Genomic DNA, 518,259 nt, shown 5'->3' with positions numbered 1-518,259 from the left:
ACTGCTTAAGATACTGTAGCATAGCATTTTTGGCTGAATGGCAAGAGAGGGGGGGAAGTTTGCTAAGGCAATTTGTACTGCACTTAACTAATCTGATCATAAGATAGCACATAGCTTTGTCTGGAAGATAATGAAAGCAGGTGTAAGAAGTAGAGAAGTTCTTATTCTACTTATTTCTAGAGAGGAAATAACAGGTTACTGGAAATGGGGGGGGGGGGAGAGAGAAGTACAGAAGTTCTTGTTCTACTCTTATTTCCAGAGAGGAAATAACAGGTTACTGGAAGAGGTGGGGCAGAGAATTGAGACGTCCTTAGCCAATATGCATTTTGGTTGGAACTATGAATGCTGAGATTCTGCTTAAACATAAGAGTTTAAATTTGTAGTATGCAATTGAAATTTTATTTTCAGAGAGAGTCCAGCAACATTGTCTTTCATATGCCCTTCTACCATTTTTTCCATTTCTTTCCTTTCCACAGAAAATTCACAAGGAGGGGAAGAAAAATTAGAGGTATTTACAGCATACAATAAATATGAGATACCAATCTGATATTGACATTTGTTGCACCTTCTCTACAGAGCCTATCTTAGACTCTTTTCCAATTTTACCCCTTTTCTAAGTCCTTATGATCAGTATTCCAGGCACCCAAATGTGTCATTAATATTGATTTACAACAAGAGACTTGGTAAAAAGTAAAAGTCATTGCATCTCTACAACATGTTAGGTTAAGATGATCCTTTTCCTCAATGACTTTAATGTTGGCAGATGGATATCAATCCATCTGAAAATAAACCCTGATGATTTGGCTTTTCTTCCTTCCATCTCTTTCCCTTTAATTACAAGCATTTAATGGATTCACAGCATCAAGGTGACCTAGTCAAGGCTTTACATGCCCCACCACTGAAAATTCCCTATAATCAAAAGAGCAGATTTTATATTTGTAATTAGGCGGGCAACAGAGTTAGAATGGGACATTTAGTCTATTGAGTCATCCCTCTTGCCACACTACTTAGTATACATAACTGCATTATAGTTGTAACAAAATCCAAATCTTTTAAACCTCTTTTTCAAAAGTTTAGCGTGTCCTTGCAAAATCCCTTAAAAAGCAGTCTGAACATTTTGAACTTATGCTCTTCTGCTGTATTATTATATCCGCAATTCTAAGATTCTGTTTTGTTTTGTTCCTTAACCAAATTGCTAGTTGCAAAAATTCTCCATCCCAATTTAAATAATTATCCAAATAATGAATGATTCAAGCTAGCATGTAGTTACATCCACAGATGACTCATCATTTATGATGAACTTCAATGTTATATTTGAACTAGAAAATATACACCAACCAAACCCAGTTTTGAAATCACAATTCTGGCTTGGCATTCAAATTGGATAATTTATACAAATCACATAAGCTGAATTGCAAAATATACTCACAGTAGATCAGTAGATTTATGGCCAAAGGAAGAGACAGAAAAGGGATCAATTCAACTCATATTTCTTTTTTTGTATCTCTTGACAGTGAGATTGACGACATATAAAATGAATAAATAAATATGCACCCAACAATTATTCAGAGAATTGTCAAACTACAGTCAGTGCAGGTAGTCCTCGACTTACAACAGTTCATTTAGTGACTTATAAAGTAACTTATGATGGTTTTTCACGCTTACAACTATTTCAGCATCCCCTTGGTCACATAATCAAAATTAAAATGCTTGGCAACTGACCTGTATTTATGATGAGTGCAGTGTCCTGGTGTCATGTGATCCTTTTTTGTGACTTTCTGACAAGGAAAATCCATGGTGAAAATAGATTCACTTAACAAACATGTTACTAACTTAGCAACTGTAGTGATTCACTTAACTGTGGAAATAAAGGTTGCAAAATGGGGCAAAACTCAATTAAATATCTTGCTCAGCAATATACATTTTGGGCTCAGTTGTGGCTGTAAGCCGAGTATTACCTATAATCACTGTTCTGTTTCACAAAATGGATTCGAGATCCAGAATTCAGAGTATCCTTTCTACATGCAATATTCATACACTCTGCTAAATAAAATAAAAAACTTGAATCGAAGTACATTTTGTTGAGACATGCCTTGCTCCTTGTTAGGCAAATTATGTACAATAAGGAAAACCTGGTATAGGGTGTGATTAGTCAGAGATAGCTGGCTTTGTATACATAAATCAGAAGGCAAGCTTACATGTCTGGCATCTCTTTGAAGTGTATAAAAATAACACGATGTTTAGTTCTTTTTTTTCCTTTTGAAAGGACTCAGGGCATAATTCTACTGAAATTTACATTCCTATGAATAATCATGAAATGAAATGAAATTATTTCATTAAGTCTACTTGCATGGTTTAACATTAAGATCCTGTGAAGTATACATGCCTAAAACACCGTGGACCAGGTGAGTACAAATGTTTGGAGAGCCAACAGGGCATTTGATAACATTTCTTGACATCACAACTGTGTTGTGTTCTGTGATCTATTTTAATCAAAACACACCCTGAGCTTTGGAAATATGCAATATTAAATCCCTTACTGCAATTTAAATTTCTGCTATAAGTTTATTTACATTACCTCAATCTTTAGAAAGATCCATGTTTGGTTGTAAGTTACTTTGCTGACAGTTTTTCCATGATCAGAGTGAGCAAACCTCTGGTGATTGGCAGCAAAGACTACATACCGAGGGAGGCCAAGGTTTTATGATGCCTCCTGGGTTAAGCAAAATATGTTTGGGCAGTGGGGGGGGGGGGGTATTTCTTTACAACATTTATATAGTTGCCTGCCTTATACCAAACTGTGGGCAGCTCCCAATCAAAAATTAAAACAATATCAGTAATAAAACAATAAAACAATATGAAAACTGTGGAAACCATAAACATTAAAAAAAAAGCCTGGCACCAAGTTAAACTTATGCTTATCCCAACACTTGGGGAAAAGCCAAATCTTCAGGGTTTTTTTGGAGGGCTACTGCATTTCAAGGGGCGAGGTGTGCCATAGGGTGAGCCTCCCAAGGAAAAGGCACATTTACTAGCTCCTAGGTGAAAAGGGACAGGACTAAGAGCATGCCCATAATCTGGCAGAATGGATAGAAGTTCTTCTAAAAAGTCTGTTCCCCAAATAACTATATGGTTCTGTGCCATATAGGACTTTAAAGGTAATAATAAGCACTTTGAATTGTATATAAAAGGAAACTGGAAGCCAGTGCAGCTCATCAGTGGTGGATTTCAATTTTGTTTACTACTGGTTCGCTTGTGCACATGTGCATGCTTTCCCAGAAATGTCTGGATAGGTAGGCGGAGCCTCTCACTGTCAACACTACCGGTTCACCCAACCCAGGCCAAACGGGAAGCAACCCACTACTGCAGCTTATGCAACAGAAGTTTCAGATAGGTAAATCTAGGGACATCTATAAAGGTGCATGCCACTGCATTCTGGACCAGTTGTAGCTTCCAAGAGGTCTTCAAGGGCAGCTCCATCTACAGCATATTGCACTAATCCATATGGGAGGTGACGAAGGCATGAGTGACTGTGAGCAAGACTTCTCAGTCCAAGAAATGCACAAGTAGCACACTAGATGAATCTGTGCAAAGGCCCTCCTAGCCACAGTTGCCAGATACTCCCTGGGCAGGAACCATGACTGTGATGGTGAACCTATGGTCACATGAGCCATCACCCCAGTTCAGCTCTGCTGCACGTGTGCACGCACCTTCTGCCTACCCACTGATCATCGGGTCTCTGCAACGCATGCGGGGGGGCACGCACATACATAGACACGCCAATATTGCATGGCTTTTCCCTCCCAACCTTGAAGCCAGTCCAGAAGAATATAATTATCGATGCTATTAAAATCTGGAAGGTCCAGAATTTTTTAATTTATTAAATTTACATGCCATTCATCTCACTGTCAAGCAACTCTGAGCAGCTTACAACATCATAAAAGCAAAAGTACAAAACATTAAAACATTAAATACTAAAATTAAGAGAGAGATGTTGGAAAGCAGAATAAAAAAGAGTGAGGGCGGGATCTTCTTCCTAGTCAACTAACCACCTCCAGCATGGAATTCCTCTATCAGGGACCCAGGCCAATCAGAAGAGACAGGTTTTGAGGCTGTTTTGAAAGATCACGAGGGTGAGGGTGGATCTCAACCCAAGGGGCATGAAGTTTCAGAGGGGGTGGAGCCACAGAAGAAAACGCCCTTCTCCTGGACCCCAATTACTGGAATTCCTTGACTAAAAGGGGTCCTCAGCATGGATCCATACTATAAAGCAGGGATCCCCAACCCACAGTCCATGGACCAGCAACTGGGCTGCACAAACAAGCAAAGCCCCATCCGTGGGATGCAGGCAGCACATGAAACCAACATCTCCCCTGGTCTGCGGAAAAACCTTTCTCCACAGAACTGTTCTCTGGTGCCCAAAAGGTTGGGGGTGATTGCCCTAAAGGGCTTTAAAGGTGATAACCAATACTTGAATTGGACCTGGAAACAAAACAGCAACATCCCCCCCCCCCCAAAAAAAATAGGGTAGTTTTCTTTTTCCTTATAAGATGGAAATCCTTGTTTCAGGTATTGTTCTGAGTAGTTGTCATCCCTGAAGTATTGACATCCGTTGAATAAAGCACAGGGAAACACAAGTTTCCTTAGATTTTCTACTATACCAAAGGCCACACAACAGTATACGAATCTTTATCAAACATAATCATAAGCATCAGGGGCTTTACAACTTTAAAACCAAAGATTACTCTGGAAGTTTTACTGATGCAGAGTTCCTCTGAAGAGGCTTTTTGAAAACAATGTAACTTGTTACTTAGGAGACAGTAGTGCCTCTCAGGACAGGATGATCCAAGGTTTTTAAATATTTAAATTTTGGATGCTTTTTATAAAAGGGTTTTTCACTTTGATACCCAACCTTACTACCTTCATCAAGCTTAAGTACTGGTATGTTAAGTGTCTTCAGTCAATTCTTTTTAAACAGTTTATACTGAGATGGTTCAATTATATATTTAATATTTTAGGACTACAGGAGAGCATCACCTTCTATGCTTCTGAGGGCAACTAGGAAAGAGGAAGAAATGTTCATAGGAGATGGGTGAAAATGGAATAGAATAACAGAGTTGGAAGAGACCTTGGAGGTCTTCTAGTACAACCCCCTGCTTAGGCAGGAAATTCTACACCACCCCAGATAAATGGTTAACCAATCTCTTCTTTAAAACTTCCAGTGTTGGATCATTTGCAACTTCTGGAGGCAAGTTATTCCACTGATTAATTGTTCTAAATGTCAGGAAATTTTTCCTTAGTTCTAGGTTGCTTCTCTCCTTGATTAGTTTCTATCAATTGCTTCTTGTCCTACCCTCAGGTGCTTTGGAGAATAGTTTGACTCCCTCTTCTTTGTCGCAACCCCTGAGATATTGGAACACTGCTATCATGTCACCCCTAGTCCTTCTTTTCATAAGTAGTAGAATAAGACTAAAAGAATAAGACCATTATGAATTATTCTTTAAGAGTACACACCCCAAACAATCATCACCACCCCATTTTAAGGCCCTGCAGGTGGATTCAGACTTTAAAAGAATCCAACCCATTATCTGCCAAACCCATCAACACTCTACAACATCGATTGTATAATAATGTTATACACCTTTGCCTCTGGGAAAATATAGCTTCTACATGTTGAGTTTTTCTAACTTCATTGACACACACAATGCATTAAATTGTTATGATTTTGAACAGCCAAATTAATTATTTTAACCAGTTTAACATTAACCAGTTATCATTTGCTTAAGGGAATCACTCTACCTGTATTTAATGCTAATTAGATGACCAAGGTCTCATGTGTGCCACTACATCTGGCACAAAGGTCTGCATTAGGAAGATGTATGGGTTAATTGCCATGTAAAAAATGAATCAGTCTTCTCCAACCTGGACTGTCCTTGAGGTTAGTCCCAGAATATGAAACTGGTTAGCAACAAATTCTGGAGACTGTCAACCAATGTACTGGAGTAAACCAGACCAGAATAAGAAGTATCAGCTGAACATTTTGTTCCTTAATGTTAAAATATAAACCCAATGGAAATGGAATTTAGTCTCAATGCATTATTAAATATTTGAGACTAAATTCCAATATGTATTAACTGGAAATTGAAGCTGATCCATGTTGGATAGGTTTGCTTTTTAAAAAGACCATAAAAAGGCATATAGGGTGGAAGGGAAATAAATGGAAATTCCTCTTAATAACTGCAGATAATTTAGTGTGTCATGCAGATCACCTTCTATTAAGCTATGTTTTGCTTCATAGTTTACCAAATAAGGCACAGCTTTTGATTCACAAGCCATAAACTATGAATAACAAGGCACACCATTTAATTCATCAACATGCTAAGTTGATCCAAATAACCAAATCATGCTAAGTTTAGCAAAAGGTATAAGCATAACAATATCTTTTATCAGGGCAATCTAGAAGAGAGTTTATGTAAACAATAAAGGAACACTAGTGAATCAAACTATTTTCAAACTTATCACTGTGTATTCTTACAAATAGCAAATTTATGAACAAGGAAGTACAGTAGTTAGACAGTCGGTAGTCCAGCACCTTGTTATTCTTAGCTGATCTCAAAAAATTAAGCAAGACATACATTGATGGGGGATCACCAGAAAAATCTCAGAACTGTATGCCAGACTGCGAAGTTAAAAAAATAAATCCTGGCAGAATGAACAGAACAGAATAGAATAACAAAATTGGAAAGAAACTTGGAGGTCTTCTAGTCCAGACCCTTGCACAAGCAGAAGACCCTACACCATTTCAGACAAATGGTTGTCAAATCTCTTCTTAAAAGTCTCCAGTGAGAGATTTCCCATAAAGTATGAAAGCAAACCTTTCCATTGGTTAATTGTTCTTGTTATCAGAAAATTTCCCTTTATTTCTAGGTTGCTTCTCTCCTTGATTAGTTTCCATCCATTGCTTTCTGTTTTGACTTGCTCAATAGATTGATTCTTCTTTATGGTAGCCCCTCAAATATTGGAACACTGTTATCATGTGGCCCCCTAGTCCTTCATTTCACTAGACTACACATACCTAATTCCTGCATCTGTTCTTCATATGTTTTAGCCTCCAGCTGCCTAATCATTTTTGTTGCTCTTCTCTACACTTTTTCCAGAGTCTTTTTTATATTGTGGTAACCAAAATCGGATGCCATATTCCAAGTGTCATCTAATCAAGGCATTATAAAGCAGCAATTAACATTTCACATGATCTTGATTCTATCTTAGAATTTTATTGGCTCTTTTGATAGGTGCAACATACTGCTGGCTCATATTAAAGTGATTGTCCACTAGGACTCCAAGATCCCTCTCATAGTTACTGCTATTGAGTCAGGTTCCACCTATTCTATACCTATACATTTGATTTGTCTTATCTAAGCGTAAAACCTTACTTTTCCCACCATTAATTTCATTTTGTTAGATAGGGCCCAGTTTTCAAGTCTGTTGAGAGCCGTCTGGAAGTTGAGCCTACCTTCTGGGGTGTGGGCTATTCCTGCCAACTTAGTGTCATCTGCAAATTTGCTGAGTTCCCATTCTTTTTCTTCTAAATCATTTATGAAGATATTGAAGAATACTGTGCCAAAGACAGAACCTTGGGTGTTTCCCCCTGCTTACTTCCCTCCATGTAGATGTAGTTCCATTAAGGACTACACATTGAGTGTGATTTGTCAGACAGTTACAAATCCATCTGTTGGTGATGTTGTCATCCCACATTTTTCTAACTTGCCAAGAAGTAGGCTGTGGTCTACTTTGTCAAATGCCTCACTAAAATCCAAACATATGTCCGCAGAATTTTGCTGGCCCATTAATTTAGTCACTTTGTCAAATGGTAAGCTGCTACCATAGTATTGCCATAAAATTCTACATAGGTACGTGCACAAAGTTGCCAGGAGTGGAACACAACTATAGAAATACATTACCTAGTAAACAGATATGTATAATTCCTCCATAATTCTATGTAATTAACAATTCACCTCCCCCACTTGCCCCCTTATTGCTATAGTACAATTTTTATCTACGGCAGCATCTTTAAATTGCACAGAAAAACTGCTTTGGGTAACATCCAGAACAAAGGACAGGCTAGGTCTGAAATAGGGATAGCCACTGCTTTGTTTTTCTCTTGGGATCCATCTTGCTTTTATGAACTAAACCAAGTAAGTAGGCATAGTTTTCTAAGTTGTTTCCAAAAGCATTTAATTGGGCATTAAAGGATGAATTAATATGCATCAACACTTGATTTTTTTCCCAAATGTCAACTGAATTAGTTTATTTCTAAACAATGGATAATGACCAAATTGGAAGCTTATAGGTAGTAATAAATCGTATAAGCAGAGTGTGTTAGAAAAATAATATTGCCCAGGAGATTAAAGAAAATTTATTTTCAGATTGTAGAAGATGGAACCTCAACACCAAAACCTCTGTTAAGTCTTCAATGGCAGAAAATCTCAAAACAATACATTTTCCAAAGCATCTTAGCTCCTCTCTCCCCACCTCTCTCTCCCTCTCCTTCTCTCCCTGTGTGTGTTTTTGTGTGTGTGTGTATGTGTGTTGTTGCATTCATTTTCAGATGAGGCTTTGGCTCCAGAGATGTCAGTTCCAAATTCCTCATACAATTTATTCTGCAGAAACTCCAATGCAAACAATTCATCAGGTTTTATTTGAGAACTGCAGCTTAACTGAATGACCAAGTTCACATATAAAGTATGGGAAAGCATAACTCAAGAATATGACTGGGCTATGTCTTTAACTTTAGTCTGACTTTCTTATTTTCCATATTTGTGAATGTCCAAACTAGTCCACATTCAGAGCAGTTTCTTTGTATGAAAACATAGTGTCCTGGCAGTTTACCACTTTGTTAGCATCTCCTGTTGAGTATTTATGAAAACCAGATTTCATATGGATTTGTATTATTATGTCTGCCACATCCCTAAGGCCAAATCCTTCATTTTCTTCCTGCTTTCTCTTGAAACAGGCCAGGTGGATGAATCTGTTGCTGCCTTACAGATTAAGCTTCCAATGCATAAATAATGGAAGTATGAATGAGAAGCAGTTTTATGTAGTGGTTAAAGCAACAGGCTAGAAATCGGGTGATCTAGTCCTGCCTTAGGCACAAAGCCAACTGGTAACCAGTCACTTTTTTTCTACCCTAAGAAACAGTCAATGGCAAACCACTTCTGAAAAACCTTGCCAAGAAAACTGCAGGCAGTCTCTGAGAATCTGGCATGATTGAAAAGAAGGGAGGGGAAGTATGAATAGGAGCAAAGAGTAGTTTAATAATCTAAGTAGAAAACCACATAAATGCAGGTAACATTTATTAAGGCTCAAAACATCAATAATAATGATTTTAGTTCTGATGCTATTGGATGACAGACTGGGCAATTGTTGCAATTTAAATGCATAATCACTCAGTAATATTCCTGTAAAACAAATATGAAAATAGGATATAAACAATTTCTCTATCACAATCCTTTAAATTAGACAAAATGGTTGTACACATTGCTCCTCCTGTAAAGTTGCTCTGGTTCTGAATAGGCATCATGAAAAATAAGTGCAAAATCAGATTTGGCCCCACAGTTTTCAGCTGCTGATCCTTAAACATTGCATACAGTAGATGTAGTTGAAAAATACCAAGCCTGCTGTTATAAGGTAGCATCAATGATACCTGCTCACTCTTCAAAAAAACAAGACTCATTGTAGTTATCTAGACCAAGTAGAAAGCTACATTTTTATTTATTACCATTTTCATATTCTACTACTTATTTGTTAGATCTCCTGTAACAAGCATGGGTTTACAAAAAGATTTTGTTGAAATGGAAGAACAGAATACAGCAAAAAGAAGGGAACACCTCAGTATCAGATGGATTTCAGCTTTACATATATAGCTGCTGCTCAGAAGCACCACTCAGATTATTGGAACATATGTATGAAAGGCTGGAATTTTGGGGGATGTCATAACACATGTTTTATTATCATGATTTATTAATTAGTCAGTATATAGGCTTTTTTGAATAACTTATTGCTGCCTTGGCAAATTTGGGAAAGGATTTCCCCCCCTGCACTTGTTAAAAGATTCTTGGTTAGTATTCTGCAACTTATTTTGCATGGATGCAGACTATCAAATCCTTACATAACCAGTCTTTCTCTACTTCTCAAAATTATAGAGCCATTTGGACATGCTTGCTGTAACTAAGGAAATGTGGTCCCAACATTTATGGAGAATACCAGAAGCATATAGTAAGGAAAAATTGTAATTTCAAATGGTAGAATACCCCTATTCTAGTTATAGCTTTTAAACATCTATTCCACTGTTTCTTAGAAGACCTTGGTTATTCAGATAATGATAGAGGCGAGATTTTAAATATGCATTTTACTTTTTTTATTCATCAATGTATATTTCAAGATTAATCCTGTTTGTCAAACTTACAAGATGTCAGGATAATTTGCTCACTCTTTACATGACATCCATCACCACCTAGGAAATGAGGACTTAAGTTTAAACTTTTTGATTTTCAACTATCACCATCTTCAGTCTCCCCATCATTGTCCCAAACTTCCTCCCCAAAAGGTTAATATGATCACTATTCTAAATAATATTAATTTGCATGTACTGTATGATAAATGACTGTTCCAAGCATAATGAACTGGAATAAACAGTAGGAAGTATTTTTCATTAAAAGAGACTGTTGGGAATGTTTTTAAAATGAGAGTGAAGTATTTAAAAAAAATCAGTGTTCCAGCTAAAATGGATCTGCAAAATTTCACAGTAATGTCATTCTTGCCCTCTACTGAAAACTGATATAACAAAGAAGATGTTTTTACCTGCAAGACTGTTGCCCAAATGCACCCCAAGTTCCTTCCCCTCTCCCAAAGGTATCCATCAAGTTTCTACAGGATGGAATTTTGCATGCTGTTTTTACATAAATCTGGCCACAGCTTTAATGGAATTTGAAACCAAAGAGCTTTAATAAATAAATATTATGATAAGAATATGAAAGCAATGTACACACTGAAGCTAATTGGAATCAAAATCTAAGCATTTCTTTCTAAACTAAAATCATAAAACTTTACAAGAAGCTAGGTCCTTTTTAGTGGGCTTGCAAAGAAAAAGAAATAAAACCAAAACACCCTTTGCACATTTCTATTGTAAAAAAAAGATTCTAAAGTGTTTAAAAGGCTACTGCTAAAGAAGTAGCAAATAATCTTAAAACTCTCACCACTTTATAAAAAAACAGTACAAACTATAAAGCTAAAAGATTTTCCTTTAACACATTTTGTATCCTACACTGTCCACTTTGTATCATTAAGATATGACATGTTACTGTTTTAGGAAGTGTAAGTATCTAAACAAATTGTTTGGATTTGCATGTCTGATTTTAAATAAAAACCAGCCATGCTGTTTCAAGATAAATTAAGTTAAAATACATACTTTTGCCAAGAATCTTTGCCTCTAACATCTGAAGTTGCATTACATGTGAACTCTTACCTCACAAAAACATTCCCTCAAGTTTTATGCCCCATCTTAATCTTAAAAGTAATTGTTTCTAAAAGTACTATCAACTTTGTAAAAAAAGTAGGGATCCGAGCAGAGATTGCAAATAACAATACTCTGATTTCTAGCTGGGAAGGAAAACATACACATACACACACACACACACACACACACACACAAAATAACTATTCATTTTCCCTCTTTATGTTTAAAAGCAATTCGAAGAATAGATTTCTTTAAAAACAACAAGTCTTTGAAAGATGAAACCGAAAGGTTTGCATTCAACAGTTAAAAGATACATATTTTTTGCCGGGCACCAGGTTTACTAATCTCAGGGACAAAATCCAACATTTAAAAAGTAGAGGAATAGTTCCGCGCCTATGTGCGCTCTCGCTGGCGCATACATAAGAGAAATACGAGTGTCCGTCTCCAGATAGGAAGGGGGTCGGGCGCAGGGTTGAGATTCGCCTTACCTTGACTAGCTTTAGCCACTGTGTTGCCAAAGGAGAGAATCAGGCACAATCCAAGGATCTCCAGGGCCCCCATTCCAGCCGATACGTTTGGGCAGAAGGTTGGTGCCAAGAACCGGGAAGTTTTCTCTGATGCTTTGAAGGCGCAACACAGATTTCAACAGACAAAAAAAAAATCCCACAAAACAAAGGAAACGGGTTTTTCCCCGTTGGTGTATGAAAGCGGCTACTGGAGAAAGGATGGCCAAATTGCTCGAGGTTTCGTCCCGTTTCCTCTGATGCTACTAGCACAGGAAGGGAGGGAGGAAAACCCGCGGGATCTTTTGAGCGGACCTGATCGCCTTCCTTTCAGCTGCCTCTTTTATTCAAAGTTGTAGTTTTTGTTTAGAGCGGCAGATTTTCTCTCTCTCCTTTTTTAAGGGCCGTGGTCCAATGCTGAAGACCTGTGAAGGTCCATCCAAGCAACGCCCTTTTTTTTCTTCTCTCTCTTTCTTTTCTATTTGCCTTTGCTTCGCCTGCTCCCTTCTTCACTCCCTCCCACCCGTCCGGGCTCTGTTCAGCTCTGCCTGCAGGAATTTACAGTCTGCCACTGGGGGAGTAGGGCCAGTAGCCATGGAGACCGCTTCCCTGGGAGCAAGGAGGTCAGGCAAGAGACCATGTGCAATCAATGGATCAATGCAAAACTCCGAGCGAGTTCCAGACCCAACAGCCCCTTTGCCGGGCGAGGAGGAAAGGGGAGGGGCATGAGAAAGGGGATTGTGTTCGGAAAGAGTATTAAGAAGGAAGGGGGGAGAAAGAGAGGGGGGAGAGAGAGAGAGAGAAGCGAGAGAAAGCAGCTTGCAGATACCGTGACCTGTAGCACTTTAAAAAAAAAACTTTTCGGTGCTTGGTCTGAAGGCAAAGAGACGCACTCGCAGGAGCAAAGCAACTGCAGATCAAAGGGCTTTCTCTCTCCCACTGTTGGCGGAGGGGGATGGGGGAAAGAAAGAAACGAGGTGGGGAAGGGAAACCCCTCTCTAAATCACCGAGGGTTTTTACAGCGTTGTACCAACCTCGTCTCGAATGAGCCACTGAGGATTTTTTCCTATCATTCCCCCGGATTTCTATTCCCTGGCTGTCTGGTGAAGAGCAGGTCTCCGTTGTCAAAATAAATCATAAATCAAACGCGCTCTGGGGAAGTTTAAATAGGAAGTAAAATTCTCGGGTCTTTTCACGCGCTGGGCTTAGTGAAGGCTTGAGAGGGTCTCTGAAGCATGAGCAGAATGCCCAAGACGCCCCTCGCCTAGCATAGCTCGGACTGGGCTGCTAAGAGGAGCGTTAAGAAAATGCGGAAATGTCAGAAAAATCCGGCGAAATTACATTTCAGCAGATATCACAGCCTACATCTTTTGGTATTCATTCTGTTACTCTTCTTTCAGTCGACAGGCTGCTGCTCCTGCCTTCCTGTTATTGGCAAGCAGAAATGGCAAACAGATAGGTTTCCCTCCTCTCCCCTATTTTTTGCTTCTTGTGTTCTTAGTTTTAGGGGTGATGACTTACACTGTTTTGATTTAGTTTTTCTACCTGGTAATTGCTCACTTGAGGCAAGGTTACAATTTTGTCCCCAGGTTGCGGATAAAATTTTTGAAGGGAACTTTTCGACTCTAAGGTGGTGGTGGGGGAGTATATTTATACAGTTTGTTTAGAGACAGTTCAAAGTTACGCCACTGAAAAAAAGTGACATGATCATTTTTCACACTTAAGACCATGGCAGCAACTCCATAATCATCTCATCAAAATTTAGACACTTGGCAAGTTGGCCACTGACTCGTATTTATGATAATTGCATAGTGTCCTATGGTCATGTGATCACCTTTTGAAACTTTCTGGCAAGCAAAGTCAATGGGAAAGCCAGATTCACTTGTTACTAATTTAATTGCAATGATTCACTTAACAATTGTGGTAAGAAAGGTCATAAAATAGGGACAATTTGCTTAACAACCATCTTGCTTAGCAACAAATTTTGGGCTCAGTTGTGTTCTTACGTTGAGAACTCTGTAGAATCTCCCTTTGTTTGAATGGGACAGGGCAGAATCTGGCGAAATAATTAGAAATACACAAACATAGGTTTTGAGTATAGACAATGCCCTGATTGTGTATCATATAACATCTATAACAAGCAATAAAGTATGATTTACCATGCTTTTAAAAATCCAGTTGTGTCTTTGTGCTGTGTAATATACACACACATGCATTATAGCTTGCTAACCATGATTTCAGATGTTAAAGTAGGACTACTAAATTTAGACTACAACACTTTTAGAGGAACAGAGTTTTCTGTGCCTCTTTGCTGCCATCTACTGGTCCTCTGGATTGTTACACTCCAGTTCTGGTGGCAATGATAATGATCTGACATGAAATTGGTGTCAACTGCATAAATAGATTTTCTCCAGGAGGATTTGTCCTCAAACTGGTCCTTTGGGTCTTCCAATGGTTCATCCATCATCACTATAATTGTGTCTGTCCACCTTGCTGCTGATTGTACAGGTAATCCTTAACTTACAATCACCATTGGGTTAGAAAATTTGTTGTGAATAGGCATAGTTCTTAACTGAGATGTCACATGATCTCAATTTGCAACTTTCCCTGCTCACTTCCTGATTGTCTTTGTTTGTCCCCCCAGCTTGGAAGGCTACAATTTTAACCACATGACTGCAGGACTCTGCAAGGATTATGAACATGAGCCAATTCCTGAGTGCCTGAATTGTCAATCACATGACTGATGGTATCACAGTCATAACTTTGAGTATAGGTTGTAAGTTTTTTTCAGTACTACTGCAACTTCAAACCAACATTAAACAAATAGTCTTAACTCAAGAGTACTTTCTCTTTTTTTCTCAGCCTCAAAAGAATTAAGTCTTCACATAATGTGTACAAAATATAATTACTTTGAATCTGGTAATGTGTTGACTCAAGTGGAAACTCTGAATTTACTTTGTCTTATGACCAATTTTTAAAATCTGACTTCAAATCAGATCTATCAAATATGCTAGCTCTTATTAAATGTGGAAAGTGCAAATTAGAGTTTCTAGAGGTACCATTTAGATATGGAAATAGTTTTATCTATGATTACCCAGGGTATAAGAAAGGCAGTATATATTTTCTCCATAAGACTTGTACTGTATTAAAACATCTAATTTTGATGTTGAAGTTTGAGGTTTATTGGATTTATATGTCGTCCTTCTCCCAAGGGCTCAGGGCGGCGTACAACATAAAAGAAAACACATATTACAAAAATTAAAAGGGACATTAAATAAATTATCCAAAAAAACCCCAATTGATATTTACAATAAAAATTTAAAAATTAAATTAAAATTAACAACCAAATTAATCCTATATTTTATTCTATTCAGGCCAGGCCAGTTTGCTGGAAAAGCCCACTTTTTAGGGTACGTCAGAAGGACCAGAGGTTGGGGATTATGCGAAGCTCCGGGGGCAACTCATTCCAGAGGGAAGGCGCTCCCACAGAGATGGCTCTCCCCCTGGGGGTCGCTAGCCGACACGGGCTGACAGCATCCTGAGGAGGCCAACTCTGTGAGATCGCACTGGACGGTGGGAGGCTACTGGTGGCAGTAGGTGGTCTCGCAGATACCCTGGGCCTAAGCCATTTAAAGGTCATAATTAGTACCTTGAATCGCACCCGGAAGACAATCAGCAACCAGTACAGGCCGCCTAAAAGGGGTGTAACATGGGAGCACCTAGGTACCCCATGATAACCCACATGACCACATTCTGGACCAGCTGAAGCCTCCGGGTGCTCTTCAAGGGCAGCCCCAAGTAGAGAGTGTTTCAGTAGTCCAGGCGAGAAAGGACGAGGGCATGAGTGACTGTGCACACAGCATCCCGATCCAGAAAGGGATGTGACTGACCATATCAGGCGAACCTGGTAAAAGGCCCCCCTGGTCACAGCCGTCAGGTGTTCTTCTAAACTAAGCCGCGTATTCAGGAGGACTCCCAGATTGCAGGCCCTCTTTGAGGGGGGTAAAGTTTCTCCCCCTATCATCAAAGATGGAACAAGATGCACAAATCAGGATGACGGAAACTACAGCCACTCAGTCTTGGAAGGATTGAGCTTGAGCCTGTTCCTCCCCATCCAGATCTGCACAGCCTCCAGGCATCAGGACATCACGTCGAGGGCATCATTTGAGTGGTTTGGGGTAGAGATGAAAAGTTGGGTATCATCAGCATATTGATGATACCATACCCCAAAACCATGGATGATCTCGCCCAGTGGTTTCATATATATGTTGAATAGGAGGGGTAAGAGAACCGAGCCCTGGGGCACCCCACAAGTGACACGCCTTGGGGTCGATCCCTGTCCTCCAGTCAACATGAACTGCGACCGATCCAACAGGTAGGAGAACCACTGCAAAACGGTGCCCCCCACTCCCAACCCCCCGAGTCATCGCAGTAGGATACCATGGTCGATGGTATGGAAAGCTGCCGAGAGATCTAATAGGACCAGGACAGAGGAGCAACCCCTGTCCCGGGCCAGCCAAAGATCATCAACCAACACAACCAATGCCGTCTCCATGCTGTACTCAGGCCAGAATCCTGACTGAAACGGATCCAGGTAGGCAGCTTCATCCAGGTTCTGGGGAAGCTGACATGCTACCACACCCTCGACAACCTTTGGAGGTTGGAGACCGGGCGATAGTTGGCTAAAGAAACTGGGTCCAGGGAAGGCTTCTTAAGGAGGGGCCTCACCACCGCCTCCTTCAAGGCGGTGGGAAAGAACCCCTCTCTCAATGAAGCATTGGTAATCGCCTGGAGCCAGCCTTGTGTCACCTCCCGGGAAGCCGAAACTAACCAAGAGAGACACGGGTCCAGCACACAAGTGGCAGCACTGAGTCTCCCCATAATCCTGTCCATGCCCTTGGGGGTCACAGGGTCAAACTCATCCCAGATAGTCTCCACAAGATTCATCCCCGTCAACTTGCCTGAATCTACCCAGTCAGAGGCTAAGCCTGTCCGAATCTGAGCGATTTTCATTTTAATATTTAATAAATTAATATTTTATTGAATAAGGTAGAAATGGTTATTGTAGAATCAGCTGGAATTTGCATTTGATGCTGTAATAAATCTGATACATTTGGCTTAATTGCTATAACTACCACTATATGATAGCATCTATGTTTTTTAAAAAAAGGATAATTAGAAGTGAAGTTAGCCATGTATCATGTACAATCATATGACTGAATCACCAGATGTCTTGAGATTCCAATTTCCTATTTATTCATTTCTGGAGGATATCAGGCTGGGACAGATTGATATAGAAAGGTAATCCAATCAAAGTGCTATACTAGGTATAGTATGAAGGAGATAAATGGCAGAATAAACCTCCTTTTTAATTATTGTTGGGTTCTATGATACTTTTATTCCTAAGAAAAAGTTTATGTAATTCTCTTTCCTGCATACAAAAACAACATAATTGACTACATTTCTTGGGTGAAAGGAAATTATCATTTACTGTTTCAGGTAGTGAAATATTGTGGGCTGATCCTGTCCATGTCTTGCTTTTTAGACTGCAAAGTTTAGTGGGGAGATTACATTGTTTTCTCCTAGTATTATTTCATAGTTTAATATTGCTTTTTATTGCACAAAGAATTCTGAAAATAACTTAAGGATAGATAAACTTGTGCAATATGTAAGTAGACCTAAATGTGTAAACCCTAATGATATAAAAGAGAACAAATATATGATGTCTCCATAACTCTTCAACAGGCTGCAAGCTATAATTTTCATTCAGGTGGTAAATCCAAAATATATGATGTCAGATAATAGACTCCTGTGTCAGAATGGTCCACAAAGCAATACGTCTCTGCAAAAAGCTAATACATAGTCTTACACAGCATAGTCTTATACATATAAGTATGTTATGGTGTTACTTTCTTACCTATTAATATCATTATAGATTTACCAGTATATACCAATTTCCATATAAGTCTCCGTTGATCTGTAGTGGTTCATCAATACAGTGATACACTATTAAATTGTGAGATATACTGAATGATGACATCAGATCCAATTCCATTTTTCTCAAGCGCCCTTACCTTGTTGAAGGATTAGTACTCAATTTCTAATTTCTTTATAAAAAACAAATTTCCTATTTAACTCTCCCAGCTGTATTAAAAAAAAATGCCAGCACTTACCAGCAATCTGATACAACATGCGCAGTTCACCTGTGATGATCTGTTACACTGAAAAAAAATCTAAAATGTTTCTTCAGACTTGCGCACATACTACATTTGATAGGGAAAGTTTTATTCTAAGATGTGTTCTTCCCCAAATGTTGGCTTTTTGCAAAATAGTGAAAGCCTTCCTCTTTCCATCCTGTCTGATTTATGATGTAGTCATTCTTCTGCCTTTTTCAATAGCCTATTTTATATTTATAAATTATATTTATATTTATTATAGCCTAATTGTTTAATAGCCTATTTTATCTTACTGTTTTCCTCTTCATTTTGCTATTTAAACTAAGCTTTTTAAAATTATATTGTATTTTTCAAGATGGAAGATTGGGGTACATAGTTTTAGTAGAAACTGCAAACAAATCAACACACAGCATGGTATATAAAATTGAGACAAGGAATTCTACAAAGCCATACTTCTGGGAAAATACAGTATTTAAAAGTGACATGTTCCTTATTCAGCACAATATAACAAAGAGGCTTATCAATAGCTTTGAGGGGTTGTGTTTCACAGTTATCAGAACTGATGTCCTGCTGCTGAGTTAAATAGGACCAGCTGTTTAATCAGATAGCATAAGGATGTGCTGCAGGAACCTATAAGACAAACCAGACTACAGATCGATTATATAGATTTTCTTGCCACTATAATCCACATGAAATTAGAATCTTGACCTCAGCAAGTTGAAAATCATGTGCTGATTAACTCAAGATGCAGCTTTAAACTCCCAGCTCACTTTAGTTCTTTAGAATCAGTAGTAAGGCAGGAAGAATCAATAGCAGGAAGAATCAATAGCAGGAAGAATGGGTGTTGTAAGATCCGAGAGATGTGGAAAAACAAAGTAGGATGGAGACAGAAATAGCAGCAGAAAAACAAAAGTTTTTAGAAACAGAATAAGAATATCCCTAGAAGAGTGGGAGAGATTATTTATATAATGTAAACTTATACAAATCAATTGCCTTCAACTTTACTGGATCATCTCAATTGCAAATTGTTTTAATACTAACATTAATATATGCAGAGACTTGTATTTGAATCCTGCCACTGGTTAGAATATCCTCTTATTCACTACTTGATAGTTTACCTTGTAGAAAAAAGAAAGAAAGGGTGATCCTACCTCAGATATGGAACTTTCACATTTATGTTTGGGGCTAAATTAGTGGTGGGTTTCAAAAATTTTTAGAACCTCTTCTGTAGGTGTGGCCTGCTTTGTGGGAGTGGCTTACCAGCCATGTGACTGAGTGGGAATGGCTTGGCAGTCATGTGACTGGGTGGCCATGGCTAACTTGTAAAATGTGGTGAAACTCACTTAACAATGCTTTTGCTTAGCAACCAAAATGTTGGCTCAGAAACTCTGGCATTTGAAGCACTCAAGTCTTAAAGCTGTCAAATTACAATACCCTTGCACCCCTAACCTTTTAGAAAAAAAACCCCAGGGGTGTTCAAACTTGGCAGCTTTAAGACTTGTGGACTTCAACTCCCAGAATTCCACCTCTCGCTCTTCATCTTGATGATGTGCGGACGGGCGGGGGGAAGGAGCTGGAACCGGTTCTAAATGGCACTGTAGATTTGTGGAACCTCTTCTATAGAAGAGGTTAGAACTGGCAGGAACCTACCCCTGACTGGAGGCCAATATATAAATGTTTGAGAATCAAAGTCAAATAAACCTAAGGATTAGACATATTTTATAGTTTAGTTTAGTTTAGTTTAGTTTAGTTTAGTTTAGCTTAGTTTAGTTTAGTTTAGTTTAGTTTAGTTTAGTTTAGTTTAGTTTATTGGTCTTGTATGCCACCCACTCCCGAAGGACTCCGGGCGGCTAACAATAAACAGGGGAAGGGGATAAATAGACAAAACAACAATTTAAAATACACAACATTCATAGTTACCGTGGGGCTGGATACTTCGACAGCCCCCCGGCCTGCCGGAGCAGCCAAGACTTAGTGGCTTTGCGGAAGGCCGGGAGAGTAGTAAGGGTCCGGATCTCCACGGGGAGCTCGTTCCAGAGGGCTGGAGCTGCAACAGAGAAGGCTCTCCCCCGGGGGGTCGCCAGTCGACATTGGCTGGCAGATGGAATCCGGAGAAGGCCTAGTCTGTGCGATCTGATCGGTCTATGGGAGGTAATTGGCAGGAGGCAGTCTCTCAGGTACCCAGGTCAAATGCCTTGTAGGGCTTTATAAGTAACGACTAGCACCTTGAAGCGAGTCCGGAGACCAATAGGTAGCCAGTGCAGCTCGCGGAGGATAGGTGTAACGTGGGTGTACCTGGGTGCACCCACAATCGCTCGCGCACCTGCGTTCTGGACTAACTGGAGTCTTTGGACACTCTTCAAGGGCAGCCCCATGTAGAGCGTGTTACAGTAATCCAGTCTTGAGGTCACGAGGGCGTGAGTGACTATCTGAAGGGCCTCCCGATCCAGGTAGAGTCACAATTGGTGCACCAGGCGAACCTGGGAAAAGATCCCCCTGGTCACAGCCGACAAATGGTGTTCTAAAGTCAGCTGCGGATCCAGGAGGACTCCCAAATTGTGAACCCTCTCTGAGGGGAGTATAATTTCACCCCCCCCAGCCTGAGAGATGGAGTACTTGGCCAATCTTTGGGAGGGAACATCAATAGCCACTCGGTCTTGTCAGGATTGAGTGCAAGCTTGTTCATACCCATCCAGACCCTGACAGCCTCCAGGCACTGGCACATCACTTCTACCGCTTCACTGAGTTGGCACAGGGTGGACAGATACAACTGCATAACGTCCGCATACTGATGGTATTTAATCCCATGCCGGCGTATGATCTCACCCAGCGGCTTCATGTAGATGTTAAATAGGAGGGGGGACAGGACCGAACCCTGCGGCACCCCATAATTGAGGGGCCTTGGGGTCGACCTCTGCCCTCCGACCAACACTGACTGCGACCTGTCCAAGAGGTAGGTGGAGAACCACCGAAGGATGGTGCCTCCCACTCCCACCTCCCGCAACCGTCGCAGAAGGATACCATGGTCGATGGTATCGAAGGCCACTGAGAGGTCAAGGAGCACAAGGATAGAGGGGTGGCCCCTATCCCTGGCTTGCCAGAGATCATCAATCAGCGTGACCAAAGCAGTTTCCATGCTGTAACCAGGCCTGAAATCCGACTGAAAGGAATCCAGATAATCGGTTTCATCCAAGGACCGTCGGAATTAAGAGGCCACCACTTTCTCAACAACCTTCCCTACAAAGGGGAGGTTGGAGACTGGACGATAGTTGCTCAAAATGGCTGGGTCCAGAGAAGGTTTCTTCAGGAGGGGTCTCACCACCGCATCCTTTAGGAGGAGCGGGAAAATTCCCTCCCGAAGAGAGGTGTTAACTATCATCTGGATCCAGCCGCGTGTCACCTCCCTGCTGGTCGAGACCAGCCAGGAGGGGCACGGGTCCAGTATACAAGTGGAGGCACTCACCGCTCCCATGGCCTTGTCCACTTCCTCAGGAGAGACAAGTTGAAACTCGATCCATGAAATACGCTCAAGACCTTCCCCCGGTACCTAGGCTGGTACCGTGCAATTGGAATCCAGCTCTGTCCGAATCCAAGCGACTTTATCCGTTAAATATTGAACAGCTCTACCTCAGCTCTACCTTGTAAAGGGTCATCCGCATCCCTCCCTTTCAAGAGGGAGCGGGTTATTCTAAACAAGGCGGCTGGGCGCGATTCAGCGGATGCAATAAGGGCGGCAAAATGTGCACATTTCGCCGCCCGTATTGCCACGAGATAGGCTCTGATAAAGAGTCTCATCAGTGCTCGGTCTGACTCAGATTTACTGGCCCTCCAGTGGTGCTCTAGGCGTCTCTTTTGGTGCTTCATCTCCCGGAGTTCCTCGGTGAACCAAGGGGCCCTCCTGGATCCGCTGCCTCGGAGAGGTCGCAAAGGCGCAATCCGGTTTAGAGCCCCCGCCGCCGCTGTATTCCAGGCAGCGACTAAGGACTCCACCGGATTATGGACGAGAGTGTCAGGTATTTCTCCAAGCGCCGTCTGAAATCCCATAGGGTCCATCAGGCACCTGGGGCGGAACCACCTAATTGGTTCCACCTCTCTACAGTGGGGGATTGGTTTCCGAAAGTCAAGCCTCAGTAGGAAGTGATCAGACCATGACAAGGGCAAGGTCTTAATGCCCTTCAACTCTAGATCACATCTCCACTGCTCCGAGAGGAATACGAGGTCAAGTGTGTGACCCGCTGAATGAGTCGAACCCCGAATTACTTGGGTCAAGTCCATGGCTGTCATGGAAACCATGAACTCCTGTGCCCCGTCAGAGCGTTCACCGAGTGTAGGCAGGTTGAAATCCCCCAGCACCATAAGCCTGGGGAACTCTACCGCCAACTTGGCTACTGACTCGAGGAGCGAGGGGAAGGCTGTTGCAATGCTGTTGGGAGGTAGGTACGTTAGCAACAAACCCACTTGACCTCCAAGATCCAACTTCATCAACAGGGACTCACACCCGACAAGCTCTGGAGCAGGGATCCTACGAGGAACTAAAGACCTTCGGACGATGACAGCCACTCCCCCACCCCTTCCCTGGGGTCACAGCTGATGAAGCACCTGAAAACCTTCTGGGCACATTTCAGTGAGGGGGACTCCTCCCTCCGGGCCCAGCCAGGTATCAATAATACATGCCAGGTCTGCCCCCTCGTCTAAATTAAGTCCCGGACGAGGGGAGCTTTGTGAACCACAGACCTGGCATTTAGCAACAGCAGCCTGAGACCAGGGCCCTGACAGTTCTCGCCATCTGGCCCTGGAGTGGAACTAGCAGGGCCGGAAGGAGGGATCTCTGTGACGTAGCGAACCCTCCTTCCCCGGTAATGGCTAGCCCTGAAGTTCCCGTTGTACCTGCCTCTCCCCATAGTGACCGGGCTGCACTGCAAAGAGACCCTGATCGAGTAGAGCCAGGGGGGTTGGGGGGATGGTCGCAAAAGACGCCAAGTAAAATCCGCCGCCCCCTTCTGTCCAAAGCCACCATCCAGCGTCGCGTGAATCGGCCACCCCACTCCCCAATGCTGATAATAAACTGGTGCAAATCCACAGGCTCCTTCCAGTCTTGTAAAAATAGGAAGCCGGAATAAGACCGGCAGGGTCGCCGCAAACCGTTGAGGTGATGCTGGGGAGGCACCTGGGGGGGCCGTAACAGCGACAACGAAGCCTGCCGATCGATCCCCTTTGGAGCCATCTGGGCCAGATGCCCCCTCCCTGGCACGATAGTCTCCTGTTCAGTCCAGTCCAGAGTGGCTCTGTTGGGTCTCCTGACCAGGAAATAGAGTTGCAAGGCGCCGGCATCATTAACACTGCCGGGAGTGGCATCGCCAGCATGAAGCTGCCATCTTCGCTGCTCGGTCGAAGAAACCAGCGAAGCAACCGCATAGGCTGGGAGCCAGCCGAGAATGGCGACTCCCCAGCTGATCCCCTGCCCGAGTCCCCTGGGTCATACTCTACCATTAGGGCCCCTTTCTGGAAGACTCGCAGCTGAAACCGGTGGTGTTTTTCAGCATTCCTTCTGCCTGTCTCATCGGAGCAAGAAGCGACCGACCATTCCGCAGCTCGCACATGCGCACTGTGCGATGTAGAAGCATAGACCAGAACCTTTCTCTGGGTATTTTGTAACAATATGGAACCTTTCCAAATGCAATTCTAATAATATTCCTATCTAGCATTCTAAAATTAGTTGTCTGTAACTTGTCCTAACTCAGTTGATTATTTAACTGTGCTGCAGGGGATAGAACAGAGGCGGCATGCAACATAACTATGTTAGGGATCCTTGCTTAAGGCCTTTTGGCTTTGGTGCCTTAGCTGAGAAATCCCATTCCTAATCAAAGCTTGCTTTATTATATTATATGCACCAGGTTTTATTTCCTCTGGGTTCTTTTACTTATCATGTAATAGCATCTTTTTAGCTTCACATTTAACAATGCACTGGAATTTTACTAAAGGATTGGGAATCATCCTGTTACCCTTGAGTTACCTTTAATAAAGAATGGCACATCAATAAATAAAATGTTCTATTTATTCCTCTAGCAGCAACATTTTGGGATTTGAGATGTCTAGGTATAAACTCTGAACAGATTAACAGTGTCTGACACTAGAATAAATAGGGAGGCCCTCAGCTATGGTAGGATTATGTTTTACATTTTGAGGTATATAAAACAGTAAATGTGGCAAATTTAGAATGGGAATAGAAAGAGGAAATCCTGTGTGTCCATTAAATCCAGAATTATTCAAATACAACATGTTTACCTAAAAGAGCACTTTCTCCTGTATTTTACTATCCAGACCTTAAGATCTTCAAATGAGGCCTCCTCCAGGTGCCCCTTCCAAAGGGGGTTAGATGGCTCTCTATAGCCTTTTCTGTGGAGACACCACATTTATTGAAGGCCCTCTCCAGAGAGGTTCAATTGGCACTCACATTAGCATCGTTTTTGTACCAGGAGAAGTTAATTGAAGTTTAATTTTGTATTTAGTTTGATTTTATTGGACATGTTTTAACTCAAATTGTTTTTATCCTTTTTGTGTATTATAAACTATTGAGACTTTCAGCTGTTAGAAAGTTTATATTTATTAGATAAGTATTGATTTGAGTTGAGTGGGCTGAACATTTTAATGCAACATTTTAATGCAAGAATATGCATCTATTCTATAATTTGACAAATTCTAGTAAGTCTAGCTCATTTCCTGTCATGGTTTCCTGCCACTGTAAGGAGAAGATACTACACTATTTTATTAGAGAGGTATTTGTCTGAATTGCTCTATCAAAAATGTTTTCTTACTATTTAGAAAGATATTTTAATCGATACATTTACTTAATTTTGGTTCAGGAGCTATTATGCATACCCTGATATTGTAAGCTAAGAAATAATTCATGACAGAGGGGTGGATCTCTGTAGTCTGACTTCCTCAATGTGCATTATCTTAAAATAGTTCCCCCTCCTTCTCCTGGAAAACTTTTCTGTATTTGCAGATACTACTTTGACCACCCAATTCTTCCAGGAAAACTTTCCCAGAAACATCATAGTGTGGTTTAAATGCTGGGGAAAATTAAGTGACATTTCTCACAACAGATGGGCTGCTGCAAAAAAGATGTTTGGATCCCAGCAACAATTGAGCAACTATTCCCTGCAGTTTCAGCACAGCCATACTCCATAACTTGAGTGTCTCTCCAAGATTCACAAGATGATATACTGTAATCTTCCTATTTCACAGGAGCTTCTACCAATAGGCAATCATCTCAGTAGACTTTATCAAAATGCTTTTGAGGTTAGAGTTGTTGATGGACAACAAGTATATGAACATACCAGAATATCTATAAAGGAAACAGTTTTGATTTTTCTACATTGCCGTTTGTTCTATAAATATACTGCAAAAAAAATGCATGACTGTCAGGATATTTTTTATTATATAGCATTACCCCTTCTTGTTCATCACACAGGGCAATATCAATATTAAGCACTAATCTAGCATTACCACTGCATCATCTGAAATGAATATGTAGTCTAGATGTCATCATCATATTGATGAGATCCAACTCCAAAAGTCCTAATCCCTAAATTCAGCAACTTCACATAGACATTGCATTTTGTTTTAATGAACAGTCATTTACTTACATTGTAAGTAAGTCAAAACAGTAAGAGGTATAAAAAAATAGTCAGAGGTAGTTTTATGTATGTATGTATGTATGTACGTATGTATGTATGTATGCGTGCCTCAACTTTGATTATACTTTTTTTTAAAACATGGCAATAAATTTACCAACCATCTCTTTCATGGGTTTTGTCATCTATTCTATAAAATGGAAGCAGATAAAACAATGAGAGTCAGAATATGTGTTTATGACTAAACATTTATCCAATACCAGTTTTCAACAATGTGAAGAATCTTGTGGGATTTCCTCATTCGACCTTCAGTTAAAAACCTCAATTATAACACTCTCTTACAGCAACTTTCTCCATATGGATTTTTTCTCTTAGGATACATGGTCCATTTCTAATCTGTAGTCTGGTTTCCTTTAGAGATATTATGTTGTAGCCACCAGAATGCCTGTTGGTATTTTCTATTAAAAAAAACATATTGGCAATGCACATTTGTTTGTGTTCTGAGAATAGTTGCTGTTCTTATTCTTAATCCTCTTTCCTATGTGTCACCAAGAACACAAGAAGTTGGTGCCTTAAAATAGTGGCAACTCATGCTACAGACCAGCCAAAACTCTTGAGTAGTGGATGGCAATGATAGTTATTTCTTCCTGTGCAATCAGCACCTTTCAGGAAAGGAGAGGGCCAGTGAGATAGGGTAGACCTACATAAACACTCCAGCTTCTCAGAAAGCAGAACATTTTCTCAGAAACCATTGCCTTACACTTTTGGATCAAAATAAGCATGCTTCTTTGCTATAAACATGACTTTGTGTAGCTGATGTTGACTAGCTGCTGTTGCTGCTGTAACTTAAGGAAGCATAAAATTCTGTCCATCTTTTGCAAACTGAAGAAAGTTAAACAGCCATTTTTTGTAATATTTTAAATCTGGAAACCTATTTTAAGGGAAAAGATCTTTAACTATGTTATTGATCTGTGTGTCAAAAATATAAATTGCACAATGTTATGAATGTGCTCTCCTTGACAATCCATAGTCTCAGACTATGTGTCATATGCCCAAATGTCTCAATGCATTTCCAAAGGAGAGATGTCCTTTATGACAGATACAAAAGCAGATATCCACCATTTCTTCCTCTGTATGACAATATGAAAAAAAAGATGTTGGAAAGCTTTAAATCTTGCATCAGTTTGTTTGGGTTTCTTTTTGCTTTAAAGAAAAAATAGCTATTTCTCTATTTTTATAGATGATCTAGCCAGGATTTGAATTAAATTGTTAAATTTAAGTTCATATTTTATTCTGTGCGGTGCTGAATCAAGTGTATTTGGTTGTTATTTTTCCATTCATGCTAACAAACTCTGTAATTTCAGCCTTCAACTATTTTTCAATTTGAGCATGAGATTATTATTAGTATTTATACATTATATGTTATAAGCTCTAATCAGTTGAACTACAGCATTATTTTATTATTCTCCTATTCTGATCTCTTTTGAAATTCTGTCTAATAAATTGTTATTTGTTTGAGACAAGTGCCATCTTGTGATCTGTCTGGAGCATTTCTTTGGCAATTTTCTTGTGGATATTCAGTTAACTTGCTGATCCTGATCAAAAGAACTTTGTAATTCCTTTTCTATAGCTCTGAATGAATGCATTTTAAAATTTAAAATTTAGAAGATGTTAATTTAATATCTTCTGTTTTGTAATGACACATGATTTTGTTTATTTCTTGTGAGATTGATCTGATTCCAAAGGAATGGCTAAAATCCTTTAACCACAAACCTCTAAAACATGTGGCCAGAAGATTGGGTCATTTTTGTTCTCACTTATTATTTTTTTAATCATCAGAATGGAAGGACAATATATGAGAAACTTAACTCCAATGCATATTGACGGCAGGAAGAAGACTTTAGGTGACTGCCTATGGAAAGGTAATGGTGGCAGTAGCACTCCTAGTTGCTAGTCCAAAGAAGGAAATGAGGCCAGGATGTGATGATACAATGGGCTGACACAAAAGGCTTTCAGAGGCAAAAGTCTGAGATCACAACACTATTGCTCAGGTATTCTACAACATAAATAACAAGTGTAAAATACATTTACTAAGTATATATCCAGAATTTCAAACAAAAAATGCCCCAGTGCTAATTAGATTTCATACAGTATATTAGAATCTATTCCCAAACTCAGAATACCTGGTTGCATAATGAGGAGTCCTTGGTATTTTCTGAGTTTGTTTTCTTGTAGACCTTTCATTACCCAAGCTAAATAATATAATCCCTGCTAGTAAATCCATAAGTATAAATAAATTGCCTTCCCCATTCCATGCGATTCAAGCAATACTGATTCTGAAAAGGATGGATATTCTGAGTCCACCCTTATCTGAAGTTAATGCTCTTAAGCTGAATAGAAATCAGGAGAATCTTGATAAATGATTATAGCTCCTGATTTTAGTTCTCTGGAGCAGTTTTCTTATAAGAAATAGTGATGTGCAAAGGTTACACATTTATATGCATCTTGTACTATTTCAAGAAATTAAGTGTATGTATAAAGTATATGTAAGTTTTTAGTATTTATAGCAATCCTCTCCATTGTTCCACAACTATATTACTAATAGAAAGTATCCAGAATATTTTGCAGATGGCAAGTTAGTAAAAGCTAATTGAAAGATGCAAGTCTTGAATTAGTGATCAAACTTCTTGCAAGCAGTAAGTGTAGTATCAAAAGCAAGAGATATGCTTCATAGACAACTTTCTTAACCTTAAAATGTTTTCAGTACTAAATAATAGATCTAGTGGAACAGCCTCAAGCGCCAACCTAGTTCTCAGTAAATCTAAGAAGGCTTAGTGACACAGATTGTGCCTGTTTAAAAATAATTTATAACATTTTGAAAAACAATATTATATGAAAACTACAGTTTCTTAAAAATGGTATGAAATAATCAGAGCTATACCAATAGATATAGGCCATTTTCCTGATACTGGGGAAAAAGGAGTGGCATTCAGTCCTCCTTTTATTGGGCAAAAATGTCATTCACTCATTTGAGTGTCTGAAATTATCTTCGTTTCTATAAAATTGCTATTGTTGATTCACTGCTGGCTCTGTTTCAGCTTAATGCTGAATTGTATTACCCACATTAGCAGGTATGCCAATATACCCCCCACTTTCCACGTTGACCTTTTTTTAAAAAGCAGACCCTAACACATATAACTTTGGCGACACTGTAGTCCTTGCTAGTGGAAAAGGTGCAGAAATCAAAGCTCTTTCATGTACCCTGACCTCAATTCTTCTTTTCCACATTTCAGCTTGACCTCTGCATAATTCTAGCTCCACATAAATCTGCCCTCTGTTACCTTTCCCTCTTCATCTGTTATTTTTAGGGGCTTGAGGGGGGCTATATGTGGGGCCAAAAGACCCTGGGAAAGTGAAAGTCATTACTTTGCTATAAGAACAGCTGCTATATTTAACAAATCCTTATGCATTTGACATTTCCCTTTCCCTGAGGTATGTTGCTGTGAGACACTATGCGTGGCTGGTGGGTAAATGAGTGGTGGTGGGGACTGAAGAAAAATAGGAGTCGGCTGGGAGGGGTGATTGGTAGGAAAACCATATTTGGACTTCATAAAACCAACAACCACACGGCAGAAGCAAAATTAAGCATGTTGTACCATCTGTTGCTTGCCTGGATTTTTGCAGCTCAGATACTGATGCCCTCCTGATAAGTTTTATCAAGCTATATACAAGTAATCCTCAAACTTACAACCATTCATTTAATGACTGTTCAAAGATAAAAACATCACTGAAAGTGACTTGCGAGCATTTTTCATACTTACAATCATTGTACACATGATCAAAATTTGGATGCTTAGCAATTGGTATGTATTTATGGTGGTTGCAATGTCCGGGGGTCCAGGGATCACCTTTTGCAATTTTCTGACAAGCAAAGTTAATGGAGAAGCCAAATTTACATAACAACCATGTTACTAACAACGGGAGTGATTCAGTTAACAACTGTGGAAGGAAGGTCATAAAATGGGGGCAGGGAAACTCACTTAAAAACTGTCCTGCTTAGCAACAGAAATGGTGGGCTTAATTGTGGTCATAGGTCAAGGACTATCTGTAATCTAACCACTAATACAGGGCTTAGCTAACAAATGTAACATGAAGATAAAATTGTATCAGATATTCATCACATTGTGCTCAAGTATGGTTGTAAAAATGGGAATCTGGAGGAAGCAGGAAGAAGGGAAGAGATCTGGCAAGTCCACGACATAAATGACAGCGATAAATGCCAGGCAGTAATGGAGGAACGAGGCATGACCACACCTCTAGACACAAACATATCTATCATAACATCCAGGGCAAATCCGGATCAGGTGTCTGAAAAAGGAGAGTTAGATTTTGTTCCCCTAATTCAGTGGGGCTCAACCTTCCTAATGCCGCAACCCTTTAATACAATTCCTCATGTTGTGGTGACCCCCAACCATAAAATTATTTTATGTTTTCCATATTTTTTAAAAAAATATGGGTTTTCCGATGGTCTTAGGTGACCTCTGTGAAAGGGTTGTTCGACCCCCAAAGGGGTCCTGACCCACAAGTTGAGAACCGCTGCCCTAGTTGTTATGAAGACCGCTGTTATTTTAAAGAGGAAAAACTACTTTTAACAGGAAGTTAATAAGATGTTAAATTCTACACCACAAACTAAAAAACAGGATCACCTGTTTGCGAATCTCACCCTCTAAGGCTCATGGTGTAGAAATAATAGTGAGCAGAATGAGCCATGCATTAGCAAAGAATTGTAGTGCAGATCACCTCCCCAACTATTTCTGCCTTTATCTCAAAGGACAGTCAGAGAAAAAGAAAGATGGTACTCGTGGACCAACTAGAATATATTGGTTCTGTGAAATTTTATTTTCTGTGGGTTTCCCTCCTATGTATCCTGGATTTTATGGTTTGATAAATATTGAACATCCACTTATGCACAACCCACAATCCCCAATTGTAGTAGCTGTAGTTATCAAAGGAAAATTAATAAATTGATCAAAATCTTCCAAGTGTAATATTTACAAGGTAAATGCTTCATGAGCAGTGAACTGCGATCCATAATTATGTGGCTACAGGGGTGTAGTCTTTGACCAAAATGGGAAGGTAAACATTCCAAAAGGCAAAATTAGGAGTAACACAAACATACCATTAGACAAACAGATAGTACATCTACAAATCAAAAGAGTTGCTTCCTTCTTGTCCTGATTTTAAAGTTTCCTGCATACAGTAATACATTTCAAGTGCATAAATTATAAATAAGTATGCTTGAAGAATGTGCAAGTGATAACTTCTCTAGTATCATACATATTATTAATCCAGTCAGAACAGCAAGAGACAGTCACTCAGGATTTTCTTCTGCAATATCATGTTAACTCTATTTATATACAATTTATTTAAATCAAACTTAGCTTTTTTCTTTTAGCCCTTCCTATTTTAGTGAATGCAGCTCACTATTTAATGGATTGCTTATGTTCTTAACATGGAAATTAGATTACAACTAGTGTCAGAAATAAACTGGACCATCAAATAAACAACATTTCTGTTGAATCGATGAATTTGTCTTATATGGAATCAGACCATTGATCTTGAATTGGGAACAACTGCATAAATTTTTAAGTGCAAAATTTCTTTGATCCTGCTATGTGTGACTTTTTAAACTGGAGCATGTTCATCAAACAGCTCCTTCATCATAAGTCTGCCTCTTCCTTAAGTTTAAAAGACTGTGGCTGTTTCTCTCTCTTACAGAATTAATGTAAACCATTATATTAGCCAATAAATGAGTAGATTAGGTTGTTGCATCACAGTTGCTGCTAAATTATTTCATAGTTTGGCCATAAAAAAAGATAAGATCACACCCTTTGTTTTTATAATTTTGCACTGAACATGGTTTTGGCATGCCAATTTCAACCCAGAGTTGCTGCTACTTGGATGGCTAATAATTTAATGTAACTGTCAGAGTGCTAAAGAAAAACATGTGTTTAAGCAATGCTTAGTGCAAGGGTGAGTAAGTATGTGCTTGATCTCTGCTTTTCATCAAGTAAAATGGAAAACTGACTGTCCCAAAAAAAAATTTTGGGGGGGGGGGGGTCTGTTTGTCTAGAGCAGTGATGGCAACCTTTTTGGAACCAAGTGCTGAAAAGGGAGCGCACGCACCGAGTGCCAAAAAGGGAGTACTTTGGGCATCCGTGCCATAGGTTCACCATCACGGGTCTAGAGGATAATATTTTTCAAAAATAGTTAATACAAATTTGAATAATTTATCAGAAATTATAAATAGTAATTGAAAATAGCCAACAAGATTAGTTAAGAATATAAGCTTGTTTGCTTATATAGAATTCTTATTAGTATTGAGTGTAGGATTGCTGACTTCAAGTGTCCAAGAAAAAACAAGTAGCACCACCCTCCCCCCTCCCAGCACGGACTGGTTTATCAACATATTTGTTACTATTAATTATAGATATTTGCTTTATAGCTGCTGAGACTTAAGAGGTTCTCTCTAGTTGTAACTGAAGATTGGAAAATGTGGGTTCATAAACATCATGAGATTTACTCAAGGGTGTATTTAAGGTTGGGGCCATTTTTAAAGGAAAGCTGAAATCTTATGAGACTGTCTCCAGGAAACAACCAAAATCTTTAAAATAAAATCATAGGACTTTTTGTAACCCTGTAATTTCACTACCCAAAAATTATATTTAATCAACTATAAAAGCAGCAAATGCCATGGTAAGGTTACCTCTATTTTGCAATTTTCAATGTTTGTTTTAATAGTATATGCATTTTAATCATTCTCCCTATGTTTTTTTAATCCACTTCTGGCCAAAATATGACCTGAGAAAGTTTGAGACTTGACTATATAGTAGATTTGAATGTAGCAGTAGTGTTAGGTCACTCTGAACAATTTTAATCAGCATTTTCCCCAATATTTGAAATATACAGGATAAATACCAAATTGCTAAGAGATGGATACAGTTATCTAGGCTTTCGTTTGCAGGAGATTAACTTGAGCATGTCTCACTTGTGCAGCTATCTTACTATATACTTTAACATGCTAGAGAAGAGCTTCTGATCAGTCTCTAAATAGTAGTCTTTTTATTAGTTAATTGGAATAATCCTCATTAGAAGTCGGACAAAACATGAAGAGGACCATTATCATTGGTATTTTTGCCAATTTTTTTGGTCAAAATTAGTCTTCGTTTAGACCAAGAATGAATTTCCAAACACAAATTTTATAGTGCTATGGCACTATATAAAAACAGCTCATAGAATCTGACATAGCTTAGTATATTGTCTATGAACACAGTTATTTTACCAATAGAAGAGAATATTTGTATCTCAGGGTTGAACTGTGTGGGTCTTATACTTTCTGAGCTTGGTTGTTTTCTCACACACATTACCAAGCTACATAGCATAATTGTTGCTAGAAAGGAGTGGGATTTGCTCTATCTATCTATCTATCTATCTATCTATCTATCTATCTATCTATCTATCTAATCTATCTATCATCTTTGGAAGATGTTGTGTAGATGATCTATTTCCTGTTTTTGATGTGTCAGCGTTATTGCAATATGTTTGTGCTGGTCTAAATCGTGTTCTTACATGATTTATTTTGTGAGAGATTGGGTTGTTACTTTGGTAATGGAGTATTTGGTTAGTGTGAGTGGTTTTATGATACACTTGTGTTTCTAATGGGCCATCATTGCCTCTGCTGCTGAGGATATCCAGGAAATGTGTTGTTTTCTTCTTGCTTTCTGAATTTTATTTGTTAGAAGATGTTGCTGAAAGTTTTGTGTCTTCTCCAGTTATTCCTTTCTTATCATGGCAAAAGTGTCATCTACATACTAGTTCCATACTTTGGATGGGGTCTTTGCATGGGAGTGCTATACATTCAGACATTGCATTGTGGTTTTTGTTATGAATCCTAAGAGTGGTGATCCCATGGGTATTCTTCTGATTTGTTGGTATATTTATCCACCAAACTGAAAAGTGATGGGCAAAGTTTGAGGTCCATGATCCTGAGTATTTCAATATTTAGTTGTCATGGATTCTTTCACTAATTCTGGGTCCATAAAAGTAAAGAGTTCTGTGTCATCAAAACCATGATCTCACCTTCATCTATGCTTTCATCTTTGATTTTTGGGGGGGAGGCACTGTAGTGGAGAGTTGATATAATATTTCCAGGTTTTTTGGATCACTTGTAAATGATACAATAGGAGAGAAAAGTATGTCTGGCGTCTGTATTTTGTGATGTCCATAGAAATGTGTGGTGACAGGTCCACTGTTTTTCATCCACCACTTTTCTTCTTTTGTGATTTGTCCTTTCTTGATAAGATCACTAAGGGTTGTCTTGATCTGGTTGTTTAGTTCGTGTATTGGACTGTTGGTAATTGGAATATAAATTTCTTTGTCTTCCAGTAATTCTTTTGCTTTTTGTGTATATTATGGTCTGTCCATGATAACCATGGTTTGGTATTTGCCTGCACAATACCACCTTCAAAAGAAATACAACACTTCCAAATAAGCTTATATTTTAGGGAGCTAAACTTGTTAAATGTCTGTAGCCTAAATAGCAAACCTTATTATTGGATATCTTTTATTTAATTTCACTAAATTTAACATTGGCTAGATCCTTGCTGAGTTCATGACTTTGTTGCAACATTCCTGCTGTTCACACAATTCCCACCAGTAGTTGAAAAATAATTATTTTCAAACAATCCTAGGCTGGGTTTAATGTCAAAACAGTGAAGACTTGGGATCTTGAAAAGGCTGTCAAGCATATGCTTCATATGCTTCAGAGCTATGAAATAACACTGGAAAACTTAAATTACCTTCTCCTTAGATTGGACATCACTTCATGGAACCAAAAACCAAGCAAACAAAAACAGAATTAAAAATAAATCAAGAGCTTATTCCCAGACAATTGCTTGCATGCAGTAATGGAACTGGGGGTATTTTGATGATTGTTGTATGATATGAGTGCTTTTTCTTTTTAATTTTGTAGCCAAGGGACCCTAGAAGGAGTTAAAGGAATGGAATACCTCATATTTCAGCAATATATATTTCCATGATCTAAACTAGAACTAAAAATGGCTCATGACTCTTGCAGAAGAAAATATGAATTTCCATGTTTCTACAGTTAAGGAATATTGCTCAAAGTGATTATTTACTAAAGTTATGTCAATATTGTAAATGAAATACATCACTATACATGTTAATATTTTCCCATTTTTACTTTGAGCCTAAGACTGAAAGAGAATTACTAAAAATAGAAATAATCTCATATTTGAGATTTTTGTCCCAAATGCCTAGTGAAATTTTAACTTTGATTTAGTATATTATTTGTTACTTTTGGTTGATGACTGCCACAAGACACTGAGTATTTTTGCAGTATAATTTTTACCACCATTGTGAGCTCTATTGCTAAAACACTAACTCAATCTATGGTATATGTGGGCTTAAATTTAGTTGATTAAACTAATACAACCTGAAATACACATGTTTAATATCAGTTATTAGTCATGTAAAGATTTTTAAAGTAATTTATGACAAATATTAAACATCTTTCAATATTTGTATGTCAGGGACAGTAATATATTTCCAAACAAATATTCCTAGAATATTTGCTGCATACCAGTGAAAGCTTAGAAAAGGATTTACTAGATACGAGACAGAACTTTTCTGTACAATACATTCCTTTTGCTTTGCGTATTATGTACTGTCATGGATGGGAGTCAGATCTGCAGGGCTGGGGGAAAAATCAGTTCAGGTTTCTGATGAAAATTATATTTCTAAAGTTACTATTTGCTCCATGACCAAAACATACAATTTCTCTAATCCAAACTCAACTTATTATGGCACCATATTGGCTGCTCCAGTAATTATAGTAGCATACGATGATTGGTACAACTACAACAATGTTTTAAATACAAAGAGAAAATCTCTTTGTGCTGTTTTACTGCAACCCTATTTTAGAAATATATCACTGAATTTGGTTCTTGAGTGGGAGACTACCAGAAAACTCCTGGATGTATTAGAAGACAGAAAAACATCATGAAAAAAGCATTTCCTTATTTTTGCCAAGACAACTATTTGGTTGTGTCCAGCAGTCTTCACCTTTCCCATTATACTTAACTTTCATCCAGTAAAAATGGCTACAGATGAAATGTCTTTAGAAATCTGATTAAGCTACTTATCCCAATTTTAGCATTTGTCACACATCTTCCACAGTTAGCTCTACTTAGTTTGACTCAAACAGGCTGCTAGAAGAATCCACAAGGGCTGCTACAATCTATCAGGATCCATAAAACACCTCGTGCAGATCATCTTAATTGATCCAAAGCTGTGGATCCCAATTGATTCGATCATAGCAAAGGATTCATAATTACATCTTCCACCTTTGGATCATACATCAACTGTTCTAAGGCAAAAATAAGACCTAGTATGTGTCTATCTGTGTACATTGGTCTGAAGATTACTTTGGATACATCTAAGGTTGCTTTGAAGGCAATTAATTCAAAATCTGGATGTTAAAATCTCATGATGTTAGTAGTTAGATAAAGTCTGATACTGATTCAGTAGCAAAATTAAGTACCTTAGGAAAGGCAGCAAGGCAGGCAGTACATGACCAAGTTGTCTCTACCTCTTGTCATAGGCACAGCTAAGCTGCCACTCCAGATTTATACCAACCTGTGACCTTTATTTACCTCATAATTGCCTGCAGGAGCAAAGTCTGTGTGTGCTTGTAAGCCAGGACCCTGTATCATCTCAGTTGGTAGATGCTCACATGATGAATGCTATAATCACAAGATTTATTGACATACTGTGTAAATAAAGATTTTCCTTCCCTCCAACTCAGGCAACAAATCTTCTGAAGATTAGAAAAGAACAACAAACAATTAAATTATATAGATTCTTAGCATTCAATTCATATAGTTTTCAGAATGTCACTTTATCTAGCCTTCTCTAACTTGGCACTTGCTACATGTACTGGCTTGCAACTCCTAGCATTCCAATTAGAGAAAGCTAGTTTAGATTGATAAGAAATGAAAACAGTGTCCAAAACTAGCATTTGAAAGAGGAGAAATACAAAATTCTTAAGGCTACAGGTTTTATTTTGATTTTTAACTCCATTTCTTCCTGTCTTTCCCCCTAATTTTCTTAAAACAGCTATATAGCATCAAGGCAATAATTTATGTGCTATATAGGATACTTCTACTGCTACATAGAAGTAGCCACGATAAAATTGCAATATTGCAGAATAAATAATCTCAAAAATGTTCATTTTACCTGGCAATGTCTATTTCTCTCCAAAGGAAAAGCAATGTCTCATTGTACAGAATATTATGACCTATAGAAAATAAACTCTCCATTAAGAATGTATCAATTCTCTCCTAACCTAACTGCTGGATTCTACCACATAAGACAGAACACTGGGCCATATTGAGAATAGGTAGATTGAAGTCCATGCTTACTGAAAACCTTATTGATTACACCTAAGGTTCTTTCTATTTCTTCACCCATCTCTCAGGCTTTTTGTAAGAGTAGAAGGAAAAAGAAACTACTTCATGGGAGACTTAAAATATAAAAATAGAATAAATAAGCAGTATACAGGCTCCTTTTTTATTCAGTGCACAAGGAGAGAACTTTGTTCTTCTAATGCCATGTTATTTAATACTTTGTCAAATGGAAAAACAAAGAAGTATAGAAAGCTTGTTTAGTATAATGGTTAAGACACCAGGCTAGAAACTGGGAGACCGTCAATCTTAGGCACTAAGACAGCTTGGTGATATTGAGCGGGCATCGTCTCTTAGGTTTAAGAAAGAGGAAAGGAGAAACCACTTCCCAAAAAACGATCTCAGACAGTTGCCAGAATTCAAAAACTGCCTCAAAGGCACAAAATAACCCAAACAGAGAGTTAGAGGCTTAGGAGAGAAACCTGGATATAAACAATAAACAAAGCATCTAATGTATATTATAGTCCCATACTTGAAAACTGAAGATGAAATATTTGCAAACAAGATTAGTAGAGGGAGAATTAAATTAATTTCATTAATAAGGTTAAATGAGTGTATCAAAACCAATATCTAAACTTTTCTACTCACAGTTCTTCCAGGTTGTCTTTCTTTATTGCATCTTCAAGCTCTACAGAGGAATTACATTTCCTTTTGAGCAACCTGCAGGAAATACATTACACCAAATTCAGACAGGAACATACATTTAGCCAGTTGTAACTCTTGCTGTTGCTATTCTGCTAGTAGGAGAGAACAGCTATGGTAAGTCCAGATATGTTTATATGTGCAATGGAGGTCTTTTGGGTTGAGAGCCTAAAGATTTATAGACTGAGAGGTTTGAGTTTTGGAAGGGGACATAAAAGGGAAGCTGTCACAGCAAAGCTCTTCAAAGCTGAAGCCAGATTTTAACAAGACTCTTGCTGTCCACTTAAGCTAACCCTGCTCCTCAATGGTTTAATGCCACATAGTAGAATGAGTTCTGGGACTGACAAATATATTGTTCAGACAATTCTTACAGGCATGGCCAAATTAATTCAGAAAGTGGCTTATCTTACTGAGGTTTCCTTCATTACAACTGCATTGCTTTTGAAGGAATGTATCTATAATGTTTTCACACTATAGAGAATAGTCTTGTGTCTCTTGTATCCTTATCAACTATAAAGTATGACTTTCCTAACTGAGGAATTTTACTAATGTATACATGTACTCAAACTATGTTTGATCAATATTCTATGTAAGACTGATTTAACACTAGAGCTACTGCTCTTGGGCTTTCTGGATCCTTGGGTCGTCTGGATCTTACAGGTTGCTGATTTTAAGATACATTTTCCATCACAGTATATTTTTAAAAAATTACTTCATGTATTTTTGTAATTATATCATTCCACAGACCTAAAAGAAAATGTTTTATTTTTATATTTACTTTAAAAGCCTTCGGTATCAAAATTTGAATCTTATTTCAGTATTTCTTTGCTTTGTCACAGATCCACCTGTGAACCTGTGAAGAAATATAGTAGTTCTCAGGCTTTTATTACAAATCAAGAGAAATTACCTTTTCACGTGTACCTAGTATGACCTTCCATTCAGAACAATACAGATAGTCCCCAACTTACAAGTCATTTAGTGACCGTTCAAAGTTACAATGGCACTGAAAAAAGTGACTTATGACCATTTTTCACACTTATGACCTTTATAGCATCCCCGTGGTCATGTTATCAACATTCAGACACTTGACAACTGGTTCATATTTATGACAGTTGCAGTGTCCTGGTATCACGTGATCACCTTTTGCAACCTTCTGACAAGCCAAGTCAATGGGGAAGCCAGTCACTTAACAACTATCTTACTAACTTAACAATTGCAGTGATTCACTTAACAACTGTGGCAAAAAAGGTGGTAAAATGGGGTGAAATTCACTTAACAAATGTTTTACTTAGCAATAGAAAATTTGGGCTCAATTGTGGTCATAAGTCAAGAACTATCTGTATCAACTGAGTTTTCCTTAAATGACTCAACATATTAAATCTGCTAAAAGTTAAAGAAAGAAAAAGAGCTGACTTCTTGAAATTTTATTATAACTATTTACAGAATTATTAAAGTCTACCAAGTTATTTGCAAACAGAAATTACAAGATTGGATTTTTGGGTTGTCATGGATCAAAATATTATACAGATAGACATTTTTAAGTGGACATGTCCATTCCTTTACATCTGTACAAACAGAAATTATGGAGAAGGAAACAGAAAATAACATACTTGGAAAATAAATGATACGATATCTAGGTCTGGTGTATTAATCAGCAGACCAGCTCAAGAAATAAATAATCAAGATGGTATATTAAATGGAAGCAGAGAGACCCTCAAGGACCTATCAGCCCTACTGAGGGAATAAGATTAATGCTCAGTTTCAATTCACTTCAAAGGAAGATTGTTTGTAAAATAAAAGGTAGGACCATTGCTCCCTCCATGGGCTGCCTAGCATTCAAGATTTCCATTCACTCTGAGAGATCTAGGGTTAATACCCCTGTAATTTGACAGGCATTAAGCTGGGGCCTTGCACAGTCTTTAGATGTGAAAACAATCAGCCATGCACTGAGGGCATTACTCCCCCAGCCTATAGAGTATGGAGAAATTCCTACCATTCCTCGGAGGGTGAGGGGATTCAGACAGGATGACCTCTTTTTGTTCAGTTCCAGCTCTGCTCAACCAAGGAATAACTTCCAGACTATTTCTGAGTTCCCTCTATGAAATGCATTGTAGTGTTCTGAAAAAGAGATTCTGGATATCAGCAGAGCACTGAATTATGTCTTTTTTTCCCCCAAAAGAAAACTGTATAGCACAGAAAAGATGAAAAAAACCCCACAAATGAAAGAAGTGAAACCAGACATTCAATTATCCACTTAGCATTTATTTTGATGCTATTATGCTTCTGTGCAGTTACAATTAAAAGCTAATTATTCAGTAAGAATACTTTGTTGCGTATACATCTTCAAATTTTTGTTTTTGACATGATGATATCTAAAATCAAATTTCTTTTTTACAAAATTAAAAAAATCTGGACACTGATAATAGCTTTTAAGGAACACCATGAACCAGCCTCCTCAGATGTATTAGATTACTGATCAACCTAACTAAAGATGATGAAAACTGTAGTGCAGAATTATATCAGGTCAGGGAAAGCTGCTTTAGGCTACTCCCACCCAAGGAAGCCAGGTTATGTCCTACTCTCAGCATTCTTGGCAGATTAGCCACATTAAAAAAAAAACCTGAAATTTATAGTCAAGACAAATTATACCATGTTATGTCATAAGCATATGAGAGGAATATACTTTTTTAAAGTACAGAATATAGGATTACTAAAACAAGCAATCTTGACCTTGTGGCTTTTGCAAATCCCTTAAAACAGTTCTTTCAATAGACCTGGGGATCCCCTGGAAAGAGGGATCTTGTGCCTTGGTTGCATCATGTGTAACATCTTGAAATAGTCCTCTCATTTCTGTAAGATGGCTGGTCACAAAAATTGGATACATACATACATACTACTATATATACAGACATACATACACTCTAATAAGCTATGAGTTGTTAGAAGAATGGAGTGCAGATGGATTTTTCTGTGGACAAACTTTATTACATTTTATAGACAGAGTTTTCATGTTACAGGAAACTACAGAAAAAATGTTGCCATCTACTGGCATTAAACAAACAAACAAGCATCCTAAAGTTTATTCTAACATCTGAAGCATGTTACATTAATCAGAATATAAATGGCCCTAAAACTGGACTTCTAATTCATACGTTATTTTTTCTGGATCCAATACAGCTCACTACCATATACATACTATGATTTCAAAACATATATTTTCATCGATCATAAAAGCTACTATAACCTTTCTAAGACACCTGGCTAAAAAACCAGGAGCCTGTGAGTTCCTGTCCTGCCTTACTCATGGGAGCCTGCTGAGTGACTTTGGGCTAGTCATCCTCTCAGTCCAACCCACATCAAGAGTAGAAAATGGGGAGGATGGACTTTTAGATAAGTTCACTGTCTTGAGTTGTTTATAAAAATAATAAAGATGGGATATAAATAAATAAATAAAACATTGCTTTATGCTAATATTTAGCACAACAGCCAGCTTACAAAAATAATATGGTCAGCAAGGTCTTGAGAGGACAATGTGCTGTGGAAATACTACACCACAGTGGAATCAATTGACCCATTAGGCAACATCTGCTCACATTTGCATGCTTTTGAACTGCTAGGTTGACAGAAGCTGGGGCAAGTAATGGGAATTCACCCCATTATACAGCACTCGCATCTCGAACCTATAATCTCAGCGTCTTTAACCACTAAGACGTTGCGCCCCGAGATACCTAGATAGTAGCAAAGAACAATCATTTTCTGGCTTTACTGTCATCTAGTAGTTAGTTGGAGTATTGCAGCTCTAATATAGAATCCTGTACAGTACACTAACTGGAATTCAGGCAATTGTGAAAACAGACTTAGTTTGCACAGATAGATGTATGTTTTGGTTAAAAGCAAAAGAATTTATGTAGGTGCAAATATACTTAGAGAAATTCACTTGAAAGTGTTATTTTTCTATCTTTTTCATTACAAACTGAAAAATCTCCCAAAGTCAATTTCTTTACAAGCTCACATTCCATTGACAACATAGCTGACTTAATTATTTTTGGCCTAATGTAGAGTAGAGGTAGTCCTTGACTTGCAACCATAATGGAGCTCAAAATTTATGTGGCCAAGCAAGACAGTTTTTAAGTGAGTTGTGCCTCATTTTATGACCTTTTTCCATAATTGTTAAGTAAATCACTGCAGTTGTTAAGTGAATGTGGTTTCTCCAATTGACTCTGTCAGAATCCAGCTGGGAAGGTTACAAATGGTGATCACAGAACCTGAGGACAGAGTAACTATAATAACTATGTGCCAGTTGTTAAGCACCCAAATTTTGATCATTTTATTATGGGGAGGATACAATGTTGTAAGTATGAAAACTAGTCATGTAACCTTTTTTTAGTGGCATTGTGACTTTAAAGGGTCACTAAATGAATGGTTCTAAATCAATGCCCCCCCATTCTAATTATATGTAGCTGTGACAATATGGTTCCATCTGTTCTGTTTCTGTGAAATATACATTTCAGAGCAGCAAATCTTAGAAGCACTGTTTTCTATAGCTAAGAGATGTACTGTATGTCCATGATTATCATCTACTGATCTCATCAGTCATTATAGATATACACTTTTCTGGCTTTGTACAAGAATTCAGCATTCTTGAGAAAGCATGTCATATAGAAAAACAAAAATGAAAGGCCATATTTGAACCATCTGAGAGCTTGGCTGACAGTTGTGAGAAGGAACTGTAACATCTTTTAGATTGGTACTGATAAGGGGATTCCAAAGGATCTGTGTTATTACTCCTTTGTGCATGTGCTCTTCAAATATACACAAGAACGCAGCTTGTTTAATCTTTAGATAAAGATTGGATAAATGATTCTGTTTAGCTTTGTGAGAGAAAAGAATTGTGGACTGTTTCTCTAATGGGAACACTTCTACTTAGGGAGATTACCATATTATAAATTAGCATTTTTCATTTGCAGATGAAACTAAGCTGGCAGGAATAGCCAAAACCCTAGATGACAGGCTCAAGATCCAAATTGATCTTGACAAACTTGAACACTGGGCCCTATCTCACAAAATGAAATTCAATGTAAAGAAAAGTATATTGTTACAAGTCTTACACTTAGGCAAGAAAAACCAAAAGTACACATATAGATTGGATGAAACCAGGCTTAATAGCAGTAACCGTGAGAGGAATCTTGCAGTCTTAGTGGAATCAATTAAATATGAGCCAGCAGTGTGAGACAGCAGCTAGAAAAGCCAATGCAAACCTAAATTGCATTAACAGAGGGATTGAATCAAGATCATGTGAGGTACTAATACCACTCTATAAAGCCTAAGTAAGATCACACCTAGAATACTTTACCCAGTTTTGGTCACCACACTATAAAAAAAGAAAGAGTGCAGAGAAGAGCAACAAAGATGATTAGGGAACTGGAGACTAAAACATATGAAGATAGGTTGCAGAAACTGGGCATGGCTAGTCTAGTGAAGAAATAAATCAGGGATGACATGATAGCAGTTCCAATATTTGAGAGGCTGTTACAGAGAGGAGGGGGTCAACCTATCTTCCAAATCACCTTAAGGGCTGACGAGGATTAATGGATGGAAACTGGTCTAGGTGAGATTCAACCTAGAAATAAGAAGAAATTTTCTGACAATGAGAACAGTCCACCAATTAACAGCTTGTCTTCAGAAGTTGTGGTTGCTTCATCACTGGAAACGTTCAAGAAGATACTGGACAATGTTTGTTAGAAATGGTATAGGGTATAGGGTCTCCTGCTTGAGTAGGGGGTTGGACTAGATGACCTACAAGATCCCTTCCAACTCGGTTATTCTATTCCATTCCATTCCAAAAATCTAACAGACAAATTGAGGAAAGGGTATATCTGTTACAGTAAAACGTATGTGAAACCCAAACAGGATTTCTTTTTACACCTGTGTATGTTACATAGGAATGAGATTTTATGGAAACATTATATAAAGGTTTATTTTACAGAAAAAATTAACAGTGCAGTGTCACTTAGATGAGATGGGCAGCATAAAAAAAATATTTTTTTCCATCCAAAATCCACCAAGCTGAGGTTTATTAATTTAAGAAAATGCAGATAGCCCATTTTTTCAATAGCGACAGATAAAAGGAAGTTTGGTGCTAGAGGCAGATTACCCAGTTATGAGATGCAGATAAAATACCTGCTAAATACAGCTAAATAATGACCCCTTCCTTAAAGAAAGTAGCATTCTTGCATGTCATTTCCTACCATAGGCTGTTTGTGTCATCTCTCTAAACTAGTACTCATGAGAATGGAAATCTATCACAAAATACTCATATGGATTACAGGCAATTTAGCACAAGACAGTATGCAAGTTAAGTACATAGAAGAACACATTAAAAATTATTAACCTGAATGTATAATACGGATGTTCAACCTTGGCAACTTTAAGACTTGTGGACTTCAGCTCCCAGAATTCCCCAGGCAGCATGGGATGAAGAACAAGAGCCAAAGAAGTGATTCTCTAGCAAAGAATGGATTTACAAAATACACAGGAGAATGTTTACTCAGCCTAAATGCATTCCTTTAATTTTCTTGGTCTTGCAGTGATTAATTAATGATTAAGTGGAATGTAAAAAATTTAACCCATTTGGGAAGTATTTCTCATGGGTTGTAGTGCCTACTCCTATTGATATCTAATCTAACATCTCCCTGCTAATTTGTTGACTCATTATGTATTAATTGTTAAAATCTAAAGGCATTAATTGTATTAATTCTGAAAATCTAATTTAGCTCCTAGTGACCATACTAAAAGATGGTTTTCTTGGCTACTAGATGGAAACTGTTTGCTACTATCTTTTTGTGAGATTTTTTTCCAGCTTCCCAATTTAACCCTCAGCAGCCCCAATGAGAAAATGTCGGGCTATTGTCCTGCAACTATTGGCAATACACCTGCAAAATTATTAATATTTACAACATTTGGCAAGCTCCCTTGGAATAGCCATTTTCCTTCCAGATGAGGTTTCTACTGCATGGAAATATCCAGACTTGTTTAAGGCATCTGTGGAATATTATGGGGTATCAGTGTTTTCCGTTAGTCTCCGAGTTTTTAAAGTCACTATTTAAAGCCAGATCTTGGCATTAGATGGCGCCACTGCCTTCCCCATGGATATTCCCATTGAGATTCCCAGGCCATTCTTGGAGCATCTCACTGAGGGATGAAAGGGGGGGGAGAAGCTCCGATTACGCTATAATAAAACACTGCTTTCTTACAAAATGTATGTTTGTGTGGAGTAACAATTAGAGTAGCTATGACACCGTGATAACGTCCGATAAGTATTTCATCTCACTGAAATTCTCTTCAGGTTCTCTGGAATTATGAGCTTTTTCCCATTACTGTGACGTTTGGTTCGGTCCTCCGCGTTGTTCACGAGACATGAATGACCTTTCTTCTAAAAAAAAAAAAAGGAGCAGCGGGAGGGTGGGGAGAAATTCAAACGTGGGAGAAGAAAGTTTATGGACCTCGCCTTCCACCTGAATATGGAAAAGAAACGCTACTGTTATAATCTTATTGTCGCGAAAAGACCGTTAGCGCGTACCACTTACACTTGATTCTTTCTCAAACAGACGCATCCCCCCCCCCCTTCTTAGCGGGCAGGTGGTTGGTTCTATTCCGTTGAAATCGCATCGGCCCAACGGGCGCCCTGAAAACTCTTGGCTGTTTAGGGTCGGCCGAGAAAATCCGGCCGCGCTGCCCCCTCTCCTCTGGTCACCGCCGCCCGTCCCTGCCTCGTCTCTCCCTGCTTTCCCCGGGGAAGGTGAGGGAGGGCGGTGGGGCACAGTTCTGCCTGTTCGGTTTCTCCTCTTACGGGCTCTTCTCCTGGCTTGCCCGGTCCCTTCCCGAGACTCCCTCCCTCTTCGTCGCCTCAGGGGGTCAGGCGTTGTCAGAGAGGTGGCCAGGAAAGGGGTCGGGAAATACTGGGTCAGAAAACGTTTGAAGGGACAACTCAAATTGCCTTCCCATCCAGAGGTTTTCTTCAAAAATGGAGTGATCTTGGAGGCTGTGCTTTGCACAATGGTGTATGCCTCTCTCGCCTTGTTTTTAAAAAGAAAAAGGTTGAGCAGCGATCCTGTTTGGTGGCAAGCAAAGCTCCACGAGGGACACCATCCCAGGTTTCACACTGATAATTCAGTATTTGGCGTAGTAAGTGTCATTTTTCTGAGAAAAGAATACAGGTAGTCCTCGAGTTATCAACCACACTTGAGGACAAAATTTATGTCGCTCAGCGAGACAGTTGTTAAGTGAATTTTATCCCCCTTTACTGCCACAATTGTTAAGTGAATCTGGCTTCCCCATTGACGGCTTGTCAGAAGTTTGCAAAAAATGATCACATAACTCTGGGATATGGCAACTGTCAAATATGAGTCAGTTGCCAAGTGGCTGAATTTTGATCACATGACCGTGCAGATCCTGCACTGGTCATAAATTTGAAAAATAGTCAAGTCATTTTTTTCAATGCTATTCTAACTTTGAACTGTCACTAAATGAACTGTTGTAAATTGAAGACTGTATGATGGATTTGTTTTCTAAAAGAATATATTTTTCCTCTAATTTCTGTAATCTGGCTAAAGTACACAAAAACAATTTATTCATATGCTTTAGAAAGTGATGTGATAGTCCATGTCATTTTAAAATCTATGTCTTCCATTAGAAACAAGATGCCTAACCCTAAAGAGACTACTTCAAGTGACTGCAATGACTCTCAAACCACAGATTGTAGTTCCAGAAAACCGAGGGAGCATGAAGAAACCCAGGGTGGAGACATTCCCAAACTCTGTCCACCTAACATCCCATCTTGTATGTGTAATTTATACTGAATGCTAGAAAAATCAAATATTAATATTTACAGAAAAATAGCATGTTACCCCCAAAATTGTTTCAAATTTATAATTAGTGGTAAAAATTGTGTTTAATAAACGTAGACTAGACTGCACAGAGACATTTCCAAGATAATAACTGGTACAGCAAAATTCAGGCAATTTAATAATTTAGTGAAGTAAAAGATCTTGAGAGAGTTAATATTTGTGCAATTTTTCAGAAAAGTGGAATGTGTGCAAATTATTCAACTTTCAAACTCCAAACACATAGCAAAATGATTATTACTTTTTTGATATTTTCATTAGGTGAAAAGTTGAAGTAAAAAGTAAAACTAGGTTAGAGTACAGATTCTGTATTGAAATAATTTCATTTGAAGAAATTTCTTTATTTTAAATTTATCTGCCCTGATTCTGGCAATTCTCAAAGTTTGCAGAAAAGATTGTCCCATCCCTACTATCTGTATATTGGGTTTTGTCCGGTTTGGGGGTTTGAAACAATATTTTTGTTATATCCTTGGTTCCCAGATCTTTGGTTCTAGACAAGTACTATCAATTCTGAGGGGTAGTAACATTCATATATAATTTGCTGTTCTTTAGAGAATTTTGTAATATTTTTCTGTGAGGTTTATGATTGTGATATTAGAAATACTTGGAAATTACTAATAACATCCTATATTTTTTAAACTGGAATATTTTAATCATGCTTATATAATTATAATTCCTCAGAATCTACCACAGACAAAAAAAACACTTTTGTTTGCTTGTTTAGAAGTGTAAAGGATCAGCAGAGTTTGCATCAAAAAAGATACTTTGTTTAATTATAAATAGTACATGTCTTTAAAAACATCCCTAATTGGTGGCCCAAGTAAGCACCATTCTATTTTATTTTTATATAGCAAATTCTCCCCAAATTCATTCTATCTCAGAGCTCATGGAAACAGCCAATGAAGTCTCAAAAATGACAATAGCCCATGAAATTATTGTCAACCATGACTTCAAACTGCAAGAAGTGAATTTATCACCAAACAGGTAGGTTTTATTTTCTCAATGCTCTCAAAAATTTTCAGTTAACTTCGAATAAAGCTATATTTTTAATTCATTATGTGCTATTCATTATTGTCAACTCTTAACAGCCATACAGATAGATTTTCTCCATGATGATCTTTCTCTAACTTGTTTTTTCAGGTTTTCTAATGGTGCATTGATCACCACTGTAACTGAGTCCTATAGGTCGTTGTACTCTTTCTTTCTACCTTTTACAGCATTAGAATCTAGAGCTAGGTCTTTACATGATAGTTGGGAAAAATCTGCTGTTTGTCTTCTTAGCTAATATGGTTGAATATGATTTTCATTTAACCTCTCATTAGTGTCTAGATTATTTTATTGCCAAATAAGCAATTGTTTTTGTTAATGGAATGTTGTTAAGCTGAGTTTGGCTACTTGAGTTGCATAAACCCAAGACATAGCCAGAACACTTGGTGACTTAAAAATTACATATAGATTTCATAAATAATTTTAATAAAAGATGTAAGGCTATGATTAAGAGGCAGAAGGTTGACATTTACTATAAAGACTCAAAGTGGGAAAGTTGAAACTGATGATTAAACATTCATGTTGTAGATTATTTTTGTATTGTTCCAATTATGTGTCAATACATTTCTGTTTTTACTTGCATGATTCAGAGAATTGATTTTTAATAAAACTCTAATCTAGATGAACTTTATGGGCCACTCTCAGTTAAGATGTGTAGCATATTGTTAGCTCTGACCCTAACTTCTCAAGATATAATAACAAACCATTGTGCAAACTCTACCATTTTGGACAACTCCCCCATTTGTTTTTCAATCCATACCAATCTGGAATGGTGGTTTGGCATTCCCCTAGGACAGAGAATTTTCTTTTTTTAAAAAAATCTTTTAGGACTGATAGTTCTTTGAAAGAGCCAGACAGTAGTCCCTGTTACATTTCCCAGAATATATTTTATGTGCACCTACTCTTTAAATTTCATAGGATCATCTATTTAGTATTTCCTTACAAGATTGATTAGACTGAAAAATAATGTTTATCAATGAGTGAAAAAGTATATGAAACTAGGCCTCCAGACAATATTGTAGGTAGAAAAAATATTAACAGCAGCTAATTTTATCTCACTACAGTTTAGAAAGCAGAGTGAAAGAAACAGTGCACAAAGCTTTTTGGGATAATCTGAAAGAACAACTCTTCAAAGTACCACCAGACTATTCTCATGCTATCAAGCTACTTCAAGAAATCAAAGAAGTAAATTATAAAGGGGAGTGGGAATGTCTTTATTCATATCTAACAAATTGATTTTTGTGATAAAAACCTATTACAGGTACAAGTAGTTCTCGACTTAGAACCACTCATTTAGTGATTATATAGACTGAAAAAAGTGACTTATTACTACTTTTCGAACTTATGATCATTGCTGCATCTCCATAGTCAAGTGATCCAAATCCAGGTGCTTGGCAACTGGCATGTATTTATGACAGTTGCAGTGTTCTTGGGTCATGCAGTCACCATTTCTAACCTTCCCAGCCAACTTCTAACAAGCAAAATCAATGGGGAAAGCCAAATTCATTTAATGACCACATGATTCGCTTAACAACTGTGGTCATAAGTTCTTTAGCAACTGTCTCGGAAAGCAATTGTTCATAAATACAATGGTAGTAATGGTAAAAAAATATTTTATTGATGTACCCTCCCTCCCACAAATTTCTGTACTTGATAACAATGCACTCTCGAGTCAGAGTAATACTGGCATTGCCTCATGTGAGCTTTTATCTGAATGAGATGGCAGCATCCAGCAATCTTTCCAGCATCTCTCTCAAGCATATGGTTTGTTTAGTGATGATGTACCTTAGCAACCATTTCACTGGAACCATTTGCGATAGTTAAACAACGACTACCTGTAACTTAGCACTTGTACCATCTCCCCTAAAAGGCTTGAAGTTAGTGCTGTCACTTCATCAAAGGCAGCAGCAGAATTATAGGACTTTTGAAAAAGAGTTAACCATTTGAATGTTTTTTTTAAAAAAATGATTTCTTTTTAAACTAGAACATTTTTATGACTCATTTGCCTAAAATAACAGTGGAAGTTAGTATCAGTCTCTTTGCAGCTGCAAACCTTTTGAGGATATCTTTGTTCTACATGTATTTCGCACTTTATTGAAACCTGCATGGAGAGTAAAATTAACCTGAAAAGAAATTACCGTATTTTTCAGAGTATAAGATGCACCAAGACTTAGAAGCAGCAAATAAAAAAAAGTTTTTGCGCTCTGCAGACCTCCCCAAAATGGCCCATTTTTTGCAAAAACGGGCCTGGTTTTTGTCCAAAAAAGAGCATGGATTGCCATTAGGAGGATTGTAGAGTGCTCCTGGGGGTGGGGGTGCAAAAACGGCTTGTTTTTCGCTCATTTTTGCCCTCCCCAACGCCCAGGATCACTCTGGAAGCCTCCTAAAGGCTATGCACGGCCATTTTGGTGAAGGGAGCAGGGTTTCGGGAGGCAAAAAAATGCTGTACTCAGTGTATAAGACACACCCAGATTTTCACCCTCTTTTTTGAGAGAAAAAGGTATATACTCCAAAAAATACGGTAATTAAAATAGATTTTTTAAATTTAAGATGTTGCTGTATCTAAAACTATTATATGAAAAGTAATGTCTTCAATTCCATAACTTTCACTAATTAAAATATCCCCATTAAAATTAAACAGGAAAATAATACTTGAAATAAAACAATATTTTGTTATAGATTGTTATTCTCGAAATAATCACTATCATTCACTTCCTTCTTCTGCCAATGACTGACAAGCTTCTTAAAGTTGTCACAAAATAACTTCGTACTTTGTCTTTTCAACCAGGCCATGACAATCCTTTCTGCCTCTTCTTTTGAGTTAAAGAGATGCTCACAAAGTTAGTTTTTAGATTTTGAGAAAAGATGGAAATCACATGGTATCCTCGCTCAGCTTCGTTCCCAGTTAGATGCTGGGATAGTTGGGATAGGTCCACTGGAAGCACCTGGGGCAAGTCCTTGTTATCTGGGAACAATTTGATCCTGCTATTCCTGAAGATGTAAACAGGATCCTAGGGATTATGAGAGCAAGCAACTGTGTTTTAGATCCATGCCCTTCTTGGCTTGTGAAAGCTTCCTGGGAGATGACATACAGGTGTATTTTGGCAGTGATTAATTATTCCTTGCAGCAGAGGGTAGTGCTCCAACATTTTAAGGACCCTATGGTCTGCCCTCTTCTTAAGAAGTTATTGCTGGATTCCACACTCTTAGATAATTTTTTATCTGTCTCCAATCTTCCTTTTGGGGAAGGTTGTTGGGAAGATGGTTGTGTGGCAGCACCAGAGGTTTCTGGATAAAATGGATTATCTAGATCCTTACCAGTCATGATTCAGGCCTGGATATGGAAAAGAAATGACACTGATCATCCTTTTTTATGATCTCTAGTGGAAGCGGGGTAGTGTATTCATCCTTGTTCTACTTGACTTCTTGGCAGTCTTCAATACCATCAACCATGGTATCCTTCTGGTGCAGCTTTAGGGATTGGGAGGGGTGTTGTCTATTGTCCTGGTTCACTTTCTTCCTCTGTTGCCACTGTCAGTGTTGATAGGAAGCGATAAGTCCAAGCCTTGTTCACTACTTTGTAGGGTCCTGCAAGGCTTGATATTCTTTCCACTTCTGTTTAACATCTACATGAAGCCACTAGTGAGATCATTCGTCACCATGGATTGAGATAGCATCAATATGCCGATGACATTTAGCTGTATGTCTCAGCCCATGGTAAGTTAAGCAGTACCGTGACCTCCCTCTCACAGTGCTTTGAGATTATTAAGGGCTGGATGGAAAGCAACGGGCTACTACCTTTGGTCTTGGATGGGTGGCACACTGCCCCAAATAGATTCGGTGCATAATCTGGGCTTTTTCCTGAATTCACAACTCCTGCCGTGAGGAGCAGGTGGCAATTGTGGCCAGGAGGACCTTTGTATAACTACAGGTAGTGTGCCAGTTACATCCTTTCCAGCAGTCACTACTCATGGTCACTCACAGCCTAGTTACCGCCTGACTTGACTATTGCAATGCCTCTACATGGGTCTGCGCTTGAAAAGCATCTGGATTGATTCAAAATGGATTCGTCTGCACGGTTTTGTACAGCTCCAAGTGTGCATATGTTTCACTATTTCTGCAGGAGCTGCATTAGCTGACAATTTCTTCTGGATGCAATTCAAGGTGCTGATTGTCACCTTTAAAGCTCTTCATGGCTTGTGACTGGGTTATCTTAGGGACCGTCTCTTGCCAGTTTCATCCATCTGATCCACTAGAGCAGGGAAACAAGGAATGCTGTAGTGGTGAAATTCAATTTTTTTTACTACCTGTTCTGTGAGTGTGACTTGGTGGGCGTGGCAGGGGAAGGATACTGCAAAATCTCCATTCCCACCCCACTCCAGGGGAAGGATACTGCAAAAATCTCCATTCCCACCACACACTGGGGCTAGAGAGAGGTGGCATTCTCCAAACTACTCAAAATCAGTTCTCCAGAACCTGCTGGATTTCACCCCTGAAATGGTGCGTATCTGGCGTAACCCAGAAGAAAGGCCTTGTCTGTGGTAACTCCCTCCCTATGGGATATCATCCCTGCAGAAATTACACTGGTCCTCACTTTGACACTCTTTTGTAAGGCTCTGAAGACTTGGTTTTGCCAATTAGGCTGGAAAACACAGAATGGGATGGAGCCCATCAAGTGTTCATTTGACTGTGTTGTTGCTAGGCGGGGTGTGTGGTTATTGTTTCTTATTTTCTTTACTGGGTTTTTACTGTTTCTAAGCTGCCCAGAGTTACTGTGAGGGGGCGGCCATATATGGACTGTATGATGGATGGGGGCACAATGAGAGTCAGCTTGTCGATTAGAAAGGTCGGCAGTTCAAAGATTCGAATCCCTAGTGCTGCATAATGGAGTGAGCTCCCGTTACTTGCCCCAGCTTCTGCCAACCTAGCAATTCCAAAGCATGTAAAAATGCAAGTAGAAAAATAGGAACCACCTTTGGTGGGAAGGTAACAGCATTCCGTGCGTCTTCGGCATTTAGTCATACCGGCCACATGACCACAGAGACTTCTTTGGACAGCGCTAGCTCCTTGGCTTTGAAATGGAGATGAGCACCGCCCCCTAGAGTTGGGAACAACTAGCACATATGTGCGAGGGGAACCGTCACCTTAATTTCAAAGCGTTTTAGATGGCTTGTGAGGTATGAGGCCTACCATTATCATGTTGCAGCAAAAATTCTTCCTTGTAGTTTTGAATCCTGCTAAATTGTTTCAAAATTTTGAGTGTTGCAGTAGAGAATTCTGAGCTGGTAGCTCAAAGAAATAGATAGGAGTTTTCCTAAAAAAAAGAAATCCCCCACGTAGGCATAAAATTTACGGCTGAAACCTACATTTTAATTCTTTTTCTTTAGCTGAATTTTTGTAATGATATTCCATGGGCTGATAGTTTGTCTCTTGGTGAGCTCATGTTTCATCAGCTGAACAATGCTGTGAAATTCTCCACCTTCATTCTCATAGTGTGACAATCTTTGCTGGCAAATTTCAACTCTTGAAGCTTTTATCTTCGGAATCAGCATTTTGAAATAAGGAGGAACATCAACATTTGACCCTTTTCTTAATAGGAAATATCAAGCTTGATAGAGGTTTCTCTTTCAATGATCTGCTGACTGTCCTTAGTTAGGTCATCAACCTTTCTTATGTGAAAATTGTTGCTGTCATAGGTTGTCCACTTCATTCTTGATCACATATTCACATCTTTACAGTTTTTGGCCCTGTACTCAACTACACATACCAATAAACAACCTGCATTTGGTGATGAATTTCAATTGGAAACACTCCCCCAGCTGTCTAAAATTCATTCTGATCAGTATTCACTGTGGAGTCCCATTTCACAAAAATAGCAACAATCTTTTCTCATAGCAATTTTCTGCCAAATAAAATGGCTAAAGAACATATCAATACTGCCATCTGTTGGTGATTTACAATATTAGAAGCACCATGCCATTCATCCAACCATATTTTTATTACAATAATGTATGTTATTGAGCTTGAATAGTTAAAATCAATTTGAATATTTGCTTTTACAAATGTTCCATTCCTCCTCCATTCTGTTTTATAGACTCTGCTGTCTTTGCTTCTGCCACGGCAAACACGTTTAAAGAGTCAGATTGAAGAATCACTAGACATCGAATTGATAAAGCAGGAAGCTGAGCATGGAGCTTTGGATATCCCCAAGCTCACTACATATATCTTAGGCACCATGGCAATGCTCTGTGCACCTATCAGAGATGAAGAAATACAAAGTCTGCGAATCATGGCAGACCCAGTTCATTTGCTCAGGTGGGTTTGAGTTTTGAGAAAATACAATCCTGTACAAGTCATTATCTTATTTATGAAAATTATACTGATATAGAATGCATAACCTTGTAGGGCAACAATTTCCTATTTTAATTTTATAAAAAAACCTTGCAGTTCACCATTTTTCATCTCTAGGAGTAATAAAATATGCACAGAAAAATACCTGTTTGTTCAATTTAGACTTTTTGCAAAGTCTAAAAGTAAAACAAACATTGAGCTTCAGTCTGTTACTGTTATTCTTAAAGCAAGGCATCGATATGGATTAGGAATTAAATGATAATACTATATGCAACAATAGCTGTGGACCTGGGCTCCTGAATTTTCTATTTCCTATGTTGGCACAGCTCTGAAAAAAGAAACAATCTGCTTCCAAGTTTAGTTACTGAAACGAATATACCTATGTTGGATATAGGATTTACATCAGCTGTTTTAAATTTATCTTTATTTATTTAAATTTATTGGCTGTTCAACTCCAATCAAAGGTATGGAATTTGGTTCTAGTCAAGGGGCTAAATTTGGAGCCAGATTCACGTTTACATTTCACCAGGAAGATTAGGCGATATGCAGTAAGGCTTAACAGGGTAATTTAAGGCTTATTCCCAACATTATCAATGCAATAGACAAAAGAATATTTGCTTCTCTGATAAAAGGGAAATAGTCACCATGAACCAGCAGGTTGGGACAGCATTTTCTTTTCTAGCCCAATGACAGAAGAAAAGCATTTTAGCCAGCCCTTGGAAAAGAAACAGAGGTTAGTCTTTGGATATGAATGCCAGATGAGTTGGCTTCATTACAGAGGATCTCCATCTGTGATATAAACCTATACAATTTAGGATACAATTTATAATCTAATAATCTATAATTTAGAGTCTGATTCCTTAAGGCTAGAAATGGTGATTTAATTACAATGCAAAATGATTTTGTTCTTGTTACCTATGACAGAGAGATCTTCCGAGTTCTGAACCTAATGAAAATGGATATGGTCAACTTTACCATACAAAGCCTTAGACCCCATCTCTTGGAGCACTCTGTGCAATATGAAAGGAAAAAATTTCAGGAACTCCTGAACAAACTACCAGGCAGGTATCAAAGAGTGAGCAATGGACATTTGCTAGATCGTTTTGTAAACTAATAACTTACAGAGTCAAAACCATTAGGCCCTTGTCAACATTTACTCACAAATAAATGCAATAAGGATTTTAACATTTTAAGAAATACATAAGAGAATATTTAGAGTCCTATCTTCTATTACATTCCCTTGTCTAGTTACATTTGACTACTGTGAGTTTGTATGTTTCTTGCTCCTGTCAGTTGGGTAAACTCCAGTAGTTCTGAAGATAATTTCATAATTTCAAGGAATACCAGAAAAAGTTTTTCTGAAATCAGAAAAAAAATGGATAAATTGAATTGTTAAACTTGATTAATTAAAAATACAGGCAAGATATAATGCTAAGAATATTACTTCACAAATTGAAATGAAAATTACTAATATGTGAGAATTCATGGAGTACACTTGATATATAAAAAAATCAGCATCTATCCAAAAAATAAGGAAAGAGAAATTACCGAAAAAAACAGCCCTGTTTCTTTTCCAAATTTTTCATCACTGCAGACAGTCTAGCTTATACAACTGACTGGCTACACAAGGCCGTAACCAAAGTATCAAATTCTGATTTGCTTCCTTCTTCATCCACCTCTGGAACCAATGGACCATCTGTTCCCACTTCTCCTATATCTGCTGGAAAAGTCTCATTTATTCATAGTCCCACTGCTGTGTTAAATCAAGCGTATATGGATTTGCTGGACTGGGAGCTTGGAAGAGAACACTATCCTGAGGTAAGAGGTTCCTTTTAAAAGAATTGTTTCTCAATACCAGGAAAGATTTAAAAAATAGTCAGGGAAGCATAAGCTTAATTCAGCAAAGTACAACTCTAATCTAGAAATGTCCACACAGCAGCTAAATGGTTATGAGGAAAGTTCACACATGCACTGGTATTCAGGAATTTCATCACACTGGACCAATGAAGAGGAATGGATAAGAATATATAGGAAGAGAAAAAACAAACAGCTATGGTGGAAATATGCTACAGATTATCAACCCTGACAGAAGATCTAAATATTGTCTTCTGGACCAGATTATAGAACTTTCAGGAGAGATGCAATCATAACAGACACAATCATAATGGAAGACTATAACTATGGATATCTATTGGGAAAAACTTAGCCAATGTCCAAATTTTCAAAACTCTTCAGTTGTCTTTCATTTTCAATAGGGTTAGGGTTAGGGTTAGGCTCTCCTAGATTTGATCATAACCAATAGGGAAGAATTAACTTTAAAAACTTTTAATTATTCGGGGGGAAAAAAATTTAAAGAGCAAAAACAATCCCAGGCTGCATAAACAGAAATATAGTGTCAACATTAGAAAACAAAATTGTCCCCTATAAATTCTGAATTGGTTAAACCAAACATAGCTAGAATACTACATCCACTTGTGGGCCCTGCATTTTTTGGAAGGCTTAAAGCACAGCAACCAATATGAATTATTTGCTGAAAAGTGTTTAAACATGCCAGAGGTTCATCTGTCAGGGATGTTGAAAATTGGATTCCTGCATTGGACAGGGGTTTGGATTCAATGATCTCCAAGATTTCTTCCAGCCCCTACTTTTTTGTGATCTCATGAATATTCTCTCTTTGTAGACTATGTTGATGGACAAAGCGCGTTTGCATGCTCTACAAGTAGAAGTGAATCAGCTAGTCATTATTGCTTCAGTCTTATTAGTGAGCAGCAATATATGTGGAAATGAGTTATTCAGTTCACCAGGATGTGGCAATAGGCTGAAAAGAGTAATAAAAGCTCTTCTGGAAGGTCTCCCTGATATAAGGCAAGCTATTTTAATATTTTCTGAAGACAGGAATGATATTTCCTAGCTCAGTCTTTTGCAGGTTATACTGAGCTAAAATCTTGTGATACTATATGGAGAAGGGTAGGCAAGGCTGGTTAACAAGGCAATCAATATACAAGACTAGAATTGATCTAACTAACAACACCCACTCCACATTATTTATGAACTCAATAATATGGTACTAAACCAAAGCTTGCTGAACAAACCATAATGGCCTGGTTTGTATACAATGCAAAGCTCAAAAGACTAGCTTACAATAGGGGAACAATTATCTACTGTTTTCTTTCTTGCCTAGCTAAATCTTGTCCACTAACCTATGTTAACAGGAAAGTGTATAATTTTAAGATTGTATTTGGCAATTATTTAAGAACCATAGATATCCTAGAGTTTTTTGAATTGGGGTAAATCCTCATTTATTCCCCTAATAAATCACCTTTATAAAGATTGCTGCATTCTTGGTGCTAAAAGTGATTTCTCCCCACTATTGGGTTGATAGAAAAGGCTACAAGCAAGCACACAAATTAAACCCAAACTCACTATGTAACTAAAAAAAAGTTAAGTGTTACTCCCGACCAATTATGTTATGCTCTGTGCTTTATTGTAACTTTCTCTCTGATTTACCACCACTGTAATTGAAGTTTACTCTACAATGTTCATCAATTCAAAATAATAAAATGAAGAAATGAAATTTAATATACACAGTATGGTAATGTATAATGCCATTGTATAAAAGACTTTCTGTAAAAATATGTTAATAATATATGTAAAGGTAACAAGTATAGAACAGACCAAATTCTGGAAGGGAAGCCTATACTAAAGTGCAGACACTCCTGTTAAAAAGCAGAAACATTTTCAAGACTCTGTCCCTCCTCACTTGCAAAAGGTGGAACTCTAGCAGGTTCTTTGGGAGGAATTCATCAGATGGTCAAATGTGGTAGACAGCAGAAATCCCACAAGTACTTTGGTACATTGTATCAGTCTTTATGGAACAATAAAGATATATCTTAAAGGGCATTCACTGGACGAGCAACAATTTGAATTTTGGAACCAAGCATTAAGCAAATTATATAAATACAGTATCTCCCTCAAGAGAACTGGAATAAAAACATTAATTCTAATTAATTAATTGTTGCCCAATCTTGTTCCATTTTTTGTCAGAAACTTAGTTTTGAGAAAGTATATTAAACTGATTTCATTGTCATACGTTAAAAATCTTTCTCTTCATTGAAATTTTCAATTGACAGAGTTAACATGCTTGTTATTATACGATTAGATCAGAAAATGCCTTAATGGATATCAGCAATCAAATACACATGGAAGTAAATGCCATACTTAATCAGATGGGTCACCCTGCTCTCAGTACTGATAAGGCTGCTTCACTCAAAGGCCAGCTTAGGAACCTTGAAGATAAAAACAATGCTGTGCGGGTTCTAATTGGTAAGTTATTGAAGTTTGGTTTGATGCAAATCTATTTGGACACAAAAAGTGATGAATTTCAGCTCCAAACTCTGAATCACAAATACCATTCACAAAATATGTGTTCAGTATGTAGAATGATTAGTATAAAAGTAAGTTTCTAGAATACTAAAAATACTTCGAAAACATTTTTGCATTTATTTCTCTTAAGAAGCAGTTTGAGTGCTATTTGTAATACAAATTGCCAGTATTTAATATTGTCAATTAGGAATTATACCCCTGCTTGAATGGGTTAACTAAAGTACCTTTAACTCTGATTTAAATATTTTTAAATTGAAGCAAAGTTTTAATGAAAATTAGTGAAAATCTCAGTAAGATAGCAGAATATGTGTCCAATATACAGCGCCTGGCATTTATAACAAGATAAATTTACTTTTTATTTCCAATGGAGTCTTTACATTAGAGTTATGATTGCTGTTAATCAAATGTACTACTTGGGATGTAGAATATGTCTTGAAAATCTTAATAATTTACCAAATGCACAAGCTGTCAGCAGATGAATTTAAATACTTTTTGAGTTTTAAAATATAATTTAAAAACAAATTTTAATTATTTTGCCACCAGTGTACTGTACAAGCTTGGCTCTTTAAAAAGTTGACACTATCCTGAATTTTTCTTTATAACTTTGCAGTTAACAATCAGTGAGAGCCCCAAATGGTACAGCCATAATTATAGCACTCTAATCTATTTCCAAATCTCTCTTAATTTCCACAGAGCAACGGATCCAGACTTTTCTTAGACACTGTTTGTATCCTGGTGGCCAAAACGCTAAAAATCTACTGCAAGGCCTTACTCCTATTCAGGAAGAACTATTGGAAATTGGTCAGAGGTTTGGTAGTTTGATTCATCACAATAGACAGGTATTTGGTCCATACTACTCAGAAATACTGAAGAAATTGCTGCTTCCAGGGGCAAAGTCTGAAACAGGGAAAGTTTCTTCTTAACAACCTAACGAGGCAGATCATGTGACGGCAAGGAGAGGGGAGATTCAAACTGGCAATTGTTCAGACAGTACTTTGATGTAAAATTCAATGTGATCAACAGAGCAGCTGTCTTGCTCTTTGCTGCTGTATTCCAAACTGGGTCACTGAAGTTGCAAGGTACAGCTAATAATACCAAACTGACAATGCCAAGTTTGCTGCAGTAAACCTTTAAACAGCTCAAAATGTTGTCCTGTGATTTTAAACTAGCTAGTACATGTTATTTCAATTGGGAAAAGTAACTTTAATATCCCATTCCTATGATTAGAATGTGTTTTAATATTTTCAACAAAACATCAGTTAATATAGAACTGTAGTTTTAAAATACTCGGTACAGACTAATATACCACAACAACCCATACAGAGATATCTAATTTTATTAATTTACTCAGTTCTAACTCATACAGTTATGAAAAACAAACAACAAAACGACTGCTGGAAGCTCAGAAATATTTACAGTCTCGCCTTGTTGTAGTGAGGTCAGTCTATGTTGTTGCACAGATTGGTTATGTTTGGTACCACAAAAAAAAGAGACAGAATAATTTTTATATACAGAAAATAAAAAGGAAATAGTTCAAGTATCAAAATACAAAGACAGATTAAATAACATTTTATTACAAATCAGTCCCACTGCCATACATCACAATTAGCATAAAAGTGTTGATATTCAAACTGCCTATTACGAAGAATCTGCCTGCCTTCTTCAGAAGCAAGCATAGCAGAAAATCCTGCTGATAGACATTCATACTGATCATGCAAACAGAGGCAGTGAAGGAGTGAAATATCACCCAGCATTTTTATTTTCACAGGCAAAGAAGGTATTGAAAAAAAGAGGTATCATTAGATACCTGTCTGCAAGAACCGCACAGCTCACCACTTGAAGCTGCTTTAGAATTCTTTCCCAAAGAAGGCTGGGCAGATTGTCATGTACCTCAAATTCAGGATTTCTCTCACAAGCTAAGAAAGTCTAAAGGCCAGTGTGAGCTGATACTAGTGTGTAAATATATAAAACAAAAAACAAAAAATCCTACAGGAGTTTTGATTTTCATAAACGGATTTTCCATTCAAAAGATAAGCAGTAGCTCATCCATCAGAGCAGTTATAAAGTGTTCTCATCTTGGACTCAAATGAAGTAAAAATAAGCCTATAATTTTAGATTATCCTTTTTGAAAAGGCGTTCTAGCAAAAGCAGCACAGGGAGATGTTATTTCAGCACAAATGACTGCTTACAATAAGTGTCGTATTTTAAAAGTCCAATAAACAGATTAAGTGCTAACTATAGATGGTATTCTCCTCTGTGTGCTGCAAAACATCACAGAGAGGCAAAAGTCTCAAATACTTTGGAGTCTAGACACAGCTAAAATCATAGGAAAACTCAAGTCCAAAATGGCTTGAATTGCCTTCTTAAAAGGAATGCTTAATCAGGAGATGCACCCATGGATATTGCTATGTCCATGTAAACTCAGAAGGGAAGCACCAAATTACTGGAAGAAGCAAGTTGGAAACTTTCATCATTTTTGTCAATATGTTCTAAGGCTAACTATCCTATCCTCCTTAGCAAAAATGCAATTTGCATTCTTTAAGAACAGACTTACTGGTACAGTAATATTTATACCAATGCCAGCATATCATTTACATATGCATATAAAGGAATGTTGTGTTTCAAGAAATTCATCTGTGAATTATTCCCAAATCCAACTATTTGGGATAAGGATACCTTTTTCTCCTATTTTTTAACCAAATAGAGTAAGACTAAATTACATCTTAATGATACAGCAGTAACAAAAATTGAAGAAAATCATTGACACAATGACAGGGTATAGCAAACTATCATATCCACCAAAGCATTATTTGCACTTCCTCATCTTTTTCTTGGATAGGATAGAGATACTTATTTATCACAGTCAGAACTGAAGCCAGCGTTCAAGATTGTGAATATTTAAAATAACTCATTTTCTAGTTCAGCTTCTACCTGAAGCAGTAATTGTTGAATTAAGTGGAATTAAGTAAATAAATTGTTTTAGCATAATGCCCAAGATCTCCACTTTTTTATACTCTGTAATCATTATATAAGATACTTAAATTATGAACTTAAATGAGCATTTTTAAATTATCAACTAGTATAAAAGTGCTAATCAGTGAATAATCATCTAAAAAATCTCAAACCACAGAGTACAATCCAACCACATTTAAAAAAATAGATAACTTGATTGAGATGCAAGAAATCACAGTCCAGTTATTATAAATTGTGTGGAGGGAAAAATACTTTCACAAAACAGCTGTATTGCAGTGATACAGTTAAGTAGGCTTACTTATACCTGGCTTCTAGTTAGTTCAAGAACTGTCAAGAATTTAAATTTCTCTGATTTTTTAAAGTTAGATACTCTTTTAAATTATTACTGTAAATATTAAGAATGAACAATTTTCAGCCCTGGTGCTAGTACCTCAAAATAAATTTAATATTGCATCAAGTTGGGAATTTGCCTATTGCTATTCCAAGCCAAGTATGAATATATGATTTAATATTCATATATTGTAAAGCTATATTATAAGACAGGCATATTCATGTTTTGTTTTAGCAGTTATTGTTGTTCAATTCCATCAATGCTATGCTGAAATTGAGGATTTCACAATATAAAGGAAACAAAAACATTTCAAACTAAAATTCATGGCATCAGTCTTTTAACTGCAGAAGTTTCAGTTCTTTGCTAAAAATGCATATTGCTTTTATCAGCTTGTGGCTTGGGACACTTTTCACTCAACTCTGGAAGTCCTTAATGAGCAGCCAAGGACACAACCCAGAGCCGGGTGTTGATCTTCGTACCTCCAGGATTTCACTGCTTCTTAGAGCTCTGCTCATTTACTACATTTCCATGGAGAAACGTGGATGTCTGTAGTTCAGCTTGGCAAAAGGCAAACAAAATGGGGACAATATTAATGAAAAGAAAGCTAGGGATTGAATGATTTTATACATTAAAAAATGCAACCAAGGGAAGTTTATACTGTTGTCAATGACTAAATCCCAGATGTGAGAAATGTATGGTAATTTACATAAGGTCATTTAGTCGCAGTAACTCTACAGTCTCTGAATAATGTGAAGTGTCTGGATTATCACTGGAAAACTTGTGTTTAGTGAAAACAAATTATTTGAAGGACAGTAGGCAAATGTCAGACATCATCTGAACTCATCAGTTTCCTTCAGTTTATTTTGAGAGATGGAATCTAAGATCATCTCTGTTCAGCTGACAAGCATTCAGTGAAAAGCCAGTAATTTAAAATTCAATCTACCTTTGCATTCTTTTGCTTAAAAAACTAAATGAAATTTGTATTGAAAAGTCATAAGAAGTCAGATACTATTTACTGGCCTGCCTGGAGAAAGATGAATTACAAATATTTTGAAAACTCCGGTGTCTGGAATGCTGCCCATTTAGAAATATTCTGTATAAAATCTTGATATCTTTTCTTCTAATTGTTAACTGTATTTAATTCAACATAAGTATGGCATCCATTTTTCCTACCATTTGCCTTGATCTTTATTAGCCTCTTATCCTTATTTATAGCAATTAGTGTGTATCATTGTAAGATGCACTCTAATTAAAGTTCAGGAAATGTGATTAATAAGTTATTTGTAAGTGGATTGCTTAACATGAACAGAAAGCTCTAACAGTAAATCCTACACAGACTGATCAGAAATACTTGGAGAGCTGAAACATTCCTGTTTAAATATTATTTATATCAAGTCTGACTCCTAGAAAAAAGAAAGTGCTTAATAGAGGGAATCATGGAGCCTAGTTGCATTTTTCATTATACCATTCATTCCAGTATCCAGAAACAGTAAAGAGTGTGAACAAGATTCATGCTAGAAATCAGGTGAGCAAGAGGTTTGCAAACAATATCACAGTAATTAGTGTATTTTGAGATGACAGGTAAAAGAATGCTACATGGAACAGTTGTGGCCATGTTTTAGTATGGAGATATACATCCAGATTACAACAGTATGTACACAAGAGAACAAAGTTGTAGAACCATCCAGTAACAAGAATGCTAAACAATAAAGCCCTATGGAGTCTTAATCCACTCCATATTCACAGTGTCAACATGAAGAGAAAATAAAAAACACGAGTTGATTTTCCCAAATCCATATACTGAACTCCCACAGGCTTCATTTCTCCCATCTCTCAAGACATCTAAAAACAGCTGACTCTCTCAGTGTGTTAACCTTGTTTTCTTTAGGAGAATTCACAGTGTTCAGTAGAAAGCAGATAAAAAAGCTGCTTAGTCTATGATAATCTTATCCTGCTGCCTCTGATGGCACTATGCCTAGCGCCAGCAATGGGGGCAAAGGAAGGTTTAGAACAGCAGGCAGATCAGACTGCAAAGGCACAGTTAGACTGGTTGGATGTAGATTTGTTTTCAGAAGATAATAGTCTCATACTTAGTGCTGAGGGTCCTCTTGGAATCCTGCTTGGGCTCAACTACCCAGGATACACCAGCATGGGTCTGGGAGTCTTGGTCCTCTTCAGATTGCTCCAGCTAGAGAACATTAAAGAAGAAAGAACATTTCAGGCAAACTGTTTTCTTTGAAAGTATGAAATTAGGTGCATTTTAAAACCATTGGACAGAGACACACAGATTTGAAATGAAGATCACTACTCTAGCATTTAAGCATAATATGTGTACATGCATATGGGATATATGTAATCATCAGAAAATTTGTATCATATTTCCATAAAACAAAAATAGAATCAGCTCATTTCAGATTATGAACAAGTTAAGAATATGAACAAGTTAAATTTTGTTCAAACGTAATTATGATCTAGTTGAGTTTCAGTAAAAAATAATATTAAACTGATTTTCAAGCAAAACATTCTTATGATCTACTGTACTCATATTTTTTTTATAATTTATTCTCTATCAACTCAACTTTTTTCCCTGCCAAACTTAATCTGATCAGTCCAAATGTTGTTTACGGCACACTTCTCAAAATCTGCCTTACATAATGTAAAGTGGAATTGTAATCCAGAATGGAATAAAGAGCATCAAAGCTAAATAACGGAAGAATCTGAAGGAGATCTGGTGCACTTAAAGAAACAGGTTGACAACTAGAAACTTGACTGCAAGAAGGGTAAAGACCTTAGTTCCTGGACTAACAGACTGCAGCGGTAGATAGGAAGGACGGTGTGTAGTACAGGTATGACAGTAACAACAGCGACTATCAGAAGGGAGCGGCACCTGAGAAGTGGGAGTAAGCAAAACACAGACAGAAGGTAAAAAAGAAGGACAGCAACCAAGAAAGAAATCTTATGGGTTAGAATTCCAGAAGATTTATTTTCTTGTTAGATTAACAAAGACTATTAATGGGATAATCTTGGAATTAAAGAAAAGAAACTGAGTAGGATTTGTGTGTCATTAGTTGTGTGTTCGTGTTCCTATTGGATAAAGGGAAGCTTAAGAACAATAATGCTTATATACATATAAAAGCAGAGATATTGCTGACATGCAATGAACATAGATTCATGTTAAAGGAAAGTGTAGAGATGTCTGAGCAACAGCAATTATGAAGAAAAATATAACTTTACAGCACAGATATAAAGGCAACATTTTACTTAATATTTGCTATTTTTGTAACTTCCCATGTTACTGCAAATTAGCAATTTCATGTATAGTTCTTAGAAAATGTGAGAAATTAAATTAAGACTGGATTAATAAATCCACTTTGTCAGGTCACAAGATTAGAAAATATGCTAATGATCAAATAGGTCACTCTGATCCTATTTCTGCTCTCAAATTATATTTATCAAGTAGCAATATAAAAAGGGAAAAACATAATTTGCATGGAGATATTTTTTTTACTATGTTTACTTTTAAAACATACTTTTTTCACTTACCTGGATCTACTGGAGGGTAGGCAAAGTTTTTAGAAGTGGCTAAATGTTTCAAATTTAAAATGTTTCCAATTTGAATCTGAAGTTGAAGTTGAATGCCCCAAATAGTCTGGACCTGATTTCGAACTTGAAATAGGCTTTCAAATTCAAAATTCTCAGAATGGCTGAAACAATCTGCCTTGAGCTAAAAATTGTTTCAGCAGATAAATCCCATAAAGCTTTGAGTGGTCAAGGGATGGACAAGATATTTTAGAAGTTGAAAAGCTGCAAAACATAGGGATTGGATACCAATTCTAATATTACATTTTCTTAGAAAATCCTCTCTCAAGAACAATGCATTGTGGGTTTTCAAACATGTTCAGTTGTGATAGTATTAAAAGAGCTTGAGTACCACAGAGGGTCCACCCTTGCTCTAGACCAGAGGGCCCCAACACCACCCAGGCCACAAAGCGGCACTAGGCCGTAGCACACCAGGAATTGGGCAGCGCAAGTGTGTGAAGCCCCATTAGCACATGTGCAAAATCCACACCATACATGAAACCATGTGCCTCTGGTCCACAGAAAAATTGCCCTCATGGAATGGTCCCTGGCACAGAAAATCTTAGGGGTTGCTGCTCTAGAGCATTTGCTGAAATAGAAGATTGAAAAAATAATAATTTTGAACAGAAAGTAGATAGGGAAAGTAGTAGATAAGTTCAGATATCACTTAGGTTCTTGCATAGTTCTATAGCAAAGGATGAAAACATGTAAGATACATACTGCTGACTTTCTCATGCTGACTCGAGGTTTAGGCACTGGTTTTGAAGATTTTGTTTCTATCATTTCTGCGGTCAAAACAGCTGGAGATTTTGATTTTTGAGCTTGAAGGGCCAACTGGTAGGCTACTTCAAATGCTTGCCCCAATGTCAGAATGATTTCATATGTTAGGTTCTTGGAAAAAAGAAACAAAATATGCACAATATTTAAAATACAAAAACATCTGTTGTATTTTACTAAGGAATTTTTATTATATTCATTCAACCAAAAAATTAGAGCTCCTAAGACACATTAGAAACATACATAGTATATGGATCCTTCATATTAGAAGCCAATAATAAATACCTAAAATAATTTCTTAATCCTGAACATCCTCTACACTGTATGTCTTAAACCTGAAGCTTTGCAGTGAAGCTTCTGTTATTAAAAGACTTAGGATACACTTCCAAGAAACTGACTAAATGTTCTCTTATGGAATTAGCCACCCTATAACATTTGATTCCTTTAATATCAGATTTAAGCTAACTTGGTATTTAATAGTAAGTTCCTCTTTTCAGTAAATATTAAGTGCATGTAAAATCATCCTCAAAGAATGAGTTATTGAAAGTATGGCAATATTATTTCAATATAGGAATACAATATGTTTATTATATGTTACTATATGTAACAATGTTCTGGGCACCATCGGCATTTAGTCATGCTGGCCACATGGCCACATAGATGTCTTCGGACAGTGCTGGCTCTTCGGCTTTGAAACGGAGATGAGCACCACCCCGTAGATTTGAGAATGACTAGCACATATGTGTGAGGGGACGTTTACTGTTATATGTTTTACCTAAAGTAGAAGGGCATCTGAGAGAATTAGCAAGTATTTCAACTACAGTGTAATAAATATGAATACTGTGTCTGTTCATATATATCTGTTTTGGGATTTCCTAAAAACTGAATTTTTTGTGTGGATAGAATCTTTCACAATATGGTATTATACAATTCTATATGAGGAAAAATAAATATCAGTCTAGGTTCTTAAACAGCATATCTCCTGGTATCAATCTGAAATACATATATATGGTGTGTTAGGTTTGGCAGACACCCTACTGTCAGCTGTTTAGTTCTGTTGAACCAACATTTCAGCTTACAATTTGCTGAATATGGTGATATTTTTATAGAATATGTAGATATCCAAATATGGGAGGAGCTGTACATGGCAAGCAAGTTAAACTGTTGTAACCCCTCCCCCCCCAAATGAATCATGTGCGTGCATCAGAAATCAAGAAACAAATATGGAAGGGTGGAGCTTATATTGTGCTACTGCACACATTAATTTTGTACTGTGGCTTGGAATGGATAGCTATGGATAGAAATCATACCTCTCTACTCTGAGCACTTTGGATTTGAATTTTTTTATCAATGTGAATGAACAGCACCATCAAAATTGATTTTCAACAGCAAATCAATTCCAATAGGACTCAATTAAAAGGGTTGGATAAAATATTATTAGATATTATTTCTGAGGGTGTTTTTATAGGCCATATTGAAATTCAATCTCCTGTTCCAAAAAGAGCTACTGCTGAGCACCCTGATCATCCCTACCTTGTGAGCAGGATAGGAAGGAAGAATTAATGTTGCATGAAGAAGTAGAGTCCCTCTGTGAGGGACATGGGTGGTTCTTAAAAATGGTAAATAAATATAATATGATATAATACAATATATGAGATAGTATAATGTAATATAGTATATTATAATATATATTAATATAATATATAATATTGATATATATTAATATAATAATATACAAGCTTTAGAAATCTTCAGTTTTATTTGTTCCTTCTCTATCCTATTTCCTTGAGCTCCCCCGAAAATACACAAAGCAATCGGTCTCTGGGGGTTTATTGGAGTCCAGGGAAAAAAGTAATCCTACCCCCAATATACATTTACTGCTTTTATTGCCGAAAGATTGATACTATAGTAGAATAGAACCTAGGGGCACTGTGAGGGTTTTTCATCATTTGTGAAGCATCCAGTGTTCCACTTAATGCATGGGGAGAGCAGAGGTAGGGGTTATTTAGCCAGATGATTATGTGTGTGCCTCATTTAACAACAGTCACTACTTGCAAACATTATTTTTAAGTATTATGTTTGAAAGTAGTGACAAAATATATTGTTCTCACAACGTGTATTTGATCCTTTCATATCCAGAGAAAATTTCAAGAGAAGGGCCATAAAGCACTGTAAAGCGGTATATAAGTGTAAGTACTATTGCTATATATATTGCTTGTATTCTTGCATTCTATCACTTGGCATTTACTTCCAGTTCACAGGGGATTTCATTCCAGCCCAGTAACTTAACAGATGAACATCATTAAGCAGAATCCAAAGCCTCCATAAACAAAGAACGGATTGTTATATTACTTACTACATCAACGGTACTGAAGACATGACAGTAGTGATGGCTAGTCTGCAAGTCCTTAGTGATATAGGCAAATGTACAGAGATCTTCAGGGTCTTGGGCAGCACAAGAAATGTTCCGAATTTCATGTTCAGCAATTACATTCTGCCATACATAAACAGTTGTTTTGCTCAATATGTATAGTGAAATTAACATAAGGAAATATTAACAAAACAAAGTTTCATTGGGTTATTTTGTACTTACATAAAAATCACACACTGCTCACACTGAAATTTGCCTTCTCCTTCTACAAACCATTTATCCATATAACTCAATACTGTCTACATTGCAAAACTACACTTGTAAATGTTATAGGTGTTTCAGATGAGGCTGGGTTGCCAATTTCATTGTGTAGTGGCCAGGGATTGCACTTGGGATGTCAGCATGACATTATATTGAGGCCAATTACTGCAGTCCTGCAAGCTTTTATTAAGGTAACTTAGATATGCAGTTGAGGCCTCCTTTTTGTGACACAATATGTATAGGTGGAGGTTGCATATGATTGGCCAAGCTTCATGATAGAAGCAGGATACTTTAGCTTGAGTTGTCTAAGAGCAAGTGTAACAGACAAGTTACAGCTGTGCAACTCCATCAGAAGTGATAGCACTTGATAAAGAAAAATCAGTCTGACAATCTTTACAATTAATTAATTAATTACTGCCCATCTCAGCACTGAGCTAGAATTTGTCAAAATATTTTGCCTTTCTGCTGATTAGGCCTGAGGATTTGCAAAATAGATTAATATTATGTTCATGCTACTATAGCACTATCATGTGTCACTTAAGGCTGGAATATTAATCACGAACACAAGGATTTTCTTACCTTGTTAGCAGCATCTATGAACTTCACTCCTTTATAAGTAATAGATAATATTATTGTTGGGGTCTTCTTCATATGCTCAGTTGATTTCTTTATAAAAGAGAGAGAAAATAACAATAGACATAGATTAAATAATTTCTCAAGAATGGAGGTCATGTGTACAAAAGATTTCAAATTCTCTCACTTCAGTTTAATTTTCAGTTTCATAAATTAGATATTATGCAATAATGCTGTTTTATAGAGCTGCATTTCTGAAATCTGGAATGCAGTGAAATATTACATAATAAAAGAAAACAAAATCTAAATTATTGAGTTAAAAATGCTGAAAATTAAATTACATTTATAGTCAAAGAACACTAATACACACAAAGAAGCTATATCATGAGAGACAACAATGTCAATTTAACAATATTACTATTTATCATTAAAACACTCTCAAACCTTTGCACAAGTCAAATAAAAGAAACTGCATAAAGTACTGATTCAAAGTACTGATTCAACTTTCCCCATCAGGGCATTTGCAAGAAGATGCTGTTAAATCTCCCAGCAGAGATGAAGAAAAAATATCAACAATGGCTAAACTGTCTCTTATGAGACAGAAATAAAATATTAGCAAAGTGGCAGTTGAAAAATATTTTCCATACAAGCTTACCATTATTTAGATGAAACTAGAATTTAAATCATTTTGAAAATCTATTTCAAATGTTTGCTATTTCAACTCAAACCAAAGAGAGCGGTCAGAAATACTGCAAATTTTTCAGTTGAAATCATTCTCTACCAACCCTTTTGTTGAAAAATCAACTTGTACAATTAAGGGGGCTAGGAATCTTCCAAAGAATATTTAAGCCAACATTTTAAGTGGCAGCACTTCATGCACACTTCTATAGAAATTAAAACAGATTCTAGTCTTAATGGAGTTGCAATATGCCAGGAACTTAAGGTTTAAAGTTTATTGCATTTATATGCCGCCCTATTCCCTGAGGGACTCAGGGCGGCTAACAAACCCAAAGGGGAGGGGGGGGGGTAAAACAAGAAGGTAATACAACAAACGAAATACAAAGAGAATTTAAAAAGACAACAGTCACACAATTCGAGGGGGGGAAGGGAACTCCTGCCAATCACCTCCCATAGACCGATTAGATCTCACAGGTTAGGTCTTCTCCGGATTCCATCTGCCAGCCAATGTTGGCTGGCGACTCCCCGGGGGAGAGTCTTCTCTGTCGCAGCTCCAGCCCTTTGGAACGACCTCCCCGTGGAGATCCGGACCCTTACTACCCTCCCGGCCTTCCGCAAAGCTGTTAAGTCCTGGCTGCTCCAGCAGGCCGGGGGGCTCTCGAAATATCCAGCCCCACGGAAACTGTGACTGTTGTGTATTTTAAAGTGTTGTTTTGTGTATTTATCCCCTTCCCTTGTTTATTGTAAGACGCCCGGAGTCCTTCGGGAGTGGGCGGCATACAAGACCAATAAACAACAACAACAAACAACAACTCGTCAACCCCAGGCCTGCCGGCACAGCCAGGTTTTAAATAAAGCCCTTAAAATGTAATCTGGATAATCTTGAGAGGAGTCAAGTTTAGAATTATAGATCTGAGGATCAGCGCCAAATGATCTGTGCTTGAAGATCTTTATTGCTGCTGGAACACAATTGTTACAATTTGGGTTTTTAAAACAATGTCACAAGTGACCAGGGCTTGAAGAGAGACTTTAAAATATCCAGATTTATCCTTAATCTGTTAAAACAATATGGCCAAATGGTAGTTCAGGATAATGAAGCTAAAGTATTTGGATTTAATAAGTTTAGTGTATATCCTGAGCAGAATCTTCAATTATGGAGTTCACACATTACATACTTGGTATCAAAAGAATTTTTATAAATTGCACACCTACCCTCATTTTTGCACAGGCATCCTGTGTAGATTCTGTTCCTCGAAGATCTTTGATTAACATGGACCCCAGATACTGTTTAAAGCAGGAAAATAGTAAGTACTTGATAGTATAATTAAGGTCAGCACAAAGAAACAGAACAACTCCATGAGTAGGCCATAGTATTTTATTGTTATTCCTCTGTTTAGAAAAATCTTGCCAGACTAACTGCATTCTTTTGGGAATAGGCAGATAAGGGTTTCAAGAGCTGGCCTCTGTCACTTCCTCTCATGTAGGCTTCTTGCTAGACTGCTTCTTCATTTCCCCCTCTACTCTAGCTGGAGATGCTGCCACATCAGCTGATATTAACTTTGTACGGTTAGTAAACCTTGACTAAACTAAGTAGCAATCGGTAAACATTTATGAGGTCCTCAAAACGATGCAACATGGTACAAAAATCAAGAATATACTTACATTGGCTTCATACTCACAGGACTCAAATATAAGTTTCTCTGGCTGATGTTGCCAGTGCTGGACGGGAGCATATGGAGTTGCCAGACTAGGAGGTCTGAGTGTAAGCTTTGATTCACGATGTTCCTCCTACAACACAAATAACTGTTCAAATCAAAACTGTTCAAATCAGAATTTTTCACTAGGAACTAATTAATAAAGAAACTAACTACATAGATTATATGGCTGGAGGCAATAACGGGTTAAAATAGAATGGAAACCTGAAGTTTTTTTATTAGCAATAATGCCTGCGAAATACAAAAAAGAAACCCAGTATTTAATACTACATATAATTATGGCGGCAAGGATTGCCTTTGCCCAGAAATGGAAAAACGAATTAATTCCAAGCGAAGATGAAATAATAAGAAAGGTTATGGATTGTGCTGAAATGGACAAACTAACTAAATAAATCCAGGGAAAAGAAGAATCAGAATTCTACCAGATATGGGATAAATGGTATAGGTGGATGGAGGAAAGAAACAAGAATCAATGAAGGAATATAACAAAACTCAAAAAATAATAATATAGCAATAGCAATAGCAATAGTAAAATAAGAGTGTTAAGAATGGTGAAATCCAAATGAAATACAATAGAAAGAGAAATAATATAAGGTGAGTTGTATCGATTGATAATTGCTATTAGAAAGAACAGGAAGCTCCTGTTTGTATTGTATTGTGTAAATGTGGTGTACGTCTAGGTTTTGTGTGTGTGTATTTTACATGTTTGTTAATAAAAAATAAAAAATTATTTTTTAAAAAACTAACCACAGATTACAAATAGATTATATCTATTTCAAGTTATGTATATCTAAATATAACATTAAATATATTTAATTTCATTGTACCATGCACAATGACAATAAGGTAAACTAAAATAAACTACACACATCTGTTTATGCATACAAATATCTACAGTTATGCAAAAGGTATATAAAATAATCACACTAAAATGTTTAAATAAAAATAATTACCATATTTTATTGGACTACAAGATGCACCGGAGTATAAGACGCACCACGATTTTGAAGAGGTAATTTATTTAAAGAAGTATTTGCACTCTGCAGGCCTCCCAAACCCTCTGCATGCCTCATTTTTTGTGACAAGCAGGGCTTTGGGAGGCTTGTAGAGTGCTCCTGGGGACTTGGGGGGGGGGGACGACAAAAACAAGGAAAAAAGTCCCATCTTTTGCTCATTTTTGCCCTCCCCAGCCCCCAGGAGCACTTTGCAAGCCTCCCAAACCCTCTGCACGTCCATTTTTGCAAGGTGGTGAGGTTTCGGTAGGCCAAAAATGCTGTATTGAGTATATAAGACGCACCCAGATTTTCAACCTTTTTTGGGGGGGGGGAAGATGCGTCTTATACTCTGAAAAATATGGTACTTAAAGGCTTAGTGAAAATCAGGATTTCAAAGATTTCAGCAAAGGTAAGTATGATGTTACTTTCTGAAATTCTTAACATTTTCAAAGTTTTAGGCTATTGATGAAAATTCCAACCAGAGTTACCTTGTGGTAAATTGAAGGGCCAATTAAATTTATAAACAAAATAAATAAAACGTGTAATTACTGACTTATCTGGTGCTGTATATGTCCTATGGTAGGGATTGTTAAAAGTCCTATTCTGAGCCCGATTGCTTTACAGAATGGATTGAGATAGGCTAATTGGATAAACTGTGGTCACAGTTTACTTTAACAACTTTTTAACAACTGCTACTTTAACAACTGTTGCCTAACTAAAACATACATTCATCTGTATAATTATCAACTCTGTGATCACATAATACCTGGTCCCTTTGATGAACTATGCCTCTAGGCACAGTGCCAGTGCCAAACAATACCAAGATACGGAGACAGAAACTGGCTTGAGTTAATTGGCTACTCCACTGGAGGAGGAGAGAATCAATCATTCCCATCCCCATCCCCAGTGTCAAGAAAATATTCAGTCATTCCCCTTTCCAAACATCCTTTTTGGAAATACACACAGATTACTGCTGTTGTTTTTACAGTGAATATCTTGATGTTATAGCCACATTTTGCAGCCAGAGAAACTGATACAGATACTGCAAGACTGGGCACCTTTTTCTATGAAGGTTGTTGACCTGTAGTACAACAGTTTTTGGTTTTCTGTTACTTCTTAAAGTATACAATAATCTCCAAAGATAAATTATCAACATGATGTAAAGGGCTCAGATTCTTCTGACCTGTGTCCTAAACTTCTCTGCTCTTGGATAAGATGCAATATCATGGATGTTCTCATGTCTCTTCCTCCCAGCATCTTCCAAAGGAAGCAGGAGGTCTGCAGACCTCCCTGTGCAGGAGTCACTCTGGCTCAGAGGTGAAGATGTCTGGGATATCAAATCTTGGCACTGAAATTCAAGATATTGACATTTTTTAAAAAAAACTTGTTTTGTTGATTATTTTCAAAGTCTTTTGTATGCATACCGAGTGGTTGGCAAAGTTTTATATTATTATGACCATTATTAAAACACATATGCAACCAAGCTACCTAGGCTCTCAGTGGCTTGTAGCAATATAAATTATATTAAAACATCCATAGTTAAGAGGGGGGAGAACACCCACCAATAATATCATAAAACAGTAAAATACTATTGAAATAAATCAAAATGGTCAAGAATCAATAAATACAAATAAAATATTGATGGTTAACAATAATTCCTTGAAGACGTTCAGAAAAATTTGATCTTTTTGCTAACTTCTGCAAGGCCAGAAGCTTTCTGGTCTCACCTTTTGCACTTCTCAGAACTAGAATGCCAGTAGGAGGTGCATTTGATTAAGCCTGTGGTCCCCAAATGGAGCACAAGCACCCTCCACTCAAGCACCCTCAATTCGTACGAGTGGAGCTTTCCACATAACACAAGCGTCCTCCACTCAAGCGACTGGAGCTTCGCACATGCACGTGCACGCTTGCCCAAAAATTTCAAATAAGGCGTGGCCCGATAGTGGGCCATAACCCTGAGATTGGGGACCCCTGAAGTGAGCAATCCTGGAATTATCCTGGTGCCAAACCACATAAAGTTTCAAATATCAAATTTAGCACTTTGAATTCCACTTTTTAGTGAGATGTTTTTAAGGAAAATCTATTTATTTTGTAGACCTTCCTTAGTTTTAAAAAAAATCTGAATGAGTAACAAAACCCATAAATACAACCACGGTACTATTCTTCACAGTTCTCTAAACTATTACTGAGCAGACATTGAAACATGAAAACTCACTCTCAATTGAGAGAACCTTGGTGGCTTCTGTGGGGGTTCCTCATATGGTCTGTCTGCCAGAGAGGCTATAATACGTTTACGGTGGCCAAGAAGATTCACCTTGAGTACCTGCGGAGATGGACAAAGTTAGCATATACTGTTACAAAAGGTTATCATGCTATGGTTCTCCCTCCTTTCCCTCAAACAGTTACAATGCTAAAGTTTATCCTAACAGTGGATGTCCAAGTTTTGATCTGAACTGGAATTCAATGAAATATCAACTTACATTTACTAATTCTAGCTCCCAGAGATTTTTCACTGAGTCTATAGAACTATAGCCACTCGACAGAAATGACTGAATATAATCTTGAAGCCCCAAGGAATCAAGCCACGCAGGAACTGAAGGTTGAGTTCCATCATAGCCTAGAGATTTCACCTGTGAAGAGCACAAAGAGTAGAGCATTATAACTGAACAGCCTTTAAAAACATTTTAGATATTTCAATGTGATTGTTAGGTTGCACTCAACGATGCAAAGCTTTTTGAACAAAAGATATAAATAATTTGTACTGTGGAAATAAATCATTGGGCAAATGATTTAATTTAATTGGATATCAGTGGCTCTTCCTCTTTTACATAAAGTATTGATAGAGTATCAATTATGGAAGGCAAAATTGGTGGGAAGAGGTTTAATATTTTGCTAGTATGTTAATTTTCAGTTCCAAGATGCTACCCAAATAAATAGCTTTTGCATCAGACAACACATACACATATTTTTCTGTTCCATCCCCCCTCCTTTTATTTACTACACCTTCTGGAATTTAAGAAAAACAAGCAGATTTGTACAATAATATAGTATATTACATAGATACATACATACATACATACATACATACATACATACATACATACATACATACATACATACATACACACACTTTATTTACGGTCACAGACAAAAACACAAGTACTACAAAAGAGACATAAGAGAATTGATCATAGCATCATAGCAATCAGTCACCAAAGGCTTAAGTACTGCCTAAAGATCAGGAAGTTGTCTAAAATTGTTGAAAGAAGCAGCAATTTTTTTAGGCTCTAAAGGAAAATCTGGATCATAAATTCTTCACAAGAATTGCTATTTTCCTAAATCTGATACCATCATATGTTGCTTTGAAACTTGAATCTAAATATTGGAGAAAAGGATAACTGCAAAACATGAGAAATTTTAAGTGTGTGTGTCTGTGTGAGGGGGAATTACTTCTTCTACTATTTTCTGCCAGTCTTCTGGGCAAACTATGTTTGAAGATACCCTGTTTTCCAGCTCACTTAATGCCAGCTGCTGCAGCCATTCAGGAAATATTACACATAGAGATACGGTTTAAGCTTCTGGCAGTTTTCCTTTTCATGTGAATGTCTATGGCCATGCATTCCTGTTCTAGTTATGTTATGAACAAAATCCCTACAATAGAAAACTAATGTTAGAGGGTATAATATGATTTGTTTCTATCTCTTATTTATGCATTATTTTCAAAATATAACTTCTAAGCAGCAACAACTTTTTATTTTATCCATTAATTCCATCTGTTAATGGATTAATCAGCTGTATGCAGAGTTGTGTAAGAACCTATTTGAATCTCCAGTTTACTCCAGGTTACTATCTCAAAAAGGTCTTGATTTAAGAAGGAAGGTACATGACAAATTCTATGATTTTACACTGAATAGATGGCTTTTGTTTTCTCCCAAATCCTGCCTTACGGAAACCAATGTATATACAGCACAAGTGGTAAAAATCAGATCGTGCCTTTAAACTTCCCTATGTTTTCTTGGAAAGGTGATTTAGCTATTATACTGTACTAATTTGCTAGCTACTCCCAGACTATTATAGATAGAGCACTGTCTTTAATTCTACAATTAAAGGTCCGCAACTTGGGAGTCCTCCTGGACCCACAGCTGAGTTTTGACCACCATTTGTCAGCTGTGACCAGGGGGGCATTTGCCCAGGTTCGCCTGGTGCACCAGTTGCGGCCCTACCTGAACCGGGAGGCCCTCACAACAGTCACTCGAGCCCTTGTGATCTCTAGGCTGGAATACTGCAATGTGCTCTACATGGGGCTGCCCTTGAAGAGCATCCGGCGTCTGCAGCTAGTCCAGAACGCGGCCGCGCGAGTGATCATGGGCGCACCACGGTTCGCCCACATCACACCGATCCTCCGTGAGCTGCGCTGGCTACCTGTTGATCGTCGGGTGCACTTCAAGGTCCTACTTACCACCTATAAAGAGCTCCATGGTAGTGGATCTGGCTATCTGAGAGACCGCCTTCTGCCAATTACCTCCCTGCGTCCCATTAGATCGCACAGGGAAGGCCTCCTCCGAATTCCATCCGCCAGTCACTGCCGACTGGCGACTACGCGGAGGAGAGCCTTCTCAGTTGCAGCTCCGACGCTATGGAACAACCTCCCCGTGGAGATCCGTACCCTCACCACAGTCCAGGCCTTCCGCACAGCCCTCAAGATCTGGCTATCCCGTCAGGCCTGGGGATAGGATTTACTCTCACCCCGCCCGAATGTTGAGTGAATGTTGTGTTTTATAGTTAATTTTTTTTATTCACGTTTTTCTTTTATGTCTTGTTTTGCACTCCCTTCCCCCATTGTTGTAAGCCGCCCTGAGTCCCCTCAGGGAAAAGGGCGGCCTATAAATGTTCAATAAATCTAAATCTAAATCTAAATCTACAAACTGCTGACCTGTCCCCTTTTACTATTTTTCCATAACCTAACTATATAAGTCTGACTTCATGCCAGGATACAAAAACCACTCCTGCTATTTAGGGAGAAATAATTTAGGGAGGAATTCAAAAATCAAGAAAAAAATCTCATTTATAACTGGTAAAACTTGCCAGCACTTATCTCTTGGAAACATGTTATTTCAATCTATTCCATATAGGAAAAAACATTTCCAATGACCCTTAATGAATAGATATAACTTGGCAATTCACAACAATTCAACTAGAGAAATATTCAGCATGGCCATTTGATGCTTTGATACAAGGGTTAACATGCTGTCGATAAAAAGTTGGCAGTTCAAGACCCAAGCATTGGGTGATGGGGTGAGTTCCCATTATTGCCCCAAATCTTGCCAACCTACCAGTTCAAAAACAGCAAATCTGAATAAATAGTAACACTTTGACGAGAGAGTAATTGAACCTCAATATGTAGTCATACCAGCCACATGACCATGGAAGCATCTTCAGACAACTCCCTTAGCTAGGAAATGCAGATAGACACCATCCCCTAGAGTTGGACATGACTGAACAGAGAAAACATTTATCTTCCCAATACTGTACAATTTGACCTCCTACATGAATGTTCTTTTATGCTTTTTCAAAAAGTGACAATATTAAATAAACAGGTTACCATAGTGTTATAGTGACATTGGAGAAAAACAGTTCAAAGTCCTCATCTATGCATGAAACACAGAATGATCCCAGGTAGCAACAGACAGCTGTAGTTGTTTTTAGGCTGAAGCCTATGTGAAAGCTGCCTGAAGTCTGCAGGTTGCCCTGCACCTTCATAATCTCAAATTTACTTAAAAGTTTAAGTAATGCTAAATATTTAACATTAATTAAACTTTTTCTGTTAGGGAGTTTTGCTCTTTTTTTAATGTGTTTTATTTTCAAATCTAGTCTATGACCAAAATAAACTGTATTTTAATATTTTAAGAAATTCCTTGTGGTTTTCTATCCATCATTACACTGGGATTAAAACACACTTTTTCTGCATATAAACATAGATTATTATTTTAACCTTAGGAAGGGAACGTGCTGCTTGGAGAAGTTTTCTGCGGTGTTGTGGATCATTAATACCAATTTCCCGAAGATCCTGATCTTCCATAACATTACATCCCTACAGAGAATAAGAAAAAGACATAGTTAGAAATACAATTCTGCTTAAGACCAATAAATGCAGGACTTACTATGAAACATAAAATTCAACTTCGTGAAAACCTTAAAAGTACAGCCATAACAATGAATGTTCTTAATATTCTATTGCAGATGATACCAGTGAAATTTGAAAATAAAGTATTAAATGACAGAGACATACAACCAATCTTACATAGTCTAATAAAAGAACAGAGGGTTAAATTTTACCCTCTTCTCAACCTTAGCTACTTTAAGATATGAAGTCACATGTTCTAAGTTGTCAAGTTTAAGAAACACTGTAGTACTCCAGCAGTATCAAATTTGAAACTGCATTATCAACCAGTTGCCTATCCTGAATTATAGGGTTTATTATTTGGTTTCCTCTATTATAGGAGTATATCCCTAGGGATCTGCACAAATACCTTTGGAGTGACACAAAGCGAAAAAGCTTATAAGAGATTATGTAATAAAAATATATTAAAACTGGGATAAACACGGGAAAAGAATCAGTCCAGACTTATCATTTCCTGGCTCACTATTAAATATTTATTTTGACAAATAGGAAACTGTAAAGAAATTATAGAGTCAGTATGGTTAAGTGATTAAGATTAGAAACCAGGAGACACTGAATTCTAGTCCTGCCTTAGGCATGAAAGCTAGCTGGGTGACCTTGGGCCAGATTCTCTCATCCTACCCATCTCATCGGTTGTTGCGGGGAAAGGAGGAGAGAAGAGTATTATGTAATGAATAAATAAAATAACATGATTTGTTTAAATAATGTGCAAAGAACCTGGGAAACCAATAGGAAAACTTTTAATCGTATGTCCAAAATAGACATTAATGTTTCTCCATTCTCTCCATTTCTACATATAGGAGTTGCGAGCATGATTAGGATGGATGAGGCTTTCCCAATGTTTGTCCCAATTCAAATTTCCCCAGTTGCTAATTGTGCCTTTAAAAAAATAAATATGCATATTTAATTTTCCTAAGAGAAAAAATCCAGTATTATACTTTATGTGATTTTAATTAGAGAAAATGTCATGAAATGGATAGCTTTAATTTGACTCTCATTGTGGATGCAAAAAGAAGTGGCATGTTTCCATGGCCTGGCATGGGATCAAATAATTTTGCTGAGCTTCCTACATCAAATAAGAGAAGACACAGCATGTGAGCTGGATGGAATCTGTCCTTGTAGTATATATGTTAAGAGAAAAAGGAAAGTTCAACGCTGTAAGGTTACTAGCACAGTTGTTCTCAACCTTTTATTCACCACAGACCTTCTTTAAATACCTTTTATGGCCACAGATCCCCAAGATTTAACACAATATTTAAATCATAACATTTCTTCAAGCCTTTGCTGACCCCTTGTGATGACATTGCGGGGGCCCCAGGGATCTGTGGACCACAGGTTGAGAACCACTGTACTAATATATGGAATGTCAGAGCTGTGAACCAAAAGAAAGTAGATTTTGATGGAGTAGAAATGTTAGGATTTAACACTGACATTATGGCAAACTGTAAAAAGAAATCTCTTGGAATGGATCATTTCACATCAGAGAAGCATCAGACCTTTTATTGTTAGATGCAAGAATCATTACATGTAGTCCTCAAGATACAACCATAATGGAGCCTGTCCATCATGGTTGCATGTTGTGACAGCTGTTAAGTGAGACAGCATTGCTTAATAACCAGCACTCTGCTCTCCCTGCTGTGACCATTAAAAGAATGTGCTAGTCATTAAGCAAAGAATAGGAATTTTCAGGGGTACAGGAGAACCTGGGAACCCAAGCACAGGCCAAGGACCAAAATATAACTTTGTTTTGAAAATAAGCATTTGCTTTTGAAACAACATGAAAAGAAAGTACTGTATTTTTTGGAGTATAAAACGCACTTTTTCCCTCAAAAAAAGGTGAAAATCTGTGTGCGTCTTATACACTGAATATAGCATTTTTGGCCTCCTGAAAACCCACCCCTTTGCAAAAATGGCCGTGCATAGCCTTTAGGAGGCTTCCAGAATGCTCCTAGGGGCTGGGGAGGACAAAAATGAGCAAAAAATGGGCCGTTTTTGGGAGGTCTGCAGAGTGCAAAAACTTTTTTTTTAATTTGCCTCTTCAAAATCTTGGTGCGTCTTATACTCTGAAAAATACGGTAATCGTAATAGTGATTAATTGTAACTTTTAATTGAACTACATTATTACTACTTTTTATTGTGTATTGTTGTAATAGGTTCACCGACAAATGCGCGCCAACAAAACCACTGCGACAAAACAGTGATGTTGAAAGCGCGCCCACTAAAGCTCATCGACAAATGCGCGCCGACAAAAGTGTGTCATCGAAAACAACGCGAAAACAATGGTAACAACGTTAACAACCCTAACCCTAGGTATAGGGTTACGGTAAGGGTTAGGGTTGTTACCATTGTTTTCACGTTGTTTTTGATGGCGCGCTTTTGTTGGCACGCATTTGTCAACACGCTTTAGTGGGCGTGCTTTCAACGTCGCCGTTTTGTTGTGGCGGTTTTGTCAGCACGCATTTGTCAGGCGCGCATTTGTCGGGTCACGGCTGTAATGTATGTATGTATGTATGTGTGTGTGTATGTATGTATGTATGTATGTTGTACCCATTTGGCTATTGGTGATGGCTGTTACTTCCACATAGTGCTTAGAATTGGTACACTGAAGCCAGCCTCCCATACATTCACAGTCAGTCAGAAAGCACTTATGAATCTACTTTCTTAAAAATATGTTTCCCAAACTGGATTTTTCAGAGAAGTCTCTGGGGCTAAATCTTGATTATTTGTCATCTACTGGAAGACACAGGAAGTACTCAATGTCTTCCTGTGAACATTTCCTAGAGCAGGAAAGGACATCTTTCACCAAACTTCTAAATACTTTCCACTTTGATTTCTGCTTGGAATAAAGCTTTGAATGTAGTGTTTGTTTATGTCTGGGCAGCTTTTTTGCTCCAAACACTGCCTAGAAAAAGTGAGGAATAAAGGCTGGATCTGTCCCAAAACCCTGTTTATTATTCAGCTAGCTAGATCATTGACACAGCATTCATTTCCTGTATTTTTGCAAACAGCGAAGCCAGCATACTTTTCTACTATAATTATTTTTAAGAAGAAGCTTCAACAAGATATTTTGCTAAACAGTTTATAAAAAATACAGTTCCCTCCATTAATCAACATCTCTATGGCTTCAACTAAAGCTGATATAAAATATTGTGAAAATGTTCTCTTTACAAAAAATCTGTACTAATTTTTCTTTACAATAGCTCTCCAGTTTCTCTATTTTTTTCTGGGCATGTTCAGTAGGCAATAGAGAAGAACAGAGTGATGACTTTTAAAATTATAATTATTGCTTGTTGGTATAATAGGGATATAGTCCGGATTCTAGTGATGTACATGCTTTGGAAATGACTCAAAGAAGTGCTTCAGGTTCATCTGAGCATTTCCTTTATGTTCATTAAAGCAGCCTTTTTTCAGGCTTCCATATAAGTCTGGAAACAGAGCAACTGCTTTAAGTATTTAATTCATTAAAATGAAATGTTCTTTAAAAAGCTATCTCTTTTTTTCAGGATCTCATAGAAGCCTGGAAAAAGAAGAGGCTAATTTAATGAATAGCAGAGAGGAGCTGTACTCACATAATACCAAAGGCAGTTTGTATTACAAATTGCTTAGGAATGATAAAAAGTTTGCTGCATCTATTTGGCCTAAGACAGTAATGCATGCTATAGATATTCACTGGTTTGTGAGTGGTGGAAGTCCTCACACTTTGAAATATAATTCACTTTGAAAGGTAAAATGGCAAGCCCGTTTAGCATTTTACACACCACTGGCCAGTCATCTGTCAGAACAGCAGGAGGGAAAAACATTCCTTTAGCTGTACACCTAGGAAGACTTCTGTTAAAATTAGTATTGGTGCATCTTCAGTGAAGACAAGCTGAAGTATTACCTAAAGTGTTTTGTTTCCTATCCAACCTTCTTAGAAACAATTTATCAAATTAAACAAACCCAGGACTAAACTTTTCAAGACAGTTGTAACAGTGGATTTAAGGGAACACTATAATGAACACAGAGAAAAAGTTATTGATTTTTCCTAATAGTTGAATCATGCAGATAGTGAATATAAAAATATAAAATTCATTATTAACGCAATAACTGATGGTACTCGACTTTGCATATCCAAACTTTGATTGTCTTGGCCCATACTGAAACCTGAAAAGAAACTCACACATTAGGCCATCTTATATCTTTCATGCCCTCTCCTTTGTCCTTCGTTTGATGAACATCAACAACTTAGATATTAATGGGTATATTAGGTCTTAGCGTATTCACAGAAAATATGGCAACCATATTTTTAAGAAATAAAAAGATTTATTCTAGCTATCCAATATCAAAATATATATAGCTTATTTTTTTAACATTATATTCTAAATATATTTCACATAAGCTTTAGAATAGATGTTACATTAATCGGTTCTTCCATTTTTATAATTTTGATTGTTTTGAACATTTATATTATTATTTTATAAGCATATTGTTATGTTTAATCAACAAAAGAAAAGATATATTTATAAAAGGTAACGGTAAAGGTTCCCTCGCACATATGTGCTAGTCAGTCCCAACTATAGGGGGTGATGTTCATCTCCATTACAAAGCCGAAGAGCCAGCGCTGTCCGAGGACGTTTATGAGGTCATGTGGCCGGCATGACTAAACACCGAAGACATGGCGGCTTACTGCTCATTGGGGCAGTAAGACATCCAAGACCCATTAACACTGACAAGGCAAACCACTAGAATATAAATTGAGAGAAAATCCCACTCCTTACTAATATTGTTGATGTTATCTAGTTTGGGTAATGAAATGTCTGCATAAAATCTATGAAGCTCAGAGAGCACCTAGGATCCATCATTTTAACCCTGAGCTACAATTATTCTCCTTTAATGAAATGCCAATATTTTCATCCAAGCTGTTGCCTGGATTCTGCTTGGAGTAGATGTCCCACCCAGCCATTTAGGGCTTTTTGGTTAGACACAGTACTTTGAATTGCACTGGAAACTTACGGCAGACCATTGCAAACACAGGTGTAACATACCAGTGTTTGTGGCATCTGGCACGAATTACACATAGGCCCCTTGCATTTTGTACTTAGCTCTATTTCTGAATGGTCTTTCAAGGAAACCCTGTGTAAAATGCATTGCAAGAGTTCAACCAGGGGATTAAAATTTATAATTATGAAAATCCTCAGATCAACCATTGCCCACACAGTATATTCTACTGTGAAAACCGAAAATCAGTGTTGCACAGATGAAACCTTCTGGATTCTTTTACTTTCCCAATACCCTTCGGACCAGAGCAAGATGTTTCATGGGTGGAAATAAAAAGTTGTTTATAAGTCTGCACTGAGTGATAGGTTGGCTTAGTAAACTGGTAAAATACCTGACTGAAATGACAAATGTAATTGATAGTTCATTGTATGACTACAATTTGATGAATTGTTTCTACCAAGTACAACATCTGAATTAGCCTTTCAGGCCTCCCCCACATAGTGTCTGAATTTTATAAAAACGAATAGGACGCTAGCAAAATACTTCCTTCTTTTTCCCAATACATTTGTTACCAATGTTATCCACGAATAGGAGGGGAATGTCGTATATTACAAAAACCATGGTTGTCTTAATCTGTTTATAAAAACCACAGTTTTTATAAAGTAGCACCTAGCAAATTAGCTTCCCTAGCATTGAGAAAAGAAAAGGGCAGCTGACTGTTCCTTTCTTTGACTCCAGAATTTAATTTTCCCACTTACTATATGAATTGCCTAATTTAAATGGACCGTGAATGATATGACCTATTCATTACTCTCTAAGATCAAGCCAAGGACCATTCACAGGTTATGTTTTATGTTGAGAAACACAGTAATTGCTCTAGAAACATCACTCTCAATTTGGTTACATCTATCAGGAAACCATAAGGTTCATCATATGCAATATTTACAGAGTATTGCACCCAATCCTCTTACCAAGCATTATTTTTTATTTTAATTTTGTTGCAATCAAAACTGTTTCTAATTTATTTTCAAGTTTTTGAAAATTATCATTGGAATGATTAGTGAAAAGTAATCTATTTTAAACTCAATATAAAGCAGAATATTTCAAGAATTCCTTTCTGATTTTCTATGTTGACTCTATATTGATATAGTTAGAAATTTCTCAACATTAAGAACAAAATATACACATATTTTAGGCAATGTTACCTACCACGACAAAAAAATGCTGTTTTATCATTCTATGAAAAGAACCTAACTTAATTTATATTATGGCTGAAGCAATTAGCTTAATAGCCATCTGGCAAAATGAAAATCATTATTCAATGTACTTAGTTACCTTGTATATCAGTGAGATTTAATGTAACTCCTTTGTGCCAATCCGTTACAATTATATAACTCTAAACTCACTAAAAAAAACCTTGAAAAATTAGATTGACAAAATATGAGAACAAGGGACCATAACTTTCTAGAACATTCTTCCCAATTTAACTTAAGGTACCCAGTCCATAAAATACTTAATATTTGTTAATAATGGTTCAGTATAAATTATTTTTAAAAGATAATATGGTTCTTTTATGAAATCTATTAACAATATTGAGAATGAACACTTTGGTCAACAGTAGCATCTATAATAAATGTCTCTAGTATGGATAATTGGGATCCATGCCCATGATTCATACAAGAAAGAATATCAATGACATGAGAGCGAGTAGAAAATCCAAGGTTGGATTTGTGCAATATTTCATTTGTATTTAGTTCTACTTTAAATATCTGAAAAGTAGATATTCAGCGATTAGAATTTTCAACATATTTTTATTTAAGAAAAAAGAGAGGGCTAAAGTAACCAAATTGCACTTATGCATTCTCACTTTGTGCACAGAAATCAAAATTATTAGCCAAGTATTGAAAGTTCACAAGTGGAGTTCTTAAGAGAAGGCAGCATTTCCTATTCCTAATATAGGGCTAATGAAAAAAAATAAGAATATATATATATGTATGTGTATGTGTGTGTGTCTGTCTGTCTGTCTGTCTGTATGTATATATATATACACACACACACACACACACACACATATACACATATACACACACATATATATTTGTGTGTCTGTGTGTGTGCATGCACACAAAATGTTACTGCATACATTTTTACAATACAACAGCCTCAAAAATGTTGAGAAAAATTAAAGGATATTCTTTCTGCTATACTTAACTAATAATGTTTTATGAAAATGAAAAGAATACTGTAGTGTAAAGTATATAGGTTCCCAAACTTTTAAAAAGTTTAAAAGATTACGTGCTAGGACTAGCAAACATCTCTTCTTGTTTCAGCACAAATAATATCTAGGAAAAGTGCATGTGTTAATAGGAAATAAAAAATTCTCTTCAATTCATCCTTTTCAGAAAAAAATTAAATATTCAAAAGCTTTTCTATAGTGTTGAAGTGGGAAATTACTATAACTGGAGTTTTGATAAATATGTGTGATTTAAAGCTAATACCCAATAATTGAATTTTAAAGATTGTTAAAAAAATAGTTTCAAATAAATACAAAAGTTTTATAAACAATAACTAAACTTAGATGTCTTCCTCTAACATCTCCTCACCTATCCCAATTTTGGCATGATTTATCAAACTTCATGACACAACAGAACAGTCATAAACAAAATGAAAATATTTTAATTCCCGTATGCTTATCCCAATGTAACTTGATAATTGGAAGGCAAAACCTTGACATAATCTGTTACAAAACTAGCAGATAATACTACCTGCTGTCCCTACCACTTTCTAAAGTGATGGTTTGACCACAGAAATAGTCAGAATTAAAGCAGTGTTCTGCAACATATTATAGTGTAATCTAGATTTGTAGTTAGATTTCTGTTTCTCAGTTTCAGACCTAATTAGATATTTTTGAATAATAAAGAGTTTTACAAGTAGAAATCTAACCAATTCAGGAAATATATTTTGGGCTTCTATATGAAACATACTGAACAAAGAGAAACATTCTCTAATTTATTTTACCCCTCCCCAAAGTAATTCAGAAATCTCTGTTTCAAAGCTGGAATTTCACTAAATATATTCTACAGTGGACTTGCAAATGTGTATTTTATATACTGAAGATTGATAATTCACCATCTGACAATACTTTCCCAATGGTTATATGTAAAAAATAAAATGACAAGACAATTATATTAAATCACATTATCCCCCAGCAATCTTCCTTTCTGTTATGCCAATGAGTACAAATTATCCAGATGCTGATAACTAATGTTCAGCAATATCAACTATATAAATGACATTCTATTTTAAGAGAAGAAATGAATACCAATGCAGATAAATGGTGTATTTTTATCATAATTAAGATGGCTAGGGCTAAAGCATCTTTTGTCCCAATAATGTTGTTCTGAAGTATTAGGCTTAGCAATGAAGACAGAATATTTAAAAAAGGAAATATATTTACATCCACAGTGAGGATATACAATATACTGGAGATTAGATATTTTTGTTTTCATAGTATTTAGCATGTAGTATATATTTGAACATTGCAGGCATTTACCAAACAAGCAACTAAGTATATTCAGATATGTTTGAATATATTGGCATCTCCATTTAAGGTTACAGCTCAATTTTCCACTTGTCCTTCTTCCTAGATAGCTATACAACTATCCTTAATGAGAATCACTCTTGAACATCAAATTTACAAGACAAACCTACACTCTAAAAAAAGAGTCCAGCATTTATCATCAGTCAGGACTGTTCAAACCTTTTAATCCGAGAGTCAAACATTGTGAAAATATACCTGTAGGATAGGTAACCTTTTATACTTTTCTCTGTTGATTTGAATATGTTTTTTTCCAAAACCAATGGACTTGTTCAACAAATCCCTTGTCATAGATTGTCAGGTAGTTACTCACCAGGAAGCGGACATCATCGAAGCCATTGAGAAGCAGTTTACTTTCGTACTGCTGTAAGCCGATGGACTCCAGCCACTCCCCAACACTCTGCTCCAGCATCCGTGAACCTGATGAAAGAGGAATCGGCAGACGCTTGAAAAAGGAAAACCCATTAAGGCGGTAGCAGCGGCACTCTGAGGAAGAGAAGTGGCATTGCCACATCATTGTCATTATCATAAAGGAGCCAAACCAAGGCCAGAGCACAATTAGATGGCAGACAGCTCCTCTTCTGCACACCGACCATGAACAATAAGCTTCTGTCCTGTTCAATCTAGAGCATTAATTTGACTCTCAGTTATATTTAAAACTCGGAATCCAGGTTGTTTATAATTGTCCCTGTAGTTCAAGCATTACATGCATTGATTTCCTGGCTTGAGGTGTGCTTCTCACCAGGTATACGCATTCCAAACCTCACAAGAATCTTGGTCAGCTCACTCTTTCATCTGCAGGGGCTGTAAACTTTCCAAAGCAGAGGAAAGGATTCCAAGCCAGAGCTAGTAAGAAGAGCATCCAGCTCACAAATACACTTAGCCCAGCAGACGCATTCATGCAACTTCAACTTGAGATGCATTACTTCAGATTCATTACCTTGTGCAATAGTAAGGAAAACTGTTAACACTGGAGATGCAAAGCAGTTAGAGAGAAAATATATCTTCATGCAGTTGAAAGAAGCAAACAGACACAATAGGAGTTCGGAAAAGCAACATCAGCCAGATTAATGAGCAGCTGTCCAAAGAAGACATGCAAGACAACACACACACACAAACACACACACACACACAGCAGTAGAAGAATAGAGACTTATACTTTTTTTCCCCCAACAGTCCCGAAACAGGCAAACCATGATAAGGATTCTTCTTTGTTATTTTATTACAAGGAGCAGAGGCATGATTGATAAGCCTAAGCTCAGAAGTCCTGCCACTGTCACTCTACTACCTATCCAGATATATGACATTTTGATAGCCTGTACTGATTGATCTGGGTTGGGAATCAACACAAACATTCAGATTAGAGCAGAAATAAATACACTGGAACAAAATGAAAAGATTCAGTTCATTTTCCATCCAAAGTCTGCTCCTGACAATTCTTTGTCAACTTTCATTTGCCAGTCCTTCATCTTCTTCTGCAAAAGGCAAGTACTACTTTCACATTCCTCACACAGATAAACAAGTAGTTCTCAGAACAAAGCCCTTAAAGTCCTGGATTTAAGAGGGGGAAAAACAACAACTGCTGAACATCCCCCACCCGTCCTCTGTAGCAGTTAGAATCAGATACGTTCTGACACCTCCTTTTAACCAGTTAATGAGAAATAAGTTCTTCAAAGGCCAACAGAAGCAATGCAAAATAGCTCTTCTTTTCTCTCTATAAAAGAAGAAAGTCTAGGAATTTGTTACTTTCCTTTGCTGAACAGGAGATGCTCGATGTAAGCAGGAAAGTTCAAATTCCACAGCTTTGCAGTCCTTAGGTAAATTGCTATGCAAACCACAATTGGAAGCTATGCAAAGTAATTCTTCTTTTGTCTATGCCTAGGAAAGTCTAGGAATTTGTTACTTTCTTTTGTTGAAACTGGAGGCATTTGATGTAATCAGGAAAGTTCAAATCCCGCAGCTTTGCAATCCTCAGATAAATTGCTATGCAAACCACGCAGTATTTTCTCAGCCTTCTTAGCATGCCCGCTCTTGAAGACAAATTTGCACAATATTGGTGATGACACTCGGGTTGCAGCCTTTGAACCCTGTGGTTATTTGAAGTTCTGCACATTTAAAACTAGACCCTGCTCCTTCCTCTCTGTGATGCCTACACAATGCAGGGCTGGTTGTTCTCTGAATAATTGGAAAGGGTTCGAAATCCTGCTGCACTGGCCTGCAGAGAAGATCCTCTGTTAAGCAATGTTAATGAGTGCCCGGGAGCTGGCCTCCCTTCTTAATGCATACTGCAGCACCAGGGATGCAGCGCTCAGGAAAGGTTTCCGCCTCTCTTCTTTGATAAAGCCTGGCCAAAGGGTGATTGACTCCCCAAATTCGAGCCGCAGCCTCTGTCTTGTTCAGAGAGTCTCTTGTTGTACTGGACAATTTCTTTTCCACTCCATGAGCAGTCAAAAGGACAGTGCTATTTTCCCAGGCAGGCATATGTGTGTCTCTTTCAAAAAGCTGCAGCAGACTGCTTTGTCTAAAGGCGGCTAGCTAGCTCCACACTTGCTGCATCTCTCCTTCTCCCAGTGGCTGTGCTCTTCCCTCTCTCCTCATGCCCACACCACTCCCAGCAGAAGCAGTGATCAGATTTCAGAACAGAAGCTGGCAAAGGAGAAGAAAATAAGCCTCCGTAATACCTACTTTAAATGTACAGAAGGGATTCAATGAGCCTGAGCTACACCATTGGGTTTTACAGTGTAAAGCTGACATAATCTGTTAGGATTAATTTATCAGGGGTAAACTGAAGAAAAATCCCGATTCAGAAAGTAGGTACAGTTGAAGGCAGGTAAAGGGGAATTAGACAGAAACACACAAAGCTATCTTTGTCCACTGAACCTTATGTACTTGTATGCGAAAACTGCTGTGCCTGGAATTTTTAATAAGATTTTTTGCCTCTATTAAGTGTGATGATGTAACACAAGGATAAAAGGTATGCTTTCCAAAACTGTGAGGGGGGGGGCACAGCTTGCTTACAGAGAAGAAGAACTGACAGCATCAAATGGTCCTACTTTGATAGCAGATTTTATAATCTTTAGAGGAGACTAGCAAAGTATTAGGCATACTGTCTTGAATATCAGCAAAAGAGACAACTGTATTAGCATTACAAGACTTGTGCAGATGCAAAATATTTGTGTAGAGAAGATGTAAGTGAAAGGGACAACTTGTTTAGGTAATCTCAACTCATGATGTCTATGCAAAATCAACTATAATTGTTAATTCCTGTGCAAATATATCATGTGGGATTGTAACTGCTTAATCTTCAGGTAGAATGATTTTGACAAGCAAAAGCAGTTATTATTTAAATTCATGGCTGTAAACCATGATAGGACTAAGACTATTGCAGGGACTCTTTAATACTTTTTTGACATATGTCAAATTATAATGAACAGAATGCATATTAATTTTATTTTTTGGACAGGAAAGTTCATGCAGTCAGGAGGTGGCCACTAGAATGGAAAACACTGCTGTCAAACTTAATTAGATAAATTGGAATTTAAAGTTGTAGAATGCAAACTGAAATAAAAACCTGATCTAGAAGGACTTCTAAAATAATTGTTTAAATGTTTTTAAAATGTACTTTACTAGCAGTATCCCATATGAATTCTATGTAGCATTAGAAGCTTCCAGCAATGAAAGTTGTAAACTCTTTAGAACTATTTCTAATCACACAATACTGTGATTAACGGTGTGATTTAAGCTTCACCAAGTCTAATTAATACATAAAGAATTCTGGTTAATAAACACAAAATAGTGTACTATATCAGATTTTTATTCAACACTCTGAGCCAACATTCAATGTTTTCACTGGAATAATATTTGAAGTTTTAAATAAATAAAAAACTCCTTTAGTACCAGATTAAATATACCCTGTATCTGTTATCAGGTGCCAGTCTGCGATCCGGGGGTTGGGGAGCCCTGCTGTAAAGCACTATGGAACAATATGTAAGTGTTATACCAGTACTGCTATTGCTATTGCTTGTGATGGGAGAGATTTCATACTTTAGGAAAACTTAGAACCTATCTATATGGGGAAGTTTATATTGAAAAGTACACAACCCACATATCCCAGTGGAAAATAACAAATGTTCACAACCTGTTCAGCAAAAGGCTTCCATATATTTTAGTAAAATAAAATCAAGATCAATAATAATATTGGTATTAACATCTGTCTAGAAAGTCCTAATGTGTTTAGTTCAAAAAAATTGGAATGTCTGATTATTGGGGGGAGGTACCTCCAAGTCAGCCTTGGCTCCTGGGGGAATGCCTGGACAAATCTCTGCAATTTTCTTGGTAAGGGTTTGGATATGGTTTGCCATCTCCTGCTTCTTCGAACCGTGATGGAATAACTGGCTGAAAATCACTCAAGTGGTTTTGAGCTTAAGGCAGGACTAGGACTCACAGCCTTCCCATTCCTAGCATGGTACTTTAACCATTACATGAAACTGGCTCTCTATGTCTGATATTAGGCATGACAAACAGCCTTATCACATATGTTTTCATAAATGACGGCCCACTTCAGCAGAGAAATAAAATACAACCCCGAGAAAGTATAATATGTATGCAGAAGAACGGAATCCCTTGACATTCGAAGTGATAAAAGATGAAGTAAAGAAGAAGGGATACCAAAGAGATGAGAAAAGGAGAAATGAAACAGAATTACCTTTGATTAAAAAGATGGAGGAAAAGAGGACCAATCAGATGCAGCACAACACCACAGTTTTGAATGCTAGGTAATTCGTACATCACTTTATATACAACTTTTGAAACTTGGGAACTAGCTCAACAAGCTGGAAGTTGACCCTGAATATCATCGGATTCATTTTACAAATTCAGAAAGACAACAGACTATAATAGAGATCATAGATTCTGGTTTTTCTAAGAAAAACATTGCTCATTCAAGTAAAACAGCTGTTTCTCTGAATCCTGGAAATGACGAACAGAAGGGGAAGAGGAGCAACGATACAATTCCTATCTAAACAATACCTCTAAGAAAAAAATTAGTATAGGTAGTCTTCGACTTATAACAGTTCATTTAGTGACTGTTCAAAGTTACAACGGCACTGAAAAAGTGACTTATGACTGTTTTTCAGACTTACCTTTGCAGCATCCCCATGGTCCCATATCAAAATTAAGATGCTTGGCAACTGATTCATATTTATGACGGTTGCAGTGACATGGGGTCATGTAATCACCTTTTGTAAGCTTCTGTCAAGCGGTCAATGGGGAAGCCAGATTCACTTAACAACTGTGTTACTAACTCAACAACTGCAGCGATTCCCTTAACAACTGTGGCAAGAAAGGTCCTAAAATGGGGCAAAACTCACTTAACAAATGTCTCACTTAGCAACAGAAATTTTGGGCTCAATTCTGGTTGTAAGTTGAGGACTACCTATACTTTGTTCTGCCTTATAAAAATGCAACCCAGCTACATGCCCATTTCAAGTATCCGTTTTATCATTATTTAATTTTGAGGCGCCATGGTTGTGGAATGAAAGCTAATCAATCATCCGTTTCCCTTGCCATACAATTACAGCAGTCAATTAGGACTTCTTGTAATGTGGAACTGGCAACAAAACAGATGCCTAATGTCTGCAGAACATTCTGTATGCCTACAACTACGTGCCAATATTGGAAGGGCAAGTATAGTTTCTGCAAAGCAGTAACACCCACATTTTGGCCACATGAGCCATTATGAGAAAGCAAAACAAACTAGGTGAACATCAAAAGGCTGTTGCTTCTACAATTGTTCTAGTTAATAAAAAGGATGTCATCTGCATAGAAAGACAGACACCTTGGAATAACTGGTCAATTGCATTTAGAGATGGCTGTCAGATATAAAACATATTTTTGTACCAAATGGATGCCATAAGAGTGTACTGAGGGAAAGGATGTTGTGACTTCATGTGAATATATAGTATGGGACATATATTTAACCTGGCTGGATTTCTGTAGTGAAGCAAACTTTGAAGGCCGTCTGGAAGCTGCAGTTAACTTAAAGTGCAGCAAATTGCCTACTAGTGATTGGCACTCACAACCGTTACTTCATTATAATGATCATGTGAGCTCTCCACTGATATCAATAGTATGTATGCAATTGCTACCAAAGACACAATAAGGGCAACCTGCTCCATCCAAAGCTGATTTGTTCAAGGCAAATGTCCCAGGAAAAACTATTGGATACCCCATTTTTGTGATGTGAAGGTGCCGAGACCAGAACACACACTACCTTTTAGTGATGGTACCAATGATGTGGAACACCCTCCACTTAGGAGTGAAATTGGCCCGATTGGTAATGGACTTCCAGAAACTAAGTTTTCCGAGAGCTTTAGGGAGTCACATTGATAAATAATAATAAAATAGATAATAAAACACACATATAACATTAAGTAAATTGTTATAACTACATTAATAGTTTTGTTAGTAATGTACTTTTCATAATTATGTAAGACACAGGAGTCCTGAAGGTAGAACTGATATTCAGTAAAAATAAACAAAATCATATTTGCACCACATTTTTAGTTCCCAACTACAGGTATTTTCAGATGGAGAACTCCCAGAACTATCAATTAAAAGGCACTGTGGAACTGTTCCAATTCCTGAAAATTCAATTGGTAAGAAAAAAGATTTAGTTGAAAGACATCAGAGAATTGCAATTCACTTGGAATCACTGTGGAAGTCCCAGGGCGAAAGAGGACTAGAAGCTCTCTTATTCATTGACAAAGAAGTCCTTTATGCCAATGATAAGATTAAAAATGACTGCTGCAGCTTTAAAATATCTGTAAACATGACGTATTTTCCCAAAGTTAGTAATATTAAAAAAAATAAATTAGATTGTTAATAAACTGCCTCATTCTGCCACAGGCCAAATGGCACTAGGAAATGATCTAAGGTAGCCATAATACATCACTGTTTGCTAAACCTTGAGAGTAATCAATTTATCCAGCAGAGCAAACTCTACTATTGAAATTGGCAACATCATATTATGTAGCATTATGTATTAGCTCAATTCACAACAGAGGTTATTATTCAAATATGCCCACGACTACCTCCCAAATGAATGTCTGAAGTGAAGCTGAAATTCTGTATCTTTTTCCAAATGTAGACTATATAGCTACTCTTCTGGTACTTCTTCAGTCAAATAAGATGGATCTGATTACAGTGAAAGTGCTGGAATGCTAAATTCCAGCAATGAAAAACCTGTCAGAAAAGAGGCAGTGCTGTCTAAAGAGGCTTGTGCAACAATTTATCTTGATGTTATGCACCCTGCGTACATCTTCAAGCACCAGTCTGCCATATGGATAAGCAGCAATTGATATAATCTCTCTGGAGCTTGTGAATATATCCAATCCAAAGAATCTGGATTCCTAAACTAGAAGATTCTCTATTTGGAAGGGTCCACTAGATGCACTGTTTCACAAACCGGATCCATAGGTAGCACAAAGGAGGAATACTTTATTATCACTCATGACCACCATTTATTTTCACGTTAAAACAACAACCAAAACTTGGATCCAGCTGCTTTGTTGAAATTTTAAAATAGTTTTATTGTAATCAGTCAATTAATTTCAATAAAATCATATTACAAATTGCAATTATGAACCTGCTCTTTTCACTGGTTCAAATATAGTTAAGGCAAAGATGGTGGCCATATTGCGCAAGAACCCTAATCTTATCTTCAAAACAGATCTAATCAGGATCTTCTTTTAGGGCTGGAATACACCTACAGAGGAACTTAGGTTTGTGCTGGATGATAAATTGTGGGAATAATTGCAGAGAAATGCTCCCACAGGATGTGCCATAGTGTACACAAAACAATGAAAGCGCATGGGAATGTGGAAAACAGGATAAATGACTCATAAAAGTAACTGGCCACAAGCAAGCTCTGGCCCTAAGTGATAACATTGTATGCTAATGAGTGTAATAAGAATAAAAGGGGGTTTCAGAGTCTGTTCTGAGCTCTCATCCCGAGGCATCTCGCTTGCGTGTCTTATTCCTCATGAGAGACCACTACACGTGGTGACCCCGATGTGATCCTGTGCCGACGGATACGTCCCTGCTAACCCTCTGCTTACCGCCTGGAATAGGCTCGGTGCACCCGACGATGTCGCTGGCGACTGACTCTAATTCGTAAGTATGGGGGGTGGAATGTTTGCAGCTCAGAAAGTGCATGCTGAAGAGCTTAGGCAATTAGGCAGGAAAAAATATTTAAGCACCCAAGACCGAAAAACTACCACGCCTTTCTCTAAACCAGAGGCTGTCAAATTGCTTGCTTATGTTTGGGCTAACTGTCCATCTTATCCGGAACATTGCTCCTTAAAAGCCGACACATGGAGGAAAAATTGGCGCAGTCCTCCACCAAGTTCCGAGGGCTCCCCCAGATGTTCTTTGTCTGTGGAAAATTGTCTATACATTGATTCAGACACATGCTGAATCCCCTCTTCAGCCGTTGTTGAATCCACCTCCTTATCAAACAGCGTCTGTTATGTTAACAACTCCTGCTCCAGACTTACGGGTTTGCCAACCCATGGCTCCTGAGGGTTTTTCCCAACCCACGTGCTGTCAGACTACTGCTGACAGCCCCTCTGGCCACGCCCAACCAGCCAGGAATTATTAGAGGAGCTTATCAAAAAGCAATAAAAGAAGGAGGTTTAGATACCTCCGATTTGCAGGATACTGAGTTGTTTCCAGTCACATACCAAAATACACAAGCAGGTATTGTTTTTGACTGGGAACCCGTGCCTCTGGTAATGATTAAAGAATTAAAAACTGCGGTAAAGGATTATGGAATTACCAGTCACTACTCCAGAGGACTTCTTAATTCTCTAGCGGGTGCCTATCAACTGCTACTGCAGGATTGGAAAGATTTGGCTCGGATGTTGCTTAATGGAACCCAGTATGTGGTGTTTGAGTCCGAGTAAAAAAGGGAATGCTTAATAGCCCTACTATGTGTCAGGCTTTTGTGGATTTTGCATTACAACCTTTCCGTAAATCTCATCCTACTTTTTTGGTTTACCATTATATGGATGACATTTTGATTGCGGCTCCTGGCCTAAAGGGTACAGTACAACTTGTGCTATCGGAGTTTGTTACATTATTGGCCACATTTGGTCTTCAAGTAGCCCCAGACAAGATTCAGACCCATGAACCTTTTTCCTACTTAGGCCATAAGGTTTTGGCCTCATACTCATCTCCAGTAGTACCCTCCATCAAAATACCTTCACCTTTGACTTTGGTTGCCTTGCAGCAAATTTTAGGCACCATAAATTTTGTAAGACCCTTATTTATGGCATTAAAGGGACCTTTAGGCCCTTCTTCTATTGCAATTCTTACTCCGGCCCAGGAGCAAGTGTTTAGTTTAATAACTGAGGCAATGATCACCCGTTGGGTGGATCGAGCTCTACCAGACCACCCACTCTCATTGGCAATTTTTGCTACTCCTCCGTTACCCACTGGAGCGCTTATACAATGCCATGACAAAAAAGTTTACGTTGTAGAATGGTTACACCTCCCTCATACCCCACGTAAGTCCATCAGTTCCCAGCCTCATTTAATGGCTCTTTTAATAAATAAGGCTCGCTTTCGAGTTAAATGCCTTATTGGTTTTGATCTTGCTGGTTTGTATGTCCCCATTTCTCTTACTGTTTGGGAACCCCCCTTGGCCACATCTGATGTCTTACAACTTTCCTTGGCCGATTGGTCGGGTTTTGTGTCTTGTCATTTACCTTCTGATCCCTGTTTTCAACTTTTCCTCAACGTTCCCCTTTCCCTGTCTACTTCCTTGGTAACCTCCCCTCTCTCAGATACGTTGACGCTTTTTATGGATGGGGGGAAAAACATATGGTTCTTGTGTGTGGCAACAGGATGGATCCTGGCACACAAAAATCACTCCGCCTCAATCCTCTGCTCAACGTGCTGAACTTGGCGCTACGATTTTGGTTTTTCAGACTTTTCCCCATTTACCCTTTAATTTGATTTTGGATAGCCTTTATGTGTATCATGTTCTTATTTCTTTGCCTAATTCCTATGTTTTTCCCTCTTTGGACGACTCTCTCTTAAGCCTTTTTCTTACCCTTCAACTCCTTTTGCAACGTCGTGTTTGTCCCTTCTTCCCCGCCCATATTCGTAGCCACTTGCCTTTTCAGGGCATGCTTCAAGAGAGCAATGCCCGGGCAGATGGAGCTGCTTCTGCAGCCTCCTCCATTTTAGTCCTTTCCCCGATTACTCCATGGGAAAGTCATGCATATTTTCATCGGAATAAAAAAGCTCTTATGAAACAATTTTCCCTTTCAGCTCAGGAGGCATCAGCTATTATTCCACAATGTCCTACCTGTAGCCTTCAAGCACATGAAGTTCCCCAAGGTGTCAACCCTCGGGGGACGCAAAGTTGTCAATTGTGGCAAATGGACGTGACTCAATATTTGCCATTTGCCCCTTGGAAATATTTACATGTTTCCATTGACGCCCATTCAGGCTTTATTATGGCCACCCCACAATGGGGTGAGGCCACCAAACATGTTATTAATCATTGCATTCGGACTTTCTGTATTCTGGGTAAACCAAGAGAGTTGAAAACTGATAATGGCCTGGCTTACACTAGTTCTGCATTTGCGGCGTTTTGCCATCGCTGATCCATTATCCATAAATTTGGTATTCCTTATAACTCCAATGGTCAAGCCATTGTGGAACGAGCTAATCAAACTTTAAAAACTGCTCTTGCAGCACACTCCAAAAATAAAGGGGAAAATAACCCCGGCTTACCTGGAATACAAAATGTTTTAAATCTTACTCTTTACACTCTCAACTTTCTTAATGTTACCGGCACCCCGGGTCTCACGGCCGCCAGCAGGCATTTTTCTGCTTCTCCCGCAGACTCTCCATGTCCACAAGTGTACTACCAACGTCTGCCGGACCCGTCCTGGAAAGGTCCTGCCTCCCTCATTACTTGGGGCTGTGGTTACGCCGCAGTTGAAGACCATGGTGAAATTATCTGGACACCTGCTCGCTGTGTTCGGCTTACATGGTGCCTGCTGACGTTCCCTCGGTGTAGTACACATGACTTGGGGGCTTGGGGTCCCAATTCTTATTTACAGGACTTGAAGAAGGTTTCACACCTTTTTAATTTAACTAATTGTTGGATTTGCTTACATATCCCAGCTGATAGCAAAGGTGGCATGGTGTTACACGCTATTCCCTTTAATGAAACTAGATGGAAACAAGCTACCTGGCCTAGAACGCAAAGTTTGCTGGACATCACATATGCTGTAGCTACCCGTGTGCAGGAACCCGCTCATTACCGTTTTTCCAGCACAGGCCGATGGAGAAATGCAACATATCTTGGCACCTACACCAATTGTGAGACTCTGATTCCGTGGAATTGGCTACTTTTGTAATGCCATTAATACAACAGCGCCAGATGGAGTCAATAAATACTGGGCTTGCAGTCAAATGCAGGCCATGGGAGAGTTTGCCAACTCCTCGAAAAAAGGAACTTATGACATACCTAATATGTGGCTCATATGTGGTAGAAAGGCTTACCGACAGACTCCACGAAATTGGCAAGGCGTATGTACGTTGGGATTGTTGGTCCCGGGTATATATGCTATGAAAGAATTACCTAGTGGAAGAATTCGAAATAAACGAGACACCTTCTCCGAATCCCCCCTGACGTTGGGAGGATCATCCTGGACTCAATTTTCTAGAGGTGTTCTCCACCAGGTGTTGTTATGAATTATAGAGATTTGCATAAGTTAAATAATTGGACTGTTGTTATGTTTAATGAAACTATTACTACTCTAAAATTAATTAATCAGGAACTGGGGGAAATACGTAGTGTAACATTGCAGAATCGTTTTGCTTTGGATATTATTTTGGCTGCAAAAGGTGGTGTTTGTGCTTTGATTCATTCACATTGTTGCATGTACATTCATGATAATCAACCTAATATTTCTGCCACAGTGGAAAAAATGGAGTCCTTGGTACGTAACAATCCCCTGCATAGTGATGGTTCTGGTACCATCGACTTATGGGGGGGCTCTGTGGTCATGGCTACCTGATGGCTCCTGGCTGAGATCACTGATTCCTGTGATAATAACCATCATTGTATTGCTGGTGTTACTTTGTTGTTGTATTCAATGCCTCCCATCCCTGCTACAAACGTGCAAAACCCTCCTTCCCTCTAATAGGGCGGATGCTCTGGCCATGGAAACCGAGGTCCATCTGAACTTAGAGAAAGTCTCCGTTGATAATATAAAAAAGGAGGAGATGTGGGAATAATTGCAGAGAAATGCTCCCACAGGATGTGCCATAGTGTACACAAAACAATGAAAGCGCATGGGAATGTGGAAAACAGGATAAATGACTCATAAAAGTAACTGGCCACAGGCAAGCTCTGGCCCTAAGTGATAACATTGTATGCTAATGAGTGTAATAAGAATAAAAGGGGGTTTCAGAGTCTGTTCTGAGCTCTCATCCCGAGACATCTTGTTTGCGTGTCTTATTCCTCATGAGAGACCACCACAATAAATTAAGCCAGGGAGCTACAGGGAGAATGGAGCACAGTAGATATATTCAGTGCATTTTGACAAAGATAATTACTCAGATAATAGTGAAAACATAGATAAAACTTTCCTTGCTATGTGGTCATCCACACATTTGCAGTTCTGGAATCTGTAATATTCATGTTCCCCCCACTAGTGCTGTTCTGCTCCAAGAGAATGCCTCAGCTATTGCTGCTAACATTCAATACCAGAGTGACTCATATGTTTAAGAATAGGACTGCTTTCTTGAATATACAGTAGTTGCTAGCCCTTAACTGATATTTCAAGTCTTGTTTGGACTGAGAGAACTAATTATTTTGTTTAAGATAATGAAGAAAATCTGACAAGTCAGATGCCACTCAAATTATTTCCTTACTGGGTTATGACACCTAAATTTGCAAATAAATGGACTTTAATTATTCTGCCCCCCTCCCCCGTGAGGAAAGAGACCCAAAAGGTGAAGAATATGAAAATCATCACAACTTTCAAATGAAATTCTTCGAAAATTTATTCTTTAAACTATCATAGGAATATTAATTATTGTGAGAAATATATGTAGATCTGTATGTTCAGTTATACTAAGCAAAATGGGAAAATACCTAGGTTATTGATCTAGAAATAGGACTCAAAAGATGCTGTACTATAAAAAGCCAAGTAGAATAACGTGATGAGCAATTTTTATGGTAGCATAATAAAATCTTGCAAGGACAGGGGGAAAATGTACAGGTAGTTCTTGACTCACAACTATTTGCTTAGCAACTATTCAAAGTTACAACCACACTCCAAAAATGACAACCACTGCATCATCGCCATGGTAACAGCATCAAAATTCAGATGCTTGGGACGCATTATGTATTTATAATGGTTGCAGCATTGCATGGTCACAAGTGATTTGCAACCTTCCCAGCTGGCTTTTGACAAGCAAAATCATTAGGGGAAACCAGATTCACCTAATAACTGCGTAATTCAATTAACGACTGTAGTAATTCACTTAACAAATTTGGATGGGGATCATAAAATCAATCACCTAACAACCACCTTGCTTAGCTATGGAAATCATTTTGAAAAATTGCTGAAATCTCATGAGATAATTAAATCTTATGAGATAGTTAAATCTTATAACATGTTGACACTTTTGGCCTTCTAGCATTTTGCTGTTCTCACTAAAATCTTAGTTGACTTAATGACGATTTGCAAAAACTTTCAGTTGTAGTAGTCCACACATTTAAAAAATGAGACTGTCAGTTACTGGTCTAGTAGTTTCTAGCAAGTAGTAGCAATTCCATGAACTCATTAAAAGAAACAAAAAATAGAAAAAAGCATAACTGTAGAAACTGTATCAAGAACAAATACTACCAGTTACACAAGCAAGTTCCTCATTCAAACCCACATCATCTTCAATGTTCAAAATGTTATATAAAGCTAAACTATTTGGTATTTCTGAAGCATAAAGTAATAAGTAGTCAAGGTAATTTATGCTCCAGTCAGATGTTTATGGAGAACAGAAAAGAGTTGTAACTAATGTACATTAGTACATTAATGTAGATAAAGGCTAAAAATTGTGTGGAGGAGAAATTGAAACATGCTTATAATCAACAGTATGATCTCTAGCACCATCCAATATATTGAGCCAAATAGAGATAAAGAGCCAGAGCACATGGGTTTTCTGTGCTGGTGGGAATTCAGCTGCTCTTCTGATTAAGCACTCTCTGAAAGAACTGAGAAGAATGTAAGAGACAAAGCTGGAAAATACAGTTGTCTTGATCTATTTTTTTTCTCTATGTGTTGATTATACTTTTGAAGGAGCGGGGACTGCAACCAGCCCTTCATTCATTTTCCAAATTGTATTTTCTCTCTAATAATCAATGATGCTATTTTTGCTTATGCATGCTGACAGTTGAAGCTGAATCGACTTATGATATGAAAAGATGTGACTTTCATAGCAAATATTAATATCTTCCAGAAGAGTCCAGATGAAAGCACCAAACAGTTGATGATGAAATCAAAACTGGAACCATACATTTGAGAAATTCAGATCAGTCCAGTAAATCCAACAGTTCAGAGTCATATTAGACCCTGCTAACTACTTAAGATACTTAATAGAATCTGAAAGGAATGTGAAGTACTCTGGGTCACCCAGGTGGGGCAATATATAATACACTACCTGAATACCCATGCTCCGCTACAAAACTATGTGATTGGGCTTGATAAATCGACACTTACAGCTTGAAAATTAATAAGTAGTTACCATAGATCTCTCCTCTCCCCTTCTCTCCCTCAGTCTTGCCCCACAGAAACCTCCCCTCTCTTATCACATTCTCTCTCTTAGGTTTGCTCAATGAAGCCCCACCTATCTTATCAACTTGTCTCTCTTAGGCTCCTTTCCAAACTCCCAGCCAGCAGGCCAGACGAGTCAGGCGCTGGTCACGTCCATATCCAAGTTTTCAGGTTCGGAGGGTGAGTAGAACGTCTAACTCCTTAGCATCAAAGTGTGTTAATAATAATATAATAAATACTAATGTTCTAATGGTCATTTCAAAAAATCCTTTGTTACCAAGCACCTAGAAGCCAAGAGGAATATACATGCCAAATTTCAGGTTAGTAGGATTTATAGTTCTGGAGATTTCATGATTCCTACGTGAGTGCTTTGCTCTGTATTACTTGGAGTTCTCAAATTCCAGCAAATGCCTCAAATTACACAAAGCTATTTCTCCACTGATAAGTACTACATGAAAAAAAACTATTTTTCTTGGAATGCTATGTATGATTGCTTAGCTGTATCAGAGCAACAGAATGTGAGTTGAATTATATGTTCCTCACATTATCTATTCATAAAAGAATCTGAAATACCATTTGTAGTAGAATAGCTGCAAAAGTGAGATACTTAAATACATTTATAAACAAGTTGAAAAGTTGTATGTAGGCAATGGTCTTCCAAAAATTCAATTATTGAGCTTCAATGGAAGACAATAGCATATACTGAGGATTTGAGCACATTTGGTACCTAGAGTACAGCATTACATACACCATTTTGGCACAAAAGTTTGTTTATATATGTATGTATGTATGTATGCATGCATGTATGTATGTATGTATGTGTATGTATGTATGTATATATATATATATATATATATATATATATATATATATATATATATATATATATATATATATATATATACACACACACACACACACACACACACACATATACACACACACACACACACAATTGAAGCAAAGATACTGATTATCTTCCTCTATTTTTGGGAGGGAGGGCATTTCATGCATTGCAATGGTTCCACCACAAAAGCGCGTAGGACAAAATCGCACTCGACAAAAGCGCGCTGTGACGTCATCACAGCGCGACGAAAAAGTTCGAAAAATGTAAAAATAAAGCAAAAACCTTACCCTAAGCCCCCCAAACCTAACCCTAAACCTAACCCTAAACCTAACCCTTAACCTAACCCTAAACCTAACCCTAAACCTAACCGTTAAAGTAACGAAAAACCTAACGCTAACCCTTAACCTAACCCTAACGCTAACGCTCTAAAGCTAACCCTAACCCTTAACCTAACCCTAACCCTAACCCTAAACCTAACCCTTACCTTTATGTGAATCGGCTTGCTTTAATTTAATTTTTATTAATTTTTATTTGAATTTTTCGATCTTTTTCGTCGCGCTGTGATGACGCCAAAGGCGCGATTTTGTCGATTGCGCTTTTGTCGTCCGCGCTTTTGACGGGTCACGCATTGCAATAGCTCTTCCACTTGGGACCGGACTTTTTTTAATGGGCAGTGCCAAAATTCTGCATAAGTTATGTGAAAGTGAAATTTTCACATAATACTCACATCAAGTGAATATTTTTTAATACTGATTATATAAACCTATATTAGTGAAAATGTTATGTTGTATTCTTTGTGTAGATTATTAAATGATACTAATATTTTGATCCTTATGAGCTTTATACTTATTCACATAAATAACATCTTCTAAATTAAAAATTATTCAACATCAATTAACTTTTTTTAACACGAAAATTTCTAATTTAACTGGTTGCAACATCATGCACACAAAGCTACCTACAGCTTTAGAAATAGGGTGTTTCAAGACAGAGAGAGAGCTCTATGACCAGAGGGAGAATTCCTGTGACAAAACAACTTAATATTACAGTTTCAATTTCAGCATAAAGATGAGTTGTGAATCAATATGAATTTGATAACAGAATAATTGGCATTATCTTGCATATTGTATTCAATGCCATAGCTATTGTTATCTGCCAGATGGACATAAGTTGTCAGTGTACTTTAATGTGTTCCTAGATTTCAGGAAATGAAGAGATATTCTCTAAAGCTGAAGCTGAATCTCCAAGATGGGGAAACTCAGATTGTGATGGAGCTGTATGTTGCATACTGACATGCTTGCCTAATAGATAGACAGAAGATATCATGTGGTCATCTAAATAGACAGAAAGTGCTAGATTCATGTTAGCAGTTGTGATATACATTGGTACTATTGATGTGAAGAATGTAATTGTGAAGTCCTAGAAGGGTTCATAAAGTTGGATAGATTTCAGGGGGTCTGTGAATTTAGATGGGAATAATTATAATTTAATTTTCATGAACTGCAATCTTAAATTTAGTTTGTCTTGTTAATGATTTAAATGGATGAATAAAGTACATGTTAGTACATTAAAGGTAAAGTTTCCCCTTGCACATATGTGCTAGTCGTTCCCGACTCTAGGGGGTGGTGCTCATCTCCGTCTCAAAGCCGAAGAGCCAACGCTGTCTGAAGAAGTCTCCATGGTCATGTGGCTACCATGACTAAACACCAAAGGCGCACAGAACACTGTTACCTTCCCACCAAAGATGGCTCCTGTTTTTCTACTTGCTTTTTTTTTAACATGGTTTTGAATTGCTAGGTTGGCAGAAGTTGTGACAAATAATGGGAGCACACTCTATTACACGGTGCTAGGGATTTGAACCGCCGAACTTTCTGATTGACAAGCTCAGCGTCTTAGCCAGTGAGCCACCGCGTCCCTTATGTTACTACATTACATATCTGCTATTAATATTTGATTGTATTTGACTATTATTCGTTTCTTTGTTAATGCAACCTATAGTTATATATTTTATTTTTTGCATTGAAATACATTTTTTGAGGAGTTTATAGGTTTTACCAAACCCTCAAAGAGACACAACAGCACAAAAAGGATAGGAACGAAGTCACAGATATTAAAAAGTTTTAAATCAATCCTTTAAGATAAGGTGGTTCTCTCAACACCACTGGTTTCATGTGCAAGGCCAGTTAAAAAGATGAAACTCAGGACTTTATGTCCTGCTTGTGGGGCTTCCATAGTTAGCTACTGCAACAACATAACATTACATTAAATTGGCCTTTCATACAATCCAGTATGATTCCTTTAATGTTTTTATTCATCAAAATCCCTTTCCAATTGAGGTTAGATAAATGTTGACCCAACTCTCTTCCTATGATAAGTGGGATTACATCTGATACACATAAGGTGTTGTTCTGTAATAGATCTAACTGAATAAAAGCCATCACTGCAATAATTTTTCTCCTTATTTCTCTCTCTTTAGTCTCCATTTTCCTAGCCATATTTGTAAGTTACAGATGAAGTCGCTTTCTTCCATAAGCAGTATTTTCTCTCTCTTCTCTGATCTGCAACCGCCACTCCATCCACCTTGAAAATCTTCCCTCTAAATCCCCCCCGCCCTTTTGGAAGCAAATGCCAACTCCTTAGAGCCTTATTTAGCCTTGTTTTTCCCTTTGGGGAAAAGGGAGATACAAACAAAGGCAGTTCTCAACTGCTACAGCTGAAAGTCCATTTAAAATCACTGATCCAGAATTATCTAAAAATGAAAGTAAAGGATGAGTAAAGCCAGCTGTCCCAGAGACGACTGCAAACAGATGTCTTTAAGCAGCTTTTTCTTCTGGCAGCCTTCTGGGAGAAGACTTCAGGAACATATAGCCTTTCTAAATATTATTAGTGCTGGGGTAGCAATCTGGGCTTTTGGATACATTTTTGTCCCTCATTTGTGCATACATTTTAATTTCTGTTGTACAAAGTGTTTAGCACAAAATACAATATCTGATTGCAGTAATATAGTTCATTAAATTAAATTAAGCCTTGTGGTATTTATCCAATCTGGAAACACAGAACAGTTATTTGAAATATTTTATCTGGATCCTTGGCAATAGGAGAACACCAAACATAGAAACATGGCTTGCAAAACTAATACCCCCAAAATTTATTGCATTGGCCTTTGTTTTTTTTTCTTTTGAATGCAAACATAAATAACCATGACTAGTCGGAGACAAAACTCACTCACATCAGTCTACAATTCAATATAGTACCTGACATTCTTTGCTGCTCCTGTGAAAAGTCAATGCCTTCGCCAATGGAACTCATAATTTTCTCGATCTGAAAAATATATTAAACATTAGTAAACATTTTTTCACAAAAAAATGTAACTGGAGTAGAGAAAATTTTAATTGCAAAAGAAAAGTCATTTGTTCAAGAGAAACTGTTTTATGTCATCTTCAAAAATAATGTTATGTCTTTCCAAACTAACTACTAAATTCCCATTTATGATTTGGTTAAAAACATGAATGGAATAATCATTTTGAATGTTCAAAATATATAATCCTTCTTCTACTTACAAAGAACACACTATTACAGCTAAGGAGAGATTTCAAGGCACAGATCCCAATACCAAGTTGCTTCAACTAAAAGCTTGAAAAAGCATTAACATAAATTGTAACAAATGTACAAAAAGTAGCAGAGTTGTTGGAAGTTGAGCAGCAAAGAAATGAAATAATAAGTGAAAGTAAAATTTAAAAATGAGCATATTGGGGAATATTTCAATAATCAAGAGAAAGACCATTCGAGTCAGATTGAATAAACTGCGGGATCATCTAGAAGTTTCCAACCATTAAGTACTCAAAAAAAAAAAAAAAAAAGGGAAACAGTAGTTAGAATGGTTTTTAAATAAGACTATTAAAAAATTAGGAAAGTACTTTCACAGGTAGTCTTGAAAGCCAAGGACCTCCCACGGAATCTAATGTAAACCAATAAAAGAATTGTACCACATCAATTGCATGCTCAGAAATTTTCAAATATTCTCTGTTTGGTTAAAATACAATATTGTACCTGCCATTGTAAGGATGGTATAAAGTGCAAATTAGGGGAAAGAAATAAAAATAATACACAAGATTGCAATATATAATTGTTTAATTTGTCAAGTTAAGGTGCACTTTAATAACAGTAGAAACTAGAGGTTTGTTTCTTTGATGCAAAAAGCTATATGGAAAAGGAAAACTACATTTGGAAATACACCTTCCGGATAAGGCTTGAGATTAAATTGGAATTATTTCTAATAATCACAGTCCTACGGACCTCAAACCTTTTTTCTTTCAAACCTGCCCCTTTCATCTCAAAATGTAGCTTCTAAGCATTTTGGGACAGAGCCACTATGTCTTTTACTTATCTCTCTTTCTCTCTCTCTCTCAACTTGATTCTACAAAGCAACAATACTAAGCACAAAATCAGAATTAAGTGGATCTCGCAGAGGTTTAGAAAAAAGCTTGATTCCTACCACATGAAATGCTGCAAGCATCTAATGTCACGGAACCCTCATAACTAGTGAAGAAAACACACCAACACAAAGAAAGCACAAATTAATTGCACAACTAAGCAACCGTAGCACCAGACTGGTTCGCAGCAGAACAAAGCTTTGCGAGTTTCTTACATTGTAGAAAGACTGAACTTCGGAGTCATCAGGCACTTGCTCCTGAAACTGCTGGGAAAGAGCAAAACATGTTTTCCAAAGAATTCAATCAAATTAAATATAATTCTATTTAAGAGAAAAAAATAAAACAAGGGGCAAGAAGAGTTTTCCATAATTTCACATTAAAAAAAAAGTTTTATTTGCTTCATTCCAAGCACTTTCCTGATCTTAAATCCTCATTCTTCTGGCTTAGACATAATTTGAATGTCACAGTTGGCTGACTTCACATTCATCTATTCAACAGCATAGTTTACACATTATACCAAACCAACCCACACCATATTATATTTTAACAAGATGCAATTACATTTATCCACATTGCCATGGTTTACCTTACAAAGTAGAGTATGCAACTATGGCAGTACAGTAATAGAAATAGATTGCAAAAGATAAAGACATTTCTTTCTCAGCTTGATGGTAACAAATGTAATCTGAGTTCTAGTTTCTACCAGAATTGAAGACTTGCTTCGTGGACAGAGTGAGAAACTTTGATGACAGCTTATCAGGAGGTCTTTTGTGGACTCTATATGGTGTTTATACAGATGTAAATAAATTTACATACATGGACTTCCTCATGAGTCTAGAATTTATCCTCATTCTCTTATTCTCACTTTCTGCACAAATATATTTGCTGGCCTACATGTATACTGTATTCTGTCAAATTTCATAGTTTTAACTTAAAAGTACAATGATACTTGTACTTTCTGATAGCTGATATTGAGATTTGGATCCAAAATTTGTGAACTGATTTATTAATCAAACTAGAATTTCTTTCTTTTGTCTCTTTATTGAAGCTTGAAATACTGATTTTGTACAGTCTTCCCAAATCTCATGCATTCCAAAACTGTTGGGCTTTAATTGCCCAGTCAGCCTTACTAAAATAGTGTCAAGATTACAAATTGAGGTAGACCGGATAGAAAATATAAAGCCTTTTTTTAACTCATGCCAAATACATTTGGAAGCAAGACAAATGTCTATGTAGATTCGAAGTCATCCAGGTCGTGGATGTCCCAAAAATGCTTTTTCAAAAGGTAACTGGACTTCTTTTGTTTTCTTCCCTTGATGTTTTAGCTTCTCATCCAAGATCCTCATCCTCATCTTTGGAACTTTCAGCAGTTCCAAGAAGGTTCCACATCCCTTTGTACTCTTCAAAAGACTCTGAGGGCACAGATAAGCTCCCAAGTGGCCTCAATGACTCTCAGAGAGAGTGCTAATGACCAGATGACTGCAAGGAATATTAATCCTTCCATTCTCCACCATTCAGTCAAAACTGAAGAAGCTTCTTGGATAAGAAGCAAAACATCTTCAAGGGAAAAAACAAAGAAACCCAAGTTGCCTTTTGAGAAAGCAGCTTTGGGACAAGCAAGCATTTTTCTTATGCAAACTATATTAATTACATGTTAATAGTTCAAATGAGAGTTATTAAAATTTTAACCTTCCATTAAAGACATATTTTACTTCATTTTTAAATTACATAAAAATATTATAATGTTGTAAAGCACTTGAAAATGACAAGGCAGTAAAACTATGTTTAAATAAATACTCTCAGTTTAAGTAGCACAATAATAGTAGTAACTGAAAGAGGCAAAATAAGATTATCGTAACTGAAAAACCTTGTGAAACCTCAAAATGTTGTGGAACCCCATTTCTTTAGTCCGTAGCCAACTTGAGACATTTTTTTAAATAATTCATTCTGATGTCTCTGACATTCATCATTCTTAAGGGCATTTCAAGGAGGCAGGCAAAGAAAGGCATAGATTTACAAACATTAGGTAAGCTTAAGGCCTTTTTATGCAGAGACGTTTTTAGCTGATTTTAAAGGTCCAAGTAAATAGTTCATTTTGGTAAAAGTAACAGCTCTGATCTTCTGTCTATTTGATAAATCCTATTATGTATCCTGAACATGCAAGCTCTGCAGCATTTAAATCTAAAAAAAATCCATTGATTTACAACAGCTGTGCTCTTCCTTTTGTTGAAATATGGCCACTTGCCAAAAGGCTTCATTCAACACCATCACCCGCCCATCCACAGAAAAAAAGAAAGAAAGAAAATGAAGAAGCTTGATACTCTCTTTGCTGGAAAATAATCTGCCATATTAGTTAATATATTTTGGAATTTTTTTTCTATTTTATTTCCCTCATTAAATAGTTACCAGTCCTTCTTAATTTGTTTCAGAGGTGTTTTTGGACTAGAACATATACTGATGAACTTCTATGAAGTAAAAAGCATAGCATTTCCTCTTTCAGCAGGTTAATTTAATTTTGATGTAATAATTGGAAAAGCAAAAAAGCAACATTCCTCCTGTTTGTTGTTTCAACCAAAACTCAAATGGGCCCTCTTCCGGTCAATGAACTTCCATTAACACCTAAAGTTAAAAGGTAACTATCCCCTTAACACACAAGCTATATACTTACAAGAAAACTCCTTCCTTGTAAGTACATATACAGCATTTTAAAAATTTGCAACAGGCCTGAGATGTGACACAGAACCCATGGTCCCTGATCACTAGCAATCCAATTAACAATATATGATATTTATCCAGCTATCATTTTCAATCTATTATCATGCCATAAGAACAAGGAACAGAACTCTGTGCCAACTATGATAACACTCTCTCTCTCGGTATATGTTTGTGTGCATCCTTGTGGGTACATGTGTGTGTGAGAGAGAAAACTGTCAAGATGTAAACAATACATAGTATCAATCTGTGGACAGGATACTTCCCAATCAATACCAACTGGCCTTGGCCTTGAATGAAGGAGGCACACCTGCCCACTCTCAATTCTCTGAGCCAATCCAGAAGAATATTATGGTCAATGCTATCAAAAACAATTGAGAGGTAAAGTAGGGCAAGGATAGATGTACTTATCCCAATCCTGCCCAAACACTAGAATATAAATTGAGAGCAAATTCCATTCCTCGCTAGCACTGATGATATTATCTAGTTTGGGTAATGAAGTGTCTGCAAGAAAACCACCAAGCTCAGAGACCACAAATGACCCCTCACTCTTTTGGCCAATTTAATTTAGTAGTTCTCATATCTATGGGCCTTGTTTAAGCATTACTGAAAAAGTTACAAAAAATTGTATTACATATGTGCATAAGGAATATATAAGAACTATGTTCTGTATAGATCAGTGGTGGGATTCAAATTTTTTTTTACTACCGGTTCTGTGGGAGTGGCTTGGTGGGCGTGGCAGGAGGAGGATACTGTAAAATCTCATTCCCACCCCACTCCAGAGGAAGGTTACTGCAAAATCTCCATTCTGTGCAGTGTGTTCAAATCAGGGAAATGGTTTCTAGGAAAATCAGAATTATTTTAGGAAAGGCAGAATTATTCATCTGAAGAATAAGACAAAAATATTTAAAGAACCATACTTTATCTCTATATTAACTAAAAAAAACCAACACCCCAATAGTCAACGTAATTGCTTTGAGGGATATTTAATATAGGACATAAAAGGAACAGTTTTCTTAAAGGAGGTGTTTTCCCTATTCTACCATGAGATGGCAATGTTTAAAATTTATTATAGTAAAGCCATTGTCGGTTGATCTATAGAAGAAAAACAATGAATATATTTTGTCTTTTTAAGGAACTTTCTATTTATTTTATTGATCACAGCTATTGGCATCAATCAATCAATACAATAGATTAGATTTCTACTTTATATTCTACAAATGATTTCTGCTTTATATTCAATTGTATTACAAGACTAATAAAAATTCTAAAAACTATTATCAGAAAATTTGATAAAAAACATAATGATCTGTGTAATAGCTGAAATTGATAAAGAGCTAATATTAAAGAAAAGATTGTACTTTCACTAGCTAAATGATATGGTATAATATGTCAGGTGTATTTATCTACTTTTAAGAACTGCTAAGAAGCAGATAATTTTTACTATGTCCTGATACATAAAACCATAGAATTCAAAGAGGGTGTGCTTTCTTTTTCACATGACTGTATTTAAAAGGAATCTAAGAATTCAGAGTTAAAATAAGTGCAATGGATTCACTGGCTTTAAATGTACTGTAGAGTTTTCTCTATCAAATAAATGAAACTTAAAACATCTGTCTGTCTGTCTGTCTGTCTGTCTGTCTGTCTGTCTGTCTATCTATCTATCTATCTATCTATCTATCTATCTATCTATCTATCTATCTATCTATCCATCCATCCAATATAGATATTCACAATGCCATCCTATACATATTCATAAAGTCCTCTAAATTCAGAAGAATTTTTGAAATTATTTCTCCTCAAGATATTGTTATCAATTTCACAAGTTGTATCATTGTATCTTCCGTGCCCTAAAATTAATGACGTATATTATCTGAAAAAAAATTCCTGCTGTTCTACGAGAGGAAATCTAATTATTTCAACAAGAAGCTCATCTTTAACTGCAATCATCCTTCCTTTTTGTCAGGGTTCCATGAAATTTACCATTGGAAATATCTGTTTTCAATGACAAAAGACTCCACACTGAACGATTATCTAATTTCAACTAAAATCACAGAGATATATTCCAGAATAGGGTGATTGAGGATACCAGTTTGTACAATTTCTGAAATCTGCAATAGTATACTTAAGATTTGAGAAATTATCTGACAAACCACACTCTAGTTCAGCGATGGTGAACCATTTTTGGCTCGCGTGCCATAAATGGGGGGAACACAGGGGGGTCGTGTGCAGGCGTGCTGCACCCATAATGCAATGCGCAACCCACCAGTGCACATGCACGCACTACAGGCGTCCCCCCATTTTTTGCATGCTTTTTTCACCCTCCCCAGACTCCAGAGGCTTTATAGGAGACTGGGGCAGTCAAAAACAGCCTCCCCGCCCCCCCCTGGACACCCTCCGGAGGCTTCAGGGACCTTCAGGAGGCTTCCCTGAAGCCTTCGGAGCAGTCAAAACGACCCTCCGAGCAAACCATAAGTGACTTCTGGTTTGCTCAGAGGGTCGTTTTAAGCGCTCTGAAAGCTTCAGGGACCTTCAGGAGGCTTACCTGAAGCCTCCGAAGCAGTCAAAACGACCCTCCGAGAAAACCAGAAGTCGTTCCCGAACTTCCGGTTTGCCTGTAGGACCGTTTTTTTGCGCTCCATAGGCTTCACGGAAGCTCATGAAGCCTCCGGAGGGCCTCCGGAGGGGGCAGGGAGGCTCTTTTTGCCATCCCCAGGCTCCTATAAAGCCTCTGGAGCCTCAGGAGGGTGAAAAATGGCTTTAAAAGGGGTGAACTCAGCTGGCCAGCGCGCGCATGCGCACTGGCCAGCTGACAGGGCAGCGCCTCATGTGCCCTGACAAATGGCTCTGCATGCCACCTGTAGCACGCGTGCCATAGGTTCGCCATCACTGCTCTAGTTCTATAAGAAAGCCAACAAGTTGGTCACCTTGTGTGCTCCTCATGAGAAGTAACCATTAGGTTAGTTGTCTAGAGAGATCAAAATTTTCTAGCCATCACTTTCCTCAATGTGAATGGAAATCTTAAATTATAGCAGATATTTGCCACCATAATGGAAATTTATCAGTGATTCACCACAAACCAGCAGATCTGGCATTTTTAATATGCAACACGGCCAGAGAACCCTTCTAAATATTCAGCCAAAGTGAAAACAAGTCCTAATGCAAAATAATATTGAGTGACAGTGATATGAGAGTGAGCCATATGATTGTTCAAGCTGTTTCTTCTATGTTATCCACTGAGCAGATGATAGGCTGTAATCTCTCTGCCTGAGAGGCACCTATTGTATTTGACTTTGCAGAGCGAAATGCACAGGGACAAAACTGACAGCTGATGGACAGTTCAGACTTTAAATGCAAATCCAAGCTTGTCTTGTGCCTAGCCCATTGCATTGAAGAAGCACCGCATTTACCACAGTTCTTACAGATTTGGTAATCACCCAAATCCAGAATGACACTGTGGGTCTTACAATTTGAAACAGTAGAACAATAAAAAGAAATATATAATGGACATCGCTCCAGAGGGCAGGCACCTCAACAGAAAAGACACACTCTAAAAGCACACCAACTCCGCCTGATCTTACTGAAAGAGCAGAGATCATAGGAGATAGGCAGTCCCTGAAATAACCTGGCCCCATGCCATGAAGGTCACATGGTAGCAAAATAATGCTTAGGGTCATCCAATACAAATTAGAACTTTATATGGCAAAAGTGATGCCAGATGTTCTGTATGGCTTTAGAAATGTTCCTTGGAACATGACACATTGTTGCTAATGCTTGCTGGATAACTGAGAAAGTCAAAGAATTCTAAAAAAAAAAGAAATCAACTATGTGCTTTATTAATTACATAAAGGCCTTTGAATGTGTTAATCATTTCAGGCTGTGGAAGCTTAGAAAAATTGGAAGCTTAGAACATCACACTATATACCTGTCAAGAAGCTATAGAACATGCAGAAATGGTCTGGCTCCAGGTTGGCAAATTGAGACAAGGGTATATACTCTGCCATAGGGGGCCACGGTGGCTCATGTGGTAAGATGCTGAGCTCCACTGAGGTTGGCAGCTCAGTGGCTTGATTCCTGTGAGCAAATAAACTGTATAGGGACAGGAAAGAAACCTCCCTCAATTGCCTACTGGCATTCAGGCGTCCTGTGGGCAAGCTAACACTGCCCGAAAAATTCCTTTCACAGAGGCAGCCGGGCACTTTGGTGATCCCTGGCTTATATGTGCCATATGCTTAAAAAAAAACAACCTCTCCCATATAGTGTATAAATAATATAGGCAATCTTCAATTAATGACAATAATTGGGGCTGAAATTTCCATTGCTAAGTGGTGCAGTCATAACAGTGCAATGCCATGTCACCACTGCACTGCTTACCAATGGGAATTTCAGCAGTCCCAACTGCCATCATTAATCACATTTGACTGATGGTAAAGATCCATCCCAGATTGGACCTCCTGGCCCTGAACCTTGGTAAGGTTCTGCCTCCTCTTGAAATCCTCCTACTTGCCTATCTCCATCCACCCCCATCTCTGCTGACTACCTATCTGTGGCCACCAGCTCCCCATGCTGTGCACCTTCTCCTGCCACCATGCACCAGGTACTACTATTGTATCGGCCAAAGCCTTTTTTTCATGCTGGTGAAGCTGGGGCTTCTCTTGTGCCCAACCCAGGGTGTATGTTTGTGTGTCAGCTGGGGCCTCCATTTGCCCTCCACCAAGGGTTTCCGCTCACGTCCCACCCAGGGTTTCTATTTGTGTACAAGCCTGGGCCTCTGTTTATGCCTGCCCGGTGCTGCTTTTTGCAAAAAAAAATCTGGCTGTGCTGGCAACAAAAGGATCCATCAAATAGATCTTCTTTCACACTGGCTTTCTGGGAACTTCTTTCACCAGTGACCAAAAGAAGGAGCTGGCTAGAAAGATCTTTCTTTCATCTTGGCTCAGCTGGGGCCTCCTTTTACAAGCCAGGCTTCTTTTACCAAAGGCCTTGGGTGAGGTATGAACAGAGGCCTTGGCAATTGAGCTAGTGAAGGTCATTAATGTATTCCCTTATCAGGGTGTGAGACAACTCTAGCTGCCCCAGCACAAAAGAAGACAACGCAAAAAAAGCTGCCCAGCTGGTACAGTAGTGGCAGTGGATTCAGGGCTGGTTAAAGCTGGGCAGTAGATGCAGCTGGCAGCAGTAGGTAAGCAGGTAGACAGCCAAAATACTTGTAAATGTGGGTGGGCCCAAATTTTGTTAATGTGACAAGGGTGCTTCAATGGTCAGAACTTCGAGGGTGGGTTATAAGACCCTTCATTCAACATCATTACAACTCTGAACAGCTGCTGAACAGAATGAACATTAACAAATGACTACTTGTATTAAATCTATATGCTGAATATATATTAAAGGAAGTGGATTAGAAGAAGAAAAAAGCCGAGAGGAGTCAACATCGCAACAAGATGGTCATGCGGTCTCGATGCTCTGAGACTGCAGCCAATACTTTTGCCACTGGGTGGTCCAAACGGACCTAAATTGTCCTGAAGAGACGGTGAACAGGAAGAATATGTCTTGCTGATCTCAGGGATATCGCAAAATCCCTGAAAGAAGCAAGATAAGTTTTACAAGCCGGCGACAAAAATCCAACCATGGCTGACAAAGTCGGGGCGGCTCCAAAATGGAAGGATACGGAAAGAGAAAGTATTTCCAGCTGGTGAGGAACTTTTACTGTTTTAAAAAGAGACTGCCTATAAAAACTTAAAGTTAATCTAAATTGAAGAATAGAAGAATCAAGCGGCGGAATTAAATTTGGAATGGTTTTGGACAGTGGTTATCTTACTTTTTAAATGCTATCTTCATGGATGGAATTTATGCAAGGCTTTTGAAACAGATGGATTAAGCTTTCTTCTTCTACTTTTTCTTTTATTGTTCTCTGAAACCTATAAATTAAAGTTTTCCTCTTTCATTGCTGTGGGTATTTTTCTTTCATTTAAAGATTGGAGACTTTTTTCTAACTTGAAATACAAAAAAGATACAAAAGGAAACTAGATTTTCAACAGTGTTACCACTGCTCGGAGGCTGGGAGGTTTTGTTGATTGGAGCTTTGTGTATTGAAAACGGAACACTTTTTTTCTCCATAGATTGTTTTGACTTGGCACCACAAGGCTTTACTGCTTGGATACAGAGAGTGAAGCACACAGATATCCCTTTGAAGTATATTTCTAATAAGAGAAAAGTGGAAACAAACGTTATTTGTGAATCTATGCTTTAATTTTATTAACCTTCCAAGCTAGAGCAGCTGTGTTTGTTAGAATAGCACAACTTCAAAAAAAAATAGAAGTCTCAAATTTGCAAAAGATACTTTCAGAAATACAAAAATTATCAAATATATATGAAAGAATAGAGAAATAACTGAAATACTTAGAGCACATAACAATAAAATATGATGAAAAAATTGAGGATGTCTATCAAATGCAAAATGGGGTGATTGAAACTCAAAAAATCGAAGTGGAAAATGAATATAAAGAGATTAAACCTGCTGATATTTATGGTAATTGGTTTGTTTCTGAAAATGGAAAGAATGGAATACTGAAAGAGGAATTAAATGGAGAGGAAATCTATTCCAGAGGGCAAGATACAGAAGAAGAAAAAACTAAAGAATCTATGGACTTAAAGAGAGAAATTCTATTAGCAAAAGCATTGATAACACTGCTGACAATCAAAGATAAGATGAATAAGGAAACAGGAAGAGGGCATCAAGATTATATGAGAGATCTTATAAGCAAGGAGTTGCTAAGAGAAGTCTATACAAAGCTGATCAAGAAAATGATTAGAGGACTGGCACCACAAATGGCAGAAGATATGAGACTGTTTTGCTATTGGAAAGATACAGGTTGATAGATGGAAGAATATAATTTAAAACTAGTTAAACTTAGTGAAATTTATTGATAATAGATATAGCTTAAATAAATAACTGATAATGTTACTAATGTATACAATGTGTAGTGTTATGATGAGTATAATTGGATATGAATATTGAATGGTACCCATGTAGGAAGATTAGCAATCCCTTTGGAATATACATAAAGGATAACAATAATAAAAACAACAACAACAACAACCAAGTTAGATACAATTAAAGTTTTGATTATTAGGGAGAAAATGTTATGATACAGGATATAGTCAAATAATGAGGGATAAGAATAACAACGTATATATAGATATGGGTATAACATAAGGAAACTGGATGTAAACTTTAAACAGTGATTTAGAAAGGAGGATTAGAAAACTTTGTTATTAAATATTATGGATGTTTAGCTAGAACAGGACATAAGGATTTAGTGTTAGTGGAGGATTTTAAAAATGGTAATTGAAAGGCCAGTATGTGGTTATGTATTAAATTTTGGTATATTTTATGATGAAGGATGCTTAAACAATTATAGTCAAATGAAATTGGAGATATAATGATGGTGACATGTATAAATATTTGAGTTAAAATATTTAAGTTAATATGAATTATGTTTGTTGATTGTGGAAGAGATGCATGAAAGTCTTTTTGTAACCAACTGATACATTTTCTATAGCATGTAAAGAAGGATGCTGTATTTGCTTTAAATTAAAAATTAAAAAAATATATTAAAAAAATATTTTAAAAAAGAAGAAAAAAGCCAACACAGTTCTAGGCTACATGAACAGAGGGATAGAATCAAGATCACGTGAAGTGTTAATACCACTTTATAATGCCTTTGTAAGGCCACACTTGGAATACTGCATTCAGTTTTGGTCGCCACGATGTAGAAAAGATATGGAGACTCTAGAAAGAGTGCAGAGAAGAGCAACAAAGATGATTAGGGGACTGGAGACTAAAACATATGAAGAACGTTTGCAGGAACTGGGTATGTCTAGTTTAATGAAAAGAAGGACTAGGGGTTCCAATATCTCAGGGGTTACCACAAAGAAGAGGGAGTCAAACTATTCTCCAAAGCACCTGAGGGTAGAACAAGAAGCAATAGGTGGAAACTAATCAAGGGGAGAAGCAACTTAGAACTGAGGAGAAATTTCCTGACAGTTGGAACAATTAACCAGTGGAACAACTTGCCTCCAGAAGTTGTGAATGCCCAAATACTGGAAGTCTTTAAGAAGATGTTGTATAGCCATTTGTCTGAAATGGTATAGGGTTTCCTGCCTAGGCAGGGGTTGGACGAGAAGACCCCCAAGGTCCCTTCCAACTCTGCTATTGTATTGTATTGTATTAAGATGAATGTGGTTTTAATATTGGATTACTATGTGCCATGCTGGTAATACTACTCTTCCAGAAACTTCTTACTAAAGCCAAGGAGGAGAGTGGAAAAAAGGAGACTAAAATAAAATACAGTATAAAGAAGCCCAAACTAATAACAATACAACAACCAACCTTAGAACTGATAATGAAGTTATTGAAGTGGTACATAGCTTCTGCATTTTACAATCAACCTTCAACAGCAAAGAAACAGGTAATCAAGAAATATGCTACAGATGAGTACAGAGTAGAATAGCTACAGGGTTTTTGGATAAGAAATTCAGATGCCATAATGTCCCTCTATTTACAAAGATCACAGTAGTGGAACCAATGACATTTTTTGTGACATTGTCTGGAAGCAAAAACTGGATTTGAAGAAGCAGGATAGAAAGAGTATTGATGTTTTAGAAATGTGGTGTCAGAGAAGGTTCATGGCATTGCTATGGATAGCCAAAACAAAAACAAAAAATAAATGACTTATCAAACAACCCAGCACTTTTATTCTGGCACAAATGACCAGATTCAAATTATCCTACTTCAGACTCATTATACAAAGACCTAGCTCTTTCAAGAAAGAAAGGTGAAAGATCACAACCAACAGCAAAGTGGATGGACACAGTTATAGTGATGCTAGCCGAAAAGACAGGTTAGGTGTATTATCATAGAGAAAACCTATGTCACTAAGAAGTGACCCTAACTGAATGGAACAAAATCTATCCATCTATTCCTCAGTATCATTAAAGGTGATCATCAACACCCTGAACTGCACCCAAAAGTCACTGACAACCAGTGCAGCTCACAGAACATAGTGGTGTCATATAGCCAGATGGGGCTCACAAGTTATTTCTGTAACAAGAATTGGAAAGGACCTTGGCGGTCATCTAGTCCAACTCCCTGCTCACGCAGGAGATCTGTACTAGGGATTCGAACTGCCGACTTTTCTGATTGACAAGCTCAGTGTCTTAGCCACTGAGCCACCAAGTCAGTGTTTTTGTCTTTGCAAAGGTTGAGGGAAGCAATAAAAATATTCCCCCAGATAATTAAGCTGGGAAGAGACTAATGCATTATAATAACCAAGTCAAATGTACATACAGCCTAAAGGAAAGAAAACAACCAAGAACAGGAATAACACAGGAAAGAAGAAATATAAGGTGGCATTTAAATGAGAATTGTGTCTGACATGACACAATTAAAAAACATAAAATATGAGTACAGTACAGGTGGAGAAAAAATCCTATGGCTTGGCACAAGCATCTCAATATTAAACTCTAGCAATGGTATCATATTTCTCTGTAATACAAATTCTGATGTTTGGCAACCTAATTGTGATAAGTACCTGATCAGTGACCAGAAAGTTCATGTATCTGAGAATTTTAGGTGCATGGATTGTTTTTCTTCAGGGGTCAGTCAAGCTAATACAATTTTGATTCCTGCATGCGTCCAATATTAAGCACAGGACAGAATCCCTGAGCTGCTCAACAAATGTTTTAGCGAGCAAGTTCCCGGATGTTTATAAATCTCTTGTATATACACTGAATTGTCTCAAAATAATTTATAAATTATTCAAATCAAATCTTTATTATGGTCAAAGGCCAGCATAAGGAGAGTGAAGTACATTAAATTAGCAAGCATAGAAAATAGATCAGAGTCTAAAAATTAATTAAAAGTTAAAAGACATAAAAAAGAAAGTAAATATAATAAAACCCCAAAGTCTAGAAAGGAATCTAAAAGGAGGGGCAGAAGCATTAGATGAGTGTAGGGGAGCACAAAGGTTAGCATGTGGCTGACTAAATCTATCACAGAAGAGAGCACTCTAGTATGACAAGCTAGATGCTAATTGAGACTAGTTTATCACACAAGTCATTGTCTGACAGATTTTAAACACTGCTGGGCAGAACCTGGCAACATTGTATGTTATAGCAGGATTAATATATGAAAGCAGCAGGGAGGTGTGGAATTGTCTTGTGCACCCTGGGTATTTATGTAATAATGGTGAAATATGTCTAGTACAAATCCCTGTAGTTCATGCAAAGGGGAAGCAGATGTTCTGTTGTTTTTGCGTGTCTAGAGTCACACAGCCACTGTCTCTCCAAAGAATCTTCCTGTACTGGCCTTCAAGGACAGTTTAGTGGAAGGCACGACATCCTACCGGAGTAAAACCCTTAACGGATAGGTACTTCAGTTTGCAAATTATTTGTAATTTATATTAAACAATGATAAATCTACTCTACGAAAAGGAACAGTATTTGTAAAAAATACCTCATAAATCTGATGCAAGCAATCTAGCCCTGCTTCATAACTTACAATTTAATTACTTTCTAATAATAAAAGCACTAGACCACTAGACCAGAATAATATTACCATCTCAGTAGGATTATAAAGTATGAACACCTAGAGAAAAATAAAGGCTGATACAATTTTGCCTTTGAATCTTGAAAAACCAAATTGTATTTTATTATTTCTGCAGTGTTTCATTATTTGCAACTATTTTATTTTACACTGATGTCCTTAGATTTTCCTGAAATAATTTGTATTTAGTGTAGACATATTTAGGATTCAGAAGATCACTTCAAATAGATATTAACTATTTGAATAAATTTATTTAGGCTGTCCTATAATAGATAGGCATACATCTCCAAAAAGTGGGGTGCTACTTCCTGGCATAGACATATCTCACTTCAATTTTTGACATATCTCACTTCAATCTTCAAGAAGAATAAGAACTGTTTTATGTAAAATACAATGTGCTTTGAGTGCTGCAGATTGATTTGGGGAGTACTGAATATTTATAAACACATTACAAAAACAAATTTACCACGTTAGCCTTCAGCTATGTTTAAAAGCACTCAAATATTTATGCTATCCACAGCCTAACTCATACAAGTTCTTTCCTTCTAATTTATTCTCCAGTGAAATAAGCTAATAAGCAGCTTTTCTTAGCTAATGTGTTGCTTTGTGCTTTCATATTTCTATATTTGTAAATAGTTGAAAATGCCATTCAACATACCAACTTCAATAAAATGTGAGAAACGGTACAATATTAGCTGAAAATGTAACTTATTGACAATCAATTCAACTCCATCTATCTTATTCAAAGCATCAGCACAAAGTATCTTTGATTTCATGTAGCTTCTTCCGCTAAAGAAGAAAAATGAACAGCTACAGCAAGCTTCTCTCTCCCACTTGATTCTGAATTGGTTTGTACTTTAGGTCTAGGCTTATAATATTTCGGGGGGGGGGGGAGATCAATTGTATTATCCAATACATAATATTTATAATATATTTTTGTTTTGCTGTAAATAGAGCTTGCTTAAGAAACATCCAGTATGGCCACATCATCCTATTGATTACTTGAAAGAGAATGTGACTATCAACAGAAAAAAAGATTGATCTAAGCATGACTGAACCAGCCTAGCATCTTAATAACAAGAAATAGAGTCACAGAATAGTAAACAATGTTGGAGAAATCACTATTAGACAAAGGTGATATGAATATGCTCCTATAGTAATAAATAGCAATCATTTTTATGTATTTAAAATTGTAATTATTTAATTACTTTTGTTACATATAGGTGGTTATATTTAAGTACATATTTGATTATTATAATGTCATATGTTTTTCTTTTACCTTACAGAAAATACCTTAAAGAAGCAATGGATTAGTTACATGACACTAATTACTAGATCAGGTTATAGAAGCATACTGAGCAATTTTACAGAATTTCAGACTTTAAATAATCTACAATCAAAATGTAGCATTTGTGACAGCAAATTAAAGAGAAAATGACAAAAATAACCAATTTTATAGCTACATGAACATTGTTTAATTCCATATAATTGCAAGGTTGAATGACCAATGTATTTATTCTTTCATTTATGAGCTCAAGGTGGTGCACACAGTACTCCATCATCCTTTTTTCTCTCTTCAAGGAACAATCTTGGAAATTAGGCTGGCCTGTGAGTGAGTGCTTGGCACAAAATCATCCAGTGACTGGATGGCAGAGGATACTTGAACCTGGTCTCTCCAGTCCTAGCTCAATATCTGAACTGCTACACAACACTAGGCTTGAAGATGCTAATTGATCACTTTGCTTTAAGATAAACTAATAAATGGGATTCTTATTTTCTACCACTTGAAATCTGCTCACTCCATAGGTGCTAGTCAGGAGGATGTGTTGTATTTTTCTATATACACCCAGGATTTGAGTGGAGAGTTAATGGATGGCCTTCTTAGCTGAAGACTCCTCACTCTAGAGCCCATATTGCTCTAGGCTCCTGTAGCCTAGAAATGATTGATTCCACTTTTGCCAAGTGAACACCCCCCCACCCCGCTTGCCCTCCTAGAGTCAGAATGCCCCCAAATCTTGGTAACAGGAAGGCAATAAAATGTAATTTTTCTACTGGACCTTAAGGGCCTAAATAATATTGTTTTAATTGCTGTATTTTGCAACTGCAAATTGCATATAATCTAAATAATAGAGGGCATACTGGTATAAATATATAAATACCAATATGATAAACTTCTGAGTATGAAAATTTCACAGAATGTCCCAGGCCATCCTGTATTTTTAAAATGTTTTATTAGAGTTTAAATATTTTTATTTCAAATTTGAGATATCCTTAGAATCCCTGAACCATCCCATTTCATGCTTGAAACTGAATGTTTCACAAAAATTCATGGGCAAAACATTTAGAAATAGAACATTTCTATTTCTATTTTATTTTATGTTACTTCCTTTGTATCTATTTTTAAACACGTCTCTCCATTGACTGTCTTGCCTTATAGAGAAAAATAAAATATTTTTCCTGAACTCTATAGTTATTACAGATACTCATGCAAACACATTATAACCAGAGTAATAATCTGTTATTCTCCAAAACTGTATTGTAGTTCCACAATCCCATTATATCTTCCCTCTGACAATTCTGCATAATTATTTCCATTTTTAGGTTCCAGTAAACCAGTTAAAAAGTTTGAAAATAATTCAATCTAATTTATTTTATTAGGAACGAAGTCTGATCAACTAAGTTTGAATTCAATTTCAAATTTCATAAAGTCACAGTTATTCCCGAGATGGAGTGAGGCTTAAGAAGATAAGAAAAAACAGTTTGTTATTAAAGAAAAGTTCTATTCTATAGGTATCCCAAAGAACTGTAAAATATTTTAATAGTAATAATTATTCATTATACTTCTAGTATTGCTGCTTACTCCTTGATACAAATATTAAACTTACATAATTCAGATTTTCAAATAAAGTTACAATTCAAGTTATCAACAAAATACCAACGGAACAAAAGGCAATTATTCTGTTAGGGCAGTGGTAGTGGTAGGAACTAGTGGGCGTTCCAGCTTTCATGGTGGGCGGTAGGGGTTTGCTGTTACTCTGCTTTATAAATTTTATAAAGTAAAGTTACTTCCCTACTTTATAAATCACCATTACGTGGAACCAATGGGTGGTTAGAAAATTTTACTACTAACAGAGATACAAAAGTGGGTGGTAGGTATAAAAAGGTTGACTACCCCTGTGTTAGGGTATATAATTACTGATCCTCCTCAAATTTTTAAAAGATAATATATGCAAATTTTTTGGCGAAAAACAGACTAAGCATTATAGAAATAAAATGGCATTCTGCAAGAGCTTTAGTAATTTGGATAAAAAATCTTGAAGTATTTAAAATAAATACATTTCTGGCAGACTTTTTTCGTCACAGTAATAATTTTAGACGTAATACTTCTGATTCAGTTGCAAAAAAGAGCCCTGAAGTTTATAGGGTCACAAAGGAAACATCTGTGTACCTTAAAATATACACATCTTTTCCCAGGACTTCACAGCAGCTGTGCAATCTTATTAAAAAATGCCCCAACTTTAAGGAGTTGCAGATTGCAATATTTTACACCCAAGGTACTCCAAAAGACCTTTTAAGAATTGAATATCCCAGCACTACACAAGTAATAATAAATATTGATTTCATACTTTCAATTTATAATCCACACAATTTAATCTCCCTAATTTGTTTGCTAATGGATTTTCTTTAATATTCTTTTTAGACCTGGCATGGCATAATGTTTCCCCAACTAAGTCTTAACTGCTTAATAATAAATTTTCCGATCTATAAAAGGCAGTTTGCATGCTCATGCAACTGCGTTTTAAGTCAGAGTAGAATAACTAAGGAATGCTTTAGTGCTGTTTGAAGAATAGCACTTAATCTCTGTTGACTTCTGATCAGAACAAAGTTCTATTAAAGAATGATTTCTCATATATTATGCTGACTTCCCATTAATCCTAGGAATTAGCTATTTTAAGAGAGCATTCAAAAACATCCAGGTACTCCTCGACTTTTGAAGCCTTCTCACTAACATAAAGCAGCCCTGGATACATAGTATGACCCAATCTTTTCCCACAAACTATTCTAGAGAGAATATGCTATGCAAACATATTCTAATGTGACACTGATTCTCAATAGAATAATACCATTTTAGACAACACTGAATACATTTAAAACTTTTCCTAAATTCTGCATCACATAAGATTAAATGTCTGAATTCAATTCATAGTATAATTTTAATTATCTATTAAATATATTTGATACTAGGATAAATAACCACTGCTTCTACTCTTTCATCCCTGATCCATTTTTAACCATGGAATTCCTGCAGCAATTTTTATTTTACTTTTTAAAAAATCCAGCTTGGTCTTACCTCATCCCACTCGGAAGCAAAGGAAGGTGATTTCTCCAGCCTTTTTTTCCCAGTGCTACAATTGGAGAGGGATTCACTTCTGCTTCCCATAGTATCGTCCTCTGTTGGTGAGGTGGTCAAAAGATCAGAATCCGATTTTGATAAGCTACGGCTAAGTTTGAGGTCTGCTTTGGACTTGCTTCCTGGATGAACTCTTCCCAAAACACTGCTCTTGTCTCCATCCTCAACACTACCGGGGTGCTGTGGCAAATGAGGATGTGCCAAAGTTCCAGAATCCAACTTGTCACGGATATGGCGTATGGCTGAATAGACCACTTTATTTTGGTCTGCAGTACTAGATTGTACCGATCCAGAAGCCTCAACGTTTTCCAGCTGCATAGCAATTCCCTCTGTACTTCCTTTGCCCACAGCAGAAATGAGTCTCAAAGGGTCCTCATTTATGTCACACACCGGAGAAGAACCATGCAGAAGACCTGAGAATTGATCCAGTACCTGGGCATCTTGGACATCTGCTTGGCTGTGGCTTCTGTTGAACCTTTTTTGGTCTTCAAAGGGGTACAAAACCCCACCAAAATAAAACCCAACAAATAGAAATCAAGAGAAACAGGATTTTAGCTTTTCTCCCTCAGAGAGAGAGAGAGAAAGAAAAGAAGAAGAAAGAACAGCATTGTTCAGAGTCCTCAGATTTTACCCAAAGTTGGAACATTTATGAAATTCTAAACAGTGGCCTGATTTATGCAATCTGGCAGCCCACTCTGTTTCATTTTATTCCTGTTAACACTAACAATCAGCCCTTGCTATATAAGGTTTGGAGAAGTGCTAACTATACCCAGCAAAGGGGAGGAGGGGAGAGACTGAGTCTCCTGGAACATATTTCCATAAAGGCCAAAGTGTTATTTAGAGCAACACTCCCTATTCCTTGGCACAGAATGCTGGGTGGGGAAAGATGAGCTGCAAACAACCTGCAAACATGAACAAATTCCCCCCTCCACCCAACAGCTGTTTCCTTCCCTGGTGACTTGAACTCACCTCCTTTTGCAACAGCAACAATTCCTTTAAAGCCTCACTTTGCGTTAACTAATATCACCACATAAAGTGGTCTCTTTCTACTGCTGCAGTAAATTTCAGCTTGCAATATGTATTGCAGCAGAGAGGTAACATTATAACAAGACTCATGCTTTAATATATTGTATCAAAAATCAGAACCTGATTAAAGCATGAATAATTCACTGGTGTAAATTATGTAAAAGCTTATAGCAAAGAGCCACTCCGAACAACAATCATTAATGTATTGCCCAATATTTAATATTGATAAAAGCCATGTTATGCAACCTAGGTTCTCCACAATGGTACTTTACTCTTTGGAGAATATCTAGGAAACAGAAAGGAAGGGAAGCTTTTTCCTATAGTACATATCTTAGATTGAACATACAAGCATAGGTAGGAAAGATATTAACTTCAAATCCAAAATTACCCTGGTAGGCTCTACTCAGCCAAAGTTGTTACATTTTGCAATGATTCAGTAGTCCTTCATTATTCCTAAATCAAATCAGAAAGTATTTATCTCTGATTCAATTGGAGCCTTTGTTGATTAATCAGTATGGAGAAATCAGAACAAATCAGGAAAGGTTCTTTCAATGAGACACCTTATACGGTCATTTCTAAGGACTTTTGCTTCTATTTAACATGTTATAAGCTTTTAGAAGGCTAAATCATTACTCTTTTCTAAAACACTAAGCTGTGGCTGATATAACTTAAAAACATTAAGCTTTATGTATTATTTAAATTTTTCTACAGGACATATTCTACAGGAGGTTTGACAAAATTATATTTATTGGCAGCTATTTCTCTAAGCTTAAAAATTACTCAATATGTAAGAAAATACTTTTAATAAAATCTCTTATTGCAGAGGTACGAAGTACTTTAAGCATGTGTGCCAGAAATGTTTTTGCGTTTATTTTCTTACTCAAAATCATGAAGAACAAGATTTGGGGCGGGGGGTGGGTGGGGTCTGAGAGCATTTTATAGAACAATATTGCATGCAGACCAGGTTTACATTAAGATTCTTATCTTGATATGTGTGTAGCAGAGGAAATGTAACAGTCCAAGCTACCTTTCACTGTCAAATCTTTCCCATTAAAGTATAAATGACAAGTCTCCAGAGGAAGTATAGTGTCTAAGAGGAACATCTTGTCTGCTTTCATAGATTTGTGATAATATATCACAAATCTGTGATAATATATCAATAGCAACATATAGGAAAAGATGAATAAAATGCCTCTACACTTTACTGTTTGCCCAAAATGCTCAATACAGCATCTATAAACAGTGTTAACATTTCGCAACACTGTTATCAGGGGGTGGAAAAGCAGCTGACAGTGTGTATCACAAAACTGAAACATTTCATTCTTCCAACAACAGCTATGAAGCCCAACAAAGCCATCACTGTTGCAATGAAACTGTGCCTGCATTTCCCATCTCCCGAAAGCAAAACAACAAACAAAAAAATATCTTCCAGCCTGAGCAGAGGCCTGTAAGAGGCATTTGATTTTTTTTGTCATGCTAGCTAGATCGAAGGATTCCTGCATATATTAAAAAACAAACACCATTTTTTTCCTGTATAGGTTTCTATGAAGTTGGAATGATTCAGAATGATTACCTACCTTTTGGCATCTCAACCAACTGAGATTCAGGACTTGGATATTGTTCAGAATGGCTAGAAGAAAAATCGGAGGAAGCTTGGCAATTTAGTGGCCACTGACCATCCTGAGAAGATAGACCTTTTCGGGACCATGTCTGCAAAAAATCATGTAAAATGTAATTAATTTTATTAGTTATGATTTATCAACAGTTAACCTTTATAAAATTATGTAAGTTAAACATAATTGCATATGCCTCTTTACTTTAAGTATCATGCTTCCAAACTTTCAAAGGCTTAGTACAAACTTTGACAAATGGCAATATTTAAAATGCAAAAATCCCCAATTAGAATTAATATGTTGATCTCAATATGATGGGTTCTCAAATATTTTGGTACAACTACAGTCATTCTTCTGCACTGACCATGTTAGCCAGAGATGATGGGAAATTACTAAATTTTAAACAAGGTTATGGAAAAAAGAAAATACTTTCATGGAATATTGAACCCTTATAATATTTGACAATGCCTAGTTCATTTTGAAATGCAGGTAGTGATTATATCAGAATTTTAACAGAATACAAAATCTAATTGTCAGATTCCATTTTTGAATTTGAACTGATAGATAGGAAAATTCTATTACCTATATTATTTGTTAAATCAAATTCATGGTAGCAACAACTAATTCCACTTTACTTTAACTGTATCATAAAAATATTTGATAAATACATTTAAAATAAATCATTCTATTTTTAAAAGACAAGTAATAATTGAATATCTATTTGAATAGATATTTTTGAATTTTTTTTCCTTAGATATAAACCAAAAGCAATCAATAATTTTAGCTATATACTACTTCAACGAGAAAGTTGAAGATCAAACCTGCAAAACATATGGCCCATGGCCTGCATACAGTCCATCAAATAGTCTTTTGTGGCCTCTGGTGTTTTTCAGAAACTCAAATTCATTGCCATCAAACATAACCACTGTTGCCACTTCATAAGTCATGCTGATGAGTGAATCCAAGCCTCACTGAGGCTTCCAGCTACAGCATTGCCACTGCTCTGCCAGCCACAAGACAGTTGACCTGTAGTCAAAGGTAGCCTCTGCAGCCACAATTATTTTTAATTTTTTGATGTAGTCTTTTCCCTTCTACAAATTGTGCAGGCCTGGTCTAGATACAACACTTGGTATTTGCTTTTTCTTCTTCTTCTTCATCATTATCATCATCATCTCATATCTAAACATGGGCAGTTAGCATTGTTAAAAACATAAAACACTACAAAAAATAAGTCTGTCCATCGTCCATCCCCCTGCCCTAAAAACAACACAAGACAGAACAATAATGGCAAAGATAACAAACCCAGAAGGGAACAAAAAAAGAAGAAGCATCAATCATTTTGCTAATTATGTAGGCTTACATAGAATTTTAGTTTACAAACTAGAAATGCATAAAATGAAGCTTAGTTCGTCAACAGCACAGCACCTATTAATAAACTTTATGTTCCAAATGCTGCTAAGTTACTTTCACAGTACATATACTTCTGATTCGCGTGTGTATTCCATTTTTCTTAATTAGAATTTTCATTTTATCATTTTTATTGTTGTTTAGCATTAAACAATTTCAGTTCTGTTTCATATATGTTTGCTATAAAATGTAGGAAACTGAAGCATATATACCTTGATAGATCTCAGCAGGATTTTGCAAAAATGTTTTAAATTTGACCCATACTACATCTGAACTGTCTTGAGTTGAACAAACCCTGTTTCAACAGCAAACAGCTGTCTCAAATTCAAAGCAGGATGTTTTGACTATTCTGGAGGTGCCTTAAACTTGAAACTTCCGATAAATATTGTACCGTGTGAGTGTTAAAATGGCTTTTCTTAATACTACAGCTTAAAATGTTTTCACTCATACACAGCATGTATCTGTTGCATTGTATATATGTGTGTTGTTGCATACAATAAAAGTGTCAAGTCCACTTTTACAATGACAGTACTCAGCAGAGCAGAGTTTTTTTTTACTCCACATACTTCTTGTAGAAAGTCCTTCCATAGCAGACTAAAGAAGGAGTGACAAAGGAAGGAGAAGAAGAGAAAGTTCCTAGGTATGAATGAACACCTGTTGGCATACTGGATATAATCTATATTAAAATTATATCTGTCTTACCTGTTGTTGGACACTGCAGGTAGCACCTAAAGTTGATTCACCTAAGAATTTAAAAATAAAAATATTTTTAATATTTACAATACAAATCTAGCTAATTACTGTTAAAAGCAAGATCTGCTACAGTATCCACATAATTAAAGGAACGGGCTTGCACGATGAGTGTCTTCAGAATTGTGTATCCAATCTTTAAGGAAGAATTATCACCTTGGAGCTTGAGACAAGATGCACTCTGGCTACCCAGGCAAGCAATGCTGAACTGTGGAATTTCAGTTTTTATGTTGAAATCTGAAACACTACTGCTGATGTAAGTAGAGGTCCATTATTTTTATTGCAGCCCTGCGCTTCTGGACCTCATTCGGGTCACCATGATTTATTCTCATTAAACAAGCCTTCACACTCCAAATAAGAAATTTTCAGTCTTGACCATGATTTTGTAGTTCAATCCAGAAGATATAAAATATATATTTCTTTAAGGTGCCCCCTATGGCCATAATACTTGTTCCATGCCAACTCTACCATACCTGGAAATATTGATTTGCTGTTTAGTTCTTTTCCTCCTGAAAGATCATTTTCCTATCATCTTTTGAGATATAGACACCAGAGACAGTTCTTTCTCACCTAAAAAGTACCAGTACTTCACCAGCCATTCTCAGTAGCTAGAAATGTACAGAATTAAAGCTCTGAAGTCATAAAACCTTCATTCATGATTCATGCTTCTACTATTCCTTATCCACTGGTGCAGAGTAAACTCTTCCATATGACCAGTATTGAAAACCTCTTTTCCATAGTGCCAGGATTGAAAGAGAAAAATGGCTATGGTGTGTCAAAAGTATTAACAATCTTTGACTTGATAAAACATGTTTGGAGACCAAAGAATAATGCATACGAATGAACACAGTAGCTATATCATGTTTGAACAGTACTGAAAACAAGACCTTAAAGCAGTTGTGTCTGCTTCTCAATCATAAGGTTGAAAGTTCCAGCATCAAGAAAACATAATCTGCTAGTTCGGGTAGTCCTCAGCTTATGACAATTGAGCCCAAAATTTATGTTGTTAAATGAGAAATTTGTTAAATGAGTTTTGCCCCAATTTACGACTTTTCTTGCCACATTTGTTAAACGAATCACTGCAGTTGTTTAGTTAACAGGTAATTAAGTGAATCTGGTTTCCCCTTTGACTTTGCTTGTCAGAAGGTTGCCAAAAATGACTCTGGGACACTGCAACCATCATAAATATGAGTCAATTGCCAAGCATCTGAATTATATTCACGTGACCATGGGGATGCTGCAATGGTCACAAGTGTGAAAAATGGTCATGTCACTTTTTTCAGTGCTGTTGTAATTTTGAATGGTCACTAAACAAACTGTTGTAATTTGAGGACTATCTATACTGAGAAAATGCTACTTCCTGCTCTGAACTCTGCATCTAATGACTGTGTTGGTCAGCCTTCCTGGCATGCGGAAGCAGCAGCACCAGTTTTATAATCTCTTATTTCCAAAGAAGATATGGCTTCCTACAATTGAATCCCAAAAGGTGGTGGGAGTATCAGTAATGGCCATTCATTGGAGTCAGAAAGCCAAAAGTGAGAGACTTGACCATCTGCTGTGAAGTTGGGGCAATTCCTCAATACCATATTAATTAAAATATGAGGTATGACTCTTCCAGGATGGAGGGCCATCACAGAATGCCTTTTTCTCAAATCATTTTGAAGTAGGTTTACTGGTAAAGTGCAATAGTAAACTGAATGTAAAAGCAACACAATGTTTCAGAGTGCTGTGTGAAGCCTGAGTATTCTTTCTGCCTTTTTAATGCTTGCCTTTCAAACGAAGAATAATCATGTCTGGAGGGCATCATGAGCCTTCAATGCAAAGTTTTGAACATCTGACCTGTCACTCATTTTGCAGCTTACTTTGCAAAGAGAATTACAATGCAGAGAAGGGAGGATGGATGATAGGTTATAGTTAGGAAGTTATTATAAGATCTTATTATAACTAATATAATATTACAATTAATGAATTATATACATTTAGGAGCAGCAAGCTCCAAGGGCAAGAAGCTGGATTGTGACTACTACCTCGGTGTGTTTGTACTGGGAAAGAGAGAGAGTTAATCAAATAATTTAGTGCCTGCCAATTTATAAGTCACAGCATTTTAAGAGCAGGTATAAGAGTCTGGAACCAAGGAAGAGCCTCCATACTAAAACAAGCTGGTGAGGACACCATTGCACTGAAATAATGTGACTGCAAAGCAGTTAACTTGTCTCTAATTTTGTTTTTTGAGATAAGTTGCATTTGAATGATCTCTTAGTGATGATAGTGTTTAATGTCAGCACTGATAATTTTTCTACTAGATCAGAGAGATCAGCATTGGAGCGGTGTTAGAATTATGGCCACATAATTTTCAACTGGTCCTGAACTTCTGTGTTGAGAATGAGGCAACAAGAATTAAAATTATCCTGTATATTGGTTCTGTCCTTCTGTTGTTGTTGTTGGTTTGGACTCAATAATATCTCTAAGAAGGGACTCAGAGCTCAAAACTGATACATGATCTTTTGGTCAATGGAACCTGGGATTATCATGGGACAACCACTATACTAGAGGCTCCCTTGTTTTTTTTTCCCCAGACCTCCCCCATAAAGAACTTTTTTCCTTGGTTCCTAAAAGAAGTTGTTCCAAACCTTACATTTATAAATGGAGAAAATATGGAATGAATCAGGTCTTTAACACTTAGCTTAATTGCTTTCTTAAGAGGCTTGTTCCCAGATAGAAGCCTAAAATCAGGACAATCTGTTCTTTGCTGTTCAGTGAAAGCCCGAGAATGGGAACAAATGTTAAAGATACAACCCTTCACAATCCTCCATATGCACAGGAAGTGACAGATCTGATGGTTGTCTACTGCTGCAATGCATATACTTATGAAATGGTGCCATCGGTGTCAAGCACTTCTGCTGCAGGCATCAATAGCCAGAACTTTTTAGAAGTCAGCACTAGGGCAGGTAAAAATGAGGAAATAGGAGGAGCCACAAATAGTTTTTGGTGGTCATGTTTCTTAAGTTATGTATTTTAAACATTGTAAGCCATTGAGAGATTTTTGGGAGTTGGTGGCCTCAAAATTTAATAAATTAAGTTAGATAATATTATGTTGCATGGGGTAGGACTCCAATGGAAAAAAAAACCTGTTCCTAAAATATTTCAAAAAAGCAGTGCATGATACGTATGAATTCTTATTCATAGGAACCATGATAAAGGAGTACTAGAAGTACTAGAGTCTGAAGACCATTCTCAGACGACAAAACTACAGATGTTTCTGAAGATGCCACAGTTTCTAAGCCAAGAACAATTAGTGCAAATTTTGTTTTGAGGACCTAAGACCAGAGGGTTGTAAAAACAGTTGCTAAGAACAACATGCTGGGAGTTCTTAAAAACTGGAAGTACTAATTTAGTAGTGGTAAAAATGCAGGTAGGAAAAACCGGTAGTCGGTTTGATGAATTTTTGGAAACAAAGGCAGTTCCTGATAATATGATTCTCTTCAAAGAATGTTAGTCAGAAAAAAATATATTTGGGGCAATTTGAGTGCTTGCAAAATGAGACGTGTAGCCCACAATCTATTGTGTAAGTTAATTTCTGAATTACTTTCTTCACCCAACTTTTTGGGAATAGAATTTTCCTTGAAATGAGAAATGCAGATGATGAAGACAAATGCTGAAAAAAAAAAGAAACCTGGGAATTTGTCTTCAGCTAAACAAATGAATATGGAGAAGGATCCGATATTGTTGCTTTTTCTGTAGTAATGTAAAAGAAACTATGAGAAAAGGAACATGCACATTGGAGAGAGCACTTCCAGTTTTAAAAAAACCTACCTGTTCAAAAAGTTTCCATTGATGACTCTAAAATGTGCATAATTGATATGTGTGATGCATAGAGATTCAAAAAAGACATTTCAGTGTCAAAAGGACATCTCAAAACAGTAAATTTTAGCTATAGTTTAGAACTAAGCTCCGGATAATAAAATATTGTAATTATGGGAGAGAATGAGGAATCATGAGACCTGAGGCCTTGCTGTAACTCATTTTTACAATATTGAAGTATGATTTAAATTCAGATGGGAATTCTCCAAATTTGATTATTTTCTCCTACTGTTCACATAATGCTCTTTTTAATAAATGAGGATGTATGATTCAGAAGTCATGCTATTTTTATGAAGCAAATGAAAAATGTTCTATTTAAGAGTTTAGTTTAATTCTCATTATTTAGTATTGCAATTGCTTGTTAAAGTCATATACTTACGAACTAAAGAAATTAGAAAAGCTATCCAGCTACTGAATTAGTTTCTCCTGGAGAAAATATTAAACTAAGTAGGCATTTCTCTCTGAGGTTACTTAAGAAATATTGTACAAGATCCACTGAAATCAATCATTACAACAGAGAAAATTGGTATGACTTCATATGTTCATATGAAAAAATAAACAAAAAGAATGTTATGCCTAATATTTTTGTGGCCCAGCAGGAGCCGTTGGAGCTGCTGATGGACTCCGATAGCGAGGAAACCTGTGACTCTGCTATGGAAGATATGGAGGACCTGAGCAGGGTTCCGACTCAGAGCAGGGACCAGAGAGGCTGGTTGGCTACCAGGAGGCGCCTGAGGCATGGAGCAGTGGTGAAAGTCAAAGGGAGTGTGTCCCTGACGCCAGGCAAAGTAGGGCCAAGAAACAGAGGCAGCAGTTATGGAGACAGACTCATAAGAGAAAATCAAGCCCAGGTGGTTGTGGCTTGGCCCCTCCCAAAAGAGTATATAAGAAGAGACTTTGGGAGGAGTCCTTTTGCAGGACACAACCGTTCGTAGTAATCTGGAGAACTCCTTGTCTGGTCTGCCTTGTGTTCCAGCGTCTGTTGGAGTCTGGGTTGCTGCCACCTTCTTGCCAGTGAGTCGTGTTTGGGCTTTCAGCCAACAGGATTATAATTGCTGTGAATAAAGCGTGGCAAACAGCTAAGCCTGTGCCTGCGTTCATTACCGGACGGAGGAGAGCCAGAACAAATATCTATACTTGAAAATATGATGGGACTAATATCAAGTCAAAATGAACAAAATCTAATGTGCTACCTTTTCAACAGCAATAGCTCTCATTATTAATTCTACCTTTATCAGATTATTGAGAAACCATTAGTGTGTATAAGAAAAATAGAAACAATCCAACCTTTTTCTTTTACAGTATGAATTCATGCTTGGAAAATGAACATATGAAGTACCCTCAAAGCAGCCTATAAAATACAATTTGCAAAGAACTAAGATTGTTTCATAAACAAATCACATTAGCTGGCTCTTAAAGATGTGAGAATTCAGTAATATGAGAGAACAATGGATACTTTACCTAGGTCAATAAGAGAGACATTTGAATGAATTTGCTAGGAACTGTGCAAAATGAAGAGAGGAAAGTGCACATGGATGAGCACACAAATTGGGAGAGAGCAAGGAGGAATTTCCAAAATAGCTGAGGTGTCTTTCAAAATACCGTGGCTACATTAACCATAGACTTTGCTTGGTTTTCTATAATAAACATACATCAAAAGTTTGAGTCACTTTCTGTTACCCGGAAGCTACCGAAGTAAGAATATTTTAATTAAAGTGTTATCGAAAAAAAATGCTAGCTGGGCACACAAAACAAGTCAATCCTTCTAACTTAAAAGAAAAACTGGAATTGTTTTAGTTTCTCAGCTTCTGGCCAAAATTAGTTTTCGGGATAGCTAGTTAAGAGGATGGTAGAGGACAGGAAGGCCTGGAGAAACGTTGTCCATGGGGTCGCGATGGGTTGAACATGACTTCGCAACTAACAACAACAACAAGTTAGGTACAGTTTGCAATAACAGTCTTTACCTTTTGTCTTTTTATCTACTGTAACATGTTTCTTTGTTTCTGCTGTTAGCAAGAGTTCATAAGGATGTTCTTCTTCTTCATCAGCTGTGCTCCCTCTACTTTTTCTTTTGGTGACCAAACCCTAACCAGACACAGACATAAATTAATAATAGTTCCATCTCTTGTTATTAATTAATTTTTAAAAATGGTTATATTGTGAAAAGAGCACTTTCTCTCAAAAGGAAAATTTTCCAGCAACTAAGAAATGAAGCACAATTTAAGTAGCACATATTTACATATCAACTAAAAATTCTCCACTTTATAGAGTAATATTAGATACCTACTACAGAGCATCCATATATATCAATCGAAAACACTCTAAGGGACTGCCAGATGCAAACCAGGCCATGGCATAAAACCCTGTCCAGAGCCTGCTGATATGGCAGTTAAAACTACTAACAAAAATATATATATATATATATATATATATATATATATATATATGTATGTATGTATGTATGTATGTAGGTCTCTAGTTGTTCGGGTTTTCTCCCGCGTAGAATTGGAGATGTCTTGGCGACGTTTCGACGAAGTCTCATTCGTCATCTTCAGGCTGCTTCAGACTACTTCAGGTTTGGTGTTTCCAGGAGTTTCCAGAAAAACCGAACAACTAGAGACCTACATACTAACACCCGCGAAAACCTCAGAAAACATATATATATATATATATATATGTCACATTACCCTCTAGATCAGTGTTTCTCAACTTTGGTGACTTTAAGTCCTGTAGACTTCAACTCCCAGAATTCCACAGTTGAAATCCACAGGACTTAAAGTCACCAAGGTTGAGAAACACTGCTCTAGATATATTAATGCCATTCCCTCCACATCAATAACATCAAAGAGGACACATAAGGATGCTTACCACTGAGGATGCATCATGTTTTTTATCTTCATGTTCCTCTTCTTCATCAGGGGGAGGTTTTGCAGGAGGTGGTGGACGCTCTCTCTACAATTTTGAAAAGATACTCATCAATGCCTCATTTAAAATTCATTTTTGATGCAACCATAATATATTTACTGCAGCAAAGCAAATAAGTGATTTCATCAAAATGATGAAACACGTGATATGGCCTCAGAATACAAACTGTGCCTTATCTTTTTACATGCAACATTATAATAAAATACAAAAGTGGACAGCCTGCATTACCTATGTTTTGTCACTTATCTTCCCTTGGACTTTGTGGACCACACAGATGTCCTAACTATTTGGTATGCAACTTCTCTAATAACAAAACTGGCATAATTTCCATTCAATAAATATTTCACAGACTTGGTAGGCAGTGCTTGATAGAGTAACCATAAAAGCTTTAGAAAAAACATTCCGAAGCCGTAATGTATCTATACCTACAAAATTCAGAATTGTGCAAGCAATGGTATTCCCTGTGATATTCTACAAAAGAAAAAAGTTGTACATTGAGGAAGCAGGATAGGAAGAGAATTGATGCATTTGAATTTTGATGTTGAGTAGCCTCCTGGGATTACCATTGACAGCCAAAAAGAATCAAACAAATCAACCCCAAGTTCTCACTTGAGGGAAATGGTCAGACTCAAATTATGCTACTTTGGATACATTATGTGAAGATGGGGCTCTCTAAATAAGGTTCTAATGCTGGGGAAGACAAGAAGAAAATGACCTAGAGCAAGGTAAATGTAGTCAGTTACAGTGAAGAAGAGTCCACCATCGAAAGACCAAGTTAGTTTGTCAAATAGAAAAATCTATGTGGTTGCTAAGATTTGACAGACTTGATGGCACATAATCAATTAATCAGTAAACCAATCAATATTGTTAATATTGATGAAAGAAAACACTTTAAAAGCTGCTATTATATGCACATATTGCATACATAAAAACATCTTAAATTTGTCTTTAAACCTGTTTCATTAACTGTTTCAATCTTAAAATATACTGCCAACCACTGATAACTTCAAAATAAATCTGCATATATTTTGGGTTGCATGTACAAATTCATGTTTAACTCTGTATATTTATAATAAACTGCAACCATCCTTATTTTAATGTGCAATAAATACTCCATAGTATGCTCAAATCCAATACAGTACTGTTCTTACCAACTCGAATAGGTTATTTAAATAAAGCTGGCTGCTTTCAGAGAAACTACTATAAAGCCTCTAAACTCCCCCTGCTGGATTAAATCCGTAAATTCCATGACAAACTGATTTGCTGGCCAATTAATATAGTAAAATGGTGCAAACAAATCTAATATTCAGGATTATTATGGTAGAGTGGTTTTAATCCAAAGAAAACTGGGTGAAAAATTGTTCAAAGGAAAGTCACATTCTAGGTTTTTTCCCCTTGCTCCTGAATGGTTAAACTGAGCTACATTCCCTAGCAAAAATATATAGTGGTAGAAATGAACCTAAATTCAAATAGCCATTACATTGTGAATAAGGAATAATTCTTGCAAGAATTTCATAACAGGACAAATGGGTTCCAGGTAGTCAGTAACCAAAGCCCTTAACAATTATTTGCTATCACTTCCAAACTGTACAGCTGGGCTATTAACTTATTGAAAGTTTGGAGGCCTGCTTTCATATCACAGCCTATTTTCCATAAAAAGAAAAAGATAACACACATCAGGCTACGTACAGGTCTCACTGCTGTCACTTTAATACCAGTCATCTCCGCTTCTCTGTTCACTGAATCTCTATCTGAGGATCTTCCACTGGCTAGGCTGTCCAAAGAATGACAGGAGGTTGCATTGTATAGTACTTCATATGGACATTCTTCTGGCTTGCTATCAACATCTGTTATCAAGTCTGTCACAGCTTTCTCCACATTTCCTAAAGAAAGCAAACATGTTAAATCAGAAACAGTTCTATACATGTTCAGTAGCTGTAGAGATCCTATTCACAAACTCTGTTTTGAAACCCTGGCTACAATTATTCCTTTCCACAATGCCAGAGGCATAAAAGGTGGATTTCATTATTTCCATAGCTTTCTACTTCATACATTATCTTTGCATATGGACTGGGAACTGGAGTCCTAATATACTTTGTTCAGATCTGCAGTTATTTTGACAAGGGAGTGGAGGGAGAACTAGTACTTGACCCCTACATATCACCAATGAAATACATTGGATTTGTTTAAAAAATCTTCTTTCACATTATTTTTAATATCTGTTTAAAGTTCTTGAAAGAGATGGTGTAGGAATATTGTGGAAGTCATTCCAGAATGTTCTTTATAATGCAAATCAGCTCAGGTGGAAACGGTACCATGAGTCATCTCAATAGTGAGAGTATATCTGAACTGAAATGACAAGTTTTTTAAGGAACTAGTTGTAGATAAGAGCTGAGCTATGGGAAGAAGAGAACATTTGTTGTATTTTAAGAAAAGGTGATAATTGTTATACAGAAATCATTTCTTTATATATCCTTTTTAAACTATATTCTTATTTTTTCTTACTTTTCTATCATGTCAATTTTCTCCGCTCCCCCTCACTATGTTTTAGTTTATATTAGTTTTTCATTGTTGCAGCTGAATTTTTTTATAACATTACTATTAAATAAATAATTTAATACATTTCATATTTTACCTTGAGGTATCCGAGAAGTTTCAATGGAAGCAGTTAAAGGCGATGATAACTTCTCTTCTGCTGTTGCAAGATTCTTTCTTGTTGTACAGTCTGAACAAATAAAACAAGTAAAGGAACAACAGAAATTAGGTGCCATGTAAGATATTTGCTACCTGAAGTCTTAAAAAAAAAATACAGTAATCTACTTTTCATATATTTGGATACATTCTGCATATTTACTATGGGTGAATACAAAGCTGTCATTTCACTAATATAAGTAGTCCTTGCTAGCTTTTTGGCTAGAATGATAGCAAACACAATCTTTTCTGAAACTCGGGAAGGCTGGCCTTTATACCCTTCAGAAACATCATGTTTGCAGCTTTCTAGCCAGGAACGCAATGTTTCTGAAGGGTAGAAAGGCTAACACACTGAAACTATTCTGAAGGTGTAGCCAGACAGTTAGGAAACAGGGTGTTTCTGAAGGCTAGAAGGAACGTCTTCATAGCCTTCAGAACAATCAGGGAAAAAGCATCAGCCTCTTCCTACCCTTCAAAAATATCATGTTTACTAGTTTTCTAGCCTAGCAAATATAATGTTTCTAAAGGTTACAAAGACTCTTTCCAGTTTTTATAGCCTTCAGAAACAACATGCTCACTAGCTGTCTGACTGAGACTCGCATTGGCACACCTGACAGTAGCACACCTGAGCACACCTGACAGTAGCTTCACAAAAAGGCAAAGGTAAGTGGCCCTGTGTATGGTGGGGTGGGAGAAGTAGACAGGGAGCAGGCTGAGGCTTCCAGGGTTGTGGCAGATTTACCTGCGCTAGTGGACCAAATGAGCCACTGAGATGAGGGAGAAGTAGGTGAGTGGGGGAAGAGGTCCTCAACTGCCCTCAGTCATAAGAGTAGTCACACTGCTAAGTGCTCAAATTTTGCTCACAGGATCACGGGGCACTGCAACAGCTGTAACTTCTGTCAGAGGATGATTTTCTATTCAGCAGAAATTTATAATTTCAAATGATCACCTCTTGTTGAGGACCACCTTTTTTTTAATGGATCATGACTCTAATCTTCATAGATTTCCATTTTGCTTTAGTTCACTCTATTCAGGAGGGCCTTTGTGAAGTAAATGGACAGTGGAAGGGAAGGAAATAGGGGGGGGGGAACCCTTGCTTCTGCTAAACTCTTTTTGACACGCTGACACTGGGTTTATACAATATTAAATCTGTCCTCTGTACTCTCTCCAAGTATAAAGACTTCTTCTTTTTCTTATGTTAGTGAAGGCCACTTCCACAACAGTGTTAAATGGCCACGAGGGAAGATACTTCTCTGTGTGATTCCCAGTTTTGTATCTCAGTCCTGATGCATTTGCACTGCCCTTTCACTAATCCATCATTAAAAATGATCCTATTTAAAAACCCATCTATTAAGGATGCATTAATCTGCAAACAATTTATGGCTGGAAAATGGTTCTATTTTACTTTTCTTCCTCTGCCTACTTAATGCTATTGTGCATCTTGCAATATAGATGACTTTCAAAGTGTCTGACCTGGAGGTTATAAATCTCAAAAATAAACAAGGGATGCATTACATCCATAACCAATTTCAAATGGGATAAAAATACATGCTGAGGAGACAATTATCAAATTGAGTAAGAACCAGGAAGCTATCAACTTAATACCAATTTTTCAGGAAGTACAAAAAACAAGGGAAAACATCTTTTTTTTTGCTCAATCTAGTTTTCTTTGTATCCACATTGTAGTTAATTGAGCAATGTAGAGCTTTTAGAAATTGCTTAACTGAAAAACAACCCACACATTTTTTATGGCTGTTAGCGTCTGATGTTAGTGTGCTTCCTATTTCTCTACTTTTGCCCTCTGTTCTTTTATGTTTAATTATTTACCTTCAATCAGAGCTGCTATTTGTTGGCTTTTTTGAGAAGGAAGTTCTCTGACAATCTCCAAAGCGGTAAAGCCTCTGTTATCCTTTATATTCACATCAATGCCTTCAACACAGAAAGAAACTTGACATTATATACAGTAATTCAGAAATGTTGCACATACTCATATAGCAAAATGTGGTAGAAACGTAACTTGGCCTTAATCACTTCCTTCTCCTAAATGTACATTTTGGTCCTACATCTATGTTCATTAATTATTATTATTGGTTAAAGCTGCCCTTATGCCATATGAAGAATTTTAATTTTAGAAGAAACATTTTTAATTTGGGAAGTGCTTTTATTTAAATTATATTTTATTATAATTTTAAGAAGTTTATTTTATTGTATTTTTAATTAGAAGCACATAAACCTATACTTAAATGGAGCAGAATAGGAATACTTAAAATATAATAAATAAATAAATATATGTTAGATTATATCTTAAAATTCAATTGTGGTGAAAGCAAATAAAATTTCAGAAGGGAATATGGAGTATACAACCTTCTGATATCAAATCAAATCAGAAGTTCTACCAATTCCTGCTCAGCTCTTGTTACTTTTCCTAGTTTATACTTAAATTTCATGAGGCTTTAGCTTGAAGGAGCAATTTAAAAAGGAAGGTGAAAGATTTAAATTAAATTATGTTGCTCATTCTCAAGAAGTATGCCTAAGGCTGCTGAATGTTTACAACACTAAGACCACCAACAAAAAAGGAAATCCAAAAATATGTTTAAAAGATCCTCACCTGCAGCTAACAATATCTGTACCACATCTGTTTTGCCAAACAAAGCAGCTTCATGCAAAGCACTGCCTTTTTCTGTCTGTAAAAAAGCATGAGTTGAGGATCCATCAGAAAACGATAAGAGTGTGTCCAGGTAGCCGCTTTACAAACATAAGCTATTTGTTACCGTTTATTCCAATTTAAAAACCAGCTTCTTTAAAAATACAGGCTGTTCACTCTAATAATCAATCAATAAGAAATTACAACTAATAAAAAACCCTCTGAATTTCCCTTTCAAGTTGAAACAAAAAAAGATAAAATCCAGTTGAAAATATAGTTGAGAATTAGAAGAAACCTAGATTTCTGGAGTAAAACAGATCCCGCTAAACTTGAAACAATTTCAAAGCATAAGTCTATTAACTTTCAAACTTAACAGGAATTAAAAATAAACTTATTTAACCATCTTTTGTATTTGTTGGGATTATAGGCTGCTTCAATTTGCCAATTCTGAGCAGCATATAATTGGGATTTTAAAACATATGATGAAGTAAAACAGTGATTAGAAAAGTTCTTATTGAAAAGGGAGATACTAAATCTGATCCTGAAACATTACTTTAATGTTGAAACTCTGCACACACAAATTTAAGCAAATACCTGGTAGTTGTTATCCATGCCAGCCTCCAGAAGTACATGAACAGCAGCTTTATGGCCATTTCTAGCTGCCAGATGCAAGGGAGTGTGTTTCTTAGTATTGCAACTTAATAGATTGGGATGAGCATTAAGCAACATCTTCACAACCTCTAGTCTCCCATAGAGAGCAGCTAAATCAAGAGGAGTCTCAAACTTGTTATTGCGCATAGTAGGATCAGTCAACTCCTCCAGAAGAACCTTCACCACTTCCGTATGGCCATACTGAGCTGCACAGTGCAATGCTGTCTCATTGTCGTTATTCTAAGATTACATAAATATAAAAGCCATTAGAGCTTAGAGACAATTATAACAAACAGAACATTTGTTTTAAATATAAATGTATTAAAACTCTTCCAATTATTTTCCACTATGCATGCAGTGGCTTAGTGAGTACATCATGGTCTCATTGTTATTTATATGTGCACACATTCAGACATTTTCTATAGAAAAAATATCTATTATTGCATTTTGAGATTATTACTTCGAATGTGCTATAATATTCTCCATTTTTAAAACTCAACAAGCATTACTTATCCATTCAATATGTTACTATAATGTCTACAAACTTAGGTTTTGCAAACCAATAAATTGATAATAAATATAGTATTTCATAACTGTGTTTTTTCTCTCTGGAGAATTCACCTTTTATTAATCAATCGGATATTATGTTGTTATTATATTTAATTTTTATTTTATACAAAGGGCCGCTGCTATCAGGAAACTATGACTAATATTATCAACTTATGAAAACTAATTACCTGTCAAGAAACAGCTCTTTCATGTGACCAAATGCTTTTTTGAAATTGGACTTCATAAATCAGGAAGTCATTGAAGTATTAAATAGCATTGGGTTAAACCCTAGGTGTAAACCTAAGTACTTAAAGATTTTAGATGATATTATATGAATACAAAAATTTCATTCAAACTATTAGTGTCTTTAAACATTTAAATGGTGTGTGGTTGTGTTTGTGTGTGTGTGTAAGTGCATCTTTGTGTGTAATTATAATGGCTAAATGTACATAAACAAAACCCTGGCTTCACCAGAAATGTTTCAATTGATAAAAAGTAAACAAATTAAAACTTTAAAAGCTGTACTGTACTGGACAAAATATAACAGAGGTATGTTGTGATTTATTTTTGTTCTAGCTGTATCAACAATGTTCAATGTCTCATGGGCACATAACAAAACTGGCTGAAACAGAAAGGAAATAGATGAACAGTCAGACTGCTTAAAAAATGGAATGTACAAATGAAAGTTACTATGAACAATGACAGACATGCACAAACATTTGAAAAATTGAGGCGGACACTTCCAACGTGGCAAAGAAACAATTCAAGTCAAACATTTGCCAAGGAAAAACAGATTTATAGTGAAGGTGCTTCTAATGAGGTAATGCATCATTCAGCAGCATGCAGAGAATCTCACCATGAATAGAGGGGAAAGCATATGGTTCAGGATTTATAATTAAGATGTAGGGTTTAATGAAAGATAATGAAGAACCGTGGTAATTTTTAGCCACATTATATTACAAACTATGCATAATGTACTACATCAGTAAACATCGGGGGAGGGGGGAAGCCTCAATTGGACTAAAGATAGTTCTCTGTTAAACTGAGCTCAAATCCTAGGGATTTTATGGATATATAGATACAGGGTTTTGGCCAAAGTACAGAAGTATTTTGCCACTGTCATCTTCCAAGATTTTTTTTCCAATTGCACAGTCTAACCTATAGTATTACCTGACCCTTTGTTATCCCAGCAATAACTAGGCCTCCCCTGCTTTACTTGTGGGAGAAACGAGGCCAGCCTTTTTAGAAAAAAAGGATTAATATGATTAATATCTTACTGTTGCCCTCAAATTCTCATTTCTCTTTTAACTAAGTCAGTAATTAGACATTTAAATTTTCTGGCCAAGAACACCTGAAGATAGGTACTCCTGAAATGCAAAATTTTATATACTCTTATAAAGCCCATGTTTGATTTCAAGTTTGTGGCAACAATTATTTTTAATTTATTCTATTCTAAGAAGTTTGGATGCCATGTTTAAAAATCAGGGAAATCTGCAACTGTTCAAATCCGGCTGTATATCCAAATAGCTGCCCATCTGACAGAATTTAAATCTGAAAAATCTTCATTAGAAAATAGGATGAAATTGCTACACATTAAGAGGAGGGCTCAGATTCTTTCAAAAACTTTAGCCTATTAATGCAAAAATCTTACAACCCAACTGAGATTTTTTAAAAGCAAGTCTTTTTGAAAATGTCTGAGATTGATTTCTATAATTTCTAAGAGAAAAAGGAGAAAAGAAATGGTAGCATCAAAAGTCAAAATAGTGGTCCGCAGCTTAAACAGCTCTTCTTTTGCCCACTGATCCATTTATCTTGAAGACTAAGGAATGCTTTTCATGGATATATGAACTAATAGTTGCCAATGTATACTTGATTTGCAATTGGTACAGTACAAAAGTAATAATTTGTATGTAAAAGCACTAAATATTAAACAGAAGCCCATAAAAGTGAGACCGTAATCATAATTGGCAAAGAAACCCAAAGAAACTCTAGAAATAGTTGAGGGAAAGGATAAAGCAGTGACTTAAATTGAGGTAATTTTAACTATATTAACTCTAGAAAAATATTTACAATTTTAATGTATGATCATACTATATTTTTAAGTATCATGATTCCTTGATACATTTTGCATTCAAAAAAGGTTAAGTCATTTTGAATATGCATACATTTAATCTCAGTAATTGGTGTATAGCGGGGGTTCTTTTGACAGTCAAATCAAAGTACCTTTTAACCATAAATGTACATATGTAATTCAATTTGAGAAAATGCACAAATGTCTAACAATTTGTCAAAGTGCACTGTTTAACTATCATTCCTCGTCTGTACTGAAATGCCTGCTACCATTAAACTAAACGTTCACAAGCATTTTTCCTACTTTTATGTGTGCCTTATTAGAAGTAGCAAAAATCTCTGTGTTTGTGGACTATTGGCAACTGCCTGGACAAGTTCCAGCAGTTTTGTGGATAAGATTTTACAAATCGTTTGCCATTGCATACTTCCTAAGGTTGATAGAAAATGACTGGTCCAATGTCCCCAGATGGTCTTGGCCCCTAAAGTGGGATGACAATTCGCAGTCTTCCAGTTTCTAGCCTCATGCCTCAAACTCTATAACTGATTCTCAACCAAAACCTCTAGTAGTTAATACTTACACTACTTTAAAAAAAGAGTGGTAAAATGAAAAGCTTAATTTCCAGTTAGTTCAGAATACCCATCAGCCTTGGGAATTCTGGGAGTTGAAATCCACACATCTTCAAGCCACGATTGAGAAACATTGATCTAGTACCGTGATGGCGAAGCTATGGTATGTGTGCCCCAGGGGGCACGCAGAGCCATATTTGTTGGAAACAGAGCCATCAGCTCTGGCATGCATGTGTGCCAGCCAGCTGATTTTTGGCCTATCGGAGGGCCGGGGAGGCTGTTTCTGCCCTCCCCAGGCTTCAGGAAAGCCTCTGGAGTCTGGGGAGACAAAAAACAGGGCCAATGGGCCAACCGGAAGGTCAGAAATGATCCGTTTCCAGCTTCCAGAGGGCCTCCGGGGGGGCTGAAGGAGGCCGTTTTCACCTCCCCAGGCTTCAAGACCTCCAGAACCTGGGAAGGGTGAAAACTCACATGTGCATGCGCAGGTGGGTGGGGCACATTGAATTGTGCATGTGGGCATGCACATACACACAATTTTGCCACACCTTTAAGTTCACCATCACTGATGTAGTCTATGGGGAAGATCAGCATAACTCTCAGAAATATTGTTTAAAATAACATTTTTTTTATTGTATCTTAATTTCTATGCAGTTTAGCCTTCCAAGTGAGCTTAGAGAAATATGCTTCTTGGGCTAGATTAGTTTTAAATGTTTGATTTTAATAGTATTCATTAAATTAAATTAAAAATAATACTAAGCTATAAAAGACTTAGAAAATAGCCTTGTAGAAAGATATTCATCTCACTTTCCTCTTCAGGCTTTTAAAGATTTAAAATATCTTTTATTTAAGTAGACATTAATGCTCTCTAGAGGGATCTGGCTTGGTGGAAACAAAACAATGACTAAACCAGAGGTATGCACTCTTTTTTCTATATTTTCAGCTTGCTGTGCTGGAGTTTCTACTAAAGATTACAGAGAATAAAACAAGGGCATTTTTTTGTACTTTTGGCATTTTGGGGTTTGCTTTATAACTTACTTAGATCATATTCAGAGACACTGATGGCTTACAGATCATGTTTTTGCTTCCACCCAGAAAAGAATAAAACCAACTAAGAAATCCTTTAAAAAGCATCATAAACTCTATACTGCAAAGAAAATGGTGGAAAACTACATGTGGCAAGAATGACATTTTCCTGAAATAATTACTGTATTAAAATTTAACTTCATTCAGTCAGTTTGGTACCACTTAAAAGATTCATTTTCTAGCTAAATGATCAAATGCTTTGTGGATCATAATTGTAACATTTTATCATGAGATGTATATTATAATGGGCCATATAGTGTGCGACAATTTATAGAAATGTATAACTCCTAACAACATTCTTTTTCATTTAATGGAAAAATGTATCACCAAGATTATCTAATTTTTCTTGTTTCTGTAAAAATATATAAATAAATTATATATAAATAAATATATAAGGTATATTCACAAGTACAGGTGAAACTTGAAAAATTGGAATATTGTGCAAAAGTTCATTTATTTTAGTAATGCAACTTAAAAGGTGAAACTAATATATTAGACAGACTCATTATATGCAAAGTAAGATAATTCAAGCTGTGATTTGTGATGATTATGGCTTACAGCTCATGAAAACCCCAAATCCATAACCTTAGAAAATTAGAATATTGTGAAAAGGTGCAATATTCTAGGCCCAAGGTGTCCCACTCTAATCAGCTAATTGAGCCATAACACCTGAAAGGGTTCCTGAGCCTTTAAATGGTCTCTCAGTCTGGTTCAGTAGGAATCACAATCATGGGAAAGACTGCTGACCTGACAGTTGTGCAGAAAACCATCATTGAGACCCTCCCTAAGGAGGGAAAGCCTCAAAAGGTAATTGCAAAAGAAGTTGGATGTTCCCAAAGTGCTGTATCAAAGCACATTAATAGAAAGTTATGTGGAAGGGAAAAGTGTGGAAGAAAAAGTTGCACAAGCAGCAGGGATGACCACAGCCTGGAGAGGATTGTCAGGAAAAGGCCATTCAAAAGTGTTGGGGACTTTCACAAGGAGTGGACTGAGGCTGGAGTCAGTGCATCAAGAGCCACCACACACAGATGGATCCTGGACATGGGCTTCAAATGTCGGATTCCTCTTGTCAAGCCGCTCCTGAACAACAAACGATGTCAGAAGCGACTTACCTGGGCTAAAAAAAAACAGACCTGGTCTGTTGCTCAGTGGTCCAAAGTCCTCTTTTCTGATGAGAGCAACTTTTGCATCTCATTTGGAAACCAAGGACCCAGAGTATGGAGGAAGAATGGAGAGGCACACACTGCAAGTGTGAAGTTTCCACAGTCTGTGTCGATTTGGGGAGCCATGTCATCTGCTGGTGTTGGTCCACTGTGCTTCACTAAGTCCAGTGTCAACGCAGCTGTCTACCAGAAGATTTTGGAGGACTTCATGCTTCCTTCCAGATGAGCTTTATGAGGATGCTGACTTCATTTTCCAGCAAGACTTGGCACCTGCCCACACTGCCAAAAGCACCAAAACCTGGTTCAATGACCGTGGGATTACTGTGCTTGATTGGCCAGCAAACTCATCTGACCTGAACCCCATAGAGAATTTATGGGGCATTGCCAAGAGAAAGATGAGAGACATGAGACCGAACAATGCAGAAGAGCTGAAGGCCGCTATTGAAGCATTGTGATCTTCCATAACACCTCAGCAGTGCTATAGGCTGATAGCTTCCATGCCATTGAGGCAGTAATTGCTGCAAAAGGGGCCCAAACCAAGTACTGAGTACATATGCATGCTTATAATTTTCAGAGATCTGATATTGTTCTATGTACAATCCTTGTTTTAGTAATTGCATGTAATATTCTAATTTTCTGAGATTGTGGATTTGGGGTTTTCATGAGCTGTAAGCCATAATCATCACAATTATGACAAATCACGGCTTGAACTATCTTGCTTTGCATGTAATGAGTCTATCTCATACATTAGTTTCACCTTTAAGTTGCATTACTGAAATAAATGAACTTTTGCACAATATTCTAATTTTTCGAGTTTCACCTGTAGATAGTGACTTATTATTATTAATTTGTGGTACAGATTTTTTAACACCACACAAATTAAAAATGACAGTTTGGAATTTTAAAAAACATCTATTCAGACCCAGAAAATTAGTTTTAGAATTCTTTGATTCCAGTTTTGGTACTTAAGTAAATTATATTGCTTAATGTTCTAAGTTGTGTAGAAATAGCCAAGGCAATCACAAATTTCACTAATTTCCTAGCTAAATATAGATACATATTCTACAATAAAAATCCATTATGGCAAAAGTGATTATACTCCTTTGTTTAGGTGCAAACATTTAAACTGTTATAGTAAAGAAATATATGAATTATCAAAAAGAAAAAACAATTCAATCAATTACTACCAAGTATTACCAACTACTAAGTATTTAAATTGGTAGTTTTCTACAGTGATTTTAAAAACATTATTTCAATTTCTGATTTAAATATCTAAACACTTCCATTTCAGTATTTACCATTGGGTTGAACTACTTTAGACTGAAAAATACAGAGACAGAATATGACAACTCCTTAATGTCCAAAAACTGTCATAGACATATAGGAAAATTTCAGCAAAAGCACAGTGATGCTGCAATCTTCATCAAAACTTTAACATTATGAATCTTAATACATATTATTATTTACCATATCAAACATTAATGTTTACCCTACATTTACAGACTATATTCACCATGGTCTGAATTTATAAAAGCATGTAATTTAAGGTAATTCGCCCTATTTATCTCCAACTTGGATAATAATATATTTAAAACCATATCCATGGAGCCCAATTTGATTTAGACCTTAAAAATCAATATTTAAGGTGCTCCACTTTGATGGTGTAAAAATTAAAATAATAATTTACAACAAATATTTCTTTTGAGATTCATTATAACAAGGAATCACTTAGGATTCTTTATATGTTATATTAGATTATCTGTGAAATAATTTAAGATTTTCAGTATTTTTAGATTTGCTTTTCTGTTTTTTTCCTGATAATTACTATAAGCAGAAGAATAGGCCATATTCAGTTAAAGAAACAATCAGATATGAAAAAGAAACGAGTGAAATAAGAAAAAATGAACATACTTTCACACAAATGGATACATGAATACATCCACACAGACAATAAAGGCATTGTTGTCCTCACACAAGCACTAACAAAAATAGTTCTCTTCTGTGTTATGTAGCATCATCACTATTAGCAAAATGAAGTTCAGTACTGCTAAGAATGCATACATTTGTTGGACAGTATACCATTAACATAATCAGTATTATTCCCTTTCTTATTAAATAGAGAAACAATACCAGAATGTTTTGAATTTATATTTCTGAATGCTATTATTGATTTGAGAATCAACAAGTACCCCAAATCTACCAAGTCAAAACATTGGTAGACCTTGTTAAGCATCAAGTAAACTTTTACCAAATCTAACATGGCTTAATACAAATTTCACATTAAAGAGATTGCATTTTCAGTCCTCCACGGCCATTCCCAAATAGGCAATAGCAATGAACTAGATAACAAGGCTTCTGAAAGCACCAAAATACAACTTGGAGTAATGATATAGTGAAATCCTGTCAGCGAAGTACACACCTTGGCATTGATATAAGGGTCAAAGGGGCCGTACTTTTTGAGTTCTTTGATCTCAAGAGCATTCTACAAAAAGGAGAGGAAAAGAAAATGTGATGATGAAATGGCAGGATATAGTAAAAAAGCAGTGAGTGATTCTGAAGGGGAGAAATGATAGAACATGATAATATTTCATTCCAATGAAAAGCAATTAATTAAACTAGCCATTCCAGCTGTCAATAGCTGATCAACATGCAAAGCTCAACTAAATATCTTAAGTTCTCTATTTAACACTTCACTTTGACATCTTACAAATATTTGGCCTCATACTAGCTATAGATGGCAAGAGCCTTTATTTTCATATGGCCCCATCCAATTTATTAAAGAATTGCAAATTGCATTATAAAATTTGAAATGTTAACACTAAAATGATTGACAAAGTTGTTTCCTAGAAGCACAATAAACAATGTCTGACAAAAAAGATTTCCAAACAATATTACTAAAAACTTTTGAATGTGTACATTTGGCTATACAATCACAAAAAATATTACTAATCAGCAAAGGAACTTCTTTGAATATTTGTAAGAGATTATGCTATACTCCTTATTAATTCAGGTAATAAGCCTCACAGTCAGGGGTCTATTATAGAAATGGAATTTTAACTTTAACTGTGAACAAGTTGTTCAGATCTAGTTTGGTTGCAATTTGGCCTAAAGTAGTAAGGTAATATGGATAATGCTTCCTATTAGAAGCAAATACATAGCTTCAAATAATTTTACTTTCCAAAAGAAAAATGTTATGTAGACAAAAAACCCCTGAGGGCTCATTCTTGGTGATGCCCTTTCTGTGGTATAATTTACAGCTGGATACCCAGTGTTCCTCAACATTATTGGTCTTCTAAAGGGTTCTGAAAACTTTACTTTTTAGAAAATGCATTTTTTGGAAGTGGAGGTTTAGCCTATCTCCATGGGTGTCACTTAATGTCTGTTAAATGTTTTATGTGAGATAGATTTTTGATCCTTTATTTTGGCTTTCCATAAGCTACTTCAACCTCTGGGAATAGGAATTCAGCAGTGTAGACATCATAATAAATAAATGCACACATACAACTAAAAATGCAAGTGAAATAATTTCATGAGAAAACTTACTAATATTCCCAATATTTCTGTTTTTCCAAATACCAGCCCCAGTTTAATTTGGAGCAATATTGTAAGAGTTTACCTGGTCTCCAAATCAATACTAGCACTATGAGGTGTATATGTCTACATTTGTACACAAGAAAGTTTTCAATCATACAAGTCAAATGGCAGCATTTTAAACAACAGAAACAATTACTGTTTTTCTTCCATTTGAACACAGCATTTTAGTAAATTAATTATTAATATCTGAAAGCTGTATTGTAGTTAACTGCACAAGATTAGCTTACTAAGCATAAGTAGTAAAGCAGTATAAGCTAGCTACAAAATATGGCAAAGAGTATAAAGCTGTTTAGAATTGCTTCACCACAAAAATAAACGGATGTACCAATTACATCAGATTTCAAATTTCCAGAAACCATGGTGGGTGGTGGGGGTGGAGTATAGGAATAATGGTTAAAATCCTCCCACTGAATATAAACCAATTTAGCCATTGTTCTTTTCTACAGTTCTCAATCTGATCAACCAAAAATACAGCTTTCAGGGTACACTTTTTCATATTTGCTGAACAATAATAGCATTTAACCTTTAGCTGTTTCTCAAGCAAGATGTCAAACAACAAATTTACCCTTGTAGATGCTGTATTCACCCCCTCCTATGGAACAATATAACAAATGTTGTAAGATCATCAAGAGCACAAAAAGAGGAACGTATTCAGACCTGCTCATTTACTTTAGTGTGGGAGGGTCCCTGGTGTATTAGCAGTTTCACTATTTCAGCATCTCCCTTCCAAGCTGCCAAATGGAGAGGATAACAGCCTTTGCAGTCAGCCACATTCGTTAATGCATCATTTCTCAACAGAACTTCCACAACATCCCTGAGGACGGAATAATGCCATGAAATTTCAGAAGAATTCTGGATACGACAATCAAAATCAAATAGTAAATTGGACATGTGTTAATAAAAATATCAGTTTGTATACAGTCTACTTGGAAAATATTTCCAAATTCAAATATTCACCAGGGTTCCTTAAGAACTGGGAAGTGAAAACAGCCTATTGTTCATCCACCAAAAGAAAATAAGGCTGCCATCTACTCTGGGAGATAACTTTCAACCTAGTTAATGAAATGTACAGTATCTATGTAAATAGGCTTAGGGTCAAGCATTAGGAACTATTTAGTAAGGCTGTATTACTATTATTCTTCTCATTTTTCCTATTACCTATCTCCTTTTCTACTTATGACTATACCTTTGTTGCTTGTATCTTTACAATATGTTTTATTTAGTTTCCAAGTATGATTTATGTTGATTGCTTATTTAGTCTCCTATGACTATCACTTATTGTTATATCTTATGATTTATGATGAATGTATTTTATGAAGACTATGATCATGATTTATCACTTATAGCTTTTACATACACTGAGAGCTTATGCACCGAAGACAAATTCCTTGTGTGTCCAATTACACTTGGCCAATAAAGAATGATATTCTATTATTCAAATTATCTATAAGTGGACAAGTGTTTAAATCTAATTTGCAAGAATGAACATTATTTTTTTCCAAGTATGAGTTAGTTATACAGTTTATTTGATTATTTTCTTAATAAATTAATATTGCTATCCAACTACCCAAAGGAACTCTGGGTGGTGAACAAGACTAAAAATACAATGACTAAGAACCATTAAAGCAAAAAGACAGTGTTGAGGCCCTAATAAGACTCATATCCATAGATTAAACACATCATGCCAGCCTCATTATCCTCCTAACCCTAGGGGCACATTTTGATTGTTTTCCTTAAGACCAACAGCATCCACATCTCTTAAGAGGAGGCTATTCCTTTAAGACAGACATCATGACAGAGAAAGCACAATTCCAAAGTACCATAAGACAACTCAGATTTAGAGGGATGAACAGAAACCTTTAGGGATAGGCAGACCCACAAGTAACTTGCCCCTATGCCACCTAGAGCTTTAAAGATGATAATCAGCATTTTAAATTCAACCAAAGTCCACTGGAAGCCAATGCAGCTCATGCAGCATCAGTGTTACATAGATGTTATTTCAGTGCAGTTCCTTATGTCCCTGCCATAGTATTCTGGACCAAATACTCTTTAAAAGGTAGCCCATGTAGAACACATTGGAAAAGGGAGGCAGCAAAGACATAAGCAATGATTCCTGATCTAGAATAGGTTAAACTGGCACATAAAATACATTTGCGCAAAGGCTCTTCGGGCTACAGTTGCCACCTGCTATTTAGGCTGCCATTGAGTTAAAGTGGAACTGCAGTGTGTACCAACTCTGACTAGAAAAGGATAACCTTAGCCAGAATTAAAGATGGCAAATCAACAGATACGGGGTAGCCTAAAAAACTACAGGCGTTCACTCCTGTCAGGGGTGGCCTGAAGCCAGATCTTCTCTAGCCAGACTTTTGCAGCTTCCAGGTACTGGTAAGACACATGCCCAGCACCACCTGGATGGTCCAGATCACAGATGTACAATTGAGACCCATGCTGTAGAAAGTAATAAAGATAATCTTGATGGAGATATGCATGATCTGCTACCCAGGTAATGGGCTGTGTCTGTATGAGACATATTTTCTATTTACAACAGACAGATAGTATCCTAATATTATGGCACCCTAAAAGCAGAGGCCTGAAGACAGACCTCTCCTCCTCACATGCCAATTGGAACCATTCCTTGGAGAAAGGAGAAGTACTAAAAAAACAAGACCTCCTACTCCCAACATCTCAGGCAGTCCAGAAGGATGCTATGATTTATGGTACTAAAAACCAATGAGAAGTCAAATGGATACACCATCCCCATTCCAAACCCACCAGATGTTATCCAGTGTGATCAATTGCATTACTATATAGTATCTCAGCCTGAAAACAAATTGTAACAGGTCCAGATAATTTGCTTCCTCTACAGCCCTTTGAAATTATAAACCTACCACCTCAACAGTCTCCCTCAAAAAAGGAACATTAGAGATTCAGAAAAAAATGTCCAGTAGTAACTTCTTGAGAAGGGGCAAACCACTGTCTCCTTGAAGGGGCATGGTACCTCCCCTATTATTAAAAAAAAAACATTTACCACAGATTAGCTACATACCACCTATCTATATGTCACCTCTCTGGGTGGCCTTGACCAATCAGAAGGGATAGAACCTAACATTGTAAGTAACAGAATCATCAACCTAAGGACTCTGTCCATTTCCTTGGGAGTAATCAAATGAAACTCAGCACAAATAACTGGACAAGCCCAAGCCACAGTCATCACCAAAGGACCAGCTTAGGCAGATGCTACCTCTGAAAGATTTGAGGCACTTTTAATAGAAGTTTTTTTTACATAATCTTCTAGTACACTTTATTTTATTTATTTGTTAAATTTATTTGTTAAAGGTTGCAAAGGTTCCTATGGCCCTTGCTTATCCTTGTTAAAGCTTTTGATTTCACCATTTCAGCATATTTTATTTACTTGTATTTACCTGTAGAAACAACCGTGTAAAGAAATTATCAGCAAAGATCACTATTTTTTCAAAATAAAGCATGTAAGTAGCCAATGCTCATTCTTTCTCAAAGATGCAAATTATGTTTTTATGTTTTTATGTTCTTATGTTACACAGCTGCAAGGGAACAGCTGTAGAGCCTGTTCTTCTAGACTGCTAATGTGTTGGGGAGGGCACAGAATTGGATAAAAAAAAAAAAGAACAGACTCTGAGCAACCTGAGTTTAGCCAATGATAGTGTTAAGTGGAGGAGAGGTAAACCTTAACAAATGCTGAAAATGAAACACTGAACTTACTGTTTATAAAAGGACACAGAATCCACAGCTGCATTGTCTGTTCATTACTCTAGAAAAACAATTTTTGTAGCCTCTAAATGGCAGTAAAGAGCAACTTTCTAGCCAATGTAAGGACTGAGAAACATACTAATAACAGCTCTTCAGTATAGAATACTGTATATATAGATATGAAAGGCAAGTACTGTACTCTTCAGTCCCAGAGAAATAATTTGCTGCTCAATTAAAAAAACAAAACTAAACAACAACACGTTAATAAAAAGAAGAAAACCATGAAAGAGGAAAACTTCATTAAAATGCAACTTTAAGTCTAATAATTTTGTTTCCCTATAGGGGAATAGAAAATATTATTTTTAGTTGAGAATTAGTAAAGCAGTTCCAATATTTTCTGATTTCAGCAAATTATTTGTTAAAACAGGGTGTAATGTTCTGATTAGCAAACTAGTTACATGTTGGCTGGCTAGAAGGATAATTAAATGAATAAACTGCTGGCTTGAAAACTCACATTGGGTGTTTGTTAATTGCTATTCATTAAGAAGAACCACAATGAAAATTAAGTGGGATGCTGTAAGATTTAGGCCTCGTCCATGTATTCAACATATTTATTAGGGACTTGAATGAGGTGCTACAGGGAATGCTTGTAAAATGTGCAGCTCACATAGCATTGCCTAGGATAGATAGTGGCATAGAAGACAGAACAGTCAAATAAACTTGAGAAATTAAGGTACTGACTGACGATGACAAAAGATTAAATTTTAAGAGAAAGAAATGCAGGAAAGAGATAGATACACAGATTTAAAACTGGTGATATCTGACTGGCGTCAGAGTTTGTAAGTAGAGGCCACTGAGTACTAGCTGAGTACAAACTAAATATGAAAAATATAAACATAAGCCTTTGTGGATTTGGACATGTTCAGGTTGAATCTGGACACGCAAGTTTGGGGGACGCTTTCAACTAGACTCCTAGCAAAGTAACTAAAGAAATTTTAGGATTTTAGTAAAACCCCTGTTAAATCACATAAACTAAACATTATAATAATTTATTAAATATATATGCCACCCAATAGTCAGTTTCTCTGGACTGCAGAAGTAACAACTACATTTCAAAATTTATCATCCCACTATAACCAATGTATAACAAGCATGAGAAAATGAATCTTGAAAACTCATTTGCCTCTTCTCTCTAAAGAAAAGCTTTCTGGATTGACGAAGATGAGCATGCACACGTACGTATGCTGATGATACTCAGTTTTATATCTCTACCCCGATGATCAAAGTGATGCTGTGCCGCCCTCTTGTGGTGCTTAGAGCTGTGGGGGCCTGGATGGGGACGATAATCTGGCAAATGGCTTTGGGTCTTTAGAGCTTCAAGATTTGGGACTTTAAGTAAATTCTAGATGGGGTTACACTACCCCAGATGAACCTGATCTGCAACTCGCGGGTTCTCCTGGACTTACGACTCCTGCTCAAAGAGGCGGTGGCAGTCATGTCTAGAATATCAAAATATCAACATCTCTGAATAAATCCATTTAACAATAATATGGCATAGTGCACTGCATAATCCTGATGATAGTCGAGTTCTATTACTTATGATATTTGAAGGAAGCTATTTGTAAAGTGCTACAGGGTTTATTTGTTTTAGCTACTTTAATAGGCTGATTGTTTAAAAAGTTATTTCAGACACAGAAAACTTACTTGTGGCCATTCAAAGCAGCATGATGCAATGGAGTGTATCCAGTACTGTCAACACAGTTCACATTTGGTCCTCTCCAGATACTGTAAAGCAAAAGTAAATAAATAAATGTTATACATTAACACACAAAGTATAATCAGTAAACAGTACCAGACTGAGACAGGTTTCCTGTGAATAACACTAAAAAAGTATATTCTGTAATCGCAATCTAAGACAACAGTATTAACTTGCTACTATCTTAAACAAAGAAAAACAGGTGCTCACATAAAGAGATGGATTATCCCGATTATCTAATCAGTACCTTATTACTATTTCAATGGTTATTATTTGTATGTACTCATCAGGCAATATTCAAGTGAATTGGTCCACAAGTAGCACAAGCTGCAAGGAAGCAATACATAAAACAAAGGGAAAAGTAGAGAAGCCACATAATTTGTTTTTGTTTCTACTGTACATGTTTGTTTAAATGAATCTTTCATCTTCATCTTCTTTCCAATCAGATAATATAGCTAGTAACCACTGAAAAATGTTCATAGTCATAATAAATGTATTTTTTGAGGTCAGATCAATGTATTTTTCTTTAAAAATGAAAAAATAATAATCATAAAACCAAGTCATAATACAGAAGGGCTGTTTTTAAAACACTAGAAGTCAAATTAACTATCAAACCAGAAACCAGGGTTTGCATGTATTGTGAGTGCATAATTTAGCAATAGTACTGGAAATGCTTGGATTAATCTCTATAATAGCAAATGGGTGTGAAATGCACAATACAGTCAAAATGTTGGGTATAATTTAAGCATAGTAATATTTGGAAATCTCATATTGCTTTTGCAAATAACTAAATATTTTAAAAATAATTAGCACACAAACACAATATTATTATATTTCATAATAATAAGTTTTCAAACCTTCTCATGCTTCTTCTCTGAGAAGGTTCATTTTAGATTTGTAATAAAATTCACAAAATATATCTGTATAAAGGATAATATAAATAAACATGTTACTGATTCCTATCCTTCAAATTTATGAAGGCAGATTTCTAGAGGCAAAAGAGGCGTTATGATATGTTAAAATTAATAATGCTGAAATAAATACATTAATTCATTTTTTTATGAAGTCCTGATAAAGATTTTTATTTCTTATGCTTTACTGGTTTTACTATATTTTGTTTGATTGCTGTGAATCCCTGAGTGTTAAGATACAGATTTAATACACTCTTATTATAATAGCATTTAAATATTACATATACAAAGGTAAAGATAACCCCAACATGTGTACATACAAAAATGACTCAAACTAAGTGAAGTCTTAATTGCATTTTATTAACTGCAACATAAATCTATTAAAATGTTTCACATTTTCTATTCTGTTTTTCAAAGTACTTTAAAATAGTGCTAATAAGAACTATTAGTACTGAGTAATAATTCTCAAATATTACCACACTTGAATTTAAAGTTAACATGAGCACAGATTATTTGCAAGTGATTATATTGCTCATTTCATGCCTATTTGTTTTCTCATTATTTTATTGCAAAAGTAACAATTATGTAAAGTGGAAAAGCATAATTTCTCTATAGGCATGATGAGTTTGTAATGAGGTGATATTTAGTATTCTTATGCCTTCTTTAATCATCCATAGTAAAATAAATATCAAGTAGTGTCCACAACTGAGTTTACAAACTATAACCTCCTTACAAGTTAACAATACTAAACCACTAAGTAAGCAACTCATAGTGCCTAAATATAAGCTAATTTTTAAAATGAAGAACAGAATCAAGAACCTCTTTAAAAAGTAACTGCTTTTACCCCCAAGAATATTAAGGAAATACAGTTTATTCTATAGAAGCACAACAATTTTAAGGAGAAATGACATTATAAGTACTTTAAGCTCTGAATTACAAAGTTAATTCAGACAAATTATCATCAGCTGAATGAAGATTTAATCAGGTTTCACTGCCAATCACATTGCTACATACTATGGCACAAATAGTACTTAATATTCTAGTCTTGTTTGATGTGTGTAATGTTCTAATATTAGCATTTCAATTTTTATAGGAGAAAACAAGCATTTCAGAACTCAAGATGTTTTTAGCACCATATAAAATGGCACAACATTTTAAAAACAAAATAGGTAATTAGTTCCTGGCTGAGACACAGTATGAGAAAGCTCTTTCCAAACAAGTAGAGGTTAGTTTAATTATTTGTTGTTTTATATTCTTATCTGAAAGATGCAAAAATATATTTAATAATAATTTGGTATTTAATAAGGACGTGAAGGAAGAAGACAAAGGGAAAAGGATTAAATTAAGTTAATAATTTATAATAACAATATGAGTGGTAAAAATATCTCATGGTTGCAATTTATTGTTTTTATAGGCTTATATTGCTTAAGAAACAAGTCATCTTAGAAATGAAGATTTCATTTCAGTAACATAATTCTATAACATCTGTTGGATGATACTTACCTAAGGATACATATATTATTCCTCAAAAAGACTTCAAAATAATTATAACAGTGGCATATATGTATGAATGTATCTTTACTTCAAAGAAGTAAACTTTCAATAATATGGAATTGTGGAATGAATGCTTTTCTTCTTTCAAGGGACCAACTATTTTCTGGTTGACAATTAAGATTTTATGAGATTTGCGGCATTTTCTATGTATACTCTAGATTGGATTTGCCAGGAAACCATTTAGGCACTTAAAGATCAAGAGGCTTTTTTTTTTTTGGCCAGAGGTTGGTTGACCTTTCAGAGATTATTTGAATCTTAATTCTGCTAATTTGGTTTGATGGGTTTGTGTTTTCTTTGTCAATCTTCTCCCTGGCATAAGGCACTTTTGCAGCTTCTGACGACTCTTGAGCCAACTGTTCTCTTCTAGGACAGTTAACCATTCCTGAACTGATGGTTTTTTTTAGGAAATGAGCCTCAGAAACTGAAGTGAATAGGTGTAAGACACTCCTTGGCTTATGACTGTGATTAGGCCTGGCATGTATGGACATAAATTGTGACAGTCATAAAGAAGGTCGTCCACATAACCAACTTGATGTTTTGTGGTGGACATCAAGCAAACGGTGCAGTTGTTAAGCAAAATCTGTGGTCATTAAATAAATCCATTGTTCACAACAGGAGCATTTTTGCTTAAAATAAAAAGGCAGTTTTCAGCAAAGATGTTTGACTGCAGGACATCTGTAAATATTTTACACCAACTTTGTTGTAAAACGGCCGTAAATGTGGCCCAGTTGCCAAGCACCCAAAATGTGATCATGTGACTGCGGGGGGAACAACTGTCAGAATTTTGGATCATGAGTACCTTTTGGGGGACAGGCTCTGCCATAACTTTGAGCATATAATGAGTTTGTCGATCTCATCAACACACTAAAAAAAATACTCAAGATAATATCATTTTGAGAGTTCTTAAACATTTCAAGTGTAAAATGGGTTGCCAAAATATGTAAGAACTCCTTAATCTTGACCTCCATACATGAGGATTGAGAACTTGTCCTACTTCATTATCGCCCTCATACTGTACTAGTAACAACATGATAGCATTTACATATCAGGGTTGATGTAGAACAGATCAGAGCTAGAGAACATACCTTGTCTGTCAGCACTCTGCACAAAATTCAACTGGAGGAACCCAAAGAAGAGTTCAGGGTAATTATAGTTTTTTTCTAAAATGCAAAAAACTTTCTAGAAATTCTAAAGTCAGGAGAATATTTTTTTTTTCATTCTTTTACCCAAACAGAAAATTGGGACAAATGAGGATAGCATATTTGATGTATTTCCGTATCTATTGTAGGAGAGTACCATGTATAGGCTATGAGGTCAGCTCACAAAAGCTTACGCCTTTACATAAAATGTGCTATAGTAGATGAAAAAGATGCAACCAGAATCATGATTTCTTTATTGCTGACTTATCTAAAGTCAGCTTGCTATTTCAGCTCTAAAATTGCATTGTACGCAACATAAAATCAGCATATTGATATATTCTATTTTAAAATGTGGTAAATTCATGATAACAATTTGGAGATAAGGTGGTTGTGCTACAATATCAAATGTTGATCATCCAATTATAGTCATATAAGATATAGAAATGTATTATACTCATCTTTCAAAAAAGTAGTATATAATGCTTTTTTCCAACTCGTTTGTGTTGCTCTGTTCTCTTGCAGATTTCGAAGCTAAACTCACAAAACCAGTTTCTTATAATTCCAAAACTTGCTTTGTCTTGTTGAGTAAGCAGGGCAATCACTTTATGTCTTCTAATTTTATCCAAAGAAATGGCCTCTGTCCTCTACATCCAACTTCAAGTCCTTTTAGTTGGCAGAACAGAAAGTGATTTACCTCACTTTCTTTACAGTGGACAAGAGTCGATGTGCAGAATTGGAATTGAATCATCCTTTTTTTGCATGCAAAAATGGCAATGCCATTGGAACAATCTTATGTTACCAAATATGGCCTGTCCTCAACATAAGAACTGAAATAATGCAGTGTAGAAAAATATTGCTGTTGCAGATTTTAGTGACTATGGCGGAGGAAGGGAAATTCCTTAATTTCTAAGGCAGGAGTCATGGTCTCTAGGTTTCTAGCCTGATAACCTAACCATTAAAACAAACTGGCTCTTAAAATATATAGCTACCATGAGTAAAAACCATTTATAGCTTTACCTTCATATTTACATAGCATGACTCTTTATTTTTCCTATGAGCCACTAGTGACTTCATCCACAAACATGCCTTTTCTTTACATTCTAATTTAAACAATTTATGATTCTTTGCTACTATTTTGTTCTTCTTTACTCATCATCAATTCAAAGAGAAAAGCCTACACCTGATTTCTATATCAAAAAGTTTATGGCTATTTATGAATTCAATTTGTATGGTCACCCATCTCATCAAATGACTCTGGACATCCAACAACATTTAAATAATAAAAACAATTTCTAACAACACAAACATTAAAATAAAGAGCAGATGAGTATAATTCACTCATCCTGTTCACTAGACGAACCAAGAAACAACTCCCTGTAAAAACTCAAATCTCTAGGTCTGGGCACAGAGCTATTCTTTAAGGACTTAAGAAAAACCAGCAGGGTAGGGGGGGTCATCCTGACCTCCGAAGGGAGAATGCTTCATAAGACGGATGCTATAGCAGAAAAGGAATTTAGGACTGATCAACTGACATTACTTAGTCAACAGAACTTGAAGCATGCTGCTCCTGCCTGACCAGCTCAGATGGGAGAAACAACTGGGAACAGACTGTGTTGGGACATACACTATATAACTTGCTAGCAAAGTACCATAAGTCAATATTTCTGGGATTGTTAAAAACAACAGTAGGTTGATATAAGACAATCTGGTGAGCTGGAACTTCCCACCCCACTCCAGGGGAAGGATACTGCAAAATCCCAATTCCCACCCGATCAGCTGGGACTCGGGAGGCAGATAATAGATGGGAGCGGGACCAGTCAGAGGTGGTATTTACTGATTCTTCGAACTACTCAAAATTTCCACTACCAGTTCTCCAGAACTGACGAGAACCAGCTGAATACAAACCTCTGATGTGTGTGTATAACCTGGTAGGCTGGCAAATCAAACTTTAGGGTTTAAAAGAGGGCATAAGGACTGAACAATTGGGTGAGCGTAATCTTTTGATATATAAGTGCAAGTGTTAGTGAACGCATAGAAGCTTGATAGTTATGTAAGACAATCTTTCTGGGCATTTTTTACCATTTGATGAGCCAAATGTCTGTAAATTTATTTTTAGTTGCTTTCTATTTATTGCCTTCTACCTGGACATTAACACACTACATGTAATTAGTAATCAAAGGTCATGAAAGAAACTACTACTGCACACAAATGTAAGCCACTTGACCCAAAACATAAATATGCTGTAAAGGTAGAAGACCAGACAATGCAAGAAACAACTAAAGGAAAAGCCAAATTAAAAATGCCAGACTTATCAGGGACTATATGAATAAATAAATTTGTTTTTACTTAAAATCAATCTGCTTACAATAATTCTACATCTTACTACCAATAGTAAGTAGCACATTCTCTATAACAACTGGAAAAAGAACCCAGACCAAATTGTGTATCAATACGAAAAGAAGAATCCATTATGTGTCACCATCATAACTGCAGTTCTAAAATTCAATATTAATTATGTATGTTATGCAGTCCAATATATCTTTTTTCTTTCCATTTAGTTGTGTCTGATACTCAGAGCTTGCTTGCACAAGTCCCTGCAGGTTTTTTGGCAAGATTTTTCAGAAGTGGTTTGCCATTGCTTCTTTCCTAGAGCTAAGACAGAATTACTGGTCCAAAGTCACCCACTGACTTTGTACCTAATGCGGAACTAGAACTCACTGTCTCCTTTTTTCTAGCCTGATGCCTGAACCACTATCTTAGAACCACCATCTTGGAGGGAGTTGGGACACTTGAGATCAATCGACTGTTGCCTTTTTCATCGCCATTACTTGGTTCTGGCACGACCCCTCCCTCCCTCTTCTACTTCTCCTCTGCTTTCTGGTTCGATCCTGAACAACAATGCGGAGCAAGGGCTTTCTCCTCTCGCCATTCCGGCTGCTGTTACTGCGGCCATGGAGGCCTCTTGCTTTGCCGAGAGTCCTGCATGCCACTCTGTGTTCACAATCTTCGCAGAAAGAGAAAGCGGGGGACGAAGAGGACGTGGGCAGGGAGCCTGTCCCCCCATTCCAACCGGCGTCGATCCCCCAGCCACTTCAAACTTTAGAAACTTGTCCCTGCTACTGGACTCTGCAGAGGAGAAGATTAAGAGCGCAAAGACTTCCTCTCTCACATCATTACTAACTCTATTTATTTCAATCTGCGCCAACTGCTTTGACAGTTAAGAACTGCGTCCTTCTTGTTTGCTGAGTGAAGGAGTGAATGTATGTATGTATGGGTGAGAGAATGTTCCCACGTGTTTTTAATTTAAATTAATTCTTTATCTTTTGTATTATTGTATATTTTAACATTTTAATATTAGTCAGGTATGCATGAGGAGAATGTCTGGCCGGTATGTATGAGGGGATTGAGAGTGCGGCCTGGAGCCCCCTCCACTGAGTGCAGAAGCAGAAGTGGATGGGGGCCCGGATCCGCCTCTCATCCCAGAGTGTATGGTACGAATGGCCTGCCGGGGAGAACGGGGGCCGTGGGTGGGGAGGAGGGTTCTACGGCGACGGGGATGGGACGGAGCATCCCGGTCATGGTTGGGCGAGGCAGGTACGACGGGAGTTACAGGGCTAGCCATTACCAGGGAAGGAGAGTTCGCTACGTCACAGCGATCCCTCCTTCCGGCCCTGATAGCTCAACTCAAGGACCAGGTGGCAAGAGATGTCAGGGCCCTGGTCTCAGGTTGCTGTTGCTAAATGCAGGTCTGTGATTCATAAAGCTCCCCTCGTTGGGACTTAATATTAGACGAGGGGGCAGATGTATTACTGAAACCTGGCTATGCCACGAGGGAGGAGTCCCCCTCTCAGAAATGTGCCCAGAAGGGTTTCAGGTGCTCCACCAACCATGACACCAAAGAAGGGGTGGGGGAGTGGCAGCCATCATCCGAGAGTCATTAGTTCCTCATGGGATCCCTGCTCCGGAGACTGTCGGGTGTGAGTCCCTCCTGGTGAAGTTGGACCTAGGGGGTCAAGTGGGCTTGTTTCTAATGTACCTGCCTCCCAGCTGCATTACAACAGCCCTGGCTGTGCTCCTTGAGTCAGTAGCTGGACTGGCGGTTGAGTTCCCCAGGCTGATAGTACTGGGGGATTTCAACCTGCCATCTCTGGGCGAACGCTCGGATGGGGCGCAGGAGTTCATGGCTTCCATGAACCATGGACACAGGTAATTCAGGGTCCGACTCATACAGCGGGTCACATGCTCGACCTCATGTTTCTCTCGGGACAGTGGAGACGTGATCTGGAATTGAAAGGCATTGAGATCTCGCCTTTGTCATGGTCAGATCACTTCCTACTGAGGCTTGATTTTCGGAAACAACTCCCCCACTGCAGGGAGGAGGAACCGATTAGGTGGTTCCGCCCCAGGCGCCTGATGGACCCTTTGGGATTTCAGACGGCGCTTGGAGAGATACCTGACTCTCTTGCCCACAATCCGGCAGAGTCCTTGGTCGCTGCTTGGAATACAGCGGCGGCTGAAGCCCTGGACCGGATTGCGCCTTTGCGGCCTCTCCGCGCAAGTGGATCCAGGAGGGCCCCTTGGTTTACCGAGGAACTCCGGGAAATGAAGCGCCAAAAGAGACGCCTAGAGCGACGTTGGAGTGCTAATAACTCCGAATCCCACCGAACACAACTAAGAGCCTTTATTCTTAAATATTTATTCAGTGGCGATACGGGCGGCAAAATGTGCTCATTTTTCCACTCTTATTGCGTCCGCAGAATCTTGCCCGGCCACCCTGTTTAGGATAACCCACTCCCTCCTGAAAGGGAGGGGTGCGGGAGAGCCTTTACAGGGAAGAGCGGAGGAATTTGTCCAGTTTCTGTCGGACAAAGTCGCTCGGATTCGGACGGACCTGGACTCTACTTGGACAGTGCCAGCCGAGATGCCGGGGGAGGGCCTTGATCGGATTTCTTGGAGCGAGTTCCAACTTGTCCCTTCTGAGGAAGTGGACAAGGCCATGGGAGCGGTGAGTGCCTCCACCTGCTTACTGGACCCGTGTCCCTCCTGGCTGGTCTCGACCAGCAGGGAGGTGACACGAGGCTGGCTCCAGAGGATTGTTAACACCTCTCTTCAGGAGGGATCTTTCCCGCACTCTCTGAAGGATGCGGTGGTAAGACCCCTCCTTAAGAAGCCTTACCTGGACCCAGCTATCCTTAATAACTATTGCCCAGTCTCCAACCTCCCCTTTGTAGGGAAGGTTGTTGAGAAGGTGGTGGCCTTTCAACTCCGACAGACCTTGGATGAAGCAGACTATCTGGATCCCTTTCAGTCAGGTTTCAGGCCTGGTTACTGCACCGAAACTGCTTTGGTCGCGCTGATCGATGATCTCTGGCGGGCCAGGGATAGAGGACATTCCTCTATCCTGGTGCTTCTTGACCTCTCATCGGCCTTCGATACCATCGACCATGGTATCCTTCTGCGACGGTTACGGGAGGTGGGAGGCACCGTTTTACGGTGGTTCTCCTCCTACCTCTCGGACAGGTCGCAGTCGGTGTTGGTTGGAGGACAGAGGTCGACCCCTAGGCCCCTTGAATATGGGGTGCCACAGGGCTTGGTCCTGTCCCCCCTCCTATTTAATATCTACATGAAGCCACTGGGTGAGATCATACACCAGCACAGGATTAAATATCATCAATACGCGGACGATACCCAATTGTATCTGTCCGCCCCGTGCCAACTCAGCGAAGTGGTGGAAGTGATGTGCCAGTGCCTGGAGGCTGTTAGGGTCTGGATGGGAGCGAACAAGCTTGCACTCAATCCAGACAAGAAAGAGTGGCTATTGATGTTGCCTCCCAAGGATAGTCCAGACATTCCATCTCTTAGCCTGGGGGGTGAAATCTTACACCCCTCAGAGAGGGTCCGCAACTTGGGTGTCCTCCTGGATTCGCAGCTGACATTAGAACACCACCTGACGGCTGTGACCAGGGGGGCTTTTGCCCAGGTTCGCCTGGTGCACCAGCTGTGGCCCTACCTGGACCGGGAGGCACTTCAAATGGTGACTCATGCCCTCGTCACCTCAAGGCTCGATTACTGTAATGCGCTCTACTTGGGGCTGCCCCTGAAAAGTGTTCGGAGACTACAGTTGGTCCAGAGTGCAGCCGCGTGAGCGATATTGGGTGTACCTAGGTACACCCATGTTACACCTATCCTCCGCGAGCTGCACTGGCTTCCTATTGGTCTCCGAACGCGCTTCAAGGTGCTAGTCATTACTTTTAAAGCCCTGCATGGCTTAGGACCTGGATATCTAAGAGACTGCCTCCTGCCACATACCTCCCAATGACCAATAAGATCTCACAGGTTGGGCCTTCTCCGAGTGTCGTCGACTGGACAATGCTGGCTGGCGGCTCCTCTGTAGGTGTTCTGGCCCTGTGGAACGATCTACCCGTAGAGATTCGGACCCTTCCCACTCTCTCGGCCTTCCGAAAAGCCACTAAAACCTGGCTGTTCCGGCAGGCCTGGGGCTGTTGAACAAGGTCCAGCCCCACTTAAACGGAATGTCTGGTGTGTTGTTTTTTTAAATTGTATCTCTCTTTATTTTTAATTTTAATTTTTATCTTTCTGTAAGCTGCCCAGAGTCCTACGGGATTGGGCGGCATACAAATCTATTAAATTGCTAAATTGCTATATCAAGTGGATTTTCTTTAGTAAATCTCTTCAGTCAAATACAACTGAGTTAATTTTAAGACATTTCTGAACATGTGTGAATATAGGATTGCAGTCTTGAGTGCTTCTAAGTAGTGTGTCTAGCTTTTTTTCCATTTGATAGTGATCATTATTACTATGTTGTATATTACAGTAGTCTTTTAAAAATAATTTGCATATCCAAGTAGAAATTCTGGTTTATAATTTTTACATTTAAAAAAAGTAAGATTTACTGTATGTATTTCTCATTTCTGCAGTGATATAATCTCTTCCTTATATAGTTTGTATTAATGAAAGAATTATTTATTTGAATTACTGTGTTCTAGACAGTTTAAATGCCCGCAAAAATGTTTATTTCATGCAAACTTTGTTTTAGTATAATCAACAAGCAATTTTGTGTTGGGTTATAGCAGTGTCATGGGAGTGCATTTCCTCAAAATTCTGACCATAATAATGAATTCATTCTTTGCCTTAGTTATTTGTTTGGCTTTTGTTGTCTTACAATCCAGCCCCTCATTAGTTTGTTCTGCTGCTAAAGATTCAGGCCAGTCAAATATTAAGAATATAGTTTTAAATTTTCAAGTTTATTTGTTTTTGTCCGTTTTTCTGCTAGAAGCTTACTCGGGAATCTGTTTTCACTGCATTATAAAATAACCACTGTGAAGTAGCTGTGGAAGACCAAAAACTACAATTTGAATTGTTTCTGATTTAGCAGTTTCTGCAAACAAAACCAATTGTAGTTTACCATAGTTAAACTCCGCTAGCAGCAGGTTCAAAATATTTTCTCTAGTAAAATTATCTTTTATCCCTTTAAGTGAACAAAATTCAGGATTATTATCTGTGTTAACAGACTTCTTGTATCAATATTTACAATTAAGATATAGGTAACTTATACACACTAAAGATACACATCGTGGAAATTTTTTTTGAGGAAGTACAAAATAAGTTTATTATAAATACAGTATTTATAACATTGAGCCAGAAAATGGGTGAGCCAATACTCCACTTATAGGGCTATTAAAAGGACTATTTCAAAGTATCTGTCAGATCAGATTTAGATTTATTCAGCTAGATTCTGCCTCTTCATACCATACGGAGCTCACTGAATCACAATCTTGTTTTGTTACCTGGGAAATGTTTAAGCCTGTTAGTCCTGATGAAATGGATAGAGTTGTGAATTTGGCTCCCTGTGTTTTAGAAATATGTCCATTAGTTAAGGCGCTCCAGAAATAACATGTGGTTGGATCTATGCAGTAGTGAATGCTACTTTGAGGGAGGAGATGTTTTCATCTGTTTGAAAGAAGCAATCCTTTTCTTAAGAAACCAATGTTTCAGCCAAAAGATGTTGATAAATCTGTTCAGATTTGAGACATGGAAATGAGAAGAACTCTTTTGCACTGTTAGCTTTTCATTTGAGATGGAGTTTGTAGGAGCTGCCACAGGGCTCTACTCCCTCCCCATTACTTATCAATATGTAGATGAAGTTTCTGGGTAAGATAATCAAGCTCCACAGGGTAAAATATGCCCACCTAAGACATCTGCTCTACAAGCAGAACTAGCTCCCAATGCTGATTTTGGTGCAATTGAGGTGCTGACCGTCGTCTCTTTACCCCTGCATGGCATAGGGCTGGGTTATTTGGAGGACTGTTTCTTTCTGATCATTTCTGCTCATCACCCAAGAACCAACAAGGGTGCTTTGGATCTCTTTCTTGAAGTAGTGTCATCTAGTGGAACCAAGAGATATGCTTTCACTGCCACAGTGCCTGTCCAATGGAACTCGATTCTTCCAAAGATTCAGAAACTTTGGAAACTGGGATGTTCCCTCAGGCATTTGGCTAAGATGCTAAGTGAGCCCAATGGCTTGGTTGTATAATTGTACAAGTCTTTTTAAGGAATTTGACAGCATTGTATTAATGTTATCACGTTCTCCATTTGTTAAAAAAATGTTGAGCCTCATTGCTATGCTTTTAATTTTCTCTTAACTGCCCAGAGTCATGGAGCAAGATGGATGACTATGCAAATTATTGAAATAAATGAACAACCCATATTTTATTAGAAGCACAAAGCAGTTTATTTAACTGCATAGAAAACATTGGAGGGAGGTAGCTGTACAGGTATAGAGAAAAAATATTATTTATCTCCAGTATATACCCATATCTCCTGTGCTTGGCTTTCTTCTGTGCCTGTATTTGTGTAGTAATTCTAATATTCATTTGAATTGTACGCACCTCAGGAATTATTAATTACTTTGTATCTTACACAAACACAACACCTCTGAACTGTTCATCTAAGCACCCAATTTTTCAGGCTTCTACCCAAACCTGATAAAAATTGTGGCTCCTTTAAGAGTCATATTAACTTTAATAAAGAAGCTATATTTTTACATATTCAGGTGGAAGTTTTAATAAAATAGGGCTAGAAAATAACTAGGTACTGCTTGCTGAAGCAATATCTTCCTAACCATTTTCAAAGCTTGCATAATAATATCACAAAATCTACTGGAAAAATAACAACAGCAATCTAATACTTAAGCAAAATACATTGTTTATACAGGAAGCAGCTCACTATGTTCACAAAACAAATTTAATCTAGTCAGCTACTACCTAATCATAGCAATTCACTCTGAGATCTGAAAGGCCATAATCATGCTTAATTATCTAAGATTTGCCCTTTTGGGGAACACCTCAATTCTACCTGTGTCCTATGAGGTCTATTGGTAAGAGAGTATTGGTAAGGCTTACAATACAGTATGATATAAATCAGGGGTGTCCAAACTTTTTGCAAGGAGGGCCAGATTTGGTGAGATGAAAAAATGTGGGGCTGACCATTCAGCCTGACATTCTTCGAACCATTAACATTAAATGCAAATGAACTATTTTATGAAAGACTAAACAAATAACTCCGGTGGGGAGAAGAGGCTATAGGCCACTCGAAATTTGAAAATGGGCCATAATTGGCCCCCGGGCCGGACTTTGGACATATAAATGGTCCTTTCCTTTTAGCCAAGCAAGCAGCAGTGGAGATAACTTAGTTGCTATAGCTAATTAGGACTTGAAGATTGTTTCATGCTGACCAAATGCTTACAGCAGTGGAACATTTTCTACAATCATCCACTAGTCATTTCTTATTTCCTTGGAGACAGGATTGGATGGAGCACAATCTAGTTTTTGCTCAATAGCTGACCAGGTTGTTGGGTTTATGCAACAGATCACGAAATGGGTGCTTGGTTTCCTGATAAAACTATTTCTCTCTTGCCCAGGCCTTTAACTGACCTTATTATGCGTACTTGAACCCAAACTATGTATTCTAATGACAACAAAAAATACTACTTCAAACAGAAGTATGAATCAATATTCTTTTTTTCTAAGTAGAGCTTATTTTGAGCAACATTCCTTCCTTTTAGATATGAACCATTCCCGCATGTCAACATTTTGCATATCTTAAAAAATTGTCCCTGAACTTTCAAATATTTAGTACATCTTACTGAAAGTTATAAAATCACTTGCTGTAAAATCTTTTGACCTTTATGTGTAATGTACAAGTACTGTACTCCTTTTTCTCTGTCAAATATGATTGTCTTTGGCCTTGATACATTGATTTTCAAATCCATATTATTTGTTGAATCATGCAATTTAATATTTATTGCAAAGTGTTTGGTTCTTAGGCACATCATCTGTATATAAAGATGCATACAAGTAGTCCTTGACTTACTAGCAAAATTCAGACTGGAATGTCTGTCACCAAGTGGTGCAGTTCAGTGAGTCATGCTCAGTCTTTCTGTGCACCAGTCAAGTGTATCACATGGTTGTTAAGCAAATCTGGCTTCCCCATTGAGTACTTGCTGGAAGCCACCCAGGAGGATTGCAAATGGTTATCACATGAATCTCAGATGCTGCAATTGCCATAAATACATGCCAGTTGTCAAGCACCTGAATTTTGATTATGTAACTGTAGGGACATGATGATGGTTGTAAGTACAAAGACTGATTGTAAGTCTGTTTTTTCAGTAATGTCTTCACTTTGAATGATAAACAAATGGTCATAAATTGAGGATTACTTATATTCCCAACCAATATATCTCAAGTATTACCATAGGCATTCCCCGTTTTTATCCATAACTACATTAAATATCAAAAAGATATTACACATTCTTGTTTTACTCTGTGACTAATGTTGAGGCTAAACATTCTGTTCTTACATTTGCTTTATTAATATTATACACTACCCTTACATAATTCATCAACCAATCTTCAACTGTATATACATTCAAAACATAGTAAAGGTAAAGGTTCCCCTCGCACATATGTGCTAGTTGTTCCTGACTCTAGGGGTAAGTGCTCATCTCCGTTTCAAAGCCGAAGAACCAGCGCTGTCCAAAGACGTCTCCATGGTCATGTGGGCGGCTTGACCAAATGCCAAAGGCGCACGGAATGCTGTTACCTTCCCACCAAGGTGGTCCCTATATTTCTACTTGCATTTTTTACAAGTTTTAAACTGCTAGGTTGGCAGAAGCTGGGATAAATAACAGAGCTTACTCTGTTACGTGGCACTAGGGATTCGAACCACCGAACTGGCAACCTTTCTGATCGACAAGCTCAGTGTCTTAGTCACTGACCAATCCTATTCCAAACATATTATAATTCTAATCATTTTGTTAGACATTTTATCTCAACCAGTAATGAACTTGCCCAGCATAAGGCTGAAATGCACTCCCATTTTACTAGTAACCACTTCTCATCTTTTCCACTACAATTCTGTCGATTGCTTTCCCAGGCAAACTTAATAAACTAATTCCCTTAATAGAAATTAACTTACTCTCATTACAGAAGAGAACAATAACAGCATTCTTATAATCATCAGATGCAGATAAAATCTTCACAAACATTAAAACAAGATGCACAGTCATTCCATAAGCAAGCTACATACACAATTTAACATTTCTACAGTTACATCATCTATCATCTACACCTTTGTAGTCTTGCCAATTTCCCACATTCTCACCACAGGTGTGACTTCCTTTTCATCATTTATAGCATTTCTTCAATTCCATTGCTGGGCATACGATTATCATTCCCATACACATTTCTAACATATTCTTTGTACCATTTCCCCACTTCGTTTTATATCAAATCATTTCAACACCTTCATGTTTAATTACATCTGTTCTGGTAAAAGTGCAAAAGCCCAAATCAATCATGCTTTTATATTCATTTCTTTGCTTGGTGTATACATGAATAGATTTGTCAGATATATATTTTTCTAAGCAGATTAGATAAATTAATTATATGTCATCAGATTTGTTCCTTTGCAACTACAAAGAATCTTTTTCTCCAACTTAACCTATAAATCTTCCAATTGTGCACCCATTTCCACTGTAATCAAATCCACCAACCTTGCTGCTGGGCATTCTCTTTTTTTCTCTTTCTTCCATTCTCACCAGTTATCATATTCGCATATCATGTCATATTTGCATCTATACAGTCACATCACTTAATGCAGGGGTGTCAAACTCAAAGCCTGGGGGCCGGATCTGGCCCACGGGATGCTTAGATCTGGCCTGTGGTGTTGTCATATAACTCCGTGTGTAGGTGTGGGTCACCCATGGTCCAGTGCATAACAGGGCATGCGTAGCCACGCTGAACCACATAGGAAAAAACAAAGTCCTAAAGAACATAACATCCTGATAGTACTCCATAACATCCTGATAGTTCATAACATAACATCCTGATAGTTCACTCTAGATGTGCCTTACCCAACGACGTCCAGGATTTGACAATATATAGACAGAACTTCCCTGAGCAGTAGATTAGCAATTGTATTTTGACAGGCTGTCTTAAATCACATGCTGATTGCTGATTGCTCCTCCTGCCTTTGTCCTATCTCAATAAAAGGGGCTCCCAGACCCCCAATCTGGGTCGCTCATGTCCGTGTCTTTTCTCAACATTGGCCTCATGGACGAACCACGGGTACTTCACACCGTGGGGCCACCTTGGAAACAGCAAATGACCGGCCCACAATGCTCTGTCAGCAAAAATGGAGCTCGGGAGCCCATTTCACTAGCAGAGTGCTCAGGCCACTACAGGCATCCCTGACACACGAGTGAAGTGGAGCTGGCCACCCCACCCTGGCGACGTCCATCCTAGCCCCCCCCAGGTCAAACACAACCCTGATGCGGCTTTCAATGAAATTGAGCTTGACACCCATGACTTAATGGAAAGCATTAAAAAAAATTCCAAAATTCTGCCAGTGCTCATATATAATTCTTTCATTATCAGTCATCATTCGCATGCAATTATCACCAAACTATGAAGTGCACCTTTCATATGTACCCATTACCGTCTAAGCCAATTCATGCATTTAGCTCTCATTCATGCAGGCATACCTTGTTTCACTGCAGTTTGCATATCTTTATTGCAGTTTGCAGCAAAAAGATCTAGCTGAAGATTTGGATTAGCAAAAAAAAAGATCTAGCTGAAGATTTGGATTAGCATTTTTAGCAATTAACTATTTTTAATTAAAATATGAACACTGTTTTACTTAAACATAAAACTATTGGACACTTAATAGACTATATAATGTTCTGTAAACATAACTTTAATATATACTGGGGATTTTAAAAAAATGTGTACCTTGTTTTATTGCAATATTTGCTTTATTGTGGAAGTCTACAATATCTCTCTGATATGCCTCTTATTAAAACGATAGCTTTTCCATCTAGGTGGAGATAGCATCCAGAATGGGTTGACCTCATCTGCTCGCTGATTGGACCGAGTCTGCCAAAGCTGTTGTTTAGACATGCCCTTGTTGCTAGCCTCTTCCAGCTTTTCAACTCAGTCGACTCAGCAGGACGGTATTATCCTTCTCCATTTAACTGTATTTGTGCTTACATTTGAACTTTAACATCATCTTTCATCCATCATTTCTTATTGTGAGTTATTCCAGTTGAGTCACTGGATCGCCAGTCCTCTGGGAGGACTGAGCCTTGAGCCTTGGCTCAAACCCTGCTAAAATCTTCCATATAAGATTGTCATCAGCAGATAGACACAACAATATTAACTTCTATTACCTATCATGGCTCTATATATTTGTTTTTTCCTTTAAAAATAAAAATAAATGTCAGCTTAATCAACACTGTAACCCCTGAAGAGAAAAATGGGAGGAGAGTGTGGCTCTAAAGCTGTAAAAAAAAGTTGCTTGGCCATGTCTATCTAATGTACAATTTGAAATCAGCAAACTATATAAAATCATTCAATTGAATTATTTCCATGTAATTCACAATATGGTCACATGACTTTACAGAAATTATAAAGTAAATGTAAAAGCCTGCCAGTAATTTAGGAACTTTTCAACATTTACATATTAAAGAATTATGAATTGGTCCTGGTTATTAACAGGATGTAGACATCAAAGTAGCTAATAAATGTAACAGTGTGGCAAGTTATGTGTACCCTTAGTACAGCACGTTATGCCTCTATTCTATGAGCTACAATGACTGTCAGTTTGCTTCGGGGTAAAATTCAAGGTGCTGCTTTTCATCTTCAAAGTTCTACATGGAGTGGGGCCAGGCTATATGAGGGACCACCTCTTCTCCATTACATCTATCATCCCAGCAGGTCCAGGAGAAGGGCTTAAGGGTTTTCTCTACCTGTATCCCTTTGATGGGACATAGAAAACGTGCCTTTTCAGCAGTGGCTTCTGCCCTCTGGAATACTACTCCCCCGCAAGGTGAGGTTAACTCTATCCATAATAACTTCTGGAGAGCTCTTAAAATATTTACCGGTATTTTCCAACTAGCTTGGGAATCCCATTAGGAGCCTGCAAGATGTTTGGATTATATCTAATTGGTTGTTATTCTCTCCCAGTCTCTTTTTTATTTAAATTTATTTTTCCTGATGGTCATGATATTGTTTAATTGTTACTGGTTGTTGTTCATAGGCACACTGAGTGAGATGGGTAGGCATACAAATGTGCTGAATAAATAGTGATATTTCTTACCATTTCACAGTCCAGATGGAACAAAAACATAAATAAAATACCATAAAATACTCATAAATAAAACAAAGAATATACAATTAAATCTAACTAGATAACAAACCTCTTTACTCCAGAAAGTATTAACTAAATAAAATGACAGTTGGTCTTACCTGAACTGTTGTTTTAGGAGGTTTTGCAGGATTAGCCAGGTTCCCGCCCTTGTGTTGGTCCAGGGATTGGGGGAGTTCAGGGGATAGGGTGTGTTCCCTTATGACTTGTTTTCAGGTGTTTTGCAGTGGTCTTGACTCGTTGAAACTGGGAACCAGAAGCAAGGAGCACAGAGGCGTGGCTTCAAATTAACTCTGTCTCGAGGCCAATTGGACATCACAATACCCAATCCTGGCTAATCCTGCAATCCTGCAACAGTTCAGGTAAGACCAACTGTCATTTTTCGGAGGAATTTTGCAGGATTAGCCAGGATTGGGACATACCCAAGTTAACGTCCCTCAGGGGGTGCACTATTGGTCCTGGGCCCCTCATGCGCTACCACCTATTGTAACACCCTACGACCTCACTGTGTCAGCCAATGCAAACACATCTAACCTGTAGTGCCTGATAAAGGGAGACAGGGACGCCCATGTAGCCGCCCTGCAAATCTCCACGATAGGCGCCTGTGTGGCCTAGGCCACCGAGGTAGCCGCACTCCTGGTGGAGTGTGCTGTGATGCCCTGGGGCACCGGAAGGTGCTGAACCACATACACCAATGCTATGGCCAGTTTGATCCACCTCCCTATAGCCGAGGAGGACACCCTTTTCCTGAGGGAAGACAGATAAAAGGAAACAGAGCGCCTCAGATTTCCTGAGGTCCTCTGTGTGCCTCAGGTAAATGTGCAAGGCATGCCTGACATCCAGCTGGTGCCAAAGGCGCTCCCTATCATGAGAAGAGTCCAGACAAAAATCCGGTAATACCACCTCCTGCGACCTGTGGAAAAGGGAGTTAACCTTGGGAACAAAAATTGGACCCAGTCGCAGGATGACCCAATTATTGTGGAATGTACAAAGATCTGACCTGGAGGACAACACCCCCAGTTTGGAGATGTGACAGGCTGCGGTGACCGCCACAAGGAACACTACCTTAAAGGTTATGAACTTCAGGTCAACCGTCCTCAGAGGTTCGAATGGTGCTCCTGTCATTGCTTGGAGAACCATAGTGAAGCTCCATGTCGGAAACCTGTGGACTACCGGGGGATGGAGATTCCCCGCACCCTTCAAAAACCTCTTAATTAACGGGACCTGGGAAAGTGGAAGGAGCCCCTCTCCCCAAATAATCGTGGAGAGGGCCGCCACCTGTCTCCTGAGGGTGCCATGTGAGAGCCCCCTATCCAAATCATCTTGGAGGAACTCCAAGATGTGCGGTACCGAAGCCTCATGAGGATTCACTCCTGAGACCTGGCATCACTCTGCAAAGACCCGCCAGGTGGAATCATAAATCCTAGTGGTGGAACCCTTGCGTGAAGCCTCAATTGTGGAGATCACTCTCTGTGAAAGCTGGGAGGCTCTTAGGCGCTCCCGCTCAATCTCCACACAACTAGCTGCAGACACTGTGTGGCTCAGGAGGCACCAGATTCCCCTATCTGAGGTCCACATCCCTTCCTGGGATCCTCCACGGGTGTGACACTGACAGGCATATTAGGTCCGCAAACCACGCCCCGTGTGGTCAGTAGGACGCCACTAAGATGAGCTCTGCCTTCTCTGATAGCACTTTCCGAACCACCCCAGAGAGAAGGGAAAGGGAGAGGGAAGGCGTAGAGCATGCCCTCTGGCCACGAATCCAAAGCGAGTCAACTCCCTCCATCCCCCAAGCTGGGAACTGAGAGAAGAACCGATCCACCGGAGCGTTCTGTGGTGTGGCAAACAGATCCACCTCCGGATGGCCAAACCTGGAGCAGATGGCCAGGAACAGTTTCGGAGAAAGGAACCACTTCCCGTAGTCAACCGTGGCCCGACTGAGCCAGTCGGCTTGATGGTTGTTCACTCCTGTGATGTGCTCCGCCCTGAGCAATCGTGTGTCATCGCCGCGGTTCGAAGAGCCTGGAGTGTGTATTGCCCTGTCGGCTGACGTGGGCCTTCGCCACCACGTTGTTGGTCAGCACCAAGACATCTTGATCCTGAACATGGTCCTTGAAGTGCCGCAATGCCAAGTGAATCGCTCACAGTTCCAGCCAATTTATATTGTGTTGGAGGTCCAACCAGGTCCAATGCCTCTGCGCCATCTGGGACTCCAAGAGAGCTCCCCACACATACAAGCTGGCGTCCATTGTCAAGATGAAGCGCTCCAGCTCCCGGAACTCCCAGCCCTCGTGTAGCGCTGTGGAGAGCCACCACCTCAATGACAGCTGGTGGTGGTGTCACTGGAACCTTTTCCTCAGAATTGCTGGAGTTTGACCTCTGATGCAGCAGGAGACGCCACTGGAGCAGCCTCGCATGTAGATGAGCCCAAGGCACCATGTCAATGCAAGAAATGAATTTCCCCAGCAATTTGGAGAGCACTACTACAGGAACAAAACGTTGACTTCTAACTTATCTAACTAAGGCTAACAAATTAACTTTACAGTCGTGGGACAGGAACACCTTCCCCAGCTTAGAGTCTATGATGGTCCCCAGGTGAGGAATCCTGGTGGCGGGAATGAGGGAACTCTTATCTAGATTAACTGAAAAACCTAACCGCTGTAGTGTGGATACCACCAATGAAAGATCCTCCCTCGCCCACTCAAACGATGCTGCTTGGACTAAGATGTCATCAATATAGCATTGGATCGTGACAGAGCGTTCACGGAGGTAAGCTGCCACTGTGTCTAGGACCTTAGTGAAGGTCCGAGGCGCCGACGCCAAGCCAAACGGTAGTGCCCTATACTGGTAGTGGCTACCTAAATAGGAGAACCTGAGATACTTACGATGGCCAGGGAAGATGGGAATATGGAGGTAAGCCTCCATCAGGTTGATGGAGGCCATGAAGTCACTGTGCTTGACCCCCGCCAAGATGGATTTAAGCAATGCCATCTTGAATCTTCTATAGACTAAGTGAAAATTTAGCAGTTTAAGATCCAGAATTGCCCTCCATCCCCCTGAACTCTTCGGAATGACAAAGAGGTTGGTCCGGTGGAACCAATTCCACTGCCCTAATCTCTAGGAGGTGTCGGATCACCTGCCTGAGAGAGGGCTGAAGAACGACGCAGAGGCAGCTATCTTGATGGCCCACACGGAAAACTGGAATGTTTTACGAAGGGTGAGCTCTGCCTTCTTGTCCTCGGCCTACAAGTAATCAACCACATTACCGGACACTACCGTTGACGTGGACGCCAATGCCACCACTGGAAGGTCCACTGTGGGCATCTACAACGCCTCAGAGAAACTAGGTTCCATGTTAAAGAACCTCCTATCACTGGTGCTGGGGTTGGGAAATGTTCCTGGCTTTTCCCACTGCTTTTTAACTACCTCTAGGAACAACTTAGGGGCAGGTATATCTTCCTTCGCTGGAGGAGGCTCTGAGTAAACTCGATCCTCCGGCTTTTTCTCCGGACCACCCTCCTTGGCACCCAACTTGGTGCCCTCCGTCTCACCCAGTTGCGCTGTGGCCCTGGCCTTGCGCAACAATGACTTGAACGAATCTGGAGGAACCAGACCAGAGAATTCTGGTGCCCCAGGTTTTGAGGGATCCTCATCATCAGACATATCTACCTCTCTCTGAACCTGATCCCCTGCCATGGAACCCTTGCTAGGCAGAGAAGGAGGAACAGGCCGGCACATCTCCAAGGGGGAAGGCCTCAGCCTGGCCTGAGCAGTGGCACCCCTCCCCGGGACCTTTGCCACCATTGCGGGTCACACAGACCCCTTCTGTAACCCATCAGAAATTCCATGTGAAATTGCAGAGAAGATAAACCCCTGAATGCTTGCTGGAAGCTTCTCCATGTCTCTAACGAAGGAATCCTTATCCTCCTTTTCTGCACAGCCTTCAGACTGTGGAGCCAATGATGGCCTGATGGGACTATCCCCCCCTGGCTCCCCTGCACTGAAAAGGATCCCTTAGATAGGGGCCCTGTTCCACCATGGAGAGTGGGGGAAAGTGAAATGTCCCTGAGATACACTGGGGAATCCCCCCTGTGAGGAGACCTAGACCTGGATCTAATGGGCGATCTAGACCTCAAGGGAGAACTAGGCCTACCCCTCTGTTCAGCCCTGGACACCTGCTTTTCCAGGGCCCTGTGCCTCCTTTCCTCATCCTTCTGCAAGGCCTTGGAGGATTTTTCAGCTGCTGCAGTTTTTTGCAATCTCACAGAGGCTGTGGGCCTCACTCGGGCCCCACTGGAGGTCCCTTCTCCAGGGGACAATGGGGGGGGGGAATCCGGCCTCTCCTCTGCATCTGCCATGGCACCAGGTCAGGGCTCCACCAGGCTCAGCCCACCAGAAACAGCAGCGACCAAAAACAGCTCCCCCCAATCACTCACTGCTTCCATGCGACGAAATCAGCCTCTGGTAAACCTTTCCTGCCCCTTTTGCAAGCCATATGGCTCCAGGCCTCCTGGTGTCAATCTGGGCCTGCAGGGCCTTGCTGCTGCTGCCGCTGTAGAAAGGATGACTACCCAGGAAGGCAGGGATGAAAACGAGGCTTCATAGTAGCCTCTGTCCCAGGCCATGCAGCCTGCAGGAATTGAGACCCCAATATGGCCGCTGTAATGGCGTCCTGCCTCTAAAGCCCCAAGAAGCGACTTTTAAATCCCTTACCGGCGGCCAGGAGCGAGCCACGCCAAGGGAAGGCTTCCAGGTATCAGATGGAGGCAAGGGGAAGAAGGCAGGGAGAAAGGACGTTGGTCTTACCTGAACGTCTATTTTCTGAGGGGAGGAGGGAGTGGTCACACATGGGTTTTATCACAGCCTGATTAGTCCAAGACTGAGAGGAAATCTATAAATACTGGTGCCTGTCCACTGTTAGCCCAGATTCTCGAACATGAACGGTACAACTGAAAAGACAAGAAAACAACAACACAACAAACCCCGGGAACCTCCCGGGACCTCCCCTTGGCCCCAAATGACAGAACTCAGGGCGGGTTGTGACCATTCCCTCCTCCCCTCAGAAAATAGATGTTCAGGTAAGACCAACGTCCTTTTTCCAGAGTGGGAGGAGGGAATGGTCACACGTGGGACATACCCAAGCTAAAGTCCCAGGGAGGGAAAATAGAACACTAGGGCCCAAGGGGAGCCTCAGCCGCCACCCCCTGTAGAACCCTACGACCGAAAGACGCGTCCGCAGATGCGAAAGCATCCAGACGATAGTGCCGGATGAAAGAAGTTGGAGAAGCCCAGGTAGCCGCACGGCAGATGTCCTCAAACGGGGCCCTCGTGGCCCACGCTGCCGTGGTCGCTGCGCTCCTGGTAGAGTGCGCCATGATGCCTGACGGAACCAGTCGCCCCGAGGCCACATAGGCCTCTGAGATGGCCTGACGCAGCCAACGGCCGATGGTAGCCGAAGACACCCTCGAACCCAGCGACCCAGGTTGGAAGGAGACGAACAAGGCCTCCGACTTGCGGAAGTCCCTGGTCCGCCGGAGGTAGATCCGCAGAGCGCGGCGGACATCCAGACGATGCCAAAGACGTTCCCTGTCATTGGCCGGGCCCGGGCAGAAGTCGGGCAGGACGATCTCCTGGGCCCTGTGAAAGGGAGTATTCACTTTCGGGATGAAGGCCGGGTCAAGGCGAAGAACCACCCTGTCCTGGTGAAAGTGACAAAGGTCGTCCTTGGAAGACAGGGCGCCCAGCTCGGATATACGCCAGGCGGAGGTGATAGCCACCAGGAAAACCACCTTCAGCGACAAGAAGCGCAAGTGCACAGAACGGAGGGGCTCAAACGGAGCTCCCGTTAATGCCTTGAGGACTAGGGGAAGATCCCACGTGGGAAATCTGTGAACGGGGGGAGGTCTAAGATTCGCCGCCCCTTTAAGGAAGAGTTTGACCAGAGGTAACTGGGAAAGGGAAGAAGACCCCGCCCCCCCCCAAGACCGAGGACAGAGCAGCCACTTGGCGATGTAAGGTGTTCTGCGAAAGTCCGTCCTCCAGACCTTTCTGAAGGAAACCCAAGACGTTGGGAATGGAGGCCCTATCGGGAGGAATGCCCCTGGGAGAGCACCAGCGGACGAAGGCCGGCCAGGTGGAGTTATAAATGCGGGTCGTCGAGGGGCGATGGGCCGCCTCGATGGTGCGAATGACCCCGGAAGACAGATGTGCACCCCTTAGAAGCCGCCGTTCAAGAGCCACGCGGTCAGCTGGAGCCACTGAGGCTCCGGGTGAATCAGAGCCCCCTGTCGCAAGACCACTTCCCCTTGCGGAATCCTCCATGGGGGAGCCACCGACAGCTGTACCAGGTCCGCAAACCAGGGCCTCCTGGGCCAAAACGGGGCCACCAGAATGACCAAGGCTCCTTCCATCACCACCTTCCTGACAGTCCCCGGGATGAGTGGAATGGGGGGAAAGGCATAGAGAAGGCCTGGGGGCCACCGGCTCCTGAGGGCATCCGTGCCCTCTGCCGAACTGGACTGGAAACGGGTGAAGAACCGCGGAAGCTGGGAATTCTCGGGAGACGCAAACAGGTCCACCTGGGGGGGCCCGAATCGTCGACAGATCTTCCGGAACAGCGACGGGTGGAGTTGCCACTCGCCGTTGTCCAGAGTCGCTCGACTGAGCCAGTCCGCCTGGACGTTGGAGAGCCCCGAGATGTGCTCCGCCACCAGAGACTGCAGGTGTTTCTCCTCCCAGGACCCCAACCGCAGAGCCTCCAGCCAGAGAGCTCTCGAGTGGGTCCCGCCCTGACGATTGATGTGTGCCTTGGTGGCCACATTGTCTGTCAGGAGGAGCACGTGGAGCCCTTCCACCGAGGAGTGGAAGTGACTCAGGGCCAGTCGCGCAGCCTTCAGTTCCAGCCAATTGATGTTGTGGCAGAGGTCCGTGGCCGTCCATCTGCCCTGCGCCATCCGAGAGCCCACCAGGGCCCCCCACCCAAACAGACTCGCGTCCGTGGTGACGGTCACCCTGTTCGGCTCCCAGAAACAGCACCCCCGCTGAATGGCCGGGGAAAACCACCACGCCAGGGAGGCACCACGCTCCGCTGGGATGCGGAGAGCCCGAAGAGAGTTGCTCAGGCGTCCTCTCTGAAAGGGGATGAGTTCCCACTGAAGGGGCCGGAGATGTAGCCTGGCCCACGGAACAATCCCGAGACCATCTTGCCCAACAACTGTGACAGAGAGAGGATGGAAGTGGACCGCTTTGCGCGAACGCCTTCTGCCAGCCGACGGAGGCTTACCTGCCTCTCCTGAGACAGACGCACCACCCCCAACCTGGAATCTATGACTGTCCCCAGATGCAGGATGCGAGTGGAGGGGGTGAGATGGCTCTTGTCGAAGTTTACCGAGAACCCCAGGGCCTGAAGACTCCGAATGGTAAGCCGAAGATCTGAGACAGCCTGAGACAGGGATCCCGCCTGAACTAAGACATCGTCTAAATAACATTGGAGTCGAACCGGCACCGATCGCAGATGAGCTGCCAGAGCAGCCAGGACCTTTGTGAAAGTCCGCGGGGCCGAGGCTAGGCCAAAGGGAAGAGCCCTGCACTGGTAATGGTGGGACCCGTGAGAGAACCTCAAGAACCGGCGATGAGCGGGCAGGATGGGAATGTGAAGATAGGCCTCCGTGAGATCCACAGAGGCCAGGAAATCCCCCTTTCTGATACCCTGAAGGATAGACTTGAGAGATGGCATTTTGAATCGCCTGTAAACCAGGAAGCTGTTCAGGCGCTTGAGGTCTAGAATTGCTCTCCAGCCCCCCGTGCTCTTCGGGACCATGAAGAGATTTGAGTAGTGGCCCAGGCCCCGTTCCCCTGCGGGAACCACCTCCACGCTTGAATTTCGAGGAGGTGGGCGATCGCCTGAACCATCAGGCGGTGGCGCTCCTGACTCCGGGACGGAGGGAATGACCGGAAGAGGTTTGGAGGAGTGGAGAGGAATTCTAACCTGAGCCCGTAACGAACCGTGGCTCGGACCCAGGTGTCCGACGTGACTTCGTCCCACCGGTCCGCATAAAGAGCGAGGCGGCCGCCAATAGGATGACTCGGGTTCGAGTCACTTCCCTCTGCGGTAGGGACGGCCGCCTCCTCCATGAAAGGGCCACCGAGCCTGGCCCTGGAAGCGACTCCTGTCCTGAAAAGACTGCCCAGAGAATTTCCTGTCAGAAGGGAAAGAAGAGAAGCGCTGGTTATAGCCATAACTAGGAGCCCTATACCGTTGCCGATGGAAGGGACGCGACTTGTTCTTGGCCTTCTTAGTCGTGGATGGAAGGACTTTCTTTTTGTCCTTATCCTCCACTAAAATGCGAGTAAGGACCTCCCTGAAAAGATCGGGCCCTTTGAAGGGGGCAGCCGCCAAATCCCACTTTGCCTTGTTGTCCATCTGCCAGTGGCGTAACCACAGGAGCTTACGGGAGGTGACAGAGGTGGCCAGGGCGCTAGAGGCAAACTTAACCATATCCAAGGTCGCATCAGCCGAGAACTGACACGCTGCCAAGATCTTGACCAGATCTTGATGGATCCGGTCCTCCTGTATGGGGATGCGCTCCTGAAGCTTCTTAAGCCACATGACCATGGCACGATTAAAATACGAAGCCGAGGCCGCCGACTTAATAGCCCACGCTGTGGCGTTGAAGTTCTTCCGCAAGGTAAGCTCTGCACGCTTATCCTCCGGCTTCATCTTGTCCGCCGCATCGCCCGATACCACTGGGGAGGAGGAAACCAGAGCAGCTACAGGGGTGTCAACTGTCGGGAGCTGAATGGCCTGAGCAAAGGTCTGCTCAACGTTATAATGCCGCCGGTCGGTACTACCTGGAGAAGAGAAATTGGAAGGGCGAGCCCACTGGTCAGTCAGCACCTCTAAAAACAAAGGAGGGGCAGGGATCTCTTCCTTGTTGGTGGCCGTGGCAGAGAACATAACCATGTCGGGATCCCTAGGGGGGGGCACTGAAGGATCCCCGGTTCCGACCTTGGTGGTGTGCCTCACCTTATCCAAGAGAATTTTAAACATGGCGGGCACAAAGAGGACCTTGGAAGAAGGCTCCTCAGAAACAGTGGTATTCTCATCATCCGAGAATCCCATCTCCTGGGGTAACTCCCCCCCCCCCAAGAAAGAAGCCTCACTGACCATGGAAGGAGAAGAGGCCCGAAACTGAGCCCTGCCAAGCCCCCCATGCCTAGAATAAAGGGAGCCCTTGTCCCGCTGGGCAATGCCCCGAGTGATGGCTGCAGAAATAAGCCTTTTAATCCCTTCAGGGAGATTATCCAGATCCTCCACATCCCCATAAGTAGAAGCAGGGCCCTGAGGAGCCAACCTTTGGGGGGAACAGGGGCCTCTTGATGTACCCTCCAGGGGATCATCTGTGGGGGATGGGGAGCACCCCCTCCTGGAATAGGCCTGAGACCTACCAGGGGAGCTATATGAAGAAGCCGGGCTAAATTCCCAAAGGGGAGACCTGTCTGAAATAGGCCCAAGAGGGGACCTGGATCTGTCCCTAGATGAAGTCTTGGAGGACTGGGCCTGCCTCTCTGCCCTGGCAAAGGTCTTTTCCAGCGCCCTATGGTGCCTGGCCTCCTCCCTAGTGGATGACCTAGAAGGGCATCTAGAAGAGAGGGATCTCTGAGGGGGAGCCCCCCCACCTCCTGATCCAAGGCCTCCTCACTCCCAGTTGGGCCTGCCACTTGCCCCTGGGGAATCTCCGCTCCCTCGTCCATTCCCCACTCACGTGTCCAACAAATGGAGCAGGAAACCGGCCTCCACGGTCCCACCTGAGACCAGGGCCTTAAGCCTGTGGGGAGACCTAGGCTCAAGGCCTCGCGCTAGGCCGCACTAGGCCCGTCGAGAAGGCAAGGCCTCGCGCACGTGGCAGTCCCCAAGATGGCTGCCGGAACTCCATGCGCGGGAGAAAGAGGCTGCAATGATCTCCAGCAGCCCAGCCAGGCTTTTCCAGCCGGCGCTTCTTTAAAACGAGCGGGGAGAGCCGCACGGCACCCACGCACGCTCCCCTCACCCCCGCTCTGTCCCCACGGCGAGATAGTAACGAGCCCGCAGCGTGGCAGCCGCCCGGAGCAATCAGCTGTAAACCAGGCGGCTCGTGCGCTCCTCGAGGCTCCGAAGCCACTTTGATGCCTCTGCTGCAAAACGGGCTGCTTCTAAGCAGCCGAAACGGAGCTGGCACCCCTGCACACCCGGGGGTCGGGCTGAGGCTCCTGGCCTGTGGGGGGGGGGAGAATAACGCCCCACGGGGCCCTCCCCCAGCCGCCCGAGGCAGAGATCTGTCTCTTGGGGCCGCAGCAGTACAATTTGGAATTTAAAACAATTTAAAGTGCCCAATTAGCCAAATAGAATCAGATTGCAAGAAAAACTTACCCTAAATAGAAATCCTACAGACCAAAACTACTCTAACAGACTTGGACCAGACTGAGAGAGAATCTGGGCTAACAGTGGACAGGCACCAGTATTTATAGATTTCCTCTCAGTCTTGGACCAATCAGGCTGTGATAAAACCCACGTGTGACCATTCCCTCCTCCCACTCTGGAAAAGGAATTTGCAGGATGGCACTGGATTGTTTTTGGAAGTATCAGGAACCAAAAGCAACCTGTCTTTCTTTGGCCAGACAGAGTTGAAACTGGAAACCAAAAGCAAGGAGCACAGTGACGTGGCTTCAAATTAACTCTGTCTTGAGGCCAATTGGACATCACAATAGCCAATCCTGGCTAATCTTGCAAAATTCCTCCGGAAAAGTATAGCATACAATCAGAAGGATAAAACATAAAACCTGCCTGAACTCACTTATCAGGAAGTTACCTTAAGAATGGCCATTGAGAAGGCCCACTCTCATATTTCTGCAAAATATATTTCTGATTTGGCGACCCAAACAGAAGAAGAACCTTAGAATTTCAAGTACAGGAAAATTTACAAGAGAGGATATGATCATTCAAATATCCTCACACTAAGTCCCAAAAGCTTACAAGTTATAGCAATCACTTTGTAGAAGGAAATAGATAAGTAATTGAACTGTTTTAACAGATGAGTTATTTGATCCCAATGCCCAGCTCCAATCAATTATCCAGAGCTGTTGTAACTTCTGAGCTTTTCTGAAAAGCAGACCACAGAAATCCCAAATGGGCTGTAATAAAGACATATATAAATATGGCCAGCTCAGACAGCTCTCAGAATGTCTTTGGCATTCTAGCTCTAATTGTGCATGTAAACATCCTATCAAATTTGAGAATCCAGGTTTCAATACTAATTTAGGACAGAGGCAAACAACTTTTTAAAGCAATAAATACCACTACACAATTTGGCATCAAGTTTCAAGTTATGAAATAAATAGCTTTAGAATGCGGGAAATCTCATACGAAAACAGAGACATTACAAGATTGGGTTCCTTAAATCTTACCCCATTATCATTTTTTTAGATATCAGCACCATCTAAAAGCACTATGTTGTTCAATTAGGAATGTGCCAAAAAGCAAAGATGACTTTCCAAAGGGGGTATAACTGCATCCACAGTTAAGTTAAAGTTGAACTGCCTGTCAAATGACAGATTTCAGTAGTTAAATCTCATCCAGTCCACTATATCCAATATCAATTTGTACGAAACAGCTATTTTAAATGTTTTATCATAAACTTCAGTTCAATTCAGTGTCTAAATACTGACAATAAAATGCTGCCTCCCAGATGACACATGTATTATTTAGCAAAATGACTAGAGATAACTGACACTCAAGATTGCCAATCATGTTAGACATATTCAGAAAAAACTGGTCCATATCAGTAATTTTGATAATCCCTGCCATCAACAATTTTAATCCTATTGTATTTCCTGATGCTTATAATAAACCATAGTGAACGAGCTAGATGCAAACAAAACCACAGCAATGAAGGTGTGTTCCTCTTATTATATGGACATAGTTAAAATGTGCTAATCAAATTGCTATCTTGTCAACAACATTACTACACAGGTTTCATACCCCTTCCTTCACTTAGCAATACATTTCAAACCATAGTTTGGAGGCAGTTTATATAGTTAGCGATAATTACTGTCTGCCCAAATGTCACAGCAAGTTAATGTGTTGAATAAATTAAAGAAGAAGAAAATGAATATATGCTTGATTCGAAGCAAGTTGGGGAGAAGGTGAAGAATGTATTAATGATACCAAACCCTACCTATGTCAAGTTAATAATTATATTCTGATGAATGCCTAGTTTGTACACCTGACAGGGCAATGAGATTGAAAGACTGTCCAAATTATTCTAGATTTCTGACATAAAAAACAGGGCTTTGCCAAGCTATTGGCCTCCTCCACTCAGTGAGAATTAAGGATTATTAATTAATAAAAATGGAATTGTTTCTCATTTTAGAATAATTAAAAATTCAAATTATGAATACAAAATTTCAAAAAAAATATTTCTGACCTATTACAAGTTACAAATGGAAGTCTGTTGTTAATGTGATGAAGTTCTTACATTTTTCATAAACTGGCAATCATTGTTTGGCCTGCAAATATAGAAACCTTAACATGATAAAGAATAATGTAAATGTAAACACAGTACAAGTAAATCAGTGCACAATCAACACTTATCACATTTCTCACAGCTAAGAGAGACCTGCCCTACTTAACAGTTGTTTGCTACACAGGGTGTGGAATATCAGACAAGCCAACTGAGTGAGAAGTCATAATTAATTGCAATATTACCAAGCAGAGATTAAAAAAAATAAAGCAGCATTATTATTATAAACCTTACAAGTGGAATCTATAATATCTTGTTTAATTTTTGTTAGTATTTCCTCCCCAAAAGTTATAAAATTTCATTTAGCCTCTGAGAATATTCAATATTTTGCAGCATTATTTTTCCCTCTTCCAGCTATTATCTCCATATGTTCTGAATGTCTGTAAAACCTAATGTTATCTGTCTAACATAAGTAAATGGATACTCTCATATACAGATATTCTGATAATGCATGAAAAAGCAGGAATAGACAAGGTAATTATCTCCATTAGAAAATACTGGTAACAACTCCCTGCATCCTGAATGTTTGCAAAAGTTTGCAACTTGAACTTGAAGGTCCTCCTGCACTTGCAGCTCGTGTTGGAACAGCAGGTGGAGATCATATTTAAGGATGCCTTTGCTTTATCCAGTTTCAGCTGAAATACCAACTGCAGCCTCCCTGGGATTGGAGGATCAATGTCCTTATCACTACCTGTTGGGATTGCTATAAATATTGTAAGTGGTGCACTTTTAAAGATTGCTCAGAGGGCGCAGTTGGTTTAACTATAGTAATCCATTTCTTACCAAGCATTAGCTGATAGCAGTACATTACACCAATGCTACAGGTGCTACACCAGTTACCAATATACTTCGAGTCACAAGTTAAAGTCCTGGTGCTAACCTATAAAACCCTACATGGCATGGCATAGAGTTACATACAGAACTATATCTTCCAACTGAAATTAACTCTGGCCAGTTTGATCCACTTGGGAGAAATTGCCATGCTAGAAAAGTTCCCCATGCTAGAAAAGAGGGTATGCAACTCACCAACATTGCTTTTTGGTGTTGCCAATCATTCAGACGGGCTTTCTAGTGGAGACCTCCGATTCAGAGGTTGGTTGCTCCCAGTTGTCAGCCCGCCATGCCAGGAGGTTCAGGGCTGCCCTTCACTTGGGGGGGGGGGTGATGGGAGATCGGGTACATGCATGTTGGACCCAGGGGTTGTCGCCGAGCGTTTGACCATGTCATCTGGAGCAGGGCCCACAGCCGAGTGATCTCCGACATCATGTGCACAGGGGTGCTTGCCAATCGATCCCCCTCAGCGTCCCACATGGGCAAAGGGGTTTGTTCTACTGCTGCATGAGATGCCTGCCTCCCAGCTGATATCTGGAACTGTTGCCCAGGATCAGAGCGTGCGCAATGGGCTGCGCTCAAAGTTGTGCGTGGGACAAGCCTACATCCATTCAGGCTTACAGGCATTGTTGGGGGCACGCCAAGGTGGTGGGGAGGACCTGCAGTAACACTTAAAAAGTGGAAGGGAGCACTCAGCAGTAGCTCTGAATTCAATTCACTCTAGTGTTTCACTGGGTGATGGTTAGAACGTGCCGGTGCGTCAAGGAGAACAATACAATCTACACTTTGAACTACATGTTTGTTTATTCCTTGTTTGCCAAACTGGAACCTGACACCGGTTTGGCCTGGATCAGGCAAACCGGTAGTGGCATGAGGTTCCACCCACATGCCTGGACATTTCTATGCACGCACAGAAGCATTGTGCATGTGCGCAAGCACGAGCGAATTGGTAACACTGGGATTTGCAACCCACCTCTGCTCTGATTGGCTCCCACCTTGACTGCATTCCAGAAGCAGCTCAACATGAAGCTCCTCTGATGGGCTTTTGGGCTGTAATATTATTTTGGTGGGATTATAGATTTGCGCTGCTATTTTATTTGGATTCTGTATTAATTAAATATTTATTAATATTTTAACTGTATACTTTTATTATATATTGTATATTTTACCATGTGAAACTTTGGTTCCTATGGCCTGATTTCTTTTCTTTTCCGTTCCCTTCCCTATAAACTGGATTCTCTCCCCCCCCCACTTCTTTGGCCATCAGTTCTAAGTGCCCCATGTGGAAGATCAGCAAAATCATTTGCTCAGAATTGCAGTGGCATCATCACCCCTTAACTGTAATGGAAGAAATAACCAAGAAGCCAGCAGTTTCTGATTTGGGTCTAGAAGGCTAATCACCAACCTAGGATTGTACTCATTCATAGTATATGCTCCTCTTACAGGTGAAAAGAAAAGTAGCTGGTTTTTTTTGTTGGCTTATGTAGAGAGGAACAAGATAATTTTCTTTATTTAAATAACATATTGCACAAAAAACATGTCCACAGTTTATCAGTGATGCTTACTTGTGGGAGGAAACAGCAGATTTCAGGACTGTATGATCAGTCTGTATGCTTGTTTGTTGGTAAGTCTCTTACAAACTGGCCTTAGAGAACCTATAGCCAGAGGTGGGTTTCTACCAGTTCGCACTGGTTCGGGAAAACTGGTAGTGGTAATTTGGCCTGGATCACATAACCAGCAGCAACCCAGGCTGGCCACACCCTCAAACCAGTTCCCTGGTCTCCACTACCATTGCCGGCATGGTTTTTATTAGTTCATGTTTGTTGTACATGTGCATAACAATTTATATTGAACTGTGCACACACGCACAGCGTGTTTCTGGCACGTGCACGAAATGAACGGGCACCAATGCCAGTAGGAACCCACCCCTGCCTACAGCTTCCAGATTATTTTGTATTAACTCTCAGGAAGGTCACTTCTCAGATTGTCCTTCTCCCTCTCCTTCCCCCTTTTTTGTGCTCTTATGTCACTTTAGGCTGTAGGGACACTAGCAAAGTATAATTGTTCTATTGCTCTTAAATGGTAGTAAAATGAAAGTAATCATTAAACACTCAGTAATCAAGTAAAACATTATTAAAAGGAAGGCCATTTGGAGTCTTATTGAATTGAATTTATATTCTCCTGAGAGGGAAGGAAATCAAGTCTGGTGCCTTAAAAACTTGCCTAAGCCAAAATCATATTTTTTGTTATATTTTCAGATAATCTTCCAGCTAAGATACTTCAAAGAAGTATCTTACTTAAATCACACCTCTAGAGAAGACACAGATATATATTGCCATGATGGACTAAAGGCAGATGGGCTTAAAAGTAGAAGTCATTTCCCTCTAAACAGTGTTTCTCTCAGGATCCCACCCTACTTTTATGAGCTTTTGTTTGTATGGGTTTTGTCATTATTTACTGCATTTTAAAATTAAAATTGAGGATGTTGTAGCTGCTACTCTTTGTCATGATCATTTAATGGTATTTTAATATGTTATTTTTCAAGATGGCCTGGCCAATAATTTTGATTTCATGGACCCCTTCAGAAGGTCTGGGGATGGTTCAGGAGGGAGGGTCATGATGATTATATTTAAAAAGAGATAATAGTTTTATAGTTGTATTTCAGATGGGAATTATACAAGTCCTTCAATTTGTGTACTAATTGCCATTCAATATATTCAGAAATTCTAAGAAGTGGAATACATTACATTCCTTAAAACCATCTTCACTGAGCTAGATGTTCTCCAAATGTCAAGTGCTGAAAATTGCTAAGCTGAAGTCCACATATTTGAACAGAGTCCAAGACAGGAAGACTGCTTTAAAGTGATGCCATTGAAAACAGCATCCCTGTGGTATACTCTCCAATTTTCAAGTATAACATTTAAAACAGCTTACCATATGGATGTATGCTATCACATCAGTCTCTATGCTCCAATTCTTTGTTCTAAGAATTTGTACACTGTGCTATTTTTTTTATTACAATCATCAATAGATGCACAGAGAACTCATCAAAGAGATGCCATGTTTAAGTTTATTGGATGAGTTCCTGATAAAGGTAGATGTGTTCCAGCTCTAAAGTTCTGCTCAAGGACATTACTTTAACTTTTTAAATTTATCCTTTCCCCCTTTAAACCATTTATGCTTCCTGGTTCCCTGGTTCCTGTAGAACTCATTATCTTCACTCACAAGTATTTATCCAAATATTAACCTAATCCAGTGGGACTGTCTTCAAATATTGCCTTTGGAGGAATGAGGCTTCTAAGATTCCCTGACTTTTGCATCTATTTTATATAGTTTATTTCCTGCTTAGTCATAGACAGTTAAAAGAAAAGTAATTTTGCAAATTCTTTAGGAAGGAAGGGGAAAGGTTATTTTTTGTGTACCTTGACACATGCATATATTTATATGACTTACCAGTACTGTTTTTGGTCTCCAGTACCAAGGCAACGTTCTACTTCCAAGTGAAAAGATAAGATAGCAAGTGATAACAGAGACATTCTCTCTCCTTCCCTGCTCCCATCTCTCTCCCTCCCTCCCTCCCCCTTTCTTTCTGCATGATTGACACTGTAAGACTGAGTTGAATGGCAAAACTGGACTAGTCTATACTGTAGGCAAAATTATATATTGCTAAACTCATAGAACTTTTAGAAAATTTGGAATTGTTTAGCATAGCGGGACTGTCCAGCTCACTGCCATCTTGTGGTTTCGATTGTTCGCCAGAGAATATAACCTGCAAGTCTTCTGCGTGCTACAATGTTATGTAATTTGCAGGAAAAATTCTTTTGGAGGACTTAGTAACATGGTCAAAATAACAAATCTTTAAGATACAATGAAGACATTAATACTTGCTGATGCCTTCCAGATGTCTCTGGCATAAATTGCTATCAGGATCACTATAGAGATTTTATTCATTCGCTAAAAAACAGCGGTTGCTTTTCCAATGTGGTACTTGATGTCCATCTCTGCATCTCGATTTTAGGCGATTACATTATCCAAACAGGTAAACCTTTCTTTTTCCTCAAGTTACCGTGATCCAAGTGTAATTCCCCATGTCTATGCAGTGGATCTCACATACATGATCTTATCTTATTCCGAAGACAATTTTGATTGCTTCTTCATCTAAGTTAGTTGTCATTTATAGTTTTGTCTCATCTTCTTCAAGTAAGGAAGATATCTTAACGTTTCAAGATGACACTAATTTGGAAACGGTCACTCTAAATCATATTTCCTTTTCTTTAACAAGAAGTTAATAATTCTTTTATTAATGTCAATGTAAAACATTCACACAACTCTGAGGACTTTGAGGGATACAGACATGCTTTCTAAATAGTTTTAAAAAGAGTTTAGTAAATCTTTAAAATGAACATGTTAAGTTTATGTGTAATACTATATTTAAATAATGGGTATCAAATATGTTATCCAGAGACAAAAACAGTTCCTTTTACATCCTCCATCTCTGATCTACAGAGATCGTCTTAACTGTTGGCCAGCAGGAGACTGTAACCTCTCTCCAACCTATAGATGCTGGACACTTGGTATCTGATTCAGCAGAGTAATATAAAAAACAAAACAAATAGAACAACTGTGCTTATGCCAATATTGAGCCAAGCATTCAAAAGGGATGCTCCTTGAGGTATGCTCAGCACTAGGGAAACATCTCTCTTCAAAGCCCTAAAACAGCTATATCTTTGGAAAGCCCTGAAGACTACTTTAAGGGATAACACGTGTGTCTGTGTCTGTGTGTGTGTACAACTGAGAACTATATTTACTTATGCTAATATAGTCCCTGAAACACCTCTTTCAAATCAGTGCCCTACTATATATTACTTTCTTAGAAAGCTCTGAATTCGCTAGATCAGTCTCTATTTTAGTTTTATTATCAAAAAATGTTAATCTATATAATTTATCACTGGATTCTTAAAATGTGAGATGCGGCAAAATCACTCAACCAATCTTTTAATGATGAATCACACTTCTACCAGTAATAGGCCAAGCACAATAATTTTATGAATAAGTGAAGCTATACATAATTCATGTAGCTAAAATAGCAACGTGACCGAAGATTGACAAAATGCCTCACAGTTTTTTTACAGCTTCCTTATTCTGGAAAAGAATGAGGAAAATATTTTTCTTGGTTTTAATGTTGTCAGAAAATTAAATGTTGTAGATCAGTGAGAACTTTTTTTTAATGTACTGCATTAAAAACCAGTGTTTTCATTTACATTCTCTTGTTCTACTAAAAATGTACCAAATCATTTCAGATATCTAGAATAAAGAAGGATCTAGTTTAGCTCAATCTATTCCCTGCTTCCCACCATTTGGGAAAATATTATTTAAAAAATTCCAAATAATCAATGTTCACACAATGATATGAATTTATTAAATACATAAGTCAACTTGAAGGTATTCTTGAAAATAACTGTTGGTCAGCATGATACTATTTTGCTGAATCGAACTAGAGATATTTTAAGAGAATGCAAGATCATTTCCCTACTTACAGCTTTACAGTTTTGCAACTGAAATGTACACACTTTCAAAAGAGAAAGGAGAAGTGATATACTTTTCCAGTCTTGATACGCAGGCATAATTTGGGCAGGAAAGCATGTATACAATGTCTGCTTCAAATTTTTATTTAAAAATAATTCCCCAGGCCAACCCCAAAACAAGTTTAGTAATGTGTCTGCTTGAAGTAACACGAATAAAATCAAGAATATGAGTATCTAATGTAAAAGATTAGAATGTATCCAAAAGATGCATAGGGAGTGTGCAAGAGTTCCAGCTAAGACTTTGCAATTCTGCAAGTTCCCCTATTTTTATTTAATCCATAGCATAATTTTAGTTATGTCGCAATGAAAGAGAGATTGCCTGGTACAAAAAAAGAAAAAAAATCAACATAAGCACTAGGTGAACCTCCCAAAGAAAAAGTTCCATATTTGAATGTTGCTGAATTGTAACTATGATTGGTTGAAAAACACAACCCCATCCAGAGCAAACAAAACAAAATATGTGAACAACCAACCACAAACCCATGGACTGGAAATTAGTTTCTGACTTTTGGCTTTAGCCAGTCTATGCCTTTTTCCTGATACCAGTTAAATTATTCCACCACTTAGGCATTTATGATGAGAATGCTAATCTTTTGAATCTCACTTTCATTCTTCCGACATAGTATTTACTCAGCATACATTATATTATGCCAAGTTTCAGTGTAGCTGAAAAGAATCCTCTTCATGCTCCTAAATAATGAAACTTTTAGTTCTAAAGAGCAGATTTAGAAAATCCATAAGAGTGACAGTTATTTCAGGTACCTCTCTATTTTGCAGATTCCTGGGTCCTGCATTCTTTATTTATAAATAAGTTAGTCTGGTCATCAAACTCACTTGAAATATCATATCACTGAAATTCTGTTTCCTTTTTCTGTTGTCTCCATTGCAAATTGAGCATAATTTATGAAGTAGTAGTAATAGTAATAATAATAAAGAAATCCAGTTTGGTATAGTAAGTAAAGGCACCAAGTAAGAAATTAGGAGATTGCACATTCTAGACCTGGCAAAATACAAAACCATCTGCGTAACTTTGGATAAGTCACTCTCTTTCACCCCTAGGAAGAAGAAAATGGCAAGCCACTTCTGAAAATTTTGCCAAGGAGACAGCATTTCTTCATATAGTTGCCAGGAGTCAAGACTGACTTGAAGAAACAAATTTAATTTGAATAACTGAAAGAGAGATAGATGAACAGTAAAATATTATATGATTATGTGTCGAGTTATTTTATTTAAGAAATTTATTTGCCACCCATCTTATATCCAACGACCCTCAGGTTCTAATGACCATATTTTTTTTTCAATAAAAATATTACACAAAGTAACTAATTATTTCAGTAATATACTATTTAACAGGCATTAATATTACATACAACAGGCAGGCAAAGATAACCTCAACTGACGATTCTATGGACATGTATGTTGTATTCTTGGCAAAAGTGTAGAAATAATTTGCCCTTGCTTTCTTCTGGGATGTTTTTTTCAACGTTCCAGTCCAACCTTAGTGTTAGCAAGGAAAAGCCAGTCATACATTCCCATGCAAAGCCTTGGTGTCTGGAATCCTATCTCAACTATAGCAAATGGGTTAAGATTTGTATTTCCTTCTCGGCAATCCTCTTGGTAATAGCAATATCAGACTTATATACTGCTTCATAGTTGCTTTACAACCCTCTCTAAGCAGTTTACAGAGTCAGCCACTTACCCCAACAATCTGGGTCCTCACTTTACCGACCTCAGAAGGATGGAAGGCTGAGTCAACCATGAGCTGGTGAGAATCAAACTGCCTAAATGGCAATCGGTGGTCAGCAGAATTAGCCTGTAATACTGCATTCTAACCACTACATGATCATGGCTCAAGTCATAATAATGAGCCATATAAAATCTGAGAATGATAACATCTTTATCATCATAAAGGACACAAAAAACATCCTCAAATTCTTCCTTTAATCTGATTAGTGTTTCTATGGTTAAATATACTGGCCACATTTGTAAATTAAAAATATTTCCTTTCCTCTAGCAATAACTCATATTAAAGAACCAACAAACATTCTGGATGCTACTTAATATTTTCCTAAAAGCAATCTGGCCTTTCCAGCAGGTCTACATTTATAATAGCCCCACTGTGTATTCTGTATAACAGAATAATCCACAGACTCACCAAAGCTTGGTAGGAAATTCAGTAAGTTATAATTCACTGCCAAATTCTCAGACATGACAAATGTTAATTCCTTCTAAAGCATACATTCCAGAAACAGTATTCAAACCATGCTTCCAAACAGAATATGCCCACATGCCATATCACAGGCTCTAGCCAATTCCAACAGACAGGCATGCATTTCATTTCAAATGCAAAGATATTCTCCTAATGAGTCCAATTGTTTACTCACATTAATTGTTTGTAGGACTGGAACTTTTACCATAGGATGATCGGAAACCTGCTTAAGGGTGTTGGGAACCTAGGAAAGTCATAGGTGAAGAAGCATCTATTAAGACCTTCAGATCACTGTCATTTCAGGAAAGAAGATTTAGAAATATTAAAGTACAGAATAATCTGGCACCTGTGGGGAATGTCCATACTATATAAAGTTCAGGCAACATGTACAATTAACTGTACTTCAACTGGTATAGAAAGCAGCTTCTCTGTAACTACAGTCACAATTTACTACTGTGACTGAATAAAGAGTTAAAATATTTTTACAGCTCAGTGACGGAGTTCACATACTTTAATTAGCTGTGCCTTATATACTAAGGCACAAATGGTTGTCTTTGAATATATTGGTATCAACCATGATTTACAAAATGGCTAGAATCATAAAATACATCATGCTAAAATGAAAAAACCTGTATTGTAACCTAATGCAGTGTATGAATTCAAGTGATATTTGTAATTCAACTGCCAAGCACTGCTTTACAATTACAGAAGGCAAAGACAAGTTGCAATATTTTGCATTCAGTCACAAAATTACTAAGCAATATATAACAAGCCGATAGTGTGAAGTGCACAGATCCAGACACAGTTTAGGCAAACAGCCTAAGCTGATTTCTCTTTGTCTAAAGTTCACTTGGTAAAAGTGATTTTTATTACAGCCAGGCCCCCAAGCCTCCAGATATGTACTTTTGCATTTTTAGCAACTATTCTTTATATTAGACTTTATGCATAAAACACAGAATAAAAGTCAAGAACCACGAAGATTCATTTTACACTTGATAACAGCTTTAAATAGCCAAAAAAGTCATTAGACATTAAACTGCATTACTGAAAAGCGTTTGAGTCACTTCAACATATGTAGAGGAAAACCTTCTCATAAAAGTATATAGAATCTTCAAGGGACACCTGACATGTATCAAAAGAAACTTTGCTAGTTTTTTGAAATAGGCATAAAAGAAAATTATTTTGTAATGAAAAATAAAACAAAAGAAAGGAACAAATACTCCAAAGATTTGGACCAAAGCAAAACAGAGGAACACTACAAAGATGTGGAAACCTTGACAGTAGCACACAACTCTAGTACAATTTTGTTTCTACTTTTTTGTACCTCTGAACTTCACATTTCTTATGTTTTCTTCTCTTCGCATTCATTTTCACATCTTCTCTTCTTTTTCTCAGACATCCAAAAACAGTCATCCACAAACAGAAAAAATAAACCACAAGGTTTAAATCCAAACCTGATCCTCAATTGAAGGTTGAGACTATCAACTGCATACCAAAAATGTCTGTGATGTTTAATTAAAAACATACAAAAGAAGGCAGGAGCAGCAAAAGAGGCTTCACTAATTAACAAAAGGACCCCCTCCTTATAATACACAACAGCCTCAACCTACAAGGTTTCATCACTTCAACAAGCGTTTCCCCAAACCAACGTTCCCAGAGATAGTCCTAGAAGGCAAAAAGCTCTGGCCCCCTTAATAGGAAAGCCGGAGTCAGAGCCCCTTTCCTTCAGGGAATCCGGAGCCCCGAGAACACCCCGGGCTTCTCCCAGAGCCTCGAAGCCAGCTTCGATTCGCTTCTCCTCCTGGCGCTGGTTTGAGACCTTTTCGCCCCCCCCCCCCCGCCCTCCAAAAAGATTCCAACACGACGCTGAGCCTAAACACACGAACGGCCACTAACCAGCGCGACGCCCGTGAGACTTTTGGGGGCGGAGATTGTACCTATGGTCAATTGCACCGCCGGGCATTCTCAAGTCTCCGGGACACACCCCCAGCTTCCTAAAAGGCAAACAGCTGCCTGACACGGACTCCCGCAGCCAACCTCGGCAGCGCCACCCCGGCCACTCGCAAGAGCTCCGGCAGCCACACCCCAGGCACCTACCTGAGAAGGCTAGAAAGCGGGTGCCCCCCGCCGCCTCCGCCGCCGCCCCCCGAAGACGCCGAGCCGCCCCCCGAGCCGAAGCCCGAGCTAAGCCGCTTGCCCGAAAGCAGCTTCTCCACGGCGGGCAGGTTCCCCGTGCGGGCGGCCTCTAGAAGCTCCTGCTCTTTCCCCATGGCCCGACGCGGGCCGGGAAACCAGCCCCCGGTCTTTACTAGTCCTCCTCGGCTACCGCCGCTGCCTCAACCCGGCCGGCGCGTCCTTCCGGGGCGGGGCCAGAATAGCCACGCCTCCCGATTGAGCCTCGCCAAGCCCCGGTCCGGCTAATGAAGCCGAGATAGGCAGAGAGGTCGGGCGCGCTCTTTGGCGGCTGTCTCTTAACAGCGGGTAGCGCTTGCGAAGCTGTGGTAAAAACACGGTGAAGGGGGACGGCCGGCGATTGCAGTTCCGTACTTATTCGCGACATTTTGGCCACTCTTAGCGGGGGGAAAGGAATCTACTCGAATAGCACAGAAGGTCGTTCCCAACAAAAGAACCACATTTTCAAAGAAAAAAAAAGCCAACTCTTCGTCCTTTAAGAATAAGGAGCTGGGAATTTCCAGTGAAGTTCTTTAGCTGAGGCTGTTCTTAAGTAACTGAGTTTAGCAATGCAAAGTTTGTAGAGAAACTCGCAGTGATACACACGCTAGATATTTCGCTGCGTCTGGATGATTGAGAACAACCGAGCAACAGTTTTCGACTTTGCTTACCAAGGTCAGGTAAGTCACAGAACATTTATCAACGTATTTTTAGTGCAGTAAACAAAGACTCATGCCCACTGAGTTCCATTAGAATGTGGAGCATTTAATGTAATCTCATGCCCAGAAGTTACTGTAGTCCAGATAACTTTGCTATTTTCAAGCACATTTCTTTGAAATCCAATTTATAGCAGCAATTCATTATATGGAACGAAAACAAGTTTACCAAATGAACTTCAAGCTAATGAGTACACCAGCAAATCTGGGAGATGAAAAAAGTGATGCAAAAATTGGAAAATCGGTTGGATGGAGTGAAAGGAGGAACAGACTCTTACTGCCCATTTAAGATTAATAGCACAGAAATGTAATGTGTTACTGAAAGATCAATATTTAAAAGCCAATCCTTTCAATATTGATTGAATATTAATTTTGATAAGGAGAAATTTAGGTAGTTGAAATTAGCCTTGAAGATATTGTACTGAAAGTGCTTTAGTTAACAAATGGATAGAAGGAAGGAGATAGCAGATAGATCTGTTGAAAACGTACCCACCTATTTTTATCCGTAGTAGGGATTTGCCATATATGCAAAATATGCTAAATCCAACCTAGTCACACTCAGTCAGTATGGTTAGTTAAAGGTTCAGTGTTTTACCTGAATGCAGAAAATTGGATTAATTTAATTCAGATTAATTTGGATAAGTATGACAAACTGACATGTTCATTGGGAAATGGGGACTCAGTAAATTATTTACAATACTTACATGTCATCAATACTTTAAAAAATCACCACACTGATTGCATGTAAAACAGGTTTTGCCTGGGTTTAACTTGCTTTCCAACTGCTGTTATTCAAAATGCCCATTTGAAATTCACCTCCATTACAAATAGGCTTTAAAAGAAGCATAGCTGAACTGAGGAAACTACTTTAAACATAGTTGCAACTTGGGAGAAATTTGTTATTAAATTTCAGACCTCTGCAACATCTCTCTCAAAAAGACCTCCCATATAGCAACAAAACTCAATTAACATCATGAAATACCTAATCATATTTATATCCTTAATACCAAAATGAGCCATTACTACATAACATGGTGGGTTGATTCACATAATAAGCTAAGATATAACTGTTTTATCATAGCAGCTTTGCCATGCTTTCCTCCCATTTCAGAATGTGGGACTGAATGCGCCCTTAATGCATGCCTAAGACAAAGCCCTGTGCTACTGCTGTCTAGACAGCTCCATCAGTCAATACTGTAAAAGACTTCTGGTTTTCCCCATCTGAAATTACAGTCATGTCCAATGTCCCCAACCACAGGAAAAAAATGAATTGATGCAGTGCATTCTGGGCATTGTGCCAATACATTTAAAAAAAATCAATACAGGTTTATCAACTTCATGAATTTAATATGCCTGTCACAGTGAAAAATAACTGAAATATGTATTCTCTTTATTAAATGTTTTCATAGATGCTATCTAATGCTCAACCATATTACTGCATCTTGAAATCAGAATCCTAATCTGTATTAATTTGAAAAACTTCTAAATAGCACCATTTGTGAAATTATTTTTTTACAATCATTTACTTTACTTTAGTCTTGTCATAGAAACTCAAGATCAGTTTACCATGTCAACAGCAAGTCTCCCCATGATAAGGCTGTGTGAGTGATCAGAAGAATTGATTAGAAATACGTTCTAGCATGTGCTTTGTTTACCAATGGGCATATCAAACTTTTTGACATGCAAAGCTACCTATTACACCTTTTTAAAATGTTCAAGTTGTAGAAATATTGATCTCTCTTCTAAAAGAGATTGATTTCCTCAATCTAATTTTCAAGACAGTTCAGGTAGTCCTCGACTTACAGTTCATTTGGTGACTTTTCAAAGTTACAATGGCACTGAAAAAATGAGTTATGACTATTTTTCACACTTATGACCATTACAGCACCCCCATAGTCATGTGATTTACATTCAGATGCTTGACAACTGATTCCCATTTATGACAGTTGCAGTGTCCCAGAGTCATCTTCTTTTGCGACCTTCTAATAGGCAAAATCAACAGGGAAACCAGATTCATTTAACAACCGTATTAATTTAAGAACCACAGTGATTCATGTACCAAATGTGGCAAGAAAAGTCGTAAAATGGAACAAACTCACTTAACAAATTTCTCATTTAGCAACATAAATGTTGGGCTCGATTGTGGTTGTGAGGACCAACTAGTACACTGTGTTGTCAATCAAACTAAGTTCTTATGCATGTTGGGAGAGGGAGGGAGGGAGCCATGCAAATTCTCTGGGATTATTTTCCTTAATAGTGGAAATTAAATATAAAGTTACAGTACAGGATATCTTCGCGGAGATCAGCATTGTAATATCTAAATCCAGCAAAATAAGAAGTAGATTGCACAAAGATGTCTGATCTTCTAGCCACAGCCAAATAACAATGGTGACACAATGCCTAGCAATCAGACAGGATGGAGTGATTTCACAGCAGACATGCCAGGTTGAAGCTGAACCTGGCCATATCAAGCCAAACTTCCTCCTCCAGGCAGTCTTTTGATTGTCAAGATAAGAAAGAAAATCCTTTACTTTCACACTGGAAAACCTGACTTCAGACTGCTTCAGCAATGGGTTAGCAGTTGGATGGAGCTGATGTTTTGAGGACATGTCCTCTGTAGTTAGATATCATTGTGCCAGAACAAGCAGGATGTGTCTATTATCCCAATGTGTCATGCTTAGTTTTAGCTTAGCCATTGTGGTTTGTCAGAGTTGTGCAGACACAGAATGGTACGGGTTGATAAGAAAAACACATTTTCTCCCTAGCAGTATTAAAGCTTTAAGCAACCTATATTTGCATCAATGAATATTATTTTAAAGTCTTATATTTGGAAATCTTGCTCTGAAAAAAAGGGAAGTAATCTAGGATGGGAAGATTAAGGAACCCCCACATGATATATTCAAACATGGGCAGATGCTTTTTTTTAAAGAAGTGCAGTTTTGTCATTTCAAAGTTAGAAATATGGGATTTGTAAAAAGACATTATTACATTGACTTTCTAAGTTCTAAGAACTTATTATTTTAAATTTCCCTCATTTGTTTTGAAGCAATGACCTGAGAGTACTGGAACAATTAATGCAGCCATGAACATAAGAAGGGACGCAGTACATAATTATTTTTGTTATAATTTTCTTTATGATATTTCAATGTAAAGCCTTTTAAAAAGTCATATGCTTTAGTTTACCCTTTGTGCATAGCTTTTTGAGGAAACAGGAACACGTGGGTTCAAGGGATTTTATTATTATACGGTTTCACCCAAAACATTTACCTTTTTTTTACTGTATAAGTCTGCTTTGGTGGGGTTCATATAAACGCTACTCCCAAATCCCACCATGTTACCGCATCGCTGCTTAGTGGGGTTGTGTAAATTGAGTATTGAGCACTGCATCGGTCTTTATTCCAATTTAAACGCATAATTTGCATTCTTAATTTTGGAATTCCTTGCCCTAGTTTACCTTTCATTCTGTTTGGTATGTATTGCTGCTCGATACTAAAGCAACAAAAGACGGACTCAGATTTGCATTGTTTTGTCGGTTAGACAAACTAGGACGTCGCCTGGGACCCGCGATTTCAACCTCGCCCGCAAGGCTTCGTTCTCCAACAGCAGCGACAAAAGTCCGCAGTACTAGTTTCGCCTATTGGGGGCGTGGTGCGTTCTCATGGAAACAAGGTGCCGAGCGCCGCCCTAGTACGTCATTAAGGCGCGACAATAATCCTGCTTAGTATGGCCGAGGCTGTGGAGCCTGGTAAAGAGAATGGTCTTCTGCCCGTTGTGTCTTCCCCCTCTTCCGTTGAGTCTTCCGTCGTCGCTATAGAAGTGGCGGAACGCCAGGAGAAAGAACCGGTCGAAATCAAAGAAGAAGTACAGATTGTAGAGGTGAGGAGGGAAAAGATCGCAAGGCAATTTGCAGAAACGGGGCTTCGCTTTCCTTGCTGATCCTTCAGGGTGATTGCTGCCCCGAAGTAACGGGGATTGTCTTCGCCTGCCTATTCCCTTGGAATTCCGTATTACTAGAAGCTCGTGATCCTTTTTAGAGGTTTTTCCTTCGCAATAACGGAACTTCTAATGTACTGCCTTCACTGGAAAGTGTATACATTTGACATTCATTGACAGAAAGATCTGTCTTGAAAATAGCCCATACTGAACTGTATAGTGCAGTCAAACATCAGCACAGGAAATGTTTTAAGATGTTTATGATCATTTTTGTGTCATAAAATATGTTATAAAATTTACCACATTTCAATTCCACTGAGAGTTACGGGGCCCGGATTTTGAACACATTCTGTAAGTTAGGCCATTTAAGATAGCTTGGTTCAAAAATGATTGCCCTATGATGCACCATTTCCAGGTTTTGGGCACATTCTATAAGCCAGCCCAAAGTAATTTACTTTGGTTCAAAAATTATTGCCCACTGTTTCATACAGTTAAGGCTTACAGGTATCTGAGTTTTAGTGATATATAGATAGTAGGTGGTGTTTTCTGGTGAATTTTGTTTACCTTCTAGACTATTGTGTTTATCTCTACACAGTCATAGTTTTTTAGATCCTAGAAACTCTTTTCCTTATTTGGATTCTTGTGATAAATATCGAATACAAAATGTTAGAGCATTTTTTGCCACCTTTATCCTGCATGCCCGAATATTAAATGTTGCTGGGTGTGTTTTGAGTTGCTCATTTTTCTTTTAACCTATGTTTAAAAATGATAAGGCATAGCATGGCATTGTAAAAGACTGATCAGTTCAAGACTTTTCAGTAACGTATATAGGAAGAGAGTAAAACATGAAAAATGATAATTGAGTATTCATTTTATTTGTTTAGCCACTAATCTCTTACTACGATTCCAGCATAAAATCAAGTACTGTATCCACCAATTTATTTTCATCAGATTTTTCACTCATTATTTGAATTATAACTGGTAAATAGAGTGTACAGAAGATGCACAAATATACAAATTATCATCATTGAAGGAGCACGGAATAATAGTAAAATTTTTAAAAGCTTGCTTTATTAAGTTGCAGACATTTATGTTAGGTATTATGCAGGTATTAGTATGACGGAAAGATTATAAAAACTAGGTGTTCAACAGCTATACTTTATAAATACAAATATTGCATGCTTAAAATTAAAAAAATTTAAAAGCATCCAGGAAGTGGTGTCAAGCCACTTTTGCTTTGCTGCATGAACATCAACTAACTAGGAGCTGAGCTTGCCTCAGAAAAAAGCTTGTCTTTTTGTAAACATAATTGAGTTATAATCAATTTTCTATCTAGATTAAATGCAAAGAAACATGTGAATTGATCCCTGGAGAGTTAGAGGACTCTACATCACAATCTATTGCAGCCAAGAAAATAAAAATAGAGCTAAAGGAGAAAAAAGAGAAAAAAAATAAAGTTGATGAAGATGAGATTCAAAAAATGCAGTGAGTATTGCTCCATCTACATGCTTTTGTTAATGCTAAATGAATAGAGTGTATCTTGCCGTTTTCTCTTTAAAAAGGTAAATTATATTTTGTTTGTTTGTTTGTTTTTGGTCAGGGAATTCCAGAAATTAAGACTGCCATCTAATGGACACTTTATGGAAACTGTTTAGGGGAACATTCAGTGTGATGTCAGGCTTTTTGTCATTTCTTTTTTCATCCGTTCAATTTTGTGTGATTCTCAGGGATCATCTAGACCTGTGATGGCGAACCTATGGCACACTCACCACAGGTGGCACACAGAGCCATTTCTGAGGGCACGTGAGGCGTTGCCCTGTCAGCTGCAGCGCATATGAATGTGCTGAAATGCTGATTTTGTGGCGTTTTTTTCCCTCTGGAAGCTTCTATGCGCAAACTGGAAGTTCGGAAATGGCCTTCCAGTTTGTGAATTGGGCGGTTTTTCGCCCTCCGGAGGCGTCAGGGAAACCTCCTGAAGCCTCCGGAGGGAGAAAAATGACCCAATGGGCAACCCAGAAGTCCATTCCCGAACTTCCAGTTTGCGCGTTGGGCCGGTTTTCACCCTCCCCAGGCTTCAGGAGGCTTCCTTGAAGCCTGGATGGGGCGAAAAATGGCCTAACGAGTTGCCCTTTGGGCCATTTTTCTCCCTCTAAAGGCTTCAGTGAGGCCTGTGCACATGCGTGGGGCAAGGCATTGCATTATGGGTATGGGCATGCGCATGTGCGATCCCCCCACGCTCCCCCCTTTTGGCACACCTCAACAAAAAGGTTAGCCATCACTGACCCAGACAAATATGAGCCGTAGTGGCTTAGTGACTTAATAAGGCTGGAGATGATCTCTGTTCTAGCAGTTCGAGTGCTAGCATTCTATGTTAGGGTGAGCTCCCGTCCCTTGTCTCATCTTCTGTCCACCTAACATTTTAAAAGCATGTTCTATGTGAATAGATAGATAGGTACCACTTTGGTGGGGAGATGAGTTGCTGTTCTGTGCAGGGAGTAGGATTCCTGCTGGCTCTGAATTTTCCCAGTTGCAGCACCTGTTTACAAGGCAGCTCAAAAGAAGGGAGGGGGCCTAGGATGACACTGCAGAAAGAGCTGCCTGTCTTTCTTTCTGGTGCAAAGCCAGCTCGCCCTCCTGTGGTACAGCTTGGGAAGTATGTGAGCATGTCATACAACAGGGCTGGGAAATTGGCAGCCAACCTACTATTCTGCAAACATTGTGGTCTCCTGGCTAATGTAATAATGGCATACAATAATAATAATAACCTAGACAGGTCCATGCAGTTTTCTTGCAAGGCTTTTCAGAAGTGGTGTCCCATTGCATCTTCCTAGAGCTGAGAGAAAGTGACTAGCCCAAGGTCATTCAGCTGCCTTTGTGCCTAAGGTGGGACTATAATTCATAGTCTGTCATTCCTAGTGTGAAACCCTAACTACTATACCAAACTGTCTCTCTCAAAAAAGGGAAATCCCCCACATTGGCTCATACCAGGCCTCCCACATGGCAGGCAAGAATTCTTCCACTGAACTATCAGTGCAAAGCTATCCTTTTGCCAATTAGCTTAAAGTAATTATCACTTGGCATTAGGCTGTTCTTTCTCCTTTGAACTGTTTTTATTAATTTACATATGTGCATTTCCCCATTCCAAAAAGAAAAACTTTTGCGGAGTGAATTGCTTTACAACTTCATCACTTAGTTGGGAAACTGCAGTTCCAATTGGAGTCATAATTCAAAGATTATCATTATTATTTATTATATATTGCAGTAGTTACTCCATAGATGCATAATTTTTTTATTTTTAATATGGTAAAAATAAATACAACATGTACAAAAGAAGGCTCTTTGGGGGTTCATAATTTTTAAAAGTGGGAAGCATGTTTAAGAAGCACTGCAATAGGAGATATTTTGGCTTTTTTAAAATTTCTATTTCCCCCCCCGAAACCCAATGGTTTTCTGTGAATGGGACCTTCTAGACATTGTGGGAAATTGTACTGAAAGGCTTCTAGGCTAGAAAAAATAGGCAAAGTCACCCGCCTTTAACTAGAATGTTTAGAGCAAAATTCAGGAAATATCACCTCTGAAATAAAATGCTAGATTTAACTCGGTGTTTATCAACAGAATGTTATACAATCTCAGTAACTTTCTCACTCTGTAATTTTAAATAAGTGCTGTAATTATTGTTTGTCACAGAATTCTGGTTTCCTCTTTTTCTGAAGAACAGCTAAATCGATATGAAATGTATCGACGATCAGCTTTCCCTAAGGCTGCTATTAAACGGGTAAGATTTATTTATTGCATGTATTTGTTTGTTTGGTTATTTATAACAACCAAGGTCAAAGAGCTCCAGAGACCCCAGTTATTTATCAAATTTAGAAACAGTCCATCTCCCTCACAGATTTGTTGATGTGTATTGATTATCATGCACTAGTAACTTGTCTCACAATCAATTTACCATAAAATTTTGCTGCTGACACTAAGATGGAAAACTCACATGCATCCCTGGGATTATCTCTGCAGCCTTCTAGCACCTCAGGTTTGAGCTGTTGAAAATGGTTGCCTTTTTTCACTTTTCAATGTAAAGTACTAGGGTTTTTCTTTTTAAAAAGTAAAGTGGGAACTGGAGGTAGTTTCTTCCATTTCTGTCCTGAAAGCCATCAATTTCAATGCACAGAATTGGGCTGTGGGGGAATTAATGCCAGCCTGGCCTGAACAAAACAAAATAAATTATTGATCATTGTTAATTTTAATTCAAAATTTGATTTTTTTAAAATGTTATTGTCAATTCTTATTGGGTTTGTTTGGATTATTCTATTTATTTTTTAAAACTTTTGTATTATGTGTTTCTTTTAATGTTGTACGCCGCCCTGAGTCCTTGGGAGAAGGGCGTCTTATAAATCTAATAAACCTAAACCTAAACCTAATGGATTTTAAGTAGGGAGTGGGTTTGCTTTCAAAAGACTTTCTGTTCCCATTCTCTCTCTCCATCCTCTGAAAACATTAAAAGGTGTCATGCTTTCCAGCAATCTCACCATCCATGGGGCTATGTTATCTGTGGCTTATGGATGATAAGGGAATGCTATTGTACACAGTAGTGTTCAGAATTGGAAGTAAAAGAAATATCTAAAAAATGGGATTCTCTGGAATTGCTTCCTTTCTCAGCTGATCCAGTCAATTACTGGAACCTCCGTGTCTCAGAACGTTGTTATTGCCATGTCAGGAATTTCTAAAGTCTTCGTTGGAGAAGTAGTTGAAGAGGGTAAGTATAAGAATAATCTAGTTCTTAGTTGTTTGTAGCTTCCATTAACTGAAGACATACCTTGCTAATTACTACAATCTAGCTATTCTTTCATGTATATATTTTATTTAGCTTTTAGTAATCCATCTTGTAAATAGTTGTGTGGTAAAAAATGTCTTCCAGATGTTGTGTTATAGCTATATCGAAGTCAGAAAACCAGAACATCAAGTTTTACCTATTGCTATTTTATGCAGTATTTTACTCCTAAATATTATTATTTTCCCTAACATGAGGTGGCGCAGTGGTTAGGGTGCAGTACTACAGGCCACTTCAGCTGACTGTTATCTGCAGTTCAGCGGTTCTAATCTCACCGGCTCAAGGTTGACTTAGCCTTCCATCCTTCCGAGGTGGGTGAAATGAGGACCCAGACTGTGGGGGTGATATGCTGACTCTGTAAACCGCTTAGATAGGGCTGAAAGCCCTATGAAGTGGTATATAAGTCTAACTGCTATTGCTATTGCTATGTATATTGCTACTTAATATATAACAGGTCAGTATTTTTAAGAGAAACAAAATTGTTCAATCAAGGCAAACAAATATTATCAGCTGCATATTTGCTTTTTTGTAGTTGGCAAAGGGGATACTTAAATTAAGTATAAATGAATAAAATTGTTGTTCAGACAATTTTTCTTTTTCTGTAATAACAGTAATACAATATACCCACAAATGCTTTTACTTATTTTCCACCCATTGCTTACAAACACAAAAAAATTCTACTATTTTACAAAAGTGTATGTGCAGCAGAGACAACATATTTTGTTAATATTCACAGGCTTTCTATGAAGAGTTTAGAACATTAAGAGGCCAGTTTGGTGCAGTGTTTAGAGTGCTTTTGACTAGAAACAGTTCTAATCCTCCCTTAGGCATTAAGTTGATTGAGTGGGTTAGTCACTTTTTCACAGCCTAACCCCCCTCCTAGATTAGTTTTTGTGAGGCAAACAGAAGGCAGAAGCACTATGTGTACTACACTGAACTGCACAAAATAAGCAGGGTATAGAAAAAGTAATGATTCTGTAGATGCACAGTAACTGCTTTAGCTAAAATGAATGTAGAAATATGATTTTGCTATCACATCTGCACAGCTCTAATCCAGTGACTGGGCAGCTAGCATAATAGATTTACTTTTGTCTTGCACAGCGTTAGATGTATGTGAAAAATGGGGAGAATCGCCACCTCTGCAACCCAAGCATTTGCGTGAAGCAGTCAGACGACTGAAATCACGAGGACAGATTCCAAATTCCAAATATAAAAAAATTCTTTATCACTGAAGAGGAAGCGGGAAAAAAAAGGATCTTAAGTGGACTGGAGATGTTTCCATTGAAATGAAAAAGACTTTGGAGAGTATGTTCAGCTTACTTAAAACTGTCAAGTTCTGCAAAATTAAGGTGTTTCTTGTGCAATAATTCTGAGTGGGTAATGCTAAGACTATATTGTAGGTATATTGTGTTAGATATAAAAACATTTTCTACGTAGGCAAAATAAGAAATATTGATGTGATAAGATTACAGGAAACTTCTGAAACATGGTTTCTTTCAAAAGGAAATAAAAATTTTAAAATGTGTTTTTGGTACTCCTTGGATAATGACCATTCGGTAACTATTTGAATTTACTACACTGCTGAAAAAAATGGACACAACCAGCATTGCATTTATGACCTTCACAGTGTCCCTATCATCATGGAATCAAAATTTGGATGCTTGATGACCAACCCACATTTACAACCATTGTAGCTTCCCGAAGTCACCTCTTGCCTTGTGTGAACAGCCTCTGCTTCAGCTCTTCTCACTTACCTATCTTCCCCCCTCCCCCATCTCTTTTCTTTCGACTGCCCTAGACGCCATGTCCAAGAAGAAGAGATCACTGTACTCCACTGTCCCAACCCCCAGCTGATATGGGTCTTCTTTGCTCCCCTCCCCTGGGCTTGCTGGCCCCAAGCCCCAATGGACGGGCTGTGACAGCACTGGGCTCGAATCTGCCCTTTTGCTTATCCTGCACTGCATGGCCGAGATAAGGATGCTGTTTATTCTGCCATTGCTATTTGCTGCTGTGCCATCCCTGGTGCTATGGACTTGAAGCCAGCCGTCATTAGCCAGCCCAAGGGTGGGGAGAGGAAGATGATGATGGTTAGCAGAGGGTGACGGAATATAACAGGATCTTCATCTCAACTATTCTCTACAAGGTGAGACAGAGAAGGGGAAGAGAGAGGCAGGTGGGAGGAGCAAGACACAGCTTGAACAGGACAATTGGTTCTTTTGGCTGAGTGATTCCCTGAGTGTGTCTTTTGGAAGAATTCCAAGATTCTTTGGAAGAATCAAGGCTTGGGGCTGGCAGGGACCAAGCTAGGAATGGATCGTGACAAGATGTGATCACCATTTGTGCCGTCCCATCTCGCTTCTGACAAGCAAAATCAATGGAGAAGCTGGCAGGAGGACAGTCACATACCTTTGTTTAACAACCGCTGCTGGGACTGCCGTTGTTAAGCAGCATCGTCACATGATGCTTTGTTTTATGACCTCTTTGCTTAGCAAAAGAAATTCCAGTCCCAATAAGGGTCATTACCTGAGGACTATAGGTATTGCAGGTATCATTATGTCTGTTGACAACTATATCCAGCATAGTAATTATAGTTATTTTTCTTCTTAATCCTAATGTTTAAGTTTGCATTTATCTCTCAGCTTAAACAAATATAAAATTTGTTAACTATTATAGCAAAGTCAAGGAAATATGTGCCATATACTTGTAAAGAATTACCAAAAACCATGGTTGTGCATCATAAAGCTAATGTTAAACTTTTAAAACTTGTCATTTTAATAAGGCCCTTAAGTGTTTGTGACAAGTTCAGAAATGTTCACAATGTATATTATTAATTGCAATTACCAATACAAATAAATTAATATAAATAAAATCTTAGAAACCTAAACCTGAGAAATAAATCAATGGAAATAGAAGTTAAGCATTTTAATACATAATGTTTAAAAGTGGTTCATAGAACCAGTATAGTCAAGAGGAAACTATATTGTGTGACAAAGAGATCCAATATACCGAAGGCTTAGATTTCAAGTCAGACTTGTACCAAATATTGTCTATTCCCATATACTCTTCTGTTTGAAATTACAGAAGCAGTTATACAGACTTAGAGTTTAAAATTAATTTTTTGATATTACATTATATAAAGAGTTTTGTTCTTCAAATTTACATATAAATACAGCACTGAAGAAAGGAAAACATTTTCAAAAACAAAACCACGCTAAAATACGTTTGTAGTCAAATATCAGCTCAGTGGGTTTCCTCTTAATTCTCATGTTATGTTTAGATAAATAATTGTTCTCAGCATAGCGGAAGCATTTGAGGCATTCATGCCATAACAGGCTAATAAGCTGTAGTTTCTACTAACTGAAACAAGCATACTACACCAAATTATTTGCCACAGTATACTGTTTCTACATTTTGCCTTATTTTAAACCAAATGTGTATCAGAAGACATAAAATTATTTTAGTCAAAAATGCAAAGACTGGTATAATAAAATACACTGATTTTTGTACCCTGCTGCATTTCTAAATGAAAAGGTTACTTTAAGTGAACAGGATGTGTGTTGCACCAAATGTAAATGTTCATACTTGCCTCATTGTTAACTCAAAAAAGAATTAGGTGCACCTATATTTGTTTAAATAAATCGTCAACATATTTGGCCAATCATTCAACAATTAGATTTGGAGAAAAAAAATGTGTTCACATAGCACTGTTCACTAACAACCTTCCTGTCAAAGTTGACAGAAAACACAATTACATTTAATATGTTATTTTGGTGTGTCGTATCAGCAGTTTCATATAGTCATAGACTGTTCTAGTCATCAGAAAAAATAAGCATATACATCTGCAAAAGCACACTACTCTTTGGATAAAGAGTGCTTTTGCAAGTATATTAAAGAAGGCCTGTCCCATTAGGGCATTATCCAATATGGAGAGATAGAATAAAGTTAACTCCAGTGCATAGCCTGGGTTTGTTTATAATATTGTAACAGATATAACTTAGGAAAAGTGTAGAAGCAACAACTGTTTCTTACACAGCAAACAGGCAAAATCCAGAATACATGCAATCTTATAAGCAAAAATCATTACCATTAAATTAAAGAAACTGACAAGCACAGTACAGCTGCAAAACTTCCTAAGCGTTCAGCAATTCTACAAATAACTTCAAAGGCTAACAAATTATTTGAAGCAGCAGCTTTTTTTTTTTTTTTAAAAAAAGTTCTTTATAATTCACATGGTGAAGATGAGATCATGACTGCTCTATCGCAATCAAGGCAGAAAAGCAGAAATTCAACAAAAAGATAATTCTGTAACAGATGGGTGTTCAACCAAGAACTAGCTACTAGACAAAGGTTAGCTGTAGTGCATAAACTAAATTTAGCATTTTATTATAAACAAATAGGATAATATCAAGCAAACAGCTGTTTACTGAAGCTCGTTATCCTCGCACATGTTCCATTTCTTAAAAACAGAAAATGCCATCTATAAAGGACATATAATAACTACTCTGATCCATTATGGTATATTGTTTTGACAAAATGTTGCTCGAAAAAAATCCTATTAAATTTAAAACCCCTTCTTATGTTTCAAGATTTAACTGAGTACAGATGCCAGAGCTTCAAATTCAGCCTGTTTTCTTGCTATCCCTCTCTTATTTTGTTACTAGTTAGTCAATTAAGTATTCTGGACAACTTAAAAGCTTGCACATATTTTTGTGAATTTTGAGCTGGCTTAGTAAAAGTATCCCTCAATTCTAAAACTCAGTAGTTCATTCTATTCTAATTCTCTTCATACAGCAAATTAGAGCTGCCATTCTTTTTTGTGTAGGTTGCTGCTTTTAAAATGCCTGTAGCACATTCCCATTCTTGGAATTGTATGTGTACAGCAATATCAACTTGGTTCAATTTGATATTTACCAACTCATACTAATTAATTTCTATTATCCGTCATGCCTTGATCTAAAAAAACCTTTGAGTATATCTATTTATAAGACTCAGCGTAATAGTGAAAAAAAAACCACTCTTTTCTATGTAAGCAAATCAGACTTAATTAAAACTACATTTTAGTGAGAAATGCTGCTAGAACTTGGCCTAGGCCTAATTATTTCACAAGGATAAATTCAGATTTTGAATTTTACCTGCCCAAATAATCACCAGGAGTTGAACTCAAACCAAAGGAATCTTTGCCTCTGATATGCTTTCAGAATTTTTTCACTTCTGCAATTTATCTAGTTGATATGCAGCTACAGCAGGTTATAATAAAACTTAAATGCATTCTACACATGGTCAAAATTAAGTCATTAAAAATCTAGATTAAAATCCATGAGTTTTATATTACAGTTAGTTGTTATGGATAACTTTGATTGAAAATCTTACTGTCTATTATAGACAGATTATTAGCAATTATTTGTTTCTATGTTCTATTTTGACATAGTTATGGGTACATAACTATTTTGGGAAGCAAAATACAACTTTTCTAACAATTTTTTGGATATACCATTCTTCTTTTAAAAACATTTAAGAAAACTGACACTGCTAAATTTAACACTGCTAAAACAATGAGCCAAATTGTTTTTCTTTCATTCCAAATACCGTCTTTCCCCGAAATTGCAACGTCCTGATAATAAGACCATGCCACAAATGTAAGCCCTCCCCCAAAAATAAACCCCCCCCAGACAACCCCCCACTTCCAGCAAGGCAGAGCGCCACTCACCGACCTAGTGGTATCCCGAAGGCGCCAAGCCGCAGGAACAGGGTGGGATGGGGGGCAAAGGCTCACGTTGCTTGGCGCCTTCGGGATACCGCTAGGTCAGTGAGTGGTGCTGTGCCCAACTGGAGAGGGGGATTGCCGGGCATGTTGCTCTCTTGCGAGCGGGTTCCTGAAGAGCCAGGCACAGCCTCAGGGTCGAATGGCTGTGTTGCGCTATCGCAGCAACATTATACAGCAGCCATTAGGTGACCATGCTTACGAGCAGCCGCCCAGCAACCCCCCTTTCCAGCCAGGCACAGCGCCTTCACTGACCTAGGGGTATCACCAAGCCCTGTGAGCGCCTGCAGGTAGGAGGCACACCAGCTGGGGACGGAACAGGCGTTTGCGCAACCTCCCTTTCCAGCCAGGCAGAGCCCCATTCACTGACCTCGGGGCATTCCGAAGACGCCAAGCCACGGGAGCCGGAGGGCGGTGAACAGGCGCTCACACGGCTTGGAACAGGCGCTCACTGACCTAAGGGTATCCCAAATGCGTCAAGCCGCGGGAGCTGGGGGGAGGGCAGAGCACCACGCGGCTTAGCGTCTCTGGGATATCACTGAGTCCGTGAGTGGCACTCTGCCCGGCTGGAAAGGGGGGTTGCCAGGTGGCTGCTCATGAGTGGAGTCACCTCATGGCTGATATGTTGCGCTGCTGCGACAGCACAACACAGCCGTTTACCCCTGAGGCTGTGCCTGGCTCTTCGGGCGCCTGCTCGCAAGTAGCAGCCACCTGACAACCCCAAAACAACAAGCCCTCCCGATAATAAGACCCAATCAATATTTTGGGAGTCAAAAGAAAATAAGACCTTGTCTTATTTTCAAAGAAACACGGTATCATGCAAATTGATAGCATAAAGGGGGAAAAAGAACAACTATTCTGCAGCTAAAACAATTTCTACCAGCATTCCACATCTTGCAGAAAGTTTTTGATTCATTATTTACCAAACAGATTCCTTAAATATATGACCTAAAGCGACTTAACAGATCTCATTTCCAAGCCTCTCCAACATTATTAGTTATTATGGAAAATAAAGTTATTTATCTTTTCATTAATAAGGACAAAATGTTTAGTCAGGCACTTTCTCATCAAATTATATTCCAAAATGGCTGTAAATCCATTTTAACAAGAAGGTGGACTTTTAAGAACCAGTAAGGTTAGTGTATCAATACTGCATTAATATGTTATAATATTATAAGGAAAGGAGATTAGGGAAAATATAATTTCATGAGAAATTTTCTTAAGAGCAGTAAGATGATGGATTTTGTATTTTCTGTTCTGGGAACTTTTTTTCCTATGCTAGGCCTATAACTATCTTCATTCCATATTTCAAACTCATGTTGCTATAGCAAAATTCCCTAATTAGGCCTGAGCTAAGCAGAATGTAATTTCTTTGGTGTAGGGTGAGCAACACCTACCTATAAGAAACAGCTCACAGCAAGAAAGATGTTCATCAGCACCGCTTTATGATAACTCAAGTAATTTTTTTTCTTCTCTCACTATTCAACTGACAATAGTGCCATGCTTTAGCTAGAGTACAGTTTTATGTTTTCCAGACACAGCTGGACTACTAAATCCAGTCTCCCGTTCATCTTATTCCCATGTACTTTCTTGCTACATCTCCGCTTCCTTCTCTTGTAATGGCATTCTGCTTCTGTTTTCAAAATAGCAGCTCTTGAATGAAGATGAACAAATTAACTGGTTTGCTTTTAACAAGTAAACTTTTTCAATGCTGGTAGTAATTTCGGAATGCTCTGAGCATCTCTTGCTCAGATCGTTGTTGTCAAAGCTGGAAGAGAGGATCATATTTCTTGATTTCCTGAAGCAGGAGTAATTTGTCCTGATTGGCTTCTGCAAGATCTCTCTGAGTATCCTGTAACTCTTTCTCCAAAGTTAATACTGCTTTCAACTGCAAAATATAAAACAAGGTTGTAAAATGTGGAGTAAACTTGGCCTGGTAAGAGTGTTGGACCTGAATTCAAATTTTATTTATCCATTAATCATTTTAGGACATTCATGATCTTTCAACCTAACATACCTCAAAAGATTGTTGTGAAGATGAAAAAAATTAGTCAGTGCAATACTGTATGCAGTGATTTGTGTCTATGAGTTAAAGCAAGGGATGAATGTAATAAATGAATGAAATTATAAATTTCAGAATAAATAAATTTTCCAGGAAACTACTCGCAGACTAAATCTAGTTATTTATTGGAAGCCAAGAATTTAATACAGTAACTAATTTCAGCACTTCTTATAAGGGAATATTAAGAGGAGGGTATCAGATTTCCAACTGTTAATATCAATCTGAAAAGGAATACAGTATTCACTCACCTAGAGAGCAGCAAATTTAGGGGGAGGCAAGCAAAAGCAATAAACCAGCATGAATTAGCATTCCTCACTGAACAAGATAAAGCAGAATTCATGCTTATTGACTTACAATAAAGAACATAATTTTTATACCACTGAGTGCCTAAGTTTCATAGTGTAACATATGCAATCAATGCTGTTTTTCCTGCCTGAATTATTATTATTTTTCCTGAAAATAAACTGGAGTTCTTCGAAAGAGGAAAAAGAAGCAACAAATGACAGACCCTAATTCTAAGAGGATTTTTTTAGATTGCAGTAGATCAATATAATTAGAGTTGGGTTTTGTTTTAATGAAGTTACAAATATGCTAATTAGAATGATCTCTTTGTAGTACTAGAGACATTATTTACACACTAATAACTAATACTAATAAGTATTACTGAAGACCATCATATCACTATAACACCATATCATATCATATTGGTGTTTTTTTTGGTCACTATTCCTTATTCCAATCATAGGCACTTTACAGCAATATCTCAATTAATGCATATCCCAGTATTTTAGCTTTTGATGAAAACCAATTATTAAATATCTTTTTTTGAACGTCCTGTTTCTAATAACAGTCTTTTAAAAGGTCCTAGTAAGGAGATATTTTTGTTTTTCCTTTTCCAAAAAATGAAATGGGAAAGCTGAAGTGAAGGTTTTCAGTAGCACCCTATTTATGGTACTTACAAAGAAGTAAATACCCCCAGAAAAAATAAAAAAAAAATTCCTTTCTTTTGTGATTGCAAGCTATTTGGTAAGAGGCACAATAGGGCATACCTCTGATTCATCATCACTTTCCGCTGAAGTTATAGAGATTCTCTCTACTGGAATACGCTGTTTCTTAAGATTTTTCTGGAGTGCTTTCTGGGTACAAGATTCTTCTGTCTCTGCAGCTGGAGGGTAAAGTATAAAACAGTATCTCTGCAATTACACAACAGTAATTCTTCCAGCTTACCATATCCACTTTTTTGAACTGAGCAACTAAATATAATGGAGTCATATTGCTGAATGACAATGTTTAAAAACATTACTGTCTCCCTATATTAGCCACTTGTCCAATTGACTTTAGTGCAGCAGTTACAACAAAGGGAAATGGAGACAGATTATAATGGCTTTCATCAAACTGACACGCTGTACATAAATTACAATCTAAATAACAGCAATTCCAAGATGTAACACATTCCCAGCACATAAACAGGACACGAGATTTGGGAAAGCTGGATTAGAGGTTTCTAGGAGATACAGTATAGTTATATGAACTGCAGCCTCATATAAGTCAGTGTTACTGGAATATAGGATACTGACCTGTTATAAAGAACATTCCATCATCTTTACAATGAAGAACAAGGTGGTCCATGGCTAAAATTATAGGCACAGGACCAGGAGTGGTATGATACACTCGAGGACTATCATCCTTAAAAAAACAAAGAAAATTATCCTTTATTGTAAAATATTTTCTTTCTAATTACTTAACCTGATTTATGACCACAATTGAGCCTAAAATTTCTGTTGCTAAGTGAGACATTTGTTAAGTGAGTTTTTACGACCTTCCTTCTCCCAGTTGTAAAGTGAATCACTGCAGTTGTTAAGTTAGTAACATGATTATTAAGTTAATCTGGCCTCCCCATTGACTTTGCTTGTCAGAAGGTTGCAAAAGGTGATTGATCACATGACTACAGGACATTGCAACCGTCATAAATATGAGACAGTTACCAAGCACCTGAATTTTGTGGTCATGGGGATGCTGCAACAGTTGTGAAGTGTGAAAAATGTCATAAGTCACTTTTTTCAGTGCTATTGCACCTCTGAGTGGTCATCAAATGAACTGTTGTAAGTCAAGGACTACTTGCATTAAGGATAATATTCTTATATTAATATTATTGATGACTGTTTCCATATGCTGTATTTGTTAAAACTGGAAAAAAAATGTCAGGTAATTTAAAAAATGAAATAAATTCAAGGCTCGGATTTAAGGCGGATGATGATTCAATGCAAAGTTGAAATGTTGGGATCTTGATGTTTGCTGGCCTGATCGTCTTCTCTTATAAACTGTCAAAAGGAGTTTGATAGCACCTTTTCTAACAATTTTTATTAAAAATTGTTATTGAACTGCAATTGACTTCAGATGCTTAAAGAATAGGGAGTGGGAGAAAGGTTGCTTATGCAAATGCAGGTTACAAATACCTTATCAATTAGTAAAGTTCCCCTACCAAATTAGGTAATACTCTTAGCACTTTGACATCAGAAAGTGGAGTTTTCTTTTTATGATGCTTGCCCTATCTGCCTTGATCAGGAATATTGAATGCCTCTTAGATAGGGCTTGCTTAAATACCCTGTGTTATCTTTAGTTGTTCTTACCTCCTGTGTTGGTTTTCACTTATCTATATGTTGCTTGGTCTATAATAATGGAGAATCTGGTCAGGGTTTTTTGTTTCCTTTTTGGCCTTTGTTTTTTAATAGTTTGCAGATTGGATTTATCTCTGAATATTAATCAAGCTAATCCGATGTACCTTTGTCTCTCCATAGATGTCATATCTAATGTCACTCCTATGATCTTATAATTCATGAAAGCTAACGCTATCTTAAATTGGTCAATCCCTGATATGTTAAGATTTTGTGTTATTTTTCTACCTGGAAGCATTCAGATACTTTTTTGTTTCTACACCGTCCTTTCTTTAATTTTAATTTTTATTTTTAGACAGACAAACAAGACATAAAACATAAAACCATCTTCCATTACATACAGTGTGTCGATTGGTTACAAGGTTTTTGATCATGCTTTCCATAGTCATCACTTGCAATTTATATAAATCATAATATCAAATCGAATATGTTTATATACATTATTATCATTATACCTCATTTGTTTGAATATCGCTATTATTCATTCATTTTAAACGAGATATACTAAATATTGGGTTTATTTATATTATAACAATTCATTACATCATCTTCAATCTATCCAATAATATATCTTTATGTTATATTCAGTCTCATTCTATTATTCTTGTATTGATAACATTCTCTAGTATCTTTCATTTCCATGTTTTTTGTCTAACCATTGATAAAATAAATCCCACGTCTTATAAAATTGTTTATCTTCTTGTTCTCAAATTTCAAATGTCAATTTACTCATTTCAGTACATTCCATTATTTTATGAATAACTTCCTCCTGAATTTCATTTCATCATCCTAAAACCATCCAGTAATATTACATCTTTATATTATATTCTACATAAAGTTGTTTATCTTTGGTTACAAAACTTTTGAGCATCCTCTCCATAGTCCTCACTTACAATTTATATAAAATTTCATATTATCAATCGTGTGTGTGTGTACACATTATTATCATTGTTAATCATTCATTTGACTATAACTATTATTACTTTATTTTATGCATAATATTCTAAATTTAACTAAATTTAAATTAATGTTTATTATAGGATTTCATTACATCATCCTGTATCCTTCCAATAGTAGTGCAATCTTATATCTCTTGCCATTTGTAGTATTTGTGTTCTAATTGCTTTCTTGGTAGATCTTATATGGACTTCTCTTGGCAACTTGTTTTTCATTGCATATCTTATAAAGACTCGAAACCCTCCATCTGTTCCTTCCATCAACTTCCCTTTGGTTATCACCGATGCTTCTGCCAAAATTTCTCTCATTACTTCTGCCAAATTTTCTCCCCTTTCTTCTTCTATGTTTTGGAGTTTGAGGTAAAGTTCCAATCTGTCAATCTCCCATTTCAATATTCCACTCCTGTCTTTTCCAACCATGCTCAATCTGCTGTCAATATCACTAATTTTCTTGTCTTTTTGTCCATCTTTTTCTTCAATTTTTTGAATTCTATCCTCAAATTTTAACATCATTTGGTAAATATTCTCAATTTTTTCATCAATTTTTTCTGTTCTTTGTTCAATATTTTCCATTCTCTTTTCAATACTCTCTGTTCTTACGTGTATTTTTTCAATTTCTTGCATAATCATTTGTAATGTTACTTCCTTTTCTTTTTCATGTTGCGCCATTGCTCCAGATAGTAAACACTGCCACTATATCATCCAAAGCTTTTTTATTAAATTCCAAACAAGTTCACTGTATTCTTTCAATTCAAGGCTTTCTTTTCATTCCAGCTACTGATAGTACCCCAGAGGAGCACCTGTATAAACAGTCTGTGCTCTTCCCACTATCATTTTCAATAAACAAGCTCAGAAACTTTGAAATGTAGATCAAATGTTCAAAGAAAACAAGAAAAACAATGTTTCCAAGCCTCCAAGTGGCAGTGTTACTTCTTTTCCTCTGCTTTTACTCCCTTCCTTATATTCCAAACTTAAGGAGAAACGTTCTTAGGGAAAAAATTAAATAGAGAGTTGAAAAGAAAAAAAGAGAGAAAGTCTTAATCAATAATTATTAAAAAAAGAAAAATAGAAGGAGGAAAAAAAAACCTGGTCCAGTTTAAAAAGTAAAAAGCATTTATAAAAGTTCCATCCATAAAAAATAATAATAATAAAGATAACACACTAAGTTTGATGCAGGCTTAATCTCGCTGCTTAACCTCTTCTGTCTTTGATTTTAACTTTACTTTTGATCTTTTTGGGTGTTCTCTAATAATAAAATTTATCTCACCAATTCAACACACTTTCTCTCCCGCTTTTTTCCCGTTCTGGAGCTGTCCCAACTTTCAGCAGTTTCAATGGCTGCTTCTCTGTGGCTGGAAAAAAGAGCTTCTCCTGAATCTACCAGGGACTTTGCGATGTCCCTGGGATCAGCAGGATGTGCCCTTCTCTATCACCATCTCTATGGGATGGTTTAGGTCCAAAGGGACCATCCAGCGGCAGAGATATCGCCAGTGATCTTAGAGCTCCAAGATCGCACATCGTATCGTCACAATGTCAGCTCCTCCCTCCGTTTCTACACTGTCCTTATGTTTTTCCTTCACTAACCCTGCCATTCCCCACCAGTCAGTTAGAACTCAAGAAGCCTCTTGAATGAGAAGCAAAACATTTTCAGAGAAAACATGAAGAAAGTCCAGTTGCCTTTTGGAAAAAGCACTTTGTGGGCAATTAGAATAGTGAATATTAGTGTAATATATCTTTCAAAAATATTTAGCACTGCTATACCAACCACTAGAGAACCAGTTTGACTTAGAGGTTAAGACACCAGGATACAAAATGAAAGGTTGTGAATTCTAGTCCCACCTTAGACATGAAAGCTAGCTGGGTGACTTTGGGCCATTCTGGCTCAGGTAACAAGCCAGTCAGTCAATTCCTGTCACAAGTAATTGATCAACACTTTGGCTGACCTGAAAAAAGCAGATCTTGCACTATACTAGGGACACGAAGGAGGAGATATATTAACCAATATAATCCCTTTTGAATCAGCTAAAGAACATTTAAATCCATAGAACCTTCCACACAGAGGCAAAGGAAAGACATCTGTAATGTGTTACGGACCATCTGTTTGCTCAGATCAATTTCAGGCATTCATTCTCCTAATTCACAAAATGAAATTAGAGCTTTGCTTACAGAGGCAAGAGCCTCAGGCTGGAGGCAATTAACTCTACAATGAGCTTAAAAGACAAAATAACATAAAAGAGAGGGGCAAATGAAGCACTAAACCTTGCCTGAAAATGGATTTCAGATTGTCTTCACTGATAAATACCAAAACAGATGTATACATTCATCTTACTTTTTATTATAAACTAATCTACATTTCAAGAAAAGCACTCTGCTGTAGAAGCCACCTGCCTATTGAACTATTCTGGAGTGAGAGATAAATTCAGGAAGTTGAAAAAAATTCTAAGCGACAATGAATGCACGTACATATTCATCCTAATTTAAGCATAAGAGTGGGAGAATGAGAAGGAAAGAAGCATCATTTTATTAGCCCACTTGAAAGACCAGCTCCATCAAGACTTTTCTCTTCCTGATCTAAACTTTGTCTATTTGATTATTTAAAAACAATATTTAAATTTAAGAGTTTGTGCCTGAATTTGCCTTCTCCCATTTGTTCACTATTCTTTTTAGACTGAAGAGATTAGTTTTTTTTCTGTGATGCTTTCTAGTAGGAAAGTGATAGTATAAAATAAAAAAATTAAACTTTCCATCTCTGGCATTCTTTTCTTCTAAACCAAATCCAGGTAAAGATAAAGGTAAAGGTTCCCCTCACACATATGTGCATTCCCGACTCTTGTAACTCCCAGGCAGCTTCCAAGCAGGCTGGGAGGGACATAAGTGGTTGTTGCAAGGTGCATGAAGGGTCATTGGGATGTGACATGAGTGCAGTGGGGCTTGGATTGGCTTATGCACAGTACATGAAGGGCTGGTGTGGTGTGAGGATAATGGGGCTGAGAGTGAGTGCTGCAGGTTGGGGGGGGAACCTACCTGAGCAACCTGCTATTCTTCCTACTTGTTTTCTTTGTGGGAAGCCAGCAGGGAAGATAGCAAATGTCCATCACAAGATTGCAAGATGCTGCAACCATCGCAAAGTGTGATCCAGTTGCCAAGGGCCCAGATCGCAATCATATGACCACATGGGGTGCTGGAACGGCCAGAACTTTGAGTACCAGCCACAAATATTCATTCATTCAATGCCACTGTAAGCTTGAATGGTCACTGAAAGAATGTCAATAATTGAGGACTACCTCACAGTTTTTAGCATTTATAATTTTCATCGAAGGAAAAATTCTCCATCTCCTAAATATCTGAATCTCAATACCATGTCTGATTTTTCTAGTTCTTTCTTTGAGATGTAATGGTCAGAACTATAGATTGTTTTCCAAGTATTGAGATTTGAAAATATTGTATAAAGTTATTACAAAATCTTAATATTATTTATTTAACAAGCCCAAGACCAGAGTCCACCTGCTGTTTAGGGAAGTTATTGACTTGGTTCAAATTTTTGCAGGATCCCTTTTTTCATGACTACTAGCTTCAATACTCCTACCACTGTGTATGCCAACATCAGATTTTTTTACACAATGTTTCCTTGTATTTGCTATTTTGTTGTCAGTCCTTTTAATTATCTCTCTAGAGTACTTTGCTTCCCCCCCCCCCCCCAATTTTTAGCATTTTGAATTCTTGGTGCTATCCTGCTATCCATCAGGTTGGTTCACCTGTAACTCCAAATCTTTATTAATTTGTTAAAAATAGATGACCTATTTTTTTTCCTCCTCACACAATAACAATTATTTATTTATATATACTTCACTACATAGTTTTGTTTTTAAGACAGTTTAAATGGATAAGCCCTAATCTTTGTCCTTACAATGAAAACTGAGCATAACAATTTGGTATAGGGGAATATGGCCAGATCTGGGGCCTCCGCAAAAGCATTAGGTCACAAAGGGCCTGTGCATTGTGAGTTATCCACCATATTCTAAAAGGTTAGTGAGACTAGCTTGGCAAAAACCATGTTCATTTTTCTTCAGCAAGAAACATTTTATTTATTTTACTATGAGCTATCAAAATGACTTTCAATATAAATAATGACATTCAGTATCAAATTATATGAGCATCTTAAATTTTGATTATTTGAGAGTAAATCATTTGTTTAATTTAAATATTTTATATAAATAACTCTCTCGGGAGACTGTAGAAACAGAAATGGTTTTCCGCAGGAATTTCCTACATTTCCCAAACTTTATTAATGCTAAGGGTACATATTTACCTTTAAGGTAATCTTGGTATTCACAATCTCAATCTTCATGGGAATAACTTCAGGAATGACTTCATCTTCAAGGAAGAGTCCAATGCTAGAAAGAGATGATGTCAGCAGTTCTGTCTCATAGCTATGGATCAGCATATGAAAAAACCCATTTTGGACAGACAGAGGTGAGTGCACTGCAGCACTTGGTCCAATTTCATATCGTAAGCACACCTCAGGTTGGGTTTGGATAGTTTCAGTAGTTGTAGACCTCTCTGTGTTTGTATCTCCTGAAGAATAAAATCATTCCAACTGATAGTTTTCAGTAATAATTATACCATTACTATTACTATAAATAAAACATAGAGATCTGGATGGCAAAGGGAATGAACGGTTTGTAAAAAAGAAAACGTACAACGCTAACTGAATAATATTATAAGGGCTTAACGGCATGGCTGGCATTTGAACTGGATGCTAAGAATTTACCGCTAGAAGTTAGACAGGGTAAGGATAAAAACAAAATTGGGATAAAATTAATAAATATATATATTTAATAATTTTTTATTCTGTCATTCTTCAAAACTGCAGTTTGGTAGCAATATCCAAGAAATCCATGAAAACTGCAACCAAAATTTTTGGGGCCACAGATAGCCCTAGCTATACACTTCAGCTCTATCCACATCTGATAACAGCACTTATACACTATAATCAGGGGTATCAAATTCACATCGTCACGGCAGCATCATGTGACGTATCAGGACTTTCCGCCCCCTTTACTAAATCGGGATGGGCATGGCCAGCGTGTGATGCATCTGGCCCATGGGCCACGAGTTTGACAGACATGATATAGAAAGTTCTAAAGAAAAGTGACCCTGAGCAGAAAATAAAGATTCTCCAGTTCAGGGTTAGTGGATGGGGGATTGTTCCCATATAATAATAATGTGCTAGGAAAGAAGAAGTGTGGTTGAAGCTAAAGAACAATTGGCTCTTTATGCTTCATCTCTCTTAAGGACCTAATAAGAGAAGAGCTGGGTTAATCAATGGTAGCAAAAATCGAGCAATCTGATAGTACCACTCATTATCAAGCAAATGCTTTACCTCCTATTTTCTTCAGCTCTGCTCATAACACTTAGAATTATGAAGGAACCTGGTATTAACTCTTAGCATGTCTGATTTCAAAAATTAACTGCTGTTTTTTTTTGTGCTCCATTGTTGATGAGAGGAAGCAAAGAGGGATTATTATTTCAATATCACTTATGTACTGAGACACACAACTGTGCTAGCAGAGAAAGATTTTATTTACACAGATTTGTACATTTGCATCAAAGCGGCCCAACGGCAGCTAAATACTTTGCTGGCAGCTAACATACCTGTGGGAGCATTCTGCAGATACTGCCACATGCTGATATTTCCCAAATGTTCAGGAGTTAATTCCATAACTTGAAGAGCAAGTGTCATATCATTCCTCTTGGATTCTATGACACAATTCAATTCATTTGTCTTTAACACCAGCACAGAAACCTAAAACAGAAAGCTTAGAATAAATGGATGCTGCTCTCAGATGCCACAGAAAAACTGTTGGTAAAAAAACAAGACAAAAAAAATAATAATCACAAAAATCTGACCAACTGAGTAGTAGGGTCCTGTGCACTCAGAGAAGCTGAGCTGTTAACACACGTAGATCCTCTTTCTTCGTCTCCCACTGAGCTTGGTCTAATGTCTTTATCATTAAGCATCTGAGGAAGTTGTCCTAAGGTAAGAAGATCAAGACTGGGCTCTGAAATTTAAAAAAAAAAACATTTTAAATATTTTCTTAGCACAAAAAAGATTATAAGAATTCTGGGGAGGGGGGAAGGCTGCAGTTCTTCAGTACTAATTCTAGCATGAGTTATCTAGAATTCTGACTTCTTTTGCCCCCCCCCCCAAAAGAAAGTTTTAAAACTGAAATAAAGAATATTATAGTATTATTATTACAGTTGATTGCAGTCAGCCAGATGTTTAGAGTGGATTTGACATTTTTAATCCACTTATCCTTCCCAAGGCCTTTGAATAAACAGATGTTGTTGTTTAATGTTGTTAAAGATATCATTGCAAGTTGTAAGCTGTTCCAAGTAAAATTGCCTTTTTGCAAATGACTGATTTTGTTAATGCCGAAGGTGTTCAGGTGATGTTCTAGATTTCTCTCTCTCCCCCCCCCCCCCCAATCTCTCTCTCACATGAACACACACACTCTCACAATTCACTGGCTTTCAAGCTTAAAGGAGGCCAAACGACTCAATCTTCTGCTTTTTGAACCAGCACCTTAACAACTATATCAAACTGAGTCACTTCTATATCTTTGCATAAAAATGAGTAACATTTAGATTTGAATACAATAATTTAAAAAATGGATTCAATTCCAGTGCAACATCTTGGTAGAAATTATGAGTGGTTCCTCTAATATTGTCATATTCAGGACATTTTGAAGAACTTTATTTGCCTACATATACCTGTGATTTATTGTCCTCTTTATTGATCAGTCAACACTGGCAGCACATAACCAATTGTCATAAATTTAAAAAACTAAGTAGCTTTTGCCCTTGTTAGTCTTTAAATAGGGAACGATTTGTGAAGTTTAAGATTATAGGCTAGACATCAATATTAAACAAAAATATCAGAAAGGTTATTGCTTGACTTAAGAATAGTTTTATTTAATGGGGGAAATGACTTAAAGAAAACAAAAAAGTAGAGGATAATACATGTAGCTTAGGGTGAACTATGGAGTCTTTGGTGATCTCTGAGCTCAGTTGTTCATTTGCAAGACATTTCATTCCCCAACTAGGTAACATCATCAATGGCATGATATTATATAGTTGGGTACTGGAATGTTTGTAAGCAAATAACAAAGCTCAGAGGGCACCAAGTGCTAAATATAAGTCCCATGTTTCTTCATCTTGATATTTGATTTTTGGTTTCTGTTACTTTGGTAAGGGTTATCAACAGCAATTACATGACCATCAAAATCTATGACAAGAAAAAAATCTCACCATCAAAACACTCAACAAGGAGACTGTGCAATTTTTTGCGATCAATTTTAGCTGGTCCCAATGGAATTCCAAATGCCCAGTTAAAACTCGAGACAGGAATGCTGTTAATCCAGGTCAGAGCCTGGAAGATGACGGTAATATACTGGCTTAAAATGCACTTCTTTCCAATTGGACTGACCCCCCTTAATTTTAACAGATAATTTGTCTTCTCCCTGGAAACAGGCAGTGGAGTATAAGTTGACTTCATATGGGGTCTCTCTACAATTTTTTATATCAATAGGCTATGATCAAGCCAAATAATTATCAAAGAATAAGCGATGTAGAGTTTCAGACCAAAGTCAACATTTGTCCCAACATGACAGAATGTGAATAAATTAAGGGACATGGAAATCAGCATGTTATCTGCAAAACCTAATATTCTCCAAGTTGCGAAAAGCATTTTTAAAGCTAGTTAAAATACTCTTCCACCAGCAGTACTTCAAGGCAGGTATAATAAAACTCCCCATAGCAGAGTGCACCTGCCTATGTGGCAATAAGGAAATTGAAACCATCTCACACAAATTATTGTTATATTGCTAATTTCAGAGGAATATAAAGTTTATTTATATTTCACCTCAATAGATAATACCCAGGGATAGTAGATATTTTTTTTCTGACTCATCTTCTCCAGGATGGGTCACTCACTACATAACCTATGCACAGATGAATTTTGTGCTGCCACAATGAAAATAAGAAAAAATGGTTGAAGTGGTTTAAGAAGTTCTCACTTTTATCCATCACTTTTAGATTTTTTTCCAAACATAATCATTTAACAGACCAGATTATATAATTCCCAACATTACTACTGCCATACCTTCTTGGAGCTGCTAAGGGTAACAGCAACATGTAGCTCCCCGCCAATTCCTTATACCTATTAGATATAGATCAATGCCCACTAGACGCTCTGCTCTACCTAGCCTTTTAAAAAACATATTCTTTTAATTAAAAAATGAGAGAGAAAGTTGGCATGTTGTAAGAGACAGTACTAGCATATTTATTTATGGGAATACCTTTGGGCCCAACACAGGTTCCACTGGGATGATAGATACCAACCATTCTGGTAAATGATTGACTTATGATGACTCGACACAGCAGCTGTTTTGTGAATATGCAAGGTAGCCATTTGTAAGTCATCCTCTAAAATACTAAATGTTTTTACTTTACGATTCCATTAAGTTCCATTTGATGAATTTGTAATGATCAAAACCCAATAAGGTCTTATTACCTGAATCCATAAGCATAACAAAGCCATCACTGCCATCACTATCTAATGACAGTCTATCTTCAAGACCACTGCCATCTAATGAATTGGTATCAAAGGAATGTTGCGAAGCAGTCTTCTTCATGGAGGAGAAACGTGCACTTTCACTATTACGTCCTACTTGATTCACTGCTGCCTCTTCAGGTTTTGGTGAAAGATCTCTGCTGACAACCACAGATCAAAATTTGTTGGTGTTAATGAACATAGTCATCATGGGAACCTACAGATGTGGCCATAAGTGTTGCTGTACCTTCACTTTTTCTAGAAAGTCCCAATTTGTCATGAAGAAAATTAAATTTGACAGAAGTAGATGACATCCACCATTCTTTATTCTATAGCCCTTTGGTTTTGGTTTAACATATTCTTGTAATTAAAAAGTTGCACAGACATAATTATTGGTGGCTCTTAGAAGCTAAGTGACATTATTAAATTTTAGTAATCCCTCAAGCAGATTATTTCCTAAAATGCATGCTGAAAAGCCACAGTTCTTCTGGGAGACTGTCCTTTGGCCAGATGAAACAAAATTAGAGCTTGTTGATAAGTCACAGCAGTTCTGTGACTTATGTCACAGTTGTGTGTTCACAGGGAAGAAAATGATACTTTTAAAGAAAAGAACACTGTCCCTACAAATGAATCATGGATGAAGCTCCATAATGTTATGGGGCTGCTTTGCTGCCTCTGGTACTGCCTTTTACACCTTGCTGGATACAGTGAAATCAGAACATTATCAAGATATTCTGGAGTGAAATATAGTGAGAAACCAGGATAATAACCTAAAACTTACATCTCAGAGAATGTTAACAAAACCAACAATGGCTGAAAAATAAACACCGGTTTGTTCTGAAGTGGGTGCTTGCTATGAGTTCTGATCTGAATCCAATAGAACAAAGCTGAAAATCCCAGTTGGGAGAAGAACCCATCAAACATGAGATAACTGGGACAATTTTGCTCAAATGGAATGGAATGGAACGAATTGCCAATTGAGAAGTGTAGAAATATTATTCAAGGCTCTAGAAAGAGTTTGACCGCAGTTATTGCCTCAAAAAGGTGTGCTATAAAATATTAGTTTATGAGTACCAATAATTATGTCCGTGCCCAGTCACACCTCAAATGTAAAGCATCTATGGAATAATGAACAGTGGATGCTGTTCACTTGTGTCAGTTTTAATTTATTGAATTGGAATTACAGATAATCCTTGACTTATGACCATAATTGAGCAAAAAATTTATGTTGCTAAGTGAGCCATATGTTAAGTGAATTTTCCCCATTTTACAACTTTTCTTGCCACAGCTGTTAAGTGAATCACTGCAGTTGTTAAGTTAGTAACATGGTTGTTAACTGAATCTGGCTTTGCCATTGACTTTTGCTTGTCAGGTCGCAAAAGGGGATGACATGACACCAGTGCACTGTAACCTTCATAAATACAAACCAGTTGCCAAGTATCTGAATTTTGATCATGTGACCATGGAGATGCTGAAACAGTCATAAGTGTGAAAAACTGGCATAAGTCACTTTTTTCTCAGTGCTGTTTTAACTTTGGACAGTCATTGAATGAACTGTTGTAAGTTGAGGACTACCAGTATTTGGGAAAAGTTGAGGAGTACCAATACCTTTGGCCACATCTGTATATATTACACATGCAGTTTTGTATTCTGCAAGAAAAAAACACATCACAGTTCCTGCTTTCCTACTTCTCTGAGAGGAATAGCAGATACATTTGGTCTCACTGGAATCATATGCTATTTCCTATAAGCAGTATTTTACCACACCCACCCACTCACAAGAATAAATACAAAGATGAATTAGAAGACAGAAATGAGCTGCTTCAGTGGCTTCAGTGTATGGAATGAAAGGGACATTTTGCCCTCTCAAATGTTACATGGCTAGCAGTAAATACCTCTATTGAGTTTAAAAAATAGCAAAGATATAAAGATATCTAAATAGATTGTTTTAACTGACACTTTCCATAATACCATTTGTAATTCTGAAAAAATAGGGTAAACTCCAAAACTCTAGAGAGGAAAGGTGGCAACGATAAATTAATTACAAGAGGGGGCTAAAAGACTAGCATAGTAAAAATACCAGGAGATTTATCTAAAGACAATCTACAATGTTCACAGCTTGTTTGTAAAATTCTAAAACTACAATTCATTAATATCATAGCAGAGAAGTTCATCCTAAAGCCAGCATATGGAATAAATGAAGGGCAGGCTCTCTTAGTGACAAGATTTTTAGAAAAAGTGTAATCAAAAGGAACTATAATCAAAGGGCTATAAATATTTAAATAGCAGGGAAAAGATAAAGTAAAAACGAACTCTGGATTATACTTGCCCAAAACACATAAAAGAAGAAAGAACATAAAATAGTAATAATCACTATTATCCTAATTGTTGTATTAGTTTAAAGTTTTACTCACTTGATTTGGGGGTGGAACAGCATTTTCTGCATAGTGGAAGCCATTTTTTCCTTGCTCAAGCTGAAAGCATCTTTTGTTATTGACACGGCTTCTTTAGTGAGGTCCATTGTAACATGCAAGGCTTCCTTGGTGGCATCCTTTGTTATATGCAATGCACTACATAACTCCAACTCCATGTTTCTCAATGGAATCAACTCTTCTTGCCCATTAAGAGAGACATGTATACCACCTAAAGGATCTACAATGGAAGATGGTCTGGAAGGAAGAACTTCAGAAGTCTTAGGAAGGTTGATGTGCTCATACTGTTTTTCTGCATCAAGGATTTCTTCAGCTTCATGTGCTTCTTCTACAGGACTCCTCTGTCCAGTGGCTTGACTATGAAATTCTTCTTCCGTCAAAGATCCATCAGTTTGAGATTTCACCATTCCGTTTTGCGATGCAGTCATATTTCTATCTGTATTCTCAGTTCCAGTATCTTCTGACATTTTTATGGGACTACTATTTTCCTTCTCGGAGCTAACATCTGACTTCGGCTCTTTGCTTTCAGCAATTAGTCTTTCCCTACTCTCTGAAGCTGAGAGTTCAGATTCAACTAGACTGGTAGTATCTGAATCTATAGATCTCGGTTCTAGTGAAGAACCAGGAACAGGATGCATTAGCAAAGCTACCTCAGTACTGTTGAACATGATGCCTATGCAAGTGGTTATGGAATCTAAAGGCGACCCCGTTATTTCCTGGGTATCTAGGGTAAATTGCTCTTGAAAAGTCTGTAGTACTTCTTTCATCCGAAGTAGCATCAAATATTGATAATGATTGAGTTGCACCTTCACATGTGTACTTGAATACAGAAGAACATGGACATCAGCAGATATTTCCAGATCATTATCATTTCCTTCATCATCAACAGTACAACTTTCTTCCAAGACTTCCTTTGCCTCTGGGGTAAGGTAGATACTTCTCAAATTCTGCTCAGTCTTTGATCTTTGGCAGAATTGCTCCTCACCAGAAAAGACCTGGTTCTCAGTATGATTACTAAAAGTTGTGGAAGATTTAAGTCTAACGTTTGAGGTAGATGAAACCTTCAGCATTGCTGCTTGGGCTTGTTCCCATTTCTTTGGGAGGCAAGCCCACACACAGAGTGGAAATGGGTAGATAAAGTTAAGGGGCTGTCCTTTGGAACTTTTGGTCCCCTCAAAGTCCAAGGACACCTGGGTAAAATTAACAGACCAAAGATCTTCAAAAATGGAAGATTTGCCAGGAAAGTGGCAGAAATCTGTGTGCTGCTGGACATTGGTATCCACTTGGTATGCATGACGAAGAAAGAGAGTATGCAAGAGACTAAAGTTGTCCTGAAATTTAGGGAATTTGGTATAGCTAGAATGGAAGAATTCAGAAGCAGCAAATCTACGGAACAGGTTCTGCAGGGCTAAACAGCTGCAATGAGGTGCATGCCTTGTATTAGTAGCTGTCACTTCTGATGTGGATATAGAGAGACACTGGGGACGGTCCTGGTGTTCAATTACTTTTTTGTCCACTGGGATGTTTACCTGTATGAGGTACAGAAAGAATAGTAAGAATGATCTATATGGCTGTAAAAGTACAGAAATAAAACATGATGTAAGTGAGTATTTAAAAATGCTTACAGCATACTACTAACATTTATCTTGATTGCCAGTTATTTATCTTAGCAATAGGAAACTGAAGCTGACAGCTTGTGATCTACATGAGGCCACACAACTCTGTTATGTCTGAGTAAGGAAAAAATGAAATTTTCCAAACCTAACATATGATTTCACAAGACATTTGTAGTCTATATAACAGAAATACACTGTTTAAACAGTTTTACCATAATTAGAAGACTCCAGTAATCTTTTTCTATTATTTAAAAACTTGTACTATAAGTACTAGTACAAGGGGAATTTTACTTCATAAAGCTTGTAGAAGGAGTGTCATCTTATATGGTAGCAAAATATCTGGAGTCTAGTAACAACTTTTTCAACTAACAAATTTATTAAAAGACATAAGCTTTTGTGAGCTGCATAAGAAGCATGTGCCTTTTAACAAAAATTGTTAGTTAGAGAGGTGCTATCAGACTTCTGATTTTTCTTCCTTTCAGTAACTAGGATATTATGTTGATTGACTTTGTCTGATTTTCATATGGGTTATAATACAATGATGACATTGCAATAGTAAAAATTACCCCTATATGAGTAACAATAAAACTCAATTAAAGTGACTGCAAGAAATGATCCAGTTAAAATACTATCAGTGAATGCAGGACCAAAAATAGGGGGTTGCAAGAGATCTATAGGCTGTCAGTGGATAAGACAAACAAGCGTACCTGGGCTTTTCACAGATTGTCCTATTTGAAATGTACTTGCTCTGTACCTGCTACACTTAGGAGAGCGCAGAGATACAAAGGACATCCTCAGTTGACAACAAAATTTCATACAAATGATCAATCTTAATTATCAACAATATTTATCAATGAGTCACTTTCTCTCCGATTAGGAGATTTTTATGATTTTCTACAATACAGCACTGAAGAAAGCTGTCAAATGTTTCACTAACTCCACGGGAAGAAAGATCCAAGAGCTTGTTCCACTAAAAGAAATTCTCCCTCATTCATCCTCCTTACCTCAAGATCTTTTTGTCTGCCTAATTTGAGACACAGTAGAAGCAAAAGCAAATAAACAAACCTTTAACATAAAGCCATCCAATCGAATATCAATGTGTTCCTCCCTTTTTCCAGAGCTCTCTAGCTTGTATATAGCTTTAAACTGTTGTAGACTGCGATAGAGATCAAGGCAGAATAAATTCACCCAAAGCATGCTCCTTGTGTCCAAAGTGAAAACCAAGCCATTCATCTGCAAGTACAAGTTTGGACTTGGGACTGATGAAAAGAAAATATATATATAGGTTAGTGTTCCATTGATTCTTGTCTCCAATAGCAATCAATCTTGAAACCAATTTTGAACCATTTAGATCAACGACTGGCTATGTTAATTGGGTATGATATGGGATTGTAGTCAAAACATGTGGAGAACTTTCATTAGGGAAAGCTGCCTTAAATAGGGCTACAGCAGCGGTCTCCAACCTTTGTGGCTTGACAGCCCAGCTGGCGAGGGGGAAAGGGGAACTGGGCCATATGACCAACGGGCCAGTGGAAACATGTATGCATCATCCCGCTGCTCATGCGAGTGGAGCTGCGTGCACATAAGAGATGGTATTCTACTGGTTCAGACCGGATCGCCCGAACCAGTAGCGGAAATCGAGGGTGGCTCCACCCACCCGCACCTGGCTCTATGGCATCCCATTTAGATCCTTTTTTCGCCAAAAGTGCATGCACGGAGATGGAGCGTGTGCTCACATTTGCAAACCGATAGGGAAGATAAGTGTATACCACCCCTGGTGCACATGTGCTTGCCAGCCCGCGTCTCATACAGCCCAATTCTGAACAGGCCATAGCCCAATAGTAGGCCATGGCCCAGGATTTGGGGACCCCTCATCTAGAGGGATGCCTCATGCCCCCTACAGGCCTTCTTTGGACAAATTTCCGAATCCCCAGGTAGACAGAGCATACTCCTAAAATGTAATGAAGAAGTAGAAAGAATGAAATGCTTCCAGGTAAAGAACTCAAATGAAAGGGCTGTGCAACTGCTATTCTAATACAAGATTATTATTATTTTTTTGCATTAAGAGAAACATGATGGAAATGAAAGGGAAATGTGCTAAGCTGAAAAAAATAGTAATGTTGATACTTTTATCAAATTTCATAAAAGATTAGAGAAATATGATTCCTGAGATCATCACCTGGAAAAGTAGTGTGGTCTGGAAAATAGTACTCTGTGAAAACTATATGGATTGCTGACGTATGTTCAGGAAGATTCAATAACTTCCTCCTACATGAAAGTAATGTTGAAGGTTTCTTACTCTGCTGTCCAGCTGTAGAAACCTGGAAAGCAACAGAAATATTGTATATGTACGTAGGTACATACATATGAATTATGACAGCGATACTCTTTGGATTTTTACACTTAAGTATATGTAATCTAGGACATAAAATGAAAGATTTTAGAAGAAAAGCACTAGTCACTGAAATGTTTGAAGTACTATTACACAGTACTTTTCAAATAGTATATTCTTGTGTTATAAGTAATCAGTTTGGTTTTCTGGGAACATGAACAGAATGTGAGATAGAAATTTGAACTGACACTTATTCCCTCTCTTTTTTCTTTTTTGGGTGGCAAACTGTTTTGCTCTAACACAGTTCTTTTTTTAATTAATGATTTAAAAAAATACAAACCATAAAAGACAGAAGCTATATCAAAATAATAAGGTAGTAAAATATAATAAGGAAAATCCAAGGACATGTAATCCTCATTTAGTAACTGTCTTCTTTAGTAACCACTTGAAGTTATGACAGTGATAAAAAAGTAACTACGATAATAAATCCTCACATTTACAACCTTTATAGGTCTACAGAATAAAAGAAAGTGGAAGGTCAATTTGTTTTGCTTATCAAGTTGCTATTCCCACCGTGGTTGCTAAACAAGGACTACCTATATGCAAACATGGGATCTAAAATATCAATATCTTTGTTAGTTATAGAGTTATATAAAATGTGTTGTGTCATTTCTTAAAGGAAAAATGAAATTACTATTAAGCTTTAAACTAAGAGTATATTATAAATCACTAACTAGAATTACAGACTGTCATGAATTAGACCAATATTAAAAATCTAATTTCTTATAAAGTTGAAATATAAACTCTACTGTAAATGTGAAAAATCATAAAAGATGATCTGCGATGATACCAGTTAAAAATCAAACTTGAAAAAAATTAATCAGACATATGTTTTTAGTTATTTCTTCTTTAAAAATCAGAAATACATAAGCAGATATTTATGATTTGGCTCTGAAAGGAAGAAAATTAAGAAATTGACTTAAGCTTTTACAAATCTTACTGGATGAAATCATATTTATAGAAGATGACAACGATCTCTTGTTCTGGTCTGGCCCATCATGCCCCACCAATGACAATGAATAGGATCACTGGGATAAATAATTATCTACTCTTAGCAGAGGTAAGTTCCTACTGGTTTAGACCACTATTAGTTTTGCATGCCAATAAAAATGCTTTGTTGCATCTCTCTCCAAATGTTCCGATACCTTAGTTAAGTGGCATTTTCCCATATCAATAGCAACAAGACACAGATGAGGCAACATATCTGTGTGATATTCACTTTTCCATATAAATGTTAGAACTTTACCTGATGAATATCCAGATCGTCAACTCGAACAACCAGGCAACTGGATCGGAGTCTATTCCATGCAGGCCGTTGGTGTCCTAGCAGGGTATGAGGTGGTGGGCTGTTCTGATGTAAGCCCTTCTCTGTAGAGCTTTTTGGAGAACTAGAAACAGCATCTTAAAACAAAACCATTATAATAATCAGAACAAATTCTTCCTTTTAGCAATTAAAATAAATCCTTAAGCTTAGAAGTATTGTCCTCTGCTATTCTCACTCTCAGTTCTTTATTTGCATGAAAAGTACCGAATCAACAATACTGAATGCAACTAATAGAGAACTTTATGTGCTTGAAAATTCTACTTTAAAAAACAGTCCCTAGCAGAGACTCAGAAGTTATAGCTTGCCTTATTTGTAAGTTATTGCCATAACTGCCTCTTTGGTATTGTCCTTCCCTTGACTAACAAAAGAAGGCTTTTTGATTGAGGATATTTTAAAATACCTTAATATGCAGAAGTTATCATTACGACTCACCAATGATTATGGGCAACAAAACTTCAGAACTATCTTCCCACATTCAATACATACAGATGTTCTCATGAAAAAATTGCCAAATGGAAAAAACATATATAAATATATATACCGTTTCCCAGAAAATAAGACCTCCCCAGATAATAAGCCCAATCGGGATTTTGAGTGCATGCACTAAAATAAGCCCTCCCTGAAAATATTGCAACACAGCAGCAGCCATGAGGTGACCATGCTCACCACCTCCGGCACCTTAAAAATAATACGACCTCCCTGAAAATAAGGCCAAGCGCTTATTTCCGTGGGGTGGGGGGGATTTCAAAAGAAAATGTCTTATTTTTTGTCTTATTTTCGGGAAAACATGGTATATCTGATTTAGATTCCAGGGTTTAGCTTTCATAAGCTCTTAAAGTATTAGAACCATCACCATTCCAGTTTGAAACAAGAGAAAGTCTACTTTTCTCATGAGTGGGTGCTTTTAAGTACAGTTACACTGAACCAGAGGTGGGTTCCTACCAGTTCGCACCTATTAGGTAGAACCGGTTCATCAAATCTACCGAACCGGTTAGAAGAGGTTCCACCAGTGCACCCGGAAAGCAGGCCACACCTACAGAAGAGGATCCAAAATTTTTTGAAACCCACCACTGCACTGAACCCAGATGTGTATGCATTATTTCTGACATATCATACCACTCCTATTCCTAAATTTCACTTTTTAATGAGACACATAAGTTGCACAATGCAATATGGATGTTTCAACAGTAGTTTATTTATATAAAAGGTGCCTTGTCTTCACTACTCAGAAGTATTCAGAAGTTGTAGTTGTAGTTGTAGTTTATTCAATTTGTATGCCGCCCTATTCCCGAGGGACTCAGGGTGGCTAACAACCAAGGGGGGAAGGGGATACAAATAGGAAAATAAAGACAAACAAATTAAAACGACAAACAAAGTTAAATGAGGTTTTGAGTGAGCAAATACAGAAGAGACAAGTAATCAAAAAAAGTGCTTTGGTAAATATGAGCACATCTGAAGAACCTTTTTTGAATGGTTAACAAAGTCATGCTGTTGCTAAACCTTGTATGTTTGCTCTGAAAGCTGCTCCCAGTCATCTGCAGCTGCAAAACCTTGATAAGGAACCTTGAGTTACCTTGTCTCTTTTTCAAGGGAGATTCCTTCTCTGCAGTTTTAAAGGAGGCAGGACTTATTTCTTCACTATATTTTCCCATCTTGTTTTGGAATTCATTCACTAGTTTTTTTGCCCAATGTTCCCAGGTCTCCATGGCATCGCAATATCGCACCCAATGTCTGCAGCTATCACCTGAATAAAATAGGGAATTTAAATTGACAAAATGACAATAGTTCTGTCATTCAGCTCATTTCATTTTTGAAGACATATTTCTAATTTGAACCTCTCCGATCAACCAAGTTAAAAGGTTTTGTTGTTGTTAACTGGACATTTAATTTTCTTATCTGAAAATGTATTAAGACGTAATCTGTTTTCCATTGTACAATAGCTTAACAAATGTTGCCATTTGATTCCAAACCACATTCTTAAAACCATTCCTATCTCTAATGGAATTTGTACACAGTAAATGGGTATTTGTTACTCATAGTTTTGCTCAGTAATGTTGACTTCCCTCAATGTCTTCTTTGTTAAAAGAAATATTATCTGCCCACTTTTAAACAGAATAGAAGTGGAAGGGACCTTGGAGGTCTTCTAGTCCAACCCCCTGCTCAATGCAAGAGGCCCTATACCAGTAATGGCGAACCTTTTGGGCACCGAGTGCCCAAACCGGAACATGTGTGCATGCGCGTGCGTGCCGGAGCACCAGAAACCTGAAGACCAGCTGGCCATCACTCACATGCCTGTTTTTTGGGCTGTTTTCAGGCTGTTTTTGGCCTGGAAAACGGCCCAGAAACAGCCTGTTTTTTGGCCATTTTTCTGGCCATTTTCCAATGCCCACAAAGACCAGCTGGCCAGTGCACATGTGCGTGCCGGAAACCAGAAGAGCAGCTGGCAATGGTGCGTGTGCCCACAGAGAGGAATACCATTTCAGATAGGTGGCTGTCCAGTCTTTTCTTAAAAAACCCCCGTAATGAAGCCCCTACAATTCTTTTAAAAATAATAGTATAAAGAATGACACAATTCACTATTTTTTCTCCCATCGCAATTATATGACTTTATTTAAATTTAAGTAAAGTGCCATTAATGCTGAGCATTCTATTCCTGATTCTTCAGGAACGGGCTGGATGTTCAGTTCTTCCTCCATTGCAGCAAGTTTAGACAAAAGCTAACAATATCCCCTGCGTTTTCCCACCTACTACACTCATTTCACTTGCTATAATAGAATATTAGTGCTGATACAACATCTCACTAATTTTGCGACATACCTGCCCAGTGGAAAGGATAATAGTCAAAGCCCATCTTCCTAAAAGTTAATTGCATTGCACCTCCCACTATACCATGTTTGGAAGCACCTGTGGTAAAATGGAATTAAAATGAGACAAATCCTGGTTGCTGTATACCTAGTTTAGACAAACAGAATATGAATTGGTACTCTAAATAAAATACATTGTTTTAATCATAAATAAATTAGGTCTCACCTCTTGGAATATTTTTTTAAAATGTCAATAATCCCTCACCATCTATTTTTATTGCGATTTTTGTTTTAAAAATATTTTCATTAGATTCTTCAAAATATTTTCATATAGCATGATTCTAATTAGTTATCTAATTAAATAACTAAGCTGAATGATACCCATAAGCATAAAGATACTTATAGCACCCTCCTTTGATGCTTGCAGGTCTCTCTACCTAGATTAGTCTTCTTTTAACATTCTTTTAACAAACAAACGAATATGAACCTACTGTGTTAAAAAGCATTTTATTTCCAATGTAGGCCAAAGCTACAGTATTTAGGCTCCATTAGAAAAATGGGGAATGTGTCTGCAGCCTAATATTGTTCGGGAGAAACATCTGTACCCCAAAAATAAAAAGGAACAACACATGGCATTGGGGGAGGGGCAAGAAGAGATGGTGGGGAGCTATTTCACTAGTTAACAATTTCATTTGTGAATACAGAATTCCCCACAGCATCCTTATTGTAACTGTACCTAACATTCCATATGTGCTCATGAGCTCAAAACAGAGTTCTTGCTACTGAAATGATTTTATAAAAAAGCTGGAATGGGGAAAAAAGAGGAAACAGAGGAACCAAGCAGAAACATCTGCTTAAAATTTCTGCACATGTCACTAGGAAAAAACAACAACACCCGTTACGCTAGTCTCCCAATTTCAGCCCAGGGAAAGCTACCTGTTTCTCGAGTGTGGCTATCATCACAGATGTGAAGGTCCAGACGGGAAATAAGAAGGTGATAGGAAGACTCTTTCATATCATACATCTCAAAATACTGGCTGATAGCTTTATGAGTGCTGCCAAATGACTGGGGCCAAGACTGTTGGGTACTGGGAATAGGAGGTGTGATCTGTAATACAGAAAAATTAAGTACTAATTTACACCGATGCAGAACCCAAGAGGAACAATGGAGATGGCATCGTATCAAAAGACCTCAAATCATCCTATGGAAACAGAAAAATAGGTTTTGAAATACATTAATTTAAGGCAGAATTTCAAATTCAAATCTCTGAATGAATATTAATAAACAGAAAGCCAAACTGGAAAACAGAAAGCCAAACTGGATCTGGGATAATTGTTAAAGACCAATGTTGTGGTTATTGTTGTTGTTTTTGCAGGAGCAATGTGGGATGAAGGGAGGGATGTCATTATGCCTCTTTCCTAAATTAAAATCTAGAAAATATAGCAAACACAGTCTGGAAAAATGAGTGTTTATTTATTTGTTTATAAAATTTATTGTCTGCTCATCTTACCATAGGGTAACAATTATTGAGAATATGATTGAAGCGAAGGAAATATGAATGAAAGATTAGCTGTCCCTCACCTCTAGTCAATCACCCAGCCTCAAAGGCTCAGACTTTAGAATCTGTAGCCTTCCAGATGCAGCTTGATTTTTAATTATCTACTTAATATTCATCTCCACTTCCTCTTTTTAGTCATTAATAAAAATGTTGAGGAACACAGTATGCAGGAATTATTCTTGCATCTCATTTGACCTTGCCCTGGATGAGGAACCATTGATGAATATTCTATTATTGAGTATGGTTTGCCAATCAGGTATGAAACTAACACCTAATGCTGTTCACTCACATTTAAGCAGCTTACTAGTGAGACAATAAAAACAACTATTTCCAAGGCTCTACACTTTCCTGGTAACTGGTACACTGACACGGTGGCTCCCAGCTTCTGCCAACCTAGCAGTTCAAAAGCATGTAAAAATGCAAGTAGAAAAATAGAAAACACCTTTGGTGGGAAGATATCAATGTTCCATGCACCTTTGGCATTTGGTCATGCTGGCCACATGACCACAGAGACGTCTTCGGACAATGCTGGCTCTTCGGCTTTGAAATGGAGATGAGCACTGCCCCCTAGAGTCAGGAACGACTAGCACATATGTCCAAGGGGAACCTTTACCTTTACCTTTACACTTGCCTGATAATTTGTCTTTATGTGTTCCACAAAAGTATTTTTCATTTTAAGGTAATTGCTGGGTTCTTTATTTATCTAATATTGAAGAGCCACAAAGTAATGGTTGTGTAACTATGCTTGGTGCTTGGTTTTATGGTACTCCTGATACAATCTTATATGTATATGTTTTTATATCATTGTATTACTCTTTTCTTTTTTTAAAAAAATACTGCCTTTAGTAATTGGGCAGCTATCTTGATTAAATAACTAACTAAATAAAGCAATATACTGTGCCACATCCTGAGTCAACATTCATTGTCTTTAGGGGGAAAAGTAAAGCAAACTCTCTCTGCCAGCTTACCATTGTCTTTGCTTGTAGATAGCTAGCAGGGAAGATAACAAATGACAATCACCTAATCATGAGTGGCTGCAGCTGCCACAAATGGGAACCAGTTGCCAAGTGTCTGAATCTTAATCATGTCACCATGGAGCACTACAGTAGCAGGAACTGCAAGGACCTTGTAAGTACCACTCATTCACTGCCATTGAAACTGGTGACTAAACAAGTGGTCTTTAACCAAGAACTACCTGTACAGTTTACTATGTAATCTTATGAGAAGCAACATAGTAACTATTGGAAGAAGAGAAAACAATATTACTGTTTGTTCTCCTCTTGCTAATAGTTTTTTTTAAATCCCAGTATGTGACTCATATTCACATAATGTCCAATTTGGATCCATTCCTACATAACTATGGAACAACATATGCTTCTGCTATTTTGGCAGCTTAAAGCTTTGTGAGCTATTATGCCCTTTGTGGTTTGGCACCTGCAAATCTGATGGACTCCTTACTCCAATCAAAATTGGTCCTACCTACTGAGCCGAGGTGGCGCAGTGGTTAAATGCAGCACTGCAGGCTACTTCAGCTGACTGCAGTTCAGCTGTTCAAATCTCACCGGCTCAGGGTTGACTCAGCCTTCCATCCTTCCGAGGTGGGTAAAATGAGGACCCATATTGTTGTTGGGGGCGATATGCTGACTCTGTAAACCGCTTAGAGAGGGCTGAAAGCCCTATGAAGCGGTATATAAGTCTAACTGCTATTGCTATTGCTAAATCATCTCAGGAGAAAGTATTTTTAACTTCCCACTTTTGGGGAAGCAAAAGGAGCCAAGGTCAAGTCTTAGCTGCCTTTTAGCAGCAGCAGCAGCTCTCTGGAATGACCTTCTATTAGAGCGCAGTCTGATCTGTTCATGACACATTCAAGGAAGATGCTGAAGACCAAGCTGTTCTGAAAAGCATTCTAGTACAGACTCAGTCATCTTTACATTTCTTACTGACTGACTGGACAGGAGTAGTAGTTGTTTGTTTTAAACATTTGTTTAAAATGTTTATTTTAACTTTTAAAATATAACTTTAATTCTGCCTATATTGTGTAAAACTATCAGGAATTCTTATATTAAAGGTAAATGTAAAGGTTCCCCTCGCACATATATGCTAATTGTTTCCAACTCTAGGGGGTAGTGCTTATCTCCATTTCAAAGCCAAAGAGCCAGCGCTGTCCAAAGTCTCCGTGGTCATGTGGTCGTCATGACCAAACGCCGAAGGCGCATGGAACGTTGATATCTTCCCACCAAAGATGGTTCCTATTTTTCTACTTGCATTTTTACATGCCTTTGAACTGCTAGGTTGGCAGAAGCTGCGACAAGTAATGGGAGCTCACTCCTTTATGTGACAATAGGGATTCGAACCACCAAACTGTCAACAAGCTCAGTGCTTTAGTCACTGAGTCATCGCGCCCCTTTTCTTAGTATAGTGAGACATAAATGCAATCAATAATATCACATGAAAGAGAGAGGGAGAGAGAGAATAAGTGTATCTTAAAACCTGCAAATATTAAAGGTATTTACTTGGATAGGTTCAGGAGCCAAACTTTTCCTCTGCTGAGCTGATTTCTCCATGGCTTCGCTCAAGGATTCTGCATACTTCATCATTGCCTTCAGCTGGGAGTCAGTTAGCACCCACAACAAGTCATCAAGAAGGAACATGAGCTTAGATGCCAGCACATTGCAATCCTTTGTCTGGCTCATAAAGAGAAAAAGATCAGCACACTGTCTGAAAAGATTTTTATTTATTCCTAAGAATAAGCAGCTTCATTGGTAGCAGCTTTTCATTATTTTTCCCATAAATTAGCAAATGGGCTAATTCCTAGATAATCTCTGAACACAATAAAAGATATCACTTTTATCTGAAAAAGAAAGGAGCAATCAATATTTCACAGTACTTTAAATGAAATGCATTGTATGATTTTTCAACATGTATTTATATAATTAACTGGCTTCCTTAATAATGTGAGTTAAGAATACAAAATTTTTTAAAAGATGCATGGTTTAAACTGCTGTTCAAAAAAAGTCTGGGAAATACAAGAAAAATTGATCAGAGTGGCTGTAAATATGAACTGAGCTCAGGTAAGAAGTTACACTTCATAATACTTGGAAGACTACCACTATATCCTGAGCATTTAATGGAGACATTCCTCTCAACCGTTTAACAACTTTTAAAAACCTATTAAAACCTACCGTGTTTCCCCGAAAATAAGGCAGAATCTTATTTTCTTTTGACCCCCGAAATAAACACTTGCCTTATTTTCGGGGAGGTCTTATTATTTTTGAGGTGCAGGAGGCAGCGAGCATGGTCATCTCATGGCTGCTGCTGTGTTGCAATATTTTCAGGGAGAGCTTATTTTCAGGGAAGGACTTATTTTAATGCATGCGCTCAAAAGCCCAATTGGGATTATTATCTGGGGAGGTCTTATTTTCAGGGAAACAGGGTAGTTTGTCAAGTTTCTGTTCAGATCCTTTTTTAAACAACATATAGTTATTCACTTACGACTGGTTACTTAGTGACAGTTCAAAGTTATGATAGACCCTGAAAATTACAATCCAGGTTATAAGTTTCAATGTCTGCCCTCCTCTTGCAGTCACATGACCATAATTTTGGTGCTCAACAACCAGCCTGCATTTAAAGCTGTTTGCACTGCACAGTGATCACGTGACCATGATTTTCAACTTTTTGCCTAAAACTGGTATTTACTTTTGATCCCCAGCAAAAAAAAAATGTCCATAGTGAATAATGGTTTCACTTAATGCAGCATTCACTTTATGACCATCATGTGCCTAATGACCACCAAAAAAGTCATAAAATTGGGCACAATCACATGATCCCCTGTTTAATGATCATTATAACTTATGACCATAATTGAGGGCTGAATTATGGTTCTATATCAAAAACTACCTGTATAACATATATAAAATCTATTTCTTTTAACTAAAAATCAAGGATCTGAAATTCTTCATTAATAAAAAGATTCTAACTTGTTCAATTGGGAGCGCCACATTTTTCAGCTGGAATATATAATTCAAATGTGTGTTTTTTTTTAAAAAAAATCCATTGGTTTTTCTGTTTTCCAAATTCCAGAGCAGTTGGGGGAAGATATATTCCACTGTTTTATTTCATTATGGGTGAGCTGGGAATTCTTAATGTTTATATCATTAATATATCTAATTATATTAATAATTCTACCCAATAATACTTTTCAGCAAAATATATACCCACCTTTCTCTTAAGTGATATTTGGATTTTGCCCTGGTTGGTAATAAGTCTTAGAGGAGTAGTGAGGGGATCTTGTTCTCCATTTTCTGTAGCATCAGCTTCTATTCGAAGAGTCTGCCAGGTGAGTTCTTTAAATGTTAATACCTTCCAAAGGGAAGCAAGGGGTACAAAAATTTTTTAAAAAATCCTAAAGTTGTCTAAAGTACTTTAAATGATAGGTTAGGAAACAGGCAATTTAAGAAAGAACAAAAAATTACAAACAACTTAGTTTATTTTGAAATGGTTGAAAATCAAAAAGACGTGCAGAGCAACGAAAAAGGTAACCAAATGTTAAAATCTTTGCAAGTCTACAGAAAGCATTCCAAATATGAGGACACCTATTTTATGGGCCTACCTCTCCCTTATGTGAATCAGTGATTCGGGTAAAGCGAAGATCACTTTGCTGCCAGGTGGGGTTAACACTATATCCTTGAAGCTGCCATAATTCAAACGATGCATGGAAGGCCTTGGAGTGTATCTTGATGGTAATTGAATTGACAATAATGTACATACCTTCCACAACCTTCTCTGCAAATCCATATTCACTGTAGAGGAGGAAATACATTTTTAATTGAGTATAATGCTTTAGCTCATCTTAAACATTAAAGCATGTAACTCGGAAATGTGTTAGGCTTATGCAAAGCTATGTTATTTCTAGGTCAGGGCAGGTAGCTAGATTGTTTTCTTTCAATTTTATTATTTACAATTTTTTTAAAAAATCATTAAAATATCTTCTTTGCTGTAATTAATGCTTCAAGCAAACACAAAGCACATTATATATTGCATGGCTTTTGTTAAATATTAGTCCTAAAATGACAATGTGCTATAGTCCCAGCTTTGGTACAGTTGTGACATGTCTCATGTATGTAAATTTTATTCTTCTTTTCAAAAAGAAAATTGCAGAGCCATAAAATAGATGCTTTCTTTTACATCGTTCTTTCTTCTTCAGCAGCTCAAAAAACAAAACAAAACAAAAGCCAACAAGATTTTTTTTTTACTGCCCAACCAACATCTGGGAAAATTAACTGTAATCTGGGTTCCATCCATGTAATAGATGCTGCTCTTAGTTGTACTTTATTAGAAAATATGAGAGTAGCTACAAGAGGAAGATATCAAGAAAAAAAACTTGAAGGGGGAATCTGCTTGATACTTATAGGCTTCAAATTAACATGCATAACAAGGCAATTGAAGTCCATCTTATTTTAAGTGTGAATCGTGTTTAAAAAAGATGAGCCTTTGACTGCCTACACTGTTAAAAACCCGCATCAGACACCACTGCATCACAGTACCATTTGAACTAGAAAAGCAAAGATTGCACCAAAAAGCACACTAAGAAAAAATTAGAAGGAGAATTTACCTCTGTCCTGAAGCAACAGCAATGGGAGACTGTCCATTGGGTGGCCTGGGCTCTTCACATGTTCGCATCTCCACTTCAACTTTATCCAAATACTGTGAAACAACAAAGAGAAGTAGAAAGTACATGGAAGGAACTAGGAGAAAACAAGGTGAAATTTAAAAATACAAGAGCGTTAAACAATAAGAATTCTTTCCTAATCTAGTTACTAGGTTACACTTCATACTAATAGTGATGAACGTTGTTTTTCTTAGCCAAGCCTATAAATAGAGTAAATATTTTGGGATTAGCTACTGACTAGACTGTGGTTTAGCTTGGCATGATGTGTGAACAGAACTAATTGTAAGCTCCTGGTCCATTTCTGGTTTGCTTTTCTGCCTTAATGTAGCTTCTAATGAATCCACAAAGGTGCAAAGCACAGTTGTAAAGAAAACCATAGAACAAACCAATTGGAAATTTGTCAAAATAATTAAGTTCACTTGTGTGCATAACCTTTAGCCGTTCAACAAACCAGTTTGCCAACCCTAACCCAGAATGTGATTTATATTTTTGACTGATTTTGATGTGCAAAACTATCAATTTATAATTTGTTAGCAGTAAACAATGTTTACCCGGCTTAGCAGGGGTAAAAGTAATATAGTGTACAGTAAAATTTCGCCTTTTTGTCACTAGTTTCAAGCTATTTGCGATTGTTTTATATGCTGAAGTTTTCAACATGCTATTTCTATTTAGAAATGCACATACTATCCCCCACATTAATAAATATCACTACTGTTACTATCCAAAAAATCTAGCAAAAATTAAAAGCCAACTAAGTTTCACATCCCCAAAAATCACCCACCACTAAAGCAATGATGAAGACTGTCATATGGGACCTGAAAAAAGAAGGGCCTTTATATTAGGTCATTAATAACATAAAAATAGCTTTGCTGAATCAGGCCAAAGCCCATCTTAGTTCAGCATTTTGTTTCTCATAGCAGCCAAACTGGTTTATCTGGCTTGCTCACAATCAGGAAACTAAGACATATGTCTTTTCCCACTGTTCCCTTGCAACCTGTATTTGGAGACATACTGTCTCCAATATGAATAGCTCTCATTAAACTTCTTCTCTATTAATTTATCTTATCTTCTTTTGAAGTCATCTAATTTAGCAATCATTACCATCTCGGTGGTAAGGAATTGCAGATTAATTATGAAGATATATAAAGAACTTTGTTCTAAATCTGAACATTTTAATTAACCCAAACAATGCCATTGGCCTAATTTTCTTTCAAATGTTTTTCCAATTCATTCCCACAATAAACGTATAGTGAGTCTACTTGTATGTATGTATGTATGTATGTATGTATGTATGTATGTATGTATGTATGTATGTATTTTGTGTCACAACCCCTGGTATGCCCAAATATGGAAGGAAGCATACTGCTTCCTTTCTCTGTCTATCGGCTCATCACAAGAGACCATCCAGACAGAAAACCATTATTTTTACTGTTGCCTTTTTATTACATTTGTGTTGCATTTGTGCTGATAAATAAATAAAGAGAGACTAGTATAGATCTATTTCAAGCTATTTAGCTCTCATCAGCTAGCTATACCCTTACTGGGATTTGAACCTGTGCTGTATTACATATTAGGCAGTTGTGTTAGCCACTAAGCTAAATAGTTTGAAATAGATCTATACTAGTCTCCCTTTATTTATTTATCAGCATAAATGCAACATACATACACACACACACACACACACACACACACACACACACACACAAACACACAAATATCAGATGTAGCTTAGGACAGCAGAATACATGGTTTCCACTCAAAACTGGATTCTTATGATTGCAAAAAGGGCTTACAAAAACAACAATGCTGAAAACCTAAGAGAAAGATCAATGTATTTTACAACTAGCTTAATTACGTCCAACATTTATATGTTCATCACAGAAATTACACAGAATTATGCTTACAATATAATGGATCTATACGAAGACCAATGACAGTATTATCTATACTTATTTTTAGGTTTAAAAATAAATGCTTTTTAAATACATAAACTAGATTACAAATTGTTACTAACAGATAAACAGGAGATAAACAAGGCCATTACCAGACAGATTGGGTGAGTCTTCAGCTTAGTCCACTGAATCTGAAACAACATAACTAATGTTAAATAAATAGGAAATGCTGCAAGAATTAATTAGGTTTAGGGTGATACTAACAAGATCAGTTCTAGCAAATATTTGCTCTGAAAAATGCCATGACAAAATTTTCTGCATGGAAATACACAGCCATTAAATACAAAACCATTCCTTATTAAATGCTCTTCATACAAATACAGGTCAGCTGAAGGAAATAAAGCAATATTTTGTGCTGTGAACTTTTATGCTTACTAGTACTTTGTCAAACATACATTTAAGACAAAAATAGCATTATTTATAGATTATGTTAATTAAAACATTTCTGACATATCAGCAATGTCAGCCCCTTCTATCAGGGGAAATGATGCAGCCACTTCAGACAATAGATGGAGTTAGGTGAATTTGATGGCTATGCCTCAAGGCGCTACCCTACAAATTCACAATCTAGAACACCTAATTAGTTATGTCCAAATCATAAGGATTTTGGAGTGCACTGCTCTAAGGAGATATTCAAAGCAATATATTATATAAAACATCTGTGGCCCCGTCAACACAACCATACACATACAGGTAGTTTTATTATGGTTGCTCAATCAGCAAATTGCTTATGGGATACTATTCCCACCAGAGAAAAGTAAGCAGGTGTGAAAAATCTTTCTCCTTCCTCAAGCAGTCTTTCTTCCTAGCTTGCCTCTAAAGATCACAAATAATCCTATCCGAATTCTCCTACGTGTGAATTATTACAAATTTCACATAGCATTGGACATGTAATGAAGTTCACAAAACATTATCCTTTACAACAGGAATCTGCAACCCCCGGGCCATGGACCAGTACCAGTCCATGGTCTGTTACAGAGGTGCGTTGCTAATTTTTTAACTACCGGTTTGGGTGTGCTCCCACACGCACTCGTGCATGAGGTCTGGGAGTGTGGGTGGAGCCTCTCATTGCTGCTACCGGTTCACCTGATCCAGGCTGAACCAGCAGCAGCCCACCTCTGGTCTATTAGGAGGTGAGCAGGTCACAGTACACAAGTAAGCAACCCACCCTCCAAGGACAATTTGTGGAAAAATTGTCTTCCACAAAACTGGTCCGTGGTGCCCAAAAGATTAGGGACCACTGCTTTAAAAGTTTGCTAAGCACTAAAACTCCAATCAGAGAATAACATTTTAAAACCAGCGAAAGCTCATTTTTATCCTGTTCTTCCCTTTCTTTTCCAGTACATATGGTATATTTATAGTATATTTACTAGTTACTAATCTTCTTCCAAACAAAGGAAAAGATAATTTTGGCAGAAAACATTAGTAAATAAATGCAATTAATTTCCAGGTAAATAAGATATGGTCATATAAGCCAAACTGATAACTTATTGCAATATTATTTTTTATTGTTTGCCACTGGTTTATGTAACAGCAGTGAAAATGAAGATAGCAGAGAATCTAAAATATATTCTGTTGCAATCATAATTTTGTTTTGTCATGTACGTCTTCCCTACATTTACTAAAAGTTGGGTCCTGAGCCCATTGCATAAGAAATTCGTATGTGCCCTTAAATATGGAGCAATCATTTATTACTGTAACTTGTTTGAACATAGCTCTGTGAACAAATAAACTATATTAATTTATCAGCAAGTGTATTGACCTTGTGCCAGGAAAGAGTGCATATGAGAAACATAACAGTTACAGAAGATAAACAAACAAAAATATACACACAAAAACAGTTTTCTTCATTACCCAAATAGTTTATCTGTACATGTAACTGAACTGAGTAGATAATTCTGAAGTTACAAATTAATTTTTCCCCTAAAATGTTTCAATTATTAATCCTCATCTGAAGAAAACACAGCAGGTAGACTTGATTTTGCTACTCCAGCAGAAAAAGATCAGAGCTATTCTTTTTTTAAAATTAATAAATCTTTCAATTCATTTTTCATGAAGCTTCTAGCCCTAACACCAATCCTAATGGTGCTTAAATGATTACTTGCTCACATCAAGTGAAAAATTAATTTTATTCCAGAGGAAGCCTACAGTATTTTTTCAAGAAGAGAACACAGTGTTCTTTATATCAATGCACAAGTATGACCACAAAATATAATCTCTCTAATTATGTATGAAACTAAGTTTCAGATATGAAGAACGATTGCAGGATTTGCGTTTGGCTAGTCTAGAGAAAAGAAGGACTAGGGAGAACATGATACTAGTATTTGAGAGGCTGCCACAAAGATGATAGGGTCAAATTATTTTCCAAACACCAGAGGGCAGGACAAGAAACAATGAATGGAAACTGATCAAGGAGGGAAACAACCTGGAATGGAGAAACTTCCTAACAGTGAAGACAATTAACCAATGGAACAGCTTGTCTTCAGACCTTGTGGATGCTTCATCACTGGGGGTTTTTAAGAAGAGCCTGGATAATCACTTGTCTGAAATGGTAAAGGATCTCCTGCTTGAGCAGGGGGATGGACTAGAAGACCTCCAAGGTCCCTTCCAGCTCTTTTCTGATTGATACTAAGATGTGGAGCCTAACAGGAAACTGGCAATCAATTTAAAACTGAATGTAATCAGAGCGCTTATGCTATTATTTCTGAAGCATCTGGGATTCAAAACTTGATTCTGTTTTGGCCAATTATTATTATATTAGTAGAAAAAGTCAGAGGAACTTTTACATCCAAATAAAAAAAAATCCGAAAAATGATTAAGATAGGAAAATACTAAATATATTAATAGTTATGGAAATTTTGGCTTACCCTGATGGAGGCCTTATTGCAAAAAACTCGAGTGATGGCTAGCCAGGTGGGCAGATCCAGCAAATTCTGCAGAACTTCTTCATCCAGTTCTAGGTTCGTCAACTGCCCCTGCCCTTTGAGGGTGCTCAAGTTGATTTTATCAGGGGAGAGATTCTTTGTAAACCTGTAGTTGATAAAATTGGAGATAAAATTGAAAACTTCCATTGATCAGAGCACTGAATAAAAATGTACATGATATAGCTTTAAATTGTATCCAAGAAACTGGTGGGAAGCCATTATCTTAGTTGCAGCCACAGTTTCATCTCATGAATATTTGTAGCAGCAAAATAATAAGAATGAAAATCTATCATTGTTTTAATATACAAACAATCTGATTGCTTAAGTTTACTCTACCAAGAGAATTAAAATATGACATTTCTCTCAATGCTAAAAAAATATTTTTGTTTTTTACAAGTATAACTATATTGGAGTTCAATGTTTGGTAGCTAGTTCTTAAAATTAGGGACCGTGATTCATAGTTTTAATTTGGGGAAAAATATTGTACAGAGATTTGGAAGATAAATTACTGTGTACTACCGTGAAATGGAATGAGAAATGATATCAAATAGCTAGCAATAATAATTAAAATATTCAGGGTAACTCGGGACTTGGGTTTCTTGACTCTCCTCTTTAACATCTACAAGAAATCACTGGACATGGTCATTTGACAGCATGGGATGGGGTACAGTGCAATACAATACAATACAATAGTAGAGTTGGAAGGGGCCTTGGAGGTCTTCTAGTCCAACCCACTGCCTAAGCAGGAAACCCTATACTGTTTCAGATAGATGGCTATCCAACATCTTCTCAAAGACTTGCAGCGTTGGGGCATTCACAACTTCTGGAGGCAAACTTTCCACTGATTAATTGTTCTAACTGTCAGGAAATTTCTCCTCCGTTCTAAGTTGCTTCTCTCCTTGATTAGTTTCCACCCATTGCTTCTCAGGTACCTTGGAGAATAGTTTGACTCCCTCTTCTTTGTGGCAACCCCTGAGATATTGGAACACTGCTCCCATGTCTCCCCTAGTCCTTCTTTCTCTTAAACTAGACATACCCAGTTCCTGCAACCGTTCTTCATATGTTATCAGTATCAGGGGACTAACAGATTAACTGAGTTGGAAGGAACTTTGTAGGTCTTCTAGTCCAACCCCACCCCCAAGCAGGAAACCCTACACCATTTCTGACAAATAGCAGTCCAGTCTCTTCTTGAAAGCTTCCAGTGATGAAGCTCCCACAACTTCTGAAGGAAAGCTGTTCCATTGGTTCACATCATCAGTACACTGATTATATGCATTTATAGTTTCAGATAGACAGCTTTTCCTATATGTACAACAAACCTGGTATATTTTGCTCTACCCCTGAGGCACATATAGACAGAAATTCTTGTATGCATGGAAGATGAAATTACCGCTTTTAATGTATTGCATCTACCATCTACCATTTTCTTCTAAAATTGGAAATTCATGGAAAGAGATAAGAGATAAACATGCCACTCATCTCAAAAAGTGACTCTGGTGGTGAACAACTTTAAACTAAAAGGCAAAATGATTAAAATTCCAAATGCAAAAAATTAAAGTACACAGCAACTGAATAAATATCAAAATCAATAGCCACTAATACAGCTGGAAAATAGGCCCCTTCACCAGTCAGGGTGCCAGGACTTTAGTGCCTTCCCAAAGATTAGCAGGGTCAAGCCCATCCTAATCTCTGAAAGGAGAATGTTCCACAGGGCAGGTGCCTACACAGAAAAGGTGCACCTCCTAGACACCACCAACCCACATTCTTTAGTCAATGGGACCTGAAGCACACCCATCCTATTGGATCAGACAGAAAAAACTGGAGAGAGTCCCTCAGGTAACCCAGTGTCAAGCCACGAAGGCTTTAAAAGTGCAACCACTACCTGGCAACCAATGCAACTCATAAAATACTGTTTTACATGTACCAAATAAGTGGCACCACTAACTTCCATTGGCTCATTGACGCCATGCTGCAACTCCCTGCACCAGCTGAAGCTTCTGAAAGCCCTTCAAGGGCAATCCCATGTACAAAGCATTTATTAATCCAGATGTGAGATCACAAGGGCATGAGTGACAGCGAGGAAGGCCTCCAGGTCCAGAAAGGGCAAAACTGGTGTGCAACCCCAAAGTGTGCAAAGGGCCTCTTAGCAATGGTTGTCCTTTGCTTTATCGACAGGAGAAATGGATTTAGGAAGAACCACAGATTGCATATTAGTTCTGCCTGAGGCAGTGCCACCCCATCTAAAGCCAAAGGCACTGGGACATCTACAGCATAATTCAGATGGCCTGGAGGCTGGCGTAGAGAAGTAAATTTGGGTATCATCAGCATCAGAGGTGATATTCAGCAGGTTCTCTCTGGTTTGGGCGAACTGGTAGTGGCAACTGCGGGAGGCTCTGCCTACCCACCCCAACATACTGCGCAAGTACTGCGCATGCGCAGAAGGTGGTACACATATACAGATGAGGGCTCACATTTGCGAACTGATAAGGAAGGTAAGTGAATCCTTAGATCTGGCCTGTGGGGCCACCCTGGCAGAGCACTCAGGCTACCACAGGTGCCCTGAAACAAGTGAGGAACCCCCGACACTTTGGTCATACACCCCTCCCCCGCCAAGTTCAAACACAACCCTGATGCGTCCCTCAATGAAATCAAGTTTGACACTCCTGTTATAAGTAATGCAAGTCATACATAATATTCCTTCCTTCTTCTATTTCCTTCATAACAACAACCTGTGAGGTGGGTTGGACTAAGAGACAGTGACTGGCCCAAAGTCACTTGCTAGTTTTCATGCCTAACACAAGAATAGAACTCACAATCTCCTGGTATCTAGACCAGCAGCTGAACCACTGCACCAAATTGGATGTTAAGAAACAACATCAAAGTAAATTAATACTTATTCTTTTAGTCTAATTTTATTTATGTATTACATTCCTGATTATAGGACAGGAGGGCCTGGAGTAATGTTGTCCATGGAGTCATGATGGGCCGGACATGACTTTGCAACTAACAACAACAACAAAATTCCTGATTACATTCCTGCATTTATTATGAACTTTCATGCATACAACCAAATCATCCCTCACGTAACCACAAGCTTTCCTTAATCATATATGTACAAACCAGAGCTAGGTTCCTACCGATTCGGACCAGTTTGGCCTGCCATGCCTCTGAACCATTTCTCTCAGCGGCGCATGCACAGAAGCATTTTTTTAGTACTGCGCATCAAGCGCCCGTGCATGTCCCTGAGCGAACCGACAGTAGCAGTAGCCGGAACCCACCTCTGGTACAAACATATTAAACAACCTAGGGGAACATACAGAAGTTTATTTCATTGCTCAAATATTAATTATTCCTTACACATGCTTTATTTTCACTGTATTATCACATTCAGCAGCCAACCTTAAATTCCATATTCATGCAAAACACTGTATAATTCAAGTCTATTTGCCTTATCATATGCTTTCTTTAAATATGCAATAATTTTTCACATTCATACATCCCAGCAATTTGCCATGCATACTTAACAAATTATCTCATGTCACCAGGGTAATAGAATAGAAAAAATTGACATACTTCTTCTAGATCTGCCACTGCTTCTTGCAGACATTCATGACAAAATGGCAGTTGGTCTTACCTGAACTGCTATTTTTGGGGCTGGGACAGGAGGCTCCAGTGGATGGTATTGACATGCCCATTTGGCCACGAGACAGGGATGAAGCTGAAGACATGCCTCTGTGCTCCACCCTTCCTTCTCCACTTCATCGAAGTGAGCTCCCCTCAGACCTGAAAACAAGGCACAAAGGAGAACTCCTACTACCCCAGCTATCATACTACCTAGGGCGGGAACTGGAGCCTCCTGTCCCAGCCCCGAAAATAGCAGTTCAGGTAAGACCAACTGCCATTTTCCGGAGCGAGGGACAGGAGGCTCCAGTGGATGGGACCTACCAAAGCTAAGTCCCGTGGGTGGGGAACTCATGCTCTGCAATAACCTGCTGTAGCACTCTGCGCCCAAACGCTGCATCAACCGATGCGAACGCATCCAACCTGTAATGACGGATAAACGGCGATGGGGATGCCCATGTAGCCGCTCTACAAATGTCCTCTATGGGGGGCCACCGAGGTGGCAGCACTCCTCATCGAGTGTGCCGTGATGCCAGCCAGCACCGGCAACCTCTGGCATTCATATGCTAGGGATATGGCTAAGCGGCTAATGGTGGAAGGTGTTACCTTCCTACCCTGAGACGACGGTTGGAAAGATAGGAAGAGTGCCTCTGACCTCCAGAAGGAGACTGTCCGCTTCAGGTAAATACGCAGGGCCCGTCTGATGTCCAACCGGTGCCACTGCTGTTCCCATTCCCTAGCTGGATTAGGGCAGAAATCGGGGAGAACAAGCTTCTGCGAATGGTGGAATATGGAATCCACCTTAGGAAGGAAGGCTGGGTCCAACCTCAACACGACCCTGTTGTTGTGGAACATGCACAAGTCCCCCCTAGAGGAGAGTGCTCCTAGCTCTGACACTCTTCTAGCCGACGTGATGGTGACTAGGAATACCACCTTTAGGTATTTCAGGCTAACCATTCCCAATGGCTCAAAGGGCTTCTCCATGAGAGCCCATAGCACGGTGGGAAGATTCCACGTGGGGAATCTATGCACCACTGGGGAGGTGCAGGTTGGAGACCCCCCCGAAGGAACCTCTTCAGAAAGTTGGGTGAGAGGAACCGGGCCCTCGCATGGGAGGATCATGGCAAGGGCGGCTAGTTGCCTGCGCACAGTCACCCAGGCGAGACCCTTGTCTAGGCCGTCCTGGATGAATTCCAGGACCTGCGTTACCAAGGCGCTGGTGGGCTCAATCCGTTTTGCCTGGCACCAGGAAACGAAAGCCACTCATGTAGAGTCATAGATCCTCGAGGTCGAATTTCTGCGAGAGGCCTCTATGGTTCTAATCACCTGCAGAGAAAATTGAGCTCCCCTTAGGTGCTCCCGCTCAATCTCCATATGGCTAGTTGCAACCAGTATTATTCCAGGTACATCAGCCTCCCTTGGTGCAGCTCTATTTCCCCCTCCAGTATCCGCCATGGAGGCTGGACTGACAGGATCTTGAGGTCCATGAACCAGGGTCTCCTCGGCCAGTGAAGAGCCACCAGGATGACCTCTGCCTGCTCCCTGACTAGTTTCTGAACTACTCTGGGAAGGAGAGGGAGGGGAGGAAAAGCATACAGAAGTCCCCTTGGCCATCTTACACGAAGGGTGTCGACTCCTTCCGTTCCCCGAGCTGGGAACCAAGAGAAGAACTGTGGAAGCTGGATGTTGGCCGGAGTGGCGAGGAGGTTCACTACTGGCTGTCTGAACCTCTGGCAGATGCTCTGGAACAGCTCTGAGACAGGCTCCACACTCCGTTGTCCACCGTCTCTCGACTGAGCCAGTCGGCCTGATGGTTGTCGATCCCCATGATGTGCTCTGCCCGGATCAACCACAGATGTCTTTGAGCCCAGCTGCCCAGCGACATCGCTTCGGTGTGCAGTGCCCTGGGATGCGTGCTGCCCTGCCGATTGATGTGGGCCTTAGCTGCCACATTGTCGGTGAGTACCAGGACGTGATGACCCTCGACAGTGATCTGGAAATATCGAAGCATCAGATGGATCGCCCAGAGCTCCAGCCAGTTGATATTGTGTTGGAGCTCCTGCCAGGACCACCGCCCCTGTGCCAACTGGGACCCCAGGGTCGCCCCCCCAGCTGAACAGGCTGGCATCCGTGGTTAGAACCAGGCGCTCCTGGTCCCTGAACTCGCACCCCTTGAGCAAGGCTCGGGACAGCCACCACTTGAGGGAAATCTGTACCTGAGCGGGGGCCTCAACTTTGGCCAGTGAGCTCCTGGTGTTGGCTCTCTGGAATGGTAGGAGTCGCCACTGCAGAGTCCTGGCGTGCAACCGTGCCCATGGTACTACCTCGATGCAGGATATGAGTTTCCCCAACAAGCTGGATAGAAAGGCTATGGGAACATAATGCTCCCTATGGTTAATCATCTTAACCAAGCTGGCCCTGCGGTCCGGGGAGAGAAAAACCTTTCCTGCATGGGAGTCTATGACCACCCCTAAATGGAGAATTCTAGTTGACGGGATGAGGGAACTCTTTTCGAAGTTGACAGAGAACCCCAGCCCACGACCTGCCAAAGGTCCATCCTCGTCTGACCCGGGGATGCCCCCTGGACGAGGACGTCATCCAGGTAGCAATGTAGCCTAATGGGAAAGCCCCTTAGGTAGGCTGCCACCACCGCCAGTATCTTGGTGAATGACCTAGGTTCAGGGGATAACCCAAAGGGAAGGGCCCAGTATTGGAAGTGGCGGCCCAGGTAGGAGAACCGCAGGTGGCGTGGGAGGATGGGAATATGTAGATAAACCCCCATGAGATTTATAGAAGCCATGTAATCCCCCTCCCTTATGCCTGCTAGAATGGATTTAAGCGAGGCCATCTCGAACCTGCGGTACACCAGATGTTGGTTCAAGAGCTTCAAGTCAAGAATATCTCTCCAACCCCCCTGAAGCTTTCGGCACGAGGAACAGATTTGAGTAGAACCCCTGGCCCACCTGGTCCAAGGGGAACGGTTCTATCATGGCAATGTCAAGCAGATGCTTAATGGCCTGATGCATCCGCCTGCGTTTATCTAGATTTTGTGCCGGGGGAAATGTGTGGAAGTGGTTGGGGGGGGGGATGGAGAGGAACTCTAGCCGAAGCCCGTGTGAGACAGTGCTGATTATCCAGGTGTCAGAGGAAATTCTCGCCCAGGCCTCGGAGAAGAGAGCAAGGTGACCACCAATGGGTGGGGTCGGGTTCGACCTATTTGCCCCAGCGGTAGGCGCACCCATCTCCCCCTCGAAAGGGCTGCTTACTCTGAGACTGGAAGCAGGATCTGTCCCTACTGAAGTTGCGGTCAGATGTCCTCTATGACCTGGGAAAAGAGTATCTGTTCTGCTGAGCCTCCTGTTCCGGGGGCCTGTACAAGGGCCTGCAGTAAAACGGGGTTGACCTTTGTTCCGCCTTCTTCGCTGAGATGGGTAAGACTTTTTTCTTGTTTTTGTCCTCCACGAGGAGCGGTTCCAGGGCTGCCTCAAAGAGGGAGCCCTCCATGTAGTCGGCCGATGCCAGCTGCCATTTGGACTTGCTGTCCACCTGCCACCCCGAGCCAGAGGAGGCGACGGGAGTCACAGATGACGCCATAGCCCTGGAAGCAAACTTCATCACATTTAGTGTGGCATCAGCCGAAAACTGCACCACTGCCACTAACTTGTTCAAATCCTGATGCAGTCGCACATCCTCTGGAGGAATGCATTCCTGGATCTTCTCCATCCACAGGATCGCCGTGCAATTGAAGAATGAAGCCAATGCTGCTGCCTTGATGGCCCAGGCCGCTGACTGAAATGTTTTCCTCAGGATCATCGCCACCTTCCTGTCATCTGCCTTAAGGTTATCAGTGACGTCCTTGGCCACCAGGGATGCAAGCGATGCCAGGGCCACCACAGGTGGGTCCACGGCTGGTAACTGTAATGCTTGGGAAAAATCTGTTTCAATGTTATAAAAACGTCTGTCATTACTGCCAGAGTTTGGGAAGGTGGTGGGCTTTTCTCATTGCTTCTTGACTACTTCCAGGAAGAGGTGAGGAGCAGGAATCTCCTCCTTCACCACCTTGGGTTCAGAAAAGACTGGGCCCCGGGGCTTTTTTGCTGCAGGCCCATCTGAGGAGCCTTCTTTGGTCCCCTCCCTAGCTACATCTATCCCCCCTCCTGTTCTACCTGTGCAGTAGCATGCACTTTGCATAGAAGAGACCGGATTAAATTTGGGGGGAATAGTCCAGTTCCGGCTTGTCATCCTCCTCATCCTCAGACAGGTCAGGATCTCTCTGGGGTCTGTCCCCTGTTACTGAACCTTCACTAATGAGGAAGGAGAGGTACGGCAGCTCACGGGATTGGATGGAGGCCGAGCCTGGGATGTGCTGGCCCTAGGATTCCCACCTTGATCTGGTGCTAAGGACTGAGCAGTCTGCTGCTACAATCCATGCGCAATTCCAGAGGCAATTGCTCTTTCAATGAGATTTTGCAGCCCTCTTGGCAGATCATCTACATCCAGAGAATCCCAGCCGGAATTCTCTGGTTCCTGAGCTACCCCAGCTTGGGGAGCTACACTAGGCAGGCCCTGATCCTCCCTAGGATACATGTGAGCACAGGAATCTTCCAAGTCCAATCCTGGTCCTCCAAGGAAAGGGGAGGGGAAGGAGACCTTTCCCCCCAAAATCTCTGTGGGGAATCTGGAGGGAGTCCAGGCTGGAACTCACCCCCCCCCCAATGGGGATCTGGAATGGGGTGGGGAGAGGCACTAAGCCTACCTTGCAAGGCCCTCAGTTTTTCAGACCTGGAAAAGGTCTTTGAGAGAAACTTGCGCCTCCTCAGTTCGTTCCTCTGGGTGGCACGAGAGGGGCAGGGGTTTGCAGCCTTAAGGGCCCTGGCAGAAGCAGTGGGTCGCTGCCTGGTTGAAGGTCCCTCCCGAGGGGAGCATGGGGGAGACCCCCTGCCTCCTCCGCCATTTTGGCCACGTGGGGGAATAAGGAAAATAAAGAAATAACTACTCACCCTCCTTGCGCATCCTCCTGGCTCTCACTCTCTTCTGCTGCAACAGTTAAGGAGAAAACAAACTGGATGAATGCTGCTTTCTCCCCTTCTGGGCAGCCCCTGCCTCAGCACTGAGAATGGTGTGTTTGGGGGCTGCCGCCAAGGCTTGCCTTGGCCTGGTCGCTTTGCACACTCTCCTCCGCTCTGCGGCGCACTCACAGTTCAAACCAAAAACCAAAAAAATTCTTTGCGCTCTTCCCAGCGCTCCGTGCTCTCCGTGGCTCGAATCCAGCCACTGAAGCCATTCCCAGTAGATTGGTGCGATTGTGGCGGGGGCTCTGGGCTGGGAATCCCTAGCCTCTAGCCTCCCGATCACATAAAAACCCCGAGAGATCGGCACCACTGCTTGGCAAAGCCGGAAATGGCTGCCGCGACCTCAGTGTTCTCTCCGATCCCAAGGATACAAAGCAACACTCCCTGGTGGTTAGAAAGGAAAACCATGTAGAGCTACTTACAGGCTAGAGCAGAGAGCTAGCTACGGTGGCTGCAGAGGCAAGGAAGTTCCAGTAGAGATGGAAATCGCAGGAGAAGTTAAAAATATGTCTCGTCTTTTAGCCGGACTGAGATGAAGTGGAGAAGAAAGGTGGAGCACAGAGGCGTGTCTTCAGCTTCATCCCAGTCTCGTGGCCAAATGGGCATGTCAATACTATTCACTGGAGCCTCCTGTCCCTCGCTCTGGAAAATAAATGTGATTATGATGACAAAGCTTTTATTAATGACACAACTCAGATTTATGGCTTAACTGGAAAGGAACAAATTAACATCTGCTGCATTTTTCACACTAACACTATGTTGTCCCTCATTCTATAAATCTTTGAAAGCAATTTATATACAGTAGCTGTCCCCTTCTTAGTAATAACTCTAGTTGGCAAATAGGATTAAAACTAAGGACAATACAATTGGCAAAAATAATACCACCTCATACAATAAGATGACATATTTTCTGAATCAAGCCATTTTTAATCAATAAATCAAGTGTTAACATATAAACAGGTTTCCTTAATAGGCCTCCTGGAAATAATCTGGCATTGTCCACATAGAGCTTCATACCCAATAAGCAACATCTTGAATAAAACTTGAAACTGTTCTGGAAACCATTAGAGCTTACAAAACAGAAGTGTTACATGGAAGAATATGGAAAAATATCCAAAAGTGCCTTGACCCTGAATTCTGGACCAGTTACAGTTTCTAAACACTCTTCACAGGCAGTCCCATGTAAAGCACATTACAATAATCCAAACAGGGATAAACATGGCATGAGCTACTCCGAATATGACCTCGCAATCCACAAATAGATGCAACTGGCATACAAACTAAACCTGTGCAAAGGCTCTTTTAAGCATGGCTGCCACCTGCTCATTCAGCAAGTGACATAATTCGATAAATATTCCCAAACTGCACACCGTCTCTGCCTGAAGGAAGGCAATCCTAGTCAAAACATAACCATGCGCTTCTAGATTGGGCTCAGGGGCCATCTAGTCTTAACAGTCTGTTCTCAGAGTGGCCAATTAACTGCAAAATTTTTCCTAATTTTCCAGGACACTAGAGTGCTCTGTGTCCCTGATCCCCTGGGAGACCGCCTTCAACGTGTTGTGTTTTACTGCAGCTTAGAACTTTCAGTTGTTGAAATTCCAGTTTCAGCAAAATGAAGTGTCAGACCTGGAAGCCATCTTTTACATTTGGGCCTTCAGGCCTGCCACATTTTCTACTGTGGAAAAGTGGGAGGGGGGATTGTATGGAGTATGGGTGAGATATAGTCAAAATAACATTCTTTTTTAGAGAGTCAAGGCCACCTTACCCCACAGCTGTGTTGAGGTGAATGGGAGGCACCTCCATTTTTGGATGGTGCTGATTGGATCATGTGATGGACATATACTGGGCAGGGACTTGGACTTTCTTTTGGGTAGGACATCTCTAATAAAATGGAACTTTGAAGAAACTCAAGCCTCGGAGTCTTCTTTCATTGGGAGTATTACTTGGAACCCTGACATGAACCCAACATCCAGTCTCTAACCCTCCATAATGTTGTGTAAACTCCCAAAGTCCTGCACAGCAGATCCTGGTGACATTTGGTTTTTAAGCAGTATGCTGGTTCAGCAAGAACTAACAACATAACAAACAACAATCTTTTAAACAGTCTATCTTTTCTTTCTCTCTTATTGAGAGAAAAATGTTATGTTTAGCTCTCAAGCCCTTTGGGTAGTCCAGAGTTTTCAAAATTAATTGAACAAGATTATATAGTAATCAAAACCACACAGAATTTGTGTGTTCAGTTTCAGTAATTGCAGTGATGACAGAAATTTAATTCCAGCATCTGAAAGCTAACATTCAAGACACAATATACGGTACATTTATAGCTACCTTGAGGATCACAGTCTGACTCACAGGTCTGCGACTAAAAAGCTGTTTGATTATTTTCATCTCATTTCCATGTATTTTGGTGTGCTGAAAACAAATAAAATATTGAAAAAACTCCTAGATGTCATGATTTGCCACAACATGCAAAATTGTCTTCAAATTTATCATTTTAAAAAAAAATTTGGTACTTTTTTATATTACGGGTTTTTAACCAAATTTAAAGTAGAAATTACTATTAATTAATTTACATTATTTAAGATATAAAATGCCCAAAAAAACTTTAAAGGGTTTGTCTGAGTTATGTAAAAAAAATATAGCACTGTATATCTGATGGCCAGCAATATATACATAAGCTAAGCAAGTTTTAAGTCTGTGCTTCTAATGGTAGAAGGGGTTAATCTTTCCTGAAGAATCCAGTGGGAGGCAGACACAGGGCAGATAGCAGCATCTCCGGTCAGTGCAGGGGGCGTGGCCAGCACTGTGACATTTCATGTACAGACACAGAGCTGCTCTCTCCTGCATGCCACACTTGTGCACGAATCATCATCAGGTTCTTGGTTCTAGGCTGTTCACGCTTTTTCATCACAATTCATGTTAGCTCGTCATTCTTCAACCGTTATGTTATGGCTCCGCGAAAGTGTATTAATTCACCAGACAGTTTCTGTTTCATCTGTGGTGAATATACAGTGTTGAAGCAACAGCAGAATATTACAGACTTTGTGAAAAAAGTATACTTTGCATACTTTAGACTAAAAATTGGAGATCAAGATAAAGTTTGGGCGCCTCATAAAGTGTGCAAACGGTGTGTTGAGGACCTCCGAAACTGGTTCAAGGGTAAGAAAAAATCTTTCTGTTATGGGATTCCTATGGTATGGCAAGAGCAAAAGAACCATAGTGATGACTGTTACTTTTGTTCATGCAATGTGAAAGGGTTTAATTCCAAATGGAAGCATTCCATTTCATACTTCAATCTTCACTCAGCAATCACCCATCCCCCATGGCACAGATATACCAGTACCCAAGCCCCCTGCTACTTTGGAAGAGATACCTAGCGCCGATGAAGGTGAAGTCATACCTGCACCAGATGACGAATCAAGTTCTGACTTTGGAGATGATACAAGACCAAAATTGTTTTCTCAGGAGGAGATGAATGATTTGGTAAGAGACTTGAATCTTCCCAAAGATGCCGCTGAGTTACTCGGATCAAGACTGAAAAGCAGGATTTTATTGTTGCCAGGAGTGTCATCTTCATGGTTCAGACATTGTGAAAAGGAGTTCATTCCTTACTTCGCCCAGGAAGACAAATTGGTTTATTGCATCGATGTCGAAGGTCTGATGGGTCAATTTAAAATCCAATATGATTCAGAGCAATGGCGTCTTTTGATAGATTCTTCAAAAAGAAGTCTCAAAGCAGTTTTACTCCACAACGGTTTTTACGCTTCTATACCTGTAGGCCATTCTGTACACTTGAAGGAAACCTACGAGAACTTGGAATTGGTTCTTCGTAAACTTAAATATGAAGACCATGGTTGGCAAGTGGGTGGGGACTTGAAGGTCTTGTGCATGCTGCTCAGGCAACAAGATGGGTATACCAAATACCCTTGTTTTCTGTGTCTATGGAACAGTCGAGACCGACAAAATCACTGGACCAAGAAGAGTTGGCAGCCGAGGGTGCTAACAGTCGGTGAAAAAAATGTCTTCCAAGAAACTTTGGTACCTTCCCATAAAGTTCTTCTACCACCTCTCCACATAAAATTGGGATAGATGAAGCAATTCGTAAAATCACTTCCAAGAGATAGAGAATGCTTCAAATACTTGGTCACCAAGTTTCCATGCCTGTTGAAAGCAAAATTGAAGGAAGGTGTCTTCGTCGGACCAGACATTCGAAGGCTTATAGTTGATCAAGAGTTTGTCAATACCATGACGGATCCTCAAAAAGAAGGGTGAATTGCATTTAAAGAAGTTGTACAGAAATTTTTAGGCAATAACAAAGATCCTCACTACAAAAAGATCGTCGGAAGAATGCTGAAAGTATTTCAAGCTTTAGGTTGCCTGATGAGTTTGAAAGTGCATTTCCTCCAGTCCCACCTTGATTACTTTCCTGAAAATTTGGGAGTTGTGAGTGAGGAACAAGGTGAACGATTCCACCAAGACATTAAAGAGATGGAAAGGAGATACCAGGGAAAATGGAGCATTACAATGATGGCAAACTACTGTTGGATGCTTCAGAGAGACATTCCAGATGCTAATCCCAAGCGTAAATGCACCAAGACGAGCCATACAAGGAAGAAGAATCAAGTTTAGTGTGTGTAGGTGAGCTCATTTCAGTTCAAAAAAGGATTTTTGTGAAAATATTATAATAAAACTTTTATAAGTCTATTTCCATTTATTTTGAGGAATTGTCTTATTTAACATAGTTACCTAAATTGTCAGGAAACGTGATGTCCTATGATAAAATGGAGGTCATTTTTGGATTCAGTGCACCAAAAAACATAAAGATTACGTGGAATAACCAAAACAGCTCTCGAAATTTTTTTTTTTGCAGACCTGTGTTATGAATTAAATAATTTGGTAGTGTAACTGGATTTTGAAATCATGAATCATAAGGCTTGTTAGAAACCTAACTGATCCCATAGAACTGATTTCCCATTTCCTAATTAATGTGAATTATTCCATGCATTTGTAGTACACTGTATGTAGTTTTAGTTACATTGATTTGGCAAATAAACCAATAACAGTTTGAGGTTTTTTAAAAGCAAGAAATAATTTCTCAAATAGCATGTATACCTCTCTGTTCACAAACTCCTGAACCATTGGCACTAGGCCATTTCTGCCAATAAATTGAATACATTTAGACTAAAGTTGTTCTTCCAGATTCTCCGCAGCTATTTTTAGTTTGCTATCAAAAATATGAAAAGGCTTCATTGTTGAGATCCTTGGGTTAATGACAGCACCTGCAATTATTTTAGTTTAAGATCCCTGGTCCAGAGTCAAATCCTAGGATGCTATTATGCTCAGAATTACAAGCAGATGCATAACATTTAAACATTTAAATCAGATGTTTCTCATCTCATTCTTTTCTACCCAATCAACCAGCAATTACAGGTAAAATCATCTAAATGTGTCTGATAATTGTCTATCAGACATCTTGGACATTAATCCTTTGCTCTTACATGTTTTAGTGATAGTCCATCTTTGCATATAGACAGCTACTTAATCAAAACGGATCTTTAGTCGCAAGAAACCATTTTAGGAATTAATCCCAGATGTTGTATTATACATAGGACTAATATCTAAATACTTGGCAATATATAATATTTAATATATGTATTAAGAAAACTTAAAATTCTTTACTATTTATGTTTTAGGTACCATTTTATATTTTAAGCAATTTTCTGCCTGAGTATTTTGAAATATGTATCAACAGTTTTCCTAGCCAAATAACCAATTTATTGTAACATTAAGGAACAAAGCAATGTTGTACAGTTGCAGGTCAGCCAATAGGAAATACAGAATGAGTTTCTTGACTCCCTTTTTAATGCTATAGTGGTGCTAACTCTTATAAAGTGTGGGGAAAAAGAGAAATCTCTCAAAAGACACTTACTTTTCTGTTTCTTTACTGGACTGATTCCAATCATAGATTAAAAAAAGACATGAATCTGATTAGACAAGCAGCAAGCAGTAGCTGGGTTGCATATGCTAACAAAAGCTGATTTTTTGGAAGGGAGTAGGTTGGGGAGGGGTAGTTTATATTGAGAATATTCTCAGATAGAACCACACTGATCTCTCTTGACTGCTTAGGAAGCAAATTGGGCTGTGCCAAGTTAAACAAAGCTATATGAGAATAGCTCAGCTTCAGTTACTGCAACAGTTTAAGTGATTATAATACTGTAAATCCCATTTGATATTTTCTATTGCTGTTGAACTTACCTAATTAGGCATAAGTTGTTTTGCATTCTTGAAGTTGGATTTGTTTTGTAATTGAATAATATGCCACGTATCAAGATCCAACCAATTACAGGTAGTCCTCAACTTATGACCACAATAGAGACCAGAACATCTATTGCTAAATGAAGTGGTCATTAAGTGAGTTGCACCCAATTTTATCTGTTTTGCTATGGTTGTTAACTGGATCATCACAGTTAAGTGACTCATTAAGAAAATCCAGTGTCTCCCATTGACTTTGCTTCTTAGAAGCTGGCTGGGAAAGATACAAATGGTGATCATGTTGACCCCAAGATGCTGGATTCATTGTAAATACACACTGGTTGCCAAGTGCTCAAATTTTGATCATGTGACAGCAAGTATGCTGCAACAGTTGTAATTGTGAGTACCGTCTGTAAGTCATTTTTTTATATTGCATCATAACTTTGAACAGTTGCTAAGCAAAATGTCATAAGCTGAAGACTACCTGTACTTTTGACTCTTAAGATCAGATGTGCAGAAGATGCATTTCTACATTCTCTTAAGCCAAAATATTATGCCATATGGTTAATTTATGAGCAAACTAAGAAAATCCCAGGCTACCCTTAGTTTCTCAGAGCATGAAAAGGCCAAAATGTGATTAGCAGAAATACTAATACATTGAAAAAAGTCAATAATATACATTATATAGCTACAATTCTCCTTTAGAAATGAGTATGTGATTAATGAAACGAAAATAAATATTTGGTTGTGTGTTTGTGTGTACTGTAAGTGGAATCTATACATTGAATTTATAAAACACATTCTTAATAGATGTTCATATCATAGTAAGATTGTCACTCAAATATCAAATAAAACATATAAAGTAGTAGAAGCAGATTCATAATAACAAAATTATCTCGAGTATGATTTCTTTATTTAATGGTTGCATAAAAATGTAAAACTATAATACCAGTACATATATCCCTCCTCAAAAGTAAAATGTTTCCCATTCCTTGCCAGGAATCTCCCAACATGGAAATGCTTCCTATAATTCGAGAATCCAAAATATTCCCATGGGCACCATTCATTTGCCAACTGTGTAGCCAATCCACAATGTTTTCTTTCTCAAACCTTCGGAATACTAAAGTAGATGAGTTATTACTGAATAAACTGAAGTACAAATGTATCAGTGGTGGGTTCCTACCAGTTCAGCCGAACCGGTAGTGGTTTGGTGGCCTGGGTCGCTGGAACCAGCAGCGGCCCAGGCCTGCCACACCCCTGAACCGGTTCTCCGGGCGGCTCCATAGGCACTGCTATGTTGTTTTTTGCTTCTGTGCATGCACAATTTTTAAAGCACTGCGCGTGGGTGCACAGCGCACATCAAGCATGAGCATGCGATGCAGCCATGAGCGAACCAGCAGTAGCTTTTGCCAGAACCCACCCCTGAAATATATGTACTATTTATCATAACTACAGAGAATATCCATGACATCTAGGCCAAGTCCAGATTCTTAAACAAGTTTTAAAGAATAGAAACAATCTCCATCAAAGAGAAAAAACAATATTGTAGGAGATCTTCTGGGAACATCCACTTTTATCTCTCACTAGAACATGCTCAATGCCATAACTTTAAACACCTGCCATTCTTGCTGAGGAAGTAAAGCAAATGTAAAGTTTTGATTCTTCTTTGGCTCTGTGGCTGGTTCCTTAATTGTAGAAAATTGTCTTTTAAAAAAATGTTATTGTTATTATTTTTATACATTTTTATCCTGCCTTTTGGGCATCAGTGCTTAGTTACAAATGTACAACCTCTTTGAGGATTTCAGAATGAAGAAATTACATCCCATCAAAGATCACCATAACTTAATGTGAACTGAGAGTATTGTGTCACCTCAGCGGTTACTTTCAGTCACCACAGTTATTTTAGGCAACTGCAGTCTATAGCTTAATGAGGTAATGCAAATTCCCCAGCTAATTCAAAAGAGGAAAAACTAGAAATGAAAAAGAGTGTTGTTCTCTTTTTATCTTATCTGAAAGATACTTCAAATATAAATCTTCATTTTATTCCATATTAGTAGCATGTTACCTAAGTAATAATGTCATGTCTTGGCATTTCCAGAGGTATAATCCTTAAACAAAACAGAGACTGTTAGCTAATTGCTCAAGATAGTTAAATCCTTTCTTTTCCCTTGAAAAGAGTATATAGTGATTCAATTGATCTGCTTGGGAACCAACCTAGATAAAGATGACGTAATCTAAATCTAGCCAAGAAAAGAACAAAAGAATTGGGTTTTGGAGCTGAAAGAATGAGCCTTGGAGTTTGAAAGAGACTTAGGCAGGGAAATTGTAAGTTATTTGCTCTAAAAATCTAAAGGAATCTTGAGATAATGCTGAGATTCCTCTCCAGGGACATTATACAGTTCAGTGAACTAAAATAGCAGCCTGCAACCTTTTGGGCTCTGCAGACCAATTCCATGGAGAGGGATTTTTCTATGGACCTGAGGGGTGTAGTTTCATGTGATGCCTGCATTCCATGTATGTGTGGATGGGGCTTCGCTTGCATGCATGGCCCAGTTCCTGGCAGGCCACAGATTGGTGCTGGTACTGATTTAAAAGGAATGCTATACTAACCACCAGCAATTTGTAAATAAGATACAATTCTTATCAAATAGTATATATTAAACCTGAGATTTCTCTATTCAAAGTAAATTAAGATCTGATAAAGTACTGTTTCTGAAAGTACTACAGTATGGCTACTACATACTTGTTTTGACCCAGCCTTAGCAGAAGCAAGAAACAGACTCCTTGTCACACACACACAAAACCCTCTTTTTACCTCTTGTGAATTAATTGCATTCATCCACCAAAAAGTCCAGGCAATAGTCCTTCAAAGAGTTTACTGCAACAACAGACCATATCAGTTCCATGAGATAATTGCAAGGCCGTGAACTCCCAGCCAAAGGCTGCAAATTAAGTTTTGGCAAGCAGTCTCTGTGGCATGAAACACAATGAGCAAAATCTTCAGAAATAGGAACTGTTGTCTCCTACGACAACCATTCCCCTTATAGATATGATGCCTATAGATACACCATAAATAATGAGGAGACTAAGAGAATGTAGAGAATATAGTCTTTATTCTTATGTAATAAGACATTTTACTGTGAAACTCAAGGCAGAATCCTTGATTATTCTTCTGTAGAATACAGAGTTTGGAGAAACAAAATATTTCAGAATAAAAAGGGGAATTTAACAAGGATGCATACTTGTGTTAAACCTATATTCATTGTAAAAGTAAAAATATTACAACAATGGAAAAATTGTATGATATCACAACTGGAATCAAAATAAGAGTCTCAAACAGGAAATATTTTGTACATTGATGATACCAGTTTATTAGCTGAAAGCAAAGATAAGCTAGAAGTGTTTTTTAAGAAAATAAAAATGAAATGTGTAAAAAGATAGATGTGATATCAACCAATATGCTTAATGAACTCAGTGTTCGTGTCTGTATAATGGGACTCAAAAATAAAGAAGAAGAATATAGTGGCGAAATAATCATTCCAGGAAAGATAATGACAATTTGACAGAAGATCATCAAAGATAAAGATATTTCTACAATAATAAAGATTAGAGCAATTAAGGCTATGTTTTTCCAATGGAAACATACGATTGTGAAAGTGGACATTGAGAAAGAGCAAGAAAAAGTAGATAGATGCTGGGAATGATTTCCAACAGTATTATAAATAGCATGAAGAACCAATAGTCCAACCTAGAGCTGATAAAGACTATCTGCTTCCTTGAGGTGATAATCAGCAGGTAGAAATATCACTGGGGACATGCAGATGTTGTAAGCCATTAAGGCCAAAATTGAAAAATCCTCTGATGATGCCAAATGCAGACTTTGCAAAGAAGCTGATGAAACTGTTGATCACATACTCAGCTGCTGTAAAAAAATCGCGCAGACTGAGTATAAATTGCGGCACAATTCAGTAGCACAAATGATCCATTGGAATTTGTGCAAAAATTATAATATTAAAACAGCAACAAACTGGTGGGAACATCAGCCTGAAAAAGCACCGAAAATCAGATGGTCAAGATCTTGTGGGATTTCCGTATACAAACTGACAAAATACTGGCGCATAATACACCAGACATCACACTGGTTGAGAAAAATAAGGTCACAATCATAGACATCGCAATACCAGGTGATAGCAGGGTCGCCGAGAAGGAACATGAAAAAATCGCAAGATACCAGGACTTAAAAATCGAAATTCAACGACTATGGCACAAACCAGCAGTGATAATTCCAGTGGTAATTGGCACACTGGGTGCTATTCCAAAAGCACTGGAATTACATTTAAAACAGTTAAAAATTGACAAAATCACCATCAGTCAAATGCAAAAAGCCGCACTGCTTGGATCTGCACGCATATTACGAAAATACGTTACAACGTCCTAGGCCCCTGGGTGGGGCCCGACTAGTAACCAATGCCAAATCCGGCTAAACAACTGGCCGCTGTGATACAATTGTATAATAATAATAATAATAATAATAATAATAATAATAATAATAATAGTAGAAGATCATTTGAAGCTGTTTGGTAAAACAAAAGCTGAACTGAATTTATTAATTGAAAGCACAAAAGAATTTAGCCAAGACATTGGTATGCAGTTTGGAATTGACAAATATGCAACAATGGCAACCAAAGCAGGCAAGGTCCTAGAAGATGATGGAATACAATTTGAGAATGAAGAAATGATAAAGGCAGTAAAACCAGAAGAAGGCCACAAGTACTTGTGGATTTTAGAGGCCTCTTTCTTAATGCATAATAAAGTCAAGGAATTAACCTCAGCCAAGTACATTCAACGAATTCGTAAGATATTAAAGTCCAAACTGAGTGGAGAAAACATCATAAAAGCCATAAATACCTGGGCTATACCTGTAATTCGATACTCTGCAGGAATAATTGACTGGACCCAGATGGAGTTGGACAATTTGGACAGAAAAACAAGGAAGCTTATGACAATGAATCATGCTTTGCACCCTAAAACTGATGTTGACCGATTGTATCCACCAAGAGCAGAGGGTGGTCAAGGACTCCTACAAGTAAAGCAAACTGTGGAAGAAGAAAGACACAGTTTGAATGATTACATCCATAAAAGTGAAGAACCAATGATTATGGAAGTAAATAAAGGAGGCCTTTTGAAGCTGAATATAAGAAAGAAGTAATTGAGAAGCAAGCTGAAAATTGGAAAAGCAAAGCTATGCATGGCCAATACTTGAAAAGTATTGAAGGCAAAGCTGACCAAAAATTAACATGGAACTGGTTAAGATCAGGAGTACTGAAAAAAGAAACAGAAGGCTTTATTTTGGCAGCTCAAGAACAAGCCTTAGCCACAAACTGCATGAAGGCAAAAATTCAACATGTTACCACCAACAGCAAATGTCGCCTCTGTAATGAGAAAGATGAGACAGTTGACCACTTGATCAGGGGGTGCAGCAAAATTTCACAAACTGACTACCTACAACGCCATGACCGCGTTTGCTAAGATTATTCACTGGAAATTGTGCCAAAAGTTTGGATTTGAGTACAGCAAAAACCACTGGGACCATCAGGTTGAGAAGGTTTTAGAGAATGAGAAAGTCAAGATCTTGTGGGACTTCAGAATCCAGACTGACAGGCACTTGGCCTACAACACACCTGACATAACAATAATTGAAAAGAAAAAAAGTATGGTTCATTGACATTGCAATACCTGGTGATCCATGAATTGAAGATAAACAGCAAGAAAAAATCACAAAATACCGGGACTTGCAAATCGAGGTTGAGCGACTGTGGAAAAAGAAATCATGTGTTGTCCCAATTGTAATTGGAGCCCTTGGAGCAATACCTAAAGGGCTACCTCGCTATTTGAAAATTCTAAATTTACCTGACTTGAACATTCCGACTCTACAAAAAACCACCCTACTTGGAACAGCTTATATCCTCCAATGTTACCTTAACAGTTCCTAGATCCTTGGTTAAGACTCGAGCTGTTAGGCTACCAACAAGTCCCAAAGGCTGTGAATCTCACCAAAGAAGATTAACCTAATAATAATATTTATAAAATATAAAATATTATATATGTATGTATGTATGTGTGTGTGTGTGTGTGTGTGTATATATATATATATTGGGTTTCTGTCTGGATGGTCTCTTGTGACGAGCCGAAGACAGAGAGTGGAAGTGTGACCTTCCTCCCATATTTGGGCATACCAGGGGTTGTGACTTTAAATATATACCTCTCACCCTGGCTGGCTGATAAGGAGTCGAGCTCTGTAGCTCAATGGTTAACACATCTGCCTAAGAGGCAATAAGAGCACAGGTTATATATATATATATTCTCACTTAACAGCCCTAACTGGACTGGAATTTCCATCACTAAGTGTTGTGGTTAGGCAAAACACCATGTCATTGCAGACGTTAGCGCCAGTGGTTCAGAATAGTCCCAGTCGCAATTATTAGGACAAGATTGTGCCATCATTAAGCGAGGACTTCATGCTTCTCCTCGCCTAAAAATGGCACAATCATGATTGACCCTACCAACCTATCTCTTCTCCCCTTTAGGGCACTCTGCCACCATCCATCATCAATCTGCTGCCCCTGCTACCTTGCTGCTTCATACTGCATCCTGTGACCCTGCTGCCCTGCTCTCTGCCACCCCTGCCTGTCTTTTGCTTCTTCCTCCCACTGCTGATGAGATGCCCTGGGCCTAACCCACCACAAAGGTAACTGCTGGTCTAGCATTGCTTTCCAAAGCCAGATGAGGCCGCAGAAAGGCAGTGCTTGAGACCTGACGTTGCCTTGCAAAGGATCAGGTCAGGCACGACACGTCAGCAGAGGAAGGTATGATATAGGTCAGCTGGGGAGTTAGTGGTAGAGCACAGGTCAGCAAGGCAGTGGAGTGCTAGGCAGAGCACAGCATGGTGGAGGCAGCAGGGCAGATGGAGTGCAAGGTGGCCAAAAGAGCAGAGGTAGGTAGGAGAGAGGACTGTAAGGGGAATTGAAGCAAATCCTGCAATCGTAAATGTAGGCAAGTTACCAGGGGCCAAATTTTGATCATACGATTGCAGGGGCATTGTAATAGCTTTAGCTTCAAAGATCAGAAACAAATGCCATTTAGTGACTGTTTGAAATTATGATGGCACTGAACAAATGTTATTTTCTACTGGTACTTGAAGTACTTAAAAAGTACATATGGGTAGTCCTTACTTAAGATCAAGTCATTTAATAACATTTGCTGAGTGCCATGGTCATTAAGCAAGGACCATCTGTTTGTACTTTTTAAGTAATACTGTTTTCTTAATATTTAATGCCCTTTGAAAGTAATGCTTTCAAGTGTTAAAATCTTTTAATATATCAATCAACCTGGATCTAGCATCTCAAAGAGTAAGATTTCTCTCCTTTCACTTGTCCTACATTATTTTGTTCAAGGCATAAAACCTGGAAGAAGTAAAGATGGAGATTAAAATAAAAATTCAAAAAACATGTTAAGCTCCACATTACTAAACGTGATATTCTGCATTTATGGCCATTTGCAGTGTTCCATGTTCAAGTGTTTTAAGAATAGTTTTGTCCAAAATCAGCACCTCCAGTTTTCAGCAAAATCCTGCCCATAGGGAACCATAAGTTTGCTTAATGACTGTGTCGTTTGGTTTTTAACCATTACCTTTACTTAAATGCTGGCAGAAAAACGGTCATAAAATCCTCACAACATACTACCTTAATGGACAAGGGTCTATAATGGTTCTATGACAATGAATACCTGTAATTATAGTCCTTAGCTGATCAGTCTGTCTTCATGAAACTGATCTTGCCTCTTAAAATTATGTTCTTTGTTTTACCTAGAAGGTTATTGTCTATTATCTATCTTGCTTTTTTATTTTAGTCATTAGACTTCCTGGCTCTTTAGAAAGCATTGCAGAACAAGTTATAGTGAAAAGATAGTGGAAGAGAGTGAAAGAAACTTGCTTTAATTTTTGTTTTAACTTTCTTCTACAAACCTTAATTAAAAATCTTAAATTAACTTGTTTTTATTTCCTGATAATGTATTTACAGTAAAACCTGAGATAACATTTCTAATGAGAGCATATATATGATAACTATGTAATAACAATTATTCCAAAACAACAAAACACAAGGACAGTTTGTTTTCCTTCACGCCATTACTTTGTTGAACACCTACAGTATCACTGCACTGTCTAATGTCTATGTAATTTACCCAGTGTAGCATGGCTGTAGTATTATTTATCCTTCTTTATTATCTTCTTTAATACCCCCTTTGTTGGTAATATTATTGTTATAATGATGATCATTCTACCGTTTTGCATGTATACTGAGAATTTCTGCACCTGAGAATAATTCCTTGTAGGTCTAATCACACTTAGCCAAATAGTCTCCTCTCCTCTCCTTAGCCAATGCACTCTCTATTGTCCTTATTATTCCATTATCCCAAACCCTCCTTTCAACTTTGCCCTTAAAGTGGATTTAAGGGCATAACCTCTCATACTGCTGTCACAAAAATGTTAAGGACACTGTATGAATTGCATTACAACTCAAAACAATTCTCTTTCCTTTATCTCTCCCAAGTCTTATACATTTTGCAAGTCTATTATTTTAATATGACTTGTTTTTCTTAATTTTCCACCAAAACAAGACCAGATGGAGAAACAAGAGCATTTAAATTAATAGGATCACTTCCCTTTTGTTTTTGAGTTTATTGAACAGAAACACTACAAGCAAATTGTGAATCACTGAATGGCGTGGGCAGATATTTTTCACTAATATCCTTGAATAGTTTTTCTACATTCAACCCACTCCCAAAACACATTATTTACTAATATTTGCCAATGGCTTTTTCAGAAAACACACTGTCCAATAACTAATGTATCAATATAGATACTCCTCAATTTATAACCATTTGTTTAGTGACCACTCAAAGTTACAACAGCACTGAAAAAAGTGATTAATGATTGTTTTTCACACTTATGACTATTGCATCTATGGTCATGCAATCAAACTTCAGATGCTTGGCAATTGGCATGTGTTTATGATTGCAGTGTCTCAGATCATGTGATCACCTGTTGCAACTGTCTGACAAGTCAATGGGAGAGCCATATTCATTTAACAATTATATTACTAACTTAACAACTTCAGTGATTCACTTAACAACTGTGGCAAGAAAGGTCGTAAAATGGAACAAAACTGACTTAACAACCACATTGCTTAGCAACCAAAATTATGAACTCAATTGTGGTTGTAATATTTCCATACAATTGTTCTTTTCCCTGAGGACAACAGGCACTTCCATTACAAGAATATTATACAGTATTTATCTAATACTTGACCTACACTATTTTGTTTTTCAGAAAATCACCTATTTTGCCAGCTAGCACCCTAATAAAAATGTATTTATTATGAAGAATATTGTTGATATTTCCTATAATTCTTTCTTGGCTGTTTTACTAGTTATGTTTAGTAGTCCGTTAAGGATTTAAAGGCAGCATTGAAATTTACTGACATTGTACATCTTTAGAAACTGTTTATGCAAGCAATGTTCTCTCTTCATAGAATCTGTGCATAATTGTATTTAATATTAAAGTGCTTTGGTACTTAAGGATAATCACCTTTTACAGAATTATGATCATTCCTCCAATATGACAGCCAGTATAATTAATGAGTATGATTAATGCTAGACTGATATTAGAGACACACAGCTTTAAAATGCCATACATCCATGAAAATTATTCAGTCAGACACTTTCTTTCCACTTAATCTATACATTATTATTGTTGGATGTTTATGTTGTAAACTACTAAAACTCATAGCAAGTACAACTGAGATCAAATCTAATCAAATAATCAATAGGGATTGGTGTCTTTGAAGAAAAATGTAGGGAACATATAATAAATTAAAAAGGAGAATGATGCAAATCAGAAAAGTCTGCCTTTCTATGCACATTCTCAATTGTTGCTATTTTGTTTTCAAAGTCAGTGAGCTGAAGTAAGCCACTGTAACCAAAGGCAACTATACTCTCCTGCACCAGAATCCCATTTTATATTGCCATATGCAAGAAAAGAGAATAGAGAGAAAGGGCAGAATGACTCTGTGGCAAAGCTATTTATTCCCCATAACATGCAGACTGGGCATTAAGCTACCGAGGATTTGAGGAAGTTAATCTATTTTCCTTCTCTGTCTCTGGTTTTGCTTTCCTAGTCAGAATCATAAGCAAAACCATCTGGGGACTTTTAAAGCTTCTCAGATTAAATGATCACACTGTAATTTGCATTTTCCCCTTCAATCCATATTTAACTCAAGAGTTTTCATACTAGTAACAATTCATTAACAAGTGAAAATAAAAGGAAATGTCACCCAAAGTAATGGGGCTGGCAAATCTACCTGAAGTCAGATAAATCTGAGTGTCTACATTCAATAATAGGTTACTGTTTTTCTCTTGGAAAATACAAAACAATTCATTATTCTACTCATTTATATGCTTTTCCATATAAACTTTCTCCATGGCTTCTGGATTGCACACAGAGTATTTTTTTCAATTTTATTCTCCCTATAAAGTAAATTATATATATATATATATTAAAAATTACATTGTAATGTTTCCTAGACAATGTTTCGCAAAGGAAACATTCATTTGAAATCCTTGAAGGGTCTAGGACACTAGTTGTGATGAGAAGATGAAAGAAACGACCCAGGAAGATAGTCTTTACAAAACAAAAATCAGCAACATCTTAGATCTTTCTCTGGGTTTGAAAGTCAACCTTCACCCACTGCGTGTGTAAAAGAGGCACACAAAGGACCATTTTAACAGACCTTCCTTTAAGTGCGGTAATACAGTGAGACAATATTATTGCTCAAGGCGGAAGGTGATAAACTAGAGGAACCAATATTAATATCCACCAGTTGGATGTCCTCTAATCCCTAGAAAGGGGAAAAGGGCAGAAGAGACGTCAAAGGGGCAAACTGATCGTAGAGAAGGTGATTAAATATCACACCAGGGAAGAATAAACAATCGTCGGAAAGGAGGACTGGGGGGAGAGAGAAAAGTGGCTAAGGAAATACCTTCGGAGGGTCAGGGGGCTTCGCGAACCTGCCCCCCGCTTGCAAGACTTCAGCTGCCGCAGAGCCGCTTCCAACTGTCTCACCCTCCGCTGCGCCCCCGGCCCGATTTTCCAGCAACGGAGCCCGCCTGCCTTCTGCGCTCGGCGCCCCTCGAACAGCTCCCCAGAGGGGACCCCCCCACTCCCCTCGGTCCACCTTTACCTGGACAGGTGCTTTAGAATCTGCTTCTTGATGAGACCAGCCATGCTGGGCCAGAGACAGGATGCGGATCCTCTATCGCCCCAAGTGCCCCGTCATTCTCTTTGTAGCCGGCCACGGATCTTGCAGCTGCCGCCGCGGCCACTAATAGCTCCAGCCATCCTCCGTCCTCTCCTCCCCACCGCCCCCACCCTCTTCCCAAGCAGGCTCCGCCAGAATCCCGGCCGCCACCGCGGCGAAGTCCGGCAAAGCTACTCGCGCCCCCGCCCTCTGGAGAGAGAGATTGGAAGGGGGGGGGGGCAGAGACGGGACGAAACGGGCGGTGTGGCAGCGCCCTCTATTGGCTCACAGGGCCAGTAGCAGCCTCAGCAACCTCTCTCCGGTTGCCAGCAAAGCGGCTGAGGCGCAAATGTTCTCGCGGCTCCTCCGGCTTCGTCTGGATTACCGTTTGCTTTTTCTCACCGGGCGCTAGAGAACGCTGTTTTGTTTTGTAAAAGAAATACTGTAGCTCCTCATCTCCGGGGATTTTGAATAGCACGTAAGAAAGAACCGCTTCCTCCATTTTAAAGGAGATTTGGTCTGTATTCGTGCAAAGAGACTGGACTGTCAGAAATGGTATATATAAGGTCTCCTGCTTGAGCAAGAGGTCGGACTAGATGACCTACAAGGTACCTTCCAACTCTATTATTATCCAACTCTGTTATTCTATTCTAAACCCCAAGCCATGATTTATCTCGTTGTGGATAATTCAGGAAGTCATTGTCTGAGTTTGCCTAAGTTTCTGACCATCAAAAACAGTTCGCAAGACACATTAGCAGAACCACAGACAAGCAAATGGTATTTGTGTGACACTTTCAGTCTCCTTCTAGGTAACAGGAAAAATGTGGGATGGATGATCCCACTGCTAGATAGATTTATTGAACAGCTATATCCCAGGTGTTGACCTTAATGGGTCTATTATATCCACCTGGAGTGGAGTATGCAGGGACTTCTATCAGGATTCAAATTGGGCCTAATGCTCCTCAACATCTTCATAAATTAGATGAAAGGATATTCATAAACTTTGTGGATGTCCATAAAGCTGAGGCTGATTGCCAATGCTGGAATAAAGAACCTAACAATTCAATCAGTCAATCAGAACTGAGCTGGAAGGGACCATAGAGATCTTCTAGTTTAACCCCCTGCTCAAGCAGGAGACCCATTTCAGACAGTGGCTGTCCAGTCTTTTCTTAAAAACATCTAGTGATGAAGCACTCACAACTTCTGAAGACAAGCTTTCCCCACTGGTTAATTGTTCTCACTGTTATGAAATTTCTCCTTAATTCCAGGTTGCTTCTCTCCTTGAATAGTTTCCATCCATTGTTTCTTGTCTTGCATTCTGGTGCTTTGGATGAGTCGACCCCCTTTTTCTTTATTGCAGCCCCACAAAGGGAACACTGCTATTATGTTACCCGCAGCCTTTCTTTTCTCCAGATTGGCCATACCCGGTTCCTATAACCATTCTTCATATGTTTTAGTCTTCAGGACTTTTGAATTGAATTGAATTTGAATTGAAGATGGACACAATAGACATGAATATTGGGCCCTATCCAGCCAAATGTTCAATGTTGAGAAATGTAATGTTCTGTCCTTAGGCAAGGAAAAAACAGATGCACAGGTACATGTTAGGCTTCGTAGTAGTAATTGCAAGAAGGAATGGGAAGTTTGGTAAACCACAGATTAAGAATTGTGCTGCAGTTGCCAAAATGCAGTTTGGGGCTGTAGCAACAGATATATATATATGCTGCACTGGTCCAAGTGTACCTGGAATACTGTGTCCAGTTCTGATTGCCACAATCCAAAAAGGACACTAAGGAACTAAAACGAGTGCAGAGAAGACAAGCGAGTACAATAAGAGACTTGGAGTCTAAAATCCTACAAACAGTAGTTAAGGGAACTTGACATGTTTAGTTTATGGAACAGAAGACATGATAACATTCCTCCAATACATGAAGGGATATCGCAGAGGATATGGATTTATTCTCCATAGCACCTAAGGATAAGAAAAGAACTAATGAGTGAAAGCTTTATAGAGAGAACCCCAGACTATGAATTAACTATGAGAATTCCCTGGGAGAGCTATTAAGCAGTGGGAGAGCCTTATGGAAGTCTTCTAAGCCAGATATTACTTCCTCCAATCTTGCCAAATAGAACTGTCCTCCTTTAAAATCCATTACCCACTTGCACAATGTGCTCAAGTATGTCAGTTTTGTGTGCTCATCATTACTTCAAAGGGACAATTAGTATTTACGATATTCAATCTGGACTGTTTATTGGTTTTTCTCTTATTAACTCCTGCTGGATTGATATTTAGAAGACAACTATTGTCTTGCTCTTTGTCTAGTGTCGAGCTTTCACTCCTGTAGTCTTCGATAAACATATTAAATATATAACTTTCATAGATATATCTTTATGTGCCTTAATTTTGTGTAAATATGCTTTGGCTTCCTTCCCAAGATTAACGCCCTTTTTATTTCCTTTACACACCATAGTTTCTTTCTTTATTCTTGAACCAAACAACAACAACAAAAACTTTTGTACTATTTTAATTGCCAACATTAAATTCCTCTGGTTTTAATACTGGTTATTATCTTGTTTTGTTTTAATTTCACATTTTTCACATTCCATTTTTACTTTCATAACCAACCTTTTAATAATTATTTATTGTCATCTAACAAGATTGAATTATATCCAATCCTCTATATTTCAAATTATTAGAATTTTGATTCCTGTTTTAATTCCAGCTATCATCTCTTTCAATTCTGTTATTCTTATAAAGTATTCATTATATTAAATGGGTATGCATTGTTGTTATTCTCTTTCCTATTCCCAACTGCCATGTTCCTTCAGACACTGGCTTTACTATAGTTTCTTATTTATTGTAAGTCTTTCAGAAGAGTAATTTTATGTTCTGGTACATCTATCACACATTTGACAGGATTTACACAATCAAGTCCTTACCATAATCAATTATCAGAGATAAGCTGCCATTCTATATTCCCAACCTCTCCTTATTCATCTTATATTAACTATTTGATCACATCTATTTATATTTTCTGAAAAGTACCCATTCACTTGGCATTCATTTGACAGTTGACCTTGGAGCTATGTATGACTCTAATTCTTGTTTTTATAAGATGTTATCAAAATGCTTCTTGCATAATGACAGTGCAATTTGCACATTCCCTTATGTCTCCCCCTCCTCCTTTTCTTCCCACCTCAGTATTTTCAAATCTGTAGGCCACATATTTCTCCATATCTGTTGGCACACAGCTGCTAAACCTCTAAAGTGCCTATTCTTTTGCAGTTTTAAACAGTTTCGTTGCTCTAGTGCTTTCCTATTTTGTTGCTAGCCTATTACATGTATTTACTTATTTTAATTTTAAAAATGTACATTTTACATATCATATTTCAATAGCTTAAAATATATTTGCAATCATATGACACAGCCAGTCCTGTATTATTTGTTCTACTTTTTTAGTAATTTTTTTCCTGAATAAATATTATTTCTCCATTGATTTTCTGGCTTTCTATAATTCTGTTTTTAAAGAATTTCGTACAGTATTTGCTTTATTTATTAGAGCTTTGCCATGATTATTTGCTTGTGCCTATCAAAGTAGAGCATGATTTTAAATGAGTGTGAGTTATTGTTTCCAGGTTTCATGATTCTAGTAGTCAACCACACACAGTTATGCTCTTGTTAATTTTACTTGCCATTCCATCAGTTCATATCCTTGCCATTCCATCAGTTCATATCCTAGTATATTATGTAGTCATCTGATTTAAAGTGGCCCATTCTAATTTATGTTTATTTACACCTAAAATATCCAATTTTGAATACATAAATTTCTGCTTCAGCACATTGAAGTTTTTTCTTTCTTTTTTGTATATAAGACCAGCTGGCCAGCCTGCATGCATGTGCTGGCAACCTAATGCTCAGCTTCCCGGTGCACACATGCATGCCAAGTAGCTTCTCTTCCAGTTTCCGGTGCTCCCAAGCATGTGAAGACCAGCTGGCTGGCATGCATGTGCATGCCAGAACCCAGAAGAGCAACAGGTGACAGCTGATTTGCCCAGAGATATGGTTCTGCGTGCCACTTCTGGCACACATGCCATAGGTTTGCCATCATGGCCTAAGTCCATCCCTTATTTATAATCAAACCCATAAAATATCAATTTTTCAATTCTGGTGTCAGCAAAAAGCCTATAAATGGTTTGCAGAACCTTGCAAAAAAAAAAGGGGGGGGAGGTGTCTATTTTAATTTTGATCCAATAGATCATTTTTACAACTTCCTTTTATTATTAAGATTTAATTTTCAGCGCTTATTCAAATTGTTGTGGGATTTGGTTTTTGTTCAATTCTTCTTTATTCCATCACACACATTCTTTATGAGTTTAAGAAGCCTCTTGTAGATCCAGGTAAGAAAAGGTCATTTTTCTTTGCCTGTTATTTGTAGTTCTACTATAGACACTTTGTTTTGTAAGACAAATTTTTGCTCATCTATTGTTTCCTCAGCAGCATCTTGTGGACTTAATCTATTCATGTGATCAGACATCATTATTGACACTGTTTATATTGTAGCTACAAATTTCTTGCTCCATTCTTCAAAGATCTCCTTTAGTATTTCTAATGCAGTTTCATGTCATTTTGTAAGTGCCAGTTAACTGACACCAAAGGCAGGCTTGTATTTATTTCCCTTCTACTTAAAATCTTTAGTTTCCTCTAGTGTCCAGTTTCTAAAAAACATCTCATCTTAATTATGAGCCAAGATAGCTAAAATAACTCTGGTTCTTACAAGAAGCTATTTCTTTTTTATAGCTAAGTCCAAAATCTTATAGTAAGTCAATTATTCCAAAATTAATTGTACCCTTAATCCATGTATAACTTTCTTAAATCTTAGCTTTTTGCTGTTTATTCCAAATTCTATGTTCTTAAGCTTATGATTAATTTTTCATTGTTCAATGTTAAAATTAAATTACTCAGTGATTTTTCAGATGTGTAGTTACAAAGGTCCCTAATAGCATTTAGATGGTTAATAATTTTCAAGTGTTGCAAACTTACTGTCCTTTAAAAACTCTGCTGCAGTTCCTTTGTTTCCTAATGCTCAAACTTGTGCAAGACAGTTATTCTATAGTCACCTTATGAAAAGCAGCTGTCTGGAGCACATTTGGGCAACTTCCCTGCTCTCCCTATCCAGAGAGGTTCAGAAGAATCAGCCTATTCACCAGTTCTTCAATATTTGCTGTAGTTGTCAGCTCTGCTTTCACAGAGACATCTTCAGTTTACCATGCCTCCCCGAAATCAGCAATTTCATTAATTTAAACTTCTCAAGTTTCAAATGCATTTGTTCTTGTAAAATAAGATTACAGATAGCCCTAACTTAATGGCAGTAATTGAGTCCAAAATTTCTGTCACTAAGCAATTTGGTTGTAAAGCACATCATCACATGGCCATGTTGTTTAGCAACAATAATCCTGGCACTACTCCTGCCAGCTTCTACTTACTTTAACACATCAGGTGGCAATCCTGAAAGAGAAAGTTTATGAAGGGGTTTCTAAATTACAAGACATTCATGTGGTTGCTGAAATATGTACCAGTAAGAACCCATCCTGAATACTGATTATCAGCTTCATTCCACCCAATGTAACAAGTATCAAGATGCAACAAGATGCAAAATCACTTGCATCTCAAATTGTGCAAACTATTCTTTGGTATGCAGACTAAGGAGTAGAAAGTTTAATTTGGTCTCCTTTTTTCCTATCCCACTCACAACTAGTAGTAGTTTCACAGTAATATTCTAAACACAGTGTGGAAGGAAGCCTTCAAAACAGATTGTTATAGAACAATGATCAGAGTGGTTAGGTGTAGGGTGAAGGGAATATCCTAGACCTCATCACTTAGTTTAGAGCAGGGGTGTCAAACTCATGGCCTACGGGCCAGATGCGTCATCTTCTGGCTCTGCCCCCGCCCAGTTTAGCAAAGGGGGGAAAAGTTCCGATATGTCATGTGATGCCATGAGTTTGACACTCCTGCTCTAAGGTTTAGAGTGATAAAAGTATGAGAGCAAGTTAGGAATTAAGTGTTAATAATAGAGTGCCTATGCAAGTTTGAAAGGTATGGAAGGGACCACCCACCATGAGCAATGTTGTTTTTGGGAAGAAGCATACCACCTTAAATTATTACTATTGTAATGGAATCATTCTAGTTTCAGCACACAGGAATGGTGTGGTTGCCTAGAGGTGGAGCTCTTGCCTCACAATCAGGAGGCTGTGAGTTCAATCCTAGGTAGAGCCAGATATTTCTCTCTCTGGGCACAATGAGAATATATTTGCTGAACAAAGGAAGGGCATCTGGCCAGTAAACACTCTGCTAGCTCCATTCGGTTGCCCAGAATCCACCCTGCAAAGGATTATGGTGTCGTTAAACGATGATGATTCTAGTTTCAGCACAGAAAATATGAGAAAGCAATTATCAATATTTTATTCTAACAACAAACGTGAAAAATTATTTGGGAAATGCTACAAAGCCTTTGTTCAATATTTATGCCCCCCCCCCCCCCCCCCCGGCTCCATCTCATCCCCCAATTTTAGATTGTAAATGAAAAAAAAAAGATTGTTGCCAATTTGGGCAATGCAACTTCCACAGCTTAACAGAAAGGCATACATTAAAAAAAAAGGAATAGTAGGTCCAATTCCACTTTATCTGTCTGGGCGAGCCATTCCCGGTCTGGCTGGTACCATCATGGGTCTGGATGGAGGTCTCATCATTGGTGGCCCTGGCATCATTGGCATATGTCCTCCCATAGGTGGCCTCATTCCTGGAGCTATAAAAGCAAAGAAAACATAATATAAAAGAATACCACGAATTTATAGGCCAATATGTCACAATGTTTATCAAATTTTGATAAAAGGGATCTTTCAATTTCTGTGGAGCACTTTGTGTTTTCTTTACATTTTGCAACACAAAAACAAATTCCAAGAAAATTTTAAAAGTGGTTTCCAAGATCTTATAAATCTTTGCAGAACCAACATATTGTTTCATATTCTTGCACAAAGATGCACATTTATCTGTTCATTCAAATACTATTTCTCTCTGTCTGTGGCCACTTGTATTCTATTGTATACTATTCTTAAGGTCTACAAAAGATTTTTTCAGTGCAAATATAGAGCACTTCATAGGAAATTAAAAAAGAAAGCAATGTTCTATGAATGGAACCCTTTTTAACAGAGAAGATATATGGGCCCAAAATACTATATTACACATATATTTAAATTATGGTAATTATTCTTTTTTAAAAAAAAAAAAAGTCTCTAGATTGAATGTCTTCCATAATCCTGATAATGCTCTCAAACTCTCAGAATTGCAACTACCATATATTATAGTAGACTACAAGGCTACAGTAAAGCAAGGTATCACAGATGCCTGAATTTTCCTCCTCCTCCCCTGCTCACCAGAAAGAGGGTAGCAGTTTCTGCATTGGAAAAGGAATGAGAGATGGAAAAAGCAATAGAACTACAGTACTGTTATACGTATCCATAAATGTGGCGTATGGCTTTTATGGCCACGTTAGGTGCTGCTGCACTGGTGTGATTCAGCAGAGCGGAGGGAAAACACGGGAGCCGTGTTGCCATGAAAGCAGAAATCCTGCCCTGGCTGCTAGGCAGGACTGTTGTGGGACAGATGGAAACAGAATTCTCACTGGCTAAACCTAATATACAGCTGTTGGTGTTCTAAAGCCCAGGAGGGAAACTCATCTCCTTGGTTACTGGGGAAAATGCTCTTGGTTTGAGAAACAACATTGTCACATTTGAGCCTGTATCATTCTGATGCATTGGACAGTAGGTTCTTTTAGGGTAATTGTACAGGAAATTGGGTGTCTGGAGAGAGAGAAATTGCTGTGAGCATGCTGGGATGTTGCAGTGAGTTGTGATTTTCTGGCTTCAGAGAGAGGGGAAGGGTGAAGGTATCACCTGGAAACTTTCCTAAGAGAAGCAAAGAACTAAAAAGAGGGAAGTGCTTCACTCCAAACTCCAGGATAGACCAGATTAATAAAACAGACACTGTGTAAAAGTTACTTTATTACTAGTAAAATTATCATAACTATTGTAATAGAATATTGCAAGTCTGAATGTGCTTCTCCTCTTCCCTCTTTTATCTTCATGTGAATTGAGGGCAGGAGGGAGACTCTGCGGTGTTTCACAAATCTTTCTTGATATGGTCTCAAACCACATTTATCTGATTCTTTCCTCGATAGTGAGACTTCCTTTTGTTCATCAAGGTTATCCTATCTACCTTCTATACGACAGAGGGAGATAACTACATGGAGACTCCAGGGAAGCCTTAAACCTGGAAAGGATGGCAGAAGACCCAGAGGGAAGTACATCTTGCAATATAAACATAGAAAAGGCTATGGAAGCATTGAGAAAGTTTTTAAACACAGAGATTTAATCAGGCCATTTTCTTCTCATTCTCACTGAAAAGGGTGGAAAAAGGAGGATGTTAATAGGTAAGTAACTGAATTGATAGCAAAAGCTCTGAAAGTGAAGAGGGATCAAGGGACTTTAAAAAGTTAGGACAAACTACTGTAACTAATTCTATTCCCCCCCCCCAAAAAAAAGTAGCAAAAGCCTCCTGTCTTTGTGAAGCAATTGTTCAGTTTTAAATCTGCCGTAAAAGTATCATCAGCCATGATGGGGCAGAAAACCTTATAATTTCAAATTGCTATCCCCGCCCCCCCCTTTAGAGTAAGACACTTTGTAAATTACTTCAAATTCCACCAAGGGATTTTAGAGTTTCAGAGTTCATGATAAATTCTAACTTTAAAAAAGAATAAAGAAACAAAAGAGGAGGTAACCGAGTACCCATACCGGACCAAAAATGCAATGGCCAAACCACAGCTTGGCTAGCACACTGCAATTATACAAGTGTCATGATCCTTAAGTCGAAGTCAGAGCAAGTGCTCCACTCCTCTCTTCCAGGAAAGGCATGGCAAACAGAAAACGGCTCTGTGAAAGTAGAGCTGATGACTGTGGCAAAGACCAAGAAATCAGTGAGTAAACTCCCTGGTTAAGGAGAAGATAAAAGATCATCCATATGTGCTCAGATGGCTGCTCAACACAAGGACAATGGTTTTCTTCAGGTTTGAGCCCTTTAAGATGATGGGGTCAGTAATCTTACTCACTAGCGGGATAAGGCTTTTAAATAGCACTAAATTCATAAATCTCACTTTTCTAATCACTTTCAGAAAATGTTCATTGAGTACTTTTAAGTTATTATAGACCTTCGGAACAAGTTGGAAAATGTTGGGTAAGTCTGCCTTCAATCCTGAAAGAAAAATTTAATCATAAGTTTAAGAATTTAAATAATCTGAAATAACCAGCGAAAACCTAATTATTTTGATCTTATAAATGGACTAAGGGTCCAGATAAAATTGGAATACTGAAACTTATACAATAAGATACTGGAATTAATTATGAAGAACAAATAATTTGTGGGAAATAGATTGTTTTGATTTTTACAAAACATAACAGACAATTTCACAATTTCAAAAACTGGACACTAGAGGGGACTAAAGTTCTTAGAAGAAAAATGTACAATTATATAATATGGTGTAAAGCATTATAACAAAAATACTGAAGATTTTGAAAAATGGTATCAGAAAATAGTAGCCTCAATATCAACTATGTCAATAGCAATGTTTGTTTCTATGGATAGACTATGCTTAAAAGGTGTTATTGAAGAAATGACAGAACCAATTTTATCTGACAAAACAGAGAAGGTAGCAAAAATAGATTTACAACTGACAGGCCAAGAAAAGGATGTTTCACTGGATCTACAAATAAAATTGACCAAGGTTTTAAAATATAAAAAGGAAAAACAAATGACAAACAAATAGAGTGGCCTGGATAATTTTTCCCATTGAATTTACAAAAGAGGCTTGTTAAAGCCTTGAAGAACTCTGCTCAATGGGACAAAGAAATAAAGAGAAATCAAATCCATAGTATGCCATACTGAAATGAACTACAGATTAAAACTATTTGATGGAAAGGAATAGAAAGTTGATTTATTTGAAAAAGAAAGGTAAAACAAGTTACCTTGTTCTAGCAACTCCTTATGGACATTCCTCTGACACAAGGACTGAAAATATGATTTTTGTATGGATTTGTTTATAGATGAGAAATAGAATACAGGATGGAGAAATGAAAATCTGTAACCTTACAGGAGGGTCTAGATTCATTAAATGTATTTACTTGTTGTGATAAAGATCAGAAGTTGCTTCTTTATATGTTTCTTTTTATTATATTCTTACTTCTTTCATCTTTTTCTTGTACTTTTTACACTTCTATTCTCTTAATAAAAATTGCACACAGTTGCTCCACTACAATTGCCTCGTGGTTTTTCTATATGCTCTATTTTGATATTAGTAGTCTAGCCAAATTGTTCTGAAATAAAACAAATTCTTCTAAAGAGTTTATTGTAGGGTGACCAGACGTCCCGCATTTGGCGGGACAGCCACGCCTTTTCATAATTTTCCCCGCGTCCCGGGGCATTCTCAAAATATCCTGCTTTAATTTTGGCGCCTTCTCACTCGCTCCCCCGCCCATCCGCTGCCGCTTGCATGGGCGGGGTACTGTAGCGAGTGAGCGGGCGGATGGGCGGGAAGCGAGTAAGCCGCTCATTCGTTCCCCCGCCCATCCGCTGCCGCTCGCATGGGCTGGGTGTAGCGAGTGAGCGGGCGGATGGGCGGGGAGCGAGTGAGCCGCTCATTCATTCCCCCGCCCATCCGCTGCCGCTTGCATGGGCTGGGTGTAGCAAGTGAGCGGGCGGATGGGCGGGGAGCGAGTGAGCCGCTCATTCATTCCCCCGCCCATCCGCTGCCGCTCGCATGGGCTGGGTGTAGCAAGTGAGCGGGCGGATGGGCAGGGAGCGAGTGAGCCGCTCATTCGTTCCCCCGCCCATCCGCTGCCGCTCGCATGGGCGGGGTGTAGCGAGTGAGCGGGCGGATGGGGGGGAGCGGCTCACCTTTCCAGCCCCACTTTCACCCGGACAAGCCATTGGAAAGCCTCCACCTCTCCAAAAAGAGCCAGCTGTGTGTGTGGCCCTCAGCGGGGTCTGGAAGCAGAGCCTTTCTCCAAGCATCCCTTGCGCACTTCGGAGGCCGGCGGGCGAGGTGAGCGCAGCGGCCGGAGACTCCCCCGCGGGACCACTGTTCCCAAGGCAAGAAAACACCGCGCAGCACTTTTTAACTCCCGCGCAGCCACTGTGATTTGTTGTGATAAGCACGGGGCGACTGGACTGACGGTAAGCCCCCGCCACCACCGGACTAACTGCTGCTGCCTCCTCCTCCTCTAACAGCACCGCCGGATTTGCTGAGGTGAAGCCGCCAAAGCCCCCACCGTGCTTTTGAGGAGCCTTGAGGCCACGGGAGCCAGTAGGAAGGCGGCGGAGGGGCAGGAGCAGGAAAAAAGGTCCGATGGCTCCTCAAAAGCACGGCGGCGGCGGAGGGGGCAGGGGTAACGCGGTGCCCAGCTCAGGTGCTCCGAGCGGAGGGGGAGGAAGCACCGCTGCTGCCATGGGCGGGAACTTTGGCGGCTTCACCTCAGCGCCTGGTGGCAAAAGTTTTAATCAAGAACACACACCCCCACGCCCCACCCCGCCCGCCAATGGTGTCCCGCTTTACCATTTTTAAAATCTGGTCACTTTAGTTATTGCATCTTTATTTGCTCAGAAGGCCTGGCAATGATCTACACCAGAGCATGAAAGAAGAAAAATCCCAACCTCTTCAGAGTAAGAAAAGCACACTACAAATAAGTGTATTGTCTATTTTAGAGTCTCAAATGAAATACAGCAAAACAAGGCTAAGGGGAGGAAGCAAGGAAATAAAGTATCATATATAGTTTTAGGCTATATTTTCTTCCTTCTGTAAACCTATATACAATGTATGTATGTATGTATGTATGTATGTATGTATGTATGTATGTATGTATAAATTTTATTCATAAACACTATTTTTGAAAAACAGTGCATTGTCAGGGTAAAGCATTTACAAATAAAAATCAAAAAAGAAGAGTGGTTAAACATTGACATACAAGCTAATAACAGTAATAATGATATAGTAACAATAGTAGTAATATAACCAAAAACATTTTAGCTAAGTTTCTTCTTACATTAGAGTATTGTAATTATTTACTTTATTTTCAGTACTAACATTTATGATCTTACTTTTCTCTAATTCCTACCTCTTTTTTTCTATCCATTCATAGAATTTATTCCAAATCATATTATATTCTGTATCTTCTTGATTTTTAATTTTAAAGGTGAATCTAATCATTTTGGCACAGTCAAAATGTTTTCGAATTACAGACTCCTCTGGTGGAGTATTCACATTTTTCCAATATTTAGCATATATGATCCTTGCTACTGTCAGTGTGTGTAAAAATGTGGTCCCTTTATCATAGCTCTCCGGTAGTACACTTAGGAGACATGTTTTTGGTTTCAACTCAATATTCAGTTTGATTATCATTTCCAGACAGTTTTGTATTTTCTCCCAATAATCTCTTGCTTTACTACACATCCACCACCTAGGAGTGACTGCATTTCCAACACTTAGCAGACAGGCTACTAAACATGTTCACCAGTCTTGCAGGTGGTGGATGCAATATATACATTATATATTTGATCAGTGAGAGAAGCTAGTAAAGTAACTCCAAACTAAAGATGTCTGGAAATTCTAGAAAAGACTTACCGGGAGTTTCCCTGTGCAGTAATGATAAGGGCTAATCTTTATTCCTAAACATTTTAGGTCATCCTTCTACAATGGTACTGGCACAGTCCTGTTTTTTCATGGGAATTTCTTGTGACAACACACAATATACCACTTCTAAAGATTTTTCCTTGCTATGGCATAGTCCAAATCTTGATCCTTGATAAATGTCACTAGCCACCTTTTAATATGCAGATTTGCTGTTCCAGAAAAAGGATATAATGTACAGCAGCTAGTCTTTTACCATACACATCTTTACAATAGGAAGCATTTATTCAATCTATAACCTACCAGGTCCAACTGGCATCATTCCTGGAGGAGGTGGTCCCATCATTGGCATCATTGGCGGTCCACCCATATGGGGTGCTGGCATCATACCAGGCCGTGGAGGACCAGCTAAAATATAGAAAAACACAAATATATCAATGAGTCTTATATATCAATCCAATATCTCAAAATGTAAAAACATTTTAGTTGTGTTAAAGTTTTTTTTATTTTATTTGTGTTTATTTGTATGCCGCCCTTTTCCCTGGGGGGACTCAGGGCGGCTCACAATCCAAAGGAGGGGGGAATTTATGTACAAATAGTAATACTATAGAGAAGGGGTGTCAAACTTGATTTCGTTAAGGGCCGCATCAGGGTTGTGTTTGACCTTGGGGGGTGGATGAGTGTGACCAGGGTGGACGTGGCCAGTTCAATGTCATTTGTGTCAAGGGCTCTTTTGGTGACCTGGATGAGGCTGGAGGGGATCAATTATCTCCAGCTCCATTTTCGGATGCAACAACTTCCTGCAGCCCTCTGCCAGTAAAAATGGAGCTCCATTTTTTGCTGACAGAGACACCGTGGGCCAGTCCTTTGCTGTTTCCAGGGCGGCCCTGCAGGCCAGATCTAAGCACCCTGTCAGCCGGATCTGGCCCGCAGGCCTTGAGTTTGACACCCCTACTGTAGACTGATGGATCTATATGGTTGCTTGACATAACAAGACTTCTGCAGGAAATCAGCCACAAAAACACCTCCAACAAGACAGTATAAGAAACAAGTAAGAACCTGTGTGAAATCAGTAAATTCCCCTCGCACATATGTGCTAGTCGTTCACGACTCTAGGGGGCGGTGCTCATTTTCATTTCAAAGCCGAAGAGCCAGCTGTTACTGGCTGTTACTTTTCCACCAAAAGTGGTCCCTATTTTTCTACTTGCATTTTTACATGTTTCAAACTGCTAGGTTGGCAGAAGCTGGGATAAGTAATGGGAGCTCACTCCGTTATGCGCACTAGGGATTCGAATAGCCGAACTGCTGACCTTTCTGATTGGCAAGTTCAGCGTCTTAGCCATTGAGCCACAGCGTACCTCTATGTACAAATAGCAAATGCCTATTGGATCATAACTTATTAGGAACAGTCAATACTCTTTAAAATGAATAACCAACTAATATTACTGTATATACTCGAGTATAAGCCTAGTTTTTCAGCCTACTTTTTGGGCTGAAAAAAGCCGCCTCGGCTTATACTCGAGTCAGTGAAAAATTTGCCCGAAATGGAGGAGAAAAGGGGGCGGGGCCATGCCGCTGGGTGACACTCGTGAATGGCCCGGTGCCCCTGTGAGTTTCCCCTCCTTCTGTGTCAGTTTGCCGCGCAGCGCGCAGCGCACCATCCCCCCTCCTCACATTCTAATGTAATGCAGGGCTGTCTTACGATTCCCCTTCCTCCCCCTCCTGCCACTCTGCAATGATGTCCCACCTCCTCCTTGTTATGGCAAGCAGCCACATAGCGATGTCCCACCTCCTCTGGTACAGTGATCCAATGATAGGAATCACTGTGCCGTGTGTCATAGGAGGCGGGACATCGCTCCCGCGGCTGCACGGGACATCATCATCACAGCGGGACATCAGCATCATGAGGTGAGTGAAGTATTTCATTGAATACACCACTAGTTTACTGTTTTTCTTTGAAATAAATATTCAAAAACATTATTGGTATCTATTTTTATTTTTGAAATTTACCGGTAGCTGCTGCATTTCCCACCCTAGGCTTATACTCGAGTCAATAACTTTTCCAGTTTTTTGTGGTAAAATTAGGTGCCTCGGCTTATATTCGGGTCGGCCTATACTCGAGTATATACGGTACAATAAAATAATATAGTATTCTCTCTTAGATTTTTATATAATAGATTTATCAGAAATAAAGTAACAATATTTATACATACGGATATTAGGCGGTGGTGGTATCATTGCTCCCCCAGGAGGTGGAGCAGAGAACGGGGTAGGTGGGATTTTGCCTTGCTGAAATGCAGCCGCTGTATTAATGGGGAAAAATTGAACGATATAAGTATTAATTAACAGACTACTGAAAACATATTTTCCAATTATTGTACAACATATACAGTGCAATTCTGTAAAGTTTCTAATAATCCACCTTATTAAGGTATACAATTGTCTGGATTTATTTCTTAGTGAAAATATTTAATTTCAAAATAAAATTCTATAAAATATATCAATTTTAAGTGATTTTCAAGTATAAAAATAAGACATAACCATATAACACACAAACACGTTTTCCAAGCTTCCACTTTTTCTGCAATTTGTGCGTTGATACAAATTCTGTTATTCCCAGCTAAGTCTGAAATCCTAAATACAGTATATTTACTAGCAAGTTGCAATGAACACAACTTCCATGTAGAATATTCATGAACAAACTGAAAGCAGTGACCGAATAAAAAACAGTTGCTTTTCAAAACCTCAAACAAGGTACCAATGTGTTCAGAAAATTTCAAATTAAAAATAATTTTCTAAATATTTTAAAATAAACAATCATATCAGTTCTGTACAAAGATTAATATTTCTTATGAAATACTGACTATATCAAGGGTTTTCTTTTAGGAATTTAGAATATGCTTCAATTTTTTCCACCAAAATAGAGCAGTTATTTCTATCCAGCATGGGCTATAAACTTTTAGAATCTGTTTCTAGTACAGGAAGCTGAGGAAGACATGGATTTTCTATAGACACTAATCCCAAGAAAGCATTTAGAACATTGCTTCTGAAATTCTTTCCAAAACCCCTTAAAGTTCTGGATTACATGACCAGTAAGGAGAGTTTCTAATGGAGGAAGTGGCAAGAATCCAAATTACTATCTAAATTCTTTTATCATGGGAATCCAATGAGAATCCATTGGAGTGGGTGGCAAATTGCAGACTACAGGAACCAGAAGCATTACTCAGGTGATCCTAAGGACACAGATAAACCTTCAAGTGCTTCAGTGACCAACTAAAGGGATGCAAATGACCCTGTCAGAGCTAAAGTTGCAAAATATTTTCAAAGAAAAAAAAAACAAAGTCCAGTTGCCTCCTGAAAAAGCATCTTTGGGACAATCATGACCTGGATGGCTGAGAATCTCTGCAGACTTGTTGCAAATAAAAGTTAATAAATAAATACACTTATTTCTCAGCACTCCTCAACTAGATCCAGCCTATTTTCAAAGTTTAGATTTCTTTTGCCAATTTTCCCCAGCACTTAATTTGGGCCTATTCCTTATAGACCACATTTATGTCTGCCATACGTTGTCCACCAGTTTATAGAACAAAACAGTGTCTGTACTTCATACCAGAACTTCAGGACTGAGAAATACAAAACAATACTTGAAATAAGACTTACTTGTTTTATCTATCAGGCTCTGTGCTTGTTCTTCCATCCATTTTTGATAGTAATCTTTCACATTCTCTTTATGTTTCCTACCACTGCAATGGGTTTTCCTCACAGATGGCTGGAAGAAAAGAACACCCCATTACTGTCCAAGCACTGATTATACTTACAAACCCAAAATTTATCTGCAATGCATATATCTGGTCACAAAAATAGCTTCCCAATAAATTCTCACAGCCTTTAAAATTTGCATTTATGTTACACAAGTCCATTTCTTTATCGTTGCTTTAATTATAACTGCAATTAAACACATATTTAAATAGTTGAAGCATGAGTATCTAAACACATTCCTTCTCATCATTTCTTTACACCTGCCTACAAACACATTAAATAATCAGTTTTAAACTCCAATTCTTAATTTAGGAATATAATCAGAACTAATAATTGAATGGAAAAATAATTTTAAATTTCTGATCATAACACTGTTAAAATTTCTACTTACAGAGTCATGGGTGAGATAAGTATCACAGTAATCACAATAAAACCTGAAAGGCAAAACAAATATTCATAGGAAGTAGGAATAATTTGCTACTAGATTCTTTAACACGTGTTAGAAAATGGTTAACATATTTCAGTAAGCCTACCAATTTAATTCTTTGCTTTTGTAGCAAAAGCATATTTTGCTTCAAAAAATCTTAAATGTTCAATTGCATCTACTTCAAATATATTACTAAAACTATATGTCCATCAATTATCTGTAACAGTTTAACACTCCTAGCGATAAAATTGGGAGAAAAAATGTGTCTTATGTTTGTATATAAATGATCACACAATAAAATGTATCAGTTAGGATCAGCAGTTTTAACAGCCAGGATCTAGCAATCTTAGACCCAATTCCTGATTCTGAAAACATCAATCATACACAATTCATTTCAGCAATAGCCAAAATGGAAAGAGGCTGCTGTTAGTATCTAATGCACTTAGCAGTCAAGGAAATTTATATTCCTGATAATGCAAAAAGCTAAAAAAAGGGGAGAAACATCAACCGCAAATATTGGAGGAAAACCTAAAGCCATGTTCAAATAGAAATCCATTTAGCCAAGAAATAAGAGACGCTTATTCGTATTACAGAATCTTCTTTTTTCAGAACACATTCTCCCACCCAGCCGTCCTGCATTTTCATCTCAGATCTACCCAGCTCACTCACTTAGGCATGTTGACTCCAGGCGATGCGGTTCCGATTCCCGCAAACGTTTATAGGAAATGACGTTTTTGTTGCGCGACTTGGTTTTTTTTTTAACATACATAAACAGCACTTCCGGTAAGCGTTAAGCATTTCTCTCGGTAAGACTCTGTCGGCTTGTACAAAGAGTTTCCTCCTTGGCAGAAACTTTGCCGCAGGTGGAACGTGCTCAGCGATTGTAACTATCGTTATAATATAAATGATGTATGTTGACGTTTTATAGATTAGAGAGGTTTCTGCTTCGTGCTCCAATTTTCAATTTTTCAAATTCACTTGACTTTATTCGCAGGAAATCAATAATTCGGGATTATGTAAGAATTGTGGCTCAATCATTTTGGAGTACAGCTGGTTCACAGTATAAAGGAATGGGGCGGGGAGGGATTACGGAAGAAAGGACTATAGCATTTGACCTTACTATAATAGGGCTTTGAGACTGAGAAGTTGTATCAGATCGGTTGTTCATACATCAATCAATTGGCACTTGGGGGTGTAAATATTTTCCTAAGTATAGAAATAACAGGTTTTGCTCTTTTTTGCCTATCACTATTGTTTACAGGTTTTTGCCAGTAATAGACATATTGATTGATGCAATATCTTAGTTGTGATTTCAGTGTAGGAACATAAATTTGCATAGGCAACTTTTAACAGATTAACACAGTTGGAAGGGACCTTGTAGGTCATCTAGTCCAACCCCCACCCAAGCAGGAGACCCTACACCAGGGTCAGCAACCTGCAGCTCTGGAGCCGCATTTGGCTCTTTCATCCCTCTGCTGAGATTCCCTGTCACCAATCGGCACCACAATTTTGAGAGGAGCTTCCGGTTGAGTGGGGAGCAGGGCGCACCAGGAAGAGACTCTATGGCAAGGGACAGGTTTTCTGGTCAGCTCCACAATTGATAGGGCTTTCGGTTAGGATAGGTAGAGGAAAAAGGATGCCGCACTAAGAGGAGACTATGGTGGGGGAGCAGGATTTCCGGTCGGCTCCAGAATTGAACAAGGGGGGGGGGGACTTCCAGTTAGGACCTTTGTGGCTCTTTGAGTGTTTAAGGTTGCCAACCCCTGTCCTACACCATTTCTGACAGATGGCAGTCCAGTCTCTTCTTGAAAGCTTCCAATGATAAAGCTCCCACAACTTCAGAAGGCAAGTTGTTCCATTGGTTGATTGCTCTCACTGTCAGAAAATCTCTCCTTATTTCTAGGTTGAATCTCTTCTTGATCAGTCTCCATTTATTATTCCTTGGCTGGCCTTTGGATGCCTTGGAAAATAGCTAACTGTAAACTGTTGGTTGATGGTCTTAACTGTAACCCATATAGTGGGTAAAAATGTGAGACACCTGAAATAAGCAGATGTAATCAATTAGTGTGCACAACTCAATGGCAGATAAAGAAAGAAACAAAAGCTGAACCAACCAAGCTAATATTTCAGTAATATACTTTTAATATTAACATCTAGAAGTCATCCAGAATAGAATAAACAGTTGCATCAGTTTCTGAGAGAATCAAATCAGCTGAATTAATCAGAAATGCAGAAATAGAATGGATTAAAGTATTAACGATCAAAAACTTCAAGAACTGTTCTAACCAATATTTCATATTTCAGAAAAAATTTGCATGAACTAAATTTGACAGTTGCACAATACTAGTAGGAGAGTAGAGCAAATCCTAAATCGTCCCATAAGTCTTTTTTTAAAAAAAAATAATGGGCAAAATACTGACTTTTCAGCTAGCCAATCTTAGGGCTATTTCTTATGCTTTCCTCCCAATAATGAATGAAAATTATTAATATGACTGCATTTCCCCACAATCATATCTCACTGTTTAGACTAGACAGCAGGCAACCAGGTCAATTCCCCCCTGCCTGCCTCAGCTAGTTGACTTGGCATTAGGTAACATAGTTACAATTCTTATAATATTTGTATTTTCAATGTGCTATACATGGAGCTGCCTTTGAAGTCCATCTGCAAGTTACAGCAAATTCAATATTTGTGCTCATGTGTCACTGCTGCTATTTAAGTTCCATTGGCTTTAAGGTGGTAGGTCTTTATAACTCCTATACATTTGGACAGAGTGGGTATGCACCTAGTCCCTTCTATTAAATGTTACCATCTCAGGACTTAGCAAGTGTGCCTTAGGACGTGGGGTGTTCCATCCCCTGGAACAGCATCCCTTCAGAAATTCTGATGTCGCCAATTCTTTTGGGGTTCTGAAAAGCCCTTAAAACTTGGTTTTGTTCCTTGGTGTAGAGTAAATGTGTTGAGGAGGGATAGTTGCATCGTGCTTTATACTGTTTTAGTTTGGACTGTTTTTAATTGTTTTAAATTTGCATTAGATTTTGTAAGCCACTTAGAGTCTGTTGGTGTGAGTTCAAGGAAATAAATAGTGGAGTATATGATACAAATATATACATATCTAGAATTCCAGTCAAATAATGCAAATATGAAATACCTATCTTGTATAAAATAATTTACCTGGAATGAGCTTTTTATTATCAATCATGAAATTATTTAATGTTGACAATTTAGCTTTTTAATGACCAAGTAGATAAATTACTTTGAAATGCACTATATTGCCAAAAGTATTCGCTCATCCATCCACATAATCAGAAGCAGTTGTGAGCAAATACTTTTGGCAATATAGTGTAGGTAATATGGCATACCTTTCTTTATACAATTTATCCACTGCTTCAATTTCAATGGACTCCAAGTGGTTTATAGATATTAGTCATACATAACAGTAATACATAGAGCAAATTGCATTTGGTCATTAAAATTGAGTGAGAGCTGCTTCATACGTAAAGTATAAACTTCCACAATTGCTCATCACAATTATTTATTTCCATAATTATTTAATCATTTATATATTTATACTTTGGGTTTTTTTACTTTGCATTTATTTACAAATAATTAGATGAATATTGTGAATTGCACTGCCATTTTTTTTTCTTTTTAATGAACTGTTGGTTTTCCTTTTTGGCAAACCTAGATTATAATTAACTACTAGATTCTTGCTAAAATTTCACATTTATTTAGGATTAAAAATCTTGATTGAATTTAATGGAACTTATTTCAGTTTCAACCCCATCAATTACTATAAGTACTAAATGGGTATTTTATTTTTCTATCTCGGAGAGTTAAGAATTTCACTGTGATAAAAATAAACAGTCTTATTAATATCCAATAAAATTTGAATGGGCAGTAAACAGATGTAGAAGTAGGTTTTATAGATGGTTTGCTGAATATTGGAAATGGTTACTCTCATATTGTATAGAAAATAAAATTTAAAACTTTAAAAACCATTATCAATCTTTTATCTGTTGTGGTCTCATTTTATCAAATGCAAAATATGAATATTCCTTTGTCTATAATGTCATTCAGTTTTTTATATCTGCCATGAAACACAAAGTGCAACTCATTACAAGAGGTGCAAGTCATCTGAACCAATTTCTTAGCCATTTTTGTGGTAACTCTATTCCATTTTTTTTAATGATGACCAAAACAACAACAAAATCCAATGGCTGAGTTAGAAGGGGAAGAAGAAAGAGGCCATAAGATGAAGTAAATGTTGTTGTTAGCCTTCCATTTCTGTGTCAAAAGTCCAGAAGCAAATGTTAACCTAGTCCTTCCAGATTTCAGGCAAAGCAAAGAAGTTGGGGTTATTTGAAAGATGGGCCGTGGTAACCTATAATGTACACTGCAAATAAGAACTATGGCAATGGTCTAAGAGTTATGTGTTTGAATCCCTTATTTATGGAAAATCAGATCTGTAGGATATAAAATATGATATTAGGAAATGCAATTGGTAATCAATTAATTTCCTCTTATTTCCACGGGACTGATTCATTGAGGTAATGTCCTTCCTGTCCAAACAGAAAAAAAGTAACACACAATAAAAAAAAATAGAGCAACAAATACTTTAATGACCTTCATACACACGGAGGTTAGAAATCCCATGGGGGTTCCAAGGAAGTCCCCAAACAAAGACGGGCAAAGCTCAGTGCGATCTCAAATGCCGCTTAAGTGTTTTAATAAAGTTTCTTTCGAGCAAAACTGGTTTCCTTTGTGAACTTGATTCTCTGGTCTTGGAGGCAGTAAAAGAGAAGTAAATTTACCGCCGTACCTTTCAAAGAAATCGTTTGAATTTCTCCGTCGATTCTCCAGCCCTGACTCTGCCCAGCTTTCGAGCCCACGCAACTTCTGTCGGGGATTGTCACCGGTTGAGACCCCGAGTGGGGGGAAAAGATCAGCTCGTTTAATGCTTAACACTGTTGAAAGGTTTGTATTTTGATCCATGGGGCTGACGTCATCACGTTTGTGAAATCACGGTGCGTGCTGACGTTACGCCGCGGCATCAGCGTGCTTTGCGTGCTGTTCGCTCACTCGCTCGCTCGCTCGTTCTCCCTCAACCCCCCCTCCCCCATGCAGCTTTGAGCAGGCGGCAGCGACGGCTCACGGGCAGCCCGGGGCCTAGTGGAAGGGGCCGGGCTGGCGCGGGAAGAAGGGGTCGCGCCGCCATGGAGGGGATGGACGTGGATCTGGACGCCGAGCTGATGCAGAAGTTCAGCTGTCTGGGAACCACCGACAAGGACGTGCTCATTGGCGAATTTCAGCGGCTCCTTGGCTTTCAGCTCAGCCCGGCTGGCTGTGCCTTCTTCCTGGAGATGACGAACTGGTACACCGCTGGGAGGAGTGGGACGGGATGGGACCACGGCGACGGGTAGTTGGAGAAGCGGGGGGGAGGGAGGTTGCCCCTCTCGGGAGGGCCAAGTTGGAGAGGTGGGAAACTCACTTTGTCAGGCCGAGCCCCTCACTCCCGACTAGGGAAGTTACCCCGCTAATGGAGCGCGGTGGAGAATTTTGTCCGCGGACTTAACCCTGTTAGGTGAGGAGTAATGTCAGGCGGAGCAGCTCTGTCAGATGTAAACAACCCTGATGTGACGCTTTTTCACTGGCTGGACAAGTCATACAGGTGCAGTCAGTCACCTTATCTGTACAAGGCGTCGTGTGAGGCCTTCTTCCTATTAGTGGTCAGGCTTCCTATGCTAGGGTTCAAATCCCGGTTTTTGCTCGACCTGCCTTGTTCTTTGTAACTGGTTCCGTCACATGGCGGGTTGTTTTTATTTTATGGTCTATGTTGCTTAAACTCAGAGGCAACCTTCTCCAGTGTTTTGAATTTTTTTTAAAAAAAAAATCTGTCCGGGCTTTAAAAGCATTTTGATGCTATAAAAAGAAGAATGTCATATAATAATGTAATAAAACAAACAATTTGGTGTGCCCCTTCCTCGAATGTGGGCTGCTTCTTTTTGTTTAAATTCGAAGTTAGCCATATTTTGATTTTTTTCAGCTTATGGAATTTTTGTGTGTATTTCTGCTTTCCCTTTATTGCCCCCAGCAGTATGGTGAGTCATTGAAGAAGTGAAGCTTGCACCCTGAATTAAGCCTTTTTTGTGTGTGTGTTAGTGAAATTGTATTGTTGCTATTAGTGATAAACAGGTTTGTCTAAAATTTTGGCTGATTATATCTATGCAAGCCACATTCTCAAAACTTTTATTCAGTTCTAATCACCACCTGTTTATTACAGAAGTTCTTATCCACAGGTTTGTAAATAGAAATTTTAAGCGATGCATGCTGTCTGTGAATAAAGGTGGTGTAATGTCAGGGCATGTTTTCAGCCTATGAACTTTCTCTTCCTGATCAAATTTCTATCGTATCATAATGTTTTTTGACTTTTATGCAAATCACATATCTACAAACTATTACAGTCAGTGATTGATTGATTGATTGATTGATTGATTAATTATATCCCATCGGGATGAATTGATTCTTAGAAATCACGTGCTGTAGATAGTCTCCAACCTGGCCGTACAAGTGTTATATCAGTATAGATTGCAAAAAAAAAAAGTGCTGACATATTAAACACAATATTTGGTGTCAAGTACTGATCTTGACTGATTTCAAAAAGCCCCCAAACTTGGATGGTGAAATCTTAGTATTGTAACGGGAGTTTGCCAGGGAATCCTAGGGCTATTTACTAGATTGGGGAATTGGAACAAATATACCATCTGAAATGACAAACCAGTTCCATATTCTTATTGAGAAAACTACTTCCATGTAATGATGTAACCTCTGGTAGTTGAGCACATCAAGTCCTCCCTCTATATTTCATAAAAACCTAGCGCTCAAGCAGCATAATGAAATAAATAGATAAAAATTCTTTCATCCCAGTTCAAGCTTCCATAGGAATAATTCAATTTGAAATTAAGCAGACTTATTTGTAAAGCAACATTATTAGAAATGGGCTGTAAAAATGGTTTTGAATCTGATTAATAGTAGTTCCATAGGGAATTTTATTACGTACAGGAAATTCTTACTTTGCTGCTCATAACAAATATATTTTGTTATAGTTAAACTGAAATTTGAGTTTATTTTTGTTATTTCTGATGTATGGTAGAAGTGTAAGTATAACTGGAATGTACCACTTTAAACTATAGGTTAGATTAACCTACATATCTGCCCCACCTTCTTTTAAAAGAGGATTTCTACACATGAAAAGGGAGAAATTATGAGAAATGTTTAATCTTAATATCTAAGCTATGTTGTCATGTGACATCTTCTCAACTTGCACTCTTTAATAGAACATTCCAGAAAGAAGGATACCATCTCATCTGTGTGATAGCTTTATTTAAGATTATCCAATGAACATTTGAGCCAAACAGTGTTTAATCTAGATTTCACAAGGCATTGTTGCCCCACATAGTTCAAAATTCAGAAATCCCATAAACAACTGTCATAACATTGGGGATCTCCATAAATCTTTTGTACCAGTATGTGGTAAACAGAGATTTGTTGCAGCATAATGCATGATGTCTTTCAAACCCTATGTTTCAATATTTAAGTGTATAAGCATGTCTTCTATACTGGTATTCTGGTAATTACTGGATTCTGGTAGTATGTGACTACTACTAATATATTGCAAAGAATTCTGGTGACAGAATAATGTGATCGTATATATGAAGAAAAAAGTATTCAGTATTTTGACTGTATTTACATTTTAAATGAATCAGATGACTTTGTATGCATTAATAATGCAGCTGGGGAGAGTAATGCACAAGAGAAGAGATAGCAAAGTCCGTGGACATTTTATTTATTTAAACAATACAGCATAATATTCTCATGTACATTTCATTCCCCAGGTTGTATTTATTTTTCTATTTTGTATTATTTCTCACCCCCAAGTGTTTATTAAGAAATATTAAAATACTTAGCAATAGCAATAGCAGTTAGACTTATATACTGCTTCATAGGGCTTTCAGCCCTCTCTAAGCGGTTTACAGAGTCAGGATATTGCCCCCAACAACAATCCGGGTCCTCATTTTACCCACCTCGGAAGGATGGAAGGCTGAGTCAACCCTGAGCTGGTGAGATTTGAACAGCCGAACTGCAGAATTGCAGTCAGCTGAAGTAGCCTGCAGTGCTGCATTTAACCACTGCGCCACCTCGGCTCTTAATCAGTGAAAAGAAGCATCCAATGTTGATACTTATTTTACCAAATTTTGAATACAGTTAATAGGTGTTGAATATGTCCAAGTTTTATGTACAAAAGTTATTCTTGGAGAAGAAATGGTACATTATGCCAGCTATAAGCTTCAAGTGGACCATGCAGTACCTTTTAAATAAATGATCATAGTATACAAGAGTGAGTGAACATGGCTTCAGTGCTGACTTCTGCATTTTACAAGTGCCATACGCCTGCATATTGTCAAATATATTTTTCAATATACTTTATTTGAAATTGAAAGGTTGCTAAAAAGGCCAGTTGTTAACCAAGGACTACCAATACTTTTTATTGTCAATATAAATATAAGACCAATGCTAGCTGATCAGTTCTTCCTGAATATTCTTTCATACACCTAGCTTAAGTATACTTTCCTAATGCAGAACATGTCACTATGTTTATTATCTGTTCCTGGGTTCTTCAGTTGAAGGTATAATTAGTTGATAAAAATAGAGATGTCAAAGCTTGGCTCTAGTATTGTAACATATGTTTAAGTCTATCGTCAGGTATATTATGATATCTAGCTATGTTGCAGCTTGAAAGAGTAGAACACAAGTAAATCTTTGTACAACAGCTCTGATAGTTGAATTTATATGGTGTGCATAATCATAGGTTCCTGTGCTCCCTGTTTTGTTCTTAGCCTTAAATTAGTGCACACTTCTGTGATTTGTTTGATTGTGCCAGCTCTCAATTATATTTTAGTTAGGATCTGCAAATCCTTAAAAACAACTTAAAATGTTCTGCATTAGGAAAGTATACTTAAGCTAGGTGTATGAAAGAACATTCAGAAAGAACTGATCAGCTAGCATTGGTCTTATATTTATATTGACAATAAAAAGTACTGGTAGTCCTTGGTTAACAACTGGCCTTTTTAGCAACCTTTCAATTTCAAATAAAGTATATTGCAAAATATACTTGACAATATGCAGGCGTGCACACAGAATTTCTGTATTCCTTCCTCAGCCTTGAATAAATACAGTATATCCTGGAATTGTGGTGGGATGAATGAATTAATTATAGAAGAAATGCTTTCATTTAGGATAAGAGTTTTAATAGTTTTTCTGGTAATTAGATTCCAGAAATTGTCAGAAATTTCAGGAAAAAAAACCATAAGAGGACATAAAAGGCTGAGAAGAGACAGAACATTTTTACTTTGTTCTTAAAACCTTCCTAAACTGTTTAGCTTATCAACATAAACTTTGTGTTCAGAGGATTATGTTCAAGGATAAGCAGAAAGGCAACTGCCTTAATTTAGGTAAAACTGATTGATATGCTGTCATAAAATCCATTTTAATTCAACTAAGAAGGCTAGCATTCTTATTTTTAAATGGTTGTATCTTCTTTCTATACTTTTTTTTTGGATAAAATTTAGATTTGAAATGCACAACAGTCTAAATATACAACTGAATGGAAATGATTTTTTAAAATAAAAGTATACTATCATAATGGCAACCAGGAGCATCTGTCCAACCATGGTGATGGCAAAAATGTGATAATAATTAAAAATAAGACTTTATGGTACAACCTAAAATGTTCTGCGTTAGGAAAGTATATTTAAACTAGCTGTATGAAAGAACACTCAGGAAAAACTGATAAACTAGCATTGGTCTTATATTTACAGTATATATTGACAATAAAAAGTGCAGGTAGTCCTTGGTTAACAACTGTCCTGCTTTCAAACTTACGACAGCTCTAGAAAAGTAGGTTTACAACTGGCCCTTAAACCTATGACAGTCACCGTGTACATGGTCACATTATCGTAACTCATGTGCTTTGCAACTGGCATGCATTTATGACTGTCACTGAATCCCATAGTCACATGTTGCCATTCATGAGCTTCCCAGCCATCTTCCAACAAGCAAATCGCTGGAAAAGAAGCTGGCAGTATATTGCATGTCACAGCCACTGATGTTGTACTTAATAAACTTGAATGATTCATTTAATGGCCTCAATGTTACTGACAGAAGTCAACATGATCACATCTTTTACTTAATAATATCGCTTAAGTATTACCAGTCACAATCAGGATCATTAAATGAAAACTTTCTGTAATCCATAGTTCTTTTTGTATTGTCATGACAGTTTTGTGTCCCAACAGCTATACATTTTTTCTTACCCAGGAGATGACTGAGTAACAGTAGCTTGATTATGTTTTTTTAAAGACAAGTAAGTAATTTGCTATTACTATTAAAGTAACAGTATAATACATTTTTGACTGATACATAACAAAACATGTTTAATTAACACCTACTCCCACTTGGTTAAGCGACCAAGTTTCTTTTGAAAGACTAAGTCATTAAGTGAAATGATCACTCAGTGTACACATGACTGAGAGATTACTGGTTACTGCCATTTCATTCAAATAGGTTTTTTTCATATAAACTACACTAACATTACTGTCATTTTGGCACACAATGTTGTCAAGGGCACAAAATTTGGTTGTAAATGCATACATTGGTAAGAAAATGATTTTATTTTTCTTAATCCTATATTTGTGAGTGGTTGCTAACTGAGGTTGTAGGTATAACAGATTATCTAAAATGTTGAGCTTGTCAGCTGGAAAGCTGACACCCAGGTTTGAGTCCCCAGTGCCATACAACGGGAGTGAGCTCCTGTTACTTGCTCCAGCTCCTGCCCACCTATCATTTCAAAAGTATGCAAATGAGAATAGATAAATAGATACCACTTTAGTGGGAAGCTAACAACGTTCCATGCACCTTTGATATATAGTCATGTTGGCCATGTGACTATGGAAATACTATTATCTTCAGACAATGCTGGCTCCCTCGACTAAGAAATGGTGATGAGTGTCGGACATGACTGGATATCCAAAACGGTTGGTATGAGATGTAAGGCAAAGTTCAAAGGCCCAAATGTCATAGCAGGGTTTTCAGCTGGACCAGGTCCAGAATCAGTCATAAGATTTCAAGTCAAGAGGCAAGGTATGTTGAGTCTAGGTTAACAAATAGTTATTGCCAATAGTGGGGCTTGAGCCTGCTACTCTTCTTAAATAGAAGCAACTCAGGAATTGTTCATTTGGAAGGGTGATAGTTCTTTTTTGTGAGGAGTGCTTTTGTTCTACCCTGCTCTCTGTGTGGCAAGTCCTTGCACTAGGAGGAGGAAACATCTCAGGCTCCTCAACATCTAAGCCTGGCAGCAGACATACATGGTTATTGGGCAGCATTGCCTTTGCCTATAGCTGCCTCAGGTAGCAGTTTGCTCAGTAACTCTGAAACTGATTGCTTACTGTTGGTTTCTTGTCAGAGTCTGAGCTGGCAACGATACATGGAGATTTACAATAACACAACATCTAGGTTCCAAGACAATTTAGGTTTTACATTTTGAGTATACAAGCCAAACAGTATACAAGCCAAAGAGTATACAAGCCAAAGAGCTCAATAGTGACCTAAGGATTAATAAGATTTTTTACCATAGAAGTTTCCAGAGCTGGTTAATATTAGCCATACTTCTCTGTTCTCTATAGTTGCAGCCAAAATACGATAACCAGTCTTAACAGGTAAAATTGGTCACAGATCTGGATCAATGACCCCTTCCAGATGGTGATCTCAATTCTTCATAAACAGGAGCCTATCAGAGACGAAATGTCAAAATGGTAGCCAAGGACCACAGTGGAACGAAGAGTCCAGCTCTTTGTAATTCAGGTCATCTATTTTGAGAGTCTGTCCAGAATAATACAGTGGTCATTAGTATTGAAAGCCACTGAATGATCAAGAAGAATTAGCAGAGCTGTACTCCTTATCTTCTCCTTACATAGATTACATGAAAGGCAGTAAACAAGTTCTTAGGTAAGAATCACATAGATATCAAAGTTTTATAGCAATTTTCTTGAGCATTTTAAGGATCACAAATAGTTACTACAGTGCAATGTCATTCTAGTCAGATTCTTCAGGAATGAACAGGTGGGTTTTCTTGTAAGAAATGTATTACCTCTGAATCCAGATGCTGAATACAGGTAGTCCTCAAGTTATGACCACAGTTGGAATCAGAATTTTTGTTTCTAAATGGTATGGTCATTGTGAGTCATCATATGATTACACCCAATTTTATGACAATTTTTGCCATGGTTCTCAAGTGAATCACAGTGATCATTTAGTGTCTCATGGTAGTTTTTTATTAAGAAAATGTATATGGCCATTGAACTCACCAGCATTCTGGCTGGTTTACATAAATTAAACAAATCATGTAGTTGTTAGGCTAATCCTACTTCCCAAATTAGCATTGCTTGTTAGAAACTTGCTGGAATAGTTGCCAATTGCAATCACATGACCAAAGGATATGGCAATCAGTCATAAATACAAGGCAGTTGCCAAGCAGTTGAATTGCAATCACTTGTTCATGGGGGTGGTGCACTGGTTGTAACTTCAAGGATAAATCAGAAATAACTTTTTCCAGGCTATTGTATGAGTGGAAAGCATGGGATTACAAGAAAGTAAACAATCACACAATGGGGAGTGCACACTGAAAGGAATGAGGTGGTATGGGGAGAAGTGAAATTACAAAAGAGTAAGCAGGCACAGTGAGGTGAAGCTAGAGCAGAAGGAGCCACAAGTGTGCAAATGGCCCAATGTATTCCCCATTGTGTGCTCTCTTGTAATCCCTTCCTCTCCTGTGAATGTAAATACAAGCATTACTTTCCTTCTTGCTAATTATCTTAGTAGTGGGGGAAGCAATCAAAAGGATGAGGGACTGGGGAAAAGGAAAGCACACTTCCACTTGTATGATTACCTGTTTAGTGACTGTTTCGCTTAATGAGAGAGCTGCTGGTCCCTGTTGGCCATTAAAATTTATAGCAACTTTTTATGATAAGAGAGAACTTAAAACATTCCAAAATATAATATATTCAATTGAGATATGAAAGAGAAGGTAGATAAATCTTCATGCCAGTAGTTTGGGGTCAAAGAGAAGGAGAGCACTAGATTAGTGGCAGCCATTTGAGGCAGTTCAGGTCAAGAAACAGATTCTCAAAGTTTGGACTGGAACTACTGGTACATTGATAGAAGCTATAGTAACAGATACCTGAAAGCTGTATTTTCCTTCCTCTTATGGTCGCATAACTGCACTTTGAGTGCTCAGCAACCAGGCTATTTTGACTGTCATCAGTTATAACCATGATAGGCAAGATCTATTATGATAATAAGGATTACCAGTACGTATTCAGTTATTGTTTTATGCTATTAATATTATTCTGGAAGCTATTTGACCTTGACATCTTTTATATGTAATTTATATAGAACGACTTATTCTACTTTAGCCACTATTGTATAGAAACATTTGGACTTAGTAATATGAAGAAGCTTGTGTTATACAGATAGTCCTCACAATGACCAAATTACTGAATTGTGTTCAGTAACCAAAATTACAAAGGTACTGAATTAAGGGACATAAACCAATGCCTGAAGTTATTAATGTTGCAGTCCTGTATAGCAGTCTGGGCTGTTGGCAACCCATTTGTATTCACAATGGGATGCCAAGGTGCTCATAATCATATGATTGCCATTTGCAATCTTACCTGTCAGCTTCCTCTGAAAGTCAGCAGAGAAGTAGGCAAGGAAAGTTGCAAGCTGTTGTTGCAGGACTCCTGGTTCCTGGAGGATGGCTGAAAACGGTCCATCAGGACCCATTATGAGATGAACCTTTTTCAGCCAGTCTTTCAGAGAGTGGAAGCACTGCTAGTTTGATTTTGCCTCATTAAGGGTGGAGCCCCTCCACCAAGCAGCCCTTATGCTCTCGAAAATGTTGGGTGAAAAGTCTATAACAAAAGCCAAGGGGGATGTTAGTACAAGGTGTTTGCCAGCCTGGAGTGTTTGAAGCCATGCTGACTCCAAGTGCCCCATCCTAAAATCCCATTTAGCTTTCGTCATGGACTTTTTCAGTCAGTGCCTTTGAGAGCAGAAGGACTGCATGTCAGATTGATTTTACCCATTTGGGGTAGAGTTCCTCTACCAAGCATGCTTGCCATCCTTACTGACTGGAAAAAGCCTTTCTATCCTTCAGAAAAACATTTACTAATTTTCTAGCCAGAAAGCTAGTGAATACAGTATTCTAAAGGCTAGAAAGGCCAACACACAGAGTAGAGGAGAACCGGCATGCTGGGACTGAGAAAAAATGTTCAGGTGCTTGGGATCAGAGCTTCCTTTCTCTGGCCCAGCAGTGCAGATTCCTTCTACGCATGGAGGGGACGGCCTGCAGTTGCCTGGAGAAAGGACTTCTTGAGTTCCAAGCTTCCTTTCTCATGACCCTTTGTGTGCATGGATGGGAGTTGTGTGCCCTTTTTTGGCAGGTAGTTCTGTTGCGTTATCAACTTAGTGACCCATGCAGTCGGTTAGCAATTACACCTGGGATTGTGGTCATTGAGCAAGGTGGTCATGTGGCTGCCTCGCTTAATGACCGCGATGAATTAGGACCAAAATTTCAAGTCCAGTTGTGGTTATAAGTCAAGGAATACTTCTTGCCCTTTGAAATAGAAGGAAAAATCTCTGTTTCCTTTTTCACCAGGAGTTCATTCATTTTATAAACGTCAATTCATAATTATAAGCTCCTTCACAACTGTAAGTTGTGAAGATGTCTTACAAAGTGCTTTGCATGTATGTATGAGATTATAAATATGTTCATAAAGACATACCATATTAAGTATACATCAATAAATCTTTTCTAGGTAGAGACTTTTTTAAAGCAACATTTGCAATTTACATTTGATGGTTAAGTGTGATTCAGGGGGAGTGAAGCATTTCTTCTCAGGTTATTATTTCCCAGAGTTCAACATGCTATGATTTAAATATATACCTGGAAGACTTGATGAAATAGACTGCAATTTCGATGTCTGATTTGTTACTGGTTCTTTAATCATCTCATAACTTAAAACATCTGTGTTTTGCTGCAGCATAATTACACTGTACACTGTGGTTGGTTTTTTGTTCAACTTTGTGGCAAAGAGCACTTGTTCAGTTGAACTTCAGTTAAATATTTGCTTTGTCATCATGACTCTGCTCATGTTTTTTTCATCCTCCTCGTTGTAATCTGTTATCTCTCCAGGTTGACATCATTTTTTTACTGAACAAATTGTATAATTTTTGAAAAAATATTTTCACTGCAGTTTGGTTTAGGAAAAATACTTAGAAGAAAAGATAGTCTGCTTTCAATTTGTTTGAGCCTCAGTTACATATTGGCTGGAACAGATACTGAAACCATTCCAAGTGGCAATGCTGGGTGATGAAATATGACACATGGAAGGGAAGAGAATTGGCAATCAGCCTTGATGCATAAATAGCCCTTTCCCCTTTGAAGTATGTTTACAAGATTGAAAATAATGCCATTGCAAGCTGTGTATTTTTCTTTAATTTGAAGAAGCAATTAAAAATGCTTTTCTAATATATATTTTGAGCTGTGATTCTCTGTAAATATGCAGTTTTCTTAGTATTCATGCACTTTTTATGCATCTTATAATAAGTCTGGATTTTGAAGCAAGATATCAAGGGAATTGTTGGAGAAGTATCCTGAACGTAATCCTGTGGCCTTCATTATTTTTACTTATCAATTCTACCTTTTGTCACAAGTGAAGTAATGTGTTTGAATGAAGCAGATTAACTCCCTGATTTTAACAAGTATTGCTTCATTCATCTGATTGTAAGTTAGTATAAATCTTACTTGATATATTGATTTATCTCAGTCTAGCACAATACCAATGAAGAAGAAAAGTAACAGTTCCCAAAAGAAACCAGCATGGCTGCATAAAGAACTCTCTGACAAATTGAAAGACAAAAAAAATTAAGTATAAAAAGTGGAAAGAAGGGGACATAACTAAGGCAGAATATCAGCAAATAGCCCAAGCCTGTAAAGAGCTTTCCTGTAAGGAAAGCTAAGGCTCACAATGAAGAAAGGCTTGCCACAAAAGTAAAAAATAACAAAAAAAGCTTCTTCCAACATGTTAAAAACAAGAAAAGGTTTAAGGAAACAATTGGTCCATTGCTGGGAGAAAGTGGCAAGAAGGTGACAAGCAACAGGGAGAAAGCAGAACTATTTAACTCATTTTTTTGCATCTGTCTTTACACATAAAACAGTCCAACCTATCAAAAACACCACCACAAAAATCAGATTAGGAACACAAATTGAAATAGGGAAGAAAATGGTAAGTGAGCACCTGTCTACCCTAGGCAAGTTCAAATCACCAGGACCAGACAGATTACACCCCAGGGTTCTCAAGGAACTGGCAGATGAGATTTCAGAACCACTGAACTATATCTTTCAGAGATCCTGGAGCACCGGGGAACTGCCAGAGGACTGGAAAAGAGCTTATCTGGTTCCCATCTTCAAAAAAGGAAAAAAAAATAGATCCAGGAAACTATAGACCTAGCAGCCTGACCCCAACCAGGAAAGATTCTGAAAAGATAATCAAGTAACGAATTAGCGAACACCTAGAAGTAAACAAAGTAGTAGCCAGAAGCCAACATGGGTTTGTCAAAAACAGATCATGCCAGACTAATCTTATTGCATTCTTTGACAAAGTGGCAAAATTAGTGGACCAGAGGAATGCTGTCAATATAGTTTACTTGGACTTCAGTAAGGCATTTGATAAGGTAGACCATAACCTACTACTAGATAAAGTAGAAGAATGTGGGTTGGACAGCATCACCACCAGATGGATCTGTAACTGGCTGACCAACCGCACTCAGCGTGTAATCCTCAATGGAAATGCAAATAGCAATAGCAGTTAGACTTATATACCGCTTCATAGGGCTTTCAGCCCTCTCTAAGCGGTTTACAGAGTCAGCATATCGCCCCCCCAGTCTGGGTCCTCATTTCACCCACCTCGGAAGGATGGAAAGCTGAGTCAACCTTGAGCCGGTGAGATTAGAACCGCTGAACTGCAGATAACAGTCAGCTGAAGCAGCCTGCAGTACTGCACCCTAACCACTGCGCCACTTGGCTCTTTTTACATGGAGGGAAGTATGCAGTGGAGTACCCAAGGCTCTGTTTTGGGCCCAGTACTCTTCAACATCTTCATCAATGATTTGGATGAGAGAATAAATGGGGAACTCATCAAATTTGCAGATGACCCCAAGCTAGCAGGAATAGCCAACACTCCAGAAGACAGGCTTAAGATACAGAAGGATCTTGACAAACTTGAACATTGGGCAATATCTAATAAAATGAAATTCAATGGTGAAAAGAGTAAGGTTCTACATCAACGAAATGCACAGGTACAGTATAGGTGGTACCTTGCTCAATAGTAGTAACTGAGAGGGATCTTAGAGTCTTAATGGACAACCATTTAAATATGAGCCAACAGTGTGCAGCTGCTGCCAAAAAACCCAACACAGTTCTAGACTGCATAAACAGAAGGATAGAATCAAGATCACGTGAAGTGTTGATACCACTTTATAATGCCTTGGTAAGGTCACACTTGGAATACTGCATCCAGTTTTGGTCGCCACAATGTAGAAAAGATGTGGAGACTCTAGAAAGAGTGCAGAGAAGAGCAACAAAGATGATTAGGGGACTGGACACTAAAACATGAAGAACGGTTGCAGGAACTGGGTATGTCTAGTTTAATGAAAAGAAGGATTAGGGGAGACATGATGGCAGTGTTCCAATATCTCAGGGGTTGCCACAAAGAAGAGGGAGTCAAACTATTTTCCAAGGCATCTTAGGGTAGAACAAGAAGCAATGGGTGGAAACTAATCAAGGAGAGAAGCAACTTAGAACTGAGGAGAAATTTCCTGACAGTTAGAACAATTAATCAGTGGAACAGCTTGCCTCCAGAAGTTGTGAATGCCCCAACAGTGGAAGTCTTTAAGAAGATGTTGGATAGTCATTTGTCTGGAATGGAGGGTTTCCTGCCTAGGCAGGGGGTTTGACTAGAAGACCCCCAAGGTCCCTTCCAACTCTGCTATTGTATTGTATTTATTATCCTCTTAAACCACGCAATAAAGAGAAGCAACAAACAACTAGTAAAGTATTTATCATCACTTAGTAGCTTTTGTCAACTTGGATCTATCCCATAGTATTTCACTGAGCCAGCAGTTTAGAATATAATCCCCTCTTTCTCAAAAAATCTTGATAGTTTATTTAACACAGTTCACTACTTAGATGATTGACTGCTATGGGATCTAGTTATATCATTTTGCAATCTAAAAATAATATTTTTTACATCATGTTTTAAAAGAGATTAATGACAAGTATAATTCTTGATGGTCTGGCTATATTTATTCACTGTTGCATTCAGTACAGGGTTTGCTTATAAATATGTAAAAAACAGAATAAAAGAGCTAGCCAGTCATCACTTTTAAGAACTGCAGAAAGAGCCATCCCCTTAATGGACTCGTTGAAAATTATAGTACCTTAGTGAGAAGCAGGGATGTGGAAGCAATCATCACCATATAATGGAGGGGGGATGGGAGATAATCTTCAGAATTTTGTGGTAAGAGTTGAAGTAGAACTACAGTTAGACTTCACTTACTGACTGCCTTGTCCAATGATGGTTCAAACTATGGTGCTGACTTTTACAACCAAGGCTCACATTTGTGACCTTTCACCATGTCCCTCTATCATGTGATTGCCACAGTACATGTCTTGTGATTGACCTATTGTTTTTCCTTTCCCCCCCTTTGCAGAGCAGAGAGATTAAAGACGAAGAGATATACCAGAGAGTACGTAGGTAAACAATGGGGAATACTTTGGACTATTTGGATAGTACACTCGCAACTCCCACCATGATCGGGGTGCCAATGCTACCACCTTCCTTTCAGTGTGTATTCCCCATTGTATGCCTGCTTATTTTTCTGTGGTATTGGCATTCAAGCCCAGGACATTGCTTGGATATTTCTCTCTTTCTCTCTCCCATCCTCCCTTGCAGAACAGCAAGATAGCTTAAGCAAAGAGTGAGGGGGAAAACATACCTATATTTGGTTAAGAACAAAGTACCTAAAATGGAAGAGAGGCATTAATGAATGTTCTCTGCTAGGTAATAATCCATTGACTATTAGCTTTATCCATAGATATTTAAATTATTCTTTGATTGCAATTCAAAGTTTAATAATGTGAGAGATAAATTGCCAGTAAAGTCTGATTATATTCTACACCATAAAAGAAAGTCCCTGAGTTGAGGTCTATCGTCTAATGATTTCATGGACATGTCCATGTAAGTTCTTGGGCAACAGTGTTGAAGAGGATAGCTATTGCTTTCTTGTAAGATATTTGTTCATTTTCTTATAGTGTTCTCTGAAAAATTTCAATTTAAGTGCTTTCAATTCTTCTGTTTATTCCTTTATTATATTTATAGCTTATCTTTCGTAGATGACCTCAAGACAACATATATAGTACCAGGTATTTTTCTTCATAACAACAACACAGTGAGATGGATTGGAGTGACAGAAAATGTTATCTAGCAAGCTTCTGGGGCTGGTACAGGCTTCCATGGGGTGGTATGGTGGGGAGAGAAGCAGGAGTGTGTTGTAGTGACCCTGTGGTGGTCTGTAAGGACAAATGACCCGGGGGCTGCTGCAGTCATAATTTTGAAATGGAGTCGTAAGTAGCTTTTGATGAGTTGGTCATAATTTAAAATGTTTGTAATTGGCCTATTGTACCTAAAAAATTATCTGTATTCATTTTTTTCCTGAGTAGCATAGATCTTTGATTCCTGCTAAATGGGAATTGGAGAAGTTGTTGCCCAAACAGAATGTTAATGACATTGAACAAGCATTGATATTGGGTAGGGGAGCAAAGTGTACAATTTATTTTTAAAGACTGCAGTATTGAATCTTCAATTTGTGACAGACACAGGAAAACGTCAAATCGGTATACTGAATCTTACTTATATTAAAATACATAAAAAAGGAAATGAAAAGGAATATAAAGTAAGAAAAAAAGAAATTAAACTTCTAAAATGCAAAACAAAGGAAAAAGCAATTAGCAAATCCAATCTTCTTTACAGAAGGTATAAAGGCGTTATAAATTTAACTCTTGCTCTAGCATTACAACATAAATCTTTCTTCTTAGAAGCTGTTGTTTCTAATGATTAAAACCAGTGGTGAAATCTATTTTTCCCCCTACTGGTTCTATGTGAGTGGCTTGGTGGGGGTCATGTGACTGAGTAGCCATGGCTATATAATCATGTAACGGGGGGGGGGGGGGGTTCAAAAGACAGAAATTTACTTTAACAATGGGGATTGCATTAGATGATCTCCAGGTCCCTTCCAGCCCTGGATTGTTGTGCTTTTTCAAGGTATTGTCTGAAGTTGCATCTAGTGCCAGATTTGTGGTCCTCCCTCCCTCTCCTTTTTCCCCTCTCTTTCTCCCTCTCTCTCCCTCTCTTTCTCCCTCTCTCCCCCTCCATTCTCTTTCTTTCTTTCTTTCTTTCTTTCTTTCTTTCTTTCTTTCTTTCTTTCTTTCTTTCTTTCTTTCTTAGTACCCCCCATCCCCCATTTTTGGCCGAGCAGGCCTCAGGGAAACCTCCTAGGAGCAAAAATGTACCCCAAATGCTAAAGAAAAGTAAAAAAAAAAGTTCCTACCATCACGCAGCACAGCTGATCGTCTGAACTTTTTTTTACTTTGTTAAGCATTTTTTACTACCAGTTTGGGCGAACGGTAGCATTTTTTACTACTGGTTCCGGTGAACCGGCCTGAACTGGTAGCATTTCACCCCTGATTAAAACCATAAATCACATGATCATTTTTTTCTGTCTTGCAAAAGTCTAAAGAGGTTTCCAGTCAGCAATAAAGGCAGATATTTTCTCTGATCAAGGAGTCAATTTGGCCATCTCAACAAGTTCCATATTTTCCCCTAACTATTCTTCCATTGTGAGTTGTACCAAATCCATCTTTTTCTTTTTTTGGGTCTTCCTTTACCTTTAATACTTTAGTTTCTAATGGCACTCTGAAGTTATAGTCAACATCACAATTCACATCTCCATAGGTCAACATCACAGTCTGGTTCACAGTATGTATAACTTTTGTTTTGTAAAATCTACCAATTATCTATACTCTTTGATAATAATAATTTTAAAAAATCCACGAAGGCCGGATAGATTTGGTTCATTTGTCTAATTTATTTCCAATTTATTCAAAAACACTTTCACTAAAAAATAACTGTCCCAGTATCCATTTTAAACTTTTTTACATCAACTCCTTGTTAAGCTTTTTGCTAGAAGTTCTTACATTTTAAAATCTTTTATCTTTATTGCTTTGTAATCCAGAAAAAAATGATAATTCACCAAGTAAACTCTTACCCTGCTACTCTGAAAATCTCTTTCTCTTTCTCTTTATTTATTAGATTTTATCCTGCCTTTATTACTTTAAAAATAATTCAAGGCAATGAACATATATAATGCTTCCTCCTCTTTTCCCTATAATAACAGTCCTTTGAGATGTACTGGACTGAGAGACAGTGACTGGCCCAGAGTTACCCTGCCATCTTTTCTTTAGTTGTGAATTAGTTATATCCAAAAGTTATTACAAAATGAGATATGACTGAACATTATATTCTGTGCAACATACTGTGTAGGATGTATAGTTTGCGTCTTAGAAGCAGCTATCATTCTTGAGGCAGATTCATTAGTTATCTAATTTCACAAGTATGTTGAGTTTGATATTCTGCTTGGTTACTTCATTTTTCTTTCTTTCATTCAATCATGATCAATTGTGGAGGTTGCCTGAGAAAATTTTCTTAGCAAGGCTTTTCAGAAATGGTTTGCCATTGCCTCTTTCCTAGACTGAAATAAAGTGACTGGTCCAAGGCTACCCAGCTGGTTTTGTGCCTAAGGCAGGATGAAAACTTACAGTTTCCCATTTTATAGTTTGATGCTTTAACTGCTACATCAAACTGGTTCTGGTTACTTCATAACTTGGAGTAAATCAGAGTTGATTGTGGCTTAGCAAATAAAGAGCTGACCAAAGGAAGTATTAAACTATGTGGGTGGTAAAATTAGATGAAACTTGATGCAAACAACAAATGTGATATAAATTAAGTAAGTATAAAATGAGCAATCCTGGGACATAGACACTTCACACCTGCAGTGATGGATTCTGAGTTGCCTATAAGTATACAGGAAATGGATTTTGTGGTCACAGTGAGAACTCAGCAAGGATGTCAACTCAGTGTGCGACAGCTATAAAAAAGAAATTGTGCTAGGATCATTAATAAAAGTTTTGAAAATTAAACTGCCATCATTGCAATACCTTTATGCATATTTATGATTTATCCACCTCTGGAATACTCTATCTTGTTTGTTTACTAACTAGATTTAGAGGGCTGCCCATTTCAAAAAACACAATTCTGGACAGCGTACAACAAAATAACATAAACAACCTCTCCCCAAAGCCAGCCACATAACGTTAAATCATATATAATCTACAATCTATAGATCTACAATCTACAATACAAAGTATAAAGATGGCAACCAAGCACCATAATAAAACAATAAAAAGGGGACCCCACCTAACTGGTCACTAATATCTGGGCTGTCTTAACAGCTTTTCTAAAGGGATTAGAGTTGAAGCCTGGGGTAGGGGAAGAATAGTTCCAGAGAACAGGACAACCATGGAAAAAACATGCTTACTAGGTCCTATAAAATGACAAGAAGGAATCTGGAGTATACCCTCTTTGTGGGAATGTGTGGGGTGGCTATACAAGGGTGGGCTTCAAAAATTTCAGCAATGGGTTATTTGGCCAGTTGTTGAATGGCCGCGGTCATGGTGGGTGTGGCCTAAGCCTGCACAACAGTGGGGGGCTGTTTTCACCTTCTGGCTCCAGAGGCTTTACTCAAGCCTTTCAGAGGGCGAAAACTGCCTCTCCCAGGCTCTGGAGGTCAAAAATGGACTTGTTTTCAACCTTCCGGAACTTCCAGGAGGCCCGTTTTCCCCTGCTCCCAGAGCTTCTGCACAGGCCCTGCACTTACCTCGCATTCAAAATCGGCTGCGTGGAGACTCCTGGGAGGGGTGGGGCGGAGTGGGAGAAGTGGGGTGGGGTGGGAGGGGCCAACCAGGGGTGGGATTTGGAGATTTTCTGAACTGGTCATAACATTAGCTACGGGTTCTCCCAAACCCGGGCGAAGCCAAAGCAGCCCACCGCTGTGGGTAGATGTTTTTGGGAGAAAGCAGTCTATCAAAAAACCCAGTCCTGTGTAGAGCTATAAAAGTGGTAACCAGTACTTTAATCACACCCAGAGGTCTGTTGGAGCCAGTGCAGCTCATGGAATAGCTGCACCATCACTCATAACTACCTGTATTACTACATTTTAGACCAACTGGAGCTTCCAGGTGGTGTCCAAGGGTAATCTTATAGACAATACATTGCAGTGGCTCAATTGGGAGGTGTCTAAGGTATGGTGACAATGAGCAGGGCCTCCAGTCCAGGACAGACATGTCAGGTGCCCAGGATCTAGTTATGCAAAGACCTTCCTGGCCTCAGTTGCTACTCATTCTTTGAGTAGGAGCTATGATTCAAGAGAACCCCCAGATTTCACACCGTCTGAACAGGGTAGTGCCATCCAATTCAGTACCAAAAATGGAAACCCTACAACTCCTTGATCTAGTGGATATAAAACCCATAACTATTCAATCTTGGTGAGGTTGAGTTTACATCCTATTCTTCCCCATCAAATCCCCAAAACATAACAGACCTAGAAAAATGTGGAAGACTGCAGTTATAACAATCAAGAAACTCAAACACATTCCTTATGAGAAAAAATGGAATATTTAGTATTTTACTTTGGAAAAAGGCAAAGAAATAGATACAAAAATGTATACAAATGTATATGGTGTGGAGAAAATGAATAGACAATTTTCCCTTGGAAAACATTAGAATAAGGGAGTATGTGGAATTTGATTGGAAGGAGACTTAGAACAGAAAAAGAAAATATTTCTTCATTACTACAAGACATGGTGATTACTACAATTTGATGGCTTTAAAAGATGATTGGATAAATTCATAGTGGACAGGTCTGGTAATGACTGTGACATTGACAATTATTTATGTGAATTTCAGAATAACCAGCTTGATTATTATGTTGTCAGCCATATAAGGTCCTGTTAAAGAACATTAAATTTATTCCTTTGATCTTAAAATGAACTTTATAAATATATTATGCATAATGCACATTAGGAATTTTATCCCCAGGAAAGAACGTTCTAAAGAATATTAAATTAATTCCTCCTGATAGTGGCATTCCATATCACTAGGATTTTGGCCATTTCGTACCTTTGGAATTTATTATTTCTGATAAGAATATTATCAATATTTTTATTGCACAACATTTAAAACATTTAATAAGTGTTCAATTGCATTGTAGTCAAAGTAATAGTTTAAAATATTAGCCTTTGTGAATATTAAAAATAATATGGCTACATAAATAGCTGGCATGACAAGAAAAATAAATGATATTTCTGGTCATTTATTTATGAAAATTTTTTGAGGTCTATAAGTTAATAATAATGTTATTCCTATTTAAATACCAGAGAGTTTGGTTCTAGTGACTTCAGTTGCACAGAATCAACAAGAACATTTTGTTTATGTTAGAACAAGTTTCAAGTTCCTAAAAATGCAGAAATGTGAATTAGTCATATATTTTAATAAAACGTTACAATTATAAATAATATTCAGCATGATGTATATAAACATTATTAATAATAAAACATTCTCAGGCATGATATTAGTAAATAATTCCACATGGAATTTGAAGAGTAATTCTAAATATGGCATTTCACCTGCTTTTACTTCAATATAAATATTGTAAGAAATACAAACTGCATGTAGAAGAAGCTTTACAAAATTATTCAGAATACCAGATTGCCACTATTCAGCCTATATCTTAATCAAGAGCACAGACTCTCATTGAATGTTCCTTGATTGGTGGCAAGTATAGGAATTGAGGGACCACACAAGATACACAAGAGACTTGCTCTCTCACAAGTCTTTATCAAACACAATCTTGATCAGGCCCTCAATGAATGAAACACCCCTGATCTAGAATGTGTTGTTTTCAATGTTTTTCTGAATTATTCGTAGTTAACTCACAAATCATAACAATTGCCTTTGCATTTTTGCCAACTGCAATTTGTTTTATACTAATCTTTGAATTTAAACAAAAAACACAACTACACCCCTTTTAACTTTGATTTAAAATCTAGATTTAATTTATAAAATGCATTATCAGTCAATTTTGCATCCAAGCACAACTCTGTTATGCTCTAGGAGAATAACAGACTTTTTCCCCATAGATTTTTATTTATGTGTACATATGTAAGGACTAGAACAGCCTGATGTTGGTTAGTCTGCATTTGACGTTCATGTTATTTAGTCTCGGTATCTGCAAGATATGTTATATAGCAGATATAGAAGAGCACAAAGGATAGGATGTACATCTAGCTATGGAAAACAACTTGCAAATAGGTGTTAATTTCATAATTAAATAAGTAGTAATTCTACAATTTAAATTGGGTATTTATCCAATTTACCATTCTGTGCCTGAAAATCTTCTTTTGTTTTTATAGGAATTTACAGGCAGCCATTGGAGCATACTATGATTTTGAAAGTCCAAACATCAATGTGCCCTCCATGTCCTTTGTAGAAGATGTGACTATAGGAGAAGGTGAATCCATCCCTCCAGATACCCAGTTTACAAAAACGTGGAGGATACAAAACACAGGTAAATTCTGAAGGTCTCTTCTCTATGTTTGTGTTGATCTAGCTGTCTTATATTTTTTTCTGGAAATATAATGTTTTGTTTGCTACAAGAACTAATCAATACCTCTGGACACTTGTACCTGTGCCTAAGGTCTTTGGTTAGTGCTATCTTTTCTCAAATGAAAGGATAGGAGAAAGGGTTGGCTAAATAATTCCTGTTGAAGTTGGAGGAAGGTTTCATCTTATACTTCAGTGGTGGGATACGACCGGTATGCCCTGGTACAGGTGTACCGGTGCCTGCTGGAGCACCAGGTACTGTTCCGGTATGGTGCTCCGGAGGGCCCACCGCCTGCCTGCTCTCCTTACTTCTATTTGAGCCAATTGGGGCATTTGCGCATGCGCATGGAGCGTACAGCACCTGTACCGGTTGCACCGGGATCCGGAATCCACCACTGTTATATTTGCAGATTTAGTTATGTTATGTTGTGTTGCCCTGTGCTGTGCTGTACTATGGTATGTTCCTGTGGTTTTCTTGGCAAGATTTCAGAAGTGGTTTGCCATTGCTTCCTTTCTAGGGCTGGAAGAGAATAACTGGCCCAAAATCAGTCAGTTGGTTTTCTGTTTAACATGGTACTAGAACTCACATTCTCCCAATTTTTAGCTTAAGGTCTTAGCACTACACTAAATTGGCTCTCAACATATGCAGATAGACAGATATAAACAGACTTCATATTGTTGAAAGGGAGAAATGCTTTGATTTATTAGGCTCTCTTTATCTTGGTTGGGAAGTTTTGTGAAGTACAGATCACGTTTTAAATAATGTTTCTGCAGAAATATTGACAATTCAAATGGCATACAAACTTCAAAGAACGCTTAAAAATGCACATTTAAATGTATACATTTAACAGTCACCATGTTTACATAGGAAAGGCATAGGTGGAGGAGTACGTGACATTAATTATTTATTATATTATGTAAGTTACATCATTGGCATAGTAATGTCATGAAACAAGACATTGGTATCGTTTCTAATAATGCCTATGTTGGGGATCTTAGGATTGCTTTCATCCTTGAATTTGTATGTAGAAGATGTATGTAGAAGGTTATATGTTTTTTATTACCATTACTCCTAATCGTCTTAAATTTATAATGATCTTTCATTAGGGTAAATGTGATATTGAATGGATAATTCATTTCACTCTCCTCAGATAGCTTAGACCTGTGATGGCGAACCTATGGCATACGTGCCATAGGTGGCACGCGGAGCCATATCCGCCAGCATGCAAGCTGTCAGCTCCAGCGCGCATGTGTGCGCCGGCCACCTGCTTTTTGGCCTTCTGGAGAGCTGGGGGAGGCTGTTTTCATCCTCCCTAGGCCTAATGAAAGCCTCCGGAGCCTGGGGAGGGCGAAATACAGGGTCAACGGTCCAACCGGAAGTTCGTTTCTGAGCCTCTGGTTGGCCAGTTGGACCCATTTTTCGCTCTCCCCAGGCTTCAGAAAAGTCTCCAGAACTTGGGGAGTGCGAAAACTCCCCCTCTGCTTGGGGGGGGGGAATCGTGCACGCATGCACAATGGGGGGGTCACACAAACGTGTGAGGATTTCATACACAGGTAGGTGGGGCACATTGCAATGTGGGTGTGCGCACTTGTGCACTATTGTGCGCGTGCACCCAATTTTGACCCGTGTTTACAAAAAGGGTTGCCATCACTGGCTTAGACTGACTACTTCCAACCTGAGGAACCCTTCCAATATGATAAATGTTGCTTCCTCGCTGTTATTTTGACTTCCTTAAACTTAGTTTCTTTGTTTTCTGTATTGAAAGTAGTCATGATTTTGTAATTCAGTAGGAAACTATCGAGAATGAGTCCAAATATATATTATTATGTTGCTACATGTATTTTGAATAGTCACGCATTCTGATGTTAATGTCTACTTTGAGCCTTTGATTCCCTTGATATTTATATTTTTTTCAATTACAAAAATATTTGGTTCAGAATTTTTCCTTTTTAAATTAAGTAAGGTATAGTTAATACTTTTGGATCGTATTTTCCTGCTGTTTTTTTTCCCTTTACAATGGAGAAAACTCTGAAAAAAGTCACAAACACTTTTAAAATACTAAGCTGGAATAACCTACACAACATATAAAAAAAAAAATCCCCGGAGTTAACATTATGATGAAACTTTGGGAAGAGGTTAAATGAGATGAGATGTACTAGCCTTTAGGGATATGATTATCTGAGAAAAATTACATCTGATGCAAGAGAAATAACTGTGCTGACAGATATTGCAGTGACAGGATATAACTTGAACTGCTGAATCTATGTATGAGTTTATTATATACATGAATGTTGTAGAAGACAATTGTATTACAAAATATATCCAACTTTAAATAAAGTATGTTGCTATCCTTAAATGATATACAATATTAACTTTATAGTAACAGCTCTAAATTGACAATAATAAGTTGTGGCACCCTCATGACTGGACCTGATTTTATAACCATTTTTATCATGATTGTTGAATGAATCACATGGTCATAAATGCGAACCCTTCTCCCAAATAGTTTTTCTGAAAATGAGCAAAACCCACTAGACGTTAGCAAAAAAAAATATTGCAAATTGGGGTCATGTGACCATGGGATGCTGCAACCAGTGGTAAATATGACTGGTTGCCAAGTGTCCAAAATGCAGTAATGTGATGGGGGGGGGGGATATTTGTGACATTTTGGAACAACCAGAAGTGCTTACCTATCTGAGGCATCATAACTCCAAACTGTTGTTAAATGACTGGTCTACAGTAAATGACTACGTATTTCTCCAAACTATGTAAGTTTTATTCTTTTGATATTTACATGTAAACATAATACATTAAAATGGCTTATAGCAAGGGTGTAAAACTGGCGGCCTGCAGGCCACATGTGTCATGTGCAGGCTACGCCCACGCCAACTCCATGAAGGGAAAAAACATCATGATACATCATGTGACAGCAACATGACACCATGAGTTTGACACCCAGATTCTGGGAAATCTAGGGAGGTAGTGTGTTTCTCTTCATTAAATATGTTTAAGAGAAGGTTAAACTGCCATCTGACAGATGGATTCTTTAAACTGAGAAAGGAAGCAATGGCAAACCACTTCTGAAATCTTGCCAAGAAAACCACAGGAACATGCCATAGTACAGCACAGGACAACACAACACAACATAACATAACATAAATCTGCAAATATAAAAGTGGTAGGTTCCGGATCCCGGTGCAACCGGTACAGGTGTTGTATGCTCCATGCGCGTGCGCAAATGCCCCAATTGGCTCAAATAGAGATAAGGAGAGTGGGCGGGCGGGTGGGCCCTCCGGAGCACCATTAGCCTTATTTTTGTGCCTAAATTATATTGCCAAAATAGGTTATTTGAAGATGTATTTTTCCATGAAGAAAGTTAATATCTTGATATAGGATTCCTATACTGTTTCTATCTTTTTTGTATTTTAAATCCACCCCATTTGTTTTGTATTATCAATAAGTTGAAGACCATTGGTATTGCATATGTTATTGAAACAAACCTTTACATGTATTACGGATATTTTTTACGACTTTAACAAACTATTCTTAATTTTAGTTTAAGAAGTATTTATTTTTAAGTTGATAGGGTCAGAATATCATTGCAAGTTCAGTGGATACTGCTGTATTAGTTATTTGTGAACTTGTCCCTTGAAAATATTTTGAATAACAAGAATGTTGACCCAACGTTTTGCAAACCTGGCCACTACATTAAGTATAGTGTGTTACTTTTAATTAATTAACTGATTGAATGTAATTAATTTTAGTTATGCACTTTTCATGTCAAAGAAATCTTGTTTCTTGTATCAGGAGTATTTCATTTTCAATATATTGGTATGTTTTTATTCAGTTTATAATAAGAATGGGGATCAGTCTTGTGTCAGAGGTGCATTTCCATCCTGAACAATGGAACTGTGCAAAATGATCAGTCTTTTACCTGGCAGTTATTAATTTTCCTTGATTATATAATGAAATGATGCACATATAATGGAAAATATGTAATCAGATGCTTATGCTTATATTTTTTTCATGATTGTACTGAATGACCAATGGTTTAATGCTACGTTTGCTAAACATAGGGACAGAAGCATGGCCACCAGGAGTTTGTCTCAAATATGTTGGGGGAGATCAGTTTGGCCATGTGAACATGGTGATGGTCCAATCATTGGAACCCCAGGAGATTACAGATGTCAGCGTTCAGATGTGCAGTCCCAGTACTGCAGGAATGTATCAAGGACAGTGGCGGATGTGCACTGCTACAGGACTTTATTATGGAGGTAAGTACTATTTTTTCATTTATGATTTTTATTAGCAGAGTTTGAAGAAGTATTAGTGCTGCTAAGACTTCTGGCTCATGTCTAACTAATCTTTCTTATTAGCTACAGTCATTCTGAGTAAGCGATTGACATGTCAGAGTTAACATCCTTTTTTTAACATACGGTGTCCTACTAAAATGGTCTACTTTTACTATGAAAATACATAGTTGAGTAATTACTTCACTCAACATCCCACAATTGGGATGTTGAGTGAAGCAGTCATTAAGAAAACACCCACATGCTGACTTTATTCAATGACTGCAATCCCATCTCTCCCAGTTGTGGTCATTAAGTAAATGCATGGGATGTTAAGTGAATGGTGCAAAAGAATTGCATCCTGAAGAAGGGCAGGCAGCTCCCCTTCATGTGCAGAAAGTACAGGAACAGAGCTCAGATGGTTTTATAATATGTTTTAATTGTTCATTGTACACAGCCCAGTGTCACCTTGTATAAGATGGGTGGCCATATACATTTGATAAGTGGAACTTATTGAAACGAATGAAGAAAGCAGTTTCAAGGAGGCAACAATTTAAGAGTAATTGTTTATAGAATTACATTCTTCTACACTGTTTTGCTTTGGGGCAAAAGTGACACCAAAAATTACTTTTAATTGCCTAAAATGGGACTAGAACTCACAGTCTCCCTATTTTTAGCCTGATTTATATAAATAATATGACAGTGCAATTTTTGTTTATTGTTATTAAAAATTAACATTTTTACTAAATTGACTTTTCTTTGGAAGATTGTTAATGCACATAGTTCAGGCTGACCTTTGAAGGAAAAATATGGAAAACCCATGTAGGAGGAAATGAATATATTTTGAAAATTACTGAATAAGAACACTTCACATTGTGTTCTTTTGCAGGCGCGATTCATAAAACTGACTTCTCATTTTATTTGTATTGCTTATTGATATAAAATTAATATTTGCTTCCAGATTTTGCTGTTCTAAATGAAATATGACAACAGCATTATTAATTGGTTTTACAATACGTGTATTATATTATGAAGGTACTTGAGTAAATATTACAGTTACCAGCAGGTGTCAGTATATAACTTTCAAGTCTCAGAATGTTAAAAAAATGTATGTTTTGTAATGACTTCAGTATGAGGGAAATTGAGTCTTGATTGTTTTTGATCAGTGAGATTGTACTTGCTCATTTTATTGCATATACATAGTTCTAAGCAGCATACTAACTTGAAAAACAATAAGGTAAAGTGATACATAAGCTATAACATGTACTTATCTGAGATCTTTTTTCGTAGACATCATCTGGGTGATCCTTAGTGTGGAAGTTGGAGGACTTTTAGGAGTAACGCAGCAGCTATCATCTTTTGAAACAGAGTTCAACACGCAACCACATCGTAAGGTAGAAGGAAACTTTAACCCGTTCGCCTCTCCACAGAAGAACAGGCAACCAGATGAAAACAACTTAAAAGACCCTGGGGGTTCCGAGCTAGACACAATCAGCAAAAACACGTGGGGGCCTGCTCCTGACCAAATTGAACAAGATCAGACTGAACTGTCACAAAACTCTGTAAATCTCTCCCCCAGCAGTCACTCAAACAACTTATCAGTAGTGACATACAGTAAGGTAGGTGCCCTGGGGATACAAGAGATGGGAAGGCAATGAGTCAATGCCCTGTATTATGTCAGTCCTTCCTTCAGACAGTAGCTTCTCCTTGTTACATCCGGTTGTAATGGTGTACTGTTGTACTGAATCCTACTGTTTATATTGCAAGGTCTTCTGAATTAAAAACAGGTTTAAACATGATTGTGCTAAAATGCTTTAAACTTTAAAAAATGGATAATGCATGTTGGATTTGACAGTGCGAAAACAAGAAAACTAATTTTTTAAGACTACGCTTAAAATTAGAGATCTGCAAAATAATTAAAACAAAGTTATGCATTTAGATTTGGAAAAGTAAGTGATAAATAGTTGTTTAATGCTTTTATGACAAGAACAACATAATCTTTGATTTTTTTATTGAACTGTAATTTTTTATTTTAAATGTTTTAGTTCACCCTTTGCTAACTGTAACACACACACACACAAACACACAAACACATATATTGCCATACAGAAAGTTATAGAATTAATTGTTCAGCCCAGTGTAATATAGTCAAGTTGCATGTACTGAACCTGTCATAGTGTAACATGTTGTATACAACTTGTGTTTAAAATGAATCAAAACTTGGACAATTTACAGTCTTAGTGCTACATACAATATTTTTTTTTATTTCATACATAGCTTGCAATGTTAAAGGAGAAGAAACTATGTCAGAAAAGATCTTGATGACACAGTGATAAAAAGAGGGGAGGATGTGTAGGGTGTGGGGAGGTTGGTTCAACTCCACCTACCTCACCAATTAACATCTGATCCCTAGAGGAATGAAGGCCTTGACACCTCCCCACCCCCTCCTCTCCCCATGTAACTCATCTCTGGCAGAAATGGGCTTAAGTCTAAGCCTATTCAGTATGCCTTTTATGTTATTCTTGGCAGGGGGATAAATGTCTGTTGGGTTAAATTTGAAAATAGGATGAGCAAAAATGATTGGCTTGCTTAAGAAAGAGGAAAAGAATTTAAAGATATATTGTGGTGGTCACATGATGCGGAACGTGTACCTTGGAATTATGACAAGAACAACATCTGTGCATTGAATCAATGAATGAACAAGAGGAGAGGCAAAAATTTCATTTTAGGCGTTAGTGTCAGACAAATTCGATGTGAGGGAAATATAAATTTCACTGAAAACTTCCTAAGAAACTTGAGAACAGGTGAATTTACTTTTAAAGAAAAAGTTGCTTCGTTCAGGGTTAAATAAAACGTCATGCTGTTATTTGTGATTTATTTTAATTTTCTTTTTTGTCAAATGACTTACGGATTTTCAAACACTGGTGTCTGGCTATCTACCATCTTAATTTTTTAAATTTTGCCTTTGGGTCTTATATGTTCCCAAATCTACCTCTAAGATGCAGCTTCGGGTGGTAGAATTAGTTTACTGGGATGTGTAAACAGAGTGGGTTGAGAACATTTGGAGATGATCCTAGATTATATTTAAGATGAAAATAATTCAGTTAAATATATTGATAAATAAGTGAATAGTGAGTTCAAGGATGTAAATTGTATATTTTAGAGTGCAGACACAACTATTGTAGTATATTCCAGATTCTTAAAGCTAAAAATACAGATAGTCCTCGTCTTATGACCACAGCTGAGTCCAAAATTTCTGTTGTTAATCAAAACATATATTAAATGAGCTTTGCCCTATTTTGTGGCCTTTCTTGCCAGAGTTGTTAAGTGAATCACTGCAGTTGTTAAGTTAGTAATAAGGTTGTTTACTGAACATGGTTTCCCAATTGACTTTGCTTATCAGAAGGTCTCAAAAGGTGATCACATGACTCTGGGGCACTGCAACCATCATAAATATGAACCAGTTTCCAAGCGTTTGAATTTATCACATGGCCGTGGGGATTCTGCAACAGTTGTAAGTGTGAAAAATGGTCATAAGTCACTTTTGACTTATGACAGTGCCATTGTAACTTTGAATGGTCATTAAATGAACTATTGTAAGTCAAGGACTACCTGTACCTCAAAATAAATATGATAAATGTGAGTTAAAATACTTCAAATGCTCATTGAGTTGTGTTACTGTATCCTGAGCATGTGTCAATATACTTGATACAGTGGGGCAAAAAAGTATTTAGTCAGCCACCAATTGTGCAAGTTCTCCCACTTAAAAAGATGGGAGAGGCCTGTAATTGACATCATACATAGACCTCAACTATGAGAGACAAAATGAGAAAACAAATCCAGACAATCACATTGTCTGATTTGGAAAGAATTGTTTTGCAAATTATGGTGGAAAATAAGTATTTGGTCACCTACAAACAAGCAAGATTTCTGGCTCTCACAGACCTGTAACAACTTCTTTATGAGGCTCCTCTGTTCTCCACTCATTACCTGTATTAATGGCACCTGTTTGAACTTGTTAGCAGTATAAAAGACACCTGTTCACAACCTCAAACAGTCATACTCCAAACTCCACTATGGTAAAGACCAAAGAGCTATCGAAGGACACCAGAAACAAAATTGTAGACCTGCACCAGGCTGGGAAGACTGAATCTGCAATAGGCAAGAAACTTGGTGTGAAGAAATCAACGGTGGGAGCAATAATTAGAAAATGGAAGACATACAGGACCACAGATAATCTCCCTCGATCTGGGGCTCCATGCAAGATCTCACCCCTGGGGTCAAAATGATCACAAGAACGGTGAGCAAAAATCCCAGAACCATACGGGGGACCTAGTGAATGACCTGCAGAGAGCTGGGACCAACATAACAAAGGCTACCATCAGTAACACACTACGTCGCCAGGGACTCAGATCCTGCAGTGCCAGACATGTCCCCCTGCTTAAGCCAGTACATGTCTGGGCCCGTCTGAAGTTTGCTAGGGAGCATTTGGATGATGCAGAAGAGGATAGGGAGAATGTCATATGGTCAGATGAAACCAAAGTAGAACTGTTTGGTAGAAACACAATTTGTCGTGTTTAGAGGAGAGAGAATGCTGAGTTGCATCCAAAGAACACCATACCTACTGTGAAGCACGGGGATGGCAACATCATGCTTTGGGGCTGTTTCTCTGTAAAGGGACCAGGACGACTGATCAGTGTATAGGAAAGAATGAATGGGGCCATGTATCGTGAGATTTTGAGTGTAAACCTCCTTCCATCAGCAAGGGCATTGAAGATAAAACATGGCTGGGTCTTTCAGCATGACAATGATCCCAAACACACCACCCAGGCAATGAAGGAGTGGCTTCGTAAGAAGCATTTCAAGGTCCTGGAGTGGTCTAGCCAGTGTCCAGATCTCAACCCCATAGAAAACCTTTGGAGAGAGTTGAAAGTCTGTGTTGCTCAGTGACAGCACCAAAACATCACTGCTCTAGAGGAGATCTGCATGGAGGAATGGGCCAACATACCAGCAACAGTGTGTGCCAACCTTGTGAAGACTTACATAAAATGTTTGACCTCTGTCATTGCCAGCAAAGGATATATAACAAAGTATTGAGATGAACTTTCGATATTGACCAAATACTTATTTTCCACCATAATTTGCAAAAAAATTCTTTCAACATCAGACAATGTGATTGTCTGGATTTGTTTTCTCATGTTGTCTCTCATAGTTGAGGTCTACCTATGATGTCAATTACAGGCCTCTCTCATCTTTTTAAGTGGGAGAACTTGCACAATTGGTGACTGACTAAATACTTTTTTGCCCCACTGTATATGTCCTAGTTTTGGAGTAAAATCAACAGTAAGCTACTGTGCAAGGATAGTCTTTTGATTAGAGATCCTAATTTGCATGAAACAGCAGTATCATGCATGTGATTATATACAAGATTTGCCCCAATTTTTCCAGAATTTCCTGATATTATCCTTCCTGTTTGCAGAAGATACTACACAACTAAAGCTGGTATCCCAGTTTGTATATTCTCTATATTAACTGTAAAGCATTATTGTGAAGGCCTTCATTGACTAAGTTATGATGCACAGCAGAAATATCCACATCATATAGAAGACTACAGTTTGTAAGAGAAATAAAGGTCCAGCATGAATTTTAAAAGAACACGAATTAATAAAGAATGGCTGTAAATTAAGCGAAAGGAGACGAAAGTAATACATATGAATGAATGTAGTCTGCTTATGGGCAGAGGAATTTATGAAGGGAAGATGAAAAAATAACACTGAATTTTGAATAAAATGTATATCAGAAAATATGAATTGTGTCATCTACGTTGTAAGTATGAAAGTCAGAATTAGTTTGGTTTCAGTTAACAGCAATAATGGAAAACAGAGATAAATTTTGGGAAGAATTGTATAACGTTCTGAATTAAAATAATCTAGTATTCATTTGTTACATGTCATAACTGAATGAGTGGTAACAAGATGAGACAGCACAGAAAGTGTTTGTGCCTTTCATACCTAAAGATGAATGAGAAGGATGCTTGGTGATTATGACCAATAATGACAATATATTGTACATTTAAAAGCATTTAATTTTAATTAAAAGGTTGAATGATTGATAACAAGAAAGAGAAAACATTTTTAGTGTTGGATAGACCATTTCATAATAGTGTGGCTTTTGGAAAAAAATGACAAGAAAAAACGTAAAAATGAAGAAAAAAAAACAATCAAAAGTAGAAATAGGATTACTGCCATATTAAAAGCTAGATTAACCTACCTGAAATATGTATGTAATGAAAGGGAAAATGTCAACAGATTGGAAGAGTTAAAAGAATTGTGATTCATATTGCCATAGAACTATGTGGAGTTTATGTTAATGAAAAATATGACAAAGATTCCTTGGTTAAACAGACTTTAATGGTGAACAAAATCCAACAGAAAATAAATATTACAAAAAAAATGAAGTTGAGATAAAGATATAATATTTAAGACACAAATGATTGAGAGGCAGAATAATGCAGAATAATTTTGATGCAAGTAAGAGAGCTTTTGAGTAGGGCTTTCTACTCAAATCCTTTAGTAGACTAAATGGAATAAAAAATGAAAGTGATAATAATTTGATATGAAACAGGTGAGAGAATGCTGAAGAAAGTATTTAGAGATCTATCAAAAAAAGTTGAAATGAATGCAATAAAACTTTAGTGCTCTAGAAAAAAATGATGAAAATGAAATCATAAATAGATAAGGTTCAAAATGATAACGTTGTAGGTATAGATGATGTAACTGGAGAAATGTTCAGTAATGGGATAGATAGATTGTGAAATGACTGTAATTTATTTAATGTGCGTGAAGATAGCATTGGAGCTTAATTGTTGGAAAATGCTGATATTGTTACCCCCTGTTAATGGAAAGTTTGCCAAAACTGTAGGGAAATTATTTTTGCCTCAAAACTGTTTGGCAGAATTCTGATTGTAATGTTCTATACATGTAGGGAGTATAGCATAGCCTTATATCAGCCAGGGACTGTACAGGCCAGATTCTTGCTATTTATATCATGTCACTGAGAAATATACAAATATGAGAAAGGCAGTTTATTTTTCATTATTTTAATGAAAATACTTCTATAATGAATGAGTTGAATTATGAAACGCATAGCATGGGTATATGTAGTTGAAAATTTGTTGCTGAAAGCATTTAGTGTGGTGTATGATTGAAATCAAGCAATAAATAAATGAAATGCTTAACAATTAATAATTGTTCTAATCAATTGTCTCAGAATACTGGAAGAAAAAGTCAATCAATATACAAACTAAACACTGGAGCAAATTCTACATGATGGGATCTTCTATAGATGATTGATTTAGATTATATATATTTAGATATATATATATTTCATTGAGAGAAAGTATTATAAAAAGTAAATCCTACAATAAATTTGCATTTTGACCAAGATATGGCAAATAGAAGCGCTGATTTCTTTTAATCATACAAATTGCTGGAGGATAGACTATTATGAGCATCCCTATTAGCTTAGTGGATATTATGCTAAATATAATTTTAATAATCAAAAAAGCAAGATATTTTTTTTATAAATGTTAATACCAATGTTTGCATTTTTAATAATATGCATTATATTCTTGGTAAAGAATAGGTAACTTTCTTTGCAAACCTAACTGAAAACAAAGTGTAGGTGATAGAGGCAAAAATTGTTTGCATGTATAATGTATAAAGTGTCCCTTGAATCAATCTCAATTCCTGGGGACTCTTCGGACATAAGTAACTTGGCATTTCCTTCTGGAATGTTTTTCAACTTTCTGGTCTTGCTTGGGATATTCTTGTGGTCTACCAAAATACTAACCGAGAACCACCCTGGTTACATTTTCCATAGTTGGACAAGGTCAGTTAGGTGCTGCTACCTGGTGTGAGCAAATTTATACTTTTGTTCTTGCTCGCATGTGAGCCTTCAAATCAGCCTTGATTCCCAGGGACTGCCAGGACCCTGCAGTTTTCTTTGCAAGGTTTTTAGAAGCGGTTTGCGGTTGCCTTCTACCTAAGGCTGAAAAAGAGTGAATTGCCCAAAGTTATCCACCTGGCTTTGTGCCTAAGAACTCATGGTCTCCTAGTTTCTAGCTAGGTGCCTTAACCACAAAATCAAACTGTTTCTCATTTGTATATGATGGACGGACAACTCAGTTCTAATTCACTGAATCATATGGGGCATTTGTCTACTCTGTTCAAGTGTTTGAGGAAAAAATGAGCCTTTTAATATTAACATGAGATTGTAGAAATAATATTTAAAAATTAAACAGATGCTTTATTAGTTTGCATTTTTTTTCCTCAGCAATAATATTAGCTTTTTAAAGACTGCTCATAAATTGTGTAATTAAGCCAATTATGTCAGTTACAGTGTATTCAGTTAGTTAAATTCTTGGATAACATCATTACTAAAAGATGTATTTATTCAAAGAACATTAAATTCATATTGCATTGATTTTGAGCATCAAATTAAATGTTTTCCTATATGGAAGATCTTAACAAACATACATACATATACATATGCACACACACACGCACACACACTATTATATAGTAAAATAATAACATCTTTGTGGTACAGGACTGGTAAACCATTTTTGTGAAACAGATGGGCTAAAGGACGAGCCTACTTGTGCAGGAGTAGAGGCACTAGCAATTCTTTTTTTTAAAAAACCATATATCGTACACAAAACACTAGGTCTTTCCATGTTTGTAGGATCTGGTTTGCCTCATCATTTTCTTTTCTTTAAAGGAACCTTACGGATAGTCCTTGCTTAAAAACTGATCACTTGGTGGCCATTCAAAGATGCCACTCCCCAGAAGCTATGGTACTTACAATTCCTATTTCAAACCTCAGTCACTCGCTCTTACGACAAGCTACAGAGATGTTTCAGTACCCCCACCTTTCTCTCTCCAATCCATCCTGCCAGGTCCCCACAGGCATTGGGCCTGTTCCTTTACCCCATCACCCATTGCACACTTACCTTTTGATGATGTCCAGACCTCATGTTGGGGAAGGAGAGGGTGGCTGAGCTGTGTGGCTATGTCTCAGAAGTGGTTGTCATTTTCAGCATGCCCACAATTCCTTGTGGTTGTATTGAAATGACATCCGCTTCTGGGAGGCTGCCACATGGCCCAGAGATAACTAATCCTTTTGCTGCCATAATGCAGTCTGCATAGTGTGGCAGAAAGCTCCAGAGCTCTGGAATCTTCAAAAAATAAATGTGCAACAGGTGACAGGGTAGGGAGGAGATCCAAGCCTTGCATGTCCCTGGTGAGGCGGAGGAAGGCTTGGGAGAGCCATTGTGGGGAATGCTTGTAGGGACCTGCAGTGTGGACGTGAAAAGACCTGTGAAGACCTGGTAGGGGGAAAGCAGGCCCAAGGACTCGGAGGATCTCTGGTTGGAAGAAGAGCACAGGTCTCCCAGAGCCTCTCCCATCCCAAGGCACCTTGTGCTCCACTTAATGACCCACACATTTGTTTTAAAGAAGCATCAGTGTGAGCAGAGGTTGTGGGGGCCATTAGGTGAGAGACTCTTACTTAACAGCCATCACCTCTTGAAACTGTAATGGGTAGGCTCCTACTTTCATAAGTCGAGGACTTATATATTTACCGTAGCTAATGCTAAATTTCTAAATGCACACTTTCATTCCAAAAATGAAAACAAATGATTAGAATTCAGGTTCCTTCTAAATAGGTCATCTCTTATTTTATGGAAAATGTTCATTCTGTTTATACATATATGTTTAAAGTATCAGGCCAAGCAAATGAAGCCAATTACAATAAACATAATTGTGTGGGGCTGGGAATAGGGATGGTTGACTATAGAATTATATTAGGATATACAGAGTAGCCCATTGCTTTTAATACTTGTGTCACTTAGAGAGAGTGAGTAATATATCAACACTCCTGGTGGGTAATCCATTTCTATCCAGTCTCATATTGTTTCTGAGGAAGTAAAAGTTGAGAAATATGAGGAAGATGCAAATACAAAGGGCATAAACCATTTTTTTTCCAGTGTAGCATTGGATCTGCACTTCATCTATTTAAATTTATACATAAAGCAGTTTGCAATTGGTCATTTTACATGCTAATTGTTTTGAACTGATTACTATCACTTAACATAACTGCTTTCCAAGTATATTTTTATTTTATCATATTTGTGTTATGCCTTTCTTCTACGACTTTAAGACTTTTCCAATTTTACTTTTATAACAACCCTGTGAGGTGATTGGCCCCGTGCCAGTAAGGAATTGAGAAAGGGCATTTGCTAGTCACAAAATACCCCAAAGTCTTAAGACGTTTTCTAATTATTTTTTAAAGCAATTGGTAAGCGTGTGTCCGTTTTGATAATGGAATTTAAAAATATGCCTGTTCACAATTGGGAGAGAATTCTTGTGTATATTTCTATGGATCATATCATAGTTATGATTTTTTAAAATCAACTATCTGGCTGATATGGCAGACAATCTAGGTACATAATTTAGTTCATTAGCTTGAGCAACAGCAGACGGGGAGTTTACTCATTTTGGAATAGAACAGATTTCCATTAATTTATGTACTGTATATTTGGAAAACCCACATAGATTTTATTCCTGTACAAGTAGCATATATATACATAATTCAAACAATTATAATATATTAAATGTATGCATGTATTCTTTAACATTGCCCCAAAATTATGCTATGCACAAAGAATATTCTTGTGTTTTTCCCAGGGAGACACTTAAGCCAAAATAGCTTAGTATTACGTAATTAGTTGTTCTGCTTGTCCTACCACCAATTTTTCAGCAATAATTTTGGCTTGTTAAGTTTGTGATTTAAGAAGAGTTTAAGAAGAGCTTGTTTAGCAAAGTGAGTGTAATATTTAAAAAAATGAAATCAATCCATATAAACAATAAATATGTTTCATGCCATTTCAGTATGGTTTGCATGAAAACTGAATGTTAATAGAAAATGTTAAAACCGAGGAAGTTCCTCTGGAGGCAACTATTAGATTATTTATATTTAAATAAAGATAAATACTTTTATGATAGTAATACATGCAGAAAAGATATATAAAATAGTATTTCGTTTTCCTCTTCTTTCTGTGTTCTAAAGAAGTTCAAACTAGAAGTATAGTATCTTTTTTTTAAAGAAAAGAAACATATATAGAAGAGTTCAAGCAAAATGAGCCAATGAATTATAGGGAAGAGATTTGGGTTATTGCATTATATTTGTATAGTGAACATTGAACAAAATACAGTACAAAATGCTCTGTTCATTTATGTTCAGTTTACATAAGTGATTCAAAAGAAAGCCCAAGGTAGTTTAGAGAAGCAATGACCAGGAACAGCCCAGGAAATGATGACAAAAAGAAGGTGATTGAATGGTATTATCTGAGGTTACCATCACTGTAAGTTAGGATATTTTTGTTTTGTTTTGCAGCCAGGCGTCAAAAGCTAATGTCTTTTTTTAAAAAAAAAAATTCTTCTATTATTTATTCAAACTGTACAACAAACAAAAGCGAAATAGAGTCAATATAGTTCTTCCAACGTTTTCTAAGTCTTGGTGTGGTAATTACATTTAAAAGGAAGCTAGGTGGGATAAGAGAATCCAAAATGTTATCTCCCAATTAATAGTATCACCGGTGATTGATGTGAGGTAAGAACTAGTTTCTGTTGAAGATTCTGAACAAGAAATGTTAACCTATTTCCTTGAATGAACTTGGAGAACAATATAGGCCACCCTTTGTGTTTTGTAAATCTTATGTGAAAAGGAGATTACTTCAGAATCCTTTTATTCTTGTGCTCATCTTTAGTGTTTAAGGTAATTTTTGCAGTTAAAAGGAAAAACTAATTTTCTTTTATTTGGATAATAATAATATCAAAACTAACGACTGTTTTATTAAATAAAATGTAATGTACACATTTGGCATGTGAAGTTGTTCGACTAAAGGCATTGCTGAATTGATTTGGACAGCAGTCCTGATTTCTCAGCCAACATAAAATAGTTGTACAGGATTATACCAAAAAAAATCATATTTAAAATGAGTCAGTAAGAAAATTACTGGAATAAATATAAATCAGATTTTAATTATGAAAATGCTTTTGCATTATGATTTGTATGCCACACAAATCAGGGAATAATGTTTTTTAAAACAGTATTTATGTCATTTGTTATCAGTGTAGTTGGATTCTCTTTAAGAAAGCCTTTCATTTATTTTTCCCCTTCCTACTGTTTTTTCTGCAAATACAGGGTTTTTTCCCCCAGACCAACTGAAAATTGATTTTCTTCTTTCCTCTTTTCCTTCCCCTCCTCTATTTCCCCATTATTTTTTTTCCTTTGTATTTCTCTTTTTTGTATTTTGATAAACTAATAAAAAATTGAAGAATCTCCACCAAAATAAAGTTGATCTTATCCATCAGTTGTGACAGAAACTGATGCCCAAACCTGACATCAGGGGCTGAGATAGAGAGTAACTGCTCCAGGTCACCCAGCCAGCTTTCATGCCTAAGACGGGTTCTAGAATTCACAGTCTCCTGGTTTCTAGCCTGGTGCCTTAACTACTAGACCATTTATTTAGCACTCCAAATATATTCTACCCTTGCTCAAGGAATTCAGTATGAATTGAATTAACATTTTGCTTCATTTTATCCTTATCTTACAACCTGTGAAACGAATCGGGATGAAAGAGAGTACCAGTCCCTGTAGTTGCAAGTAGCATTGAACAGGAATTTTCCCAATCCGTTTCCAATACTTTAATCATAACAGTGTTCTGGATCACTTCCACCCTCCATATTCAGGTGCTCTGCAAATCAGGTGGGCTGTAGATGCATCATGCTGAAGGCCTGCTGACTCATTGTAAATAGATACAACTGAATCTTTATTTCCTATAAAGAATGAATTCACTTATTATTATGTTTTGGCAACCATTGTCTTATTTATCCTACTATTTATGCTATTTTACAATTTATTAAAATATAAAGATAGTCAAAACATTTTTATAATGAGCACATTTAGACTTTTGAGAGGAAGCTGAAGGCACTCTAACAAATTTTCTGCTGAAGGGACGGCTTGCTTATTCACAGGTTACTTACCATGAAAGATATGGCCATTCCCAAAATAAGTTGTCATGTGACAAATTGGTGAAGTTGTGTTTGTCTAGTGTCTATCCATCCATCCACCATCCATCCAATTTCTAGGCTGCCCAACTCAAAAAATAGCTCTTGATAACTGCAAATTAAAAGCAGGGAGAAAAGTTTCAATTGCCCTGAGAAAACATTTTTAAAAGCTGCCATATAACCCCCAACCTAAAGGAGCCTGCCAGCCTCCAACCCAAGGCCCAAAGGGAGAGCTATGGTTTAAAAACTTACTTGAAGGCAGGTAGAACAGGCATTGAGTAAATTTTCTTTTGCCTTTAACAAAAAGCAGATGGTTTTTTTCTCACCTTATTGTTTGTGAACAGGTATCCTACTTTGTTCAGCAACTTGTAAGATACACAGGTGCTGCCATTAAAACAGATGTATGGCTCTTAACAATATGGATAGCAGCCTGCCACTATTTTTCTTATAATTGTTTTTATATGTATGTTATAGTTTATTGTATTGTATTTTTCTAACATGTTATATTACATGTTGTTTGAACATTTAAGTAATTAAAACATATTTCTTTAAAGAATTAAATCATAGTTAAAGAAAAGTCCTGCAGCCCTCCCCCTTTTTTTTAAAAAAAAAGAAACTCGGTATTATTAGCATATTGCCAGGAAAGAGATACATTCTCAGCATTTGATCATCTGAAAGCTTTGAAGATTTGAAATATTCAGTATTATATGTCCCCTAAATTTGATCCTAAGACCTGAAAGACCAGGTTATGGACAGATTGTCATAGACAAAATATATCAGTGTGGTTTCTAAGAGCCAACACTGATCTGTTGGCACCTTATTAAAAATTGATTGTGGAACCAATAATTAAAAATAATGTTTTTAATTTAGTTTCCTGCAAGAGTGAGCTAAACATTAAATATATATAATTCTATTAGAGGAAAGTTAGTAAACAATTTTGACATCATGATATATCAGATTATTAATGGCTGATGTTAAAAAGATCCTGGGCAGAAAATTGTGGCATACTGAGACAAATCTGTGCAGTTTTACTCATTTGTAGCTACTGGTCAGCCTAACAACATTCTGCAGGATTTATCTTCCAGCAAATATTTTTGTTTTGACTTATATCAAAGGAAACTGTTTTATTGCAAATAAAACTAATCTGTGTTTTATGCAGCTTTTGAAATAAAGACAGTTTTTATAAAAATATTGGTTTTTATACCAATATTTTAGTGCCATAAAGCATAAATAACATAGGTGAACAGCTTTAAAAGTGTAAATGATTAAAAACTTAAGACTGTTTTGAGATTATGAATACAAAGTATTGATTTTCAGAAGCATGTAAATAGTAAACATTCTAAATCTGAAGTGTGATTCAACAGATGATTTGGCTATATATGTGGACCACTATACCAGATTATTATGATTAGAAAAGAAATGATAGCAATAAATATTTTGTCAATTTTAGAATTTATTATCGAAATGTGAATAAAATAACTAAACAAGGGACATATTTTCTGGGAATTTTGGTGCTAACATGTTTAGTTGCAGAAATCTGGATTAAACAGCTACATAGAAATGTGAAGAGTAAATTAGCATAGTTGCAGAAGACTTTTAAAGTTTAAGATTTGATTTTTCAAACATAATGAAATAGATTTTGCTTAATATATTCCCCAAACTGAAATTAATTTTTTTCTTGTTCTTTTCCAGGGTTTTCATGGTCCTTATCCCTTTGGACAGTCTTAAAAACAAAAACGGGTATCGTCAAGAAGATAATTTGACAAAGAACGGACATTGGAGAGATGGGAAGTTCTTGTGGCTCATAGAAGATACATCACGAACTCCCTTCTTACTCTCCATATCCTGGGATAAGAAGAAAACAAACAATAACTTAAGACTAGTTGTTTCCAGAAAAAAAACCCTAAAGTATGCATGTGTGAATGCTGAATTTCAGGAGTGCTGTTCAGTGCTATGAGAGAGAAAAATACACCAATGTTTTGTTTAGAAGTTATTGTCACAGTTAATTAGGTAGCCTAAAAGAAATTTTTTAAAAAGATTAAAATGGAGAAGCCATCTCTTTTTAAAAGAAGTTATTTTGCCTACAGAGCAGTTGTAGACTGAGCAAATGTTATTTTTCCCCACAACTTTTAAAAGGGACAGCGTGCATTTTTATAGAGATATGCTTGCTATGAAATAGATGTTTTGCTTAGCATTTTCTTGGTTGGTGCAGCTGCTATTTGTATGTCAGGTGATATTAATTTCTAGCTGGATTCATAACCAGGTCCATGAATTTTAATGTTTTTTTTAGTTGCTTTTTAATTTGCTGTTGGCACTATGCAATAGTCATCTACTTGTTCTTTTCCATTTAATAAAGTTGTTCAAGTCCAGTTTCACCATTCACAGATAGATGAAAAAGTAGAAAGGAGTATGATGACAGTGGAGATTTGAGTACGTACCTGCTCATGCTAGATTTTAAAAGTTTTTCCTGAATAGTTTAGAAAATTGCCATATTCTCATTTTCTTAAATATGCTGGGGCTGTTGTTGAAACATCTGTATGTCTATGTCCATTTTGTGCCAAGAAGAATTTTGATTTCTAGAATATTAGAGCACATCTTATTACTGTTTCCTGGCATTTTTAGGCGTAGGAGTATCACATCTTCTTTTCTGTAGAGAGATAATTGATTTTTTTCCCTCTGTTGAAAGCGACTGAGTACCTTTGGATATGTAGGAGAAGGAATCAGCAGCTGCCATTCAAGTAATTTATTTTATCAAATCTCTACTTTAAACCTTGGTTTTCTAGTTTGTATATGAAAAGCTAGTGTTGCTTGAAGTCTGCCTATGTGCAATCCATGGAGAATGATAGCCATATATAACTGAGGCCAAGCTGTCCAGTTAACAGAGCACGGTCTCTTGAAATTCTTGGGGTTTGCATCAGTGCAAGACTTTGAAAAGTGGGCGGGGAATCTGTGTAATTCAGAAACTTGAACTAGCAGCCATCTGCCAAAGAGAGAAAAATATGCAATACCCCCTTTCTTTGATTTCACTCAAAAGACCAAACTGCCTATTTTGTGTTTGAGGGAATAATGTCGAAACATAGTCTGATGAGGATGTAATAGAGACTATTGCTGGACTCTAAGTATTATCTTCTAAATTAACTTCTCATAGGCTGATGTAAAGAGCCGTTTAAATGTATGATACTCTTGACCATAAAGTTCCTGCCAGATCATATAGATAGCTCCTGCAGAGTCTGACTGACTGAGATCTGAAGAAGCAGGTATTGAGAGATGCAATTTTCCTAGGACCGGTTAGCCATCAAAGATTGTTTGCTCATTTGAGGGATATTTTTTTCTTGACACCTAATTTTATTTATCAGCCATAAACACTGGGAGATATTAATGCAAAAATAAAAAGCACCTTACCTTGAAAAGGTAAAGGATGGAGTATTGGTACTGAAAGGTATTTTTCATTACTCCTCAGCCATTTTTCTAACATGGATTTCTAAATATTTATCTTAAATCACTTCAAGCAATATATTTTCCAAATTCAAAAAAAGATGTATAAACTGATTATGTACAGCATTACTCCTGTTTTGTTTTAATTTCTCCCTTGATGTAGGCAAGCACCTTTCTAGATAGGCCAGCAAAAGATTGAGTGACCAGATAGAATATATGTGTGTATGCAAATGAGTGAGTATGTTCTTTGGCAGCAATGAGGGAAATCTTAAAATAAGTAGTCGTTAACCTAATAAAAAAAAAAGCTTTTTGTTTAAAAGAGTTACCCACATATTTCACCCACATAAACATCCAGCTTTTATTGTAAAAATTGTGTATCATTTTTAACAGTGTGCAGAAGGAAAATTGATAATTGCCAGCCAACAGCTTACTGTTGGTGACCTTTTCACTTTGGTAATTTCAAATATTTTCTCTTTTCTCAAGTGCTAGTGACTTATACAAATTGAACAAATCTCTGCTATAGAAAATGCAAAAGCCAGCAGCAGTAATGAGTTACAGTATACCCTACTTTTGAGTTTCTAAGATTGTTTTCCTCTTTAGGGATGAATTTCCTTCAGCTATGAAATTAAATCTGTGAATATTTTGTATAAGGGGACAGCCCTTTTAGGCATGGCAATGAGAAGATGTTTAAATTGTTTACTATTCTTCCTTTGGTTTCCCCGTCTGATTTATCAGATAGTAAGATCTTAGGGCTCAGAGTATAATTCCTGAGTTATAAAGCCCCTTATGATGATTTTGGGCGTATGACAAAATCATGTTGATTAGGTTGGAAGCAGCACTTTCATGTTTGAACTGTTAAGAACATATATCTATCTTGGCATCAAGGCTTGTTTTCAGAACTATGTAATACTTATATCCCAGAACCAACAGGGAAAGTTTATGCAGTGTGTGGCATTTTTCCATTCCCGGTGAATGAATGGGCTGTAGCTTTTAACAATTGCATGGCAGCAGGAACTAAAAAAGTGCAAAAAATGATAATTCAGTAACATAAGAAAGCTGTTCTTGTAGACATGCTGCATGATATGCAATAACGGCAGAGATCTCTTATCAGGAAAATGTGATAGGATTGAAGATTTTCATGTCAACCTCACTCCAGACACCGCTCCTGTACAGTTTTCAGTTTATCTCTGCACACTGTCAAATTTGAAGTTGCCATGAGTGTTTAGAGTGCAATCAGTATACATTTGAAAGTTGTAAGGGCTCTCAGAATGTTAATGAAAACAAACCCATCTTCTTCAAATGTTACAGTGTATATATACATATCCTTATTTCCTATAGCATCTGTAGAAGAACGTTAATGAAATAGTTGTTAATGCCCTTCTACTGAAGTGATAATAGTATTTGGTCATGAAGGAAGCTTGAGCCTGCTTGATCCATGTCTGTGTTCACTTGTACTTCATTTCTCTTGTGTGATTAGAAGAAATTATGATAATTCCTGCAAAGAATAAATGCCAGTAATTATAATGTAGTAAGTTGTTTTCAAATTTAAATTTTTTTAAAATGCAAGCTTAACCATAGCCCAAACTTTTGAATTTGAATATGTTGGTAACCAACTTCTGTACCTGGAAATATGACTCCAGCCTGGAATGGAAAGCACCCAGACTCTTCACTGGAAAATTGGACAAAGCCCTCTGATAGAAAATAAGCTCTGGCCACTGGGTGGGGTGTCAAGCTTGTACCAACAGACTGGCCTGGGTTATTGCCATTATATGGAGAAAATAATAAGTGCAAAGTAGGGTGGACCCAAAGATTTGGAAGTGTGTACTACTTATCCTTCCCTGTTGCAAATGAATCCTGTCTTGAAACTTTCTAGGGAAAATATAGTTGAAGTTCACTGGGATAGGAAATGCACGCTGTCCCATGTCCAGGTTTCCTTTTTTCCCCCCTCTTGTGTGAATGATTGATTCTGCAGCCTGTCTTTATTCTCTCTGGGGGGAGTGCATGTGTAGAGCAGGATGGTGTGTTGCTTCATTGAGTCTGGGAAGAATCCTGTAATAGCACATTGTGGGAAAAACAAAGACGCTTTTTCCTTAATGTATAAATGAATATTTGTATGATTAAATTAACACAAAACAATTCTATAGTTGTTGAGTTTTTATTGGTGGTGAGGTTGCTGCTGTAGCATCTGTTTGTTATTACTTTTCATTCTCATTTTCATTTCTTGAGTTACAGACAAACCAGAACTGATCTGAAAATTCATCGTTCTTACGGAAAATTGTAATGCAGTTTTGCATCACATATGCTTCAGGATATTCCCTTTGCACCCACCAGCCTTTGAAAAATCATATTATAAATAATAAAACGATAACTAGCATACTACAAAGCGAGAACCATTATTTAGCATAGTCTTATTTTTATGGATGACTTTGGCCCCAGAGATGTTAGAAAATAAAAATAGTATGTGATTACACCCCTGTGTTTTATTGGAAATATGCTCAACTGCCTGGGCAAAAGTAAGGGAAATGTGGGAAGGTAGGGTGGCATCGTAGAAAGTTTCTGGGGATAGCTAATTGGCAAGGAGCAACTTCTTGGAATTGTGAATGGCCATACCTTTCATAACAGCCTGACTTACCTGTGTAGCCAGTAATGGTGTTCAATAGCTCTTTTGTACTATAAAATGTCACCTGATATTTGAACTGCAGTATAACTTCCATCTGAGTAAACTTTTTAAGCATTTGTGCAAATTTTCTGCAGCGTCAGCCATCAACTGACTGGATTTCATAGGTCATTTGGGATAGAGCTTGTGAATGAGCTATTTGCAATATTAGAACAGATTTATGCATATTTTTAAAAAAGAGAACATGATAAATTCAGTTGACTGCACCCCACTTCTCTTTCTGAATGTATGTATGTATCTTTTTTTAATGTACGTATATATACTTATGCTTGCTATCCATATTTTCAGAAGAAATACGTGGGTTATTTTTTTCCTCCTGACCATTTATGTGGCTGGGAAGTACGAAATTTGACTGGCTAAACAGCCTTAAAGCTGTGCCTCTTCTGATGAATAAAGATAATTGTTTTACTTCAAAGAGGATCATGGACAGTATTCCATTTAGTGCCATGGAATGCTTTTATTTAAAAAACGTTGCATGTGATTTTACCATACATTCTAAGTACCTAAACGTTGTAAAAGGCCCCGTTAAGCAAGTTATGAAGCTATAGAAGCAGAGCACTGATTCATTTTTTTAGTTCAGAAACTAATCTTACATTAGTCTGGGGATATTTGGATAAAAATAGATTAGCCTGTATGTTTAAGAGAATGCCCCTGAGAAAGTTCTGGAATCCTATTTTCATGAGGCTGTATGGGGAATTAAACATGATCCCCCCCCCCCAAATCCTCACTGGAAAAAAGAGATTTGAACTGTCACGATTGTCATTTCATTAAATTTACTATAGCTGCTCACTCCAGCAGTCTCGGATTGATTAGGTGAGCAGCATTATCTTAACTTTAAAAGTTGAGAGCTATATATGTTTGAGATTTTCATTCCAATCTTGTTCAGTTAGATTGAAGCAGTTGGCTTCTGTATTTATAATAAAAATAATGGCTATTACAGTGTTTAAGCCAGTGAAGTGGGACAACATACTAGTAAAATTGCTGAGTTAGGTTATTCTTGCCAATACTGTATAAACTACATTGGATTGTATATATACTGAATATTTCTCATTTTTCTAATATTTCTGATACCTTCTACCATACAATAAATGAACAATTTCTGGATTTTTTTCTGGCTCCTGATAGAGATTCAATCAAGTACATCGACCTACAATCATTGGCCAGATTTTAATACTATAAGCTCTATGAGCTCAGTAATTGTATTAAGTCTTGGTCAACTTATTTATCATATTGAACTTCATTTGCCACAACCAAAGATGATAATTTATTCTGGAAGAGATACAAAACAAGATGCCTTATTTTTCGGAGTATATGATGCATGGGAGTGTAAGACACACCAAGGTTTTGAAGAGGCAAATTTTAAAAAAAGGTAGGTAGATAGAGGGACAGGGAGAGAAAGAGAGAGAAATACAGTAGGTAGGTATGGAGAGAGTGAGTAGATAGGTAGGTAGGAAGATAAAGGGATAGAGAGAGAGAGAAATAGAGTGAGGGTAGGTAGGTAGGTAGAGGGATAGAGAGAGAAATAGAGAAATAATATAGATAGGTAGGGGGAGAGAGTAGGTAGGCAGGTAAAGGGATAGAGAAATAGAATAGGTAGGTAGAGGATAGAGAAATAGAGTAGGTAGGTAGAGGGATAGAGAGAAATAGAAAGATATACAGTAGGTAGGGAGAGTGTGTGTAGGTAGGTAGGTAGGTAGGTAGAGGAAGAGAGATACAGTAGGTAGGGAGAGAGTGAGTAGGTAGGTAGGTAGGTAGATAAAGGGATAGAGAGAGAGAGTGAGGATAGGTAGGTAGAGGGATAGAGAGAGAAATAGAGAAATAATATAGGTAGGGGGAAAGAGTAGGTAGGTAGGTAAAGGGATAGAGAAATAGAGTAGGTAGGTAGAGGGATAGAGAAATAGAGTAGGTAGGTAGAGGGATAGAGAAATAGAGTAGGTAGGTAGAGGGATAGAGAGAAATAGAAAGAGATACAGTAGGTAGGGAGAGAGTGTATAGGTAGGTAGGTAGGTAGAGGAAGAGAGAGAGAGATACAGTGGATAGGTAGGTGTTTCTGCTGGCACAGCACTTGATCCATGTAATTCTCATCAATCAGTTAGAGAGCTTTCCAAAAGGAAAAAAAATTTTTTGCACTCTGAAAACCTTCCCAAAATGGCCCGTTTTTCACGAAAATGGGCCTGTTTTTTTTTTAAAAAGGCACGAATAGCCTTGGGGAGGCTTGCGGACTGCTCCTGCCCCCGCCCCAAAATGAGCAAAACTGGCCCATTTTTCGCAAAAATGGCCCCGTTTTTTGTCAAAAAATTTGCATGCTGGGGGGTGGGGGGCAAAAAAAGGGCCCGTTGTTTGCTTATTTCTGCCCTCCCCAGCCCCCAGGACCTCTCTGAAAGCCTCCATAAGGGTATGTGCAGCCATTTTGGTGAAGGGGCAGGGCTTCAGGAGGCAAAAAATGATGTATTTGGTGTATAAGACGCACCCAGATTTTCAGTCTCTTGAGGAAAAAGGGTGCATCTTATACTCTGAAAAATATGGTAAATTGCCACTTCTCTTTTCTCCATGGTACAATTTCTTGTCCTACATTTCTGTCTTCTGCTCTTAATATTATGATTATTATGCCTCTCTCCTCATTGGTTCAACTATTCTTTGTTAGTTATTGAATAGTATCCTCAGGACTAATTAATAATGGCAAACAGCAAGAGCAGCATACCTAAGGACTAACAAACTGCAGGACAGAAATCTTTGTACTGTTGAGTATAAAGTTATTAAACAATACATGTTTACTGCCGCTTGCACAAATTGAGTTAATAGCAACTATGCCATATAAGCCTATATAACAATATTTGAAAGCCCGTTTGCTACATTCCACATGTTACACTTTTAAAAGTAAACATTGTATGTTCTCTTACAAAATCATCCTTTAAACTTTTAGAGAAAAGAACCCAGTATCATTAAAACATTCCTGTTTCCTACTATATACTAGAATATATTGCTTAACTTCCACAGACCAGCTAAGCTGATTTCTGTTTCATTTCTCAAAGGAATGGATCATGCCATTTTCAAATTTGCTTTTTGTATTTCCCCCCACCTCAGTCCTTGCTTGCCAGATATGCTTTCAGTACTGCAAACTGCCTCCATACACAGAACATACATCCTCACAATGGAGACACAAGGAACAGATGTTTTTTGTACAGAAAGTAAGATACTCTAGCCTCCCTCTTGGCTGGAAAAAAACAAGAGGTTGGGTTGAAGCTGTAAAATAATGAGGTTTAAGATTAAGATCCCTACAATCCCTGATTAAAATTTGGGGATTCCAAGAAGTTGCAATAATGTAGGCAACTGAAGCAAGAGAAACAACTGTTTCAAGACTCCTGTCACAAATAGTAAAAACAATTGAGAATTGATAGATTCTATTTCTGTTTCTCTGTATTGCTATTTTTTTTTCTGCATAAGATAGATGTGTGTGAGTTCAGCATTTACTCATTTTTTAAAGAATGGAGGCTTTACAGCAGTGGTTCTCAACCTTCCCAATGCCACAACCCTTTAATACAGTTCCTCATGTTGTGGTGACCCCCTGCCATAAAATTGGTGTCTCAGTTCCTAAGACCATCAAAAATATGTGTTTTCCGATAGTCTTAGGTGACCCCTGTGAAAGGGCCGTTCGACCCCCAAAGGGGTCCCGACCCACAGGTTGAGAAGCGGTGGGCTTTACAGGATAATAATACTGTACACTGTGATATAAATTGCAACTTCTCCCATCTGACCAGAATGCCAATTGTAGCAGACTAACACTACTTTATAGCCTGCCTAGAACATTGTATTTTCTTTTGGAAATGCCCTTTCAATTTGCTAGCTTTATAGTTTATCTTTGGCAGCACTGACTATTTGCGTTTCACTATTTAAAATTAAAAAGGGAGGTTTACATGCTTTTTCTTCTTTGTTATTATGAGACTGGCTTATGTTTCAAAAAGGGTAAGAAGGATTGAAATAATAGTCATACATCTCTACAATGCATGATCAAGAGGTTTCACTATTTTGCATTTTCTCGCCTTATTTGCAGCACTCATAATTTTTATGATAGCTTATAACTGGGATGATGGGTAATATACTAGGTGAGGTGCTACCTGGAGGATAGGTGGCATCAATGTGGACTACTAACCCATTCCCACAAAACAGTAGTACTCTGTTTCCCTGAAAATACGACCTCCCCAGATAATAAGTCCAATCGGGCTTTTGAGCGCATACGCTAAAATAAGCCCTCCCCGAAAATTCTGCAACATAGTATCCATGAACCACGCTCACCACTTCCTGCACTTCAAGAACAATAAGGCCTCCCTGAAAATAAGGCCAAGTGCTTATTTCAGGGGTGAAAATAAAATAAAACCTTGTCTTATTTTGGGGGAAAACACAGTAGTGCCAGTGTATTAAGAAGGCTTCTGAAAGTTTAAAGCTTCAATTTCTGGTCTCCACTGGTTAGCTGTACTGATGCATTCCACTTTCATATTATAAATAAAAGTTTCACCTCTCACATCAAAAGTAAAGTTGAATTTCCACAATAGTGGTCATTTTCATATTAATCCTTTGCTTTAAAAAAATCAGTCTTCAATTATACGTTAGTGTATGGGTTCCTGCTTGTAGACTGCTTTACAAATTTTAACATTGATGGCACACTAGCCAAACACATCCCTCTTATATTAGCATAATTTTTTGAGGATAGTTGTCTGTTCTGACCCCACTCTTCGCTCGTTCACAAATGACAGTCAGACAGAACTTCAAAGGAAATCTCTTTATGAGTCCTGGTTCAAGCTGGCTGCAAACCCAAAATAAATGTAGATAAAGTCTCTGGCAAAAAGTTACACAGCAAATGCAAAAACAAAAAGCTCTTACAGCAAACCAGGTTTACAGAAAGCAAATCACTTATCCAAGTGCCTCTTTGAATCTGGTTTACAGAAAGCAAATCACTTATCCAAGTGCCTCTTTGAATCACGAAACTGATCTCACGAATGATGAACCACGAACGACGTTGACTTCTGCAACTAAGGCGTGGCACCATCTTTTATCTGCAGAAGACGACCCTAACGAGCAACAGCTGCTCATTATTCCTGCATCCTGACGCAACTCACAGCAAGCTTCTGCTGAGTCACAACACTATTCCCCACCGCAGGGCCCTTTCCCCGGCTCTGACGGTCTGGATATGGTCGGAATGGATTGTCCATAAGATGGCCTGCACTCATCTCCTGTGCTTCCTCCTTCGTGATTCCCAAATACCTGCAGGAACATTCCCCTTGATCCAATGCTCCCCAGGTATCTGGTGGCCACCATGTCTCCTCCAGCCCTGCGCGGCATCGACACCCCATCCAGGGTCCTCCACCCTCTCCAAGGCTGACCCACCAGCCCCCATGATGTCGGAGACTGGCGGCAGCTCTAACAGCTCCGGCCGAGCCCTAACACCCTGTCCAGGGTTCTCCACCCTCTCCAAGGTCGTCCCACCAGCCCCCGTACTGTCGGAGTCTGGCGGCGGCTCTAAAAGCTCCGGCCTAGCCCTAACACCCTGTCCAGAGTCCTCCACCTCCTCCATGGCCAACTCATAAGACCCCTCACCGTCGGAGTCTGGCGGCAGCTCCACCAACTCCTGCCGGGCCACCACACTATTCCCCACTGCAGGGCCCATCCCTCAGTTCCGACGCTCGGGGTGCGGCCCAGAAGGGTTGGTGACGGCCTCCACGGAACACAGTCCAAGACACTAGTACGCCAACGGGAACCTAGAAACGAAGTCCTGTGCTGCAGGGACCGGGGTTGGCAAGGGCTGGAATCTTGGTGAAGCCCTCCTCGCAGACCTGACCCATTGGCACTGGACACATGACGCCACGCACTTCCGCACATCGTTTCTTAAATGGGGCCACCAAAACTGACGGGATGCCAGGCGCAATGTCCGGAAAAACCCCCAATGTCTCGCTGCAGAAGCGCCATGAACCTGAGAGAGCACCTGTCTACGGATGTGCCCTGCAGGAACATAGAGCCAGCCCCGATACTTCAAAAGATCCCCTTCCAAAGTCCACGAGGAAGCCGGCCCTACTTCCGCCTTTCGTCGCTCCACCCATTCGTCACCCCACTGCACATCCCGTATCAGACTGTATGCTCACGGGATGATAAACTGCAGCACAGGATGCAACGGGTAGAACAGTCCGAGGTGGAAGCGAGTCCGCAGGGTCCGAGTTCTCCGATTTCATAGGCAGGACATCCGCCCTGGGATTCCACACCCCACGAATGCATGCTACATTGTGCGAACGGGGTATCACAGCCGCAGAAATGTGCCAGTTGTCTGACACGATAGTTTGTTGCTGAGGGACGGCCGCAGTCCACACAACCCTTCTATTGTTCTTGGGGCACCTCCCCGCCAGGTGTCCAAGATCCCCACAATAGAAGCACAATCCCTCAGCACGTCGTCTGTCCATCTCTGTACGTGACACTCAAGGTCTGACAGCACCCAACTCCATGGGCTCCTCCCAGTCAACTGCAGTCTCTTGATGAACCGGCATGCTGGTGGTCTCCTGGAATGTGCGGCGAGGCCTTCTCCTCTGCAGCCGGGTGTTTATCCGGAGGCACAAGTGGACCAACGCGTCAAATGTCGGTGGCCTGTCCACCCTTGCCAGTTCATCTTGCAAGGCATCAGACAATCCATCTTGGAAAGTGTCCATCAGAGCTGCTTCATTCCACATTGAATCCTGGCTACGCAGCCTGAATTCACTGACATAGTCTTGCAATGAACCACTCCCCTGCTGCAGTGACTTCAGACGTCTCGTTGATGTTTCCCCCTTAATGGGATCCTCAAACATACGTTTAAAGTATTGACAAAAACCCTGGAAGTCATTTAACAAAGGGCTCGGCTGAGTTAACAAGGGGGTAGCCCAACGGGCAGCTGTGCCTGAGAGCAAACTGATAATAAATCCCACCTTCGTCCGGTCAGTGGGAAAGTCCTCCACTCTCAAAATCAGGAGCAGCTGGCATTGTCCCAGAAATGCGGCAAACATGGCCTGACTCCCATCAAATTAATCTGGCATGGCTACTGGACACTTCCTCCTTGGCTGGTGGGGGGTGGGTTTGCAGCTCTCTGCAGCTGAGCAATTTGGTCCGCCAATACTGCTATCTGTTGGGCCAGTTGCCTATTTTCAGCAAGTAATTGCTCCATAATTAATTAAATGGAGGTTTGTTGGGCAGAAGTCAATCTGTTCTGACCCCCCCCCCCTTCGCTCGTTCACAAACGACAGTCACACAGAACTTCAAAGGAAATCTCTTTATCAGTCCTGGCTCAAGCTGGCTGCAAGCCCAAAATAAACGTAGATAGCAATAGCAATAGCAGTTAGACTTATATACTGCTTCATAGGGCTTTCAGCCCTCTCTAAGTGGTTTACAGAGTCAGCATATTGCCCCCAACAACAATCCGGGTCCTCATTTTACCCACCTCGGAAGGATGGAAGGCTGAGTCAACCCTGAGCCGGTGAGATTTGAACAGCCGAACTGCAGAACTGCAGTCAGCTGAAGTAGCCTGCAGTGCTGCATTTAACCACTGCGCCATCTCGGCTCTAAATAAAGTCTCTGGCAAAAAGTTACATAGCAAATGCAAAAACAAAAAGCTCTTACAGCAAACCAGGTTTACAGAAAGCAAATCAATTATCCAAGTGCCTCTTTGAATCACGAAACTGATCTCACGAACAAACGAACGATGAACCACGAACGACGAACGACGTTGACTTCTGCAACTAAGGCGTGGCACCCTCCGTCTTTTATCTGCAGAAGACGACCCTGACAAGCAACAGCTGCTCATTATTCCTGCATCCCGACGCAACTCACAGCAAGTGTCTGCTGAATCACAACAGTTGTCCATTCAGCATTTAGTTAAAACGAACCATTTTAAAGTATGAACGTGAATGTCGGAGTTAATACATACACTTCAGTGACAATGTGTGAAATGACAGAGACTACCTAAAAATGTGAGCTCTAATCAGAACAAGAAGGTGAACTTGTGGTCAAGGAAAAGTTTTGTCTCTTTTTCATTATCTACTCTTAATTCAATTTCAATTTTTTCACAATGGCAGATTCTGTCATACATATTGGATTAAATGAAACACAATGGATTGATCTTGAATCTTGGGTAGGTTCAGGAATTGGAAGAGGGCATTAATTTGTTTTAAAACACTAGAATTGTGATGGCGAACCTATGGCACGTGTGCCACAGGTGGCACGCGGAGCCAGTTCTTAGGGCACGCGAGGTGTTGCCCTGCCAGCTTCAGCGCACATGTGCACACTGCCCAGATGATTTCAGCCTCAGGAGGGTGAAAAATGGCCCAACACACAAACCGGAAGTCGGAAAACGGGCCGTTTCCGTCCTCCAGAAGGCCTCTAGGGGGGTGGGGGGGCGTTTTCACCCTCCCCAGGCTCCAAGAAAGCTGTGTGCGCATGCATGGGGCAGTGGAGGGGGGGGTCATATGCACATGTGCAGGGGGACAGCACAGAGGGTGTGCGAGCGAGCACAATAGTGCACGCAATCGTGCTTTTGGCACCCAAGGCGAAAAACGTTCGCCAACATTGCACTAGAGGAAGTTGATGGGTTTTTTGTTTTTTTTTAAAGTAGGGTAATGCAAACTCCGGTTTATCCTGAAGAGGACTTTTAAATGTTTCCTAACACAGCTAGTCCTTGACTTGACAACTATTCAATTAACAATGGTTTCAGAAAAGGTGTTTTACAACACATGCTCTAAGTTACAATCGTCACACTACCCCCTCAGTCATATGATTGCAGTTTGGCCCTTTGTATTTATGCACTGTGGTCATGTGTTCACAATCTGTGATCCTCTCAACCAGCTTTTGACAAAGTCAATTGGAGAAGCCAGATTTGCTTAGCAACTGAGTAATTCATTTAACAACCATAATGATTCACTTAATGTCCATGTAAAATTGGGTCTGGTTACATGATGGCTCATTTAATGACCACAATGCTTAGGGATTGAAATTCTGGTCCCAGTTTGATCATGACCGCAGCCTGGAGAGGATTGTCAGGAAAAGGCCATTCAAAAGTGTTGGGGACTTTCACAAGGAGTGGACTGAGGCTGGAGTCAGTGCATCAAGAGCCACCACACACAGACGGATCCTGGACATGAGCTTCAAATGTCGGATTCCTCTTGTCAAGCTGCTCCTGAACAACAAATAACATCAGAAGCATCTTACTTGGGCTAAAGAAAAACAGACCTGGTCCAGGATCTGTCTGTGTGTGGTGGCTCTTGATGCACTGACTCCAGCCTCAGTCCACTTCTTGTGAAAGTCCCCCAACACTTTTGAATGGCCTTTTCCTGACAATCTTCTCTAGGCTGCGGTCATCCCTGTTGCTTGTGCACCTTTTTCTTCCACACTTTTCCCTTCCACATAGCTTTCTATTAATGTGCTTTGACACAGCACTTTGGGAACATCCAACTTCTTTTGCAATTACCTTTTGAGACTTTCCCTCCTTATGGAAAGGAGTCAGTGATGGTTTTCTGCACAACTGTCAGGTCAGCAGTCTTTCCCATGATTGTGATTCCTACTGAACCAGACTGAGAGACCATTTAAAGGCTCAGGAACCCTTTGCAGCTCAATTAGCTGATTAGAGTGGGACACTTTGGGCCTAGAATATTGCACCTTTTCACAATATTCTAATTTTCTGAGGTTGTGGATTTGGGGTTTTCATGAGCTGTAAGCCATAATCATCACAAATCACAGCTTGAACTATCTTGCTTTGCATGTAATGAGTCTATCTCATATATTAGTTTCACCTTTTAAGTTGCATTACTGTAATAAATGAACTTTTGCACATATTCTAATTTTTTGAGTTTCACCTGTACTTGCTTTTGTATTTTATCAGAGAACAAGTATAGTGTTAGAGAACACAATCTTCCTCACTGTGTTTTAAAATGTGTGGTGAATGGATTATGTGACATTTTCCTTTTCTCTTCTTCACATTTACTTGTTTGCTTTCAAAATTGTTTGCATTTAGGGTTGCAATCTGTCAGGAGTTCAAAGCCAGGCAATCAAAGCACACCTTCATTATAATGCAGTCTTTCGAGCAGGCAAATAAATTGTTCTATCATTATGATGCTCTTGTTTTAAATGAAGAAATGGCCGTGACTTTTACATAGTTTGTACCATGGGTGTGGTGCAACAGGAAAAAGCTAAAACAAATAACTTCCAAGTACAACAGTGCAAAGAACTGAATTTAAATATGAAAAAAAAATCATTTAGTTTTCCACTGTAGGCAACGTAATGATTAATGCCACCCACAGAGAGGAATTTTTTTCTTATAGTTTAACTATACTTTTTTTTTCCTGGTGTGCAAGAGCCCTGATCAACGCCATCATTCTCCAACTCCTGTAATAAATTTTTATTATTGTGCAAAGCTAGGTTTGTCATAAGTTCTATTAATAAGTGCAGTGAATATTTGAAGTAGAAAAAAGAAACTAAATTCCTGTTTCTTTCCTAACTGGTAATACATAGAACCTCTACTCTGTGAGTCCAGGTAAAAGGAAACTTGTTGTTGTTGTTTATTAAACTTGTATGCCGCCCACTCCCGGAGGACTCCGGGAGGCTTACAATAAAAAGGGGAAGGGAATAAATAAGACAAACAAAATTTAAAATATAACAACATTCATAGTTACCGTGGGGCTGGAAACTTCAACAGCCCCCGGCCTGCCGGAGCAGCCAGGACTTAGTGGCTTTACGGAAGGCCTGGAGGGTCGTAAGGGTTCGGACCTCCACGGGGAGCTCGTTCCAGAGGGCCGGAGCTGCAACAGAGAAGGCTCTCCCCCGGGGGGTCGCCAGCCGACATTGGCTGGCAGATGGAATCCGGAGAAGGCCTAGTCTGTGCAATCGAATCGGTCTTTGGGAGGTAATTGGCAGGAGGCAGTCTCTCGCCTTGAACTTGAAGCATTAAAATAAAACATTCTTCTTAATGACTTTGTTCCAGAAGATAACTTAGATTTTTCTGAAAATATAAGGTATATTGTTGTGTTATTTCAGGCTATATAGATAGGTGAAGATGACGCATATTAGATATTCCACATCACTTTCACATATATGAAAAGTGTACCTAGAAAATTCTTACTTTGGGAGAAAACTAGGAAAGTAACTTGTATTATTTTAGTTCCCTGCACATAAAAAACTCTTATATAAGAGCATTCAAATCATGGACATATATCAGGAATAATATTTCCTTTTATCTTTTCAGGCATTAGAGAATTTTCCACATAACGTGTCCAAAATAGAACTTCAGTCTGGTCACTTGTACCTCAAGTGAACTCTGGGTTGATTTTGCACAGTGATTCATTGGTTTGTTTTCTTGGCTGTTTACACTCCACAATATTCCCAGGAAGTTTCTCCGACATCATAGTTTAAAGGTATCAATATTCTTCCTATCCTATGTCTTTTGCTTCCATAGAATATCATATAGAATAACATTGCTTGTGCTACTCTGATCTTTATAGGCGTAAACACATCACAGCATTTAAATCTTTTTTTCAAAAGCCTTCATGCAATTGGAATGTTTTTATAGATTTCTAAACTCCTATGATAAAGGATAAACGAACAGCAATTAGAAACATTATTGAGCAGAGCAATTTAATGATTTCAGATGTACTCTGAAATGCTTTAATGTAGAAACTACATAGAACCCAGGGGTGAAATTCAGCAGGTTCTGACAGGTTCTGGAGAACCAGTAGTGGAAATTTTGAATAGTTTGGAGAACCGACAAATACCACCTCTGGCTGGTCCCAGAGTGGGGTGGGAATGGAGATTTTGCAGTATTCTTTCCCTGCCACACTCACCAAGCCATGCCCACAGAACCAGTAGTGAAAAGAATTGAATTTCGCCACTGATACAACCACAGCATTTAAATACCCCCATTGCTTTTCAGTCCTTATTTTTAGGTTAGAACACACAAATATGTCATGGTTAGAGGTGGGTTGCTGCCGGTTCTGCCCGTTTCGGCGGAACCAGTAGTGGAATTCAGGCCTGGGTCGCAGAACCGGCAGCAACCCAGGCCTGCCATGCCCCTGAACCGGTTCCCTCGCTACTGCTGGGCTCCGCCCTTTTGGGTTTTTTAGTGACTGTGCATTCGCAGGTCACTCTAAATTGTTCTGCGCATGCACAAAGAACAATTTACACTGAACAGTGTCTGCGCAGGTTGCGACCCGGTGGTAAAACCGGCAGCAACCCACCCCTGGTCATGATGATGTACAAAATGATTTGCAATAGCACAGTTCACGCACTAAATCCAAGGTGATCCACAAGTGGTTTGGTTTTGGCTAAGAGTGATATTAAATCTTTTTTCTAAGTCAGAACCAGCAAAGTCAATGGGGAAGCCAGATTCACTTAACTCGATAACTGACTTGCTTAGTAATTTTTTTAGCTCACTTGTGATCGTATATTGAGGATTACCTGCAGTTTGAAACCATAATTTGTTCATTTGAAAATGCTAGCTTGGTTCAATTATGGCTCTGTTTGAATTTAGAGTCTTGTTTTAGTGCTGGTTTGTGTTCCATTAATTTTAAGTATTGGCAGAAATGAAAACAATAATCTATGAGTAAGACAGGATCATTTTGTCCTGATCCTTACTTGTTTTTTGATTAAAGCAAATCTTGACATTATACTATGTGATATGTGTCATTCCTGATCTATTAAACAAGCTAGTAAATAAAGTGTCTTGCTATTTACTTAACATTATGTCCAAGTAAGAATTCAAATTGCCTCCAATATGAAAGCCATTATCATTTTTTGTATGGAAAATCTTTTACTTGCTAGCTTTATGCATTGTACTAAAGTTGTGTTTCATACTCTTCCAAAACATTGTAATATTTCAATTTTACGGAAAATGATTATTATAGCTTACATTGTGTAGGATTTATTTTGTTCATAAATGATCCATGCACAATAAGCAAAAGTCAGAACTAAACCATTACATTAAGTTGATCATGAAATCCAAAAGTATGCATATTCATAATATTAAAAGTGTCTATATAATTAGTTTATATTAAAAGGCAGCATTGCAAGAAAAGAAACAGAGTGCCAAGAGAAAAAACATAGTCTCATCCATTAAAACTGTTTAAAATATTATAATTATAAAAGTTTATATAGTTTATAGGCCATAACTGACCTAGACCAGCAAAATCTTCCATGTTATATTAAATAATTCTTTGGATTCTAACCTTGCTTTATTTTTCCGTCAGCCTATTCTGCCATTTGAGACATACTGTAGCAAGAAATGTATAGCATGGTGTTGTTTTCATTTAATTGTGAACACTAGGAGTACAGCCAGATGTCCATGTTGAAGTGCAATCCACTTAGTCCTTAAGTCAGCAGAAATAAATGTCACCATTATCTTGGTGCTCTAATGGCCAAAGCCTATTGTGGCAGGTGATACCATCCTTACAGTTTTAATCTGGGGCAAGTGAAGCGAAGTCATTTATGGCCTTGTTTCCCCTGCAGCATCTGCAAAGGAAAAGTGGTTAAGGCAGCAGGCTGGAAACCAGGAGACTATGTGTTCTAGTCAGTGGTGGGTTTCAAATTTTTTTAGAACCTCTTCTGCAGGCGTGGCCTGCTTTGTGGGAGTGGCTTACCAGCCATGTGACCAAGTGGGAGTGGCTTGGCAGTCATGTGACTGGGTGGCCATGGCCAACTTGTAAAATGTGGTGAAACTCACTTAACAATGCTCTTGCTTAGCAACCAAAATGTTGACTCAGAAACTCTGGCATTTGAAGCACTCAAGTCTTAAAGCTGTCGAGTTACAAGACCCTTGCACCCCTAATCCTTTAGAAAAAAACCCCAGGGGTGTTCAAACTTGACAGCTTTAAGACTTGTGGACTTCAACTCCCAGAATTCCACCTCTCGCTCTTCCATCTTGATGATGTGAGGACGGGTGGGGGGAGGGAACTGGAACCGGTTCTAAATAGCACTGTAGATTTGTGGAACCTCTTCTATAGAAGAGGTTAGAACTGGCAGGAACCCACCCCTGATTCTAGTGCCGCCTTAAGCACAAAATCAGCTGGATGACTTTGGGCCAGTCACTCTCTTTCAGCTCAATTCACTTCACAGGGTTGTTGTAGGGGAATAAAAGAAGAGGAAGGAGTATTAAATATGTTCACCACCTTGACTTATTTATAAAATAATAAATGGGGATAAAAAAATATTTAAAAAGCCTCCAATAACCAGCAACTGATCTCCCTAACATTTGGTGGGACCAGGTTGTCTGATTGTAGGCAGATGCTCTGAAAGGCAAGTTTAGCAACCTGTTAAGTTGACCAACTAGCAAGTTGCAGGTGTGGAAGTATAGAATGAAGTGGCCTTCTTCTATGCTTATGATGAATTAACAGGGCTACTTTTGGATATGAGAATAACCCCCTTTCCAAAGAATGCCAGACAAATTTTTATATATAGAGTGACTTTATATAGAGAGCTTTAAATAGAAACCGAACTCATGTCTTCAACCATATTGTTAGTGAGCCATGCTAGATTTTGTTCAGGGCAAAAATAATGTCGAGAGGACAAAGAAAATGATACCATACATTAAGACCAAAAAATGTTAACTATGACTATTAGTAATGGATTGGGAAAGAAATATATTGTAAAAATATATCCCATAAAGTGGTTCCTGGGGCACATTCTTACTGCAATATAGGGATGTGAAAATGAATCCAACAGCACTTTCAGTTCAAGTCCAGTACCAGAAATAACCAAAATCCCAGTGGAGTGACTTACCTGCAAGGGTTTTTTGTTTTTGTCATAAAAGTCTTACTTCCCCTTCAAAAATCTCAAATTAACCATTTTTAGGACCTTCTAAATTTCCTCTTTTTGCCAATGTGAATCACTTTGTTCTCAAAGATCCATATCTTCAGTGCTCTTCACTTTTATTGTTAGCTTGCCATGCCTTTTGTTTGTTGGACCATTCTAAACAAACATTACATTGCTTCCCAAACCCACTTGTGACTGTTACTTAGAAATCCCACCCAACTGTCAAACTTCCAACTGCCAGCCTGCTTTATGAAAGTAGCATAATACGAGGTTTGTAGGAAAAATAGGTTTTTCTATGCAACATAACTATGGCTGGTAGGCACTAAATGAGGCAGAAGCCTGGTCTTGCGTGCCTCTGTAACAATTGTAATTCTGGTTTTAAAAATCTAGTTTAAAAAGTATATTTTTGTATATTGTGGAAGAGAAAATGATGGTGAAAGAGATAATCAATAGAAGGTTGCTTAGGAGATCCAACATAAGGATGACATGCATGTATAATTTATAGGTAAATGATTGAATGTCTGATGTGATTGTTGAATCACAATTAGTGATCATTATCTAACCTTATTCTCCTTCTTGTTTCTGCTGTGATGATGAAATTTCAATTATCAATATTTTTGTCAAAAGCTGACCCCAATTAAAAACCAATTTCCCTGCATGTCATGGATCTATTAACTAAGTCTTTTTGATGTATGATTGATAATTGTGAAACACTGTAGATCTAAGTAAAATGACTGTGATGGTGCCAAGTCTACTATTTAAACACATCTTGGTTATCAGATATATTGTGTACTTGCATACATGCATAGTGGTGCTTTGGAATTTTAAATATTTCTGCATATGTGATCTGTTCTGCAGCCTAAAAATACACAAAGAAACCAATTAAGCAAATGAACCAAAAACATTATACTTGTTCATTGATTTATTAAGGAAAATGGTCCAAAGCTACATAGATTTTGTGGAGAAATGTACTATCTGAAATTCTTGTATAGCAATCCCCGACCTTTTTGGCACCAGGGACTGGCTTTGTAGAGGGCAATTTTTTTATGGACCAGAGGGGCAGGAGGAGGAATGCACAACCTAGATCCCTCACATGCACAGTTTATAGTAGGGGTCACAAATTTAATGCCTGATGATCTGAGGTGGAGCTGAAGGGATGTTGCAATGGCTGCAAACTACAGATGAAGCTTTGTTCACGTACCCGCCACTCACTCCAAATGTATGCGTAGTTCATAATAGGCCATGGACTGGTACTGATCCATGGCCCAGGGGTTGGAGACCCCTGCTCTAGGATTATCAGTTCATTTCAACAGCAAATTAGACTAAGTTGTTTCAATTAATGGGTTGAAAATCATGTATGATTGTGGGAAGGCCTGTCTTATTCAAAGGACAGAATTTTGGGTATTCAGGATCAAGTCTGATCTTCACAACACAAGTGGAGGTGTGGCATGCCTCAAACAAACATTTCTGAAGACTACTGAAAAACAGGTATTGATGTTTACCAGGCTGGAAAATAGTTACAAAAATATGTCCAAAGAGTTTGAATTCCATCAGTTCACTGTCAGGAAAATTGTACACAAATGGAGGCAATTCAACACCACTCAAACAACCGAGATCACACCAAGAGCAAGGCCTATAATACTGAATAACTGAACAACGACTGAACAATAAGACTGCATGTATGGCAGGGTTGCAAGGAGAAAGTTACAGTTTTCTAAAAACAACCATTTGCCTGTATACATTTTGTGAAAGAACACATGGGAAATCCAGAAAGCTATTGAAGGAATGTTCCGTGGATAGATGAGAACCAAATATAACATTTTAGCTTGAATGAAAAGTATCATGCTTGGCAAACACTGCATTTCAGCATAAGAACCGTATCCCATCTGTGAAACATGGTGGCGGCAGTATCATAGTTTCAGCCTGTAGACTAGGATGACTTGCACTGATGGACGCATGAATTCTGTATTGTACTAGCAAATTTTACAGCAAAATGTCAAGAGTATCCATCCAAAACTGAAGCTCAAGAGAGAGTGCATCAGGAAGCAAGAGAATGATAGAAAATATAAAAGTTGTACAACAACAAAATGGTTAAATCAGAAGAAACGTAAAGTTTTGGATGCCCACATCAAAGTCCCTGATCTTAATCTTATTCTCACAAGAAGCCCATCTTCAGTTGAAACTGTGTTGTAAGGCGAACAAATTAAAATATCTCCTAGATCAGCGATGGCGAACCTTTTTTGGCTCACGTGGCATAAGGGGGGAGCACAAGGGGGTCGTGCGTGGGCGTGCCACACCCATAATGCAACACACAACCACCCCAGTGCCCTTGCGTGCATGAGAGGTGCTCCCCCCCTTATATGCATGCTTTTTTCATCCTCCCCAGGCTCCAGAGACTTTATAGGAACCTGGGGAGGATGAAAACAGCCTCTCCTGCCTCCTCTGGATGCTCTCAGGGAAGGTCCCTGAAGCCTCCGAAGGGCAAAAAATGACCATACGAACAAACTGGAAGTCCATTCCCGAGTTTCCAGTTTGCCCATAGGGCTGGTTGTTTGCACTCTGGAGGCTTCAGGGAAGCTTCTGAAGCCTCCAGAGGGCTGCAGGGGGGGAGGCTGTTTTCGCTCTCCCCAGGCTCCTATAAAGCCGCTGGAACCTGGGGAGAGCGAAAAATGCCTTTAAAAAAGGCTGAACTCAGCTGGCCAGCTGACAGGGCAACGCCTCGCGTGCCCTGACAAATGGATATGGGTGCCACCTGTGGCACGTGCCATAGGTTCACCATCCCAGTCCTAGACAATGTACAGGACCCATCAGCAGTTTACTGTACAGTGGAACCTTGAATCACAAACACTTGTGACTACAACCAAATCAGGTGCCAACCAAAAAATCCGCTAAATGTTTCACTCAGTTCATGAACAAATCCTTGGCTGGCGATCAATCACAGCCACAGTGATTTTCTCTGCTGCAGCGATTTCCCCTTCTGCACCTTTTTTTGTGTGCGCATATGCAGTCAGTCTTGCTTCCAGTCACAACCAAATTGTGTGCTGACTGAAGTCCTGGAACAGATTGCAGTCGTGACCAGAGTTTCCACTATAGTTACCCAAGAGGTAGCTAGCTACTGAAAGCAAAATACTTTTTTGGCACATAAATATATAGCTTTTAATCATTTTCCTCAAATCAATGGACAAATGTAATGTTTTTGATTCACTTGTTTAACTGCATTCTCTTTGTCTAGTTTTAAGTCGAGTTTGGAAAACAGATCACATTTTGGATCATGTTTATGGAAAAATAAATTTGAAAATTCAAAAGGATTTATAACTTGTAAACACCATTGTACATAATTCAAATGCACAGACGTGACTAATTTTAGTTACTGTTGATTGTGACTGAAGGAGAAACTCAGTTTTAAAAAATTGAGGGAAGTAAAGGAGGCATTCTTCTATTAACAGCTATTCATATAACCACTAGAGGGAGACATATACATTTTGAACAGCAATGATCATGGAATGAGTATTTTCCCAGCTAAAGATATGTAGTAGAATTTTAAAAAACCTACTACATAGAAATAGACATCACCTGAATTCAGCATATTTCATATTGAATTGGAAAAAAATACCAGTTTTTTTATTAAAGAATTCTCCAGGTATTTTAGATTTGATTGTTGCCCAACTATGTAAATTATTACATATTTAATGCATATTATACAATAATTCTTAGTTTCTATAGTTTCTAATCCTGTGATCATCCTCCTTTTCTTTCTTGATTCTTGCTTCACTTTGATAGAATTTGTAAAGCATGAGTCCAAGTGATTCTGCGCCATTATAGCAACTAAGGTTAGCTATAGTAAAGCACCAAATTTGTTTGTTGTATAGCACTAATGCAAATAAAGTAGCACTTTTTTTCTGACAGTTTTTTATTTTATTTTTTATATTGATTTAGGGATGTGGTGGCTCAGTGGCTAAGACACTGAGCTTGTCGATCAGAAAGGTTGGCAGTTCTGCAGTTCGAATCCCAAGCACCACATAACGGAGTGAGCTCCCCTTACATGTCCCAGCTTCTGCCAACCTAGCAGTTCGAAAGCATATAAAAATGCAAGTAGAAAAGTAGGAACCACCTTTGGTGGGAAGGCAACAGCATTCCATGCACCTTCGGCGTTTAGTCATGCCAGCCACATGACCACAGATATGTCTTCAGAGAGCGCTGGCTCTTTGGCTTTAAAACAGAGATGAGCACCACCCCCTAGAGTCGGGAATGACTAGCACATATGTGCGAGGGGAGCTTTTACCTTTTTATGCTGATTTTATTAAACATTATAGTTAAACGGAAAACCCTAATTCAAGCTACAAAAAATAAAAGAATGAAAAGAAAAGTAGAAAATACAGAGAAAAAAAGAAAATATAGAAAAAGAATAAGAAATAAAAATGTAGTAAAAGGAAAATAAATATATATAAAAAATAAGTGCACCCTCTGTCCTTAAAAACATTTTTAACAATTTTGTCCCTCTATCTTAAAGAGCAATAATCTCTTCCACTATATTCACAACATATCATTAAAACCTTGTCATTCAGTTTGAGTCAGCAAAACTCCATTAAAGGGTTACCAGAAATATATCTATTTTAACTTCTATTCAACAAACCCACTTTATATTTCTTCCTTTTACTTTGAATAATCTTGATCTTTAATCTTTAAATAATATCCTAGAATATGTTTTTATTTTTTATTTCTCCCTTCTCACAAAACCCTCTGGATCTATAAATCTAATATAAGAAAGTTATATAAGTCATTCTTTTGTTTTGCCAATTATATATCCATTTTAATTATTAAGACATCTGCCAGTTTCATTTGTACATTCACAGTAGCATCTTTCCCCATATCATTCTTGTGACGTCATTTTAAATAAACTCACTTTCAGGTTACTCTCATTCTTGTCCAATAAAACCTGTTCCTCTTCCATAACATCTTTTAAACACAGTCTAAAAGTAGTTAAACCAGAAGCAATTTTTGTTTGGTTAAAATGCATATGTAGTTAGAAAAAATGTTAAGACAGCATATAGATTTTAAGCCAGAACTATTTTTGTTAGGCATAATATCAGAAAAATATGATAACAGGAATGTATATTTGATATTACATGTTTTAACTGCAGCAAGAATTGTATTTGCACAACATTGGAAAAGCGAGGAAACACCTATAGAAGAAGATACAATTTAAAAAATATTGGACTGTGGAGAAATGGACAGATTAATAGTGAAGATAAAAGAAAAAGAAGTCAGAGAATATTTTCGAATTTGGGACTTATTTTATCAATGTATTGGATAACAGGGGTAGAAATTAGGAACTTAAGAAATGTTATTGTGTAAATGAATGGACCCAGACCAGTGGTGGGTTTCAGTACACCCTGGTATGGGTGTACCGGAGCCTGCCTGGCACACCGGGTACTGTTCCGGTACGGTGCTCCAGAGGGCCCTCCCATCCACCCGAGCTCCTTACCTGTCCTTTAAGTCTTTGGCGCTTCCGTGCACGTGCATGGCGCATACAGCGCCTGCACAACGCTCCGCTGAGCAGCTGGAGCATCGCGGAAGCTTGCGGAGGCATTGCAGGCAGGTACCACGCACACGCACACCGTGAGTGTCATGTGGGTGACGCTGGGCCTATTCCAACTGTACCAGACAGTACGCTGTTTATTAAGCACATATTGTATGTTTAAAAAGCCATACACAGACACAGCTAAACTATTTACAAAGGTGATTAAGACTTATTGAAGGCATTGCCATCAACCCTCTTGTATAAATACTGGGGGGCAGAAACATTCTCTCTTCCAAAACTTATAGACAATTGAAACATTTCTATAAATCTACTTGCAACTATGTCTGGATTAATCCTTGGTGTTTTTTAATTCAATATTAGTAGAATTCAGCACCATGACACTGCCAAGACATTTCTGGCTATCCTCCACAATTGTTGGGAACCTGGTGAACTTAGATCATTTGGTTATTGTTTTTCCCCCCTCTCACACATCTCTCATAAAGGTCTGAATTGATTATAGCTTTTTAGAAACTAATCCCACATTACACTGACTTGCCAAATCAAGCTTTCTGTTGCTTGGCCAGTTAAGCAACAAACGCTTTTACGTTCATTCCAGTTTGCAACAGTTGCCAGCAATTCCATTTCTCGCATAGGGTATCTATTATGGGTAATGGAAATACTGAAAGCTGCAAATGAAATTTGCCTGTTACAATAAAAATAAAACTGATGCAATATGTGTCACTTTTTATTTGCATCAGCTAGTGAAAAGACTGTAAACAAAGTCCTTCAATTACCTCAATTGATCGAAAGTCTGTTGAAATTGAGGTTTGCATGGTTTGAAGAAGAGAAATAGAATCTTTCCCAGGAGTTGTCAGCCAGCCAAAATCACACCAAAAACAAGATGTGCAATATTTCAGGAAGTCTGAGTTTCTCAAAGGCCTCTCTTGCATTGGTGAATGTCATGACTCTCCAAAAAAGAAAACTGCTGCCTATCTACAGTTTGTAAAAGACTATGAGGATAAGCCAGGAGGTTACTGGCTTAAATCAGTGGTGGAATTCAAAAAATTTCCCTACTGGCTTGGTTGGCGTGGCTTGGCCATGTGACCGGGCGAGCAACAAGTAGAGAGAGTCACAGAGCCACAGAGAGCTCAAAAACAAACTATCACACTTTACACAAAAGCTATGCAACTGACTCACACACAATGCAAAAGCAGCTGGGCTTCACACAAAATGGCCTCTGCAACCAGCAGGAACCTCACAGAGTCACAGAGAGCTCAAAAACAAACTATCCCAATGCAAAATAAAAAAAATGTTTTAAAAAGTTTTTTTTTAAAGGTTTCTATGATCACATGGCACAGCTGATTGTCAAAGCTGATGTCGAAACCTTTTAAAAAACTTTTTTAAAGCATTTTTACTACCTATTTACTCAAACCAGTAGTAAAAGATGCTTTAATTTTTTTTTAAAGTTCTGACGATCAGCTGTGACAATCAGCGAACTTTTTTTAAAGCATTTTTTTTACTACCGGTTTGAACCAGTAGCATTTCACCCTGGCCTAAATGAAAAACATTATATTTGGCAAATGGCAATCACCGCATTCCAGCATAAGAACTTTAGCCCATCTGTGAAACACAATGGTGACAATTGGGTCTGCTTTGCTGCCTCTGGACCAGGATGGCTTGCATCATTGATGGAACTATGAATTTTGAATTGCACCATCAAATTTTACTGGAGCTCAAGTCAGAGTGAATTAAGGTTGTCCTTGACTAATGACCATAATTGAGCCCAGCTTTTCTGTTGTTAAGTGAGACATTTGATAAGTGAGTTTTGTCCCATTTTATGACCTTTTTTGCCACAGTTCTTAAGTGAAAAACTGCAGTTGATAAGTTAGTAACCCGCTTGTTAAGTGAATCTGGCTTCCCCACTGACTTTGCTTGTCAGAAGGTTGAAAAAGGTGATCCCATGACCTTGGGACATAGCAATGTTCATAACTATGAACCAGTTGCCAAGCATCTGAATTTTAATCACATGAACATGGGGCTGCCACAAAGGTCATAACTGTGAAAAATGGTTGTGTCACTTTTTTCAGTCCTGTTGTAACTTTGAACAGTCATTAAATGAGCTGTTGTAAGTCAAGGACTGCCTGTATATAGCAAGACAATGACCCACCCAAAAATAAAAGTGGCATCACCAAGAAAATGAATCCATTAGCATCCCTGAGTTGAAGCTGTTCTATAAGGAAGAATGGGCCAAAATGCCTCCAAACTGATGTGCAGGACTGATCAACAGTTATTGGAAATGTTTAGTTGCAGTTATTGCTCCTCAAGGAGATACACATATTTTTGCCACACACAAATATATATCGTATTTTTCAGAGTTTAAGATGCACCTTTCCCCCCCAAAAAAGAGGGTGAATATCTGGGTGCATCCTATACAGTGAATACAGCATTTTTGGCCTCCCGAAACTCCACCCCCTTCACAAAAATGGATGTGCATAGGCTTTGGGAGGCTTGCAAAGTGCTCCTGGTGACTGGGGAGGGCAAAAATGAGTGAAAAATGGGCTATTTTGCCCCCCCGGAGCTCTCTACAAGCCTCCCAAAGCCTATGCATGCCCTGTTTTTTTACACAAAAGTGGGCCCGTTTTTGCAAAAGAATGGCAGTTTTTTACTCACTTTTGCCCCCCCCCCGCCCTGGCAGCCTCAGGACCACTTTGCAGGACTCTCAAACTCTCTGAATGCCCCATTTTTCACAAAAAATGAGGAATGCAGAGTTTGGGAGGCCTGCAGAGTGCAAAAAACTTTTTAAAAATTTTTTACCTGTTTAAAATCTTGGTGCATCTTATAGTCCAAAAAATATGGTAACTGCATCATTTTTCTCAGTAAATCTATGAACAACATAATGCTTTTGACTCATTTGTTTAATTGGATTTGCTTTATCTAGTTTTAGGATGTGTGGAGAACAGATCATATTTTAGTCATGTTTATGGGGAAATGCTGAAAATTCAAGAGTTCACAATTTTTTAAATACTTTTAAATCCCTGGGTTAAAAAAATGAAACTTATTTCCTCTCCTTGCTTTACCTGAAATGCAAGATTTGGCCTCGAAGAACATTTTTTTCTTCCCTGCCCAGAAAATGTGCAGGTGTAATACGTCTTCAAGTGCATCAATAAAACATTTCCATGCTATCTAATCAGCGCCATTTCCTACTATGTTTATTATGGCCTGGTTAGTTTCCTCAATAATCTCAACAGCTGCAGGCTGGGCTGTGACGTAAATCTTAAAATGATTAAGTTCAAGCTGTCTTCCAATGAAAGCTAATCAGCTGCTTGTTATAATTTCAGTTCAAATATGAAACAAATATCCAAGATTTGGATAACAAAGAACAAATAATTGTCTATTTGACCCAATACTTATGAAGAAGGCCTCCATATGAAAGACTTCCATATGGTTATCATTTTAACTTCTGTTAAAATATGTTCTAATCAATTATTTATATTTTCTTACAATAGCCAAGATATGTCAATATTGGTTAATTTGAACCTGTCTCATTTGAATCCTGCATGACTTCATGGCTTCGTCTTTCTCCTCTTATAACAGTGGTGATGTGGTGATGTGCTTTTCTTTATTTTCCTTGCAATCCTGTTGCCTTCCCTTCCTCAGCTGCCTTCTGCATGAAGAACGATACAACAACAATAAATTTTATTGATTAGTTGTCTGACCATATCAAAAAAACTATTAAACCAGGTCAGAGAATAGAGAAGGACATATTCATAATTAATAGTTCTGCAATCAGCCTCAATCTAGCTAATCTATCATATTCAAAAAGGCCTTTGATTAAAAAAAATGCAGTCTTGTTAGGAGATACATTCCCTGCTCTTTCTGCATGAATATATTCCTTTTTTCTTTATTTTTCTACTTTTTATTTGAAGACCTAGTTCTCTCAATCATTACATTTTTTCCATTGTATATTATTCTCCCTTCCTCTCTTGCTGATCTTCCTTCATCTTATTAACATATTCTTCTTATACCTCATTCCCTGTAATCATATATGACCAACTTTTTTCTGAAGCTGCATATGAGTGAATTATCCAGTATCTTATTGCTTCTCTAGCTATTTCTTGGTTACTAATCTATTCCTATTTTAGACTAGCTCTAACCATGGTTATTTGCAGGAATTTTTCTAGGGATTGAGTGAGCAAAAAAGTGCATAAGGAGGCACAATGGTAGGTCACAATTTCTAGTAGATATGATGATCTTAGATAAGTATAAATGAATCTGTGATCCATCCCTGTGCTATTTCTCAAAGGATTTAATCCTTTAAATGCAGATATGCTCTTGTTGGTTGAAAGGCAACATGGATTGGAATTAGAGGGGGCTATGTTTGCTTGAAGGCTGAGAATCATAGTTTAGGCATATTCATGGATTCATTTCTGAGGTCACGTTTCAGTAGTTGCCAGTGGCTAAAGCTCTTGTATCAACTTCTCCCATTCCAAATTGGATTGGATTGTTGTCAGATTTAGATCTAGGACAACGTGAATTGGCCAATTTGACTCGGCCAACTAGCTGCAGGACAACTCACTGTGGGACATCAACACCGTATTAATCATTTCATTCAGTTACTTTTGTTATTAATGATCACATCTTCATCAAAATAATTGTAACGCTGGTATTTCTGAATTGACTTTATTTTATTGTTGGCCACAGATCTGTCAAAATTAATTTAACTATTGTATTTGTTGAATTATCTTGCAGCAAGTTGCCCTGTGGTGAATTGGCCGCAACAAGTTGTCCCATTCTGGTCAGATTTAGCCATGGTGACATGCATCTTAGTTACATATTCTTTGGATTAGTGAGGTTTATTTCATTGCCAAAAAGAATTTAGAAACAACAGCTGACCCTGGTCCATAATAATGTCACCAACCTCTGATCATGTTTAATTGTGTGAAATTCTGTCTCCCTTATTGTAACAATTTTACTGGGTATAATTTGTTTCTGAGTAAACTTCCAAGAGTTTTTAATAATATATACAGTCATGAATAAAGTGGAAGTGAACTTGCAAAAGACCACATTCTTCCATGTGAAATTATCTGAACTTTAAGAGAGTCCTTTTCTGATGACTGCAATTCTCAGAAATACTGAGGAACAGTCCATTCTCAGTGGTGGAAAGCTCTATCATCAAAGGTCAGTTACTTGCTGCTCTGATGCCCTTCCATGGGAAGGGAAACTTTCAGAAAGGGTTTCACTATTTAAATGGATAGGTCATCTTAGGTAGTCTTTATTTGGTTTTATGCTCTTCTTTGTCCTGTCTGTTGTTGGTTGCCTCAGCACTATGTTTGGCTAAAAAGAGGGAGGTAATTCCCTTAGCTTCTCTTCAAGACCTATGGTACATTAATAGAAGGAAGTCCAACACAAGATGCCTATGTTTACAACATTATAGTTGTACAATATACACACTTCCTATCTTTAAAAGATTGTAATATTTTTATAATCACCTTAAAGTCCCTAAACCTAAACCAACTGAGAAGATTATAACAGAGCCTTCATTCGAGTTTTACTCTGAAAGGGCAGAAAATTAGTTCGTTTTGTGAAAATAGCCTGGTTCCAGCTTTTATACCAGAGAGGATTAGACATTCTTAATACAGAATTTTCATCCAGGCATAGGTTTTGGCAACTAAGAAAAGGGTAGATCTATCCCAACTCCTCCTTTAGGAGAAAAAAGCTTCCTTCTTTCCAAAATAGCAGAATAAACAGAACCTGAAGCTGAGGGACAAGAGGACTAGAAACATTCTTTTTCAGCCCATAATTAGTGAAATTTCCAGGAAAAGGGGAATTTCTAGATAACAATTGAATAAAAAAGAGAAAGATTCAAGGAAACCTAAAAAAGGATATATTTTTATTTCCTTTAATATTGAATGTTTTTATTAGTAATTACTTAAATATTTTTATATTCTCTCTTTTCCTACATTTAAAACATGTTTGGTTTTATTGATCTCTTGTGAGGTATTAAAGCAGATTTCTCTAATATTGCAATCATGATGAATTAGTAGAGGAATCATTGTTTATATAAAAACTACCTTTGCCATAGCTTGATACTGAGTCAGGAGTTGTGCTTTCATGAAAATGAAAATTTTAAAAATATTTTTTAATATATTTTTAAAATTAAAATATTTAATATTTTATAGAATTTTAAAGTCATACATACACACACACACGTATGTATGTATTATATTTTTGTATAAAATAATCATCAACAAAATTAATTTTAAAAAAGTAATTATGCTTTTATTTCTGCAGTTTTCATTATAATAGAATTCTGTTTGTTTTAACATCAATTCCCAGACATACAGTTTTCTGCACTCCTAGCGAAATGTATTAGCAATTCTCAAGATAAAACTAGCAAAATTAGCTTCTTAGTTTCTTGCTGTTTCTGGTTTATTAATTCATATACAGAATTTTAATTATATGAAATTTGAGGGTTCATATTCTAAAATTTGAATGAATCCTAGAACTAAGAAACCCAACACCAACAGATTCACATTATACTGAAACAAAGCATAAATCGGAGTTGCTGGTTCAAAGATAATTTTTTTGTAAGAAGTTGTAAACCGTATAAAGGGCACCCTATTCCCATCCTTCTTTCTATTTTCACAGAGTTTGTAGACTTGGGATTAAGTTTATATTGACAGAGCAAACATTTTACTGGCTTCCAATGAACTGTTAAGAAAGCAGGTTAGAAACCTTATGGCACCTTTGCTTTGCAGCATTAATCTAAAAACTGATGAAGCCATAATGTTTTTGGGAACAATCCATTGACTGGAATTAGTAGAAGAGTTTGGTTAGAAAAATAGGATCTGCCAGTATTTGTACATTTTAAAAGTAAATTGTATCTGCTCTGTGTATTTGGAAGCTGAGGACTAGATTTATAAGCTTCAGTATGGCCCATATCACTTCAGCTTGCAGAAGGCAATATTATTAAATATGCAAATATATATTCACATAGTATGCAAAATGCTCCTATGTAAAAATGGGACAGCTCATGACAGAATCCGTCTGTTTTATAATAGGGGAAAATTCAGACTGAAGTACAGTACACTTATTATTTGGAACTAAGGAAAATGAAGACAAGCTTGTATTATTTTTTTCTAGAATTTTTCTAAAACATTTTCCTCTTTTTTTAAAATTCAGTTGTGATTGCATTGTGATTGAATGATATACCTGCTTAGAACAATATGCTGCATATTCTTTGGTATATGAGAGACTGAAGACTTCTCAGGAAGACAGATTTAAGATAGCAGGTAAGTAAATTATCTTCCCCTACATTAAGATTTAAGGGACATAGTGGCTCAGTGGCTAAGACGCTGAGCTTGTTGATCAGAAAGGTTGGCAGTTCAGCGGTTTGAATCCCTAGTGCCATGTAATGGAGTGAGCTCCTGTTACTTGTCCCAGCTTCTACCAACCTAGCAGTTCGAAAGCATGTAAAAATGCAAATAGAAAAATAGGAACCACCTTTGGTGGGAAGGTAACAGTGTTCCATGCACCTTTGGCATTTAGTCATGCTGGCCACATGACCATGGAGATGTCTTTGGACAGTGCTGGATGTTCGGCTTTGAAACGGAGATGAGCACCATCCCCTAGAGTCAGGAATGACTAGCACATATGTGCGAGGGGAACCTTTACCTTTACTTTTACCTTACAGTAAGATTTACAGATGTGTTTGTCTTATTATAAGTGCAGGAGAAAAAAACAAACTCCTCAAATCTCCAAATCCCCTAGCTAATAGTTAGGGTACTAAACTCCTCATTGGACACTACCCACTATGGAGGAATGGTGGGTGAAATTGACAAATCTTGTTGAGGTGCATAGCTTGTCGTCTTTGATTAGAGGAAAGGTACTGTATTTATTGGTGATTGGAAACCTCTTAAGGAAAGCTTACATAAAAATGTATTATGCAACTTTAGAGAGAGATTATAGTATAATTACACTTATAACTTCAGAGAAGAATATTGAAAACTGCTTCTATTATTTTTCTTTCTCTGTTTTTCTTCAGTTTTTCTTTTTTTCCCCACTTTTTCTCCCCCCCTTATATTAGTTTATTTTAGTTTTTAACCTTTAAAAAAAGACTTTCAGTAAAAGTCATATCTCGAATAGAATGCTGGACTTGTCTCAGATTCTCAGAGAGTTCCAATCTCCTCCAAACGGAAAAGTTTTCAAATGACCTTGGGTATATTTGGGTTTATTAAATGATAACATTATTTGGTTTAGGTTGGGCATGATGGGTTAATCCACCGTTATGGTTTATTGGATTAGAATGACATGATTGGCACATATCATCTAAGTTGCCTCACAAGTTAATTATAAAGATAAAATGGGATTTGAGGGAGAGTCATTCACATTATTTTATGTATTAAATGAAGGTCCAGGGTGGAAAATATAAACTTTATACATGTTCCTTTATTTAAGAATTGGTTTAAAAGAGCAATACGTTTTTTCTTTGTTACATCACTGCCCTTCTCCTGTCAGTGCACTGAAACACAGGGTAACATGTAATTACACTGCATAGGATTAAATGTACCATCTTGGACAAAGAAATAAGCTCTCCCAACAGGGCCCTGAGTCAATAGTAAGTAAAGAAGCAGAAGGAGAATGCATCAGTGTTTGACTTTGGTGTCATTCAGAGCTGTGGTAACATTGTGGTATTTGTCACAAGATGACATGGACATCTTTTGCCAAGCCCTATTGTCCTGGGTCTACTGTTAGGCCGTGTGAAGCAGAAAGCTCAAATGACTGATAGTAGACAGCAGCATGATATTGTAGTACGGAGCTATTATATGCATGTTGCCTTTCCTACATGCTGAGCTAAGGAAAGGAGGAACAGAGAGGGAGGAAGGAGGGAGGGAGGGAAGAAAGGACAAGAGGGGGAAGAAGGAAAGAAGGAGGGCAGAAAGGGAGGGAGGGAAGGAAGTAAAGAAGGAAGACAGGAAATAACAAGGAAAGAGGGAAGGAGGAAGGAAGGTTTCTTACACCAGTTGCTTCTCACAAGGAAACTCAATGGGGAAGCCAACAGGAAGACAGGAGTTACTCCCACCCCTACTTTTTTTTTTTCCAACTTGAGGTCATTCTGTTTCTCTGTTGAGGCAAGGAAATATCCTTATTTAGATTGAATGGCAAGAAAGCTGAATTGTTTCCTGCAAAGTGAGGGTAATATAGGACATGATCCAGTACCAAGAAACATGGTGGAACAGATAACATTTCAGTTAGAAATAATTGCTCTGGGTGGTGAAAAAGCCACATCCAAAAGAAGCAGCATCAAAGAAACTACTGTGTTTGAGCCCAAACGTTACTGATAGAAAATAATTATTCAGAAGGTTATTATAATGAACCATTAACACTATGCTCCTAGACTACCAATTTCTTGAAAACATTCTTGCACCATTTGGAAATGCTTCTTTCCCAGCTTATAATAGAGATATAATTCCATTCTGTTGTTTCTATTTGATTTAATGAACAACTGATGCAAAAAGGAGCTTTTTATTTTTGTTTACTGCATGCAAATGATTGCAGAAACCATTCTGAGGTATACATTCATAAAGAAAAAGTAAAATCAGGTCAAGCCATACATCTCTCTGAACCCTAGGAAGGAGCCAGTGGCAAGAGACTTCTGAAATCTTGCAAAACAAAAACAACTGCAGAGGTTCACCCAGATAGTCATCAGAAGTCAACACCGATGAGAGAGAGAGAGAGAGAGAGAGAGAGAGAGAGAGAGAGGGAGGGAGGGAGGGAAAGAAAGAAATGAAGGAAGAAAGAAAGGAAGGAAGGAAGGAAGAAAGAAAGAAAGAAAGAAAGAAAGAAAGAAAGAAAGAAAGAAAAGTCTTAATACCTGAAGTCAAGATAATCTCAATATATCTGCAAGTAGGTAAGACCTTTTGGTCAATAGAATCTATGAAAACATTTATCATCTGTGGTTTTATACCCACCCTCCATTTTTTTCTTCTTGTCTTGTCTCCTGTCAGTATTCCTAGACCTGACATTTTGCAGTTGCTCCAAATTGCATTTTCCTCCCACCTTTCTGCAGAAAAACAAATATTCCTTTCTGCAAAAGTAAAAATAGAGAAGAACAAACAGAAATATAAGAAAGCTATAAGTGAAAGAATGATATCTGCACATACGTAGATTATATCCTCTGTGACTGAAGCTCACAAAAATGCTCACCCAAAAATATATATTTGCATGATGGCTGGAATTTGCATTTCTCTAAGGAAGCTTTTGTGGGACCGAAAACTGTAATCGCTCAGGCTCTGCCACAATGAGATGCTATATTGGCTACTGTGTGAAAAGACAACATGACTTCCTTCCACACTTGTCACTGCAGGGTTCACTGGGCTGGGTGTGGCTATTTGGGAACAACTGGAGAAGAACAGTCTACACCTGAAATGGTGTGAACAGGAGCAGGTTGCATTGTACATGAGACAGGTCAGATAGTAGCTGGAAAAGAAGAGCCTCAGGAATGAAAATCCACTGTGATGTATTTAGTTAAATGCCTTATCAGAAGAAAATAACATTAGTATAATATGCAGGAAAAGAGGAAACTATTACTTTGTCCCATCTACAGTAGATGATTTTTTTTTCAAGATATCTGTTCCAGAGTAATTAATTGTGATTGTAGTAAACAGTTCCAGACCCCTGATACTTCATGGCCGTAGTGCTTTCTCAGGCTAATTGCCGTAGAATGCACCTTCTTTCCTCTGTAAGTTGCAAGTTGTTATTTTGGTTTCCATAAAAAATATAAATGCAAGTAGAAAAATAGGGACCACCTTTAGTGGGAAGGTAACAGGGTTCCGTGTGCCATCGGCATTTAGTCAGGCTGGCCACATGACCACAGAGAGATCTTCGGACAATGCTGGCTCTTTGGCTTTGAAACGGAGATGAGCACTGCCCGCTAGAATTGGGAACAACTAGCACATATGTATGAGGGGAACCTTTACTTTTACCTAAAAAATATAAGTGATGGTGTGCTCACTTGAAGTTTGGATTTACACAAAAGAATGTATGCTCCCTGAAGCCTACTTACTTAACATGGCTTATGTGACATTGGAGATGCTGGCTAGTCTTGCTTAAATCTCCCCACTTCTACACCCCCCCCCCAGTTTACATACAACTTTTCTGGAATAAAATTAATGTCTGAATGATTTATCCAACACTTGTTCTGTATGTATACAGCTATAAGAATGAGAAAAGAAACACAATTCTCTTTTTTAATCTCTTGGAACAGAGGTGTCAAACTCAAGTTATCACGGCAGTGTCACATGACATAACCCAACTTTTTTCTCCTTGGCTAAACTGTGCATGGACGTGGCCAGCGCATGACACATCTGGCCTGTGGGTTGCGAGTTTGACACCCTTGTCTTGGAGCATATTGTCTTCTGCTGACAACCACTGTGTCAGTGAGAAAAATATTAGACTCCCATTATTACTACTGCTGTGGAAATTATGAGATATAGTAGGGGAGCATGTAGGATGGTGTTTCTCTGCTCCTTTTGCCCTCCCCTTCTCAATAATCTTTCTTTTAAAGTTGTAGCCTCAGACGTTTTGTGTCCCTTTGATTGTGATTTGAGGTATTTCCTTTCTGAACTACACTCACACAGCTTCAAGGTTGACTCAGCCTTCCATACTTCCAAGGTCGGTAAAATGAGGATCCAAATTGTTGCGGCAAGTATGCTGACTCTGTAAAACCGCTTTGAGAGGCTGTAAAACACTGTAAAGTGGTATATAAATAAAAGTGTTATTGCTATTGCTTTAGCATCACTGTGGAGGGAAACAAAGTGAGAGGCAAAGTGGTCTGGTTGCTGAAAGTGTAAATGGGGGATGTTTCGAACTACCATAATTTTTGGCGTATAAAATGCACCAGAGTGTAAGATTTTGAAGAGGCAAATTAAAAAAAAAAGTTTTTGCACTCTGCAGACCTCCCAAAAACGGCCCATTTTTCATGAAAACGGGCTCGTTTTTGTCAAAAAAAGGGCATGCATAGCCTTTAGGAAGCTTATAGAATGCTCCTGGGGAGTTGGGGGGGGGGAAAAACAAGCAAAACACAGCCCATTTTTCGCTCATTTTTGCCCCCCCTCCCAGCTCCCAGGATCACTCTAGAAGCCTCCTAAAGGCTATGCATGGCCATTTTTGTAAAGGGGGTGGGGATTAGGGAGGCCAAAAATGCTGTATTCAGTGTATAAGATGCACCCAGATTTTCACCCACTTTTTTGAGGGAAAAAGGTGTGTCTTATACTCCAAAAAATATGGTAAATTCTTTTTTATAGCACTTCTGAATAAGAGATTGCTGCTTGCTAGTTCACTGATAAATTACTCTGGGATCAGTTAGGCCTTCTACAGAAGAGGCCATATTATTGATTTATCCAAGAATGAGTGACTTCTCCTGATGAAGAGAGGAGGATACAATTTCCTGCACCTACCCTATCAACCAGGTACTTTATTATCTTAATATTCAAGATCCAGCCATACATGTGGTAGGTTAGGTAGGTGTAAGTATCTTGTCTCCATTCTTAGGCTTCTGAAATGAATCCCTAAAAACATGACTGTATAATGCTCCAGAACTTCAGCATTATTACAATGTGTCAAGTCCCACATTGTTTGACTTTTGAAGTTCTTTGCAAATTCTTTGTAGCAAATTATTGTAATATCAGGATCACTGCTGAGAAGCCCCTTCACCATGTGAAATAATTCTGCTAGGCAGCACCTTGAAGATGCAAACAGAAAGACATAATTTTTTGATCTGCCTTACTGCCAAATAGTAGACACAACACAATATTTTCACATGTATACATTTGAATTTGTAATTAGGCTTGTGTCCCCTGTATTCAGGTTTTGTTTGGCACCTGAAAATGTTGCTAAATCTAGAGAGCATTTTGAGGTCCATAAAACCAAAGAGAATGCCTAGGAATAATTGTATTGCCATCTCACTACACCATAATGCAATTCCATAGGCATTTAGAAATCCCTCAGCAGCAGACTACCCTGAATGTTACTGTGTCTCTATGGAGAGGGTCAGCAAGTACTAATTTATGAGAATGTGATTGTGACAATAGAGTAAATGACCTCTGCAAATTTTAACTCCTTTCTCTATACTCAGTAACAACATGCCCGAAACATGAACTTCTGTTATAACAATAGATCTCAGCTAATAAACTCTAAGTGTTGACATTTTATTCTCCGTTACTCCTATGGCAAAGAAAACATTGTGGTACGTGCAACAATTAGTTTAATTAGATTTATATCCTAATAGATGTTTCTATATCCAATTTCATTTGTAGAGAGTCACGTAGTAAAAAAAAAACCCATGATATTACTTGGATGTTTTCAAAAGATGATTAGAGAAGTATTGTATTAAAAATTATCCTGAGTGTAGGAAAGAACTTATTCCATCTCTATTTAGTTATTTTTGTGAAGATCAAATATTATTCAAAACATAGAGAATTAAAAATGTAGATGAAATCTCTTGTATTGCTAACAAACTTCTAGTCTTATGAACAGAATACTTCATGATGAACAAGCTATTTTGGGACTGTATGTCTGTGGAGATTGTCAGTCATCCAGGTCATAATCCCAAAGGTGCTTTTTCAAAAGGCAATTAGACTGCAATTTTCTTCCTCAAGGAAAAAGCAATCCACTTGTCATTTGAAAAAGCACCTAACTTGTGTCTGATTCGATCTAGTTTTACTGTTACTGTTAACCGGATCACCTAACCTTTTGGAGGCATATGTAAGGGCTTTAATATCATCATTCATATGGTGCTTTAGCTTTCGTTTGGTAGGAAAAGGGAGGGAGTAATATTTGACTTTCGTAAGAGAACACATTGGAGCTAGATACATCAAAATGACGCTTGTTGGAAAGTTATTTGCTGTGGTTATTTGCATACATCATTCATAAAGGGAAACTTATAACAATATAGAGGGATAGTATATTGTACTTAGCTGCCACCCATCACAACTTCTGGCACATGTACAAACTGCTATAAACATCTTTTATGAGAGCATATGGGAAATGGGAGACGAAGTGATAGTAAATTTGAGGCGTCGCTAATCTTGCTTTTACTATTTAATCCAGGAAGCCAAGATGAGGATAACATTTATTGGGATTTGCCTTTTCTTCAACCTGGCAAAATTCCATGTGGAGCATTATTTATCTTTATCCATTATAGAGCCAGGTGGAATCGGTGGAATTTCAAGCTTGCATAATGAAATGTGGTAAATAAGATATTGTGACAATTTTTGGTCAATTTTAACAATGTCAAATTGTTCCTGCTAGACTTGCTACCTTTTCTGCATTGCAGAGATTACCAATGTGTACATTTTTACTTGAAAATAAGATCCAGTGAATGCAGTGCAATATATTTCCATATAATCCAATGGGAAAGCCCTCCCCACTCAAACTGGTAGAGGAGGCATGCTGCAGATCCCATCAATCAAGGGATTTTGCAGGCAGAGTTCAGGAGAAGAGCTTTCTTTGCCGTGACTCCTGTCCTTTGGAACATCTCATCTCCTAGGGTGAGATCTGCACCCAGCCTCTTGACCTTCTGTAAGAGCCTGAAAACCGGGCTTGTCCCTCAACAGGGAATGCCACGCTGGAGGTGGTTGAATCCCACCTCACTCTCTGCACTTCCCTCTCTCTCCATGTTTTTAGCTTAATTTATAATTTTATTGCTATATATATTGTATTGTTTTTTGCTTTTAATTTTATAAGCTTCCCAGAGTCGCCTTGTAGCGAGATTGTGGCAAATAAATTTAGTAAATAAATAAATATATACATACATAAAACTGATTTGTATGCTTCATCAAGTATCTAACATACAATAGAAACATCTATTTCTTTTTTCTTTTTCACTTTGATTTAGCATGTTTTGAGAAAGAAAATATTTCTCTTCAATTAATGTGTGTCTGTGTATGTGCATGGACACACACACACACACACACTGATGAAAACTGGATACTGCATGCACCAACTTCTAGTCTCAAATGGATTGCAGGTAGTTCTTGATTTACAACCATTCATTTAATGGCTATTCAAAGTTACAATGGCACTGATAAAAGTGATTTACAACCTATCTTTGTGCTTACAACCAGTGGTGGGATTCAAATCATTTAACAACTGGTTTTCTGCCCTAATGATTTCTTCCAACAACCAGTTCACCAAACTGCTCAGAAAGTTAACAACCGATTCTCCCGAAGTGGTGCGACATACCTGAATCCCACCACTGCTTACGACCATTGCAGCATCCTCACAATCACTTGATTCAAATTCAGGTGCTTGACAACTAGCATGATTTATGATAGTTGCAGTGCCCCATAGTCACATGCCCACTATTTGCACCCTTCCCAGTCAGCTTCCAATAAACAAAGTCAATGGAGGAAGCTGGGTTTGCTTAAAAAATGCAGTATTCTTAACAATCATGGCAAAAATGGTTGTCAAATTGGGTGTGACTCATTTAACTGCCTTGTTTAGCAACAGAAATTCGGGTGCCAATTGTAGTTGTAAAATAAAGGACTACTTGTAATCATTAAAATGTGGAAATAATTTAATCCATTCCTAGAAATGTTGGAAGTTTGCAAATAAGCATTAAGAATACCTATCTTGGCTAAGTCATATTGCTTGCATATTAAATTGTTGATTATCAGCAGTAATAAAGATAAAGGACTTGAACCAAACCTGTTTCAGTCTCTATTGAAGGAATTGTGTCTCTTTTTTATGGCGGCAACAACAGAATTGGACCTATACACCATACGGAATTAATCACTTGCTTTATATACTTCCCATATTGGTTATCTCATGTTAATATTTTCCGGTCTAGATCAGTGTTTCTTAATCTCAACAACTTTAAGATGCATGCATTTCAATTTCCAGAACTCATGCTGGCTGGAAAATTCTGGGAGTTAAAATCATACACCCTAAATTGCTGACATTGAGAAGCACTGTTTTAGGTAGCCTGTATAGTATATAATGAAATGAGAGAACATACATGGGCATTAAAATGAAAGCATACAGTAATCAACAGGAGTCTTTGAGGAACCAATGGGATAGTTGTACAGGCTTTACACAAGGAAGGGCACCATCCAAAGTCTGATTCTGCATTTGAAATCAGATTAATTTATACTTTTCACCCAAGACAATAAAGTTAATCAGTCAAACCTAAATTTCAAGAATCATTTTAGCATGATCCTTGCTTTATGAAACAATATTTAGAAAATCAAAGTTCTGTCTATGTTCAAAAATACATTTCCCAGCTACTTATACATAAAGCAGAAAACATATGCCTCCCTACTCTTACTGTTTTAAGCAACTTGAAGTGCCATCCTGAAGTCCTGTCTGAAGTTGCAATATTTCCTTTCAATGCAGGTCATGCCAAAAACTGTTTCCTTTTTGTCTCTATCTTCCAGTAATAACTAATGGGGGATAATGCAAATGAAATTTACTTGTAATTACACATTACAGGGCCTGGAATGCTACCTTGGCCCAATGCAATCAAATGGCAGCTAGATCAACTATTGCTTACTTTAATGTGTTAAAACTATGATTAGCCTTATAAGCCTGAGTAGTTCTGAGCCAAGTGAGTATCTGCTCAGAGTATGCTCAACAGTTGAATTTCTTTCTAGCCGTGCCAGTTTGGAAACACAATCAGACTTTGTGTTTAGATTGCTGCAATAGTTCTGCAAACTTTGATTAACAGTTACTGTTCAATAGTTTATCAAAAATCTTTACAGGAAATAAAAAAAGGATATGTGGCATGTACAAATTGCAATGGTATGGAAGTTAAGCATAATCAAACACTAATTTCTGCTAGTCATAAAGCACTAAATTTATAAATATCTGCTTAAAAAGCTTTGTCTATCTTCATAATGGTTTATTTTCTCCTTCAGATCAGTGCATTTTGTGTGCAGTTAGAAAGGCCACCATCTCAAGCAGAATTTTCTTAAGGCCTATTAATAAAGTTGCCAATTACACTCATGCTTTGGGAACCAAGCTGTCTAAGTTCACACAATAGTTAAAGGCCACCACGCCTCCTTTAACTCTTCTCAGGAATATACACTTATTTACACAGCATTATGTCTAGATCTTATTTTCACCATTTATTAGTAAAGAAGTGGTTCTTCTCATGAAGTGAATAATTGAACTAGTGTTGATTATTCACATGAAAGTAATCATCACGGAAATGGCAAGTGTTTCGTATAATTTCGTGCAATCCAAGTTTATGAAATTATGGAACTTTTTTCATGCATGGTTCTACATACATGCTCTATACCCCAATAGACCTGGCTCAAAAATATTGATTCCCAAGAGTAATAGTGAAGGCTAAAATACTCAGATGGAACGTGCTGGAGATAAAACTAGTACAAGGTCACTGGAAGCAAATTGTGAAGCCTGTCCCACATGTCTCCTAAACAAAATTATTGCTTACATGTGTAGCTGGGGAATGGGGGTGGGGTTATCGCTACCGCTGAAATTATTTTCAAAGTAGTACTTGTGGCTTTCTGCATTACATGAGAATGTTCTTTTGATGTTTGACGCAAAATGCCTTCACCAGTCATAAATAGAGCTAAGATAAATGGATCCACATTCTTTGGGGGGAAAAAGGAAGCAGGGGAAAAAAATTCAAAGTTGAGCACAAGATTTATACAGATTCTGACCTAGCAAAATGTATGTCTATAAATTACATGCTTGAATGTTGGTGCATAAAGGGAAATATTGGGAAATTACAGCCACCCATGTACGTAAGCAGAATGTGAATGAACAGTTTTAAATTAAACACATTTCAGATATTTCCTGTAAGAAATACTATATACAAATAAAGGCCAAGCAATGCCCATATGTTGTGAGTCACAGAGATGCAATCTAATACCAGGAAATTCCACCTCTTTCTGAAAAGATTCAAAGGTGATATATGTGCACAGATTACATAATACTGAATAATCCTCAATGGTGTTAATACAGGTTACACGGTTATTATTCTTGTGGTTGATAATGAGGTTAGTTGAATCACAGGGTAATTGCTTCAGTCAAACTAGTTCCTTTTTTGTACTCTCCTAACAAGTTCCCGCATTAACTTTTAGATGCAGACAAGAAATCAATGTCACATAAAAATATTATCTTGGCTCAAACCACCATCACAGCAAAAGCTTCTCCTAATTTTGACCTGGAAGATGTAGCTGCCTAGAGTTTCCTTTGGTGACATGGATAATATGTAAGTTTAATAAATAAATAAAGAATATCTAAAGTACCCTTTCTTGTTTCTTCTGCTTTTGATCTCTCAGCCAATAAAAGTGAGCGCTGTTTCTTTAAGGCAGGACATCCTACATGTCCCAGAAATTCTGGGATGCTTGCCTATGGTTTATTGGTTCCTCCTCAAGTTGCTGGTATACTTTTCAGTGCCAAATTATCATTTATATCTAAAACAATTATGGTCTTTTAATATTGTTTCAATATATAATGCTCCGTTTAGGATTGTGTATGTATGTGGATTTTAACTTTTTGTTTTAAAATTCCAGATATCCTAAAACCCACTCATTTTGGGTCATGGACCTACCAACTCTGCCCCTGAAACTCAGAGATTAAAAAAAAAAGGTATGGCTCTTAACCAGTAGGAATTCACCCACCTTTGCTCTAAGGACGTCAAGTGAGCACTGGACAGAGATATAGGATCTGGGAAGGTAGTGATTTGGTATAACATAATTGGGTTACTCTGCTTAATGCAGTCATTAATAAAGGCATCCTAGAAGCCTGTGTTTATTTTGTGTAGTAGAATTCTTCCATCATACCCTATCTTAAATTTCCACATTTAAAAGCACACCTCTATTTCCATTAATAAGCTGTGATAAAGTTATCTTTGCTTAGACAGGGTAGATCTGGACTAGCTTTGATTTATGCAACATGCTGCTGCTTCTAACCTTTTACTTATTGGCTCCAGTTAAGAATACTAGGGACTATATCTAAACCTCCTGTATATGGTTGAACCAGTTCTTTGTGATAAAAATGGCCAGAGTTTTGCAATTTAAAAGTTTACGTCATGAAGCGTGCATGTATAATTATTCTTCCATTTTCTTTGGCTTTCTGGTCTTCTACCCAGTGTCCTCTAGCTAGATTGGATATCAACTCCCATGTTTCTAGTCAATATTGTTATCGTTAGTCATTAGCTATGTTGGCTAGAGATAGAAGGAATGTGTTCAACAGAACAGGAAGGCATCAGATTTGGAGTGTTTATTGCCTATAGTGAGGTTGGCCTTTAAGAACTGAGAACTATGAGATATAAACATCTTTCCATTGTAGAGGACATAAATATATGTCTTGAGCGTAAGATGGACATACTGAGAATGAAAAGAAAAAAACAGTATAAGAATAGTCTATTTATTTTGGCTTTTGTGTAATCTGAGGTGGAGGATAAACATGAAATTGCCACAATGAGTTAGATCACAGGATGTTGTGGAGCGGAGCTGGGGTGATGGCTCATGTGTCCTCAGAAAGGGCTCTGCATGCCACTTGTGGCCCACATGCCATAGGTGCGCCATCACAGCTCTGGAGGCTATGAAGGTCTGGGTGAATAAACACAAATTGGAGCTTAATTCCAGATGTCTTCTGCCACCATTGTTCTAGACATCTTTTCAGTCTCATTTATTGGAGTTCCTTAAACCGAAGAGCACTGTGTGATCAGCAGCAGCAGCAGCAGAGAAGAAGCTGTTTGGAAGCAAACCAGTGGTGGGTTTCAAAAATTTTTGGAACCTCTTCTGTAGGTGTGGCCTGCTTTGTGGGAGTGGCTTGCCGGCCATGTGACCGGGAAGGAGTGGCTTGGCAGTCATGTGCCCAGATGGGAGTGGCCAAGACAATGTCACTGAGTTCTTTGCCCCAATGGATGATCTACAAAAAGATATAAAAAGGAAATTTATTATTTTGTGTACTTACTACTTAAATAAGATTAAAATAAGTACACAAAACAATAAAAAGAGCTACTTACAGAAGGAAGATGACTGTCCTTGCCAGTCTTCAATATCACTGATTCCAATGAATGGCCTGCACAAAGAAGAGACACAGAAATGAACTCTTTCATTGCATGCACTGCATTAGGATGAAACCAGCACACAAAATAATAGAAAAGGAAGATTACTGTCCTTTTGTGTGTTGAAGTCACCCATTGACCACCTTGCTCCAATGAATGGCCTGCACAAAGAGATACAGAAAGGAAGACTTTAATTGCTTGCACTACTATATTAAGGATGAAACCAGCACACAAAGCAATAAAACAGCTACTTACATAGGAAAGATGACTGTCCTAGCGGTCATACTCTGTTGCCTCTTCATCCTGTTAGATAATACTAACTGCAAAAGAAATAAAACAATATTGGACTCGATTGTGGTTGTAAGCTGAGGACAGTTAACAAAAGGGACCTCTGTTTTCATCCAACAATGTACAGTCTTTTCAGGAAGGATGTCCCCCAACAAACAGGAAAGATATAGTTTTTCATCTAAGAAGTTAGATCAAGAATGAATGTCATATGTAGATTCACAGAGCAATACAGATTTCTTTTTCTGAAATTTATTCCTCAGTTCAAAAAACAGGAATACATGAATTAGATTCAGTACTTAGGACAGACCAAGTAGCTATTCAAGAGTTCGTTGTGTCACAGTTAGAAGCAATGGTAAAGCAAGATATGGATTTAAAACCAGTAATATTTGGTTGGGCATTTCAAAGAGAATACAATACATATTTAATTTTACACATGTTAACAGTTGCTGGAATTATGTTTGCACAACAGTGGAAAAACAAAGATATGAAAATGAATAAATATTAGAATGTGCAGGAATGAATAAATTGACAATTAAAATCAAGAAGGCTTTGAATACTTTTTCACGTGAGATTTGTTTTATCAATTGCTAACTAACAGAAACAGAAATTAGAAATCTAAAAATATGAAGCATACACCAATTATGTAAGGAAAGGTCACTAAAATGTATAAGGAAATATTTTTGGTACTTGATCATTATTAATGTGTAGATAACTGTGGGACATTACACACTACACACACAAACTATGACAGTGGCAGGAAAACACCAAAAAATAACAATTCCGCCCCCCAAGACTGCAGACGAAACCAGTTTTTTTCCCTAACCCTAAGGACAGGAAAGACAAAGCTACTGGAATAAAAACCATCAAGGCATTGTGGGAAGGACAGTGCCAGGAAGCTCACAGAAACTGCAACCACCTCACAATTACCTAAACAACTAGGTTTCACACAGAAACACACAAAATCTGGCAAAGCTGCCTTGCACCAACCTGGCCTGCCCATAGAAAAGCAGCCACTTTGAGACACATAAACCATGCACGAACCTGCACACTTAAAAGCAACATATTGCATCACAAATAAAATATTTGCAAAAAAGAAATAACATTTCTTGTAATAAACATATTCTATAAACAATAAATAAATAAAAATTCCCTAAAAATAATTTTAAAATATTCTATAAGTAATAAAAAAAATCCTTAAAAACCATTAAAAATATTCTATACATAATAAATTACAATGAAACCATTTAAAAATATTCTATACACAATAAATTACAATAAAACCATTTAAAAATACTCTATACACAATACTTTTAAATGTATTGAGTACAGAATTTTTTAAATGGTTTATTTTAATTTATTGTTGATAGAATATTTTTTAAAATAGTCTAACATAATTTAAAAAAAGATTCTACCAATAATAATTTAAAATGAAACCATTTCAAACTATTCCACACACAATAATTTAAAATAAAACCAGTTAAAAGTATTCTACACACAATAAATTGAAATAAACCATTTTAAAAATTCTATACTCAATACTTTTAAATAAAACAATTTTAAAAAATTCTATACACAATACATTTAAAAGTATTGAGTATAGAATTTTTTTAAATGGTTTATTTTAATTTATTGTTAAATAGTCTAATTTAAAAAAAGAATATACACACAATAAATTGAAATAAACCATTTAAAAAAATTCTATACTCAATACTTTTAAATAAAATGATTTTAAAAAATTCTATACACAATAAATAAAATATTATTTAAAAAAACATTAAAAGCATAAAAGAAAAAAAAACGGGTCACTTACCAGCAGGCAGAATCAGCAGCTCTCCGATGCAATGGATGCAGCAGGGAGCAGGCAGGCGACGAGGCAGCAGGTAAGCTGGACTGAAGGGACAAGGGACAACCAGGTCAGCTAGGCCCACCGCCTGGCAGGCTTAGCCAGCCTGGCAAGGCTGGAGATTGGGGGTGGGGTAGCAGGAAACCCCATTTCAGCCATGTGGCATACACCATGGTGCTTGTGGCTTTTGCAAGGCAAGGCCTGGCATAAGCTAGCCTCCCGCCACCACCACCGCCGCCCACCCCCTTTTGGCCCTGTGGCGTATGCCAGCTTGAGGCTTTTGTGAGGCAAGCCTGAAGACATTCCCTCATGAAAGCCATGAGCTGGCGTAAACTAGCCTCCCTTTGCCACCGCCGCCGCCCACCCCCTTTTGGCCACGCAGCGTGTGCCAGCTCGCGGCTTTCACGAGGCAAGGCCTGAAGGCCTTCCCTTGTGAAAGCCACGAGCTGGCATAAGCTAGCCTCCTGCCTCTGCCCCCGCCTCCCCTTGTGCTTACTTGCTTACCTGAGGGAAGCAGCAAGCTGCTGGAAGGTGAAGCGAAGCGAAACAAAATGAAGGGAGGACCTAATCAGCAAGCACTTTTAAACGGATGTTAGAGACAGGCAGGTCAACTCCAGCCTGCTCATTGATTGGCTGGACTCCAACCAATCAGTGAGTGGCGGGCTGGACTAGTTTAGCGGGGGAGCAAGCGAGCTGCAACAGAATGGGCAGGGTGAGCGAGTGACAGGGCTGGGGCAGGCATTCCGGAACTTACTTCCAAGTCCACCAGTGGAACCTCTTCTACCCGGTTTGGTAGATTTGATGAACCGGTTCTACCCAACCAGTGCGAACCGGTAGGAACCCACCTCTGAAACAAACTATCCCACACCTGGTCTCCTTTAATTCAAAAGGGTGACCAGATATATGGTGGGACTAATATAGAATTAAATCTATATTTATATTTAGATCCATAATTATGATTTAACCACACAAAATCAAGAATAAAAACTTTGTGTCTTGCATTCTCTTTTTGGTACAATGTGAATAGAGACCATATTTAATGACAAAGAATGAAAATAAAAATAAAAGAACTGAGGACAGAGATAAGTTTATATTGGTGTGGACAAATGCTGTACCAAAGAAAGTCAATAATCTAAATAAGATGCAATTAACTTCAACGCGACAGCCAGTGGATTAAAGGGACGAGATAACTGGCACACTAGTGTAAACTGAGAGAGAAAAATAATAATAAAATGTAACATTTAAGTTCTTAGCCAGCTGCAAAGACTAAAATATTATATTGGGTTGGTTTTTATTATACAATTTTTGTTGTACACTAAACTAACAAGTTCACAAATTAACTTTTTTATATTTTGCTGGAAAGGACAACTCAGAATGAATGGGCAGATGGAAGTGGGCTAATTTAATTTAACAACCTTAGACTTGTAAGCAGGCAGGTGAGATTCACATAGATAGAAGTCATGTTTAACTATTTGTGAAGCTGCATGCATGATCAATAGATGAGCTATTAGTATAGACAGGATAAGCGGGGGAACCAATTTCAATGCATGAAGAAAAGTTGTTTTGTGGTAAATATAACTGGAAGAAGGGACGTGGTGTCTCAGTGGCTAAGACGCTGAGCTTGTCAATCAGAAAGGTCAGCAGTTTGACAGTTTGAATCCCTAGCACCACGTAATGGAGTGAACTCCCGTTACTTGTCTCAGTTTCTACCAACCTAGCAGTTTGAAAGCATGTAAAAAATGCAAGTAGAAAAATAGGGCCCACCTTGGTGGGAAGCAGGGGTAGATCCAGCTTCTGTTACTTACGGTTTGCTCAGGGGCGCACTTTATGCGCACGCTTGATGCATGTGTGCTTGATGCAAATACAAAAATTGCTTGCGCACATGCCCAGAAGCAAAAAAAGATGACGGCAGCTACAGACAACCAAACTGGTCCGAACTTGTAGGAACCCACCTCTGGTGGGAAGATAACAGCGTTCCACGTGCCTTTGGCATCATGCCAGTCACATGACCCGGAGATGTCTTTGGACAGCGCTGGCTTTTCGGCTTTGAAACGGAGATGAGCACCACCCTCTAGAGTTGGGAACGACTAACACATATATGCAAGGGGAACCTTTACCTTTACCTATAACTGGAAGAATAATCTGTTTCTTTCAAACACAGAGTTAATGAAAATTTTCCTGACTTTAGCGTGCCGAAGCCTGCTGGTGTATTATGTCCTGCCATAGGTCTTAAAAGCCTGTCTAAGATTAAAAAAGCATTTCTCAAAATGAGAAAAGAAAAAAGCCACCCGCAAATTAGAAAAATGGTTCTACTGGATAAGATAACATTGATGAATTTTAAAAGGCTCCTTTAAGTTATTGATAACACGGGAATGTACATACACTGCTTGTGCCACTGATGGTGAAACTCTAATGTGTAGGCATCCTTTATGTTTAGTAGCAAAACAGTGTTTTGATTGTGTGCTTATCAATGTGGTGGGTTTTCATTGCGAAGATTACTAGTGAAGAAAGTGAGGACCTTTTCCCCTAAATCAACCATTACCTGACCTATTGACGGGAAAGGAGTGTTTCTGTTCTAAATATTGGTCTCCTAAGTCCTGCTTTAATGTTCCAAGACAAACAATGGCCATTTCCTCTATGATAAACAAGCAGCCTTTAATTAGTGGCATACTGGCATTTTCCATGGAAGTCAGAGATCTGCCTCATGGCTGTAAAAGATGCATCTCTGCTTGATGTTTGGAAGATAAGTATAAATGCAAAAAAGTGCATGATGATATAGTTCTGGATTAGTTTTTCAAGGGTGCCTGGAAAGGTGTCCAACAAAAGGGTACAAAAACTGTCAAATGCAGGGCATCTTTTAACCAGGCAGGAGCACGATTTCTACTGTTCAACAGGCATTGAGAAATGTATGTGTGAAAAGATATTGCATAGTTTTTAATTTAGTGACTAAGATGTGATTGCATGAATATGGTGTAGATGATTCTCAACCTTTCCAAAGCCGCGACCCTTTAATACAGTTCCTCATGTTGTGGTGACCCCAACCATAAAATTATTTTCATTGCTACTTCATAACTGTAATTTTGCTACTGTTATGAATCGTAATATAAATATCTGATATGCAGGATGCAGGGACGTGCAGTCAGGGGAGGCAGGGGAGGTGGGTCATGAGGAAAAGAAAAGAAATTTTAAAATAATTAAAAAGGCTAAGGTAGTTGCTGCCAGACTCTAGAGTGACAGTGACTCTGAGTCTGCTTAGTGCTAACTGTAGGGGGAGGTGAGAGAACTATGGGCCTCCTTTGCATAAGGAATTTTTCACCTTTTAACCCTTGCTCAGAGTTACGCAAGAGTTAAAAGGCGAAAAATTCCTTATGCAAAAGAGGCACGTGATTCTCCCGCCTCCTGATCTTGGGAGCAGCAAATCATGCCTTGGCAGCCTTGCCTAAGTAAGTTGCTTTTTTATTTAATTTTCATCATGGCAGGCAGACAAGAGGAGAGTTGAAATCCACAGCTGGAAAAGGTATGTGGATCGGACAGAGGGAGGGGGGGGATTCAAAATGATAATTTAATTTGGAATTTTTTGTGAGGAATTTGTCTATGTGCATGTGTTTCTTTCGGGGGGCGAGGCGGTGGAACACGGCAGCGGCAAGGACGTTCTTGTCGCTGTGTCCAACAGGCCAGGCGTCTCGCATTTATGTCCGCCATAAACACGAGACACCTGGCCTGTTGGACACAGTGGTGGGGGGGGAGGAATGGGCTGGGTGAGCTGGCTGGGTGGGGAGGGGAGAATCATGGCCGCTCAGGCCCCAGCAGCAGGGCTTTAAAGTGGCGGCAGGCACCGGCTGCAGGACTTTAAAGTCCCGGCGCCGCATCTGCCATAGAGCGGGTCCCGGTTCCACTCTATGGCGGACAGTGCCGGGACTGTAAAGCCCTGCCGCCGGGGCCCTGCCACGGCAACAGGGCTTTAAAGTGGTGGCAGGCACCGGCAGCAGGACTTTAAAGTCCCGGCGCCGCATCCGCCATAGAGCGGTCCTGGTCCCACTCTATGCTGGATGTGGCGTCGGGGCATCGGCGGGGCTTTCACGCTTGCCTCACCAGCCATGAAGCTCACCGCACGTCACTGGCAGAATGTATTTTCATTATTACAAATTGAACATAATTAAAGCATAGTGATTAAGCACAAAAATAATATGTAATTATATATTGTGAAATGGTTTGCTAATGAAAATAATATACATAATATAATATAACCTCTAACCTTGTTACAAAAAGTCCATGAAACATTTCAGTTGGTAACAAAATAAAAATAAAATGGAGAGGAAAAAAAAAAATTTGTCAAAGAGAAATACAGTACTAGGTTGGATATCCCCTCCTATTTTTCATCTTGTCCTACTGGTTCTTTATGGTTTATCAATTGTTGTTTGTAACTAATGATTGTAACTATTATTATGACCTATGACCTATTACTTGCTGTTTATCTGTACATTATGATTTGGTGCAGTGGAGACAAATTCCTTGTGTGTCTTATCACACTTCACCAATAAACATTTCTATTTCATTCTATTCCAATTTCATTCTATTCTATTCTATTCCTATTTCATTCCTATTCCCATTCTATTTTCCTATTCTCATTCCCATTCCATTCCATTTTTCTATTCCATTCCATTCTATTCTAAGCATGGAAGCTTAAAACTTAAAACTAAAAAGGTTTAGTGCTTTATTTTTTTTCAAAGTGGCTGCTGAAGATGTTTTGTGATGGCTATCTTTTTTCTCCTCTGCCCCTAAACTCCTGGAATCCTCTCATTCATTCATAGATATCGCGGGAAGGAAATGAAGGCAGGTCTCCTTGTGAATGGACAGAAGTTTTTACAGAAAAGGGAAAATCTGAACGTCTGGAGCCAGCTGCTGCAGAGCGCCCGTGTGAAGCTCTGAGTGTCCGAGGAGGAGGAGGCTGCAGACTGAAGGGACATCGTCGCCATCCTTCCCACCTTGGTTCTTGGCTCCTTTTTCCCAGCGTCCCCTCCCCTTGCCGCTGGGAGACCGAGCCGAGCCCAGCCACCTCTCAAGGTGCTGCCTCGCTGGTGCTTGGGCGCTCCATTCTCCCCACTTCACTCGTCAAGCGCAGCCGTCCAATCCGCCCACCAGTGCTTCTTGTGTCACAATTGGCTGGGCGCTGGCTGTCTTTGCACTGCTGCTCCTGTCAGGTAGCCCCTCCCTTTCACAAAGCAGCAGCCCCCGCCACCATCGCTGCCATTCCCCTGGCCCCAAACACTGGCAGGTTTCTCAGTTCCCAAGACCATCAAAAATATGTCTTGGGGTTCAACCCCCAAAGGGGTCGTGACCCACAGGTTGAGAACCGCTGGTGTAGAAGGTTGGCTGTGTAAATTTTGTGTCAAGATAGTGGACTTTCAGCAACACAAATTCAGGTAGTTATCCAAAACTCATGAGAGTTAAGGTTGAGATTGACATCAGTTTCTCTTATGGGAGCCTCCTACATTCATTGCCACCCTTAACCTGCCAGTGCCAAATATGTGCTCTCCCCAAATTAGGTGACCTTTATAATTAATTCAACTTTTCCCAGCAATATTACATTGTTATAAGAATTCTCCCTCTATTACAGAGGCTGAATTGTGGCCTTTGGCCTTTCAGATGCTATCCTTCTCTGCACTAAAAGAAATAAAATGACAGTGAGCTTACTTAACTGGAAAAAAACTGAATACAGTATTCTGTTTAGGAAATAGAAGCTTTGCAACTTGCATGTCAGTTGTATAAGCAAACCATTGAATGTTTGCATTTGGACAAATCCTTTGTTTTTTTTTCTTTCATAACTAAAACATTCTTCCTAGTTATTTGACAGTTCCTCCAATTTTTTTGACAGTCCTGCAAAATGCTAATTGATCTACCAATAATACAGATTTATAGAGTCAAATGATGGTGTTTGGGCCTCATAATTATATAATTATATATAATTATAATAGATAGATATAAAATGTGCTGTAGTTATATGCTGTATAAAAGTTGTATAGATATAAGCTTTGTCATAGCACTAAGTTGACATGATTGAGTTTAATAGAACATAAATTCAACTAAATTTGTCTTATATGTTTCATGGTTTGTTATAGCAATAATCTTGGCTACTGTTTACATGTCTCTGTACAGGTTTCTTGTGCAAATAGTTTATTGAAACTTTTAAGACTGTATAATGAGACTTAGTGTAATAAAAGGTAAAGATCTCCTTTCTCTCCAATTGGGAAATACTGTATGTTCCTTACATAGAGTTGACCAATTAGTACCTAATGGCCATTGAATTCTCTCTTACTCAATGGGTATTACATAATCCATCTGTACACTTCATGACTGACTCATGTTCTCTTTTTTCTATTCCTTTCATTCTCAACCTTATGGCTGCTTTTGCTCTTTTGAAAACATGTGCACACCCATGCATATTCATATGCAATAATATGATTAGAATAGAGTACTGCAGGCTACTTCTGCTGACTGCTGGCTGACTGCAGTTTGGCAGTTTGAGTCTCACCGGTTCAAGGTTGACTCAGCCTTCCATCCTGAGGTGGGTAAAATGAGGACTCAGATTGCTGATGGCAATATGCTGACTCTGTAAACTGCTTAGAAAGGGCTGTAAAGCACTGTGAAGCGGCATAGACAGTAAGTCTAAGTGCTATTGCAATTATGTTTACTACTGAGGATACTATAAACAGCAAATTGATAACTCAGTGGAGCCACCCAGCACGGCAAGTAAAAAAGTGTTTATTAATATAGCTACAGACTTCAGTAATATACTTTATTCAGTAATAGTCTTTCTGCATCTTGTTGGTTTGTCATTGTCTTGTGGCACATACAGAGCAAGGAAAAGTAATGCATGACACGTTCCAATCTTGTAGGAAGGAACCTCAGCCTGGAAGCTCTAGATAGGGCTGATCAGAGTTGTAGTTCCACAACTGGAGGCTCTTGTACACATTGTCAGTTTGATTTAAAGGGAAGGGATTCCCATGGTGGTCCAGAAAAACATTCTTAACTTTTTCTCCCTTTGTAGCAGCCTTGAACACAAAGTGATATTACTCCAGCTGTACTTTTAAGCATGCAAGAGATAAAGAAAGGGTGGGGGAGAGCTGGAGAGAAGGGGATCAGTTGTCAGGGCATGAAAACATATTTGGCTCATACGTAAGATTATCACATATTAAAGGGTTAACTGTAGGCTGGGATATTTAAACACTTCTTACTAGGTACGCACAAGCTTGTTTGTTTAGGTAAATAAATAAGGAAGGAATTAGATATAATGGGGAAAGAAGACTTTTTCCTGAACACTGCATTCCTTGTATTCAGCTACAGCTTGGTGCATAGCTTTTTAAAGATGCTGATTAGATGAATGCATTTTTTTCTTATATTCGTTCTCCATTGTAGTTTCTCTGCCTGCCTGTATCCCTTAGTGTGCAGCAGGTACTTATGAGGGTATCTTTCCTTTGCAGGTTTAATACGTCTTTGAGCATTTCACTTCTTGCATGCAATACTTGGGTTCAGGTGCAGGGATAAAGCATAGCTTTAGCTCTTTTAAGCACCTTAATCAAGTCCCTTGGCTATTCCATTCTCTCTCCTTTGACCACTTCATGCTCAGTGAAGGCACTTAAGGTTGGCTGGAGCATTTGCCTCACTATTGGATTGATGCTGCTGGTGGTAATTGATACTTCTCTGGACATCTAAAGGGTAAGTGTGGAAGTTTCTAATTTATAGATTTAAGAAGCAGACCTCTTCATTATTCCAAAAATTCCTGTGTCTTCTCTCCATTCAAGGAGAAGGTAAATATTTTAAGATTTGTTGGCCAATCCTTATGAGTTCAAAATCTTCACTAACACCGAACACCAGCTAGCAGAGTGGTTTTTTTTCTTCTTCTTCATTCTTTGCAATTAGAGAACAATTCACTGAAGTAATCCTGGAATATTCAACAACCTTTTCAAGTTGAATGAATAATCCTTTTCTTACAGCTTTGCTGACGTGGTATAGCTAGGCACAAATCTGTAGTTCATTAGTGCCTATTCAGGTAGAGCTAATTCAGTACTGACATGCCATTACATTATGGGATCATGTTTGCTGCATTAATATGCAGATCCAATAATATGCACTTTGAGGTAGTTGCCTTATATACTGTATTACAGAAGTTATATTGAAACAGACACCTCTTTTGTCCATTGTTTCTGCTTAGCCAGGAATAGTTTTATTATTTCTTTTGCATCTTTCCATGTTAGATTTCTATTGAATGATAGCTGAGATTCAAATTCAAAGGCTGGGGTACAATATCTCCCTCTAGATTGTACTAACTATACTGATCTCAGGATGTCATCCATCTACTATGATGGAATCAGCTGTGGTACCATGTGGCTTGAAAGGAATAGATATGTTATAATAGAACATTAAAAAACTGTTTCCCCCTTAACAGATATCTACCTGTAATAACTAAGCACAAAAATAGTGACTGCTAAGCGGTGGAAGATACCCACTAAACTTGCATTTTGCAATATATTTTGCTCCCTGCTGCTCATGCGAGTAACTTCCCATTTCCCACCCTCAAACCACAAGCAAATTGGCATCATGCTTATTTTTCTTTCTGTGGTTATGCTTGGTTAGTGAAACACAAATGACAGCTCACCTGCCAAATCCTTCTCAACCATTTCTCATGGATCCAGGATCCTTGTGGGGCAAGAGGCTTCCCAGGAGAGGGAAAAGAGTTTTGAAATAGGGGCTTCTCAGCATTTTGAGGAGAACATCAAGCTCTGCTGCCCATCTGGGGCATGCACAGGTTTATGTTCAGTTGACACTTCAACCACTCCCCATACTGTTTTTGTCTCAGAGGTAATCAATAGAGTGCAGGTGGAGAGAGGGCAATCTGACCTTGGGACATGGAGACTTATGTATGCAAAGGCATATGAACATCAAAGCCAACTTAAAATAGGGGATGCCATCATCCATGCATCTCAGCAACAATCCAGGTGAATTTCTGGATGTTGGTTGCCACCTTCTCTGATCTAGAGATAGGACTGAAGATCTAAGGCAACATGAACATTTCTCCAAACACATAGTGATAATTTCTGGAAAATGAACATAGAGAACTTCTTTGGTGGGAGATTAGGTGATCAACTGAGAATTGAGAATGAAATCCTGGAGAGACATAAAGGTGAGAACATGCAAAGGAATGGTCCCAGGAATGGTTCCCTGGCAGATACCTCGAAAGACATAATTATGAAAAGTATGTTTGCTTTTTTTCTCCACAAAATTTTGGTGACTTCTTAACTTTATATTGGATATGAAACGTAACCATTGCCATTAAAAATACTGCAGTAGCAAAATATTTTGTTCTTTGATTATGTGAATGTTTTGAAGATCAAAGCTTCAATCAGTTTTCAGAGTGAGCATATTGGATAATATTCAGCAAATCTCAATACTCCACCTGTAAAATGGACATATGGACTCATTCTAGGTAGCTGTGAGAATATCAGTCTTCTGCCCAAAGCTATTCATCCTTGCATCTTAGTAATGACAACAATAAGCAATACCAATAAATAGTAGTACAGCTGGGACAAGGGGAATATAAAAGTACATCAGTGAATGATTCAGTATGTCATTCTATTCACGGTTATTCTTGTAAATGCTGTATGATGAATCTTCCTTTATTCATATAGAATACTATATTGTTTTAAGGATTCCTTTTGTTTTTTTTCCATGTAATTCTGGGCATAATGTATTTAATAAGCTGGATTGTGAACAACATAGTATATTATAAGAGTAAGTGGTTTGGTATTATTAACATTGTTATGGTTCTGTAGTTACAAAGAGTAAGAAATTTTAGCAACACGATGAAATGATTTTTCACCCATTGGGTTGCATATATTTTAGCTGAGTTTTTTTTTAAAAAAAGCAAAATTATTTAATACTTGGGGCTTGTGAATATCTACAAATTTGAAATCAATTCTCTCCTTATACAAAAATCCTTTCCTCAGTTTTCCTAGTACAAGTGAGGACAATACTGCCAGCTCTTTGAGATAGCTGCTTTGAGGAGATAGTATAGGTTCTTAAGAGTTGTTCCTTAAATATTTTGTGGGGAATTGCAAACATTTTACAAATAAAATAATGATGAAGAAGCTACAGTATCAACAATATTATATCTATTAATGTCTTGAATTATGACTTTCCAGTCTGATGTGTTAATGAGTCTGAAGTAAAGTGCACCTCACTTCTTAAGAGAAGCAATCAGATGTGACTATTTAAAAAATAAGAGACACAGTGAGTCAGTGGCTAAGACACTTAGCTTGTTGATCAGAAAGGTCGGCAGTTCGGTGGTTCGAATCCCTAGCACCGCGTAACAGAGTGAGCCCCCGTTACTTGTCCCAGCTTCTGCCAACCTAGCAGTTCAAAAGCATGTAAAAATGCAAGTAGAAAACTAGGGACCATCTTTGGTGGGAAGCTAACAGCGTTCTGTGCACCTTTGGCATTTAGCCAGGCTGGCCACATGACCATGGAGACATGTTCAGACAGCGCTGGCTCTTCAACTTTGAAACGGAGATGAGCACTGCCCCCTAGAGTCAGGAACAACTAGCACATATGTGCAAGGGGAACCTTTACCTATATCTTTACCTTAGTTCCATTTCAAAAGTTCACATCTTACTTTTCTTATCAGCATTTTCTTATGAATAATGTAAGTTAACACAGCTGTGAGTAATTATATTTCTAAACCTCCAATTATAAATATGGTTGTCCAAGTTTGCTTTGAATAGATGTGGATCAGAACCAGGGACAGTTCTCAAAGACTTAACATGTATTTTGGCCTTTGACACTTTATGAAGGAGATCTTGCATCCCACATTATGTCATTAAAAAGAACATTCTGATCTTAGAGAGGTAGTTGGGCTCTTCAAGATATGTGAATTCACAATGCCAATGAAGTCAAATCACAATGTAATGTTTAATCTATGATGGAAATAGGTACATTGGCTGCAGTAGGTGTTGAACTTCTACTATAGAGCAATACAAGTATATACGCAAAACTCTTTCTGTGTATCTCAAACCGCACACAAAAATCTGGTATTTGGACAACTGAAATAATGTTCCATTTTGAACCAAGGTGCAATACCAGAAAGGGGTATTGATCATCCTCGCCAAAGGCATGGGCAAACTGCTTGAACCAAGGTGCAATACCATCCTATAAGCATAGGATGCAATCTTTGGAACTCAAAATATTCACACTTTGTCAGATAAAACAAGGTGGACAGCACTATTTTTAAGTCCAATATGACATATTAGGATCTTTAGATGTGTTCTACAGAAAGACTATAACTCCTAGATTTGGGGTGGATGGGTAAAAATTTAAAATGAAAATGTTTGCTATATGGACAATAGACCGGACTGAAAAATATTTGTCCATTTCAGATCTAGATAAATGGTAAAGCTCTGAGTAACTCTGAAGAAATTTTATAAAGTGTGAGAAGAAGAAGAATAGGATGAACAAAGAGGAAAGGGAAGGTGCATCAGTGAAAGATATAGGAAAAGCCCTTTCCCATACTTTAAAGCCATAGTAATATATAGATATATCTATATTGCCATGCCAGATATTCTCAACACAAGAAAGGGACCAAGAAATAATCAGATGTCCAAATTGGGTTTTTTTTTTGTTTCACTATATTTCTCCCCAATATTTGGGGTTTATATTTTTATTTGAGGTAGTTTTATTCAGTCTTGTTCTAGTCCTAATTGTATTTAACTGCTTTTCATGGCTGAAAAATTATGTATGCATTTTTAAAAGAACTGAACATAACTGGTTAGGCATACATTTCTTCAATTTCGTATCTTTTAAAAAACCTTCTTCTCAATTTGTTTCCTGTTGTGCCAAAAGCAATTTGGATTTAGAATTATCCGTATTTATATACTGCATTGGTTTTTGTGCCTGTTTTTTTCTTTAAAGTTTAAAAAGCCCAGAAGACCTGTCAGATTTTAAGTCACAGACTTCCTATGCTTCCTTCCCCTGGGCTTCTAGCAGTGCTGCAATCTGCATATTCCTACTTATGGAGCTTCACTGTACAATTCATCCTAAATCAAACTATTTGCTAATGGAATCAAGTTTAATTAATAGTTTCATTGTTTGGACTCTTTTTAAAAAAACTATCTGGGCTTTGTGGAAAACAGTAAAAGAAAATTACAAATTGTCTACAATAAGGACAAAATATGACAATTCTATATGGGACTGGACTTAAAATCTGAACAGATCCATAGCATAAAATATGGGTCAAACAATCAGAATTTGGTGCTTTTTTGTGGAATTTAAAACCTTTAAGATATTTGTTTATATTGACTATACATAAAAGGATCTATCAGAGCTGAATAATAAACAGGTATGAAAAGAACCTGTCCATGCCAGATATTTGACACATTTTCAGTTCTCTGTGGATCAACTGAATGGGAATTTAGGCCAGAGCAGTGAAATAGAACAAGCAGATCATATTCCCAGGTGACACTTTAAAAGCATGCTCTGCATTGGAAAACTATTTGGCAAGATGTCCAAAAGGGGGTATAGTTGAGGGTCATTTTTTCCTATAGATTGTTAAAGGTTCTGATCTCATGACACACTGAACTCAAGGCTAGCCAAATTCTTTTTAGGGTGTTAAGTGAAGCCAGAAAATAAAGTTAAAACTTAAAAGTTAGTCATGGCTAAGTGGATTGTGCAAACAGAAGGATGGTGCCCAACAGCAAGAATCATACAGTAGAATCAGAACTAATTAACTGTTAAATGTGTAGAGAAACCCTTGAGTGGCATTCATGAGGTATTGACTTCAGATGATGGAACCAAAGGCATTTCATTTTTAGCTTACATTATTCTGGGGGTGAGGAGGCAAATGTAGCATGTCCAGTACATCAATATGATAGCTTGAAGTAGAACTTTATCTGCTTACTAGTGGGTTTTGCTATTTTGCACTGCTTCCTTGCCTCATTTTTGTTTAGTTTATTTGTAACACAGTACAGCAGTGTTTCTCAACCTCAGCATCTTTACCATGAGTAGACTTCAACTCCCAGAATTTCCAAGCCAGCATCCCTGGCTAGGGAATTCTAGGAGCTGTAGTCCGCTCATTTTAAAGTTACTGAGGTTGGGAACACTTCTATAGAGTAAATTTTGTGGATAACCAAAGAGCAACGAGACAATGTTATCAGCACATTTTAACAATGCTTTAATCATATTGCTACTTTCTTCTAGTCCTATCATTACTCAGGTTATGTAGATAATTATTGTAACCATCAGATGTTAGAACAGAGTTTGGGAGCCCTCTTAATCATTAGGCTATAATTCCATCACTCCAGACCTTTAATGGTATTGGCTGGGATTTACTGGAGACCAATAATTTCTGGAGGTTCACCTATTACCTTAACATATCAGAAGCCACTTCTCTATATCTCCTCCCCCTTACTTGCATTTCTAGTTTTCTCTTTGATTTCTTTTTTCTTTCTTACTTTACATTAGATTGTCTTAGTTTTTAATATTTCTTTTTAAAAACTTTACAGATCTCAACTGAGGAAAATATTAAGCAAAAAGATTCTTCATAGCAGAAAAGGAAATGATGAGTTGACAAGAGATAATTTATAATTTTACTTTGAGGTAACATTTCAAGATTGAAGATTCCTTGTCCTCAGATTTTGCATACAGTTGGTTGCACAGAATTTAAAAAAATAATTCTGTGTAGAAACCTTCCTTCCTTCCTTCCTTCCTTCCTTCTTTCTACCTTCCTCCACCCCTCCCATCTGAAAGTTTTTTTTTCTTTTTGACCTTTATGTAAGAACAATATGTGTCTAACTATGTAAATAAAATTACAAATTGGTGAGTCAAGACAGTTTGCATTTCATCCTGTTTAAATATGATATTCAAATTATATCCCTCTTTACTGTTACTTTAAATTAGAGTAATAGATATATTATATGTTTCACTCAGAGATAACTGTTCCTCAGTACCTCATCTAAAGATATGTCTGAAATATCTTCCTCCAAATGATATGTCATAACTGTACCTAAAGTGAGTTTTTTTACATGCATGTTAAGCCAGGGATACAGTTTGAAAAAAATGTTTACTGGAAATTACCCATAGGACTCTGCCTGTAAAAGAAGTACATTCAGAAAAATTAGTTTAGGGCCACATCTAATAATATTTTTGTGGTTTAAACATGGTGGACTTTTTTTTCTTCATGGGAAAGTCAGGACAGCAATAAAGAATGTGAATAGCAATACTTTGGCGCATATCACAGCATAGAAAACAGGAATTCATGTATGTATGTATGTATGTATGTATGTATGTATGTATGTATGTATGTATGTATGTATGTATTTCTGAATCTAAATGAATATAACCAATTTCATTGTATTTATTTTGTGCAATGACAATAAAGACTATACTATATTATAAAAAATATAGTTTTGCATAAAGAATGTTAGAAAGGTTATAATGTAGAAATAAACATGGGAAATTAGAATCAAGCAAGCCATTCCTATCAGCTACATTAGAACACAGCATAATGTAGGCTTGCTTATAATAGATTTAGATCATCACTTAAAATAAATTATTTTGTCTGGAAAGACATTGGAAGCAGATTAGAGCTGGTTCTTTACTTCTGATTCGCTCGTGCACGCGCTTTGTGTGTCTGCACACATGCACAGTTCAATTAAAATTGTTCTGCGCATGCACAGAACTCAAAAACAAGATGGTGGCAGCAGTGACCGGGAAACCGATTTGGGGGCGTGGCAGGCCTGGGCCACTGCTGGTTCCAGCAACCCAGGCCACCATACCACTACAGGTTCGGCCGAACCGGTAGTAATTCACCACTGAAGCAGATTCTTGTCAGAAGCCCTCTGGAAAGGAAGCTCACAATAAGAGATTGCATCGTAAAAGGCATGTTTTGTCCCTTGTCCCAGCTCAGCTTGCCTTAATTGGTGATTGAAAAGCATAGGAATTATGAAGATCAAGTGTTTAATACCACGGCCCTACTCCATTCATTCATGAAGCTCTCTGGATATTTTTCTAGACTTTATTTTCTCCTTCCTCTATTACACTATGATAGGAATAATACTGTATTAAGAGAAACTCCCATGCATGACAGACTTCAGAAAAGAAGTACTCTTTTTTGTGGGTGTTATAAAAAAAGATGAAAGATACATGCAGTAAATAAGTAAATAATAATCAGTACATCAGGTCTAATATTAATAACTGTTAGAACAGAGTGCTGTTATACTATATAAAAAGCATTTACGTAAAATTCTAGGTAGATTTGAACTATTTGGTCAATTACAATATCTAAACAAAATTTATTCTTGGAAGTTTAATAAGTTCTCCATTCTAGCATTGAATTTTCCACAAGTCTTTATTTTTTTACAAAATAAAACCTGAGATGTTCAGGATACTGATCTTCTGTTTCCAAATTCTATCCATCATTTTGGTGTAACATTATGGTCTCCTAAAATCATTGCCATTGCATTTCCTTGTTACACAAGACTGAACCTCAAAATAGTTAATTTGCATATAAGATGACTTGACTTTAGTCTCAACCTCTGTCCAAAGTGGTGGGACTGACAATGAGGAAGTACAAGGAAAAATGATTTCATGATTAATCAGTGTTTGGTTAAACCCCATGGAATCAGATTGCATTTGTAGGGTTAGTAATGAGATCTCATATGTAGCATGCATTGACACCTGATGTTCCTGATATAAGTACTAGTAATGATATATGTGCTACTATGCTCACGAGATCAAAAAAGAGAGGTGATATGAATAAAAAGTAGAGTTATGTAAGCTTTAATATGGAAATTCAGTAGCAACTTGATCACATCTAGAAATTGAATCAAACATTGAATTGAACCAGAAAGTTAACTTTGAATTATTAAATACTTCCAAATTGGTTCAATAGTTCAGGAGGGCTTTGCACATAGGCAGCCACCCTTTTAAAAATTACATTGAACTAACTCAACCCAGTGTTTCAGATCAGGCAAGCAGAGGTGATATTCAGCAGGTTCTGACCAGTTCTGGAGAATCAATAGCAGAAATTTTGAGTACTTCAGAGAACCGGTAAATACCATCTCTGACTGGACCTGCCCTCATCTATTCTCTGCCTCCCGAGTCCAAGCTGATTGGGAGGAAATGGAGATTTTGCAGTAACCTTCCCCTGGGGTGGGGAGGGAATGGAGATTTTACAGTATCCTTCCCGTGCCACACCCACCAAGCCACACCATGCCCACTAAGCCACGCTCATAGAACCGGTAGTTAAAAAATTTGAATCCCACCACTGCAGTCAGCCCTAATAAAAGGGTCAGAGAGGAAAAAATAATATGTTTCTGTTTACATGTTTTGCTGAGCCAAAGCAAGGCTTGCTTATGATTTATCATTTTAGAGCGTAATGAATTTGGTTCATTGTATTTTGCAAATTATGGTTTGTGTGGTTTAATACACTGTGGCTGCTTAAACTAGAATTAAGCAAGCTATATTTTTCATGAGGTAAAATTTGCCTCAGCATTATAAGGAAAAAGGGGTGAGAACATAGAGCCCTGTCTTTTCATCATACAAGAGCCTCATCCTGAAACCTAGATTTCCCCCTTGGTGAAATAATTTGTGAAAACCAGTTTTTTTTCTGGATAGATGTCAAAGACAGATTGTTCCCATTTGTTCTGTTCCTGGTAATCGATACATTGTAATTAATATGTGTTTGGGTTTTATTTTATTTCAATCAACATTATATGTTGTATTATTTTGAATTGTTTGGGAATTCAGGGAGCATATAATTAGTGTGATCATGTTATTAACTTTTAATGAGGTTTTGAGAGAAAATAATGTTGCAGAAAGGAGAAAAGTTATATGGAAACAAAAAAGGGAAATCGTGGAAAGGAAGAATGTGTGAATTATGTGTCTCCTTGATTTGGGTGATTCATGATTTATACATATGGGCTCTGAGTTTTGCTGCCAATGTGTTTTCTGGGTGTTTGATATGTTAAAACAGCTGTTGAGTTGGCTTTGAAAGGGAATTTATTGCTTTAGATTCTCTTGAGTTTGCTGTTTAAGTAAACCACCTTGTTTGGAGCAGGTAACCAGATCTCCACCTATCCCATAAACACTGGCAGCAAAGAATATATGCCAAACCCAGAGAAAACCAAACAAAGGTCTCCACCCTTAGAATACAGTATATTTTATTCTGAGCTTATTTAGACTTTTCACTCCCATAACCTAGATAGATCATTCCTCCTGGCTTAGTTTTTTTCCCAGGCCTCAAGGACTTGGTTTTTCAGAATCAGATGTAGCCTCCTTCCCACTCACTCGCAAAACATGAGATATGTGGTGCCAAGACCCAGTCCCTCAAAGCTTTAATCTTACCCCCTTAAACCAATTTAGAATTGCCTGCAACTGCACATAGGCATCACTGGATAGATATACTGAAAAGGGGTTGATGGGTAAGCATAGGTTGCCGATGGCTGCAGATGGGAGATATGTAGGTTACAGATGGCTACAGATCCCAACTGTACAGAGGTGCATGTCCTGTGCTGATTGGTTGATCCAATTTCCTGTTCTGAGCTTTGCTATTTGAGTACCCCCTAGCAAGATCATTACATTTGCAGAAATATAAATGGAACATCTGTGCAACCATCCCCACATGACAGATGCATATGTTCCCTGACATGTAGTGCCAGGTTTACGCTTTAGTCATCCAAAGCGTCTTTCCTCCTTCTTCCACTTGATAGTTTTGCCATCTAGGTTGCAATTGCTGACTTGGGAACTGGATTACAGTGGGTCTGCCTACCTATCTGCCTGGGTTGGATTTGTGTGCTTTGGCTAAAATGCCACTAAACAGGGCAGCAAATAGATTTTTCTCAAGTATTTGGTTTGCAAGAAGAATATACCCTTTGTTGAATGTACTGCTTATTGTTCTGCAAGAACTCTGTTAGCTCATATTTCATGTTTGATGTAAACATATTAACTGCAATGCCTCTGAAGATTGCTGGCTTCTGGCATTATAAAAATTAAATTAAAAAAAGATAAAATAAATTCAAGTAAAATACAATACAATATAATACAATGGATTAAGGAGATTTGACTTTATATAACATTAAGCACTAAACAAATTATATATTTTTTTACTCCGGCTTTATAGCAGCAACATTGCTATAAATAGTTTCCCTTAAGTCTTCCAGTACTTCTCTAGCCAACGTGGCCAAAGTTGAAAAATGCTGCAAATTGTACTTCAGCAACATCTGGGGTAATCTTCCTCAAATCAATTAGACATATTAAACCACAATACAAATAGCACAAGATGAATTAATAAAGGAAGGAGAAAAAATGAAAAGTAAATGAAATGAACGGAGGACATTGCAGTGCATAGTCAGTGAAATTAAGCATCACTTGGTGTATTCTGAGTTATTGATGCAGTATCAATGTTATAAGGAAGGATGCACTGATCTATTGATTGATTGAGGGGATGTTGGGCAAATAGATACCAGTTAAGTATAGTTATACTTTGCAATATGGATTTGGATTTGATGACCAGTTTATCCAAATACATCATTTTTGGTACCGCTATGACTATACATATTTTCTAATAAGACATGTTATAAACTTAGGTAGCTTTTTGTAGACTAAAGAATATGCAGTGGCAATGACAACTGTGAACATTTTGCTTTTTTTGTATAAACTTAAATGTTAGGGATACCCAGTGGGAAGGGGTTTGTGTCTCTTATGTTTCCCAGAGCGATATTGCCCAATTCCAAATCTCTAGTTATTTGTTCTGGATTAAATTAAGGCTTCAATAAATCTTGCGCAAATCCAGCCCCCATATGGCTTCCAGAACAAAAGGGAATTTGGTAACAGCTTGCAAGTCCTGAATCCTAAGAAAGACATTTGCCAAATTATGACAGTGGGGGTTTGCTTGGAAGTGGGATTAGATCATGCTCCTGCCTTGACCACAAGCAAAAGAGGTAACAAAGAAATGCCATGTGAAATGTTTTGAGGACTTGACATTCACAGGGATGCAGCTGCCAGTTGGCCCCTCTCTATCACTTACCATGCTCAGCCCGTCCACATCCTGTTCAGAAAAACTCAAAATGCCACCTGCACATCAACCTTTCAAACAATGCATGCTGATAGAGACCTGAGGTTTAGAGCATTCTATTCACGAGGAGCACGAAGGCTTTTGAGCAGAACTATTTATCTAGCACAGGGGTATCAAACTCACAGCCCCCGGGCCAGATGCATCATGTGCTAGCCACACTTACACCCAGTTTAATGAAGGGGAAAGAAATTGTGATACATCACATGACACCGCCATGTTGATGCGAGTTTGACACCCCTGCTCTAGCAGCACACTTTGTTCTGCACACTTTTGAGAACTAGAATCAGTGATGGGATTCAATTTTTTTTACTACCAGTTCTGTGGGCATGAGTTGGTGGGTGTGGCATGGCTTGGTGGGCGTGGCTTGGTAGGCATGGCAGGAGAAGGATACTGTAAAATCTCCATTTCCCACCCCACTCCAGGGAAAGGATACTTCCAGGGAAAGGGGTATTGATCATCCTCGCCAAAGGCATGGGCAAACTGCTGGATCTTTAGGGGCCTTAAAAATACCAGTAAGTGGGAACTTTTAAATTCCAGGAAAGACCTTATTTCAGAGGGCAGGTGCTGTTACAGAGATGGTGCACTTCTGGAATCCAGACAGATGTCATGATTTAATCAATAGAATATGTATTGTATACAAGCTGCCCAACAAAATTAAAATATATTAAATCAAAGTCATGATTACCTTCATCGTTACATCTTGACTCCACCTTCCTGTGGAAGTACAAACTCCAGCAGGCCCTGAAGGTTGAGCATAGACACTCCTGCACACCAAAGTTTTGTACCCCTGAGCTAAACAACCTTATAGTAGGTGATTGGAAGGATCTCTGTTTAAAATCCTGCAACCAATACAGCTAGTCCTTGACTTATAACAGTTCATTTAGTGATCGTTCGAAGTTAGGTAAAGGTAAAGGTTCCCCTCGCACATATGTGCTAGTCGTTCCCAACTCTAGGTGGCAGTGCTCATTTCCATTTCAAAGCTGAAGAGCCAGTGCTGTCCGAAGATGTTCTCCTTGGTCATGTGGCCAGCATGACTAAACACCGAAGGCCACAGAACACTGTTAGCTTCCCACCACCTTCCTATTTTTCTACTTGCATTACATGCTTTTGAACTGCTAGGTTGGCAAAAGCTGAGACAAGTAACAGGAGCTCACTCCGTTACACAGCGCTAGGGATTTGAACTGCCAAACTGCCAACCTTTCTGATTGTGTCTTAGCCCCTGAGCCACCATGTCCCGCAAAGTTATAATGGTTTAAGGTTTCAGGTTTATTAAAAGTTGTATGCCGCCCACTCCCATTGGGACTCTGGGCGGCTCACAGCAAGACAGAAACAGTTTAAATTTAAAAATAGAAAAATACAATATTAAAAATTCACATCATCCATTACATCTAAGCGGGGGCTGGATATCCATCAACAGCCCCAGGCCTGCCGGAACAACCAGGTCTTAATGGCTTTACGGAAGGCCGGGAATGGCACTGAAATAAGTGACTTATGACTATTTTTGACACTTATGATCCTTGCAGTTTCCTCATGGTCACATGATCAAAATTCAGATGCTTGACAACTGGTTTATATTTATGACTTTTGCAGTATTCTGGGGTTCTGTGATTATATTTTGCGACCTTCTGACAAGCAAAGTCAATGGGAAATCCAGATTCACTTAACAACCATGTTACTAATTTAACAATTGCAGTGATTAATTTAACAAATGTGGCAAGAAAAGTCATAAAATGGAGCAAAACTCAATTAACAAATTTCTCACTTAGCAACAAAAATTCTGGGCTCCATTGTGGTCATAAGTCGAGCTGTATTCTCACTGAGAATTCTCCAAAGGTCAATATTCTCTGCCTGTGCCACTGAACTGTACCCCTCTTTGAGCATCTGCTCTTGATTTTCAATTGATGTGTTTGAAATGCCTGGTAATTAAAAATCTTTGTCCATGTTGTAACTAACTTGCACTTCTTGTGCAGTGAAGAAACAGAGAATGTGCTTTGCAGAGGTTAGGCTGTTCTTATTCAGTACAATGTTCTCAAGAAGATCCAGACGTCTAAAGATCTACAGCTATGATAATTTTTAAAACAGTAGCTTCTTCATTGTAGTCTACTATTACTTTTTATTTCCTCAACATAATTCTGATTTTAAAGCTTAATCAGATAATCCATTTCATTAAAAACAATTACCATACATTTTAGGTAGACTGTGAATATTGATTTCATGGGTTAATTATCATAGTCAGATAATATGCAACCGTAGAAAACAAAACTACACTGTGTTCCAAGTATTGACTGAATGTGCTAACTTTAACTAGTATAATGTCAGGGTATTTTTATACAGGTCTTTTTAGAACTATTTCTTATTGAATTAACTGGCTTACTCACAGCTAAATGTTTTGTACTTGCATTCGTGTAGAGAGAATGAAACAAGCTTTCTAATGCACACTGGTCCGTTTGTATTGGATTGTTGCCAAGGGCCTGGACTACTGGAGACCAGAAGCATGGAATTTGAAATGTACATGTACTTTCAGTGGCATATATGGAAGGGATCAGAAAGATCAAGAGAGGGGCTACGGCCACTGCATCAAAGCCTTACTCTGTTCAGCATTGGCGCATGCACCAAAATGCAAGGTTTTAATAATATGGCAACAACTAGAGTCTTGACTATTTTTGACTCCTCCACACCACTGTGTAGATTACCTTTGCTTTGCTTACTGCTATGTTCACCCTTTGTTAATTAACTAGAATGACTACATTCCAGTTCGAGCTCAATTCTTGATGACGACAAGGATTCATCCACAAAGTTTTTTAAGTAAACATGTGGAAGGAATTTACTCTTGATTTTCTGGACTAGGTTATAATTCTGCACTTTATTCATGGTCTCCTACCCAAGTGTTAACCCAGTTTAGTTTTGAGATCAGCAAGGTATTTCTGGGATATGTGGTGTTCCAAAATATTGGGTGGGTGAGTGGTGGGAAGGGAATCATTTATTCAGTTTGCGCTTCTATGTAGCGTTAGAAAAATACCTATGGAAAGAAGGTGTTTGTGAGCCACCTACTTGAGCTTCTACTTTCCAGCATGATGTCCCCAACAGCAGCCTTTTAACTGCACTCTCATTTCAGAGGGACTACCTCCCCTCTCCTGTCATTCCCACTCAACACACTTTAAGCTCTCGGGCTTTCTGTTTGGTTCATGACAGCTGCAAAGGTTGTCATGGAAATCCAGCAAGTTCATCTACCACTCCGCTGAGCCCAGGCCACTTTCCAGCACCAAAGAAAGATGGAAAGGATGAAAGATTAAAATGAAGACAAGTTGAAATAATATGATTTCAGAGTGTAACAGATCAAAGAAGAAGTTGGCTGCATCACATCTCTTTGCCTTTGCATTGAGTCAGTTGTGTATCTAGAATATTGAAAGACAGTGCATTGCCTACCCAAAAATATTTGTGAAAATATTTTCAGGATAGTGGACTCATGGTGGTGATGCCCAACCTGCTATTTCAACAGAATGTTGGTATTGTAATCTTGGTTAATTTCATTTAAAGATAAATCCAAGTTATATGTGTTAGTTTGGATGGTGTGGTGCGAAGGATGGTGAATATTAAAGCTTACAGTGGTTTCTAGTGTGCATCCAACTAATTGTGTGAAACTCTGCCTGATTCATAATACACATACTGAACTGGAATTATTCTGACTCAATGGGGATGGTAAATGCAAATATTCTGAAGTTTAGGCTCAGCTTAAACCTAACGTCTATGAGAATGTCACCAAAAACAAGTAGCCGGGTGGGGGTGTTGCTTGGGTTAGGACAAATATAATGTATTTGTTATAAGCTAATATAATCTTTAGTAAATGATACTCATTGATATTTTATCTCCAGTTTTTCCCATTAAACAAACTGGGAGAAAAAACACCTAGCCAAAAGAAGAAGTGAGAAATTCTGTATAATAGCTGAGAGATCAACAATTGCCTTGCCTTAAATTTGTGTGCCACCCTCAACATTTTAGTCATAGTTTTAGATGTTGGTCAATTTAACTTCTGCAAATACTACATTCATGTAAGTTGGAATTGCCTTTTATCTGAATAAAGGAGAAACCTTTCTCTGTTGCCTTGGACACAGAAAAGGTGAAGCATTTGCCTCCATCACTGGAGGTTTTTTAGAAGAGATTGGACAAGCTATTTATCTGAAAAGCTATAGGATCTTCTACTTGAGTAGGGGGTTAGACTAGAAGATCTCCAAATTCCCTTTCACATCTGTCATTCTGAAGAGTCTAAGAGTGACAGTGCAGTGGCATTTCCTTTCACATTGTCTGTGCTCTTGTAAAGTGCTGGGTTATGTATGATTTAAAGAAAGAAATCCAGAGACTAATGACATTTTATACAATCATATTGGGGGGGGGGGGAGATAATAACAGTAAATGCACTTGTGGTATGGGCTATCAACATTTCTGCAGATGTGAAATATTGTTCTTTAAAAACAATCTGGTCTTTCTTTGAAGCTATCACTTCACAAGGGATAAACCTGTGAATAATGAAGGTGAAGGTGATTAATGAATAACGATATGCAGACAATGCTTATTTATTGCATCGCTCTCCCCATTTATTCACATACAGTATATGCATAAAGACTCCCACCCCATCTCTGAATGTTTATATGGAGCCCCAATTTCATATTTACTCATCTTTGATTTTCTATTCCACGCAAGAACTATTAGTATGAGTTTTACAGCCGTCTTCCTTTCTTAGCCTTTGCCCTTTGGAAACTAGAGAGAGAGAGACTTACTTCATTCTCCAGAAATTTATCCCCAGTTGTGTTCTTTCCTGCCTTTGCTTTTCCCCTTCCTATCATGATTCCTTCCCTTGCCCTCTTATTACCCAGTGACCCAGAAGGGAAGAGTTGCCTGGGCCCTTGAAGAGCTATTTAACCTGTTTTCATCAAGGGGTCTCTTTGGCCATAGAATGACTCTTTGGTGGTTTCTTTTCCTTTAACAGGCTTAGCTTTCCTCCATTGTGCCTGATCACTGGGCAGAAATGCAGAAATTATTATCAAACCATCCCTTCTGACTGAGGCATATGTTTCCACCCCCCTTCTTTTCTTCTCTCTCCTTTGATGGTAGATCTGGAGGAAAACTTGCACAGAGTGATGGGCAGTGCTGGCCAAGGTGTAGTTGCTCTGCCTCATGGTCGGGTCACCCTGCAGGATCCTGTACTCTTTTCTGGCCTGGAGAAGCTACCTCTTGCTCAAGCTCCTGACAGCCCAAGCTGGCAGTCCCTTGACAGCCCAAGTCCCCCTGCTACACCTGAGCAAACCCTTCCCACCTATTGCCTGCAGTACTTTAATATGCTCTACCCAGATGACAGCAATTGGGTCCCAAAGAGTTTGGGTGAAACTCAACATCACAACCATCAAGGAAGCAGGACGGAAGTGCATAAGGAACCTGAGCAGTGCCCTATCATTGACAGTCAAGGATTGAGCCTTACCTCTGAGATGGATTATCAGGCTAGCCTTCACCTTGAGGAGCACTCCTTGGAGCAGGTGCAGACAATGGTGGTGGGTGAAGTGCTCAAGGACATTGAAACAGCTTGCAAGCTGCTCAACATTGCCGCTGGTGAGTACCACAGGCCTATTCTTCTTATATTTGGCACTGCTTAGCCCACAAAATAAAAACTGTATATGTAGAGGCAAAACCTTACATTGCAAAACTAGTAAGGCTGTTGTGTCATTTGCCAACAACTGGCAATATTCTTTGCCTGTCGTTGGTGGGTTTCAAACTCCTTTCAGACTATCATGTTGTTTTCTTTCCAGCAAAAATAATGAAACATTTTGTGGCACCTTAAAGACTAACCATTTTGTTATTGTATAAGATACTATGAATCACAAAATGCATTTGATGGAGTGAACAAGTTAACTTATACCATAATATATTCATTAGCCTGTTAGAAAAGTCTTTATTAATATGCCTTTTGTCCTGACATTAGGAATGTAAGCCCCAGTATAAGTGGAGTTGATGCGTGTGAGGATCAAATAAACTTTCAACCTTATTTATTTACTTGTTATGTAGGCTCGTTATCAAAGCTCAAGTATTCTTGGAAATAAAAAGATTTGACATAGTTGGAGCAAAGAAACAAACATATTGGCTGTTGTGTTACAAAGACTGTCAATGGATTTTTCATTTAGATACGATTTGCATATAACAGAAATCTCTATTAGACTTCTCAAGCAGTACTCAATACTGTTTTAGGAGAAATGGCAGAGCTCTGATTAGAAAGGGCAAAACCTGGCTGGGTGTTAGGACCAGGAAGTGGAAAAATATTAAAACACAAGATGGGGTTTGCATTCTTTGTTTGGATAAGTTTTAGAAATTTGAAACAAGCCTTTCTCAAAAGCTGAGTCTTTTTTCAGGTGTGATCCCATTATAATTCATCATTAACCATGCTGCCATGCTGCCAGGAGCTAAAGGAAAAGCAGTTAACATTTGGATGAATTGAGTCAAGTTATGGAAGGGTGCAACCAGCTTTGGAATTGTCTAGATAGCGCTGGACCCTCAATCATGATGGCTGTGAATAATAGAACTTGAAGACCAGAAATATCTAGAGGAGAATAGAGCCCTGTTATACACCTTAAACCATGCCATGAATTAATGAAACAATAAAGTGAACAATGCTTTGTTCACTTTATTCATAATTTCCAGGTACCAAATGCTTCGTTTACATATATGCATTTGGATGCATCTATGGGTACTTAATGAGCATCCAACTACTGCCCTAGGCTACTGCATGACCAGTGAAATTTCTTATTCTAGAACACATTATAGTACACCAACGCTTCAATACTGGAATATCAGGATGAGAGACCATTGGAGGTTGGGATTCCTCTCACTTTATTTCAGGGTAAGGGGGGCAAGGGACATTTTACCTGATGATTGCCTCTTCTGATTACTGACCAGTCTGATACTGATCAGCTTTTGGATCATGCAGGATGTTGCATTCTTCATAAAGGCCATAATGGAGGGGCAAAGTTAATATAAACAAAGAAGAAATAGCATCGGCGAAAGTGCTGGGTGGTGCTTTGATCTAATGATCTACTCTACTCAGAATTGAAGATTTCGTTTTGAAAGCAAAGTAGGCTTCAGCCTAGATTTTAGATTGGTCAATTTAACGATACCGTATCCAAACTTGAGGAACTCTTAAGAGTTGGTCATCTGAAGTGGTGACAAGAAGTTTTTCATTTAGGTTGAGGTGTCCAAATGTTGCATACTAAAGGAGGACAGTGCCCTTTCTAATTCAATCAATATAGAGGAAATTACAGTTCATGAACTTCAGTTGCGATGAAGTTGGATAGCATAGCATATCAGACTTCTCTTCTAGTTCTTCTAGCTGCAGTGTGGGTTTTTTTTTTGCCAGGCAAATGTTCCCAGTACACTGTAGGCAGGATCTAAATGCTGCCAACACAAATATAAAAGCAAACTGTCTACACAAAAGCCAACCTGTTTGTTTTACCTCTTCAATTATTAGAACATTTCTGAAAACAAGAAAAAAAAAGACTAACATGGCTGCTATCATCAGCCCTTATCAGCCCCAGATTGTCCTTGTTAATGTAGGATGCTGACACCAGACCTATTGCCATATCCAATGTGCACTATTCTTCAGGAGATTGTTTGGATGTTATTGACTGTTGTTTGGCAATTCCAATGATAGATTTATTACTGCTTAATATTTTAAATACTGCTTTAAAACCTTAGCAGAAGACATTGATATGATAACTGTACGTTGGCTGATGTATCAGAACTATGAAAGTATCAAAAAGTGGAGGCATTTACAATGATGGTCACCTGGAATATTTTCTTAGAACATTTGCTCTAAAGATGAATTATGAGTGAAGCAATGTGCACACTCTCTAGAATATAAATATATTTATATATACATTGGGATATTTTTGTAGACCCTGCAGACTGGAGTCCAGGAAATGTCCAGAAGTGGATCTTATGGACAGAACACCAATACCGATTGCCCCAGATTGGAAAATCATTCCAAGACTTGTCTGGGAAGGAGCTGTGTGACATGACAGAAGAAGGGTTCCGTCAACGTTCTCCATCGTGTGGTGATGTTTTGCATGCTCATCTGGACATTTGGAAGTCAGGTACTTAATAAGAGAATTGGGAAACAAACAATGAACAAATTCTTCAAAAGCTACTTCGGTAGTAAGAGCAATAGAGGGATTTTGGTACTTCCAAACTACTGCTGGAAAACAAGACTCTCTAAATAACACTGGGACAATATCCCAAAAAAAAAACAGCACAAGCAAAATCATTAGCATTTTGCTTGTGCTGTTTTTTTGGGATATTGTCCCAGTGTTCAGCCTCATGCTTTAGCAGATCTTTGTAACAGTTTGGTGCTACTCAGTTTGAGGTAGAATGGTGAGTGTGCTACAGAGCAAGGTTTTGGCCTTTGCAGCCTTTCCAGTTATATGAGCTATTGGCTTTCTTTAAGCACTGTTGAAGGGACCTCAAGAATGGGGAAAAGTGGGGAAATTCAGCCTGTCAGAATCCATTAGATTAACTTTTCATGTTATGTTTGCTTTCCAGCTGCCTGGATGAAAGAAAAAACTGCTCCCGGGGAGCTGCATTACTGTGGTGAGCTAACTGTTGCTAACAATAAAAATAAAATAGATTTTATTTTATATTATCAATCATTATAATAATAAAAATACTTTAGTATAGAAATGTCAAAAAGCTAAGAAACTATAGGGATGCATAAAAAATGTATTCAAGAATCCAAATGTTGCTTTATTACAAGCACATGACATAATAGCATGATCATGATTTATCACTTATTGCTTGCATGTACATTGAGAGTTTATGCACTAGAGACTAATTCCTTGTGTGTCCAATCACACTTGGCCAATAAAGAATTCTATTCTATATGATTTCAATTTCTGCAGTAGAAGCAGTTGCCTTCTAGTTCTGCTTATTGTCTGGATACTGTTAGATCAAAAGATGAAAATGTACAGTCCTTTTAAGACCAGACAGTTATTGACTGAAATATGCACCTTTAGTATGTGGGTTTTACATTATTATATATATTATTTTGCAGTGTAGCAGAAAGAGACATGGAGAGATAAAAAGATAGAGAAATGAGAGAGAAAAAGAGGGAGGGAGGGAGAGGAGAGGGAGAGGGGGGGAATGTACCATGTTTGAAATGAGTGGGGAAATGTAATTTTCTCTTCAATCAGAGCTAGTATTCCTTTGGAATTTAAAGAATGAAACAACAAGATAACAGAGCAAACTAAAATATTTCAACAACAATTGCTTAAAAAAGCAAATGTCACAAAATGAAATTAGAAATTTGCAAGGCTAAAAGCTTGCTGAAAAAAAAAGGAAATTTATGGGGACTGGTGGAAAACTGTCAAAAAAAAGGGCATAATGGTGTACCTACCACATGTACGTTTACTGTAGTCCAGATATAAGAATAAGGAGATTCTCTTTTTGAATCTTGGACATAGAAAAATCTGATCTTTTTGGATGGAATACAAAGAAGAATATTTCCAGTGTGTTCAATCAGTGTGATGATCATATGATGAAGGAAGACTTTTAGGTGGTTTCATTCTAGACCAACTAGACTATTACAGTTGTTGATTGGCTTAGAAATAAGTAGGGCATTAATACTGATGTGGCAAATGCTTATATACAGAAAATATATTGTAATCTGAAGGCTCAACATGTTCCTGATAATTGATTTTTCTTGGAACTTTAGCTGCTTGGTTCATACAAGCAACTGAGGATTCAAGAATAGCTCTATGCAATAGGTATTAAGCTACTCGAGTCTACTTTCTCTAGCAATAGCAGATGTTAAGCTAGGTGACACTGCTATTGTTCCTGTCTAAAGTAACTTGCTTTTTCTAATAAAAAGTACATTGCTTTCTAAAAATTAATTTGGATGGGTGTTTCCTTACTATAGGCAATGAAGAGAACTGGACAGACAGTGAGGTCGATTCATCTTGCTCAGGCCAGCCCATTCACCTATGGCAGTTTTTGAAAGAGCTTCTGCTGAAGCCTCATAACTATGGTCGCTTCATTCGTTGGCTCAATAAGGAAAAAGGTCAGTGATATTGATTTAATACTGAAAATGGGAGGAAAATTCTTTATTTGGATAGTCCAAGACTCCACAGCTGGGAAAGTCCTTTTCTACCTTCTGACAGGGATTGATTCTGGCTTCTGCTACTGTCGGTTCACTCAGAAGCAAAAAACCAAGATGGCGCCACTTACGGGGCTACCAATAGAACAAGTTTGGGGATGTGGCAGGCCAAATTACTACCTACTGGGCCCAACCGGTCTGAACCATTAGGAGCCCACCTCTGCCTTCTGAAATATAGAAACTCCATACATTCCCCAAAGGCAGGGGTGAAATGCTACCAGTTCAGACCAGTTCGCCTGAACTGGTAGTAAAAAATGCTGTTGGTTTGGGCAAACTGATTTCCGACGATCAGCTCGGTGATGATCAGCTGTGATGCATGATTTATATTAGCTAGAATCGTTGGATTTCCTGCTTTGTAGCTAGTCTAAATTGCATGGTACAGCGGATTCCACCCCTCTCGCTGTTCTACTTACCTTTGCAGACCCGGAAGACTTCAAACGTTCCTCTTTTAGCGCTGTGTGGGTACGCCTCAGGCACGCATGCGTGCAAAGTGCGCACTCGGTAGTAGACTCACCGAACCGGTAGCAGACTTCAGAGGATTACACCGCTGCCCGGGGCAAAACAAAGTTGAGGTTGGGAGGAATTTCATGTGTGAGATTGGTGTCTTCAGTGTGTCAGAAAATCCATTTTACCCTTTCGGCCACCTCCAAACTTCCCAAAGCCCCCCATAGCTTGAAATTGTGAACCTCTCCCACTCAGGAAATTCTGGGGGGGAGGGGAACCCTCTTTGTGGGCTTAAGCTGCACTTGTTCCAGCTCTCTTTTTGAGATATTAAGAACTTTGGTTAGTTTGCACTACAGCTTACCAAAACTGGAAAAGAGGGAGAGAAAGACATAGAACACCAAGGGCAAACTTAAGGGAAAAACTGGTAGGAGGGAAATAGAGTGCCCAGAAGTGTCCATCAGAGCTCCCAAATAGGCAATTTATTCAGGCCGCTCTCAATTGTGAAGGACCAATGCTACTCTCAATATGTATAATAGCAATGGGATGGGTTTGTCAGGATTCACATGTTTTTTACTGATCAGTTTTAATTTAGATTTAGATTTGAATTATATGAACATTGCTATGATTTATACACTGCATTTTCTAATGTATTAGCTGATTTGAGGATTGGAATAAACAATAAACAAAGCTATAAATCCAATAATAAATAACATTAAAAATATAGTGCTTTAGATTTTGCTTCTCCAAATACATTTTTTGTTTGCTTTTTTATGGTTCCTTGCAAACATTTCTTCCTCTTTCTATTATCTTTTCTGTTAATAATTCCTCTGATTCAAAGTATAATAGCGTTAAGATGGTAGGGCGGGTATGGCCAACATAAATGGATTTTTGTTTCTCGTATTTACTGTCTAGGTATATTTAAGATTGAAGATTCTGCCCAGGTGGCTCGGCTATGGGGAATCCGGAAGAACCGGCCTGCCATGAACTACGACAAGCTGAGCCGCTCAATTCGGCAGTATTATAAGAAAGGGATCATAAGGAAACCAGATATCTCACAAAGGCTGGTCTACCAATTTGTACACCCTGTCTGAAAAGCAGAGCAAAGAGAACAAATTCAGAATAATTGACTCCTTTCTGGGCTGGAGGACTTCTGGAAACAGCATCCTTTATCCTCTGCAATGTTGATGGAGCTAAAAGCAACTATTGACAAAGGCCATTGGATTTGGCTGGTGAACTGTAGATATTCCTGTGTACCCTAATTGTGTCTGGGACACAGGAAAACAAATAAACATTTACTGTTTAAGTAAAATGGCAAAAAGGAAATGAACTGGGCCATTCAGATTTCATTCTAGGCTTTGTGGTTTTGTAGTTTTTTTTCCCCTTGAAAAGAAAAAAAAATCTAAATATTTCCAGCTGCATGGTATGGGAATCCAGAGAAGGTAGGAATTTGATGGAAAAGGAAAAAGAATACTGATGCTGTAGAGTCTACCTCTTCTCCATTCTAATAATTTGAAGACTATTTGAGATCAAAGGAGCAATCTAACATTGTTTGCAGCTTTGTAAATTAATACTGGGCAATTACAAAATTGCGTAGCAATCAGTGACATGCAGTCAGGTGAGGCACAGCCTCACCGCACTCATCATGAAAAGGAAAAAGGCAAGTGCTGAGGTGAGGCTAGCTAGCTGCTGCCTCACTGTGGATGTCTCTGCTTAACTGTTTAAATAAGCCTCTAAAAAAAGTGTCCTCTACTATGAGGCAGGAGAACTGCTTGTCTCATCTATGAATGCTCAAGCAGAGTTAAGTGAGGCTTAAAAGCCTAAAAAGTCCTGAGGTAGGTGAGGCACACAGTTCTCCTGCCTCATAGTAGAGGGTGCTCGTTCCTCCTGTGACTCAACGGTACCACCGCTACCCCTCTTCCCTTTTTCTTCCCTTCTCGCTTGCGATACAGTGATAATAAAGGGGGAGCGCAGAGACGTACCTTCATCTCTTCATTGATTTCCCTTTTTACGGGATGAGCCGGCTTCCTGCTTCTTTTATTTTCTGGAGGTCTCATTTCTTTCTCCATTTCTGCCATTTTTTATTTTATTTTATTGTTTGATTTGCGTGTGTATATGTGTGTGTGTGTGTGTGTGTGTGTGTGGCATGTATCTACTTTGGTGGAGATGAAATGGCTGCTGATATTATTTGGGAAAAAGCTTTCAGGGGAAGGTTGTGGAAAGGAAGGGAGGGAGGACGCGGGTGATTTTAGCCCTGATTTGTTTCCCTCTCTGTTCCCTCTCTCCCATTCTCTCCTTCCAGCTCTCTTTCATTTCTCTCTATCTCTCTCTCTTTCTCCCCTTTTCCCTTTCATCTCTTTCTTGCCCGTGCAAGCAAAATACCCCAGGATCACGGCAGCGGGGACAGCCACACCTTCCGCTGCCGCCAGTGAGAAGTGAATACCTGGCTGCACTGTGGAGAAGAGCCACGCTGTGCAGGAGACTCCTTAGCACTAGACTCAGGTCAGCGCATGCCGTGGTCCCCTTCATGTTGGCTCAGGAAAGAGGGGAATGGGACCATGGCTCGCTAAGGAGTCTCCTACACAGCGTGGCTCTTCTCCACAACGCAGCCAGGTATTCACTTCTCAGTGGCGGCAGGGGAAGGAGTCGCTCCACCACCGTGATCCCGGCCCAGAAAAGTATTTTGCTTGCACGTGCAAAGAAGAGATGAAAAGAAAAAAAGGGGGGGGGAGAGAGAGAGCTGGAAGGAGAGAATGAGAGAGAGGGAAAAGAGAGGGAAACAAATTAGAGAGAGAACGGGAAGAGGGAGAGAGAAATGAAAGAGAGCTGAAGGGGGAGAATGAGAGAGAGAGAAAAGAGAGGGAAACAAATCATGGGGAAAGAAAGAAAGAAAGAAAGAAAGAAAGAAAGAAAGAAAGAAAGAAAGAAAGAAAGAAAGAAACAAACAAACTAACTTTCTCCGACCTATGATGAAAGCAAAGACAAGCTAGATCTCTTGCCAAGAAAATTGTAGTTTGCCAGAAGGCACAAATTGGAAGCAAGTCTGATTTTTTAAAAAGAAAATAACAGAGATGGCAAAAAATGCATCTGAAAATAAGATTATTTATAATTTTGGATAACGTATTATATTGTCAAACTCAAAAGGCTTTTGATACTTAATTGTCATCATCATCATCATCTCTCTCTCCCCCCCCCCAGAGGGACTGTCGTCCCTTGTGGAAAACACAAGGAACTCCTTGGCTCCTTGCTCCCCCACAAAAATATCTTTTTGTTGTTGCTGTTGGCCACTGGTGGTATCCGCATATGATCCTTGGCGATACGCTCTTGCCCGCCATCCCTTCAAAACGCGCAAGGACGGGACAGAACAGTGCGGATCCTTTTATTAAAACCCCCTGTATTACAAAGGCATTTAAATAAAAAGATTGTGATGACATCAGTGCCTCACCAGCCATAAACCTCACCGCACGTCACTGGTAGCAATCTTCCGACCTAGTTTAAAATTCCTATGCTCTTTAACTTTCCTTTTCTTTCTGTGTAACAAGCAGAAATCTCAGCAGTCCCTTTTTGTACTATCAACAAGCTTGGGGACTATCCTTCCAATGATTTTCTAGTCTGTTTTTTTTCCTCCTGTTCTTAGCACAACAGCCAGGCTTTTGATATATCACGTTGGAGAAAACCTGAGAGTCATGATTTGGAATTCAGTATAATGGTGTGTCAATAGTTTAAAATCAGCTGGTCCGGTGTATTGCGTTTATGTTTGTTAGGAGAATGCAAAATTGTACTTTAACGGAGTAGGCCAGAAAGTCTTTTCCAGGTTTGATATTAAAGAACTTGATTAGTTTTCTATATATGCAGTGAATGAAAGTAGTTACTGTTTTGGGTATTGTTAATAGAAGGACAGAGTCACCCATTCTCAGTGTGTGAACAAACCTTTCTTGAGGGGAAAGACAATAGATTGTACACAGCAGCTCCTTGCTGGAGCTCAGGCTGACCCAAAACAAGAACAATTTGGCACCTGCCTGCCTGAGGCGGCCAACTAGCTGAGCATCTGGGAAACACTGAAGAAGGCACACAGCCCCTCCCCCTCCGGCTGCCTGAACACGGTCCTGGCAATCATACAGGTTGTTTTGGGGTATAGACAGCACCTGGATGCCTGTGCCGGAGTATGATAATTATCCCAAATCAGATAAATTCTCTTGGAGGCACTTCCTGAAATTATGTTGATAGTACAGCAGTTACATTGAGAATTACAAATTATGGCCCAACCATGTGCCTTTATGAAATCAGCAAAGACAAATTTTGGCTGATGATCGAAAGTAAAGTCATTGTGACTGTCATTTTGCATGTTAATCTTACACTGCCATTGAAAATTAAGAGAGAAATGTATGCAGGTAGAAATTGTCTGGGCTGCGAAAATTATAAGAGAGTGGGTGCTAAATCATGTCCAACTGACACAATATTTAGAGGTAAAGGACTTATGACCGAAACTTCAAGGAAACTTTACTCATATCTGCTTTCAGAAAAAGTTGACATATTATTCTTTTACAAAAAAAGCCACTTCATCTAAGAATCTCATACATACAGATTAGCAAATTGAATCCCATACCTACATACTAGCTCCCATACATACTAGCACAAAGATTATGACATACATAAAGTTGTTAAACGTAGAAGCTCCTTAAGACTTCACATTTGACTTAAGGTAAGATCAAATCTCCATGCTGAATTTGGTTCCTGGCAACCTCATGGACATGTCTGTACATTTTTATTGGAAACAATTTAGAAGAGATTTGCCTTAGACGAAGATGACAACAACAACAACAACAACAACGGAATGGAAAAAGACAGTCTAGCTTACAGTTCCAGTGTTTCCTGGTGATCTCTTATACAAGTATTAATCAGGACTTACTTACCAAGTACCTTGTAATCGTTCTTATATTTTCAAAATTAGCCAATGTTGGCTAGGTGCTGCCACCAAGAGGAATATCCACTTCATGCACAGCATATAAGATTTTAGATTTGTTGAGCATATTGTTGCAGGATGTATGTATGTACAATGAGCAATATCTTTAACATAATTAAATTGAAGTGAATATTCTTTGGAATTAAAATAAGTCCTTTCTTAAGGTGCCAGATCAGATATTATTTAATTTTATATGACCTCCAGTGACTCTGGATAATTACAAATAAAAACATTAAAAAGACGAGAAAAAGCAACAATAGGCAAACATGAACAGGTAGCAAGGCTGACAAAAAGATTTGCCTGAATTGAAAAGAAACACACAGAGACACAAATCAAAGGGGAACTTTACATATGCTTGCCAAAAGCCTAAATGAAGACGCAAGTCTCCAACACCTTTTGAGACACCAGCAGAGTGAGAGCCATCTGGCTCTACTCAGACAGATGGCATTGTTTAATTGATGGAAACTGGAGGGTGCCAACCCTGCCCGATTGAATTCATTGGGCAGATACTATGGGAAATAAGCAGTCCCTCAGGTTAACAGGCCTTTATAGGGAATGACCAACATTTTAAACCATACCCAGACGCAAACTGGCAATCACGGTATGTTGAAAACCTGTTATATGGGCAAAACTAAGGTGTTACATGGGCATATCAAGGCAGGGGTCCTAACCCCCAGGCTGTGGCTCACTGCTGGCCATGAGCCCTTAGGAACCAGACCGTGGAAGTGGTGGGCGAACACGCCCATGCACGCAGCTCCATTTACACAAGTGGAGATCATGTGGGTCCACTGCTTGCACAAATGGAGCTGTGCATATGTGCTCACCCACTCCTATGGCCTGGTTGTGAAGGGCAGTGGGCTGCAGCCCAGGGGTTGGGGACCCTCGATCTAGATCCATTCAAGTCTAGTTCCAGGCCAGGATTCAGTACTGAGGTGTAACTATGTAGGTCTACTGAAAAATAAACCTGAGTGGATTTGATTTTTTTAAAAACCCTCCAAGATAAGAGATTCTATATGTTTCTATACCAGATTGCTCAACTCTTTCATTAGTAGAAATATTTTGAAAGTTGTCATTTGTCTTATTCCCCCCCCCCCTACCTATTCAGGTTCTTTATTAAATCAGAAAAAGGCATTAAAACTTAAAGATACTTATGCTTATGTAATTGCAATTTGTCACTTTAGACAAAGACAGGCTATGATTGTCCCACAATGATGTCATTTTCTCCAAGTGCTGATTCCGAAGCCCAAAACAGGTAGAGATGAATAATGGCATGTGAGTCCCTTGAGGAAGGTGAATAGAATTTTGCTTTTCTACTGCTAGTTCCTTATCAACAAACTGGGTTCAGCCTAAGCTCATAACTTTTACACGACACACGTACACTCATCCTATTTTTGTTCTTGATCTGCCTCTTTCAGCACTGGACTAGTTTATTAATCAAAGGAATGCTCACTAAGATTGTAACTGTGAGAATGTACATCAAATTTGCAAGATTCTCTTTAATTTTTCCTACAAGATCAGGATTCAGCACCTTACAGTCAAATATAAACTGTGATTAAAAAAGGGGGCGATCATAAACATAAGTTGCAGAAACAGTTCAAGAATTTAACAATAGCATTTAGATTTACATACTGCTACATAGTGCTTTGTAGCCCGCTCTAGGGCTCTCAAAGTGGTTTATAGGGTCAATATATTGACCCCAACAACCTGGGTACTCATTTTACAGAGTTCAGAAGGATGCACGTCTGAATCAACCTTGAGTCAGTTAGAATTGAACTCCAGACTGTGGGTAGAGTTAGCTGCAGTACTGCATTCTAACCATTGCACCACCATAGCTCTTTGATAATCTTTCTTTTCAGTGTGAGAATATCAGTTTACACAAAAATCCATATCTGGTTTGTCCTACACTTATCCAAGATCAAGTAGATCAAAAGCTAGTTTATGCCTCCAATGTCTAATTGTCTAACCAATTTTGTTGTATACATGATGTACAATGACAATAAAGGCTATACTACAGTGAGATAGTTCCATTTATGCAACTAGTTTTGATCTCTGCATTCCCATAGAGAGGACAGGTGGGGAAGACATGGCACTCTAAATGCTGGGCAACTTCCATTGATCTTGGCTCTTGGACATATTCATTTTTGGCTTAGAGTGAAGGATAGTTGTAAAGTTATTAGTCTACCTTAAATCGGGTCTCAATTTTAGACTTTTTCTTCCTTTTTAATGAGAAATACATATTTGGAGGATTGTTTAACCTCTCTTTGGAGGTTAAAAAAATACACAAATTCCCTTATAATTATTCTATTTCCAAAATAAGGAGATTCTACAAGTCTGATTCTACTTCTGTTTGTAAAACAGCAACATACAACCAAGAAGATCACTCATGCAGCAGTTTGTGAATAATAGGAGACAATCATCTGACATACAAATTAGCTGCTGGAGAGTACGATAAACATCAAAAGTAACTGAATCTTGTGGCTTTTCTTCTGCTGAAGTAATTGATATTTTATTCATTTATCATTTTTATAAATAACTCAAGGTGGTGAATACACACAATACTTCTCCCCCCCCAAAAAAAAACCCTCTGTAAGGTGAGTGAGAGTAACTGATCCCGACTTTGATGATGATAAATGATTGATATTAGTAATGTTTTCATGGATGCATGTGTGCTCTATAGAGGCAATGGATGCTCTGTATAATGCAGGAGTCTTCAAACTACAGCCCACAGGCCGCATATGGCCTACCAAAGCTATCAATCAAGGCTTTCATCAAGGACCACGAGGCTGCCCTGCCGACATTGCCCCGCCCGCCCACTGCCCCCACCCTTCGACTCTGTGCAGGACTTACCTTTGCGAACCCCATGGGTTGGAACTGGAAGGTAAGGCCAACATTTTTGGCCTGCAGAGTAGGAGGTAGCCCACTCCCCAAAATAAGCCTGTTTTAGCCCATTTTTGGCCTGCAGAGTGCTTCTGGAGGCAGGGGAGATAAAAAAGGGACACACCGGAGTTTTTGGCCTCCCCTGCCTCCAGTAGAACTCTGCAGGCCATATACAGGTCACATGGAGGCTCTGCCAGAGCAGCCACGTACCCTGTTTTTGACCTCCCCCATCTCCAGGAGAGAGAGAGGGAGAGGGAGAGGGAGGAAGAGGGAGAGGGAGAGAGAAAGAGAGAAGGGGGGAAAGAGAGAGGGACAAGAGACACAGAGTGAGACACATAGAGAGAAAGAGAGTGATAGAAAGAGAGGGGGGAGGGAAAGAGTGAGAGAAAGAGAGAGGGAGGGGGAGAGAGAGAGAGAAAGAAAGAGAGAGAGAAACAGACAGACAGACACAGACAGAGACTTGTTGATTGTAAGCTCCTTGGGGCTGAGAAGAATTGCTGCAAAACTGAGTTTCCTTAAGTGGACCACCAGACTCCTAAACAACTGAAAAAATGATCTAGTAAAAAGAAAAGTCAACAAAAAGAGCAACATGCAAACAATAGCAAATAACCCCCCCCCCCCCAGGACCAAAACAAATGAATTAAGTTTAATTTGTGTGCATTGTTTAATGGACTGTATATTGGTCACGCCTACCCACTCAGATAACCTCCTAGCCATGCCCATCCAGCTGGTCTGGCCTCTCAACAGTCTGAAGGACCATGAATTGGCCTGGTTTAAAAAGTTTGAGGACCCCTGGTATAAAGTCTATGGAGATTCTCAATCATCCAGGTCATGGTTATCCCAAAGGTGCTTTTTGAAAAGGCAACTTCTGGTTTTTCTTTGAAGACATTTTGCTTCTCATCCAAGAAGCTTCTTCAACTTCCAAAGGTGGGAAAGCACCTTTGGGATGGACTGGATAGTTACTTATCTAGCAATAACGCAACAGAAGAAAACATTTGTAGGGCATAATTGCCATGCTGAAAGATTTGTTCAGACATAATGGCCAACGGAAATTCAGGTACTATATTATGCTTGAGTTCACCTAGCAGGAAACCTATCTATATCTTCCAAACTACTAGTCAACTTGCACAATATTTTCCAGATTTTTTTTAATTCATAGGGACTGAGGCAACTAGAATACTTGTTTCTAAATTGCAGATACGTTTCCAGAACACATGTGTATCCTTTGTCTGGATTTCCTTTAACAATAAGGACTTTGACTTTTAGAAAGCTTTGGTTGAATATCCAGTGGACTAAGTTATTACTGATCTTATTAATGGAGTATAACTCTTGAAATTGGCCCGCTGTAAGAAAATAATGCCATCTCTTGAAATGTGTGTGCATGCATAAATGTAACTATAGAATATTTGCTAATGATTTAGACTTAGATTAATCAAATGATGAGCCATGGTGACGCAGTGGTTAGAATGCAATATTGCAGGTTAACTCTGCCGACTGCCAGCAGTTAGATACTGATCGGCTCAAGATTGACTCAGTCTTCCATCCTTTCGAGATCGGTAAAATGAAGACCCAAAATGGGGCAATATGCTGACTCGGTAAATTGCTTAGAGAGGGCTGTAAAGCACCGTGAAGCGATATGTAAGTCTAAGTGTTATTGCTATAAACTGAGACATGCACCAAATCATTGATTTGCCTCAAAGTTCTTCAAATGTTTTCAAATAACAATAGCAACCATAAATATAAGCTCTTTCCTCCCTCCCACCCCCAAAGGAGAAATGAGTTAGCATACATTTTGCCTGCTTTCTCAAAGGAGAATAACAAGAGGCAGTTGAAGTTTCCTCTAATTTTTAATAGCCACAAGAAATTGGGAATTTGGACAAACATTTTCCCATATATTAAATGTGGACTAACCATCTCAGTTATGTAAGAATTCCCACTTCTACACAGAGGAACAAGTGAAGGAGCACAATTCTCTGTTGTATCTTGACAATAACATAATGATGGTTGATCCTTTCCCAAAAAAGTAACAAGGCAAGACACACTATGCATGAATAAAATAATCCTTTTATTATTGTATTTTTTAAGTATAGTTTTTGCTCTTTATGGAAGAAGAGGCAGACTGGCGTGACACAGAATGTTACTCTCCATCTCCTAATACACTGTTCCTCAATCTCAACAACTTTTAAGATGGCTGCAAAATTTGGGGAGTTGAAATGCATATACCTTAAAGTTGTTGAAATTGAGAATGTATGTAGCTTGTTGACAGTAACACGTTCTTCTAACTTGAAGTGCTCCGCTCTAAATCTAGTAGGCTTTAATCAACCAAAACCCACAATCTCTTCTTGGGCCTGGCACTTATCTTAAAGACCTGGAGTCACATAGTGAATACATACCATAGATTCCTGTAAACATTTCCATTATGGTAGCCATTATGCATAATACAAGACACTTGTTTTATGAGAGGGCAAATCAAACTTTTCTGTGGGATACATTTTGATTTTTTTTTCATATAACCTCTGACCTGCAAGAACATTAAGACCATGGCCAGTGACATGTTGAGGTCACTGAAATGGATGGGACAAATAAATGCAGATTTGGGCGGAGTTGAGAAATACTGGGGAAAATGGGAACAAATTTATAGAGCATCCATTGTGTCCCTTATTGGGACAAAAAAGGGGAACCATATCACCAAAAATCCACTGTTTAGCCACAAAAGTTAAGTGATGGAAACTGTGTTTCTATTAGGGAATTGCATAATGGAAGGGAAGCTGGGGGCAAAAGCTACATGTGTTAGGGTCTTCACCCCAACATAAAAACAACCCTGCAAAGGACCTGGATTGACTTGTTACAAGTTTAACTACAAGCTCTCAATCAACCATTGAGCAAGCAGCATATCACATAGGTCAGTGTCTTTAGAAGCCTGCCTCTATGTACACCCACCCACACAGTGAACATACATATATGTTTGTAGTCCTGTACCGTCGCATCTACATACCACGGGCAGTCTGAAAATTAAGAGAAGTACCATTCCAGGAGCAGCATAAGAATATCAACACTCTCCAGTTTAATTTCTGGCCAAGGAAGGTAGATTTTCTTGGGACATATTTGGTACTTTGGTGGTACAATGGCATTGGCAGTAGAGAGGGTTACTTTCACTGGGATATTTTTTCCTTCATATTGCAAGGCTTATCGTAAATTCTGCTTCCTCTCATTTTAATTCCCTTCAACCTGCATCTTTTCTCTTTTTTAACCCCTAATCCAGTGCATCTATACCCAGCAACACGATTTGAAAAGTGATGCCTAATACCAGACTGGAGTCCACTGAAAATACCCTGAGGAAAAGAACAATTAAATTGGTCACAATGTGAACCATGTAAACCAACTGTTCAACACATCCGAGTATCAAGTCTGGACTAGACTTTCAAATTTCAAGATTGAGCAAAAATCATTTTAAGAAGGAAATTCCACATTACTTGGATACAGTCTAGACAGTATGTTTATCCTCATGTTCCCTTTGGCCCCAGTTGATTCCAGTGGCCTGATCATACCAAATGATAAAGCTCAGCTTGTAAACATACAGCTACATCAGAAGATGGTAAGAAGACAAAGTCAAACAAGAATCAAAATTCATACATTTACATAGATCAGTCATTTTTGTATACACAATAATTATATATACATATTATGTATGCATATATATATATACACACACATGCACATTTACACAGATACTTCTTTACCGTGTGTATGCATGCGTACATATATGTATATATATCTATATAACTCTTTTTTTCAAATTACACTATCAATGTACGCAAAGCAGGTGTACTGCTGAAAGAACAGCATTCATCAAAAATATCTTAATCTAACAAAATAAAATAAAACAGTTGGAGGTCATTAATATCTTGTTTACATTATCCAGTATGCCACATGACTTATTCAGGAGCAACCCTGGCCATTGGGTCCAGTACTTCAGAAAATAAACCAACTTCAGAGGAAGCAGGACAATAGATGTTTACAAAGAAGCAGAGGTTGACAACTAGTATCCAAGGAAAGACCTAGGGATGGGGTGCATGGAAAAGGAAACATAAACTAAATACTGTAACATACATTAATCAGTCTTGTGTATTCTAATAAGGATGAATCTAATCTAAAAATATTATAGCCTGTAACCAGTCATTAAAAAGGTCTCCTGGAAAATAGAAAGATGGAGTGAAGATGTAGATAAGTTAATGGAAAGATTATACAAAGCAATTAATGTAATAATAAAAAATATATAAATTTCATTAACCAATGATTGGATAAACCCATCCAGTGCAGGACACAGGTGATATGCACCATTTATATAAGGGGCTAGAGAAAAAGAATGTCTATTTCTCCAATCATTTAAATAAAAAACACTAAAACCTGACAACATTAGATGAATAAATGCAGTTCAGAATAAATAGCTTTTAAGGAATGCTTTCACATATGATTTTCTAGGATACATAAATATTTTCAAAGCTTACTTCATCAAAGTCAAGATTTGGAATCTTATTAGACCTAACCAGGAGATCAAACGGTCAAAGCTGATGTAAATTTTAACTCAATATTAGAAGAGCCACCTATGGTAGGTTTTAAATAACTGTTTCTTAATCCACAAATAGCACCACTAAACAACTCTTTTGTTTCTCTTTGGATGAAATGATTTTTAATTGAATTGATATTCTGTTTATATTATACCCAAAATAATCACTATGTGAACAAAAGGATTTAATTCACAGCAAAACTCTTTTTGTATATATTTTCTTTGAACAGAAATGTTCCCATTCTTAGATTGATACTGCTACTGATAGATACAACTTCAGTAAGTTTTGGTTCCCCATTTTGTGGGACTAGTTAACTTAGACTAGCATTCATTATGTAATGTTGTCCTTAAGAAGAAGAATTTATCATCATGTTATAGAATATAATGAAATTAATGACTTCAAATTAGAGTCATCTACAATATTCCTTATTGCCGTAGTCCATAACCTTCCTTAGTAGCTGACTTGGAATTGAGAACATTTTTTTAGCGAGGCATTGGTCCTTCTGCAATAGCAAATCCATTTACAAATCTTGTTGCAGTAAGTGTTATAATTTCTCATCACAATGTTTTGGCAACTGTATGTTGCTCAACAGAAGGATGAAGTTTGCTTTTTGTTGTATGCAAATTTTATTTACTCTTTACTGTATACTTATAGATTGTCCTGTCATTGAAATTTGAGGTATTGGAAAGTCTCTCTCTCTCCCTCTCTCCCTCTCTCTCCCTCTCCCCGCCCCTCTCTCTCATTATATAAGGAATAATTTTGAACAGAGAAATTTAAGCACTTATACCTTTATCACAGATTATTCAGGACTGAGTTTCTGCATTTAATTATATAATCAATAACTATCCACTGATATCTCTACAATCCAAAATTTAAGCATGAATTCCAGGATAGGATAGTTCAGCATGTATCTGCTATTATCAGGCAGATTTCCTGAATGACTGAACAATGCTAGGTAACATTCTCAATTATATTTTAAAAATAGAACGTTGTTCCTTTGGAAAATTCTTCCAAGCGAACTTGCCAATATTGCTGGGAATGAGACATAGAATCTCATTTTAAAAACATTTTTACTGAATTCTACACTTTTCTGCTATTTCTTAGTTTTGAACTTAGAGAAACTTAAGCATTCCTTGTTCTGGAACTTTGTTCAAAAGTTATGTACATTTTTAGCTCATAGCACATGTGCACCGAAATCTAACTGGCTTCTTCTTCCCATTATTTTTGAGACACCTTTGTCTGATACTAATACTGCTATTACTAGCCCATGCCAGCTTATGAATATCTTCAATGCTGTCATACTGCATTATCAGCTATACTCTCCCTTGATCATGCCTTATATAAGACAGGGGTTCTCCTGCTCCAGATGATGTAAGATATGCATTCTCCCATCACAGTTTCAGGCACTCAGTACTGCTTCTTTCTCCAATTTACTATATCATATGCTTAGTCAATTTCAGTTGCACTGATTCTCACTACCTCACAACCTGCCTAGTAGATAATTAGGGATTCCCCTATCCCTCTGTTCCTCTTACTCTGTTCTTTACCTGTGAGGTTGCTTATCTCAGGTTCCTTCCTGCCTGCCTTTATTTTACACAAGTCTTCTTTTGATTCTTGACTAAAGAAAGTAGCTGCTTCTCTAGACTTATTCACCCCATTCTCCAGGATTAAACAAATCACTTCTGTCTATCAGGGTTATGGGCCCAGAGCAGTGAGCAAAAAATTTAATGAAAGATATAAAAGTGTGAGTCATTGTGAGCACCCGTAACAAAGACTAGAAAGAAAAGCCAATGGCTTATAGAGTAGAGGTAGGGATGTTTCAAGCTATGAAAAAGCCAGATGAAAATACTTCTCTAGTAGAAAGTGACTGCCTTTGTCCTGGACCCTAACCCATAAATGAAGAGTATGATCAAAGACTGCAGGAGGCTGTAAAATGGCAGAGCAGCTGGAATGATTCAGCTGTCAATGAGTGATCCTACTGAAAACTAGAAAACTGATTCAGATGTTCAGTTGTATTAATAAATGATAAAAGATATGCAATTTCAAATGAAGATCTTTTTGCAAGACTCTGCAATAAGCAGCTCAGGGAAGGGTGAGCTATAAATCTGCATATGGATGAGATGTCAGAAATGACCAGACAAGTTGAGAGATAAAAAATGTGTAGCAAGCTGGAAATGTCAATTATTCTGATCTTAATCTTCCTTCCAGGAAGTGGGAGACTATAGTCCCTGTCAGAGTTATGGCTGATGAGAGGACAGACAAGGCAAATTTTAACTTTATAATTTATCACCTGCAAGATTCTGAGTGTAACACTAACAGAAAAGTGTCAAATGTCAAGACTTCTTACAAAACCAACTGCAAAGCAGGCGATACTTCATATATAATGGCTTGGGTTATTTGCAAGCCTGTTGTCCTAGCAAGACCAAACAAGGAAAACGTATCTGACAACAATATTCTCAAGTGCATGACTCACTACAGCACAGAGGAAATGGACTATTAATAATAAAATGATAAAAATTACAGAAAAGTCTCATTCTCCATCAGAAGATAAGTCTATGCATTCTTGTGCAACATGCAAACTTATTTAAGAAAACGAAAGATGTATTGTATTTGTCACACATTGGTTGTTTAGTAGAAGGACAAAAATTCCTTTCAATAAGGAGAGATTAGCAAGATTGTCCTGTGGCCTGAATAAAGGAATGCAAACTAGTGTTACAATTCAAAGTGTGTTGTTTGGCCTGGATTTATTTCTTTAGTTATTTATAAGATTTGCATGCTTTTCTGTACAGCTGGTTTTGGAATCCAGTCTGCTCTCATTAAAGCCTATGATACAGGAACAGTGTGAAGTAAAATTTAAAGGCCACTTGTGTGTGTGTGTGTGTGTGTGTGTGTGTGTGTGTCAAAATGGAGAATGATGAAAGGCACCCTCCTAGAAAATGCATTGTTTGAAATAGATAGTGCTGTGGCTAAGGCAAAAGCAGCCAAATGATGCAGTCACATAACCTGTTTAAGCCTATGGCACAGAAGAAAAAGATATAAGAATCCAGATGCTTTTCAGAAATTTGAGTATTTAGCAAAAGGATTGAGAATGCAACCACATGCAGCTCAATTGAAATTCCCCTGAAAGTAAAATTGATGAGGCAGTTCCTGGAACTGGTCCAGACAATAATTATAGGTCAATAAAGTAATGACGATAGGCAGAAACAAATACATATTCATGTTTATAAACAACTTACTTTACCTTTATAACTAACTACTTGCTCAGTTTATGAAAAGACTTTAAGATACGTTTATGTGTCTTTAGTAAGCAACAAATTTGACAGAAAGCTCTAAGTTCTACACACAAATAATGTGACTGAATACATGGCGGGTAACATAAAAAAGTGCTTGAATGAACAAAGAATTACATGAGATTATTATGTTTTAAATGCCAGAACACAAGGCATGGGTAAGAGATAACCTTTCTCTTACATAAATGAAGTTCATACTGCAAGATTCAGGACTGGCAAATAATTTCTGCATGGAAGAAGTTATGAACAAAGGTGAATATATGTGTCCCAGCATAATGTTGCAAGATCCAATCTGGGTCAGCCACTGGGATCAGAGATTTTGTCCTCCGAGCTTTCATTTTTTTTTGTGCTGGAGCCCATCTTCAGGGAACCTCTCTCTATCAGAATGTGTGGAAGCAGTGGAAGAAGTTACCACTGCCGCGTCTCAAAAACACAGTATAATAAGACCATAAATAGGCCCCATGAACTGTAGCATGGAAAGAAGCACAAACAAGGGTAAATTTGCCAGCCTATTATAATATTAGAGTATTTGGTTTTAAAGTCTAAACCAATGGATCAAAAATAAAAAGGGCCAAATTCCGTAATAGATGTGGTGAAGGCATGTTGCAATACTGCAGGGATAGAGAATCATACATCTCTCCACACAAACATCTAAAGTAAAGGTAAAGTTTCCCCTCGCACATATGTGCTAGTCGTTCCCGACTCTAGGGGGAGGTGCTCATCTCTGTTTCAAAGCTGAAGAGCCAGCACTGTCCGAAGATGTCTCTGTGGTTATGTGGCTGGCATGACTAAATGCCGAAGGAGCATGGAACGCTGTTACCTTCCCACCAAAGTTAGTTCCTATTTTTCTATTTGCATTTTTACATGCTTTCGAACTGCTAGGTTGGCAGAAGCTGGGACAAGTAATATGTCCCTTACACAAACATGTAGCATGACTTCTTTTAATGTTCAGAATGCACCTTGAACCCGGACACTCAACTTGAATCTATTTGCTCCAATAAGTCTTCATTGTGCTATTTATTCAATGGCACATCATATCCAGAAACAAAAACTGAATCATTTGCAGCTGTGATGTTCAGAAAGATCCAGGGGAAAAAAAATCCACCCTGAAGATTTTCCTACATAACCAAAAAGGAACTAATACAAGAGTCTTGTTCTTGGAAAGACATTAAGCGTTTGCTAACAAATCTAAACAATGAAAAAACCCTGCAAAAAAAGGAAATGAAAATATTTCAAAGGAATACTTGGGAACTCTTTGAATGATCTGCAAGGAAAGAAAATAATGGGATGAAAATGGTTTTCAAGATCCAATGCAATGCAGAAGTGGATGCCCAGCACTATAAGGCCATAAGGCAAAAGGATATATTAAAAATATGGTATGGAAAAAAATGTAGATCTGCTGTTGGGAAGAGAGCAGGGAACTGCTGCAGGGGGAGAAAATGTACTCAACTGTGAGAAAATAATTCAAAATAATTACATCTTGATTTTGTCTCGCATAAAATATGGTGGAGAGAAATGTTGACAGGCTTGCAAGATGCTGGTATTTTACTTTACTACAATAAACAAATCTGTGCTGCTTCTGTTTCTTGACCTTGGTCATTTCAAAAGATTAACAGGTGAAGACTATGGTGCTACTTCTGCCATAACACTTCAATATAAACACTGCTCAGTATAGCAACAGCTGGGAATATGCAGGTGCATCACCTTAGTGTAAAGTTTGCATTTCTGCATGGAGAAATCAAGGAAGACATTTATGCTGAGCAGTCACCTTCTTTTGAGGGACCGGGGAAGGAAGACTTGGCAGAACACAAAACAGGTTGTAAATCTTAAATGGGTGGCTGTTCTTCAAATGAGATGGGCAGTTGTTATTCTGTTGTCCCCAGAAGCAGATATGTATCAGAAGCACAATCATGCCAAAAGACTGAACTATTAAAGGACTTTGAGATTATGAGTCAAAGACAATAATAACAACTATAAGTGTTGTCAGTTCTTCCTAATGGGAAAGAGTACATTAGAATGAAGCACATAGAGTATATTATGTACAAGATACACAGTAAAAGGGACTAATTGAAATATTGCCCATTAAAAGAGATGTGGCAGATGACCTACAAAGCCTTTGCCCAAAGATTGATACGGGTAGATGGAAGTTGTGGCTTGCTGAATGAATTGGTGAAAAGGGTGTTGGAACAGTGACTTCAATTGCACTGGCTCTGTAAATCTCATGACCTACAATTGCAAGGGGCAATAAGATAGATAGGAATTTTCTGTGTGCTCCGTTTATCCCTTTCTACTATTAGTTTCTGAAACTGCTAATTTCAAGTTGCTTTTTGCCTGCTTTTGTCCTCACATATATATTGTTCTCTTGATACTCACTTGAAAGGTTACCTTGCTATCACTTGCATATTTTTCTAATAAAGCCTCTTTGTGTTTAAATTTAAAAAGGTACCTAATTAGACTCATTTTCCACAGCTCAAGAACATACAGGTGTTTCCTTCAATAGTTTTTTAAAATACCAATTCACAATCAGTGCACTCCTTTTCCTGATGTTTAAGTGTATAAATGGTAATTAGTTTTCATAATTTTGCATCTCCTTTTAAGTCCTGTTCTCAGCCTGGAAATAAGAGAATTTTCTGATTAATCTTTGCATTTAAAAAGGGATACATCCACTCATGTCCCCAGGAATGCAGTTCAATTCCTCAAAAGAAGATGAGAGAAAGAAGCCAGTTGTCTTGAGTTTTACTGGGTGTACCTCAGTTTCCACAACCCTGTCTAAACTCAGAAGAAGAACAAGCCACATATTTTAGTGGCATTGAGGAAATTGGTATGGAACAAATCTTTTAATTCATAACATACCAGACAGGCCATATCGTTCAGTTAATGCAACTGTTCTAGAATCTAGATGATTGCTGGATGATCAATGTAGACTATTACAGCAAAAAATGCTGTTTGGGACTTCTTGGAAAGAACAAATATATTTTGTCTTTTGTCTTTAGAATAGAAATAGGTAAGAAATATATTGTAGAGGGATCAGAAAAATAAACAAAATAAAAAACTATATTTTCTGTCTCCTTATTTTTGTTTGATTCATTTTTTTCAATGAGAGTGAATTCTATTTTCCCTAGAGCTTAAATGTTAGAAAGAATAAGCCATTTGGAATGTTTCTTAGCTACATTTTATAATTAAAATCCAACCAACCAGAAGCCTTATTGGTTAGGCTTTAAAGGCTTGAAGTATTGGCTTTCATTTACAAGACTAGCCCTCCAGTGACAGGGTTGACTTTTCATATCTCATTTCTTTAAGAAACTAAAATAGTAGAGCTACCACAAAATACTTTTTAGAGATGTAATTAAAAAAATAAGAGATTGATTGGAAAATATGTTTGGAACTCTAACTGTGCTGAGTGAATGACTATAGAGCAAGATGGCTACTTGACTGGTATATAGACAGATGGTGGACTGGAGAGGGTTGAATTCTGGCAGCACAAGGAGAACATGACAGAATTAGATAGACTCCACATAGTTAGCTGGATAAAGACCAAGTTGCCCGGTGTCCAGACGTCCTTTGCACCACCCTTGTTCGTCTTCTTCACCTAATTTGGTTAATTCATCACCTAGGAAAATAATGATAAATTACAAATTGGGAGCACGCTATCGATTTAATATCTCCTCTCTAACTGATTTCATCCTATTTCCCAACAGTGTTTTCCTATACTGACTCTGTTGAGTTATGTTTATGTAAAACTTATGTGGGGAAAAAGCAAGAGAGTGTGTGATTTTGTATGAGAAAATAATCAGTGGGAAAAGAATATACGTAGTGTACCTTCATACTGTGACTTCAAAATACTTCCTTTTTATTAAAAACAAAATATAAAGTTTTCTTAGGACTGCAAAGTGCTCTGGATTATACTGCTGCATTTTGTAGAGGTCAGATGATCCCCCAAAATGACATGGCTATTTCAAAAAGTTGCAAATGCATACCTGCTTTGAAACTCAGCTCATCCTGCTCTTGTCCATCATAATCATACAGAGCTCGTACACGGACACCTTTCCCAGCTGGTTCTTCTTCAAAGGAATTGGCACCGCCATTGGCTTCATTGGAGTTGTAAGTGTTGCCACCCTCATCATCTGACCACTCTGTAGTGTAGGCTTGGCTACGTTCATAACTGCTGACACTGGTAATGGATACAGCATCATAAGAAAGGATAATACTGCATAAATATCTGTTATATCTAACTCTGTGAGGTAACTGGAGATAGTGAGACTGTGGTGCACAGTGACGTGCAGTCAGGGGAGGCAGGGGAGGCAGAGCCTCGCCACTGTCATCATGAAAAGAAAAAAAAGAAGGAAAAAGGCTGAGGTAGTTGCTGCCAGAGTCACAGTGGATGACTCTGCTTAGTGCTTAACTGTTTAAAAAAGCCTCTTAAAAAGTGCCCTCCACAGGAGGAGGCGGGAGAACCACGTGCATTTAGTCTGACTTTATGATCACTCAAGCAGAGTTAAGCAAGGGTTGAAAGCCGAAAAATTCCTTATGTAGATGAGGCACGTGGTTCTTTTGCCTCCTCCTCTAGAGGGCGTTTTTTTAAGAGGCTTTTTTAAACAGTTAAGCAGAGTCATCCATTGGGGACTCTGGCAGCAGCTAACCCAGCCTGACCTCAGCAGCTCTTGCCTTTTTCCTTTTATATTTTTACATTTTCATCATGGCAGACAAGAGCAGAGTTGAAATCCTTTGTGAAACAGCTGGAAAGGGTATGTGGGTCGGAGGGAGGGGGAGGAATTCAAAATCAATGTAATTTGTAAGTAATTTGTGTGTGTGTGCTTTTCTTCACTCAGAGGGAAGGAGAGGCAGGGAGGGCAGCCCGCCAGCTTTCTTTCTCTGTGTTGGGGAAACCTGCCAGCAGAGGCGGGTCTTTTACCCGTCTCTGCTGGTGAGCTGGCACTTTCTTTCTTTCTTGAAAGCGGCTTTTGGTCGTTCTGGAGCTTTTGGCCGCTGTCAAAAAAGAGGCTTTTGGCTGCTCTGGTGCTATGTCCGATATAGAAGTGGATGTCCCGCTTCTATGTCAGACATAGCGCCGGAGCGGCCAAAAGCCTTTTTTTTGACAGTGGCCAAAAGCCGCTTTCTTTCTTTTTGCCTCACCAGCCATAAACCTCACCACACGTCACTGGTGGTGTATGATATCCAAGTCTATTCTAAACATCCTATCTTGAGAGACTCAAACTGGAAACATCTCATATGTTTACCTGCCACGATCTCCTCCCTGTGATGTTGCTTCCCCAGCTCCACTGGCATTGGGTGTGTTGCCTCCCTCATTCTTTTTTGGTTTCTCTCTTCGGTTTATTGTTTGTGATGCATCTGGATTCCATTCCTGCAGATGAAAAAAAAAACGTATACCTAATCTCAAAGCCTCCGTTTCCAATGCTTCAACTGCACTATGACTCAGCTCCAGTCTTAAGAACACAATAAATACATTCTACTTCTTGCAGTGGTTTGCCATGTGGTTCTGGTAAAACCAGAAGTAGGACATAGACGCTCAGTGTTCAGAGAGGCAGAATTCCACTGCAGGGAGCAGCATCAGGAGAGGCTAAGGTCTTTATGTACTAGTTTTTCTAGGCACATGGACCATGGCTCCCTCAACCCTGAAGCTCCAGATATCCATCATGACTAATAGCCATGGATCTATAACCTACAGTTTGGCAGTGCAGCCTTCCTTGGAGGCATCATCCTGCAACAGCTTCTTACTTCTAACTGAGGCCAGTTCATAGGCATCCCGGGGCCACTGGTATTGCGGAACCACCGAAGGTCTTCTTGTGCATCGGCCATACGAATGGTCTGCTCCAGCTCACGGTAAACTTTAGAATAGCTGCACATTAGAAATAGATAAAGTAATAAACACAGAATTGAAGTAAGAAACCACCATTTAGACACATTAGACAAAGAAACTTGACAGCAGAGAACCTTTAAATGAGAATATTATGGCATTGATTATGCCTTGCCATATTCATAGGATTTTAGTGAATTATATTTTTATTTTTTGCCATTCATTCTACTCCATTTAAATTCCATTTACTTTCTATGAACACATTTTACATGGGTTCCAGAATATATCGCCCTTCTATCTTCTTCCATTATTTCTCCCAGCACTTTTTTCCAAGAGAAATCTGTTAATGAGGAAAGGGCAGAAAATGTTGATGGCTCTGCAAATGGTTTGGCATGGAAAAAGTTCTACTTAAGATTAGAAAAAATTTCTGAAATATTTAAAAGCTTTATACTGCATAGCAGACAATAATAAGATTGTGAGACAAATAGTCTATATGTATATAATTTATGATAGTACCCCTTACATTTTGTTGGATTATAGAGTGTATCACAAAAACATCTCAGACAATAGAAGACAGAGTCCAAAAATCTCTGTAGAATCTTCATTAAAAAAAGGAAAACTGATAACTCAACTTGTTCTAATAAAGCTCAAGGTGGTGCTAGCAGCACACTGAATGTGCCCAACACTGCAGTTTCTTATTTTAAAGATGCCTCCAGACCAGACTTTGAATGGGGAACCACTTTGTTTCATTCATGAAGTTTTACACAGCTGCTAACAAAATCAACTTCCACTTCTGTGGTTCCCATATTTTATTATGGGAGACTGTTATTCCCTTCCCCCCTCACATAGACATTAGATTACAGAGAAGATGGAGTAACTGTCCAAAGCTGGCTTGTTATTCCAGCCACAATCCAAATAAAAGTAGTTCAGAGAAAGACTTTGTTAAAAGTCCCTGTATTAGATGCCACAGTTTCTTTCTGCATGTGGTGGGTGGAATTTTGATTAGGAAAAAGGGGTTGGAGTGAGGCATTGCAAAATGCAGCAAAACTACTCCAGTAAAGAATGAAGAGTTGGTGAGTAGACCAGCTCTTCAAACCTCTCCAGAAAAGGAAAGGATTTGAGATCACCCACAAATACTCCAGACAGTTGCTCCTCAGGAGGAGACAATAAAATAGTGGTGGTGTCTGATAGGTTTAGAGGTCTGGGAATATCCATCACCTCTTAGTCATTTTCCATGAGGTGAGCAGCCATTTAAATTTGATTAATAAATAAATCTTGCTCATAGTTGGCATCTTTAAAAGGATACTAATTTAGCACACTGTTGTAATATAGTTCCTTGTGCAGGTGTGTGTCCTCCATGGCCCAGTTCATACTAGGGCCTGCAGAGCCACGCTGAATCACACAGGAGAAAACAAACTCCTAAAAAGCCATAACATCCTGATAGCGCATAACATAACATTCTGAGATGTGCCCTACCATTGACGTCCAGGATTTAACCATATATAGACTGAGCAGTAGATTAGAAATTGTACTTTTACAGGCTGTTTTTACTCACATGCTATTGCTCCTCCTGCCTTTGTCCTATCTCAATAAAAGGGGCTCTCAGACCCCCAATCTGGGTCACTCCATCTCGAGAAAGTTCGTGTCCTGTCTTTTCTCAACATTGGCCTCATGGACGACCCACGGGAACATCACATTTGGTAGCAGAGGATGGTTACTTCACAGCACACTTCCTTTTCTAAACACTTTCAAAAATTGCTTGTTAACTACTTGTCAGCTATTAGAAATCTTTGAATTGACAAGTCTGACAGCACTAGATGAGTTTCTTTCAATCCTTAGTGAAAGAAAAAAATTAACTACAGTGTTTCTCTGAAAACAAGACAAGGTCTTATTTTCTTTTGACCCCCCAAAATAAGCGCTTGGCCTTATTTTCAGGGAGGCCTTATTATTTTTGGGGTGCAGCAGATGGTGAGCATGCTCACCTCATGGCTGCTGCTGTTTTGCAATATTTTCGGGGAGGGTTTATTTTAGTGCATGTGCTCCTGCACATGATCCCCCCAGGCTCCGGAGGCTTTCCTGAAACCTCGGGAAGGCGAAAAACAGTCCCAACGGGCCAACCAGAAGTTCAGGAATTAACTTCCAGTTGGCCCGTTGAGCCTGTTTTTCACCCTCCCCAGCCTCCAGAGGCTTTCTTGAATCCTGGAGAGGGCAAGCCTGTTTTTCACCCTCCCCAGCCTCCAGAGACTTTCTTGAAGCCTGGAGAGGGTGAAAATGGCCTCTCCTGCCCCCCTGAAAGGTAGAAAAACAGCTAGCCAGTGCATGCTTGTGTGCCGGAGCTGACCACTGGTGTGCCAGCAAATATGGCTCCACATGCCATAGTTCACTGTTCTCTCCCCCCTTCTCCGCTCGTTAACAGACGACAGTCAGACAGACTTAAAAGGAAAGAACTTTATCAGCCTTGGCTCACACTGGCTGCGAGCCCAAAAATAAACATAAATAAAGTCTCTGGTAAGAAGATAACAGAATGCGAAAACAAAGTTCTCTTACAAAGCAAATCACTTCTCCAAGTGTCCCATTGAATCAGGGTTACAGAAAGCAAATCACTTATCCAGGTGTCTCTCACAAACAAACCACGACTGATGAATGATGAACGTTGACTTCTGCAACCAGGGCATGGCACCATCAGTCCTTTCATCTTCAGAAGACCACACTAACGAGGCCCAGCTGCATTGTTATTCCTGCATCCCGACTCAACTCACAGCAAACTTCTGCTGAGTCACAACACTATCCCACACCGCAGGGCCCTTTCCCCGGGTTCCGATGGTCTGGATGCGGTCGGAATGGCTTGTCCACAAGATGGCCCGCACTCATTTCCTGTGGTGCCTTTTTCATGAGTCCCCAACCTCTGCAGGAATAGTCCCTTTGAGCCGGAACTCCCTATGTATCCGGTGGCCACCATGTCTCCTTCTGCCCTTCACGGCGTCGACACCCCGTCCAGGGTCCTCCACCCTCTGCAAGGCCGACCCACCAGCCCCCTTACTGTCGGAGGTTGAGCAGCTCTAACAGCTTCGGCCAAGCCCTAACACCCTGTCCAGGGTCCTCCACCCTCTCCATGGCCGACCCACCAGCCCCCGTACTGTCGGAGTCTGGCGGCCACTCTAACAGCTCCGGCTGAGCCCTAACACCCTGTCCAGGGTCCTCCATCTCCTCCAAGGCCAACTTATATGACCCCTCGGCGTCGGAGTCTGGCGGCAGCTCCACCGACTCCTGCCGAGCCACCACACACTCCCCTCCCGCAGGGCCCTTCCCCTGGTTTCGACGATCGGGGTGCGGCCCAGAAGGGTTGGTGGCGGCCTCCACCGAACACAGTCCAAGACACTGGTACCCCACCGGGAACCTAGAAACAAAGTCCAGTGCTGCAGGGACCAGAGTCGACAAAGACTGGAATCTTGGTGGAGCCCTCCTTGCAGACCTGGCCCATTGGCACTGGGCACATGACTCCACGCACCTCCGCATGTCATTTCTCAGATGGGACCACCAAAATTGACGGGACGCCAGGCGCAACGTCCTGAAAAACCCCCAATGTCTCGATGCAGGAGCACCATGAACCTGCGAGAGCACCCGTCGACGGATGTGCCCTGCGGGAACATAAGAGCTGGCCCCGATACTTCAAAAGATCCCCTTCCAAAGTCCATGGGGACGCCAGCCCTACTTCCTCCTTTCGTCGCTCCACCCAGTCGTCACCCCGCTGTGCATCCCGTATCAGAGACTTCATGCTCACGGGATGACAAGTGGCAGCGCAAGATGCAATGGGTAGAATAGTCCGAGGTGGAAGCGAGTTCGCAGGGTCAGAGTTCGCTACTTTACTAGGCAGGGCATTCGCCCTGGGATTCCACACCCCCTGAATGCACGCTACCTTGTACGAACGGGGTATCACGGCCACACACACGTGCTGGTGGTCCGACATAATAGTGCGTTGCTGAGGGATGGCTGCAGTCTGCGCAACCCTTCTGTTCTTCTTGGGGCAACTCCCTGCCAGGTGTTGAAGATCCCCACAGTAGAAGCACAATCCCTCAGCACATCGTCTGTCCATCTCAGTATGTGACACTCTAGGTCTGACAGCACCCAACTCCATTGGCTCCTCCCAGTCCACTGCAGTCCCTTGCTGAACCGGCATGCTGGTGGTCTCCTGGAATGCACCGCGAGGCCTTCGCCTCTGCAGCCGGATGTCTATCCAGAGGCACAAGTGGACCAACGCATTGAACGTCGGTGGCCTGTCCACCCTCTGACAAACCATCCTGGAACGTGTCCATTAGAGCTGGTTCATTCCACGTGGAATCCTGGCTACGCAGCCTGAATTCACTAACATAGTCCTGCAATGAACCACTACCCTGCTGCAGTGACTTCAGACTTCTAGCTGAGGTTTCCCCCTTGATAGGATCTTCAAACATCCATTTAAAGTACTGACAAAAGCCCTGGAAGTCATCCAACAAAGAGCTCGGCTGAGTTAACAAGGGGGTAGCCCAACGGGCAGCTGTGCCTGAGAGCAAACTGATAATGAATCCCACCTTTGTCCGGTCAGTGGGAAAGTCCTCTGCTCTCAGACTCAGGAACAGCTGGCATTGTCCCAGAAACACAGCAAACATGGCCAGACTCCAATCATATTTATCTGGCATGGCTACTGGGCACTTTCTCCTTGGCTCGAGGGTTTTTGCACCGATATCTGTTGATCCATTTGCCTATTTTCAGAAATTAATTGCTCCATAGTTAATCAAATGGAGGCTTGTTTTGGCAGAAGTCAATCTGTTCTGTCCCCCCTTCTCCGCTCGTTAACAGATGACAGTCAGACAGACTTAAAAGGAAAGTCCTTTTATCTTCAGAAGACCACACTAACGAGCCCCAGCTGCATTGTTATCCCTGCATCCCGACTCAACTCACAGCAAACTTCTGCTGAGTCACAACAGTTCACTATCACAGATATAGGGCTTCCTTCTTGAGCAGTGGGTTGGACTAGAACAGGCCTGTCAAACTGGTGGCTGGATACATCACGTGCAAGCCACACCCACCCCGGCTCTGCAAAGGCAAAAAACATTGTGATACGCCACAATCCGGCCCATGACGCGATTGAGTTTGCCACCCGCGGACTAGAAGATCTCAAAGGTCCCTTCCAACTCTGTTATTCTGTTATTAACTTAATTGGGGAAGGGGAAAAACAGTTATTAAAATCCAAAATTTTATTTAAAACCTATCTGGACCCTTAATAACGGTTATTATGGCTTTTATTTAAGAAAGTTACAAATGGATTAAGGATCCAGATAGGTTTTAAATAAAATTTTGGAATTAATGATAAAGAGCCCTTCCTATGGGAAAATGCTTTTGTTTTGCATTAAAAAGACATATTAAAGAAAGATTTTTAAAATTAGACACAAGAGAGAACTAAAAATTACAGTTAAAGGAGAAGAACACAAAATATAATTACAGAACGGAGCAAAATATTCTAACATTGGACATAATGAAGGATATTTTTGTAAAATGGACTCCGAAGTTAATATTAATAGTTTCAACAAAGACATCTGCCTCTATGGATAGACTGTATGAAAGATGTCACAGTCAAGTTTTACCTGACAAGACTGAGACTGATTTGAAAGTATAACAGGCTACAAGAAACAAGGAAAAAGATCTTACACTAGATATACAGAAAAAACCAGTTTTAATAATTCAAAGGCAAACAATAAACCAAGAGTGACCTGAAAATTTTTCCTATCATGTATTTACAAAAGAAGATTGTTAAAATTTTGAAGGATCTTATGAGAAGGGACAAGGTTTAACTAAAAACAGGATTACAAAACTATTAAATGCAATAAAGATTAAGTTGTTAGAAGTAAAATGGTGGGTTATAAAGTTAATTTGCTTAAGGTTAAAATAGATATGTTTATTATTTCTGGTCTTTAATAAATCTTTGCTGACACCCGGACTGAAATTATAATGCTTTATGAATTTGTTTATAGATACGGGATATGGGGAGAAAAAATATTTGTTGTATTTTAAGTGAAAGTGATAAAGTACTAAAATTGTTTATACTTAAAGTGGAAAGTTAGTTCTGTATATATTTCTTTTTTCTTTGCTATATTACTTTTTCATTTTCTATTTTTATTTTTTTGCACCTTTTAATCTTTTTAAGTTGCTACTATTATAATCTTTTACAAAAATGGTTTATGTTAAACCTCTTCAAGTAGAAAATGACTATGCTAGATTTCTACTAGAAGTGTTATTTTCTTCTCAATAAGTTTTACAAATTCCACATCCAAGTCTGAAATGATACAATCTTCATTTTTAAATTCTTTTGCGACCCTTGGAACTGCTTAAGACCAATGTTGTAATCTAGGTTTCATTTGCTGGGTCCTAGTATTCCAGAATGTGGTCAATCTAAGATAAGGGAGATATTTTCATGGACCACTTCATTTTTAGCAGAAAGTTGCAAAGTAAAGATAATCTTGTTTATAACACTAGTCATTTTTCCTACCTGTGTCTATTACAGAATTCTAGTTGGAGAGGAATATTAATCTAATTTTCTGTCAAGGCAGAAAATCCAGAGCTAAAATATTTCTAATGGTTGGCATTCTATCTCCTTCTTGAAGTCATCCAACACAAGAAAACCTTGATTTCTTTATCAAATTATATTGTAAACTGAGATGGAAGCCAAACCTATGGACAGTAGTTTATTTAGAGAATCCAAGATAAATTGGATTGTCTTGCATCACTTTGAGGACAATTTTCCTCATATTTAGCAAGTGATGTTAAAGTGCATACAAACAGCTCTCATATAGACATTACTAAATTGAAGGAAAAGCAAACAGAACTTCAGGATGGCACCAAGTGCCCAGTAAAGGAACATCTGTATTACAAAAATCACCAGAGAGATTTCTGACTTGGCTGCTTCAGTTTTTATGTTTTTATAAAAAGCAGAATAACAACAACAACAACAACAACAACACAAAGACTTGCAAATAGAAATAGAATGACTGAGGCCAAAGGAAGAAAGAGTAGTACCAATAGCAAAAGGCACCTTGGGGGAAATCCCAAAACAACTGGAGCACCACTTGAACATCATCGGCATTGACAAATTCGCCATCAGTCAATGGCATAAAGCAGCTTTGTTTAGAACAGCTTCCATCCTGCGACAAGACTTTTAACACCATCAATAATTGAAAAGAAAAAAGTATGGTTCATTGACATTGCAATACCTGATGATGTACAAATTGAAGATAAACAGCAAGAAAAAAATCACAAAATACCGGGACCTGCAATTTGAGGTTGAACGACTGTGGAAAAAGAAATCATGTGTTGTCCCAATTTTAATTGGAGCCCTTGGAGCAATACCTAAAGGGCTACCTCGCTATTTGAAAATTCTAAATTTACCTGACTTGAACATTCTGACTCTACAAAAAACCACCCTACGTGGAACAACTTATATCCTCCGACATTACCTTAACAGTTCCTAGGTCCTTGGTTAGGACTTGAGCTGTTGAGCTACCAACCAGCCCCAAAGGCTGTGAATCTCACCAAAGATTAACCACATAATAATAATAATAATAAACAATCTACCTGCTGTTTTCTGCCAGGTTCAGGTGTCGCTTGATATCTAACAGCACCTCTTTTAGGAAATTAAGCCTCTTCTCTTCAAACTGCTGGCATTGCTCAAAGACCTGCTCCATGCTTTCCATGTACTGTGGAGTGCCCTTATTCACCTCCTCCACTATTTTCTCATATTTCTCCAGAGCCTGTCCAAGAAACAAAGGGATGCAGTTAAGTTTCCCTGAGTAAGGCCACTGTTCAATCCTATCCATATAAGATCTTCTGGGTAGGTAGGCATGTATAATTTTGCTCTTTTAAATATAACATTGATTGACATTATTTATAGATTATCCATAGAAGTAATAAATAAAATAAGGCATAATCCCAAATAAGATTGCATAAGGATTTCAATTGTGAGTTTATTCCATATCAGCACTGAAATAAGATTAATCTCAGGTGCAATTAATACCAATTGCAGCCATCTCTATTGGAAGCATCATGCTTTAATATTGTTCCTGGAACTTGTTATACAAATAAGAAACAAAGTTCCAAGTTAAATTTAGAAAATGCAGTCACCATGTGTGAACTTGTGACAGTGTCATTGAATAGACTGTACAGGTTTTGTCCTTTCAGATTCAAAAATGAAGGAATAGCAGCGGATATGGAAAGTAATTATTGGACTTTACATAATACATAAAAATAAACAATTGCAACAATTTAAAACCATGCGCTGCACTTTCTGAGGTGATCAATATATCTTGTCTACAGACAGAAATATATGCACTTGGTATGTATGCTTACAACTCTATCTATATCTAAACATGAAGATGACTTTTTTCCTGTGTGCAGAGTTATATATTTCTTTATGTGAAAGTGTACATAGAAGACTGGGCTGGACTGCTGTTGTTCATATAAAAGGATGTGCATTAACTTTCCAAGTTATTTCAGTAGATGGCCTTCCTACCTTTTGTACATCTTGCTTGCATTTTTCCACTTTGTCTTGAAGCTTCTTCTGCTGGTCTGGAGTAATAGATTGCTCTGCTTTGCTATTAGCTTCCCTGGTCATAGCAAGTTTCTCCTCTTTGCATGCCAAGTGATATACTTTCTTGGCTGTTTCCAGCTAGTTTGAGAGACAAGAGAAAGAACCCACACAAATTATTTCAGAGGGTCAGCATAAGTTATCTTTGGCCTGCCATATAACTAATGTTCTAGCATCCAACAGGCAATTCCTTCCCAATAGAAATTCTCAAATTTCCTTAATGAAATCTATGACCTGAGGTGATTTTTGCTGGAGATTGTGGGAATTGCAGATCAAATCATCTGGATGATACCAAATAAATAAAATAATTTAAGAACAACTGTATTATGAAATAAGGAATCCTAAACTGCTATCGCCATAAACTGGGCAAAATACATGACTTAGTTTGTATGTTTTAATATATTGAGGTACTGTATTTCAAAGTTTTCTTAGCAACTATGCAAGTTTTGAATTTAAAAATGTGTAGAAGTTGAGAAGTTAAACATGTAGCTTATAGCCATGAACTGAGCCATGCAGTTCATAGATAGTGATAAATATTACTTCTGTAGGGATATTACCTCAGCAAGAGACAGCAGCCAGTCACCCCTGGTTGATCTCAGAAGCTAATTAAGGTTAGCCTTAATTTATACTTGGATGGGGGAATCACTGGGAATTCCAGGGCTATAAATTAGTTAAAAAAAAAAAGAACACCCTCATTTTGGGAAAATATCATAGCCTATTATATTTGTACCATTCCTAACAAAACTGCAGGGCTGCATTTTTAACTACTGAGCTCAACTTGAGAGAGCTTTTATCATTTGTAATCTTCATGTAGAGCATGGGTATTATTTCATATAGAATCTAAGGGCATAATCTAACTAACAGTTTTCATGGATGTGTTCCATGATGTCCTATGATTATACAAGAGGCTGATGGGGTTCTATGAAAGATTGGAGAGTGGGGAATAAGGTTCAATTGAATGCAGCCAATTTTCTATAAACTATAAACTGCATGGACTCCAATAACCAAGGATGAGAAACACTGAACTAGAACTTTGCCTCTTGGTCAGAAATTCCAGGAAATCCTGTTTTTTCATTTACTGTTAGGTTCTGCAACCTGCAAAATTTTGAAAGCTCCTGATCTAAACCACAAAGAAAGAGGTTATATAGATCATGGGCCAACACTGGTGTTTCCTTTCCATGTTTTCATATTATCTTGCCATGGTTATCTTAAGAATCAACAGACCTGTTTTGATCATGCTAATTTTCTGGCCCCCAAAATGTACAGAGTTCTGCAAACAAATTAGCATTGTAGCTCCCAAAATCCAGTCATTCTGGCAATGGCAAGTTTTATCTCAACATAACTAGAAAATATCAGGTTGGGAAAGTGGTTGTCAATGAATGAAAGAAAGACCATCTCAACCTCTGTCCAGGAAAACTGATGGATTTCTTTCCTCTGTAAAATAAACTGGGGTTAGGGGATCCTTTGTTATCTTCTCTTCTCCACTCCTTCCTACCTCCTTCATCTTCTTAGCCCAGGGTTTCTGTGCTTTCCGAAAACCGTCTTCTGCTTCCTTGGCCTCCTTGAAGCCTCCCATGATCTGTTTGTGGAAAGCATCCTTCTGCCAGTTCTTCACCTTTTCAAAATCATCATTCAGTAGGCTATTCTTAACTTCTTGGTGTAGCTCGCTGACTTTGTCTGCCTCTGTCATTATAGCCATCCATGCCTTTTCCAAACTGCCATACTGGGGACCTATGCAAAAACATCACCAGTAAAGGTGGGATAATGGCTCAGCATCCTGAAATAACAGCCCATTTTTTTTCTGTACAGACTGAATGTTCCTATAATGCACTCAAAGGTTGAGAGACTGTTCTATTTTACTAACAAATGAATTGTTGAGAGAGCTGAGAAGCCCACAGTAATGAAGCCTAAGGGAGCCACTCACAGCCTCTGAGACATCCTAGTTGCACACTTTGTGATGATTGTTTGTCATTGTAAAAAATCTAGTTGCTTTACATGACTCCCATCTACTCATACTGATATTTAAATCAGTAATCATGAGAGCCACTCTAAAAGTCATGAAAAGGAGGATCAAATCTTTAGGGAGTTTATTTTGTGTTAATGAACAACATCATGGCTGCTTTGAAAACTGAAGCAGTGGTAATGGCAGATGGTTAAATACTCACTCTTCCCAAGACTCAGTTCCTCAGTCCTCAAAGCAATTGCAAGAGCCTGTTGTTTATGAAGCTAACATTGGCAACCTGCTGCCCTCCAGATGTTTTGGATTAGAAAATACATAGCCCCTTGCCATCGATCATGCGGTCAGATCTGATCAGTGTTAAAGGTGTAAAAGCTTGGAAGACACCAGTTTGCTCATACTAATATTCAATCACCTGAACAAAATAAATGCCTGTAACCCTGCTCCCTTTCGTTATGCCTTCATCATGTAGAATAGGATACCCCACTGGTATTGGATATGAACTGCAATATATTTACAAGAAGATTATATATATAGATCTATACTAGTCTCCCTTTATTTATTTATTTATCAGCACAAATAAAAACAAAACAAACAAACACACACACACACACACTATATATATTTCTCCCTTTATTTATTTATCAGCACAAATAAAAAAATAAAACACACACACACACACACACACACACACACATATATATATATATAGTGCAAGGAGGTTCCACTGAACTGCATTAGCTTCTTAATAAGCATGCATTTAATTGAAGTGCAATATTTATCACGCAAAACTTATGAACTTTTAGTGGTGCTCTGGCTCATTTTTATTGAATGGCTTAATAAATATATTAGTGCACATACTATTTTTAAATTTGATTTTTTTTATTGCAATAGTCTTGGACACACTTTTATCTGGAAGTTACACCTGTCAAAATTAAGAAGTAATTGTCTAGAAAGGCCCACAAAACTGCCTTTAAGGAAACTTGGAAATTTCAAATATAGGATAACAGCAATTTATGAACAGCCATGCTTTCCTTTTAAAGTAAATGAAAGTAACTGAAGAAAAAACTCCTTGGGGTCTCCCTCCCCCAATATTGTCCAGATTAAACCAATATAGTTGTGCAGATTGTAATTCCCTCCCCCTTTTGCCTTTGAAAAAGCTCCCAGCCTACTCTTCTACGTTATTACAAGGAAAGACTTAGAAATACCTTTTTCTATCAGTTGCCTCCACCTCTTGGCCCAATCAACCAGCTGCTGAGCATACGCCTTCTCAATCTTGGCCCGTTCATGGACACAGTTCATCAGATCATTGCAAAGCCGATATCCATCATCAATCCGCTTCACTGTCCGCTTATAATTCCCCACCTGGCAGACACATGAATAGTTGCCTGGAATAAGTGACTGGCTGTAGTTCCAGGAATCATCCTGGAGGCCAGGTTGGCTCAGGGCATCAGGGAAGGGGAAAATGTACCCTGCAGGAAGCATATGCACCAGAGGCTGGGGAACAGGAAAGGTGGGGGAGAAAAGGGGGCATTTGATTTTGAAAGAGGGGAAAACTCTTGAAAATGTGATTGCCATGGATATACCTCTGCCTCTTTATAGAAAATTCTGAGTCTGATTCTTTCTTTCAAACAACAATACTTGATAAATTTGCTGCATTTGCACAAATACTGGGAAGGAATCAGAAGGCTTATAAGGAAGAGCCTCAGAATCTGCCAGCTGATATAGCTCTAGGACATTTTGCAATTATTGTAATGACTTAGAGCTCTGCCATAGTGCAGTGCTAAATTTTAACAATTCCCTTTTCAGCATGAAAGGCATATTTGGAGATAAAGAATACATTTCCTGATTCCTCTCCTGAAAAATAGGAGGGGAATGTATGTGCTCACAATGATTATGCAATCTGTCACTGTGCCATTCTCATCTAATTAGCCTTAACTTTTTGCTCTTTCATCACTATGATTCCACTTTATCAGAAATCATTCCATGAATATGACATTGTTGTATTTTAAACCAGCCAAATAGGTTTGGCTACCTGGCAAATTAGGATGACTAAGAATGAGAGCAATAGCAGTAGACTTATATACCGCTTCATAGGCCTTTCAGGCCTCTCTAAGCGGTTTACAGAGAGTCAGCATATTGCCCCCAACAATCTGGGTCCTCATTTTACCCACCTCGGAAGGATGGAAGGCTGAGTCAACCCTGAGCCGGTGAGATTTGAACCGCTGACCTGCTGGTCTAGCAGTAGCCTGCAGTGCTGCATTTAACCACTGCGCCACCTTGGCTCTAAGGTGAGAGCAAAGCCAATGTGCTTATTTTTTAGCAACTACAACATACTGTATTTTTGGGAATATAAGATGCACTGGAATATAAGACACACCAAGATTTTGAAGAGTCAAATTAAAAAAAAGGTTTTGCACTCTGCAGACCTCAAAACACCCTGTTTTTTGCAAAAACGGCCCCGTTTTTTGTCAAAAAAGGGCATGCAGTACCTTTAGGTGGCTTATAGAATGCTCCTGGGGGCTGGGGCAAAAACGAGCAAGAAACAGCCCATTTTTTGCTCATTTTTGCCCTCCTCAGGAGCATTCTGGAAGCCTCCTAGAGGCTAAGCACAACCATTTTTGCAAAGGGGCAGGGTTTTGGGAGGCAAAAAAATGCTGTATTCAGTGTATAAGATGCACCCAGATTTTCACCCTCTTTTTTGAGAGAAAAAGGTGCATCTTATACCCCCAAAATATGGTAACTTTTAGTAAGCCTAAATTTACAACATCCCGCTCCCTAAATGGTGAATATGGTCTCCTTTTTGACCAGCAAAATTATTTATCACTAATTTATTATAATTATTAAAGTATATTATTTTCTAAGATAGAAATCCTATGAAAGTATTTCATAAATTAATGGCCATATGTAAAAATTGTTATTGTTGTCATAATACAATTTCTAAAATCCTTCTCAATAATGATGTTTGTCATTTTGACATATATTTCAGTGGACTGAATATGTAGTTTTGGAACATCTGTTTTAAAAAGAAACAATTGTATGCCAACACCTGGATGCTGATGGTGCAAGTCAACTTTCATTTGAGAAATACTCTACTATCAAAGGCTTTGGTACCGTGTTTCCCCAAAAATAAGACTGGGTCTTATATTAATTTTTGTTCCAAGAGATGGATTAGGGCTTATTTTCTGGGTAGGTATTATTTACAGGGAAATACGGTACTAAATGCATCCATCTGGCTGACAATCTTAACTGGATCTTATTTTGGGGGTAGGCCTTATATTACAAACATCCTGAAAAATCATTCTAGGACTTATTTTCCTGTTAGGTCTTATTTTCAGGAAAACAGGGTATATCTAACGCACTTTAAACCTCAGCAGGGCAGATAAATGTTTGTAGCCCATCCTTTTTTCCTGAATCATTTTAAAGTATCTGTTTATGAGATCTCTTTCTCACTACAAAGAAAAGTAATTTATTAATGCCAGCTTCTTTAATATCATATTTAACATGCTGATCAGACAGAAGTCAAAAAGTTGTCCTGAAACAGCTCTCCTCTAGTTCTGATATCAGCAAGGACTTCTCTAGAAAGCTTCTGGAGGAAGCAGGCAAGGACTTTAGATTATTTTTTTTCTGTGGAAGTTACACTGCTCTGATATCAGGGGAAGAAATATTAAAAAATCTCATAGAATCTTGGAACCTTCTCACGGAAGCTTTCTAAACATATTTACTTTTTGAAGTGACCTCAGCATCCTCAGGGGTAAAAAAGCTCTTTTGCATTTGGCTGGCTCTTACTAAGTCAAATCACTCCTAGGTCAGCCAATCATGAACATTTCTATCATGCCAAGGAGAAGTCCTTACCTCCCAGAAGCTGTCAGTTACTTCTTCAACGGATGCCACAGACTCATCACAGGAAGTTGACATTGTTTGCGGCCCTGGTTATTTATCACCAAGGGGTCAGCCGCTCTGCCAACAGGACCAGACCTCATGCGCTGCAAGGAAACAACACAAATATGTAAGAGAAACATTACCTGGAAACAAGCAGAGGCCTTCTGGGAGACGCATGGTTTTCTATTATCTTCCCATTTATGTGAACCTTCCACCTTTTGTCTTAAACAGCACCATGTTCTGAAATATTTTTTTTATTTATCCATCACACCCTCTTTTCAATCATTTTCTCTCAGCAGGAGACAAATCTAGGGACATAAGGTCTTTCTGCATTTCTACAGTTCCCAGGCATAATTAATTACATGCCACCATGTCAGATTGTAAAGCTTAAAAGTAAAACCTGAAGAACTTGTTCTGATTTTCTGAAAACATCTGCTAAATAAGAAGCACTTCATAAAGAGAAGATATTTCAGCAGTTACAAAAAATAATTGTACATGACAGAAATATACACAGTGTAAGCAAGATTCCTAAATAGAACTGCTGTGCACTTTTATTAGCTTTCAATACTCCATAAATATTTTGTGATATCTTCAGTAGCAGGTTACATGACACAAACAAGAAAATTGCTGGGAAAACTTACTAGAATTGGCCCTTTGCCAGGCTTTTGAGCAATTTCAATTTCATTGCAAAGTATTCTTCAGGGAAATCTTTTCCTTAACATTAAAATTCCTACAGAATGTTGAAATTGTCTTAAATTCAAAATGATACAATCAAATTGTAATTAGAGTTTGCTAATTGGAGAAGATTAGAATATTTCTTATAGTTCAAGACAAATAGGAATGCTGGATGTGGGATGCAAACACGCGAAGCATTCGGTATCTTTTTCATATTGTTTTGTAGTTACCCAGATTTTTCAGCACATTATAAACAATTTTAAACTCAATTGAATGCAACAGATTTGATTAGGCTGATATTGAAAGAAGATTTTGCCTGCAGTATAGGTGTGTGTGTGTTTGTGTGTGTGTGTGTAGCTGAATTCTCCATTTGCATTAATTCATAATTTGTTTTACAGTGGCTTGATAAATAAGGTAAAGAACATTTTTATAGCCAGAGACTAAGGCAGATGACATCATGTCATTCAAATGACATGTCCAAAATATTTGGTTATATTTTGGGAGTTTCAGGAGGATTTAGATGGGTTTATTTTGCTTCTAGGAAGAATAGATCTAACTTGGGCAATTTCTTTATTTTTCCCTTATTTTATTGGATTGATATTGTTACTTTCATTCTCTTAAGGCAAACTATCAAACAAGGCAAACTTGTTGAAACTTTGATCCTGACCACCTTGGAGAAGCTCTGGATAATGAGAGCTCCAAGATCAGAATCAGAATGGGTGTTGGCTTACCTGATATGCTCAATCTCTGGGAAGGTGGAGACAGCAGTCATGAATGGGTTAACTCTGTTATCATCCAATGGGATTGAGTCTGAAGATTTGCATATCCCGCCTTCTTCACAGGCCTCACCAGCTTTTATGATGAATGTGATCCACAGACTGACGTGCTATGGTATCATCGAAGAACTCCTCCAACTGTTGGACCGGACCTCTTCATAGGGTGGGGATGACTGCTGTCTGCACCTTCCCAGAGATTGAGCATATCAGGTAAACCAACGCCCAATCTCCATTGTTGGTGGAGACAGCAGTCATGAATGGGATATACCAAAGCTAGTACTGTCGCTACGGGTGGGCCTGTGACTGGGCCGAAATTTCTTGAGCCTCACACAACCGCTGCAGAAGCCGTCTGCCAAAAGCTGCATCTGCCGATGCATAGGTGTCAATTTTGTAGTGGCCGATGAATGGCGACGGGGATGCCCAGGTGACCACATGACAAACTTCCTCAAGGGAGCCATCAGTGGCCCAGGTAGCTGAAATCACTGTACTCCTTGTCGAGTATGCCAAGATACGACCTGGAACCAGTGCAGTTGCAATTCGTATGGCTTAGTAATGCAGGCTTGATCCACCGACACAGTGTAGCGGACAATGTTTTAAGTTCCAAGGAAGTCGGTTGGTAAGACACAAACAACACCTCTGTGCGTCATATCAATGAATTGCAGTGAATGTAAATCCAAATGGCGCATCTCATGTCTAGTTTATGCCACTGTCTTTCCAGTCTGTGGGTAGGAGATGGACAAAAGTTCGAGAGCACCAGCTCCTGTGCCCTATGGAAACATATGTTGACCTTGGGCACAAAGAAGGGGTCAAGTATCAAGACCACCCTGTCATTATGAAACACATACAAGTTCTGGCGCACTGATAGTGCCACCAACTCAGAAACCTTCCTGGCCGATGTAATGGCTATGAGGAATAAAACTTTGAAGGACAGGTATCTCAGGCAAGTGTCATCCAGTGGTTCAAAAGGAGAACCTGTCAATGTCAGGAGGACCTTGGGAAGGTCCCAGATTGGGTAGCAATGAATTATGGACTGCTGTAGATTCAAAGCTCCTCACAAAAAATGATGAATCAAGGGATTTTGTGATAAGGATGTAAAGTCCCTGTAAGTCAAGATGGATGAGAGGGCCGCCACTTGGCATCACAGCATGTTGGGCGATAGGCCCTTGTCCAAGCCCTCTTGTAGAAAGTCCAATACATGATGTAATGGCGCTCGGGCTGCTGACATGTTCTTGCCTGTACACGACAAGAAAAACGCTTTCCAGGTTGCATCATAAATACAGATCATGGACGGACAATGAGACGCTTGAATCGTGGCCACCACCTGAGGAGACAAATGTCCCAATCAAGCCATGCTGCTCAATTGCCAAGTGGTCAATTTTATCCAAATGAAGAAGAGTTCCTTGCCTGAGGACATCCGGCGACAATGGCAGATGACAAGACGGGGCCACTGCCTTCAGGTCTGCAAACCAGGGGTGGCACGGTCAGGCCAGAGCAAGAAGGATGAGCTCAGCTTCCTCCCCTAGCATCTTCCGCACCACCCACTGAATGAGAGGAATGGGAGAAAATGTGTAGAGAAGGCCATCAGGCCACCCTGCTGTGTTGGCTGTCTGATGGGGACCAGAGACCCTCGGCGATGTCTGATTGAAGGTGCGCACCCCAACCCGACAGGCTGGCACCTGTAGTCACCGTGATCTGGGCCAGCTCTAGGAACAAGGCCCCCTGTTAATTCGCTGATGATATCTACCATCTCAGGGAATCGCGCACTGCCAACATCAGGACCACCCTCACAGACGAGCAGGCTCTGTCTGCCCACTGATGGTGAAGGAGGAAGCACTGGAGTAGCCGGCTGTGCAGTCTCGCCCATGGCACGATGTGGAAAGGGCGTTGGTACTTACATGATACGCCTCTTCTCATAGTGGGGGGAGGAGTATCCAGAATGGGTTTGACCTTATCCTCTCGTGATTGGTTTGAGTCAGATAAGCTCTTTGGGCTCCGCCCCCTGGAGGTGAGCCTGCCCAGTTTTATGACGAAGAGCTCTCTCCGACTCGTTGCATCATTCACTCCAGACTCTTGATTCAGTTTTTTGCTTTTATTGTCTTCAACATCAATAATTAAATAACAATATAAACAATGAACATAACACTTAGTTGTACAAACCTAGTCAGGGAGGGACTGGATACTCCTCCCCCCACTATGAGAAGAGGCGTATCAGGTAAGTACCAACGCCCTTTCTCCATAGTGAGGGGGGAGGAGTATCCAGAATGGGACGTACCAAAGCCTGCACGTCCCTAGGGAGGGAGATCCCTGAGGCCATATGTCCCCCACTCAGGCCTGTTGAGGCACGGGTCCTGCCCTGTGAACCGCCTGCAACACCCTGCGGCCGAACGAGGCCTCTGCCGAGGCAAAGGAGTCCAACTTATAGTTCCTAACAAAGGGAGAGGGGGAAGCCCACGTGGCTGCCCTGCAGATTTCGGCCAGGGATGCTTGTGTGGCCCAGGCCGTGGATGTGGCTGCACTCCGTGTGGAGTGGGCTGTGATATGATTTGGTGTCTGTAACCCCTGCGATTGGTAAGCAGTGGCAATGCAGGTTCGCAACCACCTGCCGATAGTGGTGGAAGTTACCTTATTACCCAGGGATCCTGGTTGGAAGGAGACAAACAGGGCTTCGGATTTCCTGTTTGGCCTGGTTCTCCTGAGGTAAATCCTCAGAGCCCTCCTAACGTCCAGAGTGTGCCACTTCCTCTCCAATGGGTGAGAAGGGTCTGGACAGAAGTTGGGCAAAATCAGTTCCTGGGCTCGATGGAAGCAGGAGCACACCTTGGGAATGAAGGATGGATCCAGCCGTAACACCACCCTATCTTGGTGGAAGACACAGAGATCCTCCCTGGTGGACAGCGCCTGCAGTTCGGATATCCGCCTGGCGGAAGTGATGGCCACCAGGAAAGCCACCTTCAGGGTCAGGAACTTAAGGGAAACTGTTTGTAATGGCTCAAATGGGGCGCCCGTTAGAGCGTCCAATACCCTGTGTAAATCCCAGGAAGGGTACCTGTGTACCGTAGGTGGTCTGAGGTTGGAGGCCCCCTTAAGGAATTGCCTGACCATGGGGTGGTGTGTCAGGCTCTGGTTTCTGCCACACAGGAGAACTGATGAGATGGCTGAGACCTGTCTCCTAATTGTGTTAGGCGCTAACCCTCTATCCAGGCCCGCCTGGAGGAAGTCCAGAACCTGAGGCACCGTAGCCTGGATGGGGGTGAACCCCCGGGAGTTGCACCAAGAGTCAAAGGCCCGCCATGTGGAGCCATAGATGCGCTCTGTGGAGGGCCTGCGGGCGGCCTGGATAGTCCTTATCACCCTGGGGGAGAAGAGGTCTTTCCTCAGGATGCTCCGCTCAACCGCCAAGCGGTCAACTGGAGCCATTGAGGATCCGGGTGCTCCAGCGCCCCCTGGCTGAGGGATATCCTCTCCTGGGGAATTCTCCAGGGCCTCTCCACCGACAGAGACTGGAGATCTGCAAACCAAGGCCTCCGGGGCCAATGAGGAGCCAACAGAACCACTTCCGCCCCCTCCTGAAGGATCTTCCGTATGACCCTGGGAATCAGGGGCAAGGGAGGAAAGGCATACAAAAGACCCCTGGGCCATGAGCTCCGCAGAGCGTCCGTCCCCTCCGCCCCCCGTGTCCGGTACCTGGAGAAGAACCTCGGGAGCTGAGTGTTGAGGGGAGTGGCGAACAGATCGACTTCCGGACGCCCGAAGCGCTCGGCCACCTCCTCGAATATTGCAGTCTGTAGCCTCCACTCTGAGTTGTCCACCTCGGCCCGGCTGAGCCAGTCGGCCCTGGTGTTGTCCACCCCCGCTATGTGTTCTGCCCTCAAAGACCGGAGGTTCCTTTCGGCCCACTGACCCAGACGTTTGGCCTCCTTCATGAGGGCCCTTGATCTTGTCCCCCCCTGTCTGTTTATGTGAGCCTTGGTGGTAATATTGTCTGTGAGGACTAATATGTGCTGGCCCCTGACCGAGTTCTGGAACCATAACAGAGCCAGGCGGACCGCCCTGAGCTCCAACCAGTTTATGTTATGAGTCCCTTCCGCCTGAGTCCACTCTCCTTGCGCCATCTGAGCCAGCAGATGGGCACCCCACCCACTCAGACTGGCGTCCGTCGTTACCGTCAAGTGGTCTGGTGTCCAGAAGGTTTCGCCCTTTGTGATCGCTGGGGATGTCCACCAAGCCAGGGAGCGGGAGACGTCTAGCGGGAGAAGTACCTTGGTCTGCGAACAGCTCGTGCGCCTTCGCTGGAATGGCAAGAGGAACCATTGGAGATCTCTGGTGTGGAGGCGAGCCCACGGGACGATGCCAATGGCGGAGACCATGGTGCCTAGTAGTTTAGACAGAGTGGCTAGGGACACCTTGCGCTTCCTGGCTATCGAGGAGGCTAGCTGTCTAAGCGCTATCTGTCTGTCGGGTGACAGGAAGACCATGCCCGCCTGGGTGTCTATTCTGGCTCCTAGGTGAATGAGACTAGTAGAGGGGTGGAGGTGACTCTTGGCTAGGTTCACTGTAAACCCATGGTCCCTCAGGACTGTCATGGTGATGTCTAGGTCTCGCAGAGCGCCCCTAAAGGAGGATGACTGCAGGAGCAGATCATCCAGGTAACATTGGATGCGCACCGGGACCTGTCTCAGGTGCGCTGCCAGCGCTGCCATTACCTTTGTGAATACCCTCGGGGCCGAAGACAGCCCGAAGGGGAGGGCCCGGTACTGATAGTGGTGACCCATGTAGCAGAACCTGAGATACCTACGGTGATCCTGGGCAATGGGGATGTGCAGATAGGCCTCAGTGAGGTCTATAGAAGTGAGAAAGTCTCCTTGTCTAACCCCCTCCAAGATAGAGTGTAGGGAGTGCATCTTGAACCTCCTATAGCGAATGGAACGGTTCAGGCGTTTCAAGTCAAGGATCGCTCTCCAGCCCCCAGAGGCCTTGGGGATGACGAACAGGATGGAATAGTGCCCCTGACCCTGTTGCTCTGGAGGCACTGGCTGGATCGCCCTGATCTCCAACAGGTGTTGGATGGCTTCCTGCATCAGCAGCCTCCGGGTCGGGTTCTTAGAAACCGGACATATCCGGAAGAAGCTCGGGGGACTGGAAAGAAATTCGAGTGAAAGGCCATGCCTGATGGTCTTCTGCACCCATCTGTCAGAGGAGGTGAGGTCCCAGCGGTCAGCGAAATGCGCTAAGCACCCCCCAATGGGGAGAACGCTGGGCCTAGCTTTAATATTTGCGGAAGGAGCGCCCCCCTCCGCCTCCTCCGCCCCCTCGAAAGGGCCGCTTCTGTTGCCTGCCTCTTTGCTGTCTGTCTGGGTACCTCTGTCTAGCAGGGAATCCCCCTTGATACTGCCTGCCTCCTGAGAAACCTGCCTCTGACCCCCTAAGGAAGTCCTGACCCCGAAAGAAGGAACCAGAGTCCTGACCCCGGGAGTAGGAGCGTCTGGGGTATGGAGTTGACCTGAAGCTGCCTTTCTTCTGGGCAGTGGCGAGGACCTTCCTCTTGTCCTTGTTCTCAACCAGGAACCGGTCCAGAGCCGAGCCAAAGAGGGAGTCCCCTGTGAAGGGGGCTGAAGCCAGGCGCCACTTGTGACGAACCTCCACCTGCCACTGTCGAAGCCACAGCAGTCTGCGTGATGCCACCGACGATGCGATCGCCCTGGAAGCAAATCTGGCTGCAGCCAGGGTGGCATCCGATGAGAACTGGATGGCCGCTGCCAGCCTGTTGATGTCCTGATGTGACCGGGCATCTGCTATGGGGGTACGTTGCTGTAGCTCCTGCAGCCACAGCAAGGAAGATCTGATGATGAAAGAGGCTGTGGTGGATGCTTTCACAGCCCAGGCCGCTGCTAAATGGCCCCTCTGCAAGGTGAGGTCTGCCTTCTTGTCTTCCGCCTTCAAGGCATCCTCTGGCTCCCCAGGCATGTTGGTGGATGTATGAAGAGCCACGATTGGATCATCTATGGTGGGCTGTGCAAGTAGCTTAGCCAGCTCTTGGTCCACATTAAAGAACATCCTGTCTGAAGAGGAGGGTGAGGGGCCCTTTGTAGGAGATGCCCATTGGCGTCTTATCAAGCCTAGGAAGGTCTTGGGCGTAGGAACAGTGTCTGCCTCGATGGCCTGCTCATCAAAGATGTTCTCTGCTGAGAGGCCCTGGCGTTGGGGTGTGGCCTCCGCTGCTCTGTTGCCTAGCTTGACCGTTGCCTTGGCCTTGAAGAGCAGGGACTCAAACAGTGAGGGCTGGAACAACCCAGTGAATGTGGGTTTAGGAGGAGGCATGCCTTCATCCTCTGATAGCTTGAGTTCTCTGATCTCGCCTTCCTCACTTTCATTGTCACTGTCCTCCTGGGATGAATCTGAGGAGCTGTGAATCTCTTCCTCCTGGGCCTCTGGGAATTCAGGAGCCCTGGGGGTGGGGGGGAGGGGGGCCCCCTGAGGCTGTGGCTGCTGGAATGCTGCAGCCATGCATTGCTGAAAAGCCTGCATCATTAATTCTTGGAAGTTGGGGGCCCCTGTGGGAGGCGCTGGGTTGGGGCTGAAGCCCCCCTGAGCAGGGGGGGGGCTGCCCAAAAGGGGAAAGCCAGTAGGCAAGGCTGCCCCCACAGTAGGGGTGATAGGGGATTGCCACCCCTGAGTGGAGCCCCAAAGCCCCGAGGTGTCTATAGGGATCCTTGTTGGCAGGGCTGGATTCTCCCCTGAGCCTCCGCTGGATAAGGGAGTGCCTGGATTTTCCCACCCTTTGCCTGGGGCGTTCTGATGGCTGGCTGCTTGGTTGCAAAGCCTCTCTAAAGCCTTATGCCTCCTCCGCTCGTATTTAGAGGGCTTGGGAGGCTTGTGACTCCTCCCTTCCTCTGGATCTGCCCTGGGGGAAAGGTGCTTGGTTTTGCATTTAGCCTTTCCTCTCCCCACCCCTCCTCGGGCAGTCTCTGGGGAAGCCACTGACCTGGGTGCTTGTTCTTCTGCCCCTCCGGTGGGGCTGCAGTCCCTGCTTGCAACTGCCTGGGATTCTCCTTCCTGGTAGTTGCTGGGCGCCGCCATCTTGGACCACGTGGGTCCTCCCGGCTTCAAAATGGCGCCGACCGGCTTGCAAAGGGGCGCGAAATTTAAAAGTGCCTGAAGCGAGGCTTGAGCTCCTGAGAGCTTGCCACGTGCGCTCCCAGCCGGATTCTCTTCCTCCTGCCTCTCCTCCGATGCCGCTGTGGCCAGGAACAGCTTCTTCGGCTTCCTCACGATCCTCTGGCCACGTGGAGGCAGCACGGGTGCTCCAGGGCGTTTGAAAGCCCTGGTTCGTCGCTCAACCCTTGAGGGGAGCAACGGAGCGCTCCAGCGACTTACAAGCCTCAGCGGTTGGGGCTGCCTGCTAGAGGCTTTTGCCCGTCCTCCTGGTTAGGGCTGCCTGCTAGAGGCTTCTGCCCTTTCTCCTGCTGCCCGGCCAAGCTCCTCACTGAGAGTCTTCGGATCTCCTCAGTGTCCAGGGCAGCCTGCCGCCCCAGGGGGGCTAGTGGCAGTCCCAATCCTGCAGGAGGAGGCTGTGTGTGAAGCAGGGAGGCAAAACTCGACGGGTCCAAATGAATTTTCCTTTAGATCCTAGTAAATTCCTGGAGCTCTCGAATGAGCAACTTCTCACGATCGTTTTGAGTCAGAAAACTGGGCAGGCTCACCTCCAGGGGGCGGAGCCCAAAGAGCTTATCTGACTCAAACCAATCACGAGAGGATAAGGTCAAACCCATTCTGGATACTCCTCCCCCCCTCACTATGGAGAAGTAGGACACCATCCTCCCCAGCAGTAGAGAGAGCACAACCAGCAACACCTGTCGTCGCTTCATGATGTATGACGTCATCGATCTCAGACTGGTCAGGCATTGCTGTGAAAGGCAGACCTTTCCCCCCCGGCATCTATGACCGCCCCCAGATGGAGAATCCAGATGGTGGGAGAGATGTGACTTTTGTCCAGGTTGATGGAAAATCCGTGGTCTCTTAATAGCTGGAGGGCCAGCTGAAGGTCCTGCCTCACCTGGTAAGGAATCGGATCCACTCAGGTGAGGAAGTTGTCCCTCTGGGCACTTCCCATGGTAGTGTGCAATGGTCACAACTTGAAGCGCTGATACGCCATGTGGTGGTTCAATCATTTTAGGTCAAGAATGGCTTTCAGAACTATGAACAGAAGGGAATAAAACCCCTGTCTCCTCTGATCTGCTGGAACAGCTGGAATTGCCTGGATGTCCAGGAGGAATTGAATTGCTTGTTCCAACAAAGGCCTTCAGCCCATACCCCAAGACACCAGGCATGTTCCAAAAAACCTCAGGGGATAGGAGAGAAACTCGAGGGAGAGGCCGTTTGACACCGTCTCCCTGACCCAAGCATCTAAGGTTATTGCCTCCCATCGGTGGGCAAAAAAAGGCCAATCGGCCCCCGATGGAAAACGTCATTAGGCAGGAATTTCTGACGCTGGTAGGGACGGTTAGCCCCACCTTGGAAGGATCCTCCGGCCTGATAACGCTGACCCCCTTTATTTGATGTGTCCTGTTGGGGTCGCTGGTTCTGAGGTGGGCTGAACTGACATTGGGAGTGAGGGGAGGAAAAGCCTCCTCCATCACCATTAAAGGGCAACCTCCTGTAAGAGATAGAAGATTTCTTGTCAGATTTCTTAAACTGGGAGGGTAAGACTTTCTTTTTGTCTTTGGATTCCACTAACAGCAGCTCCAAGGGAGGACTAAAGAGCTGATGACCTGAATAGGGGACTAATGCAAGGCTCCACATGTGTTTAGCATCAGCCTGCCACTGCCTCAACCAAAGTAGACGCCTTGTGGCAATGGAGGCAGCCATGGAATTGGACGTGAATTGAGAGGCGTTAAGTGAGGCATCTGCTACAAACTCCATAGCAGCCTTTATCTTATTAAAGTCCTGATGTGTCCTAGAATCGTTTGTAGGGATCCTATGCTGCAACCTCTTAAGCCATTTGACAGCTGCTCTACCAAAGAAAGAAGAAGCAGTAGAGGCCTTGATGGCCCATGCAGCTGATTGGTGACCCTTAACCAGTGCCTGTTCCGCCCGCTTCTCCTCAGGACGGAAGGACTCTGCCGGACTACTTGTGACTGCAGATGCAGCCAAAATGGCCACAATTGGTGCATCAACCGTGGGGATCTCTAGCGCTTTATTCAACTTGGGCCCAACGTTGTAAAACCTTTTATCATTAGAGTTAGGAAATGGGCCTGACCCAGGAGAGGCCCACTGATGCTGAACTACATATAGGAATAACTTAGGGTCTGGCATCACCTCTTTGGGGACTTCTAGTTCCAGAAGTAATGGAACAGTATTGCCCCCTGAGGCCGGAGGCACCAGAGACTCATCTAAGGCAGTTACTCTGCATGACTTAAACAGGAGCGACTTAAAGAGAGCCGGCTTAAAGAGTCTCACAAAGGCAGGCTGGTCAGGCTCGAGACCTTGATCAGCAGACATCTCCAAACCCCTTTGGCTGTACTCATCCTCCCCTGAAGAAGATGACTGACTAGGGGATCTGGGGGGATGCTCTGGTTCAGATTGAGCCCTTGCAGAAGAACTTCTTCTTCTTCTTCTTCTTCTTCTTCTTCTTCTTCTTCTTCTTCTTCTTCTTCTTCTTCTTCTTCTTCTTCTTCCTCCTCCTCCTCCTCCTCCTCCTCCTCCCCCACAATGACTTGCTGGGGCCAGAGGCTTGAGAGAATCCCGCTGCATCAGCCCAGCCGCTATACCTTGGCGAATAGCCTCCAAAATAATGGCAGCCATGTCGGGCTGAGACCCTGGCTGGATCCCAATGGAGGGGATGGCCGTCACAGCCTGGCAAGGACTGCTCCTGGGGGAATCAGGGGTGACCTCACATTCCTCTTGTTCTGAAAGGGAACCCTCCTCCCCACTGTCTGGAGACAGATCTGGGGGCAGAAGAGGATCAGGGGTTACAGAAGCCTCTTCAGGGGGCTGAGAATGAATTAGGGCCTGCACAGTAAGTTGGGAGGCACATTGTTCAACTTCCTTCTGTGCCCTGGCAAATTCATGATCCAGGGCCCACTGTCTCATCTCCTCTGCCAATTGTGTTGCCTTAGAGGCCTTCTTGGAATGCCCAGCTATGGGAGGGGGACAGACCTCTTCCTAGTGGGTGGGGCCCCCAAAGGCCCAGCAACAGCCTCCTCCAGAGGGGGGAGAGTGGAAATCACCTCCCCCGAAGACCCTCGTGATGCAGCCATACTTACCTGGTCTTGCAGAGGCCTGGTGCTGGAGTTCTCCACCCGCAGGCAACAGTCGCTGGCTCACCTGGGGTCCAGCAGTGGTGGCAGGTGGCTGAAGCTCCACTGCGGAACTAACCAACTTAAGCTGCACAGTAGCCTCAGGAAACTTGTCTGCAGAGGTGCAGGGAGGCTTCCCAGGGCCGCACTCATCTGCAGGCCTGAAGGATACCGATGGCAGAGTTCACCAGGACTCTGACACCGAAGGGGACACCTGCCAACGTCCCCCATGTCTGGGTGCTTTTCATGCCAAAACAAAATGGCAGCCGCAACTGTAAAGCACTTAAAATGGCGGCTGCCAGAAGAAAGCTCCACCGGCAGTTCTAAAAGCCGCACGGAGCTAAGCCTGAGTTGCAGGGACACGCCCCCACAACGCCGTTCACCTGGGCTCTCCAGCGCCTCTGGTACTCACCCTCTCCAAATGATCGAAAACGGAGGGAGGTTGGGTGTGGGGGGGGGAGACAGAAACTACCCAACAGCAAAGCCCTCAACTCTGCAAGGCTCCTCTGGCTCTTAGGGCTTCCCTGAGCTTGCCCGATCTAAATTAAAAGAACCCAAGGGGGAAGGCCAGTGAAAGTTAATTTTTTTGGTATTTTTAATATGAGGCCAGTGAAGAAGGTGGGATATGGAAATCTTCAGACTCAGTCCCATTGGATGATAACAGAGTTAACCCATTCATAACTGCTGTCTCCACTGACAATGGGGATTAGAGTTGGAAGAGACCTTGGAGGTCTTCTAGTCCAGCCCCCTGCTCAAGGAAGATCCTATACTATTTCAGACAAGCGACTGTCCAGTCTCTTCTTAAAAACCTCCAGTGAGGAAGCCAGTGGTGGGATCCTGCCGGTTTAACAACCAGTTCGGTGATCGCGCCCTTCGCGCAAATGTGCACAGTTTTAAGAAAACGTACCTTCCACGTTACTGCTGGGGGAGTAAGACAGCTGAGACATGGCAATCTGGTCTGCCTCGCAAATCAGCTGAGAACAGTAAAACGCAGGGCAGGCCCACCTGATCGCTGGAGCGAACTGGTTTGCTTCTACCTGATCATCAGAGCTACCGGTTCGCCCGAACCGGTCTGAAACAGCACCCACAACATCCGAAGGCAAACTGTTCCACTGGTTAATTGTCCTCACTGTTAGGAAATTTCTCCTCAATCCCAGGTTGCTTCTCTTCTTGATTAGTTTCCAGAGGCATGTTTAACTCTGGAGATGCAAATGGCCCACCCTCATTCTAAGCCAGTGGTCCCCAACCTTTTTATCGCCGCGGACCAGTCAGCCTTTGATAATTTTACCGTGGCCCGCTGAGCGCGCGCAGGGGTAGGGGGACGTTGTTCGCAACGACACATTGATTGTTTATATATCAGATTGTATGAGGTCAGGGAAATGTTTGATACTGATCTGGCTGGGTAACTTTAGCCCATTCACTCTATCTAAGCCCCCCCACCTCACAAGGTTGTCGTGGGGAAAATAGGGGGTGGGAGTATTAGGTATCTTCACTACCATATATAAAAGGAGATACTATCTTAAATAACAAAGTGGGCCCCCACCTCCAAAATATACTAAAAGAAAAAAGATTCCATGTGCTCAACTAATTTTTTTTAAAATCATCACTATATTATGGACTACAGACATATATATATATATATATATATATATATATATATATATATATATATATATATATATATACACACATACATACATACATACATACATACATGCATATATACATACCGTACGTATGTACGTACGTATATATATATATAATGTCCAAATAACAGGAAAAGCGCTTCAAGGACGAAAGTATATTCCTTTTTTGCAGCCTTAAGAGAACTCTCGTTTTTTGAGGCTCAGAACCAGGCATTCTCGTGGGCTGCAAAAAGGAAACGCGACCCGGGAGCGCAGCCTCCAAGAGTCCATATCGCCAATACCTACGCGTGGGGGGAAAGGAAATGTGTTTTGTGAGGAAGAGAAAGAGCGCGCTTCACCGATGCCCGTTGGCGAAATTTTGGAAGAGAGGCAAGAGACTTCAGGCACCGAGCCCCCACCCCTGGCTGCGGCAACTGGAGCGGGCGGGAGGCAGGGAAGGGGTGGGCAAGACCGCCGCTTTTCCACCGTGCGCTGCAATAGCGGCAGCGGCGGCTTGAATCTGGAGACTGCCCCTCACCACCTCAGGCGGCGCTCATACCCTCCCCTTTCCTGCACTACCGTTAGACTCCTCTCAGTCCCCCACCCACGCCTGCGGAGGGCGCACGCGCGCCAAAATCGCGCACCCCCCATCTCCCCTCAAAAGACCCCCCCGCCCTCGGCTGCCCGACGTTCTCTCTCTCTCTCTCTCTCTCTCTCTCTACCTCTCCCGCCGTTCCTTCTCACAAGCCAAGGCCGGGCGGGGAAGCGCCGTCTCCGTCCCGGGCGCGCCGCCCCTCCCTGGGCAACTCGGAGATGACTGATCATGGCCCCCGGCCGCTGCGCGGCCCAGTGCCAGGTACTCCACGGCCCGGCACCGGTCCGCGGACCGGGGGTTGGGGACCACTGTTCTAAGCCATAAATATGACCTGCATTACATAATATGCCATAATATGCCATATACAACCTCAGCCAATGACGGTGTGCAGCAGAATATATTTCAGTAGGCTAACCTAGTAAATTATTGAACACATCATGCATGGAGGGAAAAGAGATAATTTCTTTTCTTCCAGGAAGCATCAGCATCATCTTCTCCAAGATAAAAATCACACATAGCAGAGAAGCAAAAAACCCGGCCAAGTTTATTTTTTTATGTTGTTTGGTTTTAACCTTGAATTTACATGAGTTAAGGCCAACATATGTTCAGTTAAACCCTTGTTATTCAGGTGAGATCAGAGATTCTGTAAAAACAAGCTTTTTTGAAGTAGCTGTCATGTAATACTGCCACTTCCAAATCATCCTCACTTGGATAATATCATAGCAGAAGCCAGCCTTCCCTTAACACCATCCCTATCCAGCATATTTAACAGATGTTTTAGCGGAGAATAAGGGTTGCAACTGAATGACAAAACGTGAGAGGTTTATGGTTATAGTGTTGATGATAGATGGAAAAGGAGAAAAATGAAGAGAAACAGATAGGGAAAAGCATCATTACTATCTCTCTCTTAGATAACCAAATCCTGCCCTCTTTTCTGTTGTGCCTGAATTATCTGCCTTTTTCTCTGCAGTCCCAGAATGCTTGTCCAATCTCTATCTGCAGCAAATTAAATTCAAGCAGCAAATCAATTTGGAATTTAAAAAAATGCTCTCAATAATAATAAAGAGAGACAATGATAGATTTAACCCTCTTTGTCCTCCCATCTCTACGTAAACAATACACATTTCTTTTCACCATGCCGTTAATCCTTTAAAACCCATTCTGATTTATATATGGGTGTTCAGATATAGAAAATTATGCTAATCATTCATCTAGAATCCAGCCCTGTTACTGTATAGACAGCTTTTCCAGATGATGGTGAGCTGGGCAAACATTGTGCATGATCAATATTTATTTAGATAAACACATACATTTCCTGTCATCCTGAAAGAAAGGTGGACTTAACCTGGCTCTAGGCCAGCCTCCCCCAACTTGGACCCCTGCCTAATTCATCTCAATATGTTTGATTACAAATGCCCTAAATTTGATGTTTTTCTAGTAACTGCAACTTGATCTTATGGGAAGACTATGCTCCCATCCATGCATAGGATAAGGCAATGAAAGGAAAGACTGATTAAGAGAAAGCACAGATCCTTCTATTAGGCAGAAGAAAACTGTGGGAAAGTGTATTTGTTCTTCCTCTGAACACCAACCACTGTATTAAAACACAGGATTTCTTGCCTCTACTGAATCTTAGTTTCTATTTTGTATACAATAGCAATAGCAATAGCAATAGCAATAGAAATAGCAATAGCAGTTCGACTTGTATACCGCTTCATCGGGCTTTTAGCCCTAAGTGGTTTACAGAGTCAGCATATTACCCCCCACAGTCTGAGTCCTCATTTTACCCACCTCGGAAGGATGGAAGGCTGAGTCAACCTTTGAGCCGGTGAGATTTGAACCGCTGAACTGCAGTTAGCAGTCAGCTGAAGTGGCTTGCAGTACTGCACTCTAACCACTGCGCCACCTCGGCTCTTAAAAATATCAAATCAGATGACTTCCACCATAACCACAATATTATGTGAGGAAATATAAAGAGAATCTCCATTTGCAATAGGAATGGACTGCATATAATAAATGCCACAGATGCCAGATCAGTACACTGTTATCAATATAAAAACCCTCCACTTGGAAAATATTTCATGCTAAGAAATGCCATATTATCTATTGGTGGGAACATGGATTTTGCATGTATGAATCGATTCCATACATCACGCCTTTTCATTTCCTCACTGGTGAAAGATATTGTTTCAACATCATGTGAAATCTGATTCAGTTTTACATTGTTATACGATCCATGCTACAAAATGTTCTTGGTCCCAAAATCAGCCATTTGTCAGAATTCAAAATGACACAAGCACAAATCCTAGAAAGTGAACAAAGATGAGACGAATTGCTTAACTGCAGCCCTTGGAAAGTGACACAGACACATTCAAATCCTAGAGCCTTGGCAATGTGCCTATGGCACTGATTGTTATCTGCAGTCTTAGAAGACCCTTAAGGTTATTATGCAATTTAGCTGGGAGTTGACAAGAATTCATTTATACTGACCTAACAGTTTAGAAATGAAGACTAGATAGAATATATCTTAAGTCAGCCAAGAATGGTTGCTTTAAGAAAGAGATGAACCCATTACCCAAATTAATTCATTAACCCAAATACTTCTGCTCCTCTTGCTTTGGAACAGGAGTTCCGGGAGTTTAATCATGAGCAGAAGGGGGATGATTTTTATTTGGCAGGCTCAACTGATACTGGATTCTATGCTGAAATGGTTACGAGAGCTTCTGACATCGTCACAAAAGCTCACTGCAGAGGAACTAATTGCACCTTCAGGGAATTTGCTCTTATCAGAAACCTACAGTCCAGGCCACTCTTGAAAATAAATGTCTGACTGCATTCCTCATATGTTGTCACAACCATGTGCAAATACATAAATGTATTGAGAGAGCAACACACCTGGCAGTACACATGTGCATACTCAGACATAGCAATATACATTGTAGGTAGATACAGAGCAGAAAGCATGTAGCTCTCAGGAATATAAATGAAGTAAAGAAACATGCATACCTAAAATAGTATATGCCTAATCATGATGGCAAGTATAGCAACTAATATACACTATAATCCATGTCCCCAATTATGTATTAACCATGCAGAAAAATACACCCACTGGCTAATAAACCAGTGAAGGGTTGATAGTGATATTCCTGTGAAAAAGAAGTCAAGAAGCTGCTTGCATAAGTACTAATATACCAGTCTTCCTGAATCTATGCACTTCCTTATTAGTATCACCAAAAGCAAAATCCGGATAGCATGACAGGCATTAAAGCTGCAATATTACTTTGCTATGGTTTTGGCAACAGAGCAAAAGTAAATGGCCTGATTTTTAATTATAGGCCCACTGTTCTTGGCCTTTATCATGTTCACTGTGTATAATAATAGATCATGGTCATAGAGGGCCTGAGGAATTCCTCATACACTTCAACTAGACTGAATGAACTGATTTATTGCCAGTTCTTAAATGTTATTACCCATCTATTACAATTGTCATCTAACGGGGAAGATGAGACTTAATTTAAGTATCATTCTTCCATATGAGGAAGACCTGCTATAGCCTGCCTCCATAAGGAATTCTCAAAAGAGAAAAATCACTGTCACTTTTCATAGAGCCAAGGTGGCGCAGTGGTTAAATGCAGCACTGCAGGCTACTGCTAGATCAGCAGGTCAGCGGTTCAAATCTCACCGGCTCAGGGTTGACTCAGCCTTCCATCCTTCCGAGGTGGGTAAAATGAGGACCCAGATTGTTGGGGGCAATATGCTGACTCTCTGTAAACTGCTTAGAGAGGCCTGAAAGGCCTATGAAGCGGTATATAAGTCTACTGCTATTGCTATTGCTATATGAATCCTATCCTCCATAATTGTTCCTATCAATCTCTGATTTCCTAGGTAGTTATGAAATGGCAGCAATATCAGAGCTGTAAAGAGACACAGAAAAGCAATGAGACCACAGTGTGTTTGTGTCTGTTTATGTCACCAAGTAAGCTAATTACTGAGTAAACTAATTATCCAAACTAAGAAAACAAGGCATATCTACTAGATGTACAGCACCAGATTATTCTTCCCATTGAAACTACACTAGGATGATGATGATGATGATGAGCTACCATATGGAACAAAAGAATTCTGTGTAAGAACACAGGAGAAACCAGATCTGAAGGAGGAGTAAGAGATCAATGGAAAGGTTGGAGATAAAATAGATATAAAACAGAAGTAAAGATTCCTATTGAAACAATGTGATCAAACTCAACACACCAAAGACTTTTTCCACTGTCTTGGTTATGGGCTATAGCAGTGGCTCTCTACCTTTTCTTCAGGATGGACCCCTTTAAATACCTTTTGTGGCCATGGTCCCCCAAGACTTGATTCAAGATTTAAATCATAACATTTCTTCAAGACTTCAAGACAACTACTGGGCTAGAGATTGGTACATAACAACTGGAGAGGGAATGGGTAGAATCTGCTGTAATCACAACTATTAACACTACAGCACAGCTGAGCAACCTTTTAGTGGTTAAGGCTTGCAATTTAAGTGGGTTATAATGTAGATTGGATGAGATCATGTTCTTCATCTAGCTAAGTCAAAATTTTGTGTTTCTCTTGGCTTGGGAGGTGATTTCTAGGTCTTTTCCTTTCATCTGTAAATATATATTTGATTTATTTATTTGACCATTTTTATGTGTTTACTCTCAAAATGGCAGGAAACGGCAACACCAACTTTTTAGGATTTTAATCAGAGGTTTTATTTTAGCAGTAAAAAAAAGAGTTGATACCATGTGCAACCCAATACCTTAGATTATACACATCACAGGATGAATGCACCTGCAAATATGTAAAAGTATGCATGAGACAGAATAACTGAGCATTAGGATAAGAATAAAAGCAAACAATAGTGCACCTTCACTCATTTGTCCTAATATGAATATATATAAAATCGAGAAACAGTTTTCAAACATAATTAATCTGAACCCAGAATAGGACTGGCCATGAACTTATTAGAAATGTAGAGTGCCATGAATCATGAAATCATGTTTTCTATTTTAATTCTGGCACATTAAAAATAGACACTCTCACAGGTTGCGCGTTCCTTCCTTCAGTTCTTTAATTAGTGCTGTGCCTGAGCCAAATTAGAAAAATAATACCAAGTGCTAACCAAGTTCCAGGGAGAATTAAACAGGGCCACTCCATCTCACTTCATTTGTAAACCAAGATTTATGGTTTAGTGCATTTGCCAATCAAATCAATTATATTTTATAAAAGAAATATAGTCAAGCTACCATCTCACCTAATATATGAATGCTGCTTTGTTTAAATCTTCTGAAAGCATATACAGTTTCTTTGACCCCCTTCCAATTACGAAACCAAGAATTATTTGTCTTGGGCATATGTACTTTCCTTATCTATTCCATTAGTAGCTCTCAGAGCAAATATTCATTGTTCAAAACGTGATTGCAGCAAATATACTAATTTTGGACATTCTAAACACAGAAAAATATAAATGGGTATATTTTATTAGAAGCTGGACCTCTGTTATCCCGCAACCCTGTTAAGTTCTATTTTTCATTACTATGAAACATCTGTAATTGTCAAAGATGTTATAGCCCAGCGATGGTGAACCTTTTTTGGCTCGTATGCCATAGGGGGGAAGCGCAGGGGGGGGTCATGCGTGGGTGTGCCACACCCATAATGCAATGTGCAACTCCCAAGTGCGCATGCGTGCATGAGAGGCGCTCCCCCATTTTTTGCATGCTTTTTGTGCTCTCCCCAGGCTCCAGAGGGTTTAGAGGAACCTGGGGAGGATGAAAACAGCCTCCCCCTCTCCCCCCCCCCCCCCGAGGCCCTCTGGAGGCTTCAGGGACCTTCAAGAGGCTTCCCTGAAGCCTCCGGAGGGCAAAAAACAACCCTATGAGCAAACCAGAAATCACTTCTGGTTTTCTCGTAGGGTCATTTTTAGTCCTCCGGAGGCTTCAGGGAAGCCTGAAGGTCCCTGAAGCTTCCGGAGGGCTTAAACCAACCCTACAAGCAAACAGGAAGTCCGTTCCCAAACTTCCGGTTTGCCCATAGGGCCATTTCTTTGTGCTCTGGAGGCTTCAGGGAAGCTCCTGAAGCCTCCGGAGGGCCCCTAGGGAGGTGGGGAGGCTCTTTTCACCCTCCACAGGCTCCTATAAAGCCTCTGGAGCCTGGGGAGAGTGAAAAATGCCTTTAAAAAAGGCTGAACTCAGCTGGCCAGTGCACGCATGGACGTTGGCCAGCTGACAGGGCAAAGCCTCGTGTGCCCTGATAAATGGCCCTGCGTGCCACCTGTGACACGCGTGCCATAGGTTCACCATCACGGTTATAGTCTATCCAAATCTAAAGGAACACAGATACTTCATCTTAATTTATACATGTCTAAAAGGTATAACCTTTAGGACAACTATGACCTGGGTGACTGATTCTTGCATTCCAGGGCCTAGTTTATCAGCATTTCTGCATTCTGATGTCTATCTAGCAGTTTGAAAATAAAATGACTTTATTTCTGGCAATTCAGAAACATTGAAGATAAAAAATGAAACTCATTCTCTACTTTGATCTACCCCAGGTCTTGCAGTAACAAAAACAAATTAAAAACTCTAAATCTAATCCACACTAAAGAAAAATAAAATAAACTACTTAGCATTCCCTAGCCCCATCAATGTCTTTACTTTGCACGGAGTATATCTAGTTAATGGAAAATCTTGTCAGTTCTTCTGAAGGGGTGTGTGTCAGATCCTAGGGTATGATAAAATCTTATCTATTGTCATGTCTAATCATGTTTTCCTAAAAGCTATGCTGTTGCTATTGTATCAGCTATTATCCTGGTTTATAGAAGGTTCTTTCTGAAGGTGCTTCCCAGGCTAAATGTTTTGCATCAACTTATCCAGTTTGTGGTTAGGACACTACTGAAACAAAGTCTCATCTTCTTTTCTGCCCATTTCCTCCCTCCCAGTTACCATGTAATTAGTTCCTGTTTCTAGCAAATCATGGTTATTTGTCATTAAATTTGAATATTTGTTTTATATTTTAATTTCAATTTTTATATAAGGTAAAGGTTCCCCTCGCACATATGTGCTAGTAGTTCCCAACTCTAGGACGTGGTGCTCATCTCCGTGGTTTCAAAGCTGAAGAGCCAGCACTGTCCGAAGTTCACGTGGCTGGCATGACTAAACACATAGAACCCTGTTATCTTCCCACCAAAGGTGGCTCCTATTTTTTTTACTTGCATTTTTACATGCTTTCGAACTGCTAGGTTGGCAGAAGCTGAGATAAGTAATGGGAGCTCACTCCGTTACGCGGCACTAGGGATTCGAACCGCCAAACTGTTGACCTTTCGGATTGACAAGTTCAGTGTCTTACCTACTGAGTCATCACGTCCCTCTGGTTTTCATATAGTTGTTTCTTAAAGTCTCTTTTATTAGTGGAGTCAAACAGAAAATGAGATGTTCTAATGAAAGGCTTAAAATGAAAAATTATGATTTCAGCTTTCTGACCAATATTGATTATAAAACTTGACAAAGAAATATAGGTTGCTGGTGCAGAAAAATATTGTTTATAACAGCTTTATCATACCTGATGCTATTCAAATATGTTGGAATCCCTAAACACCTAAGCATTCCATGTTGGCCATTTATGCCAGTTTTTCTCGGTGAGTTAAAGATGTGTGGATTTCAAGTCCCAAAATTTCCCAGTCAGTAGCTGGCTGGAGAATTCTGGGAGTTGAAGCCCACACATCTTCAACTTGCCAAGGTTGAGAAACACTGATTTATGCCATAAGTGATGGTGGTCATTGGACTCTGCCTTTATCCTGGCTCAGATTCCAAATCATATGGTTTTTAGCTGCAAATGAATGAGTTTTGCCTAGAATGCTAAAATTGTTTGAATTCTTGCGTGGCACCACCTGTTCAAGATCAAACTAATTCTCGAATTATTTTAAAAATCAGGAAATAGTATATTTTAAAAAATATAACATCTATTATATTTTTAAAATTATAAAACTGAATTCATATTCCTAGCTCTTATTTCTTTCTCTTTTTTCAACAAGGGAGACAGTATTATTGGATACATTCTCTCTCCCCCCCATCTCTCTCTCTCTCTCTCTCTCTCACACACATACACACACACACACACACACACCCTTTCTTGTCAGTCACTGTGGAATTAGTGTTGTCATTCTTACTGAATTTTAATATTCAACTGATTATCAGTTTTGATTCACAAAATGTGTGAGAAAGATATGCATGTATATTCAAAGTGTGACTCAGTACTTTAATTGCTGGTATAAATTAATACACATTTGGCAATCACAGATAGCTTTTTTCCTTTTGTAACACCTATAAAAGTGCTGTAGCAAGGGTTACAGACACTGCAGCTTTTGTTCATGATGCAAAACAACACTTACATTTTTATTTTATTTTTTTGCTGTGATAAAGCATGCATTAAAAAAGTACTTTTGCTGGATAGTAGCAAATGGAACTAATCTTACCTGGCAAGTGGACAAGGGAAGCTAGTTCTGGCAAAGATGTGCTGAAACACTTTTCTAATCAATAAACATTTGCTGAAAGTGTCAACTGCTTGCAGAGAATAGGTGGCATTTTAGAAAGTCATGGAATACGTGCCTTTATCATCAGCAGGACAGGAGAAAGGAAGAAAAGCTATGCTGCCAAAAAACCTGACATTACTGCAGGACAGAAAGGAACAATAAGACCTTCCCCAAGAACTGTCCTCGACCTTATCATCGCCAGCTAGCATGGTCATAAAACAACACTGATCTTGTTCAATACATTAGCATCTTATGTATCTTTTTTCTGTTTTTGATCAAAAACACATAGCAAAATACACAACAAAATAATGAAATCAATAGTTTGAACGAAAATATTTAAATAGTAATAAATTATCTTAAATGTTACCATGCTCTTCTTATCTTGTAGAAATGGCTGCTAGAAAAGTCGTGATGCCACTGTGTAATAGGAAGCAGAAAGAATTGTAATTCATGAATACTAACAATACTGTACCTACAGGTGAAAGTACTGTATGCTTCAACACAAATTTTCTTTTTTTCCTCACTCAGCATGAGAATTTAAATTTGGGTAATCTACTGCCCAGCATATTTCACTTTACCAGAAATCCCTTGGCTTAATGCCAGGGAAAATGCCACATACTTCCTTGCACAGAAAGCTAGGACTGAATCACTGTTCCCTTACTGCCTGAAATACTTGGAATTGGCTCTCAAAATAATTTTAACATAGCTGTCCTTCCTCAAAACCAGAGGTGGGTTCCTACCGGTTCGAACCAGTTCGGATGAGTAGGTAGTAACTCGGTCTACCACACCCCCAAACTGGTTCTATTGGCAGCGCTATAGGCGCTGCCATCTTGTTTTTTGCATCTGCACATAAGCATTTTTAAGTACTGCGCATGCAATAGTGAACCGGCAGTAGCAGCAGCCGGAACCCACCCCTGCTCAAAACCACATTTCAAGAAACCTTTGGCCAAAACCTTAGTTCCTAGTCTCACTCAGTGAAGCTTAATCCAACTACAAGCAAATGCTACTGAAATGCCAACACATTTTTGCCTCTGCCTCCATTGTCTTCCTTTCTTGTCCTTCCTGTCTCCATATTTAAATAGAAAACAATATGCGCATATATAGAAAGTGCAGGTGGATAGTTTTAATCTTGGACATGCGTTGTAATCTTTTTAGAAAGCCTTTACTTTACTTACTTCCAACCAGCCCTATTGCATTTACAGAGACCTGTGCTCCTTTTCCTGCCCTGATGTAACACTACTGCAGGATTTGTCCTGCTGTACAAGGTTATACTCATTGACAGCTGTGTTAATCAATAAATCATGTCCTAATGTGGGAGGACACATTATAAATACAGCTGAAAACCTTTTCTGAGAGCTGAAGACCACATATCTTAAAATTGCCAAGTTTGAAAAACAGTATGTTAAGGTCTCCCTGCTAAACTCCTGAATCATGTCCATATAATATTCTTTGCACTATAGAAGTGATTTTCTATTGCTTTCTTTTATGGATCTTTCAACTTCCCAGTCTACTTTATAATTCTGAGATTTCCGGGGATCTTCCATCCTATTTAGACTTGGAGACCAAAGTCACTTGTGACCTGTGGGGCACAAGAGATATTCAATATTTTCCAACATTTTTTTAGTACAGAAATGGTAGAGGATTTCACCAAACTTTTCAAGGAGAAATTTACTTTCCAACAAGTTTTAAAGATCAGTGCTTTTCTTTAGCAATGATAGCAGAAAAGGTCAATGACAGTGGTGGGATTCAAAAATTTTTACTACTGGTTTTGTGGGCATGACTTGGTGGGCATGGCTTGGTGGGCATTTGAGGGGAAGGTTACTGCAAAATCCCCATTTCCTCTTGATCAGCTGGGACTCTGGAGGTAGAGAATAGATGGGGATGGGGACAGTCAGAGGTGGTATTTACCAGTTCTCCGAACTATTCAAAATTTCTGCTACTGATTCTCCAGAACTGGTCAGAACCTTGCTAAATACTACCTCTGGTCAATGGGAAGTTCTCTTACACACAAGAAGCCAGGAAAGCTTTAAACATGGTGCTTTCTTAAGCTTTCTTTTGATGAAAATGCCTTAATTTCACATGGATAGATTCAGCCATAGTTTCAACTGAGAAATTGTGAATATCCTATGTCAAGCCAAGTTCAAAAAACACCAGAGAATTCTTGGAATCTTGGCACTCAGACGAATCAGCATCAATAGTCATATAGAGATAAACAACATCTGCATACCACTCAGAAAAGACAAAAAGCGGAAAGGGCAACAAAAAGTACAAAACATGTCCCCACCAGCAATCAACATCAAAAGAAGCAGAGATTAACACCAATTAACACTAAACCAATAATCAAGAAGTAAACAATATCCCAATCAAAAAACAACCAATGCAGACAAACAAGGTAACAGTAAACAACAGCCTAATCAAGGAACCACTGCTTTCACTAACATTGACAGGGCAAGCTACAAGAAAAATTAAAAAAGAAAAAAAAAGAGCAAACCTCACTCCCTGCTAGTACTGAAGATGCTATCAAGTTTGGTAATGAAACATCTGCCAGAAAACCACCAGGTTCAGAGAGCACTAAGGACCCCACAGTTCAACCCTGACCTATAAATATTATCTTCTATAGGCTTCACACTCTTGCAGAGTTAATTGTACAGTATTAGGCAAAATGTTTGGACATCACCAGATTACCTATCCCCGTGATGCAAACCTATGGCACGCGTGCCAGAGATGGCACACAGAGCCCTCTCTGCTGGCAAGCGTGCCATTGCCCCAAGTCAGATCTCTGTGGTGTTTCTTTTGTGAGCTTCTGTTCCCCTGCAAATGACGAAACAGAAGCTCACGAAAGAAAAAGATCTTACCTCTTGCTGTGCTGCTGGTGTTGGGATACCCCGCCTCCTGCTGGTCAGCTGGTGTTTGAGTCTCTGCTGCGCATATCTGTGCGCATGTCCATGCACATGTATGTCCATGGGTATCCACACATGCACATATCCACACATGCACGTGCATGTGCACCTTTCAGCTTGGGCATGCATGCATGCGCAGTTTGGGGACTCAGTGTCTAAAAGGTTCACCATCACTGACCTATCCCATTATGATCTCTGTTCAGGATGGAATGTAATCAATATGTCAACCTACACTTACTTAAACATCTGTTTGAGTACCCATCAATCTATCAATCCACCAAATTTACACCTGTTGCAATTGCCCACTGAGTTTTCCAGAATGGTTGATACAATTAAAACAGCTACCCTGTTCCCTCTAGTTTACAATATAAAAAATAGGTTGTGAAACATGCTTTATGACAGTGACATCTCCTGAGTAGTGTTACAAGCGGAAAGGAAAGCAATCCGGACAGATTGGCCTCTCAAGTGATGAGGTCATACATTTTTGTTTATGCTGCTGGACCCAGCTCCTGACCACAGCGGCCTATTTGCTTTGTCAAGGTTCTTTTGAAACAATTGCTGCTACTGCCTCCCTGCAGAGGAACCCAGCAGCTCTCCTCCAGCGGTAACTGCTGTCCTGCTGTGATTTGACAGAGCTTGGGCCATGTTCTCCTTAAGGACAAGCTGGCAAGGAACATTACCTACAATGTCTCATCCGCCTGAAAAACATAGACCATCAATTCAAATAAACATCAGCTGCATATGTGTTTTTAACCATCTGTACATGAATGAATGTTTAGGTAGACATCTTAGGAGGCCCACCCATGTATGCCCCTGGACAGTTCATCTTATTACAGAAAATTCTCAATGTTCTTCCACGAAAGCTGTGCGTTTGTTTTTGATGAACTAACAAATTTTGTACTGGCTTTGTTTGAACTTTACAAGCCTTTTTTTTTTGACCCTTCCAAAATCTGTTACCTTACAATGTTGCCTTTTTAGATACAGAGCCAAAAAAGAAACAATAGTAAAATAAACATCTAAATAAGCATATGAGAGTTTGCACAGAACATATTGATCCACAGCCTCAACTTGGTGTCTTTTATCAGAAGAGTATCAAAGAAGACAATTAGAATGAAATCATTGTGAGTGGAATGTGATTTTCTTTTTATCTGCATATTTGCAAGAAGTGCTTGTCTTTGCCCATATAGATGGATCATTTCAATGTAGGCATCAACTAGGACAAGCTATCCTTTCTTTATAGAGAGAGGGAAGATACAAGGTAGTCACTAGTAGTGCCAAGATTGGATTACAGCTTCCATCAACTTGCTATTGTAGATATGGACAAGCCATCCCCAGTATAGATACCAGTATATTCATAAGTTCTAATTCATGTAAACAATTGCTGGAGCAATTCCAAAAAGCTAGTTAAGCTCAGGGACTCTATATTACCAATCGTTTCACTCAGTAAATCTACAGAAACCATCTGAAAGTGACTTGCATTTATTCTCATTGCAGCTGACCTTGAAGCATTAAGAATCCTCAGGGCTCTCTCCAACTGACCAATTAGAAACAATGGCACTGAAGCAGACAACAGTCCACACTGTTGTGGCCTATATGAGGATTAATGCAGTTGAGGTGATGATAAAAGCTGACAATCTTCTGCATCATCATTCCACTACTCAATGAAAGATGCCAGTCCTCAAAAAAGAACAATAATGCTAAAAGAGTGTGTGTGTGTGTGTGTGTGTGTGTGTGTGTGTGTGTGTGTAGGGGGAAGAGAGACAACCCAGGAGGTAGGATTGGGATATTCCTGCCAATAGGAAAATGGGTCATCTCACCATTCTACAGAGCTCAAGCTGGGAAATTGGAAACATTTCCAATTTATGTTGTGTCATAGCTAAGGTGGAAATAAATCATCTTTGTTGTCTAAGAAGAACAATAATGGGACAATCAAAGGGACAAGATACCAATGTAAGTAGAGACAACAAAGTTCCATGTGGAAATGGTGCCATGCATATAGCTAAGTGACTCTTCTCTTTTTAAATACCAAGTGGGTTCCTATCGGGATTAATTTTGCTTTACGTAGATGTTTCACCACTTGAAAAGTTGCATTTAATACTTGTAACAAAACAGTCCTTATTTTGAATCTTGTAAAGTATAGATCAACAGCAAATGTGACTTCCTAGATTTCTATCTCAGTGGCTACATTATCAGGTGATACAATGGCAAGAAAAGTGCATCACAAATCAGAAACTAGTATTTGTTATTTTGTACTACCTGGGATCACCGTAAGTGCACTAATTTGCAACTGAATGTTCACACATTCATTTGAGTCATCAAGTAATAAGTCAAAGGCTGTTTAGAAGCAAGAATGTTTTAGAAAACTGTAAGCAATATTGTAGAACTTATAAATGCCCACATATTTATTTAGCACTTCAAACTATACATAAGAAGGTGAATTAAATTACTCTATATGAACTTAGGTAATAGACTTACAGTAAAGTTATGAAGGTATGCAAAACTAGTTTTAAGAATATGGAAGGATGATAATGTATTCATAAATGTAGCCTTTTAGGGAAATTACAATGCTGCCAACTCCCCTTCTCTCTCTAAGCATTAGTCTTCCTTTGAAGATCTTTTAAAATTTAGCCTACCAATGACATGGGCTATCCTTTGTACAACTGCATATGCTCAGTCCTCTTCAGTTATCATGTCATATAGCTACATGCATGTGTAAATCACTCTACAGTACTATCTTCAAAAGTATCTTTTAAAACACATGTCCAAACTATTTATTTAATTATAAAATTTATAGGCCGCCCATCTTTCCTCAATTACTAGCTGTTGCTAGCAATCTTGTTTTTTCCCCTCATATATATTCTGCAATAGATGCATATAGAGGAATACAGGTCCCTCATTTTATTCTATGATGTGTAGACGTTTGTGTCAGAATATGCCCAGCATTGTTCATATCGCTCTAACACAAAAAGAAATGCTTTGTTGTTAGTTGTGAAGTCGTGTCTGACCCATCGTGACCCCATCGACAATGTTTCTCCAGGCCTTTCTGTCCTCTACCATCCTCTGGAGTCCATTTAAGCTCACGCCTACTGCTTCGGTGACTCCATCCAGGCACCTCATTCTCTGTAGCCCCCTTCTTCTTCTGCCCCCACTTCCTCCCACCTTAGAAATGCTTAGTGCTCTCAAATCAACCTAAATAAAGTTGATTGACCTGATAGGAAACAGCAGTCTGAAGATAGACAGTAGATATTGAAAAGATTCTTGCATTGTTATGAAGGAAATGGCGGTAGATTCCATAAGATTTTAAATCTCTAACTTGGGACTAGTGGTAGAGATGGAAAATCCTTAGCTTCTAGAAAGATATTATAAGGGGTGAAAGTCTGCTCCCATGCTGATTCATTCTTTCCAAAATGGGTTACATTTCACTTTCTTCTTTTTGCTATGCATAATATAGACCTTTGTATAATCAAGTCCATCAATTACCCTCCTCAACAGGGAAAGACTATTGACAAAGTGTCCAGTGCTGACTGAGAACTTCAGAATCGATCTGTTTGGATATAGAACTGACAGAGCAGGCATGAACTGTCCTATTGCAGGAAATATTGTATCACCCAATCAATATCCTATAGAATAAATGCACAGTACTTTGAGAAGGCACATGTCCTTTTATAATCCAAAACAGGCTTGCATGCACAAAAGAAACACCAGAATCACATCCAGAAGTTCCTAGCATGATCACTGGGGCATGAAGAGATATATATTGTTTTCTATATTAAGCACCCTCCAGTATGTTGTATTTAAAATGCTTAGAATTGCTAGCCAGTATGGTCTCACCCCTTCCATCCTCCTTCATATATGGAATATGGTGGGTTTTTTCAAAATCAGAAAACCTCTTCTATCTCTAAAATCATAACTGAGGAGTTTGAAAAAATCCAAAGTCAGTTCACAGAATGAAGGCGAAGTGTTAATTTAATAGTAGCCTGCAATGGTTCAACTATTATCATGTACTAAAAATTTCAACACTAGTGTCTTCCTCTCTGGAAGCAGTGATGAAGCATAATCAGAAAGCCCTGCAAAAAGCCCTGACAAAAAGCAACTAAAGCCCCAAAGCACAGCTGCAACAGACAAAAATCTTAGCTTTCATTCTGAACTTAAGAGTCATGAATTTTATGAGTTGGGGTGGCAGATTTTCCTCTTCTCTCAGCAAAAATGCAACTTGCACCTTATTGTTTCCACTTTCACCTATATGCAGTCCTAAACCAATGGTGGGTTCTGGATCCCAGTGCAACTGGTACGGTGCAACGGCACCGGGTGCCCACCACATGAACACACACAGCGCGCACATGCGTACTTACTGCCCATGACGCCTCCATGACGCTCCAGCTGCTTGGCGGAGAGTCGCGCAGGCGCTGTATGCTCCGTACATGTGAGCGGAAGCCCGAAACTTCAAATACTGGTAAGGAGTGCGGGCGGGCGGGCCATCCGGAGCACCATACCAGAATGGTACCTGGTGCTCCCAGCAGGCACCGGTACACCTGTACTAGGGCGTACTGGTCATAACTCACCACTGTCTTAAACTGAGATTTGCACAGGGATGGGTTCCTGCTGGCATTACTGCCAGTTCAGTGCACACACAATTTTGCACGTGCAAGCTCGCTTCACTCATGCATGCGCCAGACGCGAGCTCCATGCAAGGTCACAGTTGCCCAAAAAATAGATCTGTGCATGCACATAACATTTAAAAAAGGGAAAAAAACATGCTGCCCTGACCGGGGAACCGGTTCAGAGGCGAGGCAAGCCTGGGTCACTGCTGGTTCCGGTGACCCAGGCTGGAAAACCACTACCGGTTCAGCTGAACCAGTCCAAACCAATAGGAACCCACCTCTGGCTTTGCATTCTTCAAATGCTTTGAGTATACAGCTTTGAGTAGGATGCTAGATGGCATCTCTTCAAGAAAGCTCACAGGGGAGACAGAAGGCTCCATGCTCTTTTTATGAATTCCTTCTTCACTCTCAAATGATGAAAAGGCAGCTGGGAGGAATGATTATGCAGCTGTGTTGGAATGATGCAACCTTTCCCCCTGCCTTGATTTCTCTGGCAGGTCAAAAATATTTATGACCCCCAGGGCTTTAGTTAAATATAGGGTAGGCTTCCCAAATAGGGTAGGATTCCCATACCGCTCAATATCCTCAGGGGGTTGATGAAACCAGAGATGTTGAAGTACAGGTAAGCTCAGCTGCACTAAAGTCACAGGCCTTTTCTTGTTAGCTACTAAAGGGCCTCTAGCATCAAGAGAAAAAATGCTATTTAGGAAACACAATGATATCAGTGTAATCTCTGTGTATGTACTTAGGTTGAGCTAATTTGAACCAAGATGGCATCTTTTACATTTAGAATGATTGTACTGTAATCTTGTTTAATTGAAGTATACAAAGTACAATTTTCTCATTAGTTTTCCATTCAACTTTCTTATCAATAAAATTTATTTAATCTAGAACCAACATTCCTATGATCCATAGTTTTTTTAACATGTGGAACCCATACCTAATATATACACTAAAATAGGGAAAGAATATCTATTTTCCATAATTCACTGCTATAGTACCCCAAACCAGCCATTATTTTATGACAGAAAAAAACCTTCTTGCTATGTTTTTTTCTCCTGTTTGTGATATCTGCTCCACTTTCCTAATGGTACCTGAAAACTTACCTCACACATACAATGAAAGCTTAGTTTGGACTGTGAAATACATAACTGAGGGATATTTGCACACCCTGATCACCTTTTGAATAAAATGCAAAAGTGACACATTTCATCCCAGAAAATTTCACTGCATTTTTCTTCCCCCTTGAAAGAAAATTGAAAACCAGCTCTTTCAGCAAATTAAGCCTGATTTATCAACAGGAAATGCTTCTTAAAGGAATTGTGGTTGAGGATTAAGAAGTGCCTGCTTGGGGATGCTGCTCTTTTAGCTCCCCATGATTTAAAAGCCCATCTTACATTCTTGCCTGAAGATATGATTGTGTCTCTAAGTTCAGTTTCAACAGAAAGAAAGCAAAATCTCCATCACAATAAGACCTTTAATTTGCCTTTTTTTGCATATAGTATGAGTCATCCATTCTGGGGGCGTCAGGGTATATGAGAGAGATAGACAAGAGATGCTTTGCAAGAGGGAAGCAATGGAGGATGAAAATCCTAGCACTTAGTCATTCCAGTTCTGTACTTGAGGTCCTTAAGGCAATTGCAAGAGCTGCACCAGGAGACATCATTTTGGCATAATATAATGTTTGTTTTCATTCATCTAAGTTTTGATCTCAAATGAGCTGAATTTAACAGTTACTGACATTCTAGTAGACTTGGGGCTTTGCTAAGGGCAAAGTGCAGCTTGCTGCAGCAAAACAAACGGAGAACTAGTTTCTTGATTTAAGGAACAGTGAGAAATCATTCTGCTGGTTGGAAGAAAAATATATTCCCAAATCAAATGTAAGAATTTATTGAATGTCTAAAGGAAAATCATTTGAACCATTTTTTTGATGAAAATTAAAATTTGGAAAAAGAAAAGTTGCATCTTTTAAAATTGCTTAAACATGAACAAAAATGTTTCAGAAACAAGATAACTCTGCCTTGAAGGTACATAATAACCATGTCCTCTTTTAAAATTTAGTGGTTTGATTAAGGCATGAGTACCTCTGGATTCTTTGAAGTTATCTGGAATTATTTGCATTCCAGTTATTCACAGGTTAAAGATACATAATGAAATAAAGTAGCTATTTTATGTAAGTGGGGAATAGTATAATGATGATGGTTTTGCTTCAAATTATGTCACTCATGGGAAAGGTCAATGAACAAAGAAATGCTCAATATGTCTCAATGTCAAAATATATTTCAGAGCTAGATTTAGAGTCTATAGGGTCCATTTTTTCTAAAATAACAAAATATGGAATGTTGAGTAGTGTTCATTATACATAATTTTTCAAGATCTGATTTGTCTAAGATTACAATGTACCATATTGCACTTGGTTGAGAACATAGTGGCAGCTTCTTCAGATGCTGTTTTCCATTTTTTTGTAGCTAATAACGGATGTAACTGTAGCATGCACGGACAGCTACAGTAATTGCTACTGAATTCTACAAAGAGTTTTGTTCTTTCATTTCAATGGAATTCAGTGGCCATTGATCTCTGCCCAGCCACTTACTGGAGTGCTGAACTCACCTGGATCTCCCCACTGCGGAACTGGAGAACTTGGTGTGCCGGCTGCCCTGCGCCCCTCACTTGCCAGGTGTACTTCAATGGATTTGGTGCTCCAACAAGTGGTGGAGCACAGTCATGCCCATTTGTGCGAGAAGAGAAGGGGCCGGGCCAATGCTTCTCCGCCTAGATGGACAAGGGCTCTGGCACCCAAAGCAGCGCAGGAAGCAAGCGTGGGACTTGTAGCCGTGATGCCCAGCAGCTGCTTTGATCTGGCCCACTCTGAGGGCTCAGGTATCCCCAGCAACAGCGCTGCTATTTTGGCTGTTTAGGGACTGTTGCTGAAAATATGCAGATGGCACAAGTGGGGTTGCCCAGATTGGGAAGAAACAATGCCTGCAGGAACATGATAGATCTCACATTCTTTCATACGCTTCCATCCTTCCTGCAAAAACACTTTTCCAAAGCAGACAGAAGTGTATGTACAAATGCGAGATCTAAGGAAAGCAGCTTTGCACTGACATCTTGAACTTTGGAGATCTTCCAAAGGTACTCGGTAAGGGGTGAGGAGGAGAATGGCAAATGTGGTGGGCTAACAAAGCTGGCCCAGTGCCTGCAGAGACCCGGCAGGGCAGGATGGGAGGAAAATAAGCAGGGAACATGTTGTAGTATCTCTGTGGTCAGTCATAAGGGTGAACAACTGCTGTGGTGTGGCAACATATGTAACTTTGGGATCAGTTGTATGTACTTTTAGTAGGGATGTCATAACTCTGAACTGTTGTTAAGTGAACTGTCATACCTTGAGAACTACCTGTACTGTATTGCAACATGGCTCAAAAGAATGCGGGAAGGGATCTCTGTTCTATGGAAATTTGTTAACTTTGCAATTCCTAATTGTTTTTAAACTAAGAAAATAATATTTAACTTTTGACAAAATGCCCAAAATGTTTAAACCTTTTATTCTTTGGCAAGTAATACGCATCAACATTCCATGTGAATTTTGTAGGGAGTTTAAAAACTAATCTTTAGTTAATCATTTCTATTGAATAAAAACCATTTGCATATGGTCATTGATTTCAAATTGATATTCTCCATACTGTAAACTCCCAGGGTCTTGGAAAATTGCCATGAACACAGTGTAGTATAAAAAATCAGGTGCTCAGTTGACCAAATAGCAAGAAAATCAAATGCACTTTTTAAAGCCAGCTCTATTCTCATTAGTGACTGTTCAGGCATTACATTAAAACATCGCCTGAATTTTCAAATATATGTAGGAAAACTATGATTTAGACTTTGCCTTTCATCTCTAGTTACCTTTATATTTAAGTCACTTGAGGTAGTGCTTCCTGGATGAGGAAACAATTATAGTATCCTTTGTTAAAAGTCATAGTTTGTCATCTAACCTGCAAATTGCGATTTTGATTTCATGAGTAACTACAAGCCAAAGTTGGTATCTCAGATATACCAGACCAATATTAAGCTTATAGCAGGATACAATGTTTAAATTGAGAGATGTTTAGGAGCTATGTTAATTGTATGAGTTTTTACACAGAATTAGTATAGCTCATAAACATTCTTAGTTCTGAGGAAGTGGATTGAGTGATCAGTGGTAGGAGCTCTTGCAGGCTTGATTCAGGCCCTACCTGCTTCCTTTACCTCCTACGAGGGCCTCTCCAGGGGAATACCTTTAAAGAGGAGGGGCAATCCCCCTCCAGAAGAGTCCCTTTTTGTTGAAATAATTAAGACACAATAAATGTCTACCGGAACCTTCAATCTTCTCTTTCTTTCTTTTATTGATTTGATTCCCTTTAGGTGCTTGCTGGCTTCAGACTGATTCTGAGTGGCTCATCAAATGATCAAGATAAAACGCAATGCAAAACAGAATAAGATGGAGAACAAGATGGCATATCTGGCTGATAAAACCAACACATGCCACACATCCAACAAACCCTAATCATCATAGCACAGGGCCTGGGAGAACAGCCAGGTTTTGAAAGCCTTCTGGAACAACATCAGGATGAGAGCATGTAGATCTCAAGGGAACCTCCTTCCAGAAGCTACAGTGGAAGCACTGTGTGGGTTCTGATAGATGTCATTGTTTAGTAAAAGGAACTGGGAACAAGCAAACCTTGGCAGATGGTACCTGCCAGGCAGACACCACAGGAGACAGGCAATTCCTCGGATAACTGATTCCTATGCCATGGATGGCTTTATAGGTCATAGCCAGCTCCTTGAATCAGATCTGGAAGCATAAGGATAACCAATGGAATGTGCAAAACAATGGTGTCACATAGACACACTGAAGCATGCTTATCTTTGCTCATTCTGCTGCATTCTTCATCACCTAAAGCTTCTGAGTGGTCCTCAAAGGCAGCATTTCTTCTTAGAGAAAGTTGTTGAAAAAGTGGTATCTCAAACTACAGATCATCCTTAATGAAGTAGATTATCTGGACAATTTTGGGGTTTAGTTCTGAGCATGAGATGAAAATTTAAGACATAATGCCATTTAGTCTTTGATGCCATTCTCCTGGGCTCCTTAGAAGAATTAAGAGTGGAAGATACTGTTTCACAGTTATTCTGCTCTTTCTTGAATGGGAAGTTCCAGTTGGAAGAGTGTAATGCCATGTGGAAATGACCTTAAGGGAAGAAGGGAAGAGTTTCTGCCTAGAAAATGATAAGATAAAAGGAGGAGGAGCTTGCAACTACTTAGCGGGTGAAGAAACTTTAAAAAAGACCCATCCTATGTATAAGACTGTTAAAAGTGACAGTGAAAGATTTGTGGTTTCTGTCCAGACTTGCAAGATTCAGCCAGTGTAGCCTGGCAATAAAGTAGAATTAGATTATGTGGTCATACTTCCAGTTTGGTTTGCCTAGGAAGCTAACAAAGACGGAGGAGAAGACAACTAAAAGGTCACTCCGCTGTAGTGTGTCACAAGATTTGTCTCCCTGCCCCTCTTTAATACCTAACCACCAGTATGTTTTCCCAACACATAGGAAGTTTTAAGGAAGGTGAGGGTGAGATTGCCAGACTATTAATCCCAGAGTGAGCCTGGATTTGAGCAAAATGTGGCTTTGGCATTGATATTAACAGATTTTACAGCCATATGGTTTTGTTGACTTCCACAATTCTGAAGTAGTGGATATTTATCTAAATAGCTGAATTATTATTGAAATGGCAGCACAAAGAAACTAATTTGCTTTAACAGATACATGAAGATATTCATCCTACTTTATCCTGAACTTCAACTGCAAAATAAAGTAAAGAAAATACACTGGACCTTCTCTAAACCACTGAATAATGCGGTCCTTGAACTTATTATATGATCAGGAGAACTGCAATTGAGCAATTGCAGATTATAGGAAAAGCCATTCTGAGTCAAATTAAAGATGCATCATATCTAGCAAAGGGAAGACCGCTTACTGTATATAGTATGAGACTATACACATCCAAGCGGGTTGGGTGACTTTGGGTCAGTCCCTCTCTCTCAAACCAACTTACTTCACAGAGTTGTTGTGCAAAAATTAGAAAGAGAAAGGACTTTATATACATTTGCTGCATTGAGCTATTTATAAAAAAGGATAAAAATAAATAAGTCATCCCCATATATTTTTCATTCACTGGTGTTGAGGGCTCTACAAGCCTTTAATCCTAGTAATAACAACCAAGAGATTTCTCACTATCCACTGATTTCAAGATTAGTTAATTAGATTATATCAATCATACCCTCCAAAGTATATCAGATACATTAAACATAAATTTTCTAACAGAATAAAAATCACTCAAAAGAGTTCTAAATTATTATTGTGCATACATGCTTGATGCAGTTTGGTTGCATTACAAATGCCCAACCTTAACTGACAGAATATTAATGAGGAAAGGAGTGGGTACATTTATTCTGCAGAAGTAATTGTCTTTTAATCATGAATAAATTCAGATTTCAGTATAACCTGGAAAAAGCTTCTTGCCAAATTCAGAGTAAAATTATAGTTATTGTCATAACCTTTAATATTATATCAGAGCTGATTCAACGACCAAGAGGCTGGGGATTCTTAAAATATCTTTTTTTTGTAATACAAATATTCAGATGCTGATGCTTGGATCTGAAGGGCTTGTTCATTGGTTTACATTTTCATGTTGATTCTTTGAATATCTACTTTCTATTTCTGTTTGATGTTTCTCCAATGTCTGGAAAATTGAAGTATTTTTCTTCTCTGACTTCAGCACAAGCACATTAAAATTAAATGTATTTTAATATTACATTGCACACCAGGACCTCTAAGGATTCATTTTAAAATAAAATAACTTGCTGATACGCTCTGTTTTGTTAATTGCTTAGACCATATTTTTATGCAAATGCTTTTAAGCTGTAGCCTCTTTCTGTATGGCTTCCTTGTTCTGTGACACAGCTTCTTATACTGTAGTTATAAAACAACATTTTATATTTTTTTGTTTAAATGTCAAAAGCCAAAGCATATATATTATTTAAACATCTACAAAATTAATAAACAAGTATTTAGCTAGTAGACAAATCTGGAAAATGAATTGGCAGTTGGTCTTACCTGAACTGCTATTTTCGGGGCTGGGACAGGAGACTCCAGTGGATGGTATTAACACGCCCAATTGGCCATGAGACTGGGATGAAGCAGAAGCCACACCTCTGTGCTACACCCTTTACTTCCAGTTTCATCGAAGTGAGCTCCCCCGAGACTTGAAAACAAGGCACAAAGGAGAACTCCCACCACCCCAGCTAGACTAACTACCTTAGGGTGGGAACTGGAGCCTCTTGTCCCAGCCCCGAAAATAGTAGTTCAGATAAGACCAACTGCCATTTTCTGGAGTGAGGGACAGGAGGCTCCAGTGGATGGGACCTACCAAAGCCAAGTCTCATGGGCGGGGAACTAACGATCTGCAATGACCTGCGTAACAGGTGAGGACCAGAATGTGATTACCTTCGATGGAGGTCCGAAAGTGTCGAAGCACCGGATGGATCACCCGGAGCTGCAACCTGTTGATATTGTGTCGGAGCTCCCGCCAAGACCACCGACCCTGCGCCAACTGAGATCCCAGGGTTTCCCCCCAGCCGAATAGACTGGCATCCGTGGTGATTATGAGGCACTCCTGGTCCCTGAACTCGCACCCCTTGACCAAGGCTGGGGACAGCCACCACTTGAGGGAGATTTGTACTTGAGGGATGGCCTCGACCTTGGCCGGCGAGCTGGTGTTGGCCCTCTGGAATGGTAGGAGGTGCCACTGCAGAGTCCTGGTGTGTAACCGTGCCCATGGTACTACCTTGATGCAGGATATGAGCTTTCCCAACAAGCTGGAGAAAAGGGCTATGGGAACATAATGGTCCCTGAGGACATGCTTAACCATTTTAACCAAACTGGACCTACGGTCCGGGGAGAGGAAAACCTTTCCTAAACAGGAATCTATAACAGCCCCCAAATGAAGGATCCTAGTGAATGAGGTGAGAGAACTCTTTTCAAAGTTAACAGAAAAACCTAACCGTTGAAGGGTGTCTATGACCTGCAGAAGGTCCGCCCTCATCTGACCTGGGTATGCCCCCTGGACGAGAACGTCATCCAGGTAGCAATGCAATCTAATGGGGAAACCCCTCAAGAACGTCGCCACAACTGCCAGCACCTTGGTGAATGATTTGGATGTGGATGACAACCCAAAGGGTAAGGCCCTGTATTGGTAATGGTGCCCCAGATCGGAGAACCGGAGGAAATGCCTATGCAGTGGGAGAATGGGGATATGGAGATAAGCCTCCGTGACGTCTATAGAGGTCATGTAGACCCACTCCCATATGCCCACCAATATGGACTTAAGTGAGGCCATCTTGAACTTACGATAAACTAGATATTGGTTCAAGAGTTTCAAGTTGAGAATAGGCCTCCAAACCCCCCCCCCCCCGAAGCCTTCGGCACAAGAAACAAGTTTGAATAGAACCCCCAACCCACCTGGTCCGAAGGGACCGGTTCTATCGCAGCAATGTCAAGCAGATGCCTAATAGCCTGACGCATCCGCTTGCGCTTGTCTATGTTTTGAGTGGGGGGAAATGTGTGAAGTAGTTCAGGGGAATGGGGAGGAACTCTGGCTAAAGCCCATGTGTAACCATGCTGAGCACCCAAGCATCTGAGGAAATCTTCGTCCAGGCCTCGGAGAAGAGAGCCAGGCGACCACCAATGGGTGGGGTCAGCGATGACCTATTTGTCTCGGAGGTAAGGGCGACCACCTCCCCCTCGAAAGGGACACTTACTCTATTGTTAGAAACAGGGCCTATCCCTGTTGTAACTTCTTGGGCTGTTTATTGAGCCTCCTGCTCCTGAGGGCGATACGAGAGCTTGCGGTAGAATGGCGTAGACTTCTGCTCCATCTTTTTTGCTGAAGTGGGCAGCACCTTCTTCTTATTCTTGTCCCCCAAGAGGACCGGGTCAAGGGCAGCTCTGAAGAGAGAGCCCACTGTGTAGTCAGTTGACGCCAGCTGCCACTTTGACTTGTTGTCTGCTTGCCAACTCCAGAGCCAAAGAAGGCGACAAGAGGTAACGGACAAGTGAAGTTCATGGCATTCAATGTGGCATCAGCCAGAAACTGCGCCACCACCACTAACTTGTTTAGGTCTTGGTGGAGCCGCTCATCTTCTGGGGGGATGCATTCCTGGATCTTCTCCATCCACAGGATATCCGTACGATTGAAGAACAAGGCACACTCCATTGCCTTGATAGCCCAGGCCACTGACTGGTACATCTTCCTCAGTGCCATCTCCACTTTCCTGTCATCTGCCTTAAGGTTGTCAGCCACATCTTTGGCCACCAGAGAGGTAGGTGATCCTAAGGTGACCACAGGTGGGTCCACGGTGGGTAGCTGCAATGCCTGGGAGAAATCTGGCTCAATATTATAAAAGCACCTATCATTACTGCCAGGGTTGGGAAAGGCAGTAGGATTCTCCCATTGTTTCCGCCGAAGCTCCCGCAATCAATTTAGAGCGACGAGAGGCCATGGAGCTGGAAATTCTGAGCCCTCAAGCCTCCCGATCGCTCAGGGACCAGAGCTGCCGCCATATGGCTGGCGCGGCTTCAAACAGCTCACCGTAATGGCAACAGAGCCTTCCAAGCCGTTAGCAAGGCAAATAGCGTCCCTCGAGGCCAGAAATAGAATGCCCCAGCCAGGCAACTTACTGGCAGAAGGAGAGAGCAATTCCAAAGGAGGATGCAATTGCAAGGAGGGTCTAGGAATGGTAAAAATACAGGAGAAAAAATATAATAGGTCTCATTTTTTGGCCGGATTGAGATGAAACTGGAAGTAAAGGATGGAGCACAGAGCTGGGGCTTCAGCTTCAACCCAGTCTTGTGGCCAATTGGGCGTGTTAATACCATCTACTGGAGCCTCCTGTCTCTCGCTCCAGAAAATATGGCCACACCCATGAGACACGGGCTACAGATTTTATTACCGATATAAATAGCATTTTCTGATAGGATGGAAAAATAGTTTTAAATTCTGCTAAGAATCCTTTATGTTTGTAGAATTCAATTTACTTCTGAAAATGCTGCTGGTCAAAGCAATGTAGTTAGCAAATGTTGTAACTGTAAATGCTGGCACTGGGTTATATTGAATAGATTATATTCATCTCTTAGCATAGAATGTGATAAAAATTCATCCTTATCATTTAATAGTTGATTTAAGGTCAATATCCCCATTTCCTCCTTTTTTAAAATATCATCATCTTTTTCTCAATTGTTAAAGTTGGGTTTCCCTATTTGTTTAGGTATTTGCATCCCACCTTTATTAATTTAACAAATAATGCAAGGTGGCAGACCAGTAGTGGGTTCTGGGTCCTGTTGCAACCGGCACACTGCGATGGGGCCAGATATCTACCTCGGGGCTTGCGCGCTGTGCACACGTGTGCATATGACCGCCCTGCCATGTCCCAGCTGCTTGGCGAGGTCGCACAGGCACCGTACGGTGTGCACATGTGCGCAATTAGCCTGTTTCCCTCAAAAAGAAGTAAGGAACGCAGGCCGGTAGGTGGACCCACTGGAACACTGTTTCAGTATGGTACTGCCCAGAACCCACCTCTGTGGAGAAGGAGGAGCCACGTTGAAATGTCACAATGTGCGGTCTCGATACTTCGAGACCGCCATTGACACTTTTGCCATTGGACGGTCCATTGAGACATAAACCATCACATAGAGATGGTGATCAGGAATACAAAGCTTTGCTGGTCTAAGGGACATCGCAAAGTCCCTGATTGACCCAAGGGAAGTGCTTCAAGCCGCCGGTAAACAGGCAGCCCCCAGGCTGATGAAATTGGGACGCTTCAGAAGGAAGGAAGTGAAAAGAGAAAGTGAGTCCATCTGGTGAAGTATTTTTCTATTTTGCTAAAGACTGCCCAAATTTTTCTTTAAAGCCAAATTAGATCCTTAAGCAAAAGAACTGAGCAGCGAAAATAACCCTAATTGGATTGCTGTGGAAAGTTTTTTTTCTTTGTAACTATTCTTTGTGGATTGAAGTGCTCGCAAAGTTTTTCATTTCTCCTCTTAAAGTGAACGGATTGATTTTTTTTTCTTCTGCTTTTTGTTGCTTTATTTTTTGACTTCTGGATTCTTATTTTAATAATTCTTCCTATTACTTGTTATTAAATCTCACTAAAAGAAACCTAAAGAACTTTTTTTTCCTATAAGCCAGAGATAAATATTAGAAGGTGAAAAATTAGCACACTGCCACTTGGAGGTCAGAGGCTGGGGTTTTTGAAACAACATATCTCTTTTCTTTCCTTATTTGATTTCACTAACTTTATAGCTGAAGGGTTTGCAACTTGTTTACAGAAACTGATAAAGAGCCAAGGGCACGAATTGTTTTGACAGGTGCCTCTGAGAACTATTTTGGTAGGGGAAAGAAAGGTGGGGGAAACAGAACCCTTCTCCTTTGAAGATCATAAAAGAACTGGTGTTCAAGTCAATCTAAAATAAAAAATAAAAGAGGCCTGGAAGGCTAGAGTAGCACTGGCTATTAGTTATTTTCCTTTCTTTCTTCTCTTTTGGAAACATGGATCAATATTCAGATGAGGAAACCTTAAAATTCCAAAATATCTTGGCTAGAATTCAAAATCTATTGGAAGGATATGGGAGAATTGAGAAGAAGTTGGAAAGATAGTCTTCCTCACAGCAAAAGATGATGGGGTTGGAGCCCCCAAAATTAAAGGGGAGAATGAAGATATAGAAGATAAAGATAAGACAATAGAAGAATTTATTAATGGAGCAAATGTGGGTGAAAGTGGAAAGAAGGGAATATGGAAAAGGGAATTCAACAAATTGGAGCTCTACCCCAGATTCCAGGACACAGAAGAAAAAAATACTAATGATGATAAACATAAGAAGAGAATTATTTTTCAGAAGCAAGATTGACAACCAAAGACAAGCTAATTTTAGTAGCAACTGGTGGGCAACGAGATTATCTGAGAGACCCTTCAAGCAACAAACTGTGGAGAGAAGTCTATAAAAACCTTATAAAGGAGATAAAAAGAAGACTGACATCACAATTGGCAAGAGAGATAAGACTGTTTTGTTACTGGAAAGATACAGGTTGATAATGAAAGTTGATAATAAAAAATTAGTTGATTTTGGTGATTAATAAGTGGGAATCTGTAACTCTTAGATTGTTTTAGATTATTATCAAATATTTATTCGCTAACAATTAATTAACTATAATAACAATAAGGAAATGAAAATTGATACAACTTAATGATATACACATGTATGGTAAGCTAGTAAAATAAATTTGGATATAAATTGCAAATTGTGACTTGGGAAAAAGACCTATAAAATTTTATTAACAAATTTTTATTTAGATCTTGTTATAAAGGTGTAAGGGTTTTTTTTGGAGGGGGGGTCTGACGAGAGGAGATGGGACATAAAAAGTAAATGATTTTAAGCCAATTATAATAATAACAAGGAAATGTTAATGGTCATTGTTTAACAATATATACATGCTATGGTATTGGCAAAAGTAACTTGGATATAAATTCTAAACAGTGAGTTGGATAAAAGGGGGGGAAGGTTTAGAAACTTTATTAATTGACTTTTATTTAAAATAAAGATGTTATAAAGGTGTAATGTTATTGGAGGATTTTTTGAAATAGTTAATGAATGCCATTATGTGAATGTGTCTTTAAGTATGAATGATTTGAAGTAAAAGCATGTTCAAATAATTGTAGTCAAATGAGAATTGTGGTACACTGATAGTAAGATATACAAAGATTTTTGATTTAAAGTGTATAATCTAATATGAACTATAAGTAATGACTGTGGAAGAAATGCACGAAAGTTATCTGTAACCAATCGACACACTTTCTACAAGATGTAATGAAGGATGATTCTTTTTTTGTGTTTTTGTTCAATTAAAATAAAATAAAAATTTTCAAAAAAAAAGAACCCACCACTGTGGCAACATATCAAATATATCCTCCTCCATTCTATAAAGTCATTTTAGCATGAGAAACCTTTTTTCATTAGAAGTTCAATTTCATAGTTTCTTAGTGAAGTATTTGTTTCCAAACATATGGAGTTGTAATATATTTAGATCCTACTGCTCTGCATCCATTCCAAAGTTGCCCAAATCAGAACATTAACACCAACTGCTGGGCATCAATATTTAAAAATTAACAATAGGTAAACATGATGTTATAAATCGAGATTTGGAAAGCTGAATCTTCTTTCATTAATTGCAATTGCATTTTCTGTAAATAAATTATTGGAATTAAATAATCCCATAGAAAATTTTTAAACAATGTATGTTCTGGAAATCTTTGCCAGATATATAAACTGGAATTCCTCACGGAATATTAATTAAACTGGGAATAATATTCATTTTGGAAGGATTCACCTTTCCCCAAAGGATAAGGTTTAATGACTCCCATCTATCAATATCTGAAGAAATCTGACTATGCATTACATGTTGCTAAAAGAGTTAGATCCTTTAGTATACACATACTTAGATATTTAATGGATTCGATAGAAATCAGAATTGATATTCCTTAAAGGGATGGATAACAAACTTTCACCTATAGGCAACTGATTTGGATCAGTTAGTACAGTAACCTGCTAGGCATTTATCTTTTGATCAACACTAGACAGTAGTGTGAGGCTTAAAAATAAACAGAAGAATGTCATCTACAAATAAAACCAATTTGTGTTCATCTGAATTATGTATCCCTCTCTTTACCTTTATTCAGCCTACTAGCCTTATTTCAATGAACAAAGTGGCTAGGACAGATTGTATTCTGTCTCCCTGCCAGAATAGGATTGCTGATTTCAGAAGCAGATTCCAGTGGTTTATTATATAGGGTAAATTACGACTAAGGACCGAACTGAAAATTCAAAGCAGTGGGAGAAAAGGAAGAGAAAAATATGAATCCATTTTGTAGCTAATCTTCCAACTACTACATTACACAAAGAGATTCATTCCCTCTCCTCCTCTCCTCTCTTCTCTCTCCTCTCTTAACTTCTTTTGATTCTCCCACCTTCTTCTAGGGTAATAACGTACTCTTACCTGGCTGGAGTCAAACTGAGATGCTGTATTCCCATGATAGAAAGGAAACAACAACAACAGCAAAAGGAAAAATAGAGCTAGCTCCATCTCTTTTTAAAATTCATCAGAGAAAAATGGAAACCTTCCTGCTGCGTTTGAGTCTCACTAGACTTTGCTGGTTCTGCCCACTATCTAGACTGGCAGGTTTAGATTTGATTAACTCTTCTGCATCTGAATGTCTTGAGATATTTTCTTTCCCTTCATTGCATTAGACGTTATTTATATGAAGTCCTGTGGAATTTGACATGGATCCTATCTAATCAACATTTTAAAAAAATTTGCATGTGTATAAAAAAACATTAAGCCAAAAGCCGCCTTCTTTAGTTTTTTGCCCTCTAAATCATGGGTATGTGGAGGAACGTAAGATATAGGTTACATTTGTTGCTCATGATTAATCACCACTAGATGATCTTAAACTGATGTTGTCACTTTTTAAAATCAGGCAATCTCTACTCAAAAGCAATGCTCCATTTTTTTTATTTTGACTATAATTCTTTGAGATAAATTAGGCTGAGACATAGTGATCAACTCAAAATCAACTAATTTTGATCCTTTCTGAGCAAAAATTGAAGCCAAATTCTTGTTGATCAAAATATTTACAACATGTATTACATGTTTAAACATCATATCAAGAATTACATTCTGGAAGTGCATTTTTTAAAAAATCATTCTGAAACATTCTAATGACATATTTGCATTAACGGCTTAAATTGTCCAGGCTAAAATGCTGTGTCAACAATTTGCAGGTATCATCCCAGATAGCAGGTTGAGTCAGCCTTCCATCCTTCCGAGGTCAGTAAAATGAGGATCTAGATTTTTGGTGGCAATATGCTGACACTGTAAACCATCCAGAGAGTGCTGTAAAGCTCTATGGAATGGTATACAAGTCTAAATTCTATTGCTATTGATATAGCAGGCGACTAAGCCCTCCCATTGGACAATTCACCTGATGTACCTTCCCATCTTTCTTTCCAGGAAAGCAATGCCAATATATTAATTGGCACACTAAACATAGCAACATAACATAACAACACAATGTAACATAACAATAATTTAATTGGATTTATGTACACAACGTTAAGGTATTAAATGCACTTTCATGTAGACATAGCAAGCACTTTAAAAACACCTTCTTAGTACCCTTATGCTTTCTAATGTATTTTGCATATTTATTATGAACACTAAATAACAGAATAAATGATAATAGTATTTGCCTTGTAAATGGTAATCTGTTGGTTTAAAAACTGGCAGTTTTAAAAAATTGCTAGATTTCTTTCCCTGAATTTCCTACTTTTTCCTGTGTTTGTTTGCTTATTTTAAGCTTATTTATTCCTTTTCCAGCCACAGACTGGTAAATAATATTTCTGCCAGGTTTCAGATAAACAGCCTTCTTTTTACAAAGCATTATACAGGAAGTCCTCACCTTACAATAGTTTATTTAGTGACCATTCAAAGGCACAATGGCACTGAAAAAAGTGACCTATGACAATTTTTCACACAACCTTTGTAGCAGCCCCATGATCATGTGATCAAAATTCAGATGCTTAACAACTGGTTCATACTTATGATCATTGCTGTGTCCCAAGGTCATATGACCACCTTTCACAACCTTTTGATGAGCAAAATCAATGGGGAAGCCAGATTCACGTAACAACCATGTTATTAACTTATCAACTGCAGTGATTCAGTTAACAACTGTGGCAAGAAAGGTCATAAATTGAGGCAAAACTCACTTAATAAATGTTTCACTTAACAACAGAAATTTTGGGATCAATTGTGGTTATAAGTCCAGGACTACCTGTAGTAAGCATTATAACTATTGTACTACTAGAGCTTGGTTACTCTTCTTGGTAAGAGTAGATCCAAAATGTAACAGAGATATTGTAAGCAGTGACTTAATTGAAGGGACTTCTTGCCAGTGGTTAAATTCATTTTTTTTTACTACCGGTTCTGTCGGCGTGGCTTGATGGGCGTGGTAGGGGAAGGATACTGCAAAATCTCCATTCCCACCCCACTCTGGGGCCAGTCAGAGGTGGTATTTGCCTGTTCTCCGAACTACTCAAAATTTCAACTACCGGTTCTCCAGAACCTGTCAGAACCTGCTGAATTTCACCCCTGCTTCTTGCCTTTGCCTCTGAGAAGTCACCAGTGAAGTATTTAGGTTAGCCTGCAACAAACTGAGGTAAGATATCCAAAACAGAAGGAGTACTTGAGATAATAGAAAGGTGTGCCCCCCCCAAAAAAACATTGACATGTGGGGGATTAATAAAGGATTAATTTATTAATTTATCTGCCACCTAATTCTCTTTAGAAATGGTTGCCAGCCTGTTCTGACAAGAGGACCACCAGGCAGTATGCATAAGCCCCCACACTTGTATTTTTGGTGCCATGCAACACCAAATTTCCTGCTTCAGCTCCTATTAAGCTAGCGAGTGAAATAAGATATCCGAGCCAATTTGCTTTTAAGCATCAGCAACTTCTATGCTTGGTCCTGTATATGTATTTCTGTGTACTACAGTTCTGAACAAAGGTTAATTCACATGCTGTGCCAAGAAAAGTCTAATGCTTTTACCGCTATTTGTAATAAACAGCAAGCATAACCCATATTTCTACATACCAGCACATCTTTGCCTTAATAATTCATGAGCAAAAATGTTATACAGATACAAACAGCAAAGTCCAATAGAGAACCAAATGTCCTACTGAACTTCTGTAAGCTTTTGTATCAAAATATATATTTAAAAAGTTATATGAGAAGTGGAGAGTTTGAGAATTCACACAACCTGTTTAGTCATTATTATTCAAATTATCTTGTACCTAACATAGCAACTTTATTAGTGAAGATTTATTTTGTATACTATGCATTCTCACTGACATTTGGTGAGGGTATTATTTGCTCTTTTACCTCAGGCACCAAAATGTTTTGTCCTCGAATCAGTTATGATTCTTCTTAAGAGAAGATACACCACCATAGTTAAAGATTGTGCAATGATTCATGTAGTCCATGGTTGATTTCTGTAATCTTAAAGCAGGTTGCTCTTTTTTCAGCCTTGGTCGTAAGATCTTTATTATGTAGGAAAATAACTATCATGAAATCATAACCTGATTTCTATAATAATAGCCATGGCTTATGCTTTCAATAAACATAGAATTTGTAGCTTAGTCAACAAACTATGGTTAAAACAAATCGAGTGTAACACAATGTGATAACCTATTCCCGACCTCCTTAACAGAATTGTTGAAAGGATTACAACCAAACTATATATGTGAATGCTTTCAGTTGATATATAAAATGAAAGTTTAATTTGTAATTAATCATAACGGTACAATAAAATAAATACCCTTATTCAAATATATACATACATACACACACACACACACACAAACACAAACATGGGTTAAGAAGTCATCACAGTAGAAAAAGCTGTGGGTTGTTTAAAGTTTATATTTCATTGTGCAACTGGCCACTAAAATCATCATAGGTTAAGGAAGCTATCCATTCAAAATGGATGATCATAATTTAATATCTCAAGGTCTCTTGTATTACTTGGCAGTCATTGGACCTTTGCCATGTACATTATAAAAGAGAAAATATAAATAACCTGAAAATATGTCAATACCATATTCTTTTCAATAAGGGTATTTGTTTATGAGATTTATAGGCCACCCCAATATTTTATAATTCTGGGCAACACTATGCATTATACAGTATTATATAATCATAGTTTCTGCTTTTCAAATGATCTAACTTTTTGTGATTTCTTATTTCTTGACCATCAATTTTTATTTATCCTTACATATAGGGGAAATTGATGATTGCTTTAAGCTAGCCTTTCCCCCCCTTTTTCTTTTCAGCATTTTGGATGTAAAATTATTCTAATAAAATCTCCATATATTTCCTGCTATCTTTTATTTCCTTTATCAATGCATTCTCATTCCTTCTGGGGTATGAAGCAAAGATGAAAACTTGCAAAAACCAGTATTGTTTACCAATTTTGAGTCACAGACTGATTTTTTTAAAATCACCATTAGATGAATATATTGCCTAAAGTAAACAACTAAACAATTGCCAGATTGAGAGATTTTTCTCAGTCAGCGAAACCTGATGGGTATAGGACAATGTAATGATTTCAGAAGCATATGTACTGTAGCTATTACATTTGTTCTTTCATGACAAGACCTCAGATGCCCACTTATCCTCACAACACATAACTGATTATCAATCCTCCTTTAGCCACATTATGACAGAGATAAAACATTGCAATCTCCCTGGAACCTATATTTGGACATGCCCTAATGCAGTATTTGGAAAGGAAAACACCTGCATTTTCCTCATTATTTGTATTCTGGTATATACAGTATTATTCTTCTCCACTTTGAGAAAACTAGAATGACATTCTAAATATTTATCATCTCACCACATAGATCCCTAAAATATTTTCATTACTGAACTTCATTCACTTCATTCTATTTTTTGTATAGCACATCCCTGCCTGGGGGTGCTTACAGTCATGGCAAAGATAAATTTCTGAAATATCTTGATATTTTCAGCTGATTTCATTAACAACTGATGAAGCAGAATGCTGAATCTGTTGGCCTTTATTCAAATACAGAATTGATGCAAAGAGCTGTTTCAGGGTGCCACTTCTGCCAAAGAAATCCTATTGACAAGTCCTAATTTGTACTGACATCACTTAGTTTTTTCTGTTGTGTAAGGACTTGAAAAATGATGTTTGGAGGAAGACAATTGTTGTGTGGGGCAGGGGGAAGCAAGCTAATGTTAAATAAATGTATTTATGAGAGTATGAAGACAAGAAGCCCAAGAAGAGATCTGGTTACTGGATAGAATGTATTCAGGGCTGCAGGCAAAGTCAGACAACATTAAGTTCAAAATGGAGTGTGTGTAATGTATTAAGGACAATATATCAGTTCAAATAATCCTGATTTCTAATTTTTTTGAAGTTTTTATAAAGGAGCAAAGGATTAAGATTCGCTGACTGCATTAGGTGCATCAGTGATGTCTAGAAAATGGTATTTCAAGATTGTAGCTCAAAAATCCAGAAAAATAATGCAACTGAAAAAAACCACTGGGGTTCAAAGAGCTCCATTTACATTGCCATTTGAGCACACAATCATCTCAACATATTGCTGCTGTATTAGCTCTCTGCCTATGGTTGTCACATCATGCCCTAATGGTCACATTTTGATCATCATTACTATAAAACCTATATGTTATTATAATTTCAGAAACATGATTTCAAGACATTCCTAATAGCCCTGCATGAATCAAACTGCAAGAAAGCATAAGGAAAGACAAGTGATCTTGGTTTCAGATTATATATCTAAGAATGCTACATAATCTGAGACACAGTTCATCTTTTTTATTTTGGCTTGTTCCTTTAAATCAAGTCTATATTTTAAAGCCTTTTTTTTAATCACAGGGCACATTTAATCACAATCCCAGATTGTTGTTTATGAGAAAAAGGACAGCTCTGATGTTTACCCATAGTTTTTTTCTCTAACCAAACCATTCATTTTACACTAGACGTTCCCAACCTAGTGCCCACCAGATGCATTAGGATTGCAGTTGGCAAAATTCCTAGCCAGCATGGAATTTTAGGAGCTGCAATTCTAAGACACCTGGAGGGCATCTTGCTGGATAAGGTTCAGTACACTGTGAAGCAAGAAATATAGCTTAGCTAAAAAGATTTTGGCATTCCCTGCGCCCTAGGCCTCCACTGATCTTGCTTGGTTCTATGTCCATGCTGACTTCCAAATTCCTAACTCTAACCCTAGATTAATAATGGAAGTATTGCAGATCCCTAAAATAACACTCAAATGATAGATAGAAGCCTTGATTTCCCCTGCTGCTAATTTTAATTGACTGCTCTGGTAATAGCAATTTCAAAAGGGAGGTTGAAAGGCAGATGAAAAGAGGCAAGATGTTCTGCCCCCCCCCCCAATAGTTATACTATTCTTTGAACAACAAAAAAAGCTAAATGGAATGCCCTCCCTTTCATGGTGATGAGACACATCAAACAGCCCAACAACCTTTCTTAAAAGAAAACCAACCAATCATTTTTAAAAAACACCACCACCACCATAAAAAAGCAATGCAGTTTCTTCTTAAGAGAGAATGGTGCAAACACCTAAAGCCTGAAAGGTCAGTCTCAATGCGTCACCACAGTTGCAAAACAGCCGGGGAGGGGGGGGAGTGATAGCGTTTGCCTGATTGCCCCATGGCGGGTCAGTTCTGCAGCGATCGACTCAATCCATCAAAGTCTACATGTGAGGTGGAAAGAAACAACTGTTCGGCCACACGCTCGCCTCTCCTTCCTCATCAGGCGAGAGCGGTGTAGCCCGAACTCATTTCAGTCCAGTCCAGTCAGGGCAACGCACCTGCCCATTGCGGGATGCAGCCCAGGCCAGGTGAAATACCAGGGGGAACGGGGTAATAAATAATATCAGTAGCAATACTACTGGTAGCATGAACAACAATAACGATGCAATGATCGGAAGCCAGAAAGGCACAAGCCCAACAAGTTCCCCACTAATGCCAGCTCCAGGAGCCCCCGACTGCCTCTCAGACGTGCCCGTATACCTACACGGCATCCAGAAACAGCCAGACTTTGGCTCCCTCTTTTCCAGCCTCAATCCACCGGGAGCAGGGGGGGGGGGGGGGACGGACGCGAGAGAAGATGCCGAAGGTCCGCCCCAGGCACGTCCTTTGCTGCGTTTCTTTTTTCGCCGGGGAGGGAGGGAAGGAAGGAGGGAGGAGGGCTTACCTGCGTGGCTCTGCCCGGCCGGTCCTTAGAGTGGGAGGCACAGCGAGACCGTCCCCCCTCTCTTCGAGAGAGAGCCCGAGGAGTCAGACCCGAGGCGATGTTGGTTTCTTTCCCGTCCGCCCCCCTCCACTCCCCGCTCGCCCCCTCTCCACTCCCCGCTCTCAAGCGCTCTAGCGGGGCCGTCGGTTTCTTTCGGCGAAGCTGCGGCTAAAGCTGTTGCTTCGCAAAGACTGCAGGCAAATCGCTCTCCTCTCCCACCCTCCTTCTAGCCACCGGCCGGCCGCCAACCTCTTTTTTTTTTTGGCTGGTTTCTATGGCAACTAGGTAATGCTCAGCGCATCCTGCCTGCGGGGACATCGCCCCCGCCCGCTATCCCAGCGCGCGTGCACGCGGACATCCGAGCCCCCGTCTAGGCCCGGGAAGGGACTCGCCTAAGCAAAGGCTTACCGGCTCGCGGGTGGTGGTGGTGGCGGCGGCGGCTGCAGCAGGCAGCCCGTTCGAATCCTCTCCCGAGGATTTTCCCCTCCTCCCCCCACCACCGCGATCTCGTGACATGCGCGTGGGCGCGTGACTACAGGGAGGCCTGGGACACGTGTACGATGCTTCCTCCGAATGACCTGCAAGGACCCCGTCCCGGTTCCGCCAACCGAGAGCACCTGCTTTTATTCTCCGGGGACTAAGCGTCTGAGGGGTCAGATTGGTCTTACTCGTCCCGGCCTACCCTTTTCCCCACGTTTCCGTTTCAGATGGGTACCAACGCATCTAAGCTCCAAATTGCCGAGGACGCTTCCTCCACAAGACTGTAAAAGGAGGGTCGACCTCCCTCTTCTCTCCCCCCCCCCAGCCTCACAATCAGGTTGGTTCCTAGGCACCCTCAAGGATCCTCTTGCAGATAGTTTAAGAAAGTGAAGATCGTGGGGTCTCTTAGCAGTGGTCCAGACACGCTTAAGGCACCTACAAATTCTAGGCCACAAAAATAATTTCCTGCAAAATAAGAAGGAATTAAATTAGGGTCTAGTTGACATCCCCAAAAAAGCAATGGTATGAAACATCTCGCTGCTGCTCATAGTTGGGCACGATAGTACCACAGCAGAAGAGACAGAGATACTTGCATGATTGGAAATGGGAAAATATTTATCTCCCAAAGAAGAGTGTCACAGGCAGGGGACATCATAATGGACAACCATGGTACTCAGAGACACAAAATTGTACTCTAAAGCATTTCCAACATTGTTCCTTAAGTTTTCTATTTACTTTCTATAGAACTGTTGCCCTTTCTCAGATACTCCTGCAGAAACCCACAATCCAAGATTTATTTATTTTTTTTGGATAAACAAGTCAGAAGTTTAGTCTTGCAAGCTTTCGGACTCATGCTGGAGGGCATCCCCGGCATGAGTCTGAAACTCAGAAGACTAAACCTCTTGTTCTGGTGACCAAGTCAGATTGGACCTGCAACATTATCCTGGGACACATATATTTGCTTTCATGGTGAAACCAGTCAGAGGGATTGCCTGATTGAAGTAGAATTGGAAGCTGAACAGAACCTTCCAGATATCTTCTGCAAGTGCAAAAATGTGCAAAAATTCCTCTGAAAGTCTTTCTGAAGGGAAAACAGATAAAACAATTGTCAGATGGAAATACTATAGGTTTGTGTCAACTTGTTGCTATTTGTGTACAGTATGCTAACTATTTCAATTTCTTTTCTGGAGCAGAATTCTGTATTTGTGAGGATAATAGCTGCTGTCCTTGGAGAATGATGTGCAAAATAGATGCTAATTCAGTAGATTAATGAAAATATAGCCTCTTCCTTTTCAGTTACAGGAGTCAGTAACCAAATAATAATGATATAGCTATACAATCTTTATGGTGAATTTATATTATTTGATGTAACCTAACCCCACAAGAAGTACCCAATGGGATTTAATCAAATGAACTTGGAGATGTTAGGGAACTTAATGAAATTCTTTTTTTCTAATTACAGATATGAATCAAGATGTGGGATTCAGGCCTTGGCTTTTAAAACCATACTTGTTTTCACAGGTCCACTTAATCATTTGTTTTATAAGATTCTTATGCTTTTATTCTTAAATTAAGCTGCTACAAAGCTATATGTGTGTACTTAAAGTATGTTTCATTGCACTCAATAAAGATTTCTTCTAAAAATATAGTACAGGTAAATCTTGACTTACAACAGTTCATTTCAAAGTTATGATGGCCTTAGAAAAAGTTATTTACAACCCATTTTCTCAATTACACTATCTTATCATCCCCATAATCATGTGGTTGCAGTTTAGGCATCTTGTAACTGGCCCATATTTATGATGATTTCAGCATTTTTGATTGCGATTTGTAGATGATACCTGACAGGCAAAGTCACTTAGAGAAGCTGGATTTGCTTAACAACTGGGGTAAAAATAGTTGTAAAATTGGGTTTGGTCATTGCTTAGAGATCAAAATTCCTGTTCCAACTATGGTCATAAGTCAAGGGCTCTATATATATATATAGGATTATTAAAGGCCAAGTGCTCTTCAGCTGTACAAATGAATTCATTTATTTAAAGCAAACAGCAGAAATAAAATATGATAAAACAATCTGCCCAGCCCCTTTCCCAATAAGAATGCTTTAGGAGAGGGGTGTCATGCCATCATGTTGTCATCACATGATGTATCAGGACTTTTCCCCCTTTCTCTAAAATGGGGTGAGCGTGATCAGCACATAACACATCCAGCCTGTGAGCCGCAAGTTTGACAACCCTGCTCTAGCACATCATCAGGTGTTTGATTTGAGTTAGTGTTTTGCAACTGGTACAGACATTCCTTTGGTTTCACATAGATATTAATGTGAAGAACTACTTTATCTAGTTTTTTGAAATCCTGATTTGTATTTGATTATTTATTTTATTAATTTATTTACCACTTTTCTTCCTTTCATCACTTTCAGCTATCAGTGTGCTATGCACCACAAAAGCTTATATTTTCTTTATTTTGGAGTGATTGTTGTGGTTCAGATTAATCATGGTTATTTTATAATAACTATTGCCACCAGTTGTGGAACTGCCTTTCTTTGTATTCCTTTATTTCCAGTCCTAACTATGACTATTTCTGTCCATTGTCTTTTTACTCACCTTATCACACAATTTGCCTATCATTGTTTTCCCTGTCCCTTTGAAACAAACCACAAAGTATTATAAGTGCTGGCATGGAATTCATCCAATAACACATAAATTTGAAGATTTGAATTTGAGTTCCTGCATCCAAGCCAAAGTTATCATTAATTGTTACTTGAACCTGTTCACTGGTCACATACTTCTGCTTGTATAGAAGAGCAAATACAATAAGTTAAAATTATTTAAGATGACAAAAAGACATCTTGGAAACAATTTATTCAAGTTTTAAAAACTCTATGCTAGAAAAGCTGTTTCAATGCATTCCATAATTCCTGAGCTAGCTATCCTTTCTCCATTGCACTATGATGCTACAAAAATGGGAAGGTCAGCCTAGAATTTGACAACTATGATGGCATCTTCTCTAAAGGTTACAGCTTTTCTACAAGTTAGAAAATGAACAAAAAGCATTTTTGTTCTAAGGGAACATCTGACAAATATTCTCACCCTTTTCTTTCAGTTAGCTAAGTGAGATTACAGATCTAATGTCATTATCAGGCAGAGCTATAAAACTTGCCCTTAGAATCAGCTGCAGTAATGATGCAGTTCTCTTAAGGAGGGTTATTTTCACAAGCACTAAGATCAAGTTGCTTTAAGAACATACACCATATCCCTTGTGGCTTCCTCTCTTGCTCTGTCTAAGGTAAAGTCTCATCTTTCTTCTAAAGAGTTCATTTGTCTTCCTAATGAAGCACAATGGGGTATTCAGTCTTCCTCTATCTCCTTGTTTCCCAGATTCCTAGTTTAGCAGGAGAGGCTGTGAAAATACAAATATATATATTTATATTTCCCGAGGCAGGAATTTGAAAAATATTGTCACCATCTGCCTTCCATTGCTTTGTACCTTTGCTAATTAAAAACTCCTTCTGTAATTTCTTACATCTGGTGTCCTCTTCCTTCATTCTTGTGGCACATCTTGCCTACCTATTATTTTAATCAAAAACCTTTCTAAAAAATGTCAGAGGTTTTCCTTGGATTTTTCATTTCAGATAAGCCACTGTGCTTTAAGCAGGAAGACAAAAAAAAACATGGAGGGGAGGAGAAGGGATGTTAACAGAATGTTCTATTTCTCAGGTAACTGGGAAAGAGGAAAAGAACTGCTTTGGTAATGTAATTGTATAATACAGGCACTGCATAAGTGCTGTGTGCGCATTTGCTACACAGTTCCTTGTGCCAGTTTAATTTATTGATGAATTAATAGATATAAGTAAGTGATGCTTTCTTATGCTCAAAGGTCATAAATAATGAGGGGCTTCTGTTGTGATTGCAACTGCTGAATTTCTTAGATAAACTTAACTTGAATGTGTTGGTTTTGATTTCTGATGTGGACTATTTTTCTAGGTCTATAAAATTAGTAATTTTGAAGCAGATCTGAGTGGAGGTTTTGTTATTAAAAATCCCGGGGAACAGAACATCTGTAAATACCTAGTGTGGATAAGTGCCCCATTATTTAGGTGTCATATAGATGTGTTAATGAAAACAGTCTTTCCTATTAAAAGTCATAATTGAGAGAAAGTTCTTTAAATTTCACAGCATGTGGTTTCATTCTCATTTACACTTAGCACTCTCAAGTCCAGGTCAAAATGTTGTTGCATATGAAAATGCAAAAAATAGCTTTGTTGTGCACCACAGATAATTCTTCTGTATCGTCACATTGACTTTGCAAGTGTAATATTTCTGTCCATTTGTATTATTTCCACCCATTTCCATCTAGGTTTGTATCCCTTGAATGTAAGGCCTTAGGTTACAAACAAGAATGGGAGAAGGATCCATATTTTTAATCATGTATATGATTTATAAAATAGTATATGAACCTTTTCTTAGGCCTGAAAAGATCCATACTTTCAGTTTGTCAGTTTAAAGATATTCCCAGTAAAATTAATGGAATTTCCTTCTAAGGTAGGACACTTAGAATTAAAGTTTCAGCTATAAACTACAAGCCACATTAACATTGCTTTACTCGTATCTGTCAGATGTATTTATTTAAGACCAAAATTTATTGATCACCCATTTGGGCTGATTCTAGATAGTGCAGATGACCCAATGAATACAGAATATCTCAACAATTAAAAGCAAAAAAACCCCCATCTTATTTGTCCCTATTCAGACCCTAAGAGTGTCATCAGCATATTGATGACATCTCATCCCTAACTAATTGATGACTTTTCCCAGAAACTCCATCTAGGTGTTAAATAACAAGATGGTAAGTCTTGTGATATCTCATTTTGGAGAACCGAAGGATTTGACCACTATTCCCCCATGATCATTGACATAATATGGTGCTCTTTACTCCCAAACCTTGCTGGTAATCAAGGAGTATCGTGACCAGCATTAACAAAAGCTGCCAAGAGATTAATGGACTTCCCCATTCAAATCAAGACAAAGATTATTGACTAGAGTGGCCAAAGTTCAATGTCCTAAGACTAGAGTTGAACCCTGTTTGAAAGAAATCTATATAATTTGTTCTCTTCATATCTATCTATCTATCTATCTATCTATCTATCTATCTATCTATCTATATATATATATATATATATATATATATATATATATATATAAGTGAAATACCACTCATGCAATGTCATAAAATCTCCAGAACTGTAAAGCCTACAAACTTGAAATTTGGCACGTATGTTCTTCTTGCCTTCTAAGTGCTCACCAAGAAAGGATTTTTTGAAATTACCATCAGATCATTAGTATTTCTTATATTATTATTAACACGCTCTGATGCTAAGGAATTAGGCATTCTACTCCCTCCCCACCTGAAAAGAACTCTGTTCCAACTGCCACTTGGGCATGGGTGTGACCAGAGCATGACTCATCCGGCCTGCTGGCTGGGAGTTTAAACAATGGGGCAAGCCTGAGGGAGAGAAGGGGATAGGAGAGGATCAATGGGGCCAGCCTGAGGGAGAGGAGAGGCCAATGGTAACTACTCATTAATATTCAAACTGTAAGTGTCGATTTATCAAGCCAGATCACATAGTTTCGTAGCAAAGCATGGGTATCCAGCTATTAGTTTGTTTCTAATTGAATCTCCTTCCCTTTTCTCAACAGATTTCCCCGAAAAGCAAATGTTATGCAAAATACCAGAACTAAAATAGTTTCTTCAAGAGAGAGCATATTACAGTTTCCTTCAAGGAAGGAAGCATCAAAGGCATTTATTACTTCCTAAATAAATTCTTCTTAGCTGAGTGGGCCATACATGCCCCATTCAACTGTGGAAGAAACCAGGAAGGGGTGTGTCTATTCATCATGTGGAAAAGTCGAACTACCTCTCAATTCCACAAGTATCCCAAGATGAATGCAAGACAATGCCTTGTTCACCTTACTTGGATAAACCATACTTGGTGACCAAACTGAGGCACAAGCAATGAAGGGAAACCCCACAGATTGAGAAAGGTTTCCCTCCAACATATTTTTTAAATAAAAATCAACCCCAAGTACTCTTGGAATTTAAGCCAAAAAGTATCCACATGGCTATCAAGTCTCGAGCCAGTTTGTTTTCTTCCCAGAATCACTAACCAAACCCTGTTTCTCTTCATGGAAAAACATATTAAAGGGATTCTTCTGAATGGAAAATTGTTACAGAGGAAAAGACTTTCTCTGCCATTCTTACATTTGGATTCACTGCCTTTCTAAACTGCTATTATTTTTCTTTGTGTTTCAGATTACCCTACTTTGGATACATTATGTGAAAAGGGAAATTTTCTCTGAAAAAGGGTTTAATCCCAGGAAAGAGTATGATCAACAGCGAGGGTGATGTACTCAGTTGCAGTGGTGAAGAGTACACCATTGGAAAACCTGAAAAACCAAGTTAGGATTGTCTGCCTTCCCAGGAATACCAGGTAGGAAACTGACCAGATGAGTTACTTCTACTGTATTGTAAGGCTACATTTACCATCTTGGCAAATCTAAAAGTATAAATCTCCCCACTGTTTCCTTTACAGCCTGAGAAACTAGGGAGAGTCTCTTCTCATCCTCTTTCACTGCCCATTAGGTCGCTGTGAGCTGTACTCTCTCATTTGATTGTTCCCCAGGCAGTTTCTCTTTACCCCATTTCTGAAAACCTTTTTCATATACTATTGTGGGTATAGATCGTCATAGAGAACATCTTTCTATGTGATCGCTTGAAGTAGAAGACAGCAATCGATAGCACATTTTGTGTCCATGTGCGTGTGTAAAATCTCACACATACATGTATCCATAAAGGTATGTTTGTATAATTGGGAACTATGGTTTCTTTCCATAGAAATCCTCTTTCTACACAGATGCCCCATTCTTCCAAACAGTATTGGTATGATGCACTTTTATAACAGCAGTATATAAAAATTATCTCCTGTAAAGTCTCATATCCTTGATCCAGAGCCAAAGCAATGGGACTTTGGCACACTGGTACAAGCACTATTGCAGTTATGGCTAAGCCAATTGCACAGGAGCCAAGACGACATCCAGTGCAATTAAAAAAAAAACCTTCTACTGCCCATATAAAGGTCCAAGTAGTATAACGTACATACTCCCAGGGCCTATACTTTAAAACAATCTCCGTACAGATATGTTGAAGTAGAGCAGGGGTTCTCTACTTCAGAGGTTCCCCAACTTGGCAACTTTAAGACGTGTGTGGACTTCAACTCCCAGAATTCTCCAGCCAGCTATGAATTCTGGGAGTTGAAGTCCACAAGTCTTAAAGTTGCCAAATTTGAAGACCTCTGAAGTAGAGATTACCACATCAAGAATGTTGGGAATTGTAGTCCAACTTATCTGAAGGGTATAGATGAGGAAAGCTTTCTTTCCAACTGCATTATTCTCTTGATGCTTCCTGCCTACTTCTATTTCTTCTGATCTCCCTGGGCATTCACTTTAGCTTGGCTGTACCACATAAGATACTTCCTCACCTATCTGCTCCCAAAGTTACCTACAACTTTGCTTCATCTTTAAAGCTAGCAGATCTTGACTGCTGATTCTGAACCTCCCGTTGCTACTTTCACTTGAATAAGGATGTGACTCAAGAAGCTGCTGATCCCAAACCCCTTTTCCACTTCCTGGAGAATACAAATGCTTGGCTATCTGTGCCTTGAATTAGAAGTACAGAATAATTGGACCCTCTTCAGTTGCTTGCTCAGAAAGGGAATAATGTGAAAGGCTACGGCATTGTGCAGGTGCCGACAAAACCCCAGTTCAGTTCCACAAAAAACAATCTGGCTTTTGTTGCTAATTTCCAAACCTTCAGGCTTCTTCCGGAACCCTTTACTGGGTAGGGGCATGGACCCTGACATGAAGGGTTCAGTTTGCTGGCAAGCTGCATGAGACTTTGTGAGAAGATACTGTTTGTGAGGCCAGGAAAAGGGCCTTGTTATTTTCCCAAGATCTCAGCCTTGTTAATTTTGTTGGGGTCCAATTCAAGAGACCTCCCAGGATGGTACATAGAATCATTTATGTCACGGTGCATAACACTCTGCTGAAGAGATCACACTTGCATTTTTCATCTGTTTGGCATTTGTGAGAAAGGCAGGAGGAAAGTCCAGACAGTATTGCAAAGGCCTGCAAGTCTTCAGTTTAAAAATTCTTTAGGGTGGACTTTCCCTGATGTGCTGATAAGCCATTTCCCCTCCCACCTCACACACATTAAGTCTCTCTAGTAAAAATAACAACCAACTCCTATTAACTGGTATAATTGCTAAGCCATGTTCACATACTGTACACATAATTCATAATTACTGTATGTTTGTAATTTAATTGTTCATTCTTTAAAGTGCTGTAATTCCTAAATGGAAAAAGTCTGGACACAAGTTTATGTATCATAAAAATAGCCCAGGCATATAATTCAACATTAGACTGAAAAAGATAAAAAAATATAGGCAATCCTTCCTTTGTAATAGAAAGCATTCTGGAAGATATTTTTGCTGGTCTTCTTTCCCAAGCAGAAGTAGGAAAATGTACTTTCTTAATTCCACTTATTTTTATACATTCAAAATTTATTTGTGTAACTTTAAGACTCTTAACTGCCTGCGTTATTTTTTCTGTTCCTTCTTTAGCCCTTTTTCCTTTGCAGTTACACCTTTCAAGTGGTAACCTGCTAGTGGGACCAGCTTATATTGATTGACCTTATATAAACTGCTCAGGGAACCTTTTCATCAGAAGATAAATGTTCATTTCAAGATATAAACACTTGAAACAAGCATTTAACTATTTTAAAAACATCAGTGTTGTTTCCTATGCTCTTTTCATCCTGAGCACAATCTATAATGTCACAAGGATTCAACCCTGTTTTCACCCTACAGTATTGTCCACAGATTATTCAATTAATTAGAATTATTTCCAACTTGTTCTTAAGAACAGAATTACAGGTTTCTGACAACCATGAAAACTGTAGATAGATGCTTCTGTCCCAAATGCTTTCTTTGATTGCCTTTAGTTAGGAATCTCTCTTTTTACTCGGGAATGATTATTTTAGTTTGGCATTGTTGAATCTGCAATACCACAAGCTTGAGCTTTATCATTTTAAAATTCAAAAAGAAAAACAATATCGGAAACAAGTAATTTATCAGAAATATAACTGCTAATTTCCTTTTATTGGGGCTGTATGACACCATCCACAGAAAGGCTAAGAGGTCCAAAAACAAAATATTTATTTGAGACCCGCCCCATCTTCTCTGATCTTGTCCCTTCTCCCTGCATTCATTGCCAGTTTTTGCTTTGTAAACACAAGTACATGAGAAACCTCTGACTTAATAATAATAGAATTAGGAGGGTAAGGATGAAAATGATGACCTTTATCTGAAACTGAACTTTGAACTATTTATTTGTATTACATAACTACTGTATATACTCGAGTATAAGCCTAGTTTTTCAGCCCACTTTTTGGGCTGAAAAAAGCCGCCTCGGCTTATACTCGAGTCAGTGAAAAATTTGCCCGAAATGGAGGAGAAAAAGGGGCGGGGCCATGCCGCTGGGTGACACTCGTGAATGGCCCAGTGCCCCTGTGAGTTTCCCCTCCCTCTGTGTCAGTTTGCCGCGCAGCGCGCACCGCACCATCCCCCCTCCTCACGTTCTGTAATGCAGGGCTGTCTTACGATTCCCCTTCCTCCCCCTCCTGCCGCTCTGCAACGATGTCCCACCTCCTCCTTGTTATGGCAAGCAGCCACATAGCGATGTCCCACCTCCTCTGGTACAGTGATCCAATGATAGGAATCACTGTGCCGTGTGTCATAGGAGGCGGGACATCGCTCCCGCGGCTGCACGGGACATCATCATCACAGCGGGACGTCAGCATCATGAGGTGAGTGAAGTATTTCATTGAATACACCGCTAGTTTACTGTTTTTCTTTGAAATAAATATTCAAAAACATTATTGGTATCTATTTTTATTTTTGAAATTACCGGTAGCTGCTGCATTTCCCACCCTAGGCTTATACTCGAGTCAATAACTTTTCCAGTTTTTTGTGGTAAAATTAGGTGCCTCGGCTTATATTCGGGTCGGCCTATACTCGAGTATATACGGTAACTATGATGTAATCTTTATGCTTTATTCTAGCAATTTGGTATTTTAATGAAGACTTTATATTTTAGCTTGCTAGCAGTGCTGTTAGGATTGTGTAGGTAGTGGCTAGCCTTGTTGGAGGCCAGGTTATAAGACTGCATATACAAGACTGGGAGAGATGGGCTATGCTGAAGACTGGAACAGCTGTGCTCTGCAATTGCCCTGCTGGCACCTATGTCATCACAACAAGTGGGAATGAGTAAGTATTTGCCAGAGGAGATTACTTTCTACTTCCAAGACATCTAATGAAATGTACAACATCTCTTGGCTTTCTTTGAAGTGAATCTTATTTTTCAGAGAGGGAGGGAATAAATCTTGGTGTATTTACACAAAGGGTGTGTCTCATGCTAGGTCTAAAATCTGAATGAAAGACTTTTTGCCTGTGAAAGCTTGTGCTGCAAATTTTGCACAAGATTGATCAGAGCTTCTTCTAAAAGTTAATATTAAACCAGAACCATCCCCACCCAATTCCCAACTCTTTAATTTGCTCATCTTGTTTCATAGATATTTAAAAAGTGGTTCTTGTGCACATAGACTTGTGGAGTCTGACACAGCCATTCCCTTCTCCATACTTTACTCAGACTCAGATTATTGAGTTTAGTTGCAGAAGTTTTGTCAAAGATTTATAACAACAGATTAGTCAAATATTTATGTAGAAGTGGCTGAAGTATTTATATTGGTTCCTTTTCTTCAAAGATATGGCTGCAAGATGTTTGGCAAATGGCCACATTGACATAAAAGGGTGATATATGGATGGCTATTCTCAGTAATTGTGACAATGGCAAAGATTTTCCAAATTATGCTTTCATTCTGCCCCAGCAGTCATAGATTAATTATTTTACTCCAATTATATTTTCCTTATAAAGTATTGCAAGAACATTAATAGCCACATTAAGCTTTATCTGTCTGTATTGAGATTTCTTATTCCTCTTCTTTGAGCTGTTTTTATGCTTCTCCAAACAATGCTAACTATTGCCCTTTGAGAAAAGTGCTAAGTATAGCCAGCATTCTGAAATCCGACAAAAAACAGATAGCAAGGTTATTTTGCCCTTTTTTACTCTTTCTTCTTTTTCTCTTCAACAATAGAAGAATGATATTTTAAAATGCCACGTTATAAAATACAATGATACATCTATAGTCCTCTTTTGTATCTTCAGAAATAGAGGAAATTTAAGAGATGTCTTGCCAAACTGACATTGCCCACTGAAGTTGGCTGGACCAGTGTTTGCAGGGAATGATCCAAACAACCTTATTGGCATTATTCCCTAACCTCAGATCTATCATATGTTCACAGTTGGGATCAGAATTTCCATTGCTAAGTAAGGCAGTTGTTCAGTGAGAGTAGGAGAAGGAGTGACAAAACTTAGAGAGGAATTAAAAGAGGATCATCCTAGAGTACCACAAGTGGATCATGTCTAACCCCCTTGAATTCAGTGGACCCTTATCTAACTCCAAGCATATGCTAACTGTAGTTGAGAAGATTCCTGTGCATAGGCTGTTTAGCAATAATCAGTTTAATCGGATTTCCAAGGGTGAAGTTGGTCTTTTTTTCCTGACAGTGAGTTGCCTAAAAGGTTTTACAACTTTTTTTGCTATGGTTAAGTGAATTACTATAGTTGTTAAGTGAATCATATGTCCATTAAGTAAATCCAGCTTACCCCATTTACTTTGTTAAAAGTCAGCTGGGAAAGTCGCATATGACAATCACATGACCTCTAGATTCAGGTGCTTAGCAACATGCCATTTGCAAGATTACGGTATTCTCAGTCTATGATTTCCTAATAGGCTAAGTTGCATTCTCACAGACTTTTCCCCATTATTCTAGGTATTAAAAGCAAAAATAAGTAGCTAAATAAGTTAAATTGACTTTATTGATTGTAATTTGGAAATTCTCTATGTGTGATCATTGCTTATTTTGGTTTTCTCCTTTCCCCAAATAATGAAATTTCCCCTTTCCATAAATGATGTTTAATAACTTTGTTATTTGAAGAAGGAAGTTTTAATTGAAGCCTTAATCACATGCAAAATTGCTTGACATTGTAAAAATAAACAAACCCCAAATCCTAAGAATGACAAGTTTTTTTTTAAAGATAAGAACAATCACACTTCTATTTTCTTCCTACCAATCTCCAAACCTGTACTAGAGGCCTGGAAGTTTGAGGGTTCTGCACAGAATCTTAGCTGTTTCTAACACTATAGAGGTAGCCCTCAACTTAGGACTACAGTTGAGCCCCAATTTATGTTACTAAGGAAGAAATTTGTTAAGCAAGTTTTGCTCAATTTTATGACTTTTCTTGCCACATTTCTTAAGTGAATCACTGCCGTTGTTAAATTATTAACCTGGTTGCAAAGTGAATCTAGCTTCCCCATTGATTTTGCTTGTCAGAAGGTTGTAAAAGGGGATCAGATGACCCCAAGACACTGCAAAATATGTCATAAATATGAACCAGTTGCCAAGCATCCAAATGTAAATCAAATGACCATGGGGATGCTGTGTGAAAAATCACACTTTTTTCAGTGTCATTGTAACTTTGAATGGTCACTAAATGAACTGTTATAAGTTGAGGACTACCTGTACTTCTCTGGACAGGGAGCTCTGACATTGTTCCTGGGATGTGATGGAGCTACTCTGTCAGTTTAGGAGTAACAGTCCCAAGTGTTCCTATCTCCACTGAGACAATTTTGGCTTCTACTTTCCACATCTCCCTCAGGCCCTGGTACTTTTCCTTTCATACATATGCATACATATATACATACATACCTATCTTTATAGATAATAAACAAAATAAAATGTAAGATAAAGTTAAAATACATTTATAAAACAACCTAACTAGCATCTGTGAGTGAATGATCATAAGGGTGATCATAAGAGCAGGGTGCAGTCTCAATATAAATTATGAAGTAGACATTAGAATTATATAAAGTATAAAGATAAAGGTTCCCCTCGCACATATGTGCTAGTCATTTCCGGCTCCAGGGGGTGGTGCTAATCTCCGTTAAAAAGCCGAAGAGCCAGCGCTGTCTGAAGATGTCTCTGTGGTCATGTGGCTGGCATGACTAAACGCTGAAGATGCACGGAACACTGTACCTTCCCACCAAAGGTGCTTCCTATTTTTCTACTTGCATTTTTACATGCTTTTTGAACTGCTAGGTTGGTAGAAGCTGGGACAAGTAATGGGAGCTCACTCCATTATACGGTGCTAGGGATTCGAACCACTGAACTGCTGACCTTTCTGATCGACAAGCTCAGTGTCTTAGCCACTGAGCCACTGCGTCCCTCATATAAAGTATATAAAGTTATATAAAGTATAACAACATCCAAATTTATAAAAAGGTGATTAATAAGATACTTAATATGTGTTAGGTAAACTCCCCATTGGGAGAGCAAGTACGTTCAGCGAAGCGTTGTGAGAGTTGTGTTGGAGAACACACAAACCAGCATACAGAGACACTGCAGTTTAAATAGGCTTTTACTTTTGTGGAAATAGAGGTATCAGAGTCCATCAAACAGTCCAAGTCATACACGGATAAGACAGTCAGTCATCAATGTCTTTCAGTTAAGGGATAATCCGAATAACATAGTCCAGTAACATATAATCAGTCCAGTAATCAATGTTTGCTAACAGTTGCAAAACCTACAATAGCTCATGGCACTCAGATCAGATCAGCCCAGCATCTAACAAACAGTGAGAGAACTAACAGTCATTCTGGCTCCCTCTTATGGCCGATTGAGGGAAAACAGCAACCAATCACATTTTACAGTATGCTTTAAAGAAACAGGTATAGCATTGTTACATGATTTATATATTACCAACCCAACCGTTAGAATTATATTCCTAACATATGGACCATTTCACTCCACTGAGTTTTCATGTGGCTTCAGCTACTCATTTTAATTTTAAAAATTGGTATTAGCTAACTGAAACAAAGCACACAGTGTCAGTTGAAGACTGTTCCCTGAAAAATAAAAGCAGAACTAAGGGTCTAATTAAAATGGGAGGCAGAGCTGCCTGTTACTAAGTGCTAGATGCAGTAAAAAGAAGAAAAATATTTTTATGGCACTTTAACATACTTATTTGAAAAAAATAATCACTAATTCCCTAAAACAGGTTGG

At 38.9% G+C, this 518,259-nt stretch overlaps 9 protein-coding genes across 21 annotated transcripts in view; 4 read left to right on the top strand and 5 right to left on the bottom strand.

Annotated features, from left to right (window-relative positions):
* SCUBE3 (signal peptide, CUB domain and EGF like domain containing 3) overlaps positions 1 to 12,521 on the bottom strand; it is a 120,519-nt gene extending 107,998 nt beyond the window's left edge. Inside the window, exon 1 of the mRNA XM_032218999.1 lies at positions 12,004 to 12,521. Coding sequence (XP_032074890.1) covers positions 12,004 to 12,076 — 73 coding nt within the window. The 5' untranslated portion in view covers positions 12,077 to 12,521. The remainder of the gene's footprint in view (positions 1 to 12,003) is intronic.
* Positions 12,522 to 45,665: 33,144 nt separating this feature from the next.
* On the top strand, positions 45,666 to 62,308 carry TCP11 (t-complex 11). 2 transcript variants are annotated; one of them, XM_032218731.1, is made up of 10 exons: positions 45,666 to 45,814; positions 46,709 to 46,854; positions 47,771 to 47,903; positions 49,031 to 49,151; positions 54,061 to 54,281; positions 55,242 to 55,378; positions 55,912 to 56,135; positions 56,998 to 57,182; positions 58,477 to 58,640; positions 59,394 to 62,308. In XM_032218731.1, the coding sequence occupies exons 2-10, from the start codon at positions 46,716 to 46,718 to the stop codon at positions 59,621 to 59,623; spliced, it is 1,554 nt and encodes a 517-aa protein (XP_032074622.1). In that variant the 5' UTR covers positions 45,666 to 45,814; positions 46,709 to 46,715; the 3' UTR covers positions 59,624 to 62,308. The 2 variants fall into 2 exon arrangements, with proteins under 2 accessions (XP_032074622.1, XP_032074621.1); XM_032218730.1 differs by having other exon boundaries at positions 45,666 to 46,200.
* On the bottom strand, positions 61,994 to 199,515 carry ANKS1A (ankyrin repeat and sterile alpha motif domain containing 1A). 5 transcript variants are annotated; one of them, XM_032218726.1, is made up of 28 exons: positions 199,260 to 199,515; positions 157,601 to 157,681; positions 152,828 to 152,984; positions 150,996 to 151,058; positions 143,088 to 143,384; positions 142,458 to 142,533; positions 141,677 to 141,778; positions 139,794 to 139,883; positions 138,848 to 139,041; positions 137,102 to 137,185; positions 136,198 to 136,318; positions 130,325 to 130,365; positions 128,180 to 128,312; positions 125,517 to 126,061; positions 108,063 to 108,113; positions 106,669 to 106,735; positions 88,023 to 88,129; positions 78,946 to 79,044; positions 75,434 to 75,583; positions 75,169 to 75,276; positions 74,137 to 74,301; positions 71,906 to 72,031; positions 71,456 to 71,527; positions 69,572 to 69,658; positions 68,717 to 68,854; positions 66,304 to 66,474; positions 64,095 to 64,192; positions 61,994 to 62,561 (listed from the first exon to the last, which is right to left on the bottom strand). In XM_032218726.1, exons 1-28 carry the CDS (start codon positions 199,430 to 199,432, stop codon positions 62,558 to 62,560), a joined length of 3,600 nt encoding a protein of 1,199 aa, XP_032074617.1. In that variant the 5' UTR covers positions 199,433 to 199,515; the 3' UTR covers positions 61,994 to 62,557. The 5 variants fall into 5 exon arrangements, with proteins under 5 accessions (XP_032074617.1, XP_032074615.1, XP_032074616.1 ...); XM_032218724.1 differs by having other exon boundaries at positions 62,400 to 64,192; XM_032218725.1 differs by having other exon boundaries at positions 62,400 to 64,192; positions 108,063 to 108,110.
* Positions 199,516 to 199,586: 71 nt separating this feature from the next.
* On the top strand, positions 199,587 to 213,013 carry TAF11 (TATA-box binding protein associated factor 11). Of its 2 annotated transcripts, none has more exons than XM_032218732.1 (6): positions 199,587 to 200,014; positions 203,588 to 203,926; positions 205,320 to 205,468; positions 207,671 to 207,758; positions 208,640 to 208,736; positions 209,913 to 213,013. In XM_032218732.1, the coding sequence occupies exons 2-6, from the start codon at positions 203,774 to 203,776 to the stop codon at positions 210,041 to 210,043; spliced, it is 618 nt and encodes a 205-aa protein (XP_032074623.1). In that variant the 5' UTR covers positions 199,587 to 200,014; positions 203,588 to 203,773; the 3' UTR covers positions 210,044 to 213,013. The 2 variants fall into 2 exon arrangements, with proteins under 2 accessions (XP_032074623.1, XP_032074624.1); XM_032218733.1 differs by having other exon boundaries at positions 199,610 to 200,009.
* UHRF1BP1 (UHRF1 binding protein 1) lies at positions 211,719 to 277,986 on the bottom strand. 5 transcript variants are annotated; one of them, XM_032218719.1, is made up of 21 exons: positions 277,793 to 277,986; positions 251,494 to 251,656; positions 248,689 to 248,757; positions 246,618 to 246,709; positions 245,616 to 245,805; positions 245,225 to 245,365; positions 243,520 to 243,690; positions 240,384 to 240,555; positions 239,461 to 239,547; positions 238,217 to 238,387; positions 236,566 to 236,720; positions 235,107 to 235,248; positions 233,993 to 234,186; positions 231,294 to 232,840; positions 228,841 to 229,040; positions 226,176 to 226,327; positions 225,921 to 226,071; positions 224,575 to 224,840; positions 218,212 to 218,320; positions 217,684 to 217,799; positions 211,719 to 216,460 (listed from the first exon to the last, which is right to left on the bottom strand). In XM_032218719.1, the coding sequence occupies exons 1-21, from the start codon at positions 277,834 to 277,836 to the stop codon at positions 216,335 to 216,337; spliced, it is 4,458 nt and encodes a 1,485-aa protein (XP_032074610.1). In that variant the 5' UTR covers positions 277,837 to 277,986; the 3' UTR covers positions 211,719 to 216,334. The 5 variants fall into 5 exon arrangements, with proteins under 5 accessions (XP_032074610.1, XP_032074611.1, XP_032074612.1 ...); XM_032218720.1 differs by having other exon boundaries at positions 228,841 to 229,037; XM_032218721.1 differs by having other exon boundaries at positions 248,719 to 248,757.
* Positions 277,987 to 284,379: 6,393 nt separating this feature from the next.
* Positions 284,380 to 295,509, bottom strand: SNRPC (small nuclear ribonucleoprotein polypeptide C). Its single transcript, XM_032217207.1, has 6 exons — positions 295,436 to 295,509; positions 294,731 to 294,773; positions 294,241 to 294,349; positions 292,794 to 292,883; positions 290,884 to 290,988; positions 284,380 to 284,652 (listed from the first exon to the last, which is right to left on the bottom strand). Exons 1-6 carry the CDS (start codon positions 295,441 to 295,443, stop codon positions 284,528 to 284,530), a joined length of 480 nt encoding a protein of 159 aa, XP_032073098.1. The 5' UTR covers positions 295,444 to 295,509; the 3' UTR covers positions 284,380 to 284,527.
* A 4,358-nt stretch (positions 295,510 to 299,867) lies between these two features.
* On the top strand, positions 299,868 to 342,597 carry ILRUN (inflammation and lipid regulator with UBA-like and NBR1-like domains). Of its 2 annotated transcripts, XM_032217361.1 has the most exons (5): positions 299,869 to 300,138; positions 320,527 to 320,681; positions 324,794 to 324,991; positions 326,297 to 326,625; positions 339,832 to 342,597. In XM_032217361.1, exons 1-5 carry the CDS (start codon positions 299,981 to 299,983, stop codon positions 339,865 to 339,867), a joined length of 876 nt encoding a protein of 291 aa, XP_032073252.1. In that variant the 5' UTR covers positions 299,869 to 299,980; the 3' UTR covers positions 339,868 to 342,597. The 2 variants fall into 2 exon arrangements, with proteins under 2 accessions (XP_032073251.1, XP_032073252.1); XM_032217360.1 differs by lacking the exon at positions 339,832 to 342,597 and having other exon boundaries at positions 299,868 to 300,138; positions 326,297 to 327,296.
* Positions 342,598 to 410,986: 68,389 nt separating this feature from the next.
* On the top strand, positions 410,987 to 417,590 carry SPDEF (SAM pointed domain containing ETS transcription factor). Its single transcript, XM_032217242.1, has 5 exons — positions 410,987 to 411,470; positions 413,804 to 414,001; positions 414,447 to 414,494; positions 415,819 to 415,959; positions 417,412 to 417,590. Exons 1-5 carry the CDS (start codon positions 411,005 to 411,007, stop codon positions 417,588 to 417,590), a joined length of 1,032 nt encoding a protein of 343 aa, XP_032073133.1. The 5' UTR covers positions 410,987 to 411,004.
* Positions 417,591 to 435,694: 18,104 nt separating this feature from the next.
* Positions 435,695 to 452,560, bottom strand: PACSIN1 (protein kinase C and casein kinase substrate in neurons 1). 2 transcript variants are annotated; one of them, XM_032218506.1, is made up of 10 exons: positions 452,436 to 452,560; positions 449,789 to 449,945; positions 448,119 to 448,354; positions 446,549 to 446,704; positions 445,615 to 445,790; positions 437,931 to 438,051; positions 437,475 to 437,556; positions 436,835 to 436,844; positions 436,172 to 436,509; positions 435,695 to 435,804 (listed from the first exon to the last, which is right to left on the bottom strand). In XM_032218506.1, exons 1-10 carry the CDS (start codon positions 452,496 to 452,498, stop codon positions 435,695 to 435,697), a joined length of 1,449 nt encoding a protein of 482 aa, XP_032074397.1. In that variant the 5' UTR covers positions 452,499 to 452,560. The 2 variants fall into 2 exon arrangements, with proteins under 2 accessions (XP_032074397.1, XP_032074398.1); XM_032218507.1 differs by lacking the exon at positions 436,835 to 436,844 and having other exon boundaries at positions 436,172 to 436,365; positions 437,432 to 437,556.
* Between the last annotated feature and the right edge of the window lie 65,699 nt (positions 452,561 to 518,259).

This window comes from Thamnophis elegans, chromosome 5, assembly GCF_009769535.1.
Source record: "Thamnophis elegans isolate rThaEle1 chromosome 5, rThaEle1.pri, whole genome shotgun sequence".
Taxonomy (NCBI): domain Eukaryota; kingdom Metazoa; phylum Chordata; class Lepidosauria; order Squamata; family Colubridae; genus Thamnophis; species Thamnophis elegans.
The sequence above is the reverse complement of the archived record's forward strand: the minus strand, read 5'-3'. Positions and strand labels throughout refer to the sequence as shown.

Bases quoted from the DNA above. Each gene is read 5' to 3' on its own strand.
- TCP11 (XM_032218731.1), top strand. From the start codon at position 46,716: ATGCCTAACCCTAAAGAGACTACTTCAAGTGACTGCAATGACTCTCAA. The intron at 49,152-54,060 runs GTAAATTATAAA...TCTGTTTTATAG, and splicing joins TACTTCAAGAAATCAAAGAA to ACTCTGCTGTCTTTGCTTCT. The intron at 56,136-56,997 runs GTAAGAGGTTCC...CTCTCTTTGTAG, and splicing joins GAAGAGAACACTATCCTGAG to ACTATGTTGATGGACAAAGC.
- ANKS1A (XM_032218724.1), bottom strand. From the start codon at position 199,432: ATGGGGAAAGAGCAGGAGCTTCTAGAGGCCGCCCGCACGGGGAACCTG. The intron at 137,186-138,847 runs GTACGTAGCCTG...TCAAAATTGTAG, and splicing joins AAGTGACAGCAGTGAGACCT to AGAGAGCGTCCACCACCTCC. The intron at 106,736-108,062 runs GTAAGAAACTCG...TATATTTTTCAG, and splicing joins AAGTTCAGTCTTTCTACAAT to ATCGAGAAAATTATGAGTTC.
- TAF11 (XM_032218732.1), top strand. From the start codon at position 203,774: ATGGCCGAGGCTGTGGAGCCTGGTAAAGAGAATGGTCTTCTGCCCGTT. The intron at 203,927-205,319 runs GTGAGGAGGGAA...TTTTCTATCTAG, and splicing joins AAGAAGTACAGATTGTAGAG to ATTAAATGCAAAGAAACATG. The intron at 205,469-207,670 runs GTGAGTATTGCT...TGTTTGTCACAG, and splicing joins GATGAGATTCAAAAAATGCA to AATTCTGGTTTCCTCTTTTT.
- UHRF1BP1 (XM_032218719.1), bottom strand. From the start codon at position 277,836: ATGGCTGGTCTCATCAAGAAGCAGATTCTAAAGCACCTGTCCAG. The intron at 232,841-233,992 runs GTTTGTTTATTT...TACCTCATACAG, and splicing joins TGGATGGCTTTATGTTAAAG to GTAAACATCCCAGTGGACAA. The intron at 226,328-228,840 runs GTAATAAGACCT...TTTAAATTTCAG, and splicing joins TGTTATGCTTATGGATTCAG to AGCCCAGTCTTGATCTTCTT.
- SNRPC (XM_032217207.1), bottom strand. The intron at 292,884-294,240 runs GTAAGTCTTATT...CCATTAATACAG, and splicing joins GAGCCTGATAGATAAAACAA to CGGCTGCATTTCAGCAAGGC. The intron at 284,653-290,883 runs GTAGGTTATAGA...TTGCTTTTATAG, and splicing joins AATGATGCCAGTTGGACCTG to CTCCAGGAATGAGGCCACCT.
- ILRUN (XM_032217360.1), top strand. From the start codon at position 299,981: ATGGAGGGGATGGACGTGGATCTGGACGCCGAGCTGATGCAGAAGTTC. The intron at 300,139-320,526 runs GTACACCGCTGG...TTGTTTTTATAG, and splicing joins TTCCTGGAGATGACGAACTG to GAATTTACAGGCAGCCATTG. The intron at 320,682-324,793 runs GTAAATTCTGAA...TGCTAAACATAG, and splicing joins GTGGAGGATACAAAACACAG to GGACAGAAGCATGGCCACCA.
- SPDEF (XM_032217242.1), top strand. From the start codon at position 411,005: ATGGGCAGTGCTGGCCAAGGTGTAGTTGCTCTGCCTCATGGTCGGGTC. The intron at 414,495-415,818 runs GTGAGCTAACTG...TCCTTACTATAG, and splicing joins CGGGGAGCTGCATTACTGTG to GCAATGAAGAGAACTGGACA. The intron at 415,960-417,411 runs GTCAGTGATATT...TTTACTGTCTAG, and splicing joins TTGGCTCAATAAGGAAAAAG to GTATATTTAAGATTGAAGAT.
- PACSIN1 (XM_032218506.1), bottom strand. From the start codon at position 452,498: ATGTCAACTTCCTGTGATGAGTCTGTGGCATCCGTTGAAGAAGTAACT. The intron at 445,791-446,548 runs GTAGGAAGGCCA...TTTCTTGGACAG, and splicing joins GCAAGCAAGATGTACAAAAG to GCTCTGGAGAAATATGAGAA. The intron at 438,052-445,614 runs GTAGATTGTTTA...TCTAATGTGCAG, and splicing joins AACCTGGCAGAAAACAGCAG to CTATTCTAAAGTTTACCGTG.